This window comes from Sorex araneus, chromosome 5 (assembly GCF_027595985.1).
Source record: "Sorex araneus isolate mSorAra2 chromosome 5, mSorAra2.pri, whole genome shotgun sequence".
NCBI classification, from domain to species: Eukaryota; Metazoa; Chordata; class Mammalia; order Eulipotyphla; family Soricidae; genus Sorex; species Sorex araneus.
The window spans coordinates 51,347,881-51,835,724 of NC_073306.1; the positions used below are offsets into that span (position 1 = coordinate 51,347,881).

General features: G+C 49.4%; 6 protein-coding genes across 17 annotated transcripts; 4 read left to right on the forward strand and 2 right to left on the reverse strand.

The window, feature by feature from the left end:
* The first annotated feature begins 37,523 nt into the window (after positions 1 to 37,523).
* Positions 37,524 to 61,860, forward strand: HTR1D (5-hydroxytryptamine receptor 1D). 2 transcript variants are annotated; one of them, XM_055140665.1, is made up of 3 exons: positions 37,524 to 37,736; positions 38,379 to 38,760; positions 58,969 to 61,860. In XM_055140665.1, exon 3 carries the CDS (start codon positions 59,805 to 59,807, stop codon positions 60,933 to 60,935), a length of 1,131 nt encoding a protein of 376 aa, XP_054996640.1. In that variant the 5' UTR covers positions 37,524 to 37,736; positions 38,379 to 38,760; positions 58,969 to 59,804; the 3' UTR covers positions 60,936 to 61,860. The 2 variants fall into 2 exon arrangements, with proteins under 2 accessions (XP_054996640.1, XP_054996639.1); XM_055140664.1 differs by lacking the exon at positions 38,379 to 38,760.
* A 17,651-nt stretch (positions 61,861 to 79,511) lies between these two features.
* Positions 79,512 to 178,002, forward strand: LUZP1 (leucine zipper protein 1). Of its 4 annotated transcripts, none has more exons than XM_055140305.1 (5): positions 79,512 to 79,781; positions 148,781 to 148,881; positions 155,622 to 155,672; positions 169,531 to 172,703; positions 175,270 to 178,002. In XM_055140305.1, the coding sequence occupies exons 4-5, from the start codon at positions 169,650 to 169,652 to the stop codon at positions 175,423 to 175,425; spliced, it is 3,210 nt and encodes a 1,069-aa protein (XP_054996280.1). In that variant the 5' UTR covers positions 79,512 to 79,781; positions 148,781 to 148,881; positions 155,622 to 155,672; positions 169,531 to 169,649; the 3' UTR covers positions 175,426 to 178,002. The 4 variants fall into 4 exon arrangements, with proteins under 4 accessions (XP_054996280.1, XP_054996281.1, XP_054996279.1 ...); XM_055140304.1 differs by lacking the exon at positions 79,512 to 79,781 and adding an exon at positions 87,997 to 88,079; XM_055140306.1 differs by lacking the exon at positions 155,622 to 155,672.
* Positions 178,003 to 180,232: 2,230 nt separating this feature from the next.
* KDM1A (lysine demethylase 1A) lies at positions 180,233 to 246,302 on the reverse strand. Of its 2 annotated transcripts, XM_055140307.1 has the most exons (20): positions 245,807 to 246,302; positions 236,383 to 236,548; positions 220,879 to 220,938; positions 214,838 to 214,971; positions 212,243 to 212,321; positions 210,657 to 210,749; positions 209,082 to 209,188; positions 206,681 to 206,762; positions 205,106 to 205,200; positions 195,621 to 195,763; positions 195,231 to 195,321; positions 194,011 to 194,145; positions 193,239 to 193,312; positions 191,709 to 191,820; positions 187,556 to 187,688; positions 185,044 to 185,231; positions 184,564 to 184,678; positions 182,494 to 182,621; positions 181,751 to 181,897; positions 180,233 to 180,722 (listed from the first exon to the last, which is right to left on the reverse strand). In XM_055140307.1, the coding sequence occupies exons 1-20, from the start codon at positions 246,173 to 246,175 to the stop codon at positions 180,537 to 180,539; spliced, it is 2,637 nt and encodes an 878-aa protein (XP_054996282.1). In that variant the 5' UTR covers positions 246,176 to 246,302; the 3' UTR covers positions 180,233 to 180,536. The 2 variants fall into 2 exon arrangements, with proteins under 2 accessions (XP_054996282.1, XP_054996284.1); XM_055140309.1 differs by lacking the exon at positions 220,879 to 220,938.
* A 7,373-nt stretch (positions 246,303 to 253,675) lies between these two features.
* On the forward strand, positions 253,676 to 257,734 carry TEX46 (testis expressed 46). Its single transcript, XM_012931585.2, has 3 exons — positions 253,676 to 253,683; positions 254,160 to 254,328; positions 257,543 to 257,734. The coding sequence occupies exons 1-3, from the start codon at positions 253,676 to 253,678 to the stop codon at positions 257,732 to 257,734; spliced, it is 369 nt and encodes a 122-aa protein (XP_012787039.2).
* Positions 257,735 to 265,829: 8,095 nt separating this feature from the next.
* LACTBL1 (lactamase beta like 1) lies at positions 265,830 to 272,273 on the forward strand. Its single transcript, XM_055139872.1, is given in 11 exon segments — positions 265,830 to 265,868; positions 266,587 to 266,623; positions 266,626 to 266,758; positions 267,543 to 267,662; positions 269,560 to 269,666; positions 271,449 to 271,531; positions 271,534 to 271,587; positions 271,589 to 271,645; positions 271,647 to 271,969; positions 271,971 to 272,032; positions 272,035 to 272,273. Coding segments are annotated over 11 exon segments (1,254 nt in total).
* A 7,595-nt stretch (positions 272,274 to 279,868) lies between these two features.
* EPHB2 (EPH receptor B2) lies at positions 279,869 to 486,207 on the reverse strand. Of its 7 annotated transcripts, none has more exons than XM_055139248.1 (17): positions 486,050 to 486,207; positions 415,016 to 415,080; positions 411,462 to 412,146; positions 333,195 to 333,350; positions 331,239 to 331,574; positions 315,600 to 315,724; positions 306,194 to 306,356; positions 303,617 to 303,640; positions 303,154 to 303,262; positions 302,168 to 302,232; positions 292,892 to 293,014; positions 292,130 to 292,377; positions 290,416 to 290,631; positions 289,542 to 289,691; positions 288,313 to 288,506; positions 286,555 to 286,710; positions 279,869 to 286,056 (listed from the first exon to the last, which is right to left on the reverse strand). In XM_055139248.1, exons 1-17 carry the CDS (start codon positions 486,108 to 486,110, stop codon positions 285,948 to 285,950), a joined length of 2,985 nt encoding a protein of 994 aa, XP_054995223.1. In that variant the 5' UTR covers positions 486,111 to 486,207; the 3' UTR covers positions 279,869 to 285,947. The 7 variants fall into 7 exon arrangements, with proteins under 7 accessions (XP_054995223.1, XP_054995219.1, XP_054995222.1 ...); XM_055139244.1 differs by having other exon boundaries at positions 302,084 to 302,232; XM_055139247.1 differs by having other exon boundaries at positions 302,168 to 302,235.
* Between the last annotated feature and the right edge of the window lie 1,637 nt (positions 486,208 to 487,844).

A 487,844-nucleotide genomic window follows, 5' to 3' on the forward strand; every position in this document is an offset into this window, starting at 1 on the left:
AGGCAGACCGGAAAAGGAATGATGGTGAAGACAAGTTGTGTTGTCTAACCTGGGACTGCCCCCACCACGTTGATGGTTAAAAACCAAAGAAATGGGCTGCAACTGGGACTTGTGCTATGTATAGTGGGTGGGGCACTTGTCTTGCATGTGGCTGATTGAGGTTCAATTCCCGGCACCCCACATGGTCCTCGGAGCCCTGAGTGCAGGGCCAGGAGCAAGCCGGGTGTGGCCCCAAAACAAACCAGAAAGAAAGAAAAAAAGAGCCAGGGAGGTGACTCAAAGGGTGGAGCAAATGCTTTGCATGCATGAGTGACCCTGAGCACTGCCTGGCATGAACCCCACATACGGAAGTGTGTGAAACAATAGAAATGGACTCTCACACTTTCGGAGAGGAGCAAATCAAGGTGTCAGCTGTCCAGCACTGCACTCGGGGAACAGGAAGGACTCATTCTCGCCTCCTCAGTTTCTGGGAGCTGCCCCCACCGCTGGTCACTGCATCTCTCCTGCAGCATTTTACATCACTCTTTCTCCTGTCTCCTTGGCCTTTCTCTCTGGGTTTTTTGTTTTGTTTTGTTTTGTTTTGTTTTGGCAGCAACACGTGCCAGAGCTCAGGGACTAGACTGGCTCTGTGCTCAGGCATGGCCCTTGGCAGTGCTTTGGGGGGATCAAACTGGGCCTTAACCTCTCTCCACTCTCCCCCCAACCCCCAGCCCCACTCCTGGTTTCTTCTTTAAATAGGTTCACTGTGACTCTGTTGTTAATTCTATTGCAATGCGTTTTACATATGGATACTTTCCCCCTCATCTAAGAAAAGTGTAATAAAGTGTGCACAACAGGTGGGGTAGGGGGCCCAGCTCTTGCCTTGCATGTATGAGGCTCTGGGTTCAATTCCCAGCAGAGGAAGAAGGAAAGAAGGTAAGAATTACACATAATATAAAATTTGCTACCTAAAGTTTGTTATCTAAAATGTTCTAAGTGTAGTTAGGTAGGAAGACTGGTTAGATAGTCCAGGGGCTATTAAATGGTCATAATCTTGTACAGCTTTCACCACTCCTAGTCCCATAACCCTTTTCACTATATAAAACGAAGGTGCTAAAAAAAAACACAACCACTTGAGGTGTCCTGCCCAATAAACAGAACACACCCCCCCCTTGTTCCCTGGAAAACGACATTATATTTTCAGTCTCTGGATACTGACTCCTCTGCCTCAGGCAAATGGAATCATTCAAGTGTTTGTCTTTTTTGGTGACTGTTTCACTTCCCTGAGCCCAATGTTCTCAAGTTTCCTCCATGTTCTAGCAGCTGTCAGAATTTCCTTCCTTGATAAGGCTGATTATTGAATGCTGAAATATTCTATCGTTTGCTTATCCATTCATCTATTGATGGGCACTCAGGCTGCTTCCATATTTTCACGACTACTAAATGCTGCTAATCTACTTTAGAAGGCTACATGTGAATGCACCCAGGACCTAGTAGAATAATCCAGGATAATCTCTTAATACCAAGATCTTAAATACATCTATAAAAATCCCTTTTTCAGAGCGGAACAATAATAGTACAGCAGGTAGGGCGCTTGCCTTGCACATGGCTGACCCAGGATCCATCCGTAGCCTCCCATTTGGTCCCCCGAGCCCGCCAGGAATAATACCTGAACGTAGAGCCGGCTAAACCCTGAGAACTGCCAGGTGTGGTTCCCAACCCAAGTAAATAAATACAAGTCCTTTTTTCAAAAGAAGGTCACTTTGACATAGTCACAGTTTCTGGAATTAAAAACTGGATTTATTTGGAAGAGCCGTGGGGTGGCATTCTTAACCTGCCGCAAGAATCAAGAAACAACAGAAGGTGAGGGGATGAAGGGTCTGTGAGACTGAAGTCCCTCACCTGTGACAAAATGCTCATGAGTTGCCCTTTCCTGCCTGGCCTTGTTCCTCGGTGACTCGTGAGTCAAGTGTCCCCACGTGTCTAATCTAAGGCTCCCTTAGAGAACAGCAGGATTTTTAAGTTGTTTGCTTATTTGTTTCGGGTTTGGGGCCCACAATTGTCAGTGCTTGGAAGAGACTCCTGGCTCTGGATTTGGGGATAGAAGTTTGTTTTTTGCACTATCTCCCTGGCCCAGGGCTTAAGAATTTTTGTTCAGCGAATCTTCAAATAATAGGAACTTGTTTGCATCCTTGCAACTTACCTCTTCATCATTACAAGGCCATCAAGTTGAACTTTTCTGAATCACACACAAAAATTTTTTGTAAAGAAAGAAAAAAGAATTTTTGTTCATTTGATTGCTTGGGCCACACCTGGCAGTGTTCAAGGGTTACTCCTGACTCTGCTCAGGTACTCAGGGGACCAGGTGCAATCTCAGGGACCAAACGAGAGAGGAATAAAACTGGGTCTGGCCACGTGTAAAGTAAGCATCTTATTGTTATTATTACTATTTTTGTTTGCCAGGCTCTGCCGTGCGGGCAAGCTACCCATGGCGTATTAGATATGCCAAAAACAGTAACAACAAGTCTCTCATGGAGACGTTACTGGTGCCCACTCGAGCAAGTCGATGAGCAACGAGATGACAGCAACAGTGACAGTGACTGTCTTTGTTTGCTTGCTTTGGGGCAACCCCAGCAGTGCTCAAAGATTACTCCTGGCTCTAGGGATGACTATGGCAGTGCTCAGAGGACCATATAAGGTGCTGGAAATAGAACCTAGGTCAGCCATGTGCAAGGGAAAGGCCTTGCTCACAGCAGTCTCTCTCCAGTCAAGGGCATGGCCGCTTTCTTGGGTCTGACTTGCCGCTACTGGGAATCTTAAAGGAAAACAGAATCATTACCAGAAACTGGGGCCAGGCCCCCACGTCCCACTGTGCTGCTGACTCTGGGGCAGCTTTCCCCTGAACTTCACTCAGGCCTTTGTGCTCGCTTTCTCTTTCTCTTCCTCTTTCTCTTGCCCATCTGCTCTCTCCATCACAAACCTCAGCATGCCCAGCTCTTTCAGAAAGTATTATCAGAGAGATTATACTGTGGACAAGGCCCTTGCCTTGCATGAAGCTGACCCAGATTTGATCCCTGGCACTGCATATGATTTCCTGAGCACTGCCAGGGGTTATTCCTGAGCACAGAGCCATGAATTAGCCCTGTATAAGAGACCTGGAATCCCATAAGGTCCCCCAAGCCCCTGAGCATCACTGGGTGTGCCTGTCTCCCACCAAAAAAAAAATTAGGATTGGGTGCATGGAGGGCATGAGGGGAGGAAGAGATAAAGAAGAAAGGAAGAAAGAAAGAGAGAGAGAAAGAGAGAAAGAAAGAAAGAGAGAGAAAGAAAGAAAAGAAAGAAAGAGAGAGAGAGAAAGAAAGAGAGAGAGAAAGAAAGAAAGAAAGAAAGAAAGAAAGAAAGAAAGAAAGAAAGAAAGAAAGAAAGAAAGAAAGAAAGAAAGAAAGAAAGAAAGAAAGAAAGAAAAGAAAGAAAGAAAGAAAGAAAGAAAGAAAGAAAGAAGGAAGGAAAGAGAGAGAAAGAAAGAAAAAAGGAAGGAAGGAAGGAAGGAAGAAATTAAGAAAGAAAGAAAGAAAGAAAGAAAGAAAGAAAGAAAGAAAGAAAGAAAGAAAGAAAGAAAGAAAGAAAGAAAGAAAGAAAGAAAGAAAGAAAGAAAGAAAGAAAGAAAGAAAGAAAGAAAGAAAGAAAGAAAGAAAAGGAGGAGTCTGGGAGGGAGAAGCCAAGAAGCTGCTATTCGCCCCCAGGGCAGGGTTGGCAGCCCCTCCTCTGTACTGCTGACATGATCTGTTTTCCTCGCATGCACATGAACTCACCATTTTGAGCTTTTAAAGGACAGCCCTGCTGCCTGGCATCACATCCCTGCTGTTACTATCTACAAAACTTTGGGGTAGATACTTAATCATTTTCATACCACTTTTTCCTCATCTGCAACATGGACTAATAGTAACAACAAGCATCATCTAATGAGAATACATTATCAAATGAGCTATTATTTGTAAAGTGCTCAGAACAGTGCCTGAATTCTATCATTAAGATCAGCCTGCTAATACCCAGGGCTGGTACAAGCGGTCATTTGTGGAGAGATGGATTGGAGTCAAATTTTCAAGATTTTTTTTTTGGGGGGGCACACTCAGTGGTGCTCAGGAGGGACCCCTGGAAGTACTCAGACAACCGTGTAGTGTTGGGGACTGGAACCAGGGTCAGCTGAGTGCAAGACAAGCTCCTTTACAGCTTTCACTGCACCACATTTCCAAGTTCTTTCCACCGTGTGTTTTCCCAGTTTGGGTCAATGACAAGCTGGGCAGAAGCCAGACAGGAGTCCCAGGAGCTGTGCTGTGAAGGCATCCAAGGGAGGATGGCAGGGACCGCGGTTCTGCCGCAGGGCTGCACCCCCCTCCGCTCAGAAGCAGGCTCCGCCCCGGTTTCTCTGGAGGCTCTCTGAGGAGTCACTGTCAGTCTGTCATGGCTTTGAGCAAATCAGAAGCCCACCCCCCTGGGAGGGGCCCTCAGCTCAGTTTCCTCAGGTAATCACTGGGATGATACTGGTGACGCAGGATGGGGGAGGCAGGCAAGGAGGGGCCTGCGGCCTCCATTCCTGCACATGCAGAGCCCCACGTGTACACACACATCTGCAGGCTGCAGCACTGACTGTTTTGCTTTGATGAACCGATCTTAAAATTTAGAACTTGGATGTGGGGGGGGGGGTTCGTCTGGAGCAATAGTACAACAGGTAAGGCGCTTGTCTTGTATGCAGCTGACCCAGGTTTAATCCCCGGCATCCAAGCCCCTGAGCACCGCTGGGTCTCTCTGCCCCCACAAGAAAAAAAAATATTAGGACATGGGTGCATGGAGAACACGTGACTCTGATGGCCTCAAGCATGATCTCCACGTTTTGTGTTTGTTTTGTAGCCACATGGGACCATGCTCGGGACCAGCTTCTGGCTTGAGGTTCAAGGTTCCTTTCTGCTGGGGACCGCAAAGTCCCTGAGACTGAATCCAGACTCCCTCCTGCAAAACATGTGCTCCAACCTTTTGAGCCACCTCCCAGGCCTCTGTTATTTATTTTGTTTGTTTGTTTGGGGCCCCACAATTGACAGTGCTCAGGTTCTGCACTCAGGGATCACTCCTGGCAGGACTTGGGGGACCCTATGGGGTACCAAGGATCAATCTTGAGTTGGACAGATGCAAAGCAAGCCCCTACCCACGGGACTATTTCTCCAATCCCTCCTGTTACTTATTCTCATCCATTTGCTTTCTTCCAGCAATAGATGAAGCACCATGAGGTTGTTGAGGGACCTGGCCTCACCTGGCACCGTGTAACTGTTTCAACCCCAACCCCTTAGCGTGTCTCCGGAGCCCAGCTGAGGGCTGTCTGGTCTGCGACCTCTCTTGGAGATGCTTGCATTTGAAAAGCAGTGGAGCCCCAGCCTGTTCTTCTGGGCTACGATCACAGCCGACCTTTTATACACTCCATTAATAAATGTCCAGCTGGTGCCAGGGCTGGGGACTCAGAAGAGAAAATGAAGACCTGGTTGGAAATGAGAGTGAAGTTTGCCGGTCGGGAGGTAGCACTGAGCACTTTTGGGCGGGAGATCCTCTCTGGGCTTTGTTATCCTGATGGCAATTGATGATAGGTGTCTTTGATTTTATAATTGATGTATGGGGTGTACTCTAAAGAGATGATTTGCTTGTGGATGGAAAGTTAAAAAAAAATGCCCACCCTGTCTGTACTCAGGATGAACTTTCCCATTCCAAGCTAAGAAAATGCCAATTTTAGGAAACGCCCTGTTTCCATACTGATAAGATGCCATCGTGTGCGTGGACCCCCACGTGCCTGAGCATGAAGTGAAGTAATGATGAGTTTGATGAGTTTGCAGTAATACCCTATAAAAACAGACTCTGGAACCTCTGAGCTTTGTCTAAAATCCCAGGTGCTTGCCAGACCCAGCAGTCAGATTGACCAGTGTGATAAAGACCGCCTTGCTCTCCCACCATAGGTTGTCTTGGTGTGCTTGGTGAAGCAAACACGCATTACAACAGTTGTCCCCTGTCCCACTGACACCTCAAAGTGACCCCTTTTACAGTGGAGCAAGTGGGAGCAGAAGGTATAGAGCCATCGGCAAGACCTCACAAGGCCTTATAGCTTCTAAGAGACCGGAGCAGACCTGTCAGTCTATCTGTCTGAAGTCAGCCTGGGTCGTCAGGCTGGAAGGGAGCTTTTGTTTTGTTTTCGTTTTTGTCTTGTTTTAGTCTTTGGGACACACCTAGTGATGCTCAGGGGTTACTCTGGCTCTGTGCTCAGGGCTCACTCCTGGCAGTGCTCAGAGGATGGTATGCAGTTCTGGGGGTTGAACCAGGATGGCCGTGTACAGAGCCTTAACCCCTGTACTATATCTCTGACCCAGGAGATTTTTTTTTTGGGGGGGTGTCACATGTGGTGGTGCTCAGGGCTTACTCCTAGCTCTGTTCAAGCATCACTCCTGTGGGGAGACCACCTGGGGCACAGAGGATCCGACCCAGGTCAGCAACACTGCTGACAAGTGCCTGACAAGTGACAAGTGCTGACAAGACAAGGGCCTTACCCACTGTATTATCTCACTGGCCCCTCTGAGCACTGTGACTCACAGCTCTGAGGATCAGCTGCCTACAGGGTCAGAAGATTTAATTTTTGTTCTATTTTATTTGCATGGTGACTCCTAAACTCTGTACTTGAGAATCACTCCTGGTGGGCTTGGGATACCATATGGGATGCTGGGGATCAAGCCCAGGTCAGTTGTGTGCAAGGCAAGGGTCTTACCTGCTATACCTGCTCCAGCTTCTCAAAAATGCTGTCTTCTGCAGAACAAGGATCTCGTCTTGCTTGGATGGCTTGAAGCTTTTCCAGGAGACTCCTAAGTCTCAGTTTCCCCATGTGTGAGACGGGAGGCTACCAACTCCAAAGCTTTTTTTGAGGCTCAACTGAGAGGACTTGGCCACATTTCCCAGCTCTGGGCACAGCACTGTCAGCAGGGGCTGTAATTGTCAGGAGTACATGTGTGAATGCTGCAATTCCAGCTAGTTAATTGGGAGCTGAAACATTTTCCATGGCAGCAGATGCCCAGTGGCTCTCATGACAATCTGAGGGCAAAAATCTCTGCAGGATGCAACAAGATTAAATTAAACAAGGTGATCCATGCATGCAAAGTGCTTAGTCCAATGCCTAGCACGTAGCAGGTAGTGCTCCAGAAACAAGAGCTCTCCCAGACATTTATAATTCAGCAGACTTTCTGCAGACTTAAAAATGGCTTTAGCACAGGATAAACAACTGTAATTTAGAGGCTTTCTTCCAGAATTCATCTCATGGTCTCCATCAAGGGACCGCTATCGCGTGTAACCACTTTATCCTGCTTTACAAACCTTGTTAGACTCTATCTATGGACTTAAAAAAAAAGTTACTTTGGGGCTTGGATTTTTTTTTTTTGGGTCATACCCAGTGATGCAGAGGTTACTCCTGGCTCATGCATTCAGGAATTACTCCTGGTGGTGCTCAAGGGACCATATGGGATGCTGGGAATCGAACCCAGGTCGACTGTGTGCAAGGCAAACGCCCTACCCGCTGTGCTATTGCTCCAGCCCCCTGGGGCTTGGATTTATAACTGAAAAGGATAGGATGACATTAAAATCAGAGTTCCAGTGTGTGTGGTCACTATACAAAAAATTTAATGCAAACTTTATTTTATAGTCCACCAAGCTAAGTAATTGGCCAGGAGGGAAGGGAAGAAACTAGAAACAATTTCCTCCCAAAAAGATGAAGAAGAACTATGGGACAGATAAAATTATTTTTCTGCTTAAAAAAGACAGGAGGTGTGTGTCTCTGGGAGGTCTGGGACAGAAATTCCTTTTTCTCTTTTCCTGCTTTTTCCTTCCATTTATGGGTTGAGATAGGGGGGATACCAGAATTGAGAAATAAGGCAAAACTGTTCTAATTAACATTCCCACTAAAGATGTCCTCATTTTGGTTTTTGTTGTTGTTGATATTTGGTATTTTGGGCCACACGGGTAGTGCTGAGGGCTTATTCCTGGCTATGAGCTCAGGCATAACTCCTGGCCATGTTCGGGGAACCATATGTGGTACAAGGAATTGGACACAAGTTACCCTCCTGGAAAGAAAGCAAGCATTTTGCCTGCAGTACTATTGTTCTGGCATGTTCACCATAGCTTTTAAGCTGCAAGACCACCACTTGTCAGAAGGGAAACACATGTACGACTTTTGTAGTTCAGATGTTTTGTAGTTTAGGAGCTTACAAGACCCACAGAGATATGTAACTGTATACCTTAGCACATCGTAGACTGTTTAGAGAAGAGTGAGTTAAAGATAGTTTCTTTTCCAGCCAGAGCCCTGTGTCAAGGTTAAGCCCAGCAAAATCAATAATAGTTAAGAATTAGTCTTCTTGGCTTATAAATCTTGTCCTAAGTGCATGTCTTTTAGCATAATATATATAGTTGGTAAAACATTAACATATGGCTACTGTTTAATTGGTCTTAAATTTTTTATATTGGAAAAACATTGGTTTCTAATGAGATAAAAGTTTCCGTTGTCTATCTGTATATAGCACATTTTGTTCACCACTATTTATTGGCCTTTTGAAAAGTAAGGTTTTGCTAGTGACTAATCTTACACCTTCTGTTAAGTTTTTCAGTGATCAGTCAGTTGACAAATTGTCTGATATTTGCCAGGCCTTTGGATAGCCTAAGGCCAATGGGATCAGTTGGAGGGAGTCAAAATAGTGAGGGTTCCTTCCCTTATAGACTTTCTTTTTTCTTTTTGGGTCACACCCAGTGATGCTCAGGGGTTACTCCTGGCTCTGCACTCAGGAATTACTCCTGGCGGTGCTCGGGAACCATATGGGATGCTAGGAATCAAACCCAGGTCGTCCGCATGCAAGGCAAACGCCCTACTCGCTGTGCTATTGCTCCAGCCCTCCCCCCCCCCCCCCGTAGATTCTTATAATCTAGGAATGAGGTAATGATTCAAGGAAAAGGTACAAAATTGTATTAAAGTTACAGTAAGTGCCAAAAAAGACATTTCTGGGCTCAAAGAGCAGATGTGTGGAAGTGCTAAACAGGAACCCCATCCCCAGCACCGCATGCTTTCCCTCCCCTGCATCCCACCTCTAGTTGCCCCGAAGCACCAGGAACAACCCTGGAAGCCCCCACACCAGAGCATGGAACCACTGGGTCCACACAACTGGGTCAAGTATCAACAGGAGGGTCCCCAAGGTCTCCTGAGCACAACTTGCACCCCTGTAAGAAAAATGTTGAGAGACCTGTGATTTTTTTTGGTAAACAGAATATAAAGACAGAGCCTAAAATCAGTGAGTGTCAGAACTGAGCCTAAAATCAGCTAATGCCAGAATTCCAAAGTAGAAATAGCAAGCACTAGAATCCTATTCATATTCTGTTCTGAATTCAGTCATTTTATTTATTGGGGGGAGGGTATAACCATTATGTGCCAGGTATAAAACAGACGTGATCCCTGCTCTCATCAATCTTGCTCTCTTAAGTGGGGCGACAGACGTGGGTAAACCTTCGATGGAAGTTATGTTATTGACTCACCCTCATTGAACCGAACTATGGGCCCGTGTGGGGCTATGCTCTCCCCCATGTATTATCTCATTTACATGGTGCATCCACACATCAAGTCAGTACTCTCATTGTTTCCATTTGTCATGGGGGAAGAAACTGAGTCCCGGGGTGCTAAAGTGACTTGCTCAAGCGATGGACTACCAAATAAGAGGTGGAAGGGGAATCTGAATCCAGGCACTAAGGTTCCAGAGCTCAGCGCCCAGGCCGCTGTGTGTTGCTGGCCAGGCACTGTGAACAGCTGTTATCTGAGCTGCTTTTGACAAAGGGTGTTGGTCAGGAATTTTGAAACTTTTATTGTGGAAGTGGTGGGAACCGCCAGATTTCAGGACAGAAGGTCCCAGGATTCACAGCGTCAAAAGAGAATCCCAACAACCTTGATCCAGAGACACAGCAGTGAATCCCGGAAGACAGCAGCTCACCAGAGATCTCTCTGGACCCCATACTGAGCCAATTCCACCGGGGCACCTCAGATGGAGCAGGTGGGCCCTCTCAGCCCACTCCAGATGAAACTCCAATGGCCTCGAGCTTCAGAAGCAAAACCCAGCTATTCGGATCCTAGGATTAAGACTCCAGGCTACATGGTGGCAATAAGACGGGGCCAGGAAGCCATCTCCGTCTCCCATCTTGGGGTCCTGGCTATCACGCCCAAGAATTGCCGCGCGGGGCGCCATCTCAGTGCATCAACGACCTTGATCCAGAGACTCCCAAATGAATCTCAAAACGGATTAGCTCCCTACAGAGATGTCTCTGGACCCCAACCATTTACAATTTTAGAATTCCAGAAGCATGCAGGTGCTTTCAGGGCTGCACAACCTCTCGTGATATTCATAATAAGCAATAGAAAATCAATTATCTAGCATCTGTCCCTGGCAGGCAGGCTTGAATTGTGGTTCGAAATAATGGTGGTGGGAAAGTGTAATGGTGGTGGAATTGGTGTTGAAGTATTGAATGTAATCAATTAATGTGAACAATCATATGAAAATAAAATTAAAAGAAAAAAGAAAGTCATGCAATTTCCCTGGTGTTCCCAAGCATCTAGTCTCCCCTACTTGGTTCCCCGGCCCCCCACCACCCAGCCAGCCCACCTGGGCCTGCTCTGAGAATGCTGAGAAGCAGAGCCTCAAGTACAGCCAGGAAGGAGGCTCATGGGACAGCCACTGAGCTGGGCCTTTGCCAGGTGTATTTCCAGAACTGCAGGAAGCCAGAGGCCTCTGAGCACTGAGGCCTCCTAGAAAGAGGCCCAGAAAGGGAGAGAAGCAGCAGAGGGCTCGGGAGAGGTGGCAGCGGGGTCCCCGCCCTGGGGGAGCACGGCCTGCTGTGTGGCCTCTGGCAGGCCTAGGCCCTTGCTGGGTGTCCGTATCTTCTCCCGGATGTTCCCACTTCTTTTCCAGGATGGTATTTCCAAATTCCTGGCCCAGAGCCTAGATTAGGAGAAAAGAGGCCAGGTGTGTGGCCTGGTCCAAGGGCAAAGGGCCAAGAAGTGAAGGTTCTGGAGGACAGCCCGGGCACAGTCCTGCCTCCACGCAAAGGCCCGGAACTAGCTGCTCCCTGATGGGGTCCTGCCAGGAGTCCCATCACTCACAGCCCCTTCCTGTCACTTCGAGGCCACTCTCAGGGCTCCCAGAGCTCCCTGACTAGGTACCATCCTGTCACCCAGCCTGTCACTGTGCACTCAGTTGCCCACACCAGGGACTGATGGACGCAACTAGTTCCCTGAAAAATAATTAAAATCAACTGGGCATTTGCAGTCTCAGCTGTTGGGTTGGCAAGTGCTGCCATGGTTCCTTCTGAAATAATTAATAACTTTGCTGTCTAATCTCACTTGAGGCGTGAGGAACAGGAGAACGGGAAGTCGCTATGCCCGGCCCCCTGGGGACATGGAGGGTTATTTTTATAAGCCGGGGCTTCAGGGCATTTTCTGGGAAGCCCCTCCTTTCTTGCTTTGTGGGTTTCACAATAGCAGCTGTTATACCCCCCTCCCTGTTCCAGAGCCTTCCCTAGACTTGGGGCCCTCCCCTTGGGCCCATATATACTCACGCACAGGCCTGTGTGCATTGTCCCTGACCAGCCTTGTCCATGAGGTCACAGCAAACACAGTGAGAACCAAAGACAAGCTGTCACCCAGAGTGCCACCTTCCTATGCTGTAATCCTACCCCCCCACCAGCCTGAGCCTGAGGTTTGCATGTCACATGGACCATGAGCCCTTTCCACTCCTAGCCTCTTCCTGGACGGAGCTCTAGCATTTTCTAGACCGAGAGACTGAGGCTTTGGGGGCTAAGTCACCTGTCCATAATTGCATGAAGAGATGTGGCAGGATGGACTAGAACCCCACTCTGTTGGACCCCGGAGTCTTAACTCATGAATGAGCTTGGGGGAAGCCAGCAGATTGGTGAAAAGCAAGTTGGCTGCCTCCCCCCACATCCCATCCCACTCCAGCCTTGCCTGCACTAAGGGTCAGAGTGTAGCAGAGATGTCCTCAGATGTCCTCAGAGAGCAAAGCCCAAGTGGAGGGAAGTGAGAGTCTCCAGGCCAGCACCGTTTCCTCCAGAGGACAAGCATCTGGGAGCTGTGCCCATGGACTGGGAAGTCCTGCTGAGCAGAGGAGAACCGAGATGGCTAAGTTGTGACAGAACAGAACTTGGAGGGACAAGAAAGAGTTCAGGAAGCTGGGAAGATCTTCATTGCCACGCCTGAAACACCCAGAGGGTGCAAGTAAATCCTCAGTTCAAAATCAGTGAACTTCTGTGACAAAAGCCAAATCAAAAGCACATTTTTTTCAAATGATGAGTTATGTATGTCTATATAGGAAGGAAAAGGTTCTTTGAACACCTAAATACACAAGGATGTTGATATGTAGTGTTAGGTGAGTTTCTTTTTTATTTTACTTCCTTTATCTATGAGTATATATACTTTTTTCATTTAACAATATACTTTGGAGCGATAGCACAGTGGTAGGGCATTTGCCTTGCACACAGCTGACCCAGATTCGATTCCTCTGTTCCTCTCGAACAACCCAGTAAGCTACCGAGATTATCCTGCCCGCATGGCAGAGCCTGGAAAGCTACCCGTCACATATTCGATATGCCAAAAAAACAAGTCTCACAATGGAGACGTTACTGGTGCCTGCTCGAGCAAATCAGTGAACAACAGGACGACAGTGCTACAGTGTTACAGTGCTACAGTGCTACTTTGGGGGACCAGGGAGTATGGCAGATAAGGTGCTTGCCTTGCCTGCAGCCAACCCAAGTTCTATCCCTGGCACATATGGTCCCCTGAGCACTGCCAGGAGTGATCTCTGAGCACAGAGCAGGAGTAAGCCCTGAGCACCTCTGGGTATGGCCCAGAAACAAAACAAAAGCAATATACTGTGGACATTTTCCCAATATATTTAGGTTTGGTTCTCTTCTTTTAATTAATCTAAAATTTAAATAAGTGATCCATCCACGTGGTCCACATGGTTTACAAGCCCAAAAGTGGCACCCAAGGGCCAGAGAGAGAGCTCAAAGTTCCGAAGCACATGCTTCACATATGGGAGTCTGATCCCCGGCACTGCACAGTCCCCTGAACACTGCCAGGAGTGAGTCCCAAGCACTATGCTGGGAGTAGTCCCCAGAACTGTCCGAAACTAAAAACAAAACAAAGATGGTACAAAGAGCATCAAAAATGAGCTCCCCACATCACTCCTTAGATATCTGGCCACTCCCCAAGCAGCCGAGGTACTGGCTTGTGACTTTTTGAGGCGGTGCTGAGCACAGATCACCACATGTGCATATCCACTATCTCTCATTTCTACACACACTCTGAATCTGTTGCACATATAACACACATACTCTGCTGCTCCGCATCTTGTTTTTTAACACCTTGTTAAGTTTAATGCCATAAATCAGGCATACTTTACTGTTTTTACTAGTTAATATTCTAAAGTAGTAATGTACTCTATCTTCTCCCACTAACAGACCTGTCTGTTGCTTTAGTTCTCACATTTTTGTTTTTAGGGTTTGTTATTTTGTTTTTGTGTTGGTTTGTTTGGGGGCCACCCTCTGCAGTGCTCAGCTTATTCCTGCCTCTGTGCTCAGGAATCACCTCCTGGCAGGGCTGAGGTATAGTATGTGGTTCTGGGGATGGAACTCAGGTCCGCTGTGTGCAAGGCCAAGCACCCTACATGCCATACCGCCTCTCCAGCACTTTTGTTTCTGTTTTGGCACCATATCCAGTGGTGCTTGGGGGCTACTCCCAGCTCTGTGCTCTTCAATTGCTCCTAGAGGGGCTGGAGAGATAGCACAGCGGGTAGGGCATTTGCCTTACACGCAGCTGACCCGGGTTCGATTCCCAGCATCCCATATGGTCCCCTGAGCACCGCCAGGGGTAATTCCTGAGTGCAGAGCCAGGAGTGGCCCCTGTGCATTGCCAGGTGTGACCCCAAAAAAGCCAAAAAAAAAAAAAGAAGAAAAACAGTTGCTCCTAGAGTGCTCTGGAGACCATGCAGTTCTGGGAATGGAAACTAGATCTCAAACCTGGATCTTTAACCTAGGCCTTCTGTACACAAATGCACTGGTGCCATCTCTCCAGCCCTGTTTGGCTTTTTGCTATTAAAACAGGTGTCTCACTGAATTCCCTTGCACACCTTCTCAAGTGCTCATGTATTTGCATCCATCTGATAGATCCTTACAAATGGAACTGCTTAGTCAAAAAATATGCTTATGGGAACCGAAGCTATAGTACAGCAGGTACTTTTGCCTTGCTACATTTGCCTTGCATGCAGCCAACCAGGGTTCGATGCCCGGCATCCCAAATGGTCCCCTAGAAACACCTGAGTGCAGAGCCAGGAGTAACCCCTGAGCACCACCAGGTGTGACCCAATAAAACAACAATAAAAACAAACCAAACAAAAATAAGCTTGTAGGCTTTCTCCCACTCTGGAGAAGACTGTATTCTCTCTTGAACATATATTTCTTTTTCTCTTCCTTTATATCTTTCTAAGTAAATTTCTTTTAATAAAAACTATTTTGTAGGCTGGAGAGATAATATAGGAGGTAGAGGACTTGTCTTGCCCATGGCCAACTGGTTGAATCCCTAGCGCCACATATGGTCCCCTAAGACTTCCAGAAGCACAGAGGCAGGAGAAAGCCCTGAGCACTACCGAGTTTGGCCCCCTTCAAAACAAGAGCAAAAACAAAAAAAATCAACAATGACCAACTCTTGCTTCAAAGAAAGAAAGAAAGAAAGGAAGGAAGGAAGGAGAAAGAAAGAAAAGAAAGAAAGAAAGAAAGAAAGAAAGAAAGAGAGAGAGAGAAAGAAAGAAAGAAAGAAAGAAAGAAAGAAAGAAAGAAAGAAAGAAAGAAAGAAAGAAAGAAAGAAAGAAAGAAAGAAAGAAAGAAAGAAAGAAAGAAAGAAAGAGGAAGAAAGAGAGGAAGAAAGAAAGAAAAGGAGGAAGAAAGAAAGAAAAAAAAGGAAGAAAGAGGAAAGAAGGAAGGAAGGAAGGAAGGAAGGAAGGAAGGAAGGAAGGAAGGAAGGAAGGAAGGAAGGAAGGAAGGAAGGAAGGAAGGAAGGAAGGAAGGAAGGGAAGATATTTGCAGATTGGGGCATTGGCTCAAAGGACTGATGCAGGGAGGAGCCCCAGGTTCAATCCCAGCCACCACTTAGTCCCCAGAGCACCAGTAAGTGTGGCCCCCAAACACTATATATGTGTAAGCTTGCTTCAACTTTAATAAAATATTCCAAATTGTTTTCCCAAATGTCATAGCAATTTGTAGGCTCATTAACAATTCTCCATACTTTGCCTTTTTGTGGGAGTACATGACCAACTATGCTCAACCCTCCTCCAGCCTTGCTTAGGGGTCGCCCCTGCCAGTGTTTGGAGGACCGTGTGTTCTGGGGGGATCAGCCACCGGGATCCAGTATGCAAAGTCTGTCTCCAACCCTTCGAACTCTCTCCCCGGCCCCATGATTCCCCCTACTTCATTGTTTGCTTTTTTTCAGTCTGATGAGAGAAAATGGTTCTAAATGTCTGTTTTCCTGAGTTCTGTGAGGTTGACTGTCTTTTCATAAGTGTTTCAACCATCTGTAGGCAACTTCCATGAATTGTCTGTGTCCGTAGTCTTTTTTTTTTTAAGTGAGTCAGTTGATTTCTGTTTTTTTCCTCAGGATCATTTTTTTTTTCATACGAATCCTTTGTTTTATGTGGAAATATTTTCTCCTCGGTTGTTATTTTGACTTTCCTCATGGTGTCACGTGCAAAAAGCAAAGTTTATTTTTTGTGTAGTCAGATCTGTCAAGCCTGGTAATATTTTAAGGAAAAGAAATTTATTTTTATCCTAAAAGATCAACATTTTAATTTAGATTGTTTCATGGCAATGTGAATGCTGATTCTGCCTGCTCGCCAGATGCTTTGCTATTCTAGGTAACGGGGAAGAGAAAATAACAGGGGTCAACCAATCCATCAAACCTCCGGCGTGGCCCTGTGGCCCAGGACTCCTGCCTCTGGCTGACAAGGAGGAGGCACTGCCTGGAACAGAGGCTGCCGGAAGCTCTACTTTTTGATTTAATCCTTACAACTACTCTGGAGGAGTTTTTCTTTTTTAAAATAGAAATAAAATCCACAGATCATAAATCTGCCCATTTTGCGAGGGTGGAGGCCACAGCCAGTGGTGTTCAGGATCTACTTCAAATCTATGCTCTGGGGTCACTCCCAGTGGTGTTTGGGATTGAATAGGGATCAGTTACATGCAAGGCAAGAGCTTTAACCCCTGTACTAGCTCTCCAGCACCAAGCTGGCCCTGAAAGTATAAAATTCAGTACGTCTTAATATACTCACAAAGTTGTATAACCATCACCTCTATGTAAATCCAGAACATTTTCTCACTCCTCTCCCCGCAACCACCCAAAAAACCCTCTTTCTGATGAGGTACAGTCCTCTTGTTCATATTAAAGGTGAGGTAATGGGCTCAAGGCAGTGAGGTGTGTGTGGCTTTGGCCACATGGCTAACGGGATTGGAAGCTAAGTGAGTCTATTGTCTGGCATGGCAGCTCATGATGAGAGGCCCCAAGGTGGACCAGGACTGACCCTTCTTTTTCTTTCTTTTTTTTAAAAAAATCATTAATTTAAAAAAGGCTGGAGCAATAGCACAGCAGGTAGGGCATTTGCCTTGCACACGATCGACCCGGGTTCAATTCCTCCATCCCTCTAGGAGAGCCTGGCAAGCTACCGAGAGTATCTCGCCCCCCATAGCAGAGCCTGGCAAGCTACCCGTGGCGTATTCGATATGCCAGAAACAGTAACAAGTCTCACAATGGACACATTACTGGTGCCCACTCGAGCAAATCGATGAACAATGGGACGACAGTGCTACGGTGCTATTTTTGGTTTACAATACTATTAACAATAGTTTCTCACGGGTATAATTATAACACCAAACCCATCACCAGTGTACTTCTCTCCCTCCACCAAGGACCCTATCCCCATTCTTCCTCACTCTCCCCATCTCAATTGTGGGGATCAGTTCCCTCATTGCATTGCCTTTGGGTCTTTATTGCTACTTCATCATGTATCTTTAAGTCCCACCTATGAGAGAGATCATTCTGCATCTGTCCCTTTTGTTCTGACTGACTTCACTCAAGATAACAGCTCATTGGGCTGGAGAGATAGCACAGCGGGTAGGGCGTTTGCCTTGCACGCGGCCGACCCGGGTTCGAATCCCAGCGTCCCATATGGTCCCCCTGAGCACCGCCAGGGGTAATTCCTGAGTGCATGAGCCAGGAATGACCCCTGTGCATTGCCGGGTGTGACCCAAAAAGCAAAAAAAAAAAAAAAAAAAAAAAAAAAGATAACAGCTCATAGGACTGGAATGCTTGCTTTGCCTGCAGGAAGCTGGGCTTAGGCCTCTGGCACCACATGGCCCCCGAGGGACCCCCAGCAGCAAGCCAGGATCAGCCCTTCAGCCCTGGATTGGGCTCCACAAACGCGCAACAAGAGTCAGACAGTAAATATTTTAGGCTTTGTGAGTCAGCCGAGGTGTTGAGTATTGTTTTAATTGAAGTTAGGACAAAACAAGGACAACTCCCTACGAGGAAGAAATGTTAATGTCAAAAAGTGGGTTAGGATCAGGATTCTGGGGAGAGAGCGAGCAGAGGGTGCGTAAGTAGAAGCAGTCTTGCAGCAAGGGTCCAGAACGGAGCTGACGGAGCCTAACTCTAGCCTAAATTCCAGTTCAAAGGCAGGAGTCCCGGAATCATGTGGTGCATAGGACTCCCTTCTCAGCCAGCCCCTGAGCAAACTTTAGGAGGTGAATGGTCAAGTCTAAAGCAATTGTGTACTTCCCTGGCATCATGGAGCCTCATAGGACCCCCAAAGATAATTCTCCTACTTCAGGTATGCCCCATTCCTGCCCTGCTAGTTCCAGCAACGTGAGAACCCCCACCTGGTCTTCACCCTCGCTGATTTCAACTCCTTGCTAGCCTGTGGAATGATTCAAACAAGCCCATAACATTTACCACTGGAAACCAAGGGTCAAAGACTGCTTCTCGAAACCCCTGCTGGTTCACTTTACTCAATACAGCCTGCATCTGGCAGGTGGGCCCTCCTCCCAGCTGTCAGAAGTGAATAGACTTCTGTTGGATTTCACTGGTCTGGAGGCAGGTACCTTGTGTTCCAACATCCCATACTATAGAGGACACAGTCCCATTCTCACCAGACAGAAAATACCCACTTATTTTTCCAACAGTCATTCCCCACTAAGGGTCAGCATGCCAATTTCCCCTTTGACTCGGACCTTGTGGCTCAGGTAGGCCAGACTCTGGCTCCAAGTCAGGCCTGGCGTTATAATTAGCACATCCCTTCCATCCTCCCTGTCCTGTGGTTGGCTCAAAGATAGGCACATGAGCCAGCCTCCTCTATTGAGAGTCACTCCAGGGCTTTTTCTGGGACTACGGATGAAGAGGCACTTTCTTCATGCTAAGGCGGCTAAGCCGGTAAGAACTGAACTGACTGTGATTGTTTTATTTCACCCTTGGGAGCCTGTCTGAGAATAAAGCCGAACCTGGATTCAATGATAGCTGAAGCGGAGCTAGTCCTGAGCTTTGTCAGTTATGTGAGCCAATAAGTATTCCTCCCTCACCCCTTTTTTTGTTTGTTTTTTGAATTACACCTGTCAATGCTCGGGGCTTACTCCTGGCTCTGTGCTTGAAGATCATTCCTGGTGGTACGTGGGAGACTTATGGGATGCTGGGGATCAAACCTGGGTCAGCTGCATAGAAGGCAAGCAGTACTTACACACTGTACCATCTCTCCAGCTGCGGTCCCCTCCTTTTGTGTGTGCATGTGTGTGTGTGTGTGTGTGTGTGTGTGTGTGTGTGTTGTGTGCGCACTAAGCCCCAAAGAGTCAATACAGTAAATAAAAATGGAATGAGTAAATTAAAAAACAATTTATAAACCTGTGGATTTACTGGGTTATCCATAATTCAGTTGTTTCAGGCCTTAAATCTTCAACACCAATCCCACCACCAGTGTGCCCTTCCCTCCCCCAACGGCCCCACTTTCCCACTTACCACTCCAGCCTGCCCCCTTGCAGGCACAATCAAATTTACTTCATATTGTTTGTTACAGCACAAAGGCAAATGGAATTATCAAACCTTAGATCAATAAGAGTCTAATTTGTGGTCATTGTTACATCTCGCCTTGTCTGAGGATCTACTGTGCTGGTTGGTGCTAGTTGAGCCTTCTGTATCATTGTTTAGGCTCATTGAGCGCGGCGGACTTCTGCTCGACTTTCCAGTCAGACTTCCTATTAGGAAGTGTTCCTATTAGGCTAATAGAACTATGAGCATTTGAGGTATAGATCTGGGGCAATTTTGTGACGTGGCAATTTGATGAGGTTCCATTGTGGAGCTGGGCCGTTTCTACATCGGAGGCTGTCAGGTATAGCTGCCATGTTTTCCTCTGTGTGTGTGTGTGTGTGTGTGTGTGTGTGTGTGTGTGTGGTGGGGAGTGGGAAGTGTGGGGTGGGGGCGGGGGCTGATTCAGCTGCTCCCATCTCCCATTCTGGGAATACCCCAGAGGTTTCAGCCGGTAGACCAGTCCCACCTGGAAAGATTCAGCTGCTCATCATTTTTTGGAAATTAGATGCGAAGCTGGACTGTTTCTAAATGGGAGGGTGTCTGGTCTGGCTGCTGGCTGCTGGGCCTTTGGGCGGAAGGGGAATCTGCCTGTTCCTAATTGGAAAAGGCCCCAGATTTATCAGTCCAGACCGGTTTACATGGGACCATGCAGCAGTATAATGTTCTCTTGGACCTGTCAATAAAACCTTATTGCTTACTGCATTCCTTGGCCCACAGTAGGTCTTAATCAATATTGAATGAAATACTTTATTTAAGAGAAGGAGAGACTATCTGAAGGAAGCAGAATCAGGACGAAAAACAGTCTGCAATGGTGTAAGATTTGGGGGCTGCACATTTTCATGTACACAAGCCACTGAGAGCCAGAAAGGCCTGGTCGGACCACGGGGGACTTCTTGTGTCTGCGCCTTGCATCTGGCAGCCTCCTCTTGCAGCTAGCAGGAAGCTCTGCCCCTGGTGTGTCTAACAGAATTAGAGCCATCACACAAGGAAGCCAGCCTTCCCTAGGTGACCTAGACACAACGTCAGATTTTTATACAGCTAAATTCAGAGACTCCAGTTATAGTCTAGGCAGAAGGTGTTACTGTGAGTCAACAGACCACCTCTCTGCCAATGGCCAAGAGACCCTTGAGCAGAATTCAGGCAGGTTACAGACTTGGGGAGGGAGAAGCCATATCTGTGTTTTCACTATTTCCTAGCTGAACGGGAACATGACTTCAGTTATGAATGAAGGCAATAAAGCACATCTTATTAACAATTCCTATGGCTTTGGTTCCAATAAAAATCAAAGATATTTTTGTACCACATAATGGCTACTGCAGATCTCTTAAAATATTTTTATAATCAACACAATTTGGCAATTAAAATAGTTATTAAAACAGCTACCAGATCTTTTTATTTTATGTGTTAATAAAAAAGCCATTTTATTATTACATTATGGTTTTTTAAAATGTTTTGATAATTATATTTCATCATCATTTGCTTCCTTGGAATTCAGTGCATTTTGTTTTATTCACTCAAACACACATTTTGTGGAGGAATCCATTGATTTCACCAGATTACTAAAGGGGTCCAGAGCTCAGAGATAGGCTTGGAGTCTTTTATTTCTGGCTGGTAATGGAGGTGGGTTTGACCATACCCGATGGTGCTTGTGGCCTATTTCTGACTCTGTACTTGGGAGTCAGTGGCCCCAAGCATGGAAACAGGATTGTCTGCATGCAACGCAAATGCCTTAACAGCTATACTATCTCTCCAACCCCTAGTTAGGATAACCTAAGCTAGCCACTTTGCAATTTTATATCCTGAATCCAAATCTTAGCCTCGGTGACCCTCTGTCTATACATCAATAAATCAGAACCATTGATACCTACTTTGCAAAATAATTGTAATATTTATGTATAATAAATATGTGGTCTAATTTGCTATTTAGTATAGAGAAATATATCTCGTACATATTTATTTCCTATCCTTCATTAATTTTTTTTTTTTTTGCTTTTTGGGTCACACCCGGCAATGCACAGGGGTCATTCCTGGCTCATGCACTCAGGAATTACCCCTGGTGGTGCTCAGGGGACCATATGGGATGCTGGGATTCGAACCCGGGTCGGCCACGTGCAAGGCAAACGCCCTACCCGCTGTGCTATCTCTCCAGCCCCCTTCATTAATTTTTTTTTTAAAGAAAAGAGACTTTTGCCTTCACCACCATTTAAATTTTTTAAATTAATGTTATTTATAATATGAGACTATGGACTGGAGAGATAGCATAGCGGGAAGGGTGTTTGCCTTGCACATGGCTGACCTGGATTCTATTCCTCTGTCTCTCTCAGAGAGCCTGGCAAGCTACCTAGAGTATCCTGCCCGCGCGCCAGAGCCTGACAAGCTACCCATGGCATATTTGATATGCCAAAAACAGTAACAAGTCTCACAATGGAGACGTCATTGGTGCCCACTCACGCAAATTGATGAACAACGGGACTACAGTGCTATAATATGAGAATAACACCCAAGGACAGTAGAGACAAGGGCCAAGAAGATTGCTCCATGATTGGAAGCCTGCCTTATGAGCTGGGAGATAAGGCAGCTGGGATAGAGAAGGGATCACTAAGTCAAGGATGGTTGGAGATATTGCTCAGAATGGGAGATGTGTGCTGAAAGTAGACAAAGGACCAAACATGATAGCTTCTCAGTATCTGTATTGCAAACCATAATGTCCCAAAGAAGAGAGAGAGCAAGAGGGAAATTGTCTGCCATAAAGGAAGGGTGGAGGGTGTATGTGGAGGAATACTGGGGACATTGGTGGAGGAAAATGTATACAGGTGGAGGGATGGGTGTTCAATCATTGTATGACTGAAACTCAAACATGAAAGCTTTGTAACTGTAGGTCACGGTGATTAAATTTAAAAATTTTTTAAATTAATGTTATTGTCTTTGTTTGGAGGCTACACCCTGCTGTGATCAGGGCTTACTCCTGGTTATGTGCTCAGGGTTTGCTCCTGGTGGACCTGGCACCAATGGGGTAGCAGGGATTGAACCCAGTGATCTCTGTGCAGGGAAAGCACCTTTCTTATCCACTGTGCTATCCCTTCCTTCATTTCAAGCAGTCCCCAGATTTTGGTGTGACTTAAAGCCCAGGAATATATCAGAGTTAAACGAGTTCAACTTATTTTTTCTACCCTTGTACTAGCTGCGTGATCTTTAGCTCTCTAAACCTGTTTCTTCATCTTTGAAATAGAGTTATTTCCTTCTCGAAGTGCTACAAGGATGAATGATTTTATATATATGCAGTACCCCACATTTTCTCTAGAATAAAGTAGTTGGGGATGGCTTGGTGACAAAGTATCCGCCCAGGGGGGGATGAGTTAGAGCCCTGGCACTGCCCAATGCCACTGGGATCCCAGTGCCACCATCAAAGGTATGAAACCCCCGGGGTCCCACAGCCACATGCACAAGCACCATAATCAAGTGTGATGTTACAGTGACAACAAACAGCTTCAACAAAACAGAAGGGGAAGGGAATAAGTACAATGAAATCATTTATTTTAAAGAAAGAAGCTGCTAAAAATAAGGAAACTGCTAGCATCCTCAATAGCCCCTTCAATATCTGTACCATCCCGTTAAAAAATGGATATTGGGTCAGGGATGTAGTTGGTGGTACTGCTCTTAGCTTGCATGTGTGAGGTCCAGGGTTCTATCCCCAGCACTGCAAGGAAATCAATAAATGTGGGCCTTGCCAAACACATATTCAAAAAAAATAAATCAATAAGGCCCACATGTGGGCCTTGCCAAACACTTCCTGTCTCTGCCAGAGAGCCATCCTCACCCCAGCCCCTCTCCCCACTTCCTAAATCCGGTCACACTCTTCTAAGTGATGAGCAAGTATCTGGGCACTTCTGAGTCTGCCGCCACCTGCAGATGTGCTCTGGAGAGCCGAGAGCTGAGAGCATCCCCGAGTACATGTGCTGGTGTGGTGGACTAGACAAGGAGCTCGACATGCTGAGCACAGGCTTCGCCTGTGCAAGCCCAGGTCTGATCCCCAGCACCACATGGGACCCCAGCATTGTCAGGAGTGACTCTGGAGCAACAAGCCAGGAGTAGTTCCCCGTGGCCCCAAACCAAACAGAAATACTAGATGCTCAGAGGCTCATAAATGAAGAAAGTGAGCTCCAGGCAGCAAGAGGATTGATTTAGGATTGGGCAGATTTCCAGAGGGACATGGATTAATTTATTCTTTTCTATAAAGAGCTGCATCGCTGCATCCTTCCTGTCTAAGAAAGAATATGAAGGGGGACCGGCCACCTTGAAGCATTTCAGGATAGGACGAGTGAATAACATCGAGATAACAAACAACGGGGACAGCCACCTGGTCATGCCCAGCCTTGGGTTAAGAGCCACGCCTCACCCCGCTCTCCAAACTACGCTGGAGAGGGAAGTGCAGAGAGGGTCGCACAGTCAGTGGCACTCAACACCTCTATTGCGAACCACAACACCTAATTAGAGAGAGAGAACAAAAGGGAATACCCTGCCACAGTGTCAGGGTGGGGTGGGGGGAGATGGGATTGGGGAGGGTAGGAGGGATGCTGGGTTTACCGGTGGTGGAAAATGGGCACTGGTGAAGGGATGGGTTCTCGAACTTTGTATGAGGGAAACATGAGCACAAAAATGTATAAATCTGTAACTGTACCCTCATAGTGATTCACTAATTAAAAATAAATTTTTTTTTTTTTTAAAAAAAGGCAGTGAAATGGATAGGGAGCAGTGCGAGTCAGCACCCTGCTCTCTCCCGGTCACACCCCAAAGGCCCTGCTACCTCTCAGGTGCAGCTGGTTTCTATGACAATGAGATTGACAGCCTTGCTGTTGCCTGGGGTCACGCAACATTGCCCAGGTGGGGGTTCCCCTCCTGTTCCTTCACAGTACAGCACTGTATCCTCCTCCCCTACGGCCAAGAGTCAGTGCCAGCCAGGGTCGCTGCCCACTGCAGCTGGAACCTGGCTTCTGGGGGATCCCTGGAGCCCGGCTGCCTCTGCCGTGGGCTCGGCTCTCCTTCTCCCAATCTTGCTGCCCGGACTACTTGTGTCTGGACTGGGGTCGATTCCCATCTGTGCTCTGCATTCCCGCTCCCCTGCAGAGGCCCACTGCGGCTTCTCAGAAATCAGAGAGGGCAATCGAGCATTATCAAAGGGCTCTCTTCCTCCACCCTGAGGCTTCAGAAACGCTGCTTGAGGGCCCATAGCGATAGTACAGTGGGTAGGGTGCTTGTCTTGCACTCGGCCCACCAGGTTTTGGTCCCCAGCATCCCATATGGTCTCCAGTGCACCGCCAGGAGTGATCCCTGAGTGTAGAGCCAGGAGTAAGCCCTCAGAATCGCCGGGTGTGCTCTCCCCACAAAGAAAACATGCAGCATGAAAGCACTGGGGGGGTCTGTGGTGCCTCACCCCTGAGGGGCAAACTGTTTTTGCAAAGGCAGGAGTGGCCAATAGGGGGGATGGGTGCGAGGATTGCTTTATGACTTTGAGTTCCCTTTCTGGCCCCAGTTACCACTTTCATAAAACCCACCAACAAATAGTCATCCCACAGTCATTTTGAGAGCAGCCTATAGAGACCACCCTCCTGGACTTGCTTTACACCTTCACAGAGATTCTGACTCAAAGCAGCAAGGGAAGCGGCATTTGAAGTAAAGTAGTCTTTGCTTCACTCAACACGCTTTTAGTGTTTTGGCTTATATTTGTAGAGTTGTAGAATTGTAGAGCATAAAGTGCAGCATGAAGTGTGCTGATGTAAAGTTGTTCAAAACCCTTATTGATTTTTCTTTTTCAGTGCCAGGAATAGCACCGGAGATTCAACATCCAGGCATGCACTCTACTGCTGTGGCCCTGAGCCACATCCTCTGGCCCTCATAATTGATTTACATACACACATATGTGCACATACATATCAGGATCATGATCACGAAATCCCGTTTATCATCGAATTACTCGAGCGGTCTCAGTAACCTCTCCATTCGTCCTATCCCTGAGATTTTAGAAGCCTCTCTCCACTTGGCCTTCCCAATGATGCCGCATTGGAGGCTCTTTCAGGGTCAGGGGAATGAGATTCAGCTTGTTACTGGCTTTAGCATATGGATACACCATGGAAGCTTGTGAGGCTCTCCCAAGGGGGCAGGAAACTCTCAGAAGCTTGCTAGTTTCTCCCAGAGGGAGAAGTAGGTTATAAGATATATACATACATATGTATGTAATAAACATACACACATATGTGCACAATCTTTTAAAATCATATGTGAGAGACAGAGATAGAAAGAAGAAAAGTGCCTGCCATAGAGGCAGGCAGGGGTGGGCCAGGGGAGGAAAACTGGGGACTTTGGTGGTGGGAAATGTACATTGGGTTTCATGACTGAAACCCAATCATAAACAACTTTGTAACTGTGTATCTCATTGTGATTCCATAATTTTTTTTAAAAATGTAAAAAATAAATAATCCATATGTTATGGGCTTGTTTAAAATTTTTTAAAAAGTCAACAATTTACTAAAAATAACAGGGAAAAAAAGTCTTAATCTCTTCCCTTCCAGCTAATCCCTATCAGCAATAGGCATGATTATTTCCGGGATACTTCAGTACTTACACAGTATTTTTATTTGTTTAATTTTGGGGTCACACCAGGCAATGTTCAGGAATTAGACCTGGCTCTGTGCTAAGGAGACACACCAGGTGTGGACTGGGAGATTATGTGACACTGAAGATCAAACAGGGTCAGCCACATGCAAGGCAAATGCATTCACCCTGTATTATCTCTCCAGCTCCACTTACAGCATTCCTAAGGTGATACACATGTTGGGGGTACTTGAATGTGGACACCTCCACATATAATTTGCTCTTTTTCACTTAAACTTTTTTCACACTGAGAGCTTATTGTTTTTATATTCAGAGATGTACAGACTTGTTCTCAGTGCTTTATAGTGATTTATGATGTAGATATATTATCATTTGACCAAAAGAAATTCAGAGGCATTTAGACCATCTTCACTATTTTCCCACTATGATAAACATACATCTATGCACACAGCAAGAGTATTTTTGTAAGATGATACTCCAAAGTGGAATTGTCAAAAATGTGCTTACTTAAAAATTTTATATTTCTGTCAGAGCAATAGTACAGCAGGTAGGGCATTTGCTCTGCATGTGGCTGACCCAGGTTCGATCCCCAGCATCCTATATGGTCACCCAGGCAATGTCAGGAATAATTCCTGAGTGCAGAGCCAGGAGTAACCCCAGAATATGGGTGTGACAAAAGGCAATAAATAAATAAATAAATAAATAAATAGCACTGTCGTCCCATTGTTCATCGATTTGCTCGAGCGGGCACTAATAATGTCTCCATTGTGAGACTTGTTGTTACAGTTTTTGGCATGTTGAATACGCCATGGTAGCTTGTCAGGGTCTGCTGTGCGGGTGGGATACTCTTGGTAGCTTGCCAGGCTCTCTCCAAGAGGGGCGGAGGAATCGAACCCAGGTCGGCCTCGTGCAAGGCAAATGCCCTACCTGCCGTGTTATCGCCCCAGTTTGAATAAATAAATAAATAAATAAATTCTATTTATTGCCACATTTTTCTCTAATGGTGGGGAGGTCCCATTTCTCCACACACCAGCCTATGCTGTAATTCAACCATCTTCCCCATGCAGATAAAGAGTTTGTACAGCAGGTAGGGCACTTATTTAGCATACGGCCAACCCAGGTTCAATTCCCAGCACCCCATAGGTCTGCCGAGCCTGCTGGAAGTGAACCCTGAGCACAGAGTCGGGAGTAAGCTGGTAACACCACTGGGTGTGCTGCCTCAAAATAAAAAAAGTCAATGAGAGGTTAGAAACTGCAAAATTATTTTTATTTATTGCAAAGAGCTTCTATTTATTTTTGACATATAAAGTGATAATTGAATGGTGGGGAGCCCACATGAATGAAGCGTAAGGATCAGAATATCGGGCAGGAAAAAAATAGTAAAGAGAGTCTAAAGGTGCAGTTGTTAGGGATGTTGTGAAAGGCCAGAGTAGTTGATAAGTTCAAAACAAGGAGAATGAGACGAGGACGAAGCGTGGTATGGGTGGGAGAAAGGAGTCAGATTCTGAGAGTGCTTATACTTATTCTAAGAGCCTTGTGTTTGTGTGAGAGAACCACTTCTACAGTAAAATAAATTCATCTTACATTAACTTACATTAACTCTTGCAGAACAATGATAAACTACAAAACAGAAACAAAGCTAGAACCCTCTGAAGGCACTCAAGTGTGTGGAAATAAAGGGAGGTTTTGAAGGATGATGAGACTTAGATGAAAAAGGTACAGGGTGCACTTTCCATTTTACAAGAAAACCACAACTCTCAGTGAAATGATATGTTATGAGTGTGGTGTTCCAACAGCACTAGCCATCAATGCCATTACTGTATTGGAGGGTCAGCTCAGACAGACCTCTGGGGTGCACTGGGAACTATTGTATGGAGCGGCTCCTCAAGACAGTGCTTGGTGTTTATTAAATCCACATTAGCAGGTGATCTTGTATTTTTCCTGTTTTCCCTGGGGAGATCTAGAGTTATTTCAGCCTCTGGGACTCAAATTATTCTTCAAAAAAATGATGGGGACATGATTCAGTGGCAGAGCACATGTCTCACAGGCGTAAGACCCCGGGTTTAATTTTTGGCACCACAAAATGAAACCTGACACAAATTTATTATACAAACTTTATGCAAATTCAAATGCAACTCCACTCAAAATTTCAATAGCATTCTTCAAAGACAAAGAATTTGTACATAGATTTGTCTATATACATCTATCATAAACTCCCCAAATAGCCAAGGAAATTCTGAGGAAAAAAAAATAAATGAAAGGCATTGCATTCATTGGTTTCAACTGTACTATAAAGCTCTGCTAATCAAAAAAGTATGGTATTGGGTTAAAAGCAAACTTTCAGGCCAAGGGAATAAAATTGGAGCCTGGAAGTACCCTCAGATATATGGATGGTTAATTAATGATGAGGAGCTAAGTACATTTAGTGGAGGAACTTCATTACACAAAGTTCACTAAGTGTTGATTAAGTGCTAAGTACTTTAAATGTTGATAACTTTAACAGATGGTGCTGGGAAAAGTGGATAACCATGTGCAAAAATGAAGCTGGACCCCTACCTCACACCATTCAAAAAGGTTAAAGATCTTTATATAATATGAGAATTCATAAAAGACACTGAGAAAAGCATAGGCAAAATATCCCCAGATTACTGACCTCAGAGATCTCTTCAGTGGTTAAACTCCTCTGCCAAAGAAAACCAAGGGTGGGGCTGGAGCAATAGCACAGCAGGTAGGGCCTTTGCCTTGCACGAGGCCGACCCGGGTTCGATTCCCAGAATCCCACATGGTTCCCTGAGCACCGCTAGGAGTAATTCCCGAGTGCAGAGCCAGGAGTAACCCCTGTGCACAGTGGGGTGTGACCCAAAAAGAAAAAAAGAAAAAAGAAAACCAAGGGGCTGGAGAGTTCATTTGGCTTCATTTGGGTGAAAGAGATGGCTCAAAGGTTGGAGCTCACACTTTGTGCTCATGTTCCATCCCTGGCACAGGATGTTTTCCTAAACATCACTGGAGTGACACCCAAGTACTGAGCCAGGAACATTAACCCCTAAGCAATGTTGGTTTGCCACACCCACCCACCAAGGAAAAAAAAAGAAGCTGCTCAAGAATCTGTCTTTGTCAGCCCTGTTCAGAAGACAGAAGCTGAGAAAAATGTGTTGCTCTGCACAAATGACTAAATCTGCAGCCCAGAACTGAGAAAAGAGGCAGGAAGTCACGCCAAACCACAAACAATCCTTCCTTAGAAACTCCTGTCCTCCCTGGGGACCTGGTGGTGATGGCATTGCTGAAGGGGTTCAAATTGAGCAAATATTTTGTGAATGAGGACTACTGTGGGCCAACAGCATGGACTTCCATATTTTGTTTCACTTAATTCTCACCACAACCCAGTGTAGGAGGCACTAACCTTCCTCTTCCACAGATGAGAAAACTCAAAAGATTGGCCATTTTTGCCCCAGGCACATAGCCCGTGAGCAAATAGAGCTAGAATTTTCTCCCTGGCCTAAGTCCTAAGCCCGTTTTCTTTTCCTCTGTGACATATTATCTCCCTTCTATTTTCCAGGTCCTGTCTCCTTTATTCCCTTCCTCCGTTAATTCTGCAAAATAAATATCATTCTCATTTCAGAGGTGGCTCCTGTGAATGCGTAAAGTTGTTCCCATTTTATAGATGAGGACACTGAGGCTCAGAGAGGTGAAACATCAGAATTTGAATTCAGACTCACTGACTTCTCACTACATTCCAGCAGTCCGTGGAAAGTCCTTTGGAGTGGGGATAATTGGGAATATTGAACTTTGTGAAATTCCCTGGCTAGTGTAAACACTGTTCATTGTTTTGAGACCACATCCAGTGATGCTCAGAGTTTCTCCAGACTCTGTGCGTAGGGACTCCTCCTGGTGAGGGTTTGGGGACCACCACTTCTGGTGGTGCTGAGAATCAAACCCAGGTCAGCTGCATGCAGGGCAAACCTCTTACCCACTGTACTATCTCTCCAGCCCATAGCTTAAATATCTTTAAATGTGTACCATATGCAGTACTGGTATATACCAAAACCATAAGCCTTAACACTATTGTAAACATGTTTCCTAACTATAATAATAATGAAAAGTCAATAGTAAAATTTAAAATGTTTAATTGGAACTCTTGCCTTGCATGTGACAGAGTCCTTTTATGAATCACCACATATGTACTCCACCCTCACCCCCAGCACAGCCAGGAGTGATTCCTGAGCACAGAGCCAGGAGTAAGGCCTGAATGTTACAGGGTGTGGCCCTAGCCACCTTGTCCTCAAATGACACATTATCAATGAAAAGATTCTGAGGCATTAAAATCTATCTATCTATCTATCTATCTATCTATCTATCTATCTATCTATCTATCTATATGAGAGAGAGAGAGCTTTTTAAAACAAATTGCAGCAAGAACCTAAGACTTCCTGGGGACTAAGCAGGTACAATGGGTAAAGCATTTGCCTTGCACACAGCGGCTGACCTGGGTTCAAAATTCTTAGCATCCCATATAGTCCCCCAAGATCCACTAGGAGTGACTCCTGAGTGCAGAGGTGGGAGTAAACCCTGAGCATTGCTAGTTGTGATCCAAAAGCTAAAAAAAAAAAATCTGATTTAAAATTTCCCCACGTTTCCATAGGGGAAGGTGCTTGTCTTGGGATCAGACCCAACATTCCTGCAAGCTGCATTTTTCCAAAGCTTTAGCCCATCTCAGGTTAAGCTAAGTCAAGAGGCTGCTCCTCCTTCCAGGGCCACCTCCAGGGCCACAGGGCCTTGCTGCTATCCCTCAGATTTCTATTCCCTGGGCAAAGCAATCAAACTCTTAATTAAATTCTCCCCTTACAAGTCTGAAGAAAATAAACAGAAAAAGCTCTCCTGCAGGACCTGCTCAGATACCGAAGATAGTATCACCACTGCGCCGGGCCATCCATCCCTCACGGCTCCTGGGGAATTTCCTGTTGGCTGCTTCCCCAGCTGAACCCACCCCGTCTGGACCAGAGGAAATTACATGGAAGGTGTGAGGATGTTATCTGGAGCCTCTGTGCCTGCTTCAGTTAGAAGTGAGTCTCAGGCATGCCAAGGGGGGCAGGCAGGGGGCGTGCTTCATAGGTAGAAGGGGTAATGGAAGATGAGGTCAGGGATCACCTGGACACTCATCCCAAGGGCTGCAGCCATGTGGTTCCATGAACCGCTTCTCTCAGGTGACTCCCATCCTCCCCCGACCACATTCTAAAATAAATTTTTTTTGACCTCTGAAGCAGTACTCGGGGATCTGGGGCCACTTCTGGTGATAATTAGCCCCCTGTGCTTGGTCCAACGGTGGGGTCCGGTGATGAGATGCTACAAGACTACACCAGGCAGTGCTGGGGATCAAACTGGGGCTTCAGTTACAAAAGGCAAGTGCTCAAGCCCTCTGAGCGAGTTCCCTGGCCCAAAGTTTGTATTTTATTTTATTTTGCACATTTGAAAATCCAACCCAGGGCTTCAGACATGTAAGGCAAGTGCTGTGCTGCTAAACTGTATTCCGAACCCTTTCCCCGACCGCATTTTAATGGACACAGAGGGAAACATGGGAAACTGGAAAGAGCATCAGGCTAGGAATCAAGGCCACTAGGGTTCAGATCTGTTACGTCTGTGTGACTAGCTAATTATTGCCAGAGTGAAAACATGTATGGGATTAAAATGTTAAAGGTTATGCTAAATCCTGTACATGGGTAACCTTCCTCGGCCCTCACAATTATATACCTTTATTTTTTCAAGGTAATTGGGGTTAAGTGACCACCCAAAGTGAGAACATTGGTAAGTAGAAGTGCTGATATCCGACCGTGCATGATTCCAGAGCCCAAGTTCCTAACTCTCCTCTTCAGTGAGACCTTCTACTCTGTTTCTTCAACTGCAAACTAATAGGATTGGTAAACTTGAACTCCAGACCTTCCCAACCTTCATGAACTGTGCTCTTTGTTTAACACTCACTGCATTGTGAAGCCCTGAGCTAGAAATGCAGAGTTAAGGCTTTCCCTATTCGTTAGGTTATAAACTCCTTTTGTGTAGGGGGAGGGAGTTAGGGCCATATCTGGCAGTGCTCAGGAGGTACTCTGGCTCAGTGCTTGGTGTCAGTATTGGTTGTGGTCCTAGGGATGGTGTCCAGACCTTTTTCGATTGTTTTTGTTTTGGAGTCACACCTGAGGTGTTCAAGGATTACTTCTGACTCTGTGCTCAGGGACATCTGGGGATTTGGGGGACCATATGGGGTGCCAGAGATCAAACCCAGGCAAGCATCTTACCCACTGTACTATCACTCCAGCATTGGAGCCCACTTCTGCATGCAAATCATGCACTGGAGTCCATCAGTTTTCTTTAAATGGGTCCTAGAAACCTCATATTCTCTCCCCTTGCTAATCCCACACCATGGACCACAGTGCTAAGTAAAGAGAAGTGCTCTAATTCAGTGTTTCTAAACTGGAGTTTATATGCACTCCTGTAGATTCCCAGAATATTTCAAGGGGTCCAAAGGAAGGAATCAAGTTTGGAAGAGGTCCTCAGTTGGGAAAATATTGAGAAATGCTGGTCTAAATATTTGCTGATCAGGCTTGTAATTTGTGGGGAAAAGCATGGTTTGGGATCGAGATATAACTAAGGTCCCATCCCATCATTCACCTTCAAGAGAAAGACACCTAACTTCTATGTCTGTTTTCTCATCTAGTGAAGGGGAACAAAGGACTTTCAGGGTTTCCCAGAGAATAAAGCCTTAGCATAGAGCTTGGCACATAAAAAGTGCTCGATAACTATAAGTTCCTCTCTCGATGTGTTTTCCATCCTTCACTTTACCCTGTCACCCATTGGTGAGGGGCATGCACTATTCATTGCCCTCTTCATTGTCTCCAGGTAGAAGCAGTGAACTCATTTCCACAGCTGGGGCAGATAGCAGACATGCTCAGCCAGGACCTGAGCCAATGAAGAAGGAAATTAGCGAGAAGGGTGGGTGCCATTCACCCCAGGATCCTATTCTCATGCTTCTCCCCATGCACATGTCCCTTCTGTCTAGACAGCTGTCCCCAAAGAAACGACAAACCTCAGACTGTCTGATGACAAAACTTGTCCTAAACACCAATCCCCTTTTATACAACTCATTAAACCCTGTTTAGAAAAGGATACATCTGGTTCCCAGATCACAAGCAAGGGAAATCTCTGGGAACAGGAGACTCGGCAGCTTCTTCTTTCCTTAATTTACTTGTCCATTTGTTCATCATGCATTTTATCCATTTATATGTCCTATCTTTCCATCCACTCATCCATCTGTCCGTCGATCCATCCATCCATCCATCCATCCATCCATCCATCCATCCACCTTTGGTTGAATGCCTATAACATCCCATGCTCAGTGCTAGATATGAAGCAAACCTATACAAATAACTTTTTGCCACATCTAGTGATACTCAGGACTTACTCCTGGCTTTGTGCTCAGAGTAATCACACCTAGTAGGCTTGGGAGACCATAATGGGTGCCAATGATCAAACCCAGCTTGGGTGCATGCAAAGTAAGTTTTACTCTCCCTCTCACCCTCTCATGAATTACCTTTACCTTCCCAAGTTTGTACCACTGGAGAGATAGACCCAAGATAGTTAGAAAATAGCACTTTGACCATAGGGGCATAGCGGTTAGGTAGCACAGCACTTAACATACATGCTAGGCATGCTGGTTTGATTCCTGGCACCACATGATCTTGTGGCACCACTGGGTGCTGCCCTGGAGACTCCAGCAATGCTGGGGTGGCCTGGGGATCCCTGGCACCACAGGACACCAGCAGGACCACTTGTTCAGCATTGAACTGATGACTTGGTTGGCTGAGAATTGCTGGCTCCCTCTCCCAAAAGCAAAAAAAAAAAAAAAAAAGAATACTTCCTTCAATCCTGTGATGGGGAACACTCCAGGAGGGCTTCCTGTGTACCTTCATTGTAGCCCCATGACAGAAATACTGTCAGAACCCTTTAATGTGAGCCAACCAAGGTTCACAGAATTGAGATCAACTTACCCAGTGTTACCAAGCAGTGACATTAGGATGCAATGACAGTCTGACTGATGAGGGAGCCACAGTGGGGGGAAAAAGCTGACCAGGGAGTCACCCTACATTTGTGCTGGCCTGAGTCGATTTGGATGGTGCAGTGATTTGCTGCTGCTGATACTCACACAACACCACCCAGCAGGGCACCGGGAACTGCCAGCTGCCTGGTCCAGGAATGCCTCTCCCACCTCAGGGCCCTTCCCGACTCCCAGGGCTCTCAGAGAAAATCTGGGGTTCCTTTGCCAGACTCCTCATAATCTGGCCCCTTCCTGCCCTGCCAGCCCCATCAGGAGCAACTACCCCACTCCAGCCGGGTGGCGGGTCCCCTCAGAGTTCCCTCTTATATCCCTCCTATCAGGGAACTTCTCTCTTCCCTTCCCACACGCCCCCCCCTTTTTTTTTTTGCTCAAAAACCTCTTTTCTTCCCTTGAAGGATGGGGCAAGGGTGCCCTTGCCCACTATCCAGGAGGGGTGTGCACCCCCTAGCCCCCCACCACCACAGTACTGTGTGTAACAGCAGGTGTGCTTTTCCATTTCTGTCCTGTGCTGTGACCTTCCTGAGAATGAGGACAGGCCCGCGGGTGGGGTGTGAGGGCTTTCAATGGTTTGTCCCACCTCCTGCTGCTCTGATGGTTAAATACTGCGGTAGGGCCTGCCGCACTCCTGCACAAGCTCTGCTCTCTTCTCTGTCCTCCTCCCCATTCAGCACAGCTCCTGGGGCTGGTGGAACTTTTTTTTTTTTTTTTTAACCGAGGATGCACACCTGGGGTGCATCTGCATTCATCCTGCTGCATAATTTCCAACTGCAAGATCGCAGGCTGGGACCCTAGTGGCAACCACACACGCTGTGCCTGTATAGACAGGACCCCCTCCTCCTTGATGTTTCATGTTTCATGTGGGCCACCGCAGCTGGGCTCAGAGGGGGGGAAAATCCTATACTGGCCTCCCTAAATCTCCCTATTTCCTCTTAGGGGAAAGAACTGAGAAAGTCAAGGTGTGGCTGCCGATAACTCCTGTCTATTTGCCAGTGATTTATTTGCCTGGGATTTGCACTAAGACAAAAAGAACTTTTGCATTATTAATGAACATTGATCACAGCCTTCTAAAAAAGAGATTGAGGCTCCAGGCCAATCATTGGATAGATAGTAAATCGGGAGGGTGAAGTGTGCAGAAAGGAGGGAAGGACCTGAGCGGGGGGGAGGGAACTTTGTGAAGACAGAAGGACATAGAAGGACACTACAAAGAACGTCTGGAGCAGTGGCTGTTTGGGATGTCAGACGTCAAACAGCTGTACGGACTGTAGATAACCCAAAGTGGCAGTGGGGAGGGGGGCTGCGGGCCTCTGCACCCAGTTAAGGAGACTTTATGACGAGAAATTTTGCCTGGAACCTGGGAGTGAGCTCAAAGGGCTGGAGTGCCTGCTTTGCATGTGGCAGGCCCGGGTTGGAACCCTGGCGCTGTGTACAGACATCCCCTAGGTACTGCTGGGGAGCAAAACCCCAAGCACTCCACTGGGAGAAGCCCTGAGCACCAAAAGGAAGAAGGAAAATAAAAGGAAAAAGTGTTGCTGAGGACAGTGACTTTCTAATGTTAAAAAGGTAGATGCTTCACCAATCCCAACACAGGAGGCTTCGAAATGCATGAAGAGCAATTAGACACCCCATGAGAAGACCAGCCCCACTTGTTTGAAACCTGGACCCACAGAGCTGGCTCCTCAGACCTCTTCTGTGGACAATCCTCAATATATCTTTTCTCATCAGTGGGATGGGGGGGGGCTCTCCAGCAGTGCTCAGGGGATCTGGGGCCAGTTCTTGTGTTACCATCTGGTGGTTCAATGCAAGAGCCTGAAGATGCAGCTAGCCCAAGCCCTGTAATGTGAAGAGGACTATGTGATACTGGAGTTTAAACTCAGGTCCCTCCCATGCAAAACATGTGGTCCTGACCTCTAAGTAATCTCCCCCCACACTCCATGTCCCTTTTTAGTTTAGGATATATATATATATACATACATACATATATATATATATATATATATATATATATATCTTGTCCCCACGCCTGGTTGTCTTCCCCGGGGCCCCTCGGAGTGGGTGGGCTTCAGTTTCCCTCCCCGCCCCAAGCAGAGCTCCTGCGGCCGAAGACCTTCAGAGCCTAGCCACAGCCATGCTCAAGGCCCCTCTCCACATGTTCGGACGAGCCTCACACATGAAGGTACTGGCAGAGAAACCCAGGAGTGTGGGACCTGGGCTGAGACCTCCAAGCCTGCTTGGATCGGAACTGGGCTTCTTCTGCCCAGATTCCCCATTTTCCAGCAGCTAGGTGGTCACATCCAGGGACTGCCCCCGGTGCAGTGTAATCCCACCAACGACCAGAGATTTAAAACCAAGCTCCCATCTTATAGCTTAGTTCTCCCTCTGGGACAACCTGGCAAGCTACCGAGAGTTTCCTGCCCACATGGGAGAGCCTTGCAAACTCCCCATTGTGTATTCATATGCCAAAACCAATAACAATGATGGTCTCATTCTCCTGACCCTGAAAGAGCCTCCAATAAGGCACCATTTGAAAGGATGAGAAAAGAGAGGCTTTTAAAATCTCAGGGCTAGGACGAATGGAGACATTAATTACTGAGACTGCTTGAGAAATTCGACGATCAACAGGATGATGATGATGATGATATATGTATATATATGGTTTTATTTTCGGGTTTTTGTTTCTTAGCTCACAATTAGCAGTTCTCAGGGCTTCCTCTTGGCTCTGTGCTCAGGGAACGCTCCTGGTGGTGCTTGAGGGACCACATGTTGTACCCCTGATGGACACACGGACCTCTGTACTCTCTCTGTGGCTCCACATGCTAAAGTCTTCTCTCGACCCTAGTCCTCTGGAACCAGACAAGGTCAACCCAGCGTGCCCTCCCAGGGCTGGAGCTGAGTGGTTGGGTCAGCGTTCAGAATCTGCTGTCTGAGGGAGGGAGGGGGCTGTCCCTTCCCTGCCTTGCAGACCTGAGCCCCAGAACTGCTGGTCATGGACTGTCCTTGGGCGTGGAAAGCTATTTCCCCACCTTGCTGCAGGGCTCCCTGCCCCACACCCAGCCTTTCATCCAATGATTTTTCCCCAGCCAAGTCTCCAGGTGCCCCTCTGCAAAGCCTGCAGGCCTCTCTCTAGCTCCCTTTCCTGCTTTATTTTCCGTCACACCTTTTACCTTTATAAACATCTCCTGTTTTACTTGTTACATTCATGTAAGCTGCTTGAGTCCCCATCGGATTTTTTTTTTCCGGTGCCATCCGTCAGCGCCTAGGGCCCCGATCAATAAATATTTGTTACGAGGAGGGGAAAAAAAATCCAGCGAGGGGACAAGGTCTATCCCGATGGCTCCCTACGCCTGGCCCACCGCTCCCGACCACCGTACTCAGCTCACTGCGTTCTCCTACAGGTGGGCACCCGGGAGCTTTGCTGGGGCTGCCCCTCCCTCGGTTCCTGGCGCCCACCCACCCGGGGGGTCTTGAGCTAAGGCGGCGGCGGGGCTCGGGGCTGCCCGGGCCGCACCTCCCTGCAGGCGGGCGGGGGGCCGAGTGCTCAGGGAGCCTCGCGGGGGAGGAGCAGAAGGAGGGGAGCGCGGGGAGCGGCAGGCGCGGGAAGGGGAGCGCGGAGGAGCCGCCGCAGGGCGCTCGGAGGGGCGGGATCGCGAGGGCGCGGGCCAGGGAAGAGCCCCCCGGGCGGTGCCCGGAGCTCGGCTGGGGGTCGCGGTGGAGATGCGGCGGCCGCCAGCGGCGAGACGCGGCGCTGCATGAGCAGACCGGACGCGGGCTGGCCAGCCCGGCGGGGTCGGCACCTGCGGGGCCCGGGAGCGGGTAAGCGCTCGGAGCTGAGTGCCGCCCGGGCAGGGGCGCGCAGGGGCCGCAGCGGCCGTCCCGGGGGAGCCAGGGCGGGGCTGGGGGCGCCCCTGTGCCCCTCTTTGGGGCCTCGGAAAGCCGCAGCGTCCCGCGTGCCCGCGCCTTCGGGCGGGAGGGGCGCGCGCGGGGCAGAGGGTCCCGGAGGCGCAGCTCGAGGGGATGGTCGGGGGGCGCCGTCCGGAGCCCAGGATTAGAGGGGTGGGCCAGAGCAGCGCCGCGGTAGTCTGCTGCATCCCGGGCACGCGTTTGGGGCGACCCGCGCTGAAGCCAGAGCTGGTGGGGCTGGAGGCGCACCCCGAGGGTAGGGGTCTGCGACGCCCCCACGTGGGGCCCTGCGTGCGAGGGAAGCTGGGCGCTGCCCCCTGCCGGCCAGGTGGGGCGCGGTGCTGCGGCGGGGCCGCCCCCTTTTCTAAAGGGGAGTTGCAGGAGCGCCCTGCGTAGTGGCGGGGGGCTTCCTGAGTTGCTTTGTGACCTTGGGCAGGGCCCTGTCTGCCTCCCCACTCTCAGTCTGCACATCGATCAGATGGAGGGACCCGCGGCAATAAATGACCCGAGTACGGATGCCTCGCTATTTACTGTAAAGTTCTCTTGGAATTCTAGCGCATCGCATGATGTCAGATCTGGAAGAAAAGCTGGTTTATTCGCGTTGGGGAGTGTGAGGAATAAATCTCGCCCAAGGTCACGCTGCTTGTAAGAGAACATATGCTCTGGGGAAGTTTCAGGATTGAGAACAACGATTGTCAGGTGGGCAATGGGAGTTCCACTGTTTACTGGGTGGCCTTGAGAAAGCCCTTGCACTCTCAGACCGTAGTTACCTGCTCTGTGAAATGGGGATGAGAGCAGGACCTGGCTCCGGACCATCCTCTGGGTGCCACGTCCCCATCTGCACCTTGAACTTGACCGCCCCAGTTTCCTCATCAAGCTCAGACCGAGGGTCTCTGCTGCATGGACCCCACAGCCTCTGGATCACATGAACATTGAGGTACCTTTTACCTACAGCACTGCAAGGCATTGGGGGCCTGTCCCTCTGGTGGGGAGATGTGTGTCTATCATGGAGGCCTTGGGTAGCCAGGACCTAGTGGATGGCATAGGAGGGGCAGGGCTGAGCACTAGCAGAAACTAGACCACAGGTCAGATCTAGGGGGGCATCCGCAGCTTGGGGGTGCCTGCAGCCTACCTTCCTTTCAGGCCGCAGAAGGATGACTATTCTTTGTGATAAGAATGACGAGATTCTGAGTAGAGATGCAGAGTGTCAGACTCGGCCCTTGCCCGGCCGGGGTCGAGGGCAGAATGTGGTGTGCCCAGCTGCTCTGCTCCTAGGATTGCTCCCCTAGTCTGATGCCACCAGGGCCAGGGGTCTGCCAAGGGCCCCCGTGTCCTCTACGGAGCTGGTTTGCAGGCACTGTTCAATCTTTTTGTTTGTTTTTGTTTTGAGGTCACTCCTGGTGGTGCTTAGGGGCTATGCCTGATTTGGTGCTTGTTGGGGAGGGGGTTGTCTCAGGAGACGATGCAGTGCCAGGAATCCAATCCAGGCCGTCTGCATGCAGAGCATGTGCTCCAGCCCTCTGGGCCACCTCCCCGGCCTCTGCTCAGCCTTCCATGTCCTTTCTCTGCCAAGGCAGCCCCTGCTGCTCGCTCTTTTCCTCCAGAAACCTTTTTCTGGAGCCATTGCCACTTAGCTCTGTGCTATCTTTTCTCCTTTGTCTTTGCTGTTTTTTTTTTGGGGGGGGGTCACACCCTGCGATGCTCAGGGGTTACCCGTGGCTCTGCACTCAGGAAGTATTCCTGGAGGTCCTCGGGGGAGCATATGGGATGCTGGGGATCGAACCTGGGTTGGCCACGTGCCGGGCAAATGCCCTACCCGCTGTACTATGGCTCTGGCCGCATGTCTTTGCTGCTTTTGCAGGTTCCCTCTTCTCTGATTTTTTTATTGTTGGTGGGTCACACCCTGCACTGCTCAGGGGCCACCCCTGACTTTATGCCCAGGAGCACACTTGGCAGTGTTCAAGAGACCCCATCTCGGGTGTCGGATTTGAACCAGCGTTTGGCCACAGTTGCATGCTAGGCAAGCACCTTCACCTTTGAACTCTCTCTCTCAGACCCCGATTGGTTTCCCCTTCTTTCCAGCCATTACCAGGTTGCTCTCCCAAGCTCTCCTCTCCTCCTAGCTGCCCTTCTCTGGGGGTGATCTCATCCACGCCACTGCCTTTAGTTACCACCTTGATGCGCATGACTCAGATGTGTTCGTCTCCTCAGGCCACAGACACATCTATTTATTGTCAGACAGGCACTGTTCTAGGCCCTGGGGATAAAGTGATGAGGGGAAGGAAGGCGCATGTTGAGGGCTGGGGTGGGGGAGGTGTTGGCAGATAAGTAATAAACAAACCAGCAGAAAAATATCACCAGGGTAAGGTGCTAAAATGAGCATAAAGCCAGGCACTCTGGTGGAGGGTGGGAGTTGCCCTAGGTTGCCTGTGGTGGAGGGTGAGAGTTGCCTCAGGCCCCAGGTGCTATTTTAAGGGCAACTTGGAGCTGGTAAGAGATGAGGCCAGAGATGAAACTGGGCTTGGTGGGGGGCAGGGGGAGGATAAAGTGGGATCTTTGCTCCATGGTGAAAGTTTGGGATTTTAGTGAGTGAGGTAGGAACCAATGGAGAGGTGGTTTGCTTCGGGGGCCATACTCAGCAGTGCTCAGGGTTTACTCCTAGTTCTGTGCTCTGGGGTAGCTCCTGGCAGAGCTCAGGGGATCATATGCAGTGCCCGAGGCAATCAAAATGGGGTCAGCTACATGCAAGGCAAATGACTCAACTATCTCTGTATCTCCTCCTCCCCCTGCCCCAACTGTTGGAGAGTTTTGAAAAGGAGAGAGGAGATACTCAAGGGCTCGCTCGAGTCTTACAAGAAGAGTTTATTTATTTATTTATTTATTTTGCTTTTAGGGCCACATCTGGAGGTGCTCAGGGTTTACTCCTGGCTTTGAGCTAAGGATCACTCCTGATGGGGCTCAGGAGATCATATGGGAATCCAGGGATCAAACCCAGGTCGGCCGCGTGCAAGACAAGCACCTTATCTACTGTACTATGTTTCAGGACCCAAGAGGAGGTGTTTTCTTATCTTTTTTTTTAATTGTTCTTAAATAGATCATAAGCTTTCTATGCTGCAGGCACTGGAGTCCTGGGAGGGCAGAACATCTTACAGCGACGTTCAGCTATAGGATCTGTGGTAGAGTATGTATCTTGCATGCATAAAGCTCTGACTTTGATTCCCCGTAAGAGAAGGAGGAAGAGGGAAGGAAAAAGATGGGAGAAGAGAGGAGGAGTTCCTATCAAGTTGACCAGAGATGACCTTGAGAAGTCCTCAGAGAACAGAGAGAGAAATAAATATAGAGGGATCAGCGAGTGGGTCACTTGCAGATGGAACCTGCAGCCAGGTTCCATCTCCAGTACCCCATGTGGTTCTCCGAGCCCTGCCAAGAATGATCCCTGAGTGCAGAGCCAGGAATAAGCCCTAAGCACCACAGGGTGTTCCCCAACTCCCCCCTAATATATAGACGAAGAGGAGGAAAGACTATATTTCCAGGCTGAAGGACAAGTCTAAAACAGGCCACGAAGGCCAGAGCTATGTTTCAAGTCAGAGGAGAGAGATAGAACCTGCTGAAAGGAAGTGTTGGTGGCTCAGAGTAAAGCCCTGGACCTGGTTGTGTGACTTTGTGCCAGTCAGATTACCTTTGGGAGCCTCTGTGTCCTTGCTCATAACTGAGAAGTAACTGGTCCAAGCCTTAGGGCAAAAGGAAGGGAGGAGTGTTAGGGATGGAAGAGTAAGAACAGCCTGATGCTTCCCAGGACAGAGACAGGACAGGCTTGGGTGCTTGGTCGAATCTGGACCCCCTGTGGGCTACCCAGGGCAGAGGAGCCAAAAGTACAGCTTAGGAAGTCAAAGATAAAATTGTCATATTCTTTCATTCATTCTTTGAGTCAATCGGTCACTTGTTACTGAACCACTGTCAAGTATGAACCCTGATGGGGAAGGGGTCCCAGTTCCAGGATTATAAAATCTTGTGGGAGAGAATCCCACAAACCTGGATGTAGTAGGATGGTGAGAGAATAGCAGTAGGAATCGTGACCTTGAGGTCCAGGGGTCCAGGTGGTATGAGGAGAAAGCTGGCCCCAGTTGGGTGGAAAGAACGGGATGGGTTTGGGCTTAGGGGAGACAGTTGAATTCTGACCTGAGGGTGAAACACTGAAGTTGGCCTGTTAGATTATGGGGAACAGTACCCTGCCCCCCACCCCACCCCTCCCCCACCACCCCGAGACACTGGCCTCACCCTGCCAAAACTCAAGACCGACAGAAAGACAGGAGGTCAGTAAGAAGACCCAGTCCAGATGAGTCCAGAGTGACGTTTAACTAGACCACTAGAGTGGACAATTGTCCAGAGATGGTGGAGGACATGCAAGGGAGGGTGTCCAGGAGCAGGGAAGCGTCAGCACGCAGGCTCAGAGGAGTGAGGGGACTTTGTTGTTTTGTTTTATTGCCACACTCAGTGGTGCTCAGGGATGACTTCTGGCTCTGTGCTCAGGAATCACTGCTAGTAAGCTCAGGGGACCATATGGGGTGCTGGGGATTGAACCCTGGTCCGCCATGAAAAGCCTGCCTGTTGTATGATTGCTCCAGGCTCGAGAGGGGTGATTTTGCAGGTTGCCCTTGGCCAAACTTGAGGTAGTTCTTTTTGCTGAGTGATGGTGATCAGGAAGGAGAATGAGGGGGAAGGGCTGGTCTCTGGCCTCTGAAGAGGTCAGCAATGGTAGTTAAAGAACACACACCTGGGAGGCGGGTCAGGAAGGGCTCTCTGAGCTTCCGTCCTGTGGCAGAGCCCATTGGTCTGCACTCCTCTCTTCACTTGCAAATTCTGGGTTCTTCTGAGCTCAGCTTCAAAACCACCATCAAAGGGGATCTCAGAGTCAGGCTGTTCCTGTCCCTCACCCTTCCTTGGGGCTCCCAGCATGCTATCATGTAATTCTGTCTGGTCTCCAGAGCTTAAGTGCAGGATGAGCACCTGAATTTCTCAGGCCAGCCTAAGGTAGGCTTTAAGTAAAGAGCTATTTAATTCTTGGAGAAACAGGCTCAGAGAGGGTAAGTAAGTTGCCCAAGATCACAGAGCTAGTCAGTAGCAAATGGGGGCATATGGGGGTGGGGGGGCACAACCAATTTAGCCTACCTGATTCCCAAACTTGTGCTCTTAATCACGCTGCATTGTGCCGCCCAGCAGGGAAAGCAGCTGGTGAAGAGTGAGTTTGGATCCTGTAAACATGAACACACTCAGTGTTTAATTTCTAGGAAATGAATTCCTGTTAGAGTTTTGTTTATTCGGTCTGAGGAAGACAGCTTCTCCTCTGGCCTGAAGAGGCAGCTCAAGTGCTCTCTGGGGATCCAGATGTGCAGCATCCGGGGGGAGGGGCAGCCGGAGCCCTGGGACCAAAGGCTTCCTGCCAGCTGCCAGCTGCCCTATGGCTCTGCTCCCACAATTGGTCCCCTAGTATACTTAAGAGACAGGAGAGAGAGAGAGAGACAGAGACAGAGATACAGAGACAGACAAAGAGACAGACAGAGACACAGACACAGAGAGAGAGACAGACAGACACAGACACAGAGAGGAAGAGAGAGAGAGACACACACACACACAGAGGAGAGAAATTGACAGGGTGGGGGGATCTTTTTGCCTGTTCATTTTTGTTTTTGGCAGTGCTCAGGGCAGAGGAGCAAAAAGTACAGGTTACTTCTGGTTCTGTGCTCAGATATCACTCCTGGGAAACCTTGCCCAGCCTCCTGCTTGCAAAACCACACCTTTGTGGACCAGAGAGATAGTACAGGGGTTAGACGCCTTGCATGAAGTCAGCCCATGATTTGAATTCCCAGCACCACATGTGGCCCCTGAGCACCTCCAGGGGCCACACTTGAGCAGAGAGCTAAGAATCACCCTGAGCACTGCTGAGTGTAATCCAACTTACCCTTGCAAAGGCTTTGAAAAAAGCTTCACCTGTCTTCTACCTTCCTCCCCGCTTAGGGGGTCATATCTGGTGATAGTGGGGGATACTCCCAGCTTAATGCTTACTCCTTGCAGTGCTCAGGGAAACCATGAGGTGCCGGGAATCAAACCTGGACTTACCAGATCCTGTTTTGGGGCCACACCTCGTGATGCTCAGGGCTTACTCTGAATTCTGAGCTCAGGGATCACTTCTTGCGAATTGGGGCACCATGTGGGGTACTGGGGATTTAAATCGGGTCAGCACATTCAAGGCAGACACCCTACCCACTGTACTATCTCTTCAGCCCCATCTTTGATTTTTTCCCCCCAAATGATCTATCTCACTTATTCTTCTCTTCCAAGTCAAATCTCTAAATGGTCCTATGCCAGCTGGAACGGTTCTGGGAGGCTGTCTTTGACTTTTTTTTTTTTTTCAGTGTTGAAGCTCCCCAGAGATCATTCAGGTCAGGATTTTTTTTTTTTTATCTCTGCTGCCCCTTGAAAACCCTTGGGGAGCTTTAAAATAATCTCAATGCTTGGGCTCTGCCCAGAGAATGAGGCCTAGACATCTGTGTTTTTAATATTTTTTAAAATTTTGGGCCACACTTGGTAATGCTCAGGACTTATTCCTGCTCTGCCTCAGAAATCACTCCTGGCAGTGCTCGGAGTGCTATGACTCATATATATTCAGTAAGTTATGCTCGGCAGTGCTATGAGGTGGTGAGGATCGAGCCCTGGTCAGTTGTGTGCAAGGCAAATCTCTACCTGCTCTATCATTCTGGCCCCTAGACATCTGTATTTTTTAACAATATTTGTGATTTTCAAAATCTCCCCACATTATTCCAATGCACAAGAGAATCACTGGTCTGCTCCAACCTTTTCCTCCCTCCCTCCCTCCCTCCCTCCCTCCCTCCCTCCCTCCCTCCCTCCCTCCTTCCCTTCCTTCCTTCCTTCCTTCCTTCCTTCCTTCCTTCCTTCCTTCCTTCCTTTCTTCCTTCCTTCCTTCCTTCCTTCCTTCTTTCCTTCCCCAGTAGTGAATTGTGGCTACTCCTGGCTTTGTGCTCAGGGGACCATGCAGTGCTAGGTACTAGGGATCGAGCCTGCGTTTCCTGCATCAAAGCATGAGCTCCAGCCATTGAACTATTTCTCCAGCCCTATATTCCCCCTTTTGATAGAGGGAGGTAAGGGAAGATAAAATAGGTGAAGAAGCTGAATGGAAGAGATGCTTAAATTTGCTGTGTGATCTTGGGCAAGTCACTCGCCTCTCTGCGTATCAACAGTCTCAGCTGATTAGATTGGATTGCATCATTATAGAATTGCTTCATGGTTTGCCAGGGAGGGACTGTAATAACTAATGCTAATTTGTACAACGGTTCCTGTATGACTGGTGCTTTCTGTTCAGCAGACTCAAATAGAGCACACATTGGAGTTTGGGATTGAATCACTGCAGTTTTCCACATGAAGGAACAGCTCAAGGAGATTAAATGACAAAACCAGAGTCTCCCTTTGATCAGTGGAACTGGTGTGTGATGTTCTGAGGCACTGAATAACAAGATTTTGGAGAAGGGAGGCCCTGAACAGTGGCTAGGGGCTGCTAGAGCTTTGGCCCGTGATGCTGGGCTAGAAATCAGAACTGGGGCCTTTCTATGTAAGGCATTCACACCAGCCTTTGAGCTATCTTCCCAGCCCCTCTTAAATACTGCCTTTTGGGGCAAACATTTTAATTTTTTTCAGTGTTTTTTTTTTAATATGAAAAACACTGTGGCAGTTAAGGGCATTGATTAGAACCTCACACATGTGAGGCATGTGGTCTACCACTGAGCTATATCCCTAACTCTCTTTTATAAAAAAACAAAAGTACCAAAGGGCTGGGAGATAGTTCCAGTGGTAGCCCATATGCCTAGCACATGTGAGGCCCTGAGTTGCACAGGGCTGAGCTCTGCTGGGAATGGCCCAAGCCGCCAGTACTACCAGGTGTGGGCCCTATAAAGACTTTAAAAAAAAAAGCTGTCCAAAGTAACAATGTACACTCTGATGAAATTTCCCAAAGAAAACAGGACCTTTACCCAGAGCCTATTTTGTCTCTGTTCCCTCTGCTCCCATGCCCTCTTCCATAGGTGCGCACCCCTGCCCCCTGACATGGATAGCACCCTGGCATGATTTCCATTAGTATGGGTCACCTTTGCTGCGTGTTCTCTTGAATATATGTATATATATGTGTATATATGTATATATACACATGTATATATATATATACACATATATATATATACTTTTTTTTTCTTTTTGGGTCACACCCGGTGATACTCAGGGGTTACTCCTGGCTCTGCACTCAGGAGTCACTCCTGGCAGTGCTCAGGGGACCATATGGGATGCCGGGAATCAGTGCTGGCGGGATAGAGGGTGCTGGTGGGAAAACCACGTGCTTCAGGGACTTGAACTGGGCCTCCTGCATGCAAAGTATGTGCACTAGCCCTTTGAGCTATCTCCCCCGCACTTGCCTGTGTTTATGTTATTTTTTATAATTTTAAAAGATTTATTTTTGATTGGGGCTGGAGAGATAGTACAGCGGGGCAGGGCACTTACTAACCCAGGTTGGATCCCTGGCACCTTATATGGTCCTCCAAGCCCTCCAGAAGCGATGCAGAGTCAGGAGTAAGTCCTGAGCATCTAGGGCTTTTGTGGTCGATATAGCATTTATTTGAGAGGATGTAAATGTTTATGTGCTTTAGATTTCTGTGCTTCCATACCACTTCTACCTTCTAAGTGTCAATATCTCCCCCACCCCATACATATAGGCGCGCACGCGCGTGCACACACACACACACACACACACACACACACACACATACACACACACAGTCCACTGGACCTTTTTTACCCACTCCCCTTAGAAACACACACATTGCTATTTCAATTTTGTGATCTGAGTCTAAAGGTACGTTTTCAATGAACATTGTCTATTTCCTTGCTATGTTTCTTTTTGTACCACAAACGAAGGAGATCATCCGTAATTATTTTCTCTCTCCTTTTGACTTATTTTGCTTAAAACAAACATTTCCAAGTACATTCATATTGTAGAAGTCAAGATTTCATCTTTCTTAATAGCTGAGCAGTTTTAAATTGTGTATATATCACAACATATTTATCTGGTCATCTGTAGTTGGACACTTGAATTGTTTTCAGATCCGGACTGTCGTAAATAGCGTGATTCATGAAATTTGAACTTCTTCATTATGTCTGTGAGACTCATCCAAGTGGTTCTGTACAGTGAGGAGCAGGCATTCATTCTCACTGCTATATAAATATGTGCCATGATTTATCCATTCTGCTGTTGATTTTTGGGCAATTTCCAGAGGGGGTTAAATGGTGTTCTTACAAACCATTCTTATCTATGCCTTTTAGTGCACATGTCTTTGTTTTTTTTTCTTTTTTGTTTTAATAACCTTTTTGAGGTATAATTAAGTACAATAAACTCAACTTTTTTTTTCTTTTTGGGTCACACCCGGCGATGCACAGGGGTTACTCCTGGCTCTGCACTCAGGAATCACCCCTGGTGGTGCTCAGAGGCCCATATGGGATGCTGGGAATCGAACCCGGGCTGGCCGAGTGCAAGGCAAACATCCTACTCGCTGTGCTATTGCTCCAGCCCATAAACTGAACATATTTAAATGCACAAATATTTATCTATTTGCACATATGTAAGTATATGTACAGAGTTGAAATAATTATACAATCATGAAACTTTAAGTGTAGTCAAGATAATGAGCATACAAACTTCTTTGTGGTCCTTTGTATGATCCTTCCCTATCTTCTAACTATTCCTCATGCCTAGGAAACCACTGATTTGTTTTTTTCCCCACTATCAGTTAGTATTACCTCATATTTCAGGTAGGGTATTTGCCTTGCATGTGGCCGACCCGGGTTCGATTTCTTCGTCCCTCTCAGAGAGCCCAGAAAGCCACTGAGAGTATCTTGTCCGCACGGCAGAGCCTGGCAAGCTACCTGTGGCATATTCAATATGCCAAAAACAGTAACAACAAGTCTCACAATGGAGACTTGACTGGTGCCCGCTTGAGCAAATCGATGAACAACGGGAAGACAGTGCTACAGTGCTACAGTGCTACCTCGTATAATGGAATCATGAGGTAGGCACAATTTTTTCAGTTTTGCCACTTTCAAATATAATTATTTTGTGTATTCCTGCAACTTGATGCTGAGTAGAAATTCATTATGTGGACTGAAAATAATTTATCCATCTGTTGATGATATTTGGGGTGGGACTGGGAATCCAACCCAGTGCCTCTCACATGTGAGACATGTGCTTCACTGATGACAATATCCCCAATCCTTGTTGATGGATTTCTGTATTCTTTCTAATTTGAGTATTCTTTCCAGTTTTCCAATAACACTATGAACATTTTTATTATTTTGTTTGTTTTTGGGCCCCAACTGGCAGTGCTCAAGGTTTATTTCTGACTCTGTACTCAGGGGTCACTCCTGGAAGGGCTGGCGGGGTAGCACATGGAGTGCCAGGGATCAAATTTGGGTTGGCTGCATGCAAGTTAAGAGCACTACCCACTGTACTACTATTCCGATCCCCACTATAAACATTTGTATATAGAGTTTGCATTTATAGTGATTTTTTTAGAATATACCAAATTATCATATATTCAAAAATATTTAACTTTTAAAAATTGTATTTAAAAAAATTTTTTGGGGCTGGAGCGATAGCACAGCGGGTAGGGCGTTTGCCTTGCACGCGGCCAACCCGAGTTCGAATCCCAGCATCCCATATGGTCCCCTGAGCACCGCCAGGGGTAATTCCTGAGTGCAGAGCCAGGAGTAACCCCTGTGCAGAGCCAGGTGTGACCCAAAAAACCAAAAAAAAAAAAAAAAAAAAAATTTTTTTTTTTAATTTATTTATTTTTAATTAGAGAATCACCGTGAGGGTACAGTTACAGATTTATACACTTCTGTGCTCACACTTCCCTCATACAAAGTTTGGGAACCCATCCCTTCACCAGTGCCCATTCTCCACCACCCGTAAACCCAGTGTCCCTCCCACCCTCCCCAATCCCATCTCCCCCCCACCCCACCCTGCCACTGTGGCAAGGCATTCCCTTCTGCTTTCTCTCTCTAATTAGCTGTTGTGGTTTGCAACAAAGGTGTTGAGTGGCCGCTGTGCCAAAACAAACTTTTTATTGAATCACTGTGAGATAGACCATTACAAAGCTGTTCATGATTGGATTTCAGAAATACAGTATTTTAACCCCCATCCCTCCACCAGTGTACATTTCCCAGCACCAGTGTCCCCAGGTTCTTTCCCATCACCCCCCACTCCCCACACTCTGCCTCTATGGCAGGTGCTGTCCTCCTCCTCCTCCTCCTCCTCCTCCTCCTCTCTCTCCCCTTTTGAGCATCGTGGTTTGAAATATTGATACTGAAAGATTATCAAGAATATCCCTTACTACTTTTAACCCTCAGATCTTGTCCAGTGTGATCATTCCCAGCTATTATTGTCATAGTGATCTCTCCTCTATCTTACCTATCCTCAGCCCTCCACACCCCCCCCCCCACCACACACACGCACTTGTTTAACCATTTTATTTTAGGGGACCACACCCGGCAATGCTCAGGGGTTATTCTTGTCTCTGCAATCAGGAATTACTCCTGGTGGTATTCAGGGGAACAATTTGGGTTGCTGGGGATCCAACCTGGGACAGTCATGTGCAAGGCAAGCTGCTTACTTACTATATTAGCTCTCCAGCTCCGATGTGTTTAATTTTTTTTTAATTTTATTGAATCACCATGAGATACAGTTATAGAACTTTCATGTTTGAGATTCAGCCATACAATGATCAAACACCCATCCTCCACCAGGGCACATTTTCTACCACCAGTGTCCCCAGTATCCTGCTCCCCCATCCCAGTCCTCACCCTGCCCAATACTCTCTCTCTCTCTCTCTCTCTCTCTCTCTCTCTTTCTCTCTCTCTCTCTCTCTCTCTCTCTCTCTCTCTCTCTCTCTCTCTCTCTCTCTCTCTCTCTCCTTTTGGGCATTATGTTTTGCCCGAATTTTCCGATCATCATTCAAGCTTGCCTGCCAGGGGCAGACGCTAGGTAATTTATTTTCCATTGCTCATTTCTAAAGCAGCTGCATGCTTCGGGGATCCTAGATTGTAGATGGTTGGGTTCCAGAGACATCTCTGTAGGGCACTAATCCATTTTGGGATTCAACTGGGAGTCTCTGGGCCAAGGCTGTTGGTGTGCCAAGATGGCACCCAGCGGAAGCTTGTGGGCTTGACAGCTAGGCCGGGGAGCGGACAGAGAGCACGGTGGGATGGCCCGGTGCCTCTGCTGCCATGAGGCCTGGAGATTTAGTCCTGGTACCCGAATACCTGGGCCTTGCTTGTGGGAGCTTTTGGACGCCGGGATTCCATCTGGAGTAGGCGGGAAAACTGCATCTGCCCCATCTGGGGTGCCCCGGCAAAATTGACTCAGTATGGGACCCTGAGGGATCTCTGGTACCGTGGTGCCCTCTGGGATTGGTTGCTGTATGTTTACATTTTTAAGAAACTTCCAACATAATTTCTAGATTAGTTCTATTATTTTGTGCCTGCCACCAGAAATGTCTGGGAGTTCCAGTTCTTCTAAGTTCTTGTCAATATTTGATTTGTTTAGGCCTTTAACATTTTAACTGCGCTAATAGATTTATAAATGCCTTTGTTGTGCTTGGATTCCAGAGGGGGAAGCATGGGGGTGGCTATTTTTTATTTTGACATTTTCTAGACTATAATTAACCAAAGTGAGGTAAAATAATGACATGCTCAATATACTGATTATAATTTAAAGCTTATACACAGACACAGATAAACAAAGACAGACAGACCCAGCCCCTGTTAAAACCTTATAGGAGTTCCCTCGCCCCATATTTGTTTTGCCCTCCCGACAGCCCTCCTGGAGATAGACTTCATACCCTGATTTTACCAGGCAAAAGCTGAGACAGTGGGAGGTCCCATTCAGCAGAGAATGAGATGAAATACCAGCTGTAGGAGCACTTTGTGAAATAGAAAGCTCTCTTTAGATTCGTGGAGGCCGATTTTCCCATCTAGGACTCACTCAGCTGCCCCGCACAGCTTTTAGAGATAGAACAGACCCAAATTCCGTTGTGGGGGATTTATTCTACTGCAACAAATCTTTATCGCAGCAGCGGCTTGTTGAAAAATTTTTTTTTCCCTTCAAAAGGATGAGCCTGGCGTCTGAGGATACATTAAACCCATATATCCTCTTTGTTTCTGGCAAGCTTTTATGACTCACTTAGTTAAAATAAAGATATTTTGAAAAGGGGAGGTGACTGATCTTCCTGCAAGCCGTATAAGCTCTAGGTGGGAGCTTAAGTAAAGAGTCATTAAAAAAAACAAAAAATGCTGTGCTTTGGACAAGCCATGCCGTGCCTGCTATGCCTCCTTCATGGAATCCACACAGCAGTGCTGGGAGAAAGATGCTGTTACCAGATTGACAGAGGAGGAAGAAGAGGTGAGGATTTGTTTGGCAGGAAAGAACTAAAATCCCAATCTTACTATTTCTCATGATTTTTTAAAAATTTTATTTATTTTTATTTTTTTATTGAATCACCATGTGGAAAGTTACAAAGCTTTCAGGCTTAAGTCTCAGTTACACAATGCTCGAACACCCATCCCTTCACCAGTGCACATATTCCACTACCAAGAACCACAGTAAACCTCCCCCCCACACACTCCCCCCAGCCCCCCACCCGGCCTGTGTAGCTGGTACAAATGAGTATGCTGGTGTATAGATGTCACTCAAGGCCATTCAAGGATAGGCACATCTCTCTTCTCTCTCCTAGGACAAGTGATTCTCTCTCTCTCTCTCTCTCTCTCTCTCTCTCTCTCTCTCTCTCTCTCTCTCTCTCTCCCTCCCTCCTTTCTCTACTCCATTCTCTTACCTCTCTCTGAAGGAGAGTAGCTTTCCTATTTATGACCCTCTTGCTTCCCCCAAATTTGTCCTGGATTGGGTAAGAGCAGGACCAATTTCAGCTGCCCTTCATCATTTCTAGGAGCAAGGCTGCATAAATCTGATTAGTTCGGGGCCGGAGCGATAGCACAGCAGGTAGGGCGTTTGCCTTGCACGCGGCCGACCCAGGTTCGATTCCTAGCATCCCATATGGTCCCCTGAGCACCGAAAGGAGTAATTCCTGAGTGTAGAGCCAGGAGTAACTCCTGTGCATGGTCAGGTGTGACCCAAAAAAAGCAAAAAAAAATCTGATTGGTTTGTTTTGGGTCACATGTCCACCCTAGTCCAATCAGCAGGGTCAGAGGTAGTCTATAGCTTAATTCCGTTTTTGTTTGTTTCTTTGTTTGTTCGCGTGGGGAGCCAGAAGGGGGGTAGACACAACCCCTGCAATGCTTGGGTGTTATTCCTGGCCCTGCGTTCTGGAATTACTCCTATAGCCTAATTTCTTAAACATGTATTGTGACCCCTATATGGGGTTGCAGAGATTTGAAAACAATAAAATTCTTCTGAGCATGCAAGGATAAGCAATTTCAAATCAAAATATTGTCAATGTGAGGCGTTCCTCGGAAGCTCTCATCCCTGTTGTATTTCCCGGGCAAAAGGGTGTTGGTGACTGGGAAAAGTTTAAGAAGCCCAGCTCTGCAGAACAATTAGGGATTGGGACCTAGGTATGTTTGCTTGCTTTTTGCTCTCTACCCTCAGTCAAGGCACTTCCAGGACTGGAGAGATAGTAGAAGAAGGAAGGCATTTGTCTCACAACTGGCCAACCCCAGGTTCCATCCCCACAAAAGCCACATGAACCCTGCTGGGAGCACAGAGCCAGGAGTAAGCCCTGAGCACTGCCAGGTGTGGTCCAAAAAACCAAACCAGCAGCAACAGCAAAAAGAGATGCAAGAGCTTCGGACTGTTGGGGCTGGAGCGATAGCACAGCGAGTAGGGCGTTTGCCTTGCACGCAGCCAACCCGGGTTCGATCCCCAGCATCCCATATGGTCCCCTGAGCACCGCAAGGAGTAATTCCTGAGTGCAGAGCCAGGAGTAACCCCTGCGCATCGCCGGGTGTGACCCAAAAAGAAAAAAAACAAAAAAACAAAACAAAAAAAAGAGCTTCGGACTGTGACTCTCGGAGTGTGACAGGTCTGTGGGCTGCTGGTGAGGGAGAGGCTACTGAGCATCCTGCTGCATTGGCTGTGGCTCCCGGGAGCTGGGAGCTGGGTGGGCGGGCAGGAATTACTCTGATGTGGCCGTGGTTCTCACAGGGCAGAAGCCACTCACTGTGATGGGCTGTATCTGGTGTTCTGGCCCTGCTTCCGGTGAGCAGAGACACCTTGTATCCTAAAGACCTGAGTTTAGTTGGAGAAGTCACAGAGAAATCAGAGAAGTTATCATTTACTATGTTAGGCATCTGTGTGATTTTTTTTTTCCAATTCAGGTAACATATCACTGTATCACTGTCATCCCATTGCTCATCGATTTGCTCAAGCGGGCACCAGTAACGATTCCATTGTGAGACTTATTGTTACTGTTTTTGGCATATCAAATACGCCACGGGTAGCTTGCCAGGCTCTGCCATGTGGGGAGGTAACATAATTTTCTATTATTGCCTATGTTTCAGGAATGTTTCCCATATGTCTTCCTAAGGGAACAGGAGCATAGGGTGCTTGCCTTACCTATGTACAAAGCTTTGGGTTTGATATCTAACACCATCGAAAATAAATAAATAAAAATAAAGGGCCAGGGATATAGCCCCAAAGGGCTGGAATTTACACTCTGCATGCACCACACAGTTCCCACTTCTGGGTCTGCCCTTCCCCAAGAAAAATAAAGAATAGTAATAAATATCCATATGCTCACTGCTACCTTAAAAACAAAAATACACAATTTCTGCTGTTAAAAATTATCCAGGATTGGGGGCTGGAGCGATAGCACAGCAGGTAGGGCGTTTGCCTTGCACGCGGCCGACCCGTGTTCGAATCCCAGCATCCCATATGGTCCCTGAGCACCGCCAGGAGTAATTCCTGAGTGTAGAACCAGGAGTAACCCCTGTGCATTGCCAGGTGTGACCCAAAAAAGCAAAAAAAAAAATTATCCAAGATTACATTCCTGCTTGTTTTCTACTTCAGGGGTAACCACTATTCTGAATTTTTCATTTGACATTTCTCTGCTTTCCTTAACAGCTCGGCCACAAGCATCACTATCCCTAAACGGTTTGTTTCTTTTAGTTTTGTTTTTGCCGGATGGAACCAGGTTGGCTTTGTGCAAAGCAAACGCCCCTATCGGCTGTACTATCACTGTGGTGTTGAGTTTGTATAAATCGCCCGTTTTGACAATTGCAACTTTGGGTTACCTTCTGTGGCATCTCTGAGCCACTCCGTGCCCTAGCCCACTCCACTGAGAAGGAACATTTGAGTTGTTTCTAGTTGTTTGTTATTATAGTCAGTACTGCCTACCAGGACCAGTCTCGTTCCCATCTGCTAGTGAGCATCTAAAAGGGTTTCTCTGTCTACCTGGGAGTGGAATTACTGGCTCATTAGGTCTTTACATCTGTAGCTTTTTGAGATAATACCAAATTGTTTGCTAATGGAGTTCTCCAATTAGCACTCCTTTTGTGGTAGGTGACAATTCCTGTTGCCCCGCACCCTAACTTAATGACTTGACAGTAGCACTGTAGCACTGTTGTCCATCGATTTGCTCGACAGGCACCAATAACGTCTCCGTTGTGAGACCTGTTGTTACTGTTTTTGGCCTATCGAATACGCCATGGGTAGCTTGCCAGGCTCTGCTGTATCAGCTTCTTTTTTTCTGACTACTCCCTGTTCAGTGCTCACGGAAGACTCCCAGCAGTGTTGGGGGATGATGCCTGGGACTCCAGCACATAAAGCCCTTAGAGTTATCACACCCCACCCCACCCCAATTTTTTTTCTTTTTGGGTCACACCCGGCGATGCTTAGGGGTTACTTTTGGCCCATGCACTCAGGAATTACTTCTGGCGGTGCTCGGGGGACCATATGGGATGCTGGGAGCTGAATGCGGGTCTGCCGCATGCAAGGTAAATGCCCTACCCGCTGTGAGACCCACACCCCGATTTTTAATTTTATGTATTCCCTGGATGAAAAATGGTACCTCATGGCCGTTTTATTTTTTGACGCATGATGGAAGAGGGGTAATTGTTTGGCGGTATCCTCCAGGGACAACTGGATCCTGGGAAATCCCCCAACTTTGTGCCGTCTGGGGAAGACAGCGGAGGAGGGAGAGAGCCCTGGATTACTGTGGCTTCCTACAAAGCTTCAGCCCAGCATTCCTGAGCAAGGCCGACCCCAAGCTCCTGCCCCGCAAGCACCCAGCAGCCTTTCAGCCTTCCCAAGCCCACGCCTTTCACTAGATGAAGTCACTGGAATGTCTGGAACCCAAGGAGTGACTGCATGGGCTTGGGCCCAGCACGCCAGCGTTCCGTGAGAAGTGACAGCACCTCACCCACCCAGACGGTCTGGAAAGGAGAAAATTCCACGCAGTCCAACCTGACTTTTCCTTCCCACGTGGGAGGAAGATTCAGCCGGAGTCTTTAGGGTGGAGTCTGGGCTCAGGGGTTGCAGAGGGAACATCATTTTCAGGCCTCACAAACCTGCCTCAGTCTGGGGAACACACACGCGCCTGTGCCTTGAGGCTTTTCTTCCTGAATTGGGGCAGTGTGGAAAAGGGTGGGAACAAAGATCAGGCTCTGGACCAGCTGTTTCCGCTTCCTGTGGATGGCCTCGGGCAGGTGATATCACCTGCCCAGGCCTCATTTGCTGTTTGTGGTGGGGAGCCAGAGTGTCCGCATTCCCCACTGCTAGTGTCGGGCCTAGAAATGGCTCGAACCCGGTGAGACCTTTGAGACGAGGAGCAGGTAGCTCAAGTCTGGATTTCTTACGCCAAAGAGAAGGTGCAGGAAGTAGGGCTCTTGCTTGCAGATTCAACTCAACCTTACCTCTACCTGCAGCACCACATGTGATCTCCTGACATCACACATGGGTCACTCCTGAGCACAGAGTCAGGAATAGCCCCTGAGTATTACTGGTGTGACAGATACAGAGGAAGGAAAATAATTGGATTTCTTTTTTTTCTTTTTTTTTTTTTTTGCTTTTTGGGTCACACCTGGCGATGCTCAGGGGTTACTCCTGGCTTTGCACTCAGGAATTACTCCTGGTGGTGCTCGGGGGACCATATGGGATGCTGGGAATCGAACCTGGGTCGGCCGCGTGCAAGGCAAATGCCCTACCCACTGTGCTATCGCTCCAGCCCCAATAATTCTATTTTTTTTTTTAATAATTGGATTTCTTAATGTGAGACTGTCTCCCTCCTTGAAGCTGGTATCTTTTAGAAATTTTTTTTTTCTTTTCTGGTGGCGTTTGTGGCACCAGAGATTAAACCTGGATCGACTACGTGCTAGGCCAGCACCTTATCTCCTATACTATTGCTCTGGCCTTCTTTTAGCAAATTTTGTTGTTCGGAGGCTGTATTTGATATTGCCCAGGGGCTACTCCCAGGTCAGTTCTGGAGTGTGGGGAGGCTTCCTCCTACCTGTGCTGATAGGGGCCCAATGCTTTGCAGAGGTCAAAGCCAGGGCTCCAATCTGCAAGCATGTGCTCCTGCTCCTGTCTTTTGAACCCCGGTCTTGAGAGTCCCTGGGCTCATAGCACATAGAGATGAAGGTTGGAGTTTAGAGAAACTTCCAAGTTTTAGAAACAGGGGAGGAAACTACCGTTATAGATTTGGCTGCTTAAAATGTTGTTCAAATCAGTTTATAGCCGTTGACTGAACCTTCCCCACAAGGCCCTGAGTTAAGCCGTGGGGAAGGAAGGTGGATGTTAATGATTCTTGACACCTCCGCAGTTCTCAGTGGTTTCAAAGGCGGGCTTTTCCAGAAGCAGTAGAAGCTCATAGCACCCCAGGGGCCAGGCAGGGGGACCACTGGAGGATAAAACCCAGACTCAGAAAGGGAGAAAGAGTTGCTGAAACAGAACAGGGTTAGAGCAGAGCCCTGATTGCTCCTGTTCAAGCTAAAAGCTCCCTGGTACCTGCAACTCCATCCCCTCCCCTTCCCCAGCCACCTCCTGATCCTTAATCTCTTTTCCACCTTTGCTCTCTGCCCTCTGCCCAGCTGATCATCTTGTCATCCTCTCATTTCTGTACCTTTGCTCTTGCCATTCTAGAAACCGGGAAAGTCCTATGTCCCGACTTTGACTAGTTATCTCTTCTCTGTAATATAATGTTCCCAGCGGGACATTCCGCATACCCTTAAATGATATGGCAGTGATTGATGTCAGTTACTTATTGTTCCAATAAATATACTTTAAAATGTACAAACTAGAACGTGTTTTGATACATAATCATAAAGATGACATTTCTAAAAAATATGTCATCTAGGGAACAGAGAGATGGCCCAACGGACTGGAGTGCATGTTTTACCTGTGGGAGCCTCAGGTTCAATCTCTAGTATTGCATCGTCTTTAGCTCTGAACCAAGTATGCACCCCCCCGCCATGTGTATAATATAATTCTGCCTTGCCAGCTTCATCACAGGGTACTTGAAGCTACATGTTGGCTTCCCTTACCAGGCGATGAATGCTCCCAGACCTGTTTGCTAAGTTCACCTGGAAGAAGTAGAACGAATCACAGGGATTTCATTTTTCCACCCAAGACAGGAGGAGAGAATGAGGCAGCCTAGGTGAGACCAGGGGGTCATGGTGTTCTTACCAGCCCCATCTCCCCAGGCGCTGCCTGCTGGGGTTATGCCAGAAATACGTCTGCCCTGACAGCCCTGGGCGGGCTTCACTCTGTCACTGGTAGCAAGCCCCAAGAGCTTCCAGGCTTGCCTGTGTTCAAATTCTGAGACACAGATTCAAGGCCAGAGGCACACTATAGAGAAAAAGAAATTTTCTTTTTGTGACTGAATCTTCACTTCTGTTTGGAAAACTGAATGTATTTTCTGGATTTGATCATTGGCTGTAAAATATATTCAGTGTTTGTTTTTTTTTTTTTTTAGTTTGTTTTCAGGGGGTTGATTGGGCCACACCTGGTAAAACATGAGGATAGCCCTTTATCTTCAACTGCCTGTGGCCCCACCTTTAAAAAAAAATCCAGGGGCCAGAGCGATAGCACAGTGGGTAGGGCGTTTGCCTTGCACACGGCCGACCCGGGTTCAATCCCTGGCATCCCATATGGTCCCCCATGCACCACCAGGAGTAATTCCTGAGTGCAAAGCCAGGAGTAACCCCTCAGCATTGCTGGGTGTGACCCAAAAAGCAAAAAAAATAATCCATTTCTTTTCTTTAAAAGATGGGGGTGGTTTGGTTTGGGGTTCGTATTTTGAGTTATGTATGCTAACTCTAGGAGACTAGGAAGTTTTTTTTTCTTTTTGGGTCATACCCGGCAATGCACAGGGGTTACTCCTGGCTCTTCACTCAGGAATCACTCCTGGTGGTGCTCAGGGGACCATATGGGATGTTGGGAATCGAACCCGGGTCAGCCTCGTGCAAGGCAAACACCCTACCCGCTGTGCTATCACTCCAACCCCAGGAAGTTTTTTTTAAATTTTTTATTTTTTTCTGGTTTGGGGGCCACACCCAGTGGTGCTCAGTTCTTACTGCTGGCAGGCTCAGGGGACCATATGGGATGCTGGGGATTGAACCCTGATCAGCCGCATGCAAGGCAAAATCCCTACTCACTGTTATTATTGCTCTGGCGCCAGAAACTTGGAAGATTTTAATGAGTGGAAAAAAAGTCCTCTTCTCCTTACCTACTTCCTGGAAAGTAATGCTGTAAAAATTTCCTGGTGATTTTTTTTTTTTTGCCATGTTATCTTACTTAGCTTTTATGATTGCCGAAGACAGAGAGGATAATTTCTGATTCACAACTGACAGAGTCGATTCATGTTCTTGGAACAAGCCTGCGACACTTCTAACAGCTGTGATACTTTGTCCCCTTGGGAATTGAGGGGGTGGGGGACATTGTACTGCCCTGTGTCCTCCTGACTCTTTGGAGAGTGCTGGTCTCACTGCATCCTGCTGGCATTAAGCAATGGCCTTTAAATCTTAGAGGTAATCGCAAGTGTCTAACTTGTCCTTGTAGAATCTAATTATTTTCTTCTCTTTTCAGTCCCAGAGCTTCTGAACACAGGCCCCTCCTGATGAGCCCACAGTGTTCTGTGTGTCCTGTGGCCCGGCCCAGGCATTCTTAGACTCTTAGTAACTGGAATACTTTGTCTGTTCAGACTCAGAGTGATCGGTGGGATTTCATGGTGTGTCAAGAGGAATCTTGAAAACTGGGCTGCTTCTCTGAATTAGCTGGAACTCCTTTTTTGTCTCGAGATTTAAAAACTCCGGGAAGGCAACCTGATAGCTAGAATCTTCTCAGAACAGAATGGGAAAAGATTCTGAAGTTCTCATTCAACACGTTTCTGTTTCAAGCACTGGGAGGTACCAAAATGCCAAAGGGAAGAATTCTTAGAGCACAGCCTGCACTGATAAATGATAAATGCCCAAAAACTTTAGCATGCACCTGCTGGGCTTGATCTGCTGCAGAAAGTTCAAGAACAGTGTGATGTCTTCTGATTCTTCTGGTTTGGTACAGACTTTCCTCAACCCTCACTGGTCTCTTCGGTGTTCTGTAAATAGTTAAGTCAAGGCTGGAGAGATAATACAGGGGTGAAGGCTCTTTCCTTGCATGTAGCCAACCTCAGACACCATATATGGTCCCCAGAATAACCAGCTAGGGGTTGTTCCTGAGCACAGAGCCTACAATAGCCCCTGAGTACCACTGGATGTGGCACAAAAACAAACTAATAAATTTCAGTCTCTGTCTTGTCCCTGTGGTCTATCGGGTGGAAGGCTCGCACCAATGGGTAAAGGAAGGATGACTGTTGTTTGGGCAGGACTGTTGTGAAAGAAGGATCTGTGTGTGCATAGTTCTGTGGTGTGAGAGAACCACCTAGAATGTCCCTGCCCAACCAGTCCATGAAAAGCCTCCCAGAGGCCTCCAACAGATCCCTCAGCACTGAAGGAACTTCAGATACTTGGGACCCAGGAACCCTCCAGGCAATCCAGATCTCTCTTGCTGTGGTTCTGTCCATCATCACCCTGGCCACGGTCCTGTCCAATGCTTTTGTGCTTACCACCATCTTCCTCACCAGGAAGCTCCATACCCCAGCCAACTATCTCATCGGTTCCCTGGCCACCACTGACCTCTTGGTTTCCATCTTGGTCATGCCCATCAGCATAGCCTATACCACCACCGGCACCTGGAGCTTTGGCCAGATCCTGTGTGACATCTGGCTGTCCTCTGACATCACGTGCTGCACAGCCTCCATCCTGCATCTCTGTGTCATTGCTCTGGACAGGTACTGGGCCATCACCGATGCCCTGGAGTATAGTAAGCGCCGGACAGCGGGCCATGCGGCTGCCATGATCGCCGTGGTCTGGGTCATCTCCATCTGTATCTCCATCCCCCCGTTCTTCTGGAGGCAGACCAAAGCTCATGAAGAGATCTCAGACTGCGTGGTGAACACTTCTCAGATCTCTTACACCATCTACTCCACATGTGGGGCCTTCTACATCCCGTCTGTGTTGCTCATCATTCTCTACGGCCGAATCTACATGGCTGCCCGGAACCGCATCCTGAATCCGCCATCGCTCTATGGGAAGCGCTTCACCACTGCCCAGCTCATCACCGGCTCAGCCGGCTCCTCACTCTGCTCGCTCCACTCCAGCCTTCATGAGGGGCATTCCCATTCCGCTGGCTCCCCTCTCTTTTTCAATCACGTGAAAATCAAGCTGGCTGATAGCATCTTGGAGCGCAAGAGGATTTCGGCTGCACGGGAGAGGAAAGCCACTAAAACTCTGGGTATCATCCTGGGAGCCTTCATCATCTGCTGGCTGCCTTTCTTTGTGGTATCCTTGGTCCTCCCCATCTGCCGGGACTCCTGCTGGATTCACCGAGCCCTTTTTGACTTTTTCACCTGGCTAGGCTATTTAAACTCCCTCATCAATCCTATAATCTATACGGTGTTTAATGAAGAGTTTCGACAAGCCTTCCAGAATGTTATCCATTTCCGGAAAGCCTCCTAGTGTTCTTTGGTGATGATTCTTAGCTTTTGTGTCCTGTCACCTCATCTGAATTTTATTTAAAGAAAAAAACTTCCTGAGATTTGGTTTAATCCTGGTATGGTTTTGGGTTTGGGTTCAATCAATGGAATTGTCCAGCATTATTTCTCCCACTGTCTTCTTGAGCCAGCAGAAGTTGGGATTCCATGTGAACGGAGACAAGATCACGGATTCTCTTAGTCTGTCTTCATGGTCCATGTTGGAAGACAGACCATGACCCACAGTACAGGCTGTAGATGTCCTTCAGAGAAGAAACCGTCCATATAGAAAAATCCCAGTTCATAGAAGAAGCTTTCTGGTCTACCTACATTTTGTATAGAGCTCAGAAGAAGGTAGACAAGACTAATGACCTGAACTGAAAGATAATTTGGCATCAGGGTAGAGGAATCTCAATTCCACATGGCACCTTAATTGCAAAATGTTATTCAGTGATTTCCCCCCCCCCAGTAAATATTTGAATGAAATATCTCCATGAGATTCAACAGAGATGCAATATTTGAGATGCCAACAAATTAGAGTAACAGAGAGGAAACTGGGCCAGATCCACTACCTGGAACTCTTTCTTTCATCCTAATATCTCTGCATTATCTTAATGTTCTAAAGTGGCAATCACACACACACATACACACACACACACACACACACACCACCACCACCACCACCACCACCACCACCACCACAACCACCACCAACACCAAAACAGACTGACAAACTTGAACCCACCAAGCTTTGAGTGGAACACCATTTTTAGTTTTTTGGTTTTGGTTTGGTTTTTTTTAGTATTTTTATATGCTGTTCTCATATAAAATGTGAGATGTTGTGTGTTATCAAATAAAAGCATGAGGTATCATGATCAATAAAGTCTTTGAGTCTTTGAGTAATTTTTCCTCTTTTTCCTGGAGGTAGGAAGTTCTTTTAAATCCTATCCTCAACATTTAGGGCCCAGACCAACGTCCTGGCATTTGTCATCTCAGATCCACTAGAAATGAGGGTCTGCAGCCTGTTCAGATCCCAGTACTACCAATTTATGGCTTAGTAAACTTGGACAAGTTTCTGTGTAACCCTGTTGCATTTTACTCAACTGAGAAATGGGATTAATAACAGGTATTAATTGCACATCTCAGCGCAGTACTTGACCCAAGAGCTCTTGTCATTTTAGAGATAAAGGAGAATAAAAATGGGGGCCAGGGAGTTGGCTTAAAGGACTACAGCACATATGGGAGCTTCAGGTTCCATCCCCCATACTACATGCATTTCCAAGAGTGATTTCCCAAGCACCACTCTCAAGCTGGGAGTGGCTTCAGGCACTACCAGGTACGGCCCACAAACCAAAATATGTTTGAATTTTTGCCATAGTTTATTAATTGTATACAGTGTTGCTTGCTTATAATTTCTCATTTGCTCTTTATTGTCACTTTACAGATGCAGTGAAGAAACTTTCGTGTGGTCAGGCAAGCCTTCACCAAGAAGACACAGCAGACTCCCAAAAGATGAACCTTTGTGGGATGGGAGAGTCAGGAAGGAGAGATGTGATGAGGCCTTTTGGGGAAGAATGGCAGAAAACAGGATGGAAAGAAAGGTCAAGCCAGGTGTAGAAAAGAGCAGAACCTGAGGGCCTGGCAAGATATCCGGGCTCGGGGCTGGAGCAATAGCACAGAGGGTAGGACATTTGCCTTGCATACGGCCAACTCGGGTTCGATTCCCAGCATCCCATATGGTCTCCTGAACACCACCAGGGGTAATTCTTGAGTGCAGAGCCAGGAATAACCCCTGTGAATTGCCAGGTGTGACACAAAAAGAAAAAAAAGATATCTGGGATCTGGGAGAAGAGAGGGGAGCCAGGAGTATGGGGTGTCTGGGAGGGAGGTGGGAGGAGGAATGTTAGGATTGGGCCGGGGATGCTCAGAGAAGTCTTGTGCTGTCTTTGAATTTTCTGCTGAGCATTCCCCAGTGAGGCCCAGGGTCATTGGCATGAGAAGTTCCCAGGGAACTTGTTATTGTTGTTTTCCTGCTCTCCTAAGCTCAAGTCACCTCTGAATCAGAATCACTGGCAGCAAGACCTGGGAGTTTAACATTTAAAGAAGTCTCTCTTCTTTCACTGGTGATTTCTGTGCCTTATTATTTGGGAACTACTGCTTTACTGTCTTGCTCAGTATTTCGGGTCCCTTCCAGAAGCCTCTCATTGCTCAGTGCTCCCTTCTATACCTGGTGTGCCCTTCCCCATTTTCCTTCTCCTCTTTGGGCCATTTTTCTGATTTGGGAAAGAGCAGGAATTCAGAGAAAGGACAGGGAACTATGTGATGTGTGGCTAAGTTGTTAAAAAAAAAAAAGGACTTTGAAATCCAAATTCTTTCATGGTATTTCCTTTGAGCATAGCTCCGGGTCTGTCAGCATGGCCCGGCAGTGAGAGACCAGAGCCGGGAAGGCCAGCACGTAGAACACAATCCCATTGATGATGCTGTAGGGGTAGTGCTGGGATGGAATCAGCATGACAAAGAGGACCACAAACTCTGCGTAGAGGACCAGAAACCAGGTGACAATGCCACAGCCATCTTGGATGAACCACATGGGCAGGAGAGGTGGGATGCACTTCTCCGGCTGGAGGTATTCCGGCTTCCGCTCAATGTCTCAAAAGTGGTGGGTGGGGATAAGCATCATAAGCTACACTGTCCATCCTGGCATCATGAAGCCAGAGGCAGTTCCCCAGTCCCGCTCCCGGTGGAGCTCCTGCGGCCGCTGCCCTGGCCTGGCCGTGCACCTGGCACGGGCACTCAGGCTGCAGCGACGGCTCCCGGACACTAGGCGCCACGGCTCCCTGGGGCTTGGCCAGACATGGGGCGGCGTCCAGAGGAAGCCCATGGAGCTCGAGGCACTGGCAGAGAGCCCAGCAAGCTATATCCCGCCTGCACAGCAGAGCCTGGCAAGCTACCTGTGGCATACTCGATAATGCCAAAAACAGTAACAAGTCTCACAATGAAGACGTTACTGGTGCCCACTCAAGCAAATCAATGAACAGTGACAGTGACAGTGAAGTCCAAAATACCTAGAATTGGGTCCCACTCCTGCCATTTAGCAGCTGTGGGTCCTGCAGAAAGTCACCTAGCTCTGTGTCTAATTTCTTCATCTGTTATATGGGGATTGTCAGTATCTGAGTTGAATTTTCATAAGGACTAAATGAGAGGGTGATGGCAAACTGTTTCACATGGTTCCTGGCATATGATTGCTCAGGAAATGCCATCTCTTACTATTCAAGAATGTTGACTGATTTACAAAAGGAGACACTCAAATTCTGCTTCATTCAAGTCCTTTCCTGATCATCTGGAACAAAGATTAGCAAACTTTGTGAAGGGCATTGTGGTCCACAGAGATCGCTCAAAAGGCTGGAGCACATGCTTTGCATGCAGGAAGTCCAGGTTTGATTGATCTTTGGCACTGCACAGTCACTGCAGCATAAGGAGTGACCTATGAACACAGAGCCAGGAATAGAGGCTGGGATCTCTCAGGTGTGACCCAAAACAAAACAAACAACAAGTCAAAGGAACCTCTTTGTTGGTGAGACAACTAGCTCAATGGGCTGAGCACGTTGATTTGCATGCAGGAGACTCAGGTTTGATCTTGGCACCATGTGGTTTTCTGAGCATTGCCAGGAATGATCCCTGAACATTGAACTGGGAGTAGTGCCTGAGCATGTCACTGAGGTATAATTCACATACTCTACAAGTCACCTATGACAGGCATGCAGCATTCCCAGATTGTATATCCACAGTCACTATTCCTGAACCCGGAATGAAATGTGCTCTTTAGCCATTGCTCCCCTGCCTCCCTCGCCCTAAGTAATAGTCACCTTTCTCTGGGTCTATAGATCACCTATTCTGGATATTTCTTACAAGTGGAGTCATACAATATATGGTCCCGGCACATCATGGACACTTAATAAATAATTTTCTTAATAAATGAATGCATGGGTCAATGGAACTCCATTTCCAGGCTTACAAATGATGTGCTCTTTATGTCACTGCTTTTAATATTTTAGTTTAGTTTTGATCTTGGTAGGTCACACCCAGTGGAGCTCAGGGCTGCTCTTTCTCTGTGCTCACAGATCTTTCTGTTGGCAGTGCTCATGGGACCATATACAGGATTCAGCCAGGGTTAGCCTTATGCAAGGCAAGTACTTGATCCCCTATATGATCTCTCAGGCCCACTGGCTTTAGTTTTTTATTTATATATTTTGAATTTGGGGGGGCCATACCTGGTGATGCTCAGGGGTTACTCCTGGCTCTGCACTCAGGAATCACTCCTCATAGTTCTCAGGGAACCATATGGGATGCTGGAGATCTAACCCTGGTCGGCCAAATGCAAGACAGGCCCTGTGCTTTCTCTCTGGCATATCTCTCACATTTAGCTGCAGACTCACAGCTTGGGCCTTGCCATGCTGCGGAGATAGCCTGTCTGGGGGGAGGGTCCTGGCTAATTTCTGATAAACGCAGTGTGGGCCCCACCACAGCGGAACTCCCCTTGCAACCAGTCCTGCTGCTTGGCTCACAGCACCCCAGACCTGTCCAAATAGCCACATGTCCAGAGCTGGGGCACGGGGATGATGCCATTTCCATTACCAGGGAGTGTGGCAGATGGACATAGATGCTGTTTCAGTGCATGGAATTAAGGAGGAAGAATGAGGATTCATATCTGGTCGGAAATAAGGGGCTTCTTTGGATGAGAGCATTTCAGTGCTAAAATTGGAAAAGTTGGGGCTGGCCTACCTGATCCCTGGCACCCCATATACTTGGAGGCACTCAGGGGGTCCCCTGAGTACCCCCAACAGTGATCCCTGAGCACAGAGTCAGGGATAAGCCGAGAGCATTACTGGGTCTGCCCCCTACAAAAATCAGAACAGTGCCAGGCATACCAGGCCAAACTGGTCATGTATAACGTAACTGGAAATCAGTTGAAGACTTTGGGAAAAACACTCAGGATACTCAGAAAAAGAGAGTTGTGCCAAAAAAAATACCAAGATTCTTCTTACTTTGGAGTCATCCCGTGGATGGGAAGCTGTTGTGACCAGCCTGTGATCCTGCAGATACACAACAGATGCCCTGAGGAGGGCAGAGAGGAAAGTCTGGTTCCTTAACTACATCACTGACACACCTCAGCACAGACTCTCAGATTTCTTATTAGGCAAATGGTAAATATTCAGATGGCTTAATGCTGGCACCTTTATATCTTCTATGGGGGAAGGGGGTGCTGCACACCTATCAGTGCACAGGGCTTACTCCTGGCTCTGCACTCAGAGGTCACTCCTGGTGCCGAACTTGGGATCATGTTCAGTCCCAGGAATCAAACTCAGGCAGGTCTGGTGCAAGATAAGCATCCTATGCTGTACTATTGCTCTGGCCCAATAGTTTTCTGTTCTTGCTTAATGCATCTTAACAGATCCCAGGAAGTCACACGATTTTCTCCCGTAGCCTGGCCCTCAGCTGTGCAAGGGCCAAGCCTGGTGGCAGTAAGGTTGAGTTGCATGAGGCAGTTTCTCAGGTTGACACAAGTTTGGGGCCTTGGGTAGAGAAATGGGGACAGAGGGTGTTTCAGGGTGAGCCAGAAAGTGACAAACAGCGTATCATTGGTGGGTGCTTTCAAAGGCGATCCGAGCAGGCCAGAGAGATAGTACAGCAGGTGGGGTACTTGCCTTGCATGCAGCTGCTCCTGGTTCGATCCCAGACACCACATTTGGTTCCTTGTGCAGTGCCAGGTGTGATCCCTGGGCACAGAGTTAGAAGTAAACTCAAGCACCGCTAGATGTGGTCCCCCCCCTAAAAAAAAAACCACAAAAAAAATACAAAGTGATAGAATGAACAGCAGGAGTGTGACTCAGTGGTAGAGCACTTGCCTTGCATGTGTGAGGACCTTAGTTTGGTCATTGGCACTGCATGGTCTCCTGAGTACCACAAGCAACAACCCTGAGCACAGAGCTAGAAGTAGCCCCGAAAGCACCACAGGACCGGTGCCCGCATCTCAAAAAATCCCAAAATAAAACAAAAGGTGTCCCCGTGATTTCTGATGAGGCACAAAAGCTGGTTGACACCTGCTTGGTAGCAGGGGAAATGCAGGCTCGGAGAGGTGATTCATCTGAGGTCACACTCACACCATCTGGCTGGCTTTTTAGGCACTTTACTTGTTCTGTTTTTCACACCAAGCTTGAATCGAGGCCCGTTTGATGCTGAGTGGGCTGTGTCTCCCCGCAGCACTTGGTCAGCCTCCTCTTGGAGGGTGAAGCCTCCCGCAACACTCAGTGGCAGTGCCCACAAGAAATCTCAGTCCACCACTGCTCAGCACGGACTGTTCTGCCCACTGGAACCAATCTGAGTTCTAGTAATTTCTTTTGTTTGTTAGTTTGTTTTTGAGTCATTCCCAACTGTGCTCAGGGGCTCACTCCTGTCCTGGCAGTGCTCAGGGGACCATATGGCATGCTGGGGAATCAAACCTGCACGGCAAATGCCCCACTGGCTGTACTATATCTCTGGCCCAGATTTCTAGTAACTTCTATCCACCAATCCTCATTCTGTTCTTCCGAAGCCTGGGATCCAGGCCTCTTCTCTCACCCCCCTGCACCCCAGGCTTTTTGCTGACTCTTGGTCTCAGGTCCCACTGGCCTTTCTTTATACAGGGCAGGAAAAAAAAACCTGGGACTCTTGGACCAGAGTGATAGTACAGAGAGTGGCTGTTTGCCTTGCATGTGCTTGACCCAGGTTTGACCCTCCCCAGCACCCCCTATGGTCCCCCAAACCCCGCCAGGAAGGATTTCTGAGTGCAGAGCCAGGAGAAGTTAGTCCTGAGCATGGCCAGGTATGACCCAAAAACCAAAAAAAGAAAGAAAAAACAATCTGGGAATCAGCTTCTACTCACATGCCCTGTCTTTTAAGTCAGCTGTGTTGTCCTGCTCCTGACCCTATCGTCTGTCTGCAGGATGGAACTGTGGGGTGGCAGTGGGGGCTGGGGTGGCTTTCACTGACTGAAGGTACGGTTCTTCCCGTAGGCTCCCACACATCATTCTGCAGATCAGGCGGTTTCTGAATCCTAATCCTCGCCACCTGCTGGCTCTCCCTGCTCTGTGAGAGCCTCACAATAAATGCATCCCCACCGTTCAAGAACCGTTACAGCTGCCAGGGACAAGGGCAGGGCCATGTCGATCTTCTCCAGACCCCACACTGCTAGCCCTGCTCGGAACACCTCCTCTGGCACCCCTCACCTCTCTCCTTCATCAGAATTCTCCAGAGAAATGGAATCAGAAGGATGTGCACCTATAAGGAGATTTATTTCAGGAAATTGTTCAGCCAATCCTGGAGGCATGGAGCTTTCAACTCCTCTGATATTCAGGACGAGTTGGCGCATTGAAATGAATGTTGGCACATTGACACCCCTCTCACTCCCTTACAAAGCATGCCATTCTGACCTATGATCTCTTAGAAAACCAGCAACCCTACAGGGATTCTCCCTAATCTTTGTCCTCAGAACCTGACTCACAGTCGGTGCCTGATTAATAACAAAAGTTAGCATTTATTGAGCTCTTACTTGTGTACCCAGGCAGGTACTGCCCTGAGCCTTTTATGAAATGTAACTCATTTAACCTGCATGACATGGGTCCTGTTATTATCCCTCAGATAAGAAACAGAAACTCCTAAGAAGTTCAATGATTTTCCCAGTATCCTGCTGCTAGTGAGGGAGCAGGACTCACATTTACACCCCAGTGTCCAGTCCCTTAACTCTAGTGCACGTGGTCAGGGCTGAAGGGCACTTGGCTGGGCGGGGCAGCATAGGGCAGTGGGGAATGCACATGGTTGAGAAGAAGGCAGCCTGGGAAACCTGTCCCAACTATTCCATTTTTCTCTGTGCCTTAGAGGGAGAGCCTCAGTTTACATTTCTGCACATTTGGCAGCCACTTATGCCAGCCTTGTGGTGGGGGGAGGCCTGGGTGCTGTATCCAACACTGTATGTAGCATTAGAACTAGGGGAGATTACTGAATGAGATCGTAGTTGACTTATGGAGGCTACTTACTGATCACTCTGTTTTGAGTTTGCAGTCTTAGGGTGCGTATGGTGATTGTTTTTAAGGCAGCTGTTTATTTGTTTTGTTTTTGTTTTAGGGACACACCCAGCAGTGCTTGGAGATGCTCCTGGCTTTGGTGTTTGGGTGACACTCCCCAGCAGTGCTTGGGGAACCATGTGACCAGAGATTAAACCAGGTCTCTGGCTTGTAAACATGGACACTATCCTTTGAACTTACTCCCATCCCTTATTTAATTTTGTCTTTAAATAATTTAAGTGGTTTTATTGTGTGTACCATTTGGGGGCTTCAGGGATGGGGCTCCCAAGCAATGTTTAGGGGCTCTGGATGTCATTCCGGTAGCATTTGGCCAACTGACCACATCACTCAGTGTTCAAGGTCTGGTGATGCAATACTGCTCGAAGGTCCAGCAGTGCTGGGGGTTCCCAGGGCCACCTCAACAGTGCTCATGGGACTATGCACTGTGGGGGATTGAACTCAAGATCTTGTGCACACAAGACTTGTGCTCCGTGGGCTGGAGAGATAGTACACAGGTAGAGCATTTGCCTTGCAGGCAGCCAACCTAGGTTTGATCCCCAGCGTCCCGTATGGCCCCCCCAAACACTTCCAGAAGTAATTTCCTGAGTGCAGAACCAGGATTAAGCCCGTAAACCCTGAGCATTTCCAGGTGTGGCTCCCACCCGCACCCCCACCCCCAAAACAAAACAAAACAAAACAAAACAAACAAGAAGACTTGTGCTCCAGTCCTTTGAGCTATCTCCTGGATCCCTCATGGCTTTTTTTTTTCTTCAGTATTAGGAAGCAAACCCAGGGCCTCACACATGTAAGACAAGTGCTCTACTGTGGAACCCCATCCCCACCCCCATTTTCCTCCTTTTTTAATAGATGAGAAAATGCAGCACAAATGAGAGGTCACCACCACCACCAGGCTGGGTTCCTAAATATTGCAAAGCGACATTTCCAGAAATTACAACTTCAAGGAACCAGTGGGACCATTCCTGAGTGGGTAGAGCAAATGGGCGTGATGGACTGGGGTGAAGTGGGGACTTGGTAAGCAGACCTCTATAGGTGAGGTGGGGTGTCACTGCTCCTCTTCACCTGATTCGGGCCCTGCAGAAATGTGCGACTATGCTGATTCGTTTTCCTTTGGGTTTTGCGTCTTAGCATCTTTTGGTGCTATGGAGTGAACCCAGGACCTGTGAGGCAAGCACTCTCCCTCTGAACCACTTCCCCAGCCCCCTGTGCTGATTTTGAAACGTTGGTATTCTGGATTTTCTGGGTAATTCCTTTGGATTAAAATCTTTCATATAATTTATCTAAAAACAACAACAACAGCCAGGGTGATGGCTCAAAGGACTGTAGTACATGCTTTGCATTGGGAGGTCTGGATTCAATCCCCAGCACCACATGATCCCCTGAGCACCACTAGGCAGTAAGCACCAAGCTGAAAGTAGTCCTAGAGCACTGCTGGGTGTGGCCCCCAAATAAAAAATAAATCAAAACCAAACAAACAAAAAGAAAAACCACCGCGAATGATTCAAAGTCTGAAACAAGCTGTGAGTCAGATTTGACCTGGAGTCACAAGTCAGCTCCTCAGCGCTCCCCTGCAGCTGGCTCATTTCTGGAAACTGCATGGCGTTTGGATACCGCAAAGAACCCAGTTTATCTGAAGAGCAAAGTGCATGCGCAGATTAGACAGCCAGAGAGTGTCTCCCTGTGTCTGTGCCCTACCCCATCCTGTGGCCTGGCCCTCTGCTCCCTCAGCAAGGCTGGCTCCCCGGGGAGGGAGTGACAGTGCTGTGTTTGCAGGACCACTGACAAGGACCAGAGGCATGTGGTCCTCTGCATCAGGCAATCATGGGATAGTGTATGCGCTCCTTTCAGCAGCCCCTGCATAGGGCAGGAGGAGAGGTGCTTTGAGCCACACATCGTGGTATTCAGGGTTACTCCCAGTTCTGTGCTGGAGGTTTAGGAGGGGTCTCGTGGCTATGCTTGGACCAACTTAGTGCCAGGAATCCAGTTGGGACCTCCTGCCTGGAAGGTGCACACACACACACACACACACACACACACACACACACACACACACACACACACCCCTGCATGTTATCCCAATTCAGGAGTAAGGATTTTATCCCAATAACAGGAGTAGAGATTTTAGACCTGGAGTGGGAGAGGACCTTTATCCAGGAAAGCTCTAATTAGATTACTATTTTCCTCGGGTTGGAGAGAGAGAGAGAGTACAAAGGGCAAGGTGACCCCAAAACAAAAGCCCTGTGCACTGTACTACCCACTGTATTATCTCTCCTGCCCCTCGGTCACTATTCTCAGAGAAGCAGCTTACACGTTTTGTTTTCTTGACTTCCTGGATCCCCTAACAAGTAGATGAAGTGGAGTCTACTGTGACCCCTATTTTGTATTTGGGAAGACTGAGGCGCAGAATGGCTAATTAATTTGCCCAAAAGCATCACAGCAGCAAGTCAATAGGAAAGCCAGGAATCACATCTCGCAGTGCTGTCATCTGCCTCCTCCCTGATCCCCATTCCACCAGTCATTGGACCCCTTAGCACTCCTGCCAAGGAACCCTAGAGCTACTGTTGACACTTCAAGTGACAAATTGCTCACTTTTATTATTTCTTGGAGATGGGGACAGACTCCAAGCAGTGCTCAGTGGCCTGGAGGTCTCTTCCAAAAGACCTTGTAGTGCAGGGAATTGAATCATCCCCCATGCACGTAGGCATGAGCCTCTCACCACTGTGCTATCTCCCTGGCCCCATCTTTTCTAACTTTTTAACCACAACCACACTTACAAGATACACCTGTACATACCAGGCACTGGATCCTGCACTCGTCATTTTCTACTGCTTTATTTCAAGGGCTGGGAGATAGTACAGGGGTTATGTGCCTGCACCGGAGTGGATTGCTTGCACCAAGGGGCCTCTTGAGTATCATTGAGCGGCCCTAGAGGCCCCCAAACACAACCAGAGTGGCCTTAGGGACACAGGTTCTTCTCCCCTAGAAACTGGGAGAAGTTTTCAGTCTAAACGAAAGCACAGACTGCATATGAAGCCCTTGGAAGAACTTCTTCATCATATTTATCCTTGATTTTCTCATGCCTGAAATGCCATTAATGTGGAATATACATATATGTGTGGATGGAATGATGGAATGAAATTAAGATATTTGGTGAGGAAGTCTCCTAGGTGCTTTTCTGGGGGCCCAGAGACCAGTCTCAACTATACTTTACCTACTGGGCTGTTTTTGGGTACCACCTGACAATGCTTAGGGGCTACTCCTGGCTCTGAACTTGGGAATCACTCCTGGGAGGCTTGGGGGACCATATGGGATGACAAGAACCGAACTAGGTCAGCTCCTTGTGAGGCAAACAGCTTATCTGCTGTTATATCTCCCCATTCCCATGAGCCATATTTTTCAAACCAGTGTTAATATTCTGGATTTTCTATTTTGTTTTTGTTTTGGCCACACATAGTGGAGCTCAGGGGTTATTCCTGGCTGTGCTCAGGGGACCATATAGGATGTCAGGGATTTAACCTGAGTTGGCTGCATGCAAGACAAAAGCTCTACCTCCAGTGCTATCTCTCTAGCCCCTGGAATTTTCTACTGTTCCCCATAAAATGTGATTTTGTGGTCCCTTTTATAACAATTTGTTCACTCTCCTTTGGATGGCTATATTTTCTTCATGTTCCATTCAAAGACCCCAAGTGGAGACCAGCATGGTGGCTCAATAGACTAGAGCACATACTTTGCTTGTGGGAGGCCTAGGTTCATTCCCTGTACCACATGGTCACCCAAACACCACTGGAAGTCACCCTGAGTGATGAGCTGGGGGAAGCCCCATTAGTACCACAGATGTGGCCAAAAACCTCACAAACAAACAAACTAAACTAAACAGAGGACAGAGCAAGAGTGCAGCATACAAGGCATTTGCATTGTACACAGCCAACCCGGGTTTGATCCCTGCACCCCTGAGCCCCACCAGGAATGATCCCTGAGCCTAGAGCAGGAGTAAGCTCAGAGTACCACTAGATGTGGCTCAAAAAACAGAAAAACAAACTAACCACACACACACACACACACACACGTGTGCACACACACACAAAGACCCAGATTGAACACAGCACTCCAAGCATGTACAGAAGGACTATCACCTCCCCTATTGAGTATACAGTGTTTCTATTAATGCAACCTCAAGCTTAAGGACACATTTTTCTGTGTATTAATCACCCATCTCAGACACTTGGGATAGAGTGGACAAAGACAACAGTCTGCTCGTCTTGAATTTATATCTGCCCACTGACCTCAGGAAGATGGCAGAGCCTCAGATCACTAGGTAAACCTGAGGCACAATCCTCAACTGTTGGGCTGGTAGGGTCCCCTTCCTTCCCTTTTTTGAGTAGATAAAGGAAACTGCCCAGAGGTGGCAGTAATAGCCCCAAGATTCCACAGTAAGACTGAATCCGTTTCTGCCTTCCCCAAGAACTCCATGCGCAAGTGATCCTTGGAGTCTTGTGTAGGGTATAGACCAGGGTGAAAGGCCACCTTGGTGCCTTATACAGGAGAGAAACCCATTCTGGTCACCTCTTGACTGTGGTGGGAAATCCTGGTTTATTTTACATATGCCCGCTAGGTGGCGCGGGTACACCAGAGAAAGGGGAGGAAATGCAAGCCGGGTGGGCACCTTCCTGACTCAAATCAACTTCCCTTAACTTGTAGGAATGGTGAGGTAGGAAGCCTGTTCTCATACTGGAACCACACCAAGACAATGCACACACACACACACACACACACACACACATACACACACGCACAGACACACACACACAGAGTGAGTGAGTTCTACCTCAGCTAAGACGACAGCATAGGGCAGTGCTAAAAGCTTAGAGCTAGGCATCACAGACCTGTAGGAAACCTAGTTTTCTTCTGCAGCTTACCAAATGTTTTCACCCCAGCACTTATTGTCTAGGTAGTTACAGCCTCTGGAGGTGAGACCGATGGGCCCTGAGAGCTTCCCAAGCAACTTGGGTCTGGAAGCCTGTTTGCACATGTTGTCCTCTCTCATCACACATGAACTGCAGTACAAAGTCTCTGGGTTTGGAAACAATGAAAGTCTGAGGCAGGATTGGGGAGGTTGGTGGGCAAAGATGCCTGAAAGGAACAAAGGGCTGGACAGATAGGCTAGGTCTGGAGATTAATCCAACCCATTGATTTTGAACTTTATTCTGGGAGCAACAGGGGGGCTACTGATGATTGCTTAGCAGAGGAATGACTTAGGTAAGTGTGTAGGACTAGCTCTAGCTTTTGAAAGGAAGAACAAAGGTGGAGGGTGCAGAAGTAGAGATCAACCAAGAGGCTGAGCAAAAGCTGCAGGCTAGTGTGGTGGTGGGGGGGTAGTGATGGTGATTGATTTCCATCCATTCAGACTTCCTTCCTCCCATCCCTCCTTGAGCCAGGAATAACTACTAAGCACCAAAAAGTGTGACCCCCCCCAGAAATATATGTAAATAATTAAGGTGAATAAAAAAACCTGTTGCTTAAAATAATTATTCTCGAATGTCAGAGTGATAGCTCAGTGGGCTGGCACCTGTGAACTTCACAAGTAGGAATCCAGGGTTTGATTACCAGCAATACATGGTCCCCTGAGAACCTCCTGGAGCAACCTCCAAACACTGAACCGGTTGTAGTCCCACTGCCATGAGGCAGGGCCTTAAAATTAAGGACAAAAAGAATTATTCTCCAGTAATAAGGAGACAGTTCAAAGAGCTATAATGCATATCTGGAATGTGGGAGCCCCAGGTTTGATACCTGGTATACCATATGGTTCCTTGAGGACCCCAAGGTGTAAGCACACCCAGAAAATACTCTGCACATTCCAGGAATTTCAGGTTAGGTTTCCTTGCTTTATTTTGTGAGCTTCTTCTGGGTTTTGTCTGTGCTTGTGTGCTCCAGTCTTCCTCTTATTATGGTGCCATAGTGTTTTGTATATAGTCTTTCCTATAATCTTTGAATCTTTGTGATTATTCTCTTCAGGAGGTGCTTTTTTGGTGTGTGTGTGTGTGTGTGTGTGTAGAAGGAGATGTAGATAACCTTGACTGTGCTCTGGGTTTACTCGTCTCTGCTCAAGGATCTGTCTTGATAGTGCTCAGGGAACCATATATGGTGCTGGGAATCAAACCCAATTTGGCAGCATGCAAGGTAATAGCCCTACCTGCTGTACTATCTCTCCAGGAGGTACTATTTGATATAGTCTATCTTTTTAACTTTTATTTTTTGCAGTGTCAGGAACTGAACCCAGGACTTCACACATGCAGGGCAAGTGCTCTACTGCTGAACCACACGTCTGACCCTGAGGGGCTATTTGTTATTATCTCTATGGTACAGATGAAGAAAAAGATTGAAGAGGTGTGCAGATCTCTCTGGGTCTGCTTGTTACTACCCTTTTCGCTTCTCACAGCTGAGTTCAGCTGTCTCAGAGACAGATTATCGATCTAGTGCATAGGATTCCAAGGCTTGTCTGGCCCCAAATACAACCAGAAAAGCAAGCATGTGGCAGACCCACAGTAGTCACAAAACTCCAATTGAGGAAGTGTCCATTGTATTAGTTGGGGTTCTTCTGAAAGATTGGTACAGGGGAAATTTTGTTTATCTTCATTCAACCACCTCACCTGATTCTTCTTATTAGACAATAGCCAATTATTATGCTAATTAACCAGGCCTCCTATAACAGAATATGACTTAATTAATATAATTTTCCCAATGATTCCAAGAAGGATTTCCTTTCTTTCTCTTCCTCCCTCCCTCCCTTCCTCCTTCCCTCCCTCCCTCCCTCTTTTCCTTCCTTCCTTCCTTCCTTCCTTCCTTCCTTCCTTCCTTCCTTCCTTCCTTCCTTCCTTCCTTCCTCCCTCTCTCCCTCTCTTTCTTTCTTTCTTTCTTTCTTTCTTTCTTTCTTTCTTTCTTTCTTTCTTTCTTTCTTTCTTTCTTTCTTTCTTTCTTTCTTTCTTTCTCTTTCTTTCTCTTGCATATCGGGGGCATATCTGGCAGCGCTGAGAGACTACTTCCATCTCTGCACTCAAGAGTGAACTCTAGCAGTACTTGAGGGACCCTATGTGGTGCCAGGGATCAAATCAGGATTAGCTGCATAAAAGGAAAATAATTTCCTTCCTGTACTCTCTCTCTAGGCCAGTTTATTATTCCTTCAGTCCCATTTTTCAGATGAAGAAACAGATGCATAGAGAAATTAAGGTCCCATGACGAGTAAGTAATAGTAGAGATAGGTTTCACTCAACCTAGTTCTAGGATCTGCTTCACTGATCATATATTGACTACTTTCCATATAATTTGTAACTCATTCTATTTCTCTCTTTGCTTCAACTGCCAGGAAACTCCAAGCCTGGGCTTTTACTCTGTCACAGCTACTATCCTTAGAAAACTTAGTCTAGCATTTCTGCTATAATTAGTCAATTTTTCATTTTTTCCCCTTCCGGCTTCTGCACTGGTTGTTGGTCCAGGCTTTCATTACTTCTTGATTCCTGCTCTGTAATTATCTATCAACTGGTCTTGAGGCTGCAACGGAAACCACCTCAAAACCCTTCTTGGAATAGACAGGACAGAATGCATCAAGCAGATGAGCAGATTATTTCTGACCAGCTGAGTCAGCGGGATAGTCCACACTTGATGGATGTCTTTTGTAAATGTCTATGAGATCACACCCCATGCTGAGTGACTATGTGCCACGCTGTGGAGGATTCACAATAAGCCTGAGTTAGTCCTAGTGGCAGTTAACGAAAGTTCAGTGACTAACTGCCATCAAAGAGAAGTCCTGAAATGTTAATGCCAAAATATAATAGAAGATCAATGTGTGTCCCGCCCAGCCCAGCAACTAGACCCAGTCTGAGCAAAGCTCTGTCATGTTCACCATGTTATTTCCAAGGTTACCCTGGTTGGTATTAAGTTGGCAGATGAGAAGGAAAAAAGGGACATACTGAAAAGACAACTTCATCTCTACAGTTCTGTTTTGTTTTTGGGCCACACTTGGTGATGCTCAGGGGTTACTCCCAGCTCAGTGCCCAGGGGTTGCTCTCAGAAGTACTCAGGGAACCATGTCATACTGGGGGTCTGACCCAGGTCTCTGGCATGTAAAGCATGTGTTCAAGCCTTTGAGCTATCTTTCTGGACCCAAGAAAACATATATTTGGGTGGGTGGGGCACACCGGAAACTATTTTGAACTTACTCCTGGCTCTGTGCTCAGGGAACCATATATGGTTCTGGAGATTGAACCAGAGTTAACTGTGTGCAAGACAAATGCCTTGATCCCTATACCATCACTCTGGCCCAATACATATACTTCTTAATTTGGATTTGGTCTGGATATGGCACACCTAATCTCTATCCTACTAGAAATGTGACATCTCCTAAACACAAAATTGCCTAGGGTGCTAAAAAATGTAATCTGTACTGGTTTTCTCTAAAGCAAGGGGAATCTTTGGTGATTAGTTGATATCAGTTCACAAGGAATGCAATTTAGTATGCTGCATATCCTTATAAATATGGCTAAAAAAGGGAGGTGATTCAAAAGATTAGAGTGCGTGTTTTACATATGGGAGCCCAGAGTTTGATCCCTAGTACCATGATTCCCTAAAAAAGATTGGAGGGCATGGGGCTGGAGCGATAGCACAGCGGGTAGGGCCGACCCAGGTTCGATTCCCAGCATCCCATATGGTCCCCTGAGCACCGTCAGGGGTGGTTCCTGAGTGCAGAGCCAGGAGTAACCCCTGTGCATCACCAGGTGTGACCCAAAAAGAAAAAAAAAACTTATATATGAAAAAAAGATTGGAGGGGCCGGAGCGATAGCACAGTGGGTAGGGCGTTTGTCTTGCACGCAGCCGACCCGGGTTCGATCCCCGGCATCCCATATGGTCCCCCAAGCACCGCCAGGAGTAATTCCTGAGTGCAAAGCCAGGAGTAACCCCTGAGCATCGCTGGGTGTGACCCAAAAAGCAAAAAAAAAAAAAAAAAAGAAAAAAAGATTGGAGGGCAGGGCCAGAAAGATATAGCAGGTAGAGTGCTTGCCTTGCGTGTGTCCAACCTGGGTTCGACCCCCAGCACCCCATATGGTCCCCCGGGCCCTGCCAGGAGTGATCTTGGAGGGCAGAGCTAGGAGTAAACCCTGAGCTCTGCTAGGTATAACAAAACAAAATAAAACCAAAAAAAGGGGAGAAGGTTTAAGAATCTCATGCAATATGTATCGTAGGCATGAGGCAGTTTTTTCTTTTTTTTTTAAGTCAAGAAACATGAGCAGTGAGCAGAAAGATAATACAGCAGGTAAGGCATTTGCAGACAGCTAACCCCGGTCAATTTCAGGACCCCATCTGGTCCCCTGAGCCCTGACAGGAGTGATCCCTGAGCACAGAGCCAGGAGGAAGGCCCAAACACTTCTGGGTGTGGTCTAAAAACCAAAACAAAATGAATAATGAGTGAAAGAATATTTATATTTTAGAACAACTATGTTCTTCTAGCAGGGAAATGGGCTACTTGGGAAAGCAGAAATTCTGTCAGCTGGGCCACATTCAAGCATAGGCTGAATTTTCACTTGTCTGAAGGTCCTAGGTGCCAGGCTAGGTGCTTCATTAGTTTGCATGTTCCCCCCTTGAGTACCTATGTTGTGCCAAGTTTCAGGTGGGGTTCTGAAGACCCAAAAAGTGACAAGTGACACAAGGTTCTTACTCAGGTTACCCTGAGTAATGGGAAAGTGGAATAGTGAGATGGGCTGTGCTCTGAAAACTGACCAGAGTCTAACTCCTAGCTCAACTGCTGTGTGTATCTGGGTGACATTGGAGAAGCACGTGGCCTCTCTCGGTCTCAGTTTCTTCCTTTATAAAATAGGGACAATAGTTAACTTCAAAGATCCTGAGCACCCCATGACAAAACAGACTCAGAGCGTTTGTAGTGCACGCCTGCTGCAGAGGGGAAGCACATCATTTTATGGGTCGTTGTGTTTCCAACGATGACCCTGGGTAAGTCCCTTGGTTGGTTTTGTTTTGTTGGCTTGTTTTCCAAGTCTCCGTTTTCTCGTCCGTAGGATGGAGTTAATAAACTTACATCACGGGGTTGGAATCTCGCTGTGTGGTGGGGTCTGGGATGTGCCGTTTCGTCTCGCGGCTGCCTCGCGTGGGTAAGTGGGTCGCATCGAAGCCCGCGGTAAGGACGGCGAGATTCTGGGGCAACAAGCAGCATCATTGCGGAGGAGGAGGAGGAGGAGGAGAAGGAGGAGAGGGAGGAGGGGGAGGAACCCGACTTATCCAGGGCGCGATTTCCTGGCGGTGCTCCCGGGGCGGGAGGTTTGCGCCGGGTCCCCTCCCCCGGCCGGTCCGGCTCAGGAAACGCCAAGAGAAAGCCAGGAACCAGGCCTGCCAGGCCCAGCGGCCCCACCGCGCCGGCCCTCCTCCCCTGCCCCGGGCTGCAGGAAGCAGGCCGGCGGGAACGCCCTGCCGGGTGGGTGGGAAAGGCCGCGAGCGCGCCCCGCACCGCCCGTTTCCCAGGCCCGCCGCGGCGCGGAGCTGTCACTGCGGCAAACGCGCCGCCTCCCCCCGCCGCCCGCCTCCCGGAGCCCAGATTCAGGAACGTGCCGCAGCCCGGGTCCCTCCCTGCGCCAGCGCCCCACCCGCGCCGGGGAGGAAACGGGGGCTAGCGCTCTCCGGGGGGACTTGAGACGCTGGGTCCCCAGGGCTGCTAGGTGAGTGGTCCAAGGTCAAGGCTAGTGAAGCAGCTTTTAGGCCGTGTTCCGGCTGCGGGCGTGGGCACTGTTCAGTCGCTCTCTGTGGTCCAGATTCTTGGGAGGCTCAGAGAAGGATTCTGGTTCTTTTTTTCTTTTTTCCTTTTTGGCGAGGAAGGAGGGAGATGGCACACCCAGTGGTGCCCAGGGTGTACTCCTGGCTCTGCCAGGGATCATTCCTGGCTGAGTTCGGGACCATATGGGATGCCGAGGACTGAACCCTGGTCCGTCGCATGCAAGGCAAGTGCCAATCTTGCTGAACTATTGCCCCAGCCCAGATTCTGGTTCTTGTAGACGGCTCCAGAACAGGAATTCTTTATCTGGGAAACTACGGATGGCCTCCCACAGCTCTCTGGACACTTTGGTGTGTGTAAGGTGTTGTATGTTGCATTTCTCTACTGAGTTTCAAGAGTATTATGGCCCTGATGGAGTTAAGAGCATTAACTCTCTGAGGTCCCCTGGTTCCTCTAAGGGGACAGTCCTTAATGAGGGGCTCTGTCTCCTCTACGGGCTTTTAGCATCTTGTCTCTGCCTCTGCAGGGCCTCGCTCTTACTCTGCAGGGACTTGCCATCCAGGATTGCAGCATCTTTCTTCTGGATTTTGAGAATCTTCCTATAGAATCCAGAAGTTTTGTTTGTGGGTGGGGGAGTTGTGTGGGAGTGGGTGGGGATGGTATTGAGTTCCCCATGGGGGTTTGGCATCTTTTTCTGAGATTTTGAGAATCCCGTGACAAGGTCCTTTGATGGACCTCTGGGTGCTTATGAACACCCTAAGCGTTTAGGCAAGATTGCATGGGTCTATATGGATACAAAACACTGCTTTAGAGCAGAGATTCCCAAACTTATAAGGCCTGCCGGCATATTTCCAGAAAAAAAAATTCATCCCGTGTTCCATTTGGAAATCTATTTTTTTTTTTTTTGCAGAGGGGGGCACACCCAATTATGCTCAGGAATCACTCTTGGCAGTGCTTAGGGGATCATATGGATGCCTGGGACTGAACTAGGGTCAGTTGTGTGCAAGGCAAGTGCCTACCTGCTGTACTATCTCTGCAGTCCTAAATCTACCTTCTTTAAAGCAAACATGCCTTCTCAGTTGCATCAGAGACTGCTTCTGCCCCCTCTCATGGTTCTAGCACCTGGAATATTTTTTTTCTTTCTTATTTTCTTTCTTTTGAGAAAGAAAGAAAGAAAGAAAGAAAGAAAGAAAGAAAGAAAGAAAGAAAGAAAGAAAGAAAGAAAGAAAGAAAGAGAGAGAGAAAGAGAGAAAGAAAGAAAGTGGTGTTCAAGTGCTACTCACAACATGTTGCTCAGGAAGATCTCCCACTGGTGCTTAGGGAACTTCCTATAGCATGTAAAAATATGTGCTCCAGCCCTTTGAGCTATCTCCCCAGCTCTGGACTTAAAACTGGGCATTCCTGGGTTAAGAACTAGTTTTTTCCAATTACCAGCTGTCTGATCTATCTTAGCTCTAGGCAGCTTTCTCTGTTTTTTGGATTCAGAACTCTGCACCCCAAAGGATATCTAACATGGTCTGATGCTTTATTGCACTTGGTACAATTATTATGAAGTAATTAATTTTGTTTACTGTTGTGTTAGCCCTCTCTACCTCTCTAGTCCCCAAACTCCAAGAGGCAGGAAACTTTGCTGTTTGATAATCTATGTACCTGCCCCATGATAGAAATCTCAGCCATTTGTTATGAATTAAGTGAGAGTAAAGGTTTGAGGGATGCATGCCAGACACTGCACTGGGAACAGAGAGGGATCAAAAAGGAATGAGCCAGGGATATAACTCAGTATGGAGCCCATGCCTCATATGTGTGTTTGTTTGTTTTTTTACCACACTTCTTGATGCTCAGGATTTACTTATGGATTTGTGCTCAAGCATCACTCCTGGAGGTGCTCTGGGGACCACATCTATTGCCAGGGATCTAACTGGGGTCTGTTACATGCAAGGCAAGCACCTTTACCCCTGTACTATCTCCTGGTCTTGAGGTGCTGGTAATGAGCATTACCACCACCAGCAGCAGCAACAGCAAAGGTAACAACAGGGAGGGGAGATGCTCAAAGAGCTGTGGTGCATGCCGTCCATGCAAGAGCCCCTGGCACCTCCAAGAGCCTCTGAACACCACTAGGTATGACCCAGGTTCTGGGGGGGCAAATAATAAATCAAGGAAATAACAAAGAAAAGAATGAACTTTTTTTTTTTGCATCACACCCGGTGATGCACAGGGATTACTCCTGGCTGTGCACCCAGGAACCACCCCTGGCGGCGCTCAGGAGACCATATGGGTTGCTGGGATTCGAACCCGGGTCGACCGCGTGTAAGGCAAACGCCCCACCCACTGTGCTATCACTCCAGCCCCCAAGAATGAACATTTTTCTGGTACTTGAGGAGGTTTCAGTTTGGGATGGGGATAATGAGTTTCTGCAAGAAAGACTGTCTAAAATGAGTGACTGAGTGACTGGGAAAACCAACATAACAACTTCCCCTTATTTTCTGTGTTGCAACTTACAAAGTGTTTAACTTATATGAACTATTAGATTTACCCTTAACCCTGTAGAGATGAGGTAATGGCTGCTGGCAGGAGTTCAGTGACTTGCCCAAGGCCAGCCAGGTGATAATGACCACTGAGTGCTTTCGGATTCAGCCACATCCTTCAGGAACTGGCCTTTGATGTTCAGATCCCATTAGATAGGAGACTTGGGGAAAGTTTTTTTTTACCTTTTTGAGTCTTGTTTTCTTAATCTGCAAGATAGGAATAACTGACTCCTATAATCTATACGACCTATTATCTTTTAAGTGCCCAATAGTTGATACTTGGTTTACAATAAAGGATCTATATAAGTATTTGTTGAATGAATGAATGTATTACCTGTAATAAAGGAAAGGAAAGAAGCAAACTTTCTTTTGCATAGGTGACCTGAAATGTGATAAAATGTAAAAGTCTTATAATTGTGCTTTGGTGGGGGAGGGTAGGAGAAATTGAAGGTGCTGTTTGTGCTTTTCCACTCTCACTTTCTTTGATTCCTCTATGACTATACCATCATCTCAGTCACATTGTATTATAATTTATTGTTTGCAAACCAGCAAAAGTGAACGAACCCAGACTAGTTAGCTTTCCTTTTATGTATATTTTTACTGGTCTTTTTCCTGATGGTCAAGTAATATGTGCTCCTTGTAAAAATTTTAAATTGCAGAAAAAAAAATGAAAGTGCAAGTTTAGGCACAGTAGACAAAAGAGCTGACATATTTTTATTCTTTAGGAGGTTGGGGAGAGGCAGAGTGGAGAAAAAATTCTTCCTGCTTAAACGTCTCTCCTTGGCTGTTAGGAGTCTTGCTATAGCAATAAAAGTTCAAAAGCATTGCACTGGGAAGATAGCTCAAAGTGCCGGAGTGCGTGTTCTGCATGCAGGTGCTCTGGGTTAAAGTTTTTTTTTTTTAATTGAATCACTGCTAATTACAAAGTTACAAATATCTTTGTGATTGAGATTCAGGTGTACATTGTTCCAGCACTAATCCCTTATCCAGTGTCCACTACCCTCCACCAATGTCCCCAGTTTCCCTCCCACCCCCTCCACCCCACCTCACAGTCTATGTCTAAGGCAAACGCTTTTCCCCTCCCCCAGTGTCCTATTGTTTCCTTTGGGTTCCGTTCTTGTCACTGCATGGTGTCCCCAAGCACCAACAGATGTGACTCCCATGAACCAAGTTGGAACTAGACCCCTGAGCACTACAGGGTGTGGCCCCAAAGAAACAAAAAGTTTAAATAAAGCTAAGTTCTGGGGAGGGAGGTAAAATGAGAATTGTTTGGCCAGGGGCTTCCCTCTCTTATCCCAGCATGGAATGAGATGAAGATTGAGATGGGATACATGAAATTTCTTATTTTTTGGTGGTGGTGGTGGTGGGAACCCAGCGATGTTCAGGAGTTTCTCCTGGTTCTGTACTGTGGGATCACTCCTAGTGGTGGTTAGGCGACCCAGTGGGATGCCAGGGATTGAACCCAGGTCAGCCACGTGCAAAGCAAATGTTGTACCTTCTGTACTATTGTTCTGGCTCCGAAATCCATGGGACATCTATGGTAGCATCCACAGTTGGTTCAGAGGCCCAAAGTCTTACAGCTGTGCTCTCATGCCCTTTTTTTTTTTAATTAATTTTTTTTTCTTTTTCGGTCACACTCAGCGATGCGTAGGGGTTATTCCTGGCTCTGTACTCAGGAATTACTCCTGGAGGTGCTTGGGGGAACCATATGGGATGCTGAGGATTGAACCTGGGTCGGCTGCATGCAAGGCAAATGCCCTATACCCTCTGTACTATCTCCGGCTCCTCATGCCCTTTCTTTCCTCCTAATATCTAAAATCTTTGAAAGTTCCTGCTTCAGCAATTGGAGAGGTCACTCAGCAGGCTGAAATAAATGTTTTTGTTCTGGTTTTTCTTTCTTTCTTTCTTTCTTTCTTTCTTTCTTTCTTTCTTTCTTTCTTTCTTTCTTTCTTTCTTTCTTTCTTTCTTTCTTTCTTTCTTTTTTTGCTGCAACTGGTTGTTTTCAAGGCTTACTCCTGGCTTTGTGCTCAGAGATCATTCCAGGCAGGCCTTGGGGAATCATATGAGGCACTGAGAATCTAATCTGTGTTGGCCACATTCAAGGCAAGCACCCTACCCGATATACTATCTCTCCAGCCCCATAAGTGTGTGATTTATATGCGAAAGGCCTGGGTTCCATTCCTTTCTCTGTATGGTACCCTAAGCACCACCGAGAGCAACCCCCAAGTACAGAGCTGAGAATAGTCCTTGAACATTGCTGGGTGTGGTTCAAAGACCAAAGAAAACAAAGAAATGAACAGCAACACTAAAAAGTTCATGTTACACTTAAATTGAAGAATAAAAAAGAATAAAGTTTCTATATTTTTAATACACATACTAGGCATATATACACTACATTGTAAGCACAGGACCCCAATAAACACTTATTTTTCTTTTTAATGTAGCAAAACTTTTTTTGGAGAGGGGCACACTCAGCAGTGCTTGGGTTCACTTCTGGATCTGTGTTCAAGTGACCATATATGGTGCCAGGCATCAAACCCAGGTCAGCCACGTGCAATGCAAGTGCCCTCTTCTCTGTACTATCTCTCCAATCTACCTTTTCTATTCATGAAAATCTATCCTGGTCATTTTGCCAACAGAGATCTTGAGGTCAGAGCTGACAGCCCTTTTGTTAGTCCAGAGACCAGAATGTGACAAGTCTAACTGTGAAGATATGTTGAAATCATCACAGCAGCCAGTAGAGATGCCTAGTTCTGGTGTTAACCTCTTTCAGTCCTGTGATTTCTTTTAATCCTGACAACCATGGCACAAGTAACATTATTACTCCAATTTTTATGATGAGAAACTATGATATTGAGACTTGAAAATCTAAGATGACCCAGCTGGTAAGTGGGGAACTGGGATTTGGATCCTGATTCAAAGCTCTTCTTGTGAGTGAATGAATAAGTAGTTGATACAGTGGGTCCCTGGGAGAAAGTCTTGCCTTCAAAACCTCCCTTCTAATGTCTGGGTTCTCTTCTCCACGGGTTTGCAGTATTTGCACAAGGCATCAGGACATAGGAGAGACTCAGGAAAAGTCCTTCCTTTCTCACTTTTATTTGTTTATTTATTTAGTTGTGAGGGAGGGTGTTGCTCTGGTCACACCCTACTGTGCTCAGAGCTTACTCCTGACTTTGTGCTCAGGGATTACTCTTGGCAGTGCTTGAGGGACCATCTGTGGTACCAGGGGTTAAACCAGGGTTGGCTTCATGCAAGACAAGTGACTTTATTCTCCCACACTTTCCCTTCAGCCCAGGAAAGACCCTTTCTTTTCTTACACCAATTCTGTGACCATGTGTACTTTACTCCAGAATTGGTAATTTGAATTTCGTATTCTAAAATCAAATCAAAATTTGTTAGGGGACTTTGCAGAGCGGCCCAGGCATTTCACGCCAGCCAGCCATTTGCCTGTCTGCAGCACAGGAAATTAATAAAAATCCCAAAGCTTCTTTCCTACCCCCACAGGCCAGAAATCGGAATGCCCAGTGCAGCGCTGCTGCTCTCCTAGAGGACTGAGGAGATGCCAAGAGCAGCTTAACACAGATGCTTCCCCCATAAAGGAAAGGAGAGGAGAAAGCGTGAGAAAAACAGGTCAGCTCTGCTGCAAAGAACTTGCAGAGAGAACACGCAGTTGACTTCAGCTTGGAGGGCTGCCCAGTGACAGAGACACCTGGCTGTCAGATGTGACTGCAGAACCCACCTGAGGTGTAGAAACTAGGGTGTTGGTTCCGGTTCTAGGGCGAACAAATCTTTGCAGGTGACTTTTAGTGAGCCTCTTTGTCTCAATCTTGAAGTCTTCCTCTGTGAAATAATTTCTACATGAAGCTATTCAGTGGATTATCACTCTGGGTGACTATCATTACGGATCATCACTAGTGTTTTATTGGAACTGGAAATGTTGATAATAATAATGCTGATGAACAGAAAAATGGCAACTACATTACTCGTGGAATACTGTGCCCATGTGTCCTCTAGTTTGTATATAATTTTGAAATATGCACTATAAGTGCTATATTAATTGTCCTAATTTTACACATGAGGAAGAATGAGGTCCCCCAAAAGTTGGTATGGATCAAACATGAGTATATGATCCCAGGGCTTTCTGGTATCTGAACCAGAGCTCCTCCAGCATGCGAGTTCTGGTTTTTGTTTGTTTGTCTCTTTAGGCCAGACCCAGCAGTGCTCAATTTGTACTCTTGGCTGTGTGCTCAAAGTTCCTTCCTGGCGGGGCTCTGGGGACCATGTGTGATGCCAGGGATAGAACCTCCTCAGCTTCAAGCAAGGCAAGTGCCCTATCAACTGCACTATATCTACAGCCGATGTGTGAACTCAAACCTCAATGAAGTGAGGAAGGGCTAAGTAACAATCAGCAGGTTAATTTGATTCAAGTTGAACTGTGTTTCTGCTCACTTGAGAGTTAACCCAAGACCATGGGTATTCAAAGCATACAGAGGGAGTGGTGGAGGGGGGACTAGGAGGAGTTATAAGTTGAGCATAAGCAAAGGGGCTAATGTGGGAAAGCAGTGGGTGTGCTAATGGAAGCTAGGATAAACTACAGTTGAGTGTGTATGTATGTGTGTATGTGTATGTGTGTGCATAAAGGTGGGAAGAGAGCAGCCCAGGACAGGTCTTTGGCCTTTATTCCATAGGCAATAAGAAGCTTACACAAGAGATGTCTCAAGAGACTAGCTATGCTGCTACAGTCAGAGAGGAAGCAGCCCTCAGTGCATCTGTGTCCTGGCTTGTGAATGCAGCTCTGTGCCAGCATGTGGGAGGGCGTCTGCTGGGAGAGTCTCTGGCTATGCCCTGTGTTTGGCTCCCTTCAGAGATCCCTCTTCCTACTTCTCTGGACACTAGATACCTCGCACATAGCAGATCCGTGAGAAATCTGTCACAGAATTATCGGAGGGTCTTTTTTGTTTGTTTTGGGGCCACACCTTGCAATGCTCAGGGGTTACTCCTGGCTCTGTATTCAGTAGTTACTCCTGGTGGTGCTGGGGTGCGGGTGAGGGCAATATGGGATATTGCGATCAAACCGGGGGCCAGTTACGTGTAAGACAAGCACCCCACCTATCTCTCAACCTCCGGAGGGTGGTTTGATATCTTCTGGTTTCTGCTGGTTTTAAAGGTGAAAGTGAGAGATACAGACAGGGAAGGACTTGTCTAGGATCACACAATGCATTAACCACCGGATGGAGAACTAGAATCCATGCTGTTGGAGCCATCTTAGAGCCCAAGCTTAGTTCCTTTCCCACATTTGCTGAGTAATAGATGTAGCATTTGTTGAGCAATGACTCCATACCAGGTCATGGACTAAACCACCTCTACATGAGTTGCCTCATTTAATCCTCATAACCCTCCTGAGAGTGCTCCTGTTGAAAACAAGGTATCTTGTTGTCCATTTCGATTTCCCACGGGGGACTAGTAGAGGCCCTGGGCACCTCGCGAGGAAGGCAATAAAAACTTGGCGGAGTTCAAGTTCTGGGAAGTAGGGGGCAGAATGGGGGCGGGACCTAAAGAATGGACCCGCCCCCCACCTCAGACCCCGCCCCAGAACGGCCGACGTCACACATTGGCCCCGCCCCTCATTGTCAGTCCCCGGGAGCCGGAGAAGGCGCCGGCCGCTGGGAGCCGAGCGCCGGGTCCCTCGGCAGGCGGGAGCGCGGGCCGGAGCCGCCGAGGTGAGGGGTCCGCGGGCGGGCGGCGGAATCGCCGCGCTGAAGGCCGGGGCCGGCGGGCCAGGAGCGTGGAGGGCGGCTGGAGGGGATGGCCGGCCCCACCGAGGGGTCGGGACATCCAGGGGCGATCGGGCACCACCGGCGGGAGCACTCGGGGCGGGGGGAGGGATTTGGGGGGAGGGGGGGGTCCGGGGGGTGGCGGTGTGAAGTTACGGTCGCGGGAAAAGAGTTTGAGCGGGTTTGTGGAGGGAGAGCTCGCGGCGGGAGAGTCGTGAAGGCGAGACCTTGAGAATCTTTTCGGAGTTGTGGAGATTTTTCTTTCGGAGGGGGAGGGAAGGCTGTGGGCGACTTCTGGGTGGGAGCGAGACTCGGAGGAGAAATGTTCGGGACGGATCGCTGAGAGGACGCGTCCGTGGGTCCGGCTGAGGGGAGTTGGAGGGCCGAGTTTGGGATTGGTGGCGGGGCGCTGAGGGGCCGGGGGCCCCGCGGGGGCCGGGGCGCGGGGCCGGGGAGGGGGCTGCGCGGGGCCCGCGGGCACCCGGGGAGGAAGGAAGTGATCTTACAGGAAGAGCCCGGAGCTCCCGGGGAGGAGGAGGAGGAGGAGGAGGAGGTGGAGAAGGAGGAGGAGGGAGATTTGGGAGCCGGATTTCGGCCGGCGTGCGGGCCGGACTGCGGGAGCCGGCCGCGGGGGCGCGGGCGGACGGGGAGGGGTCGTGCGGCCGCCGCAGCTGTCGGGCCGCCGCGTCCCGGTCGCGCAGCCAGACCGCTGGGCCGGGAAGGAATTCGAGGCATTCGCTTTGTTTAAGTTGCCAGTAGACAGTCCTTAGGACTAATTAATGGTGGAATCTGCAGGGGGACGCGGGCAGGCCGGGCCGGGGGCCGCCCGCCGCCGCCGCGGTGAACTTTCCGCAGCGCCCGCCCGCCCGCCGCCCGCGCTCCCCCGCCCGCCGAGCCGCCCGGCCGGCCCCGGGCCAGGGCTCCCCGGAGCGCAGGAATGAAGTGCGGTGTGCGCGGCCCGTGGCCGCCGGCTGCTGCGGATGCTGCCCGCGGGAAGCCCGCGCTGCCCGGGCGGCCCGGCTGGGGCATTCGGAGCCGGCTTTAGCGCTCCCCCGAGGTGCCTGCGGTTTCTGCTAATAACCTTGGAGGAGGCTCTGCGAGAAAGACCCATCTTGCTCCGGAGCATCTGTTTCTTCATCGCGTCAGCCCCTTTCCTAACACTGCGGAGCTTGTTGTAGCTTGTTTCGGAAATGCCGAGACCAGTGCTCACACTTGAGGTTGAGGGTGGGAGAAGAGAATAAGGAACCCCCCCCTTCCTCATGTCTCTAATGAGAAGAAAATCCTACAGCAGCAAAACCCCCTGCAGTGTGATGTCCAGAAAAACGTGAGGCTGCTTGCAGATTCTCTGTTGCACCTTCCTTCACTTGAATGACCTTGGGGAAAAAAATCGTGTTTCGAAGCTGTTGGTGCCTTATCTTTGCACTGAGAGGAAAATACTCCATCTATCTACCTTTTGGGCGTATGTTGAGGGACAGGGTTTGTTCAGGGCATTTTTTTGCATATTGCCGCAGTTCTGGCATAAGGAACTGAGCTAGGGTCATAATCACAAAATTCACATCATCTACCTAGTGCAATTTTAATTTCTCCGAGGGCTTTAGCTGTTACCAGAATATATACCAGTACTCTTATTACAGTTATTATCACTTTGTATGCAACTTTGGTGGCATATAAATGGTTAAATTGAATAACCCTCACAGAAAATTCTTCTCGTCAGAAATGATTATTTTGCTCAGAATTCCCCTTGGGGCAGATTAAAGTTTTGCTTGATTTACTCAGAAGAATTTTCCAGCTTTCTAAAATTAAATCACTTTTCTAAACATAGTGACTGAAGTTTGAAAAAAAAAGTTTGATGGGAAGGGAGTTTGTTAAGAGTATGAATATAGGCAAGTGTCGGCTCATTATTGACCTGCCATGACTAATATGGATTGTGAATTAGTCTTGGTTCTTAGATCTTTACTTTTAAGATCAAGAAAGGGAACTAATATTGGTGAGTTTCATATTCTGTGCTTGGTAATTACGCTACGTGGCTTATATCACACGTGGCCAAAATGCTGTGAGGTGGTAGTTGACATCCCTCTTTCACAGATGAGCAAACTGAGAATTATAAAGTAGCGTTTTGCCATGATTTATACCTACAACTAGTAGAAGTGGAGCTAGAATTCAGACCTGTCTGTTCTAAGGACTCGGGTTATTGACGCTTAGCATGCTGCATTTAGAATCTGGTGGCCAAATTTTTGGTCCTTTGTCTAAGTCATCGGGTCATTGTGGACTCTTGAATAAATAAAACTATTCCATGATAAAGTTGTTCTTTTTTTTTTTCTCACCCCTAGTGGTATCAAACAAAAGATTGTAGTAGTAGTATGCACTATAATAGGTGCTTAATTTTGTTTTTTGGTTTAGTTTTTTGGGTCAGATCTTTTGGTTCAGCCCTTTCAACCATTTCCCCAGCCCCACTTTTTAAAAAAATGATACGTGCATTTATGTTGAAATTCAAAATACCTGGGTGGTATAGATTTTATTTGTGTAATGGAAGATGATGGTTAGATAATTGCAATTCTGCAATAAAAAGGAACATCATTACAGTGACATTCTTCATCAGAAACAACTTTTTTTAAAATTTAACATGACTTTCAGAGACAAGTCAGCTTAGAATAAACATACAAAGTCAGATAATCAAGTTGAAAGATTCTATATAAGCTTTGATGCAGATAATAGATGCTTACTAAATATTTGCTGAATGAATGTTGGCATACATTTAAAAATCAGCTTTACTGAAGTATAATTTACCTATAGTAAAGGTCATCAATTTTAAGTGTGCTGTTTGATGAACTTTGACAAAGGTATACAGTTGTGTAATAACCAATTCTAACTTCATTACTGTAAACTGGCTTGTCTTTTAGGAAATGGTTAGCAGAGTGACCCATGGGAATATTATGAAGTTCTTATGTCCAGGTTGAGATTTGAATGAATACTAGAGAGTCAGTGTTCCAGCTTTATAGCAGATAGGGAAATCTTGTGTATTTTTTTGGTTGCATGAGAAGAGTAAGATAGGGAGAGATGGGGACAGGGGAAAGATGTATTTAAAAGGAATCGTTAGGGGCCATAGTACAATGGGTAGTGCATTTGCCTTGCACATGGCTGACCTGGGTTTGATTCCCAGCATCCTGTATGGTTCCCCAAGCCTGCCAGGAGTGCAGAGCCAAGAGTAACCCCTGAGCACTGCTGGTGCTGTGAGTGTGCCTCAAAAAGAAAAAAAAAAGAAAGGAAAAAAAGAAATGAAATCAAATTTTCATTTTTAGGAAGAAGATTTAGGAGGGGTGGGGAATTACCCCAAAATCCCAAAGAGTAATTTTGAATTCTCACTTTCGTTTTCTTTTTGAAGATCTCCCAAAATATAAAGCTTAGCATCATGGGCTATACTTCAAAAGTACTTTACACACATTACGGTTGTTCAAATAATTCTTAAGGGTGGGGATGCTATAAAATTGAAGGCCTTGCCCTTCCACCTGTGACAGAATATCCTTAATGTTTATAACTTGTTTGGCTGATATTCCCTTAAAGGAATACATTAGGTAAAACTGATGTCTTGCTGAGAAGACTTAATTATGTTTTCCTTTTTGTATTTTCTCAACTCACTGAATCTGTCCCAGTCTGTTTGGTTTAGTCTTGGAAAAGGCTTGAAAATTAACTATGAACTCGTAGACTAGTGTGTATGTGTGTGTGTGTGTGTGTGTGTGTGTGTGTGTTAGGGGGGTGGGGGTGGAGTATAGGAATGGTGGGCAGGACTATTGTAGTAGTTTTGGGTGCAGTTGCAGGGTCTAGCTTTATGTTTAATTAAGGAAAGTAGATTCCCAGGGTTTTCCTAGTGATTTTTTTTTTAAACTGAAAAAGGGGCAGTATACCTGGGAACCTATTCTAGGAGAAGCTTCATATTTTACTTCTACCTTCTCATTTATCTTTAACCATTCTATTACTTTTCTTTTTCTTTGCCAGTTATAGGGATTGAATCCTGGGGCCTCATGTATGCATGGCATGTAGCCTTTCCCTGATACCATTCTATTTTTCTGTAGACTGTTTTGTAATACTGTGTTTCCACCCTTGAATCCTGAGAATGGACCTCATCAACCATTGGCCCATTGTATATTCATAAGGAAAGAATTAAATTAAAATACCAACTCAATATTTTGGGTGATAATAAGGAAAAAGTAATAATTTTGAAGTAGTCGTTATCCTTACTTTGTAACTTAGGGATCTGAGCTCAAAGCAATTACTACCAGAGCTAATGAGGGAACAGAGCAGTGATTTGAACTCAGATATGACTGGTCCTCAAGTTTGGGATCTTTCTATTTCACTTCATTGCTGGTGTATTAGAATTGGGGCGGGGACTTGGGAAGAGCTGGAAAATACCACTTTAAAAGGTGAGACAGGTAGGAGCAGTAGTACTGTGGGTAGGGTGCTTGACTTGCACACAGATGACCCGGGTTCGATCCTCAGCACCCCATATGCTCCCCTGAGCCTCACTAGGAGTGATCCCTGAGCTCAGGGCCAGGAGTAAGTCCTGAGCAGCTTGGGTGTGGCTCTAAAAACAAAAAACCCCAAAATAAACCAAAACCTGAAAAAAAAAACCAAACCAACCCCAAAATCCCCAACTATAAGACAAATATAGCAAGTATTGCTAACCTTTTTTTAGATGTTGTTGTTTTTATTGATTTACTTTCTAGAGACATCTTACATTGTGAGGAATTTTAATGTCATCCGTTATTGCCCGAATTCCTTCCCCAGCCTAGCATTGTTCTTTAAAAATTTTTTATTTTGTGTTTTTATGGTGCTGAGGGTCAAACCCATGGCCTCATACAGGTAAAGCATACAGTCTAACATTGAGCTGTGTTTCTGGCGGCATTTATTATTTATAAATGTCTTATTTTGAATTCACCAGCTGTTTAATTTACCTCTTCTATTTTATATATGTCTAAAAAGTTAGGTGCACCTCTCAAGACCCTATATGCTTGTATTTGGTCCCCTATTTTCATTTTATCTGCATAGAATAATATTTTTATAGCTTATACAATCACTAAAATTTTTGTGTATTAAGTTTTTAAAATTATTATTATTTTGTTTTGGGGCCATACCTGCTAGTGTTCAAGCACTGGGAGCCAGGGATGTGGCCCAGTGATAAATAGTTGCCTTGCATATGTGAAAACCTGGGTTAAATTACCATATGACCATGTGGGGGGGGGGAAGCCACTGTTACTTTAACATAAATACCATAATCAATCATCAAACTCTGCAAAAGACCTACTGTGTATGGAGTGCAATAGAAAAAAAATCTAGGGGAATTGGTAGCTAGGACAGATTATTATCAAGACTTGTTTTAGGGCCGGCGCGATAGTCTTCTGGGGAGGGCTGACCCGGGTTTGATCCCCAGCATGGTCTCCCAAAGCACCGCCAGGAATAAATCTTTTTTTTTTCTCTTTTTGGGTCACACCCAGCAATGCTCAGGGGTTACTCCTGGCTCTGCACCCAGGAATTACTCCTGGTGGTGCTTGGGGGACCATATGAGATGCCGGGAATCAAACCCGGGTTGGTTGTGTGTAAGGCAAATGCCTTACCCGCTGTGCTATCGCTCTAGCCCCCAGGAATAAATCTTGAGTGCAGAGCAGGAGTAACCTCTGAGCATCGCTGGGTGTAATCAAAAAACAAACCCCCCCCCCCAAATTGTTTTAATCAGGCCGTTAAGATGTTAGTCTTAGACTGAGAAATAACCTGGAGAGTGAGCATGTAGGAGGCCTGGTTTTGTTCCCTAGTACCACATGGTCCCTTGAGCACTGCTGGGAGCATTCCCTGAGCACAGGGCTGAGAGTAACACCTGAAGCATCACTAGATTTTGCCCAAAACTCCGCCTCCCTCAGAAATTAGGCAAGTAAATAAAGAATATATGGACCGCCAACATTACAAGCTTTTTGAGAAAGAACCGATAATAAAATAGATTAAATAGTATGAGAAAAGAAAAATAACACTAAGGACCAGGAATCATAGTTTAGTAGTAGAACAAGCACATTCCTTGCATGTGTGAGGCGATGGGTTTGATCCTCAGTGCTCGTTTGGGTAGAGGGATGGTTAATGGGGACAGGGTAGCAGCTGGTATGAGGGAAAAAGAAAAAGAAAATGGGACCACTGGGGCTGACGGAACGTGGTCTTTCAATATTAATGCCTACTTCATGTTAGCCACTATATTACGTGCTAGGTATACACTGGTGAACAAAACAGAGTTCATGTTTTCTCTACTCATGTGAAGTCTAGTGGGGAAGACAGATATAATCATGTAAGCAGATATATCATTATAGATTGTAATAGGTGCTATAAAGGGAGGCAGCAGATGCCTATAATGGAGAATAACGGAAAGAACTAGCGAGAAAAATAATTGGGAAAAATATCTCTAATACTTGAACTAATACTTGGGCTGGAGAGATAGAGCCAAGGGCTGGAGTGAATGCTTTGTGTTCAGGAGCTCCAGTCCCATTCCTAGCATCATGCTTCCCTGAGCACTGGGCTGGGAGTCACCCCTGAGTACTAGTAAGTGTGACTCCAGAAATCAAAGAAAAAAATGAAATAAGATGCCTGTGAGAATGAGCACAGTGGGCATAGATGTTGGCAAAAGACAACGGATTGGAGTGCATGCTTTGCATGTGGGAAACCCAGATTTGATCCTTGGTACCACATGGTCCCCTAGCACCCAGTTCAGGAGTAGCTCCTGAACACTGCTTGGATAAAACCAAGAATTCACCAGCTGAGAAAAAAGAATTTTAATTTGGATTATATTCAGAGCCTACAGGAAAATCAAAAGCTTTTACATGGGAGCCAGAGTGATAGTACAGCAGGTGGGTCTTGTTTTACACATCACTGCCTCTGGTTCAGTTCCTGGCACCCCATATGCCCTGAGCACCACAAGTGTGGCCCAACCCCTCTTATTAGTTAAAAGTTTTTGAATGGTAGTAGTATATACTTGCTTTGCATGTATGTGTGAGGCTTTGGACCCAGTCTCTAGCACCTCTGCTCCCCACCCTCCAATTATGTTTGGCCAGGATGTGGCTCACTGAGCAAGCATGAAAACTGGACTTGATCCCTGGTGCTATTAAAAAAAAAAATGAAAGTTTGCATACTCACAAACATACTGTTAAATAAAAAGAGTCAAACCTCTAAAGTATATGTAGCATGGTTCCATTTTTACAAAAGCATGAAGCCATGGGGCTGGAGCGATAGCACAGCGGGTAGGGCGTTTGCCTTGCATGCGACCGACCCGGGTTCGATTCCCAGCATCCCATATGGTCCCCTGAGCACTGCCAAGGATAGTTCCTGAGTGCAGAGCCAGGAGTAACCCCTGTGCAGAGCCAGGTGTGACCCAAAAAGCAAAAAAAAATAAATAAATACAAAAGAATGAAGCCATGCAAAACTAATTTATATTGTCAGAATATAGGATGAGGAACAGAAGGGACCGAAAGGATAATTGAGAAATTGTAGATACTTATAATGCTGCTTTTCTTGATTTGCTTGTTTGCTGGGTGCATGGTTATATTCTTTGAATATGTCAGGTTGTGGGGTTGTGGGTTTTTTTTTGGGGGGGGGGGCTTATTTTCCTTATTTTCGTAGGTCACACTCAACATGGGATACTGGGGACCAAACCAACCCAGATTGGCTGTGTGCAAGGCAAGCTACCTGTAAATTGTGTTTTTGGTTTTGTACCATATGCAGGATTCTCTGGGCTTACTCCTGGCTTTTTGCACAGGGATCACTTCTCGTGGGGCTTGTGGGACCAATATGGGGTGCTGGGAATTGAAGCTGGGTTGGCCACATGCAAAGCAAATGCTATACTATTTCTATAGCCCTGTGAGTTTTATTTGGTGGTGGTGAAGGTGCTTGGGCCACACCCAGTAGTGCTGATAGATTACTCCTGTTTCTGAGTTCAGAGATCATTCCTAGAACTCTGGGGACCATATGGGGTGCTGGGACTTGAACCCGAGTCAGCCATGTGCAAGGCAAAAATACCATACTCTTTGAACTCTATCCAGTCCCTTTTTTTTTCTTTTAAGCTAGACTTCCCCTTAGTGTTTTCTCTAATCCAAATTCTGGGAGTGTCCTAACTGCTTTAGATGACACAGCAACTATTAGGGGTGAAGGTCCAGGATTCCATTTGAATGCCACAAAGAGTGCTTTGGAGTCAGTCATTGCAAAGCCAGGTACCTTCCTGGAAAGGCTTAATCAGTTCTTGTCTAATGCTCTGATTGGAATAAACTGAAGAGATAGTAGGTAGTATCTCATTTGAATTGTTCTATGAAATAACATTTTATTTTTCCAACAGTGAAATTTGGTGGAGGCGGGCGGAGGGGGGGAGGGGGCAATTTGTATCCCAGTGGACTGTGCTCAGGACTGATTCCTGACTGCTCAGGGATAATTCTTTTCCTAATGTTGCTCTGGGCACCATAATATAGTGTTGGAGGATGGAACTGGAGTCTGCCTCATGCAAGGCAAGCGCCTGAACTCCTGTTCTGTCTCTCTGGACCAAACAATGAAAAATTTCAGCAAGAAAATCTGTGAAAGCCACCTTTTCAATTTACCATTAAGCTCTCTCAGTATTCTCTTACAAAAGATAGACAATTTATACGCAATTTGTATGTACTTTTAGCAAATTTAAGTTAGTTGTAACTGGGAAAATTGAGCTAACACATTATGCAGTTGAGTGATATCTCTATTTTGCCACATTCATAGGCTCTAGGGGACCTATGAGGTGCCCGAGATTGAACCTGAAGCTCCCCAAACCGAAGTATGCACTTTTCATCCATTTGAGCCATCTCCCAGCCCTAACTTTACTTCTTGAGATGTGCCTATGTATTTAATTTACTTATTTATGTAATTTATTTTTGTTTCTTGGGCCATACCTGGCAGTGCTCAGGACTTACTTCTGGCTCTGTGTTCAGGGATCACTCCTGGTGGGGCCCAGGGGACCATATGAGGTGCTGGGGATCAAAACTGGGTTGGCCGTGTACAAGGCAAGCATCCTACCTGCTGTAATATCTCTCTGGCCCCCTGCTTTATTATTTTTAAGCGTTTTCTGGGGGAGGGAGAAACCATACCTTGAAGTCCTTGGGGATCACTCACAATGCTCAAGACTCCATATATGGTTTGTTGGGAACTGAACTAGACTAATCTGTATGCAAAGCAGGTATCTTACCCACTGAACTCTCTCTGGCCCTATTTATTTTTGATTTTGTGGTCACATCAGCTATATCAGGGTTTACCACTGTTCTGCGTTCTGGCAGGGTATTATATGTGGTGCTGGGATTTGAAACCGGGTCACCTGCATGCAAGACAAGTAGCTTCCCCATTGTACTATTGCTCCAACTCCTGATACCTAGTTTTGTTATTGTGTAGATGTATAGCCATTTCTGATGGATGTCTGTAAGGTATTATGACTGCTTTTTTTTTTTTTTTAGGGTTGTTCCCAAACTGCTCAAAGGCTCAGAGGGCATTTCCTGGTGATATTTGGCCCAACTCTGTGGGTTTAATGGTTTAATTCTTGGCTCAGTGATGCTGTCCTGGGTGGTTCAGCTGTGTGGCACTGAAACACTAGGGATTGAACTTGGCCTTGTGCAAGTCAGACATGTGCTCTAGTCCTTTGAACAACCTCCCTAACTCCTAATAAGAGTGCTTAAAGAAAAAAATTGTCATGAGGGCCATATTTGACAGTGCTGGGCATCTGTCACCCTAGATAGACTTTGGATAAGAATGTTGCAATCCAGAAACTTGCCAAGGGTACTCAGCTGGTAAGTTGCTGAATGAACTGGAATCAGTAGCATGCAAGGCAAGTGTTTTAACCCCTCTCTAGCCCTACTATTTTGTTTTCTTTTCCCCTAACCTTGCCTTATCATAAGTATGTTAATTACCTGGTGGTATTTATCTGATTTAGACTGGTTTACTGATTTGAATCTATTATCAGTGAATTTAAATTTTAAAATTGAACTTTTTCTTAGTGTCCTCAGTCATTAGGAACTAATAATAAAGCTCAAATTTATTAGCTGTTCCAGCCTCTATACTTATGTCTTTTTTAGATCTTTAATCTTAGCAACTCTTTGTGGTAGATAATATTCTATCTATCTGTCTGTTGAAGTTTTTAGACACACCTGGCATGCTCAGGGTTATTTCTGGCTCTGTGCTCAGGAGTGACCCCTGTTCATAGCCAGGGGACTGTATATGCTGCTGGGAATGAAGCTGGGATTGTTGCATGCAACGCAAGCACCTGCCTTCTGTTCCTTTTCTCTGGTCCTTACTACTCTTATTTAATAGATAAAACATTCTTTCTTGGGGGCTGGAGCGATAGCACATCTGGTAGGGTGTTTGCCTTGCACGCAGCTGACCCAGGTTCAATTCCCAGCATCTCATATGGTCCCCTGAGCACCGCCAGGGGTAATTCCTGAGTGTAGAGCCAGGAGTAACCCCTGTGCAGCGCTGGGTGAGACCCAAAAAACAAAAACAAACAAACAAACAAAAACCACCTTTTTTTTTTTGTTTTGGCAAGGAAGCCACAACCAGTGATTCTCAGGGACTATTCCTTGCTTTGTGCTCAGGAATAAACTTTAGTGATGTTTAGGGAACCATATGTGCTGCTGCTGCTTCTAACTGGATTGAAGGATGCAAGGCAATGCCTTAACTTCAATATTATCTTTTTAGCCCCAGATGAAAAAAAATTGTGTTTGGTTTTTGGGCAACACCTGACAGTGGTTAGGGTTACTGCTGGCTCTACACTCAGGCATTACCCCTGGTGGTGTGTAGGGGACAGTATGGGATACTGGGGATCGAACCCAGGTCAGCCACATGTAAGGCAAGCAAGAGCCCAACCCGCTGTGCTGTTGCTTTGGACCCTATATGAAAAATTCTTAAGATGGAGATTTTTTTTTTTTTTTTTTTTTGCTTTTTGGGTCACACCTGGCGATGCACAGGGGTTACTCCTGGCTCTGCACTCAGGAATTACTCCTGGCGGTGCTCAGGGGACCATATGGGATGCTGGGATTTGAACCCGGGTCGGCTGCGTGCAAGGCAAATGCCCTACCCGCTGTGCTATCGCTCCAGCCCCAAGATGGAGATCTTTTTTGCTCAAAGTCAACATGATGGTGAATGCCAAGCTGAGGATTTGACTCCTGAACTCCTGTTCTTGCTCTTGAGTATCACTGTATCACTGTAATCCCGTTGCTCGTTGATATGCTGGAGCGAGCACCAGTAATGTCTCCATTGTGAGACTTGCTGTTACTGTTTTTGGCATATTGAATATGCCACGGGTAGCTTGCCAGGCTCTGCCATGCGGGTGAGATATTCTTGGTAGCTTGCTGGGCTGTCTGATATGGGTGGAGGAATCGAACCCGGGTTGGCCGCCTGCAAGGCAAATGGCCTATCCGCTGTGCTATGGCTCAAGCTCCTGCTTGAGTATCTTTTACGTTTTTTGCTCTTGAGTATTTTTTTTTTTTGTGGTGGGGGTGGGTGGAGGGGAAATGTTATTCAGAGCTTAATCCTTTTTTTTTTTGGGGGGGGGGCACATCCAGAAATGTTCAGGGCTTGCTCCTGGCTCTGCTTAAAGATCTCTCCTGGTGGGACTAGGGGGACCATATGTGGTACCAGATACTGAACCTGGGTCAAGCAAGCACTTTATCTGCTTTACTATCTCTCCAGCTCCTGCATTACATGTTTAAATCACATGTTTAAGACACATGATGTTTTATGAACTGTGCATTTAAGGTCATTTCTCCTTAAGTAAAAGAGACATTGTCTTGTGTTCTCCAGGATAGAAAGAATATCTTTTCTTTTGATCTTGAGAGACTGAAAGATATATTAAGGTGCTAGGGATGTCACTCAGTGTTGGAGTGCCTTGCTTGTGTGAGGTCTTGAGTTTGGTTTCTGGCACTGTCTTTTGTGTGTGTATATATGTGTGTATATGCTCTGTATAGCACTGTCGTATAGCATTGTCGTTCCGTTGTTCATCAATTTGCTCGAGCGGGCACCAGTAATGTCTCCATTGTGAGACTTGTTATTACTGTTTTTGGCATATTGAATACGCCATGGGTAACTTGCCAGGCTCTGCTGTGTGGGTGGGATACTCTCGGTAGCTTGCCTGACAGGCTTCCCGAGAGGGATGAAGGAATTGAACCTGGGTCAGCCACATGCAAAGCAAACGCCCTACCTGCTGTGCTATCGCTCCAGTCCATATGTGTGTATAGTCTTTCTTTTGGGGGGTTGTATGTGGTGGTCCTGAGAGTTTCATATTTAATGACAGAATTTGAACCAGGGCCGTGGTGTCTATGCTGGGCAAATGCCTTAACATTTGCACTATCTCTCAGGCCTTTAGTATTTTTAAAGTGGAAGACTATTATATTACAGGATATACAGAGACTTTGAGTATGGAAGGAATACTTACAAATGTACTTAGGGTTTTTATACAAAAGTGATGGTTCCTGGTTGGTTTACATGAGGAATACCAGTTTTTATGTGTTGTATGTGCCCTACCTATAACTGGAATTCAATGAGATATTCTTAATATAATTGGATAGAATTATGTATTGCAGCAGTGTTTCCCAAAGTGGATATTACTTTGGGATTTTATTTTGGGATTTTCCTGAGGGGGTCCTCGTTGAATGGGGGTGGGGATTGAATATATATACCTAAGAGATTTTTGGGCCCCACCTGGTAGTCCTCAGAGGCTACTCTTGGCAGTTCTCAGGGGACTATTATAGGCAGTGCTGAGGTTTGAACTAGGGTCTGTTGCATGAAAGACAAAGACCTTAATCCCTGTACTCTGTGCAAGGGATGTAGCTCAGCAGGGCATATTTTTTTCCTTTTTTTTGTTTTTTTATGTTTTGGGATCATACCTGGTGGTGTTCAGAGTTTACTCCTGGCTCTGAGATCGGGAGTCACTCCTGGTGGACTTGGGGTACCATATAGGGTATTGGGGGCTGAACGTTGGTTGTCTGAATGTAAGGAGACTGGCTGTACTATCTCTCTGCCTTCTGTAGAGCACTTCTTTCCTTGTGTGAGGTCTTAGGTTTGATCTGCGCACTGCAGTGGGTGTAGCACAAGCTTTGCATTCAGAATGCCTGGGTTTGATCAGGCAACACATGGTCTCTGAGCACTGGGATAAGGGCATAGTCCCTAAGCTCTTCCATGTGTCATCTAAGAACATACTAAAATTTTTTTTAAAGACTGGCATTGCACAAATAGTGGAATTAGAACAGGAATATTGAGAGGTGCGTGACTACATTAAGTAGGTACAATTCAGTAGGAAACAGAGAATCTTTAGGATGGTTAAGTGGAAAGGATAAAAGCCCATACTTCAGCTACATTTTTGGTTCATTTTTTGCCTAATTTAAAAGCTAAGAATTTATTTTTGTTTTGTTTTGTTTTGGGACCAAATGTGGCAATGCTCAGAGTTTACTCCTGGCTCTGAACTCAGGAATTACTCCTAGCGGTGCTTGGGGGACCATATGGGATGCTGGAGATTGAACCAATGTTAGCCACATGCAGGGCAAGCAAACTACTCACTGTACTATCTCTCCAGCCCCCGAAGCTAAGAATTTTGTTGATTCTACTCAATTATTTCTCTGGTCTCTGTTCACAGTATTTTAAATAGTAGTTCAGTGCTAATTAAAGTGAAAGAGAAAGATAAAACAAAAATTGTATATAGCTCTTAAAGAAAATTTCATTCCTTAGGTGGCATATACTACCTAGTTTTAGAGTTATTCCATAGTACTGTACCATATCTAAATGCCCAAATAGGGAAAGTAGTGATATTCATGCTTGATTTTCATAAGCTAGTCATATATTTCAAGAGAACATTATTTTCAAGGACAGAGGAAAATAAAAGCAACTATTTCATCTAATACTACCTTTTTATAGAAGATGCAACATTTATAAACAGTTAAGCAAAAGGGCATCATCAGATGAAAGGAGTTTTTCAGAGTTGGTAATTAAACCTTATGAAAAATTTAGTATTCTTTGGTGAAAATGTCATCGAATTTATGGTACAACAGAGAGCACTAGACGCTCTTTTGTTTTGGTACTAACTTTTGTCAAAATGATGGATTATATTTTATTAACATTAGTCTAAACTGATGTGGTCTATGATGGCATCATAGAAACATTTAGAAAGGAGATTGTTTTTCTTGTTTTCCAGTGTTGGGATTTGAATCCAAGGCCTCTGACATGCAAGGAAAGTGCTCTACCATTGAGCTTCATTCCTGATCCTATTTCTAAGTGGATGCTGCAGGGATTGAACCTGGGTCTCCCGCATGCAAGACCTGCATTTCAATCCTTACTGCTCTTTCCCGAGGCCTAGATGGAGTTTACTGTAAAAGGGTAGGGATTGAAGAGGCAAGAGATTGGTTTACAGGCCAGGGCAAAGCAGTATACACGAAGATTGAAATAAAATTTATATTAGTTATTGGATCTAAGAATAATAATAGTTTATGGAACCGCAAGAATAGATTGGTGATGGGGCTGGAGTGATAGCACAGCGGGTAGGGCGTTTGCCTTGCACGCGGCCGACCCGGGTTCGAATCCCAGCATCCCATATGGTCCCCTGAGCACCGCCAGGAGTAATTCCTGAGTGCATGAGCCAGGAATAACCCCTGTGCATTGCCGGGTGTGACCCAAAAAGCAAAAAGCAAAAAAAAAAAAAAAAAATAGATTGGTGAAGCAATGCTCAGATTATGAATAGTTTAGAACTTTTTTTTTTTTTTTTTTTTGCTTTTTGGGTCACACCCAGCAGTGCATAGGGGTTACTCCTGGCTCTGCACTCATTAATTACTCCTGGTGGTGCTGGGGGACCATATGGGATGCTGGGAATTGAACCTGGGTTGGCCGTGTGCAAGGCAAACACCCTACCCTATGTTTTAATGAAGAATTTATACTGGATCTTGCAAACAGTTGGGAATCACTGAAGGTTTATAAGTGTGGCAGTGATGATACAGTTGGAGTTATTGACCCATTAACAAAAATTATTATATAGATCATTAGAAAAGGATAGTTTGGGATATTGTGTAGAAACTTAGTGTGAGCATTACCTTGACCTAAATTCAGTGAATTAAAAAAGAAATTTTGAAGCAAGGAGAAATAGTGCTTGATGATCAGGGGGATAAAGTAAAGATAATGCTAAGATATGATTGGTAGAATTTGTGATATACTTCATATTTACTGTTGTTATTCTACATGCATGCATTATGTTGGAACACTAAAATATCCTTGAAATTATGGTGGAAATACTCATTTTGGGGAAAAAAGGTACATTTCAAACCATTAAACATTGCATAAGTTCTTAGTTATGGAAATTGTTTTCTACTTATTGCTAGATTAGCTATCAAGAAAAGAGGAATTTTTGGAATGCATTTGTTACTCTAGGATTTTTTTAAAAATCAGAAGTTACCCTATTGCATATTAACAGCAGTGTGGCAATAACCTGTTTTCCTTAGATGGTTTAATTTATAATGATATTAATTAAAATAGTCCTGTTTCTGTCACTACAACATGTTATAGGAGAATGTAGTATCTACTTGGGTGTCCACTTTGTAGCAATTATCTGTCCTAATTTTCCAACTGTGTGAAATAGGTACTATTTTTCCTGCTTTACTGCTGAGGAAACAAAGCCTATGGGGATTTAAGAGGTGTTGTTTGGGAACTGGTGGGACTCTAGGTCACTAACATAAATCCTTTCTCCTACTCTATCCTTTGATCAGATGGCATAAGAATAGTAATAAGTGAATTAGTTGAGATAATTTGTCAATAATTTAAATCAAGTGACATCCTACCCAAGTATTAACTAGTTTTCTCTAGCTTTTTATATCCTGTCTACCTGTGAAATTAAGTGACTTAAAAAACCAACTATAATTTGTAGCCCTATTTCTAGTCAGTGATATTTACTTATCTTTTGAATAATGATCCCTCATATTCCTCATCCTTTTGTAGAGATCTCAACAAATCTTAAGCAGTCTATTAAATGTACGTTGTCTTGAGAGATAGCTCAGTGGACTGAGTGCGTGCATGGCATGCGGGAAGCCCAGGTTTGATTCCTAGTGCCACATAGTCCTCTGTGCATCACTGGGAGCAACCCTAAGCATAACTGGGAGTAGCCCTTTAGTACTACCAGGTGTGGACCTAAAACTAAAACAACACACAGAAAAAACTCCCAAAGTGGTGGGGGAAAGGGGAGAAAAAAACTCCCAAAACCCAAAGCAACAATGCCAAACCCCAAATATTTGATTTGGAAACCAAATGTTGAGTTCAGAAAGTTGATAGTTTTGACAAATAATATTTTTCATCTTTTATTTTAGTGTGTTTTTTTCTTTGTGTGTGTGTTTTAATTTTGGTTCAGGTGCAATTGTTACAATAGTGTTAATTTTTTTATGGTTTTGATGTACAAATTTCCTGCTTCACCACCACCAAAGTGCCCTGAACCCTCTTCCAATGTCTTTGTGTCACTTCTATTCTGACTTTTCTTTCCCTCTCCCCTCACTCACTGTTTGGTAATTTCAGATTTGTAACCAAAGGCAGGGTTTGTCATCATTTGATACTGTCTATTCCCTTGTTTTCCTGTTTTATACCACAGGTGAATGAGATTGTTTATTATTTGCCCTTCTCCCTTTGACTTATTTTGCTTAATTAGATGCCTTTCAGTTACATCCAGGTTTTAATGAACTGTAAGGTTTCATCTTTTCTAATAATTATATCATATTTCATTGTATTATGACTTTTTCTGGACGAGGGTGGTGACTACATCCCACGGTACTTCGGGCTTACTCCTGGGTCTGTACAGATTCAGAGATCACTCCTGATGGGCTCAGGGGACCTTATGGGATGCTGGGGATGGAACCTGGGTTGACCTCGTACAGTTGCAAATACCTTACCTGCTGCACCTTCGCTCTGACCCAATATACCGTGACTTTTTAATGCATTCATCTGTCATTGAACATTTATGTTGTTTCTGTATGCTGGCTTTTGTACTTAGTACTGCTGTGAGAATAGTTCTGCACATATCTTTCCAAATTAATGTTTTTGTTTCTTGAGATAGATCAGCAAATAAAACTAAAGCATCTTTCATGGTCTAGGCATGAGCACTGATTCTCATTACCATTCTGGTTGACCCAAATGAGTATCATTGGCGTGATCCACAGGTCACCTGAGCATTGATTGGGAGGCACACCCTCTTGGACTCCCCCAAATCTTTAACCTTCTTCATATAATTTCATTGTTTTACCACTCTCACCTTAGTATGATAAGTAATCCTCTCCCTCTTCTCCTCGTTCCTGGTGTTCCTTTTCCAGCTGCTTGCTGCTGTTAGGTCTGAAGGCCAAACCTGTGCAAAAATGAGAGTGAGCTCTAGGATCTTAATCTTTTCTCTCAATATTTCCTCTATCCAACCCTGAACAGAAAATCAACTTTCAGGCAATGAATTATTATTCTGTTTTTGCTTGTTGAATAATCTGCAACTCCTAAATTAACGGGGAGTAATCAAGGTAATTCTGGTCTTTCATACTCCTTCCAGACCACTTCTTGGCCATTGTCCTTGCCCTTTGCTCCTAAGTCTTAAAGCCCCTACCATCTGTTCTCACCACTTGATGGTCTTTGTTTACTTTCAGGATTTCAACTTTATTAGTACCTCTTACAAATGACAGTTTCTTCCTAGCATCTTTACTTTTGAATCCTTCCTTTCAGATTATAGATACACAGAGATCTATCTTAAAAAAAATCTCCTTGATTTTTCTCTTAGAGTTACTAGCGTGTTTTTATTTTACTCTTATTTTAAAGTTACTTAAGGTCACAGCTGACTGTGCTCTGAAACAACTCTTGCCTCTCTTCTCCGAGGTTGTTTCTGGCAGTGTTCAGTGGACCCTGTGGGGCTGGGGAGTCATACCTGGGCCTCTCACATCTCTCCTGTTCCTCAGACCTAATTTTTAAATAGAGGTCATACCAAGGGGTGATGGTGGAGCTTGAGGTCGCTCCTGGATATGTTCACCTGATGGTTTGGTGAGTGACTGGAGGCATTATGCTCACCTGGACCTGGCGATGATCAAGGTCCATAAAGACCACCCTGGTGGTGCTTGGAGGTGTCATCAGTGCTATACCTGGCAATGTAGAGAGGACATGTGGTGTCAGGAATCAAATCCATTATTTCCTGGTCCCCTCAAACTTTTTTCTTTCATGGTGGGGGGCATAACTGGTGATGCTTAGAGCTTACTCCTGGCTCTGTGCAAGGATTACTCCTGGTGGTGTTTGGGGAACCATATGTGCTGGAAATTAGACCTAGGTTGATCCCAAGTGCCTTATCCACTTGTACTACCTCTCCAGCTCCCTGACAAGCATTAAAAAAGAACATAAATAGTCTTTTCCTTTCCACCCATCCCTTTTATTCTTTAAGATCCCAACACTTGACTGTAAATGCCTTTCCAAAGACTCAGTATCCAAGAATTTAGGTGTTTTCATTGCCTTTGTATTCCTTAATTTTGCTATAGTTAAATCTTTGATCATCTTCCTCCTTGAACACCTTTTTTTTTAAAAAAAAAACACCCTAGGAGTTAAAATGATGTGTTTGGTTCCTCCTAGACTGGTAAGCCTGTTTTGCCAGGAACTTGGCTGGTTGTTTCACTCCAGTGATCATCTTGTGGCCTGTACTGACTAGCAGAGAAGGCGTGGAGCAGGTTGGCACTGTGCATCTTAATAGTGCTTTGCACCCTGTGGACTTTTAAGTAAATAATTCATTTTATTTGCCAGTCTTCCTGTTCTCCCTTTTCCTGTCTCCCTAGTCCTGTTGTGGCTTGTATATGGATTGTCCACTTCTGGTGTTGACTTCTGGTTAAATACTGTGATGTATATATATAAAAAAACAGTCTAAGAACTCTTTCAGATCACACTTTAATTAAAAACAAGCAAAAAAGCAAGTTTGTTTGGCTCTCTGAAGCTATTAGGGAGCCTGGGGGTTACTTCTAATGATACTTGGTCAACTGGTCTAGTGAATTCAGTGCTCACCCTGGCAGTGCAATGCTCCTTAGGCCATTCAGTGCCAGGGATCAAACTCAGGTCATGTGCCCCTAATTCCTGAGCTATCTCCCTGACCCTAGAGTAGACTTTAATTTGTTTTTGTTTTTGGGCTCTCACTTGGCAGTGACTAGACATTAGGTTCAGTGCTTGGGGACCATGCAGTGCTGGAAATTGAATCTAGGCTGCCACATGTGTGTATGTGCTCTAGCACTTTGACTGTCTCTCTGGCCCTAGAGATCAGTCTTTTCAAGAATGATAGAAATTGAGTTCTTCGACAAATGCATGTGAAATTTGAGTTGCTCCAAAATTTTGGGGAAGGTTTAGTAAGTATCAGTTAGTGACCTTAATTGGGGATAAGTTATATCTTACATTTTCGTAAGTTATTTCTGAAAAAAAAAATTCAGTTCTATCAGAGGAAACTTAAACTCTTAGAATCTCCATATAATACTTTCCAAGCTCAACAACTTAATTTGAGGAGTATTTGGTATATCAGTATACTGTGATAGTTCCCTGGAGTTTGTTATTAGGATTTTGACCTGAATTTCCCAGGGTGGTTTCGAAAAAGGGAATAATAGGAGCAAATGTGGGTTAGGCTAATACAAATTTAGTAGAATTAACATGATTATTAACAAAAAAGAGATAACAGGGCTGGGAAAATTGCTCAAGGGGCTGAGTGCATACTTTGCATACTGAAGACCCAGATTCCATCCTCAGCACCGTATGATCTGCTGAGCTTAACTGGGAGTAACCTCTGAGCAACATTAGGTAAGAACCCGATCTCCCAAAGTTTATAATATAGCATTTTATATGTAAGAAAGAATAAATTGTAGGTATAAATTCAAAATGTTAAGAATAGAAGCTTACATTAGCAGCAATATTACATGGATTATAAATTGGAAACTTACCATGTATGCAGATAGTGAAATGTGAAATCCAACACATGTCTATTTTAAGATTATATGACAGCTTCGAGGCAAAACATTTTTAGGTGCTTACATTAAAAGTAGGTAAAATGACAGCATTAATTACTATGACTCTTTTTGCTATCACTTACATGTATACTACTGTTCTTTTGTGTGTGTGTGTGTGTGTGTGTGTGTGTGTGTGTGTGTGTGTGTGTTTTGGATGATACTTCAGTGCTCATTCCTGGAGGTGCTGAGGAAATCATGTTGGGATCTAACTGGGGTTGGCTGCAAGCAAGGAAAGGACTTTAACCCTGATACTATCTCTCTTGTCCCTCTGATCTGTTCTGAGATGAGTTTATAATACTTTAAAAAAATTATTGCATCTATTTTTTACTACATAATTATTGCAGTGTCAGGGATCGAACCTAGTCCTCACATCTGGTAAAGCAAGTTCTCTACTTGTTTCTTGCTTTACATCTTGGACCTCCCATTTGCTCTCTTGAAGATCCATTTAAAGGATCTTCAATTTTAGGTGCACACTAAAAAAATTAGATTATACTGATTATCAGCTTTCAGTATTATCAAATTTTGGAAGTACAGCTTCACACATACCTACAAGTCTGCGCCTACCACCAAGGTCTCATCAAATGGCTCCTTAGTTGTTGATTGTTGGCACTATCAAAACGATTCCCTCTCTACTCTTCTTATTTCTCCCACCTCCCTTCCCTTTTCCATCTGGTAACCACCGTATTTTTCACTCTTAAGTTATTTTTGTTGTGTTTTGCCAGATTGTTTGCATTGGTTATTTATATTCCACATAGGAGTGAAACTATCGGGAAATTCTTCTGCAATTCTGTGTGAGAGGTGTTATCCCTATTTTACACATGAAAACACAGACACAGCTAAGAAACTTGCCCATAGCATATTATGTGACTGGGTTTGTGTGATTCCAGAGAGCCTCTTTTGAATATAATATATCTGTTTCATGTTAAATAGCAGGACTCATACAGATAATGGTATGTGGTGGTGGGAAAAAGTAAAAGGTATTTTTTGAACATTTGATTAGATTATTGTGTTTGCTTTCTTAAGCCATATGCTATAATATTGTAATGATTTTCATTGCACATTACAAGGATATTATGTTTTGGGAGAATTTTGGGGCCACACCCGCATTGCTGGGGGCAGGGGGAGTTATTTTGGCTGTGTTCAAGAGTAATTCCTGGCAGTGCTCAGGGGACCATGCAGTGCTGGGATTCTATCCAGGACTGCCTTAACCCTTGTACTCTCTTCCTGGCCCCTACAATGGCATACCTCAAAGTTATTAACTTGAATTCCAGCCCTAGTGCACAATATTTGTGTAAATTCGGCAAATAAGCAGTCCCTTTTGGTATTTCAGTTTACTCATCTGAAAAAATAGGACTCTTTGTGCCTCAGAGCATTGTGAGAAATAAATTAGTTATTTCATGCTTAGATAACTCAAAGTAAAAATATGATAAATATTGGAAGTTGCTATTATTTTTTTAAAGTACTTTAAATCAGGACTTCTTAAACTTTCCTCACTTGTTACCCCTTTTTACCCAAGAAAGTTTTATGTGGCCTTGGGTGTATAAAGTAGGTATGCAGATCAAACATTTACTGAGAGTAAATCATGAATTTTATTTTATTTTGGTTTGGGTCCACCTGGTGGTGCTCAGAGGCTGTTGCTGGTTCTATGCTCAGGGATCACTCCTGGTGGTGCTTGGGGGACCATATATGGTGCTGGGATTAAACTGTCAGCTGCACGCAACATGAACACCTTACCTCACCATGCATTATCTCTTTTATCCTCATAAATTTATTTCTATTTATTTATTTATTTTTTGCTTTTTGGGTCACACCTGGCGATGCACAGGGGTTACTCCTGGCTTTGCACTCAGGAATTACCCCTGGCCGTGCTCAGGGGACCATATGGGATGCTGGGAACCGAACCCAGGTGGGCCGCGTGCAAGGCAAACGCCCTACCTGCTGTGCTATCTTTCCAGCTCCCTCATAAATTTATTTTAAAACAAAATTTTCCCACAAATTTCTTAGCATCCACACATTTCAGATATGTAAGCACATATGAAATTGTGACCCACAGTTTAAGAAACTAAAATAATACCTCTTTGGGGCTGGAGCAGTAGTACAGTGGGTAAGGCGATTGCCTCGCACACAGCTGACTCAGGTTCGATCCTTGGTATCCCATATGTTCACCAGGCACCACTGGAAGTAACTCGTGACTAGAGTTAGGAGAAACCCCTGAGCAGTGCTGGGTGTGGCCTCAAAATCAAATAAAAAAATAAGACCAAAAAAAATATATGTAACACTTCAAAAAACTACCTTATGAGAGATATGACTTACAGTGGCTTTCAGGTGCTAGTCCACAAATAAAAAGATGTGTAGATGGAAGATCACTGGTCTGGAATGTAGCATATATATCTTTTTTTATTTTTCAATTTTATTTTCATAAAGTTGTTAACAATAATTGACTACATTCAACATTTTACCACCAATCCCACCACCATTAAACCTTCCCACCAACATTATTTAGAATTTTCCCACCACCATTCAAGACTGCCCACAGGTACATGCTAAATACTTTATTTTGTACTGCTTGTTATGAAAAGTACCAAATGTCGCATGGCTGCAAGAGTGGCCGCACACTCCTGTAATTCTAAAATTTTAAATAATTGGGGTCCGGAGACATCACCACGGTGTGCTGCTCTTTTCCGAGATTCACTTGTGAGTCTCTGGATCTTGGCTGTTCATGTGCTTAAATGGTGCCCAGAGGCAGTACGTGGGCGTGACTGCCAGGACAGTGAAGGGCAGGGAGATGGGAAGAGGTGGCCCATTCATGAGGCCTGGAGTTTTCAGTCACTGGTCCTGCATACCTGGGTTTTTCTATTGGGTTCTGGAGGTTTGGGACTGCTCGGGTTCATCTGGGGCAGGCGGAGGGACTCTCTTGCTCCACTTTGAAGTGCCCGGGTGAAATCAGTCTGGAATGGAGTGCAGTGAGTGGAATGTAGCATATTTTGTTCCATTTTGTACAAAGGAAGTTCGCTAAGAACACCAGAAAACAATTAAATGGAATACAGTTTAGCAGTTTTTTTTCGGCTGAGAGAGGAGAAAAATTGTTTGATAGAACTGTCGTAACTGTTGCCTCTTGTATAAATAGGATAGACTTGTGATGTTTGGCATGAGAAGGGAGATCATTCCTAGCTACTCATTTAATTCTCTGGCCATTGATTCTCTTCTTTTAGTGGGAGAACATTCCTGCTTCATTCCTGTTTCCTCATCTAGCCATCTAGCATGCTGAGAATGAAGGGTTGAAGGGTATCTATTTCTCTGGAAACTGAGAGATCGGCTTAACTTTTTCTATGTGGAAAAAAATGGTAAAACAAATGGGAGATGTGAGCAACCAGTGATGGCTATTGCTGTCATGTGAGGTGTTTTGTGTATGTAACTTCTAAACTAACTGAGCTCAACTGAATCCACTCTTTTATCCTGTGTTTTCTTCTGTTGTTTATAGGCATTTTAAGGCTGTAAGTGCTTCTAGTTATTTTTAGTTACAAGAGATGCAGCTTGATATCTCTCATCTGTCAGCTGCTTTTGCTGCAGTATATAATGCATGAACTCCACATTGTTAAAACTAGAACTTGGGCAGACTTAATGAAAATTTTAGTTTTGCCACTATCAGATGTAGCTACTGCACTGTTGCAGGCTTTTCCTTACCCTTTGGAAAAACTGGAAGTCTCTTTGGGATGTTATCTTGTATTAATAGTTTTCTTGACTAAGATTTATCTGACTGTTATCCTTCCTTAATAAACAGTATCTCAGTATTTAGTATATGTGCTGCCGAAGCTTGGTGGTGGAATATGTGCACTGGTGAAGGGATGGGTGTTCGAGCATTGTTTAACTAAAATTTAAACCTGAAAGCTTTGTAACTTTCTACATGGTCATTCAATAAAAGAATAAATTAAAAAAAATAAAAAATAAACAGTATCTACAGCAAAATGTACTTTGTACCTGCCCATGTAAAGAGTCTAGTCTTAATCGCTGGAAATGCACAGGATAATAATTGAAGCATATAAAATGAGACCTTTGTTTAGGATTGATAAAGCATTGTATATAGTGGAAGAGAGCTTTAACATCAGGCAGAATTAGATTTAGTTTCCATTTCTGCCTTTTAATGCAGCATGACTTTGAGCAAGTTTTTTTTTTTTTTTTTTTTTTTTTTGCTTTTTGGGTCACACCCAGCGATGCTCAGGGGTTACTCCTGGCTTTGCACTCAGGAATTACTCCTGGCAGTGCTTGGGGGACCATATGGGATGCCGGGGATCGAACCCGGGTCGGCCGCATGCAAGGCAAACGCCCTACCCGCTGTGCTATCGCTCCAGCCCCGAGCAAGTTTTTTAATCTCCTTGAATCCCAGTTTTCTTATCGATAAAATAGAAGTAATAATACCCGACTCTTCGGGTTCTTTTGCTTAAATGAGATCACGAATGTTTAGTATCTGGTATTGTGAGTGGTTGCTAACTTTTCTAAATTTGGGATATTACTTTTTTCAGGTTTGTTTTAAGATTAAGTGAAGATAGACTGTCATAGATTTTATACATGTGTGTAGCACTGTAGCACTGCACTGTAGCGCTGTTGTTCATCGATTTGCTCGAGTGGGCACCAGTAACGTCTCCATTGTGAGACTTGTTACTGTTTTTGGCATATCGAATACACCATGGGTAGCTTGCCAGGCTCTGCCGTGCGGGCGGGATACTCTTGGTAGCTTGCCGCGCTCTTCGAGAGGGACAGAGGAATTGAACCTGGGTCGGCCCCGTGCAAGGCAAATGCCCTACCCACTGTGCTGTCGCTCCAGTCCCATGCATGTGTGTATATATATTATATATATGCAGAAAATATCTAAAGCAGCTGAAATGCTGCATGCAGTTGGAAGAAATATTAAAATGCTACCTAAGTCATTCCATCACTAGCTTCTCACTAGTGCTGCCTCAGCAGTCTGAGTTACTCTCCCTGTGGTAAGCTAAAGTATCTATGTCCCCCATTGGATTTTGCTTGATTCATTATTTTCTCCATTTATCCGAAAGTCCAGCCCCTTTTAAAAAAGAACATACTCATATTCTGCTCATTCTCAACGATTAGTTTAAATTACCCCAGACAAGTGATTTGTCCCACTTTGAAGTGCCTTTATGACACTAAATAGAACACCTTTGTTCTCATGATCTGGCTGGAGAGAACATCTATACATTATTTAGAATCTAGTTTAGGGCTTTTCACTTAGGAAAGTTTTCCTGTAATATATAAGTATCTTCTTTATTTTGTACATTATTTGATTGCTGTACTCATGTTATAATTATTTGCTTACTTATGTCCATTATTGAATATGAATATCATAGAATATTTTTTCTGTTTTATTCTTTAGCATGTGCCTTGCTCAATAAATATTGAATGAGACCTTGATGCATTCACCTTGTATCAGCATTTCTTTCTTTCTAGCATGAATGGTTATCAGTGGGAAAATGCACTTGGGTGTCAGTATGTTTTAAAACAAAATTAAAACAGTATGCATTGATATAATTCACATTTGGCATTTTAAGCTGTACAGTTTATTTTTCAACATATATGAAATACAGTTCTCAACAAGGTTTGTAATCATCACCTGAATTTCAGAATATTTTTTAGCCCCCAAGGAAACTCCACACTCACTAACAGTTTATTGTTTATTCTTCCCTACCTCTAGCCTGTGGTGACCGTGATCTACTTTTCTGTTTGTAAGGATTTGCTTATTTTGAACACAATTATATAAATGGAATCATGCAATATGTAGGCTTTTGTACCTTGTTTCTTTCACCTACCACATTTCTTTCAAGGTTCATGTTGTAACATGTGTCAGTATTTCATTTTTGGATTTGAGTAATACCCCATTGTGTGAATATGCCTTTTTTTTTTTGGTTATTGTTCTTTTGTTTTGGGTCCACACCGATATTGATCAGGGCTTTCCTGGCTCTGTGCTCAGGGATCACTCCTAGAGGTGCTCAGAAGACCATATGTGGTTCTGGGAATTGAACCTGGGTTGGTTGAGTAAAAGGCAACTGCCTTACCCGCTGTATTTTTGCCTGTTGTACGTATCTTTGGCCCACACAGACATCTTTTATTATGTCTGTGCGTGTGTTTGTGGTGCTGAGGATGAACCCAGATTTCATATGTGCAAGGCATATGCCTTAATGCTAAGCCACATCCATGACCCTCCTTTCTGGTGCATTGTTTAACTTAAAAAATGTTTTTTAAACAAATTTATTGAATCAACATGAGATAGAAAGTTACAAAGTTGTTCATGATTGAGACATAGTAGTACAAAGTTAGAGCAGCCGTCCTTTTACCTTTTACATTCCATATACACCATATACTCCATATACACTTTCACAATATACACCAATGTCTCGTCTCTGATTTCCCTCCCTCTCCTCCCCACAGCCTGCCTCTATGGCAGACACTTTTCTTTTTTCCTTTTAGGCACTGTGGTTTGCAAAACTGTTGTTGAAAGGGTATTGTGCATATCACTTTACCTCCTGTCAGCCCGGTTCTTGTCCAGATCACTTCCCACTATCATTGTCACAGTAGTCCCTCTTTTGACCTTACTGCTTTCCCCCATTGTGGCAAACTTTCTACCAAGGGCCAGTTCTCCTGACCTTAGTTTCTATTGTCTTTGGGTATTATTCTCCTACTGTGTTTATTTCTTACAAATGAGTGTGATCATTCTATGTCTGTTGCTCTTCCTCTAATTTATTTTACTCAGCATGATACTCTCCATGTCCGTATATCAGCAAGTTTCATGACTTTATTTTTTCTAATGGCTGCATAGTATTCCATTATATAGATGTACCATAGCTCTCTGTGCATCTTGATCATTTTGTTTATCTTTGGAGCAATGCCAAGCAAAATCTATTGCCCATTGTTTAGTTGATATCTTTGTCCTTTTTTTGACTGTTGTTGTTGAACTATTAAGTGTTCTGTGCGTATTTTGGCTACATCTTACCAAACGAAATGAGAAAATACTTTCTCTATAAAATACTGGTTCTATTTGCCTAGATTTTGTTGCCTACCTCATACCACATATGCAACAGAACTAGAGGTCCTGAAAGAGCATATGTAGTTTGAGGTGACACTGAAGTTACATCATTCTAGAAGCTTTGAATTACAAGAAAGGTAGCATGCATTTGACTGAGAATTGGGGGAAACTTGGGGCTTAGTGCATCATTGCCACAGCCAGATATGACTGCATATCATGTAATTTTTTTCAGTTTCTTTTATTTTTTATTTTTATTTTTTTGCCACACCTGGCAATGCTTAGGGCTTACTTCTGGCTCTGCACTCAGGAATCACTCCTGATGGGCTTGGGGAACCATATGGGATGTCAAGGATAGAACCCCAGTTGGCAACGTACAAAGACAAACACCCTCCCCACTGTACTATTGCTCCTGTTCCAAGGCTCCTTGTTTTTTTTTTTTTTTCATATGTAAAGTGAACTATTTGGAACCAGAGGTTTTTGTTTGTGTTTGATTGTAGAGGGTACCTGACAGTGCTCGGAGACCATGTGTGGTGCTGGGGATGGAAACCACAGTGTGGCCTACCACTGAAGCCACATCCTGAATTCTGGACTGTATAGTCTTTAAGAACTCACACTAATGTTTGAGTTAATCAGGTCTTTGGGGACACATGCACTTATTTTCTCTTCCCTTTCCTTCGTCTTTATTGTTATGACCCAGAGTCACACACACATGCTTGGTTGTGGTGCTTGTCATGGGTCGTATCTGTTGTCCCCTCCCCCACCCCCTTGCAGTGCCCAGGGATTGAACCCAGTGCTGAGCTGTATCATCAGTCTAGTTGTGGTCTCACTGCTTGTAGTGGATCACATGTTTTTTCAGCTGTGTTGCTTGTACGCTTACTGGGAGCTGCAGTCATGATGGTGCTTGTGTCAGTTGGTGGTAGTGCTTGCTGAGAGTTGCCTATGTGGTTGTGGGGTTTGCACATCTTTAGTTGTGCATGGACATACTGGTTTGCTTTCACATACCTGGCTGTGGTGTGCTGGAGATAGCACATGTGGTTGTCAGCATGGGATACTAAGCAGTCATAGTCACCAGAAAACATGCTCAGTGCATGAGAGTGGCAGCAGGGATTGAACTTTTGGGCTCATGCTTCCAAGCAGCTGTTTTTACCAGGAACACATGCATTATAGGTCATATTATACTGTTTATTCCTACTTTGGTTTGAAGTGGGGGAGACCACATTAGGTGGTACTCAGAGACTTCTAACTCAGTGCTCAGTTATTACTCCAGGTGCTATTCAGGTGACCATGTGATGCAGGGGATTAAACCCAGGACTTCTGAATGCAGAGCATCCACTTGAGATGTTGAGTATTCTCGTTTCCCAAATCCAGTGTTTTCTATTTCAGAGTATGAACTAGATACATGCATACCACTAGAGTGGCACCAGGGATTGAATTTTTGGGCTTTAATAACTCATTTATAACCCATTTATTTATTTTCAAGGTATTAACTTTGTTTTTGACTCAGGTTGTGTGGTTTGTGGCACAATTGACATAAGCCTCCTGAATTCTTAGTTTATTACAATTTCTTGCATACCACTTAGCTATGGATTACTAAATTAGAATCTGGTTAAGAAGTAGTACTTTGACCAGACTTATAGTATAGCCAGTAGGGCACTGGCCTTGCATGTGGACGACCTGGGTTCTAGTCCCCCCAGGTCCCCAGGCTTCCCATATAGTCCCCCAAGCATTGCCAGGAGTAGTTCCTGAGTGCAAAGCCAGGAGTAACCTGAGCACTGCTGAGTGTGGCCCCCAAACCCAAAAAATGTAGTAGTATCAAGAACTTTTTTTTTTTTTTTTTGGCTTTTTGGGTCACACCTGGCGATGCACAGGGATTACTCCTGGCTCTGCACTCAGGAATTACCCCGGCTGTGCTCAGGGGACCATATGGGATGCTGGGATTTGAACCCGGGTCGGCCGTGTGCAAGGCAAACGCCCTACCCGCTGTGCTATCTCTCCAGCCCCAGTATCAAGAACTTTCATTGGCACCCACATGCATCCAAGGATGTGGCTTACTGGTATAGCACCTATCTTGTATGCATGTAACTGTGAGTTCAATCCCTGGCAACATCCCACTTTTGTTTTGTTTGGAGGCCACACCCTGAAGTCCTTAGTGCTGTTTCTGGCTCTGTACTCAGGGATCACTCCTGGTGATGCTAAGTGGACCATATGGAGTGCTGGGGATTGAACCTGAGTATGCTGTGGGTTCAGTCTACCTGCTATACTGTTGCTCTGACCCTGTCTTTATTTTATTACAACAATTCTATTTCGACACTGGTGGTGTTAAATTGTCTCAGCCTATTTCACTCTGGTCACTTGTCTCCCAATGAAATCATTTATATTGGCATTACGTCTATTCCTAACAACCTGTTATTACTCATGCGTTTTTTTTCTAAATATTCATTGAAATACACAGCTATGTTGGAATCATAAGTACACCTCTACTAATCTTAAAAGACTCTAAATAAACTCACTCCATAATAGGTACTAATACAAACAGAAGAGACATTTTGAATGGGAATGAAACATATTCCTAAAGTGTTCACTCTTCTTACTGTGCAGTTTCAAAAGCCAAAATCGCTAATGAAGAACATAATCCTTTTCATGGCAAAATCTGCTCGATTACTTAAGTACCTAATTGTAGATTCACTAATGTTTTTGCCTCCTGGGTGTTCGCCAGTTCCTATGTTGTTTTTTCCAAATCTAAAAAACTTCGATTTCCAGAATACATCTGACTCCCAAGTGAGGACTTGTGAATCTCTATTTGTTTTGTTGATACTAGTTTTTTGCTACTTTGATTCTTTCATTGATTAATAAAGTCTGAAAGCTAATGTCATTGCTGTTGAACATTGCTGTCCATATATTCATTAATATTATGGACAGTAATTTTATTTTGCTTTTAAAAAAATACCCTGAAAACCTTTTTTCTCCTGAGTGGAAAATTTCTAAGCAGTTGAATGAATACTGTTTTGAACACACTCTCATTTCACCTACATTAGTGATTCACTTTTCACCTTTCGCACTTTAACCTTTCACATATTCACTTTTCACCTATATCAGTGATTCTCAAAGTAGTTAGTCAAAGATCTTTGGGGATTTTCTTTATATACTTCAAGCAAAATACCATATTATAATTCTTAAATGCACATGTTGATAGAAGAATGCAATGATAAGCATTAAAGAGTTTTACAAAAGTGTGAAGCCAGGGGCTGGAGTGATAGCACAGCGGGTAGGGCGTTTGCCTTGCACGCGGCCGACCCGGGTTCGAATCCCAGCATCCCATATGGTCCCCTGAGCACTGCCAGGGGTAATTCCTGAGTGCATGAGCCAGGAATGATCCCTGTGCATTGCCGGGTGTGACCCAAAAAGCAAAAAAAAAAAAAAAAAAGTGTGAAGCCAGTATAGCTTTTTTCATTAAAATGTTTTTGGAAAACAGTTACCTTCTGGAAAAATGTTGCTGGGTAGAAGGGGAGATTAGACAGGGGGTTAAGGCACTTGCCTTGCACATGGCCTACCTGGTTCAGTCTCCCACACTCCATATTGTCCCCTGAGTAGCACTGTAGCACTGTCCCCCTGTTGTTCATCGATTTTCTCGAGCGGGCACCAATAACGTCTCCATTGTGAGACTTATTGTTACTCCTGAGTATGGCCAGGAATGATCACTGGTCACAGAGCCCTGAGTAAGCCCTGAGCACAGTTAGATATGATCACAAAACAAAAGTTATGTTGGTCCAGGTGTATAGCTCAGGGATGGAGTGCTTGCATGTGAGGGCCTGAGTTTATTTATTTATTTATTTTTATTTTATTTTATTTTATTTTTTTCTTTTCTTTTTGAGTCACACCCGGCGATGCACAGGGGTTACTCCTGGCTCTGCACTCAGAAATTATCCCTGGCGGTGCTCAGGGGACCATATGGGGTGCTGGGAATCGAACCCGGGTCGGCCGCGTGCAAGGCAAACGCCCTTCCCGCTGTGCTATTGCTCCAGCCCCGAGGGCCAGAGTTTAATTTCTTGTTTAAGCAAACAAAAAATACCCCACCATGTATAAAAAATGTTAACATATAATGAGCTTCATATTTTAGGTGGTAGTTGGGGCCTGGGTGCCACGCCAAACACTACTTGACCGTGTGTTGCTGGTTTGATGCTTTGGTGCTAGACTGGTGATATTGCTACTGGGGGCCACCAAGTCTACACTCTATAGTACTAAGGGACCAGGCAGTACTGGAGGTCAAACTCAGGGATTCACAGTCTAGGATTAGCACTTTGGAGCACATTCTTGATCCGAAAAATATTTTAATATGTGTATCAGTTCATATTAAAGTACCTCCAGCTTTCTCAAAAATGTTTTATTACTTTTTTTTTGAGGGACATTCTTTTAAAGAACAGTTATAGATGAGAAATTGACATAGAGTGAGAGTGAAGTACTATGTTTGTTGTCCAGCATAAGGAGTAGTTAATTACATTTCTGTGATGCTCGTAAGTAGCCTCAATTAGTTACATTTCATTGGTCGTTAAAATAAGGTTACCAGACTAGGTGAGTGGGGTTAGAGATATTCTTTTGCTTATGATAAATGGTAGTGGATCTTTGAGAGTATTAGTGATGAATATGATAAATGAAAACGAGAAATTAGCATGCTGATGCCTAATCACGTGCCTCTTCATAGTAGATACTTAATGAATATTTCATTTATTTTAAAAATTAATTTATTTTGGTTTTGGAGTCACACCTGGCAGTGGTCAAAGCTTACTCATGGCTTTGCACTCAGGAATCACTCCTTCTTGGCTGTGTTCAGAAGACCATATGGGGTGCCGAAGAGTCAACCAGATTTTGCCACATGCAAGACAAGTACCCTACCATGCTGTACTATCTCTCCTGAATATTTGTTGATGTAGGGATGTAACCGGGCTGGAGCGATAGCACAGCAGGTAGGGCATTTGCTTTGCATGCGGCCAACCCGGGTTCAATTCCTTGTTCCTTTCGGAGAACCCGGCAAGCTACTGAGAGTATTCTGCCTGCACGGCAAAGACTCGCAAGCTACCCAAGGCATATTCGATATTCCAAAAGCAGTAACAACAAGTCTCACAGTGGAGAGTTACTGGTGCCCGCTTGAGCAAATCGATGAGCAACGGGATGACAGTGATACAGTGATACAGGGATGTAACTGGAATGGTGTGCCTGAAAAGAGTATATTTTTGTTTTATTTACTTCAGTACTTTTAGTCTGTAAGGTGCTATGGAAAGAAAGTAGAAGAAACACACTCTTTCTCTTTTGGTTACTTGTTTTTCTTTCTTTCTTTTTAAATTTTGGGCCACATTCGTGTTGCTCAGGGCTTACTCCTGACTCTACACTTAGGGTTCATTCTTTGTGGGGCTTGGGGGACCATATGGCTTGCAGATTGGATCAGCTGCCTGCAAGACAAGTGTCTTACCCGTTGTTCTCTCTGGCCCTTGGTTAATGTTTATTGTCTGTCTTCTGCATGCCAGGTAGTATTCTAAGGCACAAGGATACAGTGGGTGAACAGGAATGATAAAATTCTTGTCTGTGGAATTTGCATACTAGTTGGGAAATACGAGCAGTAAACATATCAAAATATTTTTAAATACAGATAAGGGAACATGAGAGTTTGATAGTTAGGGGGTTAATGGATGGGGAGAGGATGAGGATTTCTGATTCTCAGGAAGGCCTTTCTGAGAAAGTTATATCTGAACTCTTACTTGATTTTTATAAGTAGGTGGCAGCCATGAGAAGAAATGAAAAAAGATAGAGAAAGCTACAAGTACAAACATCAGAGAGGATGATGAAGTCTGTGTGAAGCCTCAAAGAGGCCAGAGGAAACTACAGATTGTATAGGGTTTTCATTTATTTTAATGATAGGAAACAATTGAGACATATAAATTTTATTTCATAAAACACTGAAGGCTTTAGGTCAGTGATAAGGGCTTGGTAGTTTTAACTGTTAATTTGCTCTGTTCAGAGGATTAGCTACTCAACCTCCATTTGCTTTCTTCCTTAAACAGATCTTTATTGAATAACTTGAATTTGTAACATTGCTGGTAGGAATACAGAGATGAAATCTACTCCATCCAGGATTTATGGTTGGAGTAAAATGATACAAAAACAAATGCCTGTGAATTCATTGTTTAAAATAATAATGGATTTATTACAGTATTTGCTTAGGCTGTGCGTAGTACATGTACAACCACTACTAGTTCTGCTCAGGAGTGATCCTTGGTGGTGCTTGGGGGATTATATAGTGCCAGGGATTCCATCCAGGCTTGGCTGCATGTAAGACAAACGCCTTAACAAAAGTCTGTACTATCTCACTGGCCCCATGCAGTAAGTGGTCAAGAAAGGAAGATTGAGCAGAGAATATGGAAGGGATCCACTGAAGAGATGACCTTGATTTGTTTTTTAAATGGATTTGATAAGATGGAAAAAGTCATTCCATTCAGGGAAATTATATGAGCATAGATAGAGCATAGATATAATGATATAAAGGAATTTGTTTTCAGAAACAATCTGTCCAGTAAAAGGAAAAGATAATGGTCAATATGCCTGGATTTTCAGTGACAGCTAATGATTTCAAACTCTTTAATTTGTTGGTATGGTAGGTATTCTCTATAAATTTTACTTGTGAATAAGGTTTTTGTATTTTAAGTGTTTATTCAACTAATATTTGTTTTACTCTATGTACACTTTTAGTCTTTGAAATTCTAATAGCCCTTGCAGCTGTAAAATTGAATTGTGTTTCTGGTGTGTAATTTATATGTGCAGATAGGAGCAGATGCAGGAAGTGAGCTAGGAAAAAATTATTTTAACTGATCTTAATTTCCTTAGTGTTGGGGACACACACTTTGATTTGTGGGAGCTCTGTAGGTGGAATATTTTGTTGTTGAGTGATGAATTGGGGGAAATGTTGAAATAGTAAGAGGCTATGCTGATGTTAAAATAAGAATTGAAAGATTTCAATCTCATTATCAGTCTTATAATGTGGATTTTGGTATGCAGTGGTCATTTGAGGTCAGAAAAGAAGAAAATGGTGAGCCTGAAGGGCTGGAGAGATAATACAATGGGCAAGGCACTTGATTTGCATGCAGTCCACCCAAGTTCTATCCCTGGCATCCCATATGGTCCCTTGAGCACCACCAGGAGTAATTTAAATCCTGAGCCCAGAGCCAAAAATAAGTCATTGTGTACCCCCTCCCCCCAAAAAGAGGAAGGAAAAAATGGCAAGCCTAGTGATGAGATTTTCTTATCTTGACCATTATTTGAAATGTAACTAAATACAGGCTCCTAAACAAACTCTCACCTCTCATGCCTCACTGACTTTAAGATATTTGATCACTGTCACTGTATCACTGTCATCCTGTTGTTCATCGATTTACTCGAGCGGACACCAGTAACGTCTCTATTCCTCCCAACCCTGAGATTTTTTAGCAGCCTTACTCATCATTCCCAACGATTGGAGGCTCTTTCAAGGTCAGGGGAATGAGACCTATGTTATTGTTTTTGGCATATTGAATGCACCACGGGTAGCTTGTCAGGCTCTGCCTGGGTGGGCAGAGGTATATGTGTGTATATATATATACACACATATATATATGTGTATATATATATATATCACTGTATCACTGTCATCCTGTTGCTCATTGATTTGCTCAAGCGGACACCAGTAATGTCTCCATTGTGAGACTTGTTACTGTTTTTGGCATATTGAATACGCCATAGGTAGTTTGCCAGGCTCTGCCCAAGCGGGCAGAGGTATATGTGTATATAATATATTACTCTCTATGATTTGTTGCCTACTGTCTGAACTCCATCAAAATGACAAAACAGAAAAATAGGTAAACAAATTAAGTTAAAAACAAAGTATGTAGGGCCCAGAGGGCTGAGCACGTGCTCTGCACATATGAGTCCTAGGTTAGGTTACTGGCCTGGCACAGTCCCAGAAGCACTCTCAGATAGGCTCTAAGCACAAAACAAAACCAACAAGAGTGAGAATGATAAGTATTAATAAGTGATAAAGATTACATTCTATTTTACTACACCACAGAAAAACTGAGGCAAAACTGCATTTATAGAATTCATGTGATTATTAATTATCATAGGGAAAAAATTCCCTCTAGTGGTAGCAACAATTCTAAATTGATAAAAGGATCACAGAAAAGTAAGAAATGAAAAAAGATAGTTGATCATTTTTTAAAAACCAGTCTTGGCATTGTCATTAATAAAGGAAACTCTGTGGTATATAATCCATGCCATAGTATTTAGGATTATTAAGAATCTTTTCAGAATTAGGTTATGAACTTTCAATTTCTCTTTAGATTATAGAGGACTAAGGCAATTTATAGACTTACGTTCATAGTATTGACTTGAAGAATGAAAGCTTTAATGGCTAGAAGAAATAATCTAGACTATAATTTTTTTTTTTTTGGCTTGGGATCAGTTCAGGTTTCATGCAGTTTACTGTTGACCCACATCCCTTGCCTGGACTCTTTTTATAACTGCATGTTATAGACCTGACAACTATTGTTCTGAATAGGGAAGTGTCTTAGCAGGAAGGGAGGGAATTATTAACTGGATATAGAAGAGGCCTATTGCTTCTTTGCACATTGTGATGAGGTCATTGTTTAGTCCTCTACAAAATAGAACAATATATTATTCATGTTTCTATACCATCTGTTTGTCATCGAAAGAGTCCTCATGTAGTTGGAAAGATAGGATTTAGATATAAAAAGGTTGATAATAGGTAGGCCACGTTCTTTTAATTTAAATTTTTTTTTGCCTTTTGGGTCACACCTGGAGGTGCTCAGGGTTTACTTCTGTGCTTAAGGAACACTCCTGGCAGTGCTCAAGGGATTGTATGAAGTGCCATGGATTGAATCTGACTTGGCCACAGGCAAGGAAAGCACCATACCTACTGTACTATCTCTCTGGGTCCCTAACATTTTTATTGCCCTTTTTTTTGAGCTTTTTGGGTCACACCCAGCAATGCTTAAGGGTTATTCCTGGCTCTGTACTGGGAATTACTCCTGGATTTGTTTGGGGGCCCATCTGGGATGCTGGGGATCAAACCCGGGTTTGCCGTGTGTAAGGCAAATGCCCTACCAACCGTACTTTCGCTGTGGCACCCCTCCCCCCATCCTTTCTTAAGGATTAGTTGATGTTTGAGAAGTTTACCTCTTAAAGTGCTCCAAATACAGAGGAACTTTTCTTGTGGCATGGAAGGACAGGGTGGAGAGAAGGTGGCCACATCTGGTTGTGCTTAGGGAACCCTGCTCTTGCAGGGTCATGCTTAGTGGTGTTCAGGGAACTGGCAGTGCCAAGGATCAAACCCAGGTCTCCTACATGCAAAGCATGCTCTCAGCCTGTTGAACCAACCCTCTGGTGCCTAGAGGAAATTTTAATAATGCTGACCTTAGAGGTTAGGCATCATGTCTGCAGAGGTAGCTCAGAGGGCAGAGCACTTGGTTTGTTTTGGGGAGTCCCAAACTCAATCCTCAGCACTGCCTAGCCTCCCAAAGCCCAGCCAGGAGGGTTCCAGAGCATTGCCAAAAGAGGGGGCGGCTCCTGATTCATGCTTTTGTTCTTTCATTAAGATTCAGAGCACATGAATAATTTTATTTATATAACATTTTATGAATGATTTTTATGAGCATTATCACATTCAAAATTTAAGGCCACCATTGTTGGGTAGGGAGGCAAGCACATGTCTCATTATTTTATAGCTGATGCAACTGACACTTAACTGAAACTTGAACTCAGATTTTATTTCATGTTTTCCTCTTAGTACCTTGTACTGCTTTTATATTCAGATTTTCATGGTAGTAACTTTGTTAGGATAGATTCTATTTTGGCTTTAGCCCAGTAATTGTCTTCTAACTGAAGAAGTATTTTCCATTACTTCTTATTATGCAAAGGCAGTTGAGTTGTGTGTGTGTGTGTGTGTGTGTGTGTGTGTGTGTGTGTGTGTGTGTTGTTTTTGGTCTACACTTGCTCAGGGTTTACTCCTGGTTCAGTGCTCTGGAATCATTCTTGGTGGGGCCAACCGTATGGGTTGCTATAGATCAAGCTGGGTCAGCCATGTGCAAGACAAGTGCCCTATCCACTGTATTGTCTCCCTGCCCAGTGTTTTGCTTTCAAATCAAAAGTTAATATTGAAGTATTTAATCCTAGACAGGTTCTTGAGTTAGAATTACAATATATTATTTAACTCTTACAGATTCAGCAAACATTTTCAAATTTATTCTATGCACTATGTCTAATGCATGAAGTAGAAATAAGGAAGTCTTCAAATTAAGATGTTAAAATTGAAAGCAAGACTTTAAAGTCAAAATAGACATGGATTTGAATACCACCCCACTGCTATTACATATTATCTAACTTCTTTGAGCTTTAATCAGGGATGGGGTGAGGGCATATTTGATCTACACACTGTGGTGCTCAGGGCTAACTCCTGGCAGTGCTTAGTGTCCTGGGGAGTCAACCCTGTATGGCTTCATGCGAGGCAGGTGCCTTATCCACGGTCCTAGCTCTCTGGCCCAGTTGGAGGTTTAATATTTTAATTTATAAAGTAGGGAAGATAATACTATCTTCTTAGAATTGTTTTGAGGATTAGAGTAATGTATATAAGGCACTTAGTATAATGTATACTTTATAAGACATTACTGTCCGTAAATGACTGAATAGACAAATGTGTGGTGTGAGTTAGCTGATGTTGACAGAAAGTGTTTGGCTGACCTAATGGAGAATAGAGTGAAGTGATTTTGTCTGCCAACATGCTATGTTCTGCCTTTGTTGAAACTTGTAGCTCTCATGATGGCATTTGCCAACATTGCCTTTGATTTCTCATTCACATAGTAGAAGTCAAATTATTCCTATGCAATATAAGTAAAGTTAGGAACTTCTATAGGGTGAACTTTTAAAAACTTTGTTACAGTTAAGTTGTGTTTGTGGTGTGTGTGTGTGTGTAATCTCTTTACCACAAAATAGTGAAAATCCTAAATCTTTTTTTTTTTTTTAAGGAAAGAGCCTTTCATTTGGGTGGACACTGGGCATACATTATAATATATATATATATATATATACATATATATATATATAGAGAGAGAGAGAGAGAGAGTCCATTATAAAATGAATCTGGAGGAAGGCTCCCAGGCTCAGGATGGGCCAGGGATAAGCATGAGGTCACAATCGGGTGGGCTGGTGGTTCTCTCGGTGTCTGGCGTTGGTGCTCCCATGCCCATAGACTCATTCTGGCAGGTACCCTCTATGTTGGCACCTAGAATGCTGTAGCTGTCAATAGGAAGACTTACCTCTTGGGATGAAAAGCAGAATGAAGGACCAAGAACTAATGAAGGATCAATGACAAGATTTCTAAAATTTATAAACATATGGAGCACTTCTTGTGTTGTGAGCCACAGTTCTGGGTGCTAGGGATATCATGATAGTGGCAGAGAAGTGCCTTTTCTAATACATTCTAGTGACAGAGAGTGCAAATAAAACGTAAAAATCCTCAGGCAATGCTATGTTCCATAAAGAGAAATAAAACTGGAGAATCAAGTGGCATGTTAGAGAAGGGGTGCTTAGTTTTAGCTAGGATCTTACTTTGTTGTCCAGAAGACTTCGAGGAAGCTTTACAGGAGGTCAGATTGTAAAATGAAAAACAAAAAACCAAAATACCAAGAGCCCAGAATGAAGCCATTGAGTAATGTTAAAAGAAAAAGGAGTCAAGGGCCTGCATACTGAACAGTTTAGACTACAGCACTCCAGAATATATACATGCAGGTGTCCAAGAGAGATAGCAATTTTTTCTCTCCCACAGTATTCTCAAAAGTATAATTTCTGAACCATCTATATCGGAATATCTTTAAACCTCTGAACTCTACAACAGAACCAATTAATTAGAGTATTCTAGGATGATACTTGGGAATTTGCAGTTTTTCACAAGTAGCCTAGGTAATTTCAGATCCATACTGAGGTTTGAAAATTACTATTTATAATCTTGTTGATGAAAATTATAGTTATCGCAGGATTAGTCCATGTTCTCTCAGACTTAGTAAATTATTAAATTACCACTCGTAATTTACCTAGGAGCTTTCACTTCCTTTTATATTGATTTAGTTCTTGGCTTTAATCTCTAATATATTATAGCTTCCATATTAAGGTGTGTTGATGAGATAGTGGGAAATGAAACTCTTGTTCTCTGTGCTCAACGGTTATTTTTTGCATTTTCACCATCAGTTACATCCTTAGGAAGGCTATATTGAATTATGTGTTTTAGAAAACAGCTTATAGTAGACATTTTCACTGTTAATTGATTATTCTAATTATTTACTTGTGATTAAGGTTATTTCCCTTAGATTTTTTTTTTCAGGTCGGGAGGAGTCTAGGACCAGCACTGAGCCTAGGGCCTCCTGCAAGTGGGTCATGGGCTCTATCTACCATTGAGTCATATCTCTGCCATTCATTGGTCTTTAAGTCTCTGACATGCAGAGTACTAAATGAAAGTGAAAACAGAAAATGAGGGTCTTGAGAGAAAGTATTTAAGACTGACGAGAGAGTACACTGGGTAAGGTGCTTGCTTTTGCACATAGCTGACTCATTTTCCATCCCCTGGCATCTATATCCCAAAGTACCACCAGGAATGATCCCAGAGCTCAGAGCCAGGAGTAAACCCTGAGTCCCCTGAGGTGTGGCCAAAACCCCTCCCCCACCAATAATCCCCCAAACCCAACAACAATGAAAAGATAAAAAGTATTTAATACATTTAGTAGTAGACTTCAATTTGATTTCAAGGAGGGAATGGAAATAATCAGTAGTGACAAATTTAAACCATCTGTAGATGGTCAAACCGGGATCCTTAAAGGAATCACAGCAATTCTAGTAGGTACAATAATAAAGAAAATGTGCAGTGAAGAAAGAAGGCACTGTTTCCCCATGTTCAATTCAATGATAGCACTAATGTTGTCAGGTTGTGTGTGGGAAAACTAGTAGCTTAGGATGTCTGCCTGCCAGGACCCACATTGTCAGTTTGGTCACCAAACATCAGGCCTTTTGATTGTTGTTGTTTTGGGGCCACACTTGGCCGTGCTTTTGTAGGCTCATGTGGTGCGAGGGATCAGACCCAGAGTTGTGTGTTCTAGCCCATTGAATTACCTCCTGGATCTAAAATTCAGACTTTTGTTCCTTTCCTTTGGGGTAGTTAATGAACACTATCTTCCTTTGGCGGGGCTTGGGGTCTCTTACAACTTAGAATGAATAAAAGTCTTTACTTTTCTGGGGTCAGAGGAGGTAGGATGTTTGCCTTGTACAGGGCCAAGCCCGGTTCGATTCTTAGCATCCTATATGGTCCTCTGAGCATCACCAGGTTTGAATCCATAGTGCAGACCCTGGAGTAATTGCTGAGCATCTCTGGATGCTCCCTACCTGCCCCCTCCCGCCTAAAAAAAAGAAGAAGGTCTATACTTTTCAATTTATTGCAAAACAAACCAAGTTAGAAAGAAGTGTGATTTCCCCAAGTTCTCGTATTGGATACATATTCAAATTCACATGAAGTCTGGTGATGTGGTTTCCTTTAGTGGAGTCATACAATTGAGTCATCTTTTAAAAATGTATCCCCTACTCCAAAGGATGCTATATTTACTTAAAAAAAATAAATAAAACGATTTCTTTCCTGCTCCTTTCCCTGTGTCGGTGCTGCTGCTGACTGGGGGTGTGCACAGGCCTGGCTGTGGGACTCTCACACATTTCAAGCTGTGATATTGGATGGAATTGACTCTGTGGTACCTGCACCTTTGGCCCTGGTGCTCTCTGAGGTTTGTGCTCCTTTAGTTGTGATACTTACTGGGCGATGCGCCCTTGGTCAAAGCACACAAGTCATGGTTATGGTGCATGCCTGGGGTCATGTGGTGTCACATGTGTGCTCACTTGCTGGGATTGCACACTGTGGGGATTGCAGATGGTAGAACTGTCAGGTTTACATTCTCGTGGATCTCTAAAGCCACTGACTGAGTTATTCTTTTGGGCCCTGAGTTTACTTTCTTTCCCTTCACTTTTCTTAGCCACTCGATTCCCAAATTCTTCTTTTTTTTTTTTTTTTTTTTTTTTGCTTTTTGGATCACACCCTGCGATGCTCAGGGGTTACTCCTGGTTCTGCGCTCAGGAATTACTCCTGGCGGTGCTCAGGGAACCCTATGGGATGCTGGGGATTGAACCCGGGTCAGCCGAGTGCAAGGCAAACGCCCTCCCCACTGTGCTATCGCTCCAGCCCTCGATTCCCAAATTCTTGTCTCATGAAGAAGAATTCTGTGACCTAAGGCGCCTGGGTTTGGAATCTTGTCACCGAGGCCTCGGGTCCAATCTTGTTCTCTAGCCTTTGTTTCCTAATAAAGTCTTATTTCTCCCCCATCTTTGAAATGAAAGGCTATACTGGAAATTTGATCCTTAAAGAGCTTTCTAGATCTCATATTCTTTGATTTCATAAATCCTAGAAGGTTCTAAAGTTTCATAAAAGCCACAGTGTTCAGTTTTCTATGACACAGCATAGATTCTGCAGTAGAACTTTATTTATCACAGTACACCAAGTTTTTTCTGGGGAGGGGGCACACCCAGTGGTGCTCAGGTTTACTCCTGGTTCTTCACTCAGGGATCACTCCTGTTGTGTGTGTGTGTGTGTGTGTGTGTGTGTGTGTGTGTGTGTGTGTGAACCATATGGGATGCTGGGGATTGAGCGTGGGTCAGCAAAATGCTAGGCACCAGTGTACTATTGCCAGCCCAGTACACCAAGTTTTTAGACAAAGTTTTTTGGGGAGAGGTTCACACTTAGTATTCAGGATTTATACCTGACTGTGCTTAGGGCTCACTCCTAGCAGGATTTGGGATGACATGGGGTGTTGGGGATTGAATCTGAGTCAGCTATATGCAAGGCAAGTGCCTTACCTGCTCTCCTATCTCCCTGGCCCCCTCAGACTAATTTTTTCCCCCTGTTATTGAGTGTGTGTTTTATAGGTAAGCCAGTTTAGTTTTGTTCAAAGGTTAGGCATACAGGTGAGTGAAGAAAGTTAGAAATTTGTACTCTCATGAAGTACTTTAATTATTTTAGAATAATATACTTTTCCAGGTCTCTATGTGCTAACAAAATACATGCTGTGACGTTCTTGATGCCATTGCAAAGAACAAGGAGCTGTGGTGAGGTTCCAGGTCCATAAAGTAGCCTTGGCCTTTGGGAGAGGAGTGGTGACTTACCTCAGGACCTAGAGGACAGAGACCACTGAGGACAGTTTTCTGGCTTCTGGGGTACTTCCACGTCCTAGTGGTCTGATTTCAGCCCCTCCCTTAGCTCTGCCTGACTGGAAAATTTAAGTTTGGAAAATTTAAGTTTGACTTAGATTTGGGGAGTTTGTTTCTCCTGGAAATGTCACTGATTCAGCTCTAGGGTATGCAGCCTACTTAATTTTTGCTGGGGCCCAGAGTTCTTGTGAATGTTATGAATCCACAGAGCAGAGCTCCCTGATGGCTCTGTGGCAAGGTGATTGTTGTAAGTAGAGTCTGACTGTGGAAACCATTCACCCTTATGCTTTATTATTCTTCAGTGGGTGGGGTTCCTTCTATTCCTGCTTGAATGAAAAGCATTTAACTGACTTCCTGATCATGTCCTGTCTTGTCCTACATTGTTTTTTCCCCTGTAGCTCAGCCCATTTAAATTGTGATTGTTCACAGGGCAGGAGACACAAGATTTTTGTGTATGCATTCTGGAAAGACACTTGAATGCTTAAATTAGAAAAATAAAGGGGTTAGGTCTCTTGTTATGCTCATTGGATTAGGGTGAGGAATGAGGAATGGGGAGCCGATGACAAAGCACTCCAGAGACAAAACATTGCAGACTTGTTGGAGGGTTGAGGAAATGGAACTTTGGGTTGCTGACAGGGCAGAAATACTGAAGGAATGCTCCGGAGTTGATAAATAAGTTATTTTTAGTTTGTAGGGGCGAAAAAGGAGAATAGTTTCATCAGCATAGTGGAATCTTGCAGTTGTGTTTGTAACCTAAACTAATCGGCTTATGCTATGCCAGAAAAGTGTCAGGTGGCATGCTAATTTCCTCCTAACTTTTAGTACTGCGTGACTTAACTCCTGCAGTTCAGTGACTGGGTAGTAGAAAGAAATTGCCCAAGGGAAGAGAGCTGCTGCTGATTGAGCTACTTGGTTCCTATCTTAATGCTTGTGCTGGGCTCTGCTGTAGATGTAACCTGATTCTTAAATTAAATGTATTCCCTTGTGGGACCCCGTGGTGGAAATGCCTTAGAATCTGATTTCCTGTTTTTTTTTTCTTTAATTAACTTCATATTCTCTGTCCACCTTTCTCTCTTTGTTTTTATTATGTTTTAAAGGACTTTTAATAGATTTTGGCTTTTTATATCATTTGGTACACTTTTATCGAGTACCTACTCAACAGTGTGTCTGGTGTCACTGTAGGTGCTGTTTTTTTTTGTGTTGACTTCTTACAGAGTAGATTTTATATATGTTACTCTGTTGAAGAGTGTCAACTTGTAAAATACATCAGGTCTTTTACATTTTTAATTTGGCTAAGGAACACTTGCATGAGGCCCTGAGCTCAATCCCTGACACTAAAAACAAAGAAATGGAATGAATAAAGAGAAATGAGATGATATAAAATGTAAAAAAAAAATAAATGAGGCTTAGGGATGAAGTGATAGTACAGTGGGTAGGACTGTTGCCTTGCAAGAGACCTACCGGGGTTCAATCCTCAGCATCCCATATGGTCCCCAAGCACTGCCAGGAGTGATTCCTTAATGCAGAGCCAGGAGTAAATCCTGAGCACCACTGGGTGTGGCCCCAAAGGCAAAAGCAAAAAAAAAAAAAAAAATCTCTCTTCTAAACTTATTTGATCTGCCCCCAACTTTGGAGAAAGAGTCACTTAATGCACCCTTCTACCCCAAATTTATCTTTTTTATATGAGCAAACAGAAAGCAAACCCTTCCCTTCCCCAGCAGCACTCAAGTCTACTGATGGTCCCTGGATCTTTCCAGCACACTCAGAGGGAGGTATCTTTGGGAAAAACTGGTTTAGTTAATATACTAGGTCAGAAAAACAAGTCTAGTGGTTTAGTTTTGGGTACTATGTGTTCTTATACAGCAAGGGAGATGGGCCTTTCAAAGTGGAAGATGTAACCTTTGCCCTTGAGGAATTTGAAATGGTGTGTTTATTGTAGACAGTATAATTTATTGAAGAAAACAAAAGAACAAGTACAAACAGTAAGCTATGCATAACTAACTCAGTGCTGTGGAACTGTTTGATCAGTAGGGTTTATAATTTCACCGTGAACAAATTTTTCTCTTTTTTTGTCTTTATACACCAGGATGTTAACAGGCAGCTTTTGAGTATATTATTTTGTAATCTTAAGGAATTTTCTCTTGGGCTGACAGGTTTTTCCCTCTTAAACCCTAATAAAAATAGCCAGAGCTATAGCTCAGCGGTAAGCACTGCCTTGTGTTTGTGATGCCTTAGGTTGTTCCAGGCTTCTGCTGGACAACAAACACAAATAAAAATAATCTGTCTTCATTCTCACAGAACGAGAGAAGGTTAAGAGGTAATGAGTCAGTGAAGCAGTAGTTGGAACTGGACTGTTAATCTACAGAAGCCTGAGGAAGGGAGGGGGGCGATGTTCCTCTTTCTCTCCTGAGCATAAAGAAAGCCTACATACTGAAGCCCTCCTTTCGTGCTTTCAATTTATCTTAAATTGCAAATTACTTAAAATATGAGCTTCAGGAGCTGGAGCAATAGTACAGTGGATAGGGAGTTTGCCTTGCATGCAGCCAGTTCAAGTTCAAACCCTGACATCTCATATGGTCTTCTTAGCCCTGCCAGGAGTGACCTCTGAGTGGGATCAGGGATCAGGATCTCTGAGTGGGATCAGGGGCACAGCAGGTATGCCCCCCCAAAAAAACAAAAAAAAAAAACTTTTTTAAAAAAGCAAATAAATGAAAGAACTTCAGTTTCCTCACATAAAATGGATTTGATACTACCAAGGAGAATTGGAGGGGCTCGTTCAGATTAACAGTGAAAGCGCACTCAGTGGTGAAATAATATGTAAGCATTTGATAGCATTTGGAGGATGCTGGAGGATATGGAGTAGCCCACATATAGTATGGACTACTATATTACTGAGGAACTAGGAGGACAGAACTTCAGAGGTTTCATCCCTGAGAGGCCTTTTTTTATGATTCTGGGCATCTGGACTTCCTTTAGTTGATATTGATAAGGGAAATGTTATTCATTGTTATTTTGGAGAGGTGCATATGCAGATTGTGAATTATCCTTTTAAAGTCTAAGAGCATGAATATAGGTACTCCTCATAACTTACCTTAGAACACTACTGAACTGAGTGTTAAACTCTTACTTCATGCCCACTTTTATGCTTGTGCTTGAATTCATAAATGAGACATATAATCCTGCCATTTAGGAGCTCAAGCTATGGTGTAAGGGGGAGAGAAAAAGTGTATAATTATAATACAGAATTCTAAGTGCCAGGTTGAGGTAAATCTAGGGTCTTTCAAAAGTGCCTGTTCCTACTTGATTCCTCTCATCTTCTTCTCCAGACTCTGTTAACAGCTGTAAGGTATCTTGGTAAGAGTTGGAGAAATGAAGTAGTTTGCCAAAGATCACACCCACAGCTAGCACTAAAATCTGAGTTGTCATAATCAACTGTCTCTTTCAGCTATTAATCTTAGCTACATCAGCTCCACTTGGAGTTTTCCTCCCCAGCCCAGCATTTTTAGTCTTTTCAAAGAGATGCCCCACCTTTGCCTTAGTTTTTTCAACTTTTTGTTTGTTTGTCTTTTAGGGGCAAGTTCACACTCAGTTATGCTCAGGGATTTTACTCCTGACTCTGTGCTCAGGGATCACTCTTGGTGGGGCTTGGAGGACCATATGGAATGTTGGGAATTGAACCCAGGTTGGCCATGTGTAAGGCAAGCTCGTTTCCCGCTGTGCAATCTCTCCAGTCCCAATTTTTCTTATTATCTTGTTCAGTTACTATCCCAGTAAGAGTTGGAAGACCTTACTCTTGAGATAGAATGGCTTTAGCCTTGCCTATATATTAGAATCCTTACAGAGCTTTTTTTCCCCTTTAAAAAAAATTTTTTTTAATCACTGTGACATAGTTACAAGCTTTCATGTTTGGGTTACAATCACACAATGATCAAACACCTATCCCTACACCAGTGCACATTCCCCACCAACAATATCCCCAGTATCCCCCCCCCTTCCCACCCTCCCCTGCCTCCATGGCAGACAATATTCCCCATACTCTCTCTCTACTTTTGGGCATTATGGCTTGCAACACAGACACTGAGAGGTATTATGTTTGGTCCATTATCTACTTTAGGCATGCATCTTTCATCCCGACTGATTCCTCCCAGCCATCATTTTCTTAGTGATCCCTTCTCTATTCCACCTGCCTTCTCCCTTCTGCTCATGAAGCAGGCTTCCAGCTATGGGGCAATCCTCCTGGCCCTTGTATCTACTGTCCTTGGGTGTCAGCCTCATGCCTTACAGAGCTTTTTATAAAATATTGATAACTTTCAGAATTTTAACTTAAAAAGATGTTCATTATTTGCATATCTCTACAGTAAAATGTGTAAGGTTTTTAGTAAACTACCCAATGGATTTTTTTGTAGAGTCCACACCCAACAGTGCTCAGGGCTGACTTCTGGCTCTGTGTTCAGGAATCACTCCTGGCAGTGCTCTGGGGACCATATGGATGCTGGGAATTAAATCCAGGTCGGCTGTGTGCAAGGCAAGTGCCTTACCCACTGCATTATTTCTCTTGTCCCAAGGAATTTTATTTTTAAAAAATTAAAAACAAAATTTGGGGGGAGGGTGGTTTGGGCCACACCCGGCTGTGCTTAGGGCTTATTCCTGGCTCTACACTCAGGGTTCACTTCTGGCTGGTGCTTGGGGACCAAAAGGGGTGTTAGGGATTGGACCCTCTATACTATCTTTCCAATCCTCATGATGGTATATTCTCAGGAGAGTGTGGGAACTAGTTAATAAAAGTTAATAAACTCTGATTTGCTTATCCCATTTTCCTGTGTGAATCTTCTTGCTGAGTGGGAACTTAAAAGAATGATTCTCTAATCTGAGAATTGGAGCCTCTGAGAAGAAAAAAGTATGCTTTCTTCCCTGCATTAATTCCCTGTATTATTTTCTTGTAGACTGTGTTTTTTTTGTTTTTGTATTTTCAAATTAAAACAAAATAGGAAAATAGGTCATTTGCAGCAATCTAAACACTTGTGTCTGAATGAAAGAACTTTAAGGGATTAGGAAATTTAATCTCAGTGTAGTATAGGGAGTAAATATTAAGAGACTTATAGTACTTATTATAAAGATAGACAAATGAAATATACGGGCCTGGGAGCAAGCGGCAAGAGGTTAAAGTGTGTGAGGTTTGATAAAGTACAGCAGCTCGTTAGCCACCCTACAGACTCTACAGTCAGACCTCCTAGTTCATGCTTAAACGTTTCCTAACAATCATATTTCTTCATTCTCTCTACCGTTTTTGTGGGAAAATGAAAATGTTGTCACTGTCACAGACAGTTTTGGTTCAGGAAATGTTGGAAAGGTTCAGTGTAGCATAGGCTTTTGGTACTATGGAATCATAGCTTGTTCTTTCAGTATTCCAGGCATCTTAGTTATATGTTGCTGTGTAGTCAGGCTTAGTGTGAAATGATATATGTTTCTTATATCACAGTTTCTGGCCACCAGTTTGCTGAGGGTTTTCAACTGGCAGTGTTTGGAAGATTTGAGTTAAAAATAAAGATCACAGACTTTCTCAATGCAGCACCTGAACGGGCCAAAGGGTAGACACTGTTATTGCTTTGTGTAACTATAATATAGCAATAACCGTGTTTTATAGTGTACAAAGTACTCAATATACATTATTTCTTTTGATCTTTTCTTGTAATCAAGACGTGCAGTCATTTCTCACTGTAGAAATAAGGGCCGTTTTTGGCGGGGATGGGCACACCTGGCTCTGCACTCAGGAATTAGTACTGGCCAGGCTTGGGGGAACCATATGGGATGCCTGGATTGAACCTGGGCTAGCTGTGTGCAAGTGCCCTGCCTGCTGTACTGAATTTCTCTGGAATGAAAGGAGAGCGTTTTTAATTAGAGGAGAGTAATAATTTTACAAAGGTTACAGAACTAGCAAATTTAAAAGACTAGGACTCAGGATTCCACTGGCTGTACAGATATTCAGAATGTGTGAGTGCTGTTTTGTTTTCAATACTGAAACCATTGACTTGAGACTTGTTGATAAGCATGACCTACTACAAGATGAGATAGAGTCTGGAGCCAGTAGGTAGGGTACTTGTTTTGCACACAGCCAACCTGGAGTTCAATGCCCAGCACCACATATGGTCCCCCAAGCACTGCCAGGAATGAGCCAGTAGTAAATGAGCCAGGTGTGGCCCCAGAAAACAAACAAAAAGGAATGAGATAGAGACTCAGCCTGTGCAAGGCAAAAGGAACTTCGGGGTGGGTGGGGCAGTGGGTGATGCGGAGAAGCTGGCTGGGAGCATGACTCTTTCCTCTCCAGTATCATCCCTGCCCTTTCCGATGCTGCTTGGTAACATCACTGGCCCCACCCGCCAGCCTCTTAATACTTTAAAATGATTTCTCCTGGAACTGGACAAATTAATTTTTCGAGATTCCTTTTCCAAGGCTGGTGCAATTTATACAGGGAAAGAGAAATTAAATAAAAATGTACAAGGGAGAGAGATGTACAGCTTCATCAGAGTGGTGATGAGAGGAAAATCGAATTAACATTTATGGACTATATTGTGCTTAATGTGTGTGTGTGTGTGTGAGTGTGTGTGAGTTTTTTTTTTTTGCCATACCTTGAAGTGCTCAGGGCTTACTCCTAGCTCTGAACTCAGGGATCACTCCTGGCGGGGCTAAGGACCATATTAGATGCTGGGGATTGAACTCTGTTTAGGTGTGTGTAAGTAAATGCCCTAACACAGTACTATTGCTTCTGCCCCTTAATGGATATTTTTGTTTGATTCTTAAGGCAATCCTATGAATTTATTTATTTATTTATTTATTGCTTTTTGGGTCACACCTGGTGATGCACAATGATCACTCCTGGCTCTGCACTCAGGAATTACTCCTGGCAGTGCTTAGGGAACCATATGGGATGCTGGGAATCGAACCTGGGTCGGCTGCGTGCAAGGCAAATGCCCTGCCTGCTGTGCTATCACTCCAGCCCCAATCCTGTGAATTTTTTATAGTAAAATCTGTGTATACATATGAAGGAACAGTGAAGTATAATCACCTAAGTCAGCTTGATGTGACTTAATTATATTGGAAAGTTAGATTTCCCCGATTTCGATGACCAGGTGCTTTCTATTATAGTATGTTGTCTGGGCAGCAGGCATAGTGGAGGAATATGAAATAGACAAAAGGCAGTTCTTTGGAGGCTATAAAGTGGAAACAAACTTCTTGCTGGTGGTAAAAATAAGAATGTCATCCTCCCCCCCCCCAGGTACATAGAGATTAAAATGGCAACAAAACTTTTAAGTTCAAATTCTCTAAAATGGTGTGTATAATCCAGTATTCCATTCCAGATAGCAACAGGAGGCAACTTTATCTTTCATTATAGTAAGGGATATAAGGTGCATGTATAAACATAAAATTTCTAGATTGATTTCCTGGGCACTTAGGAATCAATCCAAGGAAAGTACCTGAGTGTGAGGGTAAAAAGATAGAAACTTTGTGTGACTGGCAGCTCATACATGCTAGGACAGAGTCTCCCATTAAAGAAAACATACAAAAGTTGTTTTCCCCTTAGTTTGTCACCCATGCTTATTAAGTAGCCAAACTTTCTGAAAAGCTTTATTTGCTACCTTACTGTCTTAGCTTACTGGAGTCTGGTTTTCGCCCTTAGGACTTGTGTAATGTTTTACTAAGGTCACTAACATCCTCCTTGACACCACATTCAACAGACTTTTGTTTTGTTTTTTATTTTTGCAGGGGGTAGAGGGTGAGTATACCCTGTGGTGCTTGGAGAGACCATGTGTTGCCTGGGATTGAACCCAAGGTGCTTTCCCGCAAAACATAAGCTCCAACCATTGAGTCATCTCCTTGGCCCTCTTTGTTTTTAAGATTTTTTCTCAGCAAAGTTGACACTGTTGTTCACTCTTTTCTCCTGGAAACAGTCTTTTCTCTTGGGTCCAGTGACATGGCTTATCCTTCCTCCTACATCTCTGTTGTTCTCTAGTTATAGCTATTATGTGTTCTACTCTCTCTGAGTCTTCCATATTCTCACTGTAATCGCTCCACCTGGGTGATCTAATACACTTCCTGGGCTAATTAGTAACTACACCTTTTATACTCATGACTCAAACTTTTGTCTCACCCAGATTGCTCTCCTGTGCGATAGCCAGACACTCTTCTAGGCACTTGATAGTGTTCTAGGTATTAGTGAAGAGCAAGGCAGAAGGCAAGGATAGGAATTAAAAGACAAGTATAAATAAATAAAATATCAAATAGGATTAACTGCCAAGGTGATCTTAAAATCAGCACTACATGAGGTTTGAAAGCTGCTTTTTTTTTTTCTTTTTTGGGTCACACCTGGCGATGCACAAGGGGTTACTCCTAGCTCTGCACTCAGGAATTACTCCTGGCAGTGCTCAGGGGACCATATGGGATGCTGGGAATTGAACCCGGGTCGGTCATGTGCAAGGCAAACACCCTGTGCTCCAGCCCCTGAGAGCTGCTTTAATGGACTGATTGAAGCTTTACAGAGGTGGTAAAATTTAAGCTGACTGTTCAGTGACCAAAAGACTTATCTGAATAAAGGGAAGAGGGAACAGCTGGTACAAATACCAATCTAAGTCAAGAATGAAGGGTGTGAAACAATTAATTGAGGAGGAGACTGACTGGGAAGGACACGAGGGCAGGTGAGTTGACTGTGGCCATATAGGACCTGTAATAAGATGTGAAGACATTAGACTTGTTTGTCTGCTTCTTGTTTTTCTGTTTTAAAGCAGAATAAGGTCTTGATCTGAGATCAAATTTTAAGAAATAAAAATTGCCACTGTTTGGAGAATGGACTATACAGAAAGAGTTGGAAGCAGAGAAACGTAAGGGATGCTTTGTTGTAGGTCAGCAAGGTCTGTCCAGTAGCTTGAATTAGGATACTTAGTAGGGGACTTAGAAAACAGAGCGACAGATTGAAGAGAATTTGGAAGAACTTGATAGAACTTGCTAATGAACTTACATGTGGAATGTGAAGGAAAGAAAAATCCAGGGTGATTTCAGGTGTTTGGCCCAGGCAGTCGGGTAAATGGTGATGCCATGAATTAGATGGGAAAAGTTAAGGAAGCGGAATGAATTTGGGGAGGGAAGGGTAGAACAGAGGTTCCTAAATTTTGACCTGTTGTTCCTTTTTTAGGGGATAAAAATAACTCAGTGCCCCTCTCCCCTATCTGCCTTCTCTAAGTGAACAAGCAGAAAACCCTCTCCTCTCCTCCACAAGGGGCCTCAGAAGCAGCCACCTTCCAACCAAACTGGTTTGTTCCAGTGCTCCCCAGGGGTCCAGCCTTGCTCACTTTGGGAAACACTGGGGTAGAAAGTGAGTGCCAGCAAGAAGAGAGGGGCTGGAGAGAGTGCAGAGGGAAGGGGCTTCCTTTGCGTGTAGCTGACCCAGGTTCAATCCCGAGCACCCTTTTTGGTCCTCCAGACCCTGACAGGAGTGATTCCTCACCACCGAGCCAGAAGTAAGCCCTGATCACAGTTGGTTATGGCCCCCAAAACAAAACAGGTAAAATTAGAGACCCAGGTTGCAAACATGAGATCATGAGTTTGATTCCCGGTGCTTCCCACATGTCTTTAGTGTAGTTCTTACAGCTCTGTGGTCTTCGACCTTTGACATCAAAACAGAGTATGCGTGCTGTCTCTTGTGCAGAACCAGGCGTGTGTGACCCCTGGTCATGAAAATAACAGGAAGAAAGGAAAGGGAAGGGGTGGGAATAAAATTTTTTTTTCTTCATAGAGGGAAGCTATAATAATATATGGTTATGAAATGTTATTTCAAAATCTAGGCAGAGATATCAAGTAGGCTGTTAAATGGGCTCTGAAGTTCAAGGTGGTCACTGCTGGAGACAAAAGAAATGGAAGCCATTGATATTTAAAATTATTTAAAATTGGGGATGTGATTGAGGTTTCATAGGAGTGAAAAAGGAGAGTACAAATTAAAGAGGTTCCAGGTCTGGCCCTGGTCAAACAGAGGAAGAGGAGTCGGCAAAGAATGAAAATAAACCAGTGGAATACAAGACCCAGAAAATATGCTTTACGAAAACACCAAGGAAGAAGGTGTTTTAACAAAAGAGCAGTTGTTTGTGCTAAATGCCATTTAGAGGTTGGATAAGGTGGACAAAGAAGTGACCTTGGAATTTGTCAATATTGAGACTTTTTACTCTGATGTGAACAGCTTGAGCATCTAAAATGCTCGATTGGCATGAAAGAGGGATGGGGAATGTAGAGTATTGACAGCTCTCGAGAGGTACTGCTGTGAAGAAGGATAGATGTTAGAACTGACTGGCTAGCTGAAAGGAGAGGGAGAGTTTATTATTTTTTTTATTTTTATTTTTTTGCTTTTTGGGCCACACCCGGCGATGCTCAGGGGTTACTTCTGGCTCTGCACTCAGGAATTACCCCTGGCGGTGCTCAGGGGACCATATGGGATGCTGGGAATGGAACCCGGGTCGGCCGCATGCAAGGCAAACACCCTACCCTCTGTGCTATTGCTCCAACCCCAGGAGAGGGAGAGTTTAATGTTGATCTTTTTCTGTTTGTTTTGCTTTTTTATTTTTTAATTTTTAAATTTTTTTGCTTTTTGGGTCACACCTGGTGTTGCACAGAGGTTACTCCTGGCTCATGCACTCAGGAATTACTCCTGGCGGTGCTCGGGGGACCATATGGGATGCTGGGAATTGAACCCGGGTCGTCCGAGTGCAAGGCAAAGGCCCTACCCACTGGGCTATTGCACCAGCCCCTGTTAGGCTTTTTTAAGATGGGGAATTTCAGACTTTTCTCAATTGTGGTCTCTGGACCAATGTCCTAACGTACCAGAAATATAGAATCCTAACCCCTAACCAAGACCTGCTCTATGAAAAGTACAGTTTTATTTTTGGAGAGACCACACCTGGCTGTGTTTTGGAGGGACCACACCTGGCTGTGTTTTGGAGGGACCACACCTGGCTGTGCTCAGGGCTTACGCTGAGCTCTGTGCTCAGGGTTTCTTCCTGGTGGACTCAAGGGACCATATGTGGTGCTGGGGATAAAGGCAAGTGCCCTACCTGCTGTACTCTGGCCCTAAAAAAAAAAATTTTTTTTTTAAATGAGATCACCACTTGATTGTACGCACACTTGGGTTTGAAAAGCACAATGTTTTAAGAGCTTCCTAAGGGTATTTGTGATGCAGAACTAATTAATTTCTAATCTGTCTGAGAGCCACATAGTTTACTTCACTGGTGACTCACTATGAGTTCATCAACACATTTAACTGGTGTAGACCTTGGTTGAGAAATCTACTTAGAATATGTTTAAGAACCTGCTTGCAGTAATACCAGCTTACAACACTAATGTATCTAAATCCTTATTCTTAACTGTGCTTTAAAAAGGTGAGCTTTACTAGTGCTGGTAAGTGGCAGTACATATATATATATATATATATATATGTATATATATATATATTTTTTGTTTTTTGGTGGGGGCATACTAATGGTGCTCAGGATTTATTCCTGCCTCTGCACTCAGGGATCACTCCTGGTAGGAGGACTATATGTAGTGCTGGGGGTCAAACCCGGTTTGGCTGCATGCAAGACAAATGCTATACTTGCTGTATTCTGTTGCTCTGGCCTAGAGCATATTTCTATTCTGATGGGTATGAACCTGTAAAGAGAGGAGAATGATGATGAAAGAAAGAGGGGAAAGTTGCGTATGAAGATAAGAAGAAATTGGATCCAGGGTGGATATGAAAGGATTGATGGTTTCCGTGTTGCTTCTTTGTTGTCAGAGTCACGGGACTGATGAGGGCTGGAGGTTTATTGAGAGAAAATTTATGTCATTTTTGAGAGTAAGAATTTGAACCTATTAGGGGAGACTTAGGATTCTAGCAGTATTGAGGGACCTGTTTGAACTTTGTATTGATAATGGATAAAGTGATTCTGCTTTCTCTACATGCAAAACTTGTTGTGTACCTTAGCTTCTTTGATATAGGCGTGTGGGGTCATTGTTTTGGTTTAATGATGGGCTAGAGATACAGTACAGGGGTTAAGACACTTGCCTTGCATTCAGCTGACACTGGTTTGATATCTGATACCATTTAGGATCCCCGAGCACAGAACTGAGAGTAAGCCCTGAGCACAGCAGATGTGGCCCAGTACACCCTTCCCATCCCTCTGAAATAGGATAGGTAGGGTTAATAGCAAGTTTAGTTTATTAATTGAATATGAAATGGTGTATGGCACAAGGGAGCTGAAGGTGTTTGAGAGGACTGACTAGGCAGAAAGGAGAAATAAGAATGAGGGGGGAATATAATTTATTTTGAATTAACCTCTTACTTTCAGTCTTTACTTTTGTCTTGCGGGCCACATCTGCTGGGGGTTGAACCCAGGTTGACTACATGCAAGGCAACTTTACCTGCTGTACCATCTCTCCAGCCTGCCAGAGCTGCTATAATTCATACCAAGTGCCTAGAATGGTATCTGATAGTGAATGCCCTCCATCATCTTTCCTGGACCATAGAACTAGCCTCCTTTCATCTCTCGGCATCATTCTCATCTCTTGGTTATCTTTTTGGGGGGTGTGGTTGGGACACACCTGATGATGCTCAGGGTTTCTCCTGGCTCTGAACCTAGGGATTATTCCTTGCTGGGTTTGGGGGGAACCCTGATGTCAGGGATTGAACCTAGTTCAACCGCATACAGGGCAAATACCTTGCCCACTGTACTGTAAGTCTTGCTCTCTTTTTTTTTTTTTTTTGCTTTTTGGGTCACACCCAGCGATGCTCAGGGGTTACTCCTGGCTTTGCACTCAGGAACTACTCCTGGCGGTGCTTGGGGGACCATATGGGATGCCGGGGATCGAACCCGGGTCGGCCGCGTGCAAGGCAAATGCCCTACCCGCTGTGCTATTGCTCCGGCCCCAAGTCTTGCTCTCTTTTTAAAAAATCTTTTTATCTGTTGTCCATACTGAAGCGAAAGTGCTCTCTGAAATGTACACATCTTAATTCTGTTTAGCAGAGATTATTTCCTATATGACTCAGTGACCTAAATAATCTAGTTTAGTCTCCGAGACCAATGTGGTATATAGCTCTCTCTCTCTCTCTCTCTCTCTCTCTCTCTCTCTCTCTCTCTCTCTCTCTCTCTCCAGCCTCTCTTCACCTCGTGTGTCTACTTGCCTTCCTTCTTCTGTCACACAGTTTACTCAAATTCCCCAGGCTCCCTCTGGTACTTGGGATGTTCTCACCATCAGTGGGAGCCTTCCTATACATCCTTAAGAGGTTTAATTTCTATTAACGGTATTTCATATAGTTTATAGAATGAGTCTTTAAATGAGTTTTTTTTTAAATTGCTATATAATAAATGCAATGAAGTTAGGTGTGTTTTTAAAACCTGGATCTGAATACGGAGCATGGAGTGGAATGAAACATGGAATGCTATGTGAAGCCTATAAGTGACATTTCTAGCTAATTGGTCCATCTGTGGAAATTGGAGAGGAAGGTGACTTGAAATTTCTTACATCAGTACTTGAGGCACTGAAGCAGTTAATATTTGAATCAGTGAACACATGATTGAATGGACACATTATCTACCAACCTCATAAAAGTTGTTATGTTCAAGGTGTGGGTCATCGGGATTGGCTTTCTAACAAGTCAGACCTGAAAGCCAGTTCCTTTAGGAGAGAAGGTAGATTGGAGAGGGAACGCAAAAATTGGGGCTGAAACACACCTAGGTGAGACTCTATTTATTACCACTTAACCAGCTATGGGAATTAACCTTTCTCTGTTTCTTCCTTATTTATAAAATAAACATGATGCTGTTTTCTTGATAGGGTCATCCCAAAGATGACATTAGGTAATAGAAACAATTTAGTTCTTTTTTTTTTTTAAAGGGTAATTGCTGTGACTTGCTGTTTAACTGCATGTGGACCCTTTATATGTTAAAGCGAGCCAGTGTGTCCTTTTCAGCCAGTTTTCTTAAAGCTGGCAAATAACCGATAATTTTAGCGATGTGGTTCTTCTACTAAACCCCACAAACATGGGCTAATTGCAAAGAAGCCTTGTCTCAATTATAGACTGCCTGTTAGAAAAGAAAGCGGCAGAGCCAGGTGGCAGCTCTCAGGGATGTGTTTTAAATAGATACCCTAATCAGAAGCTAGCTGTATCAATTGCTTATTAATAAGTGCTTCCAAAGGAACTTAGAAGTTCTTAAGTCCTTTCGTTTCAGTCCCAATCTTGTTTGTAGTCTCCATCATTTTTTAGGTAAATAAGACTTCTTAGATAAGATGGGAAAGAAAAGAAAAGATCCCAGAGGTGGGATTTCTAGAACCTCATCCTGCCTGTTTCTTGCTTCCTTAACATACTCCTTTCATATGGTAGATATGGTTAACTGCTTTTTTCATTCCAGGAGTTAAAGTTTAAAAATAAAATATCTTGGGAGAATTATAAAGAGAAAAACATTATTTTAGAAGCTCTATCATAGTGTGAAATTCCCTTATTAGCACAATTTAAGAATTTTCTTTTGAGAATTGATTAACATTTTTGGAGTTTGGTCAGGCCCAGGGCCTTGATACATAGAAGGCATGTCCTCCCCCACTGAGCTACATTCGCTGCTTATTAATTCATTCTTAAACAAAATATGAATAGTGGGCCAAAGAGATAATACAGTGGGTAAGGTGCTTGCCTTGCACGTGGCTGATTCTGGTTAGATACTTGGCACTGCGTATGGACCCTTGAGCCCTGCCAAGAAGGATCCCTGAGCCACAGAACCAGGATTAATCCCTGAGCACTGCCAGGTGTGGACCAACCTGTTGGCCCTTAAGAATTTTGAATATTGGGGCTGGAGTGATAGCACAGCAGATAGGGCGTTTGCCTTGCACTCAGCCGACCCAGGTTCGAATCCCAGCATCTCATATCTCATATGGTCCCCCGAGAACTGCCAGCGGTAATTCCTGAGTGCAGAGCCAGGAGTAACCCTTGTGCATCGCCATGTGTAACCTAAAAAGCAAAAAAAAAAAAAAAAGAATTTTGAATATTTCTGGGGCTGGAGAAGATAGCTCAGTGGATATCACTCCTGGCAGTAATCAGTGGAGCATGTGGTATTGGGACTCCCATATGCAAACCATGCACTAAGCCCATTGAGCTATCTCTTCAGTCCCGGAAGTATTAAAAATTTGTTTAACTTATGAAATAGACCTAAAGAGTATAAGACTGAGATCCAACAGGATTAGTAGGAAATTCCTATGCAGGCTTATTTGTACCTGAAGAGTACATCTTCCTGTCATTTGCCCACTTTATTTAAAAATCTTCTGGATTCTCTCTCCTGTGGGCATGAGGGATAGGGAAGAAGGGAATGAGAAAATAAAAAAACCCCAAAACAAGGCTTACAGAAATTGACGTACCTTCTCCAACTTGTTTTTTACACCACTCTTCCCTCCAGTTTCCTGATCTCTAACATGAGTATATGTAGTTGTTAATCTCATGAGACCCTGAGTTCAATCCCTGGCACCTAAAGATTTTTGTTTTCAATATATGTTTTGTTACAATAATATAATATTCTTGTGTAACTCCCAACATCTGACTCTAGTCCTTCCTTCCTTCCTTCCTTCCTTCCTTCCTTCCTTCCTTCCTTCCTTCCTTCCTTCCTTCCTTCCTTCCTTCCTTCCTTCCTTCCTTCCTTCCTTCCTTCCTTCCTTCCTTCCTTCCCTCCTTTTCTCCCTCCCTTCCTCCCTCCCTCCCTACTGCTTGCCTGCCTGCCTGCCTGCCTAAAAACTACAAATTCCATCTCACTTGTATTGAGTAACACAGTTCAGCTCTTTTCTTCTTAGCTGAGGTTCTTAGATTCTGCCCTGTGCATAGCCCAGGATTATGAGAGCTGGACAAAATTTGCATACAGAACCTGGGAGACTGTTTCTTTTCTTCTTTACATTCTTTTTATTTGTCTTAGTCCTGAGCTTTGTCTTCAGCTCTGGACAGAAAAATTAGGGTTTGCTTTATAATTGGGACTTCACTTGGTCAGCCCATAAGTCAAAGCTTCAAAAATGAAAACTTCATCCCATGGCATTTCTTTCCAATTTTTTGTTTTGTTTTTAGGCAACACTTGGCACTACTAAGAGCTTACTCTTGCTCTGCACTAAGGGATCAGTCCTGGGTCAGCTGTGTGTGCAAGGCAAACACCTTACCATACTGTATCTCTCACCCCTCATCTTTCCTTTAAGCTGTTCCAAAAAACTCCCATCATTTTATTATTTCTGTCTTTTGCTTTGTTGTGTCAGTGCGGTGGTGCTGGGGGCCACGAGTGTATCACGTCTCGTGGTGCTGGAGTTGAGGGATGCTGTGTCCAAGATTAAATCCAGAGCTTCACGCATGCAGGGCATATACTTTACCAGTTGAGCTACACCTCCCAGGCCCATATTTCTCTATTTTTTTTGTTGCTATCTTTCTTTTTAAATAATATTTTAGTCATTGTGCTTTATAATACTGTCATTGAAACTGTGGCATATATACACATGGAATGCTGTTGAACTGTAAGATCAGATTGTGTAATTTGCTGCTGTGTGGATGGGACTGGAGGGAATCCTGGTGAATGAAGCCAGCCAGAAGGAGAGGGCCAGAAACAGATGATCTCTCTCATATGTGAGATATAAAGAAACACAAGAAGGGAATAATAAGTGGCCCCCAACAAAAGAATCTGGTGGGGAGACGAGGGAGCAGGGACTTGAGGAGAGGGCTTTCCTGAGACATACTCTGTCTTTTCTTTGGGAGAGGGCGTCCCACACCTGGTGATGCTCAGGCATTACTCTTGGCTCTACACTCAGAAATCACACTTGACAGTTCTCAGGGGACCATATGGGATGTTGGGGAATCAAACCTGGCTTGGCTGTGTACCGGGAAAGTGTCTTACCTGCTGTACTCTCACTCCAGCCCTAACATACTTCTCTACCTTAGTTATAGTTTTCTAGCTCTTTAGGAGGGTGAAGCAGGGATGGATTATATGGTGTTGGAGGCGTGAAAATTGGTTGAAATGACTTGCAGTGTTGGAAGCAGGCCACATGGTGGTCTGTGGGGGTATGTTAAGGGCTAAGATGGGCTGTGTTGAAAAGACAGGGATAGTGTTCAAGTTCATCTTCCCAGAATTAGGCTTCTAGCTCAGAAGCCATCTTTCCATTTTCCCTTAAGACTGAGTTTTGACATAGAAATTTTACCCAGATTCCTCCTGTAACCCTTCATGGATTTTAGGGGTCAGGTTCAGTGGGATAGTAGGCTTTACAGTTCTCCCATAAAAAGGTTGATAGTTAGAAAAGTAGAGAGTAAGTTTGAATACAGAGCAGTACTATTTTTAGTTCTAATTCATGGTGGGATAGTTCGGATCCCTTCTGAGGAGTCAACATAGAAGGTAACTTAACAAGAGTGAGTATGGTGAAAGGGCTTTTGGAGTTAGACTTAAGTTTAAATCCTGACAGCTTGGACTAGAGAGATAGTACAGGGTCAAGATACTTGTATACACCACTTGTATACTTGTCTTGTATACACTTGGCCCCCATTCAGTCCCCTTTACTACATGGTCTTCTGAGCACAGAGCTGGGAGTAGCCCCTAGGCACTGCTGAGTGTGACTCAAATCCTCCACATACCCCCCCAAATTTCTGACTGCCATTTTTAGCAAACTGTGCCAGAAGACCCTGGGCAAGTTACTTTCGAAATGTAGATTCTACTTGGTAATGTTGTTGTGATATTTATTGTATAAGACAGGAAATATATTTGGATATGATAGATACTCATCAGATGTTTGGGTTATTTTCTTACTCATCTTTCAGAACATCTTGTTTTAGTAGAATCCCAAGTTTAGCCCTAAAGCAGTTGTGTGACTCACCCGTTCCAAGCTTCACCCTTTCCAAGTTTTCTTCCTGAAAATGCCTTTAGCTGGTTGATTCTAAGGTCCATCCCAGTTCCCAGATGTTATATGAACACTGCGGAGATTATCAGGGAGGATATAGGTCTGTTAACTTAAGGAAAGACAGTGTCATCTGCCCTGGTAGCACAAAGGAGGTCTCCTGGAGCCAAGGAGAGAGACACCAGCTACCTTCAGAGTCAGGATCTCCACTCAGCTCTTGTGCCTTTTCTCACAGCTCTGGGTGGGTGTTGGTGAAGATATTGGGGACAGGCTTTTGGGTCAGCTCAATCTTGGTGTGAGTCACGCCTTACCTATCATTTTCTTTCTGTTTTTATTCTGTTTAGGTCAGGAGGCAGCTGCCACTGAAAAGCAGTGATTGATTTCAAGACAGTAAGCATCAAGGGAGTAGCCAGAGGTATTGACTGAAGCTTAAATTACCTAAATGGTGAGTATGTTGTACAGGAAAATCTGGCCACACTCATGGACTTAGCTGGCTTCTGTAGTCTCTGCAATTTTCCACCACTGAAGGAACAGAGGGAAAGCCAGTATTTGTTGCTGTTCTATTATAAGCCAAATACCATGCTAAATACTCTACATTTTTTCATTTAATCAGCCAGTCAACCATACAAGGGTAAAAATCACTGCATGAAATTGTCAACCTTCAGAATAAATCTAGCTACATATATTGTATGCTTACTATTTGTCAGGCACAGTCCTGTTCCACATATCATTTTTTCCCTTTTATTTTTTTATTTTTCTTTTGTTTAATATATCTAATCTCTTTTTTGTTGTTGTTGTTTTTGTTTTTGGGTCACACCCGGCCGATGCACAGGAGTTACTCCTGGCTCTTCAGTCAGGAATTATCCCTGGCGATGCTCAGGGGACCATATGGGATGCTGGGATTAGAACCCGGGTTGGCAGCGTGCAAGGCAGACGCCCTACCCGTTGTGCTATCACTCCATCCCCTATCTTATCTCTCAATATTTTCATCAAATGCCGTGAAGTTAGTGCTGTTATTCCACATAAAGGAAATGAGCTTACAGGAGCAATAGTAAATTCTTCAAGTTCACACCAGTTACTTAAATTGTAAGACTGGATTTCAAAAGGAGCCATTAAAAAAAAAAAAATCAAGGAAGTGACTATTTGGTTGAAACTGTGACTGACAACCTTTAGAGAGCAAAACCAATATGTAATTTTTTTTTTAAAGTTTTATTGGGGAGGGAATAAGGGGAATACTGGTGGAGGGAAGTTGACACTGGTCGTGGGATTGGTGTTGAAGTATTATATGCCTAAATCAACTACTAATGACTTTGTAAGTCACAGTTCTTTAATAAATTAAAAAAAAAGTATTTAAAAGGACTGGGGTTAGGGGGAGGAAATGTTTCATTTGACAGCTTGCTCCTTTCCTTAGCCCTTTCTGGATTAAGTGTGCTATCATTTTATTTTTAATTTCTTTTTGGTTTGGGGTTATACTTGGGTTACTCCTGACTTTGTGCTCAAGGATCACTGTTTTGTTTTGTTTTGTTTTTCACTCCTGGAGGTGATGCTCAGGGATTACTCCTGGCTCTGCACCCAGGAATTAATCTTGGCAGTGTTCAGGGAACCATATGGGTTGCCAGGGATTCAACCCAGGTCAGCTGTATGCAAAGCCAATGCCCTACCCACTGTACTATTGCTTCAGCCTCTCAAGGGTCACTTGGTGGTGCTTAAAGATCATATGGGATGCAGGGATGAACCCAGGTTGACCACATGCAAGACCTTACCTGCTGTACCATTTCTCTGTCTCTCTCTGCCCTCCCCCCAACACACACACACACACACACACACATATTTTATTGTTTGTTGTCAGCCAAGTCAATGAAAGTACTAATGATAATGATACAGAAGAAACTTGAGCAGTGGTGAGTGGTCAGTAGCTGAGTGTCCATCACAGAAAGTTTTCCCTGGGGTTACTGTGTAATTGGGCAATCAGTGTGCTTCTGGGATAGGATACTGGACATAGTGAAGGAATCTTAATGCAGTGTCTCAGACTCATGGGAACCCCTCTTGGGAATGAGGTGTAGTTAGGAATAATACAGACTCTTCTTGCTGGAGTGGGAAACTTCAAGGCAAACAGTTGCTCTGTTAATTAGTTCAATATTCTTGTTTCATTTCTTCCCTGGAGCATTTTTCCTACCTCAGGGAACTGGGTTATGAAATTAATTGTTGGTTGGGAGGAGTTGAAGCTAGTATTAGTCTGTTTCTCTAATAGTACTTTAGTGTTTTATTATTGGAGAACTTTTTTAAAAAAAAACTACATTTGATTAATTTGGGGATGAGAAAAAAATTTTTTTAAAGTGCCAAGGATTGAACTCAGCATCTGTGTGTGGTATATACTCTGCCATTGAATTACATCCATGACCGTGAAAAATAATTGTTTTTGTTTTGTTTTCTCCTTGGTTATGGGACAGGAGACAACCAAGTGAATTTTCAGGGTTTTCCCTCCCCATGTGTGTGTATGTGTTGCTGCTTGGACACTGCAGTGCTAGGGGGCTCTATGGTCACATCTGGAAGTGCTTGGGGGCTTCCACGGATACTCAGGGATGGTGTGGTACTAGGAATTGAACCAGGCCAGCTTCCGAGCATGCACCCTAACTGCTGGGCTATCCCCTAGCCCCTGTTTTGTTTTTTTGTTGCCACTTTTGTTTTAGGAATAGAATATAAGACTTCATGCATACAAGGCGTATATATACTCTGCCACTGAACTACATTCCAGGTCTTTGATTTTCTTTTTTTGGAGGGGTGAAGATTCAGTTTGAGTCATTGATGATCTCAGGGGTAGCTCCTTGCAGTGCTCAGGGGACCATATGTGCTGGAGATCAAACCAGGATCATCTTCAAGCACCTTATTTCCCGGACTGTCTCTCTAGCTCCTCAGACTCCTGATTTTCATTTAGTGACACTTAACTACATATACCTGGTTTTACTTAGAGGATTTTGCTGTATACTGGGACTGAGGTTCTGATACTTAAAAAAAAATTGACCACTTTTGAAAAGATAGAGCAGCAGGTAGGGTGCCGGCCTTTCTTGTTGTCTACCCAGGTGTGATCTCTAGCGCATATGGTCCCCTTACCAGGAAGGAGCCCTAAGCACAGGGCCAGGAGTAAAGCCTTGACACTTACCGCAATCATGTGTCGCTGAGCGATGTTTCAGTTTGTGTCGCTTCCATCAGTGATGAACCCTACTCTATGAAGGTGGTCCTAATAGGGGCGAAGTGTGTGGTGGGCTGCACCATCTTGGTGTGTGTAATTATACTCTGACGTTCATACGACGATGCAATCTTGCAACGACGCATTTCTCAGAATGCGTTCCTGTTATTAAGTAACACATGTCTGTACATGCCTAGCACAAGTCTCGGAGCTAAGTACAGAGCATTTAACAAAACAAAAAGTTCTTGCACTCAAGAGCTGTAGTCTCTGGCTGGGGATGTGGCTAGTGATAGAGTGCCGACTTTGCATTGAGAGGCCCTGGGTTTGATCTCCAGCACTCCTTCCCCCAATTCTAATAGCTCAAAACAGATAATGAAAAAAAATTGATCAAAAGATGGATACAATAGATAAGTATTGACTACTAGGCTTACTGTTACAAAAATCAAAAGCAGGGTAAGATGATGGGGGAGGAGGATTGGGGATTGTGACTTTGTTTAAGGTGACCAACCACTCTGAAGGCTTCTGATTAGGTTCTTCTTATTTTTAGTCAAGTAGTTTTTTTGTTCAGAGGTCATGCCCACCTGTCTTCAGGGCTAATTCCTAACTCTGTTCTCAAAGATCACTCCTGGCAGTGCTCAGGGGACCTTTTGGGGTGCCAGGGATTTAACCAAGGATGCAAGGCCTTACTCGCTGTATTATCCCTAGCTCCAGACATTTAGAGTTTTTTAGGAAGTAGGGCGTGAAGGGAGGCAGGGGGATGAGAGCTAGAGAACCACCCATATGAGCATTGGTAGTGTGGTATTTTAAGCCAAGATCTGAAAGAATCCATCTTGGGAGATATAGAGGAGCCAGTAATTTAAAGAAAAAGGAACAGCAGGTGTGGAAGACGAGGGCTGTGAGTGTGATTCATCATATTCAAGGACCCAGAGGAGGCCAGTGTGACTGAAGTGGAACAGCAGGTACAGAGAAGTAAGAGAGGCCAGCCAAGAAGAATGAAACCCAAATCCCAAGGGACCAGGTTAAAGATAATGCATCTCTCTGCCCAATCATGCATTTTACTTTAAGCATTATGAGAGTTCTGAAAGTCAAGATGCAGAGGACTGACATGATCTGACTTCAGTTCTGGGATAGAGAGAGTTCAGCAGGCTTGTTTAACATGCATAAGTTCTGGGTTTGATCCTCAGCGCTTCATAGAATCCCCTGAACACTGCCAGGACTGAACCCTAAGCAGCCAGCCATGGTGGTACTTCCAGGTGTGGCATAAAAACAAAATAAATGCTAGCTCTTGCTGCTTTGGGAGAGTAGACTACAGGGAGAAGAAAGAGAAAGTGGGAAATGAATGACAGAAGCAGGAAACTCGGTCCAGGAGCTTTTGCAGTTGGACTTTTTGTAGGACTTGAATGTAAGTGACCTAGAATAAGATGGTAGTAGGCAGCCAGAAAGTAATGGACTTTAGGTATATTTTGAAGACAGAGTCAAATTCTAATTTTCCCTGTAGAAAGGTTTGACTTATCAGGAGTTAACTTCTGGGTAATTTGGGTTTGAGGTTGCACTGGAAACCTCCAAGGGATTTGCGGGAAAAACTGAAACTCACTGAGCCAAAGATAAGGATAATAGATGACCCCTCAGGAGTCAGGTTATAGTCACATGGAATCATGCTGATAAGTCTTTATTTTCATTTGTGTTACCGTGATTTTACTTAAACTATAAAATTAGGGATCCAGGGAGGAAGCACAAGGATTGAAGCCCGGGATCCCATCCCTGGCATTGCCTGGCTCCCTAGGCATCAAGCGGGGAGTAGCATCTAAATGCCACTGGGTGTGATCCAAAAACCTAACACTGCCACCCCGAAGTTAGAATGAGTATATTACAGAATGATAGAAAATGAACAGGTGAAAAAAAAAATCAGACCATTCAGAGATAATTACCATGTAGCACTTGAATATGGATGAGGGCAATTAATTTCTTTAATAGTTTCTAGGTTAGACAGTCAGGAATATGCTACAAAGATGATGTACTATAATTAGATGTTTAAATTTTTTCATGTGACTCCCCCCCCCCCCCCCCCAAGACAAAAAGAATTAGGACTGGGCATACAAGTATGATGAAGTACTGATGAATGAATTGGTATTTATCTAGAAGAGACGTTTTTAGTGGCATTGTGAGGTCTGTTCTTGATTATATTTTTAACAACTTGGATGAAGAGATAAAGGATAATTTGGCTATTGGATTTGTAAGTAATGTTTGCAAGGTCCAGAAAATAAGATAGTAAAATAGTTAGACAAACGTTTGTTTTGTTTTGTGATCACACGTGGCCATTACTGAGGATTCTGTGGTCAGGAATCAATCCTGGCGTTGCTTGGGGGGACCATATTTTGGTACAGGGAACTAAACCTGGGTTGGCTGCTACCCACTGGACTATCCACTCCCTAGACAAACTACTGATTGAAAACAACCTTGCATATAAGCTAAAACTTAAATGTTACTTGAGATGTGGATCAGGTAGGTCCTGATCTTACAAGCACTTCATACGTTAGCTCACCTTTTAAGGTGGTAGCTGTTAAACGCATAGAAAAATAGAAGCAATTTAACAGATACCCAGTAAGTCACAAAACCAGGTTTGTTTTGTTTTGCTTGGTTGTGTTTTTGTTTTTGTTTCTGGGTCATACCCTCTAGTGCACAGGGCTTCCTCCTGGCTCTGTGCTCAGGTATCAGGGGATCTGTGCTGCGGGCTCAGAGAACCATATGTAGTGCTGGGAATTGAACCCAGGCGAGCCACAAGCAAGGCAAGTGTCCTACCCATTGTACTCTCCCTGACACAGTAAAATCAACATTTGACATTAGGTTATTTGTCTCTAAAGCCTTTAATCTTTAATCATTGCATCTCACTTTGAACAAAAGATATCAGAAGTAAACCCTGAGGCCTGATTATACTGGTGGTATAATCCTGCCTTGCAGGTAGAGCTCATGCTGAATTCACTGTGGTTCTGTTCCACATGCTGAGTTGGATTCTGGGGAATCCCGGATTCCCGGTGGAGAGTGTGACCCCTGGCAAGTACCACCGTCAGAGGTGTGCAGGTGTGTCTGCCCTCAGGTGCAGAAATGGTAACAATAAAGGGAAAGGAAAGGGTGGAGAGAGTTCCTAGAATTTTGGTTATTAAAAATAGGATTTTATAAATGGCAAATAATTGACATATCTTGTTTAAGGCTGTGATGATGACTTACATCTATTCTGAAATGATTACCAAAATAGATTATGGTCATACTCTAAATTTTAGAATTCCTGGAGCGCATGGTCGTCGCACTTGTAGCCGTGCAATCTTTCATATTCTATACCACTGAGATACAAAAAGTAGCACAAAACATTTCACTGATATACAAAGAGTAGCACACAACATTTGATAGAGTTTAAAGTAGAAGGCAATCAATCTCATGGGGAATGTGTGTGTGTGTATGTGTGTGTGTAGATACAGATAAGCATACCAGGCTCAACCTTTAACAAACATGTTAGTAATCTCATACAAGGGCTTAATGGCTACAGGATGAAATACAACAATCTTCACACACTTTCCTTTTTTTTTTTTTTTTTGCTTTTTGGGTCACACCTGGCGATGCACAGGGGTTACTCCTGGCTATGCACTCAGGAATCACCCCTGGCCGTGCTCAGGGGACCATATGGGATGCTGGGATTTGAACCCGGGTCGGCCGCGTGCAAGGTAAACGCCCTACCCGCTGTGCTATCTCTCCAGCCCCACACACTTTCCTTTAAGAAATTTTTTTGCACCATTTTTAGCACATTATTCATAACAAGCATTACAAAATTAATTGTTTCGGTTCGCTTTAGGGGGCACAGTTTAGGATTTGGGGTGGAAAGATTCAAAATGTGGTGGGAAGGTGCAATGGTGGGATTGGTGTTTGAATATTAAATGTAATGTGTTGTGAACAATTTTACAAAAAAAAACAAAATAGATTACACTAACATCCATTTTCTCCTATAGATACATTCAAAAGAAAAGAAAGAAGAAAGGAAAAAGGAAAAAGTTCTTGTGGTGTGTATTCTTAGAACTTGTGTTTAACAGTTATCCTTTATATTATGTAGCATAGTTCACTGTAGTCATTGTTTGAGTTTTTTTAGGGGGAGTGAGAGTGGTTTGGACCATATTCCTGGGTCTCAGGTGGTGCTTTGGGTCTATTTCTGGGTCTGTGCTCAGGAGTGACCACTAGCAGTGGTCAGGAGACTTTATGTGGTGCTGGGGATTGAACTGTGGTCAGCAGCATGCAAGGTAGGTTCCCTTACCCACTGTACAATCTCTCTGCCCCTGAATTGCTTTAATTAATTGCTTTTGTGTTGGCCCGTACCCAGTGCTTTGGGGCTACTCTGCTTGGTGCTCTGGGAACCAGGTGGTCTTATGCATGTGCTCCAGCCTTGAGCCATCTCACTGCCTCATCATGTTGTATATCACATCCCTAGAATTTATTCTTCTTGTGTTTAATTCTTCATGTATTTTGTATATGAACCTTTTATCACGTATCTGGTTTGAAAATATTTTTCCCTTTTACATAGATTGTTTTTCTCTTTCCTTTTTTTCCCCCTCACTTGGCCACACACAACAGTACTCGGGGCTCATTCCTGGCAGGCTCCAAGGACCATATGGGAAGCTGGGGATCAAACCTGGGTCAGCCATCTCCAAGGAAAACACCCTCCCTTCTGTACTATTGCTCTGGCCCTGGTTGTTTCATATTTATTTTTTCTTCATTGATGATTTTTTTTTTTTTGGCTGTTGCAGAAGCTTTTGAAATTTGATGTAATTCTGCTGGTTAATCTTTTTTTTTTTAATTTAATGCTTGTGCTTAATGTCAACATTCAAAAAATGACTACTAAAACCCAAGTGAAGGAATTTTATTCCTGTTTTCTTCAGGAATTCTATGGTTTCAGATCTTGCACTTAAGTCTTTAAACCCATTTCAAGTTAACTTCTCTGAGTTGTGCTAAGATCAGTTTTCAGTTTTTAATATGTGACTCTCCACCTAGTTTAGCACCATTTATTGAAGTGTCTTTTCTTCTTTGGGTTTTTTGTTTGTTTGTTTGGTTTTGGTTTTGGCTTTGGCTTTTGGGCCACACCCTGTGCTCACTTTGTGTGCCTGTGTCACGTTTACAGTGTTAGGTTGTTTTTTCAGTCATGCTATTGCACACTTAACATTCTTCTCTCTAGTGTAAACAGAACTTTAATATGCACCGGGAAAACAGAAAGCTTCCTGTGGCTCACTTCATTGTAGTATTTGCTTTATAACAGTTGTGTGGAACTGAACCTGCAGTTATCTCTGGGATGTGCCCATTGGACTGGAAAACTTGAAAATAGGAAACAACCTGCTTTATCATTCAAACCTCTCCCACCTTTACTCCCCACCCCCATGATTTCTTTGTTTCTGTGGGTTCTTTCGTGGTAGCAAATGCATTTTAGAAATCTTCCTTCAGTTTCTGGGAAAAAAATGTTATAAAAAGGGCTGGAGCCATAGTATGGTGGGTAGGTGCTTGCCTTGCATATGGCCAACACAGGTTGATCCCTGGCATCCCACATGGTCCCCCGAGCCCACCAGAGTAACTCCTGAGTAACTGCCAGGTGTGGCACCAACCCTCCCTTCAAAAAAAAAAACCATGAAAAAGTTTTAAACCTTTTGGTGGGGCTGGCACTCAGGGGGTTACTCCTGGCTTCTGTGCTTAGGGGTTGCTCCTGATGGATCTCAAGACTATATGGCACAAGGATTGAACCTTAATCTCCTGCATGCAAAGCATGTACTCAGCCTTTTGAGCTCTCTGACCTTGCCACGATCACCATTGCAATCAGGAAAGCAGTAGGTTGCAATGGCTTTTCTTACTATTGGCACTTTATTAATAATCAGTTTTTCTAATACATGAATTGCTCCTTTGCATTACTTGTGAATAATTTATTTCATCAGTGTCTTGTACTTAGTGCAGATTTTTCCTTCCTGACTTAAATTTATTCCTAAGGATTTAGTTTGTGGTAGTTATTAATGAGATCAAATTTTTTTTAGAAGTTTTGTTGTTAGAACATAGAAATTATAGAATTTTGTATCTTGCAACTTTACTGAATTCATTGATTAGATCTAGCAGTTTTTAAGTTGTCTTAAGTGTTTTTATTAGTTTATTATTAAACAATTTCTGAATTTTTTTTCTTTTTGGGTCACACCCAGCAGTGCACAGGGGTTACTCCTGGCAGTGCTGGGAGACCATATGGGATGCTGGGAATCAAATTCAGGCTGGCCACGTGCAAGGCAAATGCCCTACCCGCTGTGCTAGGGCCAACAATTTTTGAAATTTTAGGCATCATAATTTACTACGCTGTTAATGGTAGTGTTTCATGCATGACACAGTCCAGCACACACTGTCCCCCAGAGTGTCCACTTCCCTCCATCATTGTCCCAATGTTTGTCCCTCACCCCATTCCTAGATCCTCTCTCCTTACTGTGATAAGCTTCTTTAGGATTTTCTGTATATAAAAATCAAATCATCTGCAAATAGAAATTTTTACTTTTTGCTTTGAATTTTGATGATACCTTTCTTTTTCCTGCCTATTGCTCAGCTAGGACATTGAGTACTATGTTGAATAGGAATGTGAGAAGGTATCTTTGTGCCTTGTTCCTGTTCTAAGGTGAAAGGCCATTGAATATGAGAACTTGTCGTTGCCATTTATGGCTATTATTTTGTAAAAGATATATTCCTTCTTGGTCTAATTTGTCAAGATTTTATTATGAACTGTTTAATTTTTCCTGTGTTTTATGCATCTATTGAATGTTTAAAAATTATACTAAGTGTTATAATTATGATTGACTAGCCCTTTATTTAAAAAAATTAGTATGAACCTACAAACTGGTAATGTGGCTGCCAGATTAGCTCATGCAATCTTGGGTTTCATTATTAAAACTGGATCAACCAGGTTATCTTTCAGATCCACCCCCACCTCTTTTCCCCACTGCTACTGTCTTAGTACAGGATAGGCCCGTAACCTCACTCTGGAGTATTACAATAGCACCTTAGTTTATTCTGTCAGAATGTTCTCTTTAAATGGGGTTCATATTGTGTTACTTTCTTGCTTAAATCACGTTGTCCAAAATAGGTTGCAGATTTGCTTTGCATAGTTACTTGTAGTCAGGTAGGCTGTATTTCAGAGATTCTACACAGTAGTATTCTTTTTATTTGTCAGAAATGCTTTTTTTTATTAAGTTAGTTACATTGAAGAGATTTTATATAAAAGCAGAGCATGATCTCATCTGTTTGCTATCATCCTACGAGGCCCCTGTCAACTAATTTACATTAGTAGCACGATTTCTTTAACATTTGCACTTGCATCCTCTTGGCCTAAAGACGAAGTTTTCTGTTCTAGAGTACCCACATCTGAAAACAGTTCCCTAGATGTTGCTTGTTCAGTGTGGAATATAATACTAACCCATTCCTTTCCTTTTCCTTTTCTTTTTTGTTTTTTTAGCCATACCCAGAGGTGCTCAGGAGACCATGTGGTGCCAGGGATTTAACCTGGCCTCCTTCATGCAATGCATATGGTCAGCCAGTTGGGCATTCTTCCTGGCCCTCATTCATTTTCTTCCTAAACATTTAGTAAGATTCTCACCTGCCCTATCATTGTAGCATTGTAGCATGATGAATGAAGATGTCATCAATGAAGATGACAGTCTCTGCCTTTAGGGCTCAGAGTCCACTAGGGGAATATAGATAAGATACATAAGCAAATATTATAAGTACAGTGATGGTAGCTACAAAGGTTAAGACAGTACATTTTGTTGCGGGGAGGGGCTCTTGGAAAGGCTTCAAAGACCAGGACAGTTAAAGATGTTTACTATGAGAATGGGGTCGGGTGAAGAGGCTTGGAAAAAAGAGGGGATGGGAGAAAGGGAAATCCAAAATCCAAAACTTATTCCTCAGACTTATGCACTTAGAGCAAGGACCTCTGTGTTGACTCTGAGTATATGCCAACCTTATCTGTCACCTTCTCTGCTCTTCCCCTCATGCCTTTCATGTTAATCGTGCTGATTTCCCAACTGCAGTTGTTTCGTTTCCTTCCATTCCTTCCTATTTTTATTTTATACCCTTCATATACTAGATACTGTTAAAAGTGTTTGGGATACAATAGTAAAAAACATAAACACATATAAAATTTTCCTTATCTTGTTGCCCTTGCGTCCATGTTTAAAGTGTTGGGGGTTGGGGGCTGCAGAGATAGATAGTGCGAGAGGTATGGTGCTTGCCTTGCACACTGCTGATCTGGGTTTGATATCCAGCATCCTATATGATCCCCTGAGCACTGCCAAGAGTGATTCCTGAATGCAGAGTCAGGAGTAACCCCTGAACATTGCTGAGTGTGGACCAAAAGCAAAAACAACAAAATGTCAGGGGCCAGAGAGATAGTTCATCAGGTAAGGCACTTACCTTGCATGTAGCCGACCTGGGTTTGATCCCCAGTGCCACATATGGTTCCCTAAGCCCCTTCAGGAGTGATCCCTGAGCACAGAGTCGGGAGTAAATCCTGAGCACTGCCAGGTGTTGCTCTGGGGACAGAGCAGTAGTACAGTAGGCAGGGCACTTACCTTATACATGGCCAACCTGGGTCCCATCCCTGACACCTTTTGTGGTCCCCTCAGGTCCACCAGAAGTGACCCTGAGAGCAGATTGAGGAGTAAGCCCTGAGCACTGCTGAGTGTGGTCCATATTATCCCCCTCCCCCCAAAAGTCATCTAGTAAACAAAGTCATAAATAGTTAATCTTGACAAGCAGTTAAGATTTGCTAAGAAAAATAAGTATATAACATTTTTGTGTTTTGTGGAGTCTGGGAGACGGGCCAGAGCATTTGCTGTGCAGCGGGAGCCCTGACTTTGCTCCCCAGTCCTGCATTGGGCCCTCAAGCACAAAGCTGGGAGAGGCCCCAAGCACTGCTGGGTATAGCTCCCCCCAAATAAGAAATTATAAGTTATATAAAAAATATTTCATATATAAAAATATGTTACATATACCTTGTATGGAAAGGGAATCTTGCTTTAGAACTGTGCAGAGATGGAATGAAATGCCTTAGGAGGAAATAACTGTCCTTCCTGTCGTCAGAAGTGTTTGAATAGCTGAGAACTTCATTTAGAGGGAGAAGTTGACTTTTAAATGTCTGCCAGCCTGGAAAGTTTGAGGCTACTAGTTGCTAACTAGGTACTAGCCCTGAGATTTGAATACCTAAAACACATGGATTTGTGATTCTGGGAAAAGTAATTTAAACCAAATAGTTAAATGGAAATACTTAAAGAAGTGGTGGTGAACTGTGAAAGCTGCTTAAAAATAATTCTCCATTTTCCTAAGATCAAGAGTTGGTAAACTGTTGTTGACAGGCCCACTGCCACCTTTGTTTTCCTTTTTTTGGTTTTTGGGTCACACCCAGTGGTGCCCAGGACTTATTCCTGGCTCTGTGCTCAGGGGACCATATGGGATGGCAGGGATCAGGTTGAGCACGCAAGGCAAGTGCCTACACACTACTCTCACTCCGGGCCCTCTCTCTGCTTGCTTTTGTAAACAGTTTAATTGAACTATCCATGTCATTTCAAGCGACAATCACAGAATTTAGTAGTTGAGACGGATTTTAAGTCTTAGAAATCGTAAATATCAAACTAAGCTGTTTATATCCATCCATCCATCCACACACACACACACACACACACACACACACACACACATCCAAAATTTTAAAGGACAAGTTTACCAGCTTCCCACCTTTAAATGGCAAAAATGGCTTTTGGGGTTGGGAAGTGAATCATGGCAGCTGTGTTGGGGGAAGGGCAGGGCATGTTGGATTATGTTCTATTTCAGCCCTTCCTGGTACACTAGGACAGGAAGAAGAGCCAGCTTCCAAAATGCTGCATCAGGCCACCTGGCACTAACTGGGTTCAATGACTTTGGCAAGAACAGAGTCCTAAGGGCTGGAGTGATGTATAGTACAGCAGTGAAGGTGCTTGCCGTGCATGCAGCTGACCTGGGTTCAATCCCTGGCACCCCTGTGGTCCCCCGAGGCTTTCTTGACAGGAGTGATTCCTGAGTGTAGAGCCAGGGGTAACCCCTGTGCATTGCCACGTGTGACACCCCCTCTCCCAAGAAACAAACCAAAAAAATCCCCTAACAAAACGAAAAGTAGTCTTTTTTTTTTTTGCTTCTTTTTGGTCACACCCAGCGATGCTCAGGGGTTACTCCTGGCTTTGCACTCAGGAATTGCTCCTGGCAGTGCTTGGGGGACCATATGGGATGCCGGGGATTGAACCCGGGTTGGCCGCATTCAAGGCAAACGCCCTATCCGCTGTGCTATCGCTCCGGCCCCTAAAAAAATAGTCTTAGATGAGAGACCACTGGTACTGCTAGTATCTTTCTAGTAGGAAATGAGCTCTAAACCCGTCGTGGCATGGGGGCATCGTTGGCATTAAAGGTTGTGACTGCCCTTTCTTCTCTTCACCCTCTTGATTTCTGAGTGTACTTACACCACTTCCATCCCAGTCCTCCAACCACAGATACTTCTGAGTTTCCAGTGTGCACTTACCAGCTTGTAAATGTGCTGATTGGGAAAAGCACATACACTAAGACAAGGAGGGGAGCACCAGGGCAGGGCCCTGGTTCAGGCGGTCTGGCACGGCTTCTTCATCCTGCTCTGTCTGATTCTTTAAAGGCCAGGGTCAGGGCTTAGTGATGAGCCCTCTATCTACTTGGCAAAATGCTTGTTGTATGATAGTGAATTTTCCCTGCGTAAACAAACTTCATGGGGAATACAAGAGGCACTGGGAAGAGAGGCATCTGTTCCTTGCCTCTGTGGACAGTCTTGGAGGTAGCAAAGCTTTTGTTTTTCTGACTTTCCAGGGCCATAAGGTCAGAGATAAGTGACACTTGCTCCTTTCTGCATGGACTTCCTTGTTTTCCCCCTTGTAAGGGCTGCTCAGTGGTGCTTTTAGGAGGATTCTGCCTGATGACCACTTCCCTTAGGTATGCATGGTGATACTTACCTTCGGGGTTTTCCTATTTCTGCTGACATAGTATCATGGTGAGATAGCTTGGGTTGCTCTTCTTTCGCTTTTTCAGAGGAAGGAATTGAGGCATAGACAAGCTCAATAATTTGGCCAAACAAGGTAGCATTCGTCAGAGAATATGGACTTGGATTTTATGTATGAATTTAAGGCTGTTTCTGACTCTGTGCTTAAGGAGTGACTCTTGGTTGTGCTGGCAGAGGTCGGGGGATGGTGCTGGGGATTGGAACCAGGTTTGAGGCCACTGCAGACGGCAAGCTCTTTACCTCCTGCACTCCCTCTTTACCTCCTGCACTCCTTTTTTACTTCCTGCACTCCCTCCGTGGCCCCGGACTCTGGATTTGGGGGTCAAATCCTGGGTTCACTGGCTGATTCTTTTTTTTTTTTTTCTTTTTGGGTCACACCCGGCGATGCACAGGGGTTACTCCTGGCTCTGCACTCAGGAATTACCCCTGGCGGTGCTCAGGGGACCATATGGGATGCTGGGAATTGAACCCAGGTTGGCCGCGTGCAAGGCAAACGCCCTACCCGCTGTGCTATTGCTCCAGCCCCGGGCTGATTCTTTTTACTGTGTGACTGTGTGACCTCGGCAATTTCAGGGGTCCCTACCCATAATGTTTTTGTTGTTACTATTTTAGTTTTTGGGCCCCACCTAGCTGTGCTTAGGGCTTACTCCTGACTCTGCACTCAGGAATTACTCCTGTTAAGAGTTCAGGGTATCCTATGGGATGCTGGGGATTGAACCAGTTGGGCAGTTGCAAGAAGCACCTTACTTGCTCTATTGTCGTTCAGCCCACAATGTTATTTTGAAGGCTGAAGAGAGAGAGGAGGAGTAATAATTAGGTATTGTTTATTGTGATTTTAGTGTGCAAGGCATTCCCCTTAGCATGGAAAGGGCGAGTGGAAGGAGCGTCATATTGTCTTTGTATAGAAGAGAAAATCTCAGAAGAGCAATTTAAGAATGTACAACATAAATGGTGGATCTGGGATTCCTGTAGATAATCTAATAGGCATTAAGTTCTTTCTATATTGTCTGTGGTGTAGTATTGCTCATTTTGTGGTTACACCTTATTCGTTCCCTTTATTCTTTTTTTGCTGTTACTGATCCGTGTTACTAGAGGCAGTGGAAAGAGTTCCTTACTGTGTAAAAAAAGCTGGAGAGCCTGCGGGGCGCCAGGGTGGGAGCTCCGGGGGGCTCCTGCACGTGCTTCACATACTGGAGGCCTGGGCTTGGATCCCTGTACTGCTCATTCTCCAGGAGTGGCTCCCGAGCACCACCAGGTGTGGCTGCTGTGCCCTGCACACAAATGTTGGTAAGTCAGGAGCTTGACACTGGAAGACCACTGGGGGTAGTCAAGAGGTGGAAGGAGTTCCTTGACTTTATTAAGTTGTTCAAGCAGCCACTTTTTTTTTTTTTTTAAGTGCCAAGGACCGAGGACCTTACCCAGGCAGGTCAAGCAGACCTCTGACCCTGAGCACCTCTTTGCTCCCTAGAAATCACAATATTTCCTTTGAGTTTCCTTTACTTTTAAAATGAGGGGATTAAGCTCTCTCTCTCTCTCTCTCTCTCTCTCTCTCTCTCTCTCTATATATATATATATATATATATATATATATGATATATATGGAGGTGGGGGGAGGTAGCCTATTCAGACCCTCGAAAAGCCTGGAGATTTCAGTCACAAAACCCACATATCTTACTTTTATATCTTACTTTTCAACAGGTTAATATCTTGGTGAGGTCTGTCCTGAGACAGTGGAGTCCAGCCAGGGGCATGATTGTGGGAGCAAGCAGCTGCCAGGGTCTCTGCTTGGGTGGGTACTAGGCTGACCTGCCCCCCTCTGATTTACCCTGTTCAGCTTTGCATGGGTCTGAAATTAACTGCAGTTTGTGATCTCTTTGAAGATTTATTTATGGGTCTCTGAAGCAAGACTGATAAATGATCTGTATAGCTAAGGCAGAGGTGGTTTGTGGGCATGGCTCCCACATTAACTTTCGGCCACTTAATTTCTTGGAAAATTGGTCCTGAGTTGTTGGGATCTGACCAGAGAGGCACAGCGGCAATTTTGGGGTATCAGGAAGCCTAAAGGCACCATCAGGCTATTGATGTACTTGCCCTGTGGATACAGGTTGATCTGCTGGAGGCACCACATTCCCAGGTGATTTTATTTTTAATAAAAGATTTAGCCTCTTTCATCAAATATAGTCATATGGGGCAAGTCCAATCTATGAAAAAGTTGCTTTTGTTGACTGAGTCAAAGCTTCTGAAACTTAGCCTGCCCCAGTCTTCTCCCTAGCTCTTTTCGCCCTAGTAGATGACCCTGGAGGGAATTTGCTGAACCTGGTTTGAATCAGTGGACTTGGGCTAGAGGATAGTTCAACAGGCTCAATCATAAGGCTTGCATGCAGGAGGCCCAGTTTCAATCCCTGGCCCTGCATATAGTCCTGACTCCCGTAAGGAGTATCCTCTGAGTGCTGCTGGTTGTAACCTCCCCTGACCTCCCCCCCAAAAAAAAAAACCCTTGGAAAAAAATTAGTGAATTAAATCATTATATGACTCAAATCCTATTTTAAGGTATGTCAAAAGATTCAGCAGTATTTCTTGCTTCTTTTCCAACACTTGGTTCAATAACTGAAGCTAGGCTTTCTGTGATTGGTGTGATGGTTTTTGGTATTTTTGTTCCATTTCTATGGGCTGAGCCTGAAAGCCAGAAGAGGTACTGTCCAGCGGGGAATAGCACTGTGACTGGATGCAGATCACCGAGAACATTCCCCTGGGATCTGGTATCTTGGCTGGCGGTATCTGCTCTTGCTAGCTCTTTTTCCCCTTTGTAATCCATGAGTAATTTTGTAACTTTGTAATCCATGACATAATTTTTTGTTTGTTTTTGTTTCGGGGCACACCTGGCAATGCTGAGGGCTTACTGGTTCTGTGCTCAGGGATCACTCCTGGCGGTGCTTGAGAACTATATGGGATGCTGGGGATTGAACCCAGGTTGGCCACATGCAAGGCCAACATCCTACCCTGGTGTATTATCTCTCTAGTCCTAGACGTAGTTTTAAAAATAATTCCTGTTACTGGTTAGTACCACAGGGCTAATCGGCCATTGAAGGGCTCACTTAGCATATTTTAGGCATTAATTATGTGCTAGTTTTCCTGCTGGGTATAGAGAATAAAAACAATTTGAATACAGTGGGTTATATGTGTGATGGTATCACATCTAAAAGAGCAAGAAATTGAGGCCCTGGCTTGTTCGGGGCATCACTTAAAATTGCTTTATATTTCTGGGGCCGGAGCGATAGCACAGCGGGTAGGGTGTTTGCCTTGCACGAGGCCTACCTGGGTTCAATCCCCGGCATCCCATATGGTCCCCCAAGCACTGCCAGGAGTAATTCCTGAGTTCAAAGCCAGGAGTAACCCCTGAGCATCGCTGGGTGTGAACCAAAAAGCAAAAAAAAATTGCTTTATATTTCAATCCCCGGCCCTCTCCACCCTCTATATACACTAGTATGGTGTTTTAATATACCACCAAGTTAATGGTCAAAACAAGTGTTTTTGTACATGACACTAAAAGTTAGAATAAGGGCATTTTCTTCCTTAGTTGTATAACCAGAGACCTTCTGTCCTCTGTTTTCAAGAATGAGGAAACATGTAGTCTAGGAAAAGAAGGGGAAACCAGAAGCTAAAAAGAAGCAAAGATGTACCAAGGGCTAAGAGATGTGAAGGAGGATGGGATCTGAGATGCCTGGGGAGGAAGCTCTGGCTGGATTTCTAGCACGTCCAAAGCTGTATTTTAAAGTGTTCCATGAGCTCCCCCTGGTGGCTCTAGGCTTACAATGCAGTCGATGGCGGGATCTTGGGGTTGGAGAGGTGACTTCAAATTCTATTTTCAGTGTTCTCTCTCTCTCTCTCTCTCTCAACTGTTAGTAGCAGTCCCTTTTTCCTCTCCCTTTTCTTCCATCATGAACTGCTTCTCCCTGTCTTCCCTGTTCAAATAGGAATTCTCCCCCTTTATCTCTTGCTTCTCCTCCTGGAACTCCTATGATGCTAATGTACTCTCTTGATATGCTCTATGTAAATATAAATATAGTACTTATGTTATCTTTGTTGTTTTTTTTTTCCTGGTATTTTTGAATGGTTTTTCACTACATTATCTTTGAGCTCACTGATCTAGTTTTTGGCTGTTTCCATTTTGTTGTTGAGTCCCGCATGTATATTTTAGTTCATCTAATGTATTGTTTAGCTGTCTGATTTCTGCTTATACTTTCCTAAAACTTCTCATGCATTCTCCCTTTGTTGCAGTTCTCTTCCATTGAGCCCATTTCAGTATCATCAGTAGGAATGTTGCTTTGAAGTCTTCAGGTAGTCTGTCATGCTGGTTATGATTATATCATTATCGTATAGAGTATGACAGTGACATAATTCTGTCATTGTAGTTCTTTCCAGTAGTGACATAATTCTGTCATAGTAGTTCTTTCCAGACTGTCATTTTGATCCATTGGTGTTGGTGAGTTCCTCTAGTTCCCCCTGTTCTCTGCTGCTCCCTGAGGGTTTGGGAATCTGCCCCCTGCAGGTACCTGGCCCTGGTTATGGTACCAGGTTCAAACAGGCCTTTTGAACCAGGGTTGGAGTGGGCCTAAGTGCCTCTGTCCAGCTGACCTGGCTAATGTCTGGGAACCTCTGCTGGGATTGGTTTAAGAGTTGGCCAGGACGCCAGTCCCAGCTGATGACGGTGCAGTGCCAGGGCTGGCAGGGAGCAGAAATTGGCTTATTAAGAACTCGCCCTGGTGCATGGTGGGCAGTGAGGCTTACTTTCTCTCAGTAAGTGGACTTGTGAGGGCTGCACCTTCTTTTTGCTCCTCCTTGGTAGTCCGGATCACTGTATCTCAGCCCCCAGTTAGCTCAGTTACTTGTTGGGGGAATGTGGAGATTTGGCCTCTGGGTTTGTTGCTAACTTGGCACCCCCTGCAAAGCTGTTAGCATGGTTAGCAGTCAGGGATGCAGTAGAGATGGTGCCTGCTTGGAAAGAGCTATGAAGTCTGTAATTGTTTTATGTCTTTATTTGATTTTGTTATTAGTGAGGCCTCATGGAATGAGTACTGCCTCTGCTTCTAACTCCTGGTAGAGATTGTAGAAAATTGGGATAATATAGTAGAAGTACTGGTGAATACATCTAGATTTGGTGCTTTCTGTTTTGGAAGTTTATTACTGACTTATTTCAGATTATCTGCTTCTTGTCTATGTTTTGGCCAATTGTATTTTTCAAGGAATTGTTTTATTTCATTTAGATGGCAAAATTTGTGGTTATAGAATTCATTAAATATTCCTGTTAATAATCTTGGAATCTTTAGTGGTGTTCTCTCATTTGTATCTCAGTTAATGTCTGTATTCTTGGTAAGTCTCACTAGAGCCTTACTGATTTTATTGATCTTTTCAAATAACCAACTTTGGTGTCACTGGTTGTTTGCTATTGATTTTTGTTTTCCATTTCATTGATTTCTGCTCAAATTGTTATTCTTTAGGTGTTTTAATTTGCTCTTTTAAAAATTTCATTAATTTTTAAATATGCTTTTGGGGCCACACCTTGCCATATGCTCAGTGCTTACATTTGGCTCTGCCTCAGGGATTGCTCCTGCAGCGTTGGGGGTTGTACTTGGATTAGCTTTGGTATTTGGGGGATATTGGGACACCAGGGATTGAACCCAGGTCAGCCACATTGCAAGGCAAGTGAGGTACCCACTGTACTATCTCTCAGGCCCATTGCTCTTGTTTTTGTAGATATTGATGGTGAAAGCTAATATTACTCATTTTAGATGTTTGTAAATTTCTTTCTAAGCATTGCTTTTGTTAACCCCTGAAACTTGATCAAGTTGTGGTTTCATTTTCAGTCACCTAGAAGTATTTAAATCTTCTTTCAAGAGTTCCTTCTTTGGCTGGAGCGATAGTACAGTAGGTAGGGCATCTGCCTTGCCTGTGGCTGACCTAAGTTCGATCCCTGGCATCCCATATGTCCCCCGAGCACTGCTAGAGTAATTCCTGAGTGCAGAGCCAACCCCTGAGCATCACCAGGTGTGACCGCCCCCCCCCCCCAAAAAAAAGTTCTGGGGCTGGAGCAATAGCACAGTGGGTAGGGTGTTTGCCTTGCACGCAGCAGACCCAGGTTCTATTCCCAGCATCCCACTTGATCCCCCGAGCACCACCAGGAGTAATTCCTGAGTGTATGAGCCAGGAGTAACCCCTGTGCATCGCCGGGTATGACCCAAAGAGCAATCAATCAATCAATAAATAAAAGAGTTCTTCTTGCTAGTGCATCTTGCAGCTCACCATTCATCTAACAAGGCTGAAGGACTCACATTGCCTTTAAGTCACAAACGATCATTTTTGCTTATAATCAACTTAGACTTGTCTAATTTTTTTTTTAAAAAAAAACAGGAACGAATGCATTTTTATCAGAACAGTACCCAGGCAAGCTGTTGATGGCAACATTTTACTGAGTTAAAAAACCTAAGACTGGTTATTTACTCAGTGATCTATAGAAGATTTATCATATGGCAAGGCAGGGTGGAGCGGGGGGGACACAACACCTTACCCCTCCTTTTCATGTTGCCTCTGAGGCATTTTTCATTAGGGAGCCAGCAGGTATCTGCTCAGAATTACACATATTGAAATAAAATGCCAGTTTATTTCATTGATTGAGATTTGAGCATCTTTATTCTAGGTTCAATCAAGGATTCCTTGTGGGCAGAGAAGGGCGCTTTTTTTTTTAAATCACTGGGAGCCGAAGGGCAGATTTTAGTTGTATCTGTTGACATCCTCTCTGTTTCCTTTTGCAGACTGATAATGATTTCCAGCTGCCAACGAAGGTTGTGGATCCCAAGAGAAAGGTAACCATTTCTCACCCTCCTGAGTGGAATTGGCTGCCTCTGGGAGTCCACAGTGGCTGGCAGGAGAGATGGCTGAATTAGCAAGCTATAAGGATTCTGCCTCCAGCCGCCACCTGCGATTTAAGTTACAGAGTCTGAGCCGCCGGCTCGATGAGTTGGAGGAGGCCACCAAAAACCTCCAGAAAGCCGAGGAGGAGCTCCTGGACCTCCAGGACAAGGTGATCCAGGCGGAGGGCAGCGAGTCCGGCATGCTGGCTGAGATCGAAGTGCTGCGTCAGCGGGTGCTGAGAATTGAAGGCAAAGATGAAGAAATCAAGAGAGCAGAGGATCTGTGTCAGCTGATGAAGGAGAAACTCGAAGAGGAGGAAAACCTTACCCGGGAGCTGAAGTCGGAGATTGAGCGGCTTCAGAAACGCATGGCCGAGCTGGAAAAGCTGGAGGAAGCCTTTAGCAGGAGTAAGAATGACTGTACCCAACTCTGCTTAAGCCTGAATGAGGAGAGAAATCTGACAAAGAAAATCTCCTCAGAGCTGGAAATGCTCAGGGTGAAGGTGAAAGAACTGGAATCTTCTGAGGATCGGCTGGATAAAACTGAACAGAGTTTGGTGTCGGAGCTGGAGAAGCTAAAAACGTTGACTCTGAACTTTGTCAGCGAAAGAAAATACTTGAATGAAAAAGACAAAGAAAATGAGAAGTTAATTAAAGAGCTCACTCAGAAACTGGAACAGAACAAAAAAGTGAACCGAGATTATAGCAGGAATGCTTCAAATCTTTTGGAAAGGAATGACCTGCGGATCGAGGACGGCATCTCCTCCACGCTGCCTTCCAAAGAGTCAAGAAGGAAGGGCACGCTGGACTACCTGAAGCACGTAGAGAATGAAACAAGAAACAGGTCAGAAAACGAAAAGAACCGAAATCAGGAAGACAACAAAGTCAGAGACCTGAACCAGGAGATCGAGAAACTTAAGACACAGATCAGACATTTTGAGTCTCTGGAAGAAGAGCTGAAGAAAATGCGGGCCCGAAATAATGACCTTCAGGATAACTACCTGACCGAACAGAATAAAAACAAGCTCCTCGCCAGCCAGCTGGAGGAGATAAAGCTGCAAATCAAGAAACAGAAAGAGCTAGAGAATGGGGAGGTGGAGGGGGAAGACGCCTTCCCGAACAGCAAGGGCAGGCACGAGAGGACTAAGTTCAGAGGCCACGGGAGTGAGGCAGCAGTGTCCAAGCACGCGCCCCGAGAACAGTCTCCTCAGCACAAGCACAGGGAGAGGATCCGCAGCAGGGAGTTTCTTCTCAGCAATGAAAACTATTCTCTGAGCAACAGGCAGGTTTCTTCCCCCAGTTTCCCCAGCAGGAGAGGAGGAAAAACATCCAACATGGGGGCAGGAGCAGACAATGGGACTCAGGAGACAAAGAGGACTGAAGACCGATTTGCCTCGGGCTCTGCTCAGAGTGAAGGGAAGAAGTCCAGGGAGCAGCCCTCGGTGCTTAGCCGCTACCCACCAGCAGCTCAGGAGCACAATAAAGTTTGGAAGGGGGCTGCCAAACTGGGCACGGAGAGTGGGCTGAAGGGAAAAGTGGAAAAGACAACGCGAGCATTTGGCGACTCCACCCATGGATCTGTTCCCGGTGACGTTTTGGGTAGAGCTGACAAGGCTTCCGACGCCGCCTCTGACGCCCTCTATGGCAAGAGGGGTCAAGGGTCTGGCAGTGGAAGTCAGATAACTCAGGCCACTGAATCGAGCAGTTCTAAGGCCGTCGGAGCTCTGGCCTCTTCTAAAAGAGCTTCCCCAGAAGGGTTTCCTAAGGGCAAAAAAGCGCCCAATGGACTGGAGGCTGATACCGGTTCCCCAACTTCCAAGACACCGCCTTTATCAAAATATCCGTTTAGCTCCAAAGGCCAAGAGAACATCCTTCAAGGCGGTTCAGCCTCAAATAAAGGACTTGATCAGCCAGTAGCGGTCGTGACGGAAGACAGCAGCCAGCATGAGGCCTTGAGGTGTCGAGTCATCAAATCCAGTGGCAGAGAGAAGGCCGACTCAGATGACGACATGGATGTGGCCTCTCTCGTTACTGCCAAGTTGGTCAACACAACCATCACCCCCGAGCCAGAGCCCAGACAACATTCCAGCTTGAGGGAAAAAGGCAAACCCCGTGGGGGCCTTCGAACCGCCCTGTTTGAGAATGATAAAGATGCTGTGACAGAAAACGAACCTGTGAAAGCCGTCAGAGCCGGTGGCAATGCGGTGGAGCCCCCAGACACCATGAACACTGGGGGGAAAAGCCAGCGACCCTTCAGCCCCCGAGAGGCCTTGCGGTCTCGAGCGGTCATCAAGCCCATCATCATCGATAAGGATGTGAAGAAAATCATGGGCGGATCAGGAACTGAGGTCCCACTGGAGAAGCCGAAGGCCTCCTCCAAGTCAGGGCCAAACAAAGTGACCAGCAGCATCACCATCTACCCCTCGGACAGAGCCGCCCCCGCCGAGGCCCCACGGGAGAGGCACACGTCCACCAGCAACATCCAGGTCGGGGCCGCAGAGCCGGCAGCTGCGGGCAATCATGTCAGCTCCCCCTTTGAGCTCTCCATCCACAAACACGACATCACCATGCAGTTCACAGATGTGGAGCGCGTAGGAGATGGGCCCCTGAAAAACAGGCCCGAGACAGTGGTGTCTCGGAGCAGCATCATCATCAAGCCATCCGACCCTTTAGAGAGGAATAGCCATGTGCTCCCAGCGGAGACAATCAGCCCGAAAAGCAACAGTGCCCCCTCAGAAATGGGCTCTGCTGATGCCAGGCACGTTACTGTGCGGAACGCTTGGAAGAGTCGGCGGGACTTGAACTCTTGCGAAGAGTCCCCAGCTCGGATAGGGAAGAATGTGGAGCCTACCAATGCCTACACTCAGAGAGCTGCCACAGACTACTCAGACCTCGAACAGTCCAGGTCCTGCCTTTATGAACAGGGCACTCGAAGGGTAGGAAACTCTGGAGATGCCCCCGAGCTGTCCTCCAGAAGGACCCAAAGTAGCCTCACCGTGGGTGAGGTGCTCACGCGTCGGAATCGGGTGGGAGAGACGTCCACGGCTGCAGCCTGGAACCACTCAGCCGGCCTGGTGAGTCTTGAGCCCTCTTCTGCATGCCCTGTCCCTCACTCCTTCCTCCTTTTCTCTCCTTTCGGCTTGGGGAGGTCTCAAGTTTCTGGGAACCGAGGGGCAGGAGACACCAGTTTGAACTCGATAGCTCAGAGAACTGTCAAACCTTTCCTCAATTTATCTCCTCCACTCGGCCTCTGTAAGTGAAGGCTACAGACAGGAGAGACAGCCAGTTTACCCGGGTTGCCAGGATGGCCAGGCTCCCCTGCTAACCCCAAGAGGAACACAGAGCAGCTGGCGAGCGGGAAAGCCTGTGTTCTCTCTCTCCTGTGGCAGGGATGGGTTTGTCAGGTGAGGGTGCTCTGGGCTGCTTGTTTATTTTTTGGCTTTTGGGACACACCCAGCAGTGCTTAAGGGTTACTTCTGGTTTTTGCACTCAGGAATCACTCCTGGAGGGCTTGGGTGGATTACTTGGGGTTCTGGGAATCAAACCCAAGTCAGTTGCTTGCAGGGTTCCTATCTATCCAGCCCTGGGCTTCCTAGTTAAGGTGAACAGGATGAGGGAGATAACAGCCCCCTGCACCTACCTACTTTCAAAGTTTCATGTCTGACCTTTTTTCTTTCTTTTTTTTTTTTTGCCTCAGTGTCTGAGGGCACAGCTGACTCACTGTGTATAGATAATGACAGATCATTCCAGAACCAGCTGCTTGGTTTATCTGAGTGAGAGTGTCAAAATATCATCTAATGGGGAAGCATCCAGAAGTGCCTTTCATTTCAAATTCCCTTCATTGTTGTCACTGGTAACTGGGGCTTGCACACACATCTGGCTGAGATTTTTATCTGTGGTGGTTGCTGGGAACCCCACAACATCTGCGGGTGCTGCACACTCGGCTGCAGTGCTTATCAGAGCTTGCACTCCTATTAGTTGTCCTTCTTGTACAAGTGCTGCCTGAGGTTTGTGTTTGAGGCACACAGGTTATGGTTTGGTGCTTGCTGGGGTCACTGCAGTGTTCACACACACTGTTGCCAGAGGTTGCACTTTCTGGCCATGGTCTGGACACATCTTTGAACCTAGACAGTATTCCCTCCCACCCACTCTTTTGTTTTTGTTTTGGGGCCATACCTGGTGATGCTCAGGGCTTACTCTGGCTCTTCGTTCAGGAAATATTGGTGGTGCTCAGGGACTATGGGGTGCTGGGGATTGAACCTAAGTGGGCCATGTGCAGGGCAAGCAGTCTACCCACTGCACCATCTCACCAGCCTCCAGTATCCTCTTTTTTTAAGGGCAGGTGACCCTGATGTTTTGTAAAGCTCTGTATGTCTGTAGATATTTGATGCCTGACACACACCTACTACTTTAGTTTTTCCATTAGCCCCATGAATAAGTATTATTTGTTTTTTAGATAAGAAACAGGGTTAGAAACATAACGTGCCTAGTTCACACTATTAAAGTGAATTACTATATAGTTAATATTTGACTTTAGTAGTTTTTATCTTTAAGTTTTATATTTTTTGTATTTTTTCTTGTTCATACTTGCATTTTGTTACCAGATGGTGGGGGAGGATTAGGGTGTTTTGCTGTTGTGGTTTTTTTCTCCGTTTTGTGGCCTGGATTCAACCTGGGGCCTCACAAATACATGGTGTGTGTGTTTCTATTGAGCTGTGTCTCTGGCTCCACATCTGCATTCTGGGATTTACTTGTTTGGAGGGCAGGGTCTGGGAGAATATAAAAAAGATACTCTCAGAATCCTGGGAGTATAGAAAGACAGGTTAGGTCCCTGAAACACTGGGATGGACACATACATGCAGTTTAATTGAAGTTAATAGTGAATAAGCTTCAGGGATGTATTTTGGAGAAATACATGCCTTTATTATACATGTATATATAAATATATGTACATTTATATATAAAACTATCAAAAAAAACACCTGCCTTTCATATATATAATCAAAGAGGATGATGAGCGGGTGCTGTCTGGATACTCCCTGCCCACTCTACTGCCTCTGTGGGCCCTTTTCATAGTTTTCCTGAGGTCAGGAGAGAGGAGAGCCCAGACAGACCATCACGTAACTGCATATATGCTCTGACCTGAGCTTCAGCCAAATTATAAGTCTGAAGGCTCAGGACTGACCAGGAGCTGGAAAGAAAGAGCTGTCCAGCTTTTTCAGCACACTTCTCTGTCCTTCCAAACCTTCTTCGAAAGACGTATCTCCCCCAGAAACATCCAACAGGCTCAGAACTCAATTTGTGGTACTGTAGCTCCCAAGCCCCCCTCCCAGAGCCCCACCTCTATTGGCTCCTGATTGGTTGTGAGCATCTGGTCTCCTTAGAATGCTCCCAGCAGGCTGGATTCCCAAATTCGTGGATTCCAAAAATGTTTTAGTCTAAACTCGGGCCAGAGCTTATCTTTGCAATTATGCAGTGATCTTGCCTGCCATTCTCCCTCTCCCGTCACCTTCCTCATCCTCCCTCTCCCCTACCCTCCCACTCTGCCCCCACATTACAGAAGACCACTGGGTGTCAAGTCAGGGTGTCTTGTTCTTCTTTACTTTATGCCCCATGATTCACTTTGTTCATCTGGCACAGGAGGAAGGTGAGGATTGCGCACTAAGTGTCTACAAGCGACTGCACAACTCCCTGGAACGGTCTGAACTGCCCGCCAAGCAGGGGCTGCCAGAGCTCGGGCGAGTACGGGCCGAGGAACGGTTACGGCCCAGCAGGCCCTGTGCTGAGGAAAACTGAGCCAGCTGGTGAGAACTTCATCTCCTCTGCTCCTGTTTCTCAGCTCTTCCACCTTCCTGCCCTGTGACGGATCCCGAGCCAATTAACCAGGCTAGACTCCAGGCCTTGGCTGAGACTGGCAGAAAGCCAGGCTGTGGCTCAGGGCATTTTGCCTGTTGGCTGGATGGGATCAGAGACTACAAGTTGGACTGTCACCTATACCCAGCCCTCCGTGACGCATGAGTCCTCTCCTTGTCCCTTTACCCCAGGTAGGATGGACCATTCTGGCCCCCAAGCGGGGAAAGATATACAAACCCTTTGTTTGTATCCTCACCCCATAGCAGCAGCTGAAAGCTCTTCTCTGCTCCTTGGTGGGTGATCATAGGGCAACCCCTTCTCTCGGTCCATGTTCTGACTTGTCTTCTCATTGCATCCAATTCTCTTTGTTTGTCCTAAGGCTACATACCAAGACCAAACCATCAGCTCCATCTAGGGGGCTTTCGTTCCTTTTCCCTTTAGAGTTGAGAGGTCTGTGCTGCCTCTAAGAGACATTATAGGATTCCCCTTTAAGTTGATGTTTCTCTGACCTGGCCCCTTACCTAACCATTGTTTCCTGGGGGCAGAGCACACGGGTACCCATCTGTTGGAATGACATCCCTCCTCCTGCCCCGGCGCTCTGCTCATTTTCCAAAGGCACCTGCAAGTGCACAAGCCTCATGCATTGTTCTCTGGGCACCAATAATGCTGCTCCTCTCCTGTGGCTGGAGACTTCAGGCTGACTTCATTGTTTCCACCTTAGGAATATCTCCAGACTAAACTGGGCCTGACCCAGAATTCTTTGCCTTCTAAGAAGTGCCCAGCAAAGGGAAAAGCAGACAAGAAGAAGCAATTTCCCTTTAGTCACTCCACAAAGCAATAGCTCCATGAAAGGCATGGACTTTGTTCCTCCTCACCCCTGTGGAGGAGGCCTCGCACTTTACTGAGCTGATGCATTCCTATGGAAGTGGGTCCATGATTTCTGCCAAGGCTGTCAGTAAAACGACTTCATTGGAGAAAAGGTGATACATGTTCATCTGGGGCTGCAGGCACGTATCTACTTCCAAACACAACAGATGTTTTAGGAGGCCACATAAATAAAAATTGTTTAGTTTCCTTATACTAGTCACAAGAAAAAAAGAACTTATCTTTTTGGCACAGTTTTTTTCTATGGCATTTTCTCAGTTCAAAGGGATGTGCTTCCAAGGGTTAACTTTAGGAAGCAGCTACGCTTGCCTACAAAGATCTCACCAATATATTGAGAACATTTAGGTGTTGAGATAACTGAATTGTTCACTTTCTTGTTGCATGAATTTCCTTCCCTATAAAATGAGGTCTTTGAAATGGTCTCTCTGGGCCCTAAATCTGGCGTCCTAGGGTTCTCCTGTCCTTAGTACTCTTGCTTTTAGAAGGGTGTCAGCTACATGGGTTTGGGGAATTTGTTTTCTGTCCTGCCTTTATTTCGGCGGTCCCTTTTCAGGCTCCCCAAGTTTCATTGTCATGAAGTCAGAGAATCTCCCTTGGCCTTCATTTCCCAATCTATAATATATAAAGGAGTTAGATTAGATGACGTCTACTGCTCGTTACCAACCTTGCTCAATGCCACACAGAATGTTTCTCCTAACATGAGCTGGTTTCTCTCTGGCTTTTGCGCTGCCTGAGCCATCTTTCCTACTGCTGCGTAGGATGGGAACCAGCATTCATCCTGTCTGCATCAGACTTGGGAGTCCTGGGCACACCGACCTTATTTTGATGAAAAGGCATGTTTTGTCTTAATTTCTAATTCCATACTTGGAATTTAATCAACCTAAGAGCATTACCATATGGCTTGCCTTCCCTCTCCAAATCCCTGCCTCCAATATTCAACTTAAGTGGAATTAAAAAAAATTTTTTGGGTTTATGATTATTTCCATTTTTACTGAGAAGCGGTTTTAAAAAATCTCTTCCTTCAGTCAGCTTCTCCAGGCCAGCTTGCTCGAGGCTGCAGTTCCCTCACTCGTAGCCTCCCTGTCATTCTTCAACAGGTTGCCAATCCTGAGTGTCCAAAGGAAACTGACCTCTGTGTGGTCAACTGAGGGCATAGGAAACAATCTGTGGCTCTTCTTTGCTGATGGAAACAGAAGGGCACTATGCCATGCCTACAAAGATCTCACCAATAATATTTGGGCCTTAGAGCCCTGGATTCTGGTGCTGTAGCTTCTGGTGCCAAAGTCTGGATTTTTTTCCCTTTCCAGTAGCACTAACAATCCACTCCCCAAGATGCTCTATGGAAGAGACACGGCTGTGGTACCCTCCTGCTGGGACTATGTTAAAAATCTGAGTGCAATAGGTTTGATTTTAAATGCTGTTCCTTAATCTGCATGTTTTCTAGAACTGCTCTACAATTTTATTTTGAAACAACCCTCAGCATTGCAGGAAGTGCCACTTGTGAGTTAAGGGTGGAGGCTCAGTTGCCCTGGCCTTCAATGGCTGGCTCAGCTGGCTCTCCAATTCCAAAGTTAGAAGACATTTTTCTGAAGATCCATTGAGGTGACCCAGGCCTCACCATGAGGGGTGGGGGGTGGGGGGTAGGGGGTGGGGGGTGGGGTGGGGGTGCCTGGAAGAAACTTCCAAATACAGGAGACCTGACAGTCAAATAGTTGTCTGATCAAGCCAAATATTTCCAATGTCATAGCCAACACACCCACTTTTTATGAAAAGCCTCTTCTGCAGCTTGGCTAACTCCAGATTTTACTGGCAGGTGTACGGTTATGGGAGGCTTCTCGTGAGGCCAGGAAACCTGTTGCTGCCTGTTTCTTGCCACTTTATACTAAAAAACCACCAGAGAAGGCTGCAGGGATGGTGGGCAAGGAAGCCACTTCTGCTATGAGTAGCAATGAAATGGTGTGGGTTAAAAGGGATTTGCAGTGGGGCCAAGGACTCCAGCCTTGGCCACAGGCAAGCTTGCACATAAGTAACATCCTGTTGTGGGATGTATGTGGGGGTCTAATAGACTTGTCATCCATGTGGCAGTCTTAGCTCTAGTGGGTCTGTGCCAAGTGCTACCACTACCCAGTAAAGGAAAAGGAGCCCAGCTCTGGGCCCTTCACTGCCTTTGTTGGTGTGGGGTTTATGTTGGTGATACTCCAACAAGACTGCTGTGGAAGAACTGCTTTTCGGGATGATCTTTTGAATACCCCAGGTGGGGAACAGGGTTTCCTCAAAGCCTCCCAACCAAGATCATAGGAAAGGGGCCCTATTTTCCTGCTGCTTCACAGCTCAAAACATGTACTGAATGGAATGTATTTTTAAGAGAATAAAGTCTATTTTTTTGTATTTTAAGACTGGGAGGGCTAGAGAGAGGTAGCCCCCAGATAAACTTATTGCATTATAGGCCCCTTTCTTGGGGGCCTCATTATCTGTTGGTCCAAACCTACTTGCTCAGGCAGGTGCTCTGGTCTCACCCCTGCCTCTTGGAGTCCAGGTGCAGCAGCTTCTACATTCCTGCTCCAAGCACAGGACCAAGGAGACTGGACCCTGTCACTGGAAACCAGGGCGAAGCCATGAGCAGTGACTCGGGGCTCCTTGGGTGCATGTGTCTAGTTGAAGCTGCCTGTCTGCATGTATCCTCTGGCTCTAATGCTGTCTGTTGGCTCTGCAGCACAATATGTAACCAATAAAGCTCCCTAGTTTCCATGTGTGAGTCCGTGATGCCATTTTTGTTGTGTTCCTCTCTGCGTACACTGGTACATCAAGCTATTTCACTGAAAACAGCCAATTATTAGTCACTGATGCTCTAAGGACTGGAAACATAAGACAGGGGGCTTAGAAAAGGACATACCTTGACTCACATAGCAGTTTTAGTGTTGTCACAACTTAGTTTTTACATTTGTCTTTTATCACACACAAACCAAAAAATCCCTCAAGCTATATCTATGCCCTCACTTTTCATCAGATAACTCGCAAGTAGAAAGTAAAAATGTAAAAAAAACTTTAACCTAGGAGTCACACTGCAAGAGAAGACTAGAAGAAGCTCCCAACAATTGTTGAGAGTCAGTCTTTGGCTCTGCTATGTTATTGCATCAGATTCCTAAGAATTGCATGTTTTGGTATTCTTCTCTGGAAAGGAGGGATAAATCTTCACGTTTACTTTTTGCAGCTCTAACTTATATAAATTCTTTTTTTTTTTCTTTTTGGGTCACACCTGGTGATGCATGTACAGGGGTTATTCCTGGCTCTGTACTCAGGAATTAGTCCTGGCAGTGCTCAGGGGACCATATGGGATGCTGGGAATCGAACCCGGGTCGGCCGCGGGCAAGGCAAACACGCTACCCGCTGTGCTATCTCTCCAGCCCCCCTTGTATAAATTCTTATGAGCTAGACCAGACAACCAAACGGAAACAGTCCACACATTTCCCACCACATTACTCATCCCAGTCTGTCCAGTTTTGTTTTATATATTTTTTTTACTTTTTGGGTCACACCCTGATGTTCAGGGGTTACTCCTGACTTTGCACTCAGGAATCACCCCTGGCAGTGCTCAGGGAACCATATGGGATGCTGGAAATCGAACCCGGGTCGGCCCATGCAAGGCAAACACCTTACCTGCTGTGCTATTGCTCCAGCCCCTTTGTTTTATAAGTTTCTTAATATTTGATCTGCTTGACCTACAGCTTCATACCATCAGCACCCTACCATCCCAGTGGAGGGACTCTTAGGTCCACATTGGTTCTATACAGCTGATCAAACCATTTTCAGTGACTAAATATGGAGAAAATAGCACTTCCAAAGGAATAACAATCATAGAAAGGACTAATTTTATATGAAGTTTTATTCTCAAAATATTTTAAAAAAAACACCACACCAAGAGATGTATTCTTACAGCACTTGCTTGCCTTAGTCTTTAAGAACAGAGACATCCACACTAATGGACAAGTGCCTCCCTAGTTCTAGTCACTTGAAGGAGGTAGCCTCCTACACCAGAACCAGAGCACCATCTTTGGACTCCCATCAAGAGCTCCTGCAGCTGCTAATTCTTAATGGAATCCAGTATTGCTAGAAGAGCTTTGCTTACATAGCAAAAGACAAACATCGGCCTCTTTCCTGAAAGGTTTGTCTCACATGCTTGGGGACTGCTGTGCAGGGACGCCTGGTGTGGCCTGGCGAGGCAAAGTATACATGGCTCCCAGGAACTGGTCTGCAATTCTTCCTGCTTCTCGAAGCCCACTCAGCAGAGCTCCATGAACTGTGGCTGGGTAGTTACGGATTGTATGTTCTCCAGCAAAGAAGAGACGTGGAATTGGCTAATGGGGGAGGGGTGGGAGAGGAAAGAAAATCAGCAAGTTGATTGCTCAGTAAACCTTTGATATACTGGAAGGACTACTGTCATAAAGGACCACTGTCATAAAGACCCATTGTCATACCAAAGAGGATGTCCCTTTCAGCAGGTATTTCTCTACAAGGTGACAGAAGTTAGAAGTGGGGCAACTCAGAGCAGCCTTAAGTTTTCTAGGGTGATGTGTAACTGTCTCATTTATTGATTCCACTCAGGGAATACAGTTGTAGACCCTTCACTGTCTCATGGATTTACTCAGGTGTATTTTTGGTCCTCAGTGCAAGCAGGCTGGCCATCAGGTCCTGAGGAATCCTTGACTGCTCTCTGCAACAGGGCCTGGAATCAGCTAGAAAGGGATCCAGGGTATTTTTTTTACTTTTGGGGACATCTTATGGCCTAGCTCTCCCTCTGGGAGAGCCTGGCAAGCTACCAAGAGTTTCCTGCCCACGTGGGAGAGCCTCGAAAACTCCCCATGGCGTATTCATGTGCCAAAACCAGTAACAATGATGGTCTCATTCTCCCGACCCTGAAAGAGCCTCCAATGTGGCACCATTGGAAAGGACGAGTAAAGAAAGGCTTCTAAAATTTCAGGGCTAGGATGAATGGAGACGTTACTGAGACTGCTCGAGAAATTCGATGATTAATGGGATGATGATGATGATGATGATGACTATTGGGGAGGTTTGGGTCATAGCGAGCAGTGCTCAGGGGCTACTCCTGGCTCTGCACCAGGCTGTTATGTGGAGCTGAGGGATCAAACCAGGATCTACCCTTATACTATCTCTCCAGCACCTGGTTGTTAGGGGTTCACATGGAGGCATCTAGAAATTGAGAATGTGCAGCAGCCAAGAAATCTGAATTAAGAAAAAACAGATACACTGGACTCTTCCATTTCAAACAGATTGAAACTATGAATTAAAAAACAAAACAGACAAATTTCTAACTCTGAGATCTTGAGATACTGGCCTCTTCCCAAATAGTGTACCCGTTTCTCACCTGTGGAGCTCCAGGAATTGAGGGGCCAGGAGTGATTGGTTGAGCCATTAAATCATAGTCATTTCCAGATGATCCTGCAGCTACGTAAGAATAGGAACCTCGGGCCCAGGGATCAGCGCGCCAGCGTGACACCACAGTTTCCTTGGGCTAAAGAAAACAGGAGACGTTATTACTGGATGCCAAGGGCAAAACTAGTCATTCTTAAACAGATAGCTATGGTAGATGGGGATTTAAATTACAGGTGGCAGAAATGAGTTCAGCCAAATGATGAATGTTGCTGCTTTAAAAATATAACTGATGCAAACCCACTGCCTCCAAGCTGCTTTCTTGTTAATAAATCCAGAGACCTGCCATTATTCTCCCTTATAAATCAATATGAAGTGTGCCTATCCACAAAGGGAACACAAGCATCTAAAAGTGTCTCGAGGGGCCTAAGGATCAGAAACAAGTTATCTTTAAGATTTCCCTAAAGAGGAGTTTGGCCACATTCTAAGACACAAGAAGATTCCTTAGAGCAAATGCAGCAAAGAGTCTCTGGGCTCTGTGATTTTTTTTTTCTTCTCTTTTTTTTCTCTCTGAATCCAGAGCATAGAACTACATAAATTAGAATTTATGTAATCATCTCAATTCTGGATGAAACTCCTGATCAGGAGTCCATGATGATGTAAGTTAAGAGAACACTGATCTCTAGTTTGATCTGAACTCCCAAATCCCACCTGCCTGCATCCTCCCCCATTACTTACCTGGGGCACTGCACTGCTACCAAAAATCCCTTTGAGAATGGCCAGGCATCTACCAACAATCACATCATCACTTATGTTCTCCATGATGCCAGCAGCTTCTCCTGCCACTAATGCCAATAGTATTGGAGCTACGGAAACAAAGCACAATTCCAAGGTTTTCCTACAGATTTTGCTTACAAACATTATCATATCCCACAGATCCTGGTTCTGAAATCTGATGAACCATTCATGCTAAAGACAACTTGGGTTTCTCAAAGGCCAACTTGAATTCCAGAAGGAAGCTGGAAAAGTACAGAAGTGACTCATGCACTTCGCAGGGTATAACTTGGGAGACAGAACTTCAGAATTCATTAATAAGGGAGACTTAACAAATAACTCCATATTTAGACAGGTTTCTTAGACTGCACCATCGTGACTCCCTGAAAAGGGCAGACTGTATCCTGTTATCCCTGGTCCTTCCAAGCACAGCACCATCTTTACTCACCATCTGTCTGATGAATATACAGTAGGTTTATGTTATAGGCATAGTACTAGATAAGGGAGATGTAAAAGCTATGAAATTATATTTTGCAGATCAACAGATAATCAGAGATACATAAATATGAACTGTGATAATAAGGAAATGATACAGAGAAAAGAATACAGGCAATTTTGGTTTTGTGGGTATGTTGTGTCACTTGAAAGGTTTTCTAGAAATAGTGACCAGTCAAAACTGAAGGTTAGACCAAGTATGCCATGTAGAAAAGGGGAAGAAAAATTACTCGACAAAAACACAAGGCACAGACAGTACCTGAGTGCGGACATTGATGGAGCCTTGCAGTATCCCAGCAATAGAGCAAAATAAGTGCCTGGAGCCCAGGGAGTGAAAGGGGTAAGGTAGGTAAAAGCAAAGAAGGAAAACCACAAGCAAGCTGAAGAAACAGAGACTAGGTTATCCGGGCCTGCCTACTGGCTGAGTGTAGAAAGCCACTGAAAGGTGGAAGCGGGGATTTTAGTGGCTACTGGCAATAAGAACAGATGAGAATATTCAGCAAAGTTGGCGGGGGGTGGGAAGGAAAGGATCTCTGGGAGCCAAGAGTGGGCCCTGAAAAGACTTTTTCAGTCTGGACAGGGAAGGGGGAAGAGCACTTTAGTTGTAAGAAAGCAGTGTGCTCAGGGAACAAAGTGGAACGTGAAGAAGTGTGTTAGATTTAGCAGTGAGATGGGATGGAAAGAACTGGGGTATGCAATTAAGGCAGTAACTTATGCTGCATGGCACTATGTCTTTCATTCCTTTCCTTGGAATGAGGTAGGGCCAAGATAGACTTTTTACAAATAGCTCTATATAGAAGTAAACAGTGATCCCATTACAGGAGAAAACTGCTAAAACAGAAGGCAGGAGTTTGTTACATTTTATAATCAAAACATTCTGATGAAAGATGCAGAACAAGTCAGATACATAAGTCTGGGAATAAAAAAAAATACAATTTGGGCTGGAGAGATAGTACAAAGGTTATCCAACAAGCAGATACTGCCTTGGCCCTGGTTCATATTTTGTCAGCTGTAGCCCTAAGCAGTAGTGTTGGCGGCTCCCCTTCCCCAACAATAAAAAAGCTAAGGACATGTAGGAGAAGGTTTGGGACATCTCGGTGGTGGCAGTAAGGGATGGTATACATCAAAACCACTAAAGTTTATATTATCGTAACCTATTACCTAAACTAAATATCTTAAAAGTTATGTTTCCCCTTCCTAAATATTAAAAAAGTTATATTTCCCCTTCCAAGAAGCCTCTGGGTCTGTCCTCATCCTACTGGATGATTCTTGTTTTCTCCTACAGTGCCCTGGGTTTTTCCTTCTCACTGTACTGACAACAGGGTCCCTGTTATGACACTGCCTACTTCCTTACTGAATGCACTGCTAGGCTGGGAGGTGTGACCAAGGTCTCTTCCTCTCTTCAATAACCCCCCCAGAACCTAAAAAGGATCTCAGAAACATTAGGTCATAAAACATGTAAGATTTGACAAAACCCAGAAACTTTCTAATTCTCTATGCCTATAAGGATGAAAAGAGATTGAAACTAGAAGCAGTTACCTTTATAGAGATTCCAGAAGAGGAAGAGCTCACCCCTGCTGGCTGTCGTACTGCCAACATGCCCAAACAGATTCACACTTGGATCCCAGAACACGCGGTCAAAACACAACACCACCTGTTATCAAAATGGAGAATAAGCAGTGACAGGGCTCAGAATACAGCAGGAAGAGCCTTTCTTTCAGACCTTAGTCAAGTGTCCTCTCAATGTGAGCCGAGGGATCCCAATAATAGATTTATTACTTCGGAGAATATTTAGGACTCTTTTTCGTAGGCTTGAATTGATGAAGTGACCCCCAAAAGACTGTCCTCTTAGTAAATGAAGTGACTGCACTGAGTGAATAAATGAGCAGGCTTCACTCAGGTAAAACAGACAAAACACACAAAAACGAAACTTCTTTCATCCCTAAGTGGATAGCACTGAGACTACTAGCATCTGCACAATAGGCGGGTCAAGATGCTCGCCCTCTAGCAGAAAGTGACCTTGTTGAGGTTCCCAAATCCCATCCTCTGGACAGCGGATGTTTTCCACTCAGGAAGAGGCGGCACGAACTGAACTGCTGGCGGCTGCTGCTTCAACACGCCCAAGGGAAGGGTACAGAGAACTGCATCACACTTATAGATAAAGGTCTGGCTTGTGGACCGGGTATTCACTGCTATCACTTCACAACCTAGAAAGACAGTAAGGGAAAGATTATTTGGGAACAAGGACAGTGTTAAGAAGAATGGAACATTTAGTGCACAGTAGGAATATTTACTATTAGTCTATGAAGTTGGTTCTATTCCTTTATTTAGGGGTAGGAAAGTGCTTTGAAGTGGTGCTCAGGGGGCTAGGGAATCTCTCCAGGGGTGCTAGGATCTCCGGGCAAAACCCAGCAGCACTTAGAAGGCCATATGGTGCCAGCGACAGAACCCAGGTCAGCACATGCCAGATATGTTCTCTAATGTTGACAGAATATATAGAAAAACTGGCAGAGTTGGCATATAAGTGAAGAGGTTCAAATCCTAATAATTCCAAAGTACTTGATCTGTACCATCAGACTATCCTGTCTGTCACACTGAGGACGATGTGGACTATTTCATGATCACACCTATCTGTGACAAAGTAAATTTATACCAAAATTAAGAGTAAATGAGTATCTGAGAGACTCAATACCTCACACTGTCACTGTAGTTAGGCCTAAGAACCCAGAGAAGAACCAAAAGGCAGGCTGCAGACTACAGGGCTGCCCCCTAAAGCTGTGCATGCTCTTCCTTGGACTGCTGTAGGCACAGATAGGCGTCAGACAACAACCAGCTCAGAGGTGATTACAGAAGGGATGCTGAGTATACATAAATTTTATTTTTCTTTCAGGTGGACTTTTTCTTTAGTGAATACCATATGTAATTTCATAAAACCGCTCAAAGAATATGAGCTCGGTGCATGCCCCTTTTCTGTCATTAGATTATAGAAAGTGAACAAATGTGATGGGAAAATGAACAAAAGATTAAGATCTGCCTGCAAATAACTTTACTTAGTGGGGGGGAGGGAGAGAGGGAAGGAGAGAGGGAGAGAGGGAGGGAGGGAGGGAGAAGTTTGGGCCACACCTGAAGTAAGGTTCAGGGCTTACTCCTGAGTAAGCTTTAGGACCACATGTGGTGTCAGGGGCAAGGCAAGCATTTTAACCCTGAACAATCTCTGACAAATCACTGAAGGCTGCAGAGATTCTCAATAATGTCAGCTAGAAGCTGTCTCTGAAAGGAAAATAAAATGGAAACTTTTAATTTTTGATGATCCAAGCAACTCTAGATAAGGAGAGTGGGTGGAAATCCTGTTATTTAGCAAGATTACGTTCAAACTCAGTAGCTGTTATGCCATGGTAATTCATGCATAGGTTGGAAACTCTGAAAACTGTTTTCAATTTTCTGATTTACACAGTGTATAAATATATCAGATTCTCTAAAAGCTTTACAGGCTCAATCCCGTAAATGTATTTGTAAATGCTGGGTTTGGGTGTTTTGTTTTTTTTTCCCCTGTATGTCTTTGTACATTCTACCAGGAAACATACCTATTTTTTACCCTGTATGCCAGAATAAAAGACCATGTTTTAAAGTAAAAGATCTCAGTAGAAATATCACCTGCACTTCTGTGTTCACTGCAGAAGTATTCACAATAGCCAGAATCTGGAAATAATCATCTGACTGCCTGAATACATACTACTGATAAACTAAAGTACATCTGCACAGTGGAATACTACACAGCTGTCAGGAAAAAAGTCATGAAATTTGCTTATAAACGAGTGAACATGGAAAATATCATGCTAAGTGAGTCAGAAGGAATGGGACAGATGTAGAATGACAACACTCATTTGTGGGATACATCTATATATATAAAAAAAATAAAGTATGAGACTAATATTCAAAGCCAGGAAAAATAGGCCAGGAGGACTGGTCAATGGTTGAAAGCTTGCCACAAGTATGTGGGGGAGGCAAAGGGATGTTAGGATAGAGACAGGACCAGTATGACAAGTTGGAAATGATCACTCTGGATAAGATTTGAGTTTTGAAAGTAGGTAAAGGCATATACATGATAACCTTTCAGACTCTGTATTGCAAACCATAATGCCCGAAAGGGAAGAAAAGTGGGGAGGGAGAGGAGGAGGGGAGAAGTGGAGAGGAAGGGAGGGAGGGAGGAAAGGAGGGAAAGTGAGAGCAAGAGAGCGAGAGAGCGAGAGAGAGAGAGAGAGAGAGAGAGAGAGAGAGAGAGAGAGAGAGAGAGAGAGGAGAGAGAGAGTGGTGTCAGTGTGCCTGCATTAGAGGCAGGTGGGGAGGGCAGGAGGGAAACTGAGGACAGTGGTGGTGGGAAATGTACACTGGTGAAGGGATGGGTGTTGGAACATTTTATGACTAAAACCCAATCATGAACAACTTTGTAACTATTTCACTGTGATTTGATTTAAAAAAAAAAAGTGATTATAAAAAATAGATCAATTTTACCCATAAGGCACTGACATACCTGAAGCTGTATAGCGGACCTGCCGAACTGCTGTATTTAATTTAATGTCTAGGCCTTCTGCTAGAGCTACAGGCACACATGAGTAGCCATTCCTCACTGTCAGGTGGCTGCCAGTAAATTCAAAGTCATCATCCTGAAGAGGAGAAAAGGACATGAAGTCCCACATTTATTAATGTAATTAATGCCATTTGTATGGAGTTCTCATTTATTATTTTTTGGTTTTGGGCCACACCCAGTGGTGCTCAGCGTTACTCTTGGCTCTGTGCTCGGATCACTCCTGGTGTGGCACGGGAGACCATATGGGATGCTGAAGATTGATTCTAGACTGGTCACGTGCAAAGAAAAATGTACTGCTGCTCTGGCCCAAAATTGAGTTTTAACACTGAAAAACACTGACTGGTAAAATAACTCAAAATTCTGTAACAGTCCCTGGTGCCATATAAGCTCAATAATGGCCATGATCTAGAGAGTCACAAATAAATCTAAGAAGCAAGCTGCAGAGATGCCTCCAGACCCTGCGCCAGGCTGAGTCTCATCCAGGGTGCCCAGAGTGAGGGAGGGCGAGTCCATCACACACGCAAACAGAGCCCTGGCAGCCGAAAACCTCCAGAACCCAATTGCTGCCATATTCACGGCTGATCTCCACAGGCTAGGGACGAGCCTCAACCATGAGAACGAATCTGCTGAAAAGCTCAGGTATGCAGGTTGTGTGACTGAAATCTCCAGGTTTCACCGAGTCAAGAATGGGCTATTTCCCCCCTCTCCCTGTTCTTCCGGGAGTTTGGTGGTCATGCCCATGAACTGTTTCGGGTACCGTATGAGCTCATTAACAGCCATGATGCAGAGATTCACAAATAAATCTCGAAAGAGATCAACAAGCTGCAGAGATGCCTCCATATTCCAAAGTCTCCATCCAGTTAAATTAACTCCAACTGTATCACCCTATTTAAAATTTTAGAATTCCTGGAGCTACACCTCATACTCTACACCACTGATATACCAAGAGTAGCACAGTACATTTAATGGGGTGTAAAGTAGAAGGCAACTGGTCTACATAAAAATAATTTATATATATATACATATATATGTGTGTGTATATATATATATATATATATATATATATATATATATATATAGGCACACAAGGCTCAACCTGTAACAACATGTTAATAATCTCTTATACAAGGGCTTAATGGCTCCAAGGTGAGATACAACAATCTTCACACATGTTCCTCTAAGGAAACCTTTTTGTATCAGTTTTAGCGGATTATTCATAACAAGCAACACAAAATAATTATTAAGGACCTGCTTTTGGGGCAGGCTTGCATGTTGGTAGGAAAATTAGAAATAATGGTGGTGAGATTGGTGTTGGAATACTGAATGTAATAAATTATTTTGAACCACTATAAAATTAAAAGAAAATTCTATAATAGAAATTAAAAACCACTCAGTATTCACCTCAGATGGCCCAGGAGACTAAGGGAAAAGAATAAAAAATCCAGAATGTCCGTAATATTTATCGTTGGGCAGTGAGACTAGGGAAGTTCGTTGAGATTATAGTTTTTACTCTAACAATCCAACACCAAGTCTAGACTATCCATGAGGGGTAGGAGAATTATGATTCAGTAAATCCAGATTAGGCATTTTAAGAGTTTTGAACTTAAGCTTCTGAATGCTTTACCATTTTGGCATGATATAGAGATTCATCATCTTAACTACATTTTCTTTTACATAAGCACAAACTCAGTTTTTATTCTTTTGAAGTATAAGGGCTTTAAGGGCCAAAAGTGGTTAGGGTGCAAGCCTAGGAAGTGTCCAACCCAGGTTCAATACTTGGGAGATCATATGTGGTGCCAAGAAATCAAACCCGGGTTGGCTACACGCATGACTAGCGCTTTACCTACTATACTATGTCTCCACCCATAGAGAAACTTTTCAAGATCACTTGGTATTTCTAATTTCGTGAAATTTCTAGGGGGGAAACAACACAATTTTGGGGAATTAGGTAAAGTGTTAGACAGATAGCAAAACTTTCACTAACTGACTCATTTACTCCCAGATACAGATCAGTTCAAATCAACAACACTGGCTACATATAAAAATCAAAATGACAAATCATCGAGTATCTAATTAGTATTTATTTCTACACAGCTTTTGTTTTGTTTTTAAGTTTTGGGGGTACACCCAGCGATGTTCTGTGGTTACTCGTGGCTCTGCACTCAGGAATAATTCCTAACAATGTTCAAGGGAACATATAGGGTGCCAGGGACTGAACCCCGATCAGCCACATACAAGGCAAGTGCCCTACTGACCTATCACTCTGGCCCTACTTCTACACAGTTTAAAATACAAAACAAGTCTTATTTAAAGACTTTTTATCCAATACTTAAAAAGCTCTAATTTTGTTGTTGTTTTTGTTAGTTTTGGGCCACACACTCCTAGTGGGCTTGGGGAATCCACATATAGTGCCAGGGATGTAATGAATTTGGGTTGGTCACATGCCATGGCCAGCATCCTACCCACTGCACTATCTCTCCAGCCCCAGTGCTCTGTTATTTCTAATTCAAAAGTAAATCACACAAATATTTCAGAGTAATTCAACAGAAGAAATTTAAGACCAGTGTACTGAAAAATACAAAATCCCAGGAAGCTGGCTTTTTTTTTTTTGGGGGGGGCTATATACTGATTTTAAAAACTTTTATGAAAATAAAGATCTAAAATAGCCATAACATTTTCAAAAAAAGAGCAAGGCTGAAGAAGTTGCAAAACCTGATTATTTCGAGACCTTCTGCAAAGCAACAGTGATCAAGACAGTGTCATAGGGGCACATGGATATAACAGGTAAATGAACAGGAAAGAGTAACTATCAACAGACAGCTCCTATACATAGTCAATGATTTTCAACAAAGAGCATGACAAATAAAAAGGGATGACACCAGTATAATCAGATTACCATATGAAAAATTATGACTCTACCCTTACCTCCCACTATTTGTATTCAAGTGTAAAGAATACCAGATTTAAACGTAAGATCAAGTCCATAAAACTTCAGGAAGAAAATAGGAAAAAAAATATTGGGGGGCTTAGTTTAGACAAAGATTTTTGTTGTTTTTGCTTTGGAGGCCACACACCCTGGTTGCTATGGGGCTATTCCCAGCTCTGGGCTTAGTGTCACTCCTTGTGGTGCTTGGGAAACCATGCAGTGCTGGAGCCCACACGCAAAGCACATGCTCAGCCCTCAGCCGACTGAGCTCTCTCCTGGTCCCAGACAAAAATTTAAGATACAAATAAGGACAAAGCCTAAATTAAAGATTTGAAAAATAGAACTTCATAAAATTAAAAACTTTTGCTCTTTGTAAACTACTATTAGGAAATGAAAAGCAGGTCCAATGGGTCAAGGTGCTTGCTCTGCAGGCAGTCAACCCTGGCTCGATCCTCTTACCATATATGTATGGTCCTGAGCACCTTCAGGGTTAAGCCCTGGGACACTATAAACAAACTATAGCACTGTCGACCCACTGTTCATCAATTTGCTCTAGTGGGCACCAGTAACATCTCTATTGTGAAACTTGTTACTGTTTTTGGCATATTGAATACGCCACAGGTAGCTTGCCAGACTCTGCCGTGCGAGCAGGATAATCTCGGTAGCTTGCCGAGCTCTCCAAGAGGGACAGAGGACTCCAACCCGGTTGGCCATGAGCAAGGCAAACGCCCTAACCGCTGTGCTATCACACTCTAGTCCCCCCAAAACAAACAAAAAAGAAAATGAAAAGGCAAGAAGTAAACTAAGAAAGTATTTTTATATTCACAGTTTTTAAAATGTAAAATCTTTTTATCATTCACCAACAGGACAACCAAAATTTCTCAAGTGGCAAAAGATCTGAACTGACTTCTCATTTTAGGTCAAATTGGTAACTTAATGCACAGGGACAAGAGAATTTCTTAGGAAAAGAGACATGTTCTGTTTTGATTGTGAGGATGGTTTGTAATTATGGCAAAATATTCAACTTCACTGAAACAGGTGAGGTGCATTATATGCAAGTTATAATTTATGTATTTCTTAATAAAGCTTCGTATACTATATATATATATATATACAAATTAACAGTTGTTCTTAAGAGCCTTCTAAGAGGTACATGCAATAAAATTTTACCTGATCCCAATGTTTAAGTGAGAGTGTAGAGAGAGGTGTGGCATTAGCAAATTCAAGGTTTGCAAAATGCCAATCAAGAATCTGTCTATCTCTTGATGAGAGATATACATCACTGCAAAATGAGAACAAAAGAACACAAGGTTACTAAAGGACATTAGCAACACTTATCAATGAACTGATGTCAATAATGTCAACAACATGGGAACCTCATCCTAGGACTAGGCATTACTTGTGAAGAATTTCCAAGTAGAGACATTGGAGGCAGGAAAAGATTACAGGGATTAGCACACATGTTTTGCAAGTGGCAGACCTGGGTTTAATTCCCAGCAGCACTGAGTATAGTCCAAGAATCCCCCAAGCACTGCTGGGGTGGCCCTGATAGTCCCTGGTACTGCAGAACCAAGCATTACCATATCCTCGGGCCCAAGCATGGAACCACTGGCCTGTTTGGCTAAATAGTGCCAGGAGAGACCCCTGAGCTCATTGAGCACTGCTTGGGAAGCCCCAAAAGGTAGAAGACATTACAGCTCAGTGGGAGAGTACTTGTTTTCTAAGTATTACGTCCCTGGAACCCCTGCCCTAATCCCACCATAGCTGTCCTATTAAATCTTTTGGTCCTTTTTGCCTAGAGTAGTAGCAAGCTATCTATAGCAAACTATAATCAGGTTTAATTTATTTTAAGGGGCGAGGGAAAGCTGCTTCCCACTGTCATCTTGCACTACGCAAGTTTATTTATTGCAAAAAAATTATTTTGTATTTTAAATTAAGTATGGATTTCTATCTACCCTCTTATAAAAACATTGAGGGTTAAACCTGGCTTACTCCTAGATCTGTGCTCAGAGATTACTTCTGGTGGCAGTTGGGGGCAATATACAATGCTATAGAACAAACCTGGGCTGACTGAGAGCAAAGCCAAATACCTTGTATTCTCTCTCTGGCCCTAAAGCAAAGGTTTCTCAATAAGAATGGATAAATGAACAAAGCAAATATATGTGGTGCTAGCTGTAACACGAAGCACAATGTTGTCAGTGGGCAAGTACTCAATGTCAAAAAACAATTGGGAATATGTGTACATTTTTCCTAGTCCCTAGAACTATGGGAATTTAAAGCAACATCATATTCTCAACTCAATTTTCATTTACTACATTTCCATGCAAATACCACTTCTTATGGTGAGAACCTTTTCAAAAACAACGTATTTAAGTTGCTAGAACATTCTGAACACTTTAACATAGGTGTGGGGCCAGAGTATAGCCCCTGAATTCCCACCGGGACTGATCCCTGAGCACAGAGTACAGGGTCTAAAGTAAGCCCTGAGTATAGCAAGGTGTGGCCAGCTTCACCCCCACCCCAAAATAATGTTAAGAGTTGTGATTTAGGAATTTGACATGTATTTCTATAAACAATGATGTTTCATTAAACAATTTATTCACTGAACAAAAAAAATAATAAATCCAGTGCGTTTTATAACTTCTCCCAATCTTAACAGAAAAAAAACAGTAGAGGGTACCTTTCTACTGCTTTCCTTACCTTGGGGGATTAGCTTCTAATTCTTGAAGTTTTTCTTCTAATTTCCCTTGTGTTTCAGCTAATTCATCATATTCCTGATAAATTAAGAAAACTTAAGTTGATCTTCATGTCAGAGACCCACCTAGTTATATGGTCTGGGTCACATCCCTGTGTAGATCCTACCAACAAGCAGGCCTAAGCATAAGGCTGGATCAGAACTCAGGGATGGTCGTTCCTTGAGCACGTGAACCCAGAAATGGTAAGGATACCAAGCAGGAAGAGTTAGGATAAGGAACAAATAAGACTATCCTGGTACAAAGCAAGGATGAGCAGAAATACAACCACCATTTTACTGGGCTCTTAGCACTAGACAAGCACACACAAATGAATCCTTACAAATGAAATAACGTTAACACCATATTGCAGATGAGGTGATTAAGGAGTTCCAAGTCACAGGGCCAGGGATTTCACCCAGACAGACTGACTCCGGATAACATTGAAATCCATGTTTATTAGCATTATTCTAAACTGTCAGAGTTAAATTAGAGCAAAGAGCTAAATGAGGTCTAAGTAAGATAAACAATGAGAGATGACACATGATAAGAAAACTGCAGAAAAAGCAAATCTCAGACAAACGAACCAATAAAGTCCCAATGGTACTCAAACCCTCTTCTTCCAAACGATACAAGGCACAGATGATTAGCAAGTGGCTCTCTTTTCTAGAGTTTCCCTGATCTCTCCTCTCTTTTGGGGTTCTCTGAGTAAAACCAGCAAAACCTATGGTATACCACACCTTGCACAGAGCAGTCAGATCCCTGTGTTTGCTTTTCACTAAGAACTCAGCAGTGATGTCTCTGGGTGGCTTGACTTCAGATGCTTCTTTGTATTGTTGATGGAGTTCTTTAATTTTCTCCTTTAAATTTACCATCTAGGAAAAATAGAAATTTACCATTCCTTATGTAATCTATCTCTAAATTATGCTTTAGGAACATAAGATTCACACATCAGGCAAGAATCACATCAGATAAGATTGGCTGTCTTCCAAAACACCCATTAATTTAAAAACTTGAAATGAATCTCCAGGAAAAAAAAACTATAATTACTTTTACAAATATATAAAAGGTTAAATTATCACATAGAACCATTCCTAATGTCAGTTATTTTGTTTATGTATCACCAGCGACATTATCCCCTAATGTCAGCTGGTGCTACCACTCAGGATTAGTGGCAAAGCTGGAGACTGGGAGCCCCAGAGCTGCATTGTTGGATTGTCTAGCCACTCTTTCACTTCATCTATAACCCACTCCATAAGGTATGCCAGAGGCCTTTGTATCTGACACGATTTAAGAAATGAGGCCCAGGAGCCAGGGGTATATCTCCGAGTTACAGTGCTTGCCTCACAGGGGCAAGGCCCAGTGTTTGGTGACCAGCTCTTAATCCCCAAGAAAAAAGGCAGAGAGAGTAAGGCAAAAGTCTATGATGAAACATATCCAAATGTACATTAGAAACCTCTCTACTAGTGCTATAACATTTCTTTTCTCTTTCTAAGTTGGTGTTACATTTACAGCTGGCCAAAATGAAGAATAAATGGTACCCAGTCTGGAGCTGGGGCTCTGGAAGATGGAGGTAAATAGAGCCCAACAAACATAATAGGGGAATAGAGGTGAGGACTGGCACCACAATGAAATAATTAGGGCAGTAATTTATGGTCCTGGCAGTTGATCTGTCATCACCAATGGGACCTGGCCCCAGCACAGGATACAAGACCAGCTCTGACACAGCCAAAGGGAACCCAACACCGGCAAGGTTTATTTCCCTCACAACAATTTACCAACAATGCTATAATGAAAGACAGACAGAACAGTGTCCTTTGCTAGTCATTAGTTTCTTAAAATACTGCAGGCCTTCCTTTCCATGGAGAAAAAAAACAAAAATACTTTAATAATGTCTAAACTAAAGGTATTTTCGCTCTACTTAAGTATCTTGAGCTATTAAGAAAATACAGAATTTCACCTTATTAAGAAGCTCTTTCAGTTCCTCCTGAGTTTTCACTATCTTCTTCCAATGTTCAATCTGCTCATCTTTGACGTGCTTTTCTTGTAACCTGAGAGAGAGAATACAGAAACCCTGGCCACACAGCCAGCTCTGTTGCACAGACAGGTGCCCATCAAACACATTCAAGAGCATCAAGACCTTATGAAACCTCAGTCATATATTTTAGAATTCAAAAAGGACTTAAGGATCATGTAAAAAATTTAAATAATTTTAAATTTAAATGATTTAAAATTTTTATTTTGGGATCTTTTTAATAACCTTTGCTGGCTCACATATGATTAAAAACTAAAAACATAAATATATCTTCTAATCAAATAACTACACAATAAACAGTATCAAAGTACTTACTGAATGACAACTTCCAAGGCCTGGCCGAGGGACACAGGCTTATTATTGAGGACATTGAAGTCTAATTGATGACTAAGATAAGATGTAGCTTCTAGTAACCGGTTAAACTCTTGTTCTACCATTTCATCTTTCTCTTTAGGAACCTGAAATCCGAAGTATAGCAGAGTTGGTTCTTATAAGACTACATATAAGCCATCAAGAAGACACAAATGTTCTACCTTAAAAAGTCAAAACATGTATCTTAACAGGGAAACCTTAGAGGATGATGATTCACATTATCTTTCTATGAAGTGGTGGTCACTCTCACTGAATGAAATGTGGAATGTTTCAGCCCTGGTATTTTCCCATTTCTGTCCTCCACTATGAACAGCAGCAGGATGAACACAGGTGCTAACTAAAACTCTACGGAGCATAAGATGCCCTGGAGCTAACATGCACTGAACTGAGCTGGGCTTACATGCAAACAACACACTGGGGAAAGAAAATCCCAGAGAACAAGACTATGCAAACACACCTGAGAACCTTCCAGAATAAGGGCAGGATGGAAAAGCAGCCCAAGGTGTGCTTCCCCTCAAGACGACAGAATTTCAGGTGGTAGTAGGGAAGAGAGAAATAAAATTGATGGCTACATGATGGGAACACTGTAACGCCTAATTCTTTTGCAGAGTAACAGCATTTAATGGCACCACATAAGTCTGCATGTGAATATCCAAAGTTCTTTAAGATTCTAAGAGTCTGGGATACCAGGCCTAGCTCATTACTGGAAAGAAAGAGAACAGATTCCAAAACAACATCAAGCTGCAGGACCACACACCTAATCTCTGTTGTGCTCCTGCTTCTGACACCACCACTGAGTTAGTATGAATCCCTGTGCAACTGCTAAATTCAGTCCCAAAGTAAAGCATATCAGCAACTCTATTGCTCAATTTATGGCAGCAGCAAGAAAGAAAAAGGCATACTTAAAGCAAGCATCCCTCGCTAGAAGTTCTTATCAACTGGAAAATAGGATTAAAAACAAGCAATTTCACTTTGTAGTCAATTAAAAATTAGTTAACAAGAAAACAAAATACTGAGGTTAATTCGAATAAATACTACACTCCAGGGAGGGATTATCTTTTACAGAGATAACTGACCATGGACAAGACCCTACATCCTGAAACTCCTTAGGTTTTGCCCTTCTCAACCGAACAAGACAGTTTCCAAGTCTCTGCTCTTTCACCAATGAGTCACACAAAAAGTTTATGAGATGAAACAGTGTAACGAAAAGATCTATCCCCCAAAGTAAGGACTGCAATACTCCTATGGAACTAGAAATATGACAAGACACCATAATTAAGTTCAAACTAAAACATATTTTAAAGCATCAAGATCTAAAAGACTGAACATGTGAAAGATTTATGTTAGAGAATCTCCCTTAGCCTAAGAGATATAAATCCCTAAGGGTCTTCTTGTTTGTGTTAAGAAGACAAAGAATCAGGCTTTGGGTGCCTGGTGCCATTTATCTAATAGGTGGTATCTAGGACTTGAATTAATCACAGCTAATCCCCCCACACAAAGCCATGGCCAAAGACAGGCACTCTGGTGAGATTTCTTCTTGCTCTGATTGCACAGCTATAAGAGCTGATGAGAAGAAACCCTTAACAGGATTTTTATCTATTTTCTCATCAGTTGCTTTTTCTCAATGATGTGATGGTTATATACAGAGTGACTCAAAGCAACAAAGAAATTTTACTCAGTTCTATAATGTTGCTATAAAAGGGAACTCTAAATGCTCTTAATAGGCCGCTCCTTTTACAATGTGAAATCTGCCTAATAGTGCGATCTTAGGTGGACACAAATGCAATGTGCATGACTACTTTTCTTGAGTGCAAGTATGTGATATTTCTACATGTGGCTTCTAAATTACCTAACAAGAGGATGCTACAGCAGCAAGAGGGGCCAGATCACATATGCCTCTAAAACAGGGCAGAATGTGCCAATAAACACATGTACAAATGATACAGATTAAAGCTCTTCCAGTGTGAACTGGATGGCCTGTTTAGACAAGCTTTAATCTTTACAGCTGGGGTGACAGTCACATAAGTTCATACTGAAAAAGTATGTGGCACTCAGGCTCAGGAACTGGGGTCCAGGGTGTGTGGTAGAGAAATATTTAAAGGGACACTGTCAAGGTTAGAGGGACCAAATTTACCGTTTGTTTCTTTCCAGTTTGCTGAGCAGCCCACTTGATTCATTCCACTTTTCCCCTTAAATCCACCCACACCACCCCCTGACATTTTAACATGCGCTTTCAATGACAAAAACTCAAATGGCACCAGCCCAACATACAGGCGCAACTTTACAACAACAAACCAGAGTGAATGTATGATGGAGACGGTCTTTGGAAAGGAAAGATTTCAGTTTCAAGCTTTTGATGGGTTATTGTTAAACAGTGAGGAAAATGATTTGAAAAATTATGAAAAAAATACCTTGACAGTGTCCTTTTAACCAGTGCAGCAGAGAGAGAAATAAACTGTAAATAACAGCCCAACAGCCACGTCAAGTTTAGTTTTTGACAGCAGTAAAATCAAGGCTTAACACACAGCATGACAGAAGCATTCTGTTAGCTCAGAAGCTGCAATCACCAGAGAAATAAGAAACAAGACTGTACGGAAATCAAAATGGGATGTCAAGGCAAAGAAATGGACAAAGAAAGGCAATGTGAGCAGGGAAGTGGAGGATGTGGGGGTTCTGTTGGGGGTAGTGGTAGAGGGAGATGGAAGTCAGGGCGCAGTGAGGAGTAAAGCAAAACTTAAAAAAGGAGGGGCGGGGACACAACACAATAATAAAAAAAAACAACCACTACATGGTTTCAAACCAAACACTATTGCCACATCTGACTGACACCAGAAGACAGGACTGCATCTCCGGTACACCATCCTAACTCAAGGCGCTGCCTTTAGAGAAGGGCTAGAAGCACAGCTGTCAGCTGGTAGGCCTCATCCCTTGGCTGCCCAGTTAAGCAAGCACAGCAATGTTGCCAGTGAGACCAGGAATAATTCTGAAACCTGTTTTCTTTTTTTTTTTTTTTTGGTTTTTGGGTCACACCCGGCGATGCACAGGGGTTACTCCTGGTTCTGCACTCAGGAATTACTCCTGGCGGTGCTCAGGGGACCATATGGGATGCTGGGATTTGAACCCGGGTCGGCCGCGTGCAAGGCAAACGCCCTACCCGCTGTGCTATCACTCCAGCCCCATGAAACCTGTTTTCTTATGTTTTAATTAATAAAAGAAGTTTCATTTTGAAATTAAGTATTTAGAAAACAGTATATATTGTCCAATATAAAAACAATACTGACTGGAAGAAAATCAAAATGTGCTAAAGATTTTAGATACATTTAAATCATGAATCTGCTTCTAAAACTAAGGTAGTTACATATGTTCCATTTCACAATGATACTTTGACAATGAAAAGTGCCCACTAAGTGCCCTGTTTCAGGTCATTCTGTTCGTTGGTCTCTTGTTCCATTAATTAAGCAAAGAAGTCGGCCTACTGGCAACTGCTAAATACAAGTTGAAGTATTTAAGTTTTACCTGACCAATTCTAGATTCTTAAACTGCAGTCTGAGAAAGAAACTTAGCAAATGATTACAGAGAATCTAGCACCATGTTAGGTGACAACTGAATTTCTCTATTACAACACTGAGAGAACCATGTAACAGCAAACTCAGAAGCAGTTTCTGCTTTTATTTTTGGGGGAAAAGAAAAAAAGAAAACCTTCTTAACAGTGTCTAGTAAATGATCAAATAAAAGATTACCACCTGAAATAGGTTTTGGCTATACATTTTCTGAAGATTTTGAGCTTCACTACTCTAAATGGGTAGGATCCTGATTGGTTTGGTCTTGCAGATTATATATTGCATACCTGAACACAGCTGGAGGAGAGACAGTCTGTGTGTCTAGTGTATGCAGAATAAATTTAGGGAGAATCAAGCAACTTTCTGGACAAGGTCCTGATCCTGGAAAAAGTCACCTCAAAAAAGCAGCTCTTTTTAGTTCTAGACCTCTGGTTGCATCCTATCATTACAAGTTCTATCAGTCTTCAAACACATTATTCAATCAGCATAAGATCTCTAGCAGTAGAGCAGAATGAAGGTGAGTCCAGGTAGGGTGTAAAGTACAGAAAGTTCTGAAATCCTGCTAGAGAAATTGTCATGAATACATATTGGCTAGACTTGGCAAATAAAAGTCCACAGTGAATCTCTGCCACTCCCATTTCTAAACACTTCCTGAATTATGATAAAATGGAAAAATAAAATTAGTCCCATTGGTAAGACCTGGAAGAAGAAATTCACATCTGAGAAACCTAATTCAGATTCCCAAATAGCTATGGTATATATCTATATCTGAAAGGGAAATATTAGGACAATAGGTATTACCTCAATCCAAATAAAATTCAATGTGATTTTTGAAATTTTTTTAATTTTTAAAACGAAAACTATTACCCCCTCCCCCTTTATTGACTTTTTTTTAGGGCCTTCCAAGAGTGCTCAGGAGACTCAGGGGATGACTCTTGGCTCACTGGGCCAAAGGCTTAACTGAGGGCCCCAGAATGTGGTGCTGCTTATGTCCTGCAGCCAGCGATCACTGAGGACGCCTGTACACGCTCAGCAGTGTCCAGGGACCTCCAGGGCTGCACCCTGTGATGCTTAGGAGACAATGTGGTATTGAGGAGCAAGCTGAGGTCAGCTGCACGCAAGGTAAGTGTCTTAACCCCTGTACCATCTTCTCGGGTCTTCCCCTTCACTCAACTCTTACAATTTATAAGCTATTTCTCAGGGGATATAAATGGCTTCCCTGAAGCAGCATTAAGCTATATGAGAGGAAGCACAAAAATCATATCTGACCTGTTCATTCCAGCTATTTCTAAGACACGGAGAAGTGTGTAGCAAATTCTTGTTGAGTAAATTAGTATTGCTTAGAGAAGCAAAGCTGGTATTATAACATACATACATATACTTTGCTTTTTGGGTCACACCCGGCGATGCTCAGGGGTTACTCCTGGCTCTGCACTCAGGAATCACCCCTGGCGGTGCTCAGGGGACCATATGGGATGCTGGGATTCGAACCCAGGTCGGCCGCGTGCAAGGCAAACGCCCTACCCGCTGTGCTATCCTTCCAGCCCCAATATTATAACTATATTTGAGTGTAAGTAACATTTTATAACTTAAGGAACATTAAAGGAAGGTTTGTTAGATTTATAAAAAGCATAAATTGGCAGTTATGATTTTCAAGGGTAAAGACAGGCTACCTTAAAGACAGTAGGATGTTTCCACAAAGGAAAATGAAGCTGAAAAGGTCAACAGGCCTTTATCAAAAGTATGATGACCTAAGCACAACTCTTTATGAACACAAAAGTTAAAACCTGCTAAGTTATGCTGGGTGGTGAGTATATCCAATTAACCATTCTTTTAAGAGACTTCCTCATCCTCTTCCTTGTAAGAGTCTTCTATTCTTCCTCTTAAAGGGTTGAATCATTCACAAGAAAAATATTCAAAGTTACTTGGTCCTTGGATCTCATGTGGTTAACATCTGTGTGTCTCAACAGGAGATCACAAAATGCCACAGTACTGTAAGAATTTGATCGAGATATTTTACCCCAATAGACCAAACCAAAACGAGAAAATCTAATGCCCCTGAGTTCTTGCTGGTGTACAGGAGATGCAGAAAACATTGTTACTTCCCCCATTTCCCCCACCAATCCATGTTTTTTATGATTCCCCAAATAAGAATATCCTATTTCCCAACATTCCCTATTTAAAGCTTGTTTTAAACTGAATTTTACACTGGATGGGGTGACTCCAATATCAGTCGACCTAAGGGAAGCTGCTGAATTAGTTCTGATTATTTTTCAAGTCTGGAAGACACTATAAGGATAGCCTATATTAGAATCCTAAAGGAAGTCCTTTTTCTAGTCACCCAGAGCCATAAAGTTGGCTTCCCCTGTGTCAAAAACACACACCGAAGCCCAACATTCCAATTGTCCATACAGGACCAGAGAAAACAGAAAACAAACTCTTTCAGAGATTCTTGGTGATTAAAACAATAGTGAGATATTTTTTTAAAAGTTTGCTATGTGATTCCCACCCCCCCCACCTCCGTATACCAAGGTGACTGGGAATGGTGATATAGTCTTAAGAAACATTACAAAAGCATCTGTAAACCTCTGAAGCCAACTACTAACCTTGTACGAGATGAGAGAATTTCTACAACTAACAAGAGAACTATTAAACCATCCTCTTTCCTACTGAGGCTGCCCATAAAGAATGAAAGAACACACCCTATGGAATTAAATAATTTTCTATACAAAAATCATTGGTTTAGTCAGTTTCACTCATAGGTAGGTCTTGCTGACTCCTTATAGTAATTATTAACACAAAGTTCTTTGAGAAGGAAATTCAGCTGGTGTAATCACATAGGCAGTTAAGTTATACACACTTACCCCCATTTCCCTGAAATATCAGCCAGGTGTAGAAGAACAAGTATGGGAATTTCAGCTTGAACACCAGGCAATGGATGCTGGCTCTACAATTTGACTATATTGACTTTGGGCAAATAAATGTCTGAGCTTTAGATTCTGCCCCTGCAAAATGGGAAAATGAAACAACTGACCTACTTACTAAGTCATGTAAGTAAAGTAATTATGAGAGTAAATTACTAAATACTGGGTATGTAATCTTGTCCATAAGTAATTGTAGTACAAGTTAAAGTCAGTCTACTTGGTTTAGAGTTGTGTATTTCTACTCAAAGCTACAGTACTAGAAACGAAAGATACAGAAATGGTAACCTGGGGTCAGAGCCATAGTACAGCAGGTAGGGCACTTGCCTTGCACAAGCTGACCAAGGTTTGATCCCTGGTACCCTGACAGTTCCCCAAAGCCCTGCCAGTAGTGATCCCTTAGCAAAGAGCCAGGAGTCGGCCCTGAGCACTGCCATGTGTGGCCCCAAAACAAATAAATGCTAAGACCTGAATTCCTATATTTAATTTCAACTAAGTAACACTGAAAGCTGCAAAGAATTTTTACCAAATTTGATAATTAAGGAATCATCCCATTCATACTTGACTACTGATCCAAATACAAACAGCAATTAAACAAACAAACAAACAAACAAAAACCCCTGTAAACTAGCGAAGGAATGGATGTTAGAACATTATATAACTAAAACTCAACAATGAACAACTGCAACTATGGGGGAAAAAAGTCCTGGTAAAGACTAGCTAAAAGAAAAATTCAAATTTCACTAAGAAAAAATATAAACACGTTTTTCTGTATACAAAATGCTGAAAATCATATGCTTACAATTATATACTATAGTACATACACTATGTACTATAGTGTATGTACTATAGTACATACACTATAGTACATAGTGTATGTACTATATACTATAGGAGAAAAAGAACTTATACCAAATTATCAATTAACATTCTACTTCCTTAACTGAGAAAAAGTCTTGCTACAAAAAATTTATCATGTAAACTAACAATTAAAATATTTAATATACAAGCTATTTATCTCATTTCATATGTTCCTGGATTGGTGATTAGTTGCAGGTCTTTTGAGAGTGAAGAGAAATTTATTAAATTTCTCCAAAAAACAAACAAACAAAAGTACACTCTAAAGATCCAGCCTACCAATTAACCTTATTAGAAGCAATATCCTACACCCTAAACTTTAGTGTTTTCACTATCCTTCAGAGATACCTTAGATTTAAAGCTTCTGCCCCCAATGCCTTTCCAATATTCACATGAAGTTGTAAATCATTTTCAAAAATGCTCTCCTTACACCCAAATCTCTCCTCACTCTTGCTCTCCCACTCCCGAAACTACCTGAGTTCCATAGCTATTATCACTTTCTGTCTAAACCTTCCTACAGCTTCCTTGACTTTGTGTTACTGGTGTAACTTTTTCTTGGTGGGGGGGCGGAGGGGGTCTAAGGGAAGGATTTCTGAGAAGAAAAACAGTAAAATCATAACATCTAATATTCCTAATGTTCTTGAGTTTGCTATATAGCAGAAGTCACTAGAATTTAAGCCCTTGAAGGCTGAAATACATCTCCAGTGTCTTTGAGAATATACCTAGATTTAGTCAATGCTCAATAAACATTGACTGTAATCTGCTTTAAAAAAAAATTACAGAAACCCCATCCAAAAAACAATGACAACAACAACAAAAAAGGGTGAAACAATATGGAAAATAAGTGGGAGCCCATTATATTATTCTTTCTACTTTCTGTAACACTGTCTGGTGTGTATAAGGCTCCAAACTGATTTCCTGCAACTCACACACTCCCACACCCTAGCAATGTCAGGTGCATCCCTGGTAGCCCAGTTCCATTGGGCTAGAGTATCAAACTACCATGCCTGCACCAAAAATAGCCTCCTGCCTCCCAAAACACTAGTGGAGATAAGCCTAGTAAAAAACTGGGGGGAAAATTACTTGTGCTCAAGTTCCACCAGACTTTGGGGTCTTAAATGTCAGATTCTCTCGTTTTGGTATAGAACAGCAGGAACAATAGTAAATGAGTTCTCTGCAAAGTTTGTCCTCATAAAGCCTAACTAAAGAAACCTTGTAAAAAGCCTAAAGGTAGATAAGAATAGATAAGGACATCCAATAGCTATCACAAAATTCCAATTGTATTCTGATCACTTTCAACAATAGCATTCATGTTAAAAAATATCCTTCCTACTTAATATATTATATATGCTTATATCCTGTGAACTGAAAAGTACCTTACTCCGACCTGGAACTGGTAAAACTTCCATTGCCTACAAATTTTGTAATTTCCCCACCCCTAAAAATCAGGACTTACATTGTTAAGCCTCTCTCTCTCACACACACCAAATATCACTTCCAGGGACCAGAATATATTGCCCAAAGGTCTGGTGACCTGAGTTCAATCTGTGGAACATGGTACCCTGATCACTGACAAAAGCAAACCCCTGAGCATCACCTGGGAAGGCCCAGAACAAAAATGAAAAGTACCACCTCCATGTTACTGCCATAGTATAAACATAGAAAGTCCGAATGTCTTCCATTCAACAAATCCTTTAATCTATCTAAACCCCTGCCTACTATCACTTTGCTTTTAGTCCATCACAAGCTTGAGCCTACATACAAAACTGAAATCATAGAGAACACAGAGCTAAAGGACACAGGGGCACAATACAAAGGAACGAAGGTGTCAGTTCCACTGGAATATGTGGAATAAAGATTAAGTGCTCAACTTCTCTTCATTAAATGTGCCTAAGCATACATGTAAACTTTTATCCAAGTATAATCCCTCTTTCTAGTTCAGAGATAAGGAACAATCAGAAAAAAATACATCATTTCTACTCCCAGTTCATATTTCTATTTGTGTGTACATTTCATCCATATACTTCCCCAAAACTGTTTTGAACTGAAGTAAAAATATGTTCTAAAGCTCTCTTTGTCGTCAACTTACAGCTTGTCCATTGGCTTCATAAAGGGGACATTTCTGCTTGATCTTAGCCAATTCCATGTTTACTTGTTTGCTGACCACAGCCATGGGATTCCCTCCTATAAGAAACTCATTCAATTAAAACCATCATTCTTATAAAAAAATCTTACAGCAAATTATTTTTACTCAAAAATTTAAATATTCAAAACATAGGGTATGTGAATTATATATTTAAATATACAAAGAGAAATAAATATGTAAGATAAAAGCAAAATTACCTATGATCCCACAAATTACCTAATATTTTATTACTAGTCCTTCTAAATATGTGCATATTATGTTACATAAAAGAAATATAGCACCTGTGTTGCTTTATTATCTTTTCAGTTTAGCAATCAACTGTGAATGTAATTTCACATTACAATGAAGCTATATAACAGTAGCTGTATATGTGACTTCTTTCATTTATTTATATATTTATATATTTATATATATATATTTTATTTATTTATTTAGCTTTTTGGGTCATGCCTGGCGATGCACAGGGGATACTCCTAGCTCTGCACTCAGGAATTACTCCTGAATTGAACCCAGGCCGGCCATGCACAAGGCAAACACCCTCCCTGCTGTGCTATCGCTTCAGCCCCCGTATATGTGATTTCTAATGCTCCATTAAACCACATTAAAAATGCTCCAAACACAAAATAATCCACTTCTTTATTTTCCTATGATAATTTCCAAGAATCAATCTCTGCTAAGTCGAAGTACATGTATAATTTATATTTTGAATATGCTGACATATGAGGCTAGAATGATAGCCCAGCGGTAGGGCATTTGCCTTGAACGAGGCCAACCCGGGTTTGATTCCTTTGCCTCTCTCGGAGAGCCTGGCAAGCTACCGAGAGTATCCTGCCAGCACGGCAGAGCCTGGCAAGCTACCCGTGGTGTATTTGATATGCCAAAAACAGTAACAACAAGTCTCACAATGGAGACGTTACTGGTTCCTGCTTGAACAAATCAATGAGCAATGGGATGACAGTGATACAGTGACATATGCTAATCTTAAAAAGATTACTTGCCAATTTATATTCTCATATTATAAAAACTATAGCCTAGGGCTGGAAGGATAGCACAGCAGGTAGGGTGTTTTCCTCGCACACAGCCGACTGGGGTTCAATTCCCAGCATCCCATGTGATCCCCCAAGCACCACCAGGAGTAATTCCTGAGTGCATGGGCCAGGAATAACACCTGTGTATCGCTGGGTGTGACCCAAAGAGCAAAAAAAAACCAAACAAAAACCTATAGCCTAAATCAATATATTTTAAAACAGTAACTTTATTTTTAAAAGTATAAGATTAATTCTGGGAAGAAGACTCAAAAAGGCTGGAATACAAATCCTGGGTTCAATACCGAGCACTGCATGGTCCCTTCCCTCCCCCTAGCATGGCCATAAGTAACCCCTGAACACCAATGAGTAGCACCCTGAGCATCCCTCTGAATGCTCCAAAGTCCAAAATAAACAAATAAATAAATGAAAATACAAGCTAAACAAGCCTTTGAATTGTAACCTTGTAATTATATAACAAGTAATTACTTACCAAGGCCTGTTACTACCATCGCTCCAAGATCAGCTACATAGTTTCCTTTGCGGAATGTAGCAACTCGTCCACCCACGCGATCCTGTTTATTGGAAATTAAATCAAGTATATGTTAAGCATATGTTAACTATAGAATATCCCAAGGTAAGATGTCAGAATTGTAGTATAAAAAGAAACCTATAAGGCCAGGGAATTAACTGGCAGTTGGAGCACATGCTTTTTTGCATGTAGAAGCCCTGGTTCAACCCCCAGCATAGCACGGTCCCTTGAGTACCACCTGGAGTGCCCCCCCCCCCACATTACCAAAAGGGAAAAAAAAAAGTACAGTTTAGAATTTTTATTAAATATTGTGTGCATAAAGATCAAATTAAGCTTAACTGAACAATTACTTGAAGGAGCTAATGAATGACACAGATAGGAAGTCAAACGAAGTTGAAGTGATAAGAAACAGCAAACACTTAAAAGGCCAGAAGACATATGTTACAGGTACTAATCTCTACTCAGCAGTCTCTCTGATTGGTTGCAAAGGCTGAATAAAGGTCACAAACATAGAAACTATTCACAAATCCCAACAATAAGTGTCATCTTTCTACCATCATGTTCTGATTCTTGACTCCAGTCTCCAAGTCAACTTGCTAACTAACAAGTACTTGCCTGGGAACAATGCGTCTGTTAAGTATGAATACTGGTTATATCTCTTTTCTAAATAAGCATAAGCAAACTTTTTTGCTAAGAATTTTCTAGTGTGGTGAAATACTGCTGAGCTACAGTGATACTTAAACCACATATGAGTATTCTGCAGACTCCAAACAAAACAAAAGTAAAACATATATACTACATATATGTATATATGAATCCTAATGATCCTATTATTTTATGTTCTCTGATCATAAGACACATATATAAGTGTCTTGGGAATTAAAAATTAATTTTACTAAGATTACATGAGAAATTTATTTCCCTATACGGAAATATTTTTTGAACTGAGTAAAAAATAATTTGAATTGCATGCACAAAACCTTAAAAAAAAAACTTTCAAAGTTTTAAAGCTTTCGGGCTACACCCAGAGACATTTGGAGCTATTCCTGGCAGTGTTAGGGAATCATGCAGTGTCAGGGATCAAATGAAAGGCTTCAAACACGCAAAACATATACTCCAGTCCTTTGAGCCCTCCCTCTGCCCTAATACTTTGAAATCTTTTTAAAAATTTTGAATTGTTTAGGTTAGCTGAAAGGATTTTGTTTCCGTAGGGGCCTCCTCTACAATGTCCAGGAGCAGGAGGGCCACTTCCATTTTGGATAACACTGGGCCTGCTGATATGGGGCACTGATAGGGGAAGCCATGATATGCTGCTCAGCTGCCCTAGTGGTGCTGGGAATAACCACGGCTATACCTGAACAATCAAGATGTCAACTGATGTTAACCTTCTCCACACCTGGGCATTACATAAGACTGGTAAGGAATCCTACTTTGAAACATCTTCCCAGCTCTGGAAGTGCGAGCTCTCTCTCTTTTTCATTTTGGGCCACACCTAACAGTGCTTGAGGGTTACTCCTGGCTCTGTGGTGGGGATCACTGCTGGGAAGCAATGCTCAGTGCTAGGTACCCAAACTTAGGCCTCCTGCTTGCAAATCATGCATTCAGCCCACTGCTGAGCAGTATCTCCAGCCTGGAAGTGCTTTCTTTTACAGGGTAGGCATCCAGGAAGGCCTTTAAGTCAGAAAGATAAATTTAAAATAAAATTTGAATTGTAGTATCCTAACCTGAAGCTTTTTGTCCATTCTATACAACATTTGATTCTTCCTTCAGTGTTCACTATCTAGAACTAATAACAAAGGAAACAATATATTATTTTGGCTTCATTGGCAAAAAAGACAGCTGATGCCTGCTGCCTGAGAAACAACTCCTCTTAACTACCAGAGATTTGCAATTTAATCTAATCACTGAAAAAAAAATTGCCCCCTACAGAGGATATGTCATAGGGTTAAAAGCAAGAAACAGCAACCTGAAAATATTCATCTAAAGAATATACTGAGAGAAAAAAGGAAAGTGCCATGGGAGGGGGGGGTGGGTGTTAGGGGGCAGGTTTAGCAGGAAGGAAACTGGGAACATTGATGGTGGGAAATGTACACTAGTAAAGGGACAGGTATTGGAACATTATATGACTGGAATCCAATCATAAACAACTTTGAAATTGTGTATCTTATGGTGATACAGTAAATTAAGAACATGCTGATGATTTACAAACTCAGACACTTTTTCAAAAGGTTTAAAGTCAAATATGCATTAGCCAATATAAATAAGACTACCCAAAATACTTGTAAGTATGATACAATTTGGTTTTAGAGTTCCAATTGTCTGATTCCTTAATTTACAACAGATCATTTTTTTAGGTTCTTACCCTGGCTTCCAGCAGAGTGACATCCATTCCAAAACTTTGTAATTGACGAGCGGCTGCCAAGCCTGAGACACCAGAGCCTATTATTATTACCTTTCCTGTCTTTTTAGCTAAAGTAGAAAACAAACAAGAAAACAAAAATAGTAAGCTGTAGGTTTAAGAGTTTGTATTTGTCTTTTTTAATCATGAAAATCTCCAAGGTTCTTATATGAAAACAATTTATTTTCAAAATATAGCATCTGAATACGAATTAGCAAATATATGAAAATTTTAAGTTTTAAATCAGTGCTAAAAAACTATAAATGAAACCCCTTAGGATTTACTCTCATTACTACAACCATATGTTTTGTTTCTTCAATCCTCAGTAAACTTATGAATAATCTGCCTTATCTACCTCACAATTACACAGGAATAATTCATCACAGTTGTACTAGGATAATTCAATCAGTTAACTGACTTATTTATAGAGCTATTTTCTTTTCTCTTTTGCAGAGGAGGGCTGTGCAGTCACTGGTACTTGGGGTTCTGGGATGAAGGAGATCTGATTCAGCATGAAAAGTTGCATGCGTTCTAGTCCTCTAAGTCATCTCCCCAGTCCAGTCATTTTCTTTAGGCTATAGCTCTGCAATCTTTGTATTCCTTCATGAACAATTGGTTTCATTAAAAATTCTGAAAATATCCTTAATCCTTGAATTCCTGGCACACATTATTCACAGACCATAAGATGGATAAAGAGCATTTAAGGTATATAAATGCAACCTTAAGCAATATAAAAATAGGTCAGAGAAAACCTAAAATTACCTGCTTTTATAACAAGTCTCCTCTCTTCTTTTTCCTTTTGGGCCACATCAAGCAGTGCTCAGGGAACTATGCAGTGTTCCCACATGCAAAGCATGAGCTTCAGCCCTCTGAGTTATCTCTCTGGCCCTACTTCTTCCATTTAAAAAATTATTTTAGCTCTTGATTTTTCTTAAATTGGAAATTATAGGAGGCCAAAGAGATAATAAAGAAGGTAGGGTACTTGCCTTGGACACAGTGAACTAAGACTAGATCCCTAGCACTTCACATGGTTCCCTAAGCCCCAACAGGAGAGGTACCTGAGCACAGACCCAGGATTAAGCCTAAGCACGGCTAGGGTTAGCCCCAAACCAAAACCAAACGAACACAAATGTGGAACTCTAATTTACTAAGTATTACGCCAAAAATTTTCCTAAAATGCACATTTAAATTTTAAGATTAACATAGAATTATTTTCTTCTAGGGGCTGGAGCGATAGCACAGCGGGTAGGGCGTTTGCCTTGCACGCAGCCGACCCGGGTTCGAATTCCAGCATCCCATATGGTCCCCCGAGCACCGCCAGGAGTAATTCCTGAATGTAGAACCAGGAGTAGTAACCCCTGTGCATCGCTGGGTGTGACCCAAAAAGAAAAAAAAAAAAAAAGAATTATTTTCTTTTAAATACAGATTCAGAAAACATAAAAAATACTCAAGTCTCTTGAAAGTAAGAATCTAGATTAGATCATAGATGTAGAAAATTGCATGATCCTTTAATCATAGAATCCTCAGCAGGGATCTTACTTGGTAGGGGCTTTATCCTCTTATAAATGCCGAAGTTAATGAGGCCGTGACGCTCTAAGTAGCTGTGAACTCGGTGGACAAGCACAGTATCACCTATGGTATAAATAAATTTTTAAACATTTATATTTTTAGCATAAAATTCTTTATTCTCTTACTTTCCATTATGGATCATTCTATACACCTTTTTCATTGTTGCAAGGTCATTATTTTAACTCCTTTAAAAAAGTGATTCTTTGATTAGGTTTTGAGGTCCAAAAACTGCTATCACATTAATTTGAAATTTTTAATAATTACATTCCACTCATACCAATGAGACGAGCTCATACCAAAATTTAAAAAATACATAAATAAACAATCTGTGTTTGTGGGGGTGTGCTAAGAAAGGAACTCTCATCCACTGCTAGTGGGAATATTGTCTGATTCAACCTCTATGGAAAACAGTATGGAGATTCTCAGAAAAAGTAGGAATAGAACTGCCATTTAATTTAGCAATTCCACTTCTTGGTATTTACCACAGAATACAAAAACATTCATTCATTCAAAAAAAAAAAATACGCCATTATTTATTGAAGACTTAGGCTATGGAATTAACCTAGGTGTTCAACAGCAGATGAGTAGATAACAGAGGTGTGGTATATACACAATGAAATACCCTGCAGCTACAAGGAAGGATGAAACCATGCAAATGGATAGAACTGGAGGATTTCATATTAAGCGAAGTTAAGGAGGACAAATTTAGGATGACCTCATTTATCTGTGGTATATAGAAAAGAGGAAATGCAAGATATCAAATTGTGGTACACTTAGATTATCCCTGATACTAAAGTATAGAAATGAGAAGGATGGGGGGGAAAATAAATCAAAGTTTCAGGAAAGTAAGATGAAGTGAACAGGAGGGGCCAAAGTCACTGAGCACATGGGTGGTACAGAGGTATGGTATAGATCTACATTTAAACCACACAGCCTACAACATTGAAAGTAGAAGACCCAAACTACAACAACCAAACTTAAAAATGTGCCTACCAAGGAGGCAGGCTGGGGTTGGGAGAGAACCTGAACATTCATAGAAGAAAGTTGAATTCCGCTGGCTGTGGAATGGGTGCTGTAATACGGTATGCTTGAAACTTAACTATCACTTTATAAATCATGGTACCTTAATTAAAAATTAATTTAAAACTATATTCCATTATAGATTAAACAGAAGGAAAAAATAATTCATCCCTTTTTAGAGATGTATTATAGTAACTTACTTCAGAAAAATTTCACAACTCTGTTGTGGAGGCAAACATGAAAATGAGAAAGCCACACAGCCAAGTAATCAAATCCAACAAAGTACTCCATGGATTCAAGTTGGAACATAGATGGGAAATTATGAGACATCTTTTGAACTCACTCACCTATCTACCAACTTGAAAACCAAAAAATGGTTACAAGGACAAGAAATCATTTTTCTATAAGGCTCATTATATTTTCAGAACAGAACACTTGAAATATGAAAGCATCAATTTAAAAATATTCATTACACGAAGGAAGTATTAGTTTTAAAAATACAGCCCAAAACTAATCTTAATGAAGACACTACTTACTGTTGTAAGGTGCTTCTAATTGTTGCAGAGTGGCCTCAAATGTCAGCTGAATCTTTGGATTATCCAACCATAACTGCAGCTGTTATTTAAGTAATAGAAATTGTTAACAGGCAGATATAAGCCATTTGACTAATTTAAAGTATCTTTAAATTTATGGACTTTCATTAAAACGAAGAAAGTGAAAAACGCAACCATGTCATTAGGACTGAAGAAGCTGAGAGATACCTTACCTAAAAAAAGAAAATACCTAGTAACTTAACAAGATAATATAGCTTGAAGAAAGCAGCTAGGATTTAAATTTGTATTACAATGACTCCAGACATACCTCATAAATGAAATTCACAAAAACATAAGCAATAGGGTAAAGGAAGAAAATGTCAAGAATAACACCATGGTTTCTGGTTTGCAAAACGTCACTCGATAAATAAGAACCACTAACAATAAAGAAAAGCCTGTTGGCGGACTAGAGTGACAATACAGCAGGCAGGGCATTAGCCTTGCAAGCAGCTGATGTGGGTTCAAACCCTAACATCCCGTCTAGTCCCCCAAGCAATGCCAGGAGTTAATTCCTGAGTGCAGAGCCAGGAATAACCCCTGAGCATCACTGGGCATAACCTAAAAAGCCAAAGAGAAAAACAAAACACACACAAAAAAACAACAACAACAAAAAAGAAGAGCCTATTGGCCAGTCAAGTCAAGAGAGAATCAGGGAAACAAAAGGGAAAAAAAATATATTGTGGGGCTGGATCGATAGCACAGCGGGTAGGGCATTTGCCTTGCACGCGGCCGATCCGGGTTCTAATCCCAGCATCCCATATGGTCCCTTGAGCACCGCCAGGGGTAATTCCTGAGTGAAGAACCAGGAGTGGCCCCTGTGCATCGCCGGTGTGACCCAAAAACCAAATATATATATAGCATGGTGTGTCTAAAGAGGAAAAAGTAGTTAATTTTTCTTTGGGAGGCCTCAACAACGAGTCTTCAAAGGATTGGAGCAGACACCTTGCATTTGGAGGTACTAATTTATCCCCAGCACTGTTATGACCGCCTTGGAAACAAACAGGCCCAAACATGAAAACTTCAGGCATCCAGCCCGGCCACTTGGCTGGAGAGCCTCCAAAGCATCTGCTTGGCTTAGGAGGCATCCCTCCACCAAAAAAAAAAAAAAAAAGCAGGCATGCTAAAATGACATCTCTGTGCTAAGTGCAAAAGAATTAAATAACTCAGGAGAAACAAATTAACTAGAAGATACAAATTAATTTTGCTATGTCACCCTAGAGTATAATGCATGCGGGGCTGGAGCAATAGCACAGCGGGTAGGGCGTTTGCCTTGCATGCGGCCAACCCGGGTTCAAATCCCAGCATCCCATATGGTCCCCTGAGCACCGCCAGGAGTAATTCCTGAGTGCAGAGCCAGGAGTAACCCCTGCGCATCGCCAGGTGTGACCCAAAAAGCAAAAAAAAAAAAGAATAGAGTATAATGCACATGTTCTAAAAAGTAACCCGCCTGTCTCTATTCTGTGACTAAAAAAGTTCTGGTGAATAAAAGATATAGATGAAAAATTCAAATAGGGCCTAAAAAACAGCTGAAAAGTGTCAGGTACACACCCATTTTGTGCAAGATTGCATGTTCAATCCCCAACTCCACATGCTGCTCTCTGCTCCACTACACCATCCCTGTGTACAGCCTTGGTGGCTTCAAACACCACACCATCAGGCCTGTACTACTGAATCAGGTATTGCTAGGAATGGTCCCTGAACCCTCAAATACAATGGGAGGTCGCAAAAAAAGGAAGAAATATTCAGAGAAGAAATACAAATGACTAATTGAAAAATCAGTCAGTTTAAGTAATCAAAGAAATCAAAATCAATCATGTAAGTCAGAAGAGGATGTTAAGCTGGATGAACAGAACAAAATAAGAATTTCTCATTACAGGGGAAAGACGAGATTATTTGAAAGAGCATTTTTAAAAAAAGGTATTAATAAAAAAATTCCCTTTTCTTTCTTAGCTTTTTGGGTCACACCCGGCAATGCACAGGGGTTACTCCTAGCTCATGCATTCAGGAATAACTCCTGGAGGTGCTTGGGGGACCATATGGGATGCTGGGAACCGAACCCAGGTCAGCCACGTGTAAGGCAAATACCCTACCCGCTGTACTATCACTCCAGCCCCAATAAAAAAATTCTTATTGTGCTAAGTTATATGAAAAGAATCAAAGAAGTAAGCTCTCAATTCTGTACTTTAAAAAAAGATACTTCGAAGAGCTACTGTGCCTGTTTTGCAAGGTACAGGTTCAATTCCTGGCACCACATAGTTTCCCAAACAATACCAAGGTGTGATTCTTGAGTTGTAAGTCGACCAAGTATCACCAAACGTTGTCACCAAATATTTATCAAAACCAAGAAAATGAAAAACAAGACAAAAACTTAAGTCCACAAAAAAAATTACACATTTATTCTTATGTAAATACCTGAAAGGGGGAAAATAATTTTAAAATTATTTCCTCTTTGTGTATTTCCCCTATAGTAGCTACAAATATAACTTACACTTTTTATAATCTAGGTTAAAAAAAAATCAAACATAACATGAAACTTACTGTGCGGTTTCTAATAAACAGAAAAACCTTCTGGGTCTGTTGTGGTCCACTGATGATATCTGGAAAACAAGCTGCTTCTTGAGAAGTCATGCGGTCATGAGGAAGTCTACTCTGGAAAGCAGCACCCTCCACACCTAGCAAAGAAAGCAAAGAAGTTCTGGGAAAAGTGCAAGTGAACACAAAAATAGAGATGATGCACTTAGAACACATTTTGTCTAAAGAACCACTATCATGCTTTGTTCCATCTTTCAAACTGATATCATCTGCTCAAAAAAAGAAAGAAAGAAAAGAGAGGAGGGGAGGGGAGGGGAGGGGAGGGGAGGGGAGGGGAGAGGAGAGGAGAGGAGAGGAGAGGAGAGGAGAGGAGAGGAGAGGAGAGGAGGGGAGGGGAGGGGAGGGGAGAGGGGAGGGGAGAGGAGAGGAGAGGAGAGTCTCTGGGGTATGGGACATCGTTCAAGGGCTATTGTGTATGGCTTATATGTGGAGGCCCCAGGTTGATTTCAGGCACCACACATTTTGGGTATAGCCCTAGTGGTCCCCAAACACTGTATGGAATGGACCATCTGCATCCTACTCACTGCCTAAGAGACCACACACCCCCAAAAACTTTTTTCTTTCAACATTTTCAGAATGGAAGCATTCTTAGGATTCAGTTGTACCTGAAAGTCATGTTCTAAGACTTACAGATCACTCATAAGTGAAATACACTTTATAAACAGAAAGCATTTAGAATATGTTTTCCATCCACAAAATAATTCATAATATTAAAAGCCATTCAAATAAAATTAGCATTACTGATAGTGATTTGGAGCGGAGGGTGTTAGGGGCTACACCTGGCACTGGTCAGGGGTTACTTCTGACTCTGCACTCAGGAATCACTCCTGGCAGCCTTGGGAGACCATATGGGGTGCCAGAGATTGAACCCAGGCCTGCTATGTACAAGGCAAACACCCTACCTGCAGTACAGTACTATCACTCTCACCCTAGACAGTGATAATTTTTAAAATCAAAGAATCAGAACAAAGGTAAAAGTACACAAACAGGAAACAAAAAGAGGACATGGAGTGGAAATTACAATCACAAGCCTTCATTTAGGATTGAAAACAGGGAATATATAGGGCTGGAGCAATAGTACAGCAAGGAGGGCATTTGCCTTGCACGTGGCGACCTGGGTTCAATTCCCAGCACATATGAGCAACCGAGTATAGGAGTAATTCCTGAGTGCAGAGCCAGGAGGAACCCTGTGCATTGCTGGGTGCGACCCAGAAAAGAAAATTAAATAAATAAACCCACAGGGAATATACAAAGAATGAACTCTAAATTTAAGGGCCCACTGTTGGTGACAAAAATAATTTTGGTGGTGGTTCTCAGAATTCAATGGGGCAAATAGTGAGAGAGGTTAAGTAGAATATAATGAGACAGAAAAAAGCGGGAGATCTGCCTTTCTGGAAGAAATGTTTGAAATTATTTTATTATACAACGCAAGTAAAAATGTCATTACACATACTACATATGGTGTGCATACATTCTATAATTCAAGTAAAATATATGCTATTTTGAAAACAGTTATATACTTTTAAATTGATGGTTAAATATATCTTTATAAAATTTGATTATAATGTCTCCTGTATTATAGTCCCTCTATACTTACATATATTGTACTTATATGTCTAAGATCAAATACTTCCAGAACTATGAAGATAACAATTTAAAGCACTACCACTGAAGTAATTTTAAGTAATGATAAAAGTATAAGATAGCCAGTCACATTTAACCATTTTAAAGCACACAAAATTAAAAGTTGGAAGTAAAAAAAATAGTGGAAGCAAAAACAAATGAAAGGCAATACTTAGATTAAAATAAAAAAAAAAAAGGGAGGTAAAACTGTGTTAACTTAGGACATTACAGATATCTGAGCTGCTTCGGCGGACATTCAAGTGACAAATACTAAACAGGAAAAAAAAGGTTATCAAGTAAAAACTATGGTGTATTAAGAAACATTGTTTTTGGAGACAAGAAAAAAAAATCTGTCCATCTACACAGTAAAGGAAGCATAAGTACTATGTTCATATTACTAAATTAAGAATATGTATATCTAATGAATCATGATTGAAAACTAATGATTAAAAATAGGAGAAGAAAATCAATGAGTCATTTTTCTGAGCCTGGAGAGACGGCAAGAACAGAAGAAATATTGGCTCAGGGGCTTATGTTACTACAGTAATCTGAAATTTTCTCAAACTAAACAGCCCTCTATTCCATCCCCACCACAAAAAAGAAATATAGAGACATAAATCATGTCACATTAGAGGAGCATTATCTACTCCTTAGTATTTGAATCAAGCATCTAGCATTAGGTTCCATCTTTGTATAGTTCTTGGTATATAGTATTAATATGAAAATAAGCTTTAAAAATTTTATTTCTCTTTCCCCAAAACAGAGCTAATTTTATTCCTTAGCTATATGGCCTTGTATATGTTTGATAAGTAGTCACTGAACATCAATCTATTTTCTTTTTTATTTTTTCATCAATTCTATTTTTTTTTTTTTGGGGTCACACCCGGCAATGCACAGGGGTTACTCCTGGCTCTGCACTCAGGAATCACTCCTGGCGGTGCTCAGGGGACAATATGGGATTCTGGAAATCGAACCCAGGTCGGCCTCGTGCAAGGCAGATGCCCTACCTGCTGTGCTATTGCTCCAGCCCCAAATCAATTCTATTTTGAATACTATTATCAGTAACGGGAAAAACGGAGAGGGACCCTCTGAATTTTCTATTACATTTGATTCTGCATTCCAGGTATTATCCTCAAAAATCACATATATAGTAGACCAAGTCTGAGAAGTTGAAAAAAATATAACCATTGAGAAATTTTATTTATGAAATTTTATCCTTATATCATCTATAACAACAAAAAAATTACAAAAGAATTAAAGAAGGCAAAAAAGTTATAATATTAAAGTATATATAAAACAATATTCTCCATTCCTATATTCTATGTAACATCTGTGAGAAAGCTAGTTCTGTTTTGTTTTTTGGGGGCCACACCTGGCAGTGGTCAGTACTTACTCGGCCACTCTTGGATGACGGTGGGAAATCAAACCAGGGTTGGTCACATACAAGGCAAGCACCTTAATCCTGGCATTATCTCTGGTACTATAGGCTACTTTTGTATTGTATTAAGGCCACATCTGAGCTGGAGATCAAACTGGAGTCTACACATTGTACTCGGGCCCCAAGCTAGCTATTCTTTATCAAAAAAAAATTTTAAGGTCTCTAAAAACTTTCCACAATCATTTCTTTCCCTTTTGGTTTCAAAGGATAAAGACCATTATTTGGAAGGCTGTTTTCAAAATCAATGTTAAAAATATGCACAATTACAAAAAAAAATATAAGCTTTTCCCCAACAAAACAAAAAAATGTTTTAATTCAGAATCTAAATTATTCAGAAGCTAAATAAAAACATTCTTCTTACAGGATATTTCCAAAATAAACATACCAACCTCATTAACATAATTCCTAAGTATCTCCCTTAGTGGGAAAAATCTTTAAAAGAATATATTTGACTTAAATAAAAATTTAACTTTACTAATACTTATTAAAAGAACTATCAACAGAAAAAATACATGCTTGGCTCTCAAATAGCTTTAAAATAGCTCTAAACACTCAATGCTTGCATACTTAATAGAATTTGGTTTTTTGAAATTTAAGATGTTTCAAAGACACAACATAAATACCTTAAAGTCCCGGGATTGCCTATATAATCATGTTCTCTACCCAATTCCTTCTCACTACTTCACATTGGAAAATTTTAGCATTACCTTTCAGAATGCAGTCATAATAAACAGAATTGCCCTTTCTAGTAGTCTGACTGATACCTTCTCTGAAAACACAGTAGTTACATATTTAATGGAATAACTTAAGACCTGTTAAATAGATGTGTAGGCAGAAAAAGGTGGAGGAAGATAAAATGCCCCTCTGTTCCATGACATCATTCCCCCCCCATTCTGATAAAGGATGCATTTGATATTCTACTCAGGTTGAAATTAATATGAACTACTTGCCTTCCTTTCAGCCCAATAAAGTAGATAACTATGACTTCAAGCTGAATAATGAAAACAAAAGTCTGATATGACTGATAAAGAAAACTATAGATGTACCTTTTATATCTAGTCCTGAAATAGTTTAAACATTAAAATAGCACAAGGAATAGAAGAAAATCTGATTTCTTACACTTTCAATTGTTTTATTTTTGAGTCTGTGAAGAAGGGTGTGAAGAAAAGTCTGCATATAAGAAACAACACATCTGGATTCTTACTCTCCCAGCTATTGGTCTAATCCTGATTGAGTCCTCTGACTTTGTGTTCCAGGTCCTAATTAAGAAAACAGATTTGATACAATCTATCTGTCTGAAAGCAGGAAGCTAGGCAAGATATTTTTAAATTCCTTTTAAACTTTTAAAAACTAGATAAGCAGGTAACAGGTGGATGTAAATTTTTAAATGTTTAGAGGGCTATCTGGCTTTATTAAGAATGTTGCTCATGGGACCAGAGCAATAGTACAACAGGTAGGCCATTTGCCTTGCATGCGGCCAACCCAGGTTCGATCCCCAACACCCCATATTCTCCCTCAAGTACTATCAGGATAGATCCTAAGTGCAGAGCCAGGAGTAACTCCTGAGTAACCCCATCACCAGGTGTGACCCAAAAAGCCAAAAAAAAAAAAAAAAGCCGATTTTTTTAAAAGCTCCTTTCTGACACTGATCATCTCACAAATGCATGCTTCTGAACAAAAGATCTGGAAAGCGCACTGGAAGGAATTTGGAATATTTACCATTATTCCTAAAACACTTAAAACTCATTCTCTAACAACAAGTGACTAGCATCACAGTTTTATATAAAAAGATTTCACCTTCAATAACAAAATATACTGTTTATCTGAAAAATAGGCAAATCTATTCATACTGGAAACAAAACAAACAACAATAAAACTCAATTTAATTCTTCAAGATTAAAGCTATAAAGGCTATCCCTTAACCCTCCACACTTCCATGGAAGAACTAACTGTGCATCATTTGATGAAACTTTCTGGAAGAGTTATCTGCCAGAGACTCTGAATGAGGATTTTAACTTCTCAACAATAACTTACTGATTACCATATGCCAGCAGAAGTCTACATCTAACATTCTAGATCCAAAGTAAAAATCTCTAAGCTGACACAAAGTTATCTTTGATCATATAAAATAGAAAGAATATCCCTGGACCAGTTGTACAAACTACAATGTACACATAATTTTAAAGTGGACAAACACCTGAAAACTTGACAAGACTCCAAGTTCTATCAAATCTATACATAAACCAGTTTTACAGCACTGAACACAAGAACATCCTTCTAGAGGCAATGGACGAATTCCTGATTGCTGAAATAAACTTTTCCAGACCCATTCCTATAAATAATTTCATCTTTATTTTTTCCTAGAAATAAAAATCTTAGTCTAAAAGAACATTTAAACAAATTTTATTTTTAAATAAAATGTTTATCTACAAAGTAACTGACGGTGTAGTATTAATTTTAAAAAACTACCCAAGACCATGTACCTATCACCAACCATTTCTGGAGTCACTTGCCAGCACAATTCCTCTAATCAAGTCTTAAAAGGGCATTCCATCCTATTTTTTAAAAAAATACCCAGTCTATAGCTTCTTCTCCTCTGTGTATACAATGATATTTCTTTTAAAGGTCCTGTGATACCTGTATTCTATGTTTTAAATCATGTTTAAAAGCTGCTGGGGGGGGGGGGGAACCCGCCATCTCCTCAAAAACACAAACAAAAGTGGAGGGCTGAGATCGGCCTGAGGACTTCAAAATGTTTTGCTTGCCTTTGTCTTGACTACTATACTAAGCTGTCCTGTGACCTAAGTATCCCTGCGCTTCTGGCTAAAATGTGGATACCAGAGCACTAGAGCCAAAAACACTTGCAAGCATCAATCCCTGACTTGGCGGCTCTTGCTAAGTGGCAAGCATCTAACGCCACCCTCACCTGATGCTTGGCCGTCTCCATACCCTCCAGAACTGTCGTCTTGAAGTCCTCCTGCTTGCCCTGTGGAAGGAAAGAGGAGAACTCAGGGACCTTACTCCATAAATTGAGATAATATCTGGACATAAAGGCCTAATAGTTGGCAATTCACGAATTCACCACCAACTAGTAAACCCATACAAAAAGAGCTCCTTCTTATGGAATCAAGGTCTGGGAAATTTCATCAGTCTTCCAAATCCTGATTGAAATTTTTACACTCTGATTCTTACTGAAAGGTAGCAAAACCAAGTACATAGTATTTCTAAGTTCTAAGTCCTTGCTGTATTATTTAATAGACAAGGCTAAATGGGGGAAGAGAGGGATTATAAATTTATTACTTGTTGCTAGACTGAGAGTAGTGGGATATGGGCTCTGGGACCTAGACTCCAATAATTCAGTATCAGCTCCATATCTGTCTTTACCATTCTATAATATATATATGGCAATATAAACTTTACATAAGAAAAAAATTATCATCTTAATTAAAATTTTTCCACCTTCAAAGCAGGCATTGTAACTAAAGGATAGTTCTAAAAGGAATTTATTTACTATACACGTTAGACAGTAATTGCTCTAAGTCAGTGCTTCTTTTGTAAAAACCTCCGAACACATTTATGCCCTGCATTTACATGCCACCACTGATAAATACACACATGGAGGGCTTGAGGGCCTGACAGAGATTCTACCCCAAAATACATGATAGGTTTCAGACATTTTCTTCATTAATGTGGAGAAGTAATTTCAAGAAATATACCACAGTTTGAAAGTTCAATCTAAGAAAGTCAGGAGACTTTCTTAGATTGCCTTTCAGATTCTTCCAAAATCTATCATCAAGCGGATGCTGTGATCTTCTTATGTTTCTAACTACCCAATAAACCAGAAAGAGCTAAAGATTATTTTGGGGAATGTATTAAAAAAACCCTCTAATTATACAAAATTGTACTGGCTTATTAATTTTCTCGGGGAAGCCACACCAACAGTGTTTAGGAGCTATTCCTGGCTCTGTGCTCAAAGGAAATCTACTTCAATCAAGGTAAGCACCTAACCCCTGTCTTTCCAACCTGTTTCACTAATTTAAAAAATTTTTTCAATTAGAAAGTGGAATGATTTGTTCTACCATATGAGTAAAAGTTACCAAGAAAAGTTGAACAATAGCACCTCCATAGTATAAGAAAGCTCTTAGGCCCAGGAGATTCAAAATAACACCGTTAGTGTTAGAACATAACTCAGTGTAAAGTGCATGTCTATGTAACATAAACCCATGTCCCGAGTTCAAGTCCCAGCATAGATTAAAAATAAAATGACTTCATCTTTTAAGTATGTAAAAGTATATATTAGCTATATATTAGTATATAATACATAACATTTAAAACAATGTTGCTAGGTGGTATATAAGCTCTGCTTTGAAATAGAATTATATTCAAATTATTTCTTGTATGGAGAGTTAAATTTTTAAGTTCTACAAGGTCATGACTCTCAGACAAAAAAGACACAAATTATGTGATTTGTTTATAGCACTTAGAAATGAGAATATAATGTGAAGAGATGACTCCAATTACTAAATTCAATCAATCAGCAAATTTATCTTGAAAATGAAGATCCTGTATTTTATTTTAAAAATTTGAATAAGAAGTGTTCAAAAAAATGGTCTGAATTAGTTCTGGATTTATTCAGTCCAAAACCTCTTAACAGTTAAGAAAAACATTTTTGGTTCCAAATAGAACCAAAGTAGATCAGATATAATGAGTAACTTTTTAAAGTATTTTAAAAGGGGAGAGAGAAGGGCTGGAGCAATAGCACAGCAGGTAGGGCATTTGACTTGCACTCGGCCGACCCGGGTTCGATTCCCAGCATCCCATATGGTCCTCCAAGCACCACCAGGAGTAATTCCCGAGTGCAGAGCCAGGAGTAACCCCTGTGCATTGCCAGGTGTGACCCAAAAAGCAAAATCTCTTGTGGTGAAGGCAGTATCAAAAATGAAAAAACAAAACAAAAATACTTTCAAGCTATCTACTAAGTATGACTTATTTTATCCTCCTATTATATTCTTCTCAAACTACATGTCATGTGTTTATTTTAAGCAACAGGTTGCTCCTGATCATTTTCTTCCTGAAATACTTATTAAAAATATGAACTTCTCACTGACTTTTGTGCTCAAAAGGTTAAAAAGACTGCTTTATTTATTTGTTTTCATTTATTTATTTTGCTTTTTGGGTCACACTCGGCAATGCACAGGGGTTACTCCTGGCTCTGCACTCAGGAATTACTCCTGGTGGTGCTCAGGGGACCATACGGGATGCTGGGAGTCGAACCCAAGTCGGCCACGTGCAAGGCAAACACCCTATCTGCTATGCTACTGCTCCAGCCCCATTCATTTTTTTAAAAAGGACAGTCTTTGTTATCTTTTGCTTTTTAAAAATGAATATAACTTAAAAAAATACTGTTATTTAAGATATACAAGAAGGGGGATGAACAGGTGGGCACTTGCCCTACACACAGCCAATCTAGGTCTGATTCCAAGCATCCTATACAGTCCCCAGAGCACTGCAGAAGTACTTTTTGACTGTAGAAACAGGAGAAACCACTGATTACTGAAGAGAGAAGAAGAAACTATGAAGGAGGAATATGGGAAATATCCAATAGCCTGAGAAATTTTTAAAAGGACCCTTCAGAAAGTCAAAAAAAAGGAGGGGGGGAACAAAACTCAAAAATATTACATAGGTAGAAAAACAGAAGAAAACCAAGCAAAAGGTGATATAAATATTTAAGAAATGTGGGGCTGGAATAATAGTACATTGGGCACGGGCATTCACTTTACACACAGCTGACCTGGATTTGATTCCCAGCACTCCATATGGTCCCTGAAGCCTGCCAGAAGGGTTCCCTGACCACAGAGCCGGAGTTAGCCCTAAGCACCACTGGACATGGCCCCCAAGCCAATTATATACATAATATTGAGGGTATTGAGGGAAGTGCTTAAAACTCAATAACAAACAAAATGTTTACCTCTTGACTAGATAAAGTAACTTGCACGAAACTAAAGATGATAGAGCACTGCTATTTTCTCTCTAATCCTAATAATATTTCATGAATTCTGAGGGAGATTTCTTCTCCAAAGAAAATTGAAAACAAGCATCACCCTTATTAGTATTGAAAACCAATTCCTCATCTTCTTAAAAACAGCACACAAAGCTTTGGAATTAACATTCCATCAAAATTATGACTGCGCAAGGCACATAAATAGCATATTCATCTGGCTTGACAAGACTTCTGGACTTGGTAAAGGTGCTTCTCACACTAACAAAAAGAACAGCTAGTTAAACAGAGCTGTTACGTTCCATGAGCTCAAAGTCAAAACAAAAAAATTAAAATATATAAAGGCAACTTATTATCACCTTGATTTGGCATCACTTCAGTTTTCATACACAGCTCTCTCAAGGGTTTTAAGTAGAGATACTAAATGAATTATTTACACATATCCTCTAAAAATTGAAAATTTAGTTTATCCTCTATAGTAGCCTTTCAATTATTCTCTAATAAATCTTCTACAGATCTGTTAAAGTCATTCTTAAACAACAATGTTTTATCCTTTTGATTCAAATTCTCAAGAGCACCACCACCACCACCACCACCTTAAAAGGAAGTCTAGGATAACTTTCAAATACTTTTTATGTCTGAAGCCAACAATACCCTGATAACAAACCCAGATATAAATATATATATATAAATATACCATCAAAAATATATAAAAGTACAGAACAATTACATCCAATGAACGCATGCAAAATTCCCCCAAAAAATACAACCAAATTAAATGTAACAAATATACTAAAAACATAAACCATAACTCAGGGGATTTATTCTAGAGATATAGAAATGGTTCAATACATGCAAATCGATTAAAATTTTGCATCAATAAAAGGAAAAACAAACATTATAGTAATGATGTTGAGAAAGAATTTAAGAAGACTCAGGTCCCATTTATAATAAAATCACTTGATGAAATGTGGATAGAAAAAGCATGTGTAAACAAAATAAAGAACTGTAAGTAATGATGCTGAAAAACTTACAATCTCTTTCTTTAAAAATCAAGACAAGGTTGTTCACTCACACAACTCTTTTATTTTATATTAAAGGTTTTAGCCAGAGCAATTAGACATTAGATTAGGGGAAAAATCATATTTGCAAATATTAAAGAGCAAATTCTAAAGATTCAAATGAAAAACTGACAACCTACAAAATCAATATACAAAAATCTGATGCACTCCCCAATACAAATAAGAGAGAAGGAAAGTCTAGAAAAACAATCCCACTTACAATCCATCAACAATAAACACCAAGGAATAAACTTAACAGAACCTACACAACAAAAACTACAAAATACTGTTAAAAGATACAGAACAAGAGAAGATAGAAGGAAATCAGAAGATAGTCCAAGCCCATGGCTACAGAAAAAGTGAGGTCAAAAACGGTCATCTCACAGACATAAAAAGATTGCACTCATCTGTGGAATATAAAGTAACAGGATGGGAGATTTGTACCCAAGAATAGTAGAGATAAGTATCAGGAGGTTGGCTCCATGGCTTGGAAGCTGGCCTCACATGCTGGAGGAAAAGACAACTCAGATAGAGAAGGGAACACCAGGTAAAGTGTGGTTCAAGGACCTGCTGGGTATGGGAGATGTGCGCTGAAAGTAGACCACAGACCAAACATGATACCACTCGATGACTCCATTGCAAACCACAACACCCAAAAGGAGAGAGAGAACAAAAGGGAATGCCCTGCGACAGAGCTGGGGAGGGGTGGGGGGGATATTGGGTAGGGGGGTGGGAGGGATACCAGGATCATCAGTGGTGGAGAATGGGCACTGGTGGAGGGATGGGTACTTGAGCACTGTGTGACTGAAACACAAACATGAAAAGTTGTAAGTCTGTAAAAATATTTAAATAAATAAAAATTGAATTAAAAAAATAAAGTGATCTAAATTTAAAAAAAGGTCATCTCAGAAAAGTTAATGAGGGGCTGGAGTGATAGCACAGCGGGTAGGGCATTTGCCTTGCACGTGGCAGACCCGGGTTCAAATCCCAGCATCCCATATGGTCCCCTGAGCACTGCCAGGGGTGATTCCTGAGTGCATGAGCCAGGAGTGACCCCTGTGCATCGCCGGGTATGACCCAAAAAAAGCAAAGGAAAAAAAAAAAGTTAATGAAAAGATTTAATATGATTTCAAAATATTTCAAGGAATTAGATTTTTTTAAAAAATCACCTTAACCTTGATATGAAATCACAAAATATCCCTTACTCAAGTACTCCTGAGAAAAATGAAAAATGGAGACACTGGGGTCAGAGTGATAGTACAGCATGTAGGGCATTTACCTTGCATGCAGCCAAGGAGGGTTTGATCCCAGTATCCCATATGATCCCCTGAGCACTGCCATGAGTAATTAATTCCTGAGTATAAAGGAGTAACCCCTGAGCATTGCCGGGTATGCCCATCCCCGCAAAAAAGAAAGAAAAATGGAAACATCATGTTATCTGATATTACAAACCAACCAGTACGGTTCTCTATTAGAAAAAAAAAGCCAACACTAATCAATGGTATAGAAGCCAAGAGCCCAGAAATAAACCCACACACACACATATAACAACACAATCTATGACCTAGTGGAAAAAAATAAATTCAAAATTTAAAAACTTGGATATTAGGCCCCAAACCATAAAGTACATGAGACAGGTAACATATTGCATGACATCAATGTTAAGAGATGTCTTTGGGGATTCAATCCCAAAAGCAAAGAGGAAAAAACAAAGCCCCCACCCCCAACAAAACAAAACCAACTGGAACTACATCAAACAAATAAGCTTCTGCACAGAAGAAAGTATCAGCAGGACAAAACATAAGCCTACTGAATGGAAGACGGTATCAGAATACAATATATAATAGAAGGTATATCCAAGTTGCATAAGGATTCATGCAACTCAGCAACAACAAAAACAACCCAATTAAAAAATGAGCAGAGATCTGAACAGATATTTTTCAAAGAGGACAGAGGGATGGCCAAAAGGTATATGAAAAATGCTCACCATCACTTATTAAGGAAATGCAAATAAAAAGCAAAATGAGAAATCTCACACTCATGAGAAGTATATTATACAATTTTTAAAAAGTATATTAAACAATTAAAAAAAAGAATGAGTAACAAACTGTTGGTAAAGGTGCAGAGATAAAGGAACCCTCATAGAATAATGGTGGAAATCTATAATGGTATAGCCGTTCTTCAAAGGCTTTGGGGGGTTTCTCAAAAAAGTGTCAGTAATAACTACCACATATACAGCCATTTCATTTCTATCTACCCAAGAATATGAAGTTATTAACTTAAAGAGGTTAAGAGGACAAAGAACCTCCAGCTCCGGGCACATCTTTTCGACTCCACCGTTCTTCCTGCACTAACATACACCTCAGAGACCTGGGCCCTACGAAAACCGGATGAGACCACTATTCGGGTATCCCAAAGAGGAATGGAAAGAGCTATGCTTGGAGTACCACATTTCACTCAGGTGAAAGAAGGAATTCAAAGTTCCAACCTCCGTCGATGATCAAGAATCAGGGATGCTGTCTCGTTTGCCAAGGCGTCAAAAATCAGATGGGCCAGACACGTAATGTGATTCAGAGACGACTGCTGGACTAGAGCAGTTACCGACTGGATTCCAAGGGACTCCAAAAGACCAAGTGGCCGCCCACCCATGAAATTGTCAGACTTCTTCGTCAAGTAGAGCGCTTGCCTTGCATGTGGCCGACCTGAGTTCGATTCCCAGCATCCCATATGGTCCCCTGAGCACCACCAGGAGTCAATTCCTGAGTGCATGAGCCAGGAGTAACCCCTGGGCATTGCCGGGTGTGACCCAAAAAGAAAAAAAAAAAAAAAAACCCTGAATGAACAGTTTGAGGTGCTTTCTGTTCCTGGAGCGAACAGATACCATTGGGCTACACCAGCATTTGACAGGGACAAATGGAGACGTTACTGGCGCCCACTCGAGCAAATTGAAGATCAAGGGGATGACAAGTGATACAAGTGATACAACTTAAAGAGGTATCTGCACTATGATGTTATTACATATTTATTTATAGTTATTTAGCTATGAAATGGAACTATTAAGAGCCCATTAATAGATGAAGATACTTGTATATATATTCATATGCATGAATAAAAGATGAAAGACTAGCAAAATTAATGAAACTAAAGAGGATTATGCAAAACAAATTAAGTGAGAAGAAAGGCATATTGGATGATCTGACGTATACATGTAAAGAAAAGAAGCAAAAGAGGTAAGGAAAACTAAATTAATTGACATCAACAATAGAAAGGAGATTAGCAGAGGGAATTATCTTTAGGGAACGGGAGAAAGTAAGTACAGGTGATGGGTATAAAAGCAAAAAGACCAAAGGAAAGAGTAACATTTTAAATGTTAAGGAAAATGTGTATAAATAATATTTCTATATCTGTCCAAATAATCATTTAAGAGTATTGTAGCACTGCCGTCCAGTTGTTCACCGATTTGCTCGAGCGGGCACAAGTAACGTCTCCATTGTGAGACTTGTTACTGTTTTTGCCATATCGAATATGCCACAGGGAGCTTGCCAGGCTCTGCCGTGTGGGCAGGACACCATTTTAGCTTTCGGGGCTCTCCAAGAGGGACCGAGGAATCGTACCTGAGTCGGCTGCGTGCAAAGCAAATGCCCTACCCGCTGTGCTATTGCTATTTTTATCTAAAAATAACATTAAGTAAATAACAAAAAAGATGAGATGATATGAATAATACAAGCAAGAAGTTTACTAAGAGGTATATGGAGAACAATCTGCTGAATAGAGAACACATTCTCTTCAAATACATGGAATATTTTTTTTTTTTTGCTTTTTTTGGGTCACACCCAGCAATGCACAGGGGTCACTCCTGGCTCATGCACTCAGGAGTCACCCCTGGCGGTGCTCAGGGGACCATATGGGATGCTGGGATTCGAACCCAGGTCGGCCGCGTGCAAGGCAAATGCCCTACCCGCTGTGCTATCACTCCAGCCCCTACATGGAATATTTTAAAAGGTCAAACTAGACTCAGGCCAAAATTTTAAAAGAAGAGAAAGATCATATGCATTCTTCGGCCAAAATCAATAGGAAGTAAAAAATAAAATAACGAATCCTTAGAGATATTATAATGGGCAAGGCCCATGCCTTGCATGTAGCTGACCCAGGTTCAATACCTGGCACCACAATATGACATGACCCCTCAATTACTACCAGGAGAGATTCCCTGAGCACAGAGCCAGGAGTAAGCCCTAAGCACTGCTGAGTGTGACCCTCAAAACAAAAAAATATTAAAATTATTAGCTTTTTAAATAATCATTTAAGAGAATAAAATAAATTGTATCAGATCTTTAAAGTTTATCACCAATTCTACATGAAAAAATTAGTACCAAACATTGCAGTTCAGTTAGAAGGTATAAGAAACAAGCAGGAGGGCCAGAGCAACTGTACAGTGGGAAAGGCATTTGCCTTGCACACTGTGGACCTGGGTTCCACCCCCAGTACCCTGTGAGCCAGCCAGGAGTGATCCCTGAGCACAGAACCAGGAGTAAGCTCTGAGCACAGCTGGGTGTGATCACCTCCCCAAACCAAAATAATTCAAAGGGAGTGAGAAATGGTGACCTCACCATTTCACTGCTTTTCCTCTTTGTAGTGAGAGGCAGTTTTTAAAACACTGAAAGACAAGAGAGATAATAGTGAGTACTGTGCTGTCATTGTATGCAGCTAATTTGGGTTCAATCCCCAACATCCCACATTGGTCCCCTGAGAATCACCAAGAGTAATTCGTGAGTGCTGAGTAAGCTCCAAATACCAAAAACAAAAAAGAAAAAAACCTTGGGGCTGGAGAGATAGCACAGCGGGTAAGGCGTTTGCCTTGCACGCGGCCGACCCGGGTTCAAATCCCAGCATCCCATATGGTCCCCTGAGCACGGCCAGGGGTAATTCCTGAGTGCAGAGCCAGGAGTAACCCCTGTGCATCGCCAGGTGTGACCCAAAAAGCAAAAAAGCAAAAAAACTCACTGACCAGGAACATAGCTCAGTAGTAGGCTTGCTTTGCATGTATGAGGACCTGGTTCAATCCAAGCATAGCAAACAAACAAACAAACAAACAAATAAAACAGCCTGTTCTAGTCTTGAAATCAAGATAGATGGCACTGTTTGAGGTAGCAGCCTGTCTGGTATTTTCCCCGGTGTGACTGAAGGAGCAGTACCACTGCTCCTAAAAACAATTCTGAAGAACTCAATAGCATTCCTGTTAAACAACAGAATGAAAAAGTCCTACCAGCTAGGAGCAATGGGAATGAATGATTTACCACAATCTATAACATGGATTTTCTTATTTTGTTATAAAGTCCCCAAAAAGCTACAGTTCAGATGCTACTCAGCTACCAAACAAAAACTCACTTTCTAGCTAATTCACCTGTTTTTTAGAAGACTGACACAGGGGCTGGAGAGATACTACAGAGGGTAAGGCACTTGCCTTGCATGTGGTCCACCCTGGTTTAATCCCCAGCACCCCATATAATCCCCTGAGCACCACCAGGAATTATTCCTGATTGCAGAGCCAGAAGTAATCCCTGAGCATCAATGGATGTGAACCCCCAAAAAAGACCCAAAAAATTAAATAAATAAAAGACCAATATTGAACAGAAACTCTGAACTTGCCATAATAGTAACAACTTAATAACGGATAACCATGAATTTCCCAGTAAGAGAATTTTTTTCAAACTCAAGTAACAGTGTTTTCAGAGCTCTTCCAAGACTATGATTTAAATATGATTTGAATCTACTACAGTGCTATAAGAAAGACCCAGCTTCTTAAGCATTAGTCACATATGTGCTTCTATTTTCAAATCAGTAGAAAAAAAATAAAGCAAAAGCACAATCCTGTCTTCAAGTTTTATTTTAAACTTCTGTATTGTGTGATAGTAAATACTGCAAAGCTATCCACATTTGTTACATCTTAGCAGGGATCTCAAGTACACGGACGGCTCTCAGAGAAAAAAGTCAGTATTACCAAGATCTGCCATCCAACTTATGATGTCAACTTATGATGTATATACATAAAACATTAAGTGACAAGACTTAAGTCTTTCTCTCTCTCTCTCTCTCTCTCTCTCTCACACACACACACACACACACTTTGACACACATTCAGCTAACAGTTTCAGAATTCGAAAAATCACTCACATGTTGAATATAAACTAACACAAACACTTTCCAACTTCCCAAGGTGGCAATATATACATATGTATGATGACCAACTCCATAACTGAAACTTTTTTTTCCTGAATAATACATCAATTTACCCTATATACCTAATTTAATATTTTTGTTTTAGTTTATTAAAACAAGGGTCTTACCAATTGCAGTATGGGGTCTGGGAACATTCCCATTGATGCTCAGTCCATACAAATCTACCTACATCTCGGGTTACCAGTGCTACATCAAACTAGTTCAACTCTATTTTAAAAATAAAAAAATAATTATACACAAAGGTTGAGTTATTACTTGTATATTATCCTCAAATCAAGTCCCATTTGGCAGATGAGAAAATTCTCATAGTACCCTGCTCTCTTATCAGACCAAACAAATAACAGCAGCAAAAAACAATTCAATAAAACTATAAAAACTAAATTGCTCAAATAGAAGCATTAAAACTACGAAATTAAGTGGATTTTTTTTAAAGCTCTAAAAAGATTTAAGTTGCTCAGTGTAAAGTAAAATAAAATAACCAGTGAAATGAAATACAACCATTCAGGCAACTCACTGAGTTTCTAGTTTAAATCTGCACTTCACCATCCCCAATACATCATGCTGTAGAATTCACTAGACATTAAACTCCTCTAACACAACATTGCTCAACAGGGGGCCAAATGGCTCCATGAGAGCCCCCAGGATATTCCAGCAGGTAAAATAAGAAAAAGAAAAAAAAAACACCCACATAAATGGGGTACCATGGCACAGATTAGCAGAATAATCAGTAGGATAGGGGTGAGAAGGAAACAAGGTTGGAAGGGGGACATAACCGGAAAAGGCTGAGAAATATTGATTTAGAAGAATCTTGTAATCAAAATATTTTACTACACTAATTTCAGGTTACTATGGATTTTTATCACTGTCATCCTGTTATTCATCGATTTGCTCAAGCAGGCGCCAGTAACATCTCCATTCGCCCCAGCCCTGAGATTTTAGCAGCCTCTCCTAACTCGTCCTTCCAAATGGTGCTGTATTAGAGACTCTTTCAGGGCCAGGGGAATGAGAACCATTATTGTTACTGTATTTGGCATACTGAATACACCATGGGGAGCAAAATACTTAATGCTGTAGAGAACAAAACCTAAGCAAATTTAAAAACCAGTAATAAGAATTATTCAGGCTTGTGGGTGGAGAGATAGTACAGAAGCTAGGGAGTTAATTCTATCCCTAGCACCCCAGAGCCATCCAGGAATGGTCCCTTAATGAAAGCCAGTAGTAAGCCCTGACCATCACCAGGTGAACCTGCCCCCATTTTTTTAAAGCTGTTTTCAAGTAAAAATAATTTGGGGCTGGGGAGATAGTACAGAGGGTTAACGCATTTAATTTGCATGAAGCCAAGCCAATTCAGTCCCCAGCACCACAGTCAGTCTACCGATCACTAGAAGTAACCCCCTCAGCAAACTCAGAAATAGCCTCTAAAGAGTACCCAAGTCCAGTCCAAGCCCCCTTCCCACCCGGAAAAAAAACAAACAAACACCCAAAAATCAAATATATCAATGAAGTGATAGTATAGTGGGTAGGGTGTCTGCCTTGCACACACCCAGAACCTGGATTCAATCCCCCCGCAACCCTGAGCACCGCCAGGAGTGAATCCTGAGTAATCCAAGCATTACTGGGTGTGCCCTCCCCTAAAAAAAATTTAATACATACCTGCACAGGAAAAATAACTTTGTTCTCATAACTCATAACTAGGGTATATCATAACTCATAACTAGGGTATACATCAATACAAATCTAAGACATCCTAAATAATTTTAAGTTTAAAAATTAAAGCTTTTACTATCTCCCAAAGTACTTATTTATACTGTCATTATAATACAATGAACTAAAACATAATAAAGACATGTTCCCAAATCCTAAATCCCCTTGGTGAAAATATTTTACTTATTTTGAGAAGAGAGCCTGATATTAGGGTGGACATCCCCTTAACAAACACAAACCCAAGACCTGGTATAAAATTTTCAACGGACATAGGCCAGGGATGTGATTCTGCAGCATGCCCTAGACTTGGCCTCCATTACCAACACCAGAAATATAAAAGAAAGTAAAATTTCCAGAGAGCACAGCAGGCAAAAACTTGGAATTGAAGAAGCTCACAATCAAACAAAAAAGGGTATGGTAGGCAGCATCCAAGATATCTGATTATCTCCTGAGCAATTAATCCTTGAACTAAGATGTCAACAGTTTCTTGGCCCATGAAAAAGACTATATCCGTGTATCTCATGAATAATAAAGACAGAAGAAAACAAAGTCAAAAGTCAAATAAGGAAAAAGAAAAAGGAGTCACAGGAATGGATGGAGGTAAAAACAAAAATTTAAATGTGAGGGTGGGCTAGACAGATCAATGGATTGAGCTTCACACGCGGGAGGCTGGGGTGAGATCTCCAGCACTTCGAGGTTCCTTGAGCACCAGCAGGAGTTAACATACAAGGACAGGGTTTGGGGCATCCAAGACATCTTGGGCACCACAGAGCGTGCCCCAACTTTCTCCCCCACCAAAAACAAAACAAAACAAAGAAGCTCAGCACCAGAAAAGAGGAAGGGCTGGAGTGCATGCCTGGCAAGTATAAAGCCTCAAATTCAAACCCCAGCATGCACAGCTCCCAGTTCTGGTGGACCCAATACCACTAGCCCAAGCAATAATGCATGGCCAGGCTCAAGCATCTGAATCTCTGGTTCCCACAGGCCTGCATTACGTAACCTGGAACAGACCGGCCACCCTGAACACTGCTTGGGAGGCCTTGAGGGAAAAAATAAGCATACAAATAAAAAAATGAGAATGCGGTTGAGAAGAGAAGCCTTCATTTGTCTTACACTGTCTTAGGGACAAAGTCCCTTTCCATTCCCAACAAGGCACTGACCATGAAGTTATTGTAAGGAAGTTTTAGGAAATAAATTTTAGAAATCCAGAATCTACCTTTTGCTAAATGTTCTTAAACTGTATTTCTTTATTACAATAGTAATTGTAAGTTAGAAATACTATTTTTTAAATTTTAGCAAAATACTAAAATGTTCTAATTTAAACTTAACTCCTCACTTTATACAGTCTTAAGTGACATATCAGTATTAATTCTTGTTTCTTTTTTTTTCCCTTTGGTTTTTGGGCCAAACTGAATGATCATCAGCAGTGCTCATTCTCTGAAATGCAAGGAAGAACGCTGGTCTCCCACAAAAAAAGCATAAACTCCAGTCCTTTGAGCTATCTCCCCAGCCATCCATTCTATATCCCCTGTTCCCACACTCACTTAAATATAATGACTTTTGGCGATTTATGTAACATAGGAAAAGAGAGGAAGGTTAACGGATAAAAGTACTCAAATATTTAATATGGGCACTAATAAAACTATGTAAGACATAGTAGATGGTGGCTGAAATATACATTTTTATTTTTAAAAAGATGCATGTTGAAAGAATTAGTAGTACATATCTTCCATGTGTGAGGCCTTTGGTTCATTCCCCAGGGTCCAAAACATTTTAAAGCGTGTTTTTACTAATTGGATGAATATCACAAGTGACCCTTAGGTCCATTGAGAACTGTTTGGGAGGGAAAAAAAATGTTGACACAGGGAGGCAGGTGCAGAGAACTTTACTCTTCACAAAGAGTGAAGGTGCTTGCTTTGCATGCAGAGACTGAGCTGGATCCTTGAAATCACATACAGTCCCCAGAATACAGAGCCAGAAATGGCCCCTGAGGATCACTGGGCACCTTTCCTCCAGAAAAAGTCTAGGTTCAAGAAAGTGCACAAGTAGTAAATGCCATTCCTGGAATTCATGAGTTCAATTGCAGCATTACACATACAAAAACCTTACTTTTTAAATAAAATTTAGTAAAAATTCAAAATCAGAAAATTGAAAAGTGTAATGGTTAAGGTACTTACCCTGCAAGTAGCTGACCCTGCATATGGTCCCCCAAGTTCCAGTAGAAGTATCCGGCTATCCCCACCCACTCAGCACAAAGCCAGAACCTCTGAGCATTATCAGGTGTGGCATAAACCTACCCTCCCACACACTCAGACTAATGAAATGTCATTACAGTCAAAAGATATGGGGAAAAATGTTCCTACTTTTGTTTGGTTTTTCTCTAACACAAAGGTATCATTATTGATCTGCATATCCTCAGTACCACTGGGGCTGAGGGCATATTAGAACTCTTAAAGATATCTGTAACTCTGAAGTCAATACTATCCGATTCTATTTTATTCTCCAGGCCGTAACAAAAATTGTTTAAGCTTACAATCTCTTAACAGCTTTTTCTTACACCTTACCTTGGGTGGAAGGCTCAACAATTATATAACTGTTCAGGGCTTTTCTTTCTGACATTAAAAATTTTTTCAGGATGCTGAAGAGATAGTACAGCACATAGGATGCTTGCCTCGCACCGCGCTGATCAGATTTGATCCCAGAACCCACATCGGATCCAGAGCCCCACCCAGAATGATTGCTCAGCACAGAGCCAGGAGAAACCCCTGAGCATTGCTGCAAGTGGCCCCATACCCCACACCAAAAAAAAATGTTTTTTATTTGCTCACCATGAAAATGCTCTTCTCAAAACCGACCCACACCATGACTGTTTTTATCAGAATCTAGCAACATGTGGTAAATGAATCATGTAGCCAGGACAATTTCTGAACCATCTATTCCAAATTCTGAATCAGCGCCTATCACTGAAAGTCTTGGTTCTTTAGATTTTGCTTTCTGCATATTTTCTCTGTTTATCCTTTCCCATTTTCCAACTACCTTCTATTGCCACTATACTTCTATCATCATTCTTCACTATCCTACTACAGATCTCTGTATCACTGTATCACTGTCATCCCGTTGCTCATCGATTTGCTCGAGCAGGCACCAGTAACATATCCGTTGTGAGACGTGTTGTTACTGTTTTTGGCATATCGAATACAGATACACAAACTAAAAAAATATCAGTATCAATTATGTATGCATGCATGTAAGTATATAAATATGTGTATATATGATTCACGCACGCACGTGTCACATGTATACCAAAACACATGCAGCATCAAAATACAAATTAAAGATAAAGACATAAATAACACTGCAGAACAAAAATAACATTTATTCTTGAAAGAAAATGCAAACAAAACTATGATTGGTTTTGACAACTCACCAGAAGGTTCTTCAGGCTCACTTTCATTTTCTTCTTCAGGTGGCGCTTGAGGCGGCGGTGGGGGAAGCTTCTTTTCCTTCTCTGCTTTAGCATTTCTCTCTTCTTCTGAATAATACTCATCTTCCGAGAGGTTGGCCAAGCTTTCATCCATCTCTCTGTACTCTACCTATATGGAGATTATACCAGGGAAAGCTAAATACATCTAGATTCAGGAAGTCAATTTGGAACCACCAGTGAGTGAAATTGTTTTTTAACCTCAAGTTTTAAGGAAAATAAATAGAAACAAGACAACTCATAATAGGCAGGTTTTTAAAGTATTCTCTTATGAAACAATCTCATTACAATTCAGATGCAGGCCAATCTGTAACTCTTACACTGTAATACCAATGTTCAAATCTATGGAGATTCTACAGCTCTTTAAAAATATTTGATATTGGGGAAAGAGTGATAGCACAGAGTGATAGCACAGCGTTTGCCTTGCATGCAGCTGACCTGGGTTCAATCCCTGGCATCCCATATGGTCCCCTAAGCACCACCAGGAGTAATTTCTGAGTGCAGAGCCAGGAGTAACCCCTGAGCAACGCTGGGTGTGACTCAAAAAGAGAAAAAAAATTTTATATGGGTACATATGCATGAATATAACATGTTCACATACTTGAAGTTTCAACAAAATTGTTAGGCAAAAATAAAGTTAACCGGGGCTGGAACAATAGTATAGCAGGTAGGGCGTTTGCCTTGCACGCGGCCGACCCTGGTTCGATTCCCAGCATCCCATAAGGTCCTCTGAGCACCACCAGGGGTGATTCCTGAGTGCAGAGCCAGGAGTAACCCCTGTGCAATGCCAGGTGTGACCCCCCAAAAATAAATAAAAATAGAGTTAAAATTAACCAAGATAGTCTGTTCAGTGCCAACCCTGCACTTCTAAACTACTATTCCATGGGAAAATAATAAAAGGATTCCTAAAACCATAGGCCGGAGCAATAGTACAGTGGGTAGGGTACTTGCCTTGCCAATCGGTCAATGTGGGTTCAATCCCTGACACCCCATATGGCCCCGCCAAGTTCACCTGGAGTGACCCCTGAGCCCACCAGGAGTGAGTGACCTCTGAGCATCTCGAAGTATGGCCCCAAACCAAAAAATTTACTAAAACCGAAGGGACAACAAAAGTTACAAATGGAAACATTCAAAATTACAAAAAGGTACATATGCTTAAAAAAATAACTGGTGACTGGGTTGAGAGCTCAAAGAGCTAGAGCAAGCATTTTGTATGTCCTAGTTTCAATCCTGGAACAGTATGGTCGTTCTCCTCAAACATCACAGGATATGACAACCCACCATCATTCCACCTCCAGCACAGACCTAAGAATAATTCCAGTACCACTGGGTATGGCCCACCCTACTCCCCAACAAATACAGCAAGCAATTTTTATCATTAAAAAAAAAAACAAGGAGTTTGGGCCGGAGACACAGTACAGTGGGTAAGGTGCTTGCCTTGTGCCAAACAGTTTGTTTCCCAGCACCATATATGGGCTCCCAAACCCTGCCAGGAGTGATCCCTGAGCACAGAGCCAGGAGTAAGGCCTGAGCACTGGTGAGTTATGCTGAAAAATCAAACCAAAAAAAAGCGTTTTTAAAAAAACTAAGGTACATAAAAAAATTAACTGAAAACAGCAACTGGATTAAAAAATAAAAGCAAAAAGTATGGTAAATCGGATAGTTCTAGATCTGCATCTATGTTCTAAGACATTTAACACAAATTATTAAATTCATCTATCAAATAATGAGCAGAGTACAAAGCACAATGGATAAATATAAATAGGAGTATCTTGAATTCAATAAAATCAATGTCTTGAATATCATAAACTCAGACTTTATTACGAAATGGGAATTAAAACGCATTTCCTTGGTCTAAACTAGTTCTTTCTCTAAACTTTTCTGATTAGCTCTGGCATAGTCTTGCTGCCCATTATTGTTTCTGCCTTATGTTGTTGAGTAATTTCAGTTGCTAATTGGGTCTCAAGAATGTCAGGATGATGAGTTGCTAAATTCTCAAAAAGATTAAGGTTTAATAATATGCACGAAGCAAGAATTTAAAAAGGGGGAACAAGGCAGGCGTGGAGAATGGTTGGGAAAATGGAGGAGGAGGTGGAGAGAAGGTCATACTGGTGGTAGGATTGGTGTTGGAATATTGAATGCCTGAAACAAATGTATCATGAACAGTTTTGTAAACCATGGTGTTTTAAATAAAAGGGGAAAACTTTTTTTTAAAATAAGGTTATTTTATTAGTAGCATAGTGGGTAGGGCGTTTGCCTTGCATGTAGCAGACCCAGGTTCGATTCATCCACCTCTCTCGGAGAGCCAGGCAAGCTACCGAGAGTATCCCGCCCACATGGCAGTGCCTGGCAAGTTACCCGTGGAGTATTCGATATGCCAAAAACAGTAACAACAAATCTCACAATGGAGATGTTACTGGTGCCCACTCAAGCAAATCAATGAGCAATAGGATGACAGTGATACAGAAATACTACCAAATCTATAATAGACAACTGAATGCTTGGAACAATGGATACTTAATGAGGTTCACCCAAGAGCAACATAAATTGGAAGAATCAGTAGTATATGGAGGCAGGAGTCACCTTCAGAGTTGGTAGGACATTTGCTTTCCACGTGCCAACGCAGTTCGATTCCCAGTTCCCTCCTTACCATGCATAAATCCTGAGGCAGTCAGGAATAAGCCCTGAGCACTGCAGGGTATGGCCCAAACCACCCCACCAACCCATCCCCAAAAATATGAATTGTAGATTATAGAGCCTTATCTAGGTTTTAGAGAGCCAGATCTGCATCAACTAGTACATTTAAGTATTAGCCACAAATGCTTAAACCACAAATGCCTGAACACCGACAGAGTGTGTGTGACAAGCACAGTTGAGAATATTGGATTTTTAAAATTTTTAATTTAAATTTAAATAGATCGTGTAGACTCAGTGGTGGTAACTTTATTAGTGCTATCTTTTTGGAAGCACAAAAATTCTGTCAGACAAAACTGAAATGTAGAGATCATATGAAAATTCAGAGCAGGAAAAATTGTATTTCTAAGTTGTAAATAGTTATGGAATAATTTACGGAGGAGCTAGTAATGAATTTTAGGCACTGAGTAACAGAAACAGGACATGTAAGAATAGCACCCAGGTTGATTGATGACTGTGTTAGAAAATGACTAGGGAGCTAGAGGTGTAATTCCAGTGGTCTGGTTCCTGAGTTTGGCCCCCAGAGCACTGCTGGATATGGCCCTAGTGGCCCTCAGCACCTCAGCTGCCCCTTGTACCACAAAATAGATTAGGGTCCTTGTATGTGGTTCAGTTTTCCTGTGTAAGGCTGAGTTCAATCCTCAGTACACCACATTCCACCCATCCCACATCACAGAAGTGGCTCCCACACAGTGTTTTTTTAATAAATGTATTAGTGGTTAAGTCTGATAAGCTAGAGCCAGGAGTTTATACAACCGTTTCAAAGTTTTGACAATCATTTGTTAAATTATCTGATAATATATATTTGGGAAATATATATTATTTTAATTAAAGTAAAAAATTTAAATATATTCTGGCAGTTATATGGAAGCTAAGAAAGCACTGGTCTGTTAAGTGAATTGTAGGGACATTGTGGAAGAGAAGGAAGAGATTAGAGAAATAAATCTGAGATTCATCTGTATGAAGTGAATAATAGTTGCCCTAATGATTTATCTTCCTACTGAGACATCTCTATGTCCTTGGTTGCAGTAGTTGTAGGTTCTCTGAAGCTTTTAAGGATTTGACTTATGAATAAGGAATACCTAATCCCTTCTGTCCAGGGTATCTAGTTCTTTTTCTCAGGAGTATAGCTCTGCCCCCAAAGTTTGTATGATTCTTTCAGGTGGCTTTAAATTTTTCCAAGTGGAGGGGCTGGAGCAATAGCACAGTGGGTAGGGCATTTGCCTTGCATGCGGCCGATCCGTGTTCGATTCCCAGCATCCCATATGGTCCCCTGAGCACTGCCCAGGGGTAATTCCTGACTGCAGAGCCAGGAGTAACCCCTGTGCATCGCCGGGTGACCCAAAAAGCAAAATTAAAAAAATTTTTTCCAAGTGGAGAACTCTCACTTCCACACCATTCCCACTTGTTTCCCGCTCCATTATCAGGTATTGAACCTAGCTTCTTTACCACTGAGCCATATCTCTGGCCAGAGAAATCCATTTTTTTACAAAATGAAATTTTAAACAAAGTCCCCAAATACTCCTTAAATATTTTATGTGTTTTTTATACTAAGCTTACACATAATAACATTTACTTTATGGGGCTGGAGCAATAGCACAGCGGGTAGGGCATCTGCCTTTCGAGCGGCCGACCCGGGTTCGATTCCCAGCATCCCATATGGTCCCCTGAGCATCGCCAGGAGTGACCCAAAAAGAAAAAAAAAATAATAATAGCATTTACTTTAGTTGTCAGTCTTTGACAATATGAGATGTTTTGATAACAGGCAGATTTGAGAATGGAGGTTAAGTCAGGGGCTGGGGAGATAGCTCTAAGGGCTGGCAAGCATGAGGCCGCAAGTTTGACACCTGATACCACCTTACTTCTCAAAACACTCAATGTTTACTCCAAGCATTTTTACCTTTTTTTTTTTTCTTGAGTGAGGGACTGCAGGGAAGAAAGAAAGGTTTTGGTCTAACGCTCTCTTACATAATACAGCATAATGATATAATCTATGCACATTCTTATATAAACTTTAAATCATCTCTAGATTACTTACACCTAATGCAAAGTAAATGCTATGTAAATAGTTGCTATGCTGTATTGTTTGGAGAATAACGCAAGGAAGTCTGTATAAGTTCACTACAGACACATAATGACACCTGCCTAAACACATTGTTTATTTTTTCTATTCAAAGTTGATTTCAATCTACGAATATGAAAATTAAGATGCAGAGAGTTGACTGTACTGTTTCCAGACTTTATAGTAAGCATTTTGTTTATATCACATCTAAACCTGAAAACCTTATAGATTTTATTTTCCTAAGGAAAAAGAAACCATCAGAAGATTTTTTTTCCAAAGCATCTTTCTGAATTCCAAATTATTTTCAGACCTAGTTCAAAGAACCATTTCTGAAGCTCTCTGGTGATCTAAAGTGCTACCAATTTATTTTTGTTTTGTTTTGGGACCACACCTGGTGATATCCAGGGTTTTTTCCTGGCTCCACACTCAGAAATTCTCCTGGCAGTGCTTGGGGGACCACATGGAATGCTAGTGATCAAATCCAGGTCAATCACATGCAAAGTAAATGCCCTATCTGCTGTCCCATCACTCTGGCACCAGTGCTACTAATTTCAAACCTTAAATATTCTGCCATTACTTTGGCACAGACAAATTAATAAAACTGAAGCTTGAGGGATATTCAACAGCATCAATCCCAGTTGGCCATATGTAAGATGAACAGCCTACCCACTGTACTATCACTGAGTCCCCCATTTCACACTATCTAGAACAGTAGCTCTGTTGTCCCGTTTCTCATCGATTTGCTTGAGCGGGCACCAGTAACATCTCCATTTTGAGACTTGTTGTTACTGTTTTTGGCATATCGAATATGCCACGGGTAGCTTGCCAGGCTCTGCCCTCTGCCATGTGGGTGGGGTACTCTCAGTAGCTTGCCAGGCTCTTCAAGACAAAGAATCAAACCTGGATTGGCTGCGTGCAAGGCAAACGCCCTACCCACTGTGCTATGCTTCAGTCTACTTCACACTATACAAAAACTAAATCCAAAATGATCATAGACTCAAGTGAAGGAGCTAAAACTATAGAAAACTTAGAATATAGAGAAACAAATCTTCATGACACTAAATTAAGTGATTCTTAGATTAGAGCATCAAAAGTAAAAGAAAAAAAAAGAAAATAAATAGGATATCAAAATCGGAGCTAACTACTCAATAACAACAAAGTCAAATACCCAACTTAAAAATGATCAAGAACTTGCTATTTCACCAAAGAAGATACACAAATGACCAATAAGCACAAAAAGGGAGGATGCACAACATCAGGAGCAGCCAGGGCAACATAGGTCAAAACCACAATGATAATACACATCCACTAGACTGGCTCTCAGCAAGAAAACAGACAATACCAAGTGCTGTCAAGGACACAGCGAAACTGGAAACCTCTTACATTGCTGAAGGAAATGTAAAGGTTTTCACCTCATCAGAAAACTGGTAATTCTAAACATTAAACAGAAATTCCATATGACCCAGGTGATAGTTCCCACATAAAGGAGGAACTCCATTCCTAGGTATATATCCAAGAAACCCTGGGGCCAGAGAGATAGTACAGCCCACAACCAGCCTGGGTTCCATCCTCAATAAAATTCCCCAAGCCCCACAAGGAGTGATCCCTGAGCACAGAATGAGGAGTAAGCACTGAGCACCACCAGGTGTGCCCTTCCCACCCCCCATAAAAGACACACCTGAATACTTAGGCTTAAAACACACAAAAAATGAAAACCAAAAAAGTACTTATAGCATTATTCAGAATAGCCTAGAGGTAGAAACAATGGAAATATTTTTTTAAATATTGTACATCTATATAATGTGCTATTAACAGGCCATGGAGTTTTCAAGTGCTTAACAGAATCACAATACCAATGAACCTTGAAAACATCTAGAAACAGACACAAAAGGTCCCATTATATGACTGCATTTATGTAAACTATCTAGACTACACAAATCCAGAGACAAAGCTGATTAGCAGTTGCAAGGAACTGTCGATAGGGGGAAGGCCAGTAGGACAGTGACTGCCAATAGTATAGATGTCTTTTGGAGGTGATTCAAGTGTCCTAAAACTGACTTTAGTACTGGTAATACAACTTGCTAAAACCACTGAGTCATATGCTGAAATTGGCAAAAGGTTTTGTGGCTTATAAATTCTCAAAATTTTTAAATAATATGGTTTGGGGTGACACTTCCTATTATAAGTAAAAAACCTATTGGGTTCCAGTCCTTATTTTCATTTCTAAGAGTTGAATCACTAACCTCTGTGCTCTTCTAACCCATGCTTTGGTCAAAGCCCCCTTAAGATCCCCCCATTCTTTTTTTTAAGAGGGTCATCTTTAACTCTTAGATAGCTCTAAAGTGGGCAGCGGAATCTGAGGGCTCCTGATCCGGGTAGTAGTATTCATCTCAGAAGTTCCTAATATACACTGACTTTTATTCACTTAAAAATTAGAAAATTTTGTTTGATGCATATCCTATAATGGCAAGATTTAAAATCTTTCCTTAATTTAGAATATGTAAACATATTTGCAATTTTTCAAGTGAACTGTGAAATCTCCAGAAAAGGTTCAAGTGTACCATCTGTGGCCTAAACACTCCAGTCTCCCATGTGGGCCTTTGTTAAGAGTCTGATATACCGTACCACACCCTAAGTGAAGGGCCTTACATTCCAGTTCTGCCACTTGGCTGTTGTGGCTTTTAGGGGCAAGTTGCTTAAGTGCCTCAGTATGTCACCCTTAAAAAAATAGGGCTAATATCTACCCATATGCTTAGCAAAAATAAACTGCTGATGCTATTCTGAAAACAGCATCTGGCACACAGAAATGTGAGGCAGCGAATGTCTGCATAGGGTTTTGTGACAAATCTTTTTCTTCCCATACAAGTCGCACCTTTGCTAACTGATATTAGCCTTAATCTGCTTCATGCGTTAAAAAAAAACTTGCAGCCAAATATCTTTATTGGTGTCCAGCGCTTGTGTTATTTAGTTGTATCCACTTTGCTTTCATCACTGGCAAATGAAAGATGTTTAAGACTGTATGATCATTATTTAAATCACCGTTGAGGACAAAAGAGGGGGGAGAGTAAACTCCTGGCACACAGCAATACCAAGGGCTTAAAAAAATTCTTTGTAAGAAAAAAGGAAAACTCAAAAGAAAAAAAAGTAAGTCTATTTCTTTTTCTGCGTCCAAGACTAAGGCAATTTCTTGAGCGTTCCTCCCCCCCACCCCCCCACCCCACACACACCACCATCCTCCGCCGCCGCCGCCGCCGCCGCCGCCGCCCCAGGAGCTCGCAGCAGTAACTCCATTAAACGTTGCCGAGCAGCCTCCTGACACATCTGGAGACTCCCAAGCCAGGTCTCCAACAACGCCAACCATCGCTGCACGTCGGGGAGCCATCTTCCCCGGGACAACGAAAAGGGGAGAGGTGCGCGAGGTGCAGGGGGGAACCCACCCGCCCGCCCCGACGCCGGGTCACGTCCAACAAAGCCCCGCACACCGCACCCGCAAACCGGCCCCCCGCAGCGACGCGGGCGGGAGCGGGGACCGAGGGGCCCCAGAAGGGTGCGACGGGGGCGGGGAGAGGGTACTGAGGGAGACCTGAGGGGAGCGACGTGGGCGGGAAGCAGCTTTGAGGGGGGCCCCCCCCGGAGGGCGTGAAGCCGGCTGGGGAGAGGGGGCTGAGGGGCTCCGAGGGGCTCGATGCGTGCAGGAACGGGGGCTGAGGGGGCTTAAGGGAGACCTGAGAGGACAGAGGGAGACCTGAGGGAGATCTGAAGGGGTTGAGGGGGATTTAGGGGGGGACTGAGGGAGATCTGGAGGCTGAGAGGGATGGGGGGGGCTGAGGGGGATCTGGGGGGCTGAGGAGGGTCTGGGAGCCTGAGGGGAGCCTGAGGGGAATCTGAGGGGGCGGAGGGGGATCTGAGGGGAATCTGAGGGAGCAGAGGGAGATCTGAGGGGGGTCGGGGGGGCTGGGGGATCGGGGGGGCTGGGAGATTTGAGGGGGCAGAGGGGGATCTGAGGGAGCTGAGGGGGAATCTGAGGGGGCTGAGGGGGATTTGAGGAGGCTGAGGGAGAGCTGAGGGGGATGAGGGGGATCTGAGGGGACTGAGGAGGATCTGAGGGGACTGAGGGGGATCTGGGGGGATGTGAGGGGGCAGAGGGGGATCTGAGGGGGCTGAGGGAGATCTGAGGGGGTCGGGGGGGCTGGGGGATGGGGGGCTGGGAGATTTGAGAGGGCAGAGGGGGATCTGAGGGGGTCGGGGGGCTGGGAGATTTGAGGGGGCAGAGGGGGATCTGAGGGGGCTGAGGGGGATTTGAGGAGGCTGAGGGAGAGCTGAGGGGGATGAGGAGGATGGGATCTGAGGGGGCTGAGGGGGATATGAGGGGGCTGAGGGGGATCTGGGGGGATCTGAGGGGGATTTGAGGAGGCTGAGGGAGAGCCGAGGGGGATGAGGGAGACCTGAGGGGGCCTCATGAGGGGGCGGGCGGGGACAGGGGGGCCCCCCGAGAGTCGCAACCCTGGAGGCAGCGGGGGCCCAGAAGGCCCCGAGGGGCGTGGGCTCCGCGCGGGGGCGCCCGGGAGAAACCGGGCACCTGAATTCGGGGTTTGCGGGGACTCGGGGCCTCACCTTGGCCCGCTTGCGCCGGCTGGTCCGTCGCCCCTCGGGAGTCTCGGCTATTCCCGTTTCCATGGGGGTCGCAGATCCAGGCACCACCGTAGGCCCCGCTTGCGGCCCGGCCGAGCCCGGCTGCTCGGCCAGGCCCCCGGGGGGCGAGGCCCGCGGAGGCTCTTTCTTCCGGGGAGTCCGCTCCCCGGCCGCCCCCGCTCCGGCCTCGGCGGGGCCCGACAGGCCCGAGGGCGGCGCGGCCACCTCCGAGCCGTTCTCCGCGCCTCCCGCAGCCCCGGGCCCGGCCTCCGTCCCGGCCGCCGCTGCCGCCGCCGCCGCCGCCGCCGCTGCTGCCGCCGCCGCCGCCGCCGCTTTCTTCCCAGACAGCATCTCTGGCCGCCTGGCCGCTGACGGCCGCAGGGGCCGCTCGGCCTGTCGGTCCGTGAGTCCGGGGCCGCGGCGCCTCGCTTCTCTTCACACGAGCCTCGCGCAGCCAACTGCCGTCGCGTACGCACGCACTGAGCGCACTCCCGCCGCGTCGGGACAAAAAGGCCCCGAGCTGCCCAGGCCCCGCCCTCCCCGCGGCCATAGAGCTGCGTCCTTGCGGCTAGAGCGGTCCTGGGCACGGCGCTTTCCTAGAGCGTCTCCTTGTACCCTTTCCTTTGGGCTACTGCACCATCACCATCCGGGTCCTGGGCGTCTGTCCCAAACTGCCACTCCGAGTGCCAGCATTTCCCCTGGCCATTGCATGCATGCACTTCATTCATTTGTTTGTTCACTCATTCATTCATGTACTCATTTGTCGATTGAACCAAGAGCTTACTACGGTAGGAGAGTTTAATTATGAAGTTATTGCTTTCAAGGAGTTTAGGAGTTAGTGATGGGGAAAGCCTGAAACAGCATATTGTTTAATTCATAGTTGACCTACTTATTTCGTGGGAAATTTTTATTACACACGCACGCACACCACTACCCCCACGACCCCAAACACATGTATACTTATATTTTTCTATTCTAGGATAATTCTTTGTATCACTGATGCTCATGGTGATGGTTTATTCTTTTATTTCTTTCAGGAATGCCTCACCGAACCAACCAGAGGTTTTATATTCTTTAAGCTTATTTCCACTTAATTACTTGTATACATGATTGTCTTTGAAATATAATTTTTAAATGACTTTATTTACATAAAGGTTGTTTGGTTTTTTTGTTTGTTTTTTGGGTTTTTTTTTGCTTTTTGGGTCACACCCAGCGATGCTCAGAGGTTACTCCTGGCTTTGCACTCGAGAATTGCTCCTGGCAGTGCTTGGGGGACCATATGGGATGCCGGGGATCGAACCCGGGTCGGCCGTGTACAAGGCAACGCCCTACCCGCTGTGCTATCGCTCCAGCCCTATTTACATAAAGTTTAAGAACTAGTAAAATTGTGTAATGTCTAGTGAAAGAATTCTATCTATGGTGACCTGTGATGAGCATGTGGTTATCCATCTCTGATTTTCTCTGATTTTGTATCTTCATTGGTATACATTATTAAAACTATCTTCATTGTGTAAATTATCTTCATTGTATATATTACTCAAAACTCATTGACCTATATGTATTGTATCACTGTATCACCGTATCATTGTCATCCCGTTGTTCATCGATTTACTCGAGCGGATGCCAGTAACATCTCCATTTGTCCCTGTCACGTGCTAGTATAGCCCAATGGTGTATTGGAGGCTCTTTCAGGATCAGGGGAATGAGGACCGTCATTACTGTTTTTGACATATTGAGTGTATGCCACAGGTAACTTGCCAGCCTCTGACATGCGGGCGGGATACTCTCGGTAGCCTGTCAGTCTCTCTGAGAGAGACAGAGGCTTTGGGGGCGGCCTTTAATCGCCTTTACAGGTGTTCCCAGTCTACCGAATGTAAGCTTTAGGTCGACTGGCATGTTGTAATGATCTGCACACTGACAAACATGCACCTACCTGCATCTCTGGACAGCACCTGGGACATCTGCGGCCTCAGGTTGATCTCCTTGAGGTTGATGGAGTGTGCTCAGAGGTTGTTGAGCAGCTGGCAGAGCAGGACCCTATCGAGGAGGGTCTGTGCCAGGTCGAACACCTGCATAGAGTCCCAAGTCACCCGGTGGTTGGCTGACAGCACCCCACAGTGAATGAGCCACTGCACACACGGCCACCACTGCCCTATGTTCGATAGCACTGTGTCTCGGCCCAGCCGGGGCAGGTGGCGACTCTGCGGCCACCACCGCGGTTTCTCCATGCCCTGTCGATGCCATTCTGTCCTAATCTTGCAAAACAGCCAGCGATGTCCATCAGGAATCATGTGTAGAGTTCCAGCAGGGATTACGTGTAGAGTTCCATGACTGGCATGCTGAGCCATGCGTTGTCTAAGGTGAGATGGTGAGCCAGGTTCAGGAGAGCACAAGAGGTTCAGGCGGCATCAGCACCATAGTTTGATTCTTCCTGAGGATATCTCACTAAATATTCCAGATCACAGTACTCAGGCCAGGTTAGTCTTCCTAACCCCACCAGATTCCGAGGAGGATCGTGACCCCTCAAGTTCCGAGGGGGTTATGTCCCCCCAGGTACTGAGGGCAATTGTGGCCCTCAGGTTCCGAGGGAAGTCGTGCTCCCCAGTTTCAGAGGGCAGTAGTGCCCCCCAGGTTCTGAGAGGGGTTGTGTTCCCATGTTCTGAGGGGATTGTGTCCCCCCAGGTTCCGAGGGCAGTTGTGCCCCCCAGGTTTCAAGGGACGTAGTGTCCCCTAGTTTCTGAGGGGAGTTGTGTCACCCAAGTTCTGAGGGGTATCGTGACCCCTCAGGTTCCGAGAGGGTTGTGTCTCCCCAGGTTCCAAGGAGAGTCGTGTCTCCCAGGTTCTGAGGGGAGTCATACCCCCCAAGGTTTTGAGAGGCCTCGTGTTTCCCCATGTTCTGAGGGGGATTGTGTCCCCCAGTTTCGAGAGAGTTGTGTTCCCCTAGGTTCCAAGGGGAGTCATGTCCCCTCCTCCCCCATGTCTGCAGTCAGCCCTCACTCTAGTCACCTCCCAGCCTCTTGAAGGGAAGGGAAGTGGGGGGCTCTACAAGGACCTGTCTGCCCCCTCTTGATCAAGGAGGCGGGACCCAGTCCTGCCTGACCCTGCATCCACCCCCTTCCCAGGCCCAGGCCCCCATTCCCCACCCTCTGCCTGAATCCAGGCCCACCCTGCCTTCTACCTGGCCCGCATCACCCGACCTAGCAGTCAACTTCAGGTGTGATGCTGGGAGCCCAGAGTTTTGTGAGCTGCTGCACAAAGGTCAGTGACTTATTTACCAGCCTGGGAGAAGGCAAAAGGGTCAGGGTATGATCCATTTGTTGCTGTGGACTTAGGGGGGCATCGTCGGGGCCGGGGGAAATCAGTTCAGAGGGCAGTGGGGCCCAAAGCTAGTTTGGGACCTCTAGCCTTGGTGGTCATAGGAGGGACAGGGACCCAGTGAGCAGTGGAGGGACATCAGGGAACAAGAAGCTTCTGGCGGGAAGGTGGCATTCTTCTGGGCTAGCACTTCCAGTTCCCCTGGGAGTCCTGGGAAGGGTCCTTAGGCTACTGCAGGACCAGCCTACACTGTTCTAGGACAACCTGGCCAGGAGATTAGGTCATAGCCCACACGACTGCACTTCCCCCTCTGACTCAAACCCACATTTACTGCTTTGAAATGGTATTTAAATTCTTTATTTCCTGGTGCTTTTTGCTACTGAGTAGAAATACAGTTGTTTTCTTGGTGGGAAGAAGCTGCAGTTTTTTATTGTCATTAGCAGGAGAGGAGAGGGTGCACTGGTGCAGCTGTCTGTGTGTGACTGTATCCAGCAACTGTGCCGAATACACACCTGAATTCTAGGAGTTTTTCCGCAGATTTCTGGAGACTTTGAACAACCGTGTTATCTGCAAATAGGGGCAGTTTTTTATTTCTAATATGAATGCCCTTGACTTTTTTTTGAGGTGGGGGCTGCCAAGTGGTGCTCAAGAGTTCCGGGGACTGTAGGATAACATTGGTTTGTCCTTTCTCCCTTGCCACAAGGAGCTTAGGTTTATCAGGTTACACCCATCACAGTGCTCCTGAGTCACTCCCATTCCTCTGTGTTTATCTGTAAATTTTTCTCTGTGTTGTCCTCCCCAACCAGTTAATCACTTTTTCCCCCTAATCAGATTGTTAACTTGTAAAGTCAGATCCTCCTAAGGACACTGCACTTGTATTGTAAGTTAAATATTGCTTTTCCCCATCCTTTGCACAGTTTACTTTAAAGCAATGTTCTTTTTGTATGGACACAGGAAGACAGTTAATATTATGCTTTTGTAATTTAGGAGTTAATTTAATATGAATAATATTCACTCCCGGACATCTGCTTTCTTGACGTAAGCCTCAGTTGCCCTTAGTTCCTAGCACCCCAAAATCAGGGTCCCAATGAGGGACTGAATGGACCCAGGGCAAGCTGTAAGCTACCTGGCATCAAATGGGCCAGGCCAAGTGCCATAATACTTAACTATAAGTTAAGAGCATGGTCATGGACAAACTCTGTCATGACCCAAAAGAGGTATATGTGTTGTATAGATATATCAATTGTATATCAACTGTACTTCAAAAAAGTATTTTGGGGGGGCTGGAGTGATACCACAGTGGGCAGGGTGTTTGCCTTGCATGCGGCAGACCCGGGTTCGATTCCCAGCATCCCATATGGTCCCCTGGGCACCACCAAGGGTAATTCCTGAGTGCAGAGCCAGGAGTGACCTCTGTACATCTTCGGGTGTGACCCAAAAAGCAAAAAAAAAAGTTTTGTTTGGTTGTTTGATTAGTTTTGGGGCCACACCTGATTGTGCAAAGGGACTCTCCCTTGTACTGTGCTCAGGAATCACTCCTGGAAGGGATCAGGGGATGTGTTGGGTATCATATCTCAGGCCAGCTGTATGGAAGGCAAGCCCTTACCCACTGCACTATCTCTCCAGCTCCCAAATTTAATTTTTCCATTGAAGCAAAAACAATTAAATCCAAGAAAACAAAGTGAAGTCAAAGCAATAGAATAGCAGGTAGGGAGGACATTTACTCTGAAAGTGTGATCATAGTACCGCATATGGTTCAACTTTGGTCTACATTGTTTTAACACAAGCAATAAATTTTTTTTTGCATTTTTTTTCAATTTTTTATTAGTGAATCACCATGAGATAAAGTTACAGAATTTCAAACTTTCATGCTTGCATTTCAGTCACACAATGATCAAGTACCCATCACTCCACCAGTGCCCATTTTCCACCACCAATGGTCCTGGAATCCCTCCAACCACCCCCACCCCGGCCCCTTCTCCCCATCCCGCCTCTGTAGAAGGGCAGTCCCTTTTATTCTATCTCTCCTTTCAGGTGTTGTGGTTTGCTATAGAGGTATTAAGTAGGCATCATGTTCTGTCTATAGTCTATTTTCAGTCTGTATCTCCCATCCCTAGCGGGCCCACCTAGCACCCTTTGCTTAGTGGTCCCTTGTCTATCTGAGCTGATTTTTCCCCCAGCATGTGAGGCCAGCTTCCAAGCTGTGGAGTAATCCTCCTGGTACTTGTCTCTACTATAATTGGGTGTTAGTCTCCCATTCTGTTACTTTATATTCCACAAATGAGTGCAATTTTTCTATGTCTGTCCCTCTCTTTCTGACTCATTTCACTTAACATGATACTTTCCATGTTGACCCACCTATAAGCAGATTTCATGACTTCATCTCTCCTAACAGCTGCATAGTATTCCATTGTGTAGATGTACCAGGGTTTCTTTAACCAGTCATCTGTTCTCGGGCACTCGGGTATTTTCCAGATTCTGGATATTGTAAACAGTGCTGCTATGAACATATAGGTTCAGATGTTACTTTTACTATACTTTTATGCATCTCCGAGATATATTCCCAGACGTGGTATTGGTGGGTCAAATGAGAGCTCAATTTCTAATTTTTTTAAATTATTAGTAAATCACCATGAGGTACAGTTACAAACTTATGAACTTTCATGTTTGCATTTCAGTCACACAGTGATCGTTTACATCCCTCCACCAGTGCCCATTCTCCTCCACCAATGTTCCCAGTATCCCTCCCACCACCCCCACCCCAACCCCCATTACCCCACCCTGCTTCTGTGGCAGGGCATCCTCTTTTGTTCTCTCTCCTGTTGGATGTTGTAGTTTGCAATAGAGGTATTGAGTAGCCATCATGTAAGCAATGAATGATTTTAACCAATATGATAAAATTATATTGAGAGATGATAGATGAAATAGGATGCTTGGGAAATGAGAGACACTTATAGAAAGTGGTATCCAGTGGGGTAGGTTCTCCACGGGGGCTAAATCTTCATCTTCTATTCTAAAATGTAATGTATAATGTCAAAATTGAGACAATGGCAGTATGAACAAATTAAGATATATTAAGAAAGAACGTCTAAAAGGGTGATGATTACCTATCTGAGTCTTATAACTTGAGGGTAGGAAGAATGGGACAGAGATGGAATTATTTCCTTTAATCCATAAGGCTCTGTAACTCATTCACACATTTAATATTTGCATAAAAACTTAAAATTTATCTTTGGACCAACTAATCCCACCTTCAGGAATATATTCTAGGGAACTGTTTACATATTCATACTTGGATGCTGCTTCTCTCGAGTTATATGTACTATGTTTCATCACATGGTGCTCATACCTTAATTTTTCCTTCTAAAATTCATTTTATAATGTTTCACTGCATAAATGCTTCATGTCATAAATTTTTATGTCCCTTTACTTAAAAGGTAAAGGGACAGAAACTAAAAGGTAAAAGATTCTATCTCTCTGGCCCACTCAGCAAGGGCCAGAGAGATAGAACAGGGGATAAGGCTCATGCCTCTGTTCTACCCTGCTTCAATCCCTGGAACAACATGATCCCCAAGCATCAAGTGCTACCCAAACACTGGAGGCCCCAAAACACTCAGGCTATGGCCCTGAAGACCCCACCCCTATCCATGAATTGTCGGGGTATCAAATTATTTTTATATTGAGTGGTTGATGAGCAATGATCAATTGATGCCTGCAGGATATATTAAGTGCCTGTCCCTAGAAATGTTATATGGTGGATAATTATGAGCTGGGACTTATACCACAAGAAGCAGTCATTAAGAACTTTGTAAAGGGATTTTCCTCCAACCCATCTACCAGCCTCAGCCCCCAATAAGGATGGAGATTTTGAATGCACTGGATGGACCTGAAGATGATGCGCTATGACAGACAGCACAAACAAATCTTGTACGAACGGTGCTGAGGATAGCATGCTAGATAAGTCAAGAATGGCAGCACAGAATTGTTGGCACAGAAGATTAAATTTTCTAAGTCTATATATACCTAACAACACTAGAGTAAATGTTACTCTAAAGCAAATTACAATAAAACACTGGAGTTTCAGTGTAATATTTGCACTGTAATACATCAATCACAATGTGTTAGCCCCCTTTTTTTTACCAGAAAATGTTTGCTACACTGCCAATTTGGCCTATTCCTTTTTATCATGTATTCATAAGGAGCCAGAGCCATAATACAGCATTTGGTCTATTACTTTTTATCATGTATTCATAAGGAGCCAGAGCCATAATACAGCAGGTAAGACACTTGCTTTATATGCAGCTGACAAAGTTTTGATCCCTGGCACATTATAGGGTTCCCCAGGCACTGGAAGTAGAAAATGTGCACTGGTGAAGGGATGGGTGTTTGATCATTGTATGACCTAGACTTAAACCTGAAAACTTTGTCACTGTTCTCATGATGATTCAATAAAGAAAAAATAAAAATTAAAAACAAAACAAGAACTCTTTTGAAGAAGTCAAAATCTGACTTTACCTCAATGGGGCTGTAACCAACATGAAAAGGTAAGTTAACCAAAGTTACCGTACCTAAAGCAGCAGGTGACTGATAGTTGAGCAAGTTAGACCACATTGAACTGTGGCTCTGAATTTACAGGAATATTTTCTCTTGGATCCAGATTCTGAATCTTCTTGCATTTTCCTTCACTCTGGGGGCCATGGATTTACATAGCTGATCCTTTCACTACCATTGGTATTGCTGGATAAAATGAGATAGCTGAGGTCTACCTCACTGGTGGCTGTTATGAGGACATCAGGAGATGACACTTGCAGATTGCCTGTCAACCTGGCTGCTAGACTAACAGAGTTTCCTGTTATTGTTATGCGGCAGCTGGGGGAGGGAGCCAGGCTATGACGCCATAGACTGGACAACCTTGACTCCTATCATGGAAGGAAACTATCCCAGACAAGGACCAAGGCAGGACCTTGGGGCCTTTGTGCCTTTAAACCACAATGCTGGGGGAGCTAGTGTCTCTCTTTAGATATCTCCATGAAATACTTGCTTCCTCAGGTTCCATCGGTGCATTGATGGCTTGGCTGGTCAGCTATAAGCCAACCTTGTTTGGGTTTCTATTCCTTCTGCTGTTGCTTAGCAACTGGCTGGTCAAGTATGAACTCAAGCCTCCCCCCCCAGAGCCAGAGCCAGAGCAGGTGAGGAGCAAGAGGTGCCTTTGGATGATGGGGGGGTTCCAAATGGATTGGGACGTGGACAGACAAGAAAGGTGTGTAGATGGTGGAGTAAGACTGAGGAACTCGGATTCAGGTCAAAGTCCCTGCTCTGTTTTCTTTCCTTCTGTTGATAAGAGGGCTAAGCTCTTCCCCCACAATTTTGCAGTCCAGGATTCAGTTGTCTTGGCTGTAAAATAGGTCCCTTACCCCTGAATCTACTACCCATTGTGTTTGATGTCAATGTGCTTTAGCAATAGTAAAACCTTTGACTTTAAGATAAAAAAAAAACCCTAAACGGATAGATTAAAAATGTAGCAAGAGGGGCTGGATCGATAGCACAGCAGGTAGGGCGTTTGCCTTGCACGCTGCTGACCCAGATTCGATTCCCAGCATCCCATACGGTCCCTTGAGCACGGCCAGGAGTGATTCCTGAGTGCATGAACCAGGAGAAACCCCCATGCATCGCTGGGTGTGACCCAAAAAGAAAAAAAAAAGACATGGCAAGAAATACAGTTCTAAAGTAGAATAATGAACACAACAGATGTGTACATAGATCATGAAATGTTTTATACAAATGTTTTTTGCATTGTTTAAGGGTCACACCCAGTGATGTTGAGGGATCACTCCTGGCAGCACTCGGGAATATATGGGGTGACAGGGATTTCACCTGGATTGGTGGTGTGCAAGACAAACTCCTTATCTGCGGTACTCTGTCCTCTACAACTTTTTTATTAATACTACTCATACAATACAATCTATGGTCTTGGGGCCGGAGCGATAGCACAGCGGGTAGGGCATTTGCCTTGCACGCGGCCGAGCCGGGTTCGATCCCTGGCATCCCATATGGTCCCCCAAGCACTGCCAGGAGCAATTCCTGAGTGCAAAGCCAGGAGTAACCCCTGAGCATCGCTGAATGTGACCCAAAAAGCAAAAAAAAAAAAACAAAAACAAACAAAAAAAACACTATGGTCTTGTTTGCGAATCATATGTTAGTAAAGAATTTTTTCACAGAGGCAGGATTCTTAATTTTAACACAATTGTGAGAAGAGGCTCAAGGAGGTAGGGATATCCACATATCCTTTGTGATATTTTCTTAAGTTGGTGTGGGAAATCGGGTATTTGTTGTAATATTGTTCACTCAACATAGTTTCAAAATGCGGGGATCTGCTCATTTGTAGATTTTCTAGTAAACAAAGGACAGAAACTTACTCTGAATAAATAGTATACAGTACTGGATCTTTTTTAAATTTGGGGACTAGAAAGATAATGCAATGGATAAGTCACTTGTTTTGCACATGGCCAAACCAATTTTGATCCCTGGTACTGCATATGGTCACTGACCCCCTTACAGGAGTGATCTCTGAATGGAGAGCCAGGAGTAAACCCTAAAATAGCTGGTTGTGCCCCCCAAAGCAAAAAAATGTGTATGGCGGGGCAGAGAAATATTACAAAGGGAAGGGCACTTACCTTGCATTTGGCCAACTCAGGTTCTATTCCCAGCATTGAATATATTCCTCCGTCCCCACAGTGAGGTATCCCTGAGCACAGAGCCCAGAATAAGCACTGAGCATAGCCAGATATGTCCCAGCATACCCTTGCCCATCTTGGGGTGGTGTTGGGCAGATCAGTTAAATTTGTGAAAATTGTTAATTCTCGCCATGAGGACATTAAATCCTTGCCCGACAGTTTACTAAGCTGTTGTTGCTAGTTGAGCCTTCTGTGTTAATGTTCTTGTTATTTGAGCTTAGTTGGCTTCTATGCTATTTTCCCATCTAATTGTTCTTCCACTGGGATGTCAGTATTGTAGAGCTTGGAGGTATCGAGCAGCCACAAATGTGGCCACACACACTAGAATCTCTAGGATATTTCACTGGAGAGTGCACGTACGTGGCAGCGTTGTAGGATGTGGATGTGACTGCTGGGGCTTCTGGAAGTATGGGAGTATGGGGGAGTGGGGATGCTGCCCATCTTTACTCCAAAAAGACCCCAGAAATTTTAGCCTGAAGACCGATGTACCTAAAATTGTCAGCAATTTGGCATCTCTGCAGAGCTCAGTCATGAGCTGGTGGAGTTGGGACGTTGGCATGGTGGCAGCCATGGGGTGTGAGTGCAGCTGCCGGGGTTTCAGTAGGGTGGGGACTCGGCCTGCTCCTCTCTCCAAGTTTTCAACCAGGAAATGAGTGTATCCATGAATTTTTGTGGCTAGTTGATCTCTACTGTGGCTCCAAATTGTTAAATGGCTTTAACAAGAAGAGAAAATCCTGTTATTAAGTGGTAAGAGGAAGGTGGGAATGATCGAGAGAAGAGCATGATGCTATAGCCAATGAGATTTGGCACTTGGAGATTTTCTGAGTGCTGGTAAGACTCTCAGAAGAGGCACACGGCAAAGCACAGGCTCTGTAGACAGAGCAAGTTAGGCCAGTCAAGATCAGTGTGGATCAGTGTAGATAAGTGTGCTGTGTCATTACTGTGTTATTATGCTAAGCTAAAGGCAACAGGGAGCAGAGGGTGCTGGGACTCTGGGGCCTTTCCCTGCAGGCTGAGTGAGACTTTATCATGAGATATGGTAGAGATATCCTTGTCAGTTGGGAGGATCCATGAATATGACATTTAAAAATTTTTTTGGGGGGGGCTGGAGTGATAGCACAGCGGGTAGGGCATTTGCCTTGCACGTGGCTGACCCAGGTTCAAATCCCAGCATCCCATATGGTCCCCTGAGCACTGCCAGGGATGATTCCTGAGTGCATGAGCCAGGAGTGACCCCTGTGCATTGCTAGGTGTGACCCAAAAAGAAAAAAAAATTTTTGTTTCTATTGAATTACAATGAGATAGAGCATTACAAAACTGTTCATGATGGGGTTTCAGTCATACTATGTACCATCACCCATCCCTCTACCAATGTATATTTCCTACCACCAATGTCTCCAGTTTCCCTCCTGCCATTCCTAAACAACCGCGTCCCCCCCACCCCACCTACCTCTATGGCAGGCACTTTTCTTCTTTCTCTCTTGGAGATGATATTTATACACAGTTGGTCTGAGAAGGGGTCCTCAAGGCTAATCAGCTTTGCTTCTTCACATGTTGGTGTGGAGTTTAGAAAGAAGAGGAGAAAGAAAAGCCACCTGAAGAAAAACCCCCAGCCATGCCTATCAAAGAGGTTGAGAGACTGCATGCCTGCTTCGCCCTCCAGGACAAGATCCTTGAACGGCTTCTGTTCAGTGAAATGAAGCTGAAGGTCTTAGAAAACCAGATGTTCATAGTATGGAACAGAATGAACCATTGTAAGAAGCCGAACCGACGCCGGACTCTCTCCCGGGGGAAGCTGCGGCCGAAGAGGCGCGAGTCCGTTTTCTCTACCTTCTCTGACTATACTTCCATTTCCCCCTAAGAAACTCTGAGAGTCTGGAATGTGCCAGCCTCTTCTGATGTTACCTTGACTCAGTAAAACCCCATCGAAAAAAGATTGAGTTTTCTTAGTGAATCACACCTGAGAGAAGGACTGAGGGCTAAAAAGTCGCCACTGGAAAGGAGGCCTGTATGACCCAGGTCGCAGCACCTGGTGACATAGCCTGACAGGGTTCTAGAAGGCAGCTACTCCTCTCCTTCAGCTGGACACTCTGACTGCAGTCCATGCTCTGTCCCTGTTCACCCTGACTCTGACAGTGGCCTCCCCAGCACCATCCCAGCAACCCCCCACCCCCCCACCAGGTCTCTCACAGGAAGGTTCAGCCCTGCCAAGCAAGTCCCTGGTCAGAATCTGGTCGCTGGACTCACACCCACATTCCTGATAGTGGTCCTCTGTGATTGACCCCTTCCACATGCTTTATACTCCTAGGCATGAGTCATTAGTGTGCATATTACCTTTGCCATGTTTGCAGTAGCCTGGAACCAACCCAATGTTTCACTCTATCCTTTACCTTAAGTTCTTAAGTTGATACACACACACACACACACACACACACACACACACACACACACATATATATGTATATATTGCTTTTATTGCTTTTTGGGTCACACCTGGCAATGCACAGGGGTTACTCTGGCTCATGCACTCAGGAATTACTCCTGGTAGTGCTCAGGGGACTATATGGGATGCTGGGAATCGAACCTAGGTTGGTCACGTGCAAGGCAAATGCCTTACCCACTGTGCTATCGCTCCAGCCCCGATAATGTTTTTCTTAAATATATGTATTTGTTGAGGAAAATCACTATCATCCCGTTGCTCATCGATTTGTTCGAGCAGGCACCAGTAACGTCTCTCATTGAGAGACTTATTGTTACTGCTTTTGGCATATCCAATACGCACGGGTAGCTTGCCAGGCTCTGCCGTGCGGACTTTGTACTCTCAGTAGCTTGCCAGGCTCTCCGAGAGGGACGGAGGAATCAAACACGGGGTGGCCAAGTGAAAGGTGAAAGCCCAACCACTGTGCTATCGCTCCAGCCTGTTGAGGAAAATAAATGATAAAAATAAACAACCTTGAAGGGAGTTTCATTGGCCTGAAGTAGAATATCACTATCAAAATAAACCAAATGAAAACCAAGCAATGTTACTAAGTTCCAACCAGAGCTTGGATGCTCACTGACAGATCAGAGCCTGTCAATCTGGCATTTAAAAAGGGAGATTGGGGGGGGGGCTGGAGTGATAGCACAGCGGGTAGGGCATTTGCCTTGCACGTGGCTGACCCGGGTTCGATTCCCAGCATCCCATATGGTCCCCTGAGCACTGCCAGGAGTAATTCCTGAGTGCATGAGCCAGGAGTAACCCCTGTGCATCTCCAGGTGTGACCCAAAAAGAAAAATAAATAAAATAAAATAAAATAAAAAGGGAGATTGGGAGCCATGGAGAAGTTGTGGTTCTTTGGAAGGTGGGGGAGGGAGGTCAGGGAGCAAGACTTGCATACACCCAACATGGGTTCCATTTAGCCACCACGTGGTTCCCTGAGTGTTGCCTGATTCAGTCTTTGTTGTTATTGTTGTTTGTGGTTGATTTTTTTTTCTTTTTTGGGTCATGACCTGCAATGCTCAGGAGTTACTCCTGGCTCTGCACTCAGGAAATTACTACTGATGGTGCTTGGGGGATCATATGGGATGCTGAGGAATGAACCAGGGTCTGCCGCATGCAAGGCAAATGCCCTCCAGCCCCCTAATTTGGTCTTGAAGGAGACTGAGCATTGCCAACGTGGCCAGGGGAAAGCCACCAGTATGGATATCTGAGCAGAAATTCAGGCCCTTGCACTGAACCACTGTTTGATTGGCCAAAAATGGCTGTAGGGTCCCCAGGCCTACCTGCTGAGCACTGCTTGGGAGCATCCCCTCCAAAAAAGGGAGATTATGAGTGTGAAAGTTTGAGAGAGCATCAAGAGAATTTTCTCTCCTCTCTAGAGGGAGCTTGGAGGGAGCCATTGCTCCCTGTAGCTTTGGGTCACACCTAGCGATGCTCAGGGATTCCTCCTGGCTCTGCACTCAGGGATCACCCCTGGCGGTGCTCGGGGGACCATATGGGATGCTGGGGATTGAACCCGAGTTGGCCATGTGCAAGGCAAACACCTTATCTGCTGTGCTGTCGCTCCACCCCCCAGTCTCACATCTAATCAGACAAGGGTGCCTGGCAACCCCCATGGGCATCTCCCTCTTTGCTTTCCCTTTCCTCTGGCATTTGTGCCCCTTCTACCTTACAATGCTTCGCCCCTTCCCAAGCTACCTCTCCACAGTGCTTTTCTCCATGTCGACCCAATAAAGCACGTTCCCTAGGACCTTCCCAGCATTTCCCCCTTCCCATCCCCTTGCTGCTGCTGCTGCTGCAATATCTGGGTGTCACACACGCCACACACGTGGTGACTGTGCACTTGTTTGTGGTTCTTGCTGGGGTCGCACACTTGGGCTAGTTCATGGGTGGGTGCACTGTGGCGGCAGCAGTCTCGACAACAGTGCCAGAAGTCAGGGACACCTGCTGGCCATCTCACCCTGAGCCACATCCTAGTAGCCCCCACACCCTGCATGTCCCCCTGCATTTTTTCTGTAATAATTCTCTGGTGGAGTCTGGAATCCCGGAGCAGTGGCCTGGACACTACGTGCTGCTTCCTTCCTGCCTCCTTCCTCCCAGCTAGGTGATAAGTTCTGAGGGTAAACACTTCCCCTTGTGCCTCTGTATATGCCCTCACAGCCCTTTACAACGGCTTCATTGCCCGAATCCCTCCTCCTCCTCCTCCTCCTCCTCCTCCTCCTCCTCCTCCTCCTCCTCCTCCTCCTCTTCCTCCTCCTCTTCTTCTTCTCTGACTGCGCACTCTGCTGCAACTGCTGGCTTTGATTCCCAACTCAAGTGACAGCCAGCGGGGCCATCTGGGACGCCTCTCAAGCTGGTTATTCAGTTTCCTTATGGAACGTGAAGGGGAGCTTGGCTGCTCTCATCAGTCACTGTGAGAATTTCGTGAGCCGCAGCGCCCCCAGGTCCTTGTATGAGTGGCTCCCCTGAGGAGAACTCCTCTGCCCCGCCACTGACAACCACCTCTCCCTGTGTGAGGCTCTTTCTACCTACACCCCATCCTGCTCCACTCCCCACCCCTTGCCCTTGCCCGATTTCCCCTCAGGTGGGGTCGCTGTCAAACCTGCACTGCCTCTTATCAGCTTCTTGGGTCTGGTGGCCCCAGCTGGATTTGGCCAGTGGGGAAAGAGACCAAGCGACGGAGGAGGTGGAGGCTGTGTTCCTCCACCCCCCCACCCCCACTCCACAGCCACCGCCCCATGGCATTTCCTTGACAGGTTTTGAGGTGGCTGGGTCCCCCATAGAGGGGCGGACCTTCTTGCTGGGTGACTCTGGCCTGTGACTGTCTCCTTTCCGGTTCCCTTTGAGTTCAGGGGTGGGTATATGGCCCCCCCAGATACCAGCTCAGGCTACAGTGCTGCCCTTGGCTTCCCTAGAACCTGCCCACACCTTTACAAAGGGCACTTTAACACAGTCACAGACTGTTGCCAAGGGCCTTTCGGTATGGCCAGGCCACGGGAGTCATCCAGAGCTGGGCCATTAGGAGACTAGCACATGGTAAGCCTTGCTATGGAAAGAGAGACAGCAACTTGGCCAGCAGCTTGGCTCCAGGTGACATCTAAAGACCTTCCCGCACGAAGGCACTGCGTTGGGAGAGTGAGCCTCTGGGATGAGGAAGCTGATCGAGTCCTGTGGCCATACATCCTCCCAGACGCCTTAGATCTCCAGGGACCTACCACACCGGTAAATCTCCTGGAGATTTACCCAAAAGATCCTTTGCGCGTGCCGTGTGTGGCTCGTGGTGGTTATGCCTGGCACAATGACCCGTGGATCTGATTGGTTTGCCCTTGGTAAGTTGTTAACAATGGGTTTGGCATGCTCTGCTCACGGTTAGGCTTCGCTCCCCCAAGCAGATAAACCCAGACTCTCCAGGCTTAAGTGAGCACCTTTATGTGCTCACAGTCCTGACAGAGACGCTCCTGCTGTGATGTTATCCAGTGCTGGAACTCTAAGCTGCCACCTCAGCCTGGGGCTTAGCCAACAGGGACTCTGTTTGTCCTGCTTTGCACAGGGGTGTGTGGGTGGGAAGAGGGAAGGGGAAAGTTTTGACCACAGCAGGCAGTGTTTGGAGGCAACTCCTGGCTCTGTGCCACTTCCAGCAGTACTTGGGGGGGGGGGGCTGTGTGGTGCCGGGGATGGAATTGGGGTCAGCTGCTTGCAAGGCAAAGCGCCTTCACTCCCGTACTCCCTCCCCTGCTTCTTTAAACCAGCCACCTGCAGGCTTCAGGGACACTTGCCTCCTGTGGCCCTCAGCTAAGCCTACGGAGGCACAGCAGAAGCAAGCCTGGGGCCAGGTCCACTTCCTCCCTGGCCTCTTTCCTCTGACTTGGTGAGACAGTTCAGGCCTCTGTGATGGGCTGTGGCCTCCCTCCACCTACAGTGTCTCCTAGCATTGCCAACCTCCAGGGCAAGTCCCATGACGAGTCCAGTTGATTTCTCGCCCTGCCAGGCAGGCTTAGGTGTGAAAAGCCCCTAGATCAAGGGATGAACCTCAGGAAAAAAATATGGATTGTATTGGAAGACCCTGAGGTGGGTGAGGGTGTTTCACTCTAGATTTCCAGTGGTGAAATAGCAGGTGGGATCCACTCCCCAAAGCAGAAATGATTCCATGGGGTCTCCAACTCCTGGGGACCCCAGATGCTCTCAGCACTATGAGTAGTTCCCCTGGTGACTGAGCTTCTGAGAACAGTTCTTCCTTCCTTCCTTCCTTCCTTCCTTCCTTCCTTCCTTCCTTCCTTCCTTCCTTCCTTCCTTCCTTCCTTCCTTCCTTCCTCCTTCCTTCCTTCCTTCCTTCCTTCCTTCCTTCCTTCCTTCCTTCCTCCCTCCCTCCCTCCCTCCTTCCTTCCTTCCTTCCTTCCTTCCTTCCTTCCTTTCTTCCTTCCTTCCTTCCATTCTCTCTCTCTTCCTTTCTTCCTTCCTTTCTTTCTTTCTTTCTCTCTCCCCCTTCCTTCCTTTCTTCCTTTCTCTCTCTCTCTTTCTTTCTTTCTTTCTTTCTTTCTTTCTTTCTTTCTTTCTTTCTTTCTTTCTTTCTTTCTTTCTTTCTTTCTTTCTTTCTTTCTTTCTCTCTCTCCCCCTTCCTTCCTTCCTTTCTTCCTTTCTTCCTTTCTCTCTCTTTCTCTCTCTTTCTTTCTTTCTTTCTTTCTTTCTTTCTTTCTTTCTTTCTTTCTTTCTTTCTTTCTTTCTTTCTTTCTTTCTTTCTTTCTTTTCTGTTACATCTGGTGGTGCTCAGAGCTTATTCCTTGCTCTGTGCTCAGGGATCACTCCTGGTGGGACTCCGGGGACCATATGAGATGACAGGTATCAAATGTGGATTGATCTTGTGCAAGGCATGTGCCTTGCCTCTTGTACTATTGCTCTGGCCCCCATGAGACCAGTTTTCTTCACTTGTAAGATGGACTCACCCTTGTCTGTATATAGAGTATTCGGGCTGGGATAGCAGGTAAGGCGCTCGCCTTGCATGCAGTCAATCCAGGTTCTATCCATAGCACTGCACATGGACTCCGAATACCAGCCAGAGCCAGATGTGGCCCACACTCCCACACCCAAAAGTAGAGTATTGAGGGGCCACAGAGATGTGATTCAAAAGACTGAGCACGTGCTTTGTCTGCAGGAGGCCCAGGTCCTATGCCTCTGAGCACCGCCAGGAGTGACCCCTGAACACTGAGCAAGAAACAGCCCCTGAGCACTGCCAGATGTAGACGCATCCCCTCCGCCCCCTTAACAAAGAGTGGAGTAAACACTCCAATTCAAAGATCGACTGGGTGGGGTATACACTGTACGGAAAAGGATTTGATTTTTCCAAATAACTGGGTGGTCAGAGAAGGATATTCCAGTGAGGGACTAATATGATCTCTCCTCTATGAAAAGGAGAAGTCCCGCTCTCGCAGGGGCTGCAGTGGGAATTATCTCAGCTGTAGGTGAAAAGCCCTTGGACAAATGCCTGGAGGAAGACAAGCACTTAAACGATCCTTCAGCTGGGAGGTGCAGCCCTGGCCAGAATTTTTACACCTGAGCGTCTACTGCCACTGTGTGGCCACATTGCAGTATGACATGCTGTGATTCAGGTCTATTGATGAAGGGGCGGGGCTGGACTGAGGGAAGGAGGGAGAGCAACATGGGGTGCCTGGGGGCTCTGTGGGGATAATGGGGTGGACGCTGGTGCAGTCCGTGGGTGATGCATGCTTAGCATCACCGTCACCCAGGAACTTGTTGGAAATTCAGATTCTCAGGTGCTACACTGGCTCAGAGCCCGCGGTGTGATTGGCATATATGGGGCATGAGCGGGCCTCCAGGGGCTGGGCCCTAGTCTCGACCTCAGACACGTGGCAGAGTCACTGACACAGCTCCAGCACTGTCCAGGCTGCACCCTGGGCGGCTGGGGGTGGGGTGGGGCGATTCTAGACGCCAAAGATTTTAGCAAGATCCCCAGGATGAATATTCAGATTTCAGAATGAGAACCAGCTGCCAGCGATTCCCAAACCTTTCCTAATATATTTGCAGCCAGAGCCAGCACCAGGCAGGCAAATAAAATCAACGGATAATGACTTCGTGGGGGGGAGAAGGGAGATTGTTTTTGAAGCCCCACCTGGCCATGTTTGGTGGCGGCGACTCCTGGCTTAGTGCTCAGGGGTCACTCGGTAGTACTCTAGGGACCCTAAGGTGCTGGGGGTGGAACCCAGGCCTCCCGCATGCAAAGCCCATTGAGCACTGCCTCTGGCCTGGATAGTGAACTCTTGAACATCTCCTGGGGAGCTGGGGCCTGCCCCAGAGGCTGGTTAGAACTCGTGGCCTGAAAGCCAAGTCCTGGCAAGAAGCTGCCTGGCTGGGGCCCCTCAGGTCCTGGTGGGCTGCTTTACTCGCTCATTGATTCCTCACACTCACAAGGGGTCATTGCCCCGTTTTATAGAGGAGGAAGCAAACACGATATGACTTACCCAAGGCTACCCAGGGAGTGATGGAGCTGAGAGTCGAACTGAATTCTCTGAGCATTTGACATGGGCCTAAGAGACAGTGCGGGGTGGGGCTGGAGCAATAGCACAGCGGGTAGGGCATTTGCCTTGCACATGGCTGACCTGGGTTGATTCCCAGCATCCCATATGGTCCCTTGAGCACCACCAGGGGTAATTCCTGAGTGCAGAGCCAGGAGTAACCCCTGTGCATCGCTGGGTGTGACCCAAAAAGAGCAAAAAAAAAAAAAAAGAGATAGTGCAGGGGTTAAGCAGCACTACACATGTTCTCCTGAGCACGCCAGGAGTGACCCCTGAGCAGAGAGGCAGGAGTAAGCCCTGAGCACTGTTGGGTGTAGCCCTTAAACTAAAAACAACCCGCCCCCCCCAAAAAAAAAAACAACAAACCTAGGCACACTCCTACAGCCCAGAGCCTCTCCCAGGCCACTGAAGCCTAGTATGGAGGTGGGGAGGGATTAGGAGTTGGGGTCAACTCCAGAGGGAGCTGCAGGGAGGGCGGAGAGCTCCTTTCCCCAGCCTGGAGCTGCTTGGGTCATGTGATGCGACAGATGCGCTCAGGAATTCTGGGGAACTAATCTGCACTCAGGGGATTAGTGCTGGGGGAATTAGGCTCCACATCTGCCAGCTTGGGGGAACCTGAGCCCAGGACGCAGGCCTTCATGGCACTGAAGCCACGGTGGCGCCTCAGCAGCCCTATCCTTTCTGAACCTTCCAGAAGCCAGTGAGTGGGGAGCTAAAGACCAGGGAGAGGGGCTGGAGGTAGTTCTCCCAGATGAGGGGACTCCAGGGCTACAATCAGGACAAACTCACCCCCGGGGGTTCCCTGAGCCCCCTTCCCTGTGACTTGTGGGCAGCTTCAGCGGGGAGGGCTACTTGCCCCTCTACGGCCCTCACAGTGCTTCTCTGTCCTCCCCACTCTCTCTCTTTGTGTCACCCTCTGCCTCGATTTCCCCCTCACAGAGTCTGGCAGGATGGAGCTGAGTCTTCAGGTTGCTGGATGCTACCGCCAGGTGAGGAGTGCCCCCCCAGGTGGGGCAGGCTTCCTACTGGGCTAAGTCTTGCCACCCCCCCTTCAGCACAGCACCCACAGCTCTGGAGCAGGCACGAAGACCAGGGTGTACATTTGTACATGTTTCACACATTTGTACATGTGCGGAGGCCGTGTGCTTGTGTGTGCCTGCATGCACGTGCATGCACACAGCCTTGTGCATGTGTGTGTGTGTTTTGTGTGTGAAAGCCTTTTCCCTCTGTCATTCCCACCCAGGTTTGGAGAGACTCGCAATGAAGGTCGTTCCCATTAAGCAGACAAGGAAATGAAGACTCTGGAGATATTTTTGTTTTGGGGCCACATCTGAGGTGCTCAAGGCTTACTCCTGGCTCTGTGTGCAGGGATCACTCCTGGCAGAGCTCAGGGGACCATATGGGATACTGGGGATCAAACCTGGGTGAACCGTGTGAAGACAAATGCCCTACCCACTGTACTATCGCTCCGGCCCCTAAAATAAAACCCTTTAAAGAAGCCCTATGTAGAACACGTTTAGGGAGCAACTCTAAACTGCCTGGGAGGTGTCCCACCCCGTAGGCATGGTTCTGAGGACCAGAGCTCTGGAGGCCCAGCAAGTGGAGGAGAAAACAGGGTGACAGGTGGGGCACCTTCTATGAGCACAGGGGCTCATATGAGCACTGTGTGCCCTCACTGTGGTCACCCGCAGGCTCACGTGCCCTCAGGTGGGCAGGAGGCTGCGCCAGGCGCCATCTGCCCCAGGCTTGCCATGTTTGTGGCTGTCATCCACAATGACACCATGCTCTGGACAGGGGACTTTGGGAGGAAGAATGCCTCAGACCCTGTTTCTGGACCCGCTGACGAGCAAACCAAGTACGGGCAGACAGGTGACCTCAAGTGGCCCAGGGCCTTTATCAAGTCCTGACAGTTCTAGAGATGAGGCACAGAGAGGACCAGGGAGGGCCCAGCATCCAACATCACTCTTCAGGGTCACAGGTCGGGAAGGGAGCTCTTCCGGGCTAGTCTTAGCTCCGAAGCTGCGAAGCCAGAAAGAGTCCCCATTCCCCCACTCCCATGGGCCACGGAGGAGCCGCCCCTGCAGGCCCCTGACTCCTGGCAGCAGGTGGGAGCATCCTGGGACACTTGGGGGCAGACTCAGTCTCTCCGCCGGGTGCTGCCTGCCGGCTCCTTGAAGCTCACAAAGCCAAGCGCCCTGCAGTGCCCACATTAGCGGGAGGGCTGTGGCGCCCCTTTACACCACAGGGGCTGAGCGCCAGGCGCGGCTGTGTTCCTGACTCTGCCTCCCCAGCACCTGCGACAGAGAGTATGAGGCCAGGTGCTCTTCCTGCCTAGCCCGCTCCAGCCTCTCCCCACCACTGCAGGAGTGCTCGGCTCCCTCCAACACTGCGAGGAGTGCTCAGCTATTGAGGGTCAGTGGGGGTGGGGGGAGCCCAGCCCAGCAGTGTTCCATGCTTGGGGAAGGGTCTGGCATGGGAGGGAGTTGGAAAGGGTCTACCTAGCCCAATCTCAGGGACTCTGGCATATTCTCCGGGGGAAGCAGGGGCTCTCCGAGGCCACCAGGAAGTTGGAGGCTGGGCACTGGGGTGAAGGTAAGTGGGGGGTTAACAGTCTGCCTTCCATACCCGTGTGTTCCTCCCCCCCCACTGTGCACGCTCTCCAGCCTCTTCCATGTGTTCGTGTTGTACCGCCTGGGTGAGAAGGGCCTTGTCGTCTCTCTAGATGACCCCTTGGAGTGGTATGCGGGTGCCTTCACTATTGACAACCCTCTGGGCCTGGCCTCAGCCCCTCAGGCCCTGGGCCCATTTCCTGTCACCGTGCTGAGGATGACCAGCCAGCGTTTGAGTGATTCCAGCCAACAGCCAACGTGCAGGTCTCGGTAGCTGGTCTGTCACTTTCTGTTAGGCTTTTGGCACTCCCCCTAGCCACCCTGTTGGGTGCTGGGCAGAAAGATCTGCCAGGAAGAGCAGAGCCAGGAAGTCTGGGTATTTAATCCAGATCAGCTGGCAGGTCAAACCCCAGGTGACAGGTCAAGATCTTATTAGGTGGAGAAGTAAACACTTTAGTATTGGGGGACAAATCTCCAATGAGCACCTAAATTTCCCTTAGTATGTAAAGGCAGCCTTTAAGTTAATGTGAAGACCAACAACCCAAGAGGAATTTGGGGAAATGACAGGAACAGAATAAGCATCTCACAGAGAAGGAAAGGCAAATGGCTTTTTAGAATATTAAAAAAAATATTGGGCCGGGGGATGGCTCAAAGGTGCTGGGCTGTCAGATGTGTGTTCACAAAAGAAGAGTGCAGGGGCCTGTGGGGCTCTATCTCTCCCGCCACCTGCGTTTGGTAGTCTCACGCCGCTTCTCCCACCCCAGGGAGGCTGATGGAGATGGGCAGGTGAAGGAAGGAACGAGAGCCAGGTTGGTCGGTATCAATTGCAGTTTGTTCCAATCTCCATTCCCGTTCTGCTTCTCTCTCTCTCTCTCACTTCTGTGTGTTCTCCCTACTTCTGTCTCTTCCCCCTACTTCTGTGTCTTCCCCATTCTTCTCTCATGTGTCTCCTTCTCTGTCTCTTCTGTCTTCTTCCTCTGTCTCCTGTCAGTGCCCCTGTCTTCTCCTTCAGTCTCAGTCTATATAGCAAATTACATAGGGCAGTAACACAAAGGTGGGTTGAACATTAACAAATCAACAAAGAAGGGTAAGACCATTTCTCGAGGAGATTAACAAAATCTCACTAAGGGGATTACTAGGAGATGCACTCAAGGGTGGGATCCAAACAAGGGTGTGTCACTTTCTCCTTTCCTCAGCTAGTAATCCACTTACATAGTTGTAGTAAATCTACTTCTAATATTCCTGGCAATGTCATTCTGTATGAGCACAGTAAGAGATAAAAGTTTGGTTCTTCCTGAGGACATCTCACTACATTCCAGACCACAGTCCTCAGGCCAGGTTAATCTTCCTAACCCCAGCAGAGTCCTAGTCTCGTTGTTACCTTTGGATCATGACAGCATTGTCCATGATCATGCCCTCAATTTATAGTTGAGTATTGTGGTGCCTTGGCCTGGCCCATTTAGATGCCAGGGTAGCTCACAGCTTGCCCTGGTTCCATTCTGTCCCTCGTTGGGACCCTGCTTTTGGGGTGCTAGGAACTAAGGGCAACTGAGTTGAGAAAGCAGATGCCCAGGAGTAAATATTATTGGAGTCAATCAACTCCCAAGTTACAAGAGCATAATATTAACTGTCTCCCTGTGTCCATACAGAAAGGACATTGCTTTAAGGTAAACTATGCAAAAGACACTAACTCACAATACAAGTTCAGAGTCCTTAGAAGGATCTGATTTTACAAGATAACAAAATCTGATTAGGGAAAAGGTGATTAACTGGTTGGGAAGGAGGGTGCAGAGAAGAGTTTACAGATAAACAAAGGAATGGGAGTGTCTCCAGAGCACTTAAACCTAAACTCCTTGTGGCAAGGGAGGAGGGACAAACCAATGTTATCCTACAGTCAGACTCAGGCCCTCTGCAGGCAATGCTGCATCCCAGGTCTCTGCACCACCTCCTCGGCCCCACCACTGCCACTGTTGATCTCTCAGTTCATGGGAGGTTTGTGGGGGTCAACCCAGGATGCCCCACGAGGCTGTTGCTGAATGGCCCAGCTGGTCTGACCACTGCTTCTCCCCAGGACCCCCCAGAAGGCTGCACTCTGCCTCATGCTGTAGAAGGGCAGCTCTTAGGCAGCCCTGAGCCTGCTCTAGGGCGACGCACTGGTGACAGATTCAGGCACCAAGTGAGGAGTGTGCCCTGATGTGTACCCTGCACCCCATCTGAGGAATGTAAGTCCTGGGAGAGAGTTTGTACCAGCCCAGAGAGAGACCACGGGGCTCACCGAATAAAATCCCCATTCCAAAGCTGAGAAGACTAAGGTCCAGAGAGAGGGCCAGCTCAGCCAGGGCAGTGGGGAGCTGGGCCAGATCTACTTCTCATGTTCTTTTTATTTTTATTTTTGGAGGGTGGTGGTGGTCACAGCCAGTGGTGCTCGGAGCTTACTTCTGGCTCTGTGCTCAGATATCACCTCTGGTGGGGCTTGGGGGACCAATGTGGTGTTGGGAACTGAACCCAAGTCTGCCAGGTGCAAGGCAAGCGTCCTACCTGCTGCAGCCTCGAGCCTCAAGTTTTCTCCATTCAACAACTCATTATTGATTGAGCCCTGCCTGCGTGGCTGGGAGGCGCTGACCTGAGATAGTGCAGCAGACCAAGTCAGCCAGGGCCTCCTCACGGAGCTTGGGCTTTTGTGAGTGAACAGAGCAGCGAGAACAATATGGATGCTGCCAAGCGCCATGATAGAGATGCAGGGGAAGCTGATGAGGAGATGGATAGCGTCACTGAATAGAGCAGCCTTCTCTGGGGGCAGGGGGGCTTCAGGGCTGGAGGGAGGTCCCTGGCACTGCCCAATCTCAGAGGTCCTCTCTAGGCCTATTGACTCTGGGCAGGCCGCCCTTCCAAATTTGTCTTCTGCTGCATCTCAGGGTCAAGAGGACCCAGATGCTTGGGCCGATGACCTCCTGCCAGCTATTGCTCGAGTCTTCCATGGACTTGCTGTGCCACCTTGGGGGAGGCTCTTTGTCTCTCTGAACCTCAATAGAGTCCAATAGAACGTGAATTCTCACACATCCACATGCTTACCCTGCAGTTCGATTTTTTATATATATGCGGGGGGGGGGGGCTATTTCCAGTGCAGTACCGGAAGGATCATGTGGTGCCAGGAATTGGACCAGGAGTTCTGCATGTGCTCTAGCCCTCTAAGACATCTCCCCCGCCTAACCATTGGGAGAACCCAGGTCTCCCAAATGCATACATACCTGGCTTGTGGCTTCTGAAGCTGCACTTCTCTCTCTCTCTCTCTCTCTCTCTCTCTCTCTCTCTCTCTTTTGCTTTTTGGGTCACACCTGGTGATGCACAGGGGTCACTCCTGGCTCTGCACTCAGGAACCACCCCTGGCACTGCTCAGGGGACCATATGGGATACTGGGAATCGAACCAGGGTCGGCCGTGTGCAAGGCAAATGCCCTACCTGCTATGCTATCACTCCAGCCCCTGCACTGCTCTCGTTAAGAAAAGAGCCCACTTGTTGATTGCTGGTCTTCTTCCATGGCAAGGAAGAAGGGGGTGATGAAATTTTGCTTCCTATTAGTTATCCTGGACCTCAATGATGTTTATCACTTGCCCCCTATCCACAGGAACATCGAATACTCTAATTTCTCATTTGATTAAGTAGAACAGACTAACAGACAAATGATCAGTAAAATCTGCTCTACTCAGGGGCAGTGCCAAGGATCCCCCTTACCTGCTGTGTGACACAAGGCAATTCTCTGCCCCTCTCTGGGTAATCCTCTTTCTGGGCAGCTGTAGCTGATGGTCATCTAAACATCAGCTGGGTCTGGCCATCTAAGGGGGAGTGAGTCAATTGCTTCTCAGCCCTACTCAGTCTGATGGTGGCCTCTGGCACAGACGGAGCGGGTGGAACTGTGTTTACTCAAGGCCACCTCCCAGTTGCCACCTCTCCCCATCCAGGGCCATTACAGCACGCTGGTCTTCTCATTCCTGGCCCACGTCCTGGCCCACACCGTGCAGCGGGATTACCTGGGCTGGGTCTCCGAGAGAACATGCGGGAGTCACTGGTGATGGCCCACACGGGCTTCCACCTCACTCCCTTGGCGTGTGCGTGCTCGGCCCGCTGGTTTCTATGGCAGTGGAAAGCCGGCGCCGCTCTGAGGACCCGGGTTGGTACCGCCTGTCGGGCCAGATGTGCTCCACCCTCGCCCATCTGGCCAAGCTGGCCATGGAGCTCCTGCGCAGCAGGCCCAGAAGGCTCCTGCAGCCCGAGGCGGCCCAAACGCTGATGACGGGGCGCTGGACAGCGTGCAGGACCTTCTCCCTGGTGCCGGCGCTGCACCTGGGCCTCTTGTTGCTCCTGGATGGGCAGAGGCCAGCGGGAGCGACCTGGAGGGCGCGCTGACTATGACGTGCCCCGTCGGCCTTGGAGTGGGCCCTGCGGGAGGCGAAGAGCAGCCCTTCTTCTCCCGCCTCTGCACCTTCTCCAATCAGACGAAGGGCGCGCGGGGCCGGCGGGCGAGCTGCGGCAGCACCAGCTGGGGCCCGGGTGGGCGCGCTGGTGCCCGCCGCCTTCCGCATCTTGGCGCTGCGCCACCTGCGCTGCCGCATCTTCCATCCAGTTGCACGTGGCCCGCGTGTTCCCGGGCGCGCCCTGCCGCTTCCTCGGGACGCGGCACGGGCAGCTGGTCAACGGGACGCTGGACTAGACCTGGAGCTACTTCCTCGTCCTAGTCCTAGTCCTCGTCCTCCCCTTTACCCGGAGTCTGGGATTGGGAGGAGGTGAGGCTGCAGGAATCCCACGTGTGGGACGGTGGTGCTATCCGGAATAGATTCTGGACTCTACCGCCCTTTCGGGAAGTGTTTGGTGTCCACGCGGAGGGGGGCCGGTAAGAAGCATTATGTATAGAAATTTAAAGTAGGTGCTTGGACTCCGTGGTTATCAGTACTTCTGTATTGATAGAGTCAGGACTAAATTCGAACTTTGTATTTTGACTTTTTATTTTATCTTATTTTGGTTTGGGGGCCATACCCAGCTCCATTCAGGGCACACTCCTGGCTCTGCGCTCAGGCATCACTCCTGGAGGGGCCGCCCGGGGACCATATGGGATGCTGGGGATCCAGCCCTGGTCTGTCGCCCACGGAAAATGCCCTACCCGCTGTACTATCACTCTGGCTCCTAACTTGACTCTCAAAGCAACCTTAGGTGTTGAGGAGGTAGCACCGGGGTGAGTGTGCTAGCTTTTCTATGCACGCGGCCAGAGTTCGTTCCCTGGCAGTGCAGGCCCCCTGAGCATGTCGCTGTGACCCTGGGAGTCCCAGCTCTGTTCCTGGAAGGGCAGGTCAGGAGCTGAAGGGCATCCTAGGACCCTGGCATTGAACCAGGTACCACTAGGCATGGCCCCCTGGACTCCCTGAGTTCTGCTTGGGAGATTCTCCCCAGTAATAATTTACATCAGATAAATGCATTATCAAGAAACACTCCAGTGATTTTTGGCAAATACTTATATCCACCACTGCAATCAAGAGAGAAAACATTGTCATTAACCCCACCGCAAACCCAGCCCAGGTGACCACTAATCTACTTTCTATCACTATCCTTTATTTGCCTGTAGAATACAAATGAATGAACTTGTACATATGAGTCTTTATTCGGATGATGCTTTTCAATAGGAGAGTTAGTACAGCAGCTTGGGTAGTTGCCTGCCACACAGCCGACCCAGAATTAATCTTGATTATCCCATATAGTCCCCTGAGCACCGCAGGTATGGCTCCAAAACAAAACAAAACAAAACAAAAAACCCAAACAAACAAAAAATGAAAACAAAATACTAAACCCTAAAACCCTTATCTATTGATTGCTATGTAGTATTGTAGTATTCCATGGTATGGAAACATCAGTTGTTTATCCATTCATTGTCTGATGAGCCCTTTATTTCCAGACTGGCACTAGGATGAGAAAGCATTCCAATATAAATACGTTGGGGGGAGGAAGGGCTGGGATATGTGATTTTATTTCTCTTATGTAAATATCTAGGTATGGTTGCTCTGAAGTTCCCCAAAGCATCATATTATTTTATTCCCCCATCTGCAACATGCGATGTGCCATTGCTCTGCATTTTTGCCTACACTTAGCAGTTGTAAGTATTTTCCATTTTTTTTTTCTTTTTGGGTCACACCTGGCTATGCAAAGGGGTTACTCCTGGCTCTGCACTCAGGAATCACTCCTGGCGGTGCTCAGGGGACCATATGGGATGCTTGCTGGGAATCGAACCTGGGTCAGCCGCGTGCAAGGCAAACGCCCTACCCGCTGTGCTATTGCTCCAGCCCCAGTATTTTCCATTTTAAAACATGCGAGTGGCAGTAAAGTTCTCCCTCATTGTGGTTTTAATAGCACTGCATGTAGTCTGTGGTAAGAGTTCTTTCTATATGCTGGCTTCACGTCAAACATATGCGTTGCACATCTTGTCACCCAGGTTTTGACTTGCTTTTCAATTTTTTGATGTGTCTCTTGAAGAATACAAGTTTAAAATTTTTGATGAATTTTATGCCTGTTAAATCTAATATAAAACGGGTTTGTATTTTGTCTGGCCTTTCATTTCCCATGAAGTTGTAAGAAACAATCTGCATACCCTTCTCCTGGTTTCCTCCAGTAGAAACATCTTGCCAAACATATCACAAGAGACTTACTGACAATTATAGTCCAGATGAGGAACATTTTCATCTTCATGAGAATCTCTTTTGCTGCTCATTTCTAGATGGTTCTATTGGATTACCAACTTTTCCCTCTCCTTAACCCTTGAAACCACCACTTTGTTTTATATATTTTAAAAATCATTGTGTCATTTCAAGAATAGTCTAGGGGCTGGAGCAATAGCACAGCAGGTAGGGCGTTTGCCTGGCACACGGCTGACCTGGGTTCGGTTCCCAGCATCCCATATGGTCCCCTGAGCACCACCAGTGTTAATTCCTGAGTGCAGAGCCAGAAGTGACCCCTGTGCATTGCCAGGTGTGACCCAAAAAGAAAAAAAAAGAATAGTCTATAATTGGAGTTACACACTGTATAATCTTTCAGTGCCCCACCCGCCCCACCCACCCCACCCAAGCATAATTTTCTGGCAAATTGATGCAAGTCGCCAGGAGTAGCCAGCGCTTGAATCTCTCTTGTAGATCAAACCCTGGTCAGCCACATAAAAGGCAAGCACCCTGCCTGCTGCATTATGGGTCCAATCCCAACATTTTGTAATTTTAAGTATGTAAAATAGGTATTTTGTTAGATTTAAAGTTTAGAATTCCATGTTCTTTGGAGTGTCTGTAAATACTATTATCTTTTTAATTTTATGTTCATGGAAAAATAACTAATTTTGGTATGTTCATCTTTAATTGTGTGACCAACTTAATTCTAGGAGGCTTTTTTGGGGGGAGGTTGAGGTAGGTGCTCAGGGCTTACTCCTGGTTCTGTACTCAGGGATTACTCCTGGAGAGGCTTGGGGGATCATGAGGGAATCAAATCTGGTTGGCTGCATGCAAGGAAAGTGCACTACTGGCTATACTATCTCCCTGGCCCCAATTCTAGGAAGCTTTTAAAATTATATTGTTTCTTTTAGGATTTCTTGGGATTTTCTATATAGATAATTATGTGACATGAAAGGAGAAACAGTTTTGTTTCTTCTTTTTAAATTTTATACAATATTTAATTTATTTTGTTATCTGTCCTATTTCACTGTCAGGAGTTTCTAATACTATGCAGACTAAAAGTGGTGAAAGTGTCTTTCTTCCAGTCTTAGGAGGAACACATTCTGTCTTTTTTTTTTTTGCTTTTTGGGTCACACCCAGCGATGCTCAGGGGTTACTCCTGGCTTTGCACTCAGGAATTACTCCTGGCGGTGCTTGGGGGACCATATGGGATGCCGGGGATCGAACCCGGGTCGGCCGCATGCAAGGCAAACGCCCTACCCGCTGTGCTATCGCTCCGGCCCCTGCATTCTGTCTTTCCCGCTGTGCTATCGCTCCGGCCCCTGCATTCTGTCTTTTGCCACAAAGTACAGTGTCAGCTGTGAATCTTAGTTTTCTGAACATATTTTAAAGAATATGTTTTTAAACTGGATCGATACCACAGCGGGTAGGGCGTTCGCCTTGCACCAAGCGACGTGGGTTCGATTCGTCCACCCCTCTTGGAGAGCCCAGCAAGCTACTGAGAGTATCTCACCCACATGGCAGAGCCTGGCAAGCTACCTGTGGCGTATTTAATATGCCAAAAACAGTAACAACAAGTCTCACAATGGAGACATTACTTGCGTCCGCTCGAGCAAATCGATGAACAATGGAACGACAGTGCTACATTGCATTTTAAAAAGTCATAAGTAGATTTTGAATTTGGTAAATTTTTACTGATAACTTTACATCATGTAATTTTTCTTCTGTATCCCACTTACCTGGAAGATAACACTGATTAAATTTTTTTTTATTAGTGAATCACCATGAGGTACAGTTACAATCTTATGAACTTTCGTGTTTGCATAGGTAAACAGTGATCATTTACCCATCCCTCCACCAGTGCCCATTCTCCTCCACCAGTGTTCCCAGTATCCCTCCCACCACTCCCACCCCATCCTCCACTACCCCACCCTGCCTCTGTGGCAGGGCATTCCCTTTTGTTCTCTCTCCTTTAGGGTGTTGTAGTTTGCAATAGAGGTATTGAGTGGCCTTCATGTTCGGTCTATAGTCTACTTTCGGCACGCATCTTTCAACCTGAATGGGTCCTCCCAACATCTTCTACTTGGTGTTCCCTTCTCTATCTCAGCTGCCTTTACCCCCCAGCATGTGAGGCCAGTTTCCAAGCTGTGGGGCAGACCTCCTGGTCCTTATCTCTACTGTGTTAGTAACAGAGTGGGACACTGATTTTTTAAGTAATGAGTCTTAGAGATAGTATCTAGGCTAACAGATAATTGGAAAAATCTTTATTCCACCCTTTGCTTCCTGCTTGATGGCTCTATTTCTAGCCACCACTCCCCCATCCTCACCATCCCACCATCCCCCCAGCCCTCTAACTGACTGCCCCCCTGCCCCCCACTGAGTCAGCCAAGCTGGGAAGCACAGGGGGCGGGGAGGAAGTGACACATTCTTTAGCCCCATCAGACTTTGTTGGTGGAACTCTGGGGCTCAGCTCTGGCCCATTACCAGCCCCTACCCCCAGGGGGCAGAGTGGCTCCATGGAAGGAAATCCTCCCTCCTTCCATCTGCCTCCCAGAGGCTGGCTGCTCTGAGGAACAAAAAGGAAATGAGGGACACTGAGTTGATATGCGCCAGGCTATCTGCTGGACCCCTGTTAACCACGTGTCCACCACAAATTCATTGCGCAGTCTTGTGAGAGGGCGGCTGTTAGGTGCTCTGGCTGTAGTCTCAGGTCACCACAGAGTCCTCTCACTACTACCCTCAGGCCTCTGCACAGCTCAGGGTCCCACCTTGCTGTCACTTTCAGTGCAACATGGCTCTGCTGTCTTTTGCGGGCCACACCAGGTAGTGGTCAGGTGTGGCTCCTGGCTCTGTGGGAGTTCTTCCTGGCTGTGCTCTGGGGACCATGTGCGCTGCCAGGGATCAAACCCAGGCCTCCCGCCTGCAGAGCATGTGTCTAGCCATTTGCACTCTCTCTCTCTCTGGCCAGTGGTTCAGTGTGATGAGGTATAAGCCCTTTGGAGCTACTACTGGTGGTGTGTGTGTGGGGGGGGCCTCCAAGATCGAAGCAGAATTGGCTGTGTGCAAAGCATGCTCCATAAACCCTATCCTATCACTCCAGTCCCTCAATCATTTATTTTGGTTTTGGTTTTGGGCCACACCCAGTGGTGCTCAGGACTTACTCCTGGCTCTGTGCTTAGGGGTCATTGACCAAGTGGTGCTAAGGATTGAACTCCGGACACCTGCACACAAAGCATGTTCTACAGCCCACTGAAGCATCTTTCTGGCCCCTGGATAAGTGTTTATAAACTCTAATATATATATATATTTATTTAATTTCTCTCTTGCCCTTATTGTTATTTCAGAATTGACAAGAGAATCCTAAAGAGGTAGTTATGGTGCTTTCTGGGTGCACACGTTTTGTTGTGGGGCTCACAATGCACCTGTCTTGTTCTAAAGATTGTACACTTGTAGCAACACTGAGGATCCCAAAAAACAGAACCTCTGGGATTGTACTAGGTAAGGGAGGAGTTGCCAGGGGTGAAACTTGGAGCCTCACTGGTTGTATGCTTTCGAGACAGGGCATTTGACCACTAAGCTATCCCTGAGCGCGGTGGACAAGCATTTTTATCTGTAATGTACATTGCTGTATTCCCAGCATCTGAGGGCCGTCAGTAAACATTTGTTCAGCAAATAGCCAGTCTTCATTTGCTAGTTGATGACATTGAGACTCAGGGAGGTGAAGCAACCTTCTGTTACCTAGCATTAGTGGCAGACAGGATTTGATCTATCTTTTGTCTGTGGCTCTGTGCTCTTACCCTGTTGTTCTATACTCCTTGTTCAAGGTTCTATAGAAACATGTTTCTTTGTGCTTGTGAAAGCAATATGGGTGGGCCCAAGGGCATCTATTCATTCAGATTTTTTTTTTTTTTTTTTTTTTTTGCTTTTGGGCTATATCTGGCTATGCTCAGGACTTACTCCTGGCAGTGCTCAGAGAAGCCAGGGATAAAACCTGGGTTGGTAGGCTGGAGCGATAGTGCAGCAGATAGGGCATTTGCCTTGCATGCGGCCGACTTGGGTTCGATCCCCAGCATCCCAGGAGTAATTCCTGAGTGCGGAGCCAGGAGTAACCCCTGTGCATCTCCGGGATTTTTTGTGTGTGGCTCACAATGCACCTGTGATTAACCCAAAAAGATTTAAAAAAAAAAAACCCACCCTGGGTTGGCAAGGCAAACCCTTTGAACTATTGCTCTGGCCCCTGTTTTTGTTTTGGGCCACACATGGTGGTACACAGGGCTTATTCCTGGCTCTTCACTCAGGGATCACTCTGGAAGGGGACTCAGTGCCCCTTGGGCAGTGCTGGAGATTGAACTGAAGTGAGTTATGTGCAAGGCAAGCGCCCCGCCTGCTGTACTAGCTCTCTGGCCCGAGGGTTGCCGTCTAGGCCCACCTGCATGTACTGAGCACAGTCCCAGCAGCTCCACCATCTGTGATCCCCGGCACCAGAAGCTTTACCAGACCCCGTGAGGACTGTGGCCTGTGTGCAGGCACCACCCCCAAGCATGTGTTCGACCCCCGGATCACAACAGCAAAGTGAAGGGAAGCAGCAGCAGAGGTATTAAAACCCGACACTCCCTCCACCCTACCCTAACCCTGGTTCCCTCCTTAGACCGGAAAATCTCCCAGTCATTCTCCAGAACCTGGTAGAGGACCTCTAAGTACACTTTGATCTCCAGGAGACTGTTGGAGGGAAAAATATTGAATCCAAGCAATGATTTTTACAATTCACATTTATTTTGGAAAAAAAAAAGTTTTGCTAAAAATACTCCTACAAAGGCATTGGAGTAACAGGGTCGGGATGCTCGTGGACACAGCTGGTGAGATTTCCTTGGTCACAGCGGTGGGCCAGGTGCAGAGGAGCCAGGTGTGGCCCACAGCCATCAGAACCCGAGCCAGGTCATTCCCCGTCTCCCTGTCTGTCCCGGTCAGGGAGGCCTGTATCTATGACCAGAGGAAATCGGGGTTTACAGAAACCCTGGCACAGCGCCAGCTGGAGAGGGCACCTAGGAGGGGATCAGGTGCTTGCAGGAGGTCACAGGCAAACGGGGTGGGGGGTGAGTGCCCCCAGCAGAGCCAGCCCCCTCAAGGGGTCTGGAGTTTGACAGGCAGAGGCTCTGACAGTGACCATGGAGAGGGACGCGGGGGACGGTGGGCAGCAGCACGTGATCAGGGGAGCAGATGCAGGGCTCAGCCAGCTGCTGGCTGCGTGGCTCCAGAAAGCCACTCGCCGCACCTCTGGTCCCCTGGCCTGTGGCGTGGGGAGAGGAAGCATCCCTGTCATAGAGGTGGGGACTGGGGTAGGGGTACGCTTGACACTGTGTATAAAAAGTTAAGTGCGGCACCTGGCATATTGTTGGCACTCAAGAAATAGCAGCTATGATTCGGATTTGGGTGGGAGGAGCACTCCAGAAATTGCTCTTCTCTGGAGACAAAGGAGGCTGGTTTCGAATGAGGGTCCCTCCCTCCTGCCCTGGGCCAGCCTCGGATGCCTGATGGTGGGCCTCCCCCACATCCCCCCTCTGGGGGTCCCAGCCATGGAGGGAGAGCAGGCAGTGACGGCTCCCGGTTCAGCGGCACTTCCCTGGATGGATCTAGGAAGCAGGTAGGGCCTCTGTGGCCACAGAGGGAAGGAACAGGGCATGGGGTGGGCATCACACCAATCCCGGCCTTTGTCTGCCTTCAGATGGGTCCTCAGCAGAAGACTGGTAGGCCTGAGAACTTGTCAGCAGAAAATCCCTGGTCCTGGAGCAGCGTCCTGGCTGGGGGTGGGGGCAATCCCTGATGAGACCTTCCCCAAATTGAGCCAGTTTCCACAGGCCTCTCCTTGGCTCCTGAGCTGAGCTGACCCATCCGCTAGCCAGTGGGAACTGTGGTCTGATTGGCAAGGCCAGGAACCCCACCCGCCTCGACACCCAGAAAGATCAGGAATGAGGCCACTCTATCACTGCATCCCCCTGCCCTGTCCAGGGAGGGAAATGTGACCTCACACCCAGACGGTCCTGTACCCTCCCCAGCTCCATCTCGGCTGGGTTGGGGGCGGGGCCGGGAAACTGTGTTTCCAGCTGTGTCTCTCGACATCCCTCCTCCCTCTTGCATTTTTTCTCTTTGTGCTTTGTCACTGTTTGGGCCTGCTGGTTTGGGGACCACAGGTGAACAATGGGACTTGATGTCTCAAGAATTAGCAGCATGGAACCCTATAGGGATGGAATCTGGGAACCCCGAGACCCTCCTGCTGGAATCTTGCAGTTATGAGGTTTTTGCAAACTCAGACTCCTTTTACCTATGGAATGTTTGAATCCTGAACTCTAGTGTTCTCAGCAGGAAGCCCTGAGAGTATGTGGTTCTGGCTCTGACCTCCCCCTTCCCGCTCACCCCTGCATGCTCAGAGCCCCCTGTGGTCAGACCATTACTCCTGTCCCTGCTCCAGGGAAAGAAATCCTATCTCAGACTGGGTAGGAGGTGGGGAAGGGGTCATGATGCTCTAGGCTCAGCTGGAAAAGCCCCCATCCCACCAGCTTCTGCCTGATTCACCTGACCAGGTGTTGAGCAAACAGACCTGCATTGTCACCTTGGATGGGGGGTTTTTGGGGTGAGCTCCTGGACCCCTCTGAAGGATTCAGTTCCTGCTACAGCTCGCTGAGTCAGCATTCCAGGGGCAGCCTACAAGCTGCGAGGCTAAACTCAGACACACTCTAGGTCTGGAGGGCTCTTCAGTTCCTGAGAACTCGCTTGGGATGAGCGCCCCCCCCCCAAGCCCCCCAGGCCAGTCCTCACTCCTCTTTCCTGGGTTCTAATCCATGTCTGTTTGGGCATCTGATCTGGCCACATCCTGGCTTTTCCCTAATTCCTGTTTCCGCCAGCCACTCGCTCTGCAGCTGTCAGGGCAGAGTGAGCCCTGAGCGAGGGGCCACAAGCTTCTCTCAGTGTCCCAGGACCCTCCGGGAAGGGTGTGAAGTAAATGGAGACTCTGGGGCTGGACCTAGGGGCAGGCCTGGTGCCCAGGACCAATGCACCGAACACCCCACTCTAGTCTCATACAGGTGGGCCAAGAAGACATGTTTGCAATGTCCTGGGTGGGGCGGGGAAGGCAGGCGCGGCTGGCTGAGGCAGAGAGCCTGAGCGTGTGTTTCCTCCACGGTCCTGTGGGGTGGCTGCCCCTAGGACTCCCATGTGGGGAGTTTCGGACTAGTCTGAGAGCCCCCTCCTGAGGCCAGTCTCCAGGAGCATCCCTGAGCCTGCCTGCAGCACAGAGGCCAAGGCGGTTCCTGGGAGTCACATAAAAACACCCTCAGTTTGGTGCAGACTGGAGGGGGTGTTCGAGCATGTGTCCTGGGTGGGGGAGACAGTGTCTCTAGCACCACTTGGGTGGTCTCGGCATCCCAAGTCTCCCAAACTCTTTCCAGTAGGTCTGGGGGCTCTCCCCTGGGCTTTCAGGCCTCCTCTCCCCCTACCCCTGCTCACCCAGCACTGGGCCCTGCCTCCTCAGGGCACCGCTTGCCCTCCCCCCACCTCCACCCCCACCATCTACTGAGAGGAGAAGGGGATGGAATCAGGTAAGCACAGAATCCCGCCCCGCTGTTCTGGGTGGCTGAAATGACTCTTTGGATTATCTGCGTCAGTGGCTGAGGATGGGTAGAGGCAGACTCCAGTGAGGGGGCCCTTCCTCCCATAGGAGCGGGAGGAAGGGCCCCCCGGGGGGGGTGGCCACTCTGACTCCGCCTCCTGCAGCCCAGTGCCCACTCTGTTGCTCTTTTAAAGACCCCGCTGTGGCTGCAGCCCACTTCGCATCTAACCCTCAAGCTGTCCCACCTCCTCACACACCCTGCCCCGTCGGCCCCTGCATCTTTGGTACCATTTGACCATCCGCCTTTCTCTCCACTTTGTTGTCTCCTCAACCCGCTGCTCCTTGTTCCCCTCCAGCCCGGCAGGACCTCCCTTTCCTTACCCACTGGCCTGAGACACCCGTTGCGTCCTGTCATCTACTTGAGTGTGGACACCCCGATGCTACTTGGCCCCATCCTGGCTGTACAGTCCCGCTTTGCCTCCCTGAGCCTGATGGAGGGAAGGAAAGAGCCCCTCCTCCCAGATGGCAGTGGACAACGCTCCCTACACACCTGCTCACCTCGTCCACTCCTCTGATCTCACACGGAGGAGAGGGTGGCCCAGTGAGGAGGAAGAGATTCATCCAGACCCACATCTGAGGTCCAGGGCAGCCTCAAGGCTGCCCCCTCCTTCCCCAGCAGCAAAGGAAGCGTTTCCCTAGCATCATCCCATAGCCTGCACTTGACAGGTGTCCACGTGACCTTTCTGATCAGACGCTTCCAGTCTTGGAACTAAAGGGGTCTAGCACTGGGGTGGGCAGTGGTCTGGGGCCTCCTGGGCTCCAGCTGGGTGTGAGGAATTTCTGGAGTGGAGCTCCCATCTGAGAGGGGTGCAAGGCTTGTGGCTGCACACAAGCAGGTGGCAGAGACTCCAGCAGAGATTGGGACCAACCGTAAATGATGCAAGAAGTGGGACTGAGGCTGTGTGAGCAGCACCCCATGCTGGTTAGAAAATAGCCACTGCCCAGAGTCCTGGAAGTGGCCCCAGTAGCCCTCTCTACCTTGTCCCATACCCGGTGGCCTTCTGGTCCAGCCCTGAGACCCTCGTCATCCTCAGAAGCAGGGAGAGATTTGGAGCATCATTCCCTGTCTGATACTCAGGCCCGCAGGGCAGGAACAAAAACCCATTGACAGGGCAATGGGTACAGGGGCACGGTGCACTCCCTGTCCCCCAGCCTGCTCGCCACACCCGCCCTGAGCAGCTGGTGCCCATTTCCACGGTGCTCCAGCCCATGTTTCCACGGCAGCTCTGTCCCCTCCAGCACCAACTGTGCTGGGCAGCCGGAAGCGCCTCTCACACGACTGGGCAGGTGGAGGCTGGCACTGGGGGGAGAGGATGAGCCAGGAAAGGATTAGTAACCAGGCAGCGGGGGGCTTGGAGCCGTGTGCCCGGGCGAGCGGGCAGTCAATGGAAGACGCTTGGCACCGTGGCCTGCCACTCCCCGCCGAGAAGCCGGCAAGAAGTGGGTGGGGGAGCCGCTCGGGCGAGGGGGGAGAGGGAGCACCTGCCGGCAGCCCGGGGCAGTCACAGTGACGTCTGTTACCCTGAAGTGGAGACAGAGGGCTCCTCGCTCTGAGATATGGGCCCACGAAGGCCCAGGCCCACTGGGGACGCGGCCTGGGAGGTGGACAGGCAGACGCTCTGGCTAGAGAAGCAGCCCAGCGGCTTAGGGCAGGAAACCATCTGACAGGAAGCACTGAGTGCCAGCCTCCTGCGGGGGGGGGGGAGGGCAGGGCAGTGGGGGCAGGCTGGAGGTGGGGGGGGGGCTGGGGGACAGAGTTAATCTAAAGAGCATCAGGGCAGCTCCCTCCAGAAGGTGACCTTGTGTGCCGGGACAGCTGCCACCCGTGCTGGGCATCTTTGGGGTGGCTTGGCCACGGCTGGCCAGTCTGTGGGATTCTTGCCAAGTCTCTCCTTGTGGCTCATTCAACTGTCCCCTCTGGGGGCCCAAGCTCCCCTTTAATCCCTTCCTTCCCCATCCATCTCGAGCTCTGGAAAACAGGTGAGTGACAGAAGCCTGGTGGTGCAGGCAGGATGTGCCCCAGGCAGACCCTTCAGCTGGCCTCCTGCAGCCCAGTGCTCTCCTGCCGGCCAGCCTCCCCTGGACAAAGGAAGGAAGAGGTCCTGAGACAGCATTAGGCCTCCCTTGCACAGCCAGACCCCACCTCCTTCGCGCCCCTGCTGCCGCCTCCCGCCAAGGCGCGCAGACTGTACAGAAGGAGGACTGGGACGCACGGCAGATGCGTGAGCACCAGAAGGTGGGCGTCCCAGGGGCTGGGGGGGGTCTCTGGGTAGCCGTGCCCCTCACTCTCCCTCATACCTGAAATATGGACCCCTTCCCTGGTCCAGGAGAACTGCGTGCTCCCCGGGCAAGGCCCTGCAGGGCTCTCCATGAGGAGCGGGCAGAGAAGCCAGCTCTGAGCCACGCCTGTCTCTCTGTGCTGGGGACTCATCCCTTAAGAGAGCAGCCTGGGCCACGGAGCGGGTGCCCAGGGCGTCTCTGAACTCCCACAGCACAGGGGCGGCTTTTAACTAAAGCATTTATTTCCACTGGGTTCGCCAGCCGTCGTTCCGTGCACAGTGTCTGCCTTTGCTCAGAGGAGGGTGTTGGGCCAGGGCCCCCGGCTGATGCCTCTCCCGTGGCAAGGCTTTCAGACCCCGGCAGAGGCCTGGCGGAGGGGAGAAGGTGGGGGAGATGGCACGCTCTCTCCCCGGGGGAGGGTGGGAGTTGGCCTGCACACCGTCGGAGGGGGTGCTCGGAGGACTGGGATTCACAGTGAATGATCTGGTCCCGGCCGCTGACCCAGCCCGAGTTAGGCTCCCAGTTGCCCAACGGGGGTCTGGTCACCCGAAGGGTGCTCAGAAGCCCGGGAAGGACTGGGTCCATGACGGCCAGAGGAGAGTAGAGACCTGGGCCTGGCAGCCTCAGAAAACACCCCCGTCTCTTTCTGTCCATCCTGGGCTGGGCCCCCTCTGCCGTGGCTCTGCCCAGGTCTCACCCCGACTCTGAATAGCCCTGAGGGCCCCATGACAGTTGGCTTTGGTGGGGCCTGGCAGCAGGTGGGCACTCTATGTGGTGGGGGGAGTAAAAGAGAAGGGGGGGGTCCATGAAAATCATATAAAAATCCAGCAATGTGCATATAAAACCTCGCCCTTGGTGTATTGCCTAAGTCAGTAAGCAGAAAGCACCTTCTTCCTGGAGAAGGAGCAAGTCCTTGAAAGGTAGGAAATGTCAAAGTCACTTCATTGTCATTTAAAAAAAAAAAAACCAACAACCCCCCCGGAGCCAGATCCACCCGACCCAAATCCCCGAGTCCACGACTCGCTGTGACAAACCGGGACACGGAGCGTGTGCCCTCCTCAGTGGCAGCAGGAGCTGGTGGCAGTCACGTGGCCGGATCCCGGGGGCGCTGGCGGGCTGTGCACATGATGCTGTACATGCACACGTGTGTGTTGCTGCAGACCCTGGGGAACGTGGGCTTTCAGGGGTTCCCAGGACCCCAGCCCCCCAGAGCTGGCAGGAGAAACACGTCTTTCTTGTTGGAGGGTCCAAAAATCTCTCAGGAGAAAAATTCTTCTGAACGCTTTGCGGCCGCAAGAACAGATCTGCCCAGAGGGGTCCCTGGGGTGTCGCTCTGGCACGTGGCGGCTGGTGAGATCCATGAGAGCAGTTGGGAGACAGGCGAGAAGGTGGCCCCTGTCGCTCCCATTGAAACAGGTTTTCCTGAAAGTGTTTCCCGGGCTCTGAGCAGGCCACCTTCCCGGGGGGAGCTGGAGAGAAACTGCGTTTGGTCTCTGGACAAGCCGCATGGATCTCCCGAGCCCTTTTCCTCCCCAAGAACAAGAATCACTTTCCTTATGAGAATCCTCTTTGAAAACTGTTCCTCGCCTCCCCTGCCCCTCCCAGGACCTGTTTGCTCGCACCCCCGTTCCTTGCTTTCCCATCGTCCGAGTTGCACGGGTTCTTAGTGACGTGGCGAGCCAGGCACACCGCTGGGTTCTTCCTGTGGCCCGTGGCCTCCTGGAGGGCGGCGGACCCTGCGGTGGACGGAGAACCAGGGAGGCTGGCGCATGGGGGGGTGGGGTGGGCCTGGAGGAAGAGGTGAGCTGAGGCAGGCGAGCGTCAAACCTCCACCGACTGGATCTGGTTCATCTGTGCCCGCATCACCTGGATGCTGTTCAGGATTTTTTTCTGGTGGCCGGCCAACGTGACCCCGACACGGAGAATGTCCCTGCGGGAGAGAAGCATGTGTTAGGGAATGTGGGGGCAAAGGGGACTCTGAGCCAGATGGTCCTGCCAGGGTTTCTCTGGGACGGTGGTGGTGGTGGTGGTGGTGGAGTGTACTGCAAGAGAGCAGGAAAAAGGCAACAGGAGGGGACAGGTACTGTGCATGACATTGAGTCTGTGCTAGGAGCACTTGACTGGGAATCCATGTGCCATTGGTACTCTCATCTTTTCAATGGAAACAAGCTTGTATCCACACACCCTCTCCCTCTCTCCCCAGATGCTCCTAACAACTGCCAGTTAACAGAAGAAAGAAGAGGCTGGAAGGAGTCCCTGAGATTTGCCCAAGGTCCCTCAGGCAGGAGGCTGCTGGGGGCGTCAGTACGAAGGGCACCTCAACAATGGCCACTTTGCTTTTAGGTTCCGAGCTGGACCAGTCTCTAGTCCATCCTTCCCCCCTCTTGGTGGTGGTGGAGGGCAGGCGGGATGGGGCGGCCGGGCTTACTCCATCATCATCTGTGACACGACATCGAAGGAGGTGAAGCCGGCGCTGGCGAAGCTGTCCTTGTACTGCCCCATCTTGATGGCCTCCAGCCATTCGTCCACCGTGTTAAAGCTGGTATAGTCGGGGATCGTGCGGTCCAGCAGGGGCAGGTTGATCCTGGACAGGGGGAGGGGTGGGCAATGGAGATGGTCAGGGCACCTGCTGGCATGGGGCTGAGGTCCGAGAGGGCACAGGCACCCCTGCAGGCCTGCAGGTTCATCTCAGTAAACATGCGTGTGCATGTACCTGAGACTCCCCAGAACTGCACACACATCTGTGGGGGCACGGGAGAAGAGTGTGTGTGTGGAGGACCTCCACTAGGGGCTCCCTGGAAAGTCTTAGGGCTCCCAAGAGGTGAGGCCAGGGTGAGGAGTCATCTCCTTGCTGCTGATTCCCCTTATACCTCAGGGGGGTAGGGGTGAGGAGGGGCCATGGCTCGTCTCACCGCTGGACCCTGCACTCATCCTCCCCCAAAGGCCTGCCCTACTTGTGCCTACAGACGGGACCATGTGGGCTGCGTCTCCACAGTGCAGAGCCTGGGGCCGCACACGGGAGCAGCTTCTAGGATGGTGAAGCGTGAGATGAGCCTTGTGTCTGGACTGACAGGAGTGGGCACTGCAGGGCCGCTGTGAGGGCAGCAGGGACAGGCAAACGTGACGGTCTCCGACCTCCGGAACTTGGCAGGAGAGGAGCCTGAGCCAGACAGCCTTGGGACACAGCCAGCCCCAAACTTGAGGGCTGAGGCTGGACACCCTGCCATGATCGGGCATGACAGGGGGGCCTGAGGAGGTAATGTGCAGGGTAGGAGCTGGGCTGTGACAACTGCCCCACCAAGGCCACGTGGCTGCAGCCTGGGGGAGAAAGCCAACGGAGGGGCTGACTGGAGCTGATGTTAGTCTACTGGAGCTGGCCAGATGGGGGGCTCGTGTGTGGGGTGAGGATATAATAGCACCTCTGAGTGCAGGCAAGAAGGTGTGTATGTGGGCAAAAGCCAAGGACTGTGTGCATAGGCATTCATGTGGGGAGGACTGCATGGAAGCAAGCGTGTGCGTGTGTGCATGTGTGCGTGTGTGTGTATGAATTGAGGTGGATGCAAAGACAGGTTAGAGGGTCCAGGTTTGAGTAAGGGGGAGCATGGGAGGAAATCTATTCACCAACCAAGATTCTGATCATTTTTTTCCCTTGACCTTGGTCCTGCCATTGTTTGGTGCTTGTGTGTGTGTGTGTGTGTGTGTGTGTGTGTGTGTGTGTGTGTGTGTGTATGTGTGTGTGTGTGTGTGTGTAGGGGGGGGAGAAATGTGTATTTGGGCTACATCTGGCTGTGCTCAGGGCTTGCTTCTGGTGGTGTTCAGGGGACAGTATGTGGCGCTGGGGATGGAGTGGGGGCTCTCCACATTCTAGGCAAGTGCCTCAAGCGCTGTCCTACCTCTCAGGCCCCATGCCTGCGGACCCCGAGCCCTCTCTGAGAGTGCTCTGGAAGGTGTCTGCACAACCACGCAGAAGACGCTTCTTCTTCCCTTCCTCAAGTGGCTGCCCTGGGTCCTCTGCACCCCCAGGCGAACACCAGTGCATTTCTGAGCCCCACTACAACGGGAGTGTCTGCTGGGGCACAGCAGCTGTGGTGGGTGGGTGGGAGGGCCCGGGAGGGAAGAGGCGGCCAGGGTAGAGCCGCGTCAGAGGGAAACAGAGTCTGGACGGGTGGGCCTGGGGTGACCGTACCCCGATGAGAGAGGCGCCATGGCTTTGAGGCTGTTGGGGTTGCGGATCATCTTGTCGAGTGTGTTGACAATCTGGCCGAACTTGGGCCTGTGGTTGCGATCCTTCTGCCAGCAGTCCAGCATGAGCTGGTGCAGGGCGCTTGGACAGTCCATGGGCGGTGGCAGCCGGTAGTCCTGCTCTATGGCGTTGATGACCTGGAAACAACACGGGGGCTGGGCTTGGGCGGCTTGTGTCAGACCGTGTGCCCTCGGGCCGGCCCTTTCTCCCCCCCATGCACTGCAGGTCAGCTCTGGTAATGGCTGCCATGGTAATTGCCACTACTTCCCCCTGGTCACCCCCAGGGATGGGCTCACTGGGTTCTCCCTATCTGTGACCTCAGTCTGCCCTGGCGGCTGGGTGTCACCTGCTGCTCAAGATCTTTTTTTCTCTTTTTTTTTTTTTAAGAGGGGACATGGGGACAAGGAGTGGGGCTTGGGGCCATACACAGCAGTGCTCAGGGGCTAATCCTGGCTCTGTGTTCAGCTGTGTGTGACCCCTGGTAGTGCCAGAAAGTCATAGGCCGTATGGGAGGGTTAGAATGAGGCTTGGAGGGATGCAAGTACTACACCTCTATTTTATCACTCTGCCCCTCTTCAAGCTTTTTCTTTAAGTTCTGCCATATTCTACTGGGTTGCAAATCACGATTCCTTGGGTTGACTTTCACGCACCCCATTACTGAATCATACCGTATGTTTCTGGCCAATGTTCCTCTCCACCGCTGACCAACGTCACCCCATTCTCACCCCATCTCTGGACTCTGGCACAGCCAGTGGAAGCACTGGTGTCTTGACTCCAGCACTGTATGAGTCCGTCTGTCCTGGGCAGCCCACTGGGACAGTCCTGCCCTGCTGTCCGGCGGTCCTCACCTACCATCTCTAGGTCATAACTGCAGCTGCACCCCAGAATTAGCGTCTTGGCCCCCAGCAGGTGGTAAACACCTGAGAGACACATGCTCTCATTCAGGATGGGCCCAAGGCCAGTGCACTTGGGAGATGAGCCTATTTTTGGACAAAGCAGAGGTTGTTGGGGTGTAAGGGGTGGATTTCCCTGGTTATGCAGAGTTGGCTGATGTTTGGCTCAGCTAACGGGGCTGGAAGTTGCCCCAGCCTAGGATTTGATGCCTTGTTCCTGTTCCCCGGTGCATTCTCGACCCCTGACCCCAAACCCTGCCCATCACCATGGAGACTCACGTCCTGATTGGTCATGTCCCAGTAGGGCCGCTCCCCGTAGGACATGACCTCCCACATGACGATCCCGTAGCTCCATACGTCGCTGGCTGAGGTGAACTTCCGGTACTGGATGGCTTCTGGGGCTGTCCAGCGGATAGGGATCTTCCCACCCTAGAGAACAGAATGAGGAGGACTTGTGGCTTCGAGGCTGACCTGTCTGGCCTCTGTTCCCAGTCTCCCTGACCGTGTCCTGGGACACCTCATCCCCCCCATGTTGCTGCTTTAGACCTCTGAGCACCCACATGCTAATCTCCCCCTGGGTACAACGTACTCCCTCCACCCCAGTGCGCTCAGGACCCCCACCCCATCTGGACCCTCTCAGGCCATCCCACTCTTTCTTCCTTCGGGTGCCCACTAGCCCACCACGGAGGCATCTCTCCGCAGAGCTGCATGCCAAGCAATACCACCTCGTCTGCTTCTGCTTGACTGAGCATTCAGAGGGCAGGCCCTGTGGGCCCCCACTGACTGATTTCACGGGCGAGGCCTGAGCTGGGGGCGCTCAAGGGTCCCCCAAGTCCATTCACACCCCTCTCTCCTGCATTACTGCCAACACCTTCCCTTGACCTTTCCTTGACCCAGTCACACCGTGCCCTGAGATCATGGCATCTCCCAAGCCCAATGGGCCCGTCAGCTTCCAGCTGAGATGCTCCCGCTTCTCACAGCCTCCCTCTGGCTCCCCAGGCTCCCGAGCCCAGGCCCCTGTCACTCCAGGTGGCCCTGTGACCCTGCCAGCCTGAGCTCCCCAGGGTCAGAAGCTGTGGCTGAAGTCTCTGTACCTCCAGGGCCCAGCACAGAGACGGGTCCCCCTGCCGTGGGGCTCCGGCCTCCCCCTTACCAGGGCACTGGTGTAGGTGGGGTCGGAGGTGTCATCCTCTAGGAAGCGGGACAGCCCGAAGTCTGAGACCTTGCACACCAGGTTGCTGTTGACCAGGATGTTGCGGGCGGCCAGGTCTCGGTGCACGTAGTTCATGTCCGCCAGGTACTTCATGCCCGCCGCAATGCCCCGCAGCATGCCCACCAGCTGGATGACGGTGAACTGCCCATCGTTTTGCTAGGGGAGGAGTTGGGGGTGGGGGTGGGGGAGCACAGAGTAAATGGAAAGCAGAATTCTGAGCTGAGCCTTTCCCTGGATGAGGGACCCGAGTTGGACTTTGCCCTCTGCAGACACGGGAGCATTGTGGGAAGGACCTGGATGACGGTCAGGGGCCTGAGAGAGACCCACTTGAGGCCAATGGGTGGTGGTGGAGAGAACAGGGGGCTTTGGAGCAGACACAGCGGGGCTTTTGATGCTGCTATTTGTTTGGGGGCCACACCTGGTGGTCCTCAGGGTATAACCCTGGCTCTGTGCTCAGGAATTACTCCTGGCAGAGCTTGGGGGACCCATGGGATACCAGGGATTGAACCTGGGTTGGCCGTGTGCAAGGCAAATGCCTTTCCCACTGTACAATTGTTCTGGCCCAGATACAGCTGTTTTGACTGGCTCTGCCCCCTGTTGGCTGTGCAATTTTGGACAAATCACTTCACCTCTTGGAGTTTCTGTTACCTCCTCCAAGAGTGAGAATGGGGACACCTGACACCCATTTCACAGGACTGAGTTCAACAGAAGGTGCATGTGTGGAAGGTACCTGGTATACACTGGGCACTATATGTTAATGGCATCAGCCTAGTGGCATGTCTCTGATACCTATGTAGGCAGAGTGCTTGTCTGCCTGGTTGGCTGTGATCTCCTGGAAGGCCTTGAAATGTTTTTGTCATGGTCTTGTGCTCTGAATGCCCTCTGACTCCTGCCCTAGCTTGTGTTAGGGAAATCCAAGTCAGATACCAATTCTGGATTATAGACCAGGAGTCCTTGCCTCGACCTTCAGGATGATCCTGGGGAAACTCTGCCTCTCCCTCAACTTTCTTTTTCTTTCTTTCTTTCTTTCTTTCTTTCTTTCTTTCTTTCTTTCTTTCTTTCTTTCTTTCTTTCTTTCTTTCTTTCTTTCTTTCTTTCTTTCTTTCTTTCTTTCTTTCTTTCTTTCTTTCTTTCTTTCTTTTCTTCTTTTTGGGTCACACCTGGCGATGCACAGCGGTTATTCCTGGCTCTGCACTCAGGAATTACCCTGTGCGGTGCTCAGGGGACCATATGGGATGCTGGGAATTGAACCCGGGTCAGCTGCATGGGAGGCAAACGCCCTACCCGCTGTGCTATTGCTCCAGCCCCTCTCCCTCAACTTTCTCTCGTGCATAGTGGAAGACTGGCTAAGAGCATGCATCACAAGGGATTCCAGTTTGTAGGCCAGCTCTGACGGCTTGCTTGTGCTTTCTTGGATGCAGAAAGGTTCTGAGACTTGCCCCTGGGCTTAGTGGGAGAGGAAGCTGGCACTGATTAGCTGTGGCTGTCATGGATAAGGGAAAGTGACTGTGGCTGTCATGGGTAAGGGAAAGTGGCAGCAAACAACCCAGTCCTGACCTGGACCTTCAGCCAAGACCCCTTCCAGCTTGGACAGTAGGAAGCAGCCCCGTTTCCTGCCCTGAGCCCGGGCCCTGATACTCTTGGCTTCCCCTACCCGAAGGAAGGAATCCAAGGAGCCGTTCTCCATGAACTCGGTGATGATCATCACGGGTGAGCTCTTGGTGACCACGCCCTCCAGATGGATGACGTTGGGGTGGTCAAACTGGCCCATGATGGAGGCCTCGCTCAGGAAGTCCCGGCGCTGCTTCTCTGTGTAGCCCGACTTGAGGGTCTTGATGGCCACAAAGATCTCTCTCTTGCCGGGCAGCTTTAGGTGGCCACTGCATACCTCGCCGAACTCCCCTGGAACGGACACACCATGACAGACAGGATGTCACTGGCCAGATAGAAGTGCCACTCCCTTGTTTCCTGGAACCTCAATTTCTGAGACCTCCAGGAGCTTTTCAGAGATGGATCCCACTTGGAGGCGTCTCAGCCACAGGTGGGGAGAAAAGTAAGCCTTCGATGGCCGTCCTAGAGTGTCTGGCTAGACACGAAGTGAGGATTTAGGGGAGCATAGGGAGATGGGAAGAGGAATCTGGGATTCTTCTGGGAAACGGCAGGAAAAAGGACAAAGCACAGCCTAGCTCAGTCTAAGTTCTTCCCAGTCCCATCTCTCAGTTTTCTCATGATTCAATGAGGTGAATTTTCTGGATGACCGTTGAATCGTTTGGAACCATTAGACCTTGGAAGATTCCTGTAAACTCCTGTCCCGAATCCTAGCCTCTGTCCCACAAGGATACACTAAGGTAGTTTTTTTCCACTTTTCTCCACCGTGGTTGATGCCCTGGTACCTGGGAGGCCCTCAGCCACCTACCTGCTCCGATCACCTGCTCAATTTTGACGCAGGAGATGTCAATTTCCTTGGCAAATTCCCGGACAGCCTCATTGGGGTCTTCATAGGTGAAAGGGTCAATGTAGATCTTCATTCCTGGCGTCACTAGAGGATAAGACCGGGCTCGGTCACATGCACAGACTCATAATGTGGATAAATGGAAAGGCAAGCCAGTCCCTCTACTGAGGAAAAGACTTGCACGTGAGGCTCCCTGAAGAGCCGGGCAACCCCCTGCAAGTCACTTGATCCCTCTGGGATGGGTAAGCAGAGGGGCCAGTGAGCTGAGTAGAAGGGGAGAGGAAAAGAGAGCTTGAGGAGGGGCAGCACATTGACTTTAGCCTGTGCAACTGGAATTGATGAGGATTGGCTTTAGGAAAGTGGAAGGCTGTTGGAATTGATTAGCAATAGCCATTGGGGTGAATCACGAAAGGATTAAAGGATAAGAGGAGGGGCTGGAGCGATAGCACAGTGGGTAGGGTGTTTGCCTTGCACACGGCCAACCTAGGTTCAATTCCTAGCATCCCATATGGTGCCCTGAGCACCACCAGGAGTAATTCCTGGGTGCAGAGCCAGGAGTAACCCCTGTGCATCACAGGGTGTGACTCAAAAAGCAAATAAAATACAATAAAATAAAAAAATATAGGATAAGAGGAGAGGTAGGCTGGTTTTTTTTTGGTTTGATTTTTTTAATTATTATTTTGGGTCATACTTGGCTTATTCCTGGCTCTGCATTCAGGGATCACTCCTGACAGACTCGGGGGGATATTATGGGGTGCAGGGATCAAATCCAAGTTGGAGCAAACATAAACAAATGGGACTACATCAAACTAAGAAGCTTCTGCACTTCAAAAGAAACAGTGACCAAAATACAGAAAAAGCCCATAGAATGGGAAAGAATATTTACCCAATACCCATCTGATAAGGGATTAACATCCAGGATATACAAGACACTAGTAGAATTGTATAAGAAAAAAACCTCTAACCCCATCAAAAAATGGGGAGAAGAAATGAACAGAAGTTTTCTCAAAAAAGAAATCCAAGTGGCCAAAAGGCACATGAAAAAATGCTCCACATCGCTAGTCATCAGGGAGATGCAAGTCAAAACAACAATGAGATATCATCTCACACCAGAGACTGGCATACACTCAAAAGAACAAAAGCAACCAGTGCTGGCGTGGATGTGGGGAAAAAGGGACACTCTTTCAGTGTTGGTGGGAATGCTGAGAGAGAATTGGAAGTGAAATACAGAAAGAGCAAGCAGTAGACCATGTACTTGAGCTTCTGCTAGATATACCCTTGTTTTGGAAGGCCCCAGGGCCTTCAGGCACTGTCTCAATCACCAGGATCTGAGTACCTGCAGCTCCTGAGACCACCTCCTGGGTCCCCAACTACCCAAGTCTTAAGGCTTTCTGGATTGCAAGTTACTTCCTAATTGGCATGAGGTTGGAAGTGAGGCATATTAATTTGATTCCTGATCTAAGCTTTTTTAAAAATTTTTTTTTTCTTTTTGGGTCACACCCAGCAATGCACAGGGGTCACTCCTGGCTCATGCATTCAGGAATCACCCCTGGCGGTGCTCAGGGGACCATATGGGATGCTGGGATTTGAACCCGGGTTGGCCGAGTGCAAGGCAAATGCCCTACCCGCTGTGCTATCACTCCAGCATCCCCCCAAATTTTTTTTAAACCACAGTGAGATACACAGTTACAAAGTTGGTCATGATTGGGTCTCAGTCATATCATGTTCCAACACCTGTTCCTTCACCAGTGCACATTTCCTACCACCAGTGTCCCCAGTTTCCCTCCTATACCTCCCCCACACCTGCCTGCTACTAGGCTATGGCAGGCTCTTCTCTCTTTCTCTTTCTTTTTTTTCTGTCTCTCTTTCTGTCTGTCTCTCTCTCCCCCCCAACCCCCGTCTCTCCTTTCCTTTGGGGCATTACGGTTTGCAATACTGAAAACTTATCATGTATATCCCTTTAGCAACTTTCAACACTCAGTTCTTATCCAGAGTGATCATTTCTAACTATTATTATCATACTGGTGCCTTCTCTATCCTAACTGCCCTTTGTACCCCCATCCCACCCCCGCCCTACCGCCACCACACACACACACACACACACACACACACACACACACACACACACACACACACACACACACACTTGTGGCAAGCTTCCAACCATTGACCAGTTCTCCTGGTGGTCTCTGTTGGGTTTTTCTCTTTTGATGTAAAAAGAGAAGGAGATAGGGACCAGAGAGATGACTCAGTGGGCCAAGTGCATTCTTTGCACGTGGGAGGCCCAAGTTCAATCCTTAGCACTGCATATGATTCCCCTGAGCACGGCCAGAATGAAAGGCACCTTCCTCCAAGAAGACCCCCCCAGATAAACAAAAAAGAGAGGAAAGGAGGTAACCTGGCTGTTCGAGAACCCTATTCCAACCCTTGTAATGGGTCAGCAAGATGCTTTGGTGGAAGGGAGAGATGGCCCACCCTGCACACTTCCTGCCCCATAACTGACCTTCTTGTGCCCCACATTCTCTGGGATCTGAGACCCTCAAGGGAGCAGCGAGCACTGAGTTTCCCTGGAAACCCAACCACGGTGAGGGCTGGTTGGTTGGTGAGTGTGGCCATGAACCCTGGTCAGTTGTGTGACCTTGGGTGGAATAGAGACCACTCCTAGCCCCTATTTCAGACGTTCCAGGAGTGGAATGAGGCTGGAGGTTGGAATTGGAACCTCTCATGCAGAGGCTGGCAAACGGGCCTGACGCCTGTTTGTAATAAAGTTTTACTGGAGCACAGCCAGGCATATTCAGTTGCCTGTGGCTGTGTTCAGCTACGGCTCCCACGTCCGAGTCGGCAGTTATAACAGACACCGCATGGCCTGCAAACCCTAAAGCATTTACTATCCAGCTCTTTATAGAAATGTTTGCTCACGGCCACTTCGACGCATTAGCTTTATTTTGGACTTTGTGTGTGTGTGTGTGTGTGTGTGTGTGTGTGTGTGTGTGTGTGTGTCTGTCTGTCTGTCTGTCTGTCTGTCTGTCTGTCTGTCTGTCTCTCTGTCTGTCTAACCCTTTAGGTCAGGGTTTCTTAATTTGGGTCTGTTAACCACTGAGAGTGTCAGGGTAGATTTGGGAGGTGGGGTCTGCTAACTTTCTGGAAAGGAATTCATTTATTATTGCCTTTTGGCATTAGAAAAGTAATTCATGTTCCTTGTAAGGGGCCTAAAAATTATGGGAATAAACACTATTCCACAGCAAACGTTCTCCAGAATCCAATACCAAGTATAGAGTTTTCTATTTTAAAATTAGAATACTCAAGTCAGATTAATTCTATTTGTCCGTGGAATCAAAAGCTTTTATTTTATTTTACCTTTTTGGCTTTTGGGCCACACCCAATGATGCTTAGGGGTTACTCCTGGCTCTGCACTCAGGAATCACTCCTGGTGGTGCTTGGGGACCCACGCTGGGGGTAGAGTCCAGGTCTGCTGCATGCAAGACAAGTACCTTACCTGCTCTACTCTCCAGCTCCCTGACCCAAAACCTTTTTGTGGAGTCTCAGAAAACCCCTAGTACCTAAGAGAGGTTATGAGCCATCAACTATGGGGCCTAGAAGATGGCTCAGTGGCTTAAGGCACTTGTCTGGTCAAGAGTTCAAAACTTGGGGGCTGGAGCGATAGCACAGTGGGTAGGGTGTTTGCCTTGCACGCGGCCGACCCGGGTTCTAATCCCAGCATCCCATATGGTCCCCTGAGCACCGCCAGGGGTAATTCCTGAGTGAAGAGCCAGGAGTAACCCCTGTGCATCGCTAGGTGTGACCCAAAAACCAAAAAAAAAAAAAGAGTTCAAAACCTGGGGCTTGAGCAATAGCACAGCAGGTAGGGTGTTTGCCATGCACGGGTCTGACCTGGGTTTGATCCCTGGCATCCCATATGGTTCCCAAGCAATGTCAGGCATGATTCCTGAGTGCAGAGCCAGGAGGAATGCCTGAGCATCATTGGGTGTGACCCCCCCACTCACACCCCCCAAAAAAAGAGTTCAAAACTCTAGTGCTGCCACATGTGCTGAGGGGTAGACAGTTCTGTTTGTGAGTCCTGGAGAGAAGGGCCCTAGAAAGTGCCCAGAGTAAGCGGGAGGTCATAAGTTGAGTCCTTGTTGCTGTACATGCACCCAGGTAACCCTAAATGCCCATGGTTGGGGGCAAGAAAGAATTTTCATACAAGACTGTGTGCGTCTCTGATCTTTCATCATGAGACATGGGGCACTGAATAAAGCCATCTGTAATAGACACTGTATAGCTGAGCAGAATCCAGATGACAGAGTGAAAAAACGATTGCTAACACCACTTACAGAGCCCTAGCTCTGTGTCCCACACCGTGCCAGACTCTTTATATGATTATAGTCCCTCTTTTACTGATGGTGTTGGAGGAAGGAATCATTCCCATTTCATACATGAGGACACTACAGTTCAGAGAGGCCAAATAATCTGCCCAAGGCCACATAGCTAGCAAATGGCTCTCCCAGGATTTGAATGCAGGTCTCCTAGACAAAGACCGGCACTTTAAATCACTGCTGCCATTGCCCCCGGGTTGAAATCCAGCCAGTTCTGATCCTTGTCCTCCTCCTCCAAGTCAGCCCAGATCAGAGCTGAGGCATTAGATTCCCAAAGATACTTCCTTTCTTGGTCAGACCTCGCGCTTGGTCCGTGGCTCTTGGCAACTGGCTTTTCGCCTCTCTCCCAACAGAACCGGGAGAAGCTCTGTCAGCCTGTCCAGTCAGGGGAGGAGGACAGGAGTGGGGCTGCTCAGAGAACCAAGGAGACGCACAACAGGCGCTCACAGCCCACGTGGACCCCTCTTTGCAGCCTGCTAAGTGCCCAGAGCCTGCCCTCAAGCCTTGGCCTGGGACACTGCAGAGGGTCCCTGCTGCCTACGGGACAGAGACTCCCCATGAAGGGCCCACGTCCTGCTCCTTTCCACGACAGCATAAAGGAAGTCTTTACGCAGGTCCCAGACACCTATCATCTCCTACTTCCATGCTTCATGGTGCTCCCAACACCTGGAAGGCCCTTCCCCTTCTTTTGTCCGGATCAAATGCTTCCTCCTGGAGGAAGCCAGTCCCGGAGGACTCTCGTGGAAGGAGGCCCAGACTTGCTTCTCGGGCTCCTGCAGCCCTGTCTCTACACCCGCTTCTCTGAGGCTGATGTTCATCTGGTTCTCCTCCCTCATCAGGGCTCCCTGATACACATACTCAAGGCCCCTGCTGATCCTTTCTGGAACACTCTGCTGCTCATTTTACCCTCTCTTCTCCAGGAGAATAAGACCCGTTCAAGCTCATCCCGGGCACAGCATCTGGTGGGTGCTCACTCAAGGCTGACTGGGGTGTTTGGCTTCACTCAGGTGTGTCCTCTCCTCTCCGTCTACCCCTCTGGGGTCAGGGCGAGACTTTGAGACTTTGACAAAAACCGTGAGTCTGTGCTTTGGCAAACATTCACGGGACTGCTCCTGAAAGGCAGCATTTTCTTTTGGAATGTTCCCAGACTCTTAGAAGCTTGAGGAGGGTCTGTGAACCCCAAGGAATGAGCCCTTCTTCTAGAACAGTGACTTGCAGCCTTTCCACACCTGTGGGCTGGCAGTGGTTAAGCAGCACCGTGTTAAGTGGCAGTACCTTTTGTGAGGCCTGGCAAGAAGTTTCTGTGGCCTGGCATCAGTCCATGGGCGGCGGCTAAAAACCACCACTTTGGAGACTGGTCTCTTAAAGTGTGGGTCACGACCCCATGTGGGCTATAGCATAAGTGAATGTGGGAATTGTGAAAACATCTTTTAAAAATAAATGTAAGGTTTATTATCAGTACACGTTTGGCATCTAAGCCTATTTCACATACCTCTATACCTGAGGTCATAAAAAGATTTCTTGGGTGAAAGGGGGTGGCGAGTGGAAAGAGTTAAGGAGTTCTGCCTAGAATGCTTGCCCTGAAGTATGTGTGTGGAGATGCTGCATAGTAGGTGCTCATTAAGCACTGAAGCACCTGTGACTGTGTCTCCCGGCCCACGGCCCTCTGCATCACCTCACCATGAGTAACATCACTGTCTCAGTTTAATGTGGTACCTGGTTCCAGGCCTATGTTAGGCCCTAGGTATTGCTTAATTAATTATCTTAGCAAGACTACCAGGTAAATACTCTCATCCAGCTGAGCCTCATGCAATTGCCAACAACGAACTGCTTCCTAGAAAAATGGCCCTTTCGGTTGGTCCAACCTAATAGTATCCCCATTTCTCAGATGAGAAAACAGAGGCAGAAGAAAGCTGGAAGGATCTGCCCAAGGGGCCATGGTGCAGACGTGGGAGAGGAACCAGGACTGTCAGGTCCATGCTTGCAACCACTAAATGACCAGCCCCTGCAAGTTCCTCCCCACGCTGGCTCCTGGAGTAAGGGATGGCCTCCCAGTGGCTGGAGTCCTCACCAGGCCAGCTGGCTGTGGGGCCCCAGCTGGACAAAGCTGGAAGATGACCTGGCAGCAGTCCTCAGGAAACATGGGCCATGGTTGGCATGGTTTATGGCTGCCAGGGCCGTCACTGTCACCCCAACCCAAATGAGAATTTCAGGAGGAGGGAGAAAGAACGAGGCATTCAGAGAACTGAATCTGGTTGCGACATCTGTCAGTAATAATGGTCATGGACAAGCTGCTTCGTATTTGGAAGCCAGGCCTAGTCACTATTGATCCAGCTTGACCTCTCTGTGCCTCACTGTGTTTTATCTATACAATGGGGTTAATAAAGAGAGACTGTTTTTGAGAGGGTGCTCAGAGATACTGGAGAGGTGGCCAGTTACATCTGCTGGTAGTGAGGGCGGCTGTATGGTACCTGGAATTGAATCCCAGGCCTTACCAGTCCTGGAATGCGCTTGGAATGCTTTGAACAATCTCCTTGGCCTACTCCTGGCTCTGCACTCAGGGACCACTCCCAGGGGGTTTGGGGGCCAGGTCAGCCGCATGCAAGGAAATGCCCTGCCTTTATGTGATGGCTCTGGCCAGATACTCCATTAGAGCATCTTTTAAGTTTATTTTTATTTTTTTGGGTTTGGAGCCATATCCTGCAGTGCTCTGGGCTTACCCCTGGCTCTTTGCCCATAAGTCACTCTTGGCATGGCTCAGGGACCATACGGGGTGCTGGAAATGGAAACTGTGTCCACTGCATGTGAAGCAAGTGCCCTCCCCATTGTACTATCTCTCCAGCTCCAGCAAGGGGAATCTGTTTTAAAGGCTCAATATAATAGAAAGTAGAGATCACTAAATAATTGTTACCTTATAAAGAATTGGCTCTTGCTCAAGCTTATGATGACAGAGCACTCTTAATGCACATTCATTCACTTATTCTCAGGAATAAAGAAAGGGTTAGCTCTGGGACTTCCCATAGAAAGACCAAGGCTCAGAGAGGCTGGGCCGCTGGCCCAGCTGCTGGTGGTGGAGGAGGGAGGAGTCCAGGCTGGTGGCCCCAGAGGTCTCGGGACTCCCTCGTAGGCCCAGGATGGCGACAGAGCCAGCCCCTCACTCCCTGAGCCCCCACGGCCTCTGTTTCAGCCCTAGCTGGTGGCTGGTGGCTGAAATGGCTGCCTGTGCTTTAAGGAAAAAAAAAAGTTGTGCTCAGCTTTGGGGAATGAGAGCTGGAGCTGTCGAGAGAGTAGATTCATGAACAAATCCTGGGCACAGGATTTTTAGAACGAATCCCTGCCGTCCCCTGTCTCCTTGTTACCGCCTCACACTCTAAACAGCGATGCTTCCAAATGGCTCTGAGCATCTGACTTCTCCTGGCTCAGTGCGGTGTAGACAGCACAGGGGTTCAGAGCATGTGCTCTGGATACAGATCCCTGGGTTCCTACCCCAGCTCCTGCCAGAGCAGCAGTGCCTCAGTTTCCTCCAAGTCCAAGTGGGGAAATAATGACTCAGTGAACAAGTGTTTAAATAGTCCCTGGCATCTAGAAGACACCCGGTGCGTTTGGCTTCATGTCGGTCATGATTTCATCACTCGGGGAAGAGGAGGGTGTGATGGAATTGGTGACCTGATATTTTAATGTGCAGGTGACTTTTTTGGGTCCCCATGTGGTTTAATTCGTCCATCTTTTCCTTACGATCCTTACATTGCTTTCGTGCTTAGAAAGTCCCTTTACACCCACCTATCAATTAATAGTTACCTAAATTACCTTCTGAAAAATTTAATAGTTTTTATTATTTTTACATTTATATCTAATCTGGTTTTTAAACTCAGGCACTCTGAATGCCAGATGAAGGCTTCCTATAGCCAACTCCTCGACTCTGCTACTCTGCTCTTGTATAGGCCCCTGCCCGCCGTGAACCTAGGGGCTCGACCTTCACTATGTGTCACCAACCACCTGCCACTACCTCCACGATGTCCCCCGGTGCTAGCCAGCATCGTGTCTTCCCTCCACGATTCCCCCGACCACCCTGGAGCTGCCTGCTTCTTTCTGTTGGTTCTTTGCCAGGATGTCAGCTCTGCCAGGGGCAAATGAGAAGCGTCTACTTCCTGCTTTTCTCTATGTGGGGGCCCACTGGGAGGGTCTGTGCAGCACATGTGCCCCCAGTCCTGGAACAAGGTGGAATGGGACTGCAAGGGAAATAGAAGCACTGGGTGGGGGCCAGCGGCCAGCAGACACCAGGGTAGAAGGACCGGTTCACTCCTCTCCTGTCACCTCTCAGGCCAGAGTCTGATGTCCCCATCAGGTCATCAATGCTTATCTGAATTCTTGGTTTCTTTGTTTTTTGGGCCACACTCAGCGGTGCTCAGGGGTTACTCCTGGCTCTGCACTCAGAGGTCACTCCTGGCAGATCTGGGTGGACCACACGGGGTGCCAGGGATTGAAGTGGGGTTGGCCACGTGCAAGGCAAGATCCCTACCCACTGTACTACCTTGCCCGCCCCAATGCTTGTCTGAATTCTGCTATGAGATACTCCCACCATGCAGTGCAGAGATGAGGAATGGGCCAGAACCATGCAGCCAGAGGAGGGGACTCCACATCCCGGGTGGATGGGGGTTCAGGGGAGGCCTGAGGGGGGAGTCAGAATCTCACAGGTACCAAGAGAGGGAAGCGTGCTCCTGGCAGGGGAGGGGGCAGCAGGGCTGGGAAGGAGAGTGTGCTGGGCTCATTCAGGGCCCACCTGACTGCCAGTCTGGCGGCCGCAAGCAGGGAGGCAGGGAGGTGGTGAGGACGACGCGCAGAGGTGGCCCGCGGGGGTACGTACTGTGGCCGCTGGTGTAGTGCTGCAGCTTGTCTGTATACTCCGAGTCGGCGCGCTCAAAGCCCCGTCTTCTGGAACAAGAGCAACGGGCTGGAGCCACCTGGAGGCGCCCGGGGAACAGGGAGCCACAGCAGGTGATAGGGAGAGGGTGGGCAAGCCCTCGGCCCCCAGCCCCATTCCAGCGGGCTCCCTGCAAGGCCAGTCTCAAAATCTCCAACCCGTCGCTTCCCACCAATCCCACTTTACTACTCTGCCCTCCCCTCCCAGTCTAGTCCTTCCCATTCTCTTTTGGGGCTGGGGGCTGTGCTCAGGGCTTGCTCCTGGCTCTGTGCTCAAGGATCCCTCCTGAGTTGTCCAGGGCCAGGGATTGAACCTGGGTCCACCACACGCAAGGCAAGTGCCTTCCTTGCCATCGGACTATTCTCCACCCCTGCCCCCCCTGAGACCCCAGGGGCTTCTGTCCACCTGGCACATGGCCAGTCTGTTCCTAGAACCCAGTCTGTTCGAAGGAGGGAGCTCTTTAAGGACGACAGTCTCTTTGCGTCGACCAAGCAGCAGTTAGGGAACTGACCCACCTCTGCTCTGGCCTCAGCTATCCACTGCCTGGAAGTCTCTCTCCCTATTTCTTCCCTAGACAAAGCCAGGGACCTTGCCTGGACGCCTCAGCCTGGTATCAGCTTGGACCCTGACGGGACCTCAAGTAGTGCAGAAAGTGGGGTGAACTGAACTCCTGCCCCTGTCCCCTGAGCTTTCAGCATCGTGAGTCCTTCCCACTGGACACTGTGGGTTGAGCCTCAGTACCGAGTGTCAGTGTCTCCATGTGCAGGTCCTTGGATAGTAGGCGTGTCCAGGGCCGGGCCTACCCCCAAGGGATGGCTGGGCAGTGGGAGGCCCCTGCCCCATTGACAAATACTGCTCCAGAGTGTCTGAGTGGACAGAGCTCCCCATGCATAGCCAGGCCTGGCCAGCGCCAGGGGACCCCTACCCACCTATTGCACACGATGGCGATGACGACCACAGCAATGAGGAAGACCAGGCCGGCCACCGAAGACCCGATGATGAGAGGCAGCTTCTCCTGGATGCTCGTCTGGTACTCGGCTGGGAGGGAAGCACAGGGAGCATTGTCAGCCCAGTGCGGGCATCTGGACACCTCCCGTCCTACCCAGGGTCTCCCGGGCTCCGCCGGCTCTCTCTGGGCCCTGGGAGCACAGGGCACGTGCCCTGGTGGAGAGCAGCAGAGGCTCGCTCACAAGTCGTGAACAGCCCGACCCTCCACTCCTCATCTCTCCACTGGCTGTCATCCTAACACCTCCACCGCAGTGGCGGTGTGGAAACCCACGATTCTCAGGAGCTCACAGGCCACTCAAGGTGCAGGGTCTGAGGCCAGTCTCCTGGGTTTCAATCCCAATGATGCCACTTACCATCTGTGTGATCTCTGGGCGAGAAACTTACCTCTCTGAGGCTCAGTTTCTTCATCTGTAAAATGGGGAGAATAATAATTCCCATCTCATAGGGCTGCTGTGTAACACACCTAGAACAACTTGTGGCACACAGGACACACCCAGCAAACAGTAACTATTGTCCTCGAGTGTGTTAAGTATCAGTCACTGTGCTAAGTATTGTTGTGTGTCTTCTTTCATTCTCAGAACAGTCTTCAGGTGCACTCCCTATAATTTCTCCATTTTACAGATGAGGAAACTGAGACTTAGAGAGGTTGTAACTTGCCTGGCCTCACACAGTCAGAAGGGACCCCAAACCAGGCTTGCTCAACACCAGGTCACTGGCCTAAATGAGATAATGCAGAAAATGAACTCAAGCATTGGTTGGATTCTTTCCCAGACCTGTCAATACCACAGTTGTTTTATTTACTTTTGTTTTTTTAATTTTTTCTTTTTGACAATAGGGTCCTAAAAATATATCTATTTCTATATCTCGGAGAGCCCAGCAAGCTACCGAGAGTATCCCGCCTGCATGGCAAAGCCTGGCAAGCTACCCATGGTGTATTCGATATGCCAAAAACAGTAACAACAAGTCTCACAATAGAGGCATTATTGGTGCCTGCTCAAGCAAATCGATGAGCAATGGGATGACAGTGTCAGTGACATACAACATACACACACACACACACACACACACACACACACACACACACAAAACTCTCAGAGAGCCCGGCAAGCTACTGAGAGTATCCTGCCCGCATGGGCAGAGCCTGGCAAGCTACCCATGGTGTATTCGATATGCCAATAATAGTAACGATAGGTCTCATTCCCCTGACCCTGAAAGAGCCTCCAATCATTGAGAAAGATGAGTAAGGAGAGGCTGCTAAAATCTCAGGGCTGGAAGGAATAGAGACATTACTGGTGCCCGATCGAGCAAATCAATGAACAACAGGATGACAGTGATACAGTGATACAGTGATTTTTGCTTTTGGGCGTCACACCTAATGATGCTCAGGGATTACTTCTGGCTCTGTGCTTAGGAATTACTCCTGGTGGTGCTTGAGGGACCATGTGGGATGCCGGGGATCCAACCTGGGTTGACTATGTGCAAGGCAAATGCCCTACCTGCTGTACTATTGCTCCGGCCCCAACACTGTTGTTTAAAATATTATCAGTTGTAATGGACTCTATGCCCAGACAGGAACACGTGGGAAGTTCCGGGCTAGGTCAGCTCTGGGCCCTTAGCACCCACATAGGACCTGGCCATCTGGGCCTCAGCACACATTTACTCAGGAAAGATTTATAGAGGGAGGATCTTGGAACAGTCCCCTGGTGCCAGGCCAGTAACATTTATCCAGCATGCAAAAGGACAGAGAATGAAAGACACAGCCATCTTGTCATGAGGCAGATTTTTTTTTTACAGGGGAAGAGATGGCAGTACCATAAAGGAGCAGAAAAGACAGGAATCTACAGGCCCAAAAGTCTCTGAAATGTTCAGCCAGGTCAAGGCCCAGTGGTTGAAGCAGATGCTAAGTAAAGATTTTGGAGTCTGGTCATAAGCAAGGTTGCCCTGGAGCTTAGCTGGGGCTGGTGGCAGTGGTGGTGATGTGTGTGTGTGTGTGTGTGTGTGTGTGTGTGTGTGTGTGTGCGTGCACACATGTCTCAGGACCCTCAGATTCACAGTAATGAAACTGATGACTTTAAAGCCCATTTGGTGAGTACTATATGTGAGGGACCTCCTGCCAATCCTGCAGTTTTGTTCCCCCCATCCTTACACTTGTTTGATGATGCTGACAACAATGAGACAGTTGGTATCATCCCCACCTACAGGTGAAAAAACAGAGGCCTAGATAGATTGCCTGGAGGCTCGTAGCTAGGGGTGGCTTAGCACTGTAATTTCCATCAGTCAAGCATCAGTGCCCTCTCGATCTGTGTTGCTCCTTAAACATTAGTAGAGCGGGAAGGGCCAGTAAGACACCAGACTCGCAGATACGCAGCATATGGACTGCAACCTGGCAAGGGTGCCAGGGCAGACATTCCTAATCCATCCCAGCACTTCTTGACAAACTCAGATGTGGCTTCAACATTCTTTTCAATCCAACCACACATCATTGGAATAATACAAAGGCGAAGCATCTTCGCTCTTTAGATTAAATACAATGCTTCCTGGGAGGACGGCAGTACTGATGGTCCGGTCCAGGACCTCAGGTGTGCCAGGCAAGTGCTTTATCATGGAACCATTTCTCAGGCCTTCAATACATTCCTTTTCCTGAGGAAATTTTGGATCGGGGATGGAAATGACTTTCGCAGAGTCACCATAGAAATTAAGGTTGAGTTCCCCAGAGTCCTGAGAAAAGAGGTGGCCTGGTTGATGCGACAGGAGTGGAGGGATCCACATCTTTCTGGGCCACAGAAACAAGGAACGGTGCGTCTGTACAGGAGTTTTGAACTGGGAGGGAGGAATGAGGGCGGGCAGACAGCTAAAAGAGGGGCTGCCTTCTCCACCGTGCACATAGGTCCCCGATAAGAAGGAGACCCTGGAGGCCTTGTGGGGTCCATGCACCCCGCCTGCCCGCTGGACACCACTCACCTTCAGTCATGGTCTGGAAATACATCTTGCCACTGTAGCGCCCGTAGCCTGCCACAGTGCGAGCCCGCACCTGGAAGACATAGATGGCGCCGGCTTTGAGGCCCTGCACCGTGGCCGTGTTGGTGGGGCTCTTTATGGCCGTGGCGTTGAACTCACTGAGCTCCTGCCGAGGAACAGAGAAGATGGTCAGTGAGGGGGCTGTCCTCTGGGGTACCAGTGCTGCTGCCCACTCCTGCCCCGCAGAGCGGCGCTGGCCCACACCTGTGGCCCCCGGCCCTTCACTCTTCCCCTAAAGCGTGATCACGACCACTCCTGCCTCTGGTGCGTGATCATGCAGCCCTTTCCACAGTGGCAGCGAGAGGGCATTTCTCTGTCTCGGGGATGCTCAGAGTGTCCACGTGACTTTCTTTGGCCACTGGCCATCCCAGAGGACACAATACAGGTGTCTTTACACGGACGTGGTCTTCTGTGTGTTTTTGTGTCACACTGCCTGTGCTCGGGGATCACTGCTGGTGGGGTCAGTGGGTCATATGGGATGCTAGGGATCAAATTGGGTAGGCCACGTGCAAGGCAAGTGCTCTACCCACTGTACTACCTCTCCAGCCCCCATCAGGGGTTTCTCAGTTAAGTGTAGCCTCTTCTCCTTCTGCCATCTGCCACAGGGGTGGGGGCTGGACCTGGGTGACAACTGGCTCTAGGAGAAACTTGTGAAGAAGAAGACCTTAACCTAACTTCTAGGCTGCAGCAGTCAGAGACAGAGCTGAGTGAAAAGACTGTTGGATTTGGGGAGTTGTTTGCTTCGCAGCACTGTCCCAACAGCAGCTGATGACTGCACAGAGCTGGAGCAGAAACTGTGCAGACGACACACGCACCTCACCTTTGCACCCCTTCTCTGCGCCATGCCCTGACAGGTGAATGCAGGGACCTCACGGTCTCAGCAGCACACCTGAGTGAGGAAGAATCAAGACCCATGAAAGGGAAGCGATTCTCAAGGTCCCTGTATCATCTGGGGCTGCTTAGGGATTCAAAAGGAGGCTCCTACAGAGAGTCCCCTTTATTGTCCCTGCCTTTGGGGACACAGGACTGAACGCTCCCTCCTTTAAGAGATGACAACAGGGGCCAGAGAGATAGGACAGTGAGTAGGACACTGGCCTTTCATGCAATCAACCTGGGTTCCGTCCTGGGAACCACCAGAAGTAAGCCCTGGACACAGTCGGGTGTGACCCCGAAATAAATAAAAACAAAAGCCAAAAAGAGATGCAGAACATGAACTCTGATCTCCCAAGAGCCCCCCCCCCCAGACACCCTCTGTTGAAATCCCACCACCCCTGCAGTGCCGGTGAGGCCAGATGTAGCCGTGTTCGGGGAGTGAGATGGTCTTGAGCAGGTGCAGACGTTTGCTGCTTAGCTGATGCGCGTTCAGGCAAGGGTCAGACACCTAGCAAACGTTCCCAAATATCCTCTTGTCTGGGTCCAGGGGCACTCAGGAGCTAAGGCACATGCCCGACCTTCAGACAGCTCAGCCCAGAAACCTCGACAACGGTGTCAGGAAGCCACTAAGAAACTTTGGACCCTTATGCAGAAAAATGCACAGCTGATCAGACCTGCCCAGAGTCCTGGAAAGCCTCTGACATTCCACGCGTCTGTCACCACAGCAGAGACGGTAAGATCACGTGCTATGGGCCAAGAGAGGGCAGACGGGCAAAGGTGTTGGCCTGGCACATGGCTGACCCTAGACTGCAGGGCCCAAGAGGCATCACATTGAACTACCAGCCCTGCCAGGAGGGGTCCCTGGGCCCTCAACATCACTTGGGAGAGCCCTCTACCTTCCCCCGCCACCAAACACACACACACACACACACACACACACACACACACACACACACACACACACACACACACACTGGAGCCAGACTTCCTGGGTTGGAGTCCTGACTCTACTGCTGTGTGACCTGGGGCAAGTTCCTTAACTTCTCTCTGCCTCCTTTCCTCTGCTGATAGATTGAGGACATGAACAACATCTGCCTGAAAGCACCGTTGAGAGGGAAAGGGAATGAATATGAATATGGGTAGGATGCTCATGCTGGCAGGGCAAGCCAGGAAAGCACACTGGAGAAAGAAGGGAACAGGAATGGAATCTTTGGCTTGTTTTGGTGCACACTTGTTTGGTGCACAGTGTTCAGGGGCTCCTCCTGCCTCAGTGCTTGGGGACTGTGTTCGGTGGTGTGGTTCAAGGGACAGGGAGCTGCCGAAATGCAGTGCTGGGCTTCCGTCCTGATCCTGGTTCGCCCACTTGCAAAACAAGTACTGAGCACACGGAGCTCTCTCCCACCCTGAAGTGAAAATTGAAGACAGGACATCCCCCAGGTAAGCAGGGAAATAGCATGTGCAAAGGCCAGGGGGTGAGAGGGAGCCCAAGAGGAGGCCTCAGAGGGGATGGCTTGTGAGAGTCTCACCCCTTCTACATGGGACTTCGTAGAAAGGGGGTCTCTGAGCCAGAGCATCTGCATCTTCCTCCTGAAAGCCACCCTGCCCTCTCATTGGACACACTTCTCCCTCCTGTGAGCCCTGGAGCAGCTGCAATGGGTGCCCAGAGATGGGGTTTCTGCTGAGTGCTCTCACCCTGGCCCAGGCCCATCTTGCACCTTGTACTGCTGACTGTTGCGGGGAAGGGGCTGGGCTTGTTCCCTAGAGCTCGCAGGGTGGACATCTTGCTCTTTCGCTTGGCAAGCTGGACCCTTCGTGACCTGCCCTTTACGAGTCTCTCCTGCCATAACCAATTGCTTCCCCTTCACCTGGTATGGCAGCCAGATGTGGCAAATAAAAATCACACAGACATTTCAGTTACGTCTAAATGTCAAGAAAACAAGAAATGTCTTAGCATTAGCATGTTCTATGTGGTACTTAAGGCATAGCAATAGCAAAGAATTATTTCAGGGGCCAGGTCTGACCCCTGGCACCACCCAGCTTCCTGAGCACAGGCCCAGAGACCCTCAGGCCTCAGCAGTACCACACCATCTTGGCTTCAACCCCCAGCTTGCTGGGCCGGCTGAGAATCCCCATGGCACCCTGTGACCTCCTGAACATAGCCAGGGAGTCCTCCAAGTTATTATTATTATTATTATTATTATTTTCTTTTTGGGTCACACCCTGCGATGCACAGGGGTTACTCCTGGCATTTCACTCAGGAATTACTACTGGTGGTGCTCAGGGGACCATATGGGATGCTGGGATTTGAACCCAGATTGGCCGCGTGCAAGGCAAATGCCCTACCCCACTGTGCTATCACTCCAGCCCCTCCAAGTTATTTTTTAAAAATTCAAATGTAGGGCCCAGGGGGGCCCAGAGAAATAGTACATCAGGTAGTGTGTGGCTGACCTGGGTTCGCTCCATATCCTGAGCACCGACAGGAGTAATTCCTGAATGCAGAGTCAGAAGTAAGCCCTGAGCACTGTCGGGTATGGCCCCCAAACAAAGAATTCAAATGTAGGATCTGGGGCGATAGCGCAGGTGGGCGGGAAGCATGCCTTATGTTCTCAAGCCCCCAAGGTTAACCCTGGCACTGCATGCCCCACCCACCATCACCGCCACTTGGGGTAGCCTAGAGGACCCCGAGCACCATCTCCACTCTAGCGTGGATGCACCAGGGCTTCACCTCTGGGCTGCGTGTTGCCGGGAGTGGACTCTGGGTCCTGGACACTGCTGGGGAGGTGTCCTTCAGACTCAAATGCAGAACCTGGAGGTTTATCTTTTACTTGGCAGCCCTGCCTTTCCTGGACCCTCAGACCCTCAGAGCCTTGTCTGAGATGCCTCTGTCTGCCTAGCAGTTCCATTGTTACCGGTCCTGAAGACCCAGACCTAAGGCAGCCTCTGCTGGGACGCCACCTGCTGCGGACTGTACAGCTCCACTGTCTCTCCGCCCCACCTGTTACTCTGGTAACATGCTCTTCCGCTAGGGACCTGGGGCCCCCTGAGGTCAGGCGTCCTGTCTCATTCAACCCTGGGCTCCACACACAGCAAGCAGCCACCGGACATTGAACTACTGAAGAGCCACAACGCTGGGCTGCAGTACCAGCTTTGGCAACTAGGTGCCACCGCCAACCTGGGATCTGCTCAGCCCGGCTAAGGGGATTGCTTCCGCCTTCTGGGTTGGGGGGGGGGGCGTCCCTGCAGACAGGCTCCACAGTATGAGGGAGCGGGGAGGTGGCTGCTGGTGGCAATGATGGCAAAAGAGAGCGAAGAACCAACCTGAGTGGGCCCCTTCCTTTATGCCAGGCTCTGGACAGAGCCAAGAATTGGAAATCGTTTCAAATGTCAGCTCGTCTGCACGCTCGCACTGTAGCCTTAACACAGGCCACGTGGACCCCTCCCCACGCCCCCAAAGGCAAAAGTGAGCATGGATCACTGCACAGAGATACCACCCCAGTGACGCCAGGCAGCCTGGAGAGAGCTGGGGCTTTCAGAGCTCATCGTCTTCTCCCTCTGCCTGGAACGGCCTTCCCCTTTCTTTCTCCAGATGCAAATTTCTGCAGAATGAACACATAAATCGGTGTGGCCTACATGGGTCCCTCAGCCATCGCTGGCCTCCCGAATGCCTTCTCCTAGCACTTCAGGAGGCGAAAGGGAGTAGGAACCTGTGTGTTTTGGGGAAGTGGCCAAAGAAACACCGGCCCCCCCCACCCACCCATACACACACCTCCCAACCCCCACTCTGTGGGAATATTTGAACTGGCTAATTCTGGTCTGACTAACACCCTGCTCCAGGTCTGCTCTGAAGGAGACTTTCTAAAGAAGGGGATGCAGTGTGGTCCCCACACGGGCCTTGTGGGGCTCATTCCTAGCTGGGAAGGTCCAGAACATTCCTTAAGTAAGTGAATCACAGGCACCGGGGGTGAGAAGCGGAGGGAGGAGCCTGTGCATGGTCAGACACTGCTTAGCCCTGCAGCCTAGCTGCCCTCGCCACGGTGGGGCCGACTCAGAGAGGCTCAGCAGGGCCCGTGGGCAGGGAGGGAAACGGCTCTGGTCCTTATCTGCCCCCACCCCCCTCCCCGTCCTCCAGCTTCACCCCTGCTCTTCTGACTCTTTCATTCACTCCTTTTCCTTCTCTCCTGATCTTGCTGCTCTCCTGGGTTCTCTCCCTCGCCCAGTGTCCTCTGCTCCTGGCCGCACCACGGCCCAGCCCACCTCTGCCTTAGACCCACGGCGCTTCCTTCACACTTCCCAGGCCTCTGAGTCTTGGAATGCAGCTTCTCACCATCCCTGCCAGCAGCCCTGTTCTGTGCTGCCCATTTATGTCCTGTGAGAGCTCTGCACAAAGTGTGTACCCCTGGGTCCCCCTGCAGTCTGTTCTCCACACAGCAAGCAACAGGGAGCTTTAAAGTAACCAAGTCACATCATTCTAGAATCTTTTTTATTTTTCTTTTTGGGTCACACCCGGCAATGCACAGGGGTTACTCCTGGCTCTGCACTCAGGAATTAACCCTGGCGGTGCTCAGAGTACCATATGGGATGCTGGGAATCGAACCTGGGTCAACCGCGTGCAAGGCAAACGCCCTACCCGCTGTGCTATTGCTCCAGCCCCACATTCTAGAATCTTCCAGCGATCTCAATCCTCCTCAAAATGGAAGTCAGACTTCAAAGACTAGACGTCATGCTAGCTCTGTCTTTCTCCCCCATATTTTCCTTCCCCTGCTGATCTCTCCTTGTGTGCAGTGAGCTGGTCCCTGCCCCAGGACTTCTGCACATGCCCTGGCCATCTGGAATGAGTCTGCTTTCATCCCTTTTTCTATCTGGTGAATTCCCAGCATCTTTTAAGGCTCAGCTCAAATGTGACCTGAAAAGACATCCCCTACCCCATGTTGGGATTAGGGGCCTTTGCTGACCCTTCTAGGATTTATACCACACCTTGTCTCAAGGTTATTTGTGAGAGTCCCCTGCCCCTCTGACCATGAGCTGCCGGTCTGCTGGCTTTGACTGTGTCCAGTTCCCAGTCCAGGGCCACTTAAAGTTGGTGACAGTGAAACTGAGAGGACCTGCGTCCAATGCTCTGTGCCTGACCCTGCAGGAGGGGCACACACAGTGAGCTCATCTCTTCGCCAAGGAATTTCACTCTCTCCTCTTGTCTGCTGTTTGGGCCTCAAACACCCCATCAGAGTCTGAATCTGTCCACGGCTCTTGGGGGCTTTGTTTTGGGGTCACACCTGGCCACGCTCAGAGGACTGTTCCCAGCTCTGTACTCAGGAGTGACTCCTGGTGGTGGCCGGGGGAACCACACGTAGTCATCAGGAATTCCAACCTGCCTGAGCTGCACGAGGCAAGCTCCTTACCCCTGGACCGACTCTCTGGCCCTATGTCCAGTCCTTTTATTGTTGTGGACTCAGGTGGTCCCGGGGTCATTCTGTGAGATAGTCAGATAGGCGGGCTGGACACTGAGGATACAGTTGCTGCCCTGGGTGCTTGGGGGCCATGTGGTGCTGGGGACCAAATCCTGGGTGTACAAGGGATGGATGCACCCCCTGATCACTGTACTCAGCCCCCTCTTTTTATTTATTTGCTTTTTGGGGGCCACACCTGGCAGTACTCAGGGCTTAATCCTGGCTCAGCACTCTGGGATCACTCATGGCAGGGAGCTGGGGTGCTGGGAATTGAACTCCAGTTGACTTCATGCAAGGCAGGTACCCCAGCTGCTATACCCAGGCTCTGGTCCCCTCATTTTAAATAGGGGCCACTCCATCAGAGCTTGGCCTGTGTGGTCTGAGGTGCTCGGACAGCGGTGCTGGGGCCCAAAGGCCCACACCCAGCAACACTTGGGGCCGTCAGGGATGTGCTCTACCCCATGAGCTATCCTCCCAGTCCCTATGTCCACTTGCTAAAGGTTGTCCCAGAGGCAGTCCCGGGAGGAACCGGATGGCACCTAGGTGAAGAGAGCACAGTCCAAATCTCCAGTGATAGTGTCTCCGTGCCTCGGTTTCCCCTGCCAACCTAGGAGTGCAGAGCACTGCTGAAGATGAATGGGAGGTGGGAGGCGGGGTGCACACCTGGTCAGCACTCCTGACACGTGCCGGGGGTGACTCTGGCTGCCGCAGGGGCCTGGGGACGCCTGGGCAGTGGCAGAAAGTAGGCCAGGCTGCTCCCAGTTCATATTTTTGTCAGCTCCCTGGCCCCTCCCGACGCAGTAGGAAGTGGGTCGTCGGCAGGACCCGCGCTGGGATTCCTCATTTCCGCTCCAGTCTTTGGGGACACACACGCTCAGTTTCATTTAATCATAAAGCTTCTTAATTAGTTTTTCCCCTTTTTTGAATTCTGAGCAGTGGGGCTGCCCCTGCCGGGAGGGAGGGGAATCGAGGCTCCTGCAGGGCCCAGCAGGGTTTCCTGCCCCCGACTTTAAGGCCCCCCCCCACCCCGGGCCAGCGAGCGGCTCACATAACCCCAGCTCCAGTGGCACCTCTAGAGCACCCGCTGGGTGCCAGGATGCGGGATAGCAGAGAGAAGGCGAGGTCTTACCCTCTGGCACCAAGTAGGTGCGGTAACACCTAATTATTCAGTCACATTAAAAGTAGTAGTTATGGGGTAATAGTATAGTGGGTAGGGTGCTTGCCTTGCATGTGGCCGACCAGAGTTTGATTTCTGGCACCCCATATGGTCCCCTCAACACTGATCCCTGAGCACTGCTGTGTGGGGGCCAAGATTTTTTTTTTTTTTTTTTGCTTTTTGGGTCACACCTGGCAATACGCAGGGGTTACTCCTGGCTCTGCACTCAGGAATCACCCCTGGCGGTGCTCAGGGGACCATATGGGATGCTGGGAATCGAACCAGGGTTGGCTGCTTGCAAGGCAAACGCCCTACCCACTGTGCTACCGCTCCAGCCCCCAAGATTTTTTTTTAAAATTATGATAAATGAGAGAGAGAGAGGGAGAGAGAGAGAGAGAGAGAGAGAGAGAGAGAGAGAGAGAGAGAGAGAGAAAGAGAGAGAGAGACAGAGACAGAGAGAGACAGAGAGAGAGAGAGAAGATAGGTAAAGAACCAGGAGAGGATAAAATGGGAGTCCTGGCTGGGTCTGAGAAGTGAGGGAAGGCTTCTCGGAGGAGGTGATATTTAAAGCTGAGATTTGAAAGGATGAGCTAAAACTAATCAGGTGCCAGTTAAGAATAGTCTAGATCCCATTTAAAAAATTTTATATATATATATATATATATATATATTTCTTAATTTAGAAGGGGGTCATTGTTGGATCACTCAAAGATCATTTCCAGCTCAGTGCCCTGGCACTCAAGGAACCAAGTGGTTCCAGGGACCAAACCTGGGCCCCTCGAATGCAGAGTAGGCGTCCCCGCCTGTGGCTCTGTCTTCTGGCACCTAAAACCAGTTTCTTTAGAGTTTATGATCAATGGATGTTTGGTTCATGTGCCTGTTTGACAAACCTTTCTACCTGGCGCTGTGGAAACATGTCTCGGTCGTTCGTGGAAATGTTAAACAGCCCTGGTGTAGGGGAAGGAAGTCGCACAACCGTCTGTCCAGCTGGGCCTCGGCCGCCCCTCCTGCCGCCCACGGGCTCCCTCACTGACTTCTTATTAGAGCTCACGCCGGTGCCACTCACAGCCTCCTGGGGAGACACAGGGGCCCCCACCCAGCTTGGGAGGCTCCGAGAGAGAGGCTAGTCCAGAGCTAGAGGGGACATCTGGGTGGGGCCCTGAAGAAGGAAGCCCAGGGCCGCCGGCCTGCAGTGTGGTGCAAAGGGAGGGGACGAGGGGGCTGGCCTTGCCTCCACCAGTCCCCCCACCCCCCACCCCCAGCACAGAACCTGCCCTTCCTGCTGATGCTCACAGAGCCCGCCTGAGAGCCCAGGGAGAGCAGGACACCTGCCCTGGCTCCCTCAGCTGGTTGTGCAGAGCTGGGATTTGAACCTGCCATGTCACTCCTTGTCCAGTGCTCCTACTACTCCATCATGACATCTCCCCTGAGGGAGCAATGAGGGTCTGATTTAAAAGTCCAAAGAAAACCACCTTCCTCTATGCCAAGGGCTCTCCTCCACGTTTCTGAGGCAGCGTGGGGGAAAGGTGAAAGGCTAATATGTAACATACACATAGATCTGGGGCAAACGCGTTTTGTTTGACTTTTGTTCTTTTCCAGAGCATCGAACCCACTGAAGCCAAGACGAGGACTGAAGTCAAGGTGAGGAGGGAGGGGGTGTGGGGTGGAGGAGCTGGGACCACTGCGTTTGTGTTTCAGCCATGTCAGCCTGGCCCGCTTAGACTGTGAGGCCGCCCAGGAGAGACCGGCCGCCTCACCCCACCACTGACTGTCTCGGCAGCACCAGCGGATCCTCTTGTGGGACCACAGAGCCCCCTACAGCGGCTGTTGGGAACCTCAGGGGCAGGCTGGGGAGGGCCAGGGGCGGCGCACGTACCTTCTCATAGTACTGAAGCTCATAGTCCAGGATGACGCCGTTGGGCTGGTCAGGCTGGGACCAGGACAGGGTGATGCTGTCCACGGTACGGCTCACCTGGTGCATGATGGACACGGCCGATGGAGCTGGAAAAGAGGCCAGAGGGCGGGGTGAGGGGCAGCCGTGAGAAGATGCAGCATCCAGGCCAGCCTCAGGGGTGCCCAGACAGAGCTCTGGGCCCAGAGAGGAAAGGGCACCAGCAGAGGCCACACGGGCAGCCTGGGGACACTCCGGCTGCACCAAGTGGAGAGAAAGGTGCTGCTGGCCCTTCCAAGTCTGGCACCGAGTCGGGTGGACATGATACTGTCCTTTCTCCTGGGCTTAGAATCAATCAACTAGATCTGCACACTTTAGGGATCCCTCCGAGAGGGAAGTTCAGAAAGTCGGCAGATTCTTTAATTTCTCCCACAATCTTATATGGAGCCCTTACTGTGTGCCAGGGAACAACAGTAAATAAAACTGACTCCTCAAAACAAACATCAAAATAAACCCACAACAACTACGGAAAACAGTTTGGCGGGTCCTTATAAAGTTAAACATAGCATTACCATATGATCCAGTAGTAATCCCACTGCCACTTATAGTCACCCGAGAACAGAAATAGGTGCTCAGACAATGTGTGCACGAATGTTCTAGGAGTGCTGTTCACGAGAGACCAAGGAGGGAGTGGCCATGCCCATCAGTGGACGAAGGGCAAACACATGGGGGCATTCGCACAGGACAGAGTAACAGAATATGCCAAGGAAAGAACGAAGGACTGGCATCTGTCACCACGTGGAAGAGCCTTAAAAGACGTGATGTGAAAGAGCCACTGAAGGTGGCACATGGCCCCATTCTGCTGACAGGATACTCGGGACAGGAAAAGCCACAGCCTGAGTGCAGAGGGGGCTCCCGGGGTGGGAGTGTGGGGGTCTCCAGCAGGGCTGGCTTCCGGGATTCCACAGAGTGGTGCCACACTGCTGTGTGTGCTGAACTGTCCGCGTGACCCTGGCTCACTCTGGGCTGTGGATTCCACCTTGATAAAACCAGTAGCCGCTCCACTGTGCGCCCCTGACCATGCTGTCAGTGTTTTCGTGGATGGGGCTGGGGGCTGGGGAGCCCAGGGAGGGGCAGATAAGTCAGGGGAAATGGAGTTCAGTGCTTCAAGGACTCGGAGAAATGACTGAGTCCCACCTTGCAGTCCTGTAGCCTGTGAGTCCTGTAGCCTGTGAGTGGGGGAGCCGGGCTTCAAATTCACTCTCAAGGGGCTGGAGCAATAGCACAGTGGGTAGGGTATTTGCCTTGCACGCGGCCGGCCCGGGTTGATTCCCACTATCCTATATGGTCCCCCGAGCACTGCCAGGAGTAATTCCTGAGTGCAGAGTCAGAAGTAGCCCCTGTGCATCACCGGGTGTGACCTCCCCCCCAAAAAAGGGGGAAAAAGCCAAATTTGCTCTCAAAACCAGGTTGGACTCTGGGCCAGAGTCTCTGCTCTGAGACTGGGGTGAGCCCACGGGGGGTGGGTGTGGGTGTGTCTGTGGTGGTGTTGCGGTGCCAGGCGGGGACTCGCCAGGGTGAAGGTGCCCGTCCTGGCGCCTGTGCCGGGCAGTGAGAGCAGGATGCTGCACAGCTGTGGCCAACTCTTCTGGTTCCCCCGCATCCCAACCCCCGGGATAGTGGTCAGACACAGGTCCAGTCGGGCTAATGGGAACCCGGAGTGTGGAGCTGCCTGGTCCCCGCTGTCTCTCTGCCTTTGTCCCAGGGTGGAGGGAGTGGTCTTTCGGTCTGAGACCCTGTGGTCTCACCTCTGCATCATGCCCTGCCCCACTCCCTGCACCCAGGGCCCAGCAGGGGAGCCCCAGTTCTGAAGCGCAGACACCTTCCCAGGCAGCCCTCGGCCAGTGTGGCCTAAAGCGTTGTAAAAAATGGGCTCAGAACCCCTCGCAAGTACCCCTGGCAGTACTTGCAAGGACAGGGCCCTGATCGGGATGGCCCCGGTGGTCCCTGCCCTCCACTACCCTGGAGGCCTGCTGCCTGCCCCCAAGTCCAGCCTTCCACTGTCCTGCCCGGGCAGGGCCTCTTGGGAAGAAGCTCCAAGTCTCTGCTCCCTGTTGTCCCCTCCTTAGGGGCACAGGGTGATTTTCGCTTCCTTGTTCCTCCCGCAGTATCTGGAGAGCCCAGTCTTGGGGCCAGAGACACTGTATAGTAGGTGCTTGCCTTGCACATGGCTGACCCGGCCTCGATCCCTGGCACCACACATGGTCCCCTGAGCTTGACTAGGAATGATCCCTAAGAGCCAGGAATTAACCCTGAGCACTGCTGGGTGTGGGTCAAAGTGGGGAGGGGGGGGAGAGAGACAGACAGACAGACAGACAGGCAGACAGACAGACAGACAGAAAAAGACAAAGACAGACAAAAACAAAGACAGAGAGAGACAGAGTCAGAGAGACATATATATGTATATATATTATATATATGGAGAGAGAGAGAGAGAGAGAGAGAGAGAGAGAGAGAGAGAGTGAGAGTGAGAGAGAGAGAGCCTAGTCTGAAGGAGGTCCCTCTCACAATCTGTTGAGCACCACACCGGACGTTGTGTTGCGCCCTCGACATGCACAAACCTATTTTACCCTCACAGCGGGGCTGGAGAGGGAACTGGGCAGGCTGAAAGTATGCTTTGCATACAGAGGGCCCTGGGTTTGAGCCCTAGCATCGCGCGATCCCTCTCTCACTCACAGAGTAAGCATATCTCCTGAGCATCTGCTGGGTGTGCCTCAGAAACAAGAACCAAAACCAAATGGATAATCCTCAGAACAAACAGAACAGACGTCTTGGGGCCCATTGTGCCGGCGGGAGAGCTGAGAAGGGAGGCTCTTCCCTGGAAGCTCCATAGAGAGCAGAACAGAGCAGCACAGGGCCACCAGCTAACACACAAGCCAACACAGTGCCACCAGCTAACAGAGCCACCAGCTAACACAGTGCCACCAGCTAACAGAGGTGTCAGTTAACAGAACCTCCCTCCAGCTAACAGAGATACCAGCTAACAGAGACACCAGCTACCAGTGCCACTAGCTGACACAGAGCTACCAGCTAACAGTTCCACAAGCGAAGACAGCGCCACTAGCTAACAGTGCCTCCAGGACCAGGGACAGGTAGCCAAGTTTCTTGGGCTCTCTGACGTCACTGCTGGCTTTTCAGATCACAGCGCTAACCCTTACTGCACCCCCACTCGCCGAGCTTCGTTCTAGGTTCTGTGAGCAGTGACGTGATCGTGTCCTCTCCACTGCCCCAGGGCTGTGAGGCTCTTATGTCCAGTCAGAGATGGAGCCAAGCTCTCGGCCCACACAGTACCGGACAGCCAGGAGAGTGCTCCCAGGACGTGAACATGGGTAGCTGCGAGAGCCCTGTGTGTGTGTGTGTGTGTGTGTGTGTGTGTGTGTGTGTGTGTGTGTGTGTGTGTGTGTGTGCTCCTGCCTGAGCAACACCTCCTGGCCCAGGCATGCCTCTCTCTGTCCTGAGGACCTGGGGGACCACAGAAGAACAGCTATGGGGGTGACAACTGCTTCTAAACGAAAACACAAGTTGGGGCTAGAGTGATACAGTACAGTGGGTACATGGCCAACCTGGGTTTGGTCCCCAGCATCCCGTATGCTCCCACAAGCACCACCTGAGTGCAGGGCTGACAGTAAGCCCTGAGCATCACCAGGTGTGACCCCAAGACTAAACAAAACAAAATACAAAACAAAACAAAAATACTCTAAAAATACAAGCTTGTCATCCTGGCAACCTCAAATGACCCTGGACCCCCGCCCCCCCACCCCCATCTCTTTCATTCTATGCAGGTGCTTTGCCAAATGCTCGGTCCCAGTTAACCCAGCAGCAGCCTTCTCACCCCTGCAGGGCTGGCCTCGTCACCTACCCATTCCATAAGGTCAGTTAGCTAGCGAGCCGTGGAACCGGGTTTGAGCCCAGACCCGCCGGGCCCACCGTACCCTCTCCCTTCCCCTGCCTGTGACTGGCCAGGGAGGCCGGAAGCTGGTGGGCCTTAGGGGGCCCCTGAGGACACCCTGCCCAGCTCCTGCTGACTCACCTCTCCCACCACCCACACGGCCGCCGGGCCCGGACTCAGCTGTTGGTGGAGGCAGGTTCCCCCCCGCACCCCAGCCACGGGGGTGCAGGCCTGGGGGGCTTAGCTGGCAGGCTTGGGTTTCAGGCAGCTAACCCCATGCTGATCCCATAAGCCCCGTAACCCCGGGTGTGGCCAGGGGGCGGCATTTGCTGGGAAGATGATCAATGCGGCCAGAGGGGGGCCAGGCAGGCCCAGCCTTTATCCTGGAATCCTGGGGGATTAATGGCTGAGGAAAGGGAACAGCTGGATGTTCTCCCACCCCTCCTGCCGTCTGCCGCCCACCCTGGGGTGTCAGGTTTCCCTGTAAGTTGGTCTTGCGAGAATTCTGGAATTTTCAATTACCAGGCGAGGGGATGGGGTCAGCGGTGCCCCGTGACCCCTGCAAGAAGATAGAGCCCGGAGGGAGTCGGCACAAAGGAGGCGAATGGCTGAGCGGGGCCGGGGGGAGTCAGGCCAGGCGGCCTGCGGGGCGGGAGCAGGTGGTCAGGGGTGCGGCCCCCCGCGAGCCTGGGGAGGGCTCGGAGCTTCCTTAGCGGAGACGGAGGAGAAGTTGCCTGCAGTGTCTCTACGCGCCCCCGCAGCCGGGCATGCAGGGAGGAGGGTGATCTGGGGGTCCTCTGGGGCGAGACACTGTCAGAGGAAGGACAGAGACGTGAGCCTGGAGGAAGGGGAGCCCCCGCCCCACCTGACCTGACCTTTACCGGTTCACCAGTCAGAAGACCCCCGGCGTGTGAGGGCACGGAGAAAAGTCGCTGGGCACTGGGCAGCCTAAAGCCCCAGCCGGTCTCAGGCCCACCATCGCTCAGGCACCTGCCCTTGGTGGCTTCCTCCTGCGCTCCAGTAAAACTCAGTTGCTGTGGGGACCTTGCCCAGTGCTCCCCCACACCCGCCCTGTGCTCCCCCCTTGCTCCTGGGCACCACCCACGCGGCCACCCTCCGATTCCTGATCTGTCTGGGGCCATTCCTCCCTCAGCCCCACATTCTGTGCCCCTGCCTGGAAACCTGTGTGCCCAGACCTCAGAGCCAGCTGCTCCGCCTCAGCCCTGGCTCAGCCAGCCTCCTCCCTGAGGCCCGTCTGGCCATTCCCTCCGTCACTCACCACTCCTCACATGCTTCCTCCTCTTTGCTGTGCCCACACTGTCCCTGCTCAATCCTTTATCCTAGTGTCCACAGCAGTTCGTGGTTCTGAGGGTCTTGAGCACTGTTCATGGGAGAGTGGGAGGGAGGGAGAAATGGAGGATGGAAGGGGGAGGATGGATGGGAGGAAGGGAGGAGGATGGATGGGAGGAAGGGAGGGGGATGGTTGGGGGGAAGTGAGGGAGGACGATGGATGGGAGGAAGGGAGGGAGGGAGGGGGCAAGTATGGGGAAGACAGAGGAGGGACCAAAGATGAAGGGAAAGCTGGAGGGCTGAGGGCTATGTGCTCACTTTTTTGTTTGGTTTTGGGCCACACCCAGTGGTGCTCAGGGTTACTCCTGGCTCTGTGCTCAGGGATCACTCCTGGTGGATTTGGGGAACCATATGAGTTGCTAGTATTTAACCTAGGTTGGCCATATCACTCTGGTCCCCACTTTATCATTTTTCTTTTTAAAAATTATTATTCTCAATGTGGTCTAGCGATTGCAATAGTTTCCGTGTTTATGGTTCTGATGTCCACTGTTGCTGTCCCTTCACCTCCACTGAAGTGCCCAGGCCCTGTGCTCGTGTCCGTGTCACTTCTAGTCAGTTCGTCCCTCAGGAGCTGTGCTATAGCCGCCAACCTCAGGTGCTGGGCGGGGGACAGAGGCCAAACGGAAGAAGCAGCATGCTGGTCATTAACTTCACGGTGGTGACTCTCCCTTGAACCCTGCCTGCTTGCGGGGACAGCTGGCCTGCAGCGTCACCACAACCATCCATCACTGAGCACCCATGCTCCTGGTCTATGGTGGGAACACCTCACCTGTGGCAGGTGACCCAGAACTCCCTATTCTGAGCAATGGGGAGCTGTTTCTTCCTTTTTGGGGTGGGGGGTTGGGGCCAACCTGGTCGTGCTCAGGGGTCACTCCTGACTCTGTACTCAGGGGATCAGATTTTACCAGGGATCAAATTGGGGTTGACCTCATGCAACACAATTGCCCTACCCACTGCACTATCTCTCTGGCCCCAGGAGAGCTTTTTAAGCATCCTCCATTAAGCCCGTGGCAGTGCAGTTAACACGCCATGATTGATTGTACTTCTGGGTGATCTGACGATAACGCTGACAACAGAATTTCCACAAATAGACTCTCCGAAATGGGCCTTCATTTCTCTCCAGTCAGACTGAGACTTTTGGAGAGCAGCTAGGAGAGGGAAAGGGGAAAGGAGAAAACTGGGTGCAGGGTGCACGAGGGAGCTGGAGAAGCAGAGATCCAGAGCCCTGCCAGGGGGCTCACACTGAGGGCCCCTGTAGTCAAGGCTCTGATGGATCCTGTGTGTGGGGGGGAAGCCAGAGAGCGGGGTTCAGTCTGGCAGCTTAATCTCAGCGGCCTCAGGATCTCCTTTCACGAAGCATCTATTTATTCCTGTCTTTAGTAAACACAGGGACTGGGCATCTCTGGGACCTAGTTTGGAAAATAAAACAAGAGATTCAGGAAACACTATTATCTTTGTTCTTGAACCTGAAGATGCTCCTTTCTGGGAGGGCAATCGTCTGTTTATCTGTCATTCACCTTCTCTTGGTTCAGTGCAGAGTTTTTCCCTTCGTCTGGGGGCTGCTGCTGTGGTGCTGTGGCAGGTGGAGAGTGGACCGTGCCTTGCTCTGTATCACACCCAGGCCTCTCTCTGCCAGCAGTGCGTGTGCTCAGCCCTTTGAGTCATCTTCCTGGCCCCTCAAGATAGATTCCCCCCTCCTTGGCTTTGGGTCACATTTGGCAGTGCTCAGGGCTTACTCCTCTCTCTGTGCTCAGGAACCACTACTGGTGGGCTTGGGAAAACCTACAGGGTGCTGGGGATTGAACCTGGGTCAGCTGCATGCAAAGCAAGCAAGTGCTCTACCCACTGTCCTATCTCTTTGGCCTCACCTCAACAAAGGTTTTGTTGGTTTTGGCTTTTGGGCCATACGCAGTGGAGCTCAGGGGACCGTGTGGTGCCAGGACTCCAGCTGGCAAAGCATATGCTCCAGCCTATTGAGCTTCCTTTCTGTCTCATAGAATATTTTGTTGTTATCCCAGATGATCTCTTTCCTTCCCGTCCATTTTCTGTAGTGCCAGGGGTCACACTGGCAGTGACTGGGATGCATTTGGTGATGGGGGGAAGGGCCAGGGATTGAACTCATGACTTCATACCTGCTAGGCAGGAGCTGTAGCAGTGTGCCACATCCTGGGTCCCAGCTCCGGGTAGGTGTGGGACATCCACAGGCACCACACGGTCCATGGAGTCAGGACCAATGGCACAGATGCGGGAAGTGAGATTCAGACCAAGTTTCTTGTCCAGGGACCCAGGCCTGCCTGCGCACCCCTTAAACGAGGTCGTTTTGTCTCTTGGTTACGTGGAATGGAATTCCACAGGCGGAGGCCAGACCCTGGGTTCTCGGGCTACAGGTACACCCCATGGCTTGCTTCTCAGAGGGCAGTGGGGCTGCCTGAGTCTCTCTGACATGTACCTGCCCCGGGGGGGTTCAGGCCTCCCCCCAGCACCTGCACTAGCGAGGTGGTAAGAGCTGGAGCTCAAATCTAATAATGAAGATAACTCACCCCATCCTTCTGTGCCTCAGTTTCTCCTCTCTAGGATGGGGACAGTGGTAGGGAGGTTAAGTAAGAACCCAGACTCGGCCTCAGAGGTCATCGCCACGAGTAACTGGGCTGCTCTCCCTCATGGCACTTGCAGGTCCCGTGGCTGTGTGGACACAGCGCGTGGCCTCTCCCTCAGAGCCGTTTCCTTGCCCTGCCCATGCGCTATCAAACATTTCTTCTTTCTCAGATGAACAAGCCCTGCTTCGGAGTGAGGCGCTCTGTGCCCAAATGAAAAACAGCAGGTATCTGTCTGGCCATTCGTGGTGGCCACGTGACACCCACGTGCTCGCCAATGAGATCCAAGGTGATGCATTACGTGGGGAATTCTAGGGTGTCCCCTTAGAGGGGTCCAAGGATTTCCAGTCTCCTTCCATACCTGGGACAGGGACTTAATGGCTGGAACTCTTGTTGCTACTTTGGTCATCAGGACAGGCGGGCACTGAGGAGCTGGGTTGCCGGTGATTCCATGCAATTTTCCTCAGAAGGAAAAGGTCTTGGGCTTGTGAGACGGCTCAAAGGGCTGGAGTGCATATCTTGCTTGTGGGAACCCCAGATTCACTCCCTGACACTGCACGGTTGCTCAGCAACCACCAAGAGAGCCCCCTAAACAATGAACCCGGAGTAGCCCTCAGAGAACTGCTGTCAGGCCCAATCCCCTCCCCATAAATTAAAAAAGGGAAAGAAAATTGCTTCCTCCGAGCCACTGTGGTAGGTTGATTGTGTTAACTGTGTCCTTAGAGCTACACCCTTTGTCCAGTAACCTGTACAGCACTTTCTTGCTCTGACTGTGGGCTCAACCACGTGGCTTGATTTGGCCACCGGGATATAGGCAGACAGGATAAACAGGCCTGAACAAACCTGTTTATATAGCTATTGCTCTCTTGGCTCTTTGTGATGGCCACATGGATGTACCCGGGGTCACCTACTGGAGGTTGAGACACCAGGGGCAGAGTTGCTGACCCGTTTGTCTGAGCCACTCCTATCAGGCTACAGTGTCAGCCCCCACCCCGCAACAAAGTTCTGGCAGATTTAAAGAACTGCCAAGGGATCTGGTGGGGAAGGATCCCCACCAACCAAGACCAGGGTGACCATCCCAGTGGCCCTGCCCCAGTTTGAGCTGGATCATACTGTCTGATTTCCCACCACTGGCTTTGAGGTTGATGGCTGACCAGCCTTGATGCATCCACGGTCATCTGTTACTTTCTTTCCTGTCATAGTTCATCTTTTTTTGGGGGGGTGGGGAGGTGGGGGCATACCTGGTGATGCTCAGTGGTTACTCCTGGCTCTGCACCTAGGAATCACTCCTGGAAGGTTTGGAGGATTATATAAGATGACAGGGATTGAACCTGGGTCGGCTGTGTGCAAGACAAGCCCCCTACCCTCTACATTATTGCTCTGGCCCTTGTCATAACCCATCTTAACCGGTGCTCCAGCTACTGATGCTTGGGAGGATCAGAGAGGATCTGTGTGCAGAGACTCTGCCTGGTACAGCAGAGTGTCCCCAATCCCAACACACACACACACAATCACACACGCACACACACAATTTCCTTTCCCTGCGGGGGCTCCCCAGGGACTCTCTCACCATCTCTCTCAGATCTGCTGCCCCTGGGGAGAGAAGGAGGTGGGCACATGCTAATGCCAGTTCTCGAAACTGCATAGCACAGGAGCAGGGCAGGTTTACAGGAGAACCTGGGTGGCAGAGTGCGCTGGAGAAAGTTGAAAGGCTCTTTTCAAGCGCCATCCGTGGGGGTGGCATCACGGAGAGGCATGTCAGAGGGGGGCTCAGCCAAGGGCCTGGAGCACGATGTGGGGTAGCCCCGCAGCTCGGTTCTCCTTTCTATAAAAGGAAGTGCTCGCCCCAGACAAACTCCAAGGCTCCAGCTAATGCTGAGATGAGTTGGTTTCACTTGTGTCACCTTCTGGGACGGTAGCGCTCTGGCCTTCAAAGATGTCCATGCTCTAATCCCTGGGATCTGGGACTCTGCTACCTTCCATGGTGAAAGGGACTTTGCAGCGTGATTGAGGCCCTTGAGATGGGGAGATTATCCTGGATTATCCAGGTAGATCCAGCCTAATCACTTGAGTTCTTAGAAGACGGGCCCCCTCTCCCAGCTGAGTCAGAGACCAGAAAGCTGAAGCGTGGGGAGGACTCTTGGCCCCACTGTTGCTCCTTAGATGCCAGGGGCCGTGATCAGGAGGCAGAGAGAGGCCCCAGGACCCAGCGGCCACCAGCGAGGACACAGACATCTCACCCCTGCAAACACGGGCACGTGGATTCTGCCAACTTCAGAATGAATAAGGACACAGTCCTCTGGAGGGGCCATGAGAAGGAAACCCGACCTTGTCAATACCTTATTTGTTTAGTTCGAGAAGATCATACTGGGCTTCTCTGACCTTGCAGAACTGCCAGGGAAGGACGGTGTGTCATTTGCCCCGGCCTAGTTAGTGGTGCTTCGTTACAGCGGCGATGAGAGACTAACTCATCTCTAGGTTTCACGTTAAGTCTGGGCAGCCTCTTGTTGATGCGCCAGATGCTCTGTCCATATTATGGTTTATCTGGCAGGTGTTAGGCCAGGCTGAAATGAGATGGAACTGGCCATTTCAGAGCAGAGGGCTTTGTGGTTCAAAGGGAAGTTTCCCCGCCAGCTGGGGCACAGCACGGAGGATGCTTTGCCCTGCATCCACCCACTAGGGCAATAATTCTGCATCAGGGGCCCCAGGACATCCCTTGGTGGGCACCAAGGGGGCCACAGATGGAACTTGCATAAGTGGGACCTTGGCGGAAGACTAGGGGTGTCACCCAGTAGAACCAGGAGACTGCAGGAAGGAAACAAGCCTGGAAGGGAACCAGGGCTGGAGAAGGCTAAGAAACAGTGCTCCAAACCACACAACCATACGGCCCAGAGAGAGAGAGACAGAGAGACAGAGACAGAGAGACAGAGAGAAAGAGAGACAGAGAGAGACAAAGAAAGAGATAGAGAGAGAGAGACAGAGAGAGACTGAGAGAGAAGAAAAGTGCCTGTCATAGAGGTGGGGGCGGGAGGGAAACTGGGACCACTGGGGATGGGCTATGTACAACTAGTAAAGGCACGTACACTAGTGTTGGAACATAATATGACTGAAGCCCAACCACAAACAGTTCTGTAATTATGTTTATCACTGTGATTCAATTAAAAAAGGAGAAACATTGCTCCAGGGTATGGCTGCAGGGGGTCCTATGGGTGGAGCTATGTTTAGTACATTCAGTTCACGGGCCCAAAGGCTGCCTTCGCTCAGCTAGGTCAGGCCTGGGTGGAAAGTTCTTGAGAAAGCAGCAAAGTTGCTATTCAGGCTCTGCCACTATAGCCTGGGTGACACTGGCCGCCTCATGTCAGCCCAGATGCCTCGTTTCCTTACCTAAAACCACAGGCATAATAGGACTGACCTCTAAGCATGGCTGGGAAGCTCCGGTCTCAAAAATGGGCAATGGTTGGGTGCAGATGCCCCTGATCAATGTGCCTGGGGAGTCTCCAGGGCACAGAGCTCACAGCGGTCCCCTGGGGAGAAGCTGATGGTCCCACAGGAACGACATGCACAGAATGTGGAACCAGGCCGGGCCACCACTGGGTACCTGTCTGTGGTGGGGTTCTGTGCGAGGCCGTCCTGGAGGGGGCCAGCCCTGCCTTCCTGAGGTCCCCAAGAGTGTCTCTGCCTGTCACTGGGGCTTCAGCTCCTCAGAGAGGCCCTGGAGACCCCCTCTTGCCTCCCATCCCTTTGCGATGCATTCCTGCAGGTATCCTGGCTTCTCCCAAGGCCCTGAGTCCCAGCTCTCCCGGGGGGAGACGCAGCCCCAGCGGGACTCCTGCCCCAGGAATCCTAGAGGACTCGACAACACAGGCCAGAAGCGCCATTCTCGGGTGGTGGAGTGTGCCTCGAAGACGGCCTGACGGCTTTATGAAGCCAGGAGACAGCTCTGGCCCTGGCAAGTGCCAAGAGATTGCGAGCAAGGCCCAGTCACTTGCCTGAAAGAAATACTTTTTCCTTTTAAGGCCATGAGCTAACTATTTAGATATTGAGTTTTTAGGGTCTGATGTAAAAACGACCACTGAAAGCATTTGTCTGGAAATCCAGTCCAGCCGTATCACCCTTCTCCACCCCACCCTCTCTGCCCCCACCATGGTGTGCCAGGCCTCTCTGGAGCCTGTGCTCAGATTCAGGCCACTGGAGTGCTCGACACTGGGAAATTGACAGGATGGGAACTGGAATTCCTTCAGCCTAGACCTGGAGTTACCGTTACTTCTGGGTTTACAAACTAGTCCAGGCCGCTTCATAGCATAACTTGGCAAAGTGACTCCACCTTTCTGGACCTCTGTGTCAGGTGAGAGGAGCAAAGGAGATGTGGTATAAGTGTAGGAGGTGTCCACATCGCTCCTGGCTGTGCACAGCAAGGGGAGTCGGGATCCAGAAAGCCCCAGAGCTTACTCACTGGAATTTTCTAGAACACAGGAACCTGTGTTCTAGAAAATTCTCCTTAGGTCCAGATGCATAATCTGGGTGGAAGTCCAGTCTCTGAGGGAGGAAATCTTTTCACGAGTATGACAGGCTGGTTCCTTTTCCCTCTCCTTCCTCTCTCATAAGGGGGATGTGCTCCCACCATGCCCTTGTGGGCCCATTTACTGAGCACAACTGTGTCACAGCAGAGTGTCTGTGTGTGTGTGTGTGTGTGTGTGTGTGTGTGTGTGTGTGTGTGTGTGTGCGCATGTTTGAGTCACACCGTTCTGGAGACGCTGAGATGCTGAGATCAAACCAGAGTCGGCTGCATGCTAGGCAAGCATCTTACCCCTCGAATTGGTTCTCTTGCTACAACAGGGTTTAAAGGTGTCCATGGCCTGGCCTGGTTTGCTAGCTTGTGCTTCCTCCTCTCACCTGACACAGGGCAAGACAGAGCCAACCCACACTCTGGAGACCAGGAGCCAGGCCTCACTGGCCTGCAGAGGGGCTGGTTGGGAGTGTGCTGGGATACGTTTCAGAACATTGTCATGCAACAGTTGATTGATTCACTCAGATCATGAAGGGGAATGAATGGCAAAGCTGGCGGTCAAACTTAGGGTCCTGGTTTCTAATCCCACACCTGCTGCCTTCTGCTCCTACCTTTCAACCCTGAGGGCTTCCCCTGCACCCTCTTCTCTGGACACCACGCTTTCACCCTACACCTCTCTGCTCTCTGGAAACTTCCAGCTCCAGACAGAAGAGGCACAGCCGCACCGCCCAGACACCGCCCCTGGCTGCTAATAACTGGAGGCATCGGAGAAGGCTGTTCTGCCCTCAGAGCTCCCAAGGGGAGGCCCCTGCACCACGGGAAAGAGTTCCGGGCCCTGGGAGCACCTGCCTTCTCCCAGGTGTGGTGTGTTTCCTCCCCATCACGTCTGCTGGGAGCCTGGGCTTCTCTACCTCCGAGCTCTGTCACAGGAGACACTCACAGCCAGGGCTCCGTAATCCATTAGGTGTCTGCCAACAGCTGCCAGCTTTGGAAGGGTTTCACACATTAAGGCAGCTCCACCCGGGCCCCAGCCTGAGCGCTTTGGGGCATCATGCCCTGTGCAACTGCAGGCACGTGCTCCAAGCCGGTCACCCAATCAGCACCGCCACAAACACTCCCAGACAGGAGAGCCATCTTCAGACATGGCCACTGAAGGCCAACAGGAAACAGACCCAGGCAGGGCAGTGACCAACGAGAGGCCATGGGCACAGGCTGGCAGAACACACACGGTCCCCTAACATGGGTGACACATTCTCACAAAGACACGGTCTCCGGCACAATAAGGCCCAGTCACATGCAAAGCTCCTTGGACACACGCTCTCTTTGTCCCACTTGGTCTTTGTCAGACCTGGTCAGTTTTTTTTTTTGGGGGGGGGCACACCCACAGGTGCTCAGGGATCAGTTCTGATGGGCTCTAGGGCCTATCTGAGGGTGCTGATGGAACATGGGTTGGCTGAATATAAGGCAAATGTTCTACCCCACGGTACTGTCAATTCAGTTCTAGATCTGGTCAATTTCTGCTTTTTACTTGCCCAAACTTTGCCCTTCAATTTCTCTGAGTGTCATCCACGAGACAGAAACACGGTGCCTTTCTGCTCAGGGAGGCCAGGGGATGCAGAGGGCTCATGCGTGTAAAGCACCCTGCAGCCAGGTAGAGCTGGTGGTCCCCCCTCTTTCCGTGTCCTGGCGAAACTCCTTCTCACATTTCATTTCTTTCTATCACTCATTCAGGTCCTCTGGGTCCTTCAAACTGCAGCTCAAAGTCTACCATCTCCAGGAAGCCCTCCTGGACTTCCAGCTCTGGATCCACTGAACATTTTGTGGGCCCCCTCCAGAGACCCTTGCTTAGACTCAGAGTATGCATACAGCAGGCCTAGGCTGGGGTTGCGGGGTCACTGAAGGGCAGGCTCCCAGGGCCAATCACAAAGTCTTAACCCACAGTTACTAGGAGGTGCTTGAAAAGCTCATGTGGCCTTTTGGAGGCAGGGGAGCCCTTGGATGGGGAGATGTCTGCTGAGTACGAGGATAGCGATCTCCAGGGGGACTCAGGCCTGAAGCCTCAGTGGACTGGGGATAGCAGGTTTGGTGGGGACACGGGGCCTGAAGCCGACGTGAAGACGGCAGTGAAGAAGGAATAACATTTGACAACTGTTTTTTTGGCTTTTGGGGGACACACCTGGCAATGTTCAGGGGTGACTCCTGGCTCTGCACTGAGGAATTACTCCTGACAATACTTGGGGACCATATGGGGTGCCGGGGATCCACCCTGGGTTGGCCGCATGCAAGGCAAGTGCCCTCCTCGCTGTACTGTTGCTCTATCGCTCCAGCCCATACAACTTTTTTTTTTTTCCTGAGCAGAAGAGGAAGGGAGATGTGGGTCATAGAGAGCCCTCCACAGGATGCGTACTTAAGAGCGATCTTAGGGGGCATAGTGTTCCTGAGCTGAAGGTCCATCTAAAGAATGTGCTAAAGGGGCTGGAGCGATAGCACAGCGGGTAGGGCATTTGTCTTGCACACGGCCAACCCGGGTTCAATTCCCAACATCCCATATGGTCCCCCAAGCACTGACAGGAGTAATCCCTGAGTGCAGAGCCAGGAGTGACCCCTGAGCATCGCTGGGTGTGACCCAAAAAGCAAAAAAAAAAAAAAAAAAAAAAGGAATGCTAGATGCCCCTGGGAGTCTGTCTCTCCTCACCTGTTGCTATGGTTCAGGTCTGAGTAGGACTGGAGACAGGACAGCTCGGGGGCTCCCTGAGGCCCCACAATCAGGATCTTTCAAAAGGAGCATGCACAGGGATGGTGGCACCTCTGCTGCTGTGTGGAAAGCAGCCTTGTGGCCCTGGGGCTTCCCATGGGCACCCATCCCGCAGGCCAGTGCCCGTGTGCCATGACTCGGCTCCCATTGCAGACCCGGAGCAATGAGGATGGACAGACACGCCAGAGGGGTCCGGGTCCCTGTCACTCCTGCTGGTTCCCTGCCTAGGACAGCTCCTGCCTGGAGTTGGACACAAGAGAAATGCACGGGCACATGCTGGGCCTTCCCCTAACGCATCTGGGAGGTTACCAGTATAACAAGGGACAAGCGGCGAGTGTCAGTGCTGTAGAGATGGGGGCCGGATCCTGTGAGGGGCCTTGGAGAAGGTAAAACTGCCACACAGAGTGGGCTCTGCTCAGTGGGCAGGACATCCCCCCGGGGCGCTGCCCTCCCTGTGCCTTGTTCTCACCTGCTTGGTTGGTGGTGATGTTCACGGAGGCGAACTGTGGTGAGAAGGGGCTCTGGTCGGTGACCCCGTTCACGGCCTGGATCTCGAAGGTGTACTGGGTGTGCGCCAGCAGGTCGCTGATGTAGATGCGCGGCTCTGTCAGCCCCAGCTGGCGCGGCGCGTACTGCACGTTGTCCCCACAGCGGGTGCAGGCGCCCCGGCCCGAGCCGCAGCTCTTGCAGATGATGTTGTAGACGAGGTCCTCGCGGCCGCCCGAGTCGCGGGGCGGCGTCCACTCCAGCATGAGGGACGTCTCGTTGACGCTGGAGATGACCGTCTGAGGGGCGGAGGGGATGGCTGGGGAGGGGGAGTGTCCGTCAGTGTCAGTTGTGGGGGGCTGTGTCCAGGAGCCCCCTCCGTGTCCACTGCCTGCTTGCCAAGAGGTGTCCTCCCAATGTGTTCACCTTCCATCTCTTCAGCCCCTCCCAAAGTTTCTAGAACACAGCTCATCCCGAGGTCCCTCTGCTTACACCTACTTCCCTCACCCTGCCCCCCCCCCCAGTCCCGTCTCTGCAGGAGATTTTTAAAAAGATTTTTTTTATTAGTGAATCACCGTGAGGTACAGCTATAGTCTTACAAACTTTCATTCTTGTGTTTCAGTCATACGATGCTCGAGTACCATCCCTCCACCAGTGCCCATTCTCCACCACCAATGATCCCAGTATCTCTCCCACCGCCCTCACCCCATCCTCCCCACCCCATCCTGCCTCTGTGGCAGGGCATTTCCTTTTGTTCTCTCTCTCCTTTGGGAAGTTGTGGTTTGCAATAGAGGTATTGAGAGGCCATTGTGTTTGATCTATAGTCTACTTTCAGCACGCATCTCCCTTCCCAAGCGGGTCCTCCAACCACACTTTACTTGGTGTTCTCTTCTCTATCTGAGCTGCCTTTCCCCCCAGCATGTGAGGCCAGCTTCCAAGATGTGGAGCAAACCTTTAGCAGGAGATTTTATATAGGGGTTTGCACCCACTTGGGACCCATCTTTCCTTCTTTACATTAGAACACAGCTTTACTCAGGATGGTCAGTGCGGCCAGCTAAAGGCCTCACTTCCCACCCTCCTGTGATGCAGTGCTGGCCACTGATAGATGGTAGACATTCTTGGATGGGACTTTCATGTCAAAGGGAGATAGCCAATTGTAGCATGTCTCTGTGTCCTTTGCCTTCTTTCTGTTGCCTATAATGTATGCAATGGCTGGAGCAGCAGCAGCCAGGGTAGACCATAAAGTGACCAGAGCACAAAAATCTCATGCAATGGATGTCAGAGCCTAAACGAAAAAACAGTCAGATCCCAGAGAGCATCCTGGATTTGCGGGACTATCCCAGGACTGCCTGTCTGGGCCTTTCTTACGTGAGGGAATAAATGGCTTAAGTTGCTGAGGGTGGCTCTGCCCTGCAGCTGACTGTCATTTCTGTGTGGTGCAGAGGTTTTAGCATTGCCCTAAGAATCACCCTTTCTAAAGGCTTTTTTTGTCTTTTTGGGTCACACCTGGTAATACACAGGGGTTACTCCTAGCAGTGCTCAGGGTACCATATGGGATGCTGGGATTCGAACCAAGGTCGGCCGTATGCAAGGCAAATGCCATACCCGCTGTGTTATCGCTCCAGCCCCCAAGAACCACCCTTTCTTAGGGCACCCTGGCTGGCTCATCTCTGGCCAGGCCCTCCTTGACTTTACCCTCTATGTGACTTAGCAGAGGGGGGTAGGGAGACAGATGCCAGCTCCTGGGTACCTGCATGCCAGCAGGTATCCCCCAAGATGGTTCTTTCCCAGTGGATTTCCTGTCCCATACCCCCCAGTACCTGGTGGCTTCTCACTCAGGAAGCCTGTAGCTAAGTAGCTGATGACCCCTGCCTGCGCTTTACTGCAGTGGACTCAGGAATCAGCGGGGAAAGGCCCTCCTGGGCCAGGCAGGACTTACTTGTGCAAGGCATGTCCAGGGGGTCCAGGTCTGCTCTGTAGTAGCCGTTGCGGCAGACGCAGTTGGTGGCCCCTTCTGAAGTGGTCCGGCTGTTGATGGGGCAGTGGGTGCAGGCCTCGTCCCCTTGGTTGGCCTTGAAGGTTCCAGATGGGCAACCTGGAGGGGGGAGAGGACAAGGGAAAGATGAGGGAAACCCGGTCAGGGCACAGAGAGATCATGTGATCTGGAAAGGGCAGCCGGTCTCAAGAGGGGCTTCATGGTCACGGAGTGGCCACACACATCATCGCTGGGTATCCCCTTCAGAAGCCTTGGGGGTCTCGAGCCTCCTTGTCAGGCCCGTAAGTTCCCAGGGCCCTGATTTCTTCTTGTCTCTGAAGTGCCTAGGGGGCCATTCGGGGGCCCTGGAAATCCTTCCTTGCCTGCCACAACTTTGGGGGCCAATCCTGAAGGCCAGGCTAAGGAGTGAGTGGTCTGGGCAGCGCCCTTGTCCCTGTGTGGTCCTGACTCTCGGAGTCAGATTCTCGGGCTGGATGACGAAGACAATCAACCGTGCATGTCCCCCTGTGGTGAACGGTGGGCTCCTGTGAGCGGAGACTGAAGTGAAGCTGTGCAGGACTGGAAGTCCGAGCCTGGTGCCCAGCACACGTGGCGGCTGAGCGGGAAAGAATCCCTGCCCTCCCTCTTGAGCTGCGAGTCCCGGGATAAACGGCTTCAGCCCTTCGGAACTGCAGCCGCCTTCTTTATCAAGTGATGGCTCAAAGGCCACCTCTGCAGGCCAGTCTGAGTAGGTAGCATGAGCAGAGAGGGGGCGGGGCACAGGCCCTCGCACACTCCAGGTGGCCCATGGAAAGGCGCTGAGGAGCCGAGCCCTTCAGTGACAGAGGTTGCCTGCAGTCCCAGGGGCGGGCTGAGGAGGGCAGTGTTTGAGCTTGGTGGGCATTCAGTTCTCCCAGGGCTCTGGCCTTCTTTCCCGCTCTGGGGACGCCCAGGATTGGGGTGGAGGCCCTGCAGTTCTGGACTTGAGTTCTAGAAGGGACGCCTGCTCTTGTAGGGGTCTGTGTGCACCCTGCTTACTGGCCTTGGGCGGGAAAAAAGCAGCTCTGTCTGGGGTCTAGGCCTGGCCTTCTGTGGTCTTTGGTTTTCTTTCTGCTCCTGGGAATTCCTGATTCCAGCCCAGCCGCGGAGGAGTGTCCGGCCGGGGGAAAGCGAGAAGGTGGGAAGGAAGGAGCTTTGCAAGGGGCAATTTTCTGTTGGGGATGAAATGAGGCCGAATGGCCAGAGACCAGGGTTCCTTACACGGACACATTCCATGCCTGGGCACGGTGTAACCTTTGGCACCAACTCTAAGTGGCAACTTCCTCACCTGCCAATTTTCCTAGATTGCTTCTCCGGTCACACTTCCTAGCTCAATTCTTAGCCAACCACTCTCCATGAAACCCCTTCACCTGCCCCAGCCTCAGGAACTGCCCTGCCCCACTCCCCTTCCCGCGGTTTCCACCTCACCAGGACCAGGGTCCCCACCTGGATATGCACTGCCACCCCCGCCCCAGTGGGGAACCACGTCCGATTCCAGCTGCTTCCCCGGCACCCCACACAGAAGCCGGCTCCATGCAGGGTTTTGCAGATGCTGCTTACAGCTGCCTGCATGAGTGGAAAGAAGCTGGGTGCTAGAGACAGTTGCGGGAAGATGAGCAGTGCGCCATGCTACCTGAGGGTTCAGGCTGCCCGGCAAATCCCAGCACCATGTGGGCCAGCTGCGTGACCCTGAGCAAGTCACTTGAGCCTGGTCCTCACTTGTAATGTGGAGACAATACTATCTCCCCCCTGGAGCCGTGAGGAGGATGAGGTTGGCTGCCACGCTGAGAATCATGCCTGGCATTGTTTAAGCCAAGTCTGGTTCAAACACATGAGTATCTTCTGGGTGACCTCAGGTAAGTTACCCAACCTCTCTGAGCTTCAGCCTTCTCCTCGGGGAGAGAGCAAGTGCTCTGTAAAGTGGCACAAGTGAAGAGCTGGGCCTGGCAAAGGGTAGGGAGAGGGATGCAGCCACGATCTTCGGGCTTTCTGGAAGAGGCATTTGGGAACAAGGCCGGGACAATCCCCTCTGGGTGTTAGAAAAGGGTGGGAAGCAGGCCCGGCTTCCTCTGCCTGTTGGGGACGAGAATGGGGGTTGCAGTGTGTCCAAAAGTGGCACCGTCCTGACATACATCCATCCTGGCTGATGCCATCCTGGCCCGGCTCCCTGGGGACCTTGGAAAAGGACCCGCTCCAGCTCCGTTGCTAGGGAGCTGCCTGCGAGGAGAGATAAGGACTTTGACATGACCAGCCAGGCTGGGGACACCAACGAGGGTGACAGGCTATGCCTCTGGGTATCACGCTTCTCCCACTGCCAGGCGGCCTGACCTCAGAGCCCAAGTCTCTAGTGACACACACATGTCTGAGAGCACCGCACCACATTGCTGGACCACAGGAGCCCCGAGGGGGCCGGCAGCTCCCACATGGGTTGCCCATCTGGGGTGCTCTCCCCCAAGCAGGCCCTGGGTCCCATTTCCCCCTCTCGGCCAGTGGAATGTGCGGGCAGCCCAGCCCTCCTGGCTCAGTCCCGTGGCACTCGCAGACTGCAGCCCTGGCTTGAGATGAGCATTGGATGGCTCCGAGCCTCAGTTTCCTCTGTGGTACAGGGACCCTCTGACACATGCCAAAGGGTTTTGGCCCCAAGGCCAGGATCCTCCTGGCTCCCTGGAGGCCGAGGACGTGTCCAGCTCAGCACGTCGTCCCCCATCTGCTGCCGTTGCTCTGAGCCCGGCTCCCACACGCCCCTCTGCACTGTGCCAGCCCTTCCATCTGGCCCGCCTTCCCGGCCGGCCCCTCCAGTCTCCAGGCCTTGGCCGCCTCTCAGAAGCCTCCCCGCCTCAGGTGTGCTGGCCTGGCCCCGCCTGGCCCTAGCCCGGGCCTGCTGTGGTCTCTCTCTGCCAGCACCTTGCCCTGCTGTCTGGGGAGGCCGCATCGTCGGCCACTTGGTCAGCAGGAGGCCTTGGCGCCTGCGGCCAGCCAATTACCAGGCTCCCCTCCCCGGCAGAGCCCTGTCGGCGTCCTCCCCGCACCCCCGACAGGCATCCGGACGCTCTTCCCCCCACGCCACAGCCCCTCATGACCATCTGGCCCCCTCTCAGCCTCCAGAGCCGGCCTTGCAAAGCACAAACCCTTCTGTGTCACTTAAAAGCCCACCGTGGGCCACAATGGAATATTATTTGGCCATAAAGAGGAACGCAGGGCTGATACATACACAGCCACACGGAGGAACCTTGAAGACATTGTGTGCCATGAAAGAAGCCGGGCACAAAGGCGCACAGGGCCTGGGCTTCCATTGACATGGAAATGTCGAGTGGGCACAGCTCGGGCGATGGAGTCGATTAGCGGCTGCAGGGCGGGGCGGGGAGGGGGTGGCAGAGTCGGGAGAGGCTGTTAATGGGTAGTGAGGTTTCTTTCTAAGTGAATGAAAACGCTCTCAAATGGGCCTTGGGGATGGTCGCACGAGTCTGTGAATGTACAAAGGAGCCAGCAAATTGTCCAGTGGAAGCCAGAGGACCCTGTGTTCCGGGAGGCAGACCACAATGCTGTTTCTATTCAGAGAATCCACGTTGGGGCTGCAGCTGAGGGGTCCTGTACGTGCTTTGACTGGACCAGCGTCTGGGTTCAATCTCCGACCCGTCCCCGAAGCCCACAGCTCCCCAGATCCCCCAGAGCCCCCCGGAACCCCAGGGCTGCCACCTGCCGCTCTTCAACCTCTGTGGCCAGCCTGTGCCAACGGCCCCACCCAGTTGCTTTGACACAGCCTTGTCCACAGCCCTGGCCTTGCCTGCCGGGGTCTCAGCCCACTTATCCCTGCGCCCCTTTCAGATGCAGCCTGTGTTCACCTCTCCGGGCAAGGCTAAGGGACCTATTTCACTCGCCCATGGTTGTATAAGCACCTGGCTGGGCTGTCAGTGCCCAGATGGCGCCTGGTGCCTGGTGCCTGGTGCCCAGAGGGTGATGGAGTATGTGAGCTGCTCACAAGGAACCAGGCCCTCCGCAGCCCCCTCCCCCTCACCAGGACTTCCCCGCGGTGCTTAGATGGAATCACCCCCAAGTCTCCCGGCGACGCTGTTCTCTCGGCCTGGGATGCCTGCCTTGTGTGCTGCCCTGGCACTTCCTCCGAGAAGCCCTCCCTGGCTCACCCAGCCCCTGGTTCCTCTCTACTCAGATCTGTGTGTCTCCTTCACTGACCCTCACTCAGCAGGTGGGATCAGGAGAGCAATGTCTCCTCTGCCCCAAGGGGAGTGGGGGCAAGCTTATCTGGGTGGGGGTGGGAGCGCAGGAGGACTCAGGATTTGCTGAAGGTCGACATTTGCCTTGGGCTGGGGGCCGATACTGGATGCAAAAGCAGGTGAGGACAAATTTAGGCAAGTACTGCAGGGTGGGTACCTCCGCCTCCACTGCCTCTGCCCAGCCCCCTCCGCTCTCCCTGCTTTTCACTTGCGCGGTATCACTAGGAGGAGGCAGGTGTGGGACGTACAGCCCAGAAGCACCTTAGCATCCCTCTGACACCTGCTTCTCACGCAGCGGCAGTTCCTGGACACCCCTAGGCCTGAGAGCCCCCTGGCAGCACCCTGCCCGCCTGCACTCAGGAACTTGACGTGTGCACCCTGAGAGGCCCGACCCTAGCCCTGTGCTGCCCTGTCCTCCCAGCAACACCCCTACTATAGGGTTCAGCATCAAGACATGCTGGTAAGAGCTATGTGGGGGCAGGGGGTGGGAGAAAGAGCCCGACTCCCCCTGTTAGCTGATACGCGTGGCGAGAAACTCCCATCAGGGCAAAATCCAAGCCTCCAATTGGAAACAACTCCAAGCAGGGAAGAAATGAACACTGTCAGCTCTCGCGAGTCAAGATGATCCCCAAGAAGCACCGTCCGCCCCGGACCTGACCCACAGGCAAGTTCTCTGGATGCTATTTGCTGATGGGAGGACCCTGGTCTGGGCTTAAACCCAGGTCTGGGGGCCTGGAGCAATAGCACAGCGGGTAGGGCGTTTGCCTTGCACGCGGCCGACCCAGGTTCGATTCCCAGCATCCCATATGGTCCTTTGAGCACCGCCAGGAGTAATTCCTGAGTGAAGAACCAGGAGTAATCCCTGTGCATCGCCAGGTGTGACCCAAAAACAAAACAAAACACAAAAACCCAGGTCTGTAACCCCAAGCTTCTGGCATAGGGTCTGACACATAGTAGGTGCTCAGTTAATTCTGTTTGCTGCATGAGCAGGACCTTGTCCCACACTAGACAGGGAGCTACTCATGGGCAGTGAGGTAGTGTGGGTCTGATAGGGTTAACTGAGTCAAAGCACTGAGAATACACAGCAAGTGCTGTGTAAATATTATCTGTTATCACTCACACAGCATGTCCGGGCAATAATAATCCCATTTATGAAGCGCTTTCCCAGTGCCAGTCCCAGGACAAATAATTTACATGGATCCCCCCCACAAAACCCACCCCCACCCCCCATACTACCATTGATGCCATGACCATCCCCTGCCCCCTTCACGGAGGAGGAATTGGGCTCCAAGAGGGAGAAGTGGCCCAGGTCACAGAGTTGCTCAGCGGCGGAGTGAGGAGGGACTCCAGGCGGGTCTGTACGGGTCTGTGCCTGGTACGACCAAACACCGGACTCAGGGAATAGCTGCGGGCCAGCCACTCCACACCCCATCCCCGCCCCCGCCCCCCCGCAGCCAGGCCACAGGGGTCATGCAGCAAGGAAAAGGCAAAGCCTGGGTCCTCAGTGCAAAACCTGGGTCCAAAGCAGGCAGTCAGCACCTGCTCCCACTGAGGCCGGGAGCCCTTGGCCAGGCGAGTTGGCCGAGATGGCAGCCGGCCTGGGGGAGGGAGCGAGGATTACAGGCAAACAGATTTCCTCCGCGCCTGCCCCCTGGGCTCCAGGGAAAGGTGATAATTGACCGAGTGAGCCCCGAGTCAGGCCGAGGCAGGGCTCCATCTGGGCCTGGCATGGCAGGGCTGCTAATTGGCACTGGGTGATCCGCAAAGCCTTCCCGGCTGGCCTGCTGCTCTCCTCAGCCGGCTCCTCCCAGAGACTCTGTTTATCCCCTGACCGCCGATGCCTCAGTGCAGCCAAATGCTTGGCCAGGGCCAGCATGCCAGCTTTATGGTTGACTGTCACTGTTGGTGTTGGATCCCCCCCGGGGTGCCTGGGGGCTATCCTGGTGGCACCCGGGGTGCTGCCCGAGTGATCTGGTGGTCCCCTCACAATGCAACGCATGAGTTAAGCCCACAAGCTCCCTTCTGGCCTCCAGTGAACTGGCTTTGGGATGAGAAGAAGCTGCTTTCCTGTCTGGGGTCTGAGGGTGAGGCAGTGGGGGGCGGGGGAGGTGGTGTCCATAGGCCTGAGGCTCTGTCCATGGCTCCAAAAGGCCACTCACCATGAGCTGATATAACAGCACCAATCTAACTGAGTCCCAGTTCTGTCTCCTGCTAACAGACACGTTAGCTGACGGCTCTGTGCCTCAGTTTCCTAGTCTGTACCACAGGAGAAAGATAACTGCCTTTTCTGGGGAGAGGCCTGGTCACAGCGCCTCCTCGCCCCATTCCAGCGGCGCATCCAAGCCTTTGCGTCTGTTTCAGGACTGTAGTATCAGGCTTGCCCCGACGACGACGTGTGGACACGGAGCAGACGTGGCGTCTGTCCTCAGGAGTCACACTCCGCTGAGGCGAGGGTGAGTGAACGGAGACAGTGGCCAGGCACCAGAAGTGGAGGTGCAAGGCCCTGGCCTAGCCTGCAAGAGGCCACGGCTGAGCAGTAGCCACTGCTCCTGCTTGGAACTCGGCCTGGCTGCCAGCTACTGTGGGCAGGGGGCCGGGAGTGAGGGGTGGGCTCAGGCGAGCTGGGCTGGAAGGGCCATTGCATCTCCAGGAAGTTTTTTTTTTTTTTTTTTTGCTTTTTGGGTCACACCTGGCGATGCACAGGGGTTACTCCTGGTTCTACACTCAGGAATTACTCCTGGTGGTGCTCAGGGAACCGTATGGGATGCTGGGATTCGAACCCGGGTCGGCTGCGTGCAAGGCAAACACCCTACCTGCTGTGCTATCGCTCCAGCCCCTCCAGGAAGTTTTGGATTAGGGTCAGGACAGAGGTTTGACTGGGCAGAGGAAAAGAATCCTGGGCCCAGAGAGGAGAAGCCAGGGGGCTTGTTGGCCCCTGAGGTCCCTTGCTTTCCTTGCTCTTGGAGCCCTGACCCCTCCCTACCCACTCCCTGTAGCCAGCCTCCTTCAGCCCTGGAACTGTGTTCCCAGTCCTAAGCCTTGCGTGCTCCTCAAGGCAAGGCAGGAACTAATTTGCTTATTTTCAGGGGCAGGTGTTTGGCGACTGTCGGACCAGGTTTTGGGGCTTGCAGCTGATCAGGCGGGGCCTAGGGGGTGTCTCCCTCATGCAAAGTGGCATCTGCATCTTGCACGCTCTCTGCTGCTGCTGCCCAGTGGGATTGGATGTCCAGAGTAGGGCTGGGTAGGCAGCCCGATCCTCAGGGGCCTGGGCTCCACCATGCTAGAAACAGGTGGCCAGCTGGGGGCGGAGCATTAACCCCGTGTCTGCCAAGCACCCCGTGCTGGCCAGGAGCATCCCAGGGTGTGTGGCCACACTGGGCCCCCATGCACCTGGGCCCTAGGAGAGGGTCTGCCTACTTCTGAGACATGCTGCGGTCTCAGGAAGGGGATGCTGCATGGAGGGACTTGGGACCACAGCCTGCACCTCCACCCTCTGTTCCTTCTCAGACACGTCCAGAAACAGTGCTCCTGATTTCTTCCCCCTGCTCCTTCCTGGGAAAGGCACCCCTGCCTGGCCTGGTTAGGTCTGGGGGCGCCCTGGGGTCTGCTCCTGCTGTGGAAACCCCCACCTCTTTCCCACCCAGGGAATGCCAGTCACACTTCTCCTCTGTCCTGTACCTGCAGCGACCAGGCCAGGTCCCGCCAGCAGCTGGCAGGGCTGCAGGTCTGAAGGCGGCAGCAGAGATGCCCCCACGCCTGCTGTGGGCCCGAGTGGGCCCAGGGTCTCTGCAGGCTGCCTCTGCGTTGGCCTCCTATTGAGTTCTCCCTCCGCTCCTGACCCCGCAGTCTGTCCGTGCTACTCGGGGACCCCCTCAAGGGCCACCTTGCTCCCGGGGCTTCCGTTTTCTCCATGAGCTACCCTTGGTCTCCGCTCAGGCTCTACCTAGTGCGGGCTCAGCCGTGCCTGCCACGTGCCTCTGACTCTCTGTGTTTTGTTTTGTTTTCACTTGTATTAGGCTGCGTGCCCTGCCCGCCCCCCTCCACCTCCTCAGCTAGGGCTGGGCCTGGGGCTTCTCTCCTTTGACCCTGGGTGACCCCAGTGTCAGTGACTGTCCCCCCACTGATAGGCGTAAGCTGGCAAAGGCTGGTGGTACCCGCAGAAGGAGGCCCCTTGAAGACCCTGTTCCGGGCTGGCCGGTGGTGGACAGGAGGCCTCTGAAAGGCAGACTGCGGTGCAGGATGGTTGTCGTGTCTGTGGCAGGTGGAGGCCCCAGACCATGTCCAGACCCCAGATGCCTTCCCGTGCTCTGGGAAAGGGACTCAAGGCTGCCTTCCTTGGTACCGGGAGGCGCACGCTCCCCTCCACCTCCCACCTCCCTTCCCTGACGTGCACTCCTAGGTACCGCACGCGGCACAGAGCTGGGGATCCAGGACAACCTGCTGAAGGATGCTCCGCCACAGCCAAACTTCCCGACACTGCCTTGACTTCTCCCGTGCGTGCCTGTGTGAGTGTGTGGGGAGCTCACTGTCTCCTGGGGGGCCCAGATCCTCAATCCCACACCTTCCAGAGGCGTGGTGGAGGGGGCTGGTGCTGTTCCGCCCAGCCCCTCCGGCGCCGAGATCCTGTGTTAGGCCCCCAGCCCGGCTCTGCACTGCTCCCCACACGCCATCCCCTCGTAGGGGCTGAGAGCTCCTACCCGCCCAGCAGGTAGCCCCATTCCTCCAATTTCCTCCCAATTAATCAAGCTCTGAACTTTTTAATTATCTGCCTGCAGGGTGACTCCCCACTCTGGTGAAGCAATTAAGGACATTTTCAAGTGCTGTGTGGCTGCCGACAGGCAGCATTGACCAGACCCTGGTGGAGGAGGTGAGCAGAGGCGAGGGGGGCTGGGGAGAGGGGTGGGGACAGGAATCCCCCCGGGGCCACCGGGCTGCTGAGAGGTGGTCTTGGGGTCCTGACTGCAGTCATTCCAGAGATCTGGGGCCACGACATCCGGGTGACCCCCACACTTACTTGACAGGCCTTACTCTGCAGCTGGAGCCTGGCGTCAGAGGGTGGGGGCTCAGCAATCTGCCCACAGCCTCATCTATGCTCTGGGAGCCGGGACTGGCTCTGTTTCATGGGCGACGAGGCAGAGACTGTGGGACGGGAGGTAGCTCCGGAGGTGCAGCTGAACTGCAAGGGCTGCTCTGATGCCATCCTGGCCCCTTCCTGCTGTCTCTGAGTCCTGCCAGAGGTCCCAGGAGCACTGGGGGCAGGGAGCATCCTCTACGGGAGACACTCCGACTTGGACGCGCTGGTGAAATGCACAGGGTGGCTGCAGGGAGAGTGGAGGGACAACATGCAGCAGGGACAGAGCCAGGACCCGGGGTGGTGGCAGTCGGTGGAGTTCAGGGCCTCTGGAGTCCAAGAGGGGAAGGTTGGAGATGGGGCTACAGAGGCAGGTGGGCCCTGGGCCATTCAAAATCTGTGGAACCACAGCCACCTTCTAGCCGAAACTCTTTGTTTTAGGGCGACAGAATCCACAGCCCAGACATGGCCAGAGCCACGGCCTTGGCCCAGCATTCCGGATGCCCAGATTGGAAGGTGAGAAGGGGCGGAGGGTGGATGTTGGTAGGTGACTGCTGCAGGCTCCAGCTGGGGATGTCAGGTCCCCCACTCTCCCCTGGCTCTCTAGGGGTCTGCAGGGAGCATCCGGCATGAGGGGTCAGCCCGTGTTGCTCCTCAAAGACGCCTCATGCCAGCTCCTGCCTCACTTGGCATAAAAACAAATAGCCTCTGACGGCCACTTAGAACCTGTTTTTTTTTTTTTTTTTTGCTTTTTGGGTTACACCTGGCGATGCACAGGGGTTACTCCTGGCTTTGCACTCAGGAATTACTCCTGGCGGTGCTCAGGGGACCATATGGGATGCTGGGAATCGAACCTGGGTTGACCACATGCAAGGCAAATGCCCTACCCGCTGTGCTATTGCTCCAGCCCCAGGCCACTTAGAACCTATATTGCAAACCTAATACCCAGAGGGAGAGAGAGAGAGAGAGTAAGAGAGAATGTGTCTACCACAGAGGAAGGGGTGGGGGTCGGGGGAGGGATACTGGGAATATTGGTGGTGGAGAATGGGCACTGGCGGAGGGATGGGTACTTGATCACTGTATGACTGAAATACAATCACAAAAGTTTGTAAGTCTGTAACTATCTCACAACGATTCATTACACACACACACACACACACACACACACACACACACACACACACACACACACACACACACAAACCCATAAAAAACAAACCAAACCCCAATAGCCTCCAGAGCTTTCTACCCGTCAAACATTCCAGGTATTTGATTCTTTGGATGCAGTTACAGTTCCTTCATACTTCTGAACTCACCTCTGATTACCTTTCCTCTCATCCACTTCTCACCTGTCTCCCTGGCCTCCTGGCTGTTGGAGCACTTCAGTTCTCCTCTAGCCTCAGGGCCTTTGCATGTGTTGTTTCCTCTGCCTTACTCAAATCCGAGTCCAGCCGCTGCTATATCCGATCCCTCTCCCAGCCTCATATTTGGTCCTTATAACTGGGGGTAAGCCACACTACCTACTTCCTCCTCAGCAAACATGGGAGTGAGAAAATGGGGGAACAGACAGCTTTGACCTGGTCCCCCCTCCTGCTCTGGGCGGTCCTCGCTGAGTGTGTGAGAAGCAAGCTCTCTCATGAACGCGGGCTCCAGCCCCGAAGGTCCGAAGCTGGACAGACGTGCTGGAGGCTCCCAGCTTGCAATCATCGGGACTCGCAGATGCTGGGAAAGCGAGTGTTAAATAATAATCACAAAGTACCCTGGGGGAAGTCGGATGTGTTGGAAAGCTTGACACATCTGGCAGGGCCAGGCCAAGTCCCCAGCACATCTGGCTGCTGTATTGACAGGTGGGATAGTGGGTCACTGAGGAAGGGCCTAGCAGACCCACTCCTGGTGCATAGAGTGGGGAGGGGGGCACCCCAAGCAGCTCCCGGGCCAGAGTCCCCCTCATGGAGCTGTTTCAGGCCATCTTCGGGCTTTGCTGGCTGCATTCTGGGCAGTCAACACAGGGGCGCAGGAGGGGCACGGCCAGGTTCCAGAATCTGTGCATCATTGTGTCGGCTCCAGGTGCCCCTGCCGGGAAAGGGGACAGCCTCCTCCCCTCTCCAGCTGAGGGGTGCATTTTCGGGGTCACCTCATGGAGCACTTCCTCTTCCATAGGATCCAGAAATGTGGTCATCAACTCTACCTGAGGGACCCCCCTCCCCCCCAGGGCTGTGACGGGCCTGCTCTCTCCTCCCACCTGCCCCCAGAAAGCCATGGTCATTAATAACAGACACAATTAGCTGTCAGCAGAGAACACGTCTGGAATTTTTTACCTGCTCTGTGAGCTCGGTTAAGGCAACAAACCCCAGGACCCCCCTGGGAAAGCAGCTGCCACACACCTTTCAGGGGCCCCTTCTCTCAGCCCAGGCCAGGAGGGGCCGCGGCTTCCTCACCGTAGGTCCACAGGCCTGGACCTGTGAGGGGCTGTTTTTTCCAGGTCAGAGGAGAAAGTGACAAAGTAAGAGAGAATTCCTGGCAGAAACCTTTTTTTTTTTTTAATTTAGCAGGCAACTCAATACAATATTTCTTGTAGAGTTTTTTTTTTAATTTTAATAGAAAGATATTAGAGACAAAAGAGTCCCGTTTCTCACTTCACAGCTGGGGAAACTGAGGCCCAGAGAGAGATGTGACGTCATGTGAGGCAGAGAGAAATAAACACTCTTTGGTTCGGTACGGCGCTCCTAGCTTGCTGAACACAGAATGGAAGCCAGGGCTTGGGGATGCTGGCTTAGATGTAGAAGGCCTGCCTTGCAGACATGAACTTCAGGCTCTATCCCTGGCACCAACCCCCACTGGCAACTGCCATCCCGGCGGCACTGCCATTGCGGTCCTCTGTCGTACAAAGGCACTATCTCTTCTGTACCATGACCAGGTGAGCACGAGCGCCATGATGAAAGAGAGTGAGAAAGAACAACGAAGGCAGGTTTCCAGAGTCAGACTGGACATCACTGTCCACGCGACCCTGACCTTAGGTGGGTGAATGATGGAGATGTGGGACTTGCCCTCTTGGAGCTGAGGACCTAGGGAGAGATGATGGGAAAGAAGCAACGGACAAGCAAAGACCATACAGGCTTTGTGGTAACTGTGAGAGGACAGAGACGCTGAGCAGGGCCACAAGAGATGGTCACAAAAGGCCTTTCTCAAAAGGTGCATTTACAGGGCAGTGCATGATAGAAATAGTAATCACCAAGGAGGGAAGAGCTGCGTGCCTAGGTCCCTCCTCTGGGCAGTCAGAGCAGGATGCTACTAGCACTGGACATTGTTTTTTAATTTTTTAATTTTTTGCGTCACACCTGGAGATGCACAGGGGTTACTCCTGGCTCATGCACTCAGGAATCACTCCTGGTGATGCCCAGGGATGCTGGAAATTGAACCAGGGTTGGCTGCATGCAAGGCAAACAACCTACTCACTGTGCTATCGCTCCAGCCCCAGCACTGGACATTCTTGAGTGACCTGGCCAGCTGTGCCAGGACCCCACGGCCTGCCTGACACCTTTGTCTGACAGTGCTCTAACGCTGGGGTTTGTCCTTCCCTAGCCCGTTCATGAGAAACTGAGACTCAAAGCCATGAAACACTGTTCCCAGGCCACATGGACAGCACACATGGGATCCTGGGTGTCTGACACCTGCCTCTTTCCCCCTAGGAGCTTTTTCCAGATATCCTCCAGGGTGTTTTCCAGAACTACGGCTTCCATGAGCCCCGAAGGTGGGGTCTGTGGAGCCTGTGACCTGTGACTTGAAAGCTAATGAAAATTCCACTCTTGATGGCAGCACTGGGCACCTCGGGGAGAAAGGATGAGGAAATGAGCAGGGAGCAGGAAGCTTGCCCCATCCACACCAGAGCTCCTGGGTTGGGGGCCTGCAACTCTCTCCCTCCTCGGGGCACAGGAACTGCCACTCGCCTCCTGTCGGCTTCTTGGGAGCAGAAGTGGGCCTCAGCGAACCCAAGCCATAAATCAAACGCACAAGATGTGGCTTGGCAGTCATCCCAGTGAAAAAGATCTGGGGTTTGAGTTGACCACAAGCCAAACGCTGCTGAAAAAGCCAATGTGGTCTCGGGCTGTAAGGGAAGAAGTGGAGTGACAGCCCAGCATCCTTCCCTGTCGTGAGGCGTAAGTCAAGCTCCACGGCTACGATTCGAGGAGGCCCAGTGGGTGAGTGTGGGCAGGACCGGCCAGGCCTCCAGCTTGTTCTCCATCTGCAATCATCAGGGAGTGGTCATGGAGAGGCCTGGGCTGGGGACAGGCTCTCATGGACCCGCTGTAGAGTTCTCGGGCCCTGCAAGCCGTGGAGACTCCTTGGGATGGACCTCTGGGGTGTATGAGTTCCCTCCTCACCCTCACTCAGCCTCCAGGTCCTTGTCCTTTCACCTAGTGGGAATCTGAGATCTTTTCTGTGGTCTGATGGAGGCTGGCCTTTGGGTTGAGGGCCCTAGGCACAGAGTGGAATGAGACATAGCCCCTGGCATGACAGCTCAGTTTAGGCAGGCGGGTGGGGGGGCAGGATCCGAGAGGGGTAGCCAAGAAAGCTTTCCGATGAGGAGAAGCTTGGAGCTGGGTATTGAAGGATGTGCAGGAGTCTAGAAGGGCCTGGAGTGACAAAGGATATCTCTGGCAGATGAACAGTGAGTGCAGAGGCACGGAAGGGCGAACCACATGGTAGAGCTCGAGGGAGCATCTAGGATACAGTCACGAAAGGTGAATGATCTGATGCCGCGTCAGTGAGCTGTGTGTGTTCAGTGACGGAGTTTGCCTTTGGGTTTGTTGTGGGTTTTGCACATCGGGTGATGCTCAGGGCTTATTCCAGGCCCTGTGCTCAGAGATCATCACTCCTGACAGCTTGGCAGATCATATATGGCTGCTGGGGGCTGAACCCTAATTGGCCCTGTGCAGGGGACACACCCTACCCGTTGTGTTATCTCTCCAAGTCCAGAGTTTGGGTTTTTTTTTTTTAATCTCCAAGATCAGGGGCGTCAGGGGGTGGTCTTGTGCCTGTGCTCTACTAGGAACCTTAAGCCCCTTCCTCCCGGCAGCCTGCCCAGGCCCTCACCTCCGGGTACTCTAGACCTCCGGCCCTGGCCTCACCTGGCCAGCTCCTCAACTCTGCCTTCTTTTGGGTTTCCCCTGTCTTCAGTCTCTCCTCCTGCATTGTGAGAAGGTCTTCCTGCAGCCACTGTCTGAGGACCTACTATGTGCCAGGTGAGGGCTTGCTGGGGGCCGTGGGTCACAGTGGTTAGAGGCACAAACTCTGGAGTCAGGGTCCATTTGGCCTAGACTCTGGGCCCTGCCACTTACTGTTGGCAAGATCTTCAGAGCCTCTTTGAGTCTCCGTTTCCTCATCTGAAAAAATGAGCCCAGAAATGCACTAAGACTTGCCTAATAAAGATCAGGAGCTAATTCCTGAGCCGGAGAGATAGTTCAGGGGGTAAGGTGCTTGTGCTGCATGTGGTTGACCCTGGCTCAATCCCTGGTACCACATAAGGGCCCTGGAGCACTGCCAAGGATCCTTCCTGAGCGCAGGGCCAGAAATAGCTCTTGAGCATTGTCCATTGTATCTGAACCACCACCACCTCCACCATCCCTCAAAGAAAAAAGTCTGTTACTATTGTAGAGTGGGTAAACTCACATCAGTAATTCTGTTTGGATTTGTTTGTTTCCAGGCTGCACCTGGATATGCTTGGGGTTTACTCCTGCCTCTGTACTCAGCGATCACTCCTGGTGGGGCTTGGGAGGTCACATGGGATGCCTGGGATCCAACACAGGTTGGCCACCTGCAAAGCAAGCGACCTCCTTGCTGTGCTATCTCTCAGGTCATTCATCAGTAATTCAAGAAGGCAGGGACCACCGGCGGGGCCTTCCTGCTCCATGCCAAGATTAGTCTCATCTCTTGTAGGCTGGTGCCTGAGCTGGGTCTTGGACCCAAAGCTGAGTGGGTCCCAGCTTGGTGAGGAAGATGCCCAAGCTCCAAACAGTGGAATCAGTGGAGCACAGTGGGGAGGAGGGGTTGGGCCTGGAAGCCCCGAGAAAGGGACCCTACTATTGTGGTTTCGGGGAGGTGCTCTAATCCCTGACATGTCCTTAAAGACAAAGCAGATGAGACAGGAGAATGAAAGGCGGGCAACGCTAGGCAGAGGGGTGGTCTGACCAAAGTATGGCATGCGAGGATATAGCCAGGCTGAGGGCCTGTTGCCAGAACCCTGAGCCTCTGGGTATGGGGTGACTGCAGAGGCTGGAAGGGGAGCACAGCTGTCACCTAGCTTGGAACGCTGTGAAGATGCGTCTATGGACCAAGGGGCAGCCTCTGGACACAGAGTGGGAAAGAAGCCAGCCAAGGCCCCGGACTAGAACATTCTGAAACTGGAAAATCTACAGCAGGGCAGAGGACAGAGCTCTCTTTTCCCCTAGGGCTCCTTCCAGCCTGGTCCCAATCGTTCATAGGGACAGATGGCTTCTCACAAGCTCCTTCAGAAACATGCCCAGGCCCAGAGCTTACCCAAATCCCACACCTTCTCAGGTTTAAAGGGTCAAAAGTTGAGAATGGGGAGCCACGGACCAGCTCTGCAGAAGGTGTGATCTTTGCCCCGCAGCCGGCACCCTTCATGACAAATGGCTCAGGCTCAGGGTTCTTCTGAAGCCATGGCCTTTAAACGGCACGTCAGCCTTCCCCTAAACGTCTCCTTTATTTGAACAGCGTGTTTATGGGGCCTGGGCTGCTATTCCCAGCTTATGCTTTGGTTTTGTAAAAGAGGAGGAAACTGAGAAACATCAAAGCGGAGGGAGGGCGCTGTCAAACCTCTCGTCTCGTAAACTCTCCTCTTATCGCGGCCCCTATAAACTGGGACGCATGTCTGCAAAAGCGGCTCTGAGAGCTCATAAACTTGACAAGCTGTTAGCTCTAGCACCCACAGGGAAGGCTCTAATCCTTGAGATAAAGAGCACAGAGGCACCTTTTGGGGAGGGAGGCAGCCTGCAGAGAAGGGCCCAGTGCTCACTGGGCTGGCCGGGCGGCACGGCCCCTCGCGTACCTACTCCTCCCATCTCCTGGCAGCGCCATCAGAGTCTCCTTGGCTACATGAGAGACTAGAATATATTTGTTTGTTTGTTTGTTTGGTGGGAGGGGGCCCACACCCAGCCGTGCTCAGAGATCATGTAGGGTGCTAGAGATGGAAGCTGGGTCAGCTGTGTGCAAGGCAAGTGCCCTGCCTGCTGCACTACCTCTCTAACCTGAAGCTCATGTGGTGTTGGGGATCAAACCCGGGTCAGGCATAGGTAAGGCAAATGTCCTAACCGCTGTCCTATCTCTCTGGCCCCCCGAAAAGATATTTCAGCATTTGCCATCTTTCGATAAAATAACAGTGCACTTAAGAGTTTACGCCGGGACAGCCAGGTGTTTCCCGTGTCCTCTACTGGTGCTCCTGGGTGGGAGGACATGGGTAGAGGGAGGTGAATCACTCACCCTACATCTCGGGGACAGTGAGCGCTAGAGCTGGGGTTAGGCTGAGATGGGCATCAGGTGCTTTCTGCTCCCCTCTGCCCACTCAGTACCTGTGACCTTGTCCCCCTCTCCCTGCCTCTCCTGCATGCATCTGGCTCAACTTCTGCTTTACAGCCAGGGAAACTGAGGCTCAGTGTGGTTGAGAGAGCTGTCAAAGGACACAGGGCGGGTGGGAAGGGCGGGGGTGGGGATAGAGGTGGGAGCACACGAGCTGCCGGGCTCCAGGCCCTGGGCACTGTGCAGGGGGCCGAACTGCCAAAGGCCTAAACTGTGGGCAACCCTGTTTCCAGATTCGATGAAAGTGAGAACCCCAAGGGGTAGGGTTAGGCAGGCGCCCTGGGGACACCAGGCTGTGGGATCTGCTGGTCGGAGTCCTTTCCTGAGGTTCGTGTCCTCAGAGAGGCACTGAAGAGCAATGATCAGGGGCAGCACCACTACTTCCTAGGGGGGAGGCCTGGGGCACGTCACATAACCTCAAGTCTCTGCAACACGAAGCTCATGACGCTCCCCTCAGTCTAGAGGACGGTTGGTACCCATGACGCTCTCAGCTCACTGCCATGCAGGCCGCCTGCACTCAGCAAATGTCACATAGTGTTGTCACAGTCAGCAGCACTGTTGAGTCCTGCTTGAGTACTGGGGTTCACAAGCAGCTCAGAGTCCCTTCTCTCGTTGGCAAACTGGGCCAACAATCCCAGTGTCTGTGGTCAAGTAACAGCTCAGACCAACAGGCCTGACTTGAACTGTCACCTGAAAACCCCTGCGGGCTCGGTTTCCTCAGCCATAAAGTGGGGACAAGCCCCGTGTTGTTTGACACTGGGAGGACAAAGGGAGGTCACAGGTGCTGGACGACAGCTGTCTGCAGGGGTGGTATCGTGGCCACTGGCATTTCTCTTTCTCTGGCAGTGAGTCTTCATGCCAGTGACAGGAAACCCCACTTTTCCCGCTCTGGGGCTCTGCAAACGGGACAAAGAGGTCCTTATGGGTGGAGCAGGCTGGACTAGAAACAGACACCTAATAAGTAGCAGTGATAGCTGGAGCGGCAGAGTCTCCTGTCCCCGCTCCAGGCTGGCTTCACCGGAGCCCCTCAGAGGTGGGGCAGGTTATTTCCCTCCCTGCCCCAAGCAGAGCCCTGGCAGCCAAAGACCTCCAGAACCCAGCCACAGCCATGCTCACGGCCATTCTCCACACGTTTGGATGAGCCTGAAGGAACCAGCAGAGGAACCTAGGTGTGCAGGACCCTGGGCAGAGATCTCAAAGCCTGCTCGGACCAGGACTGGGCTTCCTCCACCCAGATCCCCCATTTCCCAGAAGCTTGGCAGTCACACCCACAAACTGCCCCCAGCGCTGTGTAATCCCATCAATGGCCAAGATCCAGAGACTATAAAACAAAGCTCCCGGAAGATCTCTTATTGTCTAGTTCTTCCTCTCAAAGAAACCGGCAAGCTACTGAGAGTATCCTGCAAGAGATATCCTGCAAGAGGGTATCTGAGAGCCTGGCAAACTCCCTGTGGCATATTTGATATGCAAAAAACAGTAACAATGATGGGTCTCGATTCCCTGACCCTGAAAGAGCCTCCAATGTGGCACCATTGGGAAGGACAAGTAAAGAGAGGGTGCTAAAATCTCAGGGCTAGGACGAACAATCAAACCGATGAACAACGGGATGACAGTGATACAGTGATACAGTGAAGAGCCAGAATAGGTCCTCTGAGACACCTCACTTGGGACGTCCCTCCACAGAGCAATGTGAACAGCCGAGCTCCACCAGAAACACACACTTCACATCCACGACGCATTTGGTTGGGAATGAATTTTCGTTGTTCCGCACTCAGAACCACTCAGAACCCTTTTGCTATTGCCAATATTCAGTGCCCCCGCTCCTCGCCCATGTTCAGTTATACAACCCCATCTGGGGTCAGGGCCCACCGTATCAGAAGCTAGGGGCTAAAGGATGCCGAGAAGGTGCAGGAGGTGACACCTAGTCTGGCAGGGTGATCAGGGAGGGCTTCTCTGAGGAGGTGACAATCGGAGCCGGCCCTGATGAAAGAGGTGTTGCTTGTGAACAGAGTTCTGAAGATTCCAGGCAGTGGTGGGGCCAGCACACACAATGCCCTTCCTCGGAGGGAACGAATCATCAGGGGTTCGAGCAGGGCTGAAGTGGGTGGACGGAAGAAGCATCAGAGACGGGGGCAGAAAGGGAGGAGGGCGCAGGGCCACGTGGACAAGCAAGGTGATGGAGGGGGACCCTGGTGGGGGGGGCACCAGGCCGGCAGAGAGCGGCTGGGCCCCTGCACCAGACTGCACCACGTACAGGCAGATGTGGTGGTGCCAGTGACAGGGGAAAGGGTGTCGCCGAGGCCAGGGACCTGGGAGCACTTCCGTGGGAGGCGAGCTGTACGCTGCCCTGGGAGGGGACCGGGGTGCAGGATGCCTGCAGCGTCCCCTCCCCGAGGGTGCCAGACCCTCGAGGGGCTGCCCCGCCACGGCCCTAATGGAGCTTCTGGGCAGGGGCCCGAGGGATTGGCACTGTCGCCCTTGGGGCCCGTGCCACTCCTTGGCACAGAGCTGGGAGGGCAGGAAACCGCTCCTGGTTCTGTTTTATGTTCCTGGGGGAGAGCCGGCACACACACCTGACAGTGCTCAGGACTTACTCCTGGATCTGAGCTCAGGGATCACGCCTATAAGTGCTCCTCTGCTGCCCGGCATCTCAGCCACGCACCCGGGTAGGACCTCAGCCCCAGTCCTCTCGATGGCTGCGTTCTTTTTTTTTTTTAATTTATTTTATTGAATCACCATGTGGAAAGTTACAAAGTTCTCAGGCTTATGTCTCAGTTATACAATGCTCAAACACTCATCCTTTCATCAGTGCCCATATTCCACCAGCATAAAAACCCCAGTATGCCTCCCACTCCCCACCCCCAGCCCCCCCACCCCCACGTGCATAACTGATAAATTTCACTTCATTTTCTCTTTACCTTGATTACATTCCATATTTCAACACAAAACTCACTATTGTTATTGGAGTTTCAACATAGAACTCACTATTCTTTTTTTTTTTTTTTTTGCTTTTTGGGTCACACCTGGTGATGCACAGGGGTTGCTCCTGGCTCTGCACTCAGGAATCACTCCTGGCAGTGCTGAGGGGACCATATGGGATGCTGGGAATCGAACCCGGGTCGGCCGCGTGTGAGGCAAATGCTCTACCCGCTGTGCTATTGCTCCAGCCCCAGAACTCACTATTCTTGTTGGAGTTTACCCCCCAAAAATATGACCCTACTGACAAGGAAGCATTTGATAATTAGTTTTCCACTGATGAGAATGAAGAGATATGAAGTTGCGTGGCTGCAGTAGCGGCCGCGCAGTTTAGGATTTCTGTATTTTAGTAATTTAGTCCAGGGAGATTTATGTTGGAAATTGCATCATTTCCCTTCCTGGGGCAGCATGGGGCTGAGGCTTAGTTCACAGTCTACAGACATGGCTGCAAGCACTTGCTGGGACCAGAAGTAATGTAGTTGGCCTCTGGATCTTGGTTGTTCAGAAACAAAGGGGTTGTGCAAAAGCATGGCCACCTGGGTCGAATCTCGGCGGAACGTGAGCCGGTATGGGCCCCGGCCCGAGACTGCCCAAGCATCCCGCTGTTTCAAGTTCAAAACACATTTTTTTTCCCTCCTTCCCGCGCCACCAAGTTCATACCTATTTAAAAGTCCCATAATATGGCAGATGCCACACTGCTTCTTTCCACCAAGGGAAGAAAAACCAAGGAAGAAGGATATCTCCCCTTCTCAGCCGGCATGGGGCAAAAGCTTAGTTCACAGTCTGGAGACATGGCTGCAAGCACTTGCTGGGACCAGAAGTAATGTAGCTGGCTCTGGATCTTGGTCGTTCAGTAGCAAAGTGGCCGTGCAAAAGCATGGCCACCCGGGTTGAATCTCGACGGAGCGTGAGCCGGTATCAGCCCCGGCCCGAGACTTTGATGGCTGCATTCTGAGGCCAGCTTAGAGCCCTTTGCCCCGTGGAGGCCCGCAGCTCCCACAGCTGCCCCACAGCTGTAGGAACCCTGCTGAGGGCTCAGCTCCTGCCCCGTCCTGCTGCCTCTATCCAAGCCCAGTCTCAGACTGGCCAACAGAGGCCACGAGGTCTCTGCCATGGAATCACGTGTCCCAGCCTCGTGTGCCAGAGGGGAGGAGCCCCCACACAGCCTCCCAGTCTCCCGCCTGGATGTCACTCAGATGCGGGACATTTCAGGTACCGTGACAGAGGTTGGAGCCACTGGTCAGCCCTCTGGAGTCTCCTACTGCTGCCCCCCACCCCCATCAAGACTGGCCCTGCTGCGCCTGCAAACCATATCCTCCCAGTCACCAGAGCCGTATCCTGAGTGCAGTCATGGGTGTGCCCCCCAAACGTGTGTGTGTGTGTGTGTGTGTGTGTGTACACTTGCTCTTTTTTGGGAGGGGGGTCACACCCGGAGATGCACAGGGGTCACTCCTGGCTCTGCACTCAGGAATTACTCCTGGCGGTGCTCAGGGGACCATATGGGATTCTGGGAATCGAACCCGGGTCGGCTGTGTGCAAGGCAAACGCCCTACCCGCTGTGCTATCGCTCCAGCCCCAGTACACTTGTTCTTATATCCCCAATGTTGGTGTGGAAGGCAGGGTGCAGAAAGGAGGTGGCTGTTTGGGGACACTTGAGGGAGTGGGATGGACCGGTCACCATCCCCACCTTTGTCTGGGAGCTGAGCGAGAGCCCCTGGGCACCAGGGCCTCTGCCAGGGCCCTTCCTGCTCTGCCAGGCTGGAAGCGCACAGGAGCTTCGGCTGGCACCAGAGAAATGACCAGCAAGGCTCTTTCTGGATGGTGCCTGGCGATTGTGGAGAGCAAAGGCATGTCCCCAGCGAGGTTCCCCCTGATTGTGGCGCCCACTTCTCTGTGACACGATCATTTCATGTGACAGGCATCTCCCCAGTCCCTCACCTTCTCGCCTCCTGGCTGTGTTACCTGGGTCACTTACTTCGTGCCTTAGGGTCCCCATAACTACCACATAAACTCACTGCTGGGGACAGTGGAGGGGTGAATCCATGTCATGTGTGTAGCATGCCGAGTCTAGTTCTTCCTCTCTCCTGTCCTGATGGGAACCACTGACGGCTGCGTTCCAGGCTCCCTCTGAGCAGACAGCACCCAGAATCCATTTCTCAGGCGCTGTCTGCCGAGTGTCTCCACAAGAGTGCTTCAGAGCCATTATTCCCTCAATACTTTTCCTGTACGCTAGGCACTATTCTAGGGGTGTTAGTACATCATCTCACTTAATCCTTACAACATCCCTCTGAGCTTGGCACAATTTCTCCTAATTTTCAGGGGAGAGAAAAAAGGCTTAGAGTGGTTGTATTTCCATCCACGCATCCATCTGTTCATCTGTCCATCCTTCTGTCCATCCATCTAAGATTTACTCCCTACCAATTATGAGTTGGGTGGGCACTGTGCCCGGGCTAGGTTCAAGTCCCCGTGAGTGACAAGTCAGACCCAGAGCCTGTCCTGCCTTGGCTTCTTCCAGCCGAGCTAGGGAAGACAGACTTGGCGCGGAATCCAGAGCAGTATCCTGAGGGCCACAGAGGCATGCAGGGTATGGTGGATGAGCTTGAGGGGCTGATGGCATGGGCTGTTGCAGGGCGCCAGCCCGCACAAGAAAAGCCAGTCTGGAAACTCCCCCCTCTACCTCCCAAGCCCTGCCCTGCCCCTTGTCCGTTGTGTGCCTGCTTCATCAGAGCTGATGGCCCTGTCAAGGACACCTTCCACCAGCTCACAGGAAATCAGTGTCACCCATCCCCAGAGCAGCCCAGCTCTTTGGACCCTACATGGGAGTGTTGGTGACTGCGGGGTCCCTTCTGTTAGGAAATCTTCCTTGACAATCCGCCCCCTCCCAGGCCCCACCCTAGTCTTCTCCCACTTCCCACAGGAACTTGTTTATATCTCCCGCAATCTTCCCATCTCTTATTTACTTCCCTTGGATTTTCTTTCCCCCCCAGACTATGAGCCTGTAATAGACCTTAATCGTCTCTGAATCTCTTGCAAAGTTGGTTACATGGTGGTAACTCAGTAACAGTTTTCTAGGGCCCAGGAGATGGTTCAACAGGCTGAGTACCCCTTCACATTCAGGAGTCCTGGCTTCTATCCCCGCACCATGTGGTCAAACAGGAAGCCCTGGGAGCAACCCCCCTCCCCAGCTTTGAATACCTCCCAGAGCACCACGGGACCCAAAACAAAATAAAAGTTTGCTTTTAGGAAATCTAGAGGCAAAGAGTGGGTGAGAAAAACAAGTCCAGGGGGAGGAGTTAGGTTTGCGTGCAAATGGTTTCGTCTTGCCCTTCAACTTTAATCAATGGTTGGTCACTGCCGAGTGCGGTGTGGCCAAGGGTTCCCTAGGAGGGTTTTGGATGGACTGGCGCTCTCTGCCTTGGATTCAGGAGGACTGACAACAGGTACTCCTGATTTCTGATATCTCAGCAAAGTCACTTTCCCCTTAAGGCTCTGACCCATTTGCAAAACTAGGAGGCTTGACCCAGTCATTCCTGCCATGCCTGGATTCTGAACCCAGCATCCTTCTCTGGGAAGATTTGCCCCTGGGGCCAAGGGACATGTTCCAGCTTACCCCCCGGCCCGGTGCACAGTGGATGCTCAGCCAAGAGTGGGGGCACGATGATCCTACATGGGCACTGATTCTGTAAGGAGAAGGACTCATCATCTCATGGAATAAGGGGGTCAAAAAGAAGGTGGGGAAGTGTCCCAAAGCCACAGGGTGTCTCTTATGGCCCCTAGCCAGTGCTCCTGCCCCGGGTCACTCTGTGCACCTATTAGAGCAGACAGTCCCACAGCACGGGAATGCTACTCTGCAGAGTCTGCACACTCACGGGCCGCCTGACTCCATGGGGAACACGCGGGTGACAGTCACCCTTGGTGGGCAGACTGGGATGCTGATGCTCAGAGAGGGCCTGGCACTGGCTGGGGCCACACAGAGCTGGGACTCAGTCCCGCATCCTCGGGCTCCCGGCACCACCTGTGGCCCAGCCACCAGCCCCTGTGTTGCACTGTGCTCCCTCTTTCCTCACAGCCTCCCCGCCACCAGCATTTCCAGAAAAGATGAAAGTGCAGAGACATGAAGGGGCTGTAACCAGAGCCAAGCTTCCCTCTTTGCATGGGGTCAGGCCAGCCCCACCTTGGGCTGCCCTTCAAGGCAGGGGCCTAGGAGGGGAGAGAGAGGTCATAGGGCCTGAACAGTGGGGCGCCAGCTGGCCAACAGGCCTCTTAGGGCTCCCCTCCGACCCCGAGCTGGGCTCGTACCAGCTGGGTAAACAGGCGCCGGCCCCTTCTAGTTGTGACGGGGGGCAAGGGGCATTCTTGCTCCCCCACAGACTGTCTGTCTGTCTGCAGCTAAGCATTCTGGGAAAGAGGTGGAGAAGGATCAGGTGAAAGGTTGGCCGGGAAGGAGTGGCCAGGACTGTCTTCAGGAGAACAGCAATGACAGAAATAGGTAGACAACCACAGAACCTGATCTCCACCACAGACCCTGACCGCTCTCCTGCACCGAATAAGCCTGGTTCTATCTCATTCTGAACGCTCCAGCGCTGGGCTTGTTACGTGGTCTTCCGTGACTCAACTTGCCCATCTATAAAATGGGACAAATACCTCAGGACTAAGAGAAGTCCTTTTCCTTTTGTCGATCGGCGTCTTCTGTTCAGAGACCCTGGCTCTTCCAGAAGAGTAGTACCTTGGGGCTCTGCAAATGTCACCTTATCCCACCCCTCACCATCATCCCTGGTTAGTCAAGGAAAGGCAGGTATCTGTACTGTGGTGAAACCTGGCAGAGATTCACCCCTGCTTGTGGAAATGGCTGCAGACAAGGGTCTCTTAGAGATCCCTAAGACCTCGGGGAAACTCATATCTTCTCTCAGGGCTCTGTTGTTTTCTTTCAAAGACCTGGGAGTTAAGCTAATTGGTCCCTTCTGCCTGGGACCTCGTTTCTTTTTTCCTTTTAGGGGTCACACCCAGTGATGCTCAGGGGTTACTCCTGGCTCTGCACTCAGGAATTACTCCTGGCAGTGGTTGGGGGACCATATGGGATACTGTGGATCGAACCCGGGTCGGCTGCATACAAGGCAAACGCCCTACCCACTGTACCATCGCTCCGGCCCCATGCCTGGGACTCTTTGGAATGACTCACATGTTGCTGTCTCCGTGCCTTTGCTTACCAGTAGCCTCTGCCCATTTGCCAACCCCCTACCCTGCCCCACCTCCACACATTCAAATTCAGCTCAGGCCCCCGTCCTTGGGCAGGGGCCCCTCCCCTCAATTGCCCTCCCCCTCCAGCATGACAAGGGCTCCCTTCTCAGCTCCCACACCTCCCAGGACTTTGCCTGCCTCTCGGAGCAGATGAACCCTCCCACCCTTGCTTCTCTCAACAGTGCTCTGCCTTGTCCCAAAGGCAGGGCTCTGCCTGCTTGCTCTCAGTCTCCACAAGCCCAGCTCCGGCAGAGCTCACTGCAGTTACCCAACAGGGTTTGTGCCCCCCAACAGAAGAAATGAGCGAGAAGGCCCCATCACGTTCTGTCCCCAGCTCTGAGTACAAGCTTCAAAAGGCCCAGGGACAGCGATGCTCTGGAATCTGTGCATTTTCTTGAAACTTACAGAAAAGGGAGCCCTGGGAGTGAAGATGCAGGTCTTAACCATCTGGAAGGATCTGAGGCTACAGGGCCTCCTAGGAGTCCATCCAGGAGAAGGTCATGCTCAGGTATGGGCTGGCTAGGAGACCTTGGCAGCCATCACGCACACCTTCCTGCCTGCTGGATTACAAACTTCCAAGATTCGGGCTAGAGCGAGACACTACAGCGGGTAGGGCGTTTGCCTTGCATGCGGCAGACCTGGGTTTGATCCCGGCATCCCATATGTTTCCCCGAGCACCACCAGGAATGATTCCTGAGCTCAGAGCCAGGAGTAACTCCTGAGCATCGCTGGGTGTGGGACCCACCCCCCAAAAATCTGCCAAGTCACCAGGCTCTAAGGTTGAGGAGTACTTCTCACAAAACCCCAGATGGCTTCTATCAGGGTGTCTCCAAATAAGGGAAAATGGGGACAAGCCAAGTGGCTGTGATGCCTTATTCAGACCATCTCTGTGTCCATGGCCCTTGTGCAGCCCTGCCCTCAGCAAGCGGGGAGTGAGGGGCTGACCCCCCGGCCGGCTTGAGCTGGGCTCTCAGCACGTCTCCCTCGGACACACACGCTCCGTGGAGTATAGACGATCAGAAGGCTTCGGGGAAATCAAAAGCAGCTACTCAGGAAAGGCCGGGGCCCTGCTGGAGAGGAGGCTCGGCAGGGCCCCAGGCTGGTGATTCATGCCTCGCTCGCTCGGGGCGGGAGCACAGGCCGAGGCTGAGCTGAATTCATAAGACCTTCTCTGTTTTATCTCACAGATGTTTCTGGGATGGATGTGTCAAGTGAAGGAAAAAAAAAAAAAGGCTGAAGTTGAAAAATTCCAACTCAGCACATGTCCTCCAGCCCTTGGAGACGTGACAAGGGATTAAAACGCCTTTTCTCCTCATTTGCCCGGCGTCTCAGGAGAGAGCTAAATTGCATCCCTGTCGGGGCTGTGCTGGGCACCTGCTGGCGACGCAGGCATGACCTCCTCATTAGGCCGGCCTGCCTCTGGAAACGAGCGCTGACGCACGGCGCCGTGGCTCCGAGTGTGGATGTGTGGGGGGTGTCATGCACCCCTACAGGACTCCGGAACCTGCACCCTGTTTAATAAAGGCTCACACCCACGCGTCTGCCCCATGGCAGTCAGAGCCCCAGTCGACACCTCGCTTCCAGGTCAACACTCTTAGGAACCCTGGCTCTGGGAGGGCTGCTGCCCATCTGAAGGCACGGTCCCCCATGTATGTGTCTACAGCATGCACAAACATGCACTTAGGATGCTGCAAACCTCACAGAGCCAAAGGCACACAGACCTCCGCATGTCTCTGGACACACATGCATCGATGTGGGCCTACACTCTGAGTATGTCCTGCCAGGCTCAGGGTTTACTTCTCGCTCTGTGCTCAGGGATCACTCCCAATGGTGTTGGGGAGACCATCTGCGGTACTGGGGATCAAACTGGGGTTGGCTGCATGCAAGTGCCTCCACTGTACTCTATCTCTCTGGCCCTGATCTTCATATGTTTGAATTCCAATTTTATTTCTCCTGTGTTCTATTTTTGTTTGGGGGGTCACACCAAGTGGTGCTCAGGACTTACTCCTAGCTCTGCACTCAGGAATGACTCCTGGTGAGGCTTGGGGGACCATATGGGATGCTGGGATTGAACCCAGGCGGGCCGCAAGGCAAGTGTCCTACCTGCTGTACTATCTCTCCGGCGCCATCTGTATTCTAATTTATGTCTGTATTTCTTCTTACAAAAGGCACTGTGTGTGGAGCTCATTCTGAGTAAGATGCTTTACTTCTATTTCTTGTCTCGATGCTATCACTAATCCTGGCACGGTAAGTGGTACGATCTTTCTTCGAGACATTAAACTGCATCCCGTGGGGGCAAATTCAGTTCACCTTCTGTTTTGGAAAATAAAGTGTTTTTGGAGCACTGCCACGCCCATTTGTTTGATGTGATGCTATCATGGCAGAATCAGGTTGCATATTAACCTGCTGGGTCTTCAGTTTGCTGTTCACCGACCTGTTTCACATTGAGGGGACTGTGATCTAGAAGGGTGTGTAAGTGTCTCTGACCTCACAGCAGGTCAGTGCTTCGAGAGCTGAGCAGCGGGTCACCATCCCAGCCTCTTCCCTGCCACACCAGAGTGTCCTTGTGGGTCTTCACTACAGTTGTGCCCATAGACTTGTCACCTTGTCTCCATGGGCACCGATACCTGGGGGAAGGAGGGGTCTGTGTGGTTCTCTGTGTGTAGAGATCAGAAAAAATGTGCAGTTTCTACTTGCTAGGAGCAGAGTTCTTATGAATTAGGCCATTCAAGTCTAGGAGCTTGTCTTCTTAATAATTTATGAGGACGATATGCAAAAATATCTAAGAAGGGAGATTTGACAATTTTTTTTCTTGTAAGTATATTGTTTTTTAAAAAAGTGTTTTGAGACTATCGTGAGTGCTTGCAAGTTCAGGATTGTTACATCTTCCTGGTGAATTATTCATTTTGTCATTAAGTAATGACCTGCTTTGTCCTCAATAATGCTTCTTGTCTTAAAGTCTGATATTTATCTTGCTACTAGTTTTATTATAGGAAATATTTGCTGATAAATCATTTCCCATCTCCTTATTTATACCCTTTGTGCATCATTATTTTTTAGGTGCTTCTCTTGTAAACAAAGTTGAGTTCCTTCCCCTTCGCATGTAAATGAAGAATCTCTGCTTTTAGCCACTGAGTTTTAATCACCCACTTTTTTCAGGCTTTGGGCCATACCAAGCTGCACTCAGGGCTTACTTCTCACTCTGTGCTCAAAGATCACTCCTGACAGTGCTGGGGATCAGGCTGCATGCAACATAATCACCCTACCTACGATACTCTTTGTAGTCCAATCTTCCTGTGTGAATTCCAATTTTCTTTCCCCTGTGTTCCATTTTATGCTTCCTTTTTTTATAGCCAGATTTTTTCTTTTTTTGCTTTTTGGGTCACACCCAGCAATGCACAGGGGTCACTCCTGGCTCTGCACTCAGGAATCACCCCTGGCGGTGCTCAGGGGACCATATGGGATGCTGGGATTTGAACCCGGGTCGGCCAATTGCAAGGCAAACGCCCTACCCGCTGTGCTATCACTCCAGCCCCTATAGCCAGATTTGTATTTGACTTATTATTTAAAAAAAAAACTCCTTTAAATTAAAATTAGAGAGCACCGGTTGGGTCATCAGAGTCTTGGGTCAGTGGTACTGAGCAATTGAAACAACTGTTGAAATATGATCTGACTGGAGAAGTCCAGGACATGGTCAGAGAGTAAAGGAGGAAAAACCTAATCAGTGATGCAGTCAAAGAAGACTTCCTGGAGGAAGAGGCATCTGGCCTGAATCTAGGCAAGAAAAAAGTGAAGAGGCTGGGCTGGGGTGACTCACTGAGACAGTCCTGGGGATCCCAGCTCAAGGGCTAAAGACAATATGGTTCCGAGTGAGTCTCTTAGCTGCTCTGATGAAATATCTGCCTTGAAGACACCTTATGAGTCTCCAAGAGAGGCCATGAAAGTGAACGCGCCTGGCAGGCTGAGATACACTCAAGTGTTTGAAATCACGGCAGTGGCAAAGGTGCCATCTCCCGTGTCCCCACGCTGCGGCAGGTGCAAAACTGCCCACCTGCCCATAGTCACAGAGGTGCCCCTGCTCCCCAGTGAGCACCCTCAGAACAGAGGGGCGATGTGACTTCCCCAAGGCCTTGCGGGGTGGGACTCAGGTTCTGGGGCGGATGGCCTGGGCTGTGCTCCCACTGCGGCACCCCAGCCTGGATCCCCGCCCCCTCCTTTCTGCTCCCCACCCTGCTCCCACTCCATCCTCCCTTGATGAGCCAGGGGCCTCCAGGCCCTCCCGGACTGCGGGAGAGGAGACTGGCGCCATTGCTCGCTTGGTTAGGGGCCTGGGGAAGCCCAATTCTTCCCTTCCCCAGCTCCCCCTCTCCCGGGGCTCCCTCTGTAGTCTTATGTGGGGCAGAGAATCAGGTTAATGGAATCCTGGCAGCCTCTGGCTAGGGGGTGGAGAGTCTCCCTTTGGAAGCCATCCTGGTCAGCCCTCTCGCCCAGCCTAACCCCACCCCTCAGAGGCTCCCGAAGAGCTTAGCCAGGGAGGGTCGGCATGTCACACCTTCCAGAAGGCCCAGGTGGGTGCCTTCTGCCAGTAGCTACTGCAGTGACCGGGCTTCAGCCTTCACGTTGGAACCTCCCCTTCAGACCTCTCAGTAGTTCCTTGGTGACTCTGTGAGCGCAGCACGGAGCAGGGTGAGGGCTCTGGACTTAGACAGCCCTGGACTCCCGCTCCGTCTGACCCCAGGCAAAACAAATCTCAGTTTCTTCCTCTGCACAATGGAAGTAAGAGTAGACTCGCTCGGAAGGACTCACAGTGGCGTCCCGGTGAGAAGATTCGTGCCGGGACCCTCGTAGGCTGCTCAGCAGAAAGTCGGAGTCCAAGAAACATTCGCTGCAGAGGGTGATACTGCTCCAGTGAGGGTGCGCAGTTGCATTTGGTGCGAACTGCTGTCCCTTTGGAGCACTGCAATGAGTAGCCGTCCTGTCCGGGGCTCGTATCCTGCATTCCCGCCCCCCCCACCCCCGCCGACAATAATCCCTCCCAGAGGCCTGAATGCCTGCTTGGCGCTAGACACTCGTGAGCTGCTTTATACAAACGGCCTCACCCGGAGCCATTCCAGCCCTGCAGCCGCCCCTTCCCTTCATGGAATCACTGCTTTGCCCCACAAGGGGCTGAGTGGCCATAGCACGGGCGGCCAGGACACAATGGGGTCTGCTGAGTGTGTCTGGGGGGCCTATGGCTGACTTCAGCTGACACACTTCGCGGTGGAGATCAAGCTCTCTGCCTCTCGGCTCAGCGCAATCCCATGCCTGGGCAGCCAGGCACGTGGACATGCTACCTCTGCCCTGTCTGCAGTGGTCTGGGCCTCTGTTTGCCCACCTGCGAGGCAGCAAGGCTGGGCTGTGTGCTTCCTGTGGGTTTGAGGACAATTAGGCACAAAAGAGGACGTGAACTGCAAGCCTCAGGGGACCAGGTGGCACTCTTTTAAGCTGCCCATTGAGGGAGGGTCCACCCATAGCTCGGGATTACAGATGGGGGAACTGAGGCTGGGCAAGGCAATGCCATCTACTCAACTAATCCAGCAATAGGTCTGGAAGCTGAATTTAAGCTTGCCTGACTCTTCTCCTAATCTGCACGGTTCTTGAGAATAAAGTGTCAAGACTACAAAGGACTAAGAATGTGAGACCTCCCCCACTCCCCCCAGGGGCCCCTGTATCCCCCTTGGAGTCTGGGGGTCAAAGGTTTTGTAGCCAACACACCCAGCCCTTCAGCACAGCCCTGGATTCCTGCTCCTGCCTTTTCTTTGAGCCTCGGAGCCCCAGCCCAGGGTGGGCTCACCGCCCTGAGGAGGCATCTGCAGTTTCTCCTTTAGGAAGGAAGGGAAAGAGACTGTCCCTGCTTCCCCAGTTAACACCAGGCACTCCCAGGAACTAGCACAGCCATTTACCATGTTCCAATCCCAGCCTTCTTGGGCTGGCACTCAATGCCTCCACCTGCCCATCCTGCCCCACTTCTCATCACTTGGCATTCCCCATGTTGCCAGAGCAAAAGCTCCCCGGTAGGTCCTGAACGTACCTCCCACGTGGCAGTCTCTGGGCCTGCACGCCTCCATCCTCGCTGCCTGGGTCACTCTCATCATCCTATATCCATGTATCCATCTTCTGTCTACTTTGAAGAACCAGCTCCTCCTCCGGGGAGGCCTCTATGATAACCTGACCATGGATCTTCTGGAACTTTCTTTGTTTCCCTATATAGCCCACCGTCCTGTTCCTCGGGGCAGGGGACTGACTTAATTCATCCCCAGCAACCCAGGGCCCAGAGCAGACCGTAGCTCTCTGAGGGGACCGGAAGAGGACAATTGGTGGAATGAGTGAATGACCGCTGGGGCAAGGCCGGTTGGGTGCCGATCAGCGAGGTCATCATGCCGCAGACAGCAGGTGCAGGCGGTGGCTCTCGAGGGGACCTTTGGGAACCACATGCCCACATCCCCACACACCCTGGCTAGGAATCCGGGTGGGGTTGGTCTGAGGTTGCAGCCTCCAGCCCCCACCCTGGAACCCTGGAAACTAATCCAGTGGCCTCTGAAAACATAAAAGGAGCCCCCTTAAGTTCACAAAAGGAGAAACTCTGTGTGTGTGTGTGTGTGTGTGTGTGTGTGTGTGTGTGTGTGTGTGTGTGTGTGTGTGTGTGTGTGAGCCCAGGAAACCACTTCCACCTTCCCTACCAGGGCAGTGACGTCTAGGAGGCTTGCTGAGGGCTCCTGCCTCCCAGACCCCCCTGCCTGCCCCAGAGCCTAGTGGGAGGAGAAATGCACAGCATTTGCCCTGCACTCTGGATGGGACCTTCTTCCAGCTCTTGCTCTAATTCTTTCTCTTTTTTTTTGTTGGGGCGGTTGGGATGGAACTCCGCACCCCACACATGTGAGGTGTGCCTATCTATGACGAATTCTATCCCTGGCCGACTGTCTCTCATTCTCCACTAAACGCCATAACACCCAAAGGTAAATATAAGCTATGGTCGTTGACGTTAGCAAACTCGGGGGGGTTCATCACCCTGCAGGCCACAGCTCCGTGGCCCTAACATGCCTGCCAGTGAATCGACCATTGTCATACTCTACCACGGCCAAAGCCCAGAGTTCAATGTTTATGCCCCTTTCTGGCCCACAGCATGCTAAAACTCAGCCTTCTTCATTTTCGATGTGCTTCACTCTTCCGTGCTTCTACAGTTGCCTGGTTGTTAGGGCCCAGGATTCTGAGCTGACTCCCTTTCCAGGCTGGGCACATTCTAAGACTCCTTTGGACGATGATCTGAACAGGCACTGTTGTGAGGCTGTCTAAAATGAAAAGGGACGCAAACATCCTGGATCTGCCAACCTGTGACCACTCCATGGCCAGCCCCTGGCTAGACGGGTGCCTGGGCAGGCCTCACTGTCTCCCAGAAAGGTCTCCTGTATCTGTCCAGAGTCCAGATCCTCAGGCCTCTCTCTGCCAAAAATGGATTCAATGAAATGTCACCACAGTGGATGGCTGGGTGGCCTCAGGAGCTCCGGAAGGGGAGAGGTGGGGTGGGAGGAGGCAGGGGTGGGGGGATGGGGGTGCTCTGCAGGTCTGCTTGCCTTCGTTGTTTCCCTGCCTTAATGTGGGGGGAAGCCTGTGGAACATTCCAGGCCCTGCTACTGCTATATCTCACCAGCATCCATGGAGGGCACGCGCCCCCTCCCCCAGGCTGTGAGCCACAAATCAGAGAGACAGTCAGACTCCCATGCAGGCCCCCCTCAGTCCAAAAGAGCCGAGTGTTTGGTGATACCCCCGCTGCAGGCACTAGCCCAGAGGTCAGACAGCCTGAGCCCAGGGGGCTGAGAGAACAGAGCAGGTGTCTGAGTACGCCCGCCCCCACCACTCCAGGCTGCCCAGCCCCTGCTGGGTGTCAGGGTCAAGGGAAGCAGCACACGGGCCCTCAGCCCCTCTCACTTCTGTTTTGGATTGTCTGTGTGTCACCCAAAGGGGCCTCTTGCTCCTAGAGCCGAGTGCGGGGGCGGGTGAGGGGAGCAACGTAGGATGGGGCATGCCAGGACACGGAGCTCTGACCTGTCTCTGAGCCTGGCCTGTGTGTCTCACGCTCCAGCCCCACCGGACAAGCAAGTGTCCAGCCACCTTTTGCCCAGTTATCCCTGCAGTAGCCTGTGCCCGGCCCAGATGTTTCCTGGAAAGAGTAAGAGGGGAAGAGGCAGATCCACAATTCCCAACAGGCCAGGTCCCGACCCCTAAACTGACACTTCTAACTCCATGCTGGTCTGTGGGAACCACACGACCCCACAAGTGGCAAGGAGAGGGAGGGAGGGGGAAGACACCGGCTTAGGACTCCGTGCTGCGCCACCAACACTAATGCATGCGGCTCATTTTATTGAGCATTTGTTATGCTCCTATCCATGCCCGGATCCCCTAAGTGCGGCCCTTGCCGAGACCTCAGGGGGTAAGTGTTATGCCTTGTTTCTCAGAGCAGAAAACTGAGACTCAAGAATTGCAGCCCAGAGTGTCCCAGTGGGCTGGGGGCAGTGGCGGGGTAGCCCAGGTTTGATGGACAGCAAAGCCCTGTAGTGGCTGGAGGTATTGTCGGGCAGGCTGGCGGTGGGGTGAGAATATGGCAAGGATGTGGCTCTGGGCGTGGGGGCAGGGCAAGGCTCTTGCCTCTGCTTCTGGCACAGAAGCTCCGGCCATCCGGTGCTGGGCGGGAATGAGGACACCAGCGGCCGAGAGGCAGGACTCGGGAGCTGCATTGGGAGGCCCAGCCCGGCTCTCCCGGATGGGGGAGCGTCTGCAGGGCTCCCATGGGGCGCCACGAGTGAGAAAGGGGTTTCTCCTTCCGGGGAAGCTTGATGCACCCCTTAGTGTATGCAGGTCTAAGTGGGGGGGGGGGAGCATGAGCTCTGAATTCCACACTCATTTACTGAGAATTTCAGGAAAAACTGGTTTGGCCCTGCTGGACTGAAAACAAAGATCAACTGGAGGTCACAGCAGGGGGAAGGGAGGGGACACCCAGGGGCAGTTCACAGAGTCCACACACCAGGTCCACATACCGGCCTAGAGTTGCATACAGTCCCTGGGTCCACACACCCTCCCCGGGTTCTGATCTCTGTTGGTTGGGTGTGGAGCTGTGGCAATGGACTCCAGTGTGGGCTGATGAGGAGTCTGTGTCTGGGGCGGGAGGGCACACAAGACTCTGGTCCCTTGGAACAGAACTTTGGGGGCCTTGGGTGACTGTCCCCAGACCTTAGGTGCCAGGCTGGGCAGGAAGCTCCACTGTGAAGAATTGTGCAAAGCAGATTTGCTTTAAAGGAGCCAAACACCCTTTGGGGGATCAACATTCTAATCTAAACACAGGGTTGGGAGCTAGTACGGGGTTTAGCACACACGCCTGACCTGGCTCCAATCCTCAGCACCACATGGTCTCCTGGGCACTGCTGGAACATGCCCCTGGTGGTCCCTGCACCACACACCCACCAAATAGGTCAAGAATCACCAGAAGTGACACCAGGGCCCCCTGCATACCGCTTGGGAGAGCCCAATTCAAAATAAACATAAACACATGGGGCCGGAGTGTTAACACAGTGGGCAGGGAGCTTGTCTTGCATGTGAAGACCTATTCGATCCCTAGAATCCCATAGGGTCCCTGGAGCACACCGCCAGGAGTGATCCCAGAGTGTAGATCCTGGTGTAAGCCCTGAGCACAGCCCGGTGTGCGACCCCACCAAGAAATAAATCTAAGCACAGAAAAATTACAGTTTTAGACTTTTGACCCCTGGGAATATGGTGGAGACACCCCCAGCCCTGGGTTTGTGAGGGAAGCATGAGACGGGCCTGAGCTGGAATCCACACCATCTGCCACCTTCCAGAACCCAAGGCCACCGAGATGGAGGATGCGGCTTCTCGGGGCGCAAGCTCACACCTCAGCCCTCCTCTAGAAGCCTCTAGGGCCTGCTGTGTGAGCTGGACGCAGAGGCCAGCCCGCACAGCCCTTCCTGCCTACTTTTCACCTGCCTCCTACCACACACCTGCTCAAAACCCCGCCACAGCTCTCAGTGCCATGGGGGACAGTGACACTCACTAGCTGGCATGCTGGCCACCTTACTTCACCCTCCACCCTCGCCTCTGCTGGGCATTCTCAGCCCCCAGGTCTGACAAAGTAGGTCAGGGCTTCTGACTCGCTTTCTGGGGCTCACTGTCCCCTGCTGTGCCCCCAACCAATCCCATTTGTCCTGCTCCCTTGCAGAGGCTTCTCTGGCTCCTGCATGCAGATGGGTAGGTGTGTGGATCTGGTTCCCACCAGCACACTCACACTCACTGGAGGCAACTGCTTTGCCTTGCAAAGTGCAGAGGCCTTCTCTGCCCCTGTCCCCCCACCTCGCCCTGCCCGCACCCCCAGAGCCCATGGAGACCTCATGCTCCAGACTCAGGTTTCTCCGAGTCACTTCATGCATATTCATCCTTCAGCCCCATCCAGAGCCTGGGAGGCCTCAGAGAGCATCGAGTTCTCCCCCCACCCCCCCACCCCAGGCCCCGTCCTGCTTGGGGGCAGGAGCAGCCAAGCCCGGACTGGTTGGGAGACTTGGAGACAGGAGCAGAGCTGGGACTGGGACCTGGGGGAGCTGGGCTCCAGACTTCCAATCCCTGGCTCTCACCATCCCCTGATACCCCCTCCCTCAGCAGGACTGTTGTGTTTGCTCAGCCTGGAGCAGGCCAGGGCTGGGTGTGCAGATCACCCCACTTCACAGGGGTTTAGAGAGCCCAATTCCCAGCAACACACACACACACACACACACACACACACCCCACAGGGCTCAGTAATGTCAAATGCTTTCTCTAAATACCGGAACTGGGGTCATGAAGCTTGTTCTTCCTAAGCCTGGAGCCCGTGTCCAGAAAGTGTGGCCAGTCCATGGGGCTACATCAGTGTGAGGGGTAGACATTCTGCTCCTGACTTTTGAATGTTCTGGAATGACTGGTGACCTGAGAGTACTCCCTGGAGCGGGCCCATATAAAGTGTCCACCCCCCAAGTTCTCTGCCCAAGGGCCAGGAGACAGGCTGTCTGGTATCAGCTCTAGCCAACCCAGGACTGCCTGGTGGTGCCGCTGGGAGCCTGGCTCCGGCCAGCCCAGCCTGCCCGGGCCGTAGGCGCCCTGGGACAGAATGCTCACAGGGCTGCCATCCTGGGCTGGAGCTGAAAATTAAATTAAAACCACGACAGGGACAGTTAATTAAAGCAGATTAGCGCGAGACTAATTAGGGACACTGACACTGGAACCATCACACTCCAAGATGTTAATTAGCTGTTCATTAATGTCAGTTCCCTGTTCAAGAGAGAAATATGAACGGCCCCTCTCTGGGGCTTCATTCCGGAGCTGAGTAAACAGGGGTGGCTGCCCAATGGCAGTCTCCTTCCCTTCCCCCCCTCCGGCCCCCATCTTCCCTTCATCCCTCTGGCCCTGGTGCCTGCTCACTCCCTTTGTCTCCCTCCTACCTCAGTTTCTGAGTATTGGCACTGCTGGAGACACCCGGGATCATGGGAAGGAAGTGCTTCATGGGACCTGACACCAGAGGCTTCGGGTGAAGGGCAGCTTATGTGTTCTGCAGGCCACCTCCGGCACAGCACCTGGCCCCTGCCTCGTCACTTCTGGTCTGGGTTAGATCATTCCCCCTCCATCCCTCCCTTCTTTCTATTCGTCCAGCCACCCTCTAGTTGCCTATTGCTGTCTCCATCCAAACATTCTGTGTCTCCCATATACACAAACACACATACTTTGTGCATAATTCCCAACCATTCATCGATTAGTTCATCCCACCTTTAGTCCATCCACCTATCTCCGATCCATCTCTCCAACATTCCCTTTAGTTCATCTCTTCAACTCCCCCGATATAGAAACACAAAATTTGAGGAACAGGTAGATACTCAAAGGACTGAAGCACACGGCCATGTATGTAGGAGCTCAAGGGATGGTGCCTATCACCGCAAGTTCCCCCAAGCACCACTGGGAGTGATCCCTGAGCAACAAACTAGGAGTAGCTCCTGAGCATTGTCAGGCATGGCCCCCAAACATAAACAAAACCAACGCCTTGGTGTACAACTCCCATCCATCCAATCACAGTTCACACAACTTCCTGTCCATCTGTCATTTTGTCACCAATCTAGCCTACCCAACTTCCTTCTTTCCTCCATCTGCCCCTCCTTACTGCCCTCCCTGCCATATGCCCATTTATTCACTAACCCATCTATGATACATCTAGACTTGAATTTTATTTTAATTTTGGGGTCACACCCGGTGATGCACAGGGGTTACTCCTGGCTCTGTACTCAGGAATTACTCCTGGCGATGCTCGGGGGACTATATGGGATGCTGGGAATTGAACCTGGGTTGGCCGTGTGCAAGACCAATGCCCTACCCACTGTGCTATCGCTCCAGTCCCCTGAATTAATTATTTTTACCCATCTATAAAAGACCCACCACTTTACCATCCTTCCCAGATATTTAACCACTCACCCACTTATCTATCCACATGCTGACTCTACTAACCCATCCACCAAGTAGTCTTCCTATGCCCTGTTCATTGTATATAGCTGCCAATCCCATATTACTCACTCGCCATCTTCATTCACCAATTCTATTTACTAACAAATTGCCCACTGATCCTTTCCTCTCCTTCACATCTACCAAACACTTACATGTGCCAGGCACAACCTTAGGTACCAGAGGAAGAAATCAGAAATGAGAAAAACAGAGGAATTCATGCTTTCGCCGCCATTATAGAGATGAGAAACCAAGATAAAGTTATTGCCGAAGGTCATCCACCAAATTATTCATCCAACATTCGTTCAATTAATAATTTTTGTATGAGCTGCCTATTACAATCTCTCGAGGATATAGCGACAGACACAGCTCCTAACTATAGGCATCACAGTTTGGGCCACTAATTCTTAGGAGAATCCGGCGAGCTATTATTGCTACTTGCCCCCGGGGAGAATATATGCACTAACAGGGACTATTTTCTGGACAATCTTAGTGAGTTTCTAAGCTTCCTTAAAGTCCACCCATTCTCACCAGCTCCGACTCTGTGGTGCTGTTGGGAAGACAGAGATTCAAGTACAGAGAATGCCATCCCTAGCATTCCAGGCATAATAATACTGAAGTGAGGAGGGGAGAGGAAGACTTCCTGTAGGAAGTTGAGTCGGGGAGGGAGAGCAGGTCAGTTAACCTTCATGCTCCTTGACCGGTGCGGAGCTCAGAGGATTGAGCCAGCTTCTGGGAACTGGAGCATCATTTGTCTGGGGACACAGTAGAATGTAGGTGTGGGTCCCTGGAAGACCAGCCTGATTGCTCTTTTACCAGTGACCGTGACTGGCCAGTGCATGCTGAGCTCAGGGGCTTCAATGTGGGGCTGGGTCCCGACTCTGTCAGACTGTCTCCTGGAGGCCCCCAAATGATGGTCTCTGCCACACATAGGGAGCTTGGTGTGTGTGGGGGGGCCCTTACCATGTAGCTATGTGGGAGGGGTCCTCCCTCAGCCCAGTGATGTCTGAGGAGGGAACTGTGAAGGAGAGTGGAGGCCTCTGTGGACACAGGCCCTGAGCTGTACTGGCCCACCTGAGAGGTGCCAGAGCAGTGCATTTGGGGGGAGGACCCCGGCTCTCTGATCTCCCTCCACTCTTGCCAAATGCTGCCTTGCTTGGTCAATTGTGTATCAAGTCAAGATCGTGACATTGGGTGACTTCACAGGAGGCAGTGAGGAGAAGTTCCTGAATGATAAAGGTTTTGGGAAACAGAAAGAATTGGGTTTGAGTCAGACCTATTTAGGGGACGTGTGACCGCCAGTGAGTCCCTTTCCTGGTCTGTGCCTCAGCCAGGAACCAGAGATGATAATAATATTACCATGTCTGTTTCCTTTCCCTGCTTTCATTTTTAATCGGCATTCTTTATTGTCTGTTGGACCTTTCCCCATTCCTTTACTTTTGAGTGCTCATCATTTTGCTTCAAATATGTTTTAAAGCACATGCAGCTGGATTTATTCTACTTAAGCCTTAATAGCCACTGTATTAATAAGGAGACAAAACCCATTCACATTTGTGGCAGCATTGTGATGGAGCACAGTAAATGCCTAACAAAGATGAGCTTTTCTCCCCACATCCTCCAAGGACCTTGGGTTTCTGTTTTTTTGTTCTCCCTATCCACTGCGCCTCCTATAAATACTGCTTCTGGAGCTTTGTATACTGAGGAAATCTGATTCTATCTGCGTTAGGGTTACATTTGCTAAGCAAAAGCTGGTCTTAGCCTATCCTCTAAGCAGCTCCTAAACTGAGACAGGGCAGGCCAAAATCCTCGACTGGGTACCAAGGAACAGAGGTCACTCAGTTCAAGTACGGGAAAGTGGAAGGGGCCACTGCTACTACTTAATCCAGTATTAAAAGTTTATACGGAAGGGCCTGCAATTAGGAAGGAAGTCAAACAACCACTATTTCCAGATGACATGAAATTATACATAGAAATCTCCACCAAAAACTTTTAGGAAACAACAAACCTATATAGTAATGTGGCAGGCTACAAAGTCATTATGCAGAAATATGATGTATTTCTATATGGAAACAATGAGGTAGAAGAGAAAGAAAAAATTTTAAATGCGATTTACAATTGCATACCCACCCCGACCACCCCCAATAAAATATCTGGGAATAAAATTTAAAAGGAAGTGAAAAACTTAAAGAAAACAGTGAATCACTATTAAAAGAAATGGAAGTAGACACAAGAAAAATGGGAATATATTCCTTGTGCACAGATTAAAAGGATTAATAATCTTGTAGGGGTGGGGGGCTAAGCCACATCCAGCTCTGTGCTCAGGGGTCAATCACAGGAGAGCTCAGGGGACCATGTGGTGCTAGGATGAGGTTTAAGCAAGGCATGTGCCTAACCCCTTGTACTATCTCAGGCCAGAGATTAACATCAAAACAGCCATTTCACCCAAAGACCCATCCAGATTTGATGCAGTCCTGGTCCATTTCTGTGACACTTTATTTATTTATTTATTTTTTTGCTTTTTGGGTCACACCTGGCTACGCACAGGGGTTACTCCTGGCTCTGTACTCAGGAATTACTCCTTGCGGTGCTCAGGGGACCATATGGGATGCTGGGAATCAAACCCGGGTCAATCACGTGCAAAGCAAACACCCTACCTGATGTGCTATTGCTCCAGCCCCATTTCTGTGACACTCTTTAGGGATATGGAACAAACACTTCTAAAATTTATATGCAGTAATGAAACGCTCTGAAAGCCAAAGTGACCTTGAGAACAAAGAAGACTGGATAGGGGCCAGAGAGATCTTTCCAGGGTTAAGGCACTTGCTTTGCATGCAACTGTCCCTGGTTTGATCCCTGGCACACACAGTTGCCCTGAACATGCCCATGACCAGCACCGGAGGTCCCAGTGAGCAATGCTGGAACGGCTCCAGTAATTCTGGCACTGTATCTTCAGGCTTTTGCATTGAACTGCCAACTTGGTCAAGAATTTCTAGGAGGGGCTCAGGGCCTCCTGAACAAGGCTTGGAAGATCTCCACTCCCCATTGACTTTAAATTATATTGTATAACTACAGTAATCAGAAGCGTGTGGTACTGAAATAAAGATGGACCCTCGGGCCAATGGAATAGAATTGAGAGCCCAGAGGTAAACCCTCAGATGTAGGGATAGTTATTCTATGACAAAGGAGCTGGGTGCATGAAGTGGAGCAAGGACCATCTCAACAGTGGTGCTGAAAAAACAGCTTAGCTACATGCAAAACAAGTCAGTCTGATCCCCTGCTCACACCATACACGCCAAATTCATAAAATTCAACAAGGAAAAACCATGGACAGAATTCTCTATGACATTGACTTGAGAGATTTGATGATTTTTAATGATTTGATGCCTTGAGCTAAGAAAGCAGAAGCAAAGATAAACAAATGAAGCCACATCAAACTAAAAAATTCTGCACTACAAAAAAGTGATCAATAAAATAAAAAGATACTCTGCTGGTGGAAGAAAATATTTGCTCACCATACACTGACAATGGGCCAAGATCCAAGAGAGATAAAGCACTCACAAAACTTAACAACAAAAACATAAATAATCCCATCCAAAATGGAGAAAGTCACCGAGAGACAGTTCCTCAAAGAGGAAACATACCTAGCCAACAGGTACAAGAGAAAGTGCTTAGAGAAGATATTAAGTCAATGATGGTTGGAGGGATTGCTTGGGATGAGAGATGTGTGCTGAAAATAAAGGACCAAACATGATGGCCTCTCATTATCTGTAATCTGTACTACAGATTACAGAAACCATAAAACCCATAAGTAGAGAGAGTAAGAGGGCAACTGTCTGCCATAGAGGCGGGGGGTGGGGTGAGGTGTGGGGAAGAATACTGGGGACATTGGTGGTGGAAAAATGTACACTTGTGGAGGGATGGTGTTTGATCATTGTATGACTGAAACTCAAACATGAGTTGTGTAACTGTAGTGTACGGTGATTCAATTAAAAAAAAAGTAAAAAGAAACAGTGTGGGGCTGGAGTGATAGCACAGTGGGTAGGGCGGGTAGGGTGTTTGCCTTCCACGCGGCTGACCCGGGATCAATTCCGAGCACCCCATATCGTTCCCTGAGCTCCGCCAGAAGTAATGCTGAGTGAAGAGCCAGAGCCAGGAATAACCCCTGTGCATCGCCGGGTATAACCTAAAAGGCAAAAAAAAAAAAAAGTACTTTTTTTTTTTACTTTTTGGGTCACACTTGGCAATGCACAGGGGTTACCCCTGGCTCTACACTCAGGAATCACCCCTGGCGGTGCTCAGAGGACCATATGGGATGCTGGGAATTGAACCCGGGTAGGCCGCATGCAAGGTAAACACCCTACCTGCTGTACTATTGCTCCAGCCCCCCAAAAGTACTCTTCATGACAGGCTGGAGTGATAGTGCAGTGGGTAGGGCATTCGTCTTGCACCAGGCCGACCTGGGTTTGATTCTTCCGCCCCTCTCGGAGAGCTTGGCAAGCTACTGAGAGTATCTCACCCGCACAGCAGAGCCTGGCAAGCTACCCGTGGCGTATTCAATATGCCAGAAACAGTAACAACAAGTCTCACAATGGAGATGTTACTGGTGCACACTCCAGCAAATCGATGCACAATGGGATGACAGTGACAGTGACTCTTCATGACTTGCCATCAGGGAAATGCAAATCAAAATGATAAGGAGGAATCAACTCACATTATTTATTATTATTATTATTTATTATTATTATGTGTGTTTGTGACTTGGAATCAAACCCAGGTCTCCTGCAAGAAAGGTCTCTACCACTGAACCATTTCCTAGGCCCCACACCTCATACCAGTGAGATTGGCACACATCAAAAAGACCAGAAATAATCAATACTGTTGGGGATGTGAAAAAGGACCCCTCACTCATTGCTGGTCAAACTGTTGCCTGACTTAGCTTCTATGGAAATTAGTATGGAGAATTTTAAAAAATGAAGACTGGAGCTTCCATATGACCCCACAACTCCTTCCCCAAGTTTCTATCCCAACAATTCAAAAGCATTAAATTGAATATAAGCATTATTCATAGTAGCGAAGACCAGGAAACAACCCAAGTGCCCAATCGCACATCAGATGAGTAGTTAAGGAAACTATGGTGTACATCCACAATTGAATACAGGCCAGCTATGGAAAAGATGAGGTCCTGCCACTTGCTGCAATGTGGATGGAAGTGGTGGGTACCATGCTGATAGGATCAATGAAAGGGAGGACAAATACTGAATATCTCATTCACAATGGAGCATAAAGAAAGCTGGCATGGGAATAAACAATGACAAAGAATAATGGATCCTGACTCAGCCTGTAGAACCGAGTTTGCTAAATGGGAGAGTGGGGAGCTGGGGGTGAGAGGGATGTAGGGAAAGTGGGGTGTTGAGTAGGGAAGCTGATACTGATGGCGGGTGTGGTGTTGCAAGACTCCTGAAACAGTAATATTAATATTAACAGCACTGTAAATCATGGTACCTCAACTGGAAAATAACAATAATAAGAAAGGGGGGCTGGCGAGGGGTTAAGGCGCTTGCCTTGCATCCTGTCAACCCTGGTTTGAGTCCTTGTCACCATATATGGTCCCCCAAGAACCATCAGGCATCATGCCTGAGCACAGATCAGGGCTAGTTCCTGAGCACTGCTATGTGTAACCCAAATCTCTCTCCCTCACGCCCACGCCACCCCCAAAATAAAGAAGAGGAAAGGAGAGGGGAGAATGGGAAAGAAAGAACAACAGTACAAGTACCACAAGGTCATTAACTCAGCTGAGGGCACAGAGCAGCCTGAATCAGGACCCGAGGATGAGGTACTGAATTTGGCTCTGCTGAGGCGTTCTGTTCAGTCCTGAACATGTCATTTCCCCTATCCAGGCCCCCGGTCTACAAATTTCCTGCTTGTCTCATAGCTGAGCATGATCATGTGAGTTAGCTATGAACAAGGAAATATGAGGAAAAAATGGTAGGTTCACTTTCTGGGAACCTCCCTCCCTCCCTCCCTCCCTCCCTCCCTCCCTCCCTCCCTCCCTCCCTCCCTCCCTCCCTCCCTCCCTCCCTCCCTCCCTCCCTCCTCCTTCCTTCCTTCCTTCCTTCCTTCCTTCCTTCCTTCCTTCCTTCCTTCCTTCCTTCTTTCCTCCCTCCCTCCCTCTCTTCCTCCTTCTCTTCCTTTCCCCCTCTTTTTCTTTCTTTTTCTCTTTCTTTCTTTCTTTCTTTCTTTCTTTCTTTCTTTCTTTCTTTCTTTCTTTCTTTCTTTCTTTCTTTCTTTCTTCTTTCTTTCTTTCTTCTTCCTTCCTTCCTTCCTTCCTTCCTTCCTTCCTTTCTTTCTTTCTTTCTTTCTTTCTTTCTTTCTTTCTTTCTTTCTTTCTTTCTTTCTTCTTTCTTCTTTCTTTCTTTCTTTCTTTCTTTCTTTCTTTCTTCCTCTCCTTCCTTCCTTCCTTCCTCCTTCCCTCTTGCCCTCCTCTCTTCCTCCTTCTCTTCCCCTTCTTTTTCTCTCTTTCTTTCTTCTTTCTTTCTTTCTTTCTTTCTTTCTTTCTTTTCTTTCTTTCTTTCTTTCTTTCTTTCTTTCTTTCTCTCTTTCTTTCTCTCTCTCTTTCTTTCTTTCTTTCTTTCTTTCTTTCTTTCTTTCTTTCCCTTCCTCCTTCCTTCCTTCCTTCCTTCCTTCCTTCCTTCCTTCCTTCCTTCCTTCCTTCCTTCCTTCCTTCCTTCCTTTTCTTTCTTTCTTTGTTCCTTCCTTTCTTTTGCCACACCCAGCAGTGCTCAGGGCTCACTCCTGGCTCTGCACTTAGATATCACTCCTTGCAGGGCTTGGGGCACCCTATGGGGTGCCAGAGATCAAACCCAGGTTGGTTGTGTGCAGGACAAGTGCCTTACCCACTATACTACTACTCCAGCCCCTGAATCCTATTTCGATGAGCAACAACCTAAGTGATTTCATGCATATTTCTTGTCCTCTGAATGTCAATTTCCCTATCTGAGAAGTGATTACAATAATAACATATACTTCTCAGGATAGCTCTAAGGAGAAAATGAAACACAGATAAGAAAAGGCTACTGACATAGTGTTTAATAATTAAGAGTTTCATAAATAACAGTGGCTTTCATTGCTATTTGGGGAGGCAGTGCCTTCCAAGTGGTGCTCAGGGGGCTTGGGGGCCACTCCTGGTGACATGTGACTACCTGGGTTTGTGATTCAGTGTGAGGCCCAAGGAGTGGCACTGCTGTGGGTGCTGGGGACCACCAAGATCTACCTGATGGTGCCCGGGGTGGGGGCCTCTCCAAGGGTACTTGGGAGAACTTGTGGTTCAGGGATCAAACCAGGATCAAGTGCGTAGACACAGCCCCTGTACTAGCTCATGATCCCATCTGGTGTCAATATCACCAGCCCCTTGGAGCCCTATAAATGCTGAAGCTGTAACGCTGTGGCTCTCTGGCATTCAGGGGACTCAGGATTAGCTGACCTCCTCAGGAAGTCCACAGAGGAACGGGAAACCCCAGAGTTGAGACCAGGAAGGACTGGATTGAAACCTCCCGTAAGCGGGGCACAAGGAGGAGACAGTATGCTTTGTATGTGAGAGGTCCAGGATGGATCCCTGTGACCACGTCAGGACTAGGTAGGGCTGCCTGAGCCTGGCCGGGTGTGGCCCCAAATAAAACCAAAACAAAGCCAGCACCTCAGCGTGGCCCTGTCTTAGTTGTGTGGCCTCGGCCCTGCCATCTTTCCAAATCATCCTAAATGGTTTCCCTGTCCCTGGGCACGAGGCTGTGAGCCACCGGGGTAGAGAAAGCTTTCAACCTGTAGCCTCGGGACCAACCCCGCAGGGGGCCCACTGTGGAGACAGACACGGTGGCCATCACGTCCGTCCAGACACGGCTGGGAAAGGGAGGCTGCGGGATGGCAGGTCTGAACCTCGTCTCTCCGCTTGCCGAGTGGCACCATCATTCATCTGCCGGCCTGTAACTGGCCCGGTGGGGGTGGTTAGGATGCCGGGAGAGAAACCAAAGCTCCATTAAAACAAAAACAAAAACCCAACTCCAATCAATTGTAGCAATCCAAATAAAAGCCATTAAAGGTGGCTTCCCCACTGGAGACCCCCAAGGGCCTCTTCCCCACCAGGAGCCCAGGAAATTGATTGGCAATTACTGACACTAATGGGGGCCTGAGAGGCCCGGTGATCTCCCCACCACTCTCTGGGGACAGCGATGACACATCCAGCTCTACCGGGCAGAGTCCGTCCTAGGGCGGCGGAGACCCTAGATCTGGCCAGAAACGGGGCAGCCAGCTGAGGTCGAGCCCCCTGGGGACCCTCACCCCTTTACTTATTTATAGCTCTGCATGACTCCTGGTGAGCTAATGGCCCTGCTGGGGCCGTGCAGATGGCAGGTCCCATGGTGGGAGGACGGCTGGGGGGCCGGAGAGGCTGCCAGGCCTGCCCTTCGACCTGGGTCTGGAGCTGCATAAAGGAGGTCTCAGTGCTCACAGGATGTCTGGGGCACAGAGACGGAGAGGGTCGCCGGAGAGGCCAGAACAGAGGTCGTGAGAGACGGTGGCTGCCAACGGAGTTTCAGGAGAGCACGATAAGGCACCGAGAGCATGACAGGGCACCGCCTCTCTGCTGGAAGACCGAGCCACAGAACTAGAGTCAGGCCTCAGCCATCGAGTCCTGCGTCTTTGTAGAGCCTTGGCGGAGAAGGCACAGAGAAGAAGGCATGGTCTGATTTGCACAGCGTGGCCCCGGGGAAGCGGCGAGCAGAACCTGACTGCCCAGTGAGCTGGGAAGTGCAATTTTCCCTGGCACAGGAGGTGGGGTGCGGCGCCTTCCTCCTTACTGTCTGAGCCGGGCTGGTGGGAACCTCATGGGGCAGGCAGGGAGACACCTAAGTAGATAATTCCAAGGCACAGCCGCTGTAACGGGGTGTGGAGCGCAGGGTGGCCGACGGTTCCTCTTGGGAGATGGGGGTGAAGGGAAGGAAGGATTCCTGGAGAGGCTGACATCAGCCTGGGGTCCAAGGCGGGTGTGAGACAAATGGTGAGGGGGAGAAGGAGAAAGCAGGAATTCCAGGCCAAGAGAACAGCGCGTGCTGCAGAGGCTCGGAGACAGGGCCGCCCGCCGGTGCCCACAGATGGCGGAGGCAGTGGCAGGCAGGGGAGCGGCGTGGGGGCCAGACGGAGGAGACAGGCCTGCCTGTGGGATGGGATGGAGCCTGAAGATCATCCTGCCTTTGGTAGACTCACAACGTGCCCAGATGGCCATGTTAGAAAGATGGTTCTGGAATGGCCGGAGGGAAGTGGATTACTGGGTCCAGGGGAAGGAGAGAGACAGGGCATGGGACTCCTCAGGCAGCGGGGTGGGCACACGGACATGTGTGGGGTCTGGCTGTGTGGTGGGAGCGAGGGGAGGGAGTGACTTGCCAGGGGAGGGGGACACTGAGGGAGGCAACAGTGGGGAGGCTGGCTAGTGTCCAGGGCTTGTGCCCTGGAGAGGTGGGCACAATGATCCTGAAAGCGGATGGACACTGGATCCAGGCAAGGGGAACGGGAAGTGACAGAGGAGGTTCAGAGAAATTAAGCGTTGTATCCAAGGTCACACAGCCAGGAAAGTTCGAGAGGGGCTGAACCCCAAAGCCCACATGTTTCTTATTACATGGGTTGCCCTTTAAGGAGGAGACCAAAGGGCTGAGCCAGGTATAGCAGATAGGGCACTTGCCTTGCATGTAGTCGACCCAGGTGCGATCCCTGGCACCCTACATGGTACCCTGACCCCACCAGAAGTGATTCCTGACCAGAGAGCCAGGGGTAAGGCCTGAGCACTGCCGGGTATGGCCTCAAAACAAAACAAAACAAAAAAATGAATGACGTTAAAAAAGTGCTGAACCCTCCCCACTCAGCTGCACATCTTTGGGCCCAGAAAGCAGACCAGCTTTATCTATGAGGAATGAGGCTGGACCGCTCTTGGCTACGGGTCTATGGAGCTTCAGTATCAGGACTCTGAGCTACGGCATCCCTCCAGCCCAGGGGTTTCGGTCCTGGAGAAATTTAGACCAGAGTCGGGGCAGGGTCTCCCGTGACCTGCAAGCATGGGGGTCCAGCCCACCCTAAAGTTACCAGCACTGCACTCTGGCAGAGTGAGGCTGAAGCTGGGTGCTGGGCAGGGAGAGGCCTCTCCTCCCTGTCCAGGAGCACGTGCCCACGGGGCACCCCAACCCCAGGAAATGTGACCCGGAGCCAACACTCCAGTGCCCTGAGCATGGAAAGGGCTGCAGGTGCCCTTTGTAGATTCCTCTGGTTGTTGATTTTGGGCCACCCCTGGAACTGCTTGGAGACTCCCAGCGCAGTGCTCAGTCTTTACTTCAGGAGGCACCATATGGGGTCAGGGATCAAACTCGGGCCTCCTGTATCCATGTGCTCCAGCCCACTGGGCTCTCTCTCCCTCCCTGGCTCCCAGAGAGGTCCTTAAGTTGCACATCCTGAGGAGGAAGGCACAGTGAGCGTGTGGGGCTGTGGCGGGGGTTTGCAGTCTGGCACCTGTGAGTCTCGACCTTGCTGTGTGGTCCTGGGTGAGTCGCTAAAGCTCTGTCTCAACCTTCATCTACGAAAGGGGCCTGGTATCAGCACCGTCATCACAGAGGGTTAGGGTAAGGTTCAACCAGCAAACAGGTGGGGATCGCAAACCACCGGCTCAGGGCCGTGCACAGCACAGAAAGGTATTTTGGGGCAGGTGTTTGGCACCTGCCCTTTCGCAGGAAGGCAGGAGCGTGGAGACCAGTCAGCGCCCGGCCACCACAGCTCGCACCACCGGCCCCATTGGTAAGCTTCCCAGCAGGTCAGGGAACGGCGGTAAACTCAGACTTCAGAGGGGCTCCAGGACCACCCAGGGTTCCCGAGGGCAGAATCCCCAGGAGTGCCCTCAGAGGGGCATGGTCTGAGGCCCTGCCCCAGCTGGCCCGAGACAAATCACTCAGTCACCACTCATTTTCTCACTCTATTATTATTATTATTATTATTAATTTGGTTTTTAGGCCACACCTGGCAGTGCTCAGGGGTTACTCCTGGTTCTGTGCTCAGGGATCAGTCCGAGTGGTGCTCAGGGAACCACATGGGGTTCTGGGATCAAACCTGGGTCCGTCTCATGTAAGACATGTGCCGGACCTACTATACTATTGCTCCGTCCACATGCCCCCTCCCTTGAGAGTTTAGGGTCCTTGCTCCCATACATCACCTCTTCACTCTCCAACAGCCCTGGGGGGTGGCCAGAGCACAACTTATGGTTCCCTCTTTCTCACGGGGGACTGGGAGTCAGGAGTGCTCAGCCACCCATCACACTGCAGAGAAGAGGGTCAGCCAGGTACCAGGGGAGACACAGGTGGCCGCAGGCCAGGAGAGGGCAGTCCCGGAGAGAAAACTGAGCCCCTCCAGTTAAAGGCCTGGTCTAGAGAGGGAGCCGGGGGAGGGGACCCAGGAGGGTCACTCTGTGTGTGTGTGTGTGTGTGCATGCGCGCATGCGTGTGTACACACGTGTGGGCATATCAAAGTGGGCTCAGGATTCTGGGAGGAATGCCAGGGTGGCAGTGGGACCGGAGAGACTGTGAGGCAGCGGGACCGCAGCCAGTTAGAACCTTCTGCCAGCAAAGGCATGTATGGGATTTGGTTCAACCAGGCCCTTGTGCCCAGCCCGTGGCCCTGTAAGAGGACGGGGCAGAAGGGAGGGGTCTGGAGTGAGGGAGCCTGATGCCAGCAGGTCAGGTTCCCCTGGCCCCAAATCCATTCCTGGGACAGCCAGGAACGTACTGGCCACCCCGAGGGGTGGTGCTCAGGCTGACCCCACAGATGCACAAGAGGGGAGCTGGGAAGATTGACTACCGACCCGCGGAGCTCTCCCCCATTCCACAGACAGGAATGTCTGGCCTGGGCAGGCCTTAGGGCCTGTGGAGCTGGAATCAGGCTCCACCATGTCCACGTCCCTTCTTGGCAAGGGCGTCCGCCCCCATGGACTCGGAGGCGTCACAGGCTGTGTGCTGGACAAGAACGGGGGCTGAGCTCTGCCAGGTCGGCCCCCGCCTCCCCGCACCACCCGGGGCCCCAGCCTGCTTCCAGCCCCGGGGACCTCTGCCCAGGATGTCAAACCATGCTGGAAACCCTGAGTAATACCTCCACAAATGCAACTGATGCCGGAGCCTCCAGCAGTCTCCCGGGCTCCCAGCAGCTCCAGGACTGACAAATCGCTTCCAGAATGTTCCAATGCCTGTGGAATCTTTGAACAGCCCCTGAGACTTGGACCCAAATCAGAGCCAAGGAGGGCCTGAAGCCAACGCAGGACTCAGGCCGACTTCCCAGTCTGCAAGCCCTCCTCCAAATGTGGGCTGGCTGTCCCCCAGCCCTGGCCTACAGCAGGCTGGCCACACCTCGGGCTGGACTGAAGCCTCCTGGTGGCCTGCAATGGACACCGGCCTCAGAGGACAGAGCCATAAGACTTGACCTCCATCTTGGCCCCGGGTAACCTGATCCCAAACCCCTTCCTGGTCCTAGTTTCCCCATAGACTAAATAGGGTTTCTGGGTCTGCAGCCAATTCTGAAATTCAAACTCACTGCCCCTGCTGTCTGGCCCCCACGCCAAGGGCGCTGGGTTGGGCAGGGGAAGGGTAAGAAGGGGGTGCACAGACCATGCCTGAGGCTCTGATGCCAATGAGGTGGACTTTACACTCTCACTCTTCATGGGAGCTGGGCTGAGACCTCCCATGCCTCTAAGGGAGACCTCTGGGGGTGTTGCACCCAGTGTGGCACCAGCCCTGACACCTTGGTAGGCTTCAGGCGTGGCCGCAGAGGGCGGCCGGCTTCAGCCACCCAGAGCCGTCTCCGTGGAGATGGGCAGGGAGCCGAGAGTGCTTTTGAAGAACACTTGGGGAGGCACAAACGTAGCCCACATGAGCTGGCGCATTTGCAAAGCAAAGTAGCCCAGTGCCTGCACACTACACCACCAGCGGCTGCCCGGCTGGCCCAGCCGGCTCCCCGAGCACCTGTTCTTCCTCCCCAACCCCAGGATCCTTCCTCAGGTCTATCCACCCACCTTGGTAACTTTGGGGGAAGATGCTTTCCAATTGGAGATCTTGGCTGTGTGATGCGGGCAAATGCATTCACCTCTCAGAGTCTCCTGGGCCTGCTAAATGGGCATGAGAAGGCAACACAGACAGGTGCTATGGACCAACCAACTGAGGGGGGTCGAAAAGGCCCTGCATGGGGCAGAGTAGGGGTGTGTTTTCCCCCCCCTTTTTTTTTGCTTTTTTGGGTCACACCTGGCTTTGCACAGGGCTTATTCCTGGCTCTGCACTCAGGAACTACTCCTGGCGGTGCTCAGGGGACCATATGGGATGCTGGGAATCGAACCTGGGTCGGCCGTGTGAAAGGCAAACGCCCTACCCGCTGTGCTATCACTTCAGTCCCTGTGTTTCCCCTTTATTTGTCCCTCCCCTCTCAGCCTCTCCCCTGCAAAGGTGCTCAGAGCCACTTCCTCCTGGCAGCGCCTGGCACCTTCCTCTTTGCTTCCAGGCTCCGTGCTCAAAGCCAGCCTGCACACAGAGCTGTGTAATCTGCTGATTGTTTCCCAGATGAACTCAAGTCATGACACTGGGGCCCGGCTAGCTTCACGCAGCCAAGCTGAAGCTGGCACTTAACAGGCTCTTGGTAAATAGCGACGTTAGCAACTAAGCACGGTGACTATGGCTCCCGAGTGTCAGGCCCAGGCTGGTGGCCTGGGGAGGGGCAGGGGCCTACGCCAGCAGGGAGCTGGCACCTCAGCCCCGAGCCGAGCCCTCCTGGGCACCTGTGGGCAGAGGGCCCCAGCCTCTCCCGTCCATCACAGCTTCCGGCCTGCAGAGCGGAAACCGAGTCCAGGGAGAGCCCTCTGCCGTGGGTTCTGGCGATGCCAGCCCGCACACTTCACCTCCAAGGTCTGGGCATGCTCACACCCCCGAGACCTGGGCGTGCTGCTGCTGCTGACCGTCTGCCACCACCCGCTCCCCATCTTTCTCCCTACACCAGCCCCCACCTCACATGCCAGTTCCAAGGTCAACCTTTAGTGGCAACCACTGTCCTGGCCCCCCAGGAGCCAGACTATACCCAGGGACAGGCAGAGAGCTGCCCCTGCCCCATTTCACCCCATCTACCACACTCCAAATCTTTTCCTTTTCTTTACACCTTCCTGGCAGGCACCCAATGGTCCAGATATGTTCCCCTGATCCACAGTTGCAGGCAGGTTTGTGCCACCCAAGGGCCAAGATCCAGAGTCTGCATTCTGGTCCTGCCACTCAGGTGCTGTGTGACCTCTGACAAGACACTGAACCTCTCTGAGTCTGGATTTCCCCACCTAGAAAACAGGAGGAGAGCCCCCTCCCCCACCACCACCCTTGACAGGGTCAGGTGAGCAAATGGGTGTAGGTGTGTTTTGTAAACAGAAAAGTGTAAGGCAGGCTCTGGACTTCACAAACCATAGTGGATACTGACCTTAAGCCTCACATGAGCATACAGTATGGCAGACCTGATTATAACGCATGATGAAGAAGGCAGAAGGAAGAAGCCAACCAAGGATCAGCAAGTGACACACACAATACAGATTTGAGCTCCAGTGCTCGGGGCAGGGTCTGCTGTATTCATATGCTCCATGGCCTACTCAGTGGCCCACCAGCACTCACCAACCTTGGGCTGATGCAGGTGCCAGCAGGACCGGAGGGCAGCGCCCTCCCCACCCAGTGCCTGCTGTGAGTGACTGTTCGCAGAGCCCCAACACCGAGCCTGCGCCCAGTCCTTGAGTCTTCATGCCCATTTCACGGATGGGGACAATGAGGCTCAGAGAGGCCAATGCCAGGATCCTGTGACTTGGCCGAATCCTCTCACTCATCCCTCTCAGTCGCTGGCTGGCCCTGAAGGCCTCTCCCCTTTCACTGGTCTCCCCACGTTTCAGGAGTTCTCCCTAATGCCCCAGCCCTGGCTGCGTCTCCTGGGCTGGAAAAGCTCCTTGCACCACAGTTGTGGGTTTGGCACCCCCATGTGCCGACAGGAGTTTCCAGGGGCTCAGAATTTCCACCGCTCCTCACCCCTGGCTCCTTAGCCTGCTCCATGATCTCACTGAGTTTTCTGTTTTACTTTTTCTTTTCATTAAAAAAAAAAATTTAAAAACATTAAAAAAAAAAACAAACACCCGGTGGTGCTCAGGGTTTACACTTGGCTTTGCACTCAGGGCCCATTCCTGGTGGGCCTAGGAGACCACATGGAGTCCCGGGGGTTAAACCTGGGTCTGCCACAAGCCAGGCAGGTGCCCCACCCACTGTACTATGGCTCCGACCCCTCATGAGCCTTCTCACAAGCCTGTTCCATCACTTCACTGACACCACAGCTGCTCGGGCCGAGGGGCAGCCTGGCAGCAGTGCTGAGGCGGCTCTGCCCTCACCCCAAGTGGGCAGTGCTCCTGCGCCCCGCCCGTGTGTCCTCCCCCCAGCAGGCTCGGGGCAAGGCGGTCCTGAAGGGTAGGGGCCACAGCTGCTCTGATGTCCTCCTCCTCCTCCTGCCGGCCCGAGAGGCAGGCGCACAGCCGACACTTCAGCCCCTGCCCGGGCCACCATGGCAGAGCAGCATGGGGCCGAGGTCCAGCTCTGGGCCCGACTCCATGGCTCACTCCCTTTGGCCTCCTGCCGGCTCTTTGCCCTCCACGTCCAGTGCCTGCGGGGTGAGGGTGAGCCCTGACCTCCACCCAGACCCAAAGGCGGGCTCGGGGGAGGCACGTGGGGAGTGCGAGGGAGGGGGGGACGGTGTCCCTGACAGTCCCGGGGTGCAGGGCTGCTCCCCAGGGACCCCGCATGGCTGGAGAGCTGTACTCGGTCCCTGGCTCCCCGCGCGGTACAGCCGCTGGGGTGAACATCCTTCACACGCCCAGCGCCCGAGCCAGGACTAGGGATGTAGGAGTCTCGGACACACTTTGGCAGAGAACCGCTGACCTGCCTGAGCCCCTCCCCTTGTACAGAGGAGAAAACAGAGGCTGGGGGAGAGGCCAAGGAACTCATTCCAGGTCACAGTGCAAGTGAGTCACCACCCGGAGCCGAGACGCTGCATCCCCAAGAGACCCCTCCCCGCAAAGGCAGGAGACGAGATGTTTAAACACTCCATGCAGGGGTGAAGGGGGCCGCCTGGGGCTGGGTAGGGGGCTGTGCGGCTGCCAGGGGCCCTCTCTCGAGATAAACTTTCTTTCATCTGTGGGGCTGTCCTCCATTGGAGCTTTCCCAGCCTGGCCGTAGGATGACAGGAACCGAGTGACACCTTGGGGGAGTTTAGGTGACAAGGAGTAATATGGATGTCAGGGGAACCCTGGAGAGGCTGAGCTGCCTTAATCCCTCCCTCAGAGAACTCAGGACTCTAGGCCAGCACAGCCCCTGGTTTTGCACTGCTTTGGACGTTTAGGAAGATTGAGAGCCCATGAGAAGTGACTCGGCACCCCCATGCCCCCACAAGCAAGGAGGAGGTGGTTCCCTGTCCAGGCAACCAGCCCCGAGGAGCAGAGGACCAGGTGCTCCTCCCAGGTGGAACCGGGCAGGTCCTTCCCGAGTGGCATACCATGGGCAGGAGCTGGTCTTCCGCCCCACAGTCGATGCCTCTTGGCTCAGGCTAGTACGCAGTCTCCTGAGTCACTAGGCCAGTCCTTTGGGGCCCTTCACCATCTGTCCCAGCTGTGTTCTTAGCCCCACTCCCTACCTAATTATTCAACAAATACCAGGCTGACCCCTGAGCCTCGGCGCCAGCACCCAGAGCACCAGAGGGACCAGGTTGAATTCCTCTGAGACAGTACTTGGTTTCTGGTGGTAGACTCCTATTCACTCTCCAAAGCCCCAAACAAGGTTTGTTTTTTCCATGAAGGCTGCCCGCCCCGCATCCCCATCAGAACCAAATCATGCTGACCCGATATTCAAGGGCACACGTATGACACAGTAGATACTTTGCACCTGACACTGCCCCGGGAGAGGGGCTCACGTTCTTTCTCCTTATCAGAGTGGGTACAAGCATTTACGAGGGCTACTCATGCTCCTAGCATTGGGTCCTGCTCTCAGAGATCAAGAGACAGAAGCCGCTGACGAGGCAGCTGGGATCCAGGCCCTGCTCCCCTTCGAGGTGTCTCCTAACCTCGTGGGGCCTCAATTCCATCAATTCCTCAGTTCTGAAACACGGAAAGAGTGAGGCCTGCCTTGCAGGTGGAAAAGGTGAGGCTTCAACCAGGTAATCCAGGTACAGGAGAGGCGTGAGAGAACCTCGGCAGTGTTACACGTATATTGATATATCATGCGTTAATAGGAAGGGATAAAGCCCCAGCTCCCTAGAAACGTGTTCTCAGGCACTGATCCCTTGGAAAAACAGCTCTGGAGGCTTTCCGTGTGATCCGCGGACGGCTCCGCACCCAGCTAAGCTGCACTTCATTGTCTTGCTCCGAGGGTGCCGAGTAAACACTCCAGGCCAGCTGGTGCCTGGAAACCGCCAATTGGCGGGGAGCAGCTCGTTAATTTTCCCGTCTCTGCGCGCCGACCTCGCAGCTTCTGCAACTCATCTTGGGAAATTGAGTAGAGCGGGTCAGGCCGGGGCCAGGGGTCGCAGGAAGTGGGGCTGGGGGGTGCCAGGGGACATGAAAGGGCCTGCAGAGGCACCACGGGGAAGCTGTCCAGGCTGGAGGAAACGGGCCAGGAGCTGCCAAAAGGCAGATGGGTCCCAGGCCCGGCCTGGCCCTGCCCGCTCCTTCAAGGCTTCCTGGCCTCCACTCGGGTGAGGGAGGAAGCCAGGGCCTTAGGGAAGGCCAGACACACGCCAGCCCTCGGCGGCCTGTCTGCCCTGGCGTGAGGAGAGGGTCCGTGCTGGCAGAGGTGAGGGGGTGCGGCATAGCGGGGCCAGAGCCTGATGGCAGAGCCAGGCATCTCGGGCTTGAATCCCGATTCTGGAACTGAGTGATCTGGGCTCGGGGGTGCGGGTGGTGAGCCGGGGGGAGTTGCTTCTCAGTGCCTCAGCTTCCCCCTCTATGCCACGAGACAAACGAGTGTGGTGAGAAGCGAAGAGATGTTAAGGACTTAGACGTGTGTGTGGTCCATGGGAACCCAGTTGGTCCATGGTGTGTGGTTATTATTAACTCTGCCACCCCTTTCGGAAGCATTCGCTTAGAAGTCCGCTCTGTGAATTGTGAAGCTGGAAAAGGACACGGTGACGTCTCCACACCCGCCAGCTCCCTCCAGGGAGTCTGCCTGCGGCCCTTCTGGCTAAGGTGGAACCATGCAGAGGCAGGCTTGGTCTGGGCCCAGGAGGGCGGCAGTGAGCGGGCCCCTCACATGCCCTCCATTGTGAGGACACTGCACTTGTCCTGCACGTATTTATAGAGCTCTTGCTCCATGCGAGGCACTAGGCCAGGCCCTGGGATGCAAAGGTGAGCAAAAATAGACACGGTTGGGGCTGGAGCGATAGCACAGCGGGTAGGGCGTTTGCCTTGCACGCGGCCGACCCAGGTTCGATTCCCAGCACCCCACATGGTCCCCTGAGCACCGCCAGGAGTTATTTCTGAGTGCAGAACCAGGAGTTAACCCCTGTGCATCACCAGGTGTGACCCCAAAAAGCAAAAACAAAACAAAACAGACACGGTTTCTGGCAAAGCAGTCAGCACCAGGAACAGAGGTGCATGTTCCGCATGCATGGGGACCCTGGTTCGGCCCCGAAGCACAGTCAGGTGTAGCCACGGAGGACCCCAAGTGCTGGGTGGCCCAAGAGGTGCCAATACTGTAGGGCCACAGCAGCACTGCACCCTGGGCCCTAGTGTTCAACAGCCCAGCCCAGCTGGCCAAGAATCACCGGGAATCTCTCCCCAGCCCTCTGAGCACCGCTTGGGAGGTGTGGCCAACGGGGAAGACCCTCCTCAATGGATTACATTCAGAGGACGGCACCCCGCTTCGAGCACTAGATAGCACGTCTAACTAGTCCCACAGCCTCCACAGGACTGCCACCCACGGTGGACGCAGTGGCAGTGGCCCTCCTTTCTGTCTGGGCCACTCTCTCTGCCTAGAATTTGCTTTGGGTGCCTGGCCCTCCCCAGGCTGCCTGTGCCCAGGGTCCTCTTGCTCCCGCTTCTTCCTGCCCATCCCCTTCTCGATGCTGCTGGACTATTCTGCAGAGCCCATCGCTGCTCGAGGGCTCTGCCACCCGGTCAGGGGCTGCCCCCGGGTCTCCCCCTCATCCAGGAGCTCCCAAGGGGCACAGAGGAGGGAGTTACTGTGCCGGAGATGCCAGAGGGGGCACAGGACATTGGTTCAGATCATGATGGTAGAGGCAGGCAGGGAGCTGGACCGGAGGAACTTTGGACGTCCCGGAAGCTGGGCCCTTCAGATGCTCTGGCCGCAGGCCTGGCCGTGCATACAGGTTGTGCTGCCTCCTAGCCAGGAGAGGCCAAGTTTCCCAGCCCCTCTGAGCCTGGACACTGCTGCCTATCAGGCGGGGAGGCCTCAGAGTGATGCCAGCAGTGTGAATGCCTAGCCATCACCTAGCCGCCAGCAGGCGAATGCCTTCTCTCCCTTTTCTTTTTTAATTGGGGGGTGGGTGGGGTGGGCACACATGACTCTGTTCAGGGATCACTCCTGGGAACATATACAGTACCTGGATCAAATCCAGGATGGCTGTGTGCAAGACAAGCCCTCAACTGGTTGAACCATCTCTCTTGTCCTTCCTTCCTTCCTTCCTTCCTTCCTTCCTTCCTTCCTTCCTTCCTTCCTTCCTTCCTTCCTTCCTTCCTTCCTTCCTTCCTTCCTTCCTTCCTCCCTCCCTTCCTCCCCTCCCTCCCTTCCTCCCTCCCTCCCTCTCTCTCTCCCTCCTTCCCTCCCTCCCTCCCTCCCTTCCTTCCTTCCTTCCTTCCTTCCTTCCTTCCTTCCTTCCTTCCTTCCTTCCTTCCTTCCTTCCTTCCTTCCTCCTCCCTCCCTCCCTCCTCCCTCCCTCCTTCCCTTCCTTCCTTCCTTCTTTCTTTCCTTCCTTCCTTCCTTCCTTCCTTCCTTCCTTCCTTCCTTCCTTCCTTCCTTCCTTCCTTCCTCCCTTCTTTCCTTCTTTCCTTCCTCCCCCCCTTTTCTTAAAACTGTTTAGGTCACATGTGATGGAACTCAAGGGGTACTCCTGGTTCAGTGCTCCGGTCTCTCCTGGCAGTGCGGGGACCATGGTACTGGGGATTGAATGCAGGTCTTCTGCATGCAAAGCATCCACACAGCCCTTTTCCTACCTTCCAAAGAGGCACTCAGGACCTGATCAGGTGCACAGTCCTGGGGGAAAGGACAGGGGCGTCTGGAAATCTAAGGAGCAGGGTCCAGAGAAACTGCAGACAGGGAGAGAGAGAGAAAGTAGCACGTCCTCTCAAGGTAGCCCGGGTGGACCGGCACCCCGGGCTGACGGTGAAGATTGGGTGCCCCGACTCACACGTGCCAGGCCACCCTAGGGGTCTGCAGCTCGTGGCGCTGGCCCGGAAGTGCTCCCACCCTGCGGAGCAGAGGCGCCTGCATGCCGCTCATAAAGGCACCTCTGTGTGTCTCTGGGGACGCGGGGCTGGGGGCGGCAGCGAGGGGGCCCACGAAGCTCCCGCAGCTGCGTGTTTGCAAACAGGGGAGCTGAGCTGTGCAGAGGGGCTGAAAGCACTAATTGTCTTTAATTAAAGGAGGTTGGAGGCAGTGCAGGCTTTGACAAAAGAGATTTCCAGCCTGTTAGCAGCTTCAGCCCGCGCAGAGGCTGGGCTGCCCAGGCGCGCCCCGGGCTTTGTCCCTCTGGGGCCCGGCCCCTGGGAGGGCACCGCACAACACCTGCCCGGTGGGGGTGGGGCGAGGCGAGGACCATGCTGGGAGACACGCCCACTGGTGACGAAGGGCCTCTCTGACTCAGCAAGCCTCATCAAGCACCTGCCGCATGCCTGGGCACTGCCAGGTGGGGTGGGACAGAGAGGGACCCGTCTGTGTTTCCTTTCCCATTTTCCCAGGCACAGGGCAGATGTTAGGGTCTGAGCCCCAGCTGTGTTCAGGGCACGAGCTGTGTGAGCCTGACCATGCTACTTCTCTGTGACTTGGCTTTCCCATCTGTAAAAGGGAGGGGTGGTCACAAGGCATAGATTTTGTAGGTCACATGAAGAGGTTTCTTCCTGCCTTCCTGCCTTTTCCCTCCCTCCCTCCCTCCCTCCCTCCCTCCCTCCTTCCTTCCTTCCTTCCTTCCTTCCTTCCTTCCTCCCTCCCTCCTTCCTTCCTTCTTTCCCTCCTCCCTCCCTCCCTCCCTCCCTCCCTCCCTCCCTTCCTCCCTCCCTCCCTTCCTTCCTTCCTTCCTTCCTCCTTCCCTCCCTCCCTCCCTTCCTTCCTTCCTTCCTTCCTTCCTTCCTTCCTTCCTTCCTTCCTTCCTTCCTTCCTTCCTTCCTCCCTCCCTCCCTCCCTCCCTTCCTTCCTTCCTTCCCATATGGTTGAAGTCAGAGCCTCATGTGTTCAGAGCGTGGTCCCTCCCACTGAGCTACAGTTCAGACCCTGACATCCCCTGGGTACCATGCAATGCCCCGCCCAGCACACTGGCCATCAGCGCTCACTCCTCACTCCCTCATTTATCCAACATCTGTGGGCATCTCCATAGGTGGAGGGACGCCTCTTGGTTTAGGAGACAGGCTCAGTTTCCCCACCTGCACGGTCTGGGCAGTGCAAGGCGGTGTGGAAGGGAGGCCGCTGCAGCATGGCGCGCAGCCTCCCTCCGCCCAGGACCCTGGGAATCGACTCCTCTGAAGAGCTGGGCTGGCCGGGCTCTGCCTCCGCTGCATACAAATGGGCTCAGCTCCCACCCAGCGCTTCCTCGGCTCACTCCGCTCTTTTGTCTTCTCTCTTCCAGGCTCAGGCTCTGGAGTCCTCAGACACGTCTGCAGCCCCCTGGCCCGCACATATGTACTGGGGAGAGCCCCCCCCTCCCCCCCACCTCTCACACGCACCTGCCTGGTCTCACCCCCCCACCCACTCCCTGGGGACAGACTCTCCCTCTCGGCCCCCTCCCACACTGCAAGGCCGGCTGACCCCTGGGTCCTGAGTGGGCGGGAGGGCGGCAGCTGGCTGGGCTGGGTGGTCGTGGGAAGGTGGAGGGGGCGGAGCAGAGGACGCCAGTGTCCTGGGGCCGGGAGGTGGGTGGAGGTCAGCTCTGAAAGGGCCCCCCAAGAGCCAGGCCAAGAGGACAGGGGCGCCACGGGGGGCACTGGAGAAACACTGGCTCCTCGCCTACCCCAGACTGTGGCCCTGAGTTCCACCTATTCGAAGGCTCTGACGAGAAGGCCGAGGCTCCGAGGGGACAGGTGTGAGTCCAGCACACCCAGGGAGTGGGGGCCCTACGGTTCCCTGATCTGAAGTGCCCTTAGAATCTACGGGCCAGAACCTCTGGGACAGAGATGACAGGTGGATGACGTGGCCAGTGAGACAGTGGGGTGGCTCTCCCCATGCCTGTGGGGGCTTCTGGTCTTGGGGACAGAGATGGGGGGCCAGCGGTGTGCAAACCACCTGTGCTAGTGACCTCCCAGCTGCGGGTTTGAGGCTGAAGCCCGCCCACAGCCAGCGGAAGCCCCAACCCCAGCCTCCTGAAGGCCCTGCAAAGCTTAAGGAGGGGGTCTTGGACAGGAGTGAAAGTAACGAGTTCGATCCCTGGAGCCCCCACATGTGCTGGAGTGGGAGTGTCCCAGCATGCATTCCACCCCCAACGCCTGGCTGCACCACAGCACTGCAGCAGAAGGGGGTGCCCAAGGGAGGCTGGTCACTGCATCAGCAATGCCAACAGAAGGGACAGATAGGGAAATGCCAGTCCCCTGGCCCCAACTTCCGGCCCTTAGTCAGCCTCACCTACTGGGCCCTGGAAATGGGCTCTGCTCTCAGCTCCCAGGGGGGAATTCCCCCACTCACTCCCCCTACTTCTCTTTCTGGTCCAGTATGAGGCTGGGGGAGGCTGGCGCCCGCCTTCTGTTAGAATTAGTTATTCCGACTCTCACATCGCCTTTCACAAATGAGGAAACTGAGACCCTGAGCTGAAGGCACCTGCTCCAGGGACGGATGCTCAGTCACCATAGGGACAGTGACTGGAAAGAGTGGAGCACTCAGCTGAGAGCACCTCACGGATAAAGGGCGGCTGCTTGTGGTCCCTGGTGCCCCCCTGGTGTCTGGGCCGAGGAGCAGAAGCAAGGCTTCACTCTCAGACCTCAGCTTCCCGGGTCCTCTGGGAAGAAGGTGGAGAAGCCTGAGGGTTTGGGGGTCAGGGGAGAGAGCAGAAGTGAGACCGGGCAGCGCTGGGGGCAGAAGGGCAAGAGCCAGGCTGCAAGCCGGAGTCAAGGAGAGACAGCAAGAGCTGAGAGGGGCCAGGAGGAGAGAGTGGCGAAGCAGGTGGGAAGAAAGGGGCCGAGTTCAGGGGAGCAGAGGGTGGGTGGGCCGCACGGGGGAGCAGGCACGGACGGCCTCTGCCTGGAAGTGCCCACCTCAGAGAGGGGCCCAGGTAGGGAGGTCGGAGTGGGGAGAGGATGGGGAGGTGGCAGGGGAGCAGGGGTGCGAGGTCAGGGCAGGGACTATGATGAGCGCCCGTGTTGAGGGGCAAGTGGGTGGGTGTGGGTGGGGTCAGGGTCCCGTAGGAGGTAGAGCGTGTTTTCTGGCCCAGGCCGGCAAGGGAAGCCAAATGAGTCTCTTTTCATGCTCTCCTGGGACCAAACACCCTTCCCATTTTGTATTCAGGAGAACGGAAGCTAAAAGATTAATCCATATTTAATACACCTTCCCTGGCAGGACGGGGGCAGTGCAGACTTGTTTGTTTTTAAAGGGCATTGAGTAAGGACAAATTGATTGATTTTGCCTCTCCCTCCCTCCCTCTGTCCATCCACCCAGCACATGTCCACTCTGAGCCGCCACAGAGTCCTCGCGTGGGCAGGAACTGCGCTGGCAGGGGACACGTCCGGGACGGGACAGAGTTTGGGTTTGCCTGTGGCATCCGGGGGCTTGGGGGAAGGCCCAGGCTCCCAAGTTTCCAAGCCGGCGCCAGGAACAAACAAACCCGAGGCTGCCCTCAGCCTCACCTGCACGCGGCCAAGCCAGCCCTGCTCCCTGGGGTTGGTGCAGGCTGGGGGCAGTGACCACCGAACGGGGTCGAGGGGCACACACTACAGCGGGCTTGGCTCTCCCGGGCCGGGCTCTCAGCCGCCCCTTTGCTCTTGGAAGCTACTCCCCGCCACTCGTGCTGGACAGGACGTGTGTCCTCAGGCTGCGGATTCCACTGACCCTGGAGGCACCACAGCTGCACTGCGGCGGGCGTGGGGGGGATCGGGGGGAGGGGGGTTGTGGTGGGAGCTGGGTCCACCCTGCCCGATCCCAGTGGCTGTGGGATGAAGATGGGGGGGTGGGTTGGACGGGTCCTACACCTGCCCTGCTCCTAGGCCTGCACTCTCTCAGGCCTCCTAGAGTTTATCTTCCAGATCTCTCTGTTCAGTTGCCCCTTCCTCCAGGAGGCCCTCTGGGACTCTGGCTGAATGTGGCTCCACCCCCAGCCCTGCCCCTCCCACACCTCCCAGTTTGCTTCATAAATCTTCCCAGGCCTCAGCGCCCCGCTTCACGCACTCCGTGCCTCCGGCTCTCCCGCCTGCTCTCTCCAAAGCCAAGGGTGCATCAAATGCCCCGCCATGCCTGGACCCAGCACGAGGCCAGCACATGGCATCCGGCCACGCAGGTCTGAGCTCAGCCTGGTGGTCAGGCCGGGCTCTCGCGAGGCAGGTGCAGACTCCAGGTCTCGAGGGCCGCTCCCTTCCCTCTTTGTTGGGCTTCTCCCACCGTCCGACCACCGTCATATTGAAGTGTTCTGCAAATAAAGCCTCAGGTCCAGGCCGCAGCCTGCAACCACGTGACCCCCCCAACCCCCACGCCAAGCCCCTCCTAGTGGGCTCTGCTTGGCTGCTAGCTCTTCTCCAGTCTGGCCTTGACCCTCTGAACCTCAACGGAGAAACCAAATATCCCAACTGCGGCACAGAGTTAGTTCTCCCCACCACCTCTCTGCCCCTCAGGCCAGAGGGGGCCCCTGCGCCCCAAGGCCAGCCTTCTTCTTCCTATGCCCCCCTCCCCCGCCCCAGCACGCCCCCCACCCCCCACCCCCCACCCCAGCCCGATGCTGGATTCTGCGCTGAGCAGGCGGCCCCCTCCTCCACTCTCCGCGGGGACGTGACATTCACCAGCATCACTCTGGTCCCATCTGCAGAGAGCCCCCCACCCCCAGCAGCTAATCCCCACAAAGCCCAGCGCAGGGCCCGGCATGACAAGCAGGCGGGCCGCCCACAGCTCCAGCAGGCGTGCTCGGCGGGGCCGGGGCGGGATTCGAGCGCCTGTCACTCTCTCTGTCCACGTCTCTAATTGGATTCCCAACACGCAGAGGTCAGCAGAAAGGCTGGGGAGAGGAGAATCAAAGGGAAGGGGCATCTGGGAGATAAAGAGAGGCATTCTTCCCGGGCCACAAAGACGGCAGCAGGAGGGGGGGGCCCTGAGCGTGGACCGAGCAGAGGCCGAACAGAACCCCTGCGTTCGGGGTCCTGCCCCTCCTCTGCTCGCTGGGCACCCGGGGCCCTATGTCCGTGGGCTCAGACCTGGCCTCTTCATTCTTTCGGCTTCTGGCTTGAGGAAGGCCCTTGAATATGGCCGCAGGAAGGCTTAGGGGCCCCTGAAACCTGTGTCCAGTGCCTGGTTGACCGCATACTGTCTCCCAGGGGCACATCCTTTTAGCTGTCCGGCCTCGGATTCCTCTGTGGAAGAGGACAATAGCAGATGGCAGTGACTGGATGGAAACAAGGGATGCTAGTCAAGTCCCAGGAGCAGCGCTGGGCAGGCACGTGTGTGTTGGGGTGGGGGGGACGTGGGCGTGGGGGGTCCCTTCCAAAAGCATTGCCGCTGTTCTGTGGCCACCACCACCGGCCTCTTGGTGTGCTGTGCAGACGTGGCCTCCCCCTGGGAGAAGGCGAAAGAGCCGCGTGAACCTGACTTGGCCTCTGGGAAGTGGAGGGACAGGCCCAAGGCTGCCACGTTGGTCAGACAACAGAGTCAGGATGGGCAGCTCGACCAGCCCTGGTTCCCACTGCACCCCACCGGGCCCCCGGCTTTCCTGCAGATGTAACAGAGCAGGTGGGAGGATTTCTGGACTGGCCAGGGGGCAGGCGGGCGAGGCTGTGGCCACGGGGCCGTTTGCTTCAGGAAGAATGCCGGAGCCGGGCCGCCGCTGGCGAGAGACTTGAAGGGCCTCCAAGGGAACTTCTAACGACAGAAAATCAATGGCCCTGACACCCTCCCCCAGACGATGAGTGTGTGTCTGCATGTGTGCCACACACCATCCATTAATCCAGTATGTGCACACACACATGCTCGCACAGACCCGTTCTCAAGGGGACATGTATGTGACTTAATATGGAATGAATGTGTGTGTGCACCCACATGCACACACAGGGAGCCTGACACACAGCCTGGACACGCACAACCGTGTGGTACCACGCTTCTCTCTCTGCACACACACACTCTCTGACTGAGGGGGCACACGACCGGGGGTGTGCTTCCGGCACACACATGGACAGATGGAAGGACTGGGATGGCCCGACTTACTGCAGGCCCGGTGACCTGTGTACGCCACACCACATCCATGTGCTCCTCTGTGGATGTTCCTAGACGTATGAGGAGGGGCGGCAGGGGCAGATGGGGGTTCTTGGACACTGGCACATGCCTCATGTGGCCGCACACATACACACTGGCACATGCCTCATGTGGCCACACACACGCACAGTGGTACACACTGAGTGGGGCTGGCATGCAACCTTCACACACCTAGTGGGGTCATCACTGCACATACCTAGTGTGTACACGCACACTGGCACATGCCTAGTGGGGCTGGTGCACATGTATACCGACACATACCTAATGTGGCCACACACACACACATTGGCACATGCCTAGTGTGGTCACACACACATACACATTGACACATGCCTAGTGTGGCTGGCACATACACACTGGCACATGCCTATCTATGGCTGGCACACACGTATACTGCCACACGCCGAGTGTGGCCACACACACCTCCACCCCTGCAGACGCCTGCCTGGTCGCTCTCATGGACCCAGAGCACATGTGGTCTTGCCCATCCCTCTGGGGACTCCAAGGAGCTCCCCGAGACAGACAGTTCTGACAACAGGGTGTGGGGGAGGAAAGCCCAGGCGGGGGTTGCCAGGGAGACGGATATGGGGTCCCTGGGGCTGCACGGCCGCCTAGGCACTGGAAAGCCAGTGACCACACTTCAGTATCTAAAATGTGGCGTGTGCAAAGAGGGTTTCTGGGAAGAAGTTGGGGTAACATAAGGCACAGTCCTCGCAGGAGGGCCCAGGACTTGCTGGGGACACAGGCTGGAAAGAGCTTAGACTGACTCCTGAGGCACACGGGGCAATACGGGTTATCACTGGTCTCACGGCCTGGAGAGTCACTTGCTCTCCCAGAGCCTCAGTTTCCTTATCTGCAGAGGGAGGGTGGCAGCCCTGAGCACTGAGACAGCCATGTCTGAGCTGCGCTCCACCCAGCACTTGACTTTCATCATCTCATTAAGACAACTTTCCCTGCATCCTTCCCTTGGCGATTGTATCCAGCTCGGAGATAAGGAGATCAAGGCTTTAGGAAGTGAGTCACCTGCCTAGAATCAAAAAGGTAGTAAACGTGGGAGCCAGGACCGGACAGGGATGACTGGATCTTAACTGCCTTCCTAAACTTCCCCCGCTCTAGGATGGGGTGGGGCAGGCAACTTGGGCCATCATCCTGTTGCAGGAGGTCAGGGCCACTCTCCGGCCACTTGAGAGGCTGTCAGTGGTGAAGGCTGGATCCAGGGCAAGGAAGGGCAGATCCCATATCTGGATCTGGGGACCCTGGTTCTGAGTGGCTCCAATGCTGTGCAATAAAGGCACCTTATCTGGGGGCTGGGGCGATAACACAGTGGGTAGGGCATTTGCCTTGCACGTGGCCGACCTGGGTTCGATTCCCAGCATCTCATATGATCCCCTGAGCACCGCCAGGGCTAATTCCTGAATGCAGAGCTAGGAGAGACCTCTGTGCATCTCCAGGTGTGACCCAAAAAGAAAAAAAAAAAAGGCACCTTGTTTGGTTGAGTGTTATTCCCAAACCAGACCCAAATAGGTGCTGCCTCACCAGCACTTATTTGGCACCTACTGTCTGTCCATTCTTGTTTGGAACTGAAAACAGTTTACCAACCCCTGGTCCCAGGTGCCGGGACACACATCCCAGCCCCACCACCTGATTCTGCCAGGTCCAAGCGCAGGAGAATCATCCCCCGTCCCCGTCCTTCTCTTGTCTCTATTGCCTCTAAACTGCGTGAGTCTGGGACAGCCGCCCCCTTGGGCAACAGGGAGGAGGAGGCTCGGAGACAGGAGCTGCGAGGTGGGGAGGGAACATGAGTGGTTGAGCATAGGCCTAACACAGCAAGGCCTGAGTCCGAATCCTGGCCCTTCGGGGTCCCAAGCACCAAACCATCAGACTCACACTGCTGGACTAAGCATCGCCAGGACCACCTCTACTTAAACCCACTCAAAAGACGACGCTGGAGGAATGGCTCCGCGGCATGAGCAGCTGCCTCAGTTGCCCTGCCCGTATACGATCGTGAATTCAAGGCCTGGTGCCATCACTGGTGACCCCAGCGGTTCTGCTGTTCCCGGCTGGGCAGCTCTGCCACCTGCAATCCCCAGAGCTGAAAGCAGTTTCCAGGCACCCCCTCGGCCCCACGAAGAGAAGTCAGCCCAGAGAAGCACTGCAACAGATTTTTTTTTTAAGGTGTGTGCAAGCTGTAGGCAGGATGGGTGAGCCCCAGGGAGTGTATGCCAGAGCCGCAACAAGATGAGACCCCCGGCTGGCCTGTGCCAGCTCAGCAATCCGTGTGCAGCCTCAGGGAGCACCACCCGGTGTGTGTGTCGACACCACACCAGAGTCAGCGGGTGCCACTGGATCACTGCAATGAGGTCAATAACAAAGGAAAGGAAGAGAGGGAATGATAAAGAAACATAAAAATAAACAACATCAAAAACTCATGCTTTTTTTTTTTTTATGGGGCCACACTTAGCAGTGCTCACAGATTACTTCTGGCTTTGTGCTCAGGGGCTCAAGGGTGCTGAGGATGTAGTCCGGGCTAGCCAAACGCCAGGCAAGTGCCCTACTGCTGTACTATCTCTCTGGCCCCTGAGGAAAAAAAATTTTTTTAAAAAGAATCTGATAGAGGGGCTGGAGTGATAGCACAGCGGGTAGGGCGTTTGCCTTGCACGCGGCAGACCCGGGTTCGAATCCCAGCATCCCATATGGTCCCCCGAGCACCGCTAGGAGTAATTCCTGAGTGCATGAGCCAGGAGTAACCCCTGTGCATCGCCAGGTGTGACACAAAAACCAAAAAATAATAATAAAATAAAAATAAAAATAATCTGATAAAGGCCAGGGATGTGGTTCAGGGGTAGGGCACTTGACGTGCATGTGTGAGGCCCTGGGTTCGGTTCCTGGCAGTGCATGGTCCCCTGAGCACCATTGAGCAGAGCCCAAAGCAGCCCCTTGCCTCCACCAGGTGTGGGCCAAAAGCCAAAGCCAAAACAAACAAAGGGGTCTGAAGTGGGCCGCAGGGCGGGCCTGAGAGTGGGAACAGGAGCGCTGGGGCACCTCCCCTCCTCAGCTCTGTGCACGCTGCTGGGCACGCGGCGGCTCTCGCGGGCTCCGGGTGAGGACATGCAGCCCCAGCAGCCTCTGGTCTGGGACCACCCGCTGGGAATCCCGCCTCGGTGAGGCTAGTGCAGGCCAGGAGCAGGGGTTCAAGTTCCACGTGTCAACGTGAGAACACAAGTAAGACGGAAAGCCTCTCTCGGGGCTCCAAGACGGATGGGCCACGTTAGCAGAAAGGCCGAGCACGGAGAACAGAAACATCTCTCCCAGCCACAGGCTGACCGCAGGCTTCCTGGCCAGCGGGGTCCCTCGGGCACCCACCACCCTTCCGAGGGCCTTTGTCGGTCTACTCTCCTGGCTCACATCGAAGTGGCAAGGTCCAGCGAGTGGGCAGAGGTGGGGTCCACAGCGAACAGTTCTGAGTCCTTTATGCACTAAGCACATCCCGAGACACTGGCAACAGCGGAGGTGGGGGACCTGTGTGCAGGTACAAGGCTGCCCCAGGAGCCGGCACTCCCCAGGGTGGACGGACAAGAGGACAATTACAAGAAGAGCATGGCATGGAAGGTAGGTGATAGAGGAGGGAAATGAAGCTGGAAGTGGGGCAGGCTGTATGCAAGTGCTTGAAGGGAATGGGTGAGTGTGCATGTGTGTATGCACGTGTGTGAGTGTGCATGTGCGTGAATGTGCATGTACATAAGTGTACAAGTGTGTGAGCATGCATGTGTGTGCACTGAGAGCATGTGTGCATGTGTGAACATGCATGTGTGTGAGCATGTGTGTAAGAGCGAGCATGCATGTATGTGTGCATGTGTGTAAACATGTATGTATGTGAATGTACATGTGTGAGCATGCATGTGTGTGCATTGTAAGCATGCATGCATGTGTGCATGTGTGTGTGCATGTTTGTGCACGCACACGTGTGTGAGAATGTATGTAAGAGCATGCAGGTGTATGAGCATGCATGTGTATGAACATGCATGCATGTGTGTGAGCATGTATGTGTGTGTGAGCATGCATGTGCATTAGTGTGCATGTGCATGCGCCTCCCTTTAAAAAAGAGGGAAGTGAGGAACCTGGGCGAGAAGGTGACCTGTGGCAGAGACTGGAAGGAGGTGAGGGAGCAATCAGTGCCAACCACGGTGGAAGAAGATTCCAGGCGGAAGGAATGGTCAAGGAGGGCAGAATGCCGGGAGAGGAAGGGGGAGGAGAGGGAAGATGGCTGTGGCATGAGGGCACGGATTTGGCCCTCTTCCGGATGCTCATTTTGGCTCTGTGTAAGATGAGGGGTGCAGGCAGCTCTGAGCAGAGCCAGGCATGATAGGATCAAGTTTTAGAGCAGACCTTCCTGAGTTTATCTGATCCCTTCCCAGAAGAAAAGGACTCCGTGCCCCCCTGGACATCTGTCATTAAGCCAACAAAGATAGAGTGCCCCTGACTGTACCCCGGGCCACTCCCCACCCCCATCACTCCAGCACCCTCCAGGTCCCAGGAGGCACCTCACCCTTTAGAGACTGGCTGTAGGGGAGCCCAGACCTAGGGGCGGGGAGGATGCAGATGCCCAGGTGACAGCTGGGTATGTGAGTTGGACTTGAGAGAATTGGCCTAATGGAGAGAAGCCCAGAGGGGGCGTTTGAAGCTCTGGGCCTGGACAGAATCACCAAAGAGAGGGAGAGTGGGGAGAGGGGGCTGAGGACCCCACACCAACCCTTGCATGAAAGAGGTGGGGGGACATAGGGATGGGGGAGACATAGCACAAGGGGCCATCCCCCTCAGCATGGCATTGGAGTCAGACCCCCCTTGGCACCACCCCCCAGCATGGCATTGGAGTCAGACCCCCCTGGCACCCCCAGCATAGCATTGGAGTCAGACCCCCCTTGGCACCACCCCCCAGCATGACATTGGAGTCAGACCCCCCCAGGCACCCCCAAGCATGGCACTGGAGTCAGACCCCCCTTGGCACCACCCCCAGCATGGTATGGGAGTCAGACCCCCCTTGGCACCACCCCCCAGCATGGTATGGGAGTCAGAACCCCTGGGACCTTGGTCCTTGCGGTTCAGTGCAGTGGTGGTGCCAGAGGGGATTCAGGAGGGACCTGGGGCAAGACACAACAGCAGGAGCTGCACACGGGCACCTGGACATCAGCATCGGGCCAGCCAGAGACCTCGCTTGAGTCCCCACCCTGGTCATTCTCTTTAGCTAAACTGTGGGTCGCTCCCTGCTCTTGGGCAACCCGATGAAGTACTAAGTCTTCATTTTCTGATCTATTTGGTGGGGGGGGGGGCGTTGGGAAGAGCGGGGTGCACACCGGGTCACACCCAGCCGTGCTCAGAGCCAGCTTCTGGCTCTGTGCACAGGGATCACTCCCAGCAGTGCCCAAGATGGAAGCCAGGTCGGCTATGAGCAAGGCAAGCATCTTGCCCACCCGACTGTCTCTGCCCAGTTCCCCTGACTTCTGAGGGCTGTTGACAGCAAGTGTGCCGCTGAGTGTGAGTGCATCTGGCTGATGATGAGACATTCCCAAACACTCTGGTGTGAAGACAGGCTCTGGCTTTCATTTCTGGCTCCACCATGCTCGTGTAGTGCGATTTGGGGCCAGTGAGCTGACCTCACGGAGCTGCTCCTTCTCCTTCTAGAAGAGAGAAGTGACACTCCTACCCTGGTCCTCGGGGACCCAGGGACCCGGGAAGAAACTGGACATCCATCCTAGGACTTAAGGCCTGGTTCATAGTGGGTGATACAAAGACCAATGTGCGCCCACTTCCTGGGCTCCTGTTTGGCTCCAAGTGGAGTCCAGGGGGAGGTGCAGGAAGCTAGGGCACTGCCAGTGTTTGGAGCCAGGGTGCTGTGTGAGCTAGTTCCCCTGCCCTGAGCCTCAGCTTCCATGGCCATGAAGCTGGTGATGAGTGAAGGACAAGACACGGCCACACAGGTTGTCAGTGGATGGAGTGGGGCTGACTGTATGGCAGCTCTTTCCTTGGCCTGTTGGTGGACTGGTTGCTTTGACAGATGAATTGCCGGTACCAGGGAACATCCTTGGAGAACTGGGTTCTAATCCTGGCTCTGACCCCAAGGTGCCCTGTGACCCTGGAAAAACCATGTCCTCTTTTTTTTTTTTTTTTTTTAAAGTTTGTTCTATTTTATTTATTTATATTGGAGTTACATTCGGGAGTATTCAGGGCTGGGGGACCTTAATGGATGCCGAGGATCAAACCAGGGTCTGCAACATGTAAGGCAAGTGCCTTACCCACTGTACTATCTCTTGGGTCCCATCATGTTCCTTAAAAAAAAAAAAAAATTTTTTAAATTTTGAGCTATACCAGCAGTGCTCAGGGCTGACTCTGGACTCTGCTCAGGGATCAGTGCTCCGGGCCATATCAGTCCATTGACCATATGTGGTGCCCGAACCACATCAACCCAGGTTGGCTGTGTGGGGAGGCAAGCACCCTACCTGCTGTATTATCGTACTATCTCTCTGGCCCCCGGGTCCTCCTCCAGTTTTCCTTGCCTCTAAACTGGCAATAATGACCTTGGCTTTGCCTCTCTCATGTGTGTATCATTCAGATCAAAGTGTGTCATAGGGTGAGACCAAATGCTACACAAAAGCCGCCTCTAATCTTTCCTGGAACCAGGCAGGGTGTAAGTAAATAAATAACTGTACATATGTAAGACATTATAATTACAAATGGCATTTCACCCTCCGAGCTATGGTGGGGAGAGAAGCATTTGGGAGAGTGTGAAGGACTTGATGTGGGTGGAGCCCCGTAAGGCAGACATAAGGTGGACAAAGGCAGCAAGCTCAGCCCACCGTGCTGCGCCCCCCAGCCCCCCAGATGCCAGGGGCTGGGTTCTGAGTGGGTCAGAGGTGGAGGAAAGACTCCGGATTTTCCAGCAGGTCTCAGTTCGAGATTCTTACCCGCTGTGTGGCCTTAGCCAGCTCCCTTCCTCTCTCTGGCCCTCAGTCGCTCCTCTCAGATCAAAGCCTGTACCTGGAGACTTGGTGCAGGGGAGGGCGAGAAACCCTCATCCTGGCAGCCAGCCTGGCAGCTCATGACAAAGGGCCTCGGGGATGGGGTACCCCTGCAGGGTGGGGCGGAGGCCAGCGTGGGGCCAGTGGGGTCTGAGCCAGCTGCCGCAGAGCAATGAAAATCTCTTAACCACACAGAATTGTTAACGGCTCCCAAATCCAGTTGTACCACAGGCTTAGAAAGGCTTAAACTGTTAAATGCATAAACTTCCTCAATAAACGGGGCCTCTCTCGCCAGATCCCGGCGCCCAGCCAGATGAAAAGGCAGCGGCTGGAGGGGGGTGGCACTTCCCCAGCTGTTTATGGCCCTGCAAGTGTTCGGGAAGAAGACTGACACTCAACCCTGCAGGGTCCTGGACCGGGGGGGGGGGGGTGGGGGGGGGGGTGGGGGGGGAATGGGCGGAGCCACACGGGGGCTCCGGGTTCTAATCCTGCCTCTTCCTCATGTGTTGCCTTGCACAAGTTGTTACCTAATCTGAGCCTCAGTTTCCTCTTCTGTGAAACTGGGGGTTGGGGGGTACTGCCTGGCCCCCTGGGGGTTCTTCATACTGCGTACATGGGAAGGGGGGAGGTCCTGAAGCCTCCAAGAAGCAGGAAGAAGAGGAGCACAGGCCTCGCCTTCCTGCCCCCACCCCAGGGATTTGGCAGTGGTCCCACCTGTTTTACGGGGCTGTGCGGGAAGGGAACAGGAAGTGAGGCTCTGGTGACTGCTGGGCAGGGGGCAGAGACCCATTCTCTCTGGTCAGGTGTTGGGGGGCGCCTTTCCAAGGCCTCGAACCCTTCAGCAAGAGGAGCGGTGCCTCGCCCAGGGCTGTGCTCCACCGGACCCCCCTCCTCTTGCCATAGAAACCCCTCGTCCTTCCAGGCCCAACTACCTCCAGATGACACCCGTCTAACTTTGAGCCCCTTGGCCATTATTTTATTATTATTATTTTTTTGGTCTCATTCTTTCCACTCTACTATCTCAGGGGCTCTCCCAGAATCTGGGACGCAGGCAAGGCAGAGCACAGGAGACACGGGTCACTCAGTCAGCCCAGCACATTGGAGAAAGCAGAGTGACGCTGGCTGTGTGGCCTGAAGCTTTGCTCCAGAGGCCCCTGCACCTCAGCCTCATCCTTTATGGAATGGAGCTGATCAGATGAATAGGAGCTGCATCGTATGTTTCCTCCTGCCCGGCCCCTCTCTGCCTCCCCAGGCCCCGGCTGGCATCTGCCTCACTCAGCCCATTGGAGCCCTGGAAGTCCCTTTTCCTTCCTTTCCTGGTGGCCAAGAACACTTCTCTACACCCCTGCCCCCAACCTGCAGGTCAGCAAAACCATAGCTTAAGAAAAGACCAAAGTGGGGGCTGGAATGGTAGCACAGCGGGTAGGGCATTTGCCTTGCACGCGGCCGACCCAGGTTCGATTCCCAGTATCCCATATGGTCCCCTGAGCAGGAGTAATTCCTGAGTGCAAAGCCAGGAGTGACCCCTGTGCATCGCCGGGTGTGACCCCCAAAAAAATAAAGAAAAGACCAGAGTGATTTCTGTTCGCTTTCTCTCTGAGCCAAATCCTACCCTTGGTTCTTCCACTCTCCAAAGCTCTGGGGGAAAAGGATGGTCCTCCAGGAAGCCTTCCTGACTCCCCACCTCCCAGCATCTCCATGTGGCTCAAGGCTGGAGCTGGGAGCGACCTCCCTAGAAGAGCTCTCAGCATCTCTGTAGCCCCCACACCGAGCCCAGGATCAGAAGTGCTAGTTAGTCAACATGTGTTAGCTTCCTGGTCATCTATGAAGAGATCACCAGGCCTCTCTGAGAAGCATGAAAACCAGGCACTGAGGTCAGACAGAGAACCCAAAGGGCTTGAGCCTATGCTTTGCCCAAGGTTTGGTCCCCAGAACTGCATGGTGCCCTACACAGTGCCAGGGAGTCCTGAGCCCAGAGTAGGTGTCCCCCAGCACCAGTCAGCACAGCCCTCAAACAGAACAACAGCAAACGTAAACAAGTCAGAAGCTGATTCCTTCCTTCCTTCCTTCCTTCCTTCCTTCCTTCCTTCCTTCCTTCCTTCCTTCCTTCCTTCCTTCCTTCCTTCCTTCCTTCCTTCCTTCCTTCCTTCCTTCCTTCCTTCTTTGCTCCCTCCCTCCTTCCTTCCTTTCTTGCTTCTTCCCTCCCTCCCTCCCTCCTTTCTTCCTTCCTTCCTTTCTCTTTCTTGGGCCACACCTGGCAATGCTTAGTGGTCACTCCTAGTGGTGCTTGGGGGACCACATGGGATGCCAGGAATAGAACCTGGGTCCGACACATGCAAGGCCAACACCCTACTGGCTGTACTACCCCTCTGGCCCCAGAAGTCGGTTTTCTGATGTCTGGCGACAGAGTTGCTGTTGCTGGATGGGCAGGTAGACCGGAGAATAGACGGATGATAGTCTGGAAAAGAAAGCATCCAGAGAAGGAGGGGGCGATTCCAGCTTTTCAGAGCGAAGACTGAGCAGCTTAACTTGGCCAGGCTCCCCCGCCAATCCCCCTTCCCCCAAGACAGGCCTGTGTGGTCTCAGTCCTTGGAGGTCTGGAGGGGATGACGGTCCCCCCAGCCCCCCTTCAGCTGCATGTCCCCACCCTGCCCTTGAAGAGAAGCAGCAGAGTGAGTTCCGTAGGGGGTTCTGCACCTCTCCTCCCACCCAGCATTCCAGCCCTCACGCCCTCTCCCCAGCCAGGAGACCCGGCCAACTCCCTCCCGCTCCTCCCGAGACCGACCTTGATTCCCACCCCCACAGTCCAGAAACACTGGCTCAAGGGGCCAGCCTTGATAGGTTGGCTGGAAAAAGGCTGGCCCCCGGGTGTGACTCTGAGGGCCAGAGGGGACCCCTGGCCTCTGGCTCCCTCCCTCCCTCCCTCCCTCCCTCGAGTGGGGAAACATTAGATTCTGAGAATGAAACCAAATAAAGCCTCAGGCGTAACAGCCCATGCTGGTGAGTATGAGGAGAAAGAGGCAATCTGGAAAGGCGGCCGAGGGAGGGGAATTCGGCCCAGCCTTTTTCCGCAGGGCAATCTGACAGCGTGTGCGTGGCCAAAGCGCTTAGAAAAAACAAAAGCACGTCCCAGCTGACCCTACAATTCCACGCCTGGAAACGCGTCCTGCGCAAACACAGCAGCAGTGCCAAAGGACAGAGGAACCACGACGTCCTGTGGACATTTGTGCAAGGCCGTGAAACCCAGGCCGAGAGAGAGCTATGGCGGCACCTCACGCCCCTGTGAGCCACACAGGACAGCACACCTCCCAGCACCCGTTGTGGCTGGAACAACAGGGGGAAACGTGCACAAGATATCAGCAAGTCAAACATTCTCTTGTGATTTTAGCAGGAATCTTCCTTTTAGAAAATCAATAGGGGCGACCATGCTGCAAAGTCTGTTAACAGTGGGCAGCTCGGGGTGACTTCATTTTCTCCCTTTTGCTAATCAGTTGCTTTCTAGAGATTCTGTAAATAACTACATTGCTTTTGTGATAAGGGAAGGTTTCTCCCATAGATAGATAGATAGATAGATAGATAGATAGATAGATAGATAGATAGATCAGGAAAATAAAAAGGGTCATAAGCCCCCCCCCAAGAAGAAAAACAAAAGAGGCAGTGTTTGAGTCTTTATTCTTATTGTTTGAAGGCGTTTCCAGAGCTTTGCTCGTGGAGGCTGCCCTTCTGTTTATCCTGGTTCACTGATGTCTTCACACAGCTAGTGAGAGGCGGAGCTGGGTTCCACACCAGGTCTCGGGGCCAAGATGAAGAGGAGGGTGTGGGTGGGGAGAAAATCAGGCCTGGAAGCTGCCTGGCAGGGCAGGGCAGGGCAGGGCAGGGCCGAGCAGAGGCAGGGAGGGGGCCAGCAGTGGGAGCGGGGGCCTGAGCTGGAGTCAGCAGATCTTCGAGTGCACGCACCTCCCACCCTTCCCGCTGGCTCGCAGCCCCTCTGCCTGTCCAAGCTAAATACTGAGAATCCCACTAAGGCCTGTGGGATCTCGTGCGCCGTGGCCTCCAGATCCGTTATTGAAGCGGCAGAGGCACGGAGGGGCAGAGTTAGGGAGGGAGAGACCCCCTGGGGAAACTGAGGCAGGAGCACCCAGGAAATGAAACCCAGCACTCGGGGAAGCAGACTCGGGCATTTGGTGAGAGCAAGTGCCGGGGAGCAGGGACCCCAGAGCCAGCCTCCTACCCCCGCCCCTGCAGTCCGGGAGCAGGGGCACAGCCTGGGGGGGGGGGCAGGCAGGAAGGTGGCACAGCTCTGTGGCAAGTCCCAGATTTGCCTTCCCTGGCTTCGGTGTGACTGTGCAGGCCCCTCGGACGCACAGTGACACCCACCAAATGTTCCTGCGGGGTCGTCCTCACCAATGACACCTGTCCAAGGGCCCCTGTGTGCACCCCCAAAGCAATAGAGATGCGAACACACTTCCAAAAAACAAACATACAAAAACCCAAATTACTGGGGGCCTGAGTGATACGACAGTAGGTGGGGCACTTGCCTCACATGCGGCCGACCCTGGTTCCATTCTCGGCACCCATATGGTCCCCGGCACCGCCAGGAGTAACTCCTGAGTGCAGAGACAGGAGAACCCCTGAGGATTGGCCGGGTGTGACCCAAAAAGGAAAAAAAAGGACCCCAAATTATCTACATCCCCTCTACCCTGTCCACTACCACCACAACTGAAGACAGGGCTGGGGATGACCATGCCTCCCCCACCCCCCAACCCCGTTCACAACTGTCTCCCCCAGCCCTGGTCTGTGCCTGGCTAGTAGAAAGCAGAAGAAATACACAGGCTCAAGAGCCACAGAGGGGGCCGGGGTGAGTGGTCAGGGCCTCCCTGGTTGCCTCCCTCTGCACCCCTCACGCAGAGGGCATCCCAGGAAGTTGGTCAGATGGAATGTTGGCTTATTTTTGTTTGGGGGCCACACTTGGTGGTGCTCAGGGCTTACTCCTGGCTCAGTGCTCAGGGGACCCCATGGGGTGCTGGGGATCCATCCTAGGTTGGCCAAGTACAAAGCCAGCAGCTCGTCTACTGGCCCTCTGGCCCGATCGAATGGGCTTGGCCTCACCTTTGCAAACCACTTTGCAAGTCCATCCCCGGCTCCTTCCATCCAGGAGCCCCCTGAGCCCCCAGCCCAGCCCAGGCCACCCCTCGGGATGGCTGCCACCACCGGGGCGGCCTGTCTGCCAGGGAGACTTGAAGCCAGCCTATCTCTTCTCTACTTTGTGTTAATAAAGCAACAGCTTTTTCTCCGTATCAAGTTATATTTCTGAATCAAACGCGTCTTTTCCAAGCACAGCCTCCTATTGTCTGTGGGCGCTCCGTGGAGTGGCGGTGGCCGTGGTCTGTCTGGCGAGTCCCACTGGGGCTGGCCCAGGCCACGTATTACATCATCCAAGCGAGTACACGCTCCTCTGACACGGAAGCCTCAGAGCCACAGAAACGGCCCCAGGGAAGCTGCCCCAGGCCCAAGAATCTGCATCGGAACCTGGTGCGGGGCATGAGAGGGCCAAGAGACCCTGGGGAGAGGACGGGAAAGTGCTCTGTCCCCATTGGGAGTTGGGGTTGCCCTTCTTCGGTGTCCTGGGCTGGTGCCTGAGAGACTGGACTGTGTGGCCCGTGGCACAGCTGCAGCACAGGCCCTGGTGGCAGCTGGTGCCCCTCCGGCCCCCCGAGCTTACTAAGCACATTCTGACTAGCTTCCACGACTCATACCCAGGAGTGAGCTGAGCCGGGCTGGTCTTCCCGCGGCCGTGAATGGGTGAGGGGTGCAGGAGAGGGGGTGGAAGGAGGCCGGGGCTGGACACTCCGTACCCCAACATTACTTCAACTCGGAGGAACTGCCCATAGCAGACATCTTCCACCACCCCACTGACCATGGCACAGTGACCCTGTCATTGCCCCCAATGCCTTGTACCCCACGTACCTCCCTCCACTGCCACATGGGCTGAATTTAGTGGCCCCTCTTAAGCGCACAGGGCTACAGTGTTCAGCCTGCCACATCCCGGGCTTCCTTCCCCTCCGGTGACCTCAGCACCCCAATCTTGGGCCCCGCTATGTCTCTCTGTCTCCCAGAGGAGCCCCAAGCTGACCCTCTAGGGACATGCAGCGCTGATGAAGAAGAAACTGTCCTTGTGTGGTCAGCTCTGCATCGCCTGCCCCACACTGACTGAGAGCAAAGCTTAATAACCAGGAGCTCAAGTCAGCCACAACGATGGCACATTTTCTTAAAAAGGAAACCAAAGCCCTCTGCAAATGCAGACACTCGCCCTCATTCAAATTCACAGAGCAATTACAATGGGAACCGCTCACACCCTGTCCACTGAGAGCTGGACATCATCCCCCTCACGGGGATGTGTACCACCATTCAAGACGGGCTGTGCAGATGCCTCCTGCTAGGAGCTGGTGTGATGGTACCACGGTGGGTGCTTCCCTTGCACGCATGCCGGACCCAAGTGCGATCCTCCCAGAACCCGGTAAGGTCTTTCAAGCACCTCCAGGAGTGATTCCTGAGCACAGATCTCGACGTTAGACCTGAGCACTACCAGGGGTGGTCCCCCAGACAAAACAAAACAAAAGTTCCCCTCGTCTCAGTCTCCCCTCCTCTCCCCCTGACAAAGAATCACCTTCACTCAACAGCAGGACAGGACTGTAGCTTCAGGAATTCTCCTCACAGTCACTTGGCAACCCCAAATGCCAGACCCCAGCCTGCAGTCCCGGCCAGAACTCCCGCCCCGCTGCGGCCCTTACCTCGGCAGATGGTGCCGTTCTCCACGGCCTCGAAGCCGGCCTTGCACATGCAGCGGCCGATGGGCACCAGCCACTCGCCGTCGCCGTTGCAGTAGAGTTTGATGGGCACGTCCACCTCCTCGGCATTGGCAATGCAGCTGCCCCGGGCGGCCACCAGGGACGTGCTCTCCGCCCCGGACAGCGTCTCCTGGAACACGGCACCGTTCTGGATGACGCGGGGGCACTTGCGGTAGAAGACCCGCACGGCGATGAGGGACATGCAGCCCCCGTAGTCCTGGAAGGCCAGGTAGAAGCCGCTGCGGGACACGGGCCCGAAGCTCCGCACCTCGGTGTTGATCTTCATGACCCGGCCCCCCAGGTCCACCTGCGAGAAGCTCTCGTCAGCCGCGATGGTGTCCACCTTCACCCAGGGGTTCTCCATCCAGTTGGGGAAGGTCTTGGTGGCCGAGTCGAAGTCGGCCTCGTAGTAGTAGAGGTTGAAAGTCTCCTTGCAGGACCCGGGCACGCTGGGGATGCTGCTGCAGTCGCGCACCGAGAACTTCATCTCCACGTGGATGCGGTGGGCGCCGCGGCGCCGGATGAACTTGGTCCGCAGCCAGTTGTTCTGGCTGGACTCAAACACGTTGCACACCTGGTACGTGCGGATGGTGTTCATGTTCTCGTCGTAACCGCTCACCTCCTCCCACTGCGGGAGAAATGCTAGTCAGGTGGGGGAGATGGGGCACGGCTGCGGGAACACCCCGTCTATGAAGGGAGACACGAGTGGCAGGGAGTTCCCCCCACCTCCACCGAATGCCCTGGCATGAGGTATGTCCTTGTCTGACGGAGGAAGCACAGACTCGACCTTAGGGGTCCTCTAATCTGATGGCGGAGAAATACTCTCTACTGACAATAATCATAGTCTCGCAGGGAGACATGGACTTTGACCCGAGAAAGTCCCCCTAGATTGGGAGGGAGGGAGACATGCCAATCCGATGGCAGGGCCCTCTGCCCTGCCCTTTGCATCCCCTAGTTCGATGGGAGAGGTCACCCTTTTTCAGGGGTCCGCTAATCTGACAAAGAAGACAGACTCCTGCTCCAGAGAGGCCCCGTAGAAGGGAATCCAGGAAGGCCCAAAGGGAGTCCCTGCTGCCATGTGCTCGGGACCAGGCCCCTGGGACCCCTCTACCCCCACCCCCATGGACGGGGACACCAGGCCCATCCCCAGGACAGCTGCTCCGCCCTGAGCTAGAAAAGGGCAAAGATGCCACTAGAGGACACTTCCATGTTCCCTACTGGGCGGGACATGGGGGGGTGTGGAAGGGCAGCAGGGCCCAGGCAGTCCCCACACAGGTCAACCCTGCACCCCCCGCCCCCACCCCACTGAGCCTTTGCTTGCTCTCCCGGGCTCTCCTCCCACCCCGGCTCATATCGACCCGTCCCCCGGAGCCCCATGAAGCAGAGTCCCCCTCTGGCTGGGTTTGCATCCACCCACTCTCCCTCGGGCCTTTGGGGACGGTCACTCTGGGAGCAAGGAGAGCGTGCTAAGGCAGCAAGCAGCCCACGTCTCCATCCCCCGTGTGCTGCGGGTGCTGGACTGGCTTCTGGGCTCGATGCACAAAGGGCCGCCAGGGGGCTCGGCGGCAGAGCGCTTTGCCTGATGGCACGGCAAGGTTCCGGGTTCTGCGCCCAACAATTGCCAGAAAAAAGGAAAGAGTCCCAACAGCAGTGCGCCCCTGCCCTCCCTGGCCAGCTGGAGTGTGCCAGGCCCTCGGCTCTCTGTCACGGCATTCACGGTGATGGCATATGGTACGCATGCTTATCCCCATTTTACAGATGACGATGGAGCCAAGACTGAAGAAGTGAGTGCCCTTGACATGGTCAGGGGCTCCGACCCATCCGTGCTGCCCAGAAATACAAGATGCCAATGGTGCCCCCCAAACCCTGGGTTCTTATTCCAGCTCTGCCAACGTCCAGTGTGACCTTGGACAAGTCATTTCCTCTGTTATTCCAGCCTTACATGTGACCATGGAGGGGCTCTGGGGACTGGAGACGCATCACCCTCCAGGGGCCGATCCTCACCCTGGGCTCCCTTCCATTCTCTAGGCCCGTGAGCATGGGGCGGAGCAGTGGCAGTGCGTGGGGACGCTGCCCTGCAATCTGAGCTGCCTCGCCTTCGATGGCCACTCCTACGCTCCTACATTGCATTTCTTTTTTTTTTTCTTTTTGGTGGCACCATGTGACAAAGTCAGCCCCTTGTTACAATCACTGCTCTTCTTCAGAACTTAATTAGAGCACTTAATTAGAGCACTCTGCCTTTCTCCCCTCTCTCTAATTAACATGCGGAGGCCCTACAGCCCAAACACCCCGAATAATTGCGTCCGGGGGCCCTGCAGCCCAGCCTGGCCTCATTACTGGCTGGGTGGGGCTGTGGGCCCAGCAGCCTTTGCCTTCGCAGATGGAAAATTGGTGACAAGAAAGAGCCACAGAAAGAGGCCTGACCCCAGGGTCCTGCCTATTGAGAGCACAGGCCTGGGCTTGGGGGGTGGGATTCAGGCCCCTGGGGCAGCAGCTGAGTCCCAGCTGAGGGGCTGGGCTGGGGGGAAGGGAAGGGGTGGGCTGTGAGCGCCCAGCGCTCCCCCAGACCCAGTGAGATAAGGAGATGCAGGAGTGATGACAGTGATGGTGGTGACAGCTATGACAGCTGCCGGCTACCGGGAGCCCCTCTCTGTCCGGGCTGGGTGCTCTGCAGGACTCCTCCCTGCAGGCCTGCGAGGAAGACGTGACAGTCTCCATCTTCTAGATGAGGCCTGGCCACGCCACGGGCTCCAATGCCCTGGCAAGTGAGCAGCAGCTCCTGACCCCAGGCCTCCGAGCTCAAGTGCTGGGCTGGCTGCTGTCAGGAGACGAGTCTGACATCATCCCTGACCGACTCCCCCAGCGCTCGGCCAGAACATCTGGGCTCAGATCGCCAAACCCAGGGAGGGGTGCTGAGAGAGGGGCCTCAGAGCACATGGTGGTCACACGCTTACCTACACACTTAGCCCCCTTCCCTTACGAACTGTGCCAGCCAGGCTGGAGTGATAGTATAGCCAGTAGGGTGCTTTCTTAGCACCTGGCCAACCGGGTTCCATCTACGATACCCCATATGGTCCCCGAGTCCCACTAGGAGTGATCTCTGAGCAGAGAGCCAGGAGTAAGCCCTAGGCACAGCCAGGTGTGACCCAAAACCCAAACCCAAATCAATCCAAAACAAAAACCATCCTTGGCAGAGCTCTGTGCCTCAGTTTCCCCAGCTGTAGCAGAGAGGTAATTCCTCCCCCACAGAACTGGAGATGCTGCAGGTAAAAGTGCTTGGCTCAGAATCTGACAGTTGGGGCTCATTAGCTATAAAATGGGCGTGTCTCCTTCTTAGACTCACGGGGGGGGGGGGGGAGGTGGGCATGGGAAAAAGGTTCAAGGCATCCAGTACGTTGTCATGGTAACCAGGGCTCCACCAGTGGTTCTGAGCTTTGTAGGAAGTGAAGTGACTGGGAAGGGAGGGGGCATGCAGGGTTTGGGGACCACTGACTCACCCCTGATGGAGGATGCACCATCCAGCCCAGCTCTGCAGTGGCAGTGGTAGAGTCCATCAGCGTTTCTGCGGGGGAAGCAGAGTCACCGTCAGCCTGCCTACAGGGTCCTGTCAATCACCCCACCTCTCCCGCCCTTTAGGTCCCGCCTTCACTGTATAGCCCCACCCATTCCTACAGTCTGGCCAATCATCTGACGCCATTCCTCTAGGTGCCAACCTTAAGGTCCCGTCCTACCACGCACAGCACTCACTCTCTCGGTCAATCTTGTCCTATCTATCCAGATGCCACTCCCTGCTTTCCTCTCAGCAGAGGGGCTTTGCCAGGGTGTCCTGGATGAGTTTCAGAATCCACCAGGAAATACAGACTTTTGTTTGTTTGTTTGTTTGTTTGTGGGTCACACCTGGCAGGGCTCACTGCCCCCGTAGCGCTTAGGATACCATGCAGTGCCAGGAACCGAACCTGGGTTTCCCGTATGCAAAAACATGTGCTCAGTCCACTGGGCTCTTTCTCTGACCCAGTTTCAAAATTCTATGGCCATTTAGGGTGTCTGCATGGTTTTTGGCTCGAATTGAGTTTTCAAAAGCCGGCCTTTTCAAAAGAGGACCCGAGAGAGATGGCCATTCTGTCCAAGCAGAGCCCAGGTGACCCCACCCCCACCTTCTGTCTGGCCCACGCTTCGAGCCAAGGACACGTTCACCCCTTCCCCAGGAATCTGGTATCCTCCGCAGTGTCCCGATGTCAGGGGCCCCTCCCCCAGGGTTTGGCCAACTCTGTCCCTACTAGAGGGCTCTGGACCTGGAACGCTGAGCACAGTGCCAGAGGGGCTGGCCAGTGAGTTGCCCTCTGGGGTTCAGGACCTTTGGGCCCGTTCCTGAAGCAGTCGAGTCTCTAGCTGCCTCCGGTAATTCAAGCAGCTGGGGGGAAGGAGCCATACAGTGCAGTGAGCGAAACCCACAGGACCACTCACCCACCGATTGGGCTCAGGACCCCTGGCCCCCTCAGCTTGGCCACAGGGCTTCAAAAACACTCTTTGAACCCAATGGCAATGCACTGAATAGATTTAAATTGGCCCCTTTCAAACACTCGCTCAACAACTATGTCCTGATGTCCACAACGTAGCAGACACTGAGCAGGTACCCAGCAGTGGAAATGGCGAGTAACGAGACCCTGCTATGAGCAGTTCCCAGTTTGGCAGTGATGAAGCAGCGTGAATCCAAGGGAACACACAGCTTGGACTGACACAGTGAGACGGGAGGCAGCGGGGCCTCCGGGGGCATGAGAGAGCTTCCAGGCCCCGATCCTGCAAGAGGGTGCTCCGGCCAGGCTCCACGCCCATGCCTGGGGCAGGAATCACCAATCAATCCCTGCACTCGGATCATCAAACTTGGGGCCACAGTGTCCCAAGAAAACGACACGCAGCACTGGGGCCCCAACGCCTGCTCGAACCCAACAACCTCATGTTGGAGAGGAGGCAGCTGGGGCACAGATGAGGACCAGACTTGGTAAGCATGACAAAGGAACAGGTGGCAAGAGGGGCAAGGTACAGGTCACGTGGTGGTTTGGGATACTCAATGTGGGGACCCTGGCTGGGTGAACTAGGCAGAGGAGTGGACAAGGTGCCCAGTATGCAGGTCACTGCTGGCGGAAATGGGAGGTAACAAGCAATGGAACTCGGGCAGGGGAGGACAGAGGAGGCATCTGGGCAGTGGTGACCCCAGGCAGACCAGGGCGGCTGATAAGAGGGGACATGGCAATGGCAGTGAGCGTCCCCGGCAGCCTGTGACTTCTACTTGGGGTCACCGTGTCCCTCTGCCCTGGAGGGGGGGGTGGGTGCCAGGGATGGTGAAGTCCAGTGCCAAGGATGCCTTTTCTGATGGCATATCGGAGGGAAGTTCTATTGTGGTGCTGTGGAGCTGAAAAGAGGGCTCCTTTTCACACCCGGAACGCTGCAGAGTTTTCTTCCTGGAGAGAACAAGGGCTGAACTTTTAACCTGTTTTCTCTCATCGGCCTCAGCCAGCGGCGCGCCAAGCCGGGCTCTCTGCCTGAGCCCGGGAAACAGCTGCTGGGAGCTGTCGAACAAGGGAGAGGAGAGACTCTGCTTGGGACATAAAAGGGGGTCGGCTGGGGGGAGGCAAGCCGGCCAAGCAGGTGGCCCCACCCCTTGGCTGGATTCCTGGGCTGACCCACAGGCCAAGTGCTGGAGGATTCCATGGGCCGGAGGAGGGGCTGTGAACTGACATCCTCATTAGACGGGTGGGAACTCGGGCCCAGAGAGGGCAAATGACTTGCCAAAAGTCATGTTCTAAAGCTGGTGCTCAGACCCCAGGTTCCCAAGTTCAGGGTGGGGGAGGGCAGGGTCGGGGGGTGCAGAGGGGCCGCCACCGCCTCTCCCTCTGCCTCCCAGCACATCTGGGACACACAGGGGAGGCTCTGCCGGGGAAGGGCCGAAGTCAAAGGCCTGACTGGCTGAGACAGGAAGGGGCCGAGAGGGAGTGTGAAGTTTGCGACTCCTCGGGGGACGGTTGCGGAAGGCAGCGCCTCCCGTGCCTCCTTCTCGGGGCCACTGCGGGCAGCTCCGCAGGGAGGACAGCTGAGGGATGCTTCTCCCCCGCTTCCTCGGGGGGGGGGGGGGGGAGAGGAGGGGCGGGGCCTGGGCTTTTCGATAGCGACACCTCCCTTCATCTTAACAACAGAAAGCAGACAAAGGGCCAGGGAGGTGGCTCAGTGGTAGAGCACAAGCCTTGCCTGTGAGGCCCCGGGCTGGATCCCTGGCGCCCTGTGGCCCCGAGCACTGCTGTGGAGCATCTGCCACCAACACGATAATGGAAGTCACAGAGACATAGCATCTACCACGGGCTCTGCCGCCCACTTGCTTTGTAACCTTCGTACCCTGTCTCAGCCTCACATCGTCCATCTGGAACACGGGCTCCGTCTCTAGCATGTGCGGCCAGGGGGCTGCATTGAGTGGAAAACGCCTGAGCCTGGAGCCCAGCGCCGAGCAGACCTTGACGGGCATTGGCCACCTTTCGGAGCCTGAGGACGGTGCTTTGGGGCTAACCTGGTGCCCACGCACACACCGTCTGCCGTGGGCTCATTAGAGGGTCCCTGAACGTGAAGGTGGGTCCAGCTCAAGCTGCCTGCCCCCTTCCCCCTCCCGCCCTCCCGCCCCAGTCCCAGACCGTGCTGGCCAACCTCTGACAGATACCAGACTTTGCTCACTGGCTGCAGACTCAGGGAACCCCTTTCTGGCTCATCAGAGGGAGCTTGCTGAGGGGCCCCAGGTTTCTTCTTTGCTCCCTTATAGACTAACAAGCTCAGTTCTCTGGGAACCAGAGTTAGAGTTCTTGCCTGGGGCTCCAGAAGCCAAGCCTATGTCCAAACTCAGCTCCTCCTTTCGTCCAAACTCACTTAGAACACCCCCCAAAGGGAGAGAGCTCATGTCCACCGGGGCAGAGACTATCACCTAGAGACAGTGGATACCGTTCCATTTCCTAGGGGGAAACTGAGGCTACCAAAGGCCAGGATATTACTGGACTCCAAGCATTCCCTCTCAGCCCTGGACCCCACACATACACTTCTGCTCTTCTCCTTCACACACACACATGCGTGTGCACATGTTTCCAGGGATGGGATCTAAGTCCTGTGCATGTAAGGCACGCACTTTAGGCTGAGTCGCATCCAGGGGCCCTCACCCTCTCCACACCTCCTTTATCCAACCTAATTCTCATCTGTGAGGTTCCAGCTCAGGTCACCACCTCTTGGCAGTCCTCCTGAACGCACACCACCCCATGGTTGTGCAGCTGCCAGTGTTCAGAGACGCCCGACACTTGCAGATATCCTGGGTGGGAAAGGCCTGTCTCGTCCTCTTTCAGTGGTCTATAATGCCCCGTGCATAGGGCACCGGGTCCAGATTCAGGGGTCCCTCCAACGCAAAGCTTGGCCCCCCGATAAGCCTTCGAGGCTGAGTAAAATCCCATGAGTGAGGGGAGAGCACGCACTAGTGTTACGAGTCACGGCATTAATGATCTGGCCTCCCCCACAAACAGCCTGTGCGTTCAGGGGTCACTGTCGCTTAACACCCAAGGACACTGGGAGGAAGAAACGGCAATGCTGCTGCAAGTGGAAAGTCAGTGCCGACTGCCACAAAAAGAAGGAAAACAAACACAACTCCGCCTGAGTCGTTCACTTGCCACACTCTGGGGGCCACGAGGTTCCCTGCAGCTGCCTCGGAAGGGCCAGAAATGCTCCCGCCCCACCTCCACGGTGTCAGGGACCGTCCCTCCCCAGGCATGCTGTCTGTGCACACAGCATTTCTCGCCACAGATGTGACAAGGACTCCATGGGGAGGGGCGTGGGCTGGTTCTGGTGGTCCTGGGACCAGGAGCAAAATGGCTATGGAGGACCAGCAGCCCAGAGGAAGTGTGAGCCCGCAGAGCATGGGGAGGGCGTGCTGGGGTTGCAGGGGTGAAGGCTTGAAGGCGAGCAGGGCATGGGAGGGTGGGCTAGGCTGAGGGGTGCAGGGGTGAAGGCTCAGAGGTGAGCAGGGCATGGGGGTGTGTGCGAAGCTGAGGGGTACAGGGGTGAAGGCTTGTGGTGAGCAGGGCATGAGGGGGTGTTTGAGGCTGAGGGGTACAGGGGTGAAGGCTTGGTGGTGAGCAGGGGATGGATGCAGGGGCAGGGTAGGGAGAGGCGAGAGGGGAGCCCAGGAGATGGGGCATGACACTCTCTGCCCACATCCTGCCAGCCTCCCTGGTGCCCCCTTTCCCCCACCTTAACACTGCCCTCGCATTTGCCTCTGCGCATGCCCACCCCAGATAGCTCCTGGGAATGTTGAGTTCTAAGGATGAGAAAGTGCTAAGTGACTGTTGAAACAAATCCTAGGGCCAAAGAGATGTTACAGGGGTTAAGGCACTTGCTTTGCACGCAGGCAACCCTGGTTTGGTCCCTGGCACCACAGGGTCCCCTCAGAGGAGGGGCGTGACTCCTGAGTACAGAGCAAGGGGTGGTGCAACCTCAATTTCTGCAGCCCCCCCATCCCAAAATCCCAACTGGGGCTCCAGGGCTGTGCCCCAGAGGCAGAGCACTCGCCTTGCGTGTGTGAGACTCTGGGTGTCAATGCCCAGCACTGCAGAACAAATCAAACAAGGGAAAAAACCACCAGTGCTTAGATAAGGAAACCAAGGCTGTTTTGGACAGAATCTTAGCCGCCAGGTAAAACCTGGGAGCAGGGAGGGCCTCTAGCCCCCCCACCCCACCCTGGGGTATATCCCTCAGGAGGAAAAATAGGGCTCTGGCTGGGGGGAGCCTGTGGCCTGAGCACCCCTCACCCCCTCCCCTTCCTGCGGACTGCACAGAAGAAAGCAATCAGGAGGCCCAGGCTGTGAGGGGGGTGGGGTGGCAGTCCCCTCTGCGTGCAAACGAGCTGTGAGCTGCGTGCATTTCAGAAATATTTCAGCCAAAAGGAGAGACACGCTGAAGTCGTTAGCGTTAGGCCCTCAGGGGGTGGCTCTGCACGACCCAGGCAGAGGGGTTGCCATCCCCATTTTCAGGAGGGGCCCATATTCGTCCCCCTACTGCTCCCCCATCTACCCCTGATCCCCTCTTGGAGCATAAACCTGCCTGTAGTCATGACCTTAGTGAAGGTCCCTAAAATGGGAGAGGAACTTTCACTGAGTGTCTCTGAAGGGGCCAGAGCTGGGAGCTCTCCCATTAATCGGCTCTTTTTATTTTTTTTTTTTTGCTTTTTGGGTCACACCCGGTGATGCACAGGGGTTACTCCTAGCTCTGCACTCAGGAATTACTCCTGGCAGTGCTCAGGGGGATCATATGGAATGCTGGGAATCGAACCTGGGTTGGCCGCGTGTAAGGCAAATGCCCTACCCGCTGTGCTTAGCTCCAGCCCCTAACCCGCTTTATAGATGCAGAAACTGAGGCCAGAGAGGTGAGATCCCTGCTCGGAGTCACACAGGTAGACCTGGATTTTGAACCTTTTTCCACATCTACCACAGATGTGGGAAAGTTATCATTTGGTTTTTGTTTTGGGGGCCATACCTGATGGTAGCCGGGGATCACCTCCCTGGCGCGGTACTGAGGGGTCACTCCTGGTGTTCAGGGGACTACGCAGTGCCAGAGACCAGACCAGGACCTCTCCCATGCGAAGCCTGTGCTCCAGCCTTTTGGACCATCTCCCTGGCCCCCGCCTCCCGGTTATTTTTAAATGCTGCAGCTATGGTCTTGGATAACAGACAGCACAAAGCAAAATCACTGCAGTGTTTTGTCCGAGCTGACTTTCTCCCTCTGTGCACTTCTGAGAGGATCAAAGCAGGAAGAGGGAAGGGCAGCAACGGGAGGGGGAAGAGACGGGGCTGGGTGGGGGGGTGTTTTTTCTAAAATCTATGCCTGATCATGCCCTTTACAGCCTCTGCCATCAGCAGGATCAAGGCCCGGAATGTGGCTCAGCGGTAGGGCACTTACCATACAAATGTGAGGCCCTGGGTTTGATTCCTGGCACTTCACCGTCCCCTGAGCACTGTGGGGAATGCCCCTTGAGCACTGAGCCAGGAGCAGACCCTGCACACGAGCAAACAAAACCTGATGTCTCCAAAGCCCGTGCCTTGCTCTCTCTTATACTCGTGTTCAGAGATCCCAGTGTCCTCCTGCTATAGAAGGTGGTTTCCAGGCTTGGGTCAGCTGGCCCCTTCCAGCTCTGCTGGCCGGACTCACTACTCTTTCAAAAGGTGTAGCTCCAAGCTGCCTTCCTTCCGGCAGCTGGCCCCAAATTCTCCTGGGTGAAGTAACAAGATCACGGATGTGCCAGAGAAGGTCTCTTCTACCTAACATGAGCCCGGCGCTGTGCTGGGCCTTGGGGACCGGCAACCAGTGCCCAGCCTGTGAACTTTGCACAGGGAGAGAGAGAGAGACGGAGTGAAACGGCGCATCCAGGCTGGGAGCCAGGAAACCCAGAGGAAGACGGGATTAGCTCTGACCAGTGAATTCACAAAGGTGTCTCAGAGGAGGTGGCATTTGAGCTGGGAGGAGAGGGGATGGGCAGGCTGCACAGCAGAGCCAGCACAAGGAAAGTACAGAGGAAGCAGCTTGCAGGGGCGTTTTGGACAGTCACTAAACCCGATGACAGGGAGGAGGGAGTGGGCACGGGGGTCAGAGCTGGACCTTCATTAGCTGCTTCGTACTGAGCGAGTCTTGGTACTTTCCGAACTCCCTTCCCGGATGTTACACTAGAGTTAGGAGAGGGGGGCCAGGGTCTTCCTGACCAGGAAGCGCTGGAGCTGGGGCTGCCTTACACCAGCACACACGTGGATAAGCACCGCACCCCTCTGCGGTGCCTGTCCCCTAGGGTGACGGCAAATGCTCCGTGGATAGGTCAATCATCATGGGCCTGGACACAACCTCCAGCGTGGGGCTGAGGTGCTGACACATTGGCCCCCTGGCAGCAGGGAGCTACAGAGGATTCCTGAGGTGGGTGATGTGTGGGTGACCACTGCTCCCGGGGATCTCTGGCCCAGAGCAGCCCACAGCCCCTGGCCTGGGGCACGAGCCCCGCTGCAGATGCTGCCCTGGACCTATCCCAGCAGTTCCTATGGGTGCCTGCCCTGGCCCAATGACGCTGAGGGGGTCTGAGCCCATCACCCTGGCTGGTCAGGTGGGCAGTGGCTGGTGCTCCAGCACTTTCCAGGGTCCAAATAGACATTCTAAGAGGGGCAGCACTCCGGAATCAGGAGATGAAGGTCAAGACCACCGGCAACCACCCTTTGGAGGCCAAGTTTCCTCATCTGTGAAATAGGAAACGACAAATTTCATCCCCTTTAGATGGCTTTGGGGGTTGCTGCGAGGTGCTGGGTACAAAGGGTTTCTTTTTTTTTTTTTTTTTTGTCACCTGCCAAGACCAGGTTGCAGGAAAGTGGAAAGTGAAAATCGCTAAAAACTCATAGGCAGGAGTTCATCAGCTTTATCTCCTTGGATGGAGCACCTGAGGCCCTGAGCGGTCAGGGACTCCCCCAGGTCCCCCTGTGGCTATGCTGGCACAGAGAAGCAAAAGTAGTCAGAGCTGTAGGTACCCATGAACTCAGTGCCAGGCTGGTGTAATCCCTCGGCACACCTGGCAAGGTAGGCACGGCTGTACCTACTGTACAGATGAATAAACTGAGGCCAGAGAGGCTAAGTGATGTGTTCAGAGTCACAAAGATATGGAAAAGCAGAGCTAGATGGGTGCCCAGGCCAGCCTAACTTAGTTCCCCAAGGTCCCTCCTTGGGCAAAACACCTAAACAGACTGACCCCGGGCACTGGCATGGGGAAGGCTGGCGGTGTGGCTAAGCCACCGAAGCCCTGGGCTAGTTCAGAGAAGAAGGCGATGGGCTTCCAGTGGGCAGGATGTTGGTTTTCCAGCTTGGCCCCCGGCCCCACCCTTGGGCTCACGGAAAGGGAACCCAGACAATGTAAAATCCTTCTGCCTATGGCTCTCCCATCACATCGAGGACCTTAGCTGCCTCGGTTGCCTGCCCGGAGCCTGCTCGTGTTTTCTCAGGTCCGGACGGAGGAGTCCCCATGACGTCGGCTCCTCCGTTCTGTTCCCCGCCTGCCCGTCGCTGGCCTGGGCATCCGCCAGCGCCGGCCGCCAGGCTGAAACCCAATCCTCGGGGCCAGCCGGGCGGCTCGCTAACAGCGGGCCGCATTGTACGGCCGGGGCTTCGGGAGAGTTTGGATTCGCTGCTTGGGGACCCACTTAACCTCCGCAAAGGACAGGATGATGGATGGGGGTCTGGGAAGGGGTTGTGGGGGGCGGGGTGGGCGGTAAATGAACACCAGGGCTAGCTGGGGAAGGAAGCGAGGGGAGGCAGGGATGCGAACAGGCGGCACACACAGGATCCCTGTTCGTCCTCCCCGCAAGCCTGAGAGACGCTGTTACTGGTCCCAGTTGATGGAGAAGGAAACTCAAGCTCCGAGAGGTTAGGTGACTTGGTCAAGGTCACACAGCGAGGCAGAAATTAAACCCAGGCCATTTGCCCTTGGGGCCTTCCTCATTTACTAGGCTGCCTTTGGCCAGCATGTGGCTCAGTGATTCTTAATCAAGCTTTGAGCTCTCTGACTGGGGGCCCGGAGAGAGCTGCGGTTCAGGCATGTGCCTATATATATATGGGAACACCCCAGGTTTGACTCCCAGCACCACGTGGTCCCCCAAACATCACTGGATGTGGCCCTGGTCGTCCCCAGCGTGAAAGGACTGGAGCAATAGTATAGCAGGTAAGGCGCTTGCTCTGAATGCAGCCGACCCGCCAACCGCGGTTCAGTCCCCGACATTCCATATGGTGCCCTGAGCCTGCCGGGAGTGAACCTGAGTGCAGAGTCAAGAGGAACCCCTGAGCATCACCAGATGTGACCCAAAAAACAAAATAAAACAAAACAAAGAGGGCCGGAGACGCTTGCTCCTCTCAGTCCCGCACTGAACCGCCGGCCAGTTGGCGGAGAATCACTGGGTCCGGGGGTGGAGTTGAGGGCACCGGGCCTCCAGAACACTGTTTGGGAGCGCTCCACCCGGCTCTCTACCAAACACACAATCTTTGACTTAGAGGAATCCACAGGTCTTCACACCTATTAATCAGGTTTTTAACAACATAATACAAAGCCAGGCTGGCAGCTGACACCTGTGCACAGGACTGTGGGCCTGGCACTGAGCACTGTGGCTCACGAGCATTTCTCCGTGGGTGACCCATGAGGAACAGAGGGATGAGCAACACAGACACTTCCACAAGAGGCAAGGCAGCTCGGAGAGGATCCACATGGCCAGACACGGCAGAGCAGGGCAGCCCTCGCTGGCAGAGGGCGCAGGAGGTCCGGCTGCGTACCTGCTTCTGTCAGGTCCCTGCTAAGTGGTGGCTGAATATTCTGCTGCTCTCCTCTGCCCAGTGGACGGAACCCTCAACCTGCAACTGGGCACAAAAGGCGAGGTCCCCTCCCTCTGCAATGGTGCTCGCCTCCCTGGGACACCCGTTCCTGTGCATGAGGTAAGACCTGTCTTAAAAGTGGCCTCCTCAGCTCAGATAGAGAAGGGAACACCAAGTTGGGAGGACCCATTTGGGTTGAAAAATGCGTGCCAGATGGAATAGAGAAGGGATCACTAAGAAAATGATAGCTGGGGGAATCATTCGGGATGGGAGATGCGTGCCGAAAGTAGGTAATGGACCAAACATGATGACCTGTGCTGCAGTGTCTGTGCTGCAAGTCATAATGCTGAAAAGTAGAGAGAGAGAGTATGGGGAATATTGTCTGCCATGGAGGCAGGGGGAGGGCGGGAGAGGGGGGGTATACTGGGGATATTGGTGGTGGGGAATGTGCACTGGTGGAGGGATGGGTGTTTGATCATTGTGTGATGGTAACCCAAACATGAAAGCTTGTAACTATCTCACAGTAATTCAATAAAATTTTTAAAAAATTTTTAAAAATGAAAATAAATTTTAAAAAAGAAAGATACGTGCCAAAAGTAAACCATAGACCAAATATGATGACCACTCAATACCTCTATTGCAAACCACAACACCCAAAAGGAGAGAGGGAGCAAAAGGGAATGCCACACCACAGAGGTGGGGCGGGATGGGGGGGTGGGGTGGGGGTGGTGGGAGGGATGCTGGGACCATTGGTGGTGGCAAATGGGCACTGATGGAGGGACGGGTACTCTATCATTGTATGATTGAAACTCAAGCATGAAAGTTTGTAAGCCTGTAACTGTATCTAACGGTGATTCACTAATAAAATAAATAAATAATGTATGCAAAAAAAAAAAGTGGCCTCCTATCGTTTAGGACGGGAGATGTGTGCTAAAAGTAGAGAAAGGATCAAACATAATGGTCTCTCAGTATCTTTATTGCAAACCATATTGGGTTATTGCAAACCCAAAGTAGAGAGACAGTTTGGGGGAAATTGTCTGCCACAGAGGCAGGGAGAGTGTTGGGATGGGGTGGGGGGATATTGGGGACAATGGTGGTAGAAAATGTCCACTGGTGGAGGGATGGGTGTTCGATGATTGTATGACTGAAACTCAGTCATGAAAGCTTTGTAACTGTAGCTCACAGTGATTCAATAAAAAATAAAATAAAATAAAGCAAAAAAATAGCCTACTCTGAGAAGCCTTTCCTGCTGACGTTGGTGCCCAGCTCATGTGTCCTATGTGTGACTCCTAGTCAACCTGCTTTGCCAACTTTCTTTGACTCACTGACTCAACTGGACTGGGGCAGGACTGAGTCTAGCTTACTGTTAGTCTTTATCTTCTCTCTTAAAACCATTGTTGGCCACACATCCCCACCCCCAGCCCAAAACTGCAGATACCCTCTCCTACTCACACCATCAGCCTTGATGTCTGAATCTTTCCTCCAGAAAGATGGATCCATCCACCACGTCACATAAAGTGATGACCTAGTACCAACCACTGCACTGAGCAATCATGTATATTATCTCCATGATGTCAACATTTCAGGGTAGAATTATTAGTGCCCCCGTTGACCCATCTACCCACCATCCATCTAGTCATCCACCCTTCATTCACCCCTTCCATTCTCACCCACCATTCTACTCTCCACTAATCCTCCAACACCCATCCATCCATCTAGCAACCCATGTAGCCTCCATTTGTTGTTCTTCCATTTTCCCATTGAACCAACTTTCCTTCTTCATCTCTTCCTCCCTTTCTTCAGATCGCTGGGGGACAGGGGGGAGTGAACTCTGAAGAGGTCAAGCAACCTGCCCAAGATCACATACCAAGTTTGTAAGAGGCAGATCCAGGAGTAGAACCATTCTGCTAAGTGGCTCCTTGTTTCCTCTGGAACTGCCCTGTTCCATCCAGCTTTAATATTTTAAGTCACCTCAAATCCTTTTGGATGTGAGTGGACGGTGAATTACAAATCGATAAGACACAGGCCACTGTAAGTCCAAATCAGGGTCTGTCAGGTTGGAGTCAATTAGCAATTCTGCTGCAGGACCTGCTGGGACTGGATCTATTTGCCTAATTGGCACCGGTTTCTCCCAGTGAAAGACAATTAACTCAAATCCCAGAATCCAGACCACCCCTCTGCTTCTGGGCAAGATGTCAGGCATTTAGCCACATGAAATTTTACTGTTCATTCACTCACACATAGACCCACACACCCACTCATCCATCTACATTTCCAACCATTCAATACTTGCAAAAATCCATAAACAATCCTGTCATCTATTCACCCACCCATCTAGCTATTTGCCCACCCACATACCTATCTATTCACTTACCCATCCATCCTTCCATCCACCCACTCACTACTGTTCACTTACCCAACAATCCACCCACACACTCACCCATCTATCTATCCACCCATTCTCAAACCCTTCTATCCAATACAACACCCGGTCCTAGCAACTATTTATGAAATCACTTGCCCTTTTTGCCATTCATTCACTCTTTTGCCTGTCCACCCTCCCATCCATCCATTCATCCATCCACCCTTCCATCTTTCCATTTATTCACTTTCTCACTTGTCCCATTCATTTACTCTTTCGCTAGCCCAATAATCCATCTTCCATTTGCCCTTCTATTTATTTTTTATCCACATGGGTATCCATCCACTCATCCATCACTTTATCCATCCATCATTCCATCCAACCATCTACTCCTCCCTTCAGCCCTCCCTACAACCCATCCATCTTTGACTGAGTCAAATTACTTCCTGCCCTAATTTTATCTTTCCAGTTGTCTATACATGTGCCATATTCACCTAAAATATTATCTATTCATTTAACTGTCCAGGCATTAATACCACTCACTTATACATCTAAATTTCTGCTGTCTGGCCTTGAATCCATTCTTCCTATCCAGCCAGCTTGAGTTTACCGAATACCTCCTAGGTGCCAAGACCCCTTTGTGTGCCCAAGAATCAAGAGCTGGTACTGCTGGGGTCTGGGATAGCTTTTGGGAAAAGTGCCCACCTTATAAGAGTGAGGTCTAGAGTTCGATCCCCAGCACCACCCCACATACTGAGAGCAATCCTGGCTGCACTGCTATTTAATATTCAGGTGCTATCGTAGGGTTTGATCTCTGGTGACCCACAACCAAGTGTGTGCAAGCACCACAACTATGGAGTGTGAGCACATGTGCAGTATGGCAACTGAGTGTGTGTCCCCATGACACAACCAAATAAGTATATAGAACCGGCTCGCCATTGACCCATCATCCATCTAACATCCCACTTAGCCTCCATTCATCATTCAGAAATTTCCCCATAGAAGCAACTCCCTTTCTTCCTATGGATGGGGTGTAGCTAACAACCAAGCAAAGGGAAATACATAAATATATATCATAAGCAAATATTGCATATATATGTTATGTGTGTGTGCTGATGCTGATTCAGAATGAACTCTAATGGCCCTACCAGCTCCAAAGGACTGTCCGTGTTCCACTGCTACCCCTGGACATGTCCCTTGCTGGGGTTGGCATTCCAGGTCTGATCTGCTGCCCCTTAAGCTATTTTCTTCCGCCACCAGAAACCAGTTTCACTGAGTCTCCCTTGGTTTGCAGACTGGCTTCCCCATCACATCCGGCATGGACATGACTGAGGCCCATCCCACCCCACTGAAGACCTGGATTCAGACTCACCCTGGACCCCTACCTTGAACAGTTTGGAAAAGGGAATTCTTAGCATAAGCCAACACAACTCCATAGGCAGAGGAGGGACCCTAACTCTATTAGGGGGGGCACAAGAGACTTCCCACATGAGTGACACCTAGCCCAGATGCCCAGTTCTACCTGGGAACAGCCTGGCTTGGAAGGAGGGAGGCAGAGAAGGGGATGGGTGTTGCAGTCAGGAGAGGCAGCTTCTGCAGGGGCTAGGGTCAGGGAGGGAATCCTGCAGAGGGAGGAGGCAGGCCTGGTACAGAGGACTCTGGAAGCCCCAAAGAGCCTCTGCAAGCCAGGCTCCTGAGGGCTGCGGGAACCTGATTGGGCTGTCGTTGCTTTCTCGCTATCAGGAGGTCAGAGAGATGGAGGGGCTGCCGAGGGCCCACGGCACAGGATCCAGCAGCTCTGCTCACCCCACGCCCAGCTGCTGCTTCAGAGGAGCCACCTCCCTCCTCTGCACACCCTTCAGTGGCCCCCAGAAGCCTGGTGGGTGCCGTGACAGAATCCCAAGCCTCACCTCTGCTAGCGGGATTCCCCTGCCCCTTCCCACTCCCCGAACTCCTCCAACTAATACTCTGCTAGGGCCTCTGCCCCGTGTCCCGGTCCCCACGGCCGGTCATCATCACTGCCGTCACCCTCAGTGCCTTTGTCTGCGTCCGTTCAGTCCCCACGGCCTGATGCTTGGACTCAGGCCTCAGGAGCAGCAGGGCCTGGGGAGCCATGGGGTTCTCAGGGTGGAGAAGAACCGGCAGCGGAGGCAGAAGGAGGAAGTGGCAAGTGGCGAGGGGAAAGCACCTTGTCAGCACCGCCTCCAGACCAGCTGCTGTGCTCACACACATCTGCTCTGTGCCAGGCATGGCGCCAGGCCACACGGGTCATCCAGGGTTAGCCCTGACTTCATCTCAGCCGCCTAAGTCCTCCAGGGGACACTCCGGGGTTCCTGTTTGGCATGTACGCACACACAGGGGACAATGAAACAGCCCCACAGCCTGGGGCATCAGCTTTGCATGCTCAGGTTTGATCCCAGCACTACACAGTCCCCTAAGCACAGCAGGAGGGGCCCCGAGCACTGAGCCATGAGTAATCCCTGAGCACCACCAGGTGTGAGACCCCCCCCAAACCAAAACCAAAATCAATACCCAAGTAAGCTCACTGCGTCTTGGGGAGAATTTTCTAGTGGCTAACTTTCTCTGCAAGGCAGACTTTGATGTCTGAGCTCTGAGCCCCAAATGTCTTTCATGGCCCCACCCACGGCCCCTTCACAGATCCAATCTCTAGTGAGGACTAAAGCCAGGCACACCGTTGGGAAGCTGGGCTGCCAGGTCAGGGATGGCAGCATGGAATCAGGGAGACAGGCTCGAACCCAGAGGCTTCGGATCTTCCCCCACCAGCACCTGTCCACAGACTGGTAGGGGTCTGTGTTTGTGTGTGTGTGTGTGCGCGCGTGCATCTGTGTGTATGTATTGTGTGCACATACATGTGTGTGTTGTATGTGCATGTATGTGTATGTGTGTGCATATGTGTGCGTGTATGTGTGTATGTGTGCATGTGTTGTGTGTATATGTGTGTGCTTATGTGTGTATGTGTGTGCTTATGTGTGTATGTGTGTATATATGTGCGCATGCATTGTGTGTATGTGTGTTATGTGTGTGCTTACATGTGTGTGCATGTGTGCATGTATGTGTATATGTGTATGTATGTGTGTGTTTACTTCTCCTAGGCCTCCTGACGCCCAGCCCTGTGCCCTTCCCATCACAAATGTGGTGCCTTGGCAGCCAGGGGCTGGGGGGCACACGGGGGTGGAGACAACTACATCTCCTGCGATGGTTTTCTCTGGGTTCCTAGTGGGGAGTGCGGCAGAGAGACGGCCCGTACGAGAGATCATTCTCAAAGGCTCTGAGGGAGGTGGGCTTCTCCCTTCTGGGCTGTAGGAGGACCAGCACCGCCCAGAAGTTGGCAGGCCAGGCAAGAAGCTTGTGTTCCCAGCCCTGTGGGATGGATCCAACCCGGTCTGACGTTCCAGGGATTCAGAGGGGCTGGAGGGCCCCTGAGCACTTCCCTGCACCCCCTGGGGCCTGCGAGCTCAGTGGAAGCTCATGTTTCCTGTCTCCCACCGCTGCTGATTCTCCGCTCCGGGTCCTGGAGCAGCTTGGATCACCCTCTCTGAGCAGCTGGGGCACGGCCGACAGCAGCAGAGCGACCCCGGGCAGGAACGAGGGGGCCCGTGGACGCACGGCTCTGTGTGCCTCCCTTCTCTGGGGGTGTGACTTCTGCCCAGCGGGAGAGGCGGCTTCACCTGGAAAATCCTTCTTAGCCCCTGAGACTCAGTTCAGCCTCTCCTTCCAGGAAGCCTTTCCTGAAAGGCCCAATCACCATCCCTGGAAGGGGTCGGATGTCCCATCCGGGCCTCTCATCTCGGTGTATCCAGTGCCCTTTCCTGAGGCATCAGGACGGGCCTGCAGCCCTGCAAGGCTGGGCACTGACAGCAACATGGCGACAATGGTTGCTCCCAGGCACAGTGAGAGGCCAGATGAGGCAGGAAGCAAGTGGCTGGGGCCACCAGACAGGGCAAGGCTTCCTTAGCTGCCGGCTGTGCCACCGGGCTGGTCCCCGTGGGAGCCCACAGGCCCACTGGCAACGGCCAGGCCCTGCTTTCTGCACTGATCCGCCATCCCCCTCACCACACCCACGCTGGGGCTCCTCCTGGCCAGGAATTCCTTGGTCGTCATGGCGGCGGCCTGCCGGGCGGCCCAGCAGATGGGCTGACGCTGGGAGTGGGCTCAGGAATCTGGGCTCTAATTGAGAAATTGGATCTGGAACCTCAAGCATCTCAGCACACTGGGGTGCACCCCACTGGGACATGAGAGGCTTCTCGGGTGGGGTGGGGTGGAGGTGTGCGGTGGGTGGTCCCACACCTCAGCAGGGGCTCCTGAGCCCTTCCCAACTGGCCCTCCCCCACCCCCACCATCCCCAGCCTCAGTGGCCTCATCTGGAAAATGGCTCTAATCAGGACTCCCTCAGAGCTGAGTTCCTGCACACAAATGGGGTCACCCCATTCTCCCGGGGGCCAAAGGGGCTAAGAACATTCCCGGAGAAAGCTCTGGCATGGGAAGGGCAGCGCTTGCGTGGGAGTCAGGGTGAGAGTCATGACCCTCCCGCCCTGCCATCGAGCACCTGACCCATGAGCCCAGCACTGCTGACCCTCCTGAGACGACAGCACCTGGTCCCCGTTTAACAGTGTAGGAAACGGAGGCTCAGAGAAGGTCAGTGACGTGCCCGGGGTTCCCCGGGGAGTAGAGGTAGCCCTGGGGTGCTGCTTGCCGGCTGGGGCTCCCGCCGCCTCCCGGCAAAGCTCACGTGCCCTGCGCGGGACCTGGCAGGGAGCACTCCCTCAGCCTTATTTAAAGTTGCAATTATCAGTCCCATTTCCCGATGGTTCCCGCGGGACTCCCAGGGGAGGCGGGACGATCCTGATGGAGGACTCCAGGCCCCGAGAGTCTCCGCAGAGCCGCCCGAGCCTGGCACTGAAGGAGAAGGAGCGCGGAAGGTGGGTGGGCACTGCCTACATGGGGGGCCCTTCTCCCCTCCGCCCTGCCTGCGCAGGCCAGCATGGGGCTGCAGGGGCTCCCCAGGGACGGGGAACTAACCGAGGAAACAGAGAGTGCAGACGGGAGTCTGAGGCAGCCTGTGGGATCCTGCAAGATCCTTGTGGGGAGCAGTTATGTGTGGGTCCCAAAGCTCAGCATGACAGGCCAGAGAAGGGCCTGGGGGTGTCCGGAGAAAGGCAGAGGGGCTGCTGGGAAAGGGCTTGGGGTCGGGCAGACAGTAACCGGCTCACAGGCACGGACTCAGGCACTCAATGACCTGCTGCTTCCTGGGGTACTCCCAGGGGGGTCAGACTGCAGTGAGAGAGAACCCTGCCTGACAGACATCAACACTCAGAAAGGAAGTTCCGGCCAAGGTCTTGTGCCAAGCCCCCAACACAGACGCAGAAATAAACGCACTCTGCTCTCTCTCCTCCAACGGCACCCACACACAGAGCCCCCGCCCCGGGGGACTCTGCAACGGGCGAGGTCAGCACTCGAGCGAGCAGCCCTGGTGTCATCAGGGGAGCAAGGAGCACATGAGGGTGGGGTGGAGGGCAGCAGTGCTGGGGGTGTGGGGCTTCTCGGGGTATAAACCGGGCTCTGCAGTGTGGGCACAAATGGCCAGATCTGCATCTAGAACCTTCCTTCTGAGCCCAGCAGCCTCAGACAAGCCACTGCCTTCCCCTTCTGGGCAGTGGACAGGGACTAAGGTCAGCACCAGCAGTGCAGGTGGGATGAGAGCGGATGAGTCTGCACAGAGAGCGTCCGGCCAGGGGCTTGGCTGCAGTCGGTGCTCAGCAAAAGACCGACTCCTCATCCCGACTCAAATTTCAACACAACTTGGCGCAAAGCCGTCCCCCAACACATGGGAGTTACGGGGCTGTTGTTGTTATCAACATTAGCCAGACCCCTCTGGCCAAGGTTACGGAAGAGTCCAGCATTCCCATCTGTGGAGGACAGAATAATGACCCCCTCGTTGACGTCCACATGCTAATTCCTGGAGCCCGTGAGTGCTACATAGCAAGGCAAAGGGGCTCTGCAAAGGAGATTAAGGTTCCGGCGCTGGGGAATGATCCTGCACTGTCTGAGCAGGACGAGGGACCCACAGGATCCTCTAAGAGAGGCAGGTGGGAGGGAGAGGGTGGGGTGGGCGCAGACGCTGGAGCAGGCACTGGGAAGAGGATGGAGAGGCCTCAGACCCAGGCCAGTTGGGCCCACTGATAAACCTGGGGAAGCGGAGCACCAACCGTCCCCTGGAGCCCTCGCCTGATTTCAGACAGCAGAAGCCCATTTCAGACTTCTGCCATCCAGCCGTCTAACATCCATACTGTTAAGATAATAAGCTGTGTGTTTTTGAGCCACTGAGTCTGCGGGACTTGGTGACAGCAGCTGTAAGAAACAAGTGCGCTGTCCTGAAGTGACAGAGCCTGGCACACAGGAAGCCCTGAGCTTGATCCCTGCACCACGTACCCCCTCTCCCCCATCATCACACTGCCTGCCCTGGTGGCCCCCCAGCACTGAGCTGTCACACCCATACCCCTGGGCCAAGCATTGCCAGGAGCTCCTAAAAGGCGCACGCATGCACGCGCGCGCACACACACACACACACACACACACACACACACACACACACGCAGGCAGGCTCCTGCTGCTGAGGAAATCCAGCCTCTGTGCCGGGAGAGGGCTTGGTGCGCAGGGGAGTTGGGGGGACGTGGCTTTGGTCTCCCTTCCAGCAGTTTTTACCTTGGTGCCAGTGGCTTAGGGTTTGGGGCATTGTCAGGGCATCGTCAGTTCCATGTCAGTGGGGACTCAGGAGTCCCGTGTCAGAATCTGTGCTGGACGGAGGGGAGAGAAGGGAAGGGAATATACTAGTCGGTGCCCATGGTGTGCCCAAGATGTCCAGGACCCAACCTCTCCAAGGGCTGGGGACGATTCATCAGCCACACGTGATAGAGGGAGAAACAGACGCTCGGAGAAGCGAGGCCGAGAGGCCCGTTGTCTGGGCCCACAGGCCGAGGGGAGGGCGGCCCACAGGCTGACTCCTCCAGGGCGCGCAGATCTGACAGGCCCTCTGGGTGGGGCTGTGAGATGTGGATGTCCGGGACTCGGAGTCTCGGGAGGGTGACTTGGAGTCACCCATGCCCTGGTCTGCATCTCCGACTGACCAGCCAGGGGCGGAGGCCACAGGAGTTGGCGCAGCCAGCAGCAAGCTGGGCCGTGGGCAGGAGGAGGTCCCAGAGAAGCAGGGGGCCAGAGCTGGGGGTGCAGACCGGTCCCCCTCCTAGAAGCAGTGAGGACCTGCCGAGCGGCCCCCAGCCCCACGCTCTCACACGGCCGCCTTCCTGCACCCCCGTTCTGCCACCCCCCACCCCTCCCCGCCACCTAAGGATCATCCTGGAGGCAGAGGTGCAGCCCAGGCACCATGCAAGGAGCCTCGGCCTCTCTCATGGACCCCCCCGGGAGGAGACCCCTAAACCATCCACATTTCAGCCAGCACCCCGGCCCTTCCCCAGGTCAGGTGCCAGGAGGGCCTGTGCTGTGGGCGGGGGGTCTGGGAAACACTCTAAATGCCTCACAGTCCGGAGCAGGAAAGGGGTCTCAGGCCCCCCAGCCAAGGTCTGGCTTTGGGCCATCGTGACAGCTCAGGGCAATGGTGGATCTGGACCCTGAGGCTTGTAATCCTTCTCCTGCCCCCAGCGGGACCCAGAGATGCTGGTGCGGAGAGGCCCGGGTGGGTGGAGGGTCCCCCATGGCTCGGGGTGCTCTTGGGGACAGGGTGGGCCCCGCCCGCCCCTCCCAGGAGGCTTTCGCCTCAGATGACTCCTAGAAATGGCGGTGCCAGGCTGGGGGGAGGGAGGCGGCGGGCCGGCAGCTCTGCCACAGCGGGCCTCCGAGCCCCGCTTGGAATCCCAATTGAGCTATTTTTAATGTGCTTCAATTTTCATTTTCTTTTATTGGAAAACACAGATGGTGACTCGCTGCCCCTCACACACACTGAGCACGGCGCCGGCAGGGAGGGACGGGGCAGCAAACACACGCACGGCCTCCCGGACGCTGCCTGCACTGCGAAATGGGGTACATGGAGGTGCCCCCCAGTCTGCGGGGGTCTGAGGAGGAGACGAGGCTGGCTGGCTGGCTGCTGCCAGGGAGGGTGGGAGGGAGAACGACTGGGGTGCGGGGAGGGGGCGCCTCTCTCTGTCACTGGCTGCTGCCGCCTTCCCTGGTGTTCAGGGGCCGCATGTGATGGTGCTGGAGTGGAGCGGGGTGGGGGGCCCACGTCTGGAGAGCAGGACCACTCCAGAGAGGCTGCAAGAGCAGGTAAGAGGCAGGGCTTGAACCCGGCACCTCACACATGCAAACCCGAGCCCCAGCCCCAGAGTTCCCACTTAGCACTTGCAGTCACATGTTGAGGCTTTCCTGTTCCCATTTTACAGAGCTGTAAACTGAGGCCTGGGAAACAACGCAGGGGGAGGGCAGCGCTGGGCACATGCTCAGGTCCGCGTGAGCACGGCTCCAGGCCGCCTCCTCCTCCCGTTCCAAGCTTCTGCTGACCAAAGATTCTGCTTCTTACTCTTCTCTTTATAGCAGCATTGCTCACTCATTAAAGACTATTTAGAACACGCAGGAAAGTCAGAAGCAAAGAGAAAAGCAAAGAGGAAGCACCCAATCATCCCCCTCTCCCCGCATCGTCCCACCACCCCGCAAGACCAGTGCCCACATCCTGGCATGTTCTTCCTACTCGCTGTTTCTCTGCATAATTTCTGATGCTTCTTACAAGGGCGGTGGCGCAGGGGAGCAGCTGGCTGTGCCTCACGTAGCATTTGGGAGCCTTTTCAAAACACTAGTCCTGGGACCGGTGACAAGTGGCGGAGCACATGCCTAGCAGGTGCAAGGCACTGTGCGCCACGTGACCCCCCCCCCACAGCCCATAGGGTGTGGCCCCTATTGAAAGATGAAACAAAATAGTACAGCGGGCAGGCTGCTTGCCTTGTATGCGGTCAACCTGGGTTCGGTTCCTGGCATTTCCTATGGTCCCCCAAGCCCTGCGAGAAGTGATCCCTGAGCCAAGAGCCAGGAGTATGTCCTGAGCACTGATGGGGATGGCCCCCCTAAGACAAAGACCACCAACTAAAGAGAATCAGAAGCTTGGGTGCAGGCTGCGGCTGGGCGGCTGGGAACTTGCACTTGTGACAAGTCTGCGGGTGAGGCTGACACAGCCAGCCTGGATTCACCCAAAGATCTGCTTTTGGCAAGACCCCGGCCCCAGGGACAGCCGACCCAGTGCTGAGCCACATGGCCCCAGGAGAGGGGATTCACCTCTCAGAACCACTGTCTTCTCACCTGGAAAGCGGGTGTCTCCTTTGCAGTATTGTGAGAGAAGTGTGTGTGGGGGGGAGGGGGGCTGGACCCCAGGCTGCGAGAGATACAGCTATCCTCCCACCGTAAGGTCACCGCAAGTCCCTAGACGGACTAGGGCCGCTGGTGCAGCAGGAATCTCTGGGGGAGAGAAAAGTCCGTTGGCAGGGGAAGGAGCCCCCCATACCTTGGGGAGTGCTCACTGGGCCTGCTCCCCATCTTCCATCACCCCAGGTCCCAACAACCAGGAGGCAGATTCTCGGACAGGGTGGAAGCTGGAGGGCGGAGTTGGAGCCACCCGGAGCTAGAAGTGGGGAGCAGGCAGGCTTGGTTCCCGGCAGTACTAGAACACATAGCTGGAGGCCGGGGTTCGACCCCTGAACCCACAAAAGGGAGGGGCACAACTGGAGGCCTGCTCTGGGCCAGCTCGGGCCCCGCTGCTGGCCCCAAGGTCCCCGCATGCTCCCGGCAGCCGTCTGACACCCTGAGCCGCAACCGAGCGTAAGTGATGTCCAGCCCGCCCGAGCAGGGCTCCACGAGCGCCACAGAGAAGGACATTGTGAGCGGCTCAGCCTGGAGCGCGGCCCCGGACCACACCTGTGAGTGCCCCAGGACACACCGTGACACAGCAGCCAGACGAGGGCAGGTGTCACGCCACACACGGGGAAGGAGCCCTCCCCAAGCACCACGGCGCCTGTGCGACCCCCGGGCCACGCACCTCCTCCCGTCACCACAGCCGAGAGGAAGAGGGGAGAGCATCCTCTTCTACAAAGGAGCGAGCCACAGGCGCTGTGGATCCAGACCCTGCCACCGCTTCCCTGAGCACCCAACCCCCACGGCTCAGACCCCACCCGCACCAACTGGCCCCGCCCGGCTCCCCACGCCCCCCAGGTGAAGAGACAAACGAGATAAGGAAGGTCTGAAGGCGCACGGCCCGGGGTGGCTGAGCAAACAGGGGGTGCCACCGTGCTCCGGGAGGGGAGCTGCTAATTGCAGTCGCTCATCTCTGCTGAGTTCTCGTCCGGGCTCGGAGAAGCTCCTCAGGGAGCTGCCGGCAGAGCTGGGGTGGCCTGGGCCACCGGGTGACTCTCCTCAGAGGTGACAGTGATGGACCCTGGGGGTTTTCTCGGCACAACCCTGCTCCCCGCATTCACCCATCACACCTTTCCTGAGCATCTGCTCTCACTGGCTTCCTCCTGGGCAAGCCGGCCCAGTCCCGTGCAGACGGTGAAGGCAGACAGAAGGACAAAGGGCAGGGTACCAGGCAGCCCCGGGAAGGATGCACCACAGGACTCAGGCCAGGCTCCAGCAGTGGTGGGCAGGGGCAGGTGAGGCGAGGGGTGTGCTGAGGCCCGGGGTGGGCAGAGCTGGGCTGGGCCCTACCAGGATGTCCCTGCATGGAAAGCAGCTGGGAACAAATATTGCAGGCAGAGGAAGGAGCAAGGGCTAAGTGCCCACGGAGGGACATCCGGGGTGTGATTCCGTATTCTGGTCTGTCCCTAGGTCACCGGCGGACAGACTCCTCGGTGTCCTGTTTCGTGGCTCCCAAGCCCGACTCTGGAGAAAGTGCCCATCACATGCACACTTCCTGCCACCAGACACCCTCACCTGGGGACCAGGGACCCAAGGACTGACTGGTGCCCACAGGAGGGGCTGCTGCCTTCGCTGTTTGCCGTGTATCCAGGAGGAACTGCCCTTCACATGATCCCTGGACCCTCCCATCCCCCCTCGCAGGCTGGGCTCAGAGACCTCGAGCAGAATTCCTTTCTGCTCTGCAGCCACCACTCCTGGGTGCCGGGCCCCCCACATCCAGACAGTTCTACACAATGAGCCGTCTGACGGTGGCTTAAGGCAGACCCCTGTTACATGGGTGAGAAAACCAAGTCTCAAGGTTCAAGGATTCAGACCCCACCTGAGTCCAGACTCCTGAGTCTGTTCTCAGCTTCCTTCTAGAAAGCTCTCCAGTCTCCTTCTCATCTAGGCAAATCTTATCACCCTCAAAGGGTCACTGTCTTGGCCTCGACACGTTCCAACTCCCCCTAAGGCGGAGCCTCCCTGCTCCGGCCTGACCCTGTGAGCTGATGCATGGGGGTCAGCAAGGGTCCCCTGGGGGGCTGGAGTCACCCGGAGAGTGGGCATCTCAGCAGAGAATGTCCCACGTCCTCTGCTCCCGCAGGTCTGGCCACAGTGGCCACCCATGACCCATGAGCTCTCACCAACAGCCCCTGAAGCCCCTCACAACACTTACCCTGATTCTTCGTTCTCAGGAATTTTTATGTGAAAGAGAATCTGCTTATTTTTAAGACATTGAAACAATATAGAAAAGTTTCAGGAGAAAAGTCGGAGCTCTTGCTCCAAATGTAGTGACAACTGGATACCATTTTAGCTATTGCTCTCTGCAGAAACCGCAGAGGCAGAAACGCCTAGCGTTGCATTCCTGCCCAATGGAAGTCACCAGCAGAACCCTTCTGCACGTCCCGTCAGCCACCAGCATCTGACGTAGCTCAGACATCTTCTGACCCTGGACCCCAGGCCCCGCGCACTCTTTCCACCAGCCGTCTGGTGACCTGGTGTGGGGACAGCCTCCTGGGTCTATGGGTCTCACACCCAGCCCTGCTCCCCTCCCTCTGAGGGCAGCAGCGAGGGGCCAGCAGCCTCAGGGTCTGGGTGCTGGGCCCAGCACAGGCCTGTAGGAGGGAAGTAGTGGGGGAGGCTCAGGACACGGGGGAAGCCGGGTTCCTGGGGTGGGGGGTGGAAGTGGGGTCAGAGCGGGCCTCGGGCTGGAGAACATCCTCCGCTCTCCCCTCTTCCCCAAGGCCTGTCTCACACGCCCCCACTCACTTCCCCTCACCTCATAAATCTACAGGAGGCCCAGCTCACTAGACCCAGCCGGGACGCCCCGGGAAGACTCAGATAAAGCCACAAATTGGCAGATGGAGGAAGGGCTGGGTCTCCGGGGCCCACCCAGCACCCCAGAGGCTGGTCCTGTCCTGGTTCTGGAGCTGGTTCTGGAGCTGGGGTGGGGGTCCCGTCTGAGGGCTCCCCATGCCTCTCCCAGGGGAACCTTTCCAGTCTGGCCGCCCCGCGGAGCCCCTTGCCTCCCCTCCGGCCCTTCCCGCCGCCCATCCATCCTGAAACCACAGCCTCGCAGACCTCTCCCCAACACCCTTTTTATCATGTTACTCCCAGTTCACGGCCTACTGGGGGCTCCCCAGTGCTTGTGGGAGAACGGGCAAGATCCGTCCCCCAGAATTCCCAAGCAGCCTGCCGTGTCCCCGTCTGCTATGCCCCAGGACCTCTGGCCCCATTGGCCTGGCCCCTTCCACTGCGTGCTCCTCCCTGCCCCCCCCCCCCCGCTTGTCAGGGTCTACAAGGAATAACCAGGCACCCTAAGAGAGGAGATGAGCTGCACCTCCTGGCGGGAGCTCTTGGAGCCCAATGTCACACCTTTCCTGCGTGGTTGGTGCTGGGGGGCTTGCTTGGGCTGAAGTTCTGAGGGCAGCAGGCCTGGCGGGGTCCCCCCTTCTCCCTGGGCTCAGTACTGAGATGCTCACCAGGCACAGCTGAACATGTTCCCGGGGTCCTGTATTTCACCCTCATCCTCCTGCAGGGAAGGCCTATCCAACTCCCACTGGACAGAGGTGAACACTGAGGCACAGAGCAGTGAAGATATCGCCCAACGTCCTGAGACCAGCTAGGGCCGGACCATGGCCAGCAGTAGCCCAGAGCCCAACCTCCCGGGGAAGCCGGCCCGCCAGGAAGAAGGCTCCCCTCTCTGTCCAGGGCCCTCTGCACACACTGGGCCTGGGGGACTCTCAGAGGCCAGTTTCCTTCTCTGACCACAGCTTGGCTGGCGGAGGGCTCTGGACTATTGCACATGGATAATGCCTTCCCTGCACCCATCTCAAAGCATTCCTGGGCTCGTGTTGCCCAACGGTGAACATGCCTGGAAATGAATGGGGGGAGGCAGGTGGGGTCAGTGACGGGAGACCCGAGCTTCCACATGCCTTGGATAAGGCTCTTCTCCTCGCAGGGGCAATCTGGGTACCCCAACTCGGCATTCCAGATCACCGAGCAGGGAGAACAGTGTCCACTTTCAGTTCTCCTCAACCCCTCATCCCTCAGAGAAGAGGAGTCCATAGGGGGGTTGGGGAAGATGAGGAGGACACATCTCAGAAGCAGGCCGGGCTTTTTGTTGGGGTTGGTGGGGGGCCACACCCCACGGTGCACAGGGAAGGAACCATGCGGTGCTGGGGAGCAAACCCTGAGTCCCTGCGTGCAAGGCAGCCCTTTACACTGGCCCTGAGCCCAGGCTGGTCTTTTTCTTAGCCTGGAGAGAAGGGTGAACAGGCTCAGGCAGGGCTGCTTCCGGGGCCCGCCTGCTTGTCACCTCCCCGTGGACCAACCAGTCCTGCTTCTTCCCCCTCACAGGCAGCTCCGACCCTGTGGGGGACAAGTGGCTCCTCATGAGGTTGTGGTGAGGCTGAGTCCCGGCTCAGTGACACACTGTCACCACCTCTGCCGGTTTCCCCAAATCCCTCTGGTCCCCCAAGCCCCGTCTCCAGCTCCACTTCACCCCCCTGTCCGTGGCGCCCTGCTGAAAATGAGCATCGGGCTGGTGCGCGCCCTGTTTGCGCCGTCTTTATCATTGCCGTTATCTTCTGTTGGTGTCAAGAGATCGCAGTGTTTATTTACGGCCGGGAGGTGGACTTCCCTTCTTAATACTCCAATCAACAGCACAGTGACTCATTTTCAGAACAGCGCAAGACCCCGGCTGGAGATAGAAGAGATGAGCTGGGTGGCTCTAACAGCAGGGCGAAAAGCTCGGTGGACCCCTTCCAGCCCCAACGCGCACGTCTGATTTTGGGGGTCCTTTCTGCTCGCTCTGTGGCTCGGAAGAAACTCTGAGGGTCCATTCTCTCTCCTGGGGTGACCACTGGGACGTCCAGTGGGTGGAATGCTCGGGCCCGGGTGTTCTAAAGCACCTGGGAGCCCCGAGCCCAACCTTATCCCTGTCTGGGGCCTGTGTCAGGGCGAAGGTGAGGCTGGGACACAAAGTCGCCGTCCTTCCCCGCGTCCCCCCAGTCCCCCTGCCCCCGGGCTCGAGGCAGAGGTTTCCGAAGGCCCCCGCACCACATCTGGAGCTCATTACCCTGAGAAGCTGGAGAGGCTGAGGATATAAATGGGTCCAGCAAGGGTTTAGATAAATACAGAGATGATAGATCCGCGCCAGGTTATTGAGGGGAAGTGAAAGGATGTTCGGGGAAGATCCTTAACCTTGTCAAGTTCCCCCAACAAACTGTCCCCAGGGGGACCCCCGTCTACTCAGCAGCTCCATGTCCTGCCTCTCCTCCACACACAGCCTGAGCTGGAGGGGCCACAGGCAAACGCAGGCCCCGCTCCGGGCGCCAGGCTGAGCCTGCTGCCGGGGACGCCCTGCCCTGCTTGTCGCTGCCTCCCTCCCGTGCGGGCACACGTCTTCCCTGGCCAGCCAGGCTGGCTGTGGGCCTGGGCGTCTTCTGCCCTTCCCCTCGTCCCCCCTCCCCCCCCCCCGTCCCATTACCCCTGGTAAGCCAGAAGAACCTGGTGGGTTGTATCATACAAGCACAAGATTCTTTCCAGAGAAGGGGGCTGGGGGCTCCCTGAGCAGGACCGACGCCAGGCATTTCACAGCGTTGACTCAGTTCATCACCTTGACAACCAGGAGTTATCATCCCCCTACTATTACCATCCCCCCTTTCCAGACAGGGACCCTGACGCCTCTTGCCCAGGGTCACACAACCAGGAGGAGAGGGAGCATGGACGCATATCAGCCAGGCTTTGGAGCTCACACAGTCTTCTAGAGGACAGTGCCTCGCCCAGTGCAGGGTAAGAAAAAAAAGACAGTCAACTGCAAGAACAAACAGGGACCACAGCATTGGCCTGGAACCAACGCCCGCCTTCCCACCCTTTTCAGAGGTTCTGACTGAAAAAAGACATTCCTTTACACGTCCCACCTGCAAAGTAACTGGAGAGTGACTTTCCTGTCCGCACAGACAGAACAACAGTCCTAAACCGTGTCTGCACCCTGCACCAATACTCCCGAGAACAGCCACACACTCACGTCCTGCAATAACCCTGCGTGGTAGGTTTCATTTGACAAATGAGGAAACTGAGGCCGGGAGGAGAAAGGACTCACCCAAGACCAAAGACTGGGTGGCCAGCCATAGCCTAAAGCCCATCAGTGGACCCCAGACCCCAGGAAGAACCCAGACCACAGCCTGATTTGAAAAAAAAAGGCCCCCATGCCCTGACCTGGAACCTTGAACTTCTCATTTCTCTCGGGGGGCCCCCAAGTCATTTTCCTTTGCTCTGGATCCCGACGTCCCTCCAGGGAAAGAGGCCGTGCATCTGGTGACCTCACGGAGCCGTGATATCCACACCTGCCTGTCCTCTCTGTCCTCCCCCACCCCCTGTCTGGGAGTCTCTTCCTCCTCCCTGCACACGGGGACAGCAAAGCTCAGAGAGGCTGAGAGTCCAGCCACAGGCAGCGGCATAAATTGGCAAAGCCAGAATTTGAACCCCGCTCAGCTCATGTCCCTGCAGAACAGAGACTGAGGCATCTTCTGGAAAGGTATGAAGGTGGGGAGGGCCGGGGCCAGAACTCCTGGCTCAGGCTGCAACAAGACCTGGGACAGACCGTTGAGAAACGTGATACAAGCTGGCTCAGCCGTGGCCAGAAGGCTGGCAAGGGCTGGGTGTCTGGGCGAGGGCCTGCCCATGTCGGAACGGTGGAGATGGAGGGATCTTGCCTCAGCACTGGGTCACTTCCCGGCACATGAGCACCCCTCAGATCTCCGGCTGCCCGGACCCCATGGACCCGGAGTGCAGGAAGCAAATGGGTTTGAGGCACGGGGATAGCTGAGCCCCATCTACCCTGGAGGTTCTCCAGGCTGTGTGACCTGGACTAGGTCCCATTCCCTCTCTGGGCTGCCGCTTCCCTGTGTGGTAAATGAAGGACTTGGGTTAGACCAGAGTACCTCCAACTTTAGTCACTCTTGGACTATTTTTAGAACTCCGGCCATGTCTGCGCAGCCACTTGAACAACACTTTACTTTAAATGGACTTCTCTACCTCTTCTGAAATAAATTCACTCGCAAAGGAAACATCTGTTTACTACTGTCGCTAGGAGAAACTCGGTACGGACGCCTCTCCGCAGAAGTCATCGAACACAGTGGCGAAGCGCGGGGGTCTCCAGACCCAGCTGCCGGGGTCCTGAACTGGGCTCAGAAGCTCACTGTGCCGCTTTGGGCCAGTCACTTCAATTCTCTGGGCTTCTGCTTCATCTGTCCCTTGGAGATAATGATAGTGCTGATCTCAAACTTGTTACGAGGATGAAAGGAGCTAATAGGTGCAAAGCCCTGGTACTTGGAAAGTGCAGTATGTGTGTTTGATAAATTAAAAAAACATATACATAAACAAACTCTGCGAGCAAGAGATGCCCTGACATTCCAGGTCCCTAATAGGGCCCGAGCGTGAGGCCTGCTTTCCCCCATTGAAATGGGAGATTAGGGGCTGTCAGCGAGGCGTCAGGGACATGTTGGCAGGACACAGAGACTTTCTCCGTGAGTAATTAGCAGGCGTGGAGGAGCGGGCACGGGGAACTTTCTTACCGTGTGATTCAGTGTTATTTAATGCCATGTCTGTGTCTCCCCGGCCCCCACCCGTGTCTGCTCTGTCGGACAGCCTGGTAAACACAGGGCTTGAGCGTGTCTCGAGGCTGGCTGGGCTGACCTAGGGTCCCAGGGAGAGGAGAGCAAACTCAGAACGCCCTGGGAGTGCAGGCACAGCATCCCCTCGGTCCACGCCCCTTCTTTCTCCAGCCCCCGGCCTGCTGAAGCTCCTACTGCCCCAGTCACACCTGCCCCGACGACCCCCGAAAAGCTCCCTCCAGGCTGCCCGCCCAGCCTTTCCTAGGCGAGAGGCAGTGACGAGTAAGGGTTCGGTGTGAGGGGCTGAAAGTACCTGCATTGCAAGGGCAAGGGCCCGAGTGCCGTCCCCAGTGCCGCCCACATGCCCTGAGCAAGGTCCAGCGTCATGGTCTCCAACCCCTGGTCACTGCCTGACCGGGGTCTGTGAGCACCCCGACTCAAAATGTTAGACCCTGGTGAGCACTGATGCTGAAATGGTTAAGAGCCCCACAATCAAACGAGGCATCGAGAATGTGCCCAGGACTTCCTGCTAAGGTGTGAGGACTAGGGCCTGCGGTGAGTGACCCGGGTCCCCATCCTGCCCACAGGCATCCAGGGAGGGGGAGGTGGGTGGGGTGAGAAATAAATATGTCAATGACAAACTCTTTGAAAGAGTCAGGTTACTAGATTTCGAATTCCGTTTCTGACTTGTCTGGGGGTGAGTCACATCCCCAGCCTGTTCCTCCCCCCTACACCCCCCACCCCATTCCCAAGGATAAACTCCCTGCCCCGGAGGGCTGGAGCAGAGTAAGGGGGTGTCCAGGGAATGGTGCCGGCCAGGGGCTCAGCACAGCGCTGGGCTCTGAGGGAGCGTGTGATAATGACAGGTGTGATTGCTGTTACAGATGCGTGCAGAGTGTGAGAGACTCAGTCTGCTGTCAGACTCGAGTCTCAGTGTGGCTGCGACATCCTTCAGTCTAGCTCCCGGGTGTTCCACGTGGGCAAGGACAGCTGGCTCCCTTTAGCATCCTCGGCCCCTTGTGCAGGGCCAGAGAAGTCACTGAGTCAGTTGAATGAATGAAAGAATGAAGGAATGAATGAATCAATGATGGCTCCAGGGACTCTCAGTCATCCTGAGAAGGGTGAGGGTTAGTGGGGGGGGGGGGGGCGGAGGGACACACTGTGCTTTTTATCCCTTCCTGGGCCAACTAACCGGTTGCCTTTGTGGTCCCTCACAGGAGAACCAGGACAGTCCACTTTCTGCTGTAGAAGCTGATGTCATGTCGGGGGTAGCAGACACCTTCTGTCATCACCTCGCCCCGAGCCCTCAGCCCACCCCCGGCTCTCTGATGGCCCCCCCGAGCTGCGCACATCCCGGGAAGAGGCGGTGTGAGGAGGAGAGGGTCTGATCCGAAGGCGTTCTCCTCCCTGCCCACCCTCCCCCAGGCCCATCTCTCCGGGAACTAATATATGCCGGGAAGCCATCGTGAACGAGGAATGGGACCAGGGGAAGGGGCGGCCCCAAGGACACAGGCTCCCAGACAGCGTGTCTGGAGCCTACTCTGTGGTTTCATCATGTAGTTCCCATGAATCCAGGAATCAGGAAACCAAGTTTGCACTCTGCCTCCTAGCAGGGGCTGAGCAGGAAGCCGGGGGATGTGGACGGGCAGCAAGAACGTCAGAAGACAGGGAGTTCTGCTCACACAACTCGGACAGGCGTTGAGAGCTTATGTGTGTGGGTGAAACAGGGCAATGGCCCTTGCTTTGCTTGCAGCAGACCTTGGTTCAATCCCCAGCACCACCAGGAGTGACTTTTGAGCATCAAGTTCCACTCCCCCAACGATCCACCCTTGCTACAATGCAGCTTAAGTGTGGAAACACACCGAGGGTTCACAGATACTCTGTGAAATAGATACAATTATTATATCTATTTTATACACGCACTTTGGTGTGATGAGATGCATCTTAGGAAGCAAGAGAGGAGAAGTAACTTGCTTAAGTGGCAAATATATTGTGGAGCTAGGACTAGAATCAAGAAATATGACTATGGGGCTGGAGCAATAGCACAGCGGGTAGGGCGTTTGCCTTGCACGGGGCCGACCCGGGTTCGATTCCCAGCATCCCATATGGTCCCCTGAGCACCGCCAGGAGTAATTCCTGAGTGCAGAGCCAGGAGTAACCCCTGTGCATCGCCAGGTGTGACCCAAAAAGCAAAAAAAAAAAAAAAAAGAAACATGACTATGGGGTTGGGGATATAGCTCAGTGGTACAGTCCTTGTCTTGTAGTGTGAGACTAGATCTAATCCCCAAGAAGAAAGGAAAAAGTCAGAGCTGGAAAGATAATACAGTGCATAGGGCACTGGCCTAGCATGTAGCAGGCCTGGGTTCCATCCCTGGCATCACAGATGGTCCCCTGGGTTACATGAGGAGTGATCCTTGGGCACAGAGTCAGGAGTAAGTTCTGAGCTTCTTTCTAAAAAAGAAAGAGAGAGAGAGAGAGAGAGAGAGAGAGAGAGAGAGAGAGAGAGAGGAAAGAGGGAGGGAGGGAGGGAGGGAGGGAGGGAGGGAGGGAGGGAGGGAGGGAGGAGAGAGAGGAAGGAAGGAAGGAAGGAAGGAAGGAAGGAAGGAAGGAAGGATGGAAGGAAGGAAGGAAGGAAGGAAGGAAGGAAGGAAGGAAGGAAGGAAGGAAGGAAGGAAGGAAGGAAGGAAGGAGGAGGGAGGGAGGAAGGGAGGGAAGAAGGAAGGAAGGAAGGAAGGAAGGAAGGAAGGAAGGAAGGAAGGAAGGAAGGAAGGAAGGAAGGAAGGAAGGAAGGAAGGAAGGAAGGAAGGAAGGATGGAAGGACTGGAGGAAGGGGAGGAGGGAGGAAGGGAGGGAGGGAGGGAGGGAGGGAGAGAAAGAGCGAAGGGAGAGATGTGGCTGCGAGTCTCACTAGCATTTGGCCACCCTCTATTTTGCCAGGCCCTTTCCCTGTACTTTCTCATCGTCAGGTGGGCATCATTGCTGCCACTAGCACAGGAGAGGAGGGCTGCCTGTGGCTGCAGCAGTGTGTGAGGCGGCGGAGCAGGGCCTGCCCACTCTCCCTGTGCTTGTCCTTCAGCCAACAGGCTCAGCACTCAGCTTTCAGGAGCTCGGGCCACCAACAAAAGGCAGCCGAGTGCACGCCAGGTGATGAGACGGGCCCAGCCGAGCCCTGACGCCTTGCCCACAGCTGTCTCTGCTGGCAGATATCCCCAGTGACTGGCTGTCTGGCAATGCCAGAGTCCCCACCTCTGGCCAGGGGCCATGCGAGGTGCCAGCAGACGGGATGGAGGGGATTCCCAATCCCTCTCCAACTGCTCTGTCTGAATGACCAAGAGTCTCTGGCATAGGTGGGTCAGTTCAGAGTGTCCAGATCAAAAGTCTTGATATATCGAGTCTGACCTCGGGCAGATAATCTAGGCCGGGCAGACAATGCCAAGGACCAAACTGTCACATTCAGTGAATCTTTGCAGGGCGCCTGGCTCATGGAAAAGCACCTAATTCATTTCCGTTTATTAGTACAATTAAACTGAACGGGCCTATCTATGGTCCCCGGACGCCCTGACCATGATGGACAGACACAAGCTGCTGTCCCAGGGCCTCCAGCCTAGTGACCGAGTGCTGAGCAGAAGGCAGTTGTCCCTGACCCCCACTCTGCCTGGGGTTTCTGGTATCAAGCAGTTGGTTTAGACACTGAGTTTCAACCCCAGCCCTGCCACTAACTGGCTGTGTGATCCTCCTGTTCTCTGCCTCAGTTTCCCCTTCTATAAAAGATTTAAGGGCTGAGGGCACGCTTTGCATGTGGGAGGCTAGGTCCAATCCTTAGCACTGTGCAGTCCTCTGAGGAACTCTGGGAGTGACTACTGAGCACAGAGCCAGGAGTAACTCCTGAGCAACCCCAGAGGTGGCCCAGAAACCACAAAGAAAAGAAAAGGCTTGAATGTGGGGTTGGAGAGACAGTAAGATGGGCAGGGTGCTTGCCTTTCATGCAACCAACCTGGGTTTAATTCCCGGTACCCCTTATGGTCCTCTGAGCCCCACCAGGAGTAATCACTGTATGCAGAGCCAGGTGTAAGCCCTGTCAGATATGACTCCAAAATCAAATAAATAAATAAATAAATAAATAAATAAATAAATAAATAAAGGCTTGAATGGACGAGTTTGCCTGTTCTGACCATCTTGTCCCTTCATCACTGATTGCATCTGACTTGGCTGCACCCCCAAAATGGGAGGAAGGGGGTCCCCTAAACAAACCCCTTCTGGAAAGAGGGAAGTGGAGCAGGGGAGGGGAGGGATCCACAGCGTGGGGCTTCTGGAGCCTGGAGGTGAGTCAGGGCCCCAGCTCCTCCGCTCCCCGGCTGGGAGGTCCCAAAGGAGGCACCAAGTGCCTTCCTTTGGGCGGTCAGTATCGGAGCACGGCCAGAGGCCCAGCAACGTGCTGGTCCAGAGCACACAGCCAGCTGGGGACTCAGTGCTCCCCTGCTAGTCCTGACCAGAGGCCACCTTCACCATCTACCAGCAGAAAGCTCTGGAAGGGGCTGCTCTGGCTCCAAGGCAGAGCACAGCCAGGGCAGAATTTGCCCAGGATCACACGACTCACTGCGGCCACCTCGCACCCTCTCCCTCCCAGCCCTCTAGAAACCTGCAGCTACTGGTCAGCGCTGCCCCTGCCAGGGTTTCTGCCGTGCTGTTCCCCTGCACGGGGTCCCGGCCCTCTCCTCTGCACCAGGCCAAGCCTCACGATCTCTGTGGCTGTCCTGACAGGCCACTTTCTCATGTCTTCCCGGGTATCCCCACCCAGATTCATTCTTCCTGTCCAACTTCTCAGATGCCCACGTTGGCGAGGCTCTTTGCAGACGGCTCCGCTTGGCCACCAGGACTAAGTCCCTCGATGGCAGGAACCCGGACTGTTCTTCCCCCGCTGCCCCGACTCACAGTATGTTCTCTACCATCACTGAGTTTAGTTTGATTTTGTTGGGGGTGGGGGGGCACACCCAATGCTACTGGGGGGCGATTCCTGACTCAGGAGAAGGGTGGCTGTTCCCCGCAGTGCTGGGGCAGAAGGTGTGCCATGCCAGGGACGGGACATGAGACTCCTACAGGCAGAGAGCATGCTTCAGCCCTCTGTGCCAACTCCCTGGACGCTCACTGGCCTCTGACGCCAGCAGAGCCCACTCAGCGTCGAGACCTGTCTTGCGGCATCTCCACTTTGCAGGCTGAGGGTAGGAGTGTGGGATGGCCTGGGTAGACGGGCTTCGAAAGGAAAGATGGGAAGATGAGCTCCAGCTAGACACACCCATCACGTGGGGCAGGTGCCAGGCCCGCCATCCTGTGCCCAGAGCTGCTGCCCCGCCCAAGCACGGCCTGCGCCCTGTTGGATGCACTGAAAAAGGTCTCTGCTCAGGCACACACAGCCCACGGCCTCAGTTCTCACTACCCTGCCACAGACAAGGCGAGAAGTTCCTCACCCAAAGCTACACTCTGAGAAACCAGAGAGGAGTTTGTTTCCCCCCTTTTCCATCGAATGCAATGTGTCTATAGCACAATGGCATGGCTCTCAAACCATCACCCAGGGAGTTCCTGGGGCCCTGATGCTCAGTACCTGCCCGCCATGTGCCATCACCAGCTGGACCCATCGCCACTAAGCTCCCTGTAGTCCCAATATTCAACACACATTCTCTGGTGTTGGGACAGGCCTCGCACATGGCGTGTACCTATGCTGCACCGTGAGGCTGCAGCTCTTTTTGATTGCTGTATGCTATTCTATCATGGAATAGCACCCTTGACTTTTATTTATTTATTTTCCTCCAGTCTTTGTGGAGGGGGTTTTGGGTTTTTCCAGTTTGGGGAAGATACTGAGCATAGCTTTAGTGAGAACCCTAGTGGAATATCTGCCCTGGTGAATGCAAGCCCTCGTTTCTTTCTAGGTAAATTCTGAATGGGGAGTAGACTTGCGAGTGGGAAAGCGGGATCGAGGGGTAGGCATCTGTTAGCTTTATGAGACAGCAAAACTGCTTTCCAAAGATGCCACAGGCCTGATTTTACTTACATCATTGCCCCAATCTGTTACTTAGGGAAATCATGATGTGGGTAATTTCTTTTTATTTCGTACAAAGGTGATTTACTGTGCAATTAATAAAGTGTGATTTGATTCCTTCTAATACTACTGAATAAGGTTTCTGCTGGAAAAAAATTCACAAATCAACTAAAAGCCCTTTGTTAGATGTCTTCTATGCAACTTGGGGCTCAAGTAAAAGAGGAAAACGAGGTCTGGCTTCCTGATTCGTAGGGTGGGGAGTCCAATCAAGAGGCAGATGAAGTGGGTGGAGAGATAGCACAGCAGTAAAATGTTTGCCTTGCACGCAGCCGACCCGGGTTCGATTCCCAGCATCCCATATGATCCCCCTGAGCACCACGAGGGGTAATTCCTGAGTGCAGAGCCAGGAGTGACCCCTGTGCATCGCCAGGTGTGACCCAAAAAGTGAAAAAAAAAAAGAGGCAGATGAAGTTATCATGGGTAGAGATACAGAAAGAGGCCTACTATGTGCAGGTTCTGGCACCCAGAAACATTTCCCACCTCCCTCAATCCTCCCAAGTGGACTAGAAAGCAATCACAGCACGGAATGTTTTGCAGAGGAAGAAACCAAGGCTCAGAGTCCAAGCGTCTTGACACCCGTCTCACGGGCAGTAAGGCCCCAGGAAGAGGTGGCAGCCCGCGAGGCTGACAGGATCAGTCTGGGCAGCGGGAGCCCTGGGTCGATGTGGTCATGAATAGTCAATGTGTCTCCTGGGGTTCCAGGCCTGGCACAGGGTCTGAACTCAGAGCAGCTTGTGGGCCAACGGGCGACCCAAATGGGAAAGGAACAAGGATGCTGGGAAACCTGGGAGCTCGGCTTCTCTGCCTGGAAAGGCATCAAAGCACTTGGAATAGAGTTAGTCGAGCATGTTCCCCACTGTGTGGCGTTCCAGCTCCCAGTGCCGCCCCCACCGTCTCTGCTGACATCCCCTCCGTGACTCGCGGCTGGCCCTCGGCCCACCCGAGGCAGCAAGGGCTGTCTGTCTCCACGCCGTCTCGCTCAGGGCATCCTCTGTGGCATCAGCCGGAATGTCTCCATGTCTGCTGCTCTAACTTGACCACACCATGAGCCTCAAGCCCTGCCAAGGCCTAGAGAGCTCGCAGAGCCTCGGGCTTCTGAGAGCCAAGGCCGTGAAAAGCAGAGGCCCTGGGCCCAGTTTCGCCCCAGAATACCCACTTACCCACCCACCCAGGGGCTTTGGGCAAGCCTGTCCCTCCGAGCCTGACAAATGTGTGAGGAAAATCAAATGGGATGGGGAGTGATATAGCCCGTGGGTCTCGGAGGCCCACACCAGGCTTAAATCCCGTCTCTGCCACTCTCCTGCTGGACTTTCTGGTCTTCCACTTTCTTGCGTCTAAGACAAGGAGTGAGGCAGAGCCCGGTGCAGAGCTGGGCACCGAGGGCAGTGAGCCCAGGGCGGGGCACGTTCAAAGCTGTCCCACGGGTTAACTAGTCCTGTTGTTCTTGTGGTTATTGTTATTACACAGAGCCAGGGCCAACATGAGAAATTGATCGTGCATTTCTTGCTGGGAAGAGAACCAGGCTGTCGGAGCGAGCACATCCTGCCTTCCCTGAGGGAGGCTTTTAATTTCGCTCCAAATCTCCAAACAGGAAGAACAGATGGGCCACCCAGGCCATTCACTCGCTCCACAATATTTACGTGCCTACTATGTGCAGACAAGTCACGCCATGCATGTAACTCTAGTATCCGGTAACTGCCAGGGCCAGGGGGAGGGCTGGGGGCCGGGGGCGGAGGAGGGGCGCTGGGAACCAGAGGAGGGGCTTATCTCCCCAGAAGAGACAAGACGGCTTGGGATTTAGATAAGAGGGAGACTGGGGGGCGCGGGCTGGGGGGAAAGCAGCCAGGTGTCGGCGGGGAGGGAAAGCAGACGGCTCCAGGAACGTGGTTTTGAGGAGCTTTACTTAGAAGGAGGATAAAGTGGAGGGGATGGACTTTGGGGTATCAGGTTCGGGAGACAAGTCCCAGCAGCCTGGGGTGAGAGAGATGTCTCCCGAGGCCGAGCTGCAGGGAGAGTCCCCGGAGGCCGTAAGATGGATAAGGGCTGTGTGTGTGTGTGTGTGTGTGTGTGTGTGTGTGTGTGTGTGTGTGTGTGTGTGTGTGTGTGTGTGTGTGTGTGTGAAACCAGCCCCAGCCCCACGGACCACCGTTAGCCTGAACTCACTGGTCCCCACAACACCCCCCAGTGTTAAGGAGGCCCTCATTTCTGGGAGGATGGTACTGTCCCCTCTGCTGCCTCAGGGGCGCCAATCTCTGTCTTCCATGGGGAAGGGGCGGCTCACTCCCTGGGTTCCCCCAGCACGAGCTCAGAGCACGCTATCCTCTGTGCCTACCCACGACAAACAGGAGGCTTGCGGGCTGGGGACAGGGCTGCGGGTACGGGCCTGGGAGGGTGGGCTTTGGGTAGATGGCTGCTTGGGCCAAGGAAGAGAGTGGACGGGGAGAAAGTGCACTCCAGGTGGCGGGAGCAGCTGAGCCAAGGAAACAAAGGGCCGTAGGAAAGGATGGGGTATGGCAGGAACAGCGAGACTCTGAGGTCCAGGACAGGAGGAGACAGAGGGGCCAATGGGCTCAGCCACCAGGCCCCTGCCCAGCCCTGGCGATGAGAAACACCCAGAGGTGGTGGAAGCAGTTGTGGGCGGGAGGGCAACAGTCAAAGCTCACGAGCTCTCTCGGACCCACAGCGGAGCTGCCAGATCGGGGACTCTGGGCCTGACCTTTGGAAGGCTATGGTACACCCCAGTCTGGGTGAGGGACACAGTACTACTGCATTTCATGGCCCTGAGCTTCAGGCACGGTATAATCTGCAGCGAGCAGGACGCAACCTCCCCCCCCCCCCAACCCCACCACCACCAAGAAAGAGATATCCCGACTCCAATGTGTACATGAACCTTGTTTTTAAGAAGGGGGTCAAACAAGTCAGGGTGCCCCCCACACCAACAAGCAGAGCAGAACTTCAGCGACCTGGGGCACTGGCTCCACGCAAAAGGATCTCTGGGTCACCGGGGAGTTCGAGCAGAGCCTAAGGGAGCCACCAAAGGCCCAGGCAAGCTTTGGGGAACCGAAGCTTCAAAAAACGGGGTTTCTTTAGCTAATCCCGGCCTCGGTGCCAGGTTTCTCTAAGGATTTATTTTGTGAAAATGTCTCTCTCAACAAGTACGTTATCCTTCCTGAGCCGATGAGGGAATTCTTCTTTGCGTTCAAAACCACAAACCCCGGGCAGCCCTTCTGCAGCCCGGCACTACTTTCTGCAGCATCAGGTTATGAATCACTCAGCAAATCCGAGTCTGATTTCAAGCCAGGCTGGGGCGCGCCGGGGAGGGGGCGAGCTGTTTGCTCCAGGCTCGAGGGGCGCACCCGGGAGGGGCTCATGGTCTGCTCCAGGCTCAGAGGGCGTGTCGGGGAGGGGGCACACGGTCCACTCCAGGCTTCGGGGGGCTCACGCCCGAAGGGAGGGGGTGCACGCTCCCGGCTTGGGGGTCTGCTGGGTTCCACAAAGTTCATACCAGTTTCTCCTGGCTCAGACTTCCCTGGAGGTTTCTGCAGGCGACACCCAAATGGACACCAGTGGATACCAGTGCCCGGCCTGGGTATTGTGGGATCTATCGCACCAGGCCTGCCACGCGAACTGGCAGGCTGTGGAGGACGGATCCGGGGGTCAGCCCATGTGAGGAACAAGGCTCAGGGAGGGAGGTGGTGTGGGGAAAGAGGGAAGTGGAAGAACTAAGACCGGAAGTTTGAGTGTTCCAAGGTTCACATCCTGGGCATGGGCCGAGGAAGTGGTTCAAACCCCAGCCCAGCAGCACACCTTCCCCCCTCCCACCCACCGCCAACCCAGCACAAGCAGGTGTAGTCCTGGAAACCCCCAAGCACCCGGATGTGTCCCCCACAACAGTAACTAAATGAAATCCTGGGCATGCATCTTGTGCTGAGATTCTTTCCCCCACCCCACCTTTTTTTTTTTTTTGGTTTTTGGGTCACACCTGGCAATGCACAGGGTTTATTCCTGGCTCATGCACTCAGGAATCACTCCTGGCGGTGCTCAGGGGACCATATGGGATGCTGGGATTCAAACCCGGGTCGACTGCGTGCAAGGCAAGTGCCCTACCTGCTGTGCTATTGCTCCAGCCCCATTTTTTTTTTTTTGGCTTTTTGGGTCACGCCCAGAGATGCTCAGGGGTTACTCCTAGATGTGCACTCGGGAATCACTCCTGGCCGTGCTCAGGGGACCATATGGGATGTGCCGGGACTTGAACCTCAGTCAGCTGTGTGCCAGGCAAATACCAGTGTACTATTACTCGGCCCCCACTGTGCTGAGATTCTTGAGCAAGCCTGATCAGTGCTGATACTCCAGGGCTGTGACCCACCAACCTGTTCCATGGCAGGACCCTAAGGTGAGGGCTGACCTCTGAGGACAGTCGGGGGCGTGTTGGCTCTCAGGGGTTCTCTGTCATAGCTGGAGAGTGCCTCTCTCTTCCCAGCCAACCTCAACACCCCACTCAAATCTTATTTCCCCTGGAAAGTTCTGCGGCTGAGAACTTTCCCCAGCACACAACCCCACTCAGGGGCCGTTTGTTGAACATCAGGAAGAAAGAAATGATCCAAGTGACTAATAATAGCATATGCACCCCGGAGGAATGAATGGGCCCTTGGTATGACATGGGCCAGGAAGAGCAGAGCACAAAGAAACTCTGAAAACATCTTGCTTCACCCTGCAGCTCACTGGCGGGGTGACTACAGGAAATGCCTTTGCTTCTGTAAGCCTTGGCATTCTCATCTGCAACACGGGGATCATGGTGGTACCCACCATAAGGAGTTACAAAGATGCAGTAGAATAAGGTACCAGCAGTACTAGGCACAGCACCTACCACCCGGGCAGGTTCAGAGGCTGATACTATCATGACCATCATTACTATTTACAAATGAGGCTTAAAGGCTTGGGATCAGGAATTGGAAGATTCCGGGCTTTGGGGAAAAAACATCAGCACACAGACAGACAGAGACAGGCATTTTTAGGTACAAGAGAACGATAAAAGAAAGAGGAAGGGAAGCTAAGACCAGACTCCCTAGCGAATTAAGCCATCTGTGCTTCTGTATAAATCATCCCCAAGGAGGGGGCTGGGCCAGCCTGGGCCCCCAAGAATCCTTCTAGCCCCAAGGTGGAGATTTCTCTCTGGGAAATGAGCTGATATTTTTCACCAGTAAAGGATCGTATTAGCGCTGCCTTGAGGCAAGGACAGGGACTCGGAGACCTCTTCAAGGCCAGCCTGGCGAGGAGCTGCTCTGTTCTGGCCTGAGATCCGGCTCCAGCACACGCAAGGTTCTGCCTAGTTTTACATGCGCGGAACAGCCTGTGCATTACCATCACTGCCTCCCACTCCCAAGGTCTTGCGGGGGCGTCACAATGAGTTGTAAAATCTTCTAGGATAGAGGAAGTTATTTTTATGGGCTTATAGAGTATTCATTCATCCCTCATTCATAAAACATCGAGCTGAGAGCTCCCTGGAAAGAGAGCCTGGAGGGGGCGGTGGGTGGAGTGATAGTGAAGTGGGTAGGGTGCTTGCCTTGCACGAGGCCAACCTGGGATCAATCCCTGGCATCATGTCTGGGTCCCCTGAACCCTGCCAGGGGTAATTCCTGAGCACAGAGCCAGAAGGAAGCCCTGAGCACTGTTGGGTGTGGCCCCAAAACCGGAAGGAAAAAAAGCAAAGAAAGAAAGAGAAATACTAGCCTAGACGCTGGCTTCCCAAGGAATATGGAAATAAGAACGCACCAGTGATGGAACCTGCCACAGAGCACCTGCCTTGTATGCGTGAGACTGAGCCCCATCCCTAGCACTGCAAAAAAAGAATGTCTATATCTATAATGTATTTTTTAAAAAAAGAAAAGAAAGTCTTAGGGCTGGAACAATAGTACAGCAGGTAGGTCATTTACCTTGCACACAGCCAACCCCAATTTGATCCTCAGCATCCCATATGGTCCCCTGTCCGCTGCCAGGAGCAATTCCTGAGTGCAGAGCCAGGAATAATCCCTGAGCATTGCCGGGTGTGCCCCTCCCCCACAAAAAAGAGAAAGTCTCATGAGGGAGCCCAATGGGGACAAATGGGTGTGCTTTGGTATTTTGTAACCATCTGTAAGACAGCTATTCACAGAGGTCGGGGTGGGGGGGTTACAGAGCAGGGAACACAGGGAGGGACCATTTGAGTTGGACCTTGAGGGATGCCTAGGAGTTCACTAACTGGAAACTTGCGACTAGCCCATCCCCTCTAGGAGTCAACACAGGAATTATGAGGGATGAAACGAGGATGACCTACGAGGGTGGAACCTGGAGCCCATGGGTGAGTGGCAAGGACAGCAGGGAGGGCAGCAGGGGCCGAGCGGGTCACCAGACAGCTGGACTGGTACACCGGGTGGGGGGGGGGACAGGGTTTGACTTTGACTTTTCACTTAAGGGCTGGGCAGGGGAGTCTCTGGCTTCACAAAGCAACAGCGATCTCTCAGGGGTGAGGCTCCGTGGGGGTCTCAGGGCTCCCGAGAATGCCCGGGAGAGGAAGGGCAAGGCCTCTAGTGGGGGGCTAACAAGTGGGAGGTGTGGGGAGGCCAACGGTTGAGGAGCCGGATAGTCAGACAAAGCGGGCACACCCATGAGGAGGGTCCCATGGGCTCTCGGCAGGAACCGGCCCCGAGATCCCCGCGCAGGCCAGGGCTGGATTCACCACAGTCTCTGGGGGGAGACTCAGCGCTTGGCTGTCCGTCTCCCTCCACAATCCACCCTGAGAGCCACTGCCGAGGAGGCAGCTGAGATTTCTGAGCCGACCAGCTGCCTCCAGCCGCCCCCTCCCCCAGCTGAGATAGGGACGCAGGCTGGGCCCCAGGCTCCGTGAGGTTCCTTTATCCTCCGAGGCCCAGTGACCCCCCGCTGCTGCCCCACAGTGCGCTGGGAAGAAAAGCTGCTCTCTGACAAGAAAGGCCCGTTCCCGGCTGGGCCTGGGGTCCGGGCAGCGCCTTTATCCACACTGACCCCACCACAGCGCCAGCGGTGGAACGTGGCGGGCCGCAGGGGCTGCCCCCACCCCCAAAGGGCTCGTGCTGAAGCGGAGAAGGGGCCCACCGATGCACGCATGCAGACCCCAGGCCCTCCCCACAACACGCAGGCTCTGGGGCAGAGGCAGGCTGGTGGGGTGCAGGGGGCGGGGCCCGCTACACAGAGACCCTGCTCGGACACTGGGGGCCGGGAAGGGGCCAGGACCCCTTTGTCTGGCCTCCAGAATTACTGGGAGGAAAGTTGAAGGCCAAAGGCTTTTATGCCTCTGAGCCCAGCCCCCAAAGCCTCGCCCTCCACAACAGCCCAGCATGAGGGGCCGCCCGGTCCTCGTCGACCCAGACCCCCGACTTGCTCCTTCCTCAGCCCACCTCCTGGTACTGCTGACTTGCCAAGGAGCAAAGGGAGGCGCCGTCCTGGCCAGCCCCCGCCCCACCCCACAGGCATCAGTTTCCAGCTCCTTCTGCAGACAGTCCCTGCGTGTTCTCCCGCCCACCCCTGCTTGCTGACCGCTGCAGGGACCAGTGCTTCCCCTCTCTGCCAGGCGTGGTGCCCCGGGTCGCCCAGAGGCCGCCCAGAGTTGTTTGAGCATTGGTGTTTCGTTGGTGGGAAACTGAGGCCCAGAGAGGGGAAGCAGCCTATCTAGGGTCACAGAGTAATGACAGAGTATGTGAATGACCAAGACCTCCCACCCCCTGCCCCTGCTGCCCACCCCCGGTGCTCTGTGGAGGGCTGGGCAGAGTGGGGCAGTAGGGGGCTGGTGGGTCCCTGGCTCCACAAGGAGGACCATCTCCTCGGTCCCGCTCACTTGGGACCCAGCCCATTTCCAAAGAGCCTTCAAGGCTGGGTCAGGGTGGCGGGTAGACAGACTCCTGTCACCTGGGCCAGGCGTGTCCTGCAGTGATGGCGCAGTTCCGGCCACACAGGGCTGAGGATGGGGCTCTTCCCTGTCCCCCCATTAGACCCTGGGGAATTAAAGACCTGCCTTTCTTCGGGCTCCCGCCTGAAGGGTCCCATCCTGGAGGGTTTGCTCACTCACAGCCCAGGCAGCCACACACACACACTCACGCACACACACTCACACACACACACTCACACACACACACTCACACACACACACACACTCACACACACACTCGCACACACTCACACACACACTCACACACACTCACACACACACACTCACACACATACACACACACACACACACATTCCCTGTGAAGGCAGACACACCCTGGGCTCTGGGGACTTCCCAGAGCAACTGTTCTCCACTGAAGTTTCTGGAGGGGGTGCCAATGCTGTGCCCCGCCCCCTGCAAAGTTGGGGCTGGGAGAGATAGCCCAGGGTTGAGCCACTTGCCTTGGGTGTAGCTGTCCCAGTTGGACTCCCCAGCACCACATAGGGTCCCCAGAGCACTGCCAGGAACAGCCCCTGAGCACCACCAGGTGTGAACCCTCCCCTGAAAAAAACAAAACAAAACAAAACAAAACGCAGAACTTATGGAACGAGACAGGGCAGTTTCCAGCTGCTCCGTGGCACTGAGAGTGCCTCAGTTTCCAACCTCATGGGCTTGTTAGGAAGCGACCACCAAGTAAAGCACAGAGAGCACCACCAGCCTGCCCACCTCACAGCAGGGGTTCGGGGAAGATGCTGCTACTGCCACAGGGACCCAGAAAAAGCCGAGAAACCAACACTGGGAGGTGGGAAGGGCAGAGTCTTTCCGGGCTTCTCAAGGCTCCGAGGGTCCCAAAGAGCCAACGCCACAGCCAAGGGCCAGGACGGACCCAGACAGCTTTGCACACAGGAGACCCCTGAGCACTGCAGAGCGTGGCTCGAACTCATCCCCCAGGCCCCAGAAAGGACAACACACTGCAAGGACAACCACAGCTTGGGAACACACTGGGCTCCAGGCACTCTCCTGAGAGACCATGTCTCGGGACTCAGTTTCCCCATCCGAAGGCAGGCGCCTGACTCAGGAGACTCGGAAGGTGGAAGGACCCTGGCAACTGCAACTGTGTGTGGGGTGGGGTGGAGGGAGGGCCAGTGACCTGCTCCAGAGGCAGCTGCCCACGCGACCTGCAGGCCCTGGCCCAGTAGGACTCGCCCCGAGCCCCTGCACAAGGGCCAGAGAGAGACACAGCCTCTAAGACACGGAAACGCCCTACATGCCCAACTATGGAGGCACGGATCAAGACGTTGTGGTCCATGGGGCCAGAGAGATAGTACGGTGGGGAAGGCACTGGCCTTGCTCGTGGCTGTCCCCAGTTCAATCCCCAGATGGTCCCCTGAGTACCAAGTGCAGAGCCAGGAAGAAGTCCTAAACACAGGTGGCTGTGCCTCTACCCCCCACCCCCACCCCCCAAAAAAGCTGTGGTCTCTATCCACAATGGAACTCTATGCAGTTCTAAGAAAGGACAAAATCAGGCAATTTGCTGCAACAGGATGGAGCTAGAGGCGCTCATGTCCAAAGGAAAGGGGCAGATGCAGAATGATCTCTCTCACATGTGGGACGTTAAAATACACAGAGAGATAGCAACAGAGGGCCAAAGGCAACACAATGGGAGAACTGATCCACAGAAGTGAGTTGGTTGGGGAAGGGCTCAAAAGGGTGGGTCCTTGAGGTCCTTAGGGGAGGAAGGTGGGCACACTGGTATTGAAATTGTGTTGAAATTATGTGTATGGAGAACCATGATTAACAGTACTGTGAGCCACAATAAAAAAGGTGGAGCCAAAGTGATAGTACAGCAGATATGGCACTTGCCCTGCATGTGGCCAACCCGGGTTCAATCCTCGACATCCCATATGGTCGCTTGAGCAGCACTAGGAGTGATCCCTGAGCACAGAGCCAGGAGAAACCACTGAGAATTGCCTGGTGTGGCCCCAAAACAAAAAAAATAAAGGAAGGAAGGAAGGAAGGAAGGAAGGAAGGAAGGAAGGAAGGAAGGAAGGAAGGAAGGAAGGAGGAAGGAGGAAGGAAGGAGGGAAGGAAGGAAGTAGGAAGGAAGGAAGGAAGGAAGGAAGGACGGAAGTAGGAAGGAAGGAAGGAAGGAAGGAAGGAAGGAAGGAAGGAAGGAAGGAAGGAAGGAAGGAAGGAAGGAAGGAAGGAGGGAGGGAGGGAGGGAGGGAGGGAGGAAGGGGGAGGGAGAGAGAGGGAGGGGGAGGGAGAGAGGGAGGTAAGAAGGAAGTGGCATGGCCTCAGAGCTGGGCTCCTGGGCAGAGCTCTGTCCTCCCTCCCTAGGCAGATCCCAAGAGGCGGCCTTTCACCTGTTTTGTGTTTGGAAGCCCAGAGGCCAGAGTATGGATTCCCAGGTGCTATCCACAGCCCTGAGCCCACTGTCCCCCAGCCTGGCGGTGCTGTCGTGAGCCTGGGTTTGGAGCCAGCAGCTCGTGGGTGTGACCACCAGCTCTGCCACCTACAGGTTCTGAGGCCCAGGCGAGGGACTGAATCTCTCCCAGACCCCCTGGGCTTACCTCAGAACAGCTACCTAAGAGGCTGGCTCCCCAGAAGTAGAAACGGGACGCACAGCCCCTGGCAGAGGCAGGTGACAGCCGACACGGACTGCTCTGAGGCAACACCAGCACAGGGCTCTACCGCCTGCCCATCCGAGCGTCACTCGGGTGCTCTGTCCCCTTCGAGCCTCCCCCCCCCCCCCCCCGCCGTCTGCACGTAAAGGGGCTGGCTGAAAGGCAGCCGAGGAGGGGAATTCAGACAATGTGGACGGTCTTGGCTTGGAATCCAGAAAAAATTCACTTGGGCAAACCCTTTGACCTCGCTGAGCCTCAGTTTCTCCCTCTGGCCTCTGAGCTTCTCTCTTCATCTGTATTCAACAGGAGCTGACCGGGCTTGAGGGGTGACACGTTAGATCTTGGGACAGGTGAGGACCACACGGTCCTCCCTCCAGGTGGGTGATTACAGCAATCCCGCAATGCCTGGCCCAGGACTGGGAGGAGGCCAGATATGGTACCTGGGGATTGGCTGCAGCTACATAATGTGCCTGACAGCTTGGGGGGTGGGGTGAGGGGGGGCTGTTCTCCGCAAGGCTGGCCCACAGCAAGTCAGTCTAAGATAAAGGAGGAACTCCAAATATTTACCTGCTAGGTGGAAACATGAACCCTTTAGCATAGGCACAAAAGACTTAGAGACTTAGTCTCTCTCTCTCCCTCTCTCTCTCTCTCTCTCTCTCTCTCCCTCTCTCTCTCTCTCTCTCTCTCTCTCTCTCTCTCTCTCTCTCAACTGTGTGTGTGTGTGTGTGTGTGTGTGTGTGTGTGTGTGTGTGTGTGTGTGGTGTCTGCTGGGAAACATGGAATGAAATGAGGTCATATAGAAATGGACTATTTTTGTTTCCACCCAGCATTTTAAAACTATTCTTAATTATAAGAAGATGGGAGAAAGTGTTTCTCCAAAACGGAAAGAGAATCACTGGGGCTGCCCTCTGCTCTCCCCCCAGACCCTCCCCCAAGTGCTGCCTCCCACCTTCTCTACGCCCCCTCACCTTTCCCAGGCCCCCGAAGCTCTCAGCCCCGACTCAGGGGAAGCCACCAGCCCTCGCTTCAGGCCGGAAGGGAGCCAGAATGTGGGAGCCGCACCCTCGGAGTCCTTCCAAACCAGTTCTCATTTCATCCGTGCAGCAGCCCTGGAGGCTAATCTTCCCCTGTGCAGATGGGGATGCCCAGAGCCCCTGGAGCTCAGAGGGGAGAGGCTGCATCCACAGCCTGGGGTCACACCGTCCACCCATGGGCCATCAAGCCCAGGGCCCACACGTGCACTTTCCTCTAGAGCCTTGTTTCTGGTCCCCGGAGGGTCACATCACTGACTGTGGGTGTCGTGAAAATTTTCTTTTAAAAGAAAGGTCAGGGGGGGGCTGGAGCGATAGCACAGTGGGTAGGGCATTTGCCTTGCACGCGGCCGACCCAGGTTCGATTCCCAGCATCCCATATGGTCCCCCGAGCACCACCAGGAGTAATTCCTGAGTGTAGAGCCAGGAGTAACCCCTGAGCATCGCCGGGTGTGACCCAAAAAGCAAAAAAGAAAAAAAAAGAAAGGTCAGGGGGCCAGAGAGGTCGTCCAGCAGGTAGGGCACTTGCCTTGCACGAAGCTGATCCATGTTGGACCCCCAAATCCCATCTGGTCCTCTGAGCACAGCCAGGAGTGATCCCTGAGCAGTGACCCCTGAGTGTCACAGGGTGTGATCCCCTCCCCCGCACCCCCACTCCCCAAAAAATGTTAAAGAAGCTCTTGTCTTCTTAAACTCTTGGGTCCAGAGAGACAGTATAGGGGGAAAGGCATCTGCCCACCAGAAGTGATGCCTAGTACAGAACCAGGAGTGAGCTGGGAGTAAGCCCTAAGCACCAGGCATAGACAAAGAGCAAACCAACAAAAATTAGAATCCCTGCTCCCCTCAGCTACCAGTCGTTGCAGGACCAGAGGTCCAAGGACGAATGGTCTGAGCAGTGGGGCCAAGCCCACAGGCCTGTCACGGGGGCTCCTGGCTCTGTCTGTGAGCCTTGCTGCATAGAGGGAAGACAATTGCTTCCCGAGCACCTCCTCGGACCATCCCACCCCGCCACGCAGGTAAGAGGTCTGTCCCAGAGAGGAAGCGCTGTCCACGGTCATGCTGCAGGACCTGGCACAGGAACTTAAGGCCAGCTGGGCTCTGTGCCTAGGGATCCCTCTTGGCAGGGCTTGGAGGACCATATGGGCTGTTGGAGATCAAACCAGGGTTGGCCATGTGCAAGGCCAGCGCCTTAACCCCTGCTCCCTCTCTCCAGCCCCTGCTCTCTTTGATCACAGGGCATCTACCACAGGCTTTGGTGTAACCCGGCCCCCACTGAGACTCTGGAAAGAGGTGCAGTCACCCCTGCAGGGCTCCGAGGGTCCCAGCCAACGGTTATCATGCGTGCGCGTCCAAAGAGGGTGGCCAGGAGGTCCTCTGACCAGAGCAGAGATGTCCCGGGGTCTCACTCTCCCAATCCTACTGCAGATGAGCCATAGCCCTGTAAGACAGAGGTGTGTGCCAAAAGTCACCCAGTCAGAGAACCCTGTCCACTCTGCTCCCCGACCCCCTCGGGAGGCCAGAGATGCCAGGGCACTGCCAGGAGCTGCAGTCCTCCATCAAGAATCTGGTTTAGGAATAAAGAGCGGATGCTTTCATGTCACAAATGCCAAGGCAGCCTCCTCGGGCGGGTGGAGGGCCGAAGGCGCAGGGTGAGGAGAAACATGTTGGTCTCCCCACCCTCTGCAGCCTTGGCACCCTCGCACCTGCCAGGGAGACAGGAGACGAGGGACCAAGATCTGGGCTACAGCGCCAATCAAGTGCCCGCTTCCTACCCCTGGCCCCCTACTACCCCCCAGGCACAGCCGGGCTCTCTGATCACCCGTCGTTCAAATCCTCACCCCTGCCCTGGATGCTGGCTCCTTCCCCAACTGGCACCTTCCTGACTCTGCTCTGATGGTGCCCTCTGCCTGGCACACCCTCTCCCGAGCCCCACGGCCTCCCTCCCTCTGCCCGGGCAGCGTCACCCCTGCCTCGAGAAGACAAGCCCCACGGGTAGGGCGGCCGGCAGTGCCCACGGCAAGGTCCCAATTACACAGGCGCAAGCTTGGGGGTCAGGGACACCCCATTTGGGGAAGGATCATCAAAATTGACCTTCACTCCCCACTGGGCACCGCCCCCCCCAAAGCCACCTCCTCTGTGGGGAGGAGAAGAGCTGTCCCCGCAGCCTCCCCGCTGACCCCCAGGCTGATGCACGGAGCGGGTGAGCTCCCGAAGGCGATTCCCCGGAGCCTGATGCGCGTTGGCTGCCCTGCCCCCAGCCCGCTGGCCCTGTGCCAAGCCCCTGCAGACTTCAGTACCAGTCTGTTCAATTAAGGGGAGATGACGGATGTCACACCACTCTGCCAACTGTCACCCAAAAGAACAAACAGAGCGTCGCCCCCTCTTGCTTCTCCCCAGAGCCGCCCCTTCCTAGACTCACGCATCTCTCCCTGCGGTGCCTGTGGACCGGGCACCTCCCATGGGCCAGGCACCGGGCTCGGGCCCGAGGACCCAGTGACGACACCACACGCACGTTCACAGCCATGAGGAAGAGAGCGGGGCAACCAAAAGCACCCAGTGTCGTTCTGAAACCATGGCAAATACCACAGAGGCTGGCCTGAGGCACTCAGGAAGCCCTTCCCTGAAAACACAGAGGCTGGGTGAGGAGCGGGTGACGGGGGCTACAGGAGTGTGTCTCAGCTGGCGGCAAACACCATACAATGGTGGTCTCAGCGGGTGCCACCTTGTGTAAGGACATGCTGCCGTTTACCCAGGGATAGCTAGAGCCACATAAGGGTGCCTCTCAAGACATGTCCCCATGACAAGACTGTGGAGAGACCAGCCAGTGCAAAGGCCCTGTGGTGGGAGCAGGCCCAGACAGTGTGCAGGATTGAAGGGTAGCATGGTTGGAATTGCTGCTAGACCCAAGTGGAGGTGGGGAGGAGCCAGGGAGCAGGCCAAGGCCAGGCCAAGCGGGGCCTTTGCATCACGAGAAAGCCGGTCTTTATGCTGAAGGCACAGGGACATGATGAGAATGTGGCAGAGACACCCCATCCCCAGATTCCGTGCTCCGTCCCAGGCCACGCTCTCCCAATCAAGCTCTGTGCGTCTCCCCGAGCATCATGGCCGGGGCAGAGGAGCGCCAGATCCCAGCCTCCCCGTCTGGAGGGTTCCTCGCCTCCCAGCATCTCAGGTCCGGCCTTTAGCACGGAGCCCTTCCAGAAGTGCCCGCTGGTGGAGGTCGGGCCACTGGCCGAGGTCTACCCAGCCGGCACGGTCGTCACGGAGAATTTCAATCTGCCCAGAAATTCAGGAAACTCGGCACGGCTCCCCCTGTGATCCTAACTGGGAGGCATTACCCCGAGCGAGCAGATTATCAGGATGTGTAATTTCTGGAATAAACACAGCTGTGTTTGTTTCTCCGCACAGCGCTCCAGACAGAGCGGCAGCCTGGCCCGCCGCGTGCAGCTGGAGCCTCGCACCTCGGGACGGGTGCCGTCGGGGAGAGCGCCCTCCTGCAGGCCTCGGGGGGCTGCCGGCCAGGGGGTCTGTCTGGAGGCCGGCACCTCCGGGGGCTGGCGAAAAGACCAGGGAGGGGAAGCGAGTGCCCCCTGGGGAGGGGGACTGCTCACAGTTGCAGATCTGGGGGTCCTCGGTGGTCCCTCGTGGAGCAGGACCCTGAGGAGTCAGAGTCCAGGCCCACAGCTTTGCGGAGGTGAGAAGTGAGGCGCCAGGAGGAGGGTGGAGGGGGCAGGGCCAGGGACAGTGGACCCCCAGCATCAGGTGGTCTCAGACTCTGGGGCACGGGCTCCTGCAGCCCTGAAGCCTGAGGGGTCACACAACGGGGTTTAGTTTCCAGCTCCATCCCCGGGAAATCTGAGCCAGGGGCAAGTCCTACGGAGCCTCAGTTTCCTCCCCTGGAAGGTGAGGACAGTCACACCTGCTCTGGGGCCAGTTCTGAAGATTGAGCCGATTCTGCAAGTGGATGGCTTCCTGCCAAGTCTGGCCTGTTGCAAGAAACCCATAAGTGACAGCCGTTCCCATCCTTTCACATTTCCACTCACTCATTTGTTGATGACTGAGCACTTACTATGCGCCATTCAGAAAGCCCTGCTGCATAAACTTCCTGTCTCACAGAGAGAGAGAAAAAAAATGGGTGATAACGGTTTTATCCCCCCTTTTCTCAAAGGGCCAGAGGCAGGTGTGAAATAACCCATCCAAGTCCCCATGCCTAGAGAACACAGCTTCAGGCTACCGCATCTCCCCCTCAAAGAATTACAGGGGTGACAACCAGCTTTGTGCAACGTCAAGCAGGTGCGTCCCTTCTGAGCCTCAGTTTCCCCACATCCTAGCTCTAGTGTTCTGCATTCTAAGAAGGTTCTAAGAAGGTTCTCAGGATTGTCTAAAGAACGCAACAGCTGAGGCCTTGCAGGGCGCCTGCCACCTTTCCCGGAACCCAGGGGTGGCACACGGGCAGGTGGGGCTAGATCCTAAGGCTTTCTCAGGGCCTGGATGGTGCAAAAGGAGCAGTGGGGCTGACAGCTGTGCTCCCCAGAGGGCTCACTGCCTCACTCTGCCCCACCCCATACACATACTTGCTGTGTCCTTCTGTCGCCCACAACCCGAGAGGCTGAGTGCGTAGAAAGCGGGGCACCCAGGGGCTGGCTTGAGGCCAGACCTCCACAGCTCTTCCTTGTCCATATATTTATTGATTTGTTTGGTTTGGTTTGGGGGCCACATCCAGAGGTGCTCAGGGCTTATTTCTGGCTCTACAGTCAGGGATCACTCCTGGCAGTGCTCCAGGACCACATGGGATGCCAGGAATTGAATCCTAGTCAGCTATGAGCAAGGCAAGGGCCCTACCCTTGGTGCTCTCACTCTACCTCCCCCCAGCCTCCCCCAAACATCTGGTCTTCAGCTTTGTCTCCTGATCTAGATCCTGATCCACACTTCAAGGTGTCCTTCGAGAACCTTCCCTGCTTTCTGTGGCCCCCATAGCCCCCAACATCCAATCCAAACACCGCCACCTGTCACTCAAGCCTCTTACAGGCTCACAGCTGCTCTGCCAGTCTCAGGCCCTTTGCTCTTGGACATTCTTTCCATCCCTGTGGCATCTGCCAACCCGCCCCTTTCCAGTCCCCAGGTCTTTGCTCAGGCCATGTCCTCAACTAATGAGACCCTTCATTCGTTCCCTGTGTGCCAAAAATCCTACCTAGCCAATGAGTTCACTGCCAGCCCAGGCTGGGAGACACCCTTTGTCATCTACAAACTCCAAATCCTGGAGGGCTAAGATGTGGTGAGGTGGCAGATAACTTGCCTCACATGTGAGAGGCACTGGGTTCAACTGCTGGCATCACCAAAGACCAAACGAAACAAGCCAAAAGCAAACACCAAGACTGAGCATTCGCTCAATGGTCAAGGGTGTCGCTGCCCATGTGCCAGGCCCAGAGTTTGAATTCAGCACTACACGGCCACCAAAGCACTACCCTGCATAGCCTGAAGCTGTGCCCCTGCCTGCCCTCACCCCTCTGCCACCATCGTAGAGGTGGCCCTGATACTGCAGGGTCCTAGAATTGAAACATACGGCCCACCCAGTTGGTCAAGAATTGCCAGGAATGGCCTGATGGCCTCCTAAACACCGTTTAAGAGGAACCCACCCAAATACTCCATCCTACACACAAGCAGGTATTAATCTTCTCAATCAGTATCTCTCTGAATCTGTTCTTTTTTTTTTTTAACTCCGTGCAAAGTGAGTGTTAGTAACCATTATGTAGGGCTATAGAGGAAGATTTTATTTTATTTATTAGCACTGTCGTAGCACTGTCATCCCACTGTTCATCAATTTGCTCAAGCGGGCACCAGTAACGTCTCCATTGTGAGACTTGTTGCTATTTTTGGCATATCGAATATGCCACGGGTAGTTTGCCTGGCTCTGCCGTGCGGGCCGGGTACTCTCGGTAGCTTGCTGGGCTCTCCGAGAGGGGCGGGGGAATCAAACCCAGGTCAGCCGCACGCAAGGCAAACTTTGCAATAGCTCCACTGTGCAATAGCTCCACTGTGCAATAGCTTCAGTCCATTTTATTTATTAATTTTTAAAAAATTGAATCATCATGAAATACATAATTACAAACTTGTTCATGATCCAGTTTCGGTCATAGCATGTTCCAACACCCATCCCTTCACCAGTGTACATTTCTCACTACCAATGTCCCCAGTTTCCCTCCCACCACCTCCCTGCACCCACCACTTCCAGTCTCCCTCTATGGCAGGCACTTTTCTTCTCATTCTCTCTCTCTCTCTAAAGGGAAATGTTATTTATTTATTTTAATTATTTTTTTTATTGAATCACCGTGAGCTACACTTACAAACTTTTCATGTTTGAGCTTCAGTCATATAATGATCGAACACCCATCCCTCCACCAGTGTACATTTTGCACCACAATTTGTCCCCAGTATCCCCCCTCCCCTTCATCCTAACCCTTCCCCTGCCTCTATGGTAGACAGTTCCCCTCTTCTCCTCTCTCTCTCTCTCTCTCTCTCTCTCTCTCTCTCTCTCTCTCTCTCTCTACTTATGGGAATTATGGTTTACAATACAGATAATGAGAGGCCATCATGTTTGGTCCTTTATCTACTTTCAGCACACATCTCCCATCCTGAGCGATCTAGAGGGAAATTTTAAAAGTCAGCTCCAGTGCCTTGCTCTTCACAGGTACTCAGCAGTGGGAGGCTGCTATGATAATGATGTGAATGTGGGGAGAAGAGAAGGAAATAAGGGTGAGGCAAAGGGATGGAGGAGAAGGAGGAGCAGGGGGAGGAGGAGGAGGAGGAGGAGGAGAAGGAGGAGGGGCAGGGGGAGGAAATCCCAGTCCTCTCCTGAGTTCTCACTCTTATTAACCCTCTCCTGGGCTAACACTTGGCCATGAAGCTCACAGCCATAAGACGGCAGTATGCTGGAGACCACACACTTGGTTGTGTCCCAAGGACCATACTCAAGTGTGCGGCCGGGGATCAAACTTAATGCCATAAAATAGTGCTTGACTACTAAGCCACACCCTGAGCCCCTGGAAATTCTGACTGTGGTGTCAATTGCTTAGTTCCTCTCTATGATCCCTTGGGTCCTATAGGCCTCCATAACTATTTATTTATTTGTTTTTTGGGGTCATACCCAGTGATGCTCAGGGGTTACTCCTGGCTCTGGAATTTTCTCCTGGAGGTGCTCAGGGGACCATAGGGGATTGAATCCAGGTTGGTTGTGTGCAAGGCAAGCAGTTTACCCACTTTATGATCGTTCTGCCCTCTCCATAAATAATTGTTGGATAGCTAAATGGGTGAATTGGGTGGGTGAGTGGAAACATATGGACAGGCAGATATATGGATAGATGGATGGATGGATGGATGGATGGATGGATGGATGGATGGATAGATGAATGGATCAGTGGATGGATGCATGCATGCATAGATGGATGGGTGAGTAGATCTATGAACAGAGAGACAGACAGAGGAAGGAAGGTGGGATTACGGGAAGGAAGGCTCTGTGGACAGATGAACAGAAGCAGATTAGCCTGAGGAGACAGCACACTGTCCCAGAACCCTGACAGCATGGCGTCCTGCTGGCAGCTGAGGCTGCCAGGACCAGATGCCAAATCCGTCCTGCAGCTCCCGACACCCGCACTCCTGGCCGGCATTGGGCTTCTCTCAAAGCTGAGTGGGTGGGAGCTTGGGGCAGCTAAGGCCCAAGGGGGGGCTCCCACTCCTCCCCCACCTGTCACCCGTCCCTGGCAGCAAGAGCCCCTGACAGCAGGAACACATCTCTCAAAGTGTGAGGCAAGTCAGTGGGAAAATAGGATTTTCTTTACAAAATTCACTTTGGCCAACTTCTCCAGAACTCCCCCGTGCAGAAACTTTGGCACGTTCATAGTCGAGGGCTCAGAGAATTTTTCAAAACCTGGGAAGTGTGCTGTGTTTGTCAGCTCTTTCCAAAGCCAGAAACTAGAGAACAAAAAATATCATGGTTCAGATACCAAAGGAAATCTAAGGGGGAAATTTCACGCTGGATTTTGGTATTCATTCATTTTTCCATCCATTTATATACCCAACTCTTTAAAACATGCGACAATTCTGCTATTATCCATCCACACATCCATCCATCCATCCATCAAATATATGCAATCTCCATGAAACAATCTTTTCTTTTTCTTTCAGTTTTTGAGCCACACCCAACTGAGCTCAGGGCTTATGCCTGGTCCTTAGCTCAAAGATTACTCCTGAAAGGTCTTAGGGACCATATGAATTGCCAGGTGTTGAACTCAGGTCAGTTGCATGCAAGTGTCTTACTTGCTATAATATCTCTCTATCTCCTCCATGAAACAATATTTTTTTGAGGAGGGATGCCCAGCAGTCCTCAAGGCCTACTCCTGAATCTAGAGATTCAAATAGAGATCACTCCTGGTAAAGCTCAAGGACCATATGGGGTGCCGAGGATGAAAGCAAGAGCTCTATCTGCTAACCCTATCACTAAAAACAATCTTTTTTTCAGAAGACACTGTGATTTACAAAATTGTTCACAATAGAGTTGTTTCAGGCATACAACATCCCAACACCAATCCCACCACAAGTGCCCCAAACAATCTCAACTATTCATACATCCATCTGTTTCTCTATCATCTATTTATTTTTTATCTACCCATCCATGCAACCAATCATCCACTTGCCCATCATTCACCAAGCACACAGTCATATAACTACCAAGGTAAAACAACTCATCTTCGAGCCATCCAGACCCTCATTCATCAATCACTCCAGCACCCCTGCAACGGCTCACCTTGTCCCAGCCAGCCAACTGCACACTGGTCATCTCAGAGTGGCTGAGGCTGAGGAGCGCCCAGCAGGGTTGGGAGGAAAGCAGCCACATCAGCACACAGTGAGGCTGGGTCAGCCCTGGGCATTAGGAAAGAGGAGCACTCTGAGACCAAGAGATGGCACCAGGGCGAAGGCATCTGCCTGTGTGTGTGATCCCCAGCACCACATACGGTGCCCTGAGCACTAGCAGGAGAGATCCCTGAAGTTTGAGCCAGGAACAGATCCTGAGAATTACCAGATGTGGTGGTGGGGGTAGGGGGAGGATGTGAAGGAGAGATAGAGACAGAGAGAGACCTACATGTACCCACCCAGAACACAGAGACCACCAGGGACAGGCAGCGTACAGAAGCAGTGGGACCAGGGAGAGACATCAGGTGGAACCCAAATAGGAGACGGCCCAGCTTGCTTGTAGTGGCAGCAGAAATTCACCATGAGAGATGGCGAGAGGGATCTCCAGGCAAGGGGGAAACAGGAAGCGGAAGTGCGAGTCCTCATAACCACGGGTCAGCTGTGGACTCCGGAACAGTCCCGACTTTCTCAGATCCACCGGCCTCTGTGATTTGTCCCCAAGTCCCAGAAAGGGCCACTGCAGGGGGCTTCCGTCTGCTGCCCTCAGTTCTGTTCCAGTGTCAGCAGCTAGGGGAACTCTGGAGAGGAGAAAAGTATACCCCCTCCCCAATTTTGTGGGACAGGCTTTGAGTTAAGCAAACACAAGTATGACTTCAGAGTGGCCACAAACTGTCTAAGCGGAGTCTCTCTTTCCTCCGCTGAAAATGAAGAAACTGTAAAAGTTCCTTCCCTGGCCATCGTGAGGACTGAAGGAGGCATGGAGGGGAAGGACTGGGCCAGCTGCAAGGAACACCAATCATTCTTTCCTCTCACTATCCTAATGTGTGTCCAAGTGATCGAAAATAATCATACTTTTAAAAAATAAGCCTTTGGGCCCAGGCACTTAGAGCACCTACCTAACAAGCATGTGGTCATTGAGTTCAAATCCCCAGTGTCCCACGTGCCCCGAGCGTGCTCTGGCAGCTGTGCTCTCTGGTCCCTGCTACTATAAGAGATTCCCAGCCCTCACAGCCACCTCCCCAGACAGCCAGGTGTGTATAGCTTGCACACACAAAAAGAGGTGCAACCCACCTTCCTGCCCTCCCTGGCAAACATTGCACCCCTAACTTGTGGGTCTCGAGTGTGACTTCCTGTAAGTGTGTAAGAAACAGATCTAAAGGAGCCAGAACCTTGGGGTGCACCTGAGCTGAGTGTGCCAGCACCTCTAGCCTGATGTGCGGCTCCAGTGAGCACCAAGGCTGAGGGTCTGGGAGCACCACAGCCAGATATGTGCTCTAGGCCTTGTTGATGTCTCTTCCTCAACAAGGAGGAAGGGGACTAAAAGTAATCATAAAATGAAACAACCTCGGTGGCTTAAAAGCGGGCCTTGTTCAAACATGGATGACGTCTCAGTCACCGTGAACTCTTTATCCCATTTGTAGCTTAACGCTCAGATGGCTCATAACAAAATAAGATGCACAATACAGAGAGAGGGCAGAGGCAGCAATGGTGTCCATCACTGGGAAGGGACTGATCATACTTTCAACTATCCTGTATGTTTCAAATCTTAGAACAGAAAGAAATGTGGGGCCAGAGAGATAATTCAGCGGGTAGCGCGTTTGCCTTGAATGGGACCAACTGGGGTTTAATCCCTGGCACCCCATACAGTGCCCCCAAGCCCACTAGGAGAGATCTCTGAGTTCAGAGCCAGAAGTAAACCCTGAGCACTGCCATATGTTGCCTCCGCCAAAGAAAAAAGAAGGAGAAGAGGGGGCTGGAGAGATAGCACAGCGGGTGGGGCATTTGCCTTGCACGCGGCCGACCCGGGTTCAAATCCCAGCATCCCATATGGTCCCTGAGCACGGCCAGGGGTAATTCCTGAGTGCATGAGCCAGGAGTAACCCCTGTGCATCGCCAGGTGTGACCCAAAAAGCAAAAAAAAAAAAAGAAGGAGAAGAGGAGGAGGAGGAGAAGAAGAAAAAACAAATGCACTTTTTCTTGAATGGGCCTAAAGTCAGCTTGTCTGAGAGGGGATTCTAGTTCTACCAAAGAACTGCATGGAAAATTATTTCAATTCTTGAAGCCGTAACTTCCTAGCGCATAGGGTGCAGGGAGTCACACTGAGCCCCGCAGCCTGCGTGCCCTCAAGCCCTCCACAGGCCTCTCTGCTCTCACCTCACCATTACTCAGTTTGTGCGGTGCCAGGGATTGAACTCAGCACCTCACACACCCGAGGCACGGGATCTACTGCTGAGGCTCCTCACCCCCTCACGCGCGCCTGCACTCATGACTCCACTGACTGGGAAGCAGCCGACGGACAAGGCATTCAGGAGACATTGGTCTCCCTTACACTGCCTCCTTTCATACCCCAGACCCTACTGGGGGCGGGGTGGGGGGGGCGGTGAGATCACTCGTTTTGCTGATGAGAAGACCTGGCTGAGGTGGGCAAAATGACTCATTCAAGGTGACCCTGTGGACGAGTAAAGAAGCCAGGATCTGAACGGCCCATCTCCAGAGGCCAGGGTCTCTTGCCTCCTCTCCGTCCCTAGGGCCGGGCACCCTTCCAGCTCCAGAGCGGCCAATCAGAGCCCAGGCCCAGTCTTGCGGGTAGGGCCAGGCTTCCGGGCTGCTCCTGACAGCCCAGCTCCAAGGCTTCCTTGACATTCAGGAGCTCTTGTGACCGTGCTCCCCCGAGCCGCGGGAGCTGCCATCTGAGGCCTCGAGGAGTGACAGCTGACAGTGATGGGGACAGGCAGGAGCACGGCCGTGCTGGGGCCCTGACTCGAACAGACCCCCTGGGCCCCAGCCTTTCGTAGGTTCCAGAAAGGCCCCTCAAGCTCTGGCCGAGGCTGTTCCCAGGCTCTGCCTCCCCGCGAGGGGCGGAGAAGCCCCATTCAGGCGGGACACATCCCACTGTGCGCTAAGCCGCTTTCTCCCCACTGACACGTTTCAGAGCCTTTTTGTCCTTCCGGCTTCCCATGGACTCAGGCCAAGTGACAAGTTGGTGCTGCGGACATATGTCGGCACCATAATGGGGATGTTGACCCTGTGCTCTCTTCCTACTGGGGCGAGGCAGCTTGCACCCCGCCCCAGCGCTTGGCAGGCCCCGTTCTCAACCACCCGGGGCTCCCCGGCTCCCCTGACAGGTCCAGTTCTCCTCAGCCCCTTAATCGGAGCTCTGCAGATGCCGTCCTGCAGCCGGGAAAGTCTGCGCCTGCCACTTCTTCGTGCTGAAGAACCCTCACCCAGGCAGCCTCCTCCGGGAAGCCTTTCCTGAAGACCTGAGGGTGGGAGAAATTGGGGCTCAGCGAGGAGAGTTAAGGGGGTCTGGGGGGGCCAGCCAGAGGGTAAGATGGTATGTGGAACAGCAGCCTGGCTGGGCGGGTTTTCCCATTTCTGCCCAGGAAAGAACCCAAAGGAAGACCCATTCTGCCAAGGTGCCAGGTGCCAGCCAGAAGCAGCTTTGATTCCTGATTGTTGTCTAAGTGGGAATCAGGGCCCGTGGGGATGGGGTGGGGGTTGGAGAGTTACAGGAAAAGAGATGCCCCACTTCAGAGATGGGCAGCCTTTCTACCCACCTCCCTGCCCACTCACTGTGTGACTTCGGGAGAGTCACATCAACTCTCTGATCCCGAACATCTCCATCAGCAATACAGAGCTCACAATTCCCAAGCTATTTCCCTTTCTTTTTGGTTTCAGGGCAGCACAGGTGGTGCTCAGGGATTACTCCTGACTCTGTGCTCAGGGGTCACGCCTGGTGATGCTCAGGGGACCATATGTGATGCCTAAAATAGACACTGGGTCAGCCACGTGCACACAGCAAACATCTTAACTGCTGAACTAGCCCTATGCTAGTTCAAGCTACTTCTTTGCCCCAAACACTCATTGAGCACCCGCATACTGCCAGCCCTCCAATCAAGCCAGCAAACATGGTATGGCTGGGCTGATACTGTACTTTAGAATAAGTTGAGCAAACATTTTAAAAAGAACATTGTCTTGTTCTTCAAAAACTAGAAATTGAGCTTCCATATGACCCCACAATACCACTTCTGGGAATATATCCCGAGGATGCAAAAAAACACAGTAGAAATGACATCTGTACCTATATGCTCATTGCAGCACTGTTCACAATAGCCAAAATCTGGAAACAACCCAACTGCCCTAGAACAGATGACTGGTTAAAGAAACTTTGGTACATCTACACAATGGAATACTATGCAGCTGTTAGGAGAGATGAAGTCATGAAATTTGCTTATAAATGGATAGTCATGGAGAGTATCATGCTAAGTGAAATGAATCAGAAAGAGAGGGACAGACATAGAAGGACTGCACTCATTTGTGGAGTATAGAATAACATCACATGAGGCTGACACCCAAGGACAGTAGATACAAGGGCCAGGGGGATTGCCCCATAGCTGGAAGACTGCTTCCTGAGCGGAGGGGAAAAGGCAGATGGAATAGAGAAGGGATCACTAAGAAAATGATGGCTGGAGGAACCAGTCGGGATGGGAGATGCATGCTGAGAGTAGATAATGGACCAAACATGATAACCTCTCAGTGTCTGTGTTGCAAGCCATAATGCCTAAAAGTAGAGAGAGAGTATGGGGAATATTGTCTGCCTTGGAGGCAGAGGGAGGGTGGGAAAGGGGGGTATACCGGGGATATTGGTGGTGGGGAATGTGCACTGGTGGAGGGATGGGTGTTTAATCATTGTGTGATTGTAACCCAAACATGAAAGCTTGTAACTATCTCACGGTAATTCAATAAAATTTTTTTTTAAAAAAAGGAATGTCCTCTGCAAATAGAAGCTTTCGGTGTTGGTGGGAGGCAGCAGGCCTGACTTCTTTAGGCACAGCACCCACTCTTAGTCCCAGGGTCCTATGTGACCTAATGCCCAGACCCCCCTCACGCAGCCCAGAACAACTTAAGTCTGGGACCTCCGGCCACAACTTTGTTGATTTGTTATCTGTATTGCACTGGGCTTGGCTTTCTGTTCAGCCAGCATCAGAAGCCCCAATTCTGGCCCGGAACATCTGACTACGAATCGCCCAGCACCTTCAGCGTGGCCCTGGGGGTGAGGCTCAGGGGCCCCGTTCGCACCAGTCACCAGCTGCAATACCTCCCAGTGCTGCGGGCCAAACTGTGGTCCAGACTTCAGACTCCAGAGCGACAGGCCGATGCTTTACATGCTCTGGCTTCCCCCGGTGCTTCTGACTCCTCCAGGACCTTGGCCGTGGAACAGGCTCTGGACACACACCAACAGGTTCTTTAGGGAGAGTATGGAAATATTCGGGAGGTCCAGTGGCCACATCTCTCCAAGTACCAGGCCACTCTTGCCTCTGGGGGCCTTCCGGCCATGACCAGGCCTGACCCCACACATCAGAGCCCCAGTGCACAGGGGGAGCAAATGTTCATGACAGCTCCAAGCAGCACGTCCCAAGGCATGTGCAATTCACCTTTTGGGTTTTTTTTTTTTTCTGGTGGTGCCAGGGATGGACCCCAAGGCCTCAGACATGCAAGGTTCATACCCCACAGCTAAGCTACCTCCATGTCCCACACCATCCAACTTGATGGATGGAACCACTGAGAAATCAATGGGGTTTCCCTGGGATGGTCCCTTTATTAATGTTTGCCTTTTTCTTCCACTTTGCCCCTTTGTGACTGCACAGAAGCTCCCCCACAGTGTATTTTCCTATTCCTGGAACCCAAAGAGGAAGCCTAGGGTGACCCCAGCTTGGCGGCCTGCTCTGGCTACTGGGGGATATTGGGTGACATTGTGGTCAAGGTCTTGAGCTACCCTGCCGCTCCCCGTCGCCCTGAGAGTCAGCTGCCACGGAAACAACTCAGCCTAGACTGCTGATGAGGAAAGAGACCTGGGGGTATGCAGAGAGCCCAGACTTCCTGCCACCCCTCCGGGACATCAAAGGTATATGCAGGGCCCTGGAGGGCCTGGCACTGCAGGGGGCAGAACAAACACCCAGCTGAGCCCAGCCAACCCCCCAAACAGGAGAAATCATAGATCCCTGTGGTCCAATGCCAACAAGTTGGGTTGACTTGTTACACAGCCACAGAGAATCCCTCCACTGTCCAGGGGCAGGGCCGGTACCCTTCATCACCTCTTCCTCCCCCTGCCCGGAGCCTTGTTCTGGGCCAGAAGGGGATGTCCAGAACTACCCAGACCCACCCACTCGTCTTATTCAGCAGCGGAGGCCCGGGCAGAAGAAGAGATTCACCACAGACCACACAGAGAGCCAGGGCAGATCCCAGAGTAAACTCACCCGCCGGGGCTGTGAGGGGGACTAATGTGCCCTGTAGGCTGGTGCCGCTGGCCCGAGCTCTGACCCCTTACCTGCATGGTGGGCCTGAAGAAGCAGCCACCCTGAAGCTCCAGCCTCCAGTGCCCAGGCAGGAAAATGGGCCCAGAGGGTCTGACTTCTCAGAGAAGCCACAAACAGTATTTCTCTGTAAAACTCTCGGGTGTTCGAATGTTGGCTAAGAATTCAAATTGGATTAACAATCTCTGGAGCATGAAGACCGGCTTCAGTCTTGGTCTGGCCACTGGCCCGGCCGTGAGCAAGTCGCACCCCTCCCCTCGCCTCAGTTTCCTCATCTCGGTAAGGGGCCCCAAGGCTCCTGCTAACTTCGCGGGTTGCTATGAAATCCGATGAGCTAACGGGTCTGGAAGGCTAAGCGAGCGTGGCCCTGTGACTGTTCCACAGCCTCGCTCTCTGCAGAGGCCCCCCTTAAAGTGTAACGAGTTAACACTCGATTTGTCTAAGTTAGAGCAACATTATTCTGACCGTTATGACAGAGATTGCGTTTTTATGGCAGGTTTGTGAGTTCCAGACCCTCCCGATCACATTATCTCCAGATCTTGATGGAGTCAGAGGCTGGACGGCTGCCTCAGAGACCCTCGCCAGAGGCCAACCCCTCCTCTGAGCCAGAGGTGCGATCCAGGAGAGGCCAAGTGGTGGGGAGCTCGGGACCCCCCAGACCTGGGCTCCAGTCCCTGCCTCACCACTCACTAAGAAAGTGTCCTTGCGCCAGTCCTGTTCTGTGCCTCAGTTTCCCCATGTATGGAATGGGCAGGGGGGGCCATGCCTCCAGGAGCTGAAGCAGTTGCACAAGAAACAGCCAGAGTGATAGCACAGCGGGTAGGGTCCTTGCCTTGGACATGGTCGACCCAGGTTTGATCCCCAGCACCCCTTAGGGTCCCCTGGGCACCGCCAGGAGTGTAAAGCCAGGTGTGGCCCCCAAACAAAAACAAAACAAAAATCAAAAAACCAAGAAACAATGGTCATCGGCATGGCTGTGCCCAGCAAACAGAGGGCCAGGAAGAGGGTACAGTAACAGAGGATCCAACCCCTCTCCTAGCATTAGGGGTGCCAACCTGGGGTGGGGAAGGGGCATTTGACTACAACCCAGAGAGGCAGGCAGGGGCCTCTCAACTCTCCAGCAAAGTCCAGAACGTCCCTGGGGACGTTCCCAGCAGGGGAGTGAGGAGAGGGCAGAAGAGTAGAGAGAGATCTCCTAACCCAAGGCCCGAGGAACAGTACAGCAGAAAGGCGGCACTTGGCCTTGCACTTGGCCAACACCCCAGATGGCTCCCCGAGCTCCGCCAGGAGTGATCCCTGAGTGCAGAGCCAGGATAAGCCCTGAGCACTGCAGGGTGTGACCCCCAAACATAAAAATAACATAAATAAATGGGCACCATGTCCCCAGCTCTGGATCGGGGTGCCTGTAGGTCTGTGTGAGGACTGCCACAGTTCACACTTGGGCTCACACTCGGTCTAGTGGACTAACCGTTTTGGGGGCATGTATGCCTTCCAAGTAGTTTCCAGGGGTTCTTGACCAACCAGGTTCACAGTTCAATGGGAGGGCCCAAGGCTGTGGTGCTACTCGGGCCCTGTGGCGTCAGAGGCCACTAGGGGCAACCAGGGCCACTCGAGGTTCTTAGGAGCCCCGGGGCTGTACCCAGCTCTGTTTGGGGGCTGGCGATTGAACTGAGGCCAGCTGCGTGCCAAGGCACATGCCCTAACCACTGTACTCTCTCCCGGTCCCAAGTGGACTAACACTTTTATCCCTTACTGACACTCAAGAGCTGAGAACTATATTTATAGAATTATATTTACATAATTATTTTTATAAATAGGGCTAAAAAGTGTGTGTTTGTGTATTTAAATTTTGACCATTGTTTATGTAACCATGGTTACAATGGTGTTAATGTTTATGGTCTTGATATACAAAGTTACTACACTTTCACCAGCACCAAAGAACCCAGGACTCCCACCCCTACCCCCACCCCCGCCCCACTGTCCTTACGCCATTTCTAATGAGCATCTGGAGAACTGTTTTTATACTTTTTTTCATTGGTTCTTGGGCCACACTTGCTCCAGGCTCAGTGCTCAGGGGCGTATTCTGGAGGTGCTCAGGGAACCATATGCAGTGTTAGGGGTGGAACCGGGGTGAGTGTGTGCAAGGCAAGCCCCTTGCCCACTGCACTCTCTCCCTGGCTCCTGGGAACTATTTCTAGTCCCCCTTCTAGAGTGGAGGAAAGCACAGCGCAGAGAGGCTCAGTAACCAGCCAGGGACACCCAGTGGGGACTAGGAGTGAGGAAACTAAGCAGCTGCTTGAGGCTCTGCAGGGACCCCATGTCTGTTTGTCCCTGGGTCTTTCTCCAGGAGTCTGCAGACAGGCAGGGGTCCAGTTTACAGCAGAGGAAACCGAGGCTCAGTGAGCCCATCCCCATTTCCAGGCCACTGAGCAGGCAAAGTCTCCTCCTGAGGGCACCCCCTCTTGGGGCCTCAGCAGGGGGACAGGGGGCACAGCTGAGGTAATGATGACCTCAGGAAGCCCCCAGGTGACCCAGGGGCGCCAGGGAGCCAGGCCTCCCCCCTGCAGCCCTCCCCACGGAAGGCAGCCAGCAGCGGCTTTCAAAGGCCCTGAAATCCTTTCAAGGCAGCCTTATCAGGATGATCCCAATCAGGAAGCTTCCAGGGGCTGTCACCAAGGGGCAGGGGCGGCCACCTCAGGGAGCTGTGCAAACATTCTTCCCGCCCTGCCTCCCCTCCACACCCCACTCTCCCACTCTGCTTCCCTCAGCTCCCGGCGGGCAGGCACTGGCCTATGGGCTCGAACTCTGATTGATTTCACTTCATTTCAGTCTTTTCCAGTTTCCTGCTGAGGCCTCCCATCCTCCTTCCCAGGAGCCCTGCGTTTTATCTTAGGCCTCTGGGGGGCAAGTCTGCCAGCCCGTGAAAAGACCTGGGGAGTGTGTTAAAAATACAAGACCTGCACCAGAGCGATAGATAGTGCAGCGGGTAGGGCACTTGCCTGGCATGCAGCCTACCCAGGTTCGATCCCTGGCACCCCTTATGGTCCCCTGGGCACTGCCAGGAGCAATTCGTGAGTGCAGAGCCAGGAGTAAGCCCTGAGCATTGCGGGAGGTGGCCCCCAAACTCTCCACTGAATCCAGCAAAGCAAGCCAGGCTACAAGATTGGGTCTTGCCACAGCACCCTAAAGGAGAGAGAGCCAAAGGGAATGTGCCTGCCACAGAGGCGGGGCGGGGAGGGTGTGGGGGGGAGATTGGGGAGGGGATGGGAGGGATACTGGGAACGTTGGTGGTGGAGAACGGGCACTGGTGGAAGGATGGGTACTTGATCATTGTATGACTGAAATGTAAGCATGAAAGTTTGTAAGTCTGTAACTGTACCTCACAGTGATTCATTAAAAAATATAAAATTTAAAAAAAAAAAGATTGGGTCTTGGTGGGAGTACAGGAGCCTTTTCTGCTAGGAAGCCTCCCAGAACTCACACCTCTATCTTCAGAGGAGCACTGCTCTCCTGCCTCCTCCAGTGCTCTGTCACCTGCCATCTCCTGCGGTCCCTGCCGGCAAAGGTCAGGGGTCCCACTTGCAGCCTGAGACAGAGGCCAGCTCAAGGTGGGCAGAGCAGCTCCCCAGGCCAGTTGCTGGGCACCTCCCCAGCGCCGCCCCCTCCTCCGCCCCCGGCCCTGAGGTTGATGCAACACCTGTAGGAAGCTGGGGTCAAAGGCACCAGGAAGACAGCCACAGGAGAGAGACGGGGCCCCAAGGGACAGAAGGGCTAGCAGAGGAGGAGCGACGGGACATGGAGCAAGGTTTCCAGCCATGAGCAGAAGCAACCACTGCCCCACCCCGAATGTGTCCCGTTGTGGGTTCACGTTTTCACAAGGGTTTGAGACTCTTCTGAAGAGTGGAGGCCGAAGAAAACCCACATGAACATCAGGTGTTGTATTATAATTTCAGGGTGATCCCAGGTTTCCAGGCCCCCCCCCCCCAATGAGATAAAAGAGCCAGCCTGAGAGGAAGGGGAGAGGAAGGGGCGGGGGCCCAGCACCCTGCTGGCAGCCTGGAGCTCACAGAATGGATCTGGGAGAAGGTGAGGGGTGATCTGTGTCCTGGACAATGCAAAGGCCATCAAGGAGGACACAGCGGGGCATCTCTCTGACCACACCTGTGGGTGCTTCATCTAGGGAAGGGACGGAGAAGGGGCCTCGAGTCTATGCCAGTGAGCCCCGAGGACAGGACAGTCTCCCCAAGGAAATCAGACATTGGCTGCAGGACACCGCGCACAGTGCTGGGATTCGAACCCAGGCTGAGCGCCCCCTAGGCTGTGCCTTTTTCTCTGCCCTGCACTGGGAAGTTGGATGGACCTTCTTTCCCCGCAAAGCTGAATTCCTCCCCAAGCCCCCGCCCCCCACCCCCAGCCTCTGCGGGGGCAGAGCTGGTTACTCTTTTAAAATGTGCGAATGGAGGGAGAGATGAATGAATAAGTCAACTTGCTTTTGAATTCTACAGCATTTGGGTTTTAAAATCTAAGCCCCGATTTCCTGGCTAAGAAGACAGATGAAAGCAGCCTCCTTTAAAAATCGAGAAGCAAGAGAAACAAACATAAAAGGAAAACCAATTCCAAATTAATCCCACCGAAGGCCTCTAGGTCTTAGGGAAGGCCCAAGAGGTGGGCCGCCCTGAGGACTGGGGGGGGGACGGGCTGGGGGGGCATCATCCAAGAAGGGACACGGCTGACCCAGAGCTGCGGCTGCCCCTCTGGAATCCTTAGCTCTGTCCAGCTGAACCCCCAGGTTCAGCGACCCCACAACCCTCCAGGCCGTCCACCCACCACTGCCTCCCTCCATCTCTGTGCTGTCCACCTGTCTGTGACCTGACACAATATACTTATTCATTCATTCCACATTCATCCATTCCGCATCTCCTAGCTCTGCTGTCCTGTGCTGGGCCCACCTGACCGGGCACCTGAGACCTGGACAGACAAAGCCAACAGGGCAGCTTCAAACCCCTTCCCTCCTGCCGTGTGCTGTCTGCAGGGGAGGCAGAAGCAAAACAAGAAAACCAGCAACTTCCCTACGCTTAGGGTGCTGGTGGGTGCCAGGCGGTCAGACAAAGCAGGCGGATGAAGAACCGGGTCTCTGTGCAATCAGGGCACCAGGGACGCCTCCGGGGAGGCAGCGTTTGAGCAGAGCTCTTTTTTCCCACCACAAAGAACCGAGGTGCTGCACTCCCGTGGGGAGCCCCCAGAAGAGCGGACCGCATACAGGACCTTGTCCAGCCCACTGGAGCACCCCATGGACGAGAGTCGGTGATCTTTCCAGACACACATGGGGCTGGTTCCTCGGGGTCTCGGGAGCCATCAGTGACTCCCCACTGCCCTCACCCTCCACCCCAAATCCCTCAGCCCTCTATCCTAGCCATCCAGGATATGCCCTGCCCTGGCTTCTCCGCTTGCTCTGCCCACACCCACCCCCCCAAAACATGCCTTATGGATGTACACCTGCTGCTTCTTTTTTCAGGCAAAAAAAAAAAAGTCATTCTCGGAGTCTCAGATTGAACCTCCTTCACTTCCAAGAACGCGCTCGTTCGTGTGACAGGTGGCGGAGAGGTTTTGCAGAAGGAATGGGTAGTGAGAGAAAATAAGGCAAAGGATAAATCCATAAAAGACGGAATCACCCCCCTTCCACTTTAGAAACCGCCTCTGCCGCCCCAGATGGCTCCTGGCTCCTGCTGACGGCACCCTCGACCAACCAACGCATTCTACCTGAGCCCCCCGTTGTCCCTGCCAGCATGCCTGGACCTCCCGCCTCCCACCACCCCAGGGTCCAGCAGCCCACTGCCCACCAGGGAGGAAGCGCCAGAAATACTTGGAGCCCTGGGAAGCGAAGGCAGCAGGAGGCTGCTTTTCTCTGCATCTTTCTCCAACCTTGGGATTCCATCTAGTGGCTGGTCTGTTCTGGCCTTTCCCCCTGTTGTATGTGTCCCCAGGGCACATCATCCCTCTCAGAGCTCCGCCCCCACCCCCCAGATGCTCCAGATTAGTGGGCCCCCTGGGGGAGTGGTTCATGGCTTGGGGGAAGATACTAAGCTCATCATCCTCGCCCAGAAAGCCCCACCCAGTACCCACACATCCCTTCTCCCCTCTCCGTGGAAAAAGCCTAGTGTTTCCGGCAGCAAAAGGCCGGCATGGTCTTAGAGTTTCTGCAGGGTGTGAGGGTGAGGCGGGCGGGTGTGGGGGGGGGGCGGGGGTACATGGAGAGGTACCGAGGGCTTCCCTCCATCACCCCAAGCTTCAGTCCTGTTTCCACGCACCGCGCCCCTTCCAGGGGCAGGGGAGAGGGGTGGTGGTGGAACCCTGCTTCTCCTCCAGTAGCACTCCCCGTCGCCATCTTCCAACCCCAAAGGCCACGTCCAGCTCTCCAAGAGGGTTTTCCCCTTCCATTTCCTGCTCTGAGTCTTGTGCTCACCAGGCACGGCAGGGCAGGTGCTCTGACTACCTTCATTTGACAGATAAGGGAACTGAGGCTAAGTGGCTCGCAGAGATGGAACCTCAAGTGGTTAGGCAGATGACCCAGAGAAGCTGAGGTCCCTAAGGGGACAGGAGCTGTCCAGGAGCTCCAGAGTTCCTGCCCAGAGCCTCACACCTCCCCCTCATACCATTCCCCGCACCCTCCACAGCTCCTTGTTAACCTCTAATGAATGGACTTAGTTCTGGGACAGGCAAGGAAGCTCATAAGGAAAGGGAGGTTTGGGTGCCAGCTCGGGTCTCCCCAACCTGCCGGTGAGCGGAGAGCAGCCAGCTCCTCCTATGGCATCAGCAGCCTGGCCAGAGCCCCTGTCAGGGCCACGGCCAGGCGACACGGCCCTTCCGGCTACCCCACTGTAATTAAAAACACACCGGGCCTCTTGCAGCCTGAGAGGGGCCAAGTTTCTCCCCCTCCAGCACCACTGACTGCGACCTAAACAGCAATATTTATGCCAAGCTCCCCATAATACTGTAAACATCCCCGACGTATAGCGGGCCAACTCATGAGTCATTTCCCCAAAGCCAAAGTCAATCAGTGGTACCTCAGCCATATTCCAGGGAGCGCCCGCCAGCAGCAGGGGCCTCAGGCTGTCCGCCACACCCAGGGCCCAGGGCACCCTCGGGTACCCCAGGGGGCCCACTCTGGGAAACCGCAGGAGCTGGAGGACAGCCGCTCCGTGCCAGGAACAGCGGCTGCCATGCAGGGACACCCCAGAACCCTCTGACCTGGGGTCCCTCCCATGTTCTTTACTGAGAAAAGAGCAAAAGTTACAGCGGGGGGCTCCCCATGTTGCCATTCCCAGAAGCTGCAGTGCTCCGGCCTCTTTCAGGTTTTGTTCTTGTTTTGTGTTTTTGTAAACTGACTTGCACGAGGGGTAGGGGCTTCCCATGTACCCACTGGCTTAGAGATTAGGGTCTTTAGAGTTCACGCTCTCAGCCCATGGCAGTGGGTCCTGAAAGGGGTCTCTGGGTTTCGGGGCTAGAAGACTCCCAGCTGCAGAGACCTCAGGCCCGGCTTCCCCCTCCTCACCCAACGGCCCTGGATGACATGCTGACTTTTCTGAGCCTGGGGTTCCCTCTCTATTAAAAGCATACGAGAATCCACCTGGCTTCCCTGGGTGCCCTATTCTGGGGAACTCGAACAAATCGTGGGTGGGAAAGCATTCTGTAAAGCTTCAAGTCTGCTGTCAACGGTGCAGAGCGCTGCACACCTCCCCGAGTACTTCACAAACTGCAAAGCGCATGGGAAACGGTAAAGTGCAGCCCAGGAGAGAACCATCACTCAGACTCATTCCTCGCCTCCCAGCTCGGCCATTTCTGGTGGACACGCCCAGACCCCACGAACTTTCCCTCCGGAGCAAGCAGGCTCGCGCGACCTGGCAGCCTCACAGTCCCCCTTGGGGATCGAGGGTCCAAGCCCATGAGGCCGTGGGGACAGGGCCAGGAGACTCTGGCCAAGGCCAACACATGGCAAGAGCATCTGGTCCGGCCTTGGCGGCAGCTGGAGGGTTCCCGGGGCTCCAGCGACCACGCTGAGCTCTGCAGAGAGCCGGGCACTGGCCGGCAGGGGTGCCCAGAGACCCCGGCGCCGCGGAGAGATGCCCACCGACCCATCCCCCCGCCCCGTGCAGTCCTCCGGTGTAGGAGACCCCATTGTACGTCGCGGGCGGCGGGCAGACACCAGGCGCGGCGGCGAGCGGGCTCATTCACTTCCACTCCACCAGTGCCCGCTTTCCGGGGCACGGACTTCATCTCGGGGGGCACGGCCCGGGAGCCCCCACCCGGGCTGGCCGCGGTGCCTCCCTCCTTCTGCTTCCCTGCCAAACTTTCCAGCCCCGATTGCGCGCAGACCCCCCCCCTACCGCGCGCGCACACACATACACACACACACGCACACACACACATACACACACACACACACACACACACATACACATACACCCCACCCCACGGCCGGCGCCCCTCCAACCCGTGCCCAGCGAGGCCAGGCCGGCGCGCGGGAGGTGCCCGGGCCGGGGGCGACAGGCGCGTGTGGGCAGCCCCCCGGCCCTGGGCGGCGCTCGCCGGGCTGGCTACAAAGCCTCGGCAAGATGGTCCCTTCGCCTCCTCCTGGCACAGTCAATCAGCGCCCGCCGCTGCCCGGGCGTCCGCGGGGCCGGCGCCCCCCGCGCGGCCGGACACACCTCCCCGCGGCCACCTGCGCCCGGCGCCAGCCCCCGGGCAAACTTTGCGGGCCGCGGGGCGGAGGTGGGCGCCGGCGGCCGCCGTGCCCGGCCGCTCCCCGCCCCCATCGCCCGGCCGCCCGCTCACCTTCCACGGCGGCGAGCAGCGGCAGCAGCAGCAGCGCGGCCCCCAGCCTCCGCAGGGCCATGGCTGCGCCTCCCGGGCGCGAGCGTGCGCCCCGGGCTCGGGGGCCCGGCGGGGAGCGGCGGGGCGCGGCGCACACACAGCCGCCGCCACCGCGCAGCCAGCAGAATGAGCCATCCAGCCCGGGCAGAACGGGGACCCGGGCTCCGCCAGCGCCGGGCACGGCCCACCTGAGCGCGGGCGCGGGGGGAGCCCGGCCGGGCCCCCGCCCCCGCGCGCGCGCCCGGGACCCCCGCGGGCCGTGCGCGCGCCCCCACGCCCCGGCCCCCCACGCCTGCACGGCCCCCCCGGGGGCCGCCGCGCGGGCCGGAGCCCCGGGACCGCGCGCACCCGCGAGGCCGAGACCCCGGGCTCCCCCCGCGCAGCAGTGGTCTCTCCCGGAGCTGTGGCTCCTCCAGATAAAGCAGCGATTTCAGCCCAAATGTTTCTGAATTTTTATTGAATGCTGCAAAGCCGGAGAGCGTCTGGCGCGGCTGACAGGGGCAGGGAGAGGGGACCTGGGGAAGGGCGGGGTAACAGGCGGCCCGAAGCTGGGACAATCCTACCTGTCAGGGCCCCGGGTGCCACCCCTTCGCTCCAGCCCGGCTCCCCGGGTCCCTGCGGCTCCGAAAGGGACCGAACTGCAATGAATGAGAAAAAGGGAGAAGGGGGGCGCTGGGCGCTGGGAACAAAACAGGCGGCTTTCCCAGGCGCTGGGGCTGGGCTGGGGCCTCTGCCTGGGAGAATGGGCCTTGGCGCTCACCCAAGGGCCTGTGGGGTGGGGAGGGGTGTCAAGCCGGCAGAGGTGGGCCTGGCCCGGGCAGGCAGACCCCAGGCCTAACCTCCCCGCGTTGGTCTCAGCCAGCCCGGGCACCCTCGCTGCAGACCCTTCTCTCCTCTATTTCCGCTCCGTCTGTCTTGCTCCCGATGCAGTTTCGGGGTGGAGGAGGAAGATGAGGGTGGGGGAGTAGGCGATGGAGCTTATCTAGGGATGTCCCTGCTTCCCCTGTCCCCCCCACCTCCCATCCCAGCCCTGGACCACGATTTTGTACATGGTCGTCCCTTCGCTTCCGAGCGGACCTTGTTCCCCCTGGTGGGCCCAGCCCCGCTGACAGTCTTCATCACCATCATCATTAACAGGCTTTGCCAAGGCTGGAAGGTGGGGGAAGGCAGGGTCCCGTGGGATTCGCCCAGCCAGGGCCCCTGCCTTTGGGAGCTCTGCTCTCTCAACAAACAAGGCTAACCCAGAAGCTTCCCTTTGAGGAGGCTGTGGTTGAGCGTCAGTGGAAGGCTCACAAGGTCTGCTCTCAGTCTTGACCCTCCAGACCTCTCCTGTCCCTTCTGCTCCCAACTATGGCCATGACCCTGCCGTCTCTCCCCTCAGAGTCCATCCTATAACCCAGACCACGAGGCGGGCCCCATCTGATACCTGAGACAGGCTCCGTCTCCCAAAGCCTGCGGACAGCCGGAGAGACACACGGAGTGAAGAAAGGTCGGAAGGGAGGGTCCGGCCCAGTCTCCAGACTCCTCTTTAAGCAGGGCTCATAAGTACCGTAGCTGCTTTTTATTTTATTTTATTTTTAAATTTTAGTTCTTATTGAATCAGATCTTCCAGGGGACCCAGGAAGAGAGCAGAGCCCCCTCTCCTGAGCAGGCACTCTACCCTGTGACACTCACCATCCCCCCACCCCCACCCCAGCACCTCCCAGCCAAAGCCCGCCCCCCCTTCCCACATCAGTAAATATCTATGAAGCACCTA

Coding starts and splice junctions, on each gene's coding strand:
- HTR1D (XM_055140665.1), top strand. CDS start 59,805: ATGTCCCTGCCCAACCAGTCCATGAAAAGCCTCCCAGAGGCCTCCAAC.
- LUZP1 (XM_055140305.1), top strand. CDS start 169,650: ATGGCTGAATTAGCAAGCTATAAGGATTCTGCCTCCAGCCGCCACCTG. Junction 172,704..175,269: donor GGAACCACTCAGCCGGCCTG/GTGAGTCTTGAG, acceptor CATCTGGCACAG/GAGGAAGGTGAGGATTGCGC.
- KDM1A (XM_055140307.1), bottom strand. CDS start 246,175: ATGCTGTCTGGGAAGAAAGCGGCGGCGGCGGCGGCGGCAGCAGCGGCG. Junction 194,146..195,230: donor TGAAAGAGCTTCTTAATAAG/GTGAAATTCTGT, acceptor TATTTTTCCTAG/ATGGTAAATTTAAAGGAGAA. Junction 182,622..184,563: donor CTTCTGGAATCTCTATAAAG/GTAACTGCTTCT, acceptor TTGTTTCCGTAG/CTCCAATACTATTGGCATTA.
- TEX46 (XM_012931585.2), top strand. Junction 254,329..257,542: donor CAGAGCCAGAGCCAGAGCAG/GTGAGGAGCAAG, acceptor CTCCAGGACAAG/ATCCTTGAACGGCTTCTGTT.
- EPHB2 (XM_055139244.1), bottom strand. CDS start 486,110: ATGGCCCTGCGGAGGCTGGGGGCCGCGCTGCTGCTGCTGCCGCTGCTC. Junction 306,357..315,599: donor AGCTTCAGTACTATGAGAAG/GTACGTGCGCCG, acceptor GTTCCTCGGCAG/GAGCTCAGTGAGTTCAACGC. Junction 288,507..289,541: donor GGGACATGACCAATCAGGAC/GTGAGTCTCCAT, acceptor TGTTGTTTCCAG/GTCATCAACGCCATAGAGCA.